This window comes from Pan troglodytes, chromosome 10 (assembly GCF_028858775.2).
Source record: "Pan troglodytes isolate AG18354 chromosome 10, NHGRI_mPanTro3-v2.0_pri, whole genome shotgun sequence".
Lineage (NCBI taxonomy): Eukaryota > Metazoa > Chordata > Mammalia > Primates > Hominidae > Pan > Pan troglodytes.
Genome location: NC_072408.2, coordinates 50,259,488 through 50,814,811, shown reverse-complemented (window position 1 = coordinate 50,814,811; position 555,324 = coordinate 50,259,488). Strand labels below are relative to the sequence as shown.

The window sequence follows — 555,324 nt, the reverse complement described above, 5'->3', positions numbered from 1 at the left end:
AGCAGGTTATTTAATTTCCATGTATTTGCATGGTTTTGAAGGTTCCCTTTGGAGTTGATTTTCAGTTTTATACCACTGTGATCTGAGAGAGTGCTTGATATAATTTCAATTTTCTTAAATTTATTGAGGCTATTTTGGAGAAAGTTCTATGCACTGATAAATAGAATGTATATTCTGCGGTTGTTGGGTAGAATGTTCTGTAAATATCTGTTAAGTCCATTTGTTCCAGGTTATAGTTTAAATCCATTGTTTTTTTTTGCTGACTTTCTGTCTTGATGACCTGTCCAGTGCTATTAGTGGAGTATGAAGTCCCTCCACTACTATTGTGTTGCTATCTATCTCATTTCTTAGGTCTATTAGTAATTGTTTTATAAAATTAGGAGCTCCAGTATTAGGTGCCTGTCAAAACCTCTGGGATACAACAAAGGCGTGCTAAGAGGAAAGTTCATAGCCCTGAATACCTACATCAAGAAGTACGAGAGAGCACAAACAGACAATCTAAGGTCACACCTCAAGGAACTAGAGAAACAAGAACAAAACCCAAACCCAGCAGAAGAAAGGAAATAACCAAGATCATCGCAGAACTAAATGAAATTGAAACAAACAAAGAAAATACAAAAGATAAATGAAACAAAAAGCTGGTTCTTTGGAGAGATAAATAAAATTGATAGCCCATTAGCAAGATTAACCAAGAAAAGAAGAGAGAAAATCCAAACAAGCTCAATTAGAAACATAATGGAAGATATTACAACTGACACTACAGAAATACAAAACATCATTTAAGGCTACTATGAATATCTTTATGCACACAAACTAGAAAACCTAGAGGAGATGGATAAATTCCTGGAAAGATACAACCCTCCTAGCGTAAATCAGGAAGAATTAGATATCCTGAACGGACCAATAATAAGCAGTGAGATTGAAATGGCAATTTAAAATTTACTGACAAAAACATTCCAGTACCAGATGGATTCACAGCAGAATTCTACCAGACATCCAAAGAATTGGTACCAATCCTATTGACACTATTCCACAAGATAAAGAGGGAATCCTCCCTAAATCATTCTATGAAGCCAGGATCACCCTAATACCAAAACCAGGGAAGGACATTACCAAAAAAGAAAACTACAGACCATTATCTCTGATGAACATAAATGCAAAAATCCTTAACAAAATACTATCTAACCAAATCCAACAAGACAGCAAAGAAAAAAAAAAAAATCCACCATGATCAAGTGGGTTTCATATCAGGGATGCAGGGATGGCTTAACATGCAAGTCAGTAAATGTGATACACCACATAAACAGAATTAAAAACAAAAATTGCATGATCACCTCAATAGACACAGAAAAAGCATTCAGCAAAATCCAGCATTCCTTTATGATTAAAATTCTCAGCAAAAGCGGCATACAAGGGACATATCTCAACGTAATAAAAGCCATCCATCTCTGACAAACCCACAGCCAACATAATACTGAATGGGGAAAAGTTGAAAGCATTCCTTCTGAGAACTGGAACAACATAAGGATGCCCATTCTCACCATTTCTCTTCAACGTAGTACTGGGAGTCCTAGCCAGAGCAATCAGACAAAAGAAAGAAATAAATGGCATCCAAATCAGCAAAGAGGAAGTCAAACTGCCGCTGTTGGCTGATGATAGGATTGTTTCCCTAAAAATCCCTAAAGACTCCTCCAGAAAGCTCCTAGAACTGATAAAAGAATTCAGCAAAGATTCCAGATACAAAATTAATGTACACAAATTAGTAGCTCTTCTATACATCAACAGCGACCAAGATGAGAATCAAATCAAGAACTCAACCTCTTCTACAATAGCTGCAATAAAATAAAATAAAATAAAATATTTAGGAATGTACCTAACCAGTGAGGTGAGAGACCTCTACAAAGAAAACTGCAAAACGCTGCTGGAAAAAATCATAGACAACACAAACAAATGGAAACACATCTCATGCTCATGGATGAGTAGAATCAGTATTGTGAAAATGACTATACTGCCAAAAGCAATCTACAAATTAAACACAATTCTTACCAAAATACCACCATTATTCTTCCCAAAATTAGAAAAAACAATCCTAAAATTCGTATGGAACTAAAAAAGAGCCCACATAGCCAAAGCAAGACTATGCAAAATGAACAAATTTGGAGGCATCACATTACCTGACTTCGAACTATGTAAGGCCACAGTCACCAAAACAGCATGTTACTGGTATAAAAATAGGCACATAGACCAGTGGAACAGAATAGAGAACCCAAAAATAAACCCCAATACTTACAGCCAATTGCTCTTTGACAAAGCAAACAAAAACATAAAGTGGGGATAGGACACCCTATTCAACAAATGGTGCTGGGATAATTGGCTAGCCACCTGTAGGAGAATGAAACTGGATCCTCACCTCTCACCTTATATAAAAATCACCTCAACTGGATCAAGGACTTAAATCTAAGACCTGAAACGATAAAAATTCTAAAAGATAACATTGGAAAAACCCTTCTAGACATTGGCTTAGGCAAGGATTTTATGACCAAGAAGCCAAAAGCAAATGCAACAAAAACAGATAAATAGCTGGGACTAAAGAGCTGGGACTGCTGAGCTTTTGCACAGCAAAGGCACAGTCAGCAGAGTAAACAGACAACCCACAGATTGGGAGAAAATCTTTACAAACTATACATCTGGCAAAGGACTAATATCCAGAATATACAACGAGCTCAAACAAATTAGCAAGAAAAAAACAATCTCATCAAAAAGTGGGCTAAGGACGTAAATAGAAAATTCTCAAAAGAAGATATACAGATGCCCAACAAACATATGAAAAAGTGCTCAACATCACTAATGATCAGGGAAATACAAATCAAAACCACAATGCGATACCACCTTACTCCTGCAAAACTGGCCATAATCAAAAAAAAAAAAAAATAGATGTTGGCATGGATGTGGTGAACAGGGAACACTTCTACACTATGTACTGAACGTAAACTAGTACAGCCACTATGGAAAACAGTGTGGACATTCCTTAAAGAACTGAAAGTAGAACTACCATTTGATCCAGCAGTCTCACTACTGGGTATCTACCCAGAGGAAAACCAGTCATTATACGAACACGCATGTTTATAGCAGCACAATTCACGATTGCAAAAATGTGGAACCAACCTAAATACCCACCAATCAATGAATGGATAAAGAAACTGTGGTATATACGTATACATACACACACACACACACACACACACGTTCCATATATATATTCCAACATATATATATATATATATATATATATGTATGATGGAATACTACTGAGCCATAAAAAGGAATGAATTAGTGTCATTTGCAGCAACCTGGATGAGATTGGAGACTGTTCTAAGTGAAGTAACTCAGGAATGGAAAACCAAACATCGTATGTTCTCACTCATATATGGGAGCTAACCTATGAGGATGCAAAGGCATACGAATGACACAGTGGACTTTGGGGACTCAGGGGGAAAGTCTGAGTAGGGAGTGAGGGATAAAAGACTACAAATTGGGTGCCATGTATACTGTTCAGGTGATGGGTGCACCAAATTCTCACAAATCACCACTAAAGAACTTACTCAGGTAACCAAACACCACCTGTTCCCCAATAACCTATGGATATAAAAAAAATAAAAGTAAAGGCAGTCTCACTGAACTGAGTTTTCTTGTTGTTGTTGAGTTGTTTTTTTTTTTTTAAAGACCGAATCTGACTTTGTCACCCAGACTGGAGTGCAGACACAATTCTTGAACTTCTGGAATTCCTGGCCTCGGTCAAGTAATCCTCCCACCTGAGTCTCCCCAAGTGCTGGGATTACAGGCATGAGCTGCTGCACTGGGCCCTGAACTGAATATTAAAGGTGAATAGTGGTTGGGGATAAGATGTGAAGTAGTAAAATTTGAGATTGAGCAGGGAAAAGAGTGACTACATGATTATTGTCATCACCATATCATAGTCACCATGCAGCCAGGCACAGTACAGGCATACCTCAGAGATATTGTGGATTCAGTTCTAGACCACCACCATAAAGTGAATATCAAAAACAAGCAGGTCACACAATATTTTTTGTTTTCCAGAGCATGTAAAAGTTATGTTTACACTCTGCTGTAGTCTGTTAAGTGTGCAATATCATTATGTCTTTTAAAAAGTATATACCTTAATTTAAAAATACTTTATTGTTAAAAAGTGCTAACGTTCATTTGATCTTTCAGCGAGTTATAATATTTTTGCTGGTGGAAGGTCTTGCCTTGACATTGATTGTTGCTGACTGACCAGGGTGGTAATTGCTAAGGATTGAGGTAGCTGTGGCAATTTCTTAACATAAAACAGCAATGAAATTTGCCATACCAATGGACTCTTTCTTTCAGGAAAGATTTGTCTATAGCATGAAATGCTAGTTGATAGCATAGCATTTTACCCATTGTAGAACTTATTTCAAAATTGGAGTCAATCCTTTTAAACCTTGCCACTACTTTACCAAATGAGTTTATGCAATGTTCTAAATCCTTTGTGGCCGTTTCAACAATGCTCACAGTATCTTCACCAACAGTAGATTCCATCTCAAGAACCCACTTTCTTTGCGTATCACTGAGAAGCAACTCCCCATCTGTTCAAGTTTGATCATGAGATTGGGACAATTCAGTCACATCTTCGGGTTCCATTTTTAAATTCTAGTTCTCTTGCTACTTGTAGCACATCTGCAGTTACTTCCTCCACTAATGTGTTGAACCCCTTAAAGTAATGCATGAAGGTTGGAATTAACTTATGCTAAACTTCTCTTAATATTATTTTGACCTCTTCCCATGAATCATGAATGTTCTTAATGGAATCTATAATGGTGAATCCTTTCCAGAATGTTTTCAATTTACTTTGCCCTGATCCATCAGAGAAATCATCTTTGTGGCAGCTATAGCCTTACAAATTGTTTTAAAGAATAAGACTTAAAAGTTGAAATGACTCCTTGATCCATGGGCTGCAGAAGGGATATTGTATTAGCAAAGTGGAAACAACATTAATCTCCTTATATAGTTCCATGAGAGCTCTTTGATGAGGAGGTGCATTGTCAATCAGCAGTAATATTTTGAAAGAAATCTTAAGGGCCCTAGGATTTTTCATAAGAGTAAATGACCATTGGCTTCAACTTAAAGTCACCGGCTGCATTACCCCCTAACAAGAGAGTCAGCCTGTCTTTTGAAGCTTTGAAGCCAGGCACTGACTTCTCCTCTCTGGCTATGAAAGTCCTACATGGCATCTTCTTCTAACAGAAGACTGTTTCATTTACATTGAAAACCTGTTGTTTAGTGTAGCCACCTCCATTGATGATCTTAGCTAGATCTTCTGGAACACATGCTTCAGCTTCTTCATCAGCACTTGGCACTTCACTTTTACACTTTTGTGTTATGGAGATGGCTTCTTTCCTTAAACCTCATGAATCAATTTCTGTTAGTTTCAGATTTTATTCTGTAGCTTCCTCACCTCCCACAACCTTCATAGAATTGAAGAAAGTTGGGGCCTTTCTCTGGTTAAAGCTTTGGCTTAAAGAAATATTGTAGCTGGTTCGGTCTTCTATCCAGACCACTTAAACTTTCTCTATATCAGCAATAAGGCTGTTTTATTTCCTTATCATGTGTGGGTTCCCTAGAGTAGCACTTGCATTCATAACTTGGCTGTTTGGTGCAAGAGGCCTAGCTTTTGGCCTGTCTTGACTTTTGACATGCCTTCCTCACTAAGCTTAATCATTTTTAGCTTTTGATTTAAAGTGAGAGTTGTGTGACTTTTCCTTTCACCTGAACACCTACAAACTAGGCTTATTAATTGGCTGAATCTTGTTGTGTCTCAGGGAATAGGAAAGCTTGAGGAGAGGCAGAGAGGTGGGAAAACAGCCAACAGCCAGTTGGTGGAGTGGTCAGAACACATACAACATTTATCGATTAAGTTTACTGTCTTACATGGGCACAGTTCTTGGTGCCCCCAAACAATTACACTAATAATGTCAAAGATCACAGATCACCATAACAGATATAATAATAATGAAAACTTTCAAAATATTGCAAGAATTACCAAAATGTGACACAGAGACACAAAGTGAACACATGCTGTTGGAAAAATTGTACTGATAGCCTTGCTCAGTGATAGCCATGCAGAGTTGACACAAACCTTCAATTTGTAAAATATGCAATTTCTGTGAAGCACAATGAAGCAAAGTGGAATAAAACAATAAAACAAGGTTTGCCTATACTAAACACTTTATACATATTAACTCATTTATCTTCACAATAATACTATAAGGTTGGTACTACTATTATCCCAGTTTTACTGATGGGCACATAGAATTTAAGTAACTTTCCTAAGGCAGCACAACTATCAGAGTGATGAGGCTGAGATGCAATGATCCAAGCTGGATGATCCCAAAGCTTTGCTGTTAACCTTTAAGTTCAACTAGTTGCCCTTCATGAACCTGATATTCCATGCAATATCATGTCACCTGGCTATCCTTAGATGAAAATGAGGCTGAAAAACAAGTATTCCATTTTTCTTTAGTGCATGGTAGCAAGGAATATTTGAGTCAAGAATTACTGTTGGGTCAGCAAACTTGCCACAGCCGGAGAGGAGGAAATTGGAAACATCTAGAGGCGAAATGATGTGAAATTTAATGAAATGGGTCAGGCGAGGTGGCTTACACCTGTAATTCTAGCACTTTGGGAGGCCGAGGTCGGAGGATCACTTTAGCCCAGGAGGTCAAGGATGCAGTGAGCTGTTATTGTGCCACTGCACTCCAGCCTGGGTGACAGAGTGAAACTTTGTCTCAAAAAAAAAAAAAAAAAAAAAAAAAAAAAGAAATGAATGGCAAAAAGATTTAAATGAAGAAAGAAAATGTTGCCAGGGTTGAATCTGTAGGACTGGATGATTTTATAGGGCAGTTCTTAACTGGAGATAACTGGAGACAGTCTCCCCCTCCCCAGGGGACATTTGGCAATGTCTGGATATTTTTTGAGATTGTCATAAACATGGGAAGGGGTTCCCTACTGGTATCTAGCAGCTGAAGGCCAAGGATGCTGCTAAACATCCTACAATGTGCAGAACCTCTCCCACAACAAATAATTATCTGGCCCAAAATGTCAGTAGTGCTGAGGCTGAGACCCTTAGTTATAGAGGATAAGGGAAGAATGTAGGATCACTTCATTTTCTGGTTTGGTGACCGGGGAAGATGCCCACTTACCAAAATGGAGACTTAAAGGAAGAACAGCAGGTTTTACATCGGGGTCTGAACAAAAAGATGGAGATAGATCTGCTGGTTATTTATGGAATGTTCCAGGGAGAATATTTAGTGAGAAGAGAAATGACTTAAGAACAAAGTGCAGGGGGATGCCAACATTTAAGGAAATGAATAAAAGAAAGAGGACCTGTGCGTGACTGAAAATAAGCAGCCAGGATTTGAAGACAAACCAAGAGAGAATGGTGCCATGGAAGACACAGGAGAGAGTGTCAGAAAGAAGGATGGCAGACTTTGGTAAAGAACTGCTGTATTCTCACCAGTTTATTTTTCCAACTGGAAGACAGCTACAATGTATGTTCCAGCCTTTCTTGTAGGCTGTGTTATGGCCAATGGAATAAAGGTAGAAGGATAAATTTCTCGCTGGCCCTGTCCCCTTCTAACAACTCAAACAATCTTCCACACTCTTGACTCCTCAGCTGCCAGATGCAGAGCTCCAGTGGAGGGCCTTAAGTCCATAGGAGATGGTGGAGCCACAAGATGAAAGGAGCCTAAGGCCCCGGGTCACAAGGAAGGACAACAAGCAAATACATGAGGAGATCATGACCTAAATGAAAACTAAACTTTTATTGGGTAATCCCATTAAGATTTAGGAGTTGGTTTCTACAGCTTATCCTCACCGACCTTAATATACTAACTCTAAAAATGCCTCAGACCAAAAAAAAAGTAACTTGGTCATGAGTGACTTGGGCAAGAGCCTCTTTTCATGGGAGCAAGGGAGCCAGAAACTAGTTTATGGACTGCTGAATGCCAATAGAAGGTAAAAGGTGGAGAGGGTGAGGTTGAAGAAACACAAAGGGAAAGCTAAAGGAAATCATGTGGTTAAAAGAAAGAGTCAAGGATATTTATATGATGAGAGAAAAGGGGCACTGCAGAGGAGAGGCTGAAGGTCAAGGATAGATGGGGGTGTTTGAGGAAGCAAAGTTCTTGAGGAGGAAGGAAGAAGTAGGATCCATAGTCCAAGTGGGGCAATTAAAATTGAACAAAGAAGGGGCAAAGTTTTTCCTCACATGAGAGAAAAGAGATAAAAATATATGGATTCAGAGAGACTTTGTGGGGAGGGGGAAGAAAAACATTAGAATTCTTGCCTCATGATTTCTGGGGTTTTTTTGGTGAAGAAGCCGTGAGAATAGAGGAAAGAAAATGGGCTCTGTGTTAAGAGATCTGGGTTTGAAATTCATCTGTACAACTGATTAGCTATGTGTGGTAGATCAATTTCATTTATAGTCCAAATTTATGAGTTCCCTCCCCGCTACAATTTTGTAGTTCACTCTCATTCTGACTCTGGGCTCAATCATGGGACTTCCTTCAGCCCATAGGATAGCAAGCAGAGGCTTGAAGGACATTTGGGTGTTTCTACTTCCTTTCATGGACTCTTGTAGTTTCTGTGAAAATAGACCTGGTGTAGCCCATGGAAGGAGATAAGAGACCACATAGAATAAAGCAGGATTGTCCCAAGATCCCAGCTGACCTGCCAGCTGACAGCAGATGCATGACTGAGTCCAGTCCAGAGCAGCAGAACCAGCCAATGGACCCAGAACTCATAAGAAATTATTCTAGTTAATTATTTTAAGCCAATAAACTGGGGTGGTTTGTTATACAAGTATACTGGACACTCATGGGACAGTTGTTTAACCTCTCTTAGAATCCATTTTCTCTCAGGTGAAATGGGATATTTATCCCTAACTCATAGCGCTATTTTGATGTGTAAACACGATAATGCATTCAAAACATCTTTCTCAGTGTCTGACACTTAAAAGCAAATCAGAGTCATTGTTAACAGAAAGTTAAAAATGAGGTCATCAGCTGAGATTGAGGGCAAGAGACTAGAGTAAGTTGTAGTGAGGAGCGGAACTAGGGGAAGGTCTGAAATAGCCATCTGAGAAGTAAGAGAATGTAGTATGTATTATTCTGTTTTCACACGGCTATAAAGAACTGCCCAATGCTGGATAATTTATAAAGAAAAGGGGTTTAATTGGTTCATAGTTCCGCAGGGTTGGGAAGGCTTACAACGGGAAACTTTGTAACTTACAGAAAACTTACAACAATCATGGCAGGAGGGGAAGAGGCACATCTTTTTTTTTTTTTTTTCTATTTTGAAAAAGCTATTTACTTTTTTCCAAATATTATTCTAAACAGGTGTTTTACAGATAAGAGTCAATATGAAGTCAAACATTCTATAGAAGAAAATCATTTTTACAGAAATTAAGAATAATTTTAACAGAAGAAAAACCTCCCATCTGTCTAGATGTGGCTGTGTTCCATGGGAAAATTTCAGCATCCAAAGTGCAAAGAAAAAAATGACTGTGGCTTTTCTTACCACAGAAAATATTGACCATCTTCCCTTATAGCCTATTCTTTATTGTTAGTTGGGATGCCAAAGGACGACATATTGACCTTTAGAAGTTGGGCTCCACTGGACAAGTTTGGGAGTATGGGGGTCAAGCATCAGAATGAATTCAATTTTAAAAGAAAAATTGACTTTGACCCCAAATTAACCCAAGGTTCAGCCAATGGCACATCAGAGATAAATACGAGTTGTACTTTCACATTTACAAGGTTGTGCCACTCAACACTATTAAAGACCTAATCATCCAAATCAAAGCTACGCATACTCCCATCACTAGTTCTGTCCTCAATGCATCCCATTTTTATGAAAGCTCCATATTATAGCTCAGTTCATAATGGGGAATGAGCACTTCCAGTTCTTAGAAGGAGGCATCCTAAATCTTCTGGTGTAATCGTTTCTTCGCCCCACCCTCCCACTTCCCACCCTGAGACAAGCCAATCTTATCAGATAGGTAGGGTTTCTGTCATTGTCTCATGGAAATCAGTTTGAATGAAACTAGAGAAAGATCGTTCATTCCATGAGCAGCATTTGGCTTTAAGCCAAAGGGATAATAACCCCCTTCCCCCAAAAGAATCACAATCAATTCCATACTAACCCTTCTACTCCTGGAAAGATGTCTCATCTAAAAGCTCCCAACAGTGACCAGAACAAGGTACTGATATTATGTGACTCGAGGAGAAGGAAGGGGAGATATATAAAATTTTAGTAAAACCCTCATGCAAAATTAAACGAGTAAAAGCCTGGAGAATGCTAAAAATAGTAATGAGGAGGCTGTAGAGCAGAGAGTACAGGTGTGTCCTTTCTTATAGTCAATCAATGCTGGGAGTAATAGGCAGATGTGACTTCACTTGAGCATTGAAGAAGCAAAAAGGTTGCCTTGCCGTCCTAGGTTAGTGGCAGACTTGCTTTTGCTCCCAAATCTGGGAGCGTTCTTTGTGAGGGTGGAACAGACTCTCTGTGACAGGGAACTAGATGAAGGAGTCTTGAGAAGCCAATGTTCAGGAGTGTTCACAGGTCCCAGTAAACTCACTTTAATATCTGGTGTTGAAAAGGCATTTGAGTTTTCAGTGACATGTAGGGGGTCAGTGTTCTCTGCTCCACTATTGTGAACTGACTCCAGTACTCCAGGGGCAAGGAAAGCAGGTGCTCGACCACCTTGGGTTGACACTTGATGTCCTGTAACATTGTCACTGGGTCTGGATTGGGCACAGCATGGGCCACTATTGTAGAGCCAAAGACTTCAGCCAGATTGGCAACATTCATTTTAGTATATGGACTCTGAGCCACTCTCTGCAAGTGAATCATGAGGAAAGCCAATGTGTCCCTGTTGGCCTGGGGCAGTTCACCAACAGCCTGGTACATGGCAGATATGCTGTTGTCTTCATCTGTGATTGCTGCTGCTTCCATAAAGGCTTTGTTTAGGCGAAAGGTCAGAAGAGGTTCTTTGAAGTTTCGAAGAAAGTCTTTTAGAAAGCTACAGATAGCATGGATATCATCCACTTTGCTGACGAGGGGTACAGTTTTCACTCTGAGGAATTTCTCTTTCAGCTTTTACTGTGCCGTCACAGCCCGAGATCCTATACAGGCCTGTCTCAGTAAGACCTCTCTGCTCAATCTCATTTACACAATGCACAACAATGGGGGGGATCATTGGAAAAGTCTGGGACACAAAGTCGGCCAGCATTCCCTCTCCAATCTTGACAGGTGTTCCTATCAGGGTAGGAATGCAGGGAAGGGGACAGTGGTCCCGACATTCTGGAGGAGAGATCACACAACAGTCCTGACACTTCAGAGATAGTTTCCCAAATTTTATTTGCTTTCCACATGGAACATAGAATTCAGGTTTAATAACCGTCTTAGAGACAAAGTCATGCAGGCACATCCCTCTGTTACTCTGTGGCGTGCCCACATTGTCTCAGTTCTTGGCTCCAGCTGCCTGCTGTTCAGGGTGGGGTCACTGTTCCAAGGTTGTAAAGTACCTGTTTTCCTTTGGCTCCTGGTCCAATATGGCACAGTCTCAATAGTGGACACAGCTTTGATGGGCCCGCCATCATTGGGAACAGTCACTGTAGTTTTTGCAACTATGGATTCATTCCCCCTGGTCTACTGTGGAGCCAATGGAACGAGTTTTCTTTACAGGTCCAGAGGGACCATCAACAAACTGTCGGCTACTAGAGCACCTCTTTTCTCTCTGCTTCAGCTTGAAAGTCTTCACCAAAGAAGAGTCGCAATCCAGTGGTTCATCAGTCTTGTCAAAGCTGATACCTGATAAAATGGAACCAGATTCATCGCTAATTTATAGTCTTTTGTTCCCAGCATTGCTGCTGGATGGTTGGCCTCTGTTGAGAAAAGCCAAAGCTGATTTTTGCTCCGCGCTTAGTTGAATACTGCCAGATATGTCACACAGGAACATCTCTCGAATCAGCTGAATCTGTTACTCCAGCTTTTCGCAGTTAGCCTCAGCTCTCCGTTTGGATGTCTGCATCCACCTGATTATGTGCATGCTTCAGCTTAACATCCAGAGCACTTCACTCAGTCTCTGCTTTTATCAAAAGATCCTTGTATTTCCCCAGCTCATAGTCAGTCCTCTCCCACTTTTTAAAGAAATCCTCAAAGTCCTTCACCAACTGGATAAATTGGAGTTCGTTTCCTTCACTGATAATCTCCGCCCCGCGCACAAGCTGCTCAAACAGATTCCGCATATTCAGCATAGTAGTATCCATCTTTTTCAGTCAGCCTGGCCTCACCTGGGCAGCCCTTTACTTTGCTCTGCGCCTCAATCAAGGGCAGAGCAGCGGCCGCGGGGCCAGCTCCTGACGCACATCTTAACATGGCGGCAGATGAGAGAGAACAAGCGTGAGAAGGAGGAACTATCAGACACTTATAAAACCATCAAATCTCGTGAAAACTCACTATCAGGAGAACAGCATGGGGAACAGCGCCCCCATGATCCAATCACCTCCCACCAGGTCTCTCCCTCCCCACCTGGGGATTATGGGGATCACAATTCAAGATGAGATTTGTATGGGAACACAAAGCCTAACCATATCAGAGAGGAAGGGCCAGACAACACAGTAGATCTCAGCTGAGGCCTCAGACCATGAATTTTTAGTGGCTTTTTAATAGGCACATACTATTGTGTACTTTTCTCCAAAAGGACCCAAGACTAGAAGGGAGAGTTGGACTGTTTTATAGTGACATTTCCGCAGGCAGGCTCTGGAAAAAGAACCCAGGAACAATGAGCATGAGTAAAGATAAGCATTTTGTAGGGTAGGCTGGAAAGGGAAGATAGGAGGAACCCTGAGAAGTTAGGGGACCAGCGATCTCAGTAGGGTATAAAATTTGTGAATCATAAATACCAAAGTAAGAGCACTGGTGAAAGAAATGATTGTGATCAGTGAGGTGGCTGCAAGTGTTACAATTTCAGAGGCAGAGCAGTTCCAGTTAATGAAACATTCTAAGATAATGGTAATGGGAGTGAGAGGCTAAAGTGGCGACAAGTCCAAGCCAATACATTTGAGAAAGTTAGAGATATCTGAGGTAGAGGCAATAGATGGGATATCCCCATAGACACTGAATTCACCAAGGATGTTATATTAGTCTGTTCTCACACAGCTATAAAGAACTACCTGAGACTGGGTAATTTATGAAAAGAGGTTTAACTGACTCGCAGTTCCACAGGCTGTATAGGAAGCATGACTGCGAGGCCTCAGAAAACGTACAATCACAGCGGAAGGTGAAGGGGGAAACAAGCACCTTCTTCACATGGTAGCAGAAGAGAGAGAGTGCACAAGAGGAGAAGTGCCACACACTTTTAAACCATCAGATCTTGTGAGAACTCACTATCATGAGAACATCATGGGGGAAATCCATCGTATGATCCAATCACCTTCCACCAGTTCCCTCCCCCAACATTGAGAATTACAATTCAACATGAGATTTGTGTGGGGACACAGAGCCAAACCATATGGGATATCAAACCAGCCTCCTACACACAGTAGATATTATGGCTGATGGACAGCTCCAGCACCTCTCAAAATTTTGTTGGTAACTTAATTCTTTTTCCTGTTCCAGTTCAAAAGATTCTGGCAGAGGACTTTGGTGACACGCTTATGCTTAGACCTGGAGAGGCAGAGTATGATGACTAAAAACAAATGACTAAAGTGAGAAAAAAAGCAATTTCCCAAAAGATGAAATGCTGTTCCCGGAAGAATGAAGCGGAGGTTAGTATATTACAAAAGAAAGCAAACAAATTACACCTACATGTCTACCACATTTGCAAGACTGCAATGTTGTTCACACAGAATTTGTTGTTTAACGCTCCTATCTCCTAGAATCCATATTGTGCGGTCTTTAAATATTCCCCAGTAAAAGGAACCAGAAATCTCTGGAGAAACAGCTGAATCCACCTCTGCAGCAGGATGAGCTTGGAGGATCTAGCCGTGTAAGGAAGCAACAAGGCTATCTGGGATCACATCAAAAAGACACAGGAGCCTAATTGAAGGTACTGCCACTAGGAAAAGATGGGGCAGCTTGAATATTGTATTAGTTAGTTTTCACACTACTGATAAAGACATACCCAAGATTGGGCAATTTACCAAAGAAAGAAGTTTCATTGGACTTACAGTTCCACATGGCTGGAGACGCCTCAGAATCATGGCATAAGGCAAAAAGCACATCTTACATCACAGCAGGAAAGAGAGAGAATGAGAGCCAAGCTAAACATGTTTCCCCTTATCAAATCATCAGATCTTGTGAGACTTATTTACTACCACGAGAACAGTATGGGAGAAACCGCCCCCATGATTCAATTATCTCCCACTGGGTCCCTCCCACAACACATGGGAATTATGGGAGTACAATTCAAGATGAGATATGGGGGAGGACACAGAGCCAAACCATATCAAGTATGAAAAGGAATAATGACTGTAGTGGACCAAAATTTCTCAAATAGGTTAAAAATCCATGAGTTTAAAATGATAATTTTTTTAAAAAGTCATTGGCCCCCTTGGAATGCTATGGTACCAATTCACTATTCTGAAAATAACAAATACATGGAAATACATATTTATCCTGTATGTTAGCATAAGCAAATAATTTATAGGGGGTAAGTGCTCCTTTACAGAAGAATTTAAGTGTAGGCCAATAAATGCAGAAGTAATGATAGAATTGGTATATCATCATTACCTGAAAGATAGGCATATTGAGAAGGCAACACCTGAATCTACTGATCAATTTAATATGACAAAATAGACAACCTGATATTGTGTTATATGTTAGCTTATAAAGGCCCCAGTTAGTGACCTCTCTGCATCCCGTCTCTCACACTCCAACTTTGAACTCAGTCATGTGACTTCCTTTGGCCCACAGACAGTAAGCAAGGGCTTGAAAAAGCACTTGTGAGTTTCTTCTGCCTTTGTATTAGTCTGTTCTCATGTTGCTATAAAGAACTGCCCAAGACTGAGTAATTTATAAAGGAAAAAGGTTTAATTGACTCACAGTTCTGCAGGGCGCAGAGGCCTCAGGAAACTTAGAATTATGGCAGAAGGGGAAGCAAACACGTCCTTCTTCACATGGCGGCAGGAAGGGGAAGCACCGAGCAAAGGGGGAAAAGCCCCTTATAAAACCATCAGATCTCATGAGAACTCCCTCACTGTCACAAGAACAGCATGAGGATAACCGCTCCCATGATTCAATTACTTCCCAGTGGGTCCTTCCCACGACATGTGGGGATGATGGGAATTACAATTCAAAATGAGATTTGGGTGCGGACACAGACAAACCATATCATCCCACCCCTATCCCCTCCCAAATTTCATGTTCTCACATTTCAAAACTAATTATACCTTCCCAACAGTTCCCCAAAGTCTTAACTCATTCCAGCATTAATACAGAAGTTCAAGTGCAAAGTCTTATCTGAGACAAGGCAAATCCCTTCTGTCTATAAGCCTGTAAAATTGAAAAGCAAGTTAGTTACTTCCTAGGTACAATGGGGGTACAGGCATTGGGTAAATACACCCATTCCAAATGGGAGAAATTGGCCAAAACAATGGGGCTACAGGCCTCATGCAAGTCCCAAATCCAATAGGGCAGTCATTAACCTTAAAGTTTCAAAATGATCTCCTCTGACTCCATGTCTCACATCTAGGTCACACTGATGTGACAGAAGGGCCCCCATAGCCTTGGGCAACTCTGCCTCTGTGGCTTGGCAGGATACAGCCTCCTCTCAGCTGCTTTCATGGCTGGCGTTGAGTGTCTGTGGCTTTTCCAGGCACACGATGCAAGCTGTCAATGGATTTACCATTCTGGGATCTGGAGGATGGTGGCCCTCTTCTCATAGCTCCACAAGGCAGTGCCCCAGTAGAGACTCTGTGGGGTGGCTCCCGACCCCACATTTCCCATCTGCACCACCCTAGCAGAAGCTGTCCATGAGGGTTCCAGTCCTGCAACAAACTTCTGCGTAGACATCTAGGCATTTCCATACGTCCTCTGAAATCTAGGCAGAGGTTCCCAAACCTCAATTCTTGAACTTCTGTGCTCCCACATGCCCAACACCAAGTGAAAGCCGCCAAGGCTTAGGGCTTGCACCCTCTGAAGCAACATTCTCTGAGCTGTATGTTGGCACCTTTTAGCCACGACTAGAGCTGAAGCAGCTGGGATACAGGGCATCATGTCCTGAGGCTGCACAGAGCAGGAGGTCCCTGGTCCTGGTCCACAAAACCATTTTTCCTTTCTAGGCCTCTGGACCTATGATGGGAGGGGCTGCCGTGAAGGTTTCTGATATGCCGTGGAGACATTTTCCCCATTGTCTTGGTGATTAACATTCAGCTCCTCATTACTTATACAAATTTCTGCAGCTGGCTTGAATTTCTCCCCAGAAAATGAGGTTTTCTTTTCTAGTGCATCATCAGGCGGCAAATTTTTCAAACTTTTATGCTCTGCTTTCTCTTGAAGGTTTTGCCACTTAAAAATTTCTTTCACCAGATACCCTAAATTGTCTCTCTCAAGTTCAAAGTTCTTCAGATATCTAGGGCAGGGGCAAAATGCCACTAGTCTCTTTGCTGAAGCATAGCAAGAGTCACCTTTATTCCATGATATGGTTTGGTTCTGTGTCCCCACCCAAATCTCGTCTTGAACTATACTCCAATAATTCTCATGTGTTGTGGTAGCGACTCGGTGGGACATAATTTGAATCATGGCGGCGGTTTCTCCCATACTGTTCTCGTGGCAGTGAATAAGTCTCATGAGATCTGATGGTTTTATCAGGGATTTCCACTTTTGCATCTCTCTCATTTTCTCTTGCCTCCACCATGTAAGAAGTGCCTTTTGCCTCCTGCCATGATTCTGAGGCCTCCCCAGCCATGTGGAACTGTAAGTCCAATTAAACCTCTTTTTCTTCCTGGTACCGGGTATGTCTTTATAAGCAGCGTGAAAACGGAATAATACACTCCAGTTCCCAAGAAGTTCCTCATCTCCATGTGAGACCACCTCAGCCTGGACTTCATTGTCCATATCACTGTCAGCATTTGGTCAAAGCCATTCAACAAGTCTCTAGGAAGTTCCAAACTTTCCCACATTTTCCTCTCTTCTTCTGAGCCCTTCAAACTGTTCCAACTTTTGCCTGTTACCAAGTTTTACATTTGCTTCCACATTTTGGGGTATCTTTACAGCAGTGCCCCACTACTCAGTACCAATTTATGGTATTAGTCCATTCTCACACTGCTATAAAGAACTGCCCAAGATTGGGTAATTTATAAAGGAAAGAAGTTTAATTGACACAGTTCTGCAGGACTGGGGAGGCCTCAGGAAATTTAAAATCATGGTGGAAGGGGAAGCAAACACGTACTTCTTCACATGGTGGCAGTAAGGAGAAGTGCCAAGCAAAGGGGAAAAGCCCTTTATAAAACCATTAGATCTTTTGGGAACTCACTATCATGAGAACAGCATGAGGGTAACTGCCCCCATGATTCAACTACCTCCCACCAGGTCCCTCCCATGACACATGTAGATTATGGGAACTACAGTTCAAGATGAAATTTGAGTGGGGACACAGCTAAACAATATCAGCCTTCCTTGAACACCCTGCAATCTCTACAGGAATAAACCTGGGGTCACCCCCCGGAAAGAGGAGAGACCACATGGAATTGAGCTGAATTGATCCAACTGAGACCATTCTAGACTAGCCAGATGCCAACCTCTGAAATGTATTTTGCCAAAAAACGTTGAAATAAATCTTTAATCTGGCTGGACGCAGTGGCTCACCCCTGTAATCCCAGCACTTTGGGAGGCCGAGGGGGGAAATCACTTGAGTCCAGGAGTTCAAGACCAGCCTGGGCAACATGGCAAAACCCCATCTCTACCAAAAAATAAAAAAATTAGCCCAGCATGGTGGTACACACCTGTAGTCCCAGCTATGTGGGAGGCTGAGGTGGGAGGATCGCTTGAGCCCAGGAGGTGGAGGTTGCAGTGAGCCAAGATTGTGCCACTGCACTCCAGCCTGGGTGACGGAATGAGACCCATTCTCAAAAAAATATATATATATATATAAACTTGAATCTGATCAAACCTCTACAGGAAATGCAGGAAATGCAGAAACATATTAAATAACTCTTCAGGCATACAATCTCTAAAATCCAGAATATGAGACATTCTACACAACAAATAACTGACTTCATTGTTAAATAAATGACAAAAAAAGAAGGAACTGTTACAGATTAAAAAGAGATCTAAATCAATTAAATGCAACAGGTAGACTTAGCTTGGCTCATGATTAGAATAAAATAATGACAAAAAAGGCATGAGATAATTGGGGAAATGTGAACATCGATTAAGTATTTGATGATATGGAGAAGTTGTTGCATATTTTATTTTATTTATATAGAGAGATTGGGTCTCACTATATTCGCCAGACTGATCTCAAACTCCTGGCCACAAGTGACCCTCCTTCCTTGGTCTCCCAAAGTGCTGGGATTACAGGCATGAGCCACTGCACCGGGCCGTGGCATATTTTGTGCAATGGTGAACATCTATAGTCCCAGCTACTACAGAGGCTGAGATGGGAGGATCTCTTCACCGCAGAAGTTTAAGGCTGCAGTGCGCTATGATTGAAAGCTGGGTACCTTTGAAGATAATGAAATTCAACAGGTTAAGCCATCTAACAATAGACTTTACTGTAACTGTAGAAGCACTGAGAAAATCCAAGGCAGAACTCATGGAAATCAGTGAAGATAAAACTAAATTCAGAAGGTCTCCATGCAAGCCCCTCCCTGAAGTGACTGATGAATCTAAAACTGATGTAAAAACAGATGTGTTTATATCAACGGCTTCCCAACTGATACAACTTTTGATGACATAAAAGAATGGCTAAAAGAAAAAGGTCAAATACAATATTCAGGTGAGAGGAACATTGCATAAAGCATTTAAGGGATCAGTTTTTGCTATGTTTGGTAGCATTGAATCTGCCAAGAAATTTGTAGAGACCCCTGGCCAGAAATACAAAAACACAGACCTGCTAATACTTTTCAAGGAAGATTACTTTGCCAAAAAAAAAAAAAAAAAAAAAAAAATGAAGAAAGAGAACAAAATGAAGTGGAAGCTAAATTAAGAGCTAACCAAGAGTGGGAAGAAAAACAAAAGTTAGAAGATGCTGAATGAAATATCTAGAAGAAAAGATTGGATGCTCGCTGAAATTTTCAGGTGACTTAGATGATCAAACCTGTAGAGAAGATTTACACATTCTTTTCTGAAATCACGGTGAAAGAAAATGAATAGACCTTGTCAGAGGAGCAGAACAGGGGATGGAATAATTCTAATTAAAGTAAATGTCAAGGAAGTATTGGGTAAAGCCAAAGACACAAGTAACGGTAACCTACAATTAAGAACAAAGAAGTGAATTGGGAAGTACTAGAAGGAGAGGTGGAAAAAGAAGCATTGAAAAAAATCTTAGAAGACCAACACAAGAATCCCTAAACAAATAGAAGTCAAAAGGTTGCAGATTTAAAGGAAGAGGAAAGGGTAATTAAGCTGTCCGGCCTGAGTCTGCTAAAGGAAAAGTATGTTTCAAGGTTAAAAAAAAACTAAATCTGCTAATGATGGTGAACAGGATGAAAATGGTGCTAGTAGACTAGTGAAATGAGCAAGAGAAGAAACAGACAGAAGAACCTGCATCAAAACAACAGAAAATGGTGTCAGTAGCTTAGTAAACCAGTAGTTTGGTAAACACATTTTTTATTCATTTTATTAGGTTTTAAGCTGCTTTTGTTTGGGGGCACTTTTAAAATGAAAAAAAAAAATTAGGTCCACTTCAATGTCCATATGTGAGAAAGGAGAAGTTTTTTTGTTGTTTAACTTGTCTTTTTTTGTTATCCAAATGAGGATTTTTAAAAAATGCATAGTTCTGTTTGTGTTGTTTCAGATTATTCAAGTATCGAAAGGAAGAGTCTTCCCTTAAATTGCCTTTGTAATATGATAATATGTTAGTAAAAGCTAATAAAATGTATTCTTTATTAAAAAACAAAAACAAAATAATCTACAGGGTTTGGCAACTGATAAATGAAACAGAACCAGAGCAATAAGGAATGTATGATTGCTGAAGCTGGATAATGGTATGTTGACTCATTAAACTATTCTCTCGCATTCATATATATTTGTCTAATTTCCAAAATAAAAATAGGCAAAACAAAGTCCTTCATCACCTACAAATTATTTCCCGAAAGTAACTTCCACTAACAGTTTTTTATATTGTTTTCCAGACATCTTCCATGTATATGGTGGCAAGTTCATGTCTATCTATATATGTATATGTATATGCAAGTGCATATAATTTTTTAAGCAATGGGAATCATACTGTATAAGACAAAATGAAATGAAATAAATTAAATCCCCCAGGTATTTGTCTACATAATGGCAAACATCTGAATATTTACATAAATATATGTATGTGTAATGGTTTTGGAGCGGGGGAGATTCAACATCTATAAATCTAGCCTGTCAGATTTGACTGTTTTTTAATGTGATATTAAAAGTATAATAGTTATTTTTACATTAATAAAAATCCTTCTCATAAATCCATACACTTTTTTGAATTAAATAATACATATTTTGGAGTCATGAATAGACAGGTCTTGCATACACTTTCCCTCTTCACCAAATGATTGTTTAATAGAGATTGCGTATAAGAGTCTTATGAAACATTTGCTTAAGGAAGCAAAATTTAAATTTACTAAAAGATCCTCAAAGTCCATATTTTTGACATATGCTGTAAACCCCTATAATCTGATATGTAGCTTTATACCTAGAAATCATTTGATAACTATGTCATTGCATATGATGTGCTGTTGATGTTGAAGTTGATGATGATAAAATGTAGGCCTAAGTAATTTCTGTAATAACCAGAATAATTTCTGTAATAATTCGGCAAAAATCAACTTGATAGCAAATTGTCCAATTGGAAGTAATGTTCAAAATAAGACATTCTAAGCAAACTTCTTTTCTCATCAAGACCAAGCAAGAGCATTTATCTCTTAAAATATCCCAGGCCAAAACTGTCAGATGTCTGTGCTGCCTTGAGCAGTATCAACCCTCTACTCTAGGAAAGTCTTGCAACTTACAATTCAGTGCTCTTTTCAACCAAAAGCACAAGTCATTCTACCAGATTTTTATAGTTAAATATCAACTTTGCTACCAGTATATTTCACATATAAAGCAAACTGATCATTTTTTTAGCTTACATAGGAGAGTAAATGCTTGAGAATTCAGTCTTGAACTGATGTCTCTCTGAATTCTGTCAAAAATATAGGTGAGAAAAAAGTATATTTGATAGTATGTATAAGAGATGTAAAAATCCATTTTTCTATGTTCTATTTCAGTTATCTTTTAGTATTACTGTAGTTCTTTGGAATGGTATGTATCTGTAATGTGGTTAGTATTTTACTTTAAATACTTTAGCCTAAGAAATGGATCTATAAAGACGCATAATTTAGTTTTAGGTTATACATACCTCAGGGCTGGTTAGTTGGTATTTAACCAAAAGCCAATAATCCAGAAGAGGCTACCAAAAGCACTTTGGTTATCTTTAACTTCAGTTAACACCAGAGGGTTTTTAAGTTACCACTACTGACATGATAAATTATTTTTTCCCACTGGATAAATAAGTGGTGTTAGAGATGTGGAGAAAAACATTTTTATTTTTACATGAAAGCTTATACCTTCCCGAATGGAAAAGAAGGCTTAATTCTGAATCAGTCCTGTGTTCAATCACTGACTTAAATAATTTTTGTCTAAACCGAGCTATAATGTTAGCATCTCATATTGGAACATTGTCACATTTCCTCAAGTGAACCTCTTAGACAGGGTAGAAACTTGGAAGGACCAAGAGCTGGAACATCACAGAGTTTATAAAACATTTTATGACTGTTTCTTTGCCTGCTAGCACATAAAATGTTTAAATATATCATAAAATTCAGTTTGACCCTTGTTTTCATGCCTGGTAGTAGAGTTATGGGTATAGCTCTATATCCCCTAATGAGCTTAATTAGGTATTAGAGGCTACTCATGTTTAAGAAAAAGAGCATAGTAATTGAGGATGCCTAAATAGGCTCAGGCCATTTTGCTGAAGTTCCTTGAAGAACCACTTTGGAAGGCTGGGAGCCGTGGTTCACGCCTCTAATCCCAGCACTTTGGGAGGCTGAGGTGGGCAGATCACCTGAGGTCGGGATTTTGAGACCAGCCTGACCAACATGGAGAAACCCCGCCTCTACTAAAAAAAAAAATACAAAAATTAGCCAGGCATGGTGGCGCATGCCTGTAATCCCAGCTACTAGGGAGGCTGAGGCAGGAGAATTGCTTGAACCCGGGAGGCGGAGGTTGCGCCATTGCACTGCAGCCTGGGCAACAAGAGTAAAACTCCATCTAAAAACAAAAACAAAAAAAACCACTTTGGCCTGTGCTGAAATCTGGCCGCCAAAAAAGAACAACCTCAAAAAGTCAAACGACTTAAGGGTCAGATGGGTAAAATCTGTGCGTAGGGTGTAAAATAATAGAGAATGTGAGTTAGCCATTAAAGAGGAGACGATAAGGAGATGAGAGAGCCTGCCAAACAGAGCATTTGCCTAAGTGTATGTCGTCACTAGGGTGGAGAAGTAGGCTGGAACCAGATCATGCTGGGTCTTGTATGCAGCACTCAGGATTTTGGATTTTGTCTTCACAGCAATGAGATATGATCATATTTGCATTTTAAAAGGACCCCTCTTGTGGTGGTGTGGAGACTATGCTAGGATCTGAAGACACTGATTGGACACTGCTAAAGTAATCCAGATGAGAGCTGCTGGTATTTTGGATTGGATTTGTGACACTGATGACAGGAGCAGGAGAATTTGAGAGTTATCTAGGAGGTGGAGTCTATTCTACTGTGAATTTAGAGTCTGAGGAAATCTTGTCTTTCCTGAGGAACTAGCGTGATTAATTTTATCAGGCCATGATGAGAATGACATAGCCCGTCGTGTTTTGGCTGCCAAGAAGTTGAGCTAATTTGAGAGCTCAATCCTAACAATTCTTAGTTTGTATTTCTCTCATTTTCACCCTCTGTCTGTTTGACTTTAGATCTTTTATGTTATTTTGATGGTTCTGTAATCTGTTTAGTAACATGTGTATCCACTTAGTGTGCCTCCTCAAATTTTATAAGTGACAAATCAATACAATGTATACCCCATAAATATATATATCATTAGTATGTATCAACAAAAAATTATATTAAAAATTTAAATAACAACAGGCAGGTTTTTTTTTTTTTAAACAGTCCGTACTTAGAATAGTTCCACTAAGAATTGGACTTCTGCAATGGAGTCTAAAGAAACTCTTCCCTGTTCCTCCATAGTCAGCTAAATTCTTCCCTTTGGCAGGAGACATCTTTGTGCTTGGTGGAGAGCAACAGCCCCTGTAGTATGAACTCAGGCTGGTGAACTCCAGGAGTGAATAGCTGACCTCCCACTGCTGCAATCAGCTGTAATCTGAGATCCTGCTCCAACATTCGGACACCTTTAGAAAGGAGACTGAGGAGCTAGGTTCTTTTCTCAACTGAAAGGAGGAGATTCTAGAGAATCATTGCAGCCTTTTTAGTAACCTGCTGGAAATCTGGCTGGTGCATGATTACTCAGGGAGAAATAAATATTTCCCAATAACTGCTAACTCTGTGGATTCCCTCCACAGCCTAACACCCACTCACAACTCAGAGCCTTGGGCAGATTATACCTTAATCCTTGACTTATTTTCTCTTCAAAGAGAAAAAACATTTTATTTTTAAAAGAAAGTACAATAACATGTTAAGAAATTTATTCAACCACTTCAATAATCATTGCTCAATTAAATTCTGTACTTTCTTAAATATTCTCCTATTCCCTCCACCCCCACCCCATCCCCCAAATACTCTTGGGTCTTCAAAATAAATTCTAAAAATCTGGCTCACCTCTGAAAGACATGTATAAATATGTTTTCCATTTTGATCTGGCAGGACTCATGCTCTTATTGTCCTACTTTTCTTGCACATGCCTTTTCTGGCTGGCCCTGTTTGGCTTTTTGTGCATTATTTTGCCTTACCCCAGGCATTGTTCATCTCCGTGCCCTGCATTCTACCTTCAAGCTCTATTTTACTGACTTTCTTCTGTTACTGGGAAACTTCCCAGTTTCCTTCCAGGCCATTCAGTTTCCTTGGCATTACTTGCTCATTGATCATTTCTAACCACTTTTCCACTTCTGCTGCTTGGCCCAAAGTGAAATGTGAGACTACTGAAAGATTTTGAGGAAATTACTCTGATGCTGCTGAGCAGGAGTCTTTTCAGCTGTTTTTATCTTCGTTTCCTCAAAGTCACAGGTGTCTCTCATTCATATTGAGCTCCTACTGCATTTTGTAATTTGACCTGAATTACTGCTTTGGACAAAAGCAAGGACGCATATTGCATCATGAATTTTGTCATATTCTCCAATATTTACACCAAAATAGTCCCTTCAGATGAACTTTAAATGTTTTACATTTACTGCCAAAATTATAAAGCAAACCCAGAAAAGTTAATCCTTTGGGAACCTCTGCTCTAAGGCTATGAATCCTGGCTTTCTGAACCAGGTTTGGATGTGTTAATCTCTTTGCTTTAGAGTGTCATTTATCTGGTAAGAATGCGTCGTGTAAAATACAATAGACATTTTAAGCACATAAACAAAAATTAATTTCTAGTTTTTTTCTAGTTTCCTAATCCTCTGTTGAGTTTTGCAGTTTTGATTTATTTGGAAATTCCATTTGTTTGGAAACTAGAGTGATATGACAAAGCCTTGGAAGTGAGCATTACTTGACAATCAGCCTTTTAAATTGTATGACATGATTCTCAAATGATGGTCCTTATGTTATTCAATTACCCTCTGCTTTTTTCAAGTTTATACATATATTTCACTCTGTCTTTCTTCATTCCATCTGCTAACACCTCCAGTCTAACACTTTGGCTAGAACTATGCTTTCTTCCTTAACCTAACCATGTTGACAACAATTAACTTGTTAAAGAGCACATCTCTCAAACAAATGGCACACCAACATCTTCCGTTTGTTCTTAAATTACAATTTGTATCTAACAGATTATATCTTTTAATTAAATAGATTATCTCCATGTGTCAGCTTTCTATTAGAGTTTAATGTCTATTTATTACTCTATTTGAGGTTCTTGTTATATTTGAAAATAGTAAGTTTTGATTTCTTTAAAATATTCTACAACTTTGTTCCCTTATGAATTTAAAATGGACTTTTTCTAGTCAATGCCCCATCAATGTAAGTTTTTTCTATGCTTGTTCCAAATATATATGATGTTCAAAGACAAGGAGAGACTACATTATGCTCTGGTAACACATGACTCCAAAATTGTAATGGCTTAAAGCAATAAAAGTTTATGTTCATCTTGGGTCAGCTATACCTCTCCTCCTCATAGGATTCATTCCTGAGCCAAAGCTGAGGAAGAAACCTCTATCTGAAACATTTCTGGCCTTTCAGTAGAGGGAAATGAAAGAAAGTGTAGCTCAACACACACTCACTCTTAAAGTTTCTGCCCAGAAGTGGCACCCATGACTTCTGCTCACATTTCATTGGTCATGCCTGAGTTCAATAAGCTGGGGTCAGGGGAAGGTGAAAAGCAGACTATAGTATCCCAATTAAAGAAAATATTGAATCAATTAGAAATCAGAACATAAATACATTACTACTAGGTTGTAAAATCAAAGGAAAATAGAATGATATAAAGCAATAATTCAGTTTTATCATGTAAAGACTTATATTTGGTTTGAGTGAGTAGTAACAGGCCTCATAATGCAATTAAATTATTTATTTAAATATACCTTTGTAGGTATGTTTTTCTTTTATTTCTGTTACTTATCTGGATTTTTCTTACTTTGCCTAATACAACTGTTAGGCAGTGTGAGTCGCTGTTGAAAGATAGCATATTCCTTGGTGATATCTTTATATAATATGTATAATTAACATTACATTTTTATAAATTTTAGACTGTAGTTTATAAATTATCATAAGCCACAGTATTTCTTTAGTCATTAAAATAACACAACTATTTATTCTCTAAACATATATTTTAATGAAATACTCTAATTAAAAACAGAGGAACTAACTTTTTCTCTCATTGCCCTTTTTTTTTTTTTGAGAAGGAGTCTTACTCTGTCACCCAGGCTGGAGTGCAGTGATATTTGCTTCTATTAAATGTAGTAACAAATAGGCAAAAAATAAATACATACACAAATAAATACATACAAAAAAGGTAGACTATAGTATCCCAATTAAATTACTTTTTAAAAGTACATTAATGCCTGCTGAGCTATAGCTTCTGCTTATCAGGCATTTACCAGGCTTATTTATTCAATAATATTTATTAACTGCCCAGCCTGTATTTATAGTGAGCAAGGCATTGAGGATATTATAGTGCATAAGACAATGTACCCTGTCTCTCCCTGTCCTCAAGGAGTTTAAATTCTAGTTAAGGAAATATAAAATACGCTATTAAATAAATATTTACAATAATTATAGATTGTGATAAATGATAAAAAGAAAAAAATGGATGTTGTGTTTCAGGAACTAATTGAGATGGACTGAGCATAGTCCAAAATATATTTTGGAAATAAAATATATGTCTTATTGATGGAGTGCATATACAAGATGAGGAATCGGGAGAAACTGAGGATCACTCAATGTCTAGTAGACCAGCTGGGTAGATGATAGTATCCTTCTGAGATGGGAAAGAAAAGAAGAAAATAGGATTTGGAGGTAAAAGGAAGCAGAGGACTCCTATTTTTTACATGTTAAGCTTGAGAAGCTTATTACATATAGAAGTACAAACATGAAATAGAGAGTAATTGTAATATATAATTAGATACATTGTATATTTCATACGATGTAACTTTCATACTGTTATCTGATATGTGTGTATATGTGTATATATATATATATATATATACACACACACATAGAGAGATTCAAACCATTCCCATATTTTTGAATACCATTTATATGTATACACACACACGTGCACACACACAATTGAAGCCACTACAGGCCCAGAACAGAGCTCTAAGAAAGTAGGATGTTTAGAGTTCCAACAGAGGAGTTGGAGCCAGCAAAGGTAGAGAAGGAATGGAAAACTTTTCTGTAGAGTCAAATATTCTGGGCTTGGCAAGCCACAGGGACTCTTTCTCACAACTACCCACCTCTGCAGTTATGGTACAAAAGCAGCCATAGACAATACATAAATGAATAAATGTGACTGTGTTCCAGTGAAGCTTTATTTATGGATACAATTTGAATTTTATGTAATTCCTATGCTTTAGGAAATCTTATTCTTTTTATTAATTTTCAATCATTTAAAAATGTAAAAACCATTCTTAGCTCACAGGCAATACAAAAGCAAGTCGTGGGCCACATTTGCCCATGGGCTGTGGTTTGCTGATCTCTGAGGTATTAGTTATCCACAACTGTGTAACAAATTAACCTAAGATTTAGCAGCTTAAAACAACTCTTTATTTTCTCATGGTTTCTGTGGACCCTGCATCCAGGCTCGGTTTAACTGGGTTCTCTGGCCCAAGCTCCCTTGCAGGCTCCCGTGGGGGTGCTGGCTGGGGCTACAATCATCTCAAGGCTCAACTGGGGAGGACCTGCTCCCAAGCCCACCAGCTGGTGCTTGGTAGGATCTACTTCCTGGCTGGCTGTTGACTGGAGACCTCCTTCCATTTTTGGCCATGTAGTCTTTTCCAGAGTGAAGCACACAACATGGCACCTGGTTTCTATAAAAGTGAAAAAAAAAAAGAGATCAAGAAAGAGTGAGCAAGATGGAAGCCAGACTCTTTGTAATCTAATCCCAGAATTATCATTCCATCACTTTTGCCATATCTTGTTCATTTGGAAGGAAGTCCCTGGATCCAGCCCACACACAAGGTGAGGGGATTACACAAGGGCACTTGGAAGGTGAGGACCATTGGGAGCCATCTTAGAAGCTAACTTCCATACATGGAGAGTGTGATGTCACACTCAGAGGCAGAGAGAGGAGAGTGACTCTAGAAGGCAGAAGTGGGCAATTGTATTAAATGTTGCTGAAAGGTTTATAAAGGTAAGAATGGAAAAGTTTTAATAGGTAGAAGGGGTTGAAATGAAGAATGAAATGCAGGACAGTTAAATGGAAACTGCGTAAAGGCCACCTTCAAAAATTTTTGCTACAAAACAGAGGCTGGAAATGAGACCATTGCTAGAAAAGAATGTGAAGTAAGGATGAATATTTTTTAAAAGAAAGAAGTTTAGGAATAAGTTTTGAAAAAAAGAGATTCGTGATGCAAGGGAGAAGAATGAAAACTGAAGGGCTGTCTTTCAGAAATGGAGAAGTGATAGGATCCACATTCCTTGTGTAAGGATGGGTCTCTGATGGGAGGAAGGACACATCCTGCAATGTAACCGCATAGAACACTGGAAGAGATATCAGTGCAAGCAGTTTGTCAATTTGGTGGTGAAAAGATAAAGGAGTTTCTGGAAAGCTTTGATAGATTCAGATACATGCGAAATCAGCAAATTGGTAGGGAGGTCTGAGGATGGAGGTGTAGTTATGAAATCAAACGCTATTTTTTGGAAAGTAGGAAAGTAAACTTACTGGGAATACATTTAAAATTGCCTGGCATGATTGAGTTTTGTGTCAGTTGTTAATGTAAATCAGTCATCCTAATGACTTGATTTTCTATAGTAACTTCCAGCTGCTCACATTTGTGCATGGAGAAAATGGATGGTTTGAGTTTTCCTGACATGTGCAATGGAGTGAGGGAGGGTAAAGGCACTGACTGTATTCAAAAAAGGAGTAAATAGGCCAGAGTATCAAGGCTGGTTCATAGAGAACTGAAATCAGGCCAGTGTAATAGAGAGTGGTGAAATCATAGGAAGTAAATAACTTCTTTATAGAAAAATGAGATACAGTTAAGAAGCTGACCATTTTAAAATGTTTCCCACAAAAAACATATAATCAATAACAGGATATTTTATATGTAAAATCCATGTTTAACTTTGAATTTGTTTGATTTGATAGTTCCAAATTACTCAGAAAAAAAGGGGTGTTCTCCTTTCAGAAATATTATACTAAAATAAAGGAATGATTCACAGTGAGGAAAGAACCATGAAGTTGAAAAAAGAAATTTATAATATTTAAAAGGAAAGGAAAGTTTGATGAGGAAGGGTAAGAGCAGGTTGATGCTGAGAGCTAACTGGGGCAATTTGTGTTTCCCTCTGATTTCCTAGCCCTGTAATGTTAAAGCCTGGCTGTGCGTTAGGACCACCTATGTAGAGTTTGCTAAAAATGCGATACCAGGCATCACTCAACACTTTCTGAATCAGAATCAGAATTAGAATCAGTCTCTTCTGCAATCACCCCAGATGTTGCTGATGGACAGTTGTGCTGCAAGTAGCCCTTAACTGGCCTGGAACCTCTGCTTCCTGCCTCTTGGAACAAGTTGCCATATAGGAAGTGTGTCTACCCACAAATCACCATGTTAAGAGATGCTCAGACCACATGAAGAGGCTCTGGAGAATGAGCCTCTTAGAGAAGGGAAAGCAGGCTGAGTATCAGAGTGAAACAGACACATCAAGGCAATGGATATGTGAATGAGCCATCTTCAATGTCCAATCCTGTTGAACCTTCAGCTGGCTACAGCCCCAGACACCATTCTGATGTTCACAGCATAAGACCCCAAGAGAACTATTCTGCTGAGCCTAGTCAATACACAGAAGCATGAAGGATAATAATGAATTGTGTTTTAAGGCACCAAATTTTGCAGTAGTTTGTTGCACAGCAATAGATGACCCAAACATCAATCCCTACTGCCCCCTCAGGGACTTATCATCAATAATCTCTTTTTAAAATATACAAATAGAAATAACTGACATTTACTGAGGCCTACTATGTACCATACACTGTTCTATACACTTTTTATGAAATCCTGTCAATAGTCGTATTGAGATAGGTGCTATTTTTATCTCCATTTACAAAAGGAGAAATTTATTCAAAGTAACACAAATAAAAAGTGGTGTGGAGCAAGACAGTGAGATCCCAGAGCCTGCACACTTAACCACCACATGTACCTTAATCTGTCACTCTTTATGGGGTCTTCTCTATCTGCATTTAAACACATTTGAGTTTCTCCTTCTTGACCCTATAGATCTCCTCTAGCAATCACTCCATTTCTCTCTCTTTGCATCTTTAAGGTTAACTGTCTAGAAAGGGTTGTCTACTTTCTGTCTCTTCTTTCTCCCGTTCATCCCTCAAGCTATTGCCCTGACTTCTTCCTCTTCCACCCTATAGACACCAGTTCTTGTCTAAGTCATCTGTGATTTCCCTTGCTAAATCTAAGGGATCACTCTTTGTCCTTGTCTTAATTTCTCTTACACTGGTGATACTGATAACCATTTCCTTCTCTTGAAACTGTTCCCTTCTATAACTTTTGTGACCCCAGTCTCTCCTAATTTTCCTCCTACTTTTCTAACATTACATCTCGTTTTCTCTTAGCACCGTCTCTTCCTCTGCCCGTCTCTTAGATATTAGTGTTCCTTAGGAACTCCCTTTCTAATTATTATGTACACTTACATCTATCCCTATGGCTTCACCCACTATCTTCATGATAAGAATTCTCAAATATCTCTAGTCAAGATTTCTGTCTGAACCTGGATTCTTAACCTGAGGTCCACAGAACCATTGGAATTTTGTGTACCACTCGGAGGGGTCCATGAACTTGGACAGGAAAAATACACATCTTTCTTTTCACTAAACTTTAATTGAGACAAGCACTTTCTTTCATAAAACATACGGGCAACAAACGACAGTGGAATTATCAGTGCTCGTATCAATAGAAACCACAGACATTTTAAATTTTTTTAATTTTTATTTTTAGTTCTGGGATACATGTGAAGAATGTGCTGGTTTGTTACACAGGTAAACGTGTGCCAGGGTGGTTTGCTGCACCTATTAACCCATCACCTAGGTATTAAGCCCAGCATGCATTAGCTATTTTTCCTAATGTTCTCCCTCCACCACCCCACCCCCAGTAGGCGCCAGTGTGTGATGTTCCCCTCCCTCTGTCCATGTGTTCTCATTGCTCAGCTCTCACTTATAAGTGAGAACATGCAGTGTTTGGTTTTCTGTTCCTGTGTTAGTTTGCTGAGGCTAATGGTTTCCACCTTCATCCATGTCCCTGCAAAGGACATGATCTCATTTCTTTTTATGGCTGCATAGTATTCCATGGTGTATATGTACCACATTTCCTTTAACCAGTCTATCATTGATGGACATTTAGGTTGATTCCATGTCTTTGCTACTGTGAATAGTGTTGCGATGAAGATATATGTGCATGTATCTTTGTAATAGAATGTTTTATATTCCTTTGGGTTTATATCCAGTAATGGGATTGCTGGGTCAAATGGTATTTCTGGTTCTAGATCTTTGAGGAGTCACCACACCGACTTCCACAATGGTTGAACTAATTTACATTCCCACAAAGCATTCCTATTTCTCCACAACCTGGCCAGCATCTGTTGTTTCTTGACTTTTTAATAATGGCCTTTCTGACTGGCAGAAACCACAGATATTTTTATATCAAAATACAATTGTCAGATGTGAGGGCTATCTGGTTGTGGCATCAGTCACCCCGTTGATAGCCAGGGTTGATTTGGCTGAATTGGCTGGCTGGGCAGGTGTCCCCTTTTTCCCTCACCACTCCATGTGGATCCCTCCCGAACCTGCACTCTCAGTTGAACAGGATGACCGTCAAAGAGGACAACCATCCCTGATAGAGGAGGACCAGTCTTCAGTCAAGGGTATAAGAGTAGCTGCACTCTCCTGCTAGAACCTCCAAACAAGCTCTCAGGGTCCATTTGTAGGGGAACATAGGGTAGTCAAGCCTCCAAGACTCCAGATACATCCAAATGAGGTACTTCATTGGTGAGCTGTGAATTTTTATAGATCAAAATATCCTTATTTTCCTTTATGACTGAAACATTATTTATCAAATATTTAACTAACCTAAGGTATGAACTGTTGTCTCATATTTTCCAACAAAAGTTTAAATTTTTTTTTCACATGTACATATTTAATTCATCAGCAATTATGGATGGTATGATATATAAGAAAATTCTGTCATCAAAGCATGGTGACACCACCATTCAATATCTGACATAAAAAGACAGAGCTCAGTCTGGGCAACGTGGCAAAACTCTGACTCTACTAAAAATACAAAAATTAGCCAGCATGGTGGCATAAGCCTGTAGTCCCATCTACTTGGGAGGCTGAGGTGGGAGGATGGTTTCAGCCCAAAAGGTTAAGTCTGAAGTCTGCAGTGAGCTGTGATTGTGCCACTGCACTCCAGCCTGGGCAACAGAGCAAGACCCTTTCTCAAAAAAAAAAACAAACAAAAAACAGACAAAGAGCTGTGTTTTGCTGGTCAGGCATGATCTCTCAGAGCACAGGAGACTGTTGATCTCACGTGGCTGTTTTTGCACTATGGAGTTCAGGGATGGGCCAACTTTCCAAAGCATCAGTGGGTTGACATCATCTATAGTAGTAGTGTGACTACTCAGGTAAGACAGTGGTTGATTTTTTGGCACTTGAGGTATGTGACATTTTTTGGAGTGAATCCGCCCCTGACTAGATGGCTCTCAGAAGCAGGTTGCTGATCCTGTTTGTTTGACTTGCAAAAGTGTGTTCACTGAGGGGAGTTATTGTTCACATATTGAACAGGTTGCAAACTATTACCATGGTTTCAGAACTATCTGTCTTAGAAAACGCTTGTGGAAACTTTAATTCTCAGTTCTTTCTTTGGTTTCTCATTCATCCAAAGCTATAGAAGAGATAAATGAAGGATTTTCCAGATTTTACTATGGTTGTTGATTCAAGACTTGGTTTGTGGAGGACTAATTTTTAGATTGAGCATTGATCAGTGCGATATTATCCTGTGTTTCTCTGGAATAATTTAAGACATTTTTCAGAAAAGTGGCTGTGTCAAAGTATTTGAGACACTGGACAACAGACATTGAACAACTGTGAGACAAATAAATACAGATAAACATGCTTAAGAATGGATTAGAAGATTCTCCACAGCTGGGGGTGATTAGGGAGACAATTCCCAACTATTCCCTGACTCCATCTTAAATAGCCAGGCTGCCTTTTATTTTAGCTGAGATACAGAGTGTTTTACCTTATTTGAAGGGTTAATTCAGTACTACATGAAGTGTTGGCCAGGAGCATTTTCTTCTCTGGTTGGCCTAAAGAAAGTGTACACACAGACACACACACACACACACACACATATTCCTACAGTCAGGTACCACATAATGATGTTTTAGTCAATGGCAGACCACATATATGATGCTAGTCCCATAAGATTATAATACCATATTTTTACTGTGCCTTCTCTATGTTGGATATGTTTAGATACACAAACTCTTACCATTGTGTTACAATTGCCTGTAGTATTCAGTACAGCAAAATGCTGTACAGATTTGTATCCTAGAAGCAATAGGCTATACCATATAGGCTAGGTGTGTAGTAGACTATATCATCTAGATTTGTGTAAGCACACTCTAGGATGTTCCCACAATGATGAAATCCCCTAACAAGGCATTTCTCAGAACAAGCAACACATAACTGTATATACAAATTTTTAATTTATATTCCTTCTCATAATGTTTTATCTTAAAATATATTTTGGCTGTTATTAATATAGTTGCATCAGCTTTGTTTGTATTATTACCTTCTTGGTATATTTTTACATATTCTTTGTTTTAAATGTCCTGTGTCCTTATGTTTTAGATGTATGTTTTAGCTATAGCTGGAACTTTAAAATTTACTCTGACAATGTCAGTCTTCTAATTAATGGATAATCTTATTTATATTCAGTGTGACTGCTTGTATTTTCAATTTATTTCTATAATTTCATTTTTTCAACCTACCCTTCATTATGACTTCTCTTTCCTTCTTTCTTGCCTGCTATTAAATTAATGTTGTATTTATTCTTTTTTTCCTTCTCCACTAGACCAAAAGATATGTACTCTATTTCTATTCTTTTAATAGTTAATCTCAACATTTTAACACTAGTTTAAAGTTATTGCATAGCTCTACAGTTGTTTTGAACAATTTACCTCTAAATACAATTCTACTCACATGTTACCTTTCTGCAGTTATTTCTATCTTGTTTTTATAACCTTAATATGATGATTATTTACATATACTCATCTAGCTACAAATTTCTTAACTTACTATGCCTTCTTGCATATCATTAACTTTTTCTATATTTATAGTCTATCCTTATGACATACATCCTTTTTTCAATGAGTGGCAATTCTTACTAAAAATGTCTTCAGTTTGCTGTCATTTTTGAATTTGAATGATAGTCGAGCTGTGTATATATTCCAGATTTACAATGGTCTTCTGTAAACCTTTGGAGGTATCATTCCATTGTCTTCTGGATTCTATTGCTGCTGGTGTAAAGTGTGCCATAAGTCTAATTGTTACTCTTTTGTAGGTAATCTTTTCTTGGTTGCTTTTAAGATCTCTGTTTCACTATGATGTATCTAGTGATTTCTCTTTTTCCTTTAAAAAATCTTCCTCAGAACATATCATTAATATGTTCTTCAGAGCCTGAATCTAAAGATTCATACACTTGAGTAATTTTGGAAAATTCTAAACTATTATCTCCTTAAACATTGCTTCTCTTGCAACCATTCTCTAGTCTCTCTCTATTCAAATCCTATTAGACCAGTTCTAGATCTTTTGCTCTGTTTTTCATTTTTGTTATTTTCTTTTTTTATATTTTCATCTCTTAAGCCTTTTGGGTAATTTCCATATCTCTATATTCAAGACACTATCCTCTCCAGCTGTTTAATTTGCCATTTAATTTGAACTAGTGGAACTCTTACTGAAATGATTACATTTCCTATTTTAATTCTAGATGTTCTACTAGTTCTCTTTTCAAATCTTCCTGGGCATTTTAATAATGTATTGATCTTTTCTCATGTTTTAATTCTTTTTTAATATTTTTAAATAATTTAAGCATACTCATTTTATAGGTTCTATCAATAATTCTATTATCTAAAGAGCCTAAGGCTCTATACCCATTACTTTATGAGTCATAAAATGTGCTTTTGTTAGTTGTTTCCTTACGTGTTGCAATTTTATTAAAAGTACTTTAGATTGTAAAGTCGTTTTTAATGGAGTTTTATCTTGTAGAAATCCACTATAGTTTGCCTTTAACAAGTATTACCCTGGAGATATTTTGTGGCTACTTCTTACAATTTGCCCAACCCTGCAAAGATGAAGTTTTGGGAAGATGCAAATTGAGGAATTAAAACTGAAACCCAAGCTATGTATTTAAAATCAATATGTCATATTTTATCCTGTAATTTTTAACTTTTGTTTTATGCCAGTAGGTTTTCAATTATATTTATTTCTCCTATATTTTCAAAAATAGAAATACTTTTATTTTTCAACAGGAGCCAGATTAATATTTTTATGAAGTATAAACCTAGCCATATAACTCCCCTACTTAAAACCCTTCATTGATTTTCTTTCTTTTTATTCAATTTCACTTTTCAGATACAATCTGAAATTATTAATATATTCTTGAAAGCCTGGAATGATATGACTCCTGGCCACCTTGCCAATCTCATCTCAATCAGTTGTCCACTAGGTTACTGCTCTCTGTTCAGTTCCTCCAGGGTGGATATTCCTTCCCATCTCTGAGCCTTTTTACATACTGTTCCCTCTGCCTGAAAGCCTTGTCTCTGTCCCAGCTTTACCTGGAAAACACTCATTTATCTTTCTGGTCTCAGCTTGAATGTCTCTTCCTCAGGAAGCCTTCCCTGAATTCTCTAATTTCATAACCAGCCAAAGTTAAAGCCCATGTTGTTCACTGTCAAAGCACGCTGAGGATTTTCTTTTCAGTGTAAATTATTTTTAAAAAAATTTAATGACTGTCCTCTCTACATGAATAAGATCCATGTGAAGGAGGCTGGGTCATTCTACTAACAAAAATAACCCCATAAAAAGGAAAACGTGTTATTTTAGGAGAAAGAGAGATAATTGCAGGAGCTAAGTCCAGGAGTAGCTGGATCCTTACCCTCACAGCCAGGTTATTGGACCTTATACAGGAGAATGGACAGTTCTTCTGTTTGAACAGGTAGAAATGCAGAGACTACAGATATGAGAATAGACATCAGTGGTTTAGTAGATTAGTCAGTGAGAAAATAAGAAAGTTCTTAACCAATTACTTTTCTGTTTAGTGAAATAATATCAACAATGAGTGAGTCGAGATGGAGGTAGTGTTATATTTGAAAAGAAAAAAAAATTATGTTGAATTTTTTTTCATTCAAAATTATGCTAAATTTTTTTCTCAGAATGAAAAAGGGAACCGGTTTGGTAAAAGCTGGGGATCCTACTTGTACTTAAGGTTTGTGGTCGTAGTTTAAAATGAGAGCATCCTGTATGGCTGTGAGTTTAATTGCACCAGGAACAAGACCAGAGAAGGCAGAGCACGGTTCATGTTTTGCCAGTAAGTGTCACTAGGGGAGAGAGAGGAGAGAAGCTGAGGTTAGATGGAAGGGAGTGATTACAATGACGAACCACATGCAGTCATCTAAAAAGCAATAAGGGATGTATTCTAATCTTCAATGAATAGGGAAAAGTGTCCAGAAGGATTGTGGATGTCTGCAAAATGGTAGAGTGAAAGATGATAATCCAATATAGTTCTTCAAAAGAAGAGAAAAAAAATGAGAAGGAGGTAAGAACAGTGGTTGGAAAACAGTAATAAGGAATGAAAAGGTACCTACCCCATACTCAGGCCCAGAGAAGACTCAAGTGATGCTGTGTTCTTAGGGGCATACTAGATTTTGGTCAGAGCAAGTAGGTGAAGGGAGCTTTCAAAGGAGGAATTTGAGGGTACAGAGGACTTTGAAAGACAGTGAATCCCAGAGGGTGTACTGGAAGGATGTGGAGGTCCATGAGAGGTGGAATTTGGGTTGGATTATTGGATATACAGTGACAGTAGAGGTCCAGGCAATGCAGGAAGACCTTAAGGGCTTAGACTTCTTGCAGTGACTTGAATGGGGAAGTATTGCATAAAAGGGATTCAGTAGGGGATTTCTCTACCTTTCTAGTGTGATCGCAGCCACACTTCCCTGCAGTCTCCACCCATTCCATTTAAAATCTCCCACCAACCAGATACACAGCTGCCCCAATATGTCCTATAAACCTTTCTGTAGTTAACATATTCTGCTATTTACCTGTTCATTTATGTATAATTATTTCTCCCACAATAGATTATGAGCTCCTGAACTGTAAATATGGGTTGCCCATATTCTCCATAGTACCTAGAACTGTACTCAAAGGTCAACAGAAATGTAACTAATTAAATTGTCTACTTAATTTCCCCTGAGGCCTCCAGACTTCAGCACTATATCCAAGATGGTGGTAAAGATTACCCATAGAAGACCCAGATGGAGGAGGGCCTGTTGCCTCTGCCTCATTCTCCCCAATCCCAAACTAGTCCAGACAGTGTCTTCTGGGGATAAATAGCCTAAGGCTGTGAAAAGTCACTTTTTAATTATGAACTATGGAAGTATCCATGCAAGACATATAAATAAAATACAGCCCAAGTTGGGCTGAACACTGAAACCTAGTTTTCACATGCTCTTTTTTAAAATATAAAGATACAATTATGGAATATGGAGCCCAAAAGACTCTGTTCTTATAGGAATGGCTCCAGTCAAGGGTACCTTAATTTCACAAAGCTATTTTGTTTACAAATACTAAATACACATACACTTATAAAAACAAATTATTGTGGCCAAGCGCAGTGGCTCACACCTGTAATCCTAGCACTTTGGGAAGCCGAGGTGGGAGGACTTGAAATCAGGAGTTTCAGACCAACCTGGGCAACAAAGCAAGATCCCATATCTACAAAAATAAAATAAATGTTTTAAAAAAACAAATTTTTATTTAAATAATTAAAACTATTTGAGTACATTTTGAATCAACTACATCTGAGTTTATTAAAACCAGGTGGTAGGTGAAATTATTTTGTTATAATGGAATTTTTAGTATGTATATAATTTAAAATGCATTACAAAGTAAAAATATGATGATTTAATAATTTAGAAACTTTTTTCCTAAATAAGTATATTTTACTATTTTTATTTTGCTGAAAAGATTTATTTTAAGATGTGCCCATTTTATTTTTAAACATGTCTTGGTATTTTATGGGTTTTTTTCTGCTCAGAGATACTGAATCTTCTTATTATAAACCTTTTATGTGATTTGTATGCATATAACTGCTTTTCAGAGTTGATGAGCTGTTCTCACATTCTTTCAAACACACATGATAGATTTGATTTCTAAATTCCCAAATGTTATAAATAATTATTTCTAAAATAATTCTATGTGAAATTAAAACCTTTCTGTGGAAAACAGGAATTTTAGCTTATTTAACTTCCCAATGATTGTCAATTAATTACTGCGAATCTTTAGTAGAGTACTATGAAGACTCTGAGGGTAGCGCTAAAAGTCAGTGTACCCACATTATTTTATGGTTCTGGGTGGAAAATTAAGTTATAGTTAAGAGGCGTTGCTTTCAAGGTCACATACTAGGCTGCAAATGCATAGGAGTTCAGAGTGTGGTCTTCAGTCAGGCTGCCTGGGTTCAAATCCAGCTCTACCACTTCCTTAAAAGTGTGACCTTGGGTGATTTACTTAAGCGGTCTAAGACAGACACTATTGTTCCCTCCACAAATGACATTCTTCACCTATTCTCCTCTGTCTTTTTCTGGTTCACAGAGCCTTCACACCCCTAGAGAGGCCAAAAATACCGACTATTTTCCTGTGTTCCCTTGAAGTTAGGTATTGGCCTGTGCTCCAATCCTGTCAATGAGATGTGAAGAAAGTCTGCCAGAGATATTCTCAGACAGATTTTGCTCCCTATTAAATACAGAATAAGAGGCAATGAAACTCAGAACTTCTTACCAAGGTTCCTGTTGTGTGAGATAAAAAAATGTTCCTTGTTATTTCACCACATTTAGTTGGATATAAGTTGCACATAAAAATATCTTGAATAATATACTCTTCAATTCAATATTGAATAGGTACAAGACAGCAGACACCTTTGTTTTTTTTATTTCAAGAGAAAGTTTTCAACATTTCACCATTAAGTATGATGACATATGTAGGATTTTGAAGATACCCTATATCAATAAACCCATTCCTAATTTACTTAAGGGATTTTTTTTCTAATCATAAATGGCAGTTGAATTTTTCTATATTGTTGAAATAATTATATGATTTTTCTCCATTATTTTGTTAATATGACACATTATATTAATTTATTTGCACAATTTATTCAATCGAAAATTCCTGGAAACCCAAGTTCCTTATGATATATTTAATATATCATCTATTTTAGATAGTGCTGGATTTGGCTTGCTATTTCATCATATTTATAAATAAGATTGGCCTTTAATTTTACTTTTTTGTCATAGCCTTGTCAGATTTTGGATTGAAGATATGCTGGCTTGCTAAAATGAGTTCATAAAAATCATAAGGGTATCCTCTTTATTTCCAATCTTTTGGAAGAATTTTGAAAGTATGGCAATATTTCTTTCTTAAAGATATTTTAGAATTTTCCAGTTAATCTATCTGAGCTGGAGCTTTCTTTGTAGAAAAATTTTAAATTAAAAAATTAGCAATTTTTTAAAAACTATAAGAATATTAATATTTTCTATTTCTTCTTGGGTCAGCATTGAGCTAAATATAGTTTTCCAAGAATGTATTTATTTTACCTCATTTTTGATATAGTGGCATAAAATTATTTATGATATCTTCTTCCTATTTTTTAAATATCTGTGTGGTTTCTAACAATGTGCTTTTTATTCTTAACATATTATTTATGTCTTTTTTCTTTTCTTAATAATTATTTTTGTTTTTATTTCATTAATTTCTGCTCTTATATTTATTATTTCCTGCTCTCTACTTTCTTTTGGTTTATTTTGCTATTCCTCTAACTTCTTGAAATAGAGATTCAGCTCATTAATTTCAGCTTTTTTTTTAAGTATTTGCATTTGAGACTACATATTTCCTAAGCACTGCTTTTACTGCAGGTTTTTATTTATATGATTTTCCTTATCAATTAGTTCAGAGTAGTTTTTTAATTTCCAGTGTAATTTCTTCCTTGACCCATGGATTATTTACAAGTGTATTTTTATTTGCCTAATATGTTGGGATTTTCAAGTTTTTTCTGTCATTTCTGTCTAGATAAATTGGATTTTGGTCAGAAAACATCCTTTGAAATTTGTTAAGACTTGCTTTATGGGTCTCCCTCTCCCTCTCCCTCTCCCTCTCTCCACGGTCTCCCTCTCCCTCTCTTTCCACGGTCTCCCTCTGATGCCGAGCTGAAGCTGGACGGTACTGCTGCCATCTCGGCTCACTGCAACCTCCCTGCCTGATTCTCCTGCCTCAGCCTGCCGAGTGCCTGCAATTGCAGGCGCGAGCCGCCACGCCTGACTGGTTTTCGTATTTTTTTGGTGGAGACGGGGTTTTCGCTGTGTTGGCCGGGCTGGTCTCCAGCTCCTAACCGCGAGTGATCCGCCAGCCTCGGCCTCCTGAGGTGCCGGGATTGCAGACGGAGTCTCGTTCACTCAGTGCTCAATGGTGCCCAGGCTGGAGTGCAGTGGCGTGATCTCAGCTCGCTACAACCTCCACCTCCCAGCAGCCTGCCTTGGCCTCCCAAAGTGCCGAGATTGCAGCCTCTGCCCGGCCACCACCCCGTCTGGGAAGTGAGGAGCGTCTCCGCCTGGCCGCCCATCGTCTGGGATGTGAGGAGCCCCTCTGCCTGGCTGCCCAGTCTGGAAAGTGAGGAGCGTCTCTGCCCGGCCACCATCCCATCTAGGAAGTGAGGAGTGCCTCTTCCCGGCCGCCATCACATCTGGGAAGTGAGGAGCGTCTCTGCCCGGCCACCCATCATCTGAGATGTGAGGAGCACCTCTGCCCTGCCGCCCCGTCCAGGATGTGAGGAGCGTCTCTGCCCGGCCGCCCCATCTGAGAAGTGAGGAGTCCCTCCGCCCGGCAGCCACCCCGTCTGAGAAGTAAGGAGCCCCTCCGCCCAGCAGCCACCCCGTCTGGGAAGTGAAGAGCATCTCCGCCCGGCAGCCAGCTCGTCCGGGAGGGAGGTGGGGGGGTCAGCCCCCCGCCCAGCCAGCCGCCCCGTCCAGGAGGTGAGGGGCGCCTCTGCCCGGCCGCCCCTACTGGGAAGTGAGGAGCCCCTCTGCCCGGCCAGCCGCTCCATCCGGGAGGGAGGTGGGGGGGTCAGCCCACCGCCCGGCCAGCCGCCCCATCCGGGAAGTGAGGGGCGCCTCTGCCCGGCCGCCCCTACTGGGAAGTGAGGAGCCCCCTCTGCCCGGCCAGCTGCCCCGTCCGGGAGGGAGGTGGGGGGGTCAGCCCCCCGCCCGGCCAGCTGCCCCGTCCGGGAGGGAGGTGAGGGGGTCAGCCCCCCGCCCGGCCAGCCGCCCCATCCGGGAAGTGAGGGTCACCTCTGCCCGGCCACCCCTACTGGGAAGTGAGGAGCCCCCTCTGCCCGGCCAGCCACCCCATCCGGGAGGGAGGTGGGGGGGTCAGCCCCCCGCCCGGCCAGCCGCCCCGTCCGGGAGGGAGGTGGGGGGGTCAGCCCCCCACCCGGCCAGCCGCCCCGTCCGGGAGGGAGGTGGGGGGGGTCAGCCCCCCGCCCGGCCAGCCGCCCCATCCGGGAGGTGAGGGGCGCCTCTGCCCGGCCGCCCCTGCTGGGAAGTGAGGAGCCCCTCTGCCCGGCCACCACCCCGTCTGGGAGATGTACCCAACAGCTCATTGAGAACAGGCCATGATGACAATGGCAGTTTTGTGGAATAGAAAGGGGGGAAAGGTGGGGAAAAGATTGAGAAATCGTATGGTTGCCGTGTCTGTGTAGAAAGAGGTAGACATGGGAGACTTTTCATTTTGTTCTGTACTAAGAAAAATTCTTCTGCCTTGGGATCCTGTTGATCTGTGACCTTACCCCCAACCCTGTGCTCTCTGAAACATGTGCTGTATCCACTCAGGGTTGAATGGATTAAGGGCGGTGCAAGATGTGCTTTGTTAAACAGATGCTTGAAGGCAGCATGCTCCTTAAGAGTCATCACCACTCCCTAATCTCAAGTACCCAGGGACACAAACACTGCGGAAGGCCGCAGGGTCCTCTGCCTAGGAAAACCAGAGACCTTTGTTCACTTGTTTATCTGCTGACCTTCCCTCCACTATTGTCCTGTGACCCTGCCAAATCCCCCTCTGCGAGAAACACCCAAGAATGATCAATTAAAAAAAAATAAAAAATAAAATTAAAAAAAAAAAAAGACTTGCTTTATGGTCTAGTAGATAGTCAATCTTCGTAAACATTTTATATATTATTGAAAATAATGTGTATCATGTACGGTAGTGTTACATCTATTTCCATTTTGTCTAGATTGTTGACTGTATTGCTTGAATACTCTATATTATTGTTTTGTTTTATGTTTGGTTTATCTTTTGTAACAGTTACTCAGTATAATTGTGGCTTTGTCCTTTTTTATTCCTTAAAAGGACTTTGAGCCGGGCTTGGTGACTCGTGCCTGTAATCCCAGCACGTTGGGAGGCCGAGGCGGGCGGATCACCTGAGGTCGGGAGTTCGAGACTAGCCTGACCAACGTGGAGAAACCCCGTCTTTACTAAAAACAGAAACTTAGGTGGGCATGGTGGCCCATGGCTGTAGTCCCAGCTACTCAGGAGGCTGAGGCAGGAGAATCGCTTGAACCCGGGAGGCAGAGGTTGCAGTGAGCCGAGATTGGGCCATTGCACTCCAGCCTGGGCAAAAAGAGTGAAACTCCGTCAAAAAAAAAAAAAAAAAAAAAAAGGACTTTGAAATACTTTTACAGTATTCACTCTCCTCCCAATTTATATGCTATCATTGTCATATATTCTAATTCTATATGTACATTTTAAATTACATAAGACATGATGGATATTATTGTTTTATTTAGTTAGTATTTGTTAATATTTATCTGACTTTTTACCATTTCTATTGTTTTCTTCCCTTCCTTAATCTCTTTCTATTTGGTATCATTTCCTTGTTCCTGATGAATATGTTTCCGGTTTCATTCTCTATGGGATTTGCTGGTAGTAAATCGCTTCATTTTTATTTATTTTATCCTTACTCTGGGAGTACATTTTGATTGGATAAAAAATTCTATTTTGGTAAATTAGAAATGTCATACTATTATCTTCTGGCCTAATTGTTTCTGTTGAGAGATCAGCTCTCAGGCTGTTATTTCTTTCATAGTAACCTCCTTTCTTCCTGTTTTTTGTCTTTTTCACTGTTTTTCTTTGGTTTCAGTGTCGAGACATGGGTATAATTTTGTTTATCCTGAATCCAGTTATAGTACTCCTTGAATCTATGATTTGCTGTCTTTCAGTATTTTTTTTTATTATTATTATTATACTTTAAGTTTTAGGGTATATGTGCACAATGTGCAGGTTTGTTACATATGTATACATGTGCCATGTTGGTGTGCTGCACCCATTAACTCATCATTTAGCAATAGGTATATCTCCTAATGCTATCCCTTCCCCTTCCCCCCACCCCACAACAGTTCCCGGTGTGTGATGTTCCCCTTCCTGTGTCCATGTGTTCTCATTCTTCAATTCCCACCTGTGAGTGAGAACATGCGCTGTTTGGTTTTTTGTCCTTGCAATAGTTTGCTGAGAATGATGGTTTTCAGCTTTATCCATGTCCCTACAAAGGACATGAACTCATCATTTTTTATGGCTGCATAGTATTCCATGGTGTATATGTGCCACATTTTTTCATCCAGTCTATCATTGTTGCACATTTGGGTTGGTTCCAAGTCTTTGCTATTGTGAATAGTGCCGCAATAAACATAAGGGTGCATGTGTCTTTATAACAGCATGATTTATAATCCTTTGGGTATATACCCAGTAATGGGATGGCTGGGTCAAATGGTATTTCTAGTTGTAGATCCCTGAGGAATCGCCACACTGACTTCCACAATGGTTGAACTAGTTTACAGTCCCACCAACAGTGTAAAAGTGTTCCTATTTCTCTACATCCTCTCCAGCACCTGTTGTTTCCTGACTTTTTAATGATCACCATTCTAACTGGTGTGAGATGGTATCCCATTGTGGTTTTGATTTGCATTTCTCTGATGGCCAGTGATGATGAGCATTTTTTCATGTGTTTTTTGGCTGCATAAATGTCTTATTTTGAGAAGTGTCTGTTCATGTCCTTCGCCCACTTTTTGATGGGGTTGTTTGTTTTTTTCTTGTAAATTTGTTTGAGTTCATTGTAGATTCTGGAGATTAGCCTTTGTCAGATGAGTAGGTTGCAAAAATTTTCTCCCATTCTGTAGGTTGCCTGTTCACTCTGATGGTAGTTTCTTTTGCTGTGCAGAAGCTCTTTAGTTGAATTAGATCCCATTTGTCAATTTTGGCTTTTGTTGCCATTGCTTTTGGTGTTTTAGACATGAAGTCCTTGCCCATGCCTATGTCCTGAATGGTATTGCCTAGGTTTTCTTCTAGGGTTTTTATGATTTTAGGTCTAACATTTAAGTCTTTAATCCATCTTGAATTAATTTTTGTATAAGGTGTAAGGAAGGGATCCAGTTTCAGCTTTCTACATATGGCTAGCCAGTTTTCCCAGCACCATTTATTAAATAGGGAATCCTTTCCCCATTGCTTGTTTTTCTCAGGTTTGTCAAAGATCAGATAGTTGTAGATATGTGGCATTATTTCTGAGGGCTCTGTTCTGTTCCATTGGTCTATATCTCTGTTTTGGTACCAGTACCATGCTGTTTTGGTGACTGTAGCCTTGTAGTATAGTTTGAAGTCAGGTAGTGTGATGCCTCCAGTTTTGTTCTTTTGGCTTAGGATTGACTTGGCAATGCGGGCTCTTTTTTGGTTCCATATGAACTTTAAAGTAGTTTTTTCCAATTCTGTGAAGAAAGTCATTGGTAGCTTGATGGGGATGGCATTGAATCTATAAATTACCTTGGGCAGTATGGCCATTTTCACGATATTGATTCTTCCTACCCATGAGCATGGAATGTTCTTCCATTTGTTTGTATCCTCTTTAATTTCCTTGAGCAGTGGTTTGTAGTTCTTCTTGAAGAGGTCCTTCACATCCCTTGTAAGTTGGATTCCTAGGTATTTTGTTCTCTTTGAAGCAATTGTGAATGGGAGTTCACTCATGATTTGGCTCTCTGTCTGTTATTGGTGTATAAGAATGCTTGTGATTTTTGCACATTGATTTTGTATCCTGAGACTTTGCTGAAGTTGCTTATCAGCTTAAGGAGATTTTGGGCTGAGACAATGGGGTTTCCTAGATAGACAATCATGTCATCTGCAAACAGGGACAATTTGACTTCCTCTTTTCCTAATTGAATGCCCTCTATTTCCTTCTCCTGCATGATTGCCCTGGCCAGAACTTCCAACACTATGTTGAATAGGAGTGGTGAGAGAGGACATCCCTGTCTTGTGCCAGTTTTCGAAGGGAATGCTTCCAGTTTTTGCCCATTCAGTATGATATTGGCTGTGGGTTTGTCATAGATAGCTCTTATTATTTTGAGATACGTCCCATCAATACCTAATTTATTGAGAGTTTTTAGCATGAAGGGTTGTTGAATTTTGTCAAGGGCCTTTTCTGCATCTATTGAGATAATCATGTGGTTTTTGTCTTTGGCTCTGTTTATATGCTGGATTACATTTACTGATTTGTGTATGTTGAATCAGCCTTGCATCCCAGGGATGAAGCCCACTTGATCATGGTGGATAAGCTTTTTGATGTGTTGCTGGATTTGGTTTCCCAGTATTTTATTGAAGATTTTTGCATCAGTGTTCATCAAGGATGTTGGTCTAAAATTCTCTCTTTTTGTTGTTTCTCTGCCATTTCTCAGTATTTTTTTTTATTCAGTCATTCTCTCTTCAAGCATTGCTTCTTCCCATTTTCTCTATTATTTCTGGCATTCCAATTACATGGAGATTAGATCTTTACACTTTATATTCTATCCTTTCTGGGTTTTGTTTGTCTTTCTCTTTCACCGTGTGTTCTGTCTTATCTCTCCATTATAAGTCTGGATATTTTATCCTGAACTCTTTTCCTGTTCACTAATTCTCTCTTCATCTGTATCTAATATGCTATTTAATCTATCTACTAATTTCTTAATTTTGATTATTATATTTTATATTATATTATATTTCTTACTTTTAAAATTTCTATCTGGATAAAGGTCTTCGGGAGGGATCAAATGTGCTGTAACATTTTTTATTGTTTCTAGCTTTCAACTGAAATTTTTGAATATTATTTTTATTTCCTTGTACTTGGCAAGCAAGTTATTTTAAAACAATCTTACAGGCATGGTGGCTTATGCCTGTAATTCCAGCACTTTGGGAGGCTAAGATGGGTGGGTAATGAGGTCAGGAGTTCGAGACCAGCCTGGCCAACATGGTGAAACCCCGTCTCTACTAAAAATATAAAAATCAGCCCCGTGTGGTGGCAGGTGCCTGTAATCCCAGCTACTCAGGAGGCTGGAGCAGGAGAATCACTTGAACCTGGGAGGCAGAGGTTGCAGTGGGCCAAGACTGCACCATTGCACTCCAGCCTGGGTGACAGAGCAAGACTTTGTCTCAAAAAATATATATATTATTAATTTAATATCTGGGGCTCCTACAGTACTATTTTTATTGTTTGTAGTTTCTGATGATTCTCTTTATACGAACTAGTCTACTTACGTGTCAGGTTATCTTGGATTGCATACCACAAATTGTATATAAAAATTTGTTTGTGAAATGATTTGACACCTAGGATAATGTTACTTTCTCTAGTGAGGATTTTCATTTGCTTTTGTAGGCACTTGCAGATGCTAGCAATCCAGAATGACCTTTATTCAATTTCAATAATTGATATTTCTAGATCCTAAATGGAAGTGCTGGATTATTTATGGTTCACCTTTCTTTTTAAAGCAAAGCCCCTTAGAGTCCCAACTCAATGTGTTTATCAGAGCCCCCCAGCCTCAACAGGTCCTAGAATCTATCCCATGTCAAACCCTCCATACTTTTTCTCATACTTGGGTTAGGGTATAGGATTATTTCAGTTGTGTGTAACGGGCAAACCTAACATAGCTCAGGACTGGAATGACAGCTACGTAAAGTTCCCTGAGAGTCAGGGTTCTTACAGCTTACTATTCCTACATCTGTAGGACGTCATCCTAATTCTCAAGGTCCCTGCAGCTGTTAGAGGGACCAACGTCACACCTATATTCCAGGCAATTGGATTTGGGGGTGAATGGAAGGGTTGGAGAGAGAGCATTCCTCCTTCTTCTTAAAAAGTCTTTTTGGAGGATCCAAACAATACTTCTACTTACATTTTATTGGCCAGAATATAGTCACATTATCACGTCTAGCCACAAGAAAGGTTGGTCAATGCGGTTCTTTACCTGTGCAAAATGTGCCCAGCTAAAATTAATGTTTATTCACTAAGGAGGAAGGGAGAATCAATATTAGGAGTCAACGTAACAGTTTATACCTCAAAGGACCATGGATTAAGAAATAAAGAGAATTATAGTGAGTTTATTGAAAGACTAAATGAAGTTGTCATGCAAAGATTACATTTACTAGGGTTCCTTATCCTAATGCAACCAATAGCATTAGGAGGCATTATGAGGAAATAAATCAAAGCTTGAGAGCCTGGATTGGAAAAAAAAAAATGAAAAAGAACTATAAATTTGTGGGCAAAAAGGAATGAGTGAAGGGTAAATTTCTGGACATTTGGATACAGTTTAGAAAACTTACAAATTAAATGCCAAGCTCATATTTTTCAGATGGAATATTTTTGTGCTACACTATTAGTTGTGCAGGAATTAAAATAAAAACACCTCCAAAAGTGTGCCTGTTGCTTTCATGATAAATACTTTCAGAAAAAAACTCCTCCAGCACTTGTATCTACCTCTTAATTAAACACATAACAATATGTTTCTTACTCCTGAATTGTTTTTTTCCCGGATACATCCAAAACAGCACTTTGGCTAGCTGAGTTTGTGAAGAATTATGCAAAGCACCTCCAGAGGATTTTATAGTGATGTCAGAGGGTAATACAAGATGTTTTGCAATGCAGTTTAGCATGCATGTTTCCAAATAATTACTTGGTTTGGGAACCATCCATTCACTTAAAATATTTTCCTATAATTCCTGTATTTGCTGAACTCTCCCCCAAGCTTCAAATTATAATATATACGTATGCTATTAATTTTCTAGTGACTCTTATATATCACTACAATAATACTCGATCCAGTGATCCAGTATTGATCACTGGATCTAAATTCTAAGTGCCAAGTCATGTTTTAAAATGCAAATCTACATTGTACAATACCCCTTGACTTCTTTTTCCTTCAGGGCATTCTTTCCTCTAGCCTGTGCTTTCAAATATAGCTTAGTAATAATCAGACTTTGATGATAGAAACCAAAGTTAAGAAAATGCATTTAATTTAATGACAAAAAATCCTTGGAGGGAAAAAATGTGCTTTATTCTTAGTTCATTTAAAAGCTAATGAAAGTTTAGCCTTAAGAAGGGAAGAGAGAGATCAAACTTTCTTTTGCGTGCTTGCCAGATGATGCTAACAAGTCATTGTCCTTTCTCATTCAGGCATAAGTGCCTGAAAACTCCTTTTTCTTCTGCTTACCATTGCCTTAACCAATAATACTGTTCTCAGACAGAAAGATACCTGAATGTCTAAACATTTATCTATACTAATACAGGCTCATTTCATGTGAATGCCTGCTAAGCAGGAACTAGGCTGTCAGCTTCATCCCATCAAAAAGACTTTCAGTCCCAAGGACCGATGGCAGGTTCCAATTGTTAAGTCATTCTTGCTTGAACTGAATTTTAAAGTCAGGCTCCTACTGTTAAAGAACGGAGCTCAAAGAGGGCATTTAGCCAGAAATGTTGCAATTCTAAATATAACACTTTTGGATGTGGATTTTTTTTCTTGCTGTCATAGATTTTTCAAAATGTGGATACTGAGTAAAACTCCAGGGCAGCAAATAATGCGTAAGGGCAACCAATACTGCATAATAGTTCTTGTTTTGGTACATTCACTTTGTAGTGATTTATTAAGGGAGACTGAAAAAGCCTGATTAAAATGCATAAACAGTGCTGAACAGTAAACAACCATGTCTAAGGATGAAAAAATGGGACCCACATGCTGTGCATGGAAATTGCCCTTAACAACATGGCCTATTGTTGAACAGATAGGAAGCCAAAGGTTGCTTGTAATCAAATTTGAAGTTTCCCATCACTTATAAAAGCAACACTTCCTTGTGCAAACGTTTCAATTTGTTGTAGTTAAAAACTGCTTCCTGGCTTAATCCTTACCAGGAGTTCTTAATCCTAACTAGGCGTTCTTGTGACTGTCAGGTGGATAGAAAAATTTAGACGGGGAGCCCACTAGACTTTATGAAATGGAATCAAGTTTGTATGTAAAAATCTAAAGAATTTACAGGAGCAAATTAAAGCAGCAAGAGACCTCAAGATGATTATTTCTTTTGTATTTTATTTAAACGGGGAAATTTTTTAATGGGCTGGCTAGGTGCTCAAATCTCTTTTCTCACTCAAAAATAAAGCAGATGTTAAAGGGGGAGGAAAAAAGCAAACATAGGCTTGCTACAGCCTGAATCAAGCCTGTGGACAAATACTCAAAGAGAAAATTTACTAATAATATGACAACATTTTTCTGATGGGCTGAATTACCTGGATACAAATACGGAGATTATTATGTAATGATAATTATTTAAATATATGTTTTGTTGTGAAGACTATTTATTGCTAATTAAAGAGACAAAGTTAACTGCTAAACTTTAAAGCCATATTGATTCTTCCAATGTATCGATATAATATAAAGAAAAATAAAGAAATTTGAATAATTTCTTTAAAATATATTCTGTAATGTCTTAATTACATGAAGACCATTTTTTAAATGTTTTAGTATTATTTTTCCAAGGAAATGTGAAGAATGAATACAAAATCATCATCTTCACAAATGATTAAAAAATGAAATTAAAACATGATTCACAAATCTCTTATTGTTAAACATTCAGATCTTTTTTATTTCCCAATAATAATATTATAATCAACATCCTTAGTTAAGAATCTATGTGTACATTTCTAATTATTTCTCTGGTACAAATTCCCTCACAAATAATTTCTAGATCATTGGGGCATGAACATTTAACTTATTTTAAAAATGGCCTTCCAGAAGTCTTGCTAATTTTTATCTTCCCAAAAGTACATGGGACTATATCAGAACTAATATTTGATGTTATCACTTCTTAATCTGTACAAAATTATTAAGTAAAAATGGCATTTTTAAAAAATAATGGGCATGCTTTTGACACATTTTATAATTTTAATAATGTTTATGATTCTTTCATTGTTCTTCTTTATGTATTGCCTCTTAATAACATCTCTAATCCTTTCATAGGGTCAATGGAAAAATTAAATAAGTCACATAAAATGCTGAATACACTGACTAGAAAATCTTCAGTACTAAATAACAGTTAATGAATTTTAGTTATAATTATGGGTATTGATTTGTTTTATCTCTCTGAATTACAGATACAAATGTGGTCAACAAAGAAACTCAGTTTAAATAAAGACAACATTACCATTACTCTGAAGTTATCTTCTTTTTTTTTTTTTTTTTTGAGACAGAATCTTGCTGTGTCACCCAGGCTAGAGTGCAGTGGCATGATCTCGGCTCACTGCAAGCACTGCCTCCCAGGTTCAAGCGATTCTCGTGCCTCAGCCGCCCGAATAGCTGGGATTACAGGCATGTGCCATCAAGCCTAATTTTTTGTATTTTTAGTAGAGACGGGGGTTTCACCATGTTGGCCAGGCTTGTCTCAAACTCCTGGCCTCAAGCAATTTGCCCGCCTTGGCCTCCCAAAGTCCTGGGATTACAGGCATGAGCCACCACTCATGACCTGAGGTTATATTTTTAATAGTAACATAAAATTGTCATTTCTAGCAATAACCCCAAATCAGAAATCTACAGATGCAAGTTCTTGGTGATTAATTTATACATGCTTCCCCCAGTTCCTGTAAGCATCACAATCATGCACTTCCTTTTACTTTGGGAACATAGTGGTAAGTTCGAGTTCTCAATCTATATGGGTACAGGGATATTTGGTATCCCAAGAAGCATCCTGTGCACTTCTTAGACATGTAGGAGAATGCTGTAGCCTGCAATCCACAGAGCAGCCAGCTACAGGGAGAGAAATGCAGGCTTGGGCCAATGTGACCTCAGTGGCTAGGATCAAAAACAGAAGGGGTATTGAAGTGGCTCTTACTCCACTTCAAAACCAGAAAGTAGGATGTTCAATACATTAAAGAGACAGTGGTTAATTTTTATTAAAATCATGAGCACAATTCCTCTTTGGCAATAATTGCCATCATCCTACTTAGCTGACTCCCTGCCTCTAGACTCTTGCCTCACCAATCCATCATTACATTGCTACGGAGTTGTCATCCTCAAACACAGGATGGATTATGCTCTTCACATAATAGAATGATTTTAGGCTCTTCCTACTTATTCACATCTTTCCTCATTAAATAAAGTTTTCACAATTTGATCATATTTTAATCATGCTCAGCTTCCCCACAGCTTGCACAATATTTCACAAAAAAGTGCTCAGTAATTGTTTCATGAATTGAATATGCAGTGATCAATTTTAGTTGCTTACTATATAAATATGACAAGTTCCTTGATGAGAAAAAGGTATTCCTCACTGGTTCCAAAGTAAGGTTATCAGATAAAATATAGTCACTCAGTAAAATTTTGAATATGAAATTCAAATTCAAGTGGACATTCTCTTTCGTTTTGTTTTATTTTGATAAATCTGGCAACCCTAGTCCAAAGACATGTCAGTTTCACAACTGCCAGGGTTAACTTCTGGACAACAGTGAATTCATGTAGGCATAAATCTGTTCCCATCCAATTCTGCTATAGCAATGTGTGTATAGCTACCATGAATTCCTTCATGTAAGGGGAATGTAAAGGGAAAAATGAGCAGAAGAACAAAGGCAGTCGTTTCTAACTTTATTCTTATATTCTCACAGGTACATAGTAGATATTTGAGGTACTCTGGAATGATAGCTCCTAATAGATAGTTGTTCTGTTCAGCAAGATAGCCAAGGTAAACCTTTGAGGTCATTGAAACATTCTACTTTTAAATCATCAACCAGGACATTTCTTCCCACTTTCCTTGAACTTTTTTATTGCCTCTCTGGCATCCAGCCACAACAAGGTCATTGTGTGGGCACTGGTTGTGCCAACCTTCCATGCTCATCCCTGAGGATCCATGTCTACCCAAAGCTATTTAATAATGTCTCCTAACCTTATTCCCCACCCACACGTACCTCTCAACCCCAGCTCTTCTCTTTTCCAGTTTCCTAGGCAACAGTTTGCTAGTCTAATAATAAACCACAATGCTTGCCAATTTAAAATGAGAGATCAATAGAATCCCTAGGATTCTCCTTTGCTCCTAGATAACATCTGCAGTTTAACACTAACCTTCTGGGGATAATTCCTGGCTCCTCCTTCATTGTCTGATCAAAAAGGGTTGGAATTTCCTGTAGGAGTGGGTGATGTGCTTCGTGAGAGAATTGTTTCTTGAAGAGTGAAGCCTTACAGTATTCTTCAATTCAAATTATGTGAGCAGCTATCAGCTGATGAGTTCAGCAGAATCTCTTATTTGTAGAAGTGTAGTATGTTCAGACCTCATCATTCTGACTAAAAAGTAATTTCATGTTTATCCAAATGCCACATAAGTTGAGCTCCCAGTTGCCCATAAGGAACATATTGCTCCTCAGAAGGGTGCTGTCCGCATCCTCTTTCAGGCCATTAGAGAAGAAACCCCATAAGATATTTCAGACTGGCCTGTCAAATCTCTGTTCCTTTACTTCTGCAGACAGACTCCCATGAGACCACAGCCTCTCCAGAAAAATACTCCCACAGAACCACAGACACATTTAAAGTAATGTAATTGACTAATTGCAGGAAGTAAGTTTCTGGCCATGCCACATATTGAAAAGATAAATGTCATTAGGATTAAGCCAATGACTTCAGCCACCTTAGCAACTGCAGTTTAGTCAATCACACAAACTATTAGCAGACATGTGATGGAACCTGGAGGGAAACTGTGACACTGAATTAAGGAGAACAGAGACTGCCTGGACTTTCTGTTAGAAGAGCGCACAGCCTTCCATTTGCCAGAATATTGCTCCATACTCAAAAGCTGTGAAGCCCCAGATGTTAGTCGTGCACTCATTAGGACTATGGCTGCTAGTAATTGAAACCAACTGAAGCTAGCTTTATGCATTTATTATTTATTTATTTATTTATTTATTTATTTATTTATAGAGCATGGGTCTCAACATCTTACCCAAGCTAGTCTTGAACTCCTGGCCTCAAGCGATCCTCTTTCCTTGGCCTCCCAAAGTGCTGGGATTACAAGCATGAGCCACTGTGGCTAGCCAAGCCTAGCTTTAAGAAATGAAAATGAAGAATTTATTACAATGACATAGTGAAGTCTCATGATTCAAGGAAAGAAGAGGGACATGAAAATGGGAATCTCCAGCAAATCTAAGCTCTCCTTCCCTCTGTGTGTTGTTTCATTCTTTTTCTTTTTCTCTTTCCCCACGAGCTTTCTCTGCTCCCTCATCTTCATGGAGGGATATGTCCTCTCACCATATTGGGTTCAGCCCCACAAAGAGACTGAAAGCTCTTCTTGAGGTGGGGTGGGGGAACCCTTCAAGCCATATTTCTCCAAATGGCATCCAGGAGCCCGGCCTCGGTGGAATGGAAGGAAAGTAAGGGTCACTGTGAGCTTGGCAGATGCTACAAAAAGTATAGACTACCTTCACCTTGTTCACCTCCAAGTTGAAAAAAAAAAAAACCGTATAGACTACAGGTGGTCACAGCTACCATTTCTCTAGTTTCCCTTTGACTAAGACAAACTTGGAATAGGAAATAGTAGAGATGCTAGATATCTGGTCATACACTGATGTTAAATTTGTCATCAAGCAAATTAAGAATAATAAGAAAGTATACTAAAAACAGTTTAATTCACAAAATGAAATGTATTAGAGTATATAACAGAAACTCCCCTCCCATAAACCCTAACTATTCCTTGGTTTGTCTTCCTTTGTAACTAAGCAGGTGAGAGGTTAGACGTAAAACTCAGCTGAACTGATTTAAAATAACATCAGTCTGTTTTAGCTCGTAAAGGCTTTTGCTCTAAAATTACTGATGGTTTACGACTTGCAGAGTTTGGACCTCCAAAGTTTCCTCGATGCAGTCTGGTTTCATTTCGAAAGAAGTGAAGATCATCTTACAAAAAGTAACTTTGGGATGCCATTCAGCTCTAATAACTAATAAAGTGAATGAAGCTTTACTTACTTTTTCTTCTCATTTTTCCTCTTTTCTTTGATACCCCTTTCACTGAATGGTTATACTTTATAGTTATCTCTTATAGTCATCTCCAAGGTAAGCATTTTATTGTGCATCCTTATGCTTAAAATTAATACATTCCTTCAATTTATGTTTATTTATTTACTAAAATATGTATATTATGAAGTAGATGAATAATAAACATTTTAAAGAATGAACTAAAATAAATGTAATGGTGAAACTACATCTCTACTAAAAAATACAAAAATTAGCCAGGTGTGGTGGCATGCGCCTGTAATCCCAGCTACTCAGGAGGCTGAGGCACGAGAATCACTGGAACCTGGGAGGAGAAGGTTGCAGTGAGCCAAGATCATGCCACTGCACCCAGCCTGGGCAACAGAGTGAGACTCTATCTCTAAATAAATAAATAAATAAATAAATAAATAAATAAATAAATAAATACAATGTAAGCAGACATTCTAACTTTTTCTTCCCAAGCCCCAGTAGGTCATATTGTGCACTGATCTATTGTCACGGCATAGTCAGTTCATCTGAGTCCAGTTTTCCTTAGTGCATCATTTTTATTGTCCTAAAGGGCAGTCCTGGACTTTTAGTCTAAGGTGTTCCTGGTAACCATATTTTAAAATGATTTTTCTAAGGCTAAAGTTTTAATTGTATAAGTGCCCTGAAAATTGATTTGTAACGAACACACACACACACACGAGTGTAAAAGTGACCAGCCTCAACTAGGCAAAGTGAATTTCTTAAAACAAACAAACAAAAATCTTTGAAAAAGTCAAACATGCTGGCACAGGTGGGCTCTTAACAATAAGGCTATACACATTAAGTAGGTGGAGCAAGGAGTCAGGCTGTGGTTGACTTGGACTAACAAAACCCTAGAAAGCACCCAGCACCATGGTTCACATCTGTAATCCCAGCACTTTGGGAGGCTGAGGTGGGCGGGTCACTTAAGGTCAGGAGTTCGAGACCAGGCTGGCCAACATGACAAAACCCCCTCTCTACTAAAAATACAAAAAAATTAGCCAGGCATGGTGGCCCACGCCTGTCATCTCAGCTACTCGGGAGGCAAAGGCAGGAAAATCCTTTGAACCTGGGAGGCGGAGGCAAGATGGTGGCACTGCACTCCAGCTGGAGTGACAGAGTGAGACTCCCGTCTCAAAAAACAAACAAACAAAAAACCTAGAAGGGAAGAAAGAAAGCCAATTTAGATAGTGACTCTCTCCAATGGCCAAATGACCAAATTCTGTTATTTTTTCTCCGTGTCGTTCCCTCTGGCTTCCCCCAGACACCCAGGCCCTGAGGTTATTCTGCCCCTGCCAGTGTTTCAGACCAAAGGAAATCATAAGACACAGTTAACAATAAACCAGCAATCTTATCCTTTAATAAAGCCCTTGTCACAAAAGGCATGCCAAAATTTAAAAAGCGAACTGAAAACATTTATTCAAAGAATGGCAGACAAAGGATTCATACTTCTGATCTGTAATAAGGGCATACAAATCAATGAGATCAGAAAGACCTTCCACTAATAAATTGGCAAAAACTAGTCACCAGAGAATAAACGATTGGTTGGCCAATATGTAGGTAAATGTTACTTCTTTACTTTTTAAAATGTCGTGAGTTAAAACAACAAGATACTATTTTTTCTCTGTCAAATTATCAAAGATTGTAAACTATCAAATAGTCTAGCCAGAATGTGGTAAAATGAGCACTGAATTCATCACAGGTAGACATGTATATTAACTTGACCCTTTGGAAATTAATTTTGCAATACCAAAAGATGTATATTTTCCTTGATCTAGTAAAATCTTGGCTGTATCCCTAACCAAATTCTCTTCTGTTAACTTATCTTACAGAAATAGAAAAGAAATATTTAGAGACCAACATGTTTATTTGCACACTGTATAAAGCACTGACAATTTTTAAAACAGATTTGACAATACAAAAATAAATTACAATATATCTACAAAATACATTATTGTTCAGCTTTACAATTTTATGTTTATTAGGAGAGCTTGGTGCTATGATGATTGCTTATGTTAAAGTCACCAGTGAAAAAAGTGGGATGTGCAGTTATACTATAGTAATGACAACAACCAAGAAGGAAAGAAAAACACAGAAAAAGGCTCTAGGTGGAAATAAACAAAAATTCTGAGTTACTTTCCTTGGTTTACAGATCTATGAATGCTTTTAGTTCCTTTCCATAGTTTCTATTTTTAGATGTCTCTTCAAATTTATATCCATGTAACTATTATTGAGGAACTACAATTTTCCAGACACTGTCCTAAGAGCTTGGATAAAGTAATGATAAAAACAAAATTTCTACTTTCAATAGGGTTGCCAGATTTAGCAAATAAAAACATAGCACATCCAGTTAAATTTGAATTTCAGGTAGACAATGAATAGGTTTTACTATATGTATAGTATTTTATCTGGCAACCCTAACTCTCAAGGAATGTAATTTTTTGGGAGATAAATTTTCTAAATGAACATGAAACTAACTTTTATAGTTTATTTTTTATTTTAGTAAGATACACATAACATAAAATATGCCATTTTAACCATTTTTAAATGTACAGTTCAGTGTATTAAGTTCATTCATGATCTTGTGCAACCATCACTATTATTTAGTTCCAGAAATTCTTCATCACCTCAAAAGGAAAACTCCTTATACAATGTGAATTTACTTCCCATTCTCCATTCTCTCCAGTTCCTGGCAACCACTAATCTGCTTTCTGTCTCTATGGATTTGCCTATTCCAGATATTTTATATATATATGGAATCATAAAAGATGCAGTCTTTTATGTCTGGCTTCTTTGACTTAGAATAATGTTTTTAAGGTTTATTCATGTTACAGCATGTATCAGAATGCCATTTCCTTTTATGGCTGAATAACAGTCCATTGTATGTATCTATCACATTTTGTTTATCCGTTTATCTATTGATGGACATTTGAGTTGTTTCCAACTTTTGGCTATTGTGAAATATATATTAATTTCATACCTTTAAAAATAAGTATTATTTAAACCATTATCCCCAGGAGATGATGTCAACCTTTTTCAGAGCTGATATGGTTTGGCTGTATCCCCACCCAAATCTCATCTTGAATTCCACCCTGCCATGTGGAACTGTGAGTCAATTAAACTTATTTCCTTTATAACTTACCCAGTCTCGGGTATGTTTTTATTAGCAGCATGAGAACAGACTAATGCAAGAGCCTTATCTACTTCAACGTTACATGGTCAAATAATGCTGAGTAAAGTAGATGGCCAGGCAATATTCAGTCGACACAGTATAATGTATTGAGCAAAGTAAAATGCTAGGTTTTTTGGAAGATAAAAAGAAAAATAAAATGTAAATCTTGCCATCAAGAAGCCTATACCAAATTCTGGGAAATGAAAGTCAAAAGTCCAGCATTTACTCACAAGCAGGGCTACTAAGCTGAGTTTGTGTTACCAACTCAGGGCTTCTGCTAGAACAATAAGTAGGGTGCAACATCACACCTGCATGATTAAAATTCTTACCAAAAAAAAAAAAAAGTATTCTTCCTAGAAAAAAAGGGAGAACTTTATCCAAAGATAAATCATGGTTTTCAATCCTTAAAGCTACCAAAAGACCAGAAATCAATATTGGAGTCCCTCCTGAGCACCTCCTCACAACACAGGCTAAATAACTAATTTCTGCCTTCCCATTTTTAGTGATCATTCTTTTGTTTCAGGTCCTCTGAGGTTTTCAGACTTACATCAGCAAATTCTTTCAAACAGCTGGGGAAGCTGGCTTCCTAAACCTCTTGCTGGCATCATCATAGAGCATTATGAAGCATAAGAGATAGAAACAGACACGGGGGGCACCGGGATGCTTCTTTCTCTGTTGGCAGAACTCCAAGTGGCCAATGCCTGACCCAAAGCCAAGGAGACACAGAGGGGTGAGGCTGAGTAAGACAGGGTGCTGACAAGAAGAGTCAGAGACTCAAGATTCCCCAAGTGTCTTCTATGATACAATTGGTTCATATTCTGTCCCAGAACCTGCCACAACTTTCCCTCCTTCACCCTTGTTCAAGTTATCTGTACTGCCTAACTTCTACTGCCCACTGGCTGACTAAAATTGTATGTGTTCTTCCTCTAAGGGTCAATGCAAATCCTACCTTTTCCAAAGAGGCCTTTCTGATCTTCCCTTCTGCAATAAAAATAGATGTGATTTCTTCCTTCTCTGGACTTTCTTATCTCACCATATTTATTATAATTACTGGATATTTTATTTTATGTTACTTTTTAAAATTTTTTTGTGGGTACATAGCAAGTGTATATATTTATGGGGCATATGAGATGTTTTGATACAGACATGCAATGTGAAATAAGCACATCATGGAGAATGGGGTATCCGTCCCCTCAAGCATTTATCCTTTGAGTTACAAACAATCCAATTACACTCTTTAAGTAATTGCTGGTTGTTATGAATCATGCTGCTGGCTTACTCTGTTGCTCCAATTGCAGTACAACTGTCACCACTTGATTTTATTAACTCATCCATTCCTTTAGTAAATATTTACTGAATATGAGATCCACAGGAACCATATACCATTCTGTTTCCCTGCTGACTCAGACTGCTCTTTTTATTCTCTTTTGCCAGCACAACTTTCCCACCATCCCTTAAGGATTGGTGTTTTCCAGAAGTTTGCTCTGAAGTTTCTTCCAATATCTAACATCTGATACAGGTGCAATCACTTCCCTCTCTGGAGCCAATGGCAGATACTACTCATCATTCATGGAACTCCTTCCCACTCTGCCTGATGGTAGCCTTAAATTCTTTCCCAACACAGCACCTGAGAAAGCTATCAATCATTTGGAGATGATAAGCGACATAAAATCTTTCTGTGATCCCTGTCCCTCTCTCCCTGGATGATTTCATCTACTACGACTTTCAGTTTTAATAATACTTCTGTGAAGATGATTCTACCACCAGCCTGACATTTCTCCTGAATTCTAGATACATGTTTTCCATAACCTATAGACTTTTTCCGCTTACTTTCTCAAACTCAGCTTTGTCGAAAACCCTACTTAGCATACACCCCATAAAACCTAGCCTTAGATATTACTATTTACACAATCACTCAGCCTAGAGACTTCAGACTTATCTCCACTTTCTTTTCTCTCTTGCTGCCTATCTCCATATGCAGTTGATTGTAGGTTATATTAATTCCACTTCATAAATGTCTTTTAAATATACAGTTTCTTATCCTTTTCCACTTCCTTCATTTAGACCTTCATGGATTGCCTACGTGGATTCTTGCAAGAGTCTGTCATTCTCCATAAATGAATCACTCTCCTCTCCAAATTATCCTCTTCTTTGCCATCAGTTGTCTTCCTAAAGCATCCACCTGGCCATGGTAATGGTTTCTTTCATTCCCTTTCATGGATCCCCAAAATTCTTAAGTGCCATCAAGAAGAAATACCAAATTCCTTTTTAGCGTGATATCCAGAGCCCTTCGCACTCTGGCCCCAAACTACTTTTCCAAGTACACTTCTCATCACTTCTCCAATTCCCAGCTTTCTGCTTCAGCATACCATACAAGCTACTCCCTAAATACCTCATGAACTTTCATACCTGTGTGTCTTTCCTCCTGCTGTATCACCTGCTCAGAATGTTTTTCCCCACTAACTGTTGGGGAAATTCTCTTTCAACGCTTAGCTCTCCCCTTCTTCTTCCATCCCCTTTACCTCTCTCTACCTCCAGCCCAGTCTCCATTAATGGCCTATGTTGCTTTGTCATATGATGGTCTGTTGGGTCTACCCACCAGGCTGGTGACAGCTAGAGTAGTCTTGTTCATTTTTGGATCCATAATATGAATTGCAGAGTTCTAACACATAGTAAAGGATCAGTAAATGTTCTTCGCATATGTCACAGAGAAGCACACCCTATATTCTAAGTCACTTTTCTCTTTGAAGAGTAGCTAGTTGGTAAAATACGATGATTATTTTAGCTTGTATTTGAGTCTCATTGTATTTGAGTTTGTATTGAGCTTGTATTTGAGTCTCATCACTGGATGAGTCTTTAACTGGAAATTGTTGAGTTGCCAATACTTTTCTCAAACCTCCAGTGAAATTTTCTTGGAAAGTTATGCACAGGTGAGGCAATGAATCCAGACTTTGTAAAACAAAATTGTCCCATTATTTTCTTGTTGTAGAAATAAAAACAAAACCATCAAAGCTTGATTGATGTAAATGGGAAAAACCCTTTTGTTTTGTGTAATCTGGTGTTTTCATTAAGTAATTTGCTGAAGAGGAAAAGAGTCTTTGCAGGGGGTTCCAGAAGCATTCTGCCCAAGAAAGTCTGATTAATTTGAATAGTAGAGTTAGTCTCCAACCTTACCCATAAAAGCCATCCCTAGAAAAAAAGACTTCTCACTCACAAGCTGCTTCTACTTCTGGAGACAAATCCCATTTCATGCTGTCTACACAACCCTGGAAGAAAATCATGACACTGTCAGAATGAAATGTATTTTAAAGAGGGAAACCTTTGTTATGGTAGTGGTTGAGCATAATAATATGATAAAAATTTCCTTGGTCTATGTAATGACACAACTTTTTACTATCAAATATAAAAATTTTGGAAGGTGTAGCAGAGGCTTAATGCATACTGGACTTTAAAATTAAAGCTAAAGTAGCTTTGTTGGCGGCAGTTCTCCTCTAAACCAACCTAGTAATATTTACTTGCATTATAAGACTGTATTTAATAAGGCAAATGGGATTGATGAATTATAATACATTGTAGTTTATGAGAGAATAAAGGTCTCCAGTACAGATATTGCTGTCAGCAGTTCTCACTGGAATTCCTTCATGGATTGTGAAGGTTGATTTAAATTATGCAATTCAAAATTTAAGTAGAAGCATTAAGAAATGGATCAAGACAGAGAAAGGTGGAAAAAAATCCCACAAAGCTAAGATACCAGTAAATGAATCTTTCTTACAAAGAAAAAAAATGCCAGCTTACAAATGAGCACTCTCTTTAGTTTTAGCAGGCTAAATCAGTGTGCAGGCCTAAATAAGGGGAACAATGGACACCTTCTGACACCAGGCTGTGTGTCTGGTGAGCATCCCTCAGTGCAAATGTTAGTACTGTGTGAGTATTTATTGTGTTTCTATAAAGTCCTAATGAGCTCCTTGGGTGAGAGTGAAACCCTTTGCTTTTTCACACTGTGCTCAAGACCCCTAAACTTCATGGGGTCAAATCTAAAGAAAGGGTAATGGACCATGAGGTCCAGCTTAATAGACCTGATATTAACACAGCAGCAAGAATGTCACCAAATGCAAAGTTTAGGGCAAGCAATGAATGAAGTATTTGTTACACTTAAATAATATACAAAGGTTATAACAGAGTAGTGGCACTATATCAATGTCATCATTGCAGGACTTTGAAAATCTCCCATGTATGAAATAACCCTGTAACACATCTTTTGGTTACAATAAATGAATTTGCTTTCCAACAGCAAATAATAAATTACAATAGAAAGTTATGCAACTGTGTGACTATCTGTAAATCTATAGTTAGTTTTAGATATTGAAAATCTCTTGCCCATATAAATAATTAGGATACCATTAGTATCTAATACTCATATAAGAGAAATGCATTGTATTCTTCATAGTGGTTATACAGTTTATATACTTAAATGAACATTTTCTCAAAATGAAACAGATTTTTCTTTTATTGGATAAGATAGATATTCTTGCTTTGAAATAAGTAAAACATCACCACACTGAAGATGAGATCATAAGGCAGAACCACTTGTGTAAATATAGGACTCTTTCACCAGACTCCCTCATCCATGGAGTTGTTGGCTCATCACAATAACCCTTGTCTTTTATTACAGTGGAACTTCAGTTCAGATGATGCAATGAAAGCTGCAGACCTGAGATCTGAAAAATCTGCACTCCATGGTTTGATTTGTAAATTAACATTAACGACATCATCACTCACTCTCTCATGGGTAAGAATGGGAAGACCTAGGGGTATGAACCAGTAAAAATATTGTATGCTGCTTCACTTTTCATGTTTTTATTTTCTTGCTGGGTTAATGAAATACTTTTCTTTGGAACTGACTGAAATAGGTTATAAATTATTTGAGGACAGGACTGTATCTCTACTTCTGCTGTTTTACGTTTCTATTCCCCAACACCAAAGACACAGCCACAGTATTCTCTACATACTCCACACCTGAGGGATATGTTTAGGAAATGTTAGTCATAATTTCCCAACTCCCCTCTTTTTCTATGACTTGATTGTCACAAAAGTGAAAAATTGGCATTTACTCATAAATTTCAGGCAGGACATTGTCAAATTGTTCAGCTAATATATATTCTTACGAACTTTCAATAGATTACTAACTGCTAACTTCCCATTTCACTTTGCATTATTGATTTGATTTCCAGCAGTCTGCCCCATCCACAAATTTTTGGAGGTTAGTGGAATGTCACTTTCATATTTGTAAAATTAGACTAGGTTCAATTAGTTGAAAAACCTCACAGGTTTCAGATAACTACTTTCAACATTCAAATACATAAAGCAAGGATATTTACAAACCAAAAACTACACCAAAGCTCTTAAGTGCTGTGGTTAACTGCCGTCATTTCTGTTTGACTAATAAAGATGGGGGGAAAATGACATTATTTTACTTGTTGTCATTTTCAAAGAAATACAGAGAAATTTAGAAATGGAAGCCAATTAATTTTTCATAATGAAGAGAAACCAAAAGCAGGTTATCTGTTGATGGGGTTGACCCTAAAGAAAGGACCCTAGGACCTAGCGCAATGTGTGTAATACGGGAACATAAAAACTCTTAGCTACCTAAAAATATCATTTCCACCAGCCTGCCAGAATGTCTAGAACTTCTGTAATTGGAGTCATGGCTGCGCATTAAGACAGTTTTTGGTCAGGTGTGGTGGCTCACGCCTGTAATCCCAGAACTTTAGGAGGCCAAGGTAGGCAAATTATTGAGGATAGGAGTTTGATACCAGCCTGGCCAACATGGTGAAATCCCGTCTCTACTAAAAATACAAAAATTAGTCAGGCATGGTGGCGGGGGCCTGTAGTCCCAGCTACTCTGGAGGCTGAGGCACGAGAGTTTCTTGAACCCAGGAGGCAGAGATTGCAGTGAGCCAAAATCATGCCACTGCACTGCAGCCTGTGCGACAGAGGGAGACTCTGTCTCAAAAAAAAAAATAAAGACAGTTTTTAACAGATGCCCATTAAAATGCTGACACAATACATTTACCCAATAATATCCATTTTCTCTTCGATATGTATTAGCCAAGAGCAAGACATGGTCCAGAGCAAATTGCTTGAACCAAAAGAGAGTAGAGTCTTGAGTAAAGTAGGATGTGAAAAGAATTCTGGAGAGCCAGGAGGCCCCAAAGACAATGGCTGTGGGGAGGAAGACCCAACCTAGGAGAGTGGGGTTGTACTGAAGACTTTGCCTTCTTTGAAATTGGCCATAACACCTGGTTATGCCTATTAGTAAACTGTTTCTAAATGTTTCCCTACAATTAGCAGCTCTTTAAGGAATTTAGATTTATACTTCCTGTCTTAAACATACAGAGGACAGTTTTTATTCTAAAAGAAGTGTGTGATTCATTTCTTCTCATATCCTTTTAGAAGTGAGACCCACACAGATGTTAGAAAAGAGGTACTCCCACTTCCAGCTAAGATGGAGTAATAGGGACCAGATTTATCCTCCCATCAGGCACACACACATACACACATACACACACACACATGAAACAATGATTTTCAAGACATTTAACTTTAGGAAATGAAGGACAGTGATGACTGAAATGATTTCTAACAGAGTTTATTTTTAGAGCAGTTTTAGGTTCACAGCAAAATTGAAAGTACAGAGTTCCATATACCCTCTACTTTCCCCCACCTCGTCCCTGACAGACACACACTGTCAACATCCCAAACCAGAGTGGTACATTTATTACAAGCAATGAACCTACACTGACACATCATTATAAATCAGAGTCCATAGTTCACATTAGAGTTCACTCTTGGTGTTTTATATTCTAAGGGTTTTGACAAATGTATTAATGACATGTATCCACTATAATAGTATCACAGAGAATAGTTTCACTGCCCTAAAAATCATCCCTTTCCCCAGCCCCTGGCAACCACTCATCTTTTTACTTGTCTATGATTTTGCCTTTTCCAGAATGTTATATAGTTGGAATCATACAGTATGTAGCCTTTTCAGATTGGCTTCTTCACTTAATAGTACGTATTTTAGGTTCCTCCATGTCTTTTCATGGCTTGATAACTCATTTCCTCTTAGTGCTGAATAACAGTCCATTGTCTAAATGTACTACGGTTTATTTACTTATTCACCTACTGAAGGACATACTTCCAAGTTTTGGCAATTATGAATAAAGCTGCTATAAACATTTGGTGCAGGTTTTTGTGTGGGCTTAACTTTTTGATTCGAGTGAATAACAAGGAATGCAATTGCTGGATCATATGGTAAGAGCATGTTTAGTTTTGTAAGAAACCACCAAACTGTTTCTTCAATCGTGGTTGTACCATTTTGCATTTCCATCAGCAATTAATGAGAGTTCCTGATGTTCCACATCCTCGTAAGAATTAGATGTTGTCAGTGTGTTGGACTTTTGCTATTCTAATAGATATAAGTAGAATCTTGTTGTTCAAATTTGCAGTTCCCTAATGACATATGATGTTGAGTATTGTTTCATATCCTTATTTGCCATCTGTGTATCTTCTTTTCTGAGGTGTCTGTTCAGATTTTTTTTTTTTTAAGACAGAGTCTTACTCTGTCACCCAGGCTGGAGCACAGTGGTGTAATCTCAGCTCGCTGTAACCTCTGCCCCCCCAGGTTAAAGCAATTCTCCTGCCTCAGCCGTCTGAGTAGCTGGGGCTACAGGCACGCACCACCATGCACGGCTAATTTTAGTAAAGACGAGGTTTCACCATGTTTGCCAGGCTGGTCTCAAACTCCTGACCTCAAGTGATTCACCCGCCTCGGCCTCCCAAAGTGCTACAATTATGGGTGTGAGCTACCGTGCCTAGCCTGTTCAGATCTTTTGCCCATTTCTTCATTAGTTTGTTCATTTCTCATTGCATTCTAAAAGTTATCTGTATATCGTGAATGTATTCTCTTGAATTCTTTATCTGGTATATCCTTTGCAAATGCTTTCTCCTAGTCTGTGGTTTAACCTCTCATTCTGTTGACAGTGTTTTTCACAGAACAAAAATTTAATTTTAATGAAGTCCAGTTTATCAATTATTTCTTTCCTGGAGCTAAAAAGTCATCATCTTGCCCAGGAGCATCTAGATTTTCTCCTGTGTTATCTTCTAGGAGTTTTTGGTTTTGTTTTGTTTTTAATATCAACTTTTATTTTAGATACAGGGGGGTCCATGTGCAGGTTTGTTACATGGGAATATTGCATGATGCTGAGGTTTGCAGTATGGATCCCATCACCCAGGTAGTGAGCATAGTATCCAATAAGTAGTTTTTAACCCAGCCCTCTCTCCTTCCCTCCACACTCTAGCAGTCCACAGTGTCTATTGTTCTCAAATTTATGTCCATGTATGCTCAGTGTTTATCTCCTATTTATAAGTAAGAACATGTAGTAGCAGGTTTTCTGTTTCTGCATAAATTTGCTTAGGATTATGGCTTCCAGCTCCATCCATGTTGCTGCAAAGGACATGATTTCACTTTTTATGAATGCATAGTATTCCATTGTATACATGTACCACATTTTCTTTATCCAATCTACCATTGATGGGCACCTGGGTTGATTCCAAGTCTTTGCTATTGTGAATAGCACAGCAATGAACATATGAGTACATGTATCTTTTGGGTAGAATAATGTATCTTCCTTTGGATAGTTACCCAGAAATGGGATTGCTGAGTCAAATGGTAGCTCTGTTTTAAGTTCTTTGAGAAATCTCCAGACTGCTTTCCACAGTGGCTGGACTAATTTACATTCCCACCAGCAGTGTATACGTGTTCCCTTTTCTCTACAGCCTCTCCAGCATCTGCTGTTTTTTGACTCTTTAGTAATAGCCACTCTGGGTGGTGTGAGATTGCATCTCCCTGTGGTTTTGATTTGCATCTTTCTGATGATTAGTGATGCTAAGCATTTTTTCATGTGTCTGTTGGCCACTTGTATGTTTCCTTTTGAGAGGTGTCTCTTCATGCCCTTCACCCGTTTTTTAATGGGGTTATTTGGGGTATTTTTACTTGTTGATTTGTTTAAGTTCCCTATAAATTCTGGATATTAGGCCTTTGTCAGATGCATGGTTTGCAAATATCTTCTTCCATGCTCCAGGTTATCTGTTTGCTCTGCTGATAGTATCTTTCGCTGTGCAGAAGCACTTTAGTTTAATTAGATCCCACTTGTCTATTTTTGGTTTTGTTGCCATTGCTTTTGGGGACTTAGCCAAAAATTCTTTGTCAAGGCCAATGTCGAGAAGAGTATTTCCTAGGTTGTCTTCCAGGCTTTTTATAGTTTGAGGTTTTATATTACATTATATAAGTATTATAGCTAATTTTTGTATGTGGTGAATGGTAGGGGTCCAGCTTCAATCTACTGCATATGGCGAACCAGTTATCTCAGCACCATTTATTGAATAGGTAGTCCTTTCCCCATTGTTTTGCTGACCTTCTCAAAGATCAGATGGCTGTAAGTGTGTGGCTTTATTTCCAAGTTTTCTATTCTGTTTCATTGGTCAATGTGTCTGTTTCTGTACTAGCACCAAGCTGTTTTGTTTACTGTGGCTTTATAGTATAGTTGAAAGTCAGGTAGTGTGATGTCTCTGGCTTTGTTAATTTTGCTTAGCATTGCTTTGGCTATTTGGGCTGTTTTTTTGGCACCTCTACCCTAGTTCAAGCCACCATCATCTCTTGTCTGGATTATTATAATAGACTACTGACTCCTTTCATTTCCAGTTTTGTCTTTCTGTAGCAACCTAAGTGATTTTCTTTAAAATATACTTATTGTCACTTCCCAGCTCTCAATTCTCCAAAGGCTTCCCATCACACTGGAACTAAATCTGGATTTCTTATAATGGCACACCTAGATCACCTGGCACTGCCTGCCTCTTGGACTTGTGGCCTCCTGCTCATCTGGTTTGTTTCATACCATCTTTTGCTCATCTAACTCTGGCTGAAATGGGCCATTTTGCTGATCCTCAAAGATGCCATGCTTGTTTTTACATCAGGGCCTGCTAGGGACTGAATTTTGTACCCACCTGCCCCCAACTCAAGTTTATATGTTAAAATATTAACCTCCAATGCAATATTATTTGGAGATGGGGCCCTTGGAAGGTCTTAGAGTTACATGAGATCATGAGGGTGGAGCCCTCGTGATGAGGCTAGAGCCCTTATGAGAAGAAACACCTGAGAGCTTGCTTGCTCACACTCTCTCTGCCATGCAAGGACAAAGCAAGATGGCCATCTGCAAGCAAGGAAGACGGCCATCCCTGAAGCCCAGCCATGCTGGCACCCTGATCACAGACTTCTAGCCTCCAGAACTGTGAGAAAGTAACTTTCTGTTGTGGAAGCACCCAGTGTATGGTGTTTTGTTACAGCTGCTCAAGTGGACTGATGGGGCCTTTGTGCTTGCTCTTTCCTCAATCCAGAACATTCCTTCCTCAGATCTTTGCAGGTGCTAGACTTGCTCCTCGCCTTTGCAGGGCCCAGGGCAAAAGTGAAAAAAAAGGCTCCTTATTTTATGTTTGAAATGATAAGGCAAGATAACAAACTGCCAAATAAAGTGTACTCTATTCTCTTTCCTTGACAAATGTTCATGATGACAATTTTTTAAGGGTAAAGCTATGGCTATTATATAATATAGTAGGCCAAACATCAATGTTCATTAATTTTAATAATTCTTGTGCATCTCTAGGTGTTCTATTGATGGAACAGCCATGTTTAGAGACTTAATAAGATAAAGACCTACATAATTCAGAAATTATTATATGTTTTATCCATTAAACTTCTTTCTTCCTTTCATTTCAGCAAAATCACTATGTTTTGTAATCAAAATTTTCACAACAATCCATGTTTTGTTGACCATATTGATCTAAAGGATGAAATATAATGTAATTATATTCAAAATGCACAAAATTAGAATAAATTTTAATGAAAAAGGCAAATTAAATGTAAAAACATTGAAATTATTCTTCAGGCTTTCAAAGAAGTTATTTTTTAAATGTTAAATTATTTATTAAAACTAGAAAGTACATTATCAATGATAACAAATGAACATCAAAATCTTAATAAAATTATTTAAATAAAGGTAAAATTTTATTTCATTTTTTGAAAATTCACTTAAAATGTACTAAATATTTTTATACATATAAACTACATACAATTGTAATATTCAATGTCCATTTAATGTAGAAAATGGAGTTAATTATAATTAATTTAATTTGGAATTAAGTGAAATTAATTAATTTCTTCAAAACCACAAACCAGAATACAAGGGAAAGACAGGAAGGAAATGGACATGTACTTAGCACTACTGGGAACTAATTTGTCATTTTGCAAGGATCTATTCCTTTCTAAGAGGAAGGAGTTAATTACATTAATTTTTTTTTTTAATTTTAGCACCTCAGCACAACTCACTTGTCCTTATGGCATTAGGACACTATTGCCTTTTGTTATGAAGTCACAGAACAAGAGATTTTTGACAGGAGTTTCCCTGGGGCCTGAGGAGTTTTATTCACAAGCAGAGATGTTTAAGGTCATGAACTGTGCTATGCAAGCACCTATGCCTGACCCTGGGTAACAGAAGTGCCATGTATTCTTTAATAAATGTCTTTGTGTGTGTTTGTGATAGGTGGGGACCTCTAGTGTGCTGAGCCCAGGGACGCTGCCCTCTTGCCTGAGTCTGAGTGTGGTATTACAAAGCTCACTCCTTTCATTCTTTCAGGTCTTGGCTCAAATGTCACCTTACAAGATACTGCCACCCACCCCCCGTGCACACACACACACACACACATGCACAAAGACACACATGTATGCAGGTATGCACATACAAATGCTTATCTATACAGACATGTGCCCTATGACTGTCTAGTCCCTCTTCCTATTTAATTTTCTTCAGAGCACTGATTCCTACCTGATATATGTCATATATTAATTTTTTTTTTTTGGCTATCTCTCCAACTAGAATACAAGCTCTATAAATAAACAGTCTGTAAATTTATCCTTCCACTCCAGCTCATTCCAGGCATTGTGTACATGTGTTTAGGGAGGTGGAAATGGGAGCATCAGCAAGAAGGTAATGCAAGGAATCCAGGAAAATGACGCAATTTGCCATTGCCCAGGGATAGTTCTGACAAACACCAAAAAATACTGTTTTCCAGATTTGTATGTTTATCCTTGAAACAAAAGGAATCTTCTCATAAGATTTGGTTTGGAAGCTAGGAAATTAAGACTATATTTGCAGACAGTTCTCTTCAGTTTTCTGTAATGAGGACTTGATGGGTCTCTCAGAAGGCTTCCTCACCCTCTGTGGTCCACCTTCACTTGTTTTCTCCAATGAGGTCATGTGATGGCTAATACTGAGTGTCAATTTGATTGGATTGAAGAAAGCAAAGTATTGTTCCTGGGTGTGTCTGTGAGGGTGTTGCCAAAGGAAATTAACATTTAAGTCTGTGGGCTGGGAAAGGAGGACCCACTCTTAATCTGGGTGGGCACAATCTAATCAGCTTCTAGTGAGGCCAGAATAAAAATCAGGCAGAAGAACACGAAAAGACCGGACTGGCTTAGTCTCCTAGCCTACATCTTTCTCCCGTGCTGGATGCTTCCTGCCCTCAAACATCGGACTCCAAGTTCTTCAGCTTTGGGGTTCAGACTGGCTTCCTTGCTCCTGAGCTTGCAGACCTTGTGGGACCTTGTGATCGTGTGAGTTAATACTCCTTAATAAACTCCCCTTTGTTTTGTCCCTCTAGAGAACTCCGTCATCACCACGTTACCAAAATGAGACTCTTAACCTTTACAACTATGTATACATGAGAGTATTAGTTACTGAATATTAAAATGTCAAGTTATATCACACTGTAATCCTAGCACTTTGGGAGGCCAAGGCAGGCAGATCACTTGAGCCCAGGAGTTCAAGACTGGCCTGGGCAACCTGACGAACTCCCATCTCTACAAAAAATACTATTAGCCAGGTGTGGTGGCACACACCTGTAGTCCCAGCTACTTGGGAGGCTGAGTGGGGAGGATTAACTGAGCCTGGAGAGGTTGAGGCTGCAGTGATCCATGACTGTGCCACTGTACTTCAGCATGGGGGACAGTGTGAGACTGTCTCAAAAAAAAAAGTAAAGTTATAAAGAAAAGGATGTTGTCTTAGCCCAATAAAACTAAAATAGAAAAACAATCAGCAAGATTACTACTATAATTGAAAACAAAAAATAATTTTGTTGGTAAAGAATTCTCATAAATATTATGTTACTGTATTTCCTAAGCTTTTTTGTCTTTTTCATTTCTTTACTCTCTTTCTCTCAAACCATCAATTGTTGATTATACCAGCAATAAGGTATATAAAGGAAGTCATTGTAAAAAGAGTTAATATATCATGACCGAAGCCAAACATATATAGTTTTTTTATAATACCAGCAAAGGAGAAAAAATGTGGGACTCATCCCATTAAAAAACTTATTAATGATACTTCACTAATAATACAGACTTCACTAGGTCAGCAGTTTAGCTGAAATAGTGGTCAACCTCATCAAAGTTTGCTTCCTTTTTCTCTATTGAAATGTTTCTTCACTAAATTGTTTGTGGTGTGCCTATGCCAATGGCTTCAAAGCATTTTCTTTAAAAAAAAAAAACACCTTAAAACATATGCTGTCCCTACGGAAGTTTTATACAATCTATTACTCTTTTGGAAATTGAATATTTTAAATGGCAGTAACAATCAGTTAGTTGACATAAACATTCAGTAGCTACCCACAATATTTCCATCAAAGGCTAAATAAAAATATGAGATTTCATGTTTTATTCTAAAGACTTGGACTCCTTTATAAAGACAGCAAGAACTGATAGTAATTTGTAGTTTTCTAGGAAAACTCTGCCACCTAGAATTTAAATATGGGAATCTATAGTTAGGAAAATGAAATAGACTTCATAGCTGTAGAGAGAAAATATGTCGTACAATTTACATACAATTATCTATGGAAAAAGGAGGGAGGGATATCTTAGTCATAGAATTGCAATGTTGTAGGGCAGGAGCTTTGTGAAATTCACAAAGCAACTTTACTTGAGGTTTGAGAAGTTCTTAGGGTAAAAATTACACACAGTTAGTAATCATAGCTCTAGGTCTTTCTTAGTTACCTGTGGAGCACGTTTTCTTTGACAAGTCTTCATTAAATTATGATGTGTCAGGAGATGTGCTATCCACTGGAGATGTAAAATTTAGTTCACATTCTAGTGGGGAAGAGCTACATTTTTAAATTACATTTAAAAATGATAAGTATACAATAGAAACATTTTAAACTACTGTAGAGTCACAGAAAAGGAAGTGATTACCTCTCTATAGTGAAGGAAGTTGGCCAAAGAAGGCTTGCAGAGGAGGAAATAGATAACTGGCCTCAGTGGATACAAAATACATTAACACTCAATCGACTCCACTTGACATCAGACTAACCGAATCTCTGGCACCTCTATAAACAGACTGCCTGATAAGCATGGCTAGTGGTTGCTTGTGTAGGACCCCACCCACTGGTATGCCTCAAAACTTCTCTCACTTGAGCATTTGTATGCTTTTCAAGAGTCAAGAGTGTTGATTCCCCAGTGTTTATGCCAGTTGTACTTACTATTGTAGTTACTCAATGTAATTAAATATTATACAAGCCAGTTCTATTTCAGCATGAAAATGAAGAGAACTGAAGGTCTATAAAAGCTAATGCTTTGGAAAGACTTCATATAATAGCCATTATAAAAAAATTGAAATTGTGCTCACATCAGGTATAGGTAAGACACCTATAAGTAACTGGAAGAAAATTATAGACATCTAGATGGATTTTGCACTCATATTACTTTGCAAGGGCATTAAATTTCTACTCATCTTGAAATCAAATGAAATCAAAACTAAAAAATGTAAAACGGTGCGAAAAGGACACAGATAATGCAATAGGAACTATGAGAAATTGTATTAGTCTGTTTTCATGCTGATGATAAAGACATACCCGAGACTGGGAAGAAAAAGGTTTAACTGGACTTACAGTTCCACATGGCTGGGGAGGCCTCAGAATCATGGCAGGAGGTGAAAGGCACTTCTGACACGGAGGCGACATGGGAAAATGAGGAAGATGCAAAAGCAAAAGCCCCTGATAAAACTATCACATCGCATGAGACTTATTCACTACCACAAGAACAGCATGGGGGAAACTGCCCCTATGATTCAAATTATCTCCCATTAAGTCCCTCCCACAACATGTGGGAATTATGGAAGTATAATTCAAGATGAGATTTGGGTGGGGACACAGCCAAACCATATCAGAAATGTTCATCAGCAAAGAAAAAGCCTTGGCTCCACATTGAAAGTTTGACAATGAAATGATATATTTATACATTTTAATTTAAAACAATTAAAAACTAGGCCATGCACAGTGGCTCACACCTGTAATCCCAGCACTTTGGGAGGCCAAGGCGGGCAAATCATTTGAGTTCAGGAGTTTGACTGGCCAACATGGTGAAAACCCCCCAGTCTCTACTAAAAATACAAAAATTAGCTGGGCGTGTTTGCGGGTGCCTGTAATCCCACCTACTCAGAAGGCTGAGGTGGGAGAATTGCTTGAACCCGAGAGGCAGAGGTTGCAGTGAGCCAAGATTGTGTCACTACACTCCAATTTGGGTGACAGAGTGAGACTCTGTCAAAAAAAAAAAAAAAGAAAGAAAAAAAAACACCTATGGTCATGCATCACTTAATAACAGGGATACATCCTGAGAAGTGTGTTGTTAGATAATTTTGTCATTGTGTGAACATCATAGCGTGTACTTACACAAGCCTACACATGTAGGCTATGTGGTATAGCCCATTGCTCCTAGGCTACAATCCTGTACAGCATGTTGCTGTACAAAATACCGCAGGCAATTGTAACACAATGATAAGTATTTATATATTGAAACATAGAAAAGGTAATGTATTGTGCTGTGACATTATAACATCACTAGACAATAGGAATTTTTCAGTTCCATTATACTCTTGAGGGATCACCATCATATATATGTGCTTCATCATTGGCCAAAGCATTGTCATGCAGTGCCTGACTGTAATTACAAATATTTTTTATATATAGAAAAAGGTAATTAATAAAATAAATAGATGATAGATAATTGATAATTAGATCACTCTATCAATTACAGATCCAGTTTCCTTGGTTAAAAAGGCAAAGCGTACCCTAAAACTTAAAGTATAATAATAAAAAAAAAAACGCAAAAGAGAGAACTGCCATGAAAAAAAAAAAAGAAGGCATAGTGGTTAAGAGCACAGACTCTGGAACCAGATTGCATAGGTCAAATTCTGGTTCCACCACTTACAAGCTATGTTGCCTCAGGCAAGTAGTCAAGTTAATCTCTTTGTACCTTAGTTTTATCACTTGTTGAAGGGGGCTAATAATATAGTTTTTCTAAGAGATTTATCTTAAAGATTAAATTAGTATATATAAAGAACTTGGGACAACACCCGACACAGTAAATGTTGTATAAGTCTTGGCTATTACCAGCATAGCTATTACCAGTACTAGTAACAGAACTAGTACTGCTACTAATACTGATAACTGTATTTTGCCAGGGAGAGAGACAGAAGAAGGATGGGAAGAGGAGAATGCATTTGCAAGAGGGAATGACCTGCAAACCATGCCAACTGGAAGTGTAGTGCATTTGGGAGAGATAAACAATGAGGCAGTCTTACGTTTGCTGGCAAAGTTGCTTTTCTGTCATTCCATTCCTAGTGTACCCTCTACCTCTAATTCTCTCTGCTCTCTTGATCATTTATTATATGTCAGGTTTTGAGATGCTGATGAACAAGAGTGATCTCAAAACTTTACAAATTTATAATTTAGCAGGAAATTTTGGTATGTAAATCATATGTTATTAAGAGTATACATGCTGTTAAGAATGTATTGTACATTCTATATATAAAAATGTTATTGGTGCAAAGAACAGGATGTGAGAAACTGACCTGAGAGAGTATGATGGAAAGTAATAATTGAGCTGGATGTTAAGGATGAGTAAGTGTTTATTCATAAATAGCAGCATAAAATAATTAGCATCCAACATGCCTAATTGCCATCACTAGACTTACTAGACGAGGCAATCAGGGTGCCCTTTTCAAGTAGTTAGAACAACAAAGAAACCTTCTGACTACAGTAAAAGATTTGGAAAGTATAACATTTATATCACAAGGTCATTGTTATTTTCTATTTGATTTATCCTTGATAAAACTCTGAAATGTGTCATTGAGCCACACCACCCTTAAGTCAAATGACTTCTGAAAGACCTTTTTTTCTGTTTTCCTATTTTTTAGCTTTCTAACTTAGACAACTGGCAAGATAAAAATGAACATGAAATGTTGAGAACAACCACCAAGAAAAGGCTATAACCATTGTTCACTGTCTTTCCTTTCAGCACAATAAAATAAAAGGAGATTCCATAAAATAATTTCACTTTGATACCATGCATTGTGGGCAACCTCATTCTGGCATTTTCATTCTGTGCCTCATGTTGACATTATCGACATGAGGGAGGGAGAGAGCTATCTTCTTAAGGAATGCTCACTAAATATTTGAAATGAACAGTGATGAGATCAAGCATTCAGCAACAGAATTCAGCATAGAAAAGCAGCTATAGCACCAGTCCTGAAGTTAATCAACCCTGGATCCAACTCCTACTCCACTACTTATTTGCTGTGTGACAATAGAAAAGTTACTGAACTGTGAACTTCATTTGTAAAATGCAGATACTAATTCTTACCCTCTACCATTTCTGGAATATCAAGTAAAATCTGTAATAGAACACTTGTACATTGTAGATAGTTAATGAATGCTTCTTCAATGAATAAACTTATTTTCATTCGTCAGCTTTTTGAAAAATACTTTATTGGTTTTTCATTACAACAGTAATTGTATTTGTCTGCTATGGTTGCCATAACAAAGTACCACAGATTGGATAGTTTAAACAACAGTAATGTATTGTCTCACAGTTCTGGAGGCTGGAAGTCCAAAATCAAGGTGTTGGCAGGGTTGGTTCCTTCTGAGAGCTGAGAGAGAAGGATCTCTTCCAGGCCTCTCTCTGTGGCTTATAAATGGCTACCTTCTCACTGTGTCTGTTTACATTGTCTTTCCTCTATGTACATCTGACTCTGTGTCCATATTTCCCCTTTTTATAGGATACCAGTCATAAGGGCACCTACTCCAATATTATCTCATCAGAACTAATTATATCTGCAATGACCCTGTTTCCAAATAGGTCAAATTCTGAAGTACTGGGGGTTAGGACTTGAAACATAAATTTTGGGGGATGAATTTCAATCTATAACAGTAATAAAGGCTCTCTGTAATATTTCAAGCTATATAGGGATATAAAAAATTAATATTGGCTGGGCGCGGTGGCTCACGCCTAGAATCGCAGCACTTTGGGAGGCCGAGGCGGGCGGATCACGAGGTCAGGAGATCGGGACCTCCATCCTGGCTAACACGGTGAAACCCCGTCTCTACTAAAAATACAAAAAAATTAGCCGGGTGCGGTGGCGGGCGCCTGTAGTCCCAGCTACTCGGGAGACTGAGGCAGGAGAATGGCCTGAACCCAGGAGGCGGAGCTTGCAGTGAGCCGAGATCGCACCACTGCACTCCAGCCTGGGCGACGGAGGGAGACTCTGTTTCAAAAAAAAAAAAAAAAAAAAAAAAAAAAATATATATATATATATATTTTATTCTCCTATGATCCTAAGTGAAGTAACTCAGGAATAGAAAACCAAATGTTATATGTTCTCACTCATAAGTGGGAACTAAGATATGAGGATGCAAAGGCATAAGAATGGCCCATGGACTTTAGGGACTCATGGAGAAAGAGTGGGAAGGGGTTGAGGGATAAAAGACTAGAAATTGTGTATAGTGTATACTCCTCAGGTGATGGGTGCACCAAAATCTCACAAATCACCACTAAAGAACTTACTCATGTAACCAAACACCACCTGTTCACCAGTAACCTATAGACATAATTTTTTTTTTTTTAAAAAAGAGAGATTAAGCTTAAAAAAAAAAGTCTCCTCCTCCAATCCAATCTCATTCCTCTGTTTTGACCAATTTTAACACTTTGGAAGTGTTGACATCCCCAAACCCTAGATGAATCCTACTTTGGAATGTATCTTTCTGTCTTTCTTATGTCTGCACACTCACCCACTCACATAGACACACACACACATGCATGCATGCACACACACACAGGCACACACAACACATATATACATTCTTATCTTTAAATATATGTGTAGTCTTTTTTATTGTTATCAAAATTAAATCATCTACAGCCATATCATCCTGAACATCCCTATCTCATCTGATCTCAAAAGCTAAGCAGGGTCAAGCCTGATTAGTACTTAGATGGGAGACCTCCTTGGAATACTAAGTGCCGTAGGCTTAAGAAAAATATGCAAAATATTTTAAAAATAAATAAAATTAAATCATGTTATACATACTATTTAACTGCTTGCTTTTTTAATTCACAATAAATCATGAATATTTTTCTTTTTTTTTTTGAGATGGAATCTCGCTCTGTCCCCCAGGCTGGAGTGCAGTGGCGCGATCTCGGCTCACTGCAAGCTCCGCCTCCCGGGTTCACGCCATTCTCCTGCCTCAGCCTCCGGAGTAGCTGGGACTACAGGCACCCGCCACCATGCCCAGCTAATTTTTTTATATTTTTAGTAGAGATGGGGTTTCACCGTGTTAGCTAGGATGGTCTCGATCTCTTGACCTCGTAATCCACCCGCCTTGGCCTCCCAAAGTGCTGGGATTACAGGCCTGAGCCACCATGCCCGGCCTTAAATCATCAATATTTTTCCAAGTCAATGAGCATAGACTTATGTAAATATTTGCATAATATTCTATAGTATAAATAAGCCATAATCTATTCAATTCTTTTCCTATGGGCAGGTATTCAGGGTCTGTCTTAGACTGTTTTGTGCTGCTATTACAGAATACCTGAGACTGGGTAATTTATAATTAACAGAAATTTATTTGACTCATTGTTCTGGAGTCTGGGAAGTCCAAGACCAAGGGGCCACATCTAGCAAGGGCCTTCTGCATCATCGTCCCATGGCAGAAGGGTGGAAGAGCAAAAGAGCAATGAGAGAGAGACAAGGGGGCCAAATTCATCCTTTTATCAGGAACCCAGTCCCACATAACTAACCCACTCCTTTGATGATGGCATTAATCCATTCATGAGAGTTGTCATGACCTAATCACCTATTAAAGGTCCCACCTCCCAACACTGTTGCACTGGGAATTGTTTCCAATCCAGGAATTTGGGGGGACACATTCTAAGCAAAGCAGGATGTATCTAGGGTTTAGGGGTGTCTTTTTTTAATGCAAAAATATAGTTTTACATGTCTTTTTCCTCAAAAACTAGTGCTTTTATTTATGTAAGCTACATTCTGAGAAATAGCACTTCTAGGTCTAATATATGCAAATTTAAATTTAATATTATCAGATCACTTTCAAAAATGTTTTAGCAAGTCACATACTCACCAATAGTGCTTAATAATTACTCGTTTTCCCCACACTTTTGCCAAAGTGAATTTGATCCATTTTTAAAATCTTCTACATCTCTGATACATGAAAAATGATATCTCTTTACTTCTCTAATATACATATCCCTGACTACACTGAGGTACAGCATCTTTACATATATTTATTGGCTATTTGTATTCCTATTCCTCTTCTGAGAATTGCTAGATCAAATTGTGTACATATTTTTCTATTATATTTCTTGTCTTTTATCCATATCCAAGAGTCACTGTTATAAGGAAAATTAACACCTTGTCACATATATGGCAAATATTCTTTCCTAATCTATCATTTGTCTTTCAACTTTATAATGGTGTCTTTTGCCATTCAGAAATGTTATGTCATTATGTAGTCAAGTCTATGCATTTTTTCTAATTGTTTCTGGATTTTTCTGCCTTGCCTATGAGGGTCCCTATCCTACCCCCGAGGTCATTCATAGTCTCTTTCATTATAGTTTGATGTTTTGTAGTTATATATCTCTCTACCTAGGTCATTTATACAGCTGGAATTTCTCTTTGTATTTGCTGTAAGTTCCAAATCTATTTTTTCCTTTCAGGTGAATATTCCATTATGTTAACACTATTTATAAGGTAATTCTTCCTTTTCCCACTAAATTGAAATGTCAGCATCATCATATATTAAGTACTTATTTTGAAGAATACCTGAATCAGTTTCTGTGCTCTCTGTTCTGTTCCACTGATTGACTTGTTCATTCTTGAGCCAATATTCATATTATTTTGATTGCAGTAGCCATATAGGGAGTTTTATTGTTGGTGCAAAAGTAACTGCAGGTTTTGCCATTGGCAAATTACTGTACACCAGTAATTGCAAAACCTGCAGTTACTTTTGCACCAATTTAATAAAATCTGTATGGTAAGCTCCCCTTTACTGTTTGTTTTCTTTCACAGTTTTCTTGACAGTATTTCTATGCTTAGTCTTTCACATTAGCTTTATTTTGATAAGTTAAAAACAACAACAATGGTCAGCCGCAGTGACTCACACCTATAATCCCAGCACTCTGGGAGGCCAAGGTGTGTGGATCACCCGAGGTCAGGAGTTCTAGACCAAACTGGCTAACATGGTGAAACCCCGTCTCTACTAAAAATATAAAAATTAGCCGGGTGTGGTGGTGAGTGCCTGTAATCCCAGCTACTCGGGAGGCTGAGGCAGGAGAACTGCTTGAACCCAGGAGGCAGAGGTTGCAGTGAGCCAAGATTACACCATTGCACTCCAGCCTGAGTCACAAGAGCAAAACTACGTCAAAAAAATAAATAAATAAAGTAAATAAGTAACAGCAATGAAATTCTGATAATTGTTTTAAGTTTACATACAAATGTGGGAATATTAATGATATTCCCTATCCAGGAATAATACACATGGGCCACATGAAGTTGATATGAAAGCTGTGGTTTAGAAAGGTTATATACCTTGCCTTCCAAAGCCGCATAGCCAGCTAAAGACAGAAATTGCCTTTAGTATACCTCTGGTGCAAATTTTACAACATTAGTAACCCTTTCATTCATATCTGAGAAGGAAGGTTGTATCACCTGAGGTCAGGAGTTCGAGACCAGCCTGGCCAACATGGTGAAACCCCATCTCTACTAAAAATACGAAAATAAGCTGGGTGTGGTGGTGGGTACCTGTAATCCCAGCTACTCAGGAGGCTGAGGCAGGAGAATTGCTTGAACCCAGGAGGCAGAGGTTGCAGTGAGATTGTCCTTAACTAAATTACTGAGCTTGTCCTTGACTAAATTACATGGCAGCTTAGCCACTTACAGGGCAGTCAGATGCAAGCAGAATTTGACCAAGCATGGCACCAGTTTATAAGCAAATTGCCAGCTTTCATCCAAATAAATTCTCATTCTTCAAAATGTCTAGATTTAATAAGAATGAGAATAAATTTCCACTTAATAAGTATCTGGTACACTCTTGGCTCAAACCTATCTTTACCTATATGAACTTCTGTCATTATAAATTAATTTCTTGGTTTAAAAGTGTATTCTTCTAAAATGTAAATATTATTATAACGATTACTATACATATTGGTGTGAATTGGTTTAATTGCTGCTCTTTAAAGAACCAGCTGGCAAAGTCCCTATTGAAATTAAAATGTTTCTCTTGGAGGGGTGGGGCATGGAGAATGGTTTTAGAAAATGGGACGCCACTTCAGAGTAGCTTAGGCTAAACAGATTGCTGAGAGATATGGGAAAGCTGGAAAGGTGGAGGGACTTGACAAGCTCAGAGGATCCCAGAGCTGGGCAATACAGGAGAGTAAGAGCCACGGAGCCGCACCAGTTATTTCACACTTTCCTTTGGGCTAAGAACTTTTTTGTTCAAAACAAAACATGAAAAAAGAACTTCTGTTCAGCCACCACTAGGTGACAAATGGAGCAAATCATCTCTACAAAATCAGGTGTCTTTCTATATCGACAGCAGTTGTATCCCTCCCATACTCGGAGGAGCCACTTAACAGGAAGTCCAGTCACTATTTGCCATCACTCCTGCTCAAAAACAATGCCCTTTTCAGAACATTTCCAAAGCTAAAGCAAAGAACAGCAAGAAAATCAGTTCTAAGGGAAAAGCCTTGCCTGAAGCTGGACATGAATTGACAAGAGATGGAGCCACTAGGCAGCAAATAGGAAAACAGATAAGGAAAAAGCCAGTCAGATCAATAAGTTACCAAAGTCAGTTAATTAACCAGTCAGTACTATGGAGCACCAGCTATGTACTGATTAAATGTAGTTTTAAAAATTACTCAGTTTAACAGACTGATATTGGATACGCATCACCTGGATGCCCAATGCTTCTGCACATCTTCATCCTTTTTTTGTTCTGGACAGAATAAAATTAGATTCTGCCCTTCTTATTAAATCAAGGTGGTGATGTTACACATAATTTTCTACTTATTCGGCTTATGTTTTATGTATATTTCTTTAAATCATTGGATCAAAGGCACATTTAAAATATTTCCTCAAATGAAATCAGGGCATGATGTAAACTGATGAGTGAATAGTTTTCATGATAAAGAAAAGTAATGTCAAATTATTATTTCAGAATGTAGGGTAAAATATCAGTCACATATTCATTAACTTATTAAGAAGATTACCATCTATCCTAAATTTATATGTGGGTATAGTAAATTTACTGAAACATTTTTAAATGAAAGGAATATTTTTAAATGTGATACAAAAAATGTCTATTATTTCCAAATTTAAAAGACATTTCTCAATATTCCGCAAAAATATTTTAATACAGCCAGGTGTCCAAAACAATTTATGATAGACATATGCCTCCACTAAAAAATAAAAACAAAAAACCTCCTAAGAATGAAGGTTTGTGGAAGTGATGCTGGATTAGATGATACAAGTCCTGGGTTCTACACCAGGTTGTGACCTTGAGTTTGCTGTACCTTTATAACCTTTTGTTTCTTGTGCTGGGGATATTACACATAGTTGATAGAAGATGAAAATGAGATGAGGCATAGTAATAGGCCTATAGAACTGCAAAAAGCTGTCAGATGCAAAGCATTCTATATCATACAAAATTAGTGTACTTTACTGTGGTGTGTCTACAAACTTCTCTTACTGCTAACATCTTCCATTCCTTGAAAGAAAATAGGACATAATGAACTGATAAAATTAAAAAATTTTAATGCCAGTATAAAACTTTAAATTCAATAGAAAAGCTCACTAGCTGAAAGATTTTGCCTTTTTTTTGTCCTTTAAATATATCATCTCTAAATCAATTTGTTTTTGTGAATTTGTTTTTTAAAAATGAAGTTGCTTTACTGTACATACATAATCGTTTCATTATTATTCACCTAATTGATTCAAGACATTCTGTACTCAAATATCCCCTTCCTGAATGCTCAATTTGATCTGATTACTTTCAATTCAAACTCTTCCTGTCCTGGACACAGAAAGCAAAGGAAGTGCTGCCACCAACAGGAAAATGCAAGTCCCAGTATTTCCACTTACACTAAAATTCTCCATGTTCCCCACTTGGAACTCTTGTTAAATAAACTAAGACATCGTATAGGCAATAGCAAAGAAAAATGGAAAAGCTCCTTGGATGCATACAACTTCAATTTAAAACTAAATAAAATTACATCCTATATCAGTAAGAAAAAAAGGCATCTAGAATATCCTCAAAGGCAAATTTTCTCGGGGCAAGGTGTTACGAACATCACTGGTGGTAACTGACCTTTATTAAATATCTAGTAAGGAGTCTCCATGAAAATATTATTCCTGTATGCAGCGCTGTCATGCCTAAAATACAAAGAACATTTTAAAGAAAATGGTAGCATGCTTTCAGTACATAATTTGTTTAGTGTAATAGAATTTCATGCCTGTACTGTTATATAAGAACACAGATATATAAAATGCTGCAATATTGTTCTTCTATTGAAAAAATAAAGGCTTTGGCCAGGCGCGGTGGCTCATGCCTGTAATCCCAGCACTTTAGGAGGCCAAGGCGGGCAGATCACGAGGTCAGGAGATTGAGACCATCCTGGCTAGCACACGGTGAAACCCCGTCTCTACTAAAAATACAAAAAATTAGCCCGGCGTGGTGGCGGGCACCTGTAGTCCCAGCTACTCGGGAGGCTGAGGCAGGAGAATGGCGTGAACCTGGGAGGCGGAGCTTGCAGTGAGCCGAGATCGTGCCACTGCACTCCAGCCTGGGCGACAGAGCGAGACTCTGTCTCCAAAAATAAAAAAAAAGAAAGAAAGAAAAAATAAAGGTTTCATGTTTCAAGAGCATCACTCAAGATGACCAGGAAAATGCCATACTAACATTTTTTAAGTATATGATTTTTCTTAAATCTAAGAGGTTTTTATAATTACAAATTATAAGTATATATTATATAAATATTATAACTGTGTCTGAAGATTTGGACACAATTGATGGTTAGGTATATGTATACACATAGGCTTTCCCAATTCTTTTATTCAAAAGCTCTCCAGTCCTTGATCTAGAATCATCTCTGTAGGCATTAGAGGAAGCTAGAACTTGGGTTTTCTGGAGTCACAGCCTTGAGAAGAAAATTATGAGTCACCCTCAAACCCCTAGTTCATCCCATCTATTACTTTAACCACTCAACTTTTTTCATTTCAAATAGTTCTAAGTTTCAAAATACCAAATTCTTCACTCAGGTGCACCCACACATTTCCCACTGAGTTTTTGCAAGTCATACAAATAAAACTGAAGCTACATTTATACCAAATGAATATGGCGTTTGCTTATTTTATATCCAATTAATATTTGTTTGATGTTAAATTCCTTATAATTTTTATGAGAATTATTAAAAGTCCCAGAAAATTTATTTCAGGGAGCATATTTCTAATTCTTGACTTTCAACCTCCTATTAAGCACTTACTATATGCTAGTTCCTGTCAGAGGTACTGGGTGAACAAGATACAGTCTTCTTCACTCTAAAACTAAGAATTCATGAAGGAAAAATTTTAATCTCTAACCTATGGATGAATTTATTTGTAAGTATTTCATGAACAAGTCATACGATAAACACAAAAGAGTATATTACTAACAACTGGTGAAATTTGACAACTCTGTTAATATCCCTAACATGTTGGATCTGCCTGTTAGGTACTCAAGTGTCATTACTCTATTTCAGTGTTGAGTAACATGAGTTTTTTTCTTCTATCAAGTTACAGTATTCAGACCACACTATTCTGAGTGCATGAGTCTTTAAAAATGAAGATGCCATGATTTAACAACTCTTAAAAGGGCAAAGAGCACAGAAGAGCTCAAAATTCCTCTATCCTCATCTCTTCTTTCCTCACAAACTTTCAATTCACAGCACACAGCTGTAGGAAGGCTGTCACATTGGGGATTTGAATTGTAGTCCTTCAGGCACTTTGCTTCCTCAGCTGGCATTGTCACAATAGCTTCCCAACTAGAATCCATGCCTCCAGGCTCACCCACATGCCAATGCATTCTCCGTGCATTCAACCATTCTCCTTTCTGTTAAAAACCCTTCAGCGTTGCCTTAGAACCATTAGAGTAAAATCCAAACTTCTTGGAACAGCATTTGAAGACCTTCATGATCTGGCCCTTCCTTAGCTCCAGCTGTACCAATTTCTTGCAGTTCCAAAAATCTACCATGCTCTTTGCTTTGCCTCCTGACCTTTGCACATTTTAGCCCTTCTGCTTGGATTTTTCTCTTCTCTTCTGTTCCCCTTTTCTGGCTTATATGTGTGCTTAAATGCTCTGCTTAACTGTCTTCTCCCCCAGACCTTTCCCTCATCTGCAAAGGGGTCAAGTGACTATTAAAGGGTAGGTTAGGTGCCTATCAAAAATTCTCCCATAGAAACATGTGCTCACTCTATCCTATCTTAGTGTATATAATGTTTCGTGTCCATATGTAATCATGTTTAATTATCTGTCCTTCCAATTATAAAAAGCAGGGAGTCAGTTTATTCACTTTGAATCTTTAATCCATGGCATGCAGTAGGTACCATGTTTACTGAACAATAAAAATACACTGAATAAGGTATACTGAATTAAGGAATAAATTTTCTCTCCTGAAAATGAGCCCTATAGGCTTGTCTGCTCACATTGGCACAAGCTTCTAATTACAAGCTGAATACCCATGAAGGATGGATAACTTGCCAGAGAAGATTATCTTGCTATTAATTACTCAAATAGGAATGTATATAAAAATACTGCTTAAAACATTTGCTTTTGGCTAAGCATTAAGAATTCTCTTGCCCTGGGCACACTAGTGGGCATTTGTAATCCCAGCTACTCAGAAGGTAGAGACTTGAGCCCAGGAGTTGAAGACCAGCCTGGGCAACATAGCAAGACCCCTGTCTCAAAAAAAAGGAAGAAGAATCAACTGGCCTCTGATTTTTACTTTCCTGGTGAGCAGAGCAATACAATATATCAGAGGAGGGATGGAGAGCTGAATGCAGACTGGGGAGTCATGAGCCATGTCTGTTTGCCCCAAAGTACTGCTCATTTGAAGTTTGATTACCAAGCAGCAGTCAGTTGGGATAATCACATTTCAAGCCTTGTCAAATGCCCAGCTATTTTTCCACGATGACATTTCTGTCATCTCCCAACTGTAACACATCTCCACACGAGTATCCAGAAGTGGATTCATTACTCAATTAAAAAAAGGTGGGTCAACAGGTTGACTAAAGACTCACCCATGAATGTAGACTGAGTCATGACATATTCTCACAGCTGTCACTGATACCTGATTTTCTTCATCACCCAGGTATGTGTGCTTAGACTAGGCAGTCTTTCCCAGCACCTGCAGCCTAGGATTCCATTCTCATTTCGAATACTTCCATTTTTCTTCATTTATGTGCTGCCATTGCTTTTAATTATGACAACTTCTTGCACTTTAAAAGGAAACCAAGTTCAGCAAATGTCAAAAAATACTTGGCACTGATTAAAACAAAGATGACTGATAACAAATTCCCAGAAACCATTTCTGCTGCTGCTAATGTGCTTCTTCTTCACCTGTGAGAAAAAATTCCTTTAGCTATCTAGGATTTTCATTCAAATGCTGAGAATAAAAAATAAAAAAAGATTTGAAGTGCTCAACATAACAGTACACAATATTTCATACTAGGGGTAAGGTTTACCACCAAAATAAGCAGTATAGATACCTTGATAACATCTTTTTCATTCCTATGCTTAGGCAAAATGTCTGTATAAAATAATTTTACCTTGTTGGATTAAATAGCATCTCCTGCAAAAGCAATGTATTGAGGTTTACTGCAAGATAAGTCTCACTCTTCCAGAATTTAACGTTTTTTCAACTGGCATTTCCCTTAGCTACAGGGTGATAACTGGCCTACAAAAAGTTAAAGCTTAAGGCACTGTAAGATTATATGACTTGTGAATCACCAAAGAGTAACTAAATAATGGCTAATCCTGATCTATGATTTGGATGTGTTGTGTGGTATTTAACAGCTGCAAAGATTTGAGTGTGTTGTGTAGTACTTAACAGCCGCAAAGTAGTAAGAAGGTATTGAACTGTAATTCTCAGTCCTATCTTTGCAACTCTAGGTCTGTGATTTGGGACAAGTCAATTCATCATCCCTGCCTTCCTTCCTTCATTCATTCACCAAGAGAGGCAATGAAGATACAAACATGATTTAGCCAAAGTCTCACAAGAAATCTCTGATTGTCAGTTTCCTTATTGGTAAAATGGGGCTTTCTTAATGAGGATTAAAGAAAACAAAGTATGTCAAAGTACTTCATAAATGACTAAGAGCCATATAGATGTTAAATGTTATTATAACATTTTTATACCCATTTTTTACCCCATTTTCACCCCATTTTCTCACCCTTTTGCTTTCTCTCTCCCTCTCTCTCAATATTTTTATTCCTGAACAGTTTAAAGATTAGTTACATCATCATGGCCCATCATTCCTAAATAATTCAGTGTGTTTCCTAACAATAGGAGTATTTGCTTACTATATTTATAACTATAGTACAATTTTCAACTTTAGTAAATTTGGCATTGATACAGTACTTTTATCTAATTTGCCATCCATATTCCAATCTTGTCAATTGAGATAGTAATGTCCTTTATAGCATTTTTTTCTCCTCCAGTACAGATCTCAGCCTAGATCAAGTATTTATTTGTTATGTATCTTATAGTCTCCTTTTATCTAGAACACTTCCACAGCCTTTCTTCGTCTTTTATGATGCTGACATTTTTAAAGACTACAGACCTCCTCTTTTTTAAAAGAGAAAATTCCTAATAATTCTCTATTTCATTTTTTAATAATTATTTTGTATTCATCCATTTAAGCTTCTCTTCCTACCACTGGGAATCCAAAAGCCATCTCTGCATGAAAAAAAAAAACAGTACACACAGTGGTTGCCACCATGTCTGATTCGCCACCATGATAATGTAATGTTGATTTCTGTCCCCCTCCTCTTCTGCCCTCTTTCTTCCCCTTGTTCTTCTATTGTTCTGTTGATCCTTAGACTGCAACATCCTTTCCTATTATCTGAACTAAATGGATCATGGACAGAAGGTCATGTCTGCTCCCATCATTCATATAACAAGGAGAAAGGGATGAGGAAGAGCTCATGGCTCTGACAATTCTACAAGAGAACACAATTACTTTTTGCTAATGGTTCTAAATCATCCTTGATTATGGTATTCCCCCACCTTCCTAATCCTTTTTAATTTCCTCCTACTAAACAAAAGATTCCCATCATAGTTGCCCTTCAGAGTTTCAGCACACTTCCTTGAACCTTATTTCATTTGACCCTTAGAACAACCAGATGTATTAGGTAGGATTTATTATCACCATTTTACACTTAAGGAAACAGAGGCTCAAACCCATCAAGTGATTTTCCACAAGCTCAGGCGCTTAGATGTGGTAGATTCAGGCTGAATGAAATCCAAGGCTTCTTATTGCTTGTCCAATGCATGCTCACTCCATCTTCATGCCTCTTTTATACCTGCAGATCTTATGTGTGGTGGCATTCACCCTGGCATGGTGGGTCAAGATGCAATGCACTGAGGTCAATCTGTGCCTTTCCTTTTATGGAAAATAGTGGAGGTATTTTTAAATAGTACATTTCGGATATATGGTTCTGAAGCTATTATTTAAACATATTTGAAATTTGGCAAAAGTATAGAAATACATTTGTTGTAATATGCATTTAGAAAATGTGAAAGAAATATATAGCTCTGAGAAATGTTCCACAAGTGTCCATTAAAATTAGTTTCAGGTGTCAAGAATAACAGCTTTTAAGTAAAGAGTTCATTTTGTAAGGATAATAACTTGCAAATATGCACAGTCATGAAAAACAAACAGGAGACAAGGAAAGAATTTAAAAGATCCTGCCCGGCCTCCTTATTAACAGCATAACAAATGCTCTTAGGAATACACAAATTTTTTTAGAGGGGGGCATTAACTACCTCATTTAAACAAAAGTGGAAACTAAGAGAGAGTCTTAAGTGTCTTATATGTGGCCACACTAGTGATTTGAAACAGCCCTGGAGCTGGGTGCACCTGTAATCCCAGCTACTCGGGAGGCTGAGGTGGGAGGGAGGCTGAGGCGAGAGGATTTCTTGAGCCCAGGAGACCAGCCTAGGCAACACAGCAAGACCTCTATCAAAAGCAAAGAAAAGAAAAGAAAAGAAAAAAAAAAGCAAAGAAAAGAGAAAAGGAGCCCAGGCGCCGTGGCTCACGCCTATAATCCCAGCACTTTTGGAGGCCAAGGCGGGCAGATCATGAGGTCAGGAGATCAAGACCATCCTGGCTAACACACGGTGAAACTCCGTCTCTACTAAAAATACAAAAAAATTAGCTGGGCGTGCTGGCGGGCGCCTGTAGTCCCAGCTACTCGGGAGGCTGAGGCAGGGGAATGGTGTGAACCTGGGAGGCGGAGCTTGCAGTGAGCTGAGATCGCACCACTGCGCTCCAGGCTGGGAGACACAGAGAGACTTCGTCTCAAAAAAAAAAAAAAAAAAGAGGGAGAGAAAAGAAAAGAAAAGAAGGAAAGAAGGAGGGAGGGAAGAAAGGAAGGGAGGGAGGGAGGGAGAGAAAGAGAAGAAAGAAAGAAAGACAGAGAGAAAGAAAGAAAGAAAGAGAAAGAATAGAAAAGAAAAGAAAGAAAAAGAAAGAGAAAGAAAGAAACATCCATCCCTGAGAGTAGACTTTGTATCTCATGGCTGCTAGTCCAATGCACTTGCCTACATTTTATGAATGTTTTATGGGATATAAATTAAATTCTTTTCAATCCTCCCATATAAGATAAAACTATATACTTCCCTAAGTTATATAGAGCCAAGATAGACTTCGAGAAATATTTAATAAGTGGCCAGTTACGGTGGCTCATGCCTGTAATCCCAGCACTTTGGGAGGCCAAGGCAGGTTGATCACTTGAGGTCAGGAGTTCGAGACCAGCCTGACCAACATGGTGAAACCCCGTCTCTACTAAAAATACAAAAAAAAAAAAAAAAAAAAAAAATTAGCCAGGTGTGGTGGCATGCACCTGTAATTCCAGCTACTTGGGAGGCCGAGGCAAGAGAATCACTTGAACCTGGGAGGCAGAGGCTGCAGTGAGCCAAGATCATGCTGTTGCACTCCAGCTTGGGCAACAAGAGCAAAACTCTGTCTCAGGAAAAAAAAAAAAAAAAAGAGAAAGAAATATTTAATATTGAAATAAACAAATACCTTTTTATTTTTTAAAAAAGAAAATTCATCATATGGGGTCTCCACTGAGGAAAATGTAGGTGAGATACTTTTAGCTTCCGGTAAGTAAAAGAGAGTAAAGTGTGCTAGAACTGCCTTTGCTTCTTCAAGGATTTTCTCAAAGTGGGCAGTCAGCTGGGGCTTAAAGTGTTTGTGACAATCAGATCCTTTTCAAGTTAATTTTTGTTTATGGTTCAAGGTAACAGTTGGGTTTATTTTCTGTAGATGGATGTTCAATTGCACCAGCACCATTTGTTTGATGTTCTGAACAGCAAGATGTAAGATTAACTGCAGAAAGTGTCAAACAATAAAACGGCACGTAGCCAACATATATATCATAGAAGCAAGCATTCTTCCCCTTTAAGTAGACTTTCCTAGGAAATATAATTAATCTTTTAAAAACTGACCCAGATAAAATGGAGAACTTGTTTTCTCTCAAAATATAGTGAAATGAAAGGTAAGTGCCCATGTTATTGTACATCATAAATGTTTTCATTAAGAATTTTCTTAAATCACAAATAGGAGTTAAAGAGAATAAAATTTCAAGAAGCACATGTGAAGCAATTGTTAGAATTCATCAAACATACAAGGTATAAGATTAAAGAGTATAAAATCTACAACTCACTTACTTAAGTGAGTGGGCCATAAACGCTCCAGTTCCAAAATGATTTGCCAGTTCACAATGAGTTTAATTGTTCAAAAGCTGTCCACTTGGTGGCACCATGGTGCTGCTGCAGGAATGAGCCTGTTGATCTGGGTATGGGTTCAGTTAGGGACTGACTTCTTACATAGGGTTTTAGGACTCTTAAACATGCGGTCATACCGCAGTACCTGCCAACAACAAACAATTGCCTTAGTCATTTGCACAAGGGAAGAAAAAGAAAAAGACATTTTACATTGTTCAAGCAAAGGCAAAATGGACAGGGTGTAAGTGGACTTGTAGGGCAGGCTGCACAAGTAGATGGATGAAAGACAGTGCAGCATGTCTTTTTATCCACATTCTTAGGCAAAAATGCCTCTGCAGGGTTTTTTTTTTCTTTTCTCTCTCTTATGAGTTGATTCTAAGCAGAAAAATTGACACTAAGCAACTTCAGCCCAGTGAAAGTTCAAGCTGAGCTGCATTTGCCCCTTAATATATATTGAGTGACTGCTATGCCATCATTATTGGGCACTTTAAGTTACATTATAGAAGGCAAAACATAGTTCTTACCCTTGATGTCTTGCAGTCCACCCAGGAAGGTAAGATGTATGTATGAAGCAGTAATTGCTCAATTGTGTGCTGAAGACAGTGCTAACTGGAAGGCATAATTAGGAATGACTTCACTACAGTCTTTCAGCAGGTGGGACTCTGGCTGGTCTTAGAGAATGGCTTCATTGTGGAAGGCAGCAGATTTCTGCACAGCTGAGTAGAAACAGTGCAGGAGGGACCAGGGCTTCCATCACAGTCACTCTGGTGACATGGTTGGGGAAGGAGGAAGTCAGAGTCTCCTGCTCTGTAGCAGCCTACTGGAGAAGCAGCAGCCATCCCAGCTGGGTTTCCCAGCCCCTCCATCCAACTGATTCACCACTCAATAAATCTGTTGACTCATGGATTGATTTTTAAATTATGTTGACTTTTTTCTTCCAGATATTAGAGTGAACACAATCGATTGATTTGTTTAATTTATAATTTATATAGTTGAGTTCAACATTTAGACACTAAATGTGTGGGATGTGTATAAATGAATTTGGAAAGTGAGGAACCTGGAGAATACATTCTACACCTCTTAGAAGAATGCTGATGGCATTTAATAGCTTGCCCCTCAATGCATATTGAAGTGTGTAGAGGCAAAATGATTTTAAGTGTAGGATATGCCTTTTAAAATATTTCAACAAAGAAAAAAGTACATAGTGCAGTGTGCAACACTTTTAATAATTGTTGATTCTGGCTGATGAGTATGTGAGGATTATTGTACTATTCTGTTTTTATGTGCATTTGAAATGTTTTATAGTACTTGGGGGTTGCTGGCAAGATGGTCAAACAGGAAGAGCTCAGGTCTGCAGCTCCCAGCGAGGTCGACGCAGAAGGCAGGTGATTTCTGCATTTCCAACTGAGTTACCTGGTTCATCTCACTGAAACTGGTTGGACAGTGGTGCAGCCCAAAGAGGGTGAGCGAAAGCAGGGTGGGGAAGTGCAAGGGGTCCGGGAACTCCCTGTCCCAGCCAAGGGAAGCCATTAGGGACTATACCGTGCACTCCCACACAGATACTGCACTTTCCCTACAGTCTTGGCAACTCCAGACCAGGAGACTACTTCTGGTGCCTACACCACCAGGGCCCTGGGTTTCCAGCACAAAACTGGGAGGCCATTTGGGCAGACACTGAGCTAGCCACAGGAATCTTTCTTCATACCCCAGTGGAACCTGGAATACCAACAAGACAGAACCATTCACTCCCCTGCAAAGGGGGCTGAAGCCAGGGAGCCAAGAAGTCTGGCTTGGCAGGTCCCACCCCCATGGAGTCCAGCAAGCTACGATCCACTGGCTTGAAATTCTGCCTGCCAGCACAGCAGAGCTGTGCTCAACAGTATGAGCTCAACCTAGGATGCTTGAGCTTGGTAGGGGGAGGGGAATCCACCATTGCTGAGGCTTGAGTAGACAGTTTCACCCTCACAGTGTAAAGAAAGCCACCAGGAAGTTTGAACTCGGCAAAGCCCACCTAAGCTCAGCAAGTCAGCTGTGGCCAGACTGTCTCCTCTCTGGGCAGGGCATCTCTGAAAAAAAAAAGGCAGCAGCCCCAGTCAGGGACTGGGGGAAGGGGCGGTTGTGGGTGCAGCTTCAGCAAACTTAAACATCCCTACCTGGTAGCTCTGAAGAGAACAATGGATCTACCAGCACAGTGTTTGAGCTCTGATAAGGGACAGACTGCCTCCTCAATTGGATCCCTGACCCCCATGTGTCCTGACTAGAAGACACCTCCCAGTAGGGGCGGACAGACACCTCATACAGAAGAGCCCTGGCTGGCATGTGGCGGGTGCCCCTCAGGGAGGAAGCTTCCAGAGGAAGGAACAGGCAGCAATCTTTGCTGGTCTACAGCCTCTGCCAGAGACAGCAAACTCCAGCAGACCTGCAGCAGAGGGGCCCGACTGTTAGAAGGAAAACTAACTAACAGAAAGGAATAGTATCAACATCAACAAAAAGGACGCCCACTCAGAGACCCCATCCAAAGGTCACCAACTTCAAAGACCAAAGGTAGATAAATCCACAAAGATGGGGAGAAACCAGGGCAAAAACGCTGAAAATTCCAAAACTTAGAATGCCTCTTCTCCTCCAAAGGATCACAACTCCTCACCAGCAAGGGAACAAAACTGGACAGAGAATGAGTTTGACGAATTGATAGAAGTAGGCTTCAGAAAGTGGGTAATAACAAACTCCTCTGAGCTAAAGGAGCATGTTCTAACCCAAAGCAAGGAGGCTAAGAACCTTGAAAAAAGGTCAGACGAATCACTAACTAGTATAGAAAAGAACATAAATGACCAGATGGAGCTGAAAAACGCAGCGTGAGAACTTCATGAAGCATACACAAGTATCAATAACCAAATTGATCAAGCGGAAGAAAAGATATCAGGGATTGAAGATCAACTCAATGAAATAAAGTGAGAAAACCAGATTAGAGAAGAAAGAGTGAAAAGAAATGAACAAAGCCTCCAAGAAGTATGGGACTATGTGAAAAGACCAACTCTATGTTTGATTGGTGTACCTGAAAGTGACAGGGAGAATTGAACCAAGTTGGAAAACACTCTTCAGGATATTATCCAGGAGAACTTCCCCAACCTAGCAAGGCAGGCCAACATTCAAATTCAGGAAATACAGAGAACACCACAAAGATACTCCTTGAGAAGAACAACCCCAAGACACATAATCATCAGATTCACCAAGGTTGAAATGAAGGAAAAAATGTTAAGGGCAGTCAGAGAGAAAGGTCAGGTTACCCACAAAGGGAAGCCCATCAGACTAACAGTGGATCTCTGGGCAGAAAACCTACGAGCCAGAAGAGAGTGGGGGCCAATATTCAACATTCTTAAAGAAAAGAATTTTCAACCCAGAATTTCATATCCAGCTAAACTAAGCTTCATAAGTGAAGGAGAAATAAAATCTTTTACAGACAAGCAAATGCTGAGAGATTTTGTCACCACCAGGGCTTCCCTACAAGAGCTCCTGAAGGAAGCACTGAACATGAAAAGGAATAACTGGTATCAGCCACTGCAAAAACATACCAAATTGTAAAGACCATTGACGCTATGAAGAAACTACATCAACTAATGTGCAAAATAATCAGCTAGTATCATAATGACAGGATCAAATTCACACATAACAATATTAACCTTAAATGTAAATGGGATAAATGCACCAATTAAAAGACACAGAGTAGCAAACTGGATAAAGAGTCAAGACCCATCGGTGTGCTGTATTCAGGAGACCCATCTCATGTGCAGAGACACAAATAGGCTCAAAATAAAGGGATGGAGGAATATTTACCCAGCAAATGGAAAGAAAAAAAAAGCAGGTGTTGCAATCCTAGTCTCTGATAAAACAGACTTTAAACCAACAGAGATAAAAAGAGACAAAGAAGGGCATTACATAATGCTAAAGGGATCAATGCAACAAGAAGAGCTAACTATCCTAAATATATATGCACCCAATACAGGAGCACCCAGATTCATAAAGCAAGTTATTTGAGGCCTACAAAGAGACTTAGACTCCCACACAACAATAGTGGGAGTCTTTAATACCCCACTGTCAATATTTGACAGTTCAACGAGACAGAAAATTAACAAGGATATCCAGGACCTGAACTCAGCTCTGGACCAAGCAAATCTAATAGACATCTACAGAGCTCTCCACCCCAAATCAACAGAATATACATTCTTCTCAGCACCACATTGCACTTATTCTAAAATTGACCATATAATTGGAAATAAAACACTCCTCAGCAAATGCAAAAGAATGGAAATCATAACAGTCTCTCAGACCACAGTGCAATCAAATTAGAACTCAGAATTAAGAAACTCATTCAAAACCACACAACTACATAGAAAGTGAACAACCTGCTCCTGAATGACTACTGGGTACATAACAGAATGAAGGCAGAAATAAAGATGTTCTTTGAAACCAATGAGAAGAAAGACACAACGTACCAGAATCTCTGGGACACATTTAAAGGGGTGTGCAGAGGGAAATGTATACCACTAAATGCCCACAGAGGAAAGTAGGAAAGATCTAAAATCAACACCCTAACATCACAATTAAAATAACTAAAGAAGCAAGAGCAAACAAATTCAAAAGCTAGCAGAAGGCAAGAAATAACTAAGATCAGAGCAGAACGGAAGGAGATAGAGACACGAAAAACCCTTCAAAAAATCAATGAATCTAGGAGCTGGATTTTTGAAAAGACCAACAAGATAGATAGACTGCTAGCCAGACTAATAAAGAAGAAAAGAGAGAAGAATCAAATAGACGCAGTAAGAAATGATAAAGGGGATATCACCACCAATCTCACAGAAATACAAACTACCATCAGAGAATACTATAAACACCTCTACGCAAATAAACTAGAAAATCTACAACAAATGGATAAATTCCTGGACACAGACACCCTCCGAAGACTAACCAGGAAGAAGTTGAATCCCTGAATAGACCAACAACAAGTTCTGAAATTGAGGCAGCAATTAATACCCTACCAATCAAGAAAAGTCCAAGACCAGACAGATTCACAGCCAAATTCTATCAGAGGTACAAAGAGGAGCTGGTACCATTCCTTCTGAAACTATTCCAAACAATAGAAAAAGAGAGGATCCTCCCTGACTCATTTTATGAGGCTAGCATCACCCTGACACCAAAACCTGGCAGAGACACAACAAAAAAAGAAAATTTCAGGCAAATATCCCTGATGAACATCAATGCAAAAATCCTCAATAAAATACTGGCAAACTGAATCCAGCAGCACATCAAAGAGCTTATCCAGCATGATCAAGTCAGCTTGCATCCCTGGGATGCAAGGCTGGTTCAACATACACAAATCAATAAACATAATCCATCACATAAACAGAACCAATGACAAAAACCACATGATTATCTCAATAGATGCAGAAAAGGCCTTCAGTAAAATTCAACAGCCCTTCATGCTAAAAAACTCTCAATAAACTAGGCATTGCTGGAACATATCTCAAAATAATAAGAGCTATTTATGACAAACCCAAAGCCAATATCATACTAAATGGCCAAAAACTGGAAGCATTCCCTTTGAAAACCGGCACAAGACGAGGATGCCCTCTCTCACTGCTCCTATTCAACATAGTATTGGAATTTCTGGCCAGGGCAATCAAGCAAGAGAAAGAAATAAAGGGTATTCAATTAGGAAAAGAGGAAGTCAAATTGTCCCTGTTTGCAGATGACATGATTGTATATTTAGAAAACCCCATTGTCTCAGCCCAAAATCTCCTTAAGCTGATAAGTAAATTCAGCAAAGTTTCAGGATAAAAAATCAATGTGAAAAACCACAAGCATTCCTATACATCAATAACAGAGATCCAAATCATGACTGAACTCCCATTCACAACTGCTACAAAGAGAATAAAATACCTAGGAATCCAATTTACAAGGGATGTGAAGGACCTCTTCAAGGAGAACTATAACCACTGCTCAAGGAAATAAGAGAGGACACAAACAAATGGAAAAACATTCCATGCTTATGGATAGGAAGAATCAATATCCTCAAAATGGCCATACTGCCCAAAGCGATTCATAGATTCAATGCTATCCCAATCAAGCTACCACTGACTTTCTTCAAAGAATTGGAAAAAACTACTTTAAATTTAATACGGAACCAAAAAAGAGCCTGCGTAGCCAAGACAATCCTAAGCAAAAAGAACAAAGCTGGAGGCATCAAGCTACCTGACTTCAAACTATACCAAAAGGCTACAGTAACAAACACAGCATGGTACTGGTACCAAAACAGATATATAGACCAATGGAACAGAACAGAGGCCTCAGAAATAACGCCACACATCTACAACCATCTGATCTTTGACAAACCTGAGAAAAACAAGCAATAGGTGTGAGTTCATGTCCTTTGCAGGGACATAGATGACACTGGAAACCATCATTCTCAGCGAACTAATACAAGAATAGAAAACCAAACATCACATGTTCTCACTCATAAGTGGGAGTTGAACAATGAAAACACATGGACACAGGGAGGGGGACATCACACACCAGGGCCTGTTGGGGGCTGGGGGTCTACGGGAGGGATAGCATTAGGAGAAATACCTAATGTAGATGATGGGTTGATGGGTACAGCAAACCACCATGGCACATGTGTACCTATATAACAAACCTGCATGTTCTGCACATGTACCCCAGAATTTAAAGTATTAAAAAAATGTTTTATAGTACTTTTTTCTCAAAAGTTAATGGTTTAAAAAAAAAATTCTGGAAACTGGGCAAGACTGAGCCTGAAACTAAGGGAGGTGGGTTCAGGTGAGGGTGTGGATGATGAGGAAATGAAGCAGAAGTTAGTACTAAGACCCTCCAGCTGGAAAAAGTATTACAGTCATGCCTCATCGTTCAAGGAGGATTGGGTCCAGGACAATCCAAAGTCCTCACATACTCAAGTCTCACAGTCGGTCCTTGGTATAAGTGCATGTCATAGCCTACAAGGCTGTATTTCCATCCATGTTTAGCTGAAAAACAAATCTGCATATAATGGGACCCATGCATTTCAAACCCTATTGTTCAAGGGTCAATTGTATTGGCCAATGAATCTACCCAAAAGAAGGTGGAAGAAAAATGTCCTGATGGGGAGATTTACCAGTTAAAAAAGAATCTTCAGGAAATAGACTGTTTCTTTCTGTTCCAACCCACTTGTCCACACTCCAGTGTGAATTATCAGGGACTGTGCATTTAGAAGATAACAGCACCTATCAAACAAGGAATGTGCACACAACCATCAAAGTACTTTCATACAAATTCTCTCAAACATATAAGAAAAGCCATTCTCATCTATGTCTGTCCTCTAGGATTCCTCTGGCATTCTCTAATCTCATCTGCAGGCTAAAGAGAAATAGGCTAGGAAATCAAGAAACATTGAAAAAAAGGGGGAAATGTTTAAAAAGAAACACTAAAAAATGAGATATTGCTTGTGACTGAGCACAAAACCAAAAGTAAGAAACTCTTTCTTAGAATTCTGATTCTTCCACTTTTGAGTTGTGGGGTTGAGGACAAGTCACTTAAATTTCCTGAATGGATAGAGTAATTGATTTTTGAAGTGTTTACTTTTGACCATAATTTGCACTGCAGATACTCTCTCTCCCAACTTTTCTGGTATGCACACCCACAAGGCCTCAAGTCCACAGCAAATGAGAATAAAAACACAAGATTACAACGTACAGGTTCAATAGAGATCCAACCTGGTGGTAGATGAAAGCAATCTGGGAATGATCTGAAAAGCAAAAGACCTGATTGGTCTGCCCCAGGTGAAAGCTAAGCTATGAGCACATGCCAGAAGATTGGAGAGAGAAGAGGAAATGTGGGAAACAGCCTTACAAAGATGAATTGCATAAGAAAAAGCACTTCTCACTCCCCATGTTTCCTTCCTTGTTTTTCTAAAATAACACTCCTGGTCTCCCTTTGCTCTCTCCTTTAACTCCTCCACCAAAGAAGTGTAGAAACGTATCTGCTTGGTGAGTTTGAAATAAAACAGGACAAACATAACCCAGCCCCTTCCTCCTCCTTTCTCTCATGGCATTTATTGAGTGCTTAAAGGCCAATGGTAGCTCTTTATTGTGGACTGATGCCTTTTATCCTCTTTCTTTCTTTTTGACGTGATGCTCCTTTACACAATTTATCCTGCTTCCCTGGTTTCTTGTCTCTTTCCTGACACTGCTACTGCCCCTCCCCATCTGCTAAGCTAGTTCTTTTGACTCAATTATATTGGAGCCAGGGGAAGGAGAAGAGGAAATGGGCCAGGATAAAACTAGGCCCATAGTTATGAAGTTGAATGGTGTCCATTCAACTTCATAAAGTTATTTAATTATTACTTTCCTTAGATCATACTTGTTCAATGTAATGTAATAGTCTCACAATTATAGTCTTTGTTTTTTTTCCTGTTGTATCTCCAACATCAATAACTCCTTGGCACATCAGTTTCTCACCAAATATTTATGATGGATGAGTGAATAAATAAATGAGGAAGTATATGATGAAAATAAGAGATAAAAAGTTTAGTTGGAAATATGAAAATCAATTAAAGACAATTAACTAAATACAATTAAAGAGTGGGCCAAGATGTTCCAGCCCAGTGCAAATTAAAATAAAGCACAATTTATTTTATGCCATAAATCGCATAAAAGAGTATTCAAGTCAAAAAGAAAGAAATAGGATAAAAGGCATCAGTCCACAATAAAGAGCTACCATTGGCCTTTAAGCACTCAATAAAATGGTGTTAAAATATAGGAAGTAAGAATTATTTAAAATAAAAGCAGAAACAAAAATATGTTTATTCCACAAGACTTTATTAGACCACTTTTAGCTTTTGACAGGTCAAGTATGCAAAAAATAAACAATGACATAAATAATTTTTAATATAGGAGAGCAAAGGACCCCCTACAAAAAATATATAGTTTCTGTACCTTTGTACATATATGAAAATTGATATTGTACTAGATTCATTAGGTTGGCCTATCTAACAATCATTATAAACTGTATGCTCTAAGCTAGAGATTAGAAAACTGAAAACAAGCCCAGCTAGGCATCTTGTGGCTGGCAGTGCCCATATGGTTCAGTTCTTGCCAAAGAGACAGAAACACAAATCTACATGTGCCTCCTCTTCCTGTTCCTCTTCCTTCCTGCTTGGACCATACACAGGATGCCCAAGGTGCAGCAGCACCATCTCCATAAGTTGGCAGAGCAGGAAAACAGAAAGAGCCTGCTTCCTTCAAGGCAGTCCTGGGCTTTCTCCTGTGGACTTGTCGTAGGGCACAAATCAGCCCCTTAGTCATTCAAGCCCCTCAGCTGGGTTTTCAGGCACTTGCACTGAGAACAACGCAAACTGACACAGCCCAGCCACAAAGAAAACACTAATAAATACACCAACGCAAAATCTGCACAGGCCACATCCTCCAACCACAATTCAACGAAGCTAGAAATAAATCATAAGAGTTTTAAAATCCATTTAGAAAATGTAAAGCATTCTTTTCAATAAATATTGGCAAAGGAGAAGCAAAAAATGCAAATTCATACTATTTAGACAAAAATAAAATTATAGCATTAATTATGTTACAAATTCTACTCTCCAGAATTCCTTATCTCCCATTTCTGCTGTTATTATTTTCCTAGAATTTATCACTTTCTCATATACTACATAATGTATTACATCTTTAACTTAATTTTCACCATCTCCTACTAGAATATAAGCTCCATGAAGCTAGGGACTTTTGTCTGTTTTGTTCACTGTTCTATCCCCAGCACCTGAAATACTGCCTGGCCCCCAGCCAACATTCAGTAAGACTGTTGAATAAACTAATAATTGCCCTAAAAGGCAAATATATAATTTTAACTTTTATTATTAACATTTTTAAAAGAAAATATTATAATCCAACTCAAGTTGAAAGACATAAACAGCAATCAGGCAAACAAACAAAGAATAAAATTCCTAAATAATACAGACAGAAAAATAATAAAGATAAAAACGGAAATTAATGAATTTTTTAAAGTACCTTTTATAAATATATGAAGAAAATTTTGATGAAAAAATACAACAGACAAACGTCCGGTAAATCTGACCAATGAAAGTAGAAAATCACAAACAAAAATAGAGACAAAAAGGAAACTATTATAAAAGCTAGAAAGGAGAATAATAAATGATAGTAGATGACTATTACTAATTCTGTGCCCATATATTTTAGTATTAAAAAATAGACAATTTTCTCTGAAAACTTAAAAGAATAAAATGGACTTACAAAGCTCAACAAAATCTGAATAGGTTAATAATCATCAACAACCAAGAAATGCAAGTTATCAAATAATTATCTTAAAAATAAAAGGCTTTTGAAAGGATTTATTAGTTAGTTCTTACATATTTTCAAAGAAACATAAATCTCCATGCTATAGAAAATTATTAAAGAAAATAGCAAAACATGAATTTGATGTTGATTTTTTAAAGTGCCTTTTTGTTATCCATTATTGTTATTTTTCCTTGAACCTATTGATTTGATTTATAGTGTTAATAAAAGTCCTAATAATAAATCACTGTTGTGTTGTTATGGCGGAGAAATCTTTTACTATACTTTTGAATTCAGTTTGCTGGTCAACAATGCAATAGAATATTAAGCAGCCAATTAAAGGAAAGGTTCTGAAGAGATTTTTATGACATGAGAAAATGCTTATGTTGTTTTCTTTATTCAAATTTATTTCCTCTAATGGGCTGAAAGTTACATATCTTTATTCTTCCAGCATAGCATTTCTCAACCTTAAATTCTACCTTGTCTGAAATTAACATTGTCATCTTGACTTTTGGAGTTTGTTACAGTTCATTGAGAATTGGTGGTCTCCAGGGATCTAACAAATGGTCTGCTAGGAGTTTGACAATTTTAGAGGAAAAGGGGTTGAAACCATTTTGTTCACATACATTTCCCCAATTTGAAATGTTAGGTTAATAATGAATCCTCTCAAAATTCATATGTTGAAATTTAATTGCCAGTGTGATAGTATTAAGAGGTGGGGCCTCTTAGGAAGTGATGAAGTTGCAAGGGCAGAGCCCTCATAAAAGGGATTAGTGGCCTTATGAAAGCAGTGCAAGGGCCGTTTACCCCTTCCACCATGTGAAGACACATTGTGTCCTCTAGAAGGTGCCATCTATGAGGAATAGGCCCTCAACCGACACCAAATCTGCGGGTGTCTTGATCTTGGACATCCCAGTCTCTAGAACTGTGTACAATAAATTTCTGTTGTTTTTGAATTACCCATTCTAAGGTATTTTGTTATAGCAGCCGAGACTAAGATATTTTCACAGAAATCCCATCACATTCTAACAACCATGAGTTTTTCAAAGTTTGTGCAAGTAGTGAAAGGACATAAGTGAATGAATTCATTTCGGTTAACACTAAGTTAATAGCACAAAGTTCTCGGTTATTTGCATATTTGCACATTTTTATTAATTAAAGCAGCAGTCCCCAACCTCTTTGCTACCAGGGACCGGTTTCATGGAAGACCATTTTTCAATGGACTGGGGAGGGAGGATTAGATTCTCATGCAGAGTACACAACCTAGATCCTTCCAATGTGCAGTTGTGCAATTCACAATAGAGTCCAAGCTCCTATGAGAATCTAATGCCTCCGCTCATCTTTTTTTTTTTTTTTTGATACCGAGTCTTGCTCTGTCACCCAGGCTGAAGTGCAGTGGCGCCATCTCAGCTCACTGCAACCTCTGCCTCCTGGGTTCAAGCAATTCTCCTACCTCAGCCTCTGGAGTAGCTGGGATTACAGGGGCACGCCACCATTCCCGGCTAATTTTTGTATTTTTAGTAGAGACGGGGTTTCGCTATGTTGGCCAGGCTGGTCTCCTACTCCTGACCTCAGACGATCCACCAGCCTCGGCCTCCCAAAATGCTGGGATTACCAGCGCGAGCCACCGTGCCGGTCAGCCTCCGCTGATCTGACAGGAGGTGGAGCTCAGGTGGTAATGCTCGCTTGCCAGCCACACACCTCTTGCTGTGTGGCCCCATTCCTAACAGGCCACAGACTGGCCCCTGGCCCCTGAGTTAGGAACCTCTGAATTAAAGGACTGCATCCAAAGGAGCTAGACAATTTGTACCTTTTTTCTCCCGCATACTAGACAGCCCATTTGCCTCCAGAATAAAGTGGTGACAACTTCTGTGTTATTCGTGTTTTCTACCTATGGAGATTTGCGGATGTCCACATTATTTGCACATTATTCACATATTTGCGCTATGTATATTTCATTGTTTACATTTTCCATATTTTCATTTTGCTATTCATATTATAGCTCAAGTTCAACAAAATGGATCAGTGGGTCAAGAGTGTTCCATTAAAGAGTAAGAGTGGTAAATGATAAACTGATTCTTAGATCTACATGGAAATGCAAAGGATCTAGGATACTCAAAACTATCTTGAGTAAAGGATGGAATTGATTTTATGAATTTTAAAGACCATTGTTTATTATTTTGAATGGCTTGTGTGATATATGTAGTATCTTGAATATCCTGAACCTATTAATTTAGGACTTAATATGAAAAATAAGATATTAGAATTTTTAATAAGATGAAGCCAATAGCACAATGGTAGAACACTTGACCCTTTCCCACTTGATCATTGTCTTAGTCTACTCAGGCTGCCGTAATGGAATACCACAGACTGGATGACTTAAACAACAGAAACTTATGTTCTCACAGTTTTGGAGGATCAAAGTCTGAGATCAGGGTGCTAACATGGTCAGGCTCTGGTAAGGGTCTCTTTCTGGCTTGCAGATGGCCACCTTCTCCTTGTATTCTCCCATGGTGGAGAGAGAGAAAACAAGCTCCCTGGAGTCTCTTCTTATAAGTGCACTAATTCCATTGTGAGGCCCTGCCATCATGACCTCATCTAAATCTAATTACTTCCTAATGTCCCATTTCCAAATCCCATCATCACATTGGGGGCTGCAGCTTCAAAATGTGAATGGGAATGGTGGAAACAATGTAGTATAGGGCAACTGTCTTTGTCTATTTGGGCTGCTATAACTAAAAAACACCATAAACTGTATAAGTTACAAACAACAGAATTTTATTTCTCATAGTTCTGGAGGCTTGGAAGCCACTATTAAGGTGCTAACAGATGTCTCTAGTGACAGCTCATTTCCTGGTTCATAGATGGTGCCTTGTCATGGTGGCACCATGAGAAAGAACAAAGAAGAACAGGGAACTCTCACTTTCAGTGGACCAGCCACCAGTGTACTCTGCCATTTTGGAGGCTGGACCTCTCTTAAATCACAGGAGTTGGAGAGAGTTGTAACATTTGGATGAAATTTTAAAAATAGATCTAGTAGTTCTATTTTTTTGGACAAGTGAAGAAAATTATTCCTGCTATGGTCTGAATGTTTGTGTACCTCCAGAATTCATATGGTTGAAGGGCAAGGCAGTTCCTTCACATGGTGGAAGGGGCAAGGCACGTGATGTCTTCACATGGTGGAAGGGGTGAGGCACATGATGTCTTCACATGGTGGAAGGGGTGAGGCAGCTCTCTGGGGTTTTTAATAATGGCACTCATCCCATTTATGAGGCCTCTACCCTCATGATGTAATCACCTCCCTTACCTCCTAATACTATCACCTTGAGCATTAGGTTTCAACATATGAGAGTATTTGGAGGTGCACAAACATTCAGACCACAGCAGCAATAATTTTCTTCACTTGTCAAGAAAAATGGCACTACTAGATCTATTTTTAAACTTGCATTCAAAAGTCACAACTCTCTTCACCTTCTGTGATTTAACAGGAGTCAAACCTCCAAAATGGCAGAGTCCAATGGTGGCTGGTCCACTGAAAGTTTGAGTCCTTGTTCTTCTTTGGTCCCCCTGGGTATCCCCCATGTCAGAACGCTTACTGAACTCCATTATGATTTTATGCTAGAAGAACATGCTGAAGTCTCGTTTCCTTTTTCCTCCTTCCTCCCTCTAATTATTGTAGAGTTCCAGATGACTCTGGTTTTTTTCCTCTAATAACACCACAAATTTAATTCACTTTATTTAAGAAGAAATTGTTACAGCTTTAATCTGGAGGCAACCAGCTTGCTTGCTCCCAGCTGCTCAGTATGGAGAAGAGGGGCCAACTTGCCCAGCTCCTTTGAATGCAGTAATTTATCCTGATAACTGCTCTAAACACTTCTCCCCGCTTCATTCTCATGCACTGAGCTGAAGTATTCTGAGGCTTACTCCCGGGTAAGAGTGCTCCTAAGAGTGTTTTGAGTATTGTTTATTCTTTTCTCATCCCAGCAGAGGAGAAGGAACCATCAGAAGGGAGGAAACTGACAATAAGGAAGAAATCACTGATAAAGCAAGTTCCCCAAGGGTGTGGAAAGATAGAATTGTGAAGACAGGTAGAACAGGAATAGCAACACTTTCTCTTCTATTAACTGGAGAGAAGATGCAGGAGAGCTGGGATCAGAGACAGTGGGTTAAATTATCCCAATCCTTGCCTCTAATAGGGACTCAACTACTTATTGAACTTGATAGATGTTAACTAGTGACACAAACTTCCAGCTCCTAGTGAGTAACAACAGGTATCATTGTAACATATCATATCTGGCAACAGAGCACTGGACTGCGTGGGTCATGTAGATAAACTAATGGAGCAATCGGTATACTCAGTAGTCACCTATTCTTTTAATTATAATGATTATCAAGTGCACTTTACAGTCAACATAGGAGTAACCTACACTAGCAGCATAAATCCTCTCTCATCTTTAAATATTGCTAAAAGACTAAAGAAGGAAACCAACAAGGATTGAGCTCTTAAGTGTCAGGCTCTTTGCAAAGTACCTTACTACATTGTTTCATTGAATTGCTCATAACAACACTATTGAAGAAACTGACTCAGGGAAATTAAGTACCTTGCCAATGTCATGCATGGGCCTAGAAAGCAGAGCTGGGATTCAAACTTAGATGGCTTCACTTAAAAACCCATTCTTTCCATATGCCACAATGCAAAAAAAAAGAAAAAAAAAGCAAGGAAAGAAAGAAAGAGAGAGAGAGAGAAAGAAAGAAAGAAAGAAAGTTTAATCTCCAATAAATTAATCTCATACCAGAAAAAGACCATTCAAGCACCTTACAGAGACAATGTGTAGCAGAAAAGCAATCTCACTGAACCTCTTTTCTGTATCTTCTATGAAGTATCACAGATTTGTGGGTATTTTCAGAAAGCTGACAACTTGTGGATAGAGGATAACTTTTTGTCCATCTCTAGATTTCCCCTATTCTGGTGAGACAGCAGTTTTAAAATGCCTCCTATTTCTCTCCCTCTGAATTTGAGGTCCTCTATTATTTTCTGCTGTCAGAACTCAGACAAATCTTATTATTTTATTAGGTCATTGGATATGATTTATATGTCTCTTAGGAGGAGTGACTGTAGAAAGGGAGAGTGATAGGACTTATCAGCCCCGGAGAGGACTGAGCTCACCTATTAAGTTATCCTGTCTGCCCTGTACTTGACAGTTTTTAATGCTTCCACCTCCTGCAGCTTCCAGTGTTTGTCCTTCTGAAGTGCCCATTCCAGATGTTATTGTTACATTGTGCCAGTACTTATGGCCCAAGCATGCTAGTGCTTTCCATGTCTTGGGCATAGACTGCTGTAACAGTTCCCTGCTGTCCTCCTTTCAATGCATCATCCAAAAACCTCAAATGATCAGCAGGAACCAACTACAGCCTCTGAAGCAAGCAACATACCCTGGCTCAGGCTACTTTCAAGTTAAAATTATTTCTTGGTAGGCAATGATTGTGTCTTGCTAACTCTCCATTAACCTGACAGTTCCTGCTTCGTCCTCCTCAGCCTTCATTGTGTTATCATTTTATATAGCTAGTGAGCTCCTCAAGTTATTTGCCCATGATAACTGTTACCTGCCAGAGGATGAACAAATAGGGACAGAGAGAGACGTGACTTCCTTGTATCAGTCAGCATAGCCAAAGTTATGCTGTGGCAACAACTGATCCCCAAAATCTCAGTGTCTTACAACGATAGAGGTTTATTTCTCATTCATATTATATGTTCATTGTGGTTGGGCATGTGTCTTTACTTCAGGACCTCAGCTAATAAAACAGACTCCCTGAGGAACATTGTCTTTGGCAGAGGCAAATTGAAACTGGACAATTGTTCCATCAAACTAATGTTTATGGTTTCTTTTGAACAAACATAGAAATTGACCCTCCCAGCCTTCAAATTTGAGAAAGTTACAATTGTCTTATCTGAGTTCCTTTCTCAGGAAACCAACCATCAGGCCTCCCAGATAGTATCAGGGAACTGAAACTCACCAGATCACCACATCTGGACAATGAGACACCAGACACCTCACCATCATGATCACCTAACCAACTACCTGTTTCCTGTTGACCAACTCCTCTTTCTTACCCCTCCTTAATCCTTGTTTTCCTACATGTAATTACATTTATCTCCTGCTATATAAACCCCTGATCTTAGTTAGTCAGGGAGATGTATTTTAGAGTGCTCTCCCATCTCCTTGGCTGCAGCACTCAAAACCTTCTTCCCTGACAATACTCATTGTCTCAGTGATTGGCTTTCTGTGAGGCAAGCAGCAGGACCTAGATCAAACCCCTGGTGTTTCAGTAACAAAATGAAGCACGCAGAACAGAAACATCTGTCCCCACTTAACCAACAACACAAGTCACATGATCATTCCTGATATCAACAGAGAGAGAATGTGAAATCCTCCTTTGGGGAGCAGTACCCCAACGAGAGGCAGTGTTGGGGAGCAGTACCCCATCGAGAGGCAGCACACATTTAGAACAATAATACAATCTACCACACTCACTTCAATATAGACCTGTCATGATATTCCCAAATTGCCTTAGAGGGAGTGCCGTCTATGGAGCCCCAGTCTCAAGACTCTTCCGCAGATTCTGCCAGGGCAGCAGACACCTGCTCATTTTCTCAGCCATGCCTGCCATGTTGAATTGAGCCTCTCTGACACTGACAGATGGCACTGGTTTCCTAGAGACTCCGAGGTGAATCAAGGTGTTGCTCCTCGTCTTTATAATTCCCAGACTGTCTGATATTTGTATCTAAAGAGGGAGACCTCTTCACTTGCCCAGCCCCTGGGGCAGGGTAGGTAGAGAAGTCCCATCCCCTGGAGCCCCACATTTCTGTCAATGAAGGACATTGTATTCTGAGTCACTTCTTTTTACAGCCTGTCAGAGACCAAATTAGATCACTGTGAAGGAATACACTATGACCCATCTGTCCATTCAAATAAATCACTGACCTTTGTTTTTATTTTTTGCCCTAGCAGAAAGGTGTTCAAAACAGCTGTTTCTGTGATAAATCTTTAAGAGTTTAATAGGATAAATGTTGTTGTACTTGATGTTTTTATGCTATGATTATTTCTGTATTGAAAGGCATAGGACTTAAGAAGATAATGCTGTCCTTGGCAGCATGAGAGACATGTGAAATAAAGATGATTTAATGACTTGAATTATGTTAATAAACAGAAAATACCTGTGTAGGAGGTTTTTCTTCTAAATATGGTTACTCAAAATCTAGCTGAAGACCATTTCAAAAGAACTAATAATATAATAATATAATAATTTTATATACACTAATTTGGTGGCTACAAGCACACACACAAACTATATACACACATATATAAGTATATATATGTGTGTATATATATATATAGAGAGAGAGAGAGAGAAAGAGAGAGAGAAGAGAGTGTTAACCATTACTCATATAAATCAGGGAGACAGAACAAATTTAAAAAATGTCTCCTGTGGTGATATAAATAGACTGTGGTGACTACACTACTGTAGTTGAGTTTTGAAACTCACATGAAAACAACTGATATTCCTTTACTGAAGAACTATTTACCGAGCGCCAACTCTGAGCCAGGCACTCATCCAAGCACAAGGTATGCAAGAGATGGAAGCAGATAACCTGTAATCCCAGTGCTTTGGGAAGCCGAGGTGGGAGGATTGTTTGAGCCCAGGAGTTTGAGGGTGCAGTGAACTATGACTGTGCCACCACACTCTAGCCTGGGCAACAAGAGCGAGACCCCATCTAAAAAAAAAAATCCCATCCTTCATAGAACTTATGTTTTAGTGGGAGGAAAAAGACAAATGAAATATAGAAGACATCGTCTGTTTCTACCTCCTGGTCCACTCTCCACTCTGATCTGTGCCCTGCGAGGCCCATCTGTATAGACTGCATCCATAAGCTCACTTTCTCTTCTGCTTCCAGGTAGATTTAGCCAATGGGAGGAACTTGCAAGAGATCAGAGAACAAGAGGAGTTGACAAGTTGAGTTGACTCATCAAGGGATGGCTGCATCCTTCTCCCAGAGGCAGCCCGCTCCACATTGCTATCCTTTCTAGGTGCCTCTCTCTGTCCTGGTAACTGTTCTCTCACTTTGACCCTATAGGCCTTGGGGTGGCAATGGCTCCCACCAGCACCACCACCATGGTTGCTGGTCCCATCACATTACAGCAGCCCTCTGAAGCTTCCCTAAACCTTGCCCACACCTTTGTTAACCACTCTTTTATTACACTGTCCCAAGTCATCCAGTTCGAGGGTACTGTTTCCTGCTCTAACCCTGACCCATACACAAAATAAGGAAGTAAATTATATAGTAAATTGAATGTTGATAAGCTTTGTTGAGAAAAACAAAGCAGGGAAAGCAGATAAGGAGTGCTGGACCAGGACAGGTGGGTGCTTTTTAAATAGGGTGGTCAGGGAAAGCTTCATCAATAAACGTGTCTAATACTGCAGATTTGTCCATCTTCCAGCAGACCTTTCCTTTCAAAGGAAATCTTACAAGGACCTGAAAATTTAAAACCTGGAAGAGAGAAACATCACTGGTTGGAGCAGAGGCAGGAGTAGAGACGAAGGCTCAGAGCTCTGCCCCATGGCCTATTTCTCCCTATACCCTCCAAGCCTCTACGAACTCATGCACCACCCCACCCCTAGCTTCTGATGCATCTTGACTGGCCCTAGTACTTCAAGATACACACAACCAAGGAAGATACAAAATATTGTGTTTCCTTTTAAGCAGCAGGATCTCACTCTATCTCCCAGGCTATGGTTGCAGTGGTGCAACCATAGCTCACTGCAGCCTCCTAATCCTGGGCTTAAGGGATCCTCCTGTCTCAGCCTCCTGAGTAGCTGGAATTACAGGAGTGTGTCACCAAGCCTGGCTAATTTTTTAATTGAGAGGCAGGGTCTTGCTATGTTGCCCAGACTGGTCTTGAACTCTTGGCCTCAAGTGATTCTCCCTCCTCAGCCTCCCAAAGTGCAGGGATTATAGGGACATGCTGCCATGCCTGGCCAATATTTGGTTCTTAATCCTCTCCAAGTTTTACATTGTATCATTCCAAAGAAACAAAACTACTCCATCTTACCTTTAGGAAACAGCTTTTGTAGCGCCATGACTGAATGTTATGTCCTCATCTCTCACTCACTCCTGAAAACAGAAACGGTCTCACATATATTTTGTCTTTCATCTTTATTTGTAAAATTGACATTCAGGATCCTGTTTCTATTTTCTCCATGTCATCTATATAAGTACAGATATGATAAATTATCTCAGGGCCAGGAAAAAGTTTGTCTCTCCTGTTGAACTACAATCTTTCCTTCTATTGGACAATAAGAAGTGTGTATTTCATCATGTTTTCCTCTTCACGGTGGCTTACAGGAAACTCAGAGCCAAGTGTCATGTTAAAGTGCTATGACTTTTCTCAAGGATGTTTTCTTAATGTAATTTTCTTCTCTAGTTTCCCTTTTATGGTTTTGTTTTGTATGCTTTATTTTATTGCATGATTTTCTTACAGAGGTAGGCAAGCTGTAAATATATATTATAATGCAATCTAATTAAAATTTTTTCATTTTATTTTGGCTGACTTTTCCTGGTTATATACACAATATCAATATAATCTATAAAAATGAAAGCTTTAGCTAATTAATTATTTTTGTTCTCTTTACTAAAATAAGCTATTTGATGTTTTTCTTACTCAGGAGACTGTATTTCTTAATTCATGACAAAAAAAAAAAAAAAAAAAAACAATATGAGCTGGGCATGGTGGCCCATACCTGTAGTCCTAGATACTCAGGAGGCTGAGGCAGGAGGATTTCTTGAGCTCAGGAGTTCAAGGCTATAGAACACTACAATTGCACCTATGAATAGCCACTGCACTTCAGGTCATGCAATGTAGCGAGACACCATCTGTAGAAAAATAAATTAATTAAAATAAATTTTTAAAAACAATACTTCTGGATAATTATTATTGTCAGGATCTATGCTCAGTTCTGAGGATTCAAAGATGAATGTGGTACAGACCCTGTCCTAAAGGAATTTACAGTCTAGAAGTGAAGAGTTCTTCATTCTTTCAAACTTCTCATTCCAAACCAGTATTTATTTGTAGTTTTAAAACTAATTTGCAGAATAATACATTTTTGAAAGTAAAATTAGTTTTCCCCCTTAGTTCTGTTCTCTCATTCTAATAGATATAGAGATAAAATAAATCAACATTCTAAGCATTCTGCAAATGTAAGCATTCAAACAAACGTAAGATTGCTTTTAAAATGCTCTCTACAATAAGCATTTATGGAGGCCAGCCAAAGCTTCCATCGACTCACTAGGGCTGTGGTGCTTTTGTTGTTGATCCATCCTACTCTCTTCAACATTAAAATAAAAAAAAATTTAAAATTAGTATTTGGCTTAGAAAGCCTGAAATGTGTCCACCTTACAGGTCAAGCCACGTTTTTAGATAAATCATAATTTCTAGCAGGTTTTGTAGCTTCCCAAGTTTGATGATTAGTTCTGTGCCAGTGGCCATGCCAAAACTCTCTGCTGAGGCATTTTCAAACCCCCAGGTTATAGATATCACCAGTCCGAGTGAACCTCCAACCTCTTCTAACATTCATTTATTTGACAAATATTCACTAAACACCTACGATGTGTCAGGCTGCAATACTAGGTGGAGGGATATGAAATGGTAAATAAGATAGATACGTTCCCTGCTCTCACGCAGCTGAGTCTAACAGATGATACAAAAAGTAAACAATTGACTCCAAGTATGATGAGTGTAAGCTGAAGGAGTTCAGAACACACCACCCTAAATAAGCCATCCTGGCATATTGACTGTTTTGAGTTAAAGATACTTGAAAAACAGCATATGCAAGAAGGACATTTTGAGTCCCCCTTCCTTTTCGTAAAATCAGAAGATGAGATTCCCATGTGAGATATGCCCCCCTTATACCAGGAGAAAATAAACATTCTTATAATTAAGGACAGTAAGTGAGACTGAAAGAATTCTGTATGAACAGACCTTGTTAAAATAATGTTTATCTTTCTTTAGGCTCCCCATGCATTTTAACTACTTTTCCACGATCACCTCTCTTTGCTACCTAATATAAAAGCACTTGGATCTTGTCACCTCTTTGAGTCTTCATTTCCTTATGAGGGCTCCCATGTCATGTAAAATGTACATTAAATAAATGTGTGTGTTTTTTCTGTTAATCTGTCTCATGCCAATTTAATTCTCAGGCCAATCTTTTTTTTAAATTTTATTATTATTATTTTACTTTAAGTTTTAGGGTACACGTGCACAACATGCAGGTTTGTTACATATGTATATATGTGCCATGTTGGTGTGCTGCACCCATTAACTCATCATTCAGCATTAGGTATATCTCCTAATGCTATCCCTCCCCGCTCCCCCCACCCCACAACAGTCCCCGGTGTGTGATGTTCCCCTTCCTGTGTCCATGTGTTCTCATTGTTCAATTCCCACCTATGAGTGAGAACATGCGGCGTTTGGTTTTTTGTCTTTGCAATAGTTTGCTGAGAATGATGGTTTCAGCTTCATCCATGTCCCTACAAAGGACATGAACTCATCATTTTTTATGGCTGCATAGTATTCCATGGTGTATATGTGCCACATTTTCTTAATCCAGTCTATCATTGTTGGACATTTGGGTTGGTTCCAAGTCTTTGCTATTCTGAACAGTGCCGCAATAAACATAACATGTGCATGTGTCTTTATAGCAGCATGATTTATAGTCCTTTGGGTATATACCCAGTAATGGGATGGCTGGGTCAAATGGTATTTCTAGTTCTAGATCCCTGAGGAATCGCCACACTGACTTCCACAATGGTTGAACTAGTTTACAGTCCCACCAACAGTGTAAAAGTGTTCCTATTTCTCCACAGCCTCTCCAGCACCTGTTGTTTCCTGACTTTTTAATGATCGCCATTCTAACTGGTGTGAGATGGTATCTCATTGTGGTTTTGATTTGCATTTCTCTGATGGCCATTGATGATGAGCATTTTTTCATGTGTTTTTTGGCTGCATAAATGTCTTCTTTTGAGAAGTGTCTGTTCATATCCTTCGCCCACTTTTTGATGGGGTTGTTTGTTTTTTTCTTGTAAATTTGTTTGAGTTCATTGTAGATTCTGGAGATTAGCCTTTGTCAGATGAGTAGGTTGCAAAAATTTTCTCCCATTCTGTATGTTGCCTGTTCACTCTGATGGTAGTTTCTTTTGCTGTGCAGAAGCTCTTTAGTTGAATTAGATCCCATTTGTCAATTTTGGCTTTTGTTGCCATTGGTTTTGGTGTTTTAGACATGAAGTCCTTGCCCGTGCCTATGTCCTGAATGGTATTGCCTAGGTTTTCTTCTAGGGTTTTTATGGTTTTAGGCCTAACATGTAAGTCTTTAATCTATCTCGAATTAATTTTTGTATAAGGTGTAAGGAAGGGATCCAGTTTCAGCTTTCTACATATGGTTAGACAGTTTTCCCAGCACCATTTATTAAATAGGGAATTCTCAGACCAATCTTAAGCCCCAAAGAGAGAAGTGGTAATGTTTTGCCTTCCGAACAGAGCTCTATAAGGGTGGAGATTTTTGTCTGTTGCCTTCACTGCTGCATCTCCCATTCATATAATGGTGCCCACATCAATAAATATTTGCTGAACACATGGTATGAAAAAGGAAGCACAGGGCTCTACAAGAGTGTGTACCAGGGGATATCACCCAGTCTGGAGGGCTGAGGAAGGAAATCCTGACGGAAGGGCATCCTAGACGATACTTAAATGATGAGTTGTAGAGAAAAGAAAAGAGTAATATAGGAGGAAGAAAACCTTTGTTTGAAAGCCCAGATGTAAACAAACTGAGGTTTAAACAGTAAATAAACAAATACCCAGAATGATTGAAGTGAAAAGGGCATAGAGCAGAGTGACACGAGATGGGATTGAACAGTTGGATATAAGCACAGGGGATGTACACCCGTCTATGATATTGTTCATAATATTCAGGGAGGAAGAGGATGATATTATTTTTAATATTACAGGGGGTGTACACCCCCTTGTGATATAGTTCCTAATATCCAGTGGAAGAGAGAATATTACTCCCAATATCGCAGGGGTGTACACCTCCCTGTGAGAGTATTCATAATACCCAGGGTGGGAGAGGATGATATTACTTCCATTTTCCCAGGAAGTGTAACCCCCCCCCGCCACCGAGATACTGTTCATAATATTCAGTGGGGGAGAGGATGATATTACTCCCAATATCACAGGAGGTGTATATCCTTCTGTGATATTGTTCATAATATCCAGTGACAGAAACGATGATATTACTCCAAACATCAAAGGGGGTGTACACACCCCTGCGATATTGTTCGTAATATCCGAAGGAAGAGAGGATTATATTATTCCTAATATCGCAAGGGTTGTACACCACACTGTGATATTGTTGGTAATATCCAGGGACCAAAAGGATGATATTACTCCCAACATCGCAGATGGTGTAAACCCCCCGGTGATGTTTTTCATAATATCCAGGGGGAAAGAGGATGATATTACTCCCAATATCGCAGGGGTAGTACACCCTCCTGTGATATTCTTCCTAATATCCGGGGTGGGGGGGAGAGGATGAAATTACTCTCAATATCAAAGGAGGTGTACACCCTTTTGTGGTATTGTTCGTAATATCCAGAAGGAGAGAGAGTAATATTACTCCCAATATCATGGGGGATGTACACTCCAATATCGTTGGGGGTGTAATCCCCCTGTGATAGTCTTAATATCTGGGGATGGAGCGGGGAGAGGATGATATTACTCCCAATATCGCATGGGGTGTACACCACCTCTATGATATTGTTCCTAATATCCAGGGTGGGGGGGAGAGAATGATACTATTCCCAACATCGCAGCAAGTGTACACCTCTTCTGTGATATTGTTCCTAATATCCATAAGTGGAGAGAATAATATTACTCCTAATATCGCAGAGTGTGTTCACCCCCCCACCCACCATGATATTGTTGGTAATATCCAGGGGGAAGGAGGATTAATTTACTCTCAATATCGCAGGAGGTGTACACGACTCTGTAATATTGTTGTAATTGTTTGTGTATTGTGTACACCCCCTATGATATTGTTCGTAATATCCAGGGGAGGAGAGGATAATATTATTCCCAATATCGCAGAGGAGTACACCCCTCTGTGATATTGTTCATAATATCCAAGGGCGGGGGAGAGGATGATATTACTCCCAATATCGCAGAGGATGTACATTCCCCTGTGGTATTGTTTGTAATATCCGGCGGGGAGAGGTTATACACCCTTCTGTGATATTGATCCTAATATCCAAAAGCAAAAAGGATGATATTACTTTCAATATCGCAGAGTGTGTACACCCCCACCCCCCCATGTGATCTTGTTCGTAATATCCAGGGGAAAGAGGATGATTGTCCTTCCAATATCGCAGTGGGTGTACACTTCACTGCTGATATTTTTCGTAATATCCAGGAAGGAAAAAGATGATATTACTCCCCAAATCGCAGTGGGTGTACACCTTCCTGTGATATTGTTCCTAATATCCAGGTGGGGAGAGGATGATATTACTCCCAATATTGCAAGGGGTGTATAACCCCCTGTGATATTGTTGCTAATATTCAGAAGGGGAGAGAATGGTATTACTCCCAATATCGCAGGGGGTGTACACCCCTTCGTTGATATTGTTCCTAATATCCAGGGGGGGAGAGAATGATTTTACTCCCAATATCACAGCATGTGTACATCCCTTCTGTGATATTATTCCTAATATCTAGAAGGGGAGAGGATAATATTACTCCTAATGCCACAGGAAGTGTACAGCCCCCCTGTAATATTGTTCCTAATACCTGAGGAAGAAAAGGATGATATTACTCCCTATATCGCAGGGGATATACACCACCCCCGTGATATTGTTCCAAATATCCAGGGGAGGAGAGGATGATATTACACCTCACCCAGTGACATTGTTCCTAATATCACGAGAGGAGAGGATAATATTACTTTCAGTATCACAGTGAGTGTACACCTTCCTTGTGATATTGTTCCTAATATCCAGGGGAAGAGATGGTGATATTACTGTCAATATCGCAAAAGGGGTACACTCCCCCTGTGATATTGTTTTTTCTAATAGACAGGGGGAAAGAGGATGATATTACTCTCAATATCGCAGAGGGGTGTGCACCCTCCGTGATATTGTACCTAATATCCAAGGGTAAAGAGGATGACATTACTCCCTATATTGCAGTGAGTGTACACACCCCCTGTGACATTGTTCCTAATATCCAAAGGGGGATAGGATGATATTACTCCCACTGTCGCAGGGTGTGTACGACCACCCTGTGATACAGTTCCCAATATCCAGGGGGTGAGAGGATAACATTACTCCCAATATCACAGTGAATGTACACCTTTTCTGTGATATTGTTCTTAATATCCAGGGGGGCAGAGGATGATATTATTCCTAATATTGCAGGGGTTGTACATCTCCCCTGTGATATTGTTCCTAATACCCAGCGGGGGGAGAGGATGATATTACATTCAATATCGCAGGCGGTGTACAACCCCGCTGTGATACTGTTCCTAATATCTATGAAAAGAGAGGACAATATTGCTCCCAATATCGCTGGTGCTGTACATCTTCCCTGCGATATTATTTCTAATATCCAGGGGGGAGACGATAATATTACTCCCAATATCGCAGGACGTGTACACCTTCCGGTAATACTGTTCCTAATATCCACGAGGGGAGAGAATGATATTACTCCAAATATTGCAGGGGTTGTACACTCACCCTATGATATTGTTCCTAATATCCACTGGAAAAGACGATGATATTCCTACCAATATCGCGGGGCGGGGGGGTGGTGTACACCCTCCTGTGATATTGTTTGTAATACCCAGGGAGGAAAAGGATGATATTACTCCCAATATCACAGAGGCTGTACACCAACCCCGCCCCCCACCGTGATATTGTTTCTAATATCCAGGGGTGGAGAAGAAGATATTACTTCCAGTATCACAGGGGGTGTACACCAACCTTGTGATATTGTTCCTAATATCCATGGAGGAATAGGATATTACTCCCAATATCGCAGCAGGTGTACACCCCCTTTGTGATATTATTTCTAATATCCAAGGGGGGGGAGAAAATATTACTCCCTATATCACAGGGGGTGTGCACCCCCCTTGTGATACTGTTCTTAACATTTAGAGGAAGAGAGAATGATATCACTCCCAATATCACTGGTGGTGTTCACCTCCCTTGTGATAATGTTCTTAATATCCAGTTGGGGAGTATATTGATGATATTGCTTTCAATATCTTAGGGGGTGTATACCCCCTTTGTGATATTGTTCCTATTATCCAAGATGGGAGCCGATATTACTCCCAATGTCGCAGAGGCTGTACATCCCCCCACCCCGTGATATTGTTCCTAATATCCACGTAGAGAATGATATTACTCCCAATATCGCAGGGAATGTACACCCTACCCCCAGTGATATGGTTCCTAATATTCAGGGAAGGAGGGGATGATATTACTCCCAATATCGCAGGGGGTATACACCGCCCCTGTGATATACTTTCTAAAATCCATGGGGGGAGAGGATATTACTCACAATATCACAAAGTGTATACACACCCCTTGTGTTATTGCTTCTAATATCCAGGGGGTGAGAGGATAATATTACTCCCAATATCGCAGGAAGTGTACACCACTTCTGTGATATTTTTCCTAATGTCCAGAAGGGGAGATCATGATATTACACATAATATGGCAGGACATGTACACCCACCCTGTGATTTTGTTCCTAATATTCAGGTGGGGAGAGGATGATATTACTCCCAATATCACAGGGGGTCTACACACCCCCTGTGATATTTTTTCTAATATCCAGTGGGAAAGAATATGGCATTACTCACAGAATTGCAGAGGTGTACACCTTCCCTGTGTTATGGTTTCTAATGTCCAGGGCGGAAGAGGATATTACTCCCAATATCGCAGGGGGCGTACAACCCTTCTATGATATTGTTCTGAATTTTCACTGGGGGAGAGGATGACATTACTTCCAGTATCGCAGGGGGTGTACACCTTTCTGTGATATTTATCCTAATATTCAGGGGTGGAGAGGATGATATTACTCCCAACATCGCAGGGGGTGTACACCCCTTTGTGTATATATCCACTATACAGACAGCCACTCTAAGTCAAAGAAAGAGGAAACAACCCTGCCAACACATTGATCTTGGAACTCTAGCCCCCAGAACTGTGAGTCAATAACTTCTGTTGTTTTAGCCATCCAGCTTATGCTAGTTTATTATGACATCCCTAGAAAACTAAACTACCTCCCTTGAGGAGAGTTGACTGTATTCTACGTAAAGATGGATGATACACGGATATATTATAAAACATGCAGCAGATTATGGCAGACTGCTAGCTGACCTTCTTACATAGTAAGTCATATTGTCACTTTTTAATTTTTTTGATTTTAGATTGAAGGGTACATGTGCAGGTGTGTTATATAAGTAAACTCGTGTCATGGGGTTTTTTTGTATGGGCTATTTTGTCACCCAGGTACTAAGCCTAGTTCCCAACAGTTATTTTTTCTGATCCTCTCCCTCCTCCCACCCTTCACCATCAAGTAGGACCTAGTGTCTGTTGTTCTCCTCTTTGTGTCCATGTGTTCTCATTATCCAGTTCCCACTGGTGAGAACATACAGTATTTGGTTTTCTGTTTCTGCATAAGTTTACTAAGGATAATGGCCTCCAGCTCCATCCATGTTCCTGCAACGGACATGATCTCATCATCTTTTATGGATGCATAGTATTCCATGGTATATACCAGCAATCCTCAACATTTTTGGCTCCAGGGACTTGTTTTGTGAAAGACACTTTTTCCACCAACAGAGGGGTGGGGGGATGATGGGGGAAATGGAAGGTGGCAGGGTGGTTAAAGGGCATGCAACCTAGATCCCTCACATATGCACTTCACAATAGGGTTGAAGTTCCTATGAGAATCTAATGCTGCCGTTAATCTGACAAGAGGTGGAGCTCAGGCAGTCATGCTTGCTCACCTGCCGCTCACCTCCTGCTGTGCAGCCCCATCCCTAACAAGCCATGGACCCCTGGCATTTGGGGACCCCTGGTGTATATGCACCACATTTTAAAAATCCAGTCTGCCATTGATAGGCATTCAGGTTGATTCTATCTTTGCTATTTTAAATAGTGCTGCAATGAACATACATGTGCATGTGTCTTTCTGGTAGAACAATTTATATTCCTTTGGGTATATACCCAGTAGTGGGATTGCTGTGTCAAATAGTAATTCTGTTTTTAGCTCTTTGAGGAATCACCACATCGCTTTCCACTGTGGCTGAACTAATTTACACTCCCACCAAAAGTGTATAAGCATTCCCTTTTCTCTGCGTCCTCGCTAACATGTTATTTTTTGACTTTTTAATAATAGCCATTATGACTGGTGTGAGATTGCATCTCACTGTCGTTTTGATTTGCATTTCTCTAATGATTAGTGATGTTGAGCATTTTACATATGTTGCTTGGCCACATGTATGTCTTCTTTTGACAAGGGTTCATGTCCTTTGCCCACATTTTAATGGGGTTGTTTTTCTCTTGTAAATTTGCATAAGTTTCTTATAGATGCTGGATATTAGACCTTTGTCAGATGCACAGCTTGCAAATATTTTCTCCTATTCTGTAGGTTGTTTGTTTACTCTGTTGATAGTTTCTTTTTCTGTGCAGAAGCTCTGTAGTTTAATTAGATCCTATTTGTCAATGTCTGCTTTTGTTGCAATTGCTTTTGGTATCTTTGTCAAGAAATCTTTGCCAGTTAGTATGTCCAGAACAACATTGCCTAAGTTGTCTTCCAGGGTTTTTATAGTTTGGGGTTTTACATTTAAGTATTTAATCCACACTGGGTTGATTTTCGTATATGGTGTAAGGAAGGGGTCCAGTTTCAGTCTTCTGAATATGGCTAGCCAGTTATCCTGGCACCATTTATTGAATAGGGAGTACTTTACCCATTGCTTCCTTTTGTTGGCTTTGTCAAAGATCAAATGGTTTTAGGTGTGCAGCCTTATTTCTGGGCTCACTATTCTGTTCCATTGGTCTAGTGTGTGCTTTTGTACCAGTACCATGCTGTCCAAGATGTTTTGGTTACTGTAGCCCTGTAGTATAGTTTGAAGTCAGGTAGCATGATGCCTTCAGCTTTGCTCTTTTTGCTTAGCATTGCCTTGGCTATTCGGGCCCTTTTTTGGTTCCACATAAATTTAAAAATAGTTTTTTTCTAGATTTATGAAGAATGTCAATGGTAGTTTAATAGGAATAGCACTGAATCTGTAAATTGTTTTAGGCAGTATGGCCATTTTAATGATATTGATTCTTCCTATCCATGAGCATGGAATATTTTTCCATTTATGTCATCTCTGATTTCTTTGGGCAGTGTTTCATAGTTCTCATTGTAGAGATCCTTCACCTCCCTGGTTAGCTGTATTCCTAGGTATTCCGTTCTCTTTGTGACAATTGTGAATGAGATTACATTCCTGATTTGGCTTTTGGCTTGGCTATTGTCAGTGTATAGGAATGTTAGTGATTTTTTGCACATTGATTTTGTATCCTGAAACTTTGCTGAAGTTGTTTATCAGCTGAAGGAGCTTTTGGGCTGAGACTATGGGGTTTTCTAGGTATAGAATCATATTGTCTACAAACAGGGATAGTTTGACTTCCTCTCTTCCTATTGGGATGCCCTTTATTTCTTTCTCTTGCCTCATTGCTCTGGCCAGGACTTCCAACATTATGTTGAATAGGAATGGTGAGAGAGGGCATCCTTGCCTTATGCCAGTTTTCAACGGGGAATGTTTTCAGTTTTTGCCCATTCAGTATGATGTTGATTGTGGGTTTTTCATAGATGGCTCTTATTATTTTGAGGTGTGGTCCTTCCATACCTAGTTTATTGAGAATTTTTATCTTGAAGGGATATTGAATTTTATCAAAAGCCTTTTCTGCATCTATTGAAATAATCATGTGGTTTTTGTCTTCAGTTCTGTTTATGTGAGGAATCACCTTTATTAATTTGCATATGTTGATCCAACCTTGAATCCCAGGGATAAAGCCTATTGGTCATGGTGGATTAGCTTTTTGACATGCTGCTGGATTCGGTTTGTAGTTATTTTGTTGAGGATTTTGTCATCGATGTTCACCAAGGATATTGGCCTGAAGTTTTTTTGTTGTGTCTCTGTCAGGTTTTGGTATCAGAATGATGCTAGCCTCCTAGAATGAATTGGGAAGGAGTCCCTTCACCTCAAATTTTTGGAATAGTTTTAGTAGGAATGGTACCAGCTCTTTGTATATCTGATAAAATTTGGCTGTGAATCTGTCTGGTCCTCAGGTTTTTTGTTTTTTTTTTTGGTTGGTAGGCTATTTATTACTGATTCAATTTCAGAGCTCATTATTGGTCTGTTTAGGGAATCAATTTCTTCCTGGTTCAGTTTTGGGAGGGTGAATGTGTCCAGGAATTTATCTCTTCTAAGTCTTTCTAGTTTGTGTGCATAGAGGTATTTGTAGTAGTCTCTGTTGGTTGTTTGTATTTCTGTGGGGTCAGTGGTTAACATCCCCTTTGTTGTTTCAAATTGTGTTTATTTGGATTGTCTCTCTTTTCTTCTTTATTAATCTAGCTAGTGGCCTATCTTTTCCTTTCTTTTTTCTTTCTTTTTTTTTTTTGAGAAGGAATTTTGCTCTATTGACCAGGTTGGAGTGCAGTGGTGCGATCTTGGTTCACTGCCACCTCTGCCTCCTGGGTTCATGCAATCCTCCTGCCTCAGCCTCCTCAGTAGCTGGGACTACAGGCATGTGCCACCACACCCAGCTAATTTTTGTATTTTTAGTAGAGATAGGGTTTCACCACATTGGCCAGGCTGGTCTCGAACTCCTGACCTCAAGTGATCCACTCGCCTTGGCCTCCCAAAGTGCTGGGATTACAAGTGTGAGCCACCATGCCCGGCTGCTAGTGGCCTATCTTATTATTATTATTATTATTTTCAAAAAACGACTCCTGGATTTGTTGATCTTTTGGATTTTTTTTGTGTCTTGATCTCCTTCAAGTCAGCTCTGATTTTGGTTATCTCGTCTCTTCTGCTAGCTTTGGGGTTGGTTTGCTCTTGCTTCTTTAGTTCTTTTCGTTGTGATGTTAGATTGCAATGAGTTCTGTAGATGTCTATCAGATTCATTTGGTTCAATGTTGAGTTCAGGTCCTGAATATCTTTGTTAATTTTCTGCCTCAATGATCGGTCTGATATTGTCAGTGGAGTGCTGAAGTCTCCCACTAAGTCTCTTTGTAGGTAAAGCTTGCTCTATGAATCTGAGTGCTCCTGTGTTGGGTCCATATATATTTAGGATAGTCAGGTCTTGTTGTTGAATTGAACCCTTTACCATTATGTAATACTCGTCTTTGTTTGTTTTTTTTTTTTTTATCTTTGTTGGTTTAAACCCTGTTTTGTCTGAAATTAGGATTGCAACCTCCATTTTTTGTCTGATTTCCATTTGTGTGGTAGATTTTCCTCCATCCCTTTATTTTGAACCTAAGAGTATCATTGCATGTGACATGAGTCTCTTAAAGACAGCATACCTTTGGGTCTTGGTTTTGTTTATCCAGCTTGCCACTCCGTGCCTTTTAAATGAGGCATTTAGCCTGTTTACATTCAAGGTTAGTACTGATATGTGTAGGTTTGATCCTGTCTTTGTGTTGTTAGCTGGTTATTATACCAGCTTGTTAGTGTGGTTGCTACATAATGTCACTGGTCTGTGGACTTAAGTGTGTTTTTGTATTGGGTGGTTATGGTGTTTTCTTTCCATATTTAATGCTGCTTTCAAGATCTCTTGTAAGATTTGGTGGTAATAAACTCCCTCAGCATTTGCTTATCTGAAAAGGATCTTATTTTTCCCTTGCTGAGGAAGCTTAGTTTGGCTGGCTATGAAATTCTTGATTGAAGATTCCTTTTCTTTAAGAATATTGAATATAGGAACTCAATCTCTTCCGGCTTGTAGGGTTTCTGCTGAAAGGTCTGCTGTTAGCCTGATGGGGTTCCTTTTGTAGGAAACCTGCCCTTTGTCTCTAGCTGCCTTTAACATTCTGTCTTTCATTTCAACCTTGGAAAATCTAACAATTATGTGTCCTGGGGATGATCTTCTTGTGTTAAATCTTGCAGGGTTCCTCTGTATTTCCTGAATTTGACTGTTAGCCTCTCTGGCGAGATTGAGGAGGTTTTCATGGATGATATCCTGAAATATGTTTTCCAAGTTGCTTGTTTTCTCCCTGTCCCTTTCAGAGATGTCAATGATTTGTAGATTTGGCCTCTTTACAAAGTCCCACATTTCTCAGAGGTTTTGTTCCTTTCTTTTCATTCATTTTTTTTTTATTTTTGTCTGATGGTCTCATTTCACAGAGCCAGTCTTTAAGTTCTGAGGTTCTTTCCTCAGCTTGATCTATTCTGCCCTTGATATTTGCAACTGCATTGTGAAACTCTTGCAGTGTGTTTTTCAGCTCTATCAGAGCAGTTAGTTTATTACTTATACTGGCTATTTCATCTGTCAGCTCCTGTATCATTTTATTGTGACTTGGATTGGGTTTTGCTGTTCTCCTGAATCTTGATTATATTTGCTCTTATGCATATTCTGAATTCTAGTTCTGTCATGTCAACCAACTCAGCCTGGTTAAGATCCCTTGTTGGAGAACTACAGCAGTTGTATGGAGGACATAAGACACTCTGGCCATTTGAGTTGCCAGAATTATTGCATCAGTTCTTTCTCATCTCTGTGTGTAGGTGCTCCTTTAAATGCTGGGCTGCCTCTGATTGAAGGGGTCAGATGGGGGCAAGGTGGTTGTGCTGGAGTCCCAGGTCTGGTGGTCCTGCCCTGTGAGAAGAAGTGAAGACCAGCCTGTGTGGAGAACAGTCCAGCCACTTTTTCACGAGGTGGGTGCTTTGTGCTGGGGATCACAGCTCTGGAGAGTCCATGGGAGACTCAAACATTAATGTGCATAGGAATCATCTGGTGAATTGTTGACACCCAGAATATGATTCATTTATCAATCATGAAAATGAATGATCTGACTGGGAAAGTTCAAAAAAGGCTTCCAGGTGATGTCAATGCTGCTGATCCTTTTCTCATGGCAAAGACTATGGCCACAGTGGTTCTTAAAGTATGGTTCCTGAACCAGCATTGTCAGCATCACCAGAGAACTTGTTAGAAATGCATATTCTCAGACCCCACTTCAGACTGGGGGATAGGGCCCAGCAATCTATGTTTTAACATAGTCCGTGGGAGACTTTTCAGAGCCTGAAGACAGCCAGAGTGAGGGCTGTGAGACAGCAAAGATGGCAAACCCCCCCTCCCACTGGGTGCTCTGACCCAGGGAGTTGCAGAGCTGCTACTGGCTTGATAGCCCCAGTGTGGGGTGGCTAGAGACCCAGGCCAGAAGGACTTTCCCAGTGAGGAGATATGGGATCAGGGACCCACATAACAGTCTGGCCACTTTTCCATAAGGCTATTCCAGTGTGCTGGAGGTCTGCTCCAGTCCCTAGTCACCTCAGATTTCCAGCACCTGAAGGTATCAACAGTAAAGGCTGTCAAAAAGCAAAGACAGTGGCCTGCCCCTCCATCTGGGAGCTCCATCCCAAGGAGGTACAGACCTGTTGCCAGCCTGAACACACCAGTAGAGGTGGTTGCAGACCTCAGTTGGGAGATTCTGCCCAGTGAAGAGAAGCAGGATCTGGGACTCATGTGAAAATGCTGTGTGGCTGTTTCTCTGTAGAACCTCTGTGCTGTGCCAGGGGACCACTCTAGTCTTTTGTTGCCTTGGACTCCCTAGAGCCCTATGGCAACAACTGCTAAGGTTGTGAAACAGCAAAGATGTCGCTCCATCCCTCCCCCTGGGAGCTCTGTTCCAGGGAGGCTCAGAACCACTGCCAGCTGGAAAACACTGGCAAATGTGGCTGGTGAACCCAGCTGGGAGATCCTGCCCAGTGAGGAGAAGCAGGGTTAGGAACCAGTGTAAAAAAGCAGTCTGGCCACTTTTCCATAGGGCAGCTTCACTGAAGGCAACAATACCTAAGGCTACAAAACAGCAAAGATGGTGGCCCACCCCTCCCTCTGGGAGCTGTCTCAGGTAGGTGTAATGCTGCCACTACCAGTGGCTGGCTGCAGTTCCAAGCCAGACAGTCTTATCCTGCAAGATGCCACGGAAGCAGGGCCTGCACAGTGTTGCTGCTCAGTCCCCTGAATTCAGCCCCTTTCCTAAGGGCATGTACAGGAGTCTAACCTCCCACTTTGCCAGAGGTGCAGTTGCTTTTTCTGGGAAGTCCGGATATCTGAAAGGCCCGGAGCTCCACATGTGCCTGAGAAGCTTCTCTGCCATGTAGCTCTGTGTGTCAGACCGCAGGCCTTGGTGGTGTAGAATCACAAGGGGATCTCCTGGCCCAAGAGCTGCAAAGATCCGTGGGTGAAGCAGGGTTCCTGGGGTCACTTACTCACTCATTGCTTCCCTGAGTGGGGGAGGCTCCCCTAGCTCCACTCCATGTCACTCCTGGGCGCGCAGTCATCCTGACTTGCTTTTCCCCATTCTCCATGGGTTGAGTTGTTTTCTTGATAAATCCCAATGTGTATACCTGAACATTTCAGTTGAAGTTTCTGTATTTACTCTCCCCTTCTATTTCTCTCTATGAGAGCAGTGCACACTAGCTGCTTCTAGCTGGCCATCTTGGCCAGCCTCCCCATATCTTCACTTTTTAACTGAGCCAAACTACATTTTCCACTGTCCAGTACATCTGGCTGTGGCCAGATCACTAAGTTCTGGCCAATTATAATCAGATGTATCAGGAGGCAGATTTTAGAATGTGGCAGCTGCCTTTTGCCCTTTTTTTGTGCATCCCTTCCTCCTTCCTGGAAGCTGATGTGCACATGTGATATCTGTGGTATTTAAACCTCAGTGACCTTGGAAATGGAAGCTATGAAGTATGAAGAACCAGAATAGAAGTAGCTTGAGTGACTAAAAGCTTTGTGAAGCAGTTTAGCAGTCCATCACTGGACTGCCTACATTTGACATGAAAAAAAAAATGGTCTTTTATCTTGTTTAAACCATTGTTTTGGTGGGCTTACTATTATTTCCTGTTGAATCTAATCTTAAACAATACAAGTATGTGGTGTGGAAACAGGAGAAAATAAAACCCAATGGAGGATTTTTGCTATAGACAACAAAAAAGCAGATTGAGAAGAAATAGTCACAGAGATAGAAGGAAAACCAGGAGAAAATTATATTTGAAAGATAAAGGAGTATCTAAAAAGGGAGAGATAAAGCACTAGATATTCTGGACTCAACAGATATGAGGACCAAGAAATATCTCATGATAGGCCCATGCTTCTCAAACTTTCATGTGCATAGGAATCATTTGGTGAATTGTTAACACCCAGAATATGATTCACTTATCAATCACGAAAATGAATGATCTGACTGGGAAAGTTCGAAAAAGGCTTCCAGGTGATGTCAATGCTGCTGGTCCTTTTCTCATGGCAAAGACTGTGGCCACAGTGGTTCTTAAAGTATGGTTCCTGAACCAGCATTGTCAGCATCACCAGAGAACTTGTTAGAAATGCATATTCTCAGACCCCACTCCAGACTGGGGGATAGGGCCCAACAATCTATGTTTTAACAAATCCACCAGGTGAGCCTGATGCACACCAAAGTTTGATGGCTGCTACGGTTTGAATGTGTCCCCTCCAAAATTCAGGTGTTGAAACTTAATGGCCAATGAAATGGTATTAAGAAATGGGGCCTTTAAGAGGTGATTAGGCCATTAAGTCTCCCCACTTTGTGAATGGGACTGAGGCCCTTTTAAAAGAGGCTTGCTTACCCTTCTGCCACATGTGAGGACATCATGTTCCTCCCCTTCAGAGGATGTAGCTACAGAGGCCATCTTGGAAGCAGACAGCAGCCCTCGCCAGACAACTGAATCTACTAGTGTCTTGGTCTTGGACTTCCCAGCCTCTACAATTATAAGCAAATGAGTTTCTATTCTTTATAAATTACTCAGTCTTGGATACTTTGTTACAGCAGCAAAAATGAAGTAAGATAACCATTGGTGAGGGCAAATAATAATAATAATAATGACTACCAAAGATGTTGGTCACAAACTGCAGGCCAGATACTTTAACGCTTTCCTTGCATTATGTTTCACAATAATTCTTTTTATCAAAATGAGGAAACAACAACTGAAAGAAGTTAAATACATAGCCAAAGTCACAAAACTAGCAAGTGGTGGATCCAAGAAACCGTGTCTGTCTCACACTTAGGTCCACTCTCAGATCCCTTTGACCACAGATCTTTAAGTACTCTCAGATCCCTTTGCCCACTGATCTTTAAGGGTCAACAGGGATACTATCACACATGATTTCGGCAGCATATGAAGATGAACACTAGATTACAATGGCTTTGAAAGGATGGAAGTGGGGAAGTGAGCACAAAATACTTTTTCAAAAACATCAACTTTGAAGAAGGAAAGAGAAATAAAATGAAAACTAGAGGGCTTGGGAGAGAGGGAATTTGCTTGGTTATCTTCAAGAGGGGAAACAGAGATAAAAGAGGAAGAGAGTTTCAAGATACAAGAATGTGTTAGAGATTTCAAAAGCTCAAACTTGAGCACTATCGGGGATGGTGGATGAGGAATTAAATATTATTGATTATATTAAGATTGCTTTGAGAAAATGGGGATACTTATTCAGGAAAGGGGAAAGACTTAAGCAAAATACAATAGTGAACTTTAAATATCAAGTAGGTTAAAAGATAGAAGAGGAAAGATTTTATTTTTACAGCTTCAGAGAGCAGACCAAGAGATGAAGTTACAAGTGATAGATTCCAACCTTAAAATGAAAAAGAACAGGCTAATGATTAGAAAACAGAATGATTTGCCTTTTGAGATGGTGATTCTCTTATTACTGAAAACACTTAAGGAAGAGCTCTTTGACATCCATGATGCAAGTTGTATAAGGGATTTCTGTGAACTTGCTGAGGTGTTTTAACTATGCTAAAATTCTATGATATGTCCCTGCACTGTCTACTCCTTTAGCAAACTACTGAAGTATAGTACTGCTTATGGTAAGAACAATTCTTTGTGTAATTTACATCTTGAAGACTTCCTGCTATAATTGACAAGCAATAGAAGTAGAAAATAGATTACTGCCTACATTTCTGGCATTATCAAAACAACTCATATATTTGAAGTAATTTAAATCATTATGTAGACTTAAGATCAGCAGTTTTCTAAATGCTCACATTTGTATATAACCTTTTCTAAACCTCCACTCACTTTTCTTTTCCTGCATGATTTGGAAAATGAAAGCAAGCAACTGGATTTTCCTATCATTCTAAATTGAAGTCCCTTCATTATCTATTTTCAACATTACTGTCTTTAGTAGATTTTGTTCAGAACCTTCTGCAGACATCATGACTTAACAAGTACAATGTCTCTTCTCCCATATTAAAGATGTCACTACTTCCAAAGCAGAGGAATTCATACTTTGATGAATTTATGAAAGAAAAACCCCCCAAACCCAGCATATAACTCAACAGATTCCAAACCAACTCTAAAGAGGTTTGATCTGTTCTTTCTTCTCACAGCCAACAGACAGAACCACGACCCGAAAATTTCCTAGTTACTACACTGTGAACAACCAGACTATTGGAAAGGGAGCCAAAACTAAAGCCCTCTGTCCTCTGAGAAGATGAATACAATTCACCAAAGTAAGTATTCACTTTTGCCCACTGGTAGAAAGGGCACAACAAAGGCCTCTAAGTGAGCACTGGAGAATGATACCATCTGTTGCACCTGTTGTGGAGAACAGCTGGTCTAGAGACCATATTGTAGATTGCAAGAAAGAGTTAATGTTTACAGAATTGCTATTTACTCTTGGGTTCAAATTCACTGCTGTAGCAAGTGTCTTGTGAAATGTGATTGAAACAGATTTTGCAAAATTTTAAGTGACCGGAGCCCTCTTTCTCTTAGAGTAAACTAAAGAAATAGGAAATTGAAACTTTGTTTTTTGGCTTATGAATTTAGAAAGATGGTTTCTAAGGTTACACTTGATTTTTAACTTGAGTATGTGAGTTTGCTTTGACCAGAATGTTTTTCTCTTCACATACCTTTCTAAGATTTAGTAGAATATAGTAATCAACATATAATTATATATACACATATGTATAATATATGTGTAAATGTATGTGGATGTATGTGAAATTTTGGATACCTGCTTCTGAGGCTATAAACTGAAAGTAGCAATTCCATGTTACTATCTTGTTACATGACAGTTACATGCACATATATTACTAGGAATACGTCAGAAGAAAATGAAAACATATACCAAATACAGCAGATTCCTTTGAAATACTTTAAAAAGAATCAATGTTTTTTGTTTGTTTGTTTTGTTTTGAGATGGAGTCTCACTCTGTTGCCCAGGCTGGAGTGCAGTGGCATGATCTCGGCTCACTGCAACCTTCTCCTCCTGGGTCCAAGCAATTCTCCTGTCTCAGCCTCCCGAGTAGCTGGGACTACAGGCGTGCACCACCACACCTGGCTAATTTTTGTATTTTTAATAGAAATGGGGTTTCACCATGTTGGCCAGGCTGGTCTCAAACTCCTGGCCTCAGGTGATCCACCTGCCTGGGCCTCCCAAAGTGCTGGGATTACAGGCGTGAGCCACCACATCTGGCCAACTTTTTAAAAATTTATTTATTTTGTACAGAAGGGGTCTCGCAATGTTGCCCAGGCTGGTCTAGAAACAATATCCTTTATATTGCCAGTATAATATCCTTTATATTGGCAGTATAATGTTGCCAATATTTGTGTCCTTCTCACAGATCCGAAGGTCAATAAAATATATAAACTATATAGTCTAGAAAGGTAGAATGGTAAGGTTCTATGGTGTTCTCTAAAAATAATTTGCCAGTGGCATTACAGCAATATGTTCCAAAGGCTACTATACTTTTCTCATCTTTCAGAATATCAAGTCATACACAAATGGACCTTTTAAATTTGCTTGTAACGCAATCACAGCATTTTAGTTAAATTTGAATTCATGACGGGGTCATCTTTTCTCAAAATATTTGGAAAAACTGGTTTGAACTATGGACAAGAACATGTCTTTCTGACTCAACTCCTAAGTTATTCTGTGCATCAGTAGTTTTCTGTGCATCAGTAGTTTATCCCTTTCTCTTCTTCAGAGAGAAAGAATGGAAGGGACGGGGAGGGAGAACATGTTCCGCAAGGTGCCTTTGGAAGCTGGGCTATTGACAGTGCACCACCAGGGGGCAGCATAGAGCAGAGAAGCAGGAGATTGGATTTGGTCCTGCTCAGCTCTCTCCTTGATTGTCATCTAAACTCTCTGAGCCTCAGTTTCTTTATCACAGTGACTCCAGGATTTTGATATAATTATTGTTATTGTTGTTTTGAGAATTTTTTGTTGTAACTAATGACACACTTGGAGGGCCTGAAGTGCTGGGGGACATGGGTTGGGAATGCAAGGGTGGGCCACCAAGGGTCAATTTGTTTGGGGGACGATGCAAACTCCTGGAGCCCTCCATTCTAAAGCACCAGTGGTTTGGCCCAAGTGCAGTGAAAGGATGGGGAAAGGGAGGGACTTCTGAGTACTGTTGGGGGTGTGGTGCTCACTAGCTTTCCCCTTACATCTAATGCAGGATGACCAGGGGGATATGTTGTGTGGTAGATTCTTGCGGCAGGGCATATAAAGATAAATATCAGGCTATTAATTTGTAAAAAGACATTGCTGTCTCAGGTATCAGAACAATCATGCCTTTGTAATAAGAGCATACTCTCCCTTTCGACAGACTGATGTGGAAAACAAAATAATCAGAAGGTTGCTGGGTGATGACCTTTGAATTATATCTGGGTAAGATACATCTGTCTCCCACAAATGTGATCTTACTGGCCAGACCAGAACCTTTGAAGTCTAACAGCTAATGCCCTCTCTCCTCTCCTGGTATGGCATAGACACTGCCCACCAATATTGTTTTGCAACATTAGTTTTATCCATGGGCTTGGGAAAATAGTGATTATGTATCTTAAAAATAACTGAAATAAATGATCCTTGATTTCTCTTCTGGGTTCCCTAATTTCTCTTCCCTGGTTCTTTTCTGTGATTTGTTCAGAATCATAGTATTTGTGATTCTGTGGTGTCACAAAGCAGTAACATAGCTTGATGGTAAAGACTTCCAGCACTGGAGCCAGACTGCCTGGGTCCAGATCTTGACACTAACTTGCCATGTCTCTGTGACTCTACTTTCTTTTTCTTTCTTTCTTTTTTTTTTTTTAGAAGAGTTTCACTCTTGTTGCCCAGGGTGGAGTGTGGCACGATCTCGGCTCACTGCAACCACAGCCTCCCGGGTTCAAGTGACTCTCCTGCCTCAGCCTCCCAAGTAGCTGGCATTACAGGCATGCACCACCACGCCTGGCTAATTTTGTATTTTTAGTAGAGACAGGGTTTCACCATGTTGGTCAGGCTGGTCTCGAACTCCAGACCTCAAGTGATCCATCTGCCTCAGCCTCCCAAAGTGCTGGGATTACAGGCGTGAGCCACCGCACCCAGCCGACTCTACTTTCTTTACCTCTAACATGGGGAGACTAATAGTATCTATTTTCCAAAGTTGTCATGAAGATTAGGAGTGAATACACATAATGCATTTGACATAGTGCTAACCATATAGAAAGCACTGAAATTTTACATATTTTGAGAATGTACTTGCCCATTTCCTTTGTAATTTATATTTTGTGTGTGTGGCTTTAATGAACTCAATGTTAAGTAATGACTTTTCATGTTACATAACAATGTGGTGTTATAACCCGGTTAAGTACTTAATATATACATGATGCCAATTTTAGCAGTATTATTATTACTATTATTGTAATAAATCACAATGCTGAAATTTCTTAAAATTAATGAGCATATATTCTCCAGGCACAAAGAAAATAAATACCTATTTATGGTTGAAATCTTTTTCAACTCAAGCCATACCCTTCAGAGGGAGACAATCTGTTGATCACTTCCAGAGCCGTCCCCTGGGAAAAAAGAGACTAGAAAAAAAGGAAGCCTTGGGGATATGCTTTGCATGCATTAGCAAAGTCCAAGGTGAGTTTTCTGCACAATTGTGTCAGGGTATGTTTGTGCTAGCTTATTTTTATTCTCATTGTAGGGCCAGAGTAATTAAGGAAAACATCTAGTTATGAAATACTGGTAAAAGTTACAAGATAGAGGACAATTAAAAACCATATAGATGGAACTCATTTAGCAATTCCAAGTAGATACAATTGAATTTGCTTTTTTATGGTTGTTTTTGAATCATTCAATTCATGTAAAATATATTATCTCAAGCATTTTTAAAATTTCATCTTCCAAGGGCTTAAGATTTAATAAGCAGCAAGCTAAAAACCATAGTCAAATGTGTAAATCCTTTGTACAAATAATCGATAAGATGATTTATTAGAGAATGTAATAGCCAATATAACACTTAATCTTTAGTAAATGAATAATTTGTGAAGGACTTCGTGACTTTTTAAGAAATTTGTAATCACATGGTAGATTTAGATCAATGCTTTGGGTAATTTCTGAATGTAAAATAATAAAAATATAATAGGATGAATTCTTGAAGTTTGGAATATAAAAAGCATGATTGATGCTGTGAAATCATGATTTTTATTTTTTTAATTTTATTTATTTATTTATATTTTTATTTTTTTTACACTTTAGCACTTTATTCCCTGAAGTTAGGAGGTGCTGCCCAGCAGCCATCATACCACCTCATCAGATTCCAGCCCATGGACCTCTTATAAAGCGTCCAGTATGGCCATCTGCTTCTCCATGGCAGGGAGGTAAAGGCTGAGGTCCCTCTGCATCCCAATACTGAAAGCTTCTTTCTGGTGGTCACCTTCCTTTATGGTTAACGCGGCCACAAAATCTTCATAGGATGGAGTTGTCCTTAAAGCTAACGCAAAAACCCCTCGAACTACCCAGCCATGGTGTTGCCGCAATGTTTTACCATATGCGTTATTCAGGGCTGTCTGGATATCCTTTTCCCCATTTTTCACTTCTGTCAAAAATCCCTTAAAAAATTGGAGACCTCTCTTCAGCCACAAGAGGGCTTCAGTCGCTGAGTTCCTAACCTGGGCTACATCCGCCTCCACTTCGTGCAGAACTATCTTCTGGAGAGTGGTAAACTCTTCTTTGTTGGTTATATACTTCTGATTTACTTTCTTAATATTTCCAACAAGATCCATCTTAACAGGAGCAAACACTGTAGGGCCAAGTTTGTCTAATACTGGAACCACAGCACAACATGATGCCAAGAATGCTTCTGTGGGAATGCCACTGTCTTCCAGAAGTTCAATGTCACTAAAGCTTGTGTTCATGGTACTAAAGAAAGTTGGGATAACTTCTTTGCCTTCCTCCCAGAGGCATTCTGGAGAGCAACTTGAGTCTGATCCAGACTGAGACAAGTTATTGTCATGATTTTTCAGGTTTTCCATTCCATCTTCCTTCATTATTTCACCTTGGACGGTTATATTATCATCTGTATTTTCCTCACTTGATATGCTGCAGTCTATCTCTGCAGATTTCAAATATAAGGAATTCTTATTTTTCATTAGGATTTCTTCCTCACCATTTATTTCCATATTTAAAGATCCATTTTCACAAGTGCTCAACTCCATTTGCCTTTCCAATGAATTATGAATTGGTATAATAGGATGTTTCATCTTGCTGGACTTGAGCATGGCCAGCTGTGGTGATCCTGGTGGAGTGTGGTAGAGCAGCTCAGAGGTGAAGGCTGCATTTGCAATCTGCATGCATTCTTCCAAGGTCTTCAGAAAAGTATTACAGGTTGATTTCAGCATTGATTCCCACATCAATTCCCTCCTCAGAATTGGACACACCAGTTGTGGTCACTTCTTTTGTTTTATCTACTTGCTGAACAAGGAGGTCACAGCAGAGTCTTAGTTCTGACATTTTGGTTTTCAAGTTTTCAGTGTTTTCAGCAAACTCTTTATCCTTCTGGGTCCTACTGTCAGTCAGGCAAGCCTCGGCTGATCCCAGGGCCACCAGCCGCCGCTATCTTTCAGGCACACTTCTGGCCTCCAGGTAGAAATACTGTTCCCCGGGGATTATCAGGTCCATGCATGTATTATCTACAGAATGAACTTCAATTTCACAGACTGCCATTTGTATGCTCCCTTTTCAACCTTTCCAGGCATCTTCAGGAGAATCATAATAGGACAATATTCCCCCACAGAGAAGGAACCATCAAGGCTGCCAACCGCTCAGATAGTTGGTCCACTTGTACAGCACCCCCTCCATGGCACCCATGGCCACTCGGCCCATGCCCACCAGCCCCCTCATTGCCCAAGGCCCCAGGAGGCGAGGAGCACCAGCAGCAGGGCCATCACCCGGTGCTGCCCAGACGCCCACTCCCGGTGCCTGGGCCCGGTGTGGGGACGCCCGACCCGCCTCATCCTCGGCCCAGAGTAAATCATGGTTTTTAATTACACTTTCTTTAACTGTTGAATTATATCTACCTTCTAATGCCAATATTTCTAATTTGAAAAATCCCCCTCATACCCACCTCTTATTATTTAAAACAAAAACAAAACTCTATGTTTATTTTTCATATTTTTCAGTGAGGGCATCTGTGTAGTGGTATATGTGAACTGGTATAAGAACTTGCTCCTGGCCGGGCACGATGGCTCACGCCTGTAATTCCAGCACTTTGGGAGGCCAAGGTGGGTGGATCACAAGGTCACGAGATTGAGACCATCCTGGCCAACATGGTGAAACCCCGTCTCTACTAAAAATACAAAAATTAGCTGGGTGTGGTGGCGTGCACCTGTAGTCCCAGCTACTCTGGGGAGGCTGAGGCAGGAGAATTGCTTGACCCTGGGAGGCAGAGGTTGCAGTGAGCAGAGAAGCGTCATTGCACCCCAGCCTGACAGCCTGGCAACAGAGCGAGACTCCATCTCAAAAAAAAAAAAAAAAAAAAGAAAGAACTTGCTCCCTACTACTGAAATGAATCAGAATGGCCTAGAGTTCTTAGGGTGAGATGCCTGCTGAGCACCCAGAAGCACTGCCAAGACTGATTGTGCCTTTAATGCGTCTCCAAGCACCACAGTTTGGCTCTCAGCTTAGCAGGTGTAGAAACTCAATTTAACCCACGTATCTAGATAGCCTCTTGTGGACTCATATTAACCAAGTCATCTTAGATTGATGTATAAATCAGAATACCAATTAATTAAGTTGCACTGGAAAATACATACTTTTTTGGTATAAAATAACTTATTTACACAATTTATATATATAACATAACTGCTAATATGTACCTTTTTTATCTAAGCATTTCTAAGGTTCATGTAGCCAGCGACTGGTTAAATGTTGGTGCCCACTGTGACTAAGGTACCCGGCACACTGCTTTGCACATAGGAGCTATTTAATAAATGTTAGGAGAAAAGCTGAGTGTTGGGAGAGAAGCTGAGGCAGGGCTTACATGTCTGACATAATATAAAAAAGTCTCGAAATATGTCTGGGATCCTGGGTCTAAAACCCCTCGTGGCCTTTGGAACACCAAGCTCTGCGCCAAAGGGTGGAAGGCTACCCTGATGCACCATAATCTAAGCCCAGGGCATAAAACCCCTTGTGGCTTGGAAAGAATCCAGGGCTCATGGCCTCTGGAATGTGTCTAGGCTGGCTGGCTCCTTGCTCCCTGCTCTCCCAGGATCTATTGTATCTTGAGTTAAAAGAATCTGCTCTCCATTATCTCAAGTAGCAGAGCATACGCTAAACCATCACAGCTGTAAATCATGTGCTTAATGCAATGCTCCCTTTCAACCCCACATTCTCACCACCTGTTTCTTTGTTTGATTACCAGTAAATAGTCTGGGCTTCCAGGGCTCCGGGCCTTCACAGCCTCCATACTCACATTGGCCCCCTGGGCCCACTTTCTCTCTCAAACTGTCTTTTCTCATTCCTTTCACTCTTCCGGACTTCGTTGTCCCCACAACCTGGTGTTAGGTCCGATCACCCCAACAATAGATGCTAAAAAAAAAAAAGAAAAAGAAAAAAATATTAAGAAACAACAACAACAAAATGGAGTAAGACTAAGTGAAATGCTGTTGAAATCCCAAGTGCTTAGTATTCCATCCCACCTTCTTAAAGAACATACTTATGATAATTAATATTAGTTTTTCAGATTCTGTATTTTTTCTTGAGAAAAAAATTGGATTCTTCTAGACTCCTTGATTGTCAGTCTTCTTGACTCTTTATAACTCAGTCTTACTTTAGAGATAATAGATTCTAACTGATGAAGTATCAACTTTTCCAGTTAAAAATCTTCAACCCTACCTCTCAGAAACTTAACCCTGGTAAGCTTATTCAAACTTCCCAAGTCTCCCTAGTATCTATTAATAGACAATACCTTTCTTCTTTGAGGTAATCTCTCTAAATTCAGAGAACACCTTCTTCACCTGCATTTGTCATCTATAAAGAGCAGCTGAAAGAAGAGCTAATGCTCAATTTTAGTGGTTAATACATGTTAACATATATTTTCCCCTTTGGGGAAAAGAGCAATCCCATATCAATGGCTGGCGCCCCAAGTGAGAAGGCACGAGAAAGAGGAAAGAAAAAGAAAGAAAGAGAGAAAGAGAGAGAGCGAAAGAAAGAATGAATGAATGAATGCATTCTGGTGGCAGAGTAGGAAGCTTGGGCCCACCTCAACCCAGCCCACAGACACATCGATTTAGCAACAATTCATGGACAAATTCCTTTGTGAGAAATCAGAAATGAATTGAAAGACTTCTGCATGCCAGGAGACTATGAAACCAACTCACTGAAACTATTAGGGAGACTCAAGACACCCTCTTGCTAGAGACACTGCCCTGGCACAGTGCCATACAATCAAGAAGAGACCCACTAGCTCCAAGTTTCACCTAGAGGATAAAAGGGGTTGGTTCACAGCACCCTAACTCTTCTGAGGGGGCTCCAGAAAGGACTCACTTCTGTTTTTCCAGTCTTGGAACGCTGAAAGATTTGGCACAGTCTAACCACCTGGAGGAAAATGGATACAGTGACTTGGGCTGGTAGATGTCATTGTTCCTCTCCCCTGCTCAGCACAGAGCAAGCTTATGAGAATGCCAGCATTTAGCCTCTCCTGAGGAGGGAAAGAATTGATCCATGTGTCCAGTACCATAACTCCTCCAGGCCTTCCCAAAGAACTTGCATCTGTCTCACCAGTCCTGAAGCTCTAATGGGTTCAGTACAATCTAGTCACCTGGAGGAGAGAAGAAACAGTAGCTCTGGCTAGTAGATGCCATAGCTCTCCCCTACCCATGGCTTAGCACAGGGCAAATAGGCAAAACACAGCTAACTGCTTCTTCCTGGGGAGGGAAGGAGTTGGAAGAGACCCTCATAATCTATGACTAGGCTGACTGGTGGGGGTCTTCACCTTTACCATGCCAGTTTATGAAGACTGAGAGAGGTACCCGCTTTGTCTAACATGTAGACACAACACAGGGGGTCAAGAAAAATGAAGCACCAGGCAAAGATGTTCCAAACAATGGAACGAAATAAATCTTCAGAAAATGACCTAATGAAACAGTTATTTAACTTGTCTGATAGAGAATTAAAAATAGCTCTCATGAAGATGCTCATTGAGGTTAAGAGAAACAATGCATGAACAAAATGAGAATTTCAAGGAAGAGGTAGCAAATATTTAAAAGCATCAAAGAGAAATATAAGATATGAAGCTGAAGAACATAAATGACCTGAAAAATTCACTAGAGGGGTTCAGCAGCATATTAGATCAAGCAGAAGAAAGGATCAGTGAACTCAAAGACAGGTCACTGATAATAATTCCTTCAGAGGAGCAAAAAGAAAAAAGAATGAAAAAGAGTAAAAGTAAGCCTAAGAGAATTACAGAACACCATTAAGCAGACCAAATATGTATTGTGAGAGTTTCAAAAGGAGAAGAAAGAGAGAAAGAATGAGAAAACTGATTCAAAGAAATAACAACTGACAGCTTCTCAAATCTGAGGAAGGGAATGAACATCCAGATCCAAGAAACCCAAAGGGATGCCAAATATGAACCTAGGGAAATCCATGGGCCAGGCACAGTGGCTCACTCCTGTAATCCCAGCACTTTGGGAGGCCAAGGTGGGCAGATCATTTGAGGTCAGGAGTTCGTGAGAAGCCTGACCAACATGATGAAACCCCATCTCTACTAAAAATACAAAAAGTAGCTGGGCATGGTGGCGGGTGCCTGTAATCCCAGCTACTCGGGAGGCTGAGGCACGAGAATCACTTGAAACTGAGAGGCAGTGGTTGCAGTGAGCCAAGATCATGCCACTGCACTTGAGCCTAGGCAACAGAGCAAGACTTCAACTCAAAAAGAGATAAAAAAAGAAAGAAAGAAAGAAAGAAAAGAAAAAGAAAAAAAAAAGAAATCCACACTGAAATGCATTATAATCAAATTGTCAAAAGCCAAAGACAATACCAATTTTGAAAGCAGCAAGAGAAACAATTTGTCACATACAAGGGGTCCTCCAGTAGATTATCAGCAGATTTTTCAGCAGAAACCTCACAAGCCAAAAGGGAGTGGGATGATGTATTTGAAGTACTAAAGAAGAAAGCCTGCCAGCCAAGAATACCATACCCAGAAAAACTCTCCTTCAAAAATGAAAGCGAGATAAAGACTTTCCCAGACAAACAAAAGCTGAAGTTCATCACCACTACACCTACCTTAAAATAAATGCTTTAAAAAGTTCTTCAAGTTGAAACGAAAGGCCACTAAGCAGTAACTCAATAGCAGAAGAGTGTGAAATGTATTGGCAGAGGAGGCATAACTTATAGCTTGTTACTGGCAACACACAATTTGCCATCTGCTATAATTTCTGACCACTGATCTACTTTTACCTGATATAAAAGATGTTTGTGGGCTGGACACAATGGCTCACACTTGTAATCCCAGCATTTTAGGAGGCCAAGGCAAGTGGATCACTTGAGATCAGGAGTTCAAGACCAGCCTGGCCAATATGGTGAAACCCTGTCTCTACTAAAAATACAAAATTAGCCAGGCATGGTGGTGGGTGCCTGAAATCTCAGCTACTTGGGAGGCTGAGACAGGAGAATCACTTGAACCTGGGAGGTGGAGGTTGCAGTGAGCTGAGATGGTGCCACTGCACTCCAATATGGGTGACAGAGAGAAACTCTGTCTCATACTAATGATGATGATGATAATAATACTACTACTAATAATAAAAGATGTTTGTGAGCAGGAAAAAAACCTCATCTTTTTATCATCAGTTTCTATCAAGTCAAAGGTCCAACTGAAAAGATAATGCAACTAACTAAGCATACCATGTAGCAGCTAACTGAAGGACAATGACCAAAATATCTTATTGGGTTTCTGATTGTTTAAAAGTTATCACCCAAGAAGAGCCCATTTTGTAGGATAACAAATGTAGAACAATTCAAGTGTTGCACTGCTGTTGCCATTCATATTTAGCTTGGAGATAACAAGACACACAAAAATAACACTCCTCTGTCTGTATTTATCCTGCAATCATATGTGCCTAATTAAACTGTATTCAGAACTATGCATGTAAATCATGTTAAATTTTTCAGATCCAAATTAAGGTAATGGGATAGTCCTGGTCCCAAAGCCAAATTTAAAATCTAGGTCCATATCTAATTAGAAAAGATCCTCAGTGCTTTTCCCAGGTCATTTTATAATACTGGAACCATTAGGAGCATCCCTTTAGAGATTTTGACACAACATATCTGACTTTGCCTCCTTAGAGTTTCTAGAGTGACAAAGCAATTGTTTCCTTTTGTTTTGTTTTTTGAGATGGAGTCTTGCTGGTGCCCCAGCTGGAGTGCAGTGGTGTGATCTCGGCTCACTGCAATCTCTGCCTCCAGGATTCAAGTGATTCTCCTGCCTCAGTCTCCCAAGTAGCTGGGACTACAGGCATGTGCCACCACACCAGGCTAATTTTTTTTTTTTTTTTTTTTGAGATGGAGTCTTGCTCTGTCACCAGGCTAGAGTGTAGTGGCGTGATCTTGGCTCACTGCCATCTCCGCCTCCTAGGTTCAAGCAATTCTCCTGCCTCAGCCTCCCCAGTAGCTGGGACTACAGGCACACACCACCACACTTAGCTAATGTTTTGTATTTTTAGTAGAGATGGGGTTTCAGCATGTTGGCCAGGATGCTCTCTATCTCTTGACCTCATGATCTGCCCGCCTCAGCCTCCGAAAGTGCTGGGATTCCCCCGGCCTAATTTTAGTATTTTTTGTATAGACAAGGTTTCACCATGTTGGCCAGGCTGGTCTCGAACTGCTGACCTCAAGTGATCTGCCTGCCTCGGCCCCCAAAGTGCTGGGATTAGAGGCTTGAGCCACCATGCTTGGCCCAATTGTTTTTTAATTTGATGATGAGGAGTCTTCTGATATTTAGACCCCTGCTCAGTATAACACCAAGAAAATCCCAGAGGAAGGTATCTTGATTCAAAGATTATGTTTAACATAATAATCAAACAGTAATAATATTTATTTCTGAGAAAGTAAACTCAAATACCAGGGTTAGGGTGGCAGGATAATTTATTTTCATGGCATACTTTTTACCCTGTTTAAGTAGTTTAATATGATACATATTAATTTTCAGAAATAATGATCATGGACTTTTCAAATAGTACGGCAAAAAAGAAAAATAACTTCTCATATTCAATTTCCATATTTCTATATTTGAAACAAATTGCTACTTTTTACTTCAGAATTATGCATATGTCTTGAGAATAAAAATCTCATCCTGTCTGACTTTTGGGGCCCAGGGTTGTATAACAGTTTTCTATATGAAGAAGTTATAAAGTCAAATAAGTCCCTCATTCTAATTTTTGGCCCAAACCAGGACCATGTATACCCAAAATGAAGAACTACATAACCGACAGCTCATGACTTCCATGGTTGCTGGTTGATCAGTCACCTGAACAACTCAGAACTCTGCTTAGAAAGTAGACAGTAAACACAAGATCACAATGGTGTCCCATGGGTGATGCCAAGAAATATTGTGGGCTTTATCCTGCCCTGGGTCACAGCCTCAAACACAATATTGAGTTGCAAGCATGATGTAAGTCCAGGGTGGAAGCATGCACAGAAGTCAGACCTCCTCTCTTTGCTTTCTTTTCTAGCAAATGCCTAGGGAAATTTTCCTTCTTCAGGCTATTACTATTATCTTTATTATTAATGCTAAAATAACAATGTTGAGAATTATAATCATTGTGATGATGCTAATAATGACTAGTATTAATCAGAAGTCTGTTCTGGCCAAGTCCTTTTCTAGTATTTTAAAGATATTTTCTCATTTAACTTTCAGAACAACTCTATGAAGTTTTATTTTTTTCATTACCCAAATGAGGAAATTGAGGCCTAGCGAGTTACATAACTTGCTTAAGATCTCACAGCAACTAAGTGGCGTAACCCATGTTGAACTTTTAGATTGTTTGACTCCAGAGTCTAGTTTCTTTTTTTTTTCTTGAGACAAACAGTCTCATTCCATTATCCAGGCTGGAGTGCAGTGGCGCAATCTTGGCTCACTGCAATCTCCACCTCCCAGGTTCAAGCAATTCTCCTGCCTCAGCCTCCCAAGTAGCAGGGATAACAGGCGCATGCCACCACATCCGGCTAATTTTTGTACTTTTAGTAGAGACAGGGTTTCACCATGTTGGCCAGTCTGGTCTCGAACTCCTGACCTCAAGTGATCCACCCGCCTCAGCCTCCCAAAGTGCTGGGATTACAGGTGTGAGCCACCGCGCCCGGCCAACTCCAGAGTCTATTTTCTTAACTTGTACTTTTAGTCATTCTAATCTTCAATCCCAGTAGTGAAATTAATTGCATAATGCATGCCAACAAGAGAATCCGAGCTCTTTAGATTTCTAAAAATCTCATTAGATTGTTTTTACATTTACTTTTCGGTCAATCTTGAATTATCTAAGGGAAGATACGTATATCTAGCCCTCTTGGATTACCTACATTATTGCTTTGCTAATTTTTTTTTAATCCCTTAGGATTCATGTCCTATCCTATCAGGGAAGGAGGGAAACCAGAAGAGGTAGAAGATAGATCAGTCAATTGTGCTACTATAACAGCTTTGAGTACAGCTGAGAGGCTTTGAAACTAACACATAAAATTAAGCTTCAGGATTATCTGCTTCTTTAGTACTTCATTCATCTGGATATAATGAGATGAGTCAGCCAGTAGCCAAATCCCACTTACAATTGTAATGTAAGTATTAAAAGGAAAAACTTTACATATTGTACTTCTGCCATTGTTGCCCAAATAATTTTGCATAATTTATGTTTTTTATGGTTGGAATTCTGCAAATATAATTTATGAATAGCATTTAATTGCTATTAAATTATGAAGGCAAGCTAATATATTAATTACTTTCATATCTATTTTTTCCTCTTTTGCTTTACTATAATTTTTCAGAAACTAGCCATATTAATAATCCAAAAGTTATGCAGACCAATCAGAATCTCTCTCATATGTGATGATTTCTAGACATGATGATCCACAATTTCCCTTGATATTTCTTTCCTGAATTTTTCGGTACTCATTGAAGGAATTACTCTTTCATATCTAAATCCTATTCCTGTGGATGAGACGCATTTCTTACTGCTCCATCCCTGGGAGAAAGAGTAGCTTGCCATAGGAACAGGGAAGGGTTACTTTATATACTATGAAATGTCCTGAGTTTTATATATGTGGAAAAGATCCAGAAATTAAATTTTAATAAGCCTCCAGATTTGGGCAGCAATCAAAGATTTTCTCTATAGCAACAATTACACACATCACTGATCTGAGATCAAATATTTATGTCTTCTCCTACATGCTAGAGAACTAGAATTTTGCTAGTTACTGTTATTACCAGGGCAATTCAATAGAGGGCAAAAGAGACTAAAAATATCATTTCACATTGGAAATTGTAAGAAAAAAGCAATAACAAGCCTGGAAAAGATTAAATGCAATTGGAAATGAGTCTAAACTGAAATAAAATACTGTATTTTAGTAGATTTTAGTAGGGCTATAATTTTAACTTCTACTAAAAAACTGTCGTTTTGCCTATCGCTGAAAAGAAGACACAAAAGAAGACAAAAAGCCTGATGCTAGCAGGAAACAAAAGCTCTTCCCCATTTCCTAAAAGTACTTTCTTTTCTAGAAGTATATTGTTTGAAGGAGACTCTTCCATTATGCCTTGGGGAAAATGTAACTATTTTTTAAAAAATGAAATATAAATTATTCTCCCCTTTGGAAAAACTTTGTTTCCTTTGGTGTTGTTAACATAGAAAGCAGTGAATAATTTCTGCTCATTGCAGGACCCCATCAAACAATACCAATGTCTCATTTACCTTAAAGGACTAGAGTTTGCTTTGCATTGCCAGCAATCTCACTGCCACCATTATCACCACATTATCAATTGCTATACTGTAATATCTTTGGGTGTGCAATCTTGCAGTAAATGCTCCTGCACCAGGTATTTTTCCAGAACTATTATAGAGCTACCTTTGAAGAATTTGTGATTTAGGAACTTACACTAAATTATTATATCCCTATCTTACATGACTTTATTTCTTTTCTGTTCACATTTCTGGTGATTTTACTCGGTTTCAAAGAAGCTATAAAATTCTGTTATTTATTCTCAGTGGGTTCCAAATACACAACCCAACTGGCCTCTCTGGGACCTCAATCTCCACTGGGGCCTCTAAACTAGGAATGGCTGCAGTGAGGATATGGTCCTGGGATGAAGTGCTTGTATAATCCAGATCAGCAGGCAGGGCTCGGCGAGAAAAGGGAACTAGTCATGGATGGCAGGCAGTTCTAAACGAATGGCCTGCCTGGCCAGAATTCAGAAAAGGGAGAGAACACGGGGTCTACCTGAGTCTGGAAAGGCTTCACGGAGAAGGATCTTGAAGCAGGGATAAGGTTCACAGGGGGCTAAGAGTGGAGGAAAGTTGATCTCCAGATGATGTAATGTGAAGTAATGGGTAGATGGAAGGAGCCAGGAATGTTCAGGAAGCTGTAAAGAGACCTGTCTGGCTATGGTAGTGTTTATGAAGACAAGAAGTAGGAGGTAAGGGTGAATAAGCAGGTTGTAGCCGGCCTTGAATGGCAGGCTCAGAGATCTGAATTTCATTCTCCATTCATGTGGGAGTTGCTGAAGATTTCTGAAACAGGGAAGTGACAGGATGAAAGTGCTGTTCAAAGAAGATGAATGCGGAAGCTAAATGATAGGGCCCAACTCCCCATCTCTCTGGGAGGGTTAGAAGCTTAAATTTGACAAATGCCGATTAGCAAACCCAGATGGATTTCACATAGATCCATTCCCCTTCCAGCTTTTTATGGTTTTTCACTTCCCTAACTCTGCTCAAGCCCTTGCCATGCCCGCTTCCTACTCCCTCATTCTCCCTTTGAAAAGCCCTATCACCAGCCACCCAGCCTGCCAGCTCATGCCTGTAATCCCAGCACTTTGGGAGGCTGAGGTGGGTGAATAACCTGAGGCCAGGAGTTTGAGACCAGCCTGGCCAACATGGTAAAACCCGATCTCTACTAAAAATACAAAAATTAGCTGGACATGGCAGCACACACCTGTAATCCCAACTACTCGGGAGGCTGAGGAAGGAGAATCACCTGAACTTGGGAGACGGAGGTTGCTGTGAGCCGAGATCGCACCACTGCACTCCAGCCTGGGTAACAGGTGAGACCCTGTCTAAAAAAATAAAAAAGAAAAAGAAAAGAAAAGCCCCATCACCTCTGTACAACTTGGGTTGGAGTTCAACTCTTCCTCACTGTCAGTAGTTATTAAATAAAATCTGTTTTACCATTTTAACTGATGTGTGGCTGTTTTTCTTTGACAGAGGCCTGAGGTTTAAACAATTTGAGGAACCTTCTTTAAGAAAAGGAACACAAAATTACAAATACAAAACTAAGTATGTGGCTTTGGAAGGGGCATATGCAAATGAGGGCCCCTGAGCATAAGCAACCTTAGCTTCATGATAAATCTTCATCTGGTTGACCAGATAGACAAGGTGTCTGCTTTCTTGAAGCTTAGGTTCTAGAGGGAGCGGAGAGGAGAGATAGGCAATAAGCAAGTACACACATGGGAATTTTTAGAGAATAATAATTACTCTGAAGCAAGTAAACTGGCATGGTAGAGTGGGGAGGAGGAGAAGAGAACAAGAGGAGCTCTGCTTTCGGGCATGGTGGCTCACACCTGTAATACTAGCATTTTGGGATGCCAAGGCAGGTGGATGACCTGAGGTCAGGAGTTCGAGACAAGCCCAGTCAACATGGCAAAATCCTGTCTCTACAAAAATACAAAAATTAGCGGGGCACCATGGTGTGTGCCTGCAGTCCCAGCTACTTGGGAGGCTGAGGCAGGGGAATTGCTTGAACCCGGGAGGCAGAGGGTGCAGTGAGCCAAGATCGCACCTCTGCACTCCAGCCTGGACAACAAAGCAATACGGTCTCAAAAATAAAAATAAAAAATAAAAAAGAAGAGATCTGCTTCCAATGTGCTGTCTGGGTAGGTCAACTGCATTCCAAGCAGATAGTATGTCTGAGAGACATACTACATGCCATACGGCATATAGGTATAAGCCATACGGCAGGACACACCAAGTGGAATAGAACATGAGGTCCAGGATGTTAGGCAGGAGACAGATCATGTAGGGCCTTATAGGCTACTGTGAGGTTCAGAAGCTGGATTTAGTTTTAAGCGTTTTGGTTATCTATTGCTACATAACAAACTATCTCAAAACTTGGTATTTTAACGCAGTTACCATTTTATGATTTCTCACAATTCTGTGAGTTGACAGGCTCAGCTGCCTGGTTCTTCTGCTTTGTGTGATGTCAGCTGGGACCACAGTTAGTTGAGGGTTCCACTAAACTGGACGGTCAAGATGGCTCAGTCCCTTTTCTAGCACCTTGGCTGAGATGACTAGACAGCAGGACTCTGCTGGACACTGGCACAACTGGACTCTCTCTCTCTCCATGTTGTTTCAGCGTCTCTCTAATGCAGAGATATCCAATCTTTTGGCTTCCCTGGGCCACAATGGAAGAAGAAGAATTGTCTTGGGCAACACATAAAATACACTAACATGAACGATAGCTGATGAACTAAAATTAAAAACAAAAAATCACAAAAAAATCTCATAATGTTTTAAGAAAGTTCACAAATTTGTGTTGGGCCACATTCAAAGTTGCAGGCTGCATGTTGCCTGCAGGCTGTGGGTTGGACAAGCTTGCTCTAACGTGATCTCTCCAACAAGATACATAGACCTCTCATATGAAAGCTCACGGAATCTAAAATTACAAAAGTAGAAGCTGCTGAGACTTCTTAAAGCTTCAGCTTTAAAACTGGCACAGTATCACTTCTGCGTTCTACTGGCTCAAGTGAGTGACAGCACTCAGATTAAATGAGGGAGGTGAACACATGAGCATGTGAATATGGAAAGACATGGTTCACTGGAGGCCAGCTATCACAGAAGCCACTTACTTTTTAAAAGACCACTCTGGTTGTGGAGTATGAACTTCAATGTTAAATCAGCTTAACAATAACCCATGTTGGGCACAGTGGCTTACGCCTATAATCCCAGCACTTTGGGAGGCTGAGGTGGGTGGATCGCCTAAGGTCAGGAGTTCGAGACCAGCCTGACCAATATGGTGAAACCCCGTCTCTACTAAAAATACAAAAATTAGCCAGGCGTGGTGGTGTGCACCTGTAGTCACAGCTACTCAGGAGGCTGAGACAGGAGAATTGCTTGAACCCAGGAGGCGGAGGTTGCAGCGATCCAAGATTGCGCCATTGCACTCCAGCCTGGGCGACAGAGCAAGGCTCCATCTCAAAACAAACAAACAAACAAATAAAAAAGCAAAACAAAAAAACAATAACCCACAACACTCGGACCAACTTGGGGATGAATTGCAGTGAGACAAGAATAGAAATAGAGGTCAGTTAGAAGGCAATGGTAATACTCCAGATAAGACGTGGTGATTGCTTGAACTATGGTGGTAGCTGTGGATGTGGAAAGAAATAGATAAACTTGAGGATGGGATGAGAAAGTATATTCACCCAATAGTAATCAATGTCTGGCATATGTTAAAATAAAAAGTAGAGTAAAGCATTAGGACTGTAGTCATCAGGCAGCTATTAAAGATTTCTTGATGGGGAAATTAATAGAAGGAAAGTCATGTTTTAAGAAGATTCACGTGGGAGCAGAGTACAGAGTGGATTCTGGTAGAAACAGAGCACGGGAGAGGAAGAAAGTCCTGAGGTAGGAGACAAGTTAGGAAGTCCATTCTTCCCATGATCCAAGGATTAGACACTAAGTCCTAAACCATAGTGATAGCAGACAATATGGAAAGGATGAGAAGCGACAAGATGTGAGAAACATCATGAAGGCAGTGTTGACAGTACTTAGTGACTGCTTTGATGTGGAGATTAGGAAAAGAAAGGACATTCTTTAGGGAAAAGAAGAAATTAGTGATGGGTCCAGCAATCAGGATTAATTTACCAAGGTTCCAAGCCAGGGTGGTGGAGATAGGTGGTACCACTGACAGAACTAGGAACGTTAGGAGAGGGAACTGGCTTTGGAGAAAAATATAACATGTTCTCTGCCACACCTGTTGCTTTTGGTAGGGTCATTTAAATAGAAACACTAAGTCAGAAATGCCTTAGAAATACAACGTTGGGGCCAGGCGTGGTGGTTCACACCTGTAATCCTAGCACTTTGGAAGTCTGAGGCGAGATGATTGCTTCAGTCCAGGAGTTTGAGACCAGCCTGGGCAACATAGTGAGACCCCATCTTTAAGAAAAATTAAAAAACTAGCCGAGTGTGGTGGCACATGCCTGTAAGTCCCGGGTACTTGGGAGTCTGAGGCAAGAGGATTACTTCAGCCCAGGAGTTCAAGGTTGCATGCCACTGTACTCCAGCCTGGGTGACAGAGTGAGACCCAGTCTCAAAGAAAAAAAAAAGGAAGAAAGAAGGAATATAAGATTGGACCTCATGGGAGAGCCATAGAGGTAGATCCATCACAATGTACATAGAGGTGCAGGTTGAAGCAATGGGCAGGAATGGGCTGTTGAGGGACAGAGAGAACAGAGGGTCAAGGGTAAAATGTTTTCAAAGTTCAGATGTGAAAAAATGAGAGGACAGGAATGGTTGGTAGAATCAAAGGCTGCAGGCTGGGTGTGGTGGCACATGCCTACAATCCCAGCACTTTGAGGCCGAGATGGGTGGATCACTTGAGGCCAGGAGTTCAAGACCAGCCTAGCCAACACAGTGAAACCCCCAACTCTACTAAAAATACAAAAATTAGCCAGGCATGGTGGCTCACACCTGTAGTCCCAACTAGTTGAGAGGCTGAGGCAGGAGAATTGCTTCAACCTAGGAGGTGGACGCTGCTGTGAGCCGAGATCGCACCATTGCACTCCAGCCTGGGCAATAGAGTGAGACTCCGTGTCAAAAAAAAAAAAAAGCATCAAAGAATCAATGATAAAAGCATTGAATTTGGTAACTACATTTTTTTGAGACAGGGCCTCACTCTGTCACCCAGGCTGGAGTGCAGTGGCATGATCTTGGCTCACTGCAGCCTCGACCTCCTGGGCTCAAGTGATCCTCCCACCTTAGCCTGATCTTTAGTAAGCTTTTAGAAAGCATTTGGAGTGACTGGAGCAAAGATCAAGTAGATAAGATTTCAGGGACAAAGAAAAAGTGAAAGAAGGGGAAAGGGTTTGTGTCGACTGTGGTCCAGACAACTATTCTTTAGTGATTGTGTACAGAAGGAAAGAAAAAGTGTATATTTTACCATAAGAAGCCCAGCTATAAAGGAACCCATGGGCTTGGGTTATCCATTAGACCTATGCATCACTCTATATAATAATTTACTTGTAAAGATGAGAAAAATAAATAAAAACAAGCAAAGCTTGTGACATAGAAACAGTAGTTTAAAATAGACATGGTGTTTTTTTCTGCTCTGAAATAGAAAGAGTTCCCCCAACCTCTGCCTTTTTTTAAAGAAACTGATCACTAGCTGAGTGTGATAGCACATGCCTGTAGTCCAAGCTACTCAGGAGACCAAGGTGGGAGGATTGCTTGAGGCCAAGAGTTTGAGGCCAGCCTGGGCAACAGAGTAAGACCCCATTAAAACATTAAAAAAACAAAAAAACCCCAACAAACTAGTTAATCACTGTTTCTTTGCCAAGAATATGAAAACATGGTTTATTCCTCTTTCAGCCTAACATATAGTTTCAAAGATCTCTGTTGGTAGGGGTTGGGTGGTGAGAAAGCTTTGAGAAAAAAGAAGACATTTTACTGTTTTCTTGAGTAACTCTTCCTGCATTAGCTAACTTTAAGCAAACTTATAGCTTGCTGCACCATACAACTTTAAAAATATCTCCTGTTACAGATTTGGCAAGGACATGGCAGGTTTGGTTTCCTTCCCTCCTTCCCTCCCTCCCTCCCTCCCTCCTTCCCTCTTTCCCTTCTTCCCTCCTTCCCTTCTTCTCTCCCTCCCTCCCTTCCTTTTTCTTTCTCTTTTCTTTTCTTTTCTTTCTTTCTCTCTCTTTCTTTCTTTTTCTTTCTCTCTCTCTCCCTCTTTCTTTAAGTGGCTATATTTTTTTCTCTAGCTTATATAACTTTTACGTAAGTAGTTCATATCAGTCACAAGGCCAGGCTGCTAGAAGTTTAAGAGATTTTCAAGAAAAGTGGAGAAAACATTGGCATCTATAAGAAAAAAAAATTTAATACCCCCACATTTTTGGGAACTTGACATACAATTCCAACTGTTTGTTCCTAAACTATGCCAATGAAATTTTTTTATTCATTATTTTACATTGCAGACAGACAGATAACAGAACCAGAGTTCTCTAGCTCTTTTGTCTAAGAGGTAGTGACATGGCATTGGATTCAAGCAAATCTGAGTTTAAATTCCTGCTTCATCACTTACTAGCTATGCCAGAGACTACTAACTGTTTTAGTGTTCATTGTGACCTTATGTTTACCAATTAGTAGAATCTCCTAAGTTTCAGGTGGGCACAGCACTACTCAGCCATAAGCTACATTTCCCAGCCTCGCTTGCAGCTAGATGGGGCCATGCAGCTAAGTTCAGGTTAGCAGGATGTAATTTGAAAGGATTTCCACAATTTGGGGGCATCTACTTTGAGACAAAGCTACTTGCCTTGAATATTGTCTTTCCCCCTTCCCATAGGCTGAAACATGACTATGATGGGACCTAGCTTTGGCCATGCAGGAGATGACAGTGGCAAGAGAAAGAAAATCTGGGTTTCAGATCGACATCATGGAGCAGAGCTGCACCAACAACCTGAAATGCATGCTCACAGTGGCCTGTTAAGAGGGACAGAAATATAAACATTAATGAATGAAACCACTATATTTCGCAGTCTCTTTATTACAGCAGTTCAGACTATAACCTTGAAAATATCCTTGTTATGTGCCCTTTGTGTTTAACCCCTCAGAACCTCAGTTTCCTCTTCTGTAAACTGGGGATAATTTCTACCACACATCCACGGTGTTGAAGACTAAATGAGAAAACCAGAACCTCACATGAGAGGTGCCCAATGAATACAGCTGATCCACCAACAAGATTCTCCACTAAATCTCCAGTGTCTAGCACAGTGCCCAGCACATAGTATGCCCTCAATAAATATTTATTGAAAGAACAACTACTCAGCCACAGGCCAATCAGAGTGGAAGTTGTAAGTGCCCAGAAATCCTGAGTGATAACACTCCTATTGTGAGGATTAATTGATGCCACATATGTGAAAGTCCTTAGCAAATGCATGACTCATACGTAGTAAGGCACTCAAATAAAAGTTTTCATCAGACTGTAAGCTTCTTGAGGATGAGTTCTGTGTCTTGTTCACCACTATGTCCCAAGTGAACAGCCCACAGTAAGAGTAAGTAAATATTTGTTGCATGAGGAGAACATTGATATACAATAGGTGAGCTATTTTTATCCCCATCAGGTATCTTCTTCCCACACAAAAGAAGGAAACTGACATACAAAAGTTAAGCAATTTGCCCAAGTTGACACAGCTTCTAAGTAGCATAGTAAAGACTTAAGCTAAGTTTACCCTTACTAGGTTCATATTTGGAGATCTTCTAATTTTCAACCTAGGTAGATACTCTTTTTTCTTTTTCTTTTCTTTTTTTTTTTGAGACGTAGTTTCACTCTTGATCTTGTCGCCCAGACTGGAGTGCAATGACGTGATCTTGGCTCACTGCAACCTCCACTTCCCGGGTTCAAGCAATTCTTTTGCCTCAGCCTCCTGAGTAACTGGGATTACAGGCGCCCGCCACCATGCCTGGCTAGTTTTTGTATTTTTAGTAGAGACAGGGTTTCACCATGTTGGTCAGGCTGGTCTCAAACTCCTGACCTCAGGTGATCTACCCACCTTGGCCTCCCAAAGTGCTGGGATTACAGGTGTGAGCCACCGTGTCCGGCCGATACTCTTTTTCTAGAGCAGACTTTAAGACAAGTATGAGGAGAGAATTGAAAAGAGGAAGCTGAGTTGAAATGTTTTCTCTCATTTTACAAATTTGCTTAGCACATAATATGAGGGTATACTCAGTGCTTAGCAAATCTGTAAAATACATAACCCTACAGCAGGGAACATTCTTCCCATTCCTTGCTTCTTAGAGGGTCTACACTGTTTAAAAGCATCTCCTCTCATTTTTTCCTCCTATTTATGTATAACTAGACCTTTTGGATCCCTATGGAAAAACAATTCAACAACTTTTTTTAAAGACTCATTGTTAAGTGACCAGATTAACAAATATTCAGCCTTTAGCCTTGGGTAGTATTTATATCACAGAAGAGATAAAAGGAGAAGCCACCAGCAGGGCTATCATGTTCTTACTCTAGCTGATTTGAAATGCCCTTTACACTTTCATCTTAACTACCAAAACAATAGATGAGTCACTGAGCCTCAGCAAGATAAGTCACTGTTCTTCAGCGAGGGGATAAGCAGAACTAGTTCTCCTATCAGGAGGAGGAGTTAATTATAAATGGTTTGGTTAGAGTGGGCTTGAGGAAATGCTGATGGGGGCAGGGTTCTTCTCCCTAGTGTATCCTCCCTCCCCGTTATCATTCTATAAACCCTTACTACTTTTAGAGGTGTATTGTTTTTAACAACTGTCTGATAATGAAGATACTGGCTGATTAGGTTTTAAGGTAGATGCTTTTGCAGGGATATTTTTAAATTAAAAAAAAAAAAAAAAAAAACAGGTAAGGATGAAAAGTTCCAGGTGAGAACAATGGCCCCTTTATAGCCTTTTTCTCTGTTTAGATTCAGAAATGCTGTCTCTATGGTATCCCTGGACTGCTTGCTGGCCTTTGAAAAACGGAAACTTATAAGTGATCATCCTTCCATATTTCTTCTCGGGACCCACTGACCCCAATAAAATAAATTGATATTTATTTGTATTATATATTACATGTGTCCATGTGTTTGAGTGTGTGTATTCCCAGGTTTAGAAAGTTTGTACAAGTATTACCTGTAAATACTGTATTTGGTCTGAGACATCTATGAGGACATTAATTTTTTTTCTGTCTTCATTCTTTCTTTTTAACCACTTTCTTCTCTTACCACTCATTAGTCTTTTTTTCTAACCTGATACACAAAGGTGGACATTGTTTAATGTGGCCATTTAGAAACCATGTCAGTTATCTTCCTGCCCTCTCTTCTGCCCCTGAATATGGGGAAGAAAGAGGCTCTGAAGGTTTGCTATCCTGGGTATAAGTATATGGACTCCCCTTTGTGAGAAGCTGTAGCCATGAAAGACAGAATCTGCCTTCCATCCAAGGTGGTTCCCTGGGGCCATGATTGCCTTTCCACATGGATGCTTTACACCTATGTGGAAAACAAGGCCACCCGACATTTACCCCAATGGTGGTAAAATACATAGGTGAGGAAGACCTCTGCCCCATACAGCCTTCCCTCACCTGAACTTCCTGTGAATTCTGAGGTCTGGACTAGGTCCTGATAGAAAAAAAAGAAAAAGGTCGAGTGTGGTAGCTCACGCCTGTAATCCCAGCACTTTGGAAGGCCGAGGCAGGTGGATCACGAGGTCAAGAGATTGAGATCATCCTGGACAACATGGTGAAACCCTGTCTCGAACCCGGGAGGTGGACGTTGCAGTGAGCCAAGATCGCGTCACTGCATGACAGCCTGGCGACAGAGCAAGACTCCGTCTAAAAAAAAGAAAGAAAAAAAAAACTTTCTCAAAATAAAAAGGGAACAAAGGTGCATTTGAGAAGAGGGAGAATTTGGAGATGGACCAGGGTTTAAATTGTTGACTTAGTGAACAGAGGGGAAAAAATATTATGATGCTAGCAGCCTTTTCTGGAATTTCCAGACCTTTGGTAAAAATCCTAAGCCTTTTTTCTGTGTATGAGACATAGGAGTAGCAGGGAGGTGCAGGTAGGTGCAGCCAGGAGAGAAGAGGGAAAGGATGCAGATTTACGTCAGAGAGATTCCTTGTGAAGAAGCAACCATGTGACTTCTTCCTTTCACATCCAGTTTTTTTTTTTGTTTTTTTTTGTTTTTTTTTTTGTTTTTGAGACAGAGTTTCACTCTTGTTGCCCAGGATGGAGTGCAATGGCATGATCTCGGCTCACCGCAGCCGCCGCCTCCTGGGTTCAAGAGATTCTCCTGCCTCAGCTGTAATCCCGAGTAGCTGGGATTACAGGCATGCACCACCACACTCGGCTAATTTTGTATTTTTAGTAGAGATGGGGTTTCTCCATGTTGGTCAGGCTGGTGTTGAACTCCCGACCTCAGGTGATCCACCCGCTTTGGCCTGCCAAAGTGCTGGGATTACAGGCATGAGCCACTACACCTGGCCTCACACCCAGTTTAAAAATATAGTCAATCTTCTGCTTGGAGGGTGGAGGAGCTGTGATAGTACCAAGGGGCTAGTAAAACCAAATCAGGCTAAACATGGGTACAACATGGATGTAAAACGAACTCCCTTAGTAATAATTACAATCTACACACAGAAAGTTAATAATCATTCTCAAAAGTCATTCCAAAGTATAAAAACAATACATTAATGAATGTTTAGGAATACCATACCTTACATAAATTAGTGGGAGAAAAACTAATTATTGGTTAAAAAAAAAACAGTCCATTATAATTATGTTTTTTAAGCTGAGCTTTCATTCCTGGGATCGAAATGAAGACACAATAGCCCCATTGCCTGCACAGTTCTTCCTGCACTCAACAGCAGGGTTAGAATCCACAACCCGCTCTCAGGCTCCTTCCCCACAGCAGTCAGAGACAGTGTTCTCAGCGGGAAGGGACATCACACATCTGATTGTCAATGCAGAGGTGGCCCCACTGTACAATCTGGTTCAACTTTGCCAGTAAAAAAATAATGAATGGTTTCTCAGCTGCAATGGACTCCCAGGCTGCAAGTCATGTAACCTGAGCATGGCCAGATGAACCAAGTGTGCCCGATTTGTGCCCTGGAGCCAGCCAGAATGAAAAAGTCAACCACGCGCAGAACGTAGATACCAGGATAAAGAAATGGGGACCAAATTAAGAAGGAAGGGGTAACCTATTTTGTTGCAGTAGGAACTTGAAAACCAAGGACCCAACACCATTTTCTTGCATGACCCAATCAGATCATGCCTCCTTGCATTTTCCTATCTCCCTCATAGTTACTCTCTGCCTATGAAACCTGCCCCTAGAACCAGCTCGGGGAGACAGATTTGATTGAGCATTGCTTCCTGTCTCCTTGCCAGTCAAACTTGCAATAAAGCTTTTTCTTTTCTTAAAAATTGGTGCCATAGTACTGGCTTCTGTGTGCATCTGGAAGCAAGCCTATTGCTCGGTAACAGTACTTTGCAATAAGCACAATGTGGCATCCATGCATGGCTGCATTGTCCAGTCAAATGAGACAACTTCCTATGTGTTTAGAGATTTTTAAGGCCAGCCGCGGTGGCTCACGCCTGTAATCCCAGCACTGTGGGAGGCCAAGGCAGGCGGATAACTTGAGGTCAGGAGTTCAAGACCAGCCTGGCCAACATGGCAAAACCCCATCTCTACTGAAAATACAAAAATTAGCTGGGTGTGGTGGCGTGCGCCTGTAATCCCAGCTACTCAGGAGGCTGAGGCATGAGAATTGCTTGAACCTGGGAGGTGGAGGTTGCAGTGAACCAAGATAGTGCCACTGTACTCCAGAGGGAGACTATCTCAAAAGAAAAAAAAAAAAAAGATTAAAAAAAAATTTTTACACATATATACATTGTAGAGTTTTCTTTGCCTCTATTATCGAACATGGACTTTAGAAAGATCCTAGCACAGCATTTAATATTTCATATTCCGAAATCAAATGGAAAGAGAATTCCATGTTCATATAAATTTAAGAAATGCTTTGCTAAATTCAGGCAAACAGGATTCATTACAGGAGGGTTTCTGAGAGGCTTTGTGAATCCCAAAGAGAGGATATGGTGGGGGTATTTCCCAGTTATATTTGGCCACACATCGATTTCCTTCTCTCTCTCTCTCTCTCTCTCTTTTGGTGGTTATTGTTTTCTTTTAATTAGGCCATGTCAAAGAACTAGAATTCCAAGGAGCAAACTAAAAGACTTCTTTAGAAGCTTAATATTTCATCAGTTCAACAAATGTTTCTGAAGCCATCTAGATAGCTTTTTTTTTTTTTTGAGACGGAGTTTCACTGTCGTAGCCCAAGTTGTAGTGCAATGGCACGTCTTGGCTCACCACAACCTGTGCCTCCCGAGTTCAAGCGATTCTCCTGCCTCAGCCTCCCCAGTAGCTGGGATTACAGGCGTGTGCCACCATGCTGGCAAATCTTTTGTATTTTTAGTATAGACAGGGTTTCTCCATGTTGGTCAGGCTGGTCTTGAACTCCCAACCTCAGGTAATCCGCCTGCCTTAGCTTCCAAAAGTGCTGGGATTACAGGCGTGAGCCACCACGCCCGGCCAAGAGCATTTCTTATTAAGCCCTATTATGCACCAGGCACTGTTCTAGCTTTTGGGGATGCTGGGTTGAAGAGACAAAGTCCTTGCCCTCATTGAGCTTGCTTAGATTTACTCAACAAAGACAGGCAACAAACAGGTAAACAAATAAGTCTCAAAATGCAGTGGAAAAAAATGAAAAAGCCTAAGGTGACCCATTTGAGTCAACAGCCGAATGAGAAGGAATGGGAGCTCGTGAAGACCAGGAGGAATCTTTTGAGGAAATAGGAATGGTGAATGCCAAAGCTGTGAGATAGAAACCCATTTGGCATGCTCCTAGAAGCGAAAGACGATGGTGGCTGGAGAGGTAAGAGCAAGAGAAGAGTGAAAAGAGATGAAGGCAGGAGCCAGCAGGGCCAAGTGAAGAAGTCTGCTTATCGAGGTCAATGCGGCAGTAATCCACTGGAGCCTTTTCTTTTGGGTTTTTTGGTTTTTACTTTTTATTTTAAGGTACATTCCAAATTACAGAGAAGACGCAAGAATATACAAGGTTCCCTAATTGTTCCCATGTTCACCTACAAATCCACAGGATAGCCATCTAAACTAAGAAATTAATACTGATATAACCCTTTCATCTAAGATATCCTGTTCAATTTCTACAATTATCTTAATAATGTCCTGATAGGAAGTTTTTTTTCTCCTTTTTGTCCAGGATCCAATCTAGAATCATGGGTTGCATTTAATTGTCATATCTCTTTAATCTACTTCAGTCTGGAATAATTTCTCAGTCTTTCCCTGTCTTCTGCAACCCAGACTTTTTTTTTTTTTTTCAAGAAAGCAGGCTAATTATTTTGTAGAAGGCCCCTCAGTTTGGGTTTCTCTGTTTCCTTATGATTAGATTCAGATTATGCCTTTATAATAGGAATCTGACAGAAGTAATGCTGTATTCTTCTCAGTATGACATATGAGACAGTATGTGATGTTACTTTGTCTCATTTCTAGTGATGTTACTTTGACTAATATCAGATTTGTTGTTTCTCAGATTCTTCCACTATAAAGTTATTATTTTTACCTTTGTAATGCATTATTTTGTGGGGGAAAAGCTTTGACACTATGTAAATGTCCCATTCCTCAATAAACCTTCACCTACTTGTTTTAGCATCCATTGGTGTTCTGTGTCTGAATCCATCATTATCATGACAGTTGCCAAGTGGTAATATTCATTACTAGCATTCTAATGCAATAAAGACTTTTCTCTTTTTCCCTATTCATCATTCATTCATTCATTTATATCTGTGTGGACTCATGGGCTTCTACTATATTATACTCAAGCGATCCTCCTGCCTCAGCCTCCCAAGTAGCTAGGACTACAGGTATATGCCACCACACCCAGCTAATTTATTTATTGTTTATTTTTTGTAGAGATGGGGCATCTTGCTCTGTTATCCATGCTAGTCTAAAACTCCTGGCCTCAGGTGATCCTCCTGCCTCAGCCTCCCATCTTCATCATTTTTTAAGCTCTTCCTTATTGTCTGGCCTATGAAAATGTTGCAGGCTCCTCTTGTGCATTTTCTGCCCAGTCCTGGAACCAGCCATTTCTCCCAGGAACCCGGTTCCTTTTAGTGACAAATGGTATTTAGGAACCAAGATCTGGGTGCTAAACGTAGTCATAGCTACAAGGTTTTTATTTCCACTACACCTTCTCATTGGACTGAAGTAGGAAATGCACAGATATAAACAACATATATATAAAACATATAATGCACAAACATATGTACATCTATCTCTATATCTACCTAGCTAGGTATATATTTTAAAGTACTATGACTTCACCCTAATATCTCCAGTTCCAATCAAAAAGTGCAAAATTAATTCTGGCCTTCTGCCTTCCCATATTTGCAGCTTATTTACGTACTTGCTCATAACTCCTCTCTGTAATCAATCTTCTAACCTTACTACTGCTTCCTCAACCTTGGAAGCTGGCTCCATCCCCTCCTCAGTCACAGCCACTTCCTCAGCTCTGACTGCCCTCTTGGTCCCAGCTCTTCAGGCCCTGCCAGGTATGGCTGTCTCAAAGGAGGAAGGCCAATGAATTTTTTTTTTTTTAAGAAAAAAATAAGGGAACAGAAGGGAACAAAAGATGAAGAGAAAGAGACACTGGAGAATTTGTTTCCCCTCTTTATTTTGTAAAATTTCAAACATAAAGAAAATAGAGGCTGGGCCCAGGGGCTCATGCCTGTAATTCCAGCACTTTGGGATTTATAATATAATAAATAAATAATAGCAAAGAGATAGAATAGAAGGCTAGAGATCTGGTAGAGGAGAACTGGCCATTGAGGAAATCAGATAATTGAGATGCTCCGGAAGCTCAGAGAAGAAGGGTTTCAAAGAGGAAATACGATCACTTTTAAAATGTACCTACTATTTGCCAGGATTTTAATATTAAAAACAAAAACAAACAAACAAAAAAACACCACCAGGCTGGGTGTGGTGGCTCATGCCTATAATCCCAGTGCTTTGGGAGGTCAAGACAGGAGGATCACTTGAGGCCAGGAGTTCAAGACCAACCTGGCCAACTTCACAAGACCCCATATCTACAAAAACAAACAAACAAACAAACAAACAAACAAACCAAAACATTAGCCAGGCATGGTGGCTCATGCCTATAGTCTTAGCTACTTGGGAGGGGTTCAATGCTACAGTGAACTATGATTGCACCATTGCACTCTAGCTTGGGTGACATAGCAAGACCTGTCTCAGAAAACAAAACCAAACTAAACACTGAAAACTCTCAAGTGCTTCATATATTGGGCGAGAAATTCAAACAGGGTCACTTTCCTCAACAGAAAATACAGAGAATTAAAATGAAAGTAAGTAGGCATTAACGCTAAAGTGTATTAAATACTGGCATGGAAAAATACAGGATGTGCTGCAAGTATGTATTAGGGATATTCAATATAGACTGGGGAAGAATGAGGAAAGCTTCCAGGATGAAGTAAAATTTATAAGCTAAGACCTAATGGATAAGTAAAAGTCAAGTTCGAAGATGGAGATAATTTGTCCAAGCAGATATAAAAGCACATGCAAAGTCTTGGAGGTGTGATAGGGGAAGAACTGTTAAATAACTGAAGATGCTGGAAGTATTAAAGATGCTGAAGAAGGGTTGAGAATAAAGCTTGGGATATAGACAGGTGCTCAAGTCGCGAGAAAGTTTGGTCACTATCTACTGTGCAACGGAAGCTCTTGGGAGAGTTTAAAATAAGCGATTCCATCAATTTTGTGTCAGGAGGATCATTCTGACCATAGCAGGGAGAATGTATTGGAAAGAGAAAGAAAACTACTAAAGAGGTTTTAGCAGTAATCCAGGTGAGAAATAATTCCAGCAATTCCAATAGTTCCACACCACCAGAATATGCAATTCACTGGTCTTTTTCACTTGTATTCTCACTTTTCTACTTTTGGATCCCATAATACATCAGCAAAAGCATTCCCATGCTTATGCCTTCAACTTCCTCCCACTCTTTCCCTCTGTTGAACTCTCCTGGCCAAACTCAACCTTAGTTATATACAACTGTCTACCTACTTGACAAGTGCAGAATGTGTCTGGAAAAAAATACATGACTACACTGACAGGTTTCACTTTACATTTTGGTGCAATCCTTGGCTATTTCCCTAGTCCATTTGCTTTCCAGTGGTCCTAGACAGATATTCCACATCTTTCTACTTAAACCTTCTTCCGTGTGCTCACTCCTGCTAATGACCTTATTTTCCATTCTACTGAGAAAACAGAAATTCCTAAAAGATAGCTTCTGGACCTTGAGGATATTATGCTAAGTGAAATAAGCCAGTCGCAAAAAGACAAACATGTATGATTCCACTTAGATGAGCTATCTAAAGTCGGCAAAACTCATAGGAACAGAAAGCAGAATGGAAGTTGGGGGAGGAGGGAATGGGGAGTTGTTCAACGGGTACATAGTTTCAGTTTTGCAAGATGAAAAAGTTCAAGAGATCTGTTGCATAATAATATGAATATATGTGACATTACTGAACCATTCAGAAACGGTTAAGATAGTAAATTTATGGTATTTTTTTTTACCACAATCTAAAAAGAAAAAAACAAAAAGCTTCCTGTTCCCAGCTAAGTCTGCTCTCAGCTAGGTGCTCACAGTCTACCCGCAGTCTCCTGTCTTGCAGATGCCGACCCACACAGCTGTGTGGAATGGGGACCCAGGCCAACAAGGGCATCAACTTTGGCAAGGAAGGTGGTGCTCAGGAACTGGGATGTGGCGTGGGGCTGGGCAGCTGAGTAGCAACTGCAGGCCAGGGGCCTCAGCCTGCACTTGCACAGCTGGACACCCACCACAGCCAACCATCCTTGTCCTGCACGACTGCCTCCACCAGGACTGCCAGGGCTCCCCATGCTGGTCAGCAATGAGGGCATCATCTGCAATTTTGATCCCACACCCTTGTGTATTCATAAGCAGCGGTGTCAATGAAAACAAATCAGAGATGTCCGCACGGAGATACTGCCCCCAATAAAACCCCAAGGCAGAGAGGTGGATGTGTCCACTATGAAGAGTCTCAAAGCTCCTAAAGACTGCAGCCCAGAACTGCAGCAGCAGGTTCCAAGTAAGACTGTCATGGAGGAAAACAAGTTTGTGGAAGATACAGAGAATGGAACACACGGAAGGAGGGCTGGCCCAATACAGCACATGGAGGGAGGCAAATTGGCATCATTGTCCAGAGAGTACACCAGGAAGTGAGTCAAGGAAAGGTGACAAGATCCTCCTGAATGCACACTGCCCAGGTGGGTGAGAACAAACTTGAGGGGTGCCCAAGGCCACCAAAGAAGCAGAGACACCCAAGTATTTGGCCCATTTGCTCCCAGATATTGAGGGGGCCCTACAGACACTTTGGGAAGAAAAAGTAAATGTTGACTCACATCTCCATTCTTGAGCATGATTTTGTTCTCTTTCCTGATTCAACCAAAAAGGACATTTAATTCTTGTCCAAAACAGCCCTCACTTTGACTTGCCTGCTAAGTCTATGAAGTCTTTTGTGACTTCTTCCATGATAATCTATAGGGAAAAAATATGCAATTTCTGAAAATAATGAGTGAAAATCAACACATAAAGCGATTCTTTATAAGTATTAATTTCACATATTGTTTACAAGCTGAAACAGCTCCATCTCCAGTGTATAATATATCTTCTAAAAATTAAGCCAAGGGAAGGTACAGTATAACCCAGCGGTTGGCAAACTTTTTCTGGAAAGAGTCAGATAGTAGATATTTTCAGATTTGCAGGCCATACAATCTCAGTAAATGAGATAAAAGGTGCCAAGAGGGCTTAGGTAATTCTGAGTTAAATATGGTCATGAAAATATGCTCCTTTGTCAAGTATAAAAAATACCTAGCAATGCTCTAGAAAAGGAGATATGTGAATTAAATACTAGTGAAAAAGAAGACTATATGGCAAGTCAGTAAAGTGCCATGGGGAATCCGGCCATGAAGTGGTTTGCCCACATGTTGAAACCACTGGTCTAATCATTGCAGGGGTTATTTCTTTTTTTTTTTTGAGACAGAATCTCGTTCTGTCACCAGGCAGGCTGGAGAGCAGTGGCACGATCTCGGCTCACTGCAACCTCCGCCTCCCAGGTTCAAGCAATTCTCCTGCCTCAGCCTCCTGAGTAGCTGGGACTACAGGCATGTGTCACCATGCCCGGCTAATTTTTTTTTGTATTTTTAGTAGAGACGAGGTTTCACCATGTTGGCAAGGATGGTCTCGATCTCTTGACCTCGTGATCCGCCCACCTCAACCTCCCAAAGTGCTGGGATTACAGGCATGAGCCACCGCACCCGGCCTGCAGGGGTTATTTCTAATCTTTGTGAGTGTGAGATTCCCATGTCATATTTTCCCTGATACCTTGCTTTTTAAAGTATCATATATTTAAAAAATGGAATTAAAATCAAAATAACTTTGAGGTTGTGTTATAAACCCCCTCCCCACCTGTCCTCACCTCCCACCCCCAACCCCAGCAATGACTCAGATTCCGTAATATTGAACTGAGCATGTGGATATTTTGCGGGTCTTTGATGTTTTCCATCCTGCATAGCAATTGAGGACAAGCTATGGGCAAAGCTGTGGCCTCTACTCAACTTCACAAGCCCAAAGAATCAAGTTTCTCTTTTTTAAGAAAATTATCCTGCCCACTAACCCAGTTGCCCTCATGCTGTGGTTCTAATCTAATCCAGCAATGTGGGTAGCTCTAATCCTAATTTTTTCAATGATCCTTGTACCACAGCAAGAAGGTACACATCCGGACTCTGGAGATTGCCATGGGAAAGGGCACTTTATTCACTTTTTTTTTCTAAAATCTTCAAGTGGATTTGTTTGCCAATCTTCCCTAACAAAACAAAAACAAGAACACTTAACTCAGAAAATTTGCTAACCAAAAATTTATCTGTATTAGTTCATTTTTGAGCAGGGCTATAGGTCATCTGGCCTAATTCCCCACCTCCTTCAAAAAAAGAACTCTAATCTCAAGTTTCTGCTTTCCCAACATTAGAACCCTCTCTCCTCAGAACCCAGGTTATATAGAATCAGAGATTAATGCCCACATCAAAGCCCACTTTCCCATTTCATTTACTCATTGCTCTATGCATAAGCAAGATGGATCTTGGGGAATGACAAAGAATCAAAATAGAAACAAAAATCAGCTGCAATCTGAGTTATCTCTTTACTGGAACAAATCAGCCCAGTCCCTGGTATTTGATACCCAAGTCTTAAGCTGATAAATATATTTTTCTCCTTCCCAATAAATAGAGAATTCTAGAAGAAGATGTTTGCTTTCACTGGGAAGGTATAGCAAGTTCCAAAAATCCTTTCTTAAGACCCTAAACTGATAAGACATTTTTAGGTAGTAAGAGGAACAATTAGCTTTTTTGTGGGGGGGAAGGTTCCACGTTTGAATCCTAGCCTTGTGGCTTGTATGTGTGCTCTTGGTTCTTGACCCCTGTGCTCTTACACAGAGAGGCAATATAGCAAAGTGGTTAGAGGCACAGACCCTGGAGTCAGACTGCCCAGATTGGAGTCTCGACCCATTGGAAAGATCTGGCATTCCCCATATAACCTAGTGATCAAACTGAGCACCAATGATGGTGGGACAACCAGCCAGTGTACACCTCTTACATAATGCAACATGAAGTACACAGCATCTTCTGTGACAGTCTCTTGCCAAAAATGTTTTACTTGAATCTAATTAAGCCTTTGCCTAATGTCCAGATTACAGAAAATACTGGACATTGCACAACACCATTAGAGGAAAAATATCACCCACAGCTATCTTGTTTTCTTGAAAAAGTCAAAGTCATGGGGAACAAAGTTCAGGAGCATAACCAATTGCAGTGTGTGAAATGTGACTGGGTGCTTGTATGAAGAACTTAGCCATACAAGACTAAGACAGTTGGGGAGAATTGAATATGAATTGATATTAGTCGATTTGAGGGAAATATTGTTAAATATCCTCTGTATGAATATATTATTTATGTAGGGATGAAGTATTATGATGTCTGCAACATTGACATGGTTCAGTAAAATATACACAGAGAGACAAACAGATAAATCAAATATAGGAAAATATTCACAATTGTTGAAGCTTAGTGATAGATGTACAGGTATCTGTTATACTATTCTTTCAACTTTTCTATATGTTTTAAAGCTTTCAAAATAAATATACCTACATCTGTATCCATATGTTCTACCTTCCCTGTGGTTCTTGTGATGGAAGTTTTAGCCTGATTTTCATAGCCCACATCTCCAGGGTGTGCTGGAACTCATCACGTTCACTTACCCAAGGGCATCAGAACAGCAACGTCTCCTTCTCTCTCCCACATTAGAAACCTTTCCCTCTCTTGACCCCCATTTATGTTTCTATCTACCACTGCATTTCTCCACTACTCTACAGAAAAACTCAATTCAAATTATTTATTGAGTATCTACTATGTGCCAGACACTGTTTTAGATGCTGGAGACATGGTAAGGAATAAAAGACAAAAGCACTGCTCTCATGGAGTTTATCTTTTAGTTGGTGAAGACAGACAAGAAACAGAATAAGGAACCAAATTCTATAGTATGTAAAAGGAGCCTACAAGGTAAGGAAAAAAGAAAGCAAAGTAAGAGGGATAAGGAGTACAGATGTAGAGGGGTCGAGGGTTGCTGACAACCTGTTTGGGAAATTTATACAGACAGAGCCTTATACCAAGCGACGTGGCTTGGCAAGCAGAGCCTGAGCTAGCCCTCATTTGATTCCCCTGGACCAGGCATTTTGCAGAATAAATATCTTGCACAACCATACAGAGTGACTCTGGAGATTTTGCAATTTAAATAGGATGGCTTTGTGAAGACTTTAGCTAGAATGGGGAGCTGTTGGTAGTTAGAGAAGAGAGATACGATCTGCCTTATGGTTTAAAAGCATTACTTTGCCAAAAAACAAACAAACAAAATAAAAGCATTACTTTGGCTGCTATGTCATGGGTGGACTATGTAGGGGACAGAGGTGGAAGCAGGGAAACCAGATAGGAATATAATCCAAGTGACAGAGGATGATGTCACAGATGAGACATTGGTAGTGAAGGTTGGGCACAGTGATATAATTCTGGATATATTTCTGAATAGACTAAAAAGGCTTTGCTGATAGATTGGATATGGGGTGTACAAGAAATAGAGGAGTTAATGCTGACGCCAGAGTTTTGGGCCTGAGCAATTAGAAGGATGGAGTTTTGATTATCTGAGATGGAGGTTATGGGTAGCCCAGGGTCTGGGAGGAAAATCAGGAGGTCAATTTTCAATATGTTAAATTTTAGTTGCCTATTAGCATTCAAGTGGAGATGGAGAGAAGTCTAGCATTCATGGGTCTCAAGGAGTTTCAGGTGGCATCAAAGAGTTGTCTATAGTCACTATGACCACTTCCTCTTCTTTCATTCTCCTGTGAAGCCATTCTAAACTTTCGTTCCCGCCTCTGAAACTATTGTGGTCACCAATAAATTCCCATCACAAAATCCAATGGCTGATTCTCTTCTATCTCAAATGAAACTGTTCAGCCAGGTGTAGTGGCTCATGCCTGTGATCCCAGGTCTTTGGGGAGGCCGAGGCAGGTGGATCACCTGAGGTCAGGAGTTCGAGACCAGCCTAATCAACATGGTGAAACCCCATCTCTAGTAAAAATACAAAAGTTAGCCAGGTGTGGTGGCATGCACCTGTAATCCCAGCTACTCGGGAGGCTGAGGCATGAGAATCACTTGAACCCGGGAGGCAGAGGTTGCAGTGAGCTGAGATCGTGCCACTGCACTCCAGCCTGGGTAACAAGAGCGAGACTCCGTCTTAAAAAAAAAAGAAAAGAAAAGAAAGAAAACTGTTCTAGCTACAGAAAAATTGCTAAATAGCTAGTTTTTACAAAGCCACCCAATCAGATTCATTTGGCACAGGAGATCATTTCCTCCTTTTGTGAAAAAAATTTTAACTTGGCTTCTACAACCTCACCCTTTCCTGTTGTTCCCCATTGCTGACTGCCCACTCCTGTTTAGTCTCCTGTGCTGATTATTTCTCATTTTCCCCATGCGTATGTTGAAGAAAAGAGTCCTAGGGCTCAATCCTCAATCCTCAGATATCATCCCTTTGTAGAAACTCATTTTCCAAGTGATCTTATTCAGTTCTAAGTTTATATGTCTAGTGCAAAGCTCTCCTCCAAATTCCAGATTCATGCCTACTGGACATCTCCACATAGATGTCTAATATTACATTCAAACTTACAGGTCCAAAAAAATACACTACTTCCCCACTCCCTTGCTTTCCTGTAGTCTTTCACATCTCAGACACAGCAACTCCATTCTCATAACTCAAGTTAAAACCTTAGAGTCATCCTTGACTTTCTTTTTTCCCCCATACCCAAATTCACTACATCAGAAACTCTTTTCAGATCTACCTCAAAAACACATAATCCACATCCACCATTACCATCCAGTTCACTGCAATCATCCCTTCACTCTCTCTCTCTCTATATATATATATACTATATACACATACTATATATATAATATGCATATACTATATATACTATATATACTCTATATACTATATATAGTATATACATACTCTATACATATACTATATATACTCTACATAGTATATATATAGTATATATACTATATAGAGTATGTATATACTATATATAGTATATATATTCTCTATATATTATATATATATTATATAGAGTATATATATACTCTCTATATATTATATAGAGTATATATATACTCTATACTATATATACACTATATATACATTATATAGTGTATATATAGTATAGAGTATATATAGTATAGAGTATATATATACTATATATATACTATATACAGTATATATACTATATATAGTATATATATACTATATATAGTATATATAGTATATACAGTATATATACACTATATATGTGCACTATAGATACACACACATATACACACACACACACACATATATATATATATTCTGGATATATTTCTGAATAGACTCCATATATATATATGTTCTGAAAAGACCATATATGTATTCTATATATATATATATATATATATATATATATATATATATATATACACATATATATATTCTGGATATATTTCTGAATAGACTATACATATTCTGGATATATTTCTGAATAGAATATATATATATATGTCTTTTTTTTTTTTGAGACAGAGTCTTGCTCTGTTGCTCAGGCTGGAGTGCAACAGCACGATCTCAGCTCACTGCAATCTCTGCCTCCCAGGTTCAAGCCATTCTCCCGTCTCAGCCTCCCGAGTAGGTGGGATTACAGGCATGCACCATCACACCCGGCTAATTTTTGTATTTTTAGCAGAGATGGGGTTTCACCAGGTTGGCCAGGCTGGTCTCGAACTCCTGACCTCAGGTGATCTGCCCACCTTGGCCTCCCAAAGTGTTGGGATTACAGGCGTGAGCCACTGCGCCCAGCCAATCGCTTCACTATATTATACAACTAGTTTCCCAACTGGTCTCTCTGTGACTACATTTGCTATTCTACAGTCCATTTTTCATAAAGCAGTCAGAGAGATCCTTTTAAAATATAAGTTAAATAATGCCACTCATCTATTTCAAATATGATTTCCATGTGATTTAGAGTAAAAGCACCAGTCCTTCTGTTGCCCCACATGGCCCAAAGTGATTAGTAGCACTCCCTCTTTCTCACCAACCTTGACCCCATCTCCTACCACTCTCCTCCTCCACCAGTAGGCACTATGGTTTGAATGTGTCCTCCAAAGTCATATGTTGAAATCTTGGTCCACAGTGCAGTAGTGTCAGGACCTTAATGAGAGGTGTCTGAGTCATGGGCACCACCCTCATTAATGGATTAACGCCATTATCTTGAGGATGAGTTTATTATTATTGTTATTATTTTATTTTTTAGATGGAGTCTCACTCTGTCACCCAGGCTGGAGTGCAGTGGCGCGATCTCAGCTCACTGCGACCTCCGCCCTCCAAGTTCAAGCGATTCTCCTGCCTCAGCCTCGCAAGCAGCTGTGATTACAGGCGCCTGCCACCTCGCCCAGCTAATCTTTTGTATTTTTAGTAGAGATGGGGTTTCATTATCTTGGCTAGGCTATTCTTGAACTCCTGACCTTGTGATCCACCCAACTCAGCCTCCCAGGCGGCATGAGCCACCGCGCCTGGCCGACAGTGAGTTTATTTTAAAAGGATGAGTTCAATACCATCTCAAGCTTTACCTTATTTTGACCTTCACCTTCCACCATGGGATGGCAGCAAGAAAGCCCTCTCCAGATGTGAGTCCCTTGATCTTGGACTTTGCAACCTCCAGAAATATTAGTTAATACATTTGTTTACCATAAATTATCCAGTCTGTGGTATTCTGTTATAGCAGCACAAAGTGAACTAAGACACTATACCACAGTCACCATGGCCTCTCTGCTCTTCTTGAAGACACTAAGCATGAGTGTCCTCAAGGCTCTGGCCTTTGTATTTCTCTCTTCTTAAAACCCTATTCCTGCGGGTACTTACATGTCTTGTTCTGTTACTTCTTTCAGATCTCTGCTAAAATGCCAGCTTATCAGAGGCTTTCCCTGACCACCCCACACAAGGTCCTTCCTCAGTCATCATTCTCTATCATTCTGGCCCTGCTTCATTTTTCTCACTAGTACCTGTCATCTCCTGACATATACTTATTTACTTGTCTCTATTCACTAGAATGGAAGGTCATGAGGGCAGCAAAGTGGTCTGTTTTCATTTTAACTACTGAATCCCCAACATCCATGAAAGTGGCCAGCATATAGTTCTCAGTAAATATTTGAGGGTTTTTTGTTGTTTGTTTTTTGGAGGCAGAGTCTCACTCTGTCACCCAGGCTGGAGTCCAGTGGCGTGATCCTGGCTCACTGAAACCTCCACCTCCCTGATTTAAGTGATTCTCCTGCCTCAGCCTCCTGAGTAGCTGGGATTACAGGCGCACGCTACCACGCCCAGCTAATTTTTGTATTTTTAGTAGAGATAGGTTCCACCATGTTGCCCAGGCTGGTCTTGAACTCCTAAGCTCAGGCAAGCCACCCACCTCGGCCTCCCAAAGTGCTGGGATTATCGCCTGGCCAATATTTGTTGAATGAATAAACAATTGAATGAAGAATGAAGGCAGTATGAGTCAGAACACAGATAGTGGAAATGTGTGGCAGCCAGCCTCCAAGATGCTCCCAGTGGTCCCCGCCTCTAGTATTCATGCTCTTGCATCAGCCCCTCCTACAGTTTATACAGCAGACTGACACATATAACCAATAGCAGAAAAGACAATTTGTGACTAACAAGGCAAGGTCATAAAGGACATTCTGGCTTCCATCTCATCTACTCCGTTGCATTGCACCATGCCATGAGGACACTCAAGCAGCCTGTGGAGAGGCCTTCGCAGGAAGAAACAGAGGCTCCTGCTAAGAAGCACCATGAGAGTGAACTCTCTGACAAGCAAGTCTTAAAAACCAGTCATCCCTGAATCCAGTAGCACATTAAAGTTAATTTACCATCATCAAGTTGGCTTTAGTCCTGGGATGCAAGGTTGATTCAACAAACACAAATCAATAAATGCGATTCACCACACAAACAGAATTAAAAACAAAAACCACATGATCATCTCAATATATGCAGAAAAGGCTTTCAATAAAATTCAGTATCGCTTCATATTAAAAACCCTCAACAAATTACATATCAAAAGAACATACTCAAAATAATAAGAGCTATATATGACAAACTCACAGCCAACATCATACCGAACAGGCAAAAAGCTGGATGCATTCTGTTGAGAATTGGAACAAGACAAAGATGCCCACTCTTACTGCTTCTATTCAACATAGTACTGAAAGTCCTAGCTAGAGCAATCAGGCAAGAGAAAGAAATAAAAGGCATCTAAAGAGGAAGAGAGAGAATGAAACTATTTCTCTTTGCAGATGATTGATTCTATACCTAGGAAACCCCATAGACTCTGCCAGAAGGATCCTAGAACTGATGATACATAACTTTAGAAAAGTTTGAGGATATAAAATCAATGTACAAAAATCAGCAGCATTTCTATACACTAATAACAGCCAACCTGAGAGCCGAATCAAGAACACAATCCTGGCTGGGCACATGACTCAAGCCTGTAATCCCAGCACTTTGGGAGGCTGGGGCAGGAGGATCTCTTGAGCCCTGGAGTTCAAGACCAGCCTGGGCAACACAGGCAGACCCTCTTTATAAAAATTAAAACAAATATTACCAAAGCATGGTGACATGTGGCTGTAGTCCCAGCTACTCAGGAGGCTGAGACAGGAGGAAAGCTTGAGCCTGGGAGGTCAAGGCTACAGTGAGCTGTGATTTTGCCACTGCACTCCAGCCTAGGTGACAGAGTGAGACCCCATCTCAAAAAAAAAAAAAAAAAAAGAAAGAAAGAAAAAAAGAAAAAGAACAAAAAAGAGAGAAAGGAATCCCGTTTACAGTAACTACTAAAAGAAAAGGATACAATACCAAAGAACAGAGCTTACCAAGGAGGTGAAAGATCTCTGGAATGAGAATTACAAAACACTGCAGCAAGAAATCAGAGATGACACAAACTAAGGGAAAAGCATTCCATGCTAATGGATAGAAATAATCAATATTGTTAAAATGGCCATACTGCCCAAAGCAATTTATAGACTAAATCCTATTCCTGTCAATCTATCAGCTATTTTTCACAGAATTAGAAAAAAGTATTCTAAAATTCATATGAAACCAAAAAGAGCCCAAATCACCAAAGCAATCCGAAGCAAAAATAACAAAGCTGGGCTGGGTGCGGTGGCTCACACCTGTAATCCCAGCACTTTGGGAGGCTGAGGCAGGTGGATCACTTGAGGCCAGGAGTTCGAGACCAGACTGGCCAACATGGTGAAATACTATCTCTACTAAAAATATAAAAATTAGCTGGGTGTTGTGGCGTGCACCTGTAGTCCCAGCTACTTGGAAGGCTGAGGCAGGAGAATGGCTTGAACCCCAGGAGGTGGAGGTTGCAGTGAGCCGAGATCAGGCCACTGCATTCCAGCCTGGGCAACAGAGTGAGACTCCGTCTCAGATAAATAAAATAAAATAAAATAACATAACATAAAATAAAATAACATAACATAAAATAAAATAACTAAAATAAAATAAAATAAAATAAATAAAATAAAATAACAAAGCTAGAACAAAGAACAAATAACATCACAGTGCCTGACTTCAAACCAAAGGCTATAGTAACCAAAAGAGCATGATGTGTACAAAAACAGACATATAGACCAATGGAATAGGATACAGAACCCCAAAATGAAGCCACATATCTACAATCACCTGATCTTTAAAAAGTCAATAATAACAAACAATGAGGAAAGGACTCCCTATTCAATAAATGGTGCTGGGATAACTGGCTAGTCATATGGGGAAAGTTGAAACTGGACCATTTCCTTTCACCACATAAAAAAGTTAACTCAAGACGGATTCAAGACTTAAATGTAAGACCTAGAACAATAAAAACCCTGGAAGAAAACCTAGAAAGTACCATACTGGACATTGGTCTTGACAAAGTATTTATGACTTTGTCCCAGAAAACAATGGCAACAAAACAAAACAATGGCAACAAAAACAAAAATTGACAAGTGGGACCTACTAAAGAGCTTTGGCATGGCAAAAGAAACTATCGACAGAGTATATAGACAATTTACAGAATGGGAGAAATTATTTACAAACTATGCATCAGACAAAGGTCTAATATCTAGAATCTGTAAGGAACTTAATTCAACAGACAAAAAAGAAACAATCCCATTAAAACATGGGAAAAGGAAATCAACGGACACTTCTCAAAAGAAGATATACACGTGGCCAACAAATATATGAAAAAAATGCTTATCATCACTAATCATTAGAGAAATGCAAATCAAAACTGCAATGAGATACCATCTCATACCAGTCAGAATGGACATTACTAAAAAGTCAAAAACAACAGATGCTGTTGAGGTTGTGGAGAAAAGGTAATGCTTATACACCGCTGGTGGGAATGTAAATTAGTTCAGCCACTATGGAAAGCAGTTTGGAGATTTTTCAAAGAACTCAAAACTACCATTCAACCCAGCAATCCCACTACTGGTTATATACCCAAAGAAAAATAAATCGTTCTACTAAAAAGATGAACATGCACTGGTATGTTCACCGCAGCACTATTCACAACAGCAAAGACATGGAATCAACCAAGACCCTCATCAATGGTGGACTAGATAAAGAAAATGTGATATATACATATATATACCATGAAATACCATGCAGCCATAGAAAAGAACCAAATCATGTCCTTTACAGCAACATGGATGCACCTGGAGGCCATTATCCTAAGCAGATTAATGCAGGGACAGAAAAACCAAATACTGCACATTACCACTTGTAAGTAGGAACCAAACATTTAATATACATGGATACAAAGATGGAGACAATAGACACTGGAGACTGCTTAAGCGGGGAGAGTGGGAGTGGGGTGGGTTGGAAAGCTATTTATTGGGTACTACGCTCAATACCTGGGTGACAGGATCATTCATACACCAAACCTCAGCAACATACAATTTACCCATAACAAAACTGCACATGTACCCCCAGAACCTAACATAAAAGTAGAAGAAGAAAAGAATTTCAGGATGGCAACCACAGAATCTTTTTTAAAGAATTATTTTAAGTTCTGGGATACATGTGCAGGATGAGCAGGTTTGTTACATAGGTAAACGTGTGCCGTGGTAGTTTGCTGCACCTACCAACTCATCACCTAGGTATTAAGCCCCACATGCATGCATTAGCTATTTATCCTGATGCCCTCCCTCCCCCCACCCCACCCCCCGACAGTGTATGTTGTTCCCCTCCCTGTATCCATGTGTTCTCTTTGTTCAGCTCCCGCTTATGAGTGAGAACATGTGGTGTTTGGTTTTCTGTTCCTGTGTTAGTTTGCTGAGGATAATGGCTTCCAGCTCCATCCATGTCCCTGCAAAGGACATGATCTCATTCCTTTTTGTGGCTGCATAGTATGGTGTATATGTACCACATTTTCTTTATCTAGTCTATCATTGATGGGCATTAACCACAGAACATTTAAATCCCAAGCGTTAGGCCCATAAGAGTGTAGGGCTCTGTGTGAATACACTGTTTGAATGCCCATCAAGCTGACCCTGCCTGGACTAGATAGTAAAGTTATAGGACTGAATGAGTTCTATAGGGAAAGATGAGAAGAAAAGAGACCCAAGACCTGAAGCTAGAAAAGCAACAACTTTTACAGGATGGGCAGAGAAAGAATATCCTGGTGGCCAAAAGTTGTATTTAATCAGATGAATGAATGAGAAAATAATTGTTCTGTGATCCCTGACTTGAAAAAGCTTTGCAAATACAAATAACCTGGCTATATATTAATATTTTATTTCACAAATTATTATTGTATGGATGATAATTCTTCAGGGTTAAATGTGTGGCTCTTACATAGGCCTATTATCCTATTTCTGAGGCATATATTGATTGCTCAACTGAAAAAAAATGCAGAAGAGAAGTGGTAGGAAATAAAATGGATTAGAGGAAAGAATGGAATTTACTAATAATAGAGTTCCCTTCTAGCAACAGTTACCTTTACATATAAGGCCAACAATGTTTCGCTGCAACATTTATCAAAGAAGAAAAATGTAAACTCTTAAAAATCTGTGAAGAATTCTAAATGACTAATTAAAACTTGTTGCAAAGTCAACTTCGATAATTTTTTAACTACAAAGTAACTTTGACCGAAGTCTTAGTCCATAAAAATGAGAACAAGGCCGGGCGCGGTGGCTCACGCCTGTAATCCCAGCACTTTGGGAGGCAGAGGCGGGCGGATCACGAGGTCGGGAGATCTAGACCATCCTGGCTAACACGGTGAAACCCCGTCCCTACTAAAAATACAAAAAATTAGCTGGGCGTGGTGGTGGGCGCCTGTAGTCCCAGCTACTCCGGAGGCTGAGGCCAGAGAATGGCGTGAACCTGGGAGGTGGAGCTTGCAGTGAGCCGAGATCTAGCCACTGCACTACAGCCTGGGTGACAGAGTGCGACTCTGTCTTAAAAAAAAAAAAAAAGAGAACATTTGGTGAAAGAACTATGGCAGGGAGTTGATGAGACTTTGAATTTTGAATTGGTGGGGGAAAAAGTGATCTGAAAAAAAAAAAATGGATTGGGACATGTCTCTGGAGGTGGTTTATGAAGAGGCTATGAGCACTGATTCTGAAACAAGCTGTTGAGGTTTCAATCCTGGCTCCACTATTTATTCCCTGTGTGATTTTGGACAAGTTGCTCAAGTTGCCTCACACCTGAAGAAAAATGATAACACTTTCTAGGGTTGTTATGAGGGTTGAATGACTGGATGCTTATAAAACATGTAAAACTTTTCCTAGCACATAAAAAGTACTACACAAAAATTTGTTAAAAGAAAATTGTAAAAATTGATCATGTAACCAAAACACTTTTGAAGTTTCTACTTTTAGTGAGTTTCACAAGCTCAGGGGAGAGTGTTCAGTGAAAGGAAACAATCTCTTCTCATCTTTCTTCTCCCATCATTTTTTTCTCCTATCTTCAGAGTACTGTATTGTTGTCTCTTTATACTAAAAACAATTCTGTTTATTCAAAAAAAGTACCTCAAGAAGCAAGTATAGTGTTTCCCGGGTATTTTCTTAAAAGTAATTTCATCATGTCTTTTCATGTATATATTCATGGCTATTTTCCCACTTAAGATTGGTCCCAATGTTTTCTTTCTTTCAGAGAGAACATTAAAAATGTTAGGAAACTGAGGTGCAAGGATTGCTGGAGGCCAGGAGTTCGAAACCAGCCTGGGCAACATAGTGAGACACCCATCTCTACAAAAAATTTAAGAATAAGCCCCACATGGTGGTGTGCTCCGCTTGTAGTTCTAGTTATTGAACTCCCACCTCGGCAACAGAGCGAGACCGTCTTTAAAAAAGTATGTGGAAGAAAAAACATGCACAGTAGATTTAGTGTTATTGTGATAACCCTAGCACTTCAGTGGAAAAAATATAAACAATTTCAATGAGTAGACAATAACACATATAACCAAGATTTCAAATATACCTTCTAGCCCTTTTGAGAAGTCAAAATTGAACAACCTGAATGTACCAGCTTTTTTGAAAAAAGTTTCGTAGACACGCGATCCCCAAAACCTGCCGTTCAAACAACTCCAAGGGTCTTTAAAGTACTAAATCCCTTTGTATTTGTCCTATCGGTCCCTTTGGTTTCCAGGAAAGCATTAAAAATAAAAATAAAAACTCTCTGCCTTAATCTTATTTCACTACTTTCTTTTCTCTTATTATAGCTTTCCACATTGCTTTAGAAGAGTTTACATCTAACTCTAGTGGTCTTCGGCTTCTTCTCCCTCTTTGACACAGAGGACTAGTTTCAATTGTACAAATAGGCTGGACGCTTCAGCGATTATCTTCCGACCACTCCCTGTGTGCTCGCGCGGGCGGGGTAGGGGGCGCTTCTCCACTCTCCGCGACCTCAATGTATGCGGAAATCCTCCTGCCTTTGTGCACACGTTTATTTAGAAAATTCTCTCCACCCCCACTCCCGTCCGTCCCGCCCCTTCTTCTTTTGCTTATTCTCTGAGTTTTGCCTCTCCTCCCACCCCGACTCCACCGTAATCTTACCCTACCCGTACAGATTCCACTTTCCCACTTCGGAGCTAGAGTAATTTAAGATCCCCCCATTATTAGCTCCACGTCGCCTTTAAAAGCCATTCAAACGAGTTCGCCTTCCAGGGTTCTGCAGTTGTGCTGCAGCAGCATTTCCCTCCTCTCCAGTATCAGACGTTAAAACAAAGCAAGCCACAGTGTGTGTCCACAGACGACCTTGGAACGAAAAGCTGCCCTGCTTGGGATCAATGCTTAGGGAACCCAGTCCACTCCCGCACTCACGTGTTCCCGCCTTGCCCTCCAGCTAGTTCCCCCGCGCGCAGGATCGCACTACTCCCTCTGCAGTCTCGCCTGCCGACTTCCTTCTGCGCGCCTCGTAAAACCGGGAAGTTCAATCATTCCGCAGCGAGCCGCGGCGGCCGCACTGGGCATGCTCAGTCTCCGGGCTCTGCTCGGCAGGCGAGAGGCGTCCTCCGGCTCTGGGCTCCGGTCGGTGGGTGCCTCGGCTCGGCTTTCCCCGGCGCTGGCTGGGCACAGCGGCCCCTGAGCCCAAGCGACACACGCCCCGCGGTCCCCGATCCGGCCCCTGGGAGAGCCGCGCCGTTCTGGAACCCGGGAGCCCCCAACTTCGCGCCAAGTTCGGAGCCGCCTTCTGAGGGAGACATGAAAAAGATGAGCAGGAATGTTTTGCTACAAATGGAGGAGGAGGACGACGACGACGATGGGGATATCGGTGAGCGAGGGGTCCCCGCGTCCCCACCCGAGAGCCCGAGCCGACGCGGGAAGAAGTTCGGGGACTGCGCGGGGGCGCTGTGCTCTCCGCGGGGGAGGTTGGCCGAGACGCTCGGCCGCTCCGGGCAGGGGAGGAAGCCCGCTGTCCCCGGCTGCTTGCAGACTGAGGCCCCGGTGCGGCCCCGGCGGGGCGGAGGCGCGGGGCGCGTGGTGGCCCCGAGGACAGGCTCCTGACGGGCGGGGGATGCTGCCCCTGAAAAGCCTGGCAGCTGCGGGGACGCCTCTGCGTGCGGAAGTCTCCACTCAGAAGCAACTTTGGGGTCACTTCCCCGAGTCGCACAGTGCTAGGGTTGCCGAGGAGCCTGGGCACTGGGGCGAGCCCCCTGGGCGGGGTCCGGGGAGCAGGCCCGCATTTGGAGGACAGGGTGTGACCCATCTGAATCCTCGTTAAAGTAAAAGCCGACCGATGGCTCTGGGAGGTTTGAGGCCTGGCGGGGCGGCCCCGGGAAGTGATTTGTGGCCGCTAGGCGCGCGCTGGAAACCCTTTCCCATCTGCGGAGCCCACCGGAGCTGTGATCGGAGGAGGAGTTCCCCCAGGCAGGGTGGACCGCAGGGCCTTTTTCACTCGTCCTGAGGGGCCCTGGGGCTTGGGGAGCAAACCTGGGGTGACCCATTTCTAGTTAGAGTTAAAAATGCATGGAAGTGACAAGACGAACCGAGGGAGAGCTGTTTTAAGAGCAAAAATGAAAAAAAGGGCAAACAAAAGGGATGAGAGGAGGTGAGGAAGGGGAAAGGAATGAGAGGACTAGAGAGAAAATCAGGTCCCTAAAGAGAACACTGTCGGGGGATGATGATATAATGTGTCCCTCCAGAAGACTCTAATTAAATTACCAAGCCAGTCTGTTGTGGCGACTCGGCTTAGTCTCCTGGATGCCAAATCAATTTTAAAGCAGAACATCCTGCTGATGTTCTAAAGCCCTGTTGTTATCTAATAACTTTAAAAGTAACTTAATTTTAGGAATTGGGTGTGGTTTTTATTTCTGTTACATTTTGGGCACGGAATATTTCGATCAAAAAAATTTGGTAACTTCTTGGTTGTCCAGGGACAAATCGAATAGAGGAGATTACACTCCATGATTTAGTTTCACATTTCATTCATTCATTTAAGAACAATTTACTAGTTATTCATCTTTAAGGAGAGAGCAAATAGTAGTAGTTTTTATAGGAGAGAAAACTGAAGCGCACAGGTTGGTCTGCCCAGCTTCTCACACTTTCAAACCCAGGTTTTCTGACTTGTAAAACCAGTGAAGATTGATGCTCTTACCACTGGGTCACTCTGGCTGTTACTACTGTTTAGCAAGATTAAGTAGTACCTGATGATTACATAAAAATATAGGAGTGAAATTTAAAAAGTTACAATAAAATTGGCACAGTCTGTTTCCCAGGAAAGTATTATTGTCTTTTATGGTGAGCTGCACTGTTTATAATGAGTATTGTAAGTAAATAAGGGCAGAAGCTCACATGGGAACTGAAGTAAGCAAGAGGCTCTGAGCTTTGTTTTACTGTGCCAGCAGTAGATCTCAGTTTAGAAAGTAATTTGGTCTAGTCTGTGTTTACCTATTGAGGCATCGTATAAATTCATCTTAAGCGTGTGGCATTTATTTTTAATGACATGTCATTCATGCTAGTTTTGTCCAGTCAAACAGTGTAGATAGACTTAAGAAAAAGTTAAATATCTCTACTCCTCCCCACCCTCTAGAAACTACTAATACTAATACTTTAGTGTTAATATTAGTAGGGCATTTCCCACTATTCCTGTGGGGCCCTGGGGTCTCTACTGTAGGGGTCATCTCAACGTATTTTATGTCAAGCAGCAGGTACCATTTAAACAGGTCTTGGCAATATTTTTTTCTTCTCAGTGAATGAAAAGATATGCTGATGTTCTAACACCCAGTATCTATGAATGTGATTTCTGTTCCTTTCTCTTTTTTTTTTTTTTTTGAGATAGGGTCTCGCTCTGTCATTTAGGCTAGAGTGCAGTGATGTGAATGGCTTATTACAGCCTCGACCTACGGGGCTCAAGCGATCCTCCCACTTAAGCCTCCCAAGTAGCTGGGACTTTAGGCACCACCATATCCACCTAGTTGGTTGTTTTTTTGGAAGTACAAATTTAATGTGGGTTGTAGTGATTTTATATCAGAAAATACTTAACTATGCCAATGTTAAGTTTATGCCTTTACAAAAGAATAAGCCTTTTTAAAGATTACCAGGAGTAGGCTGATAGTGGTCCAAAGCCTTTTACAAAATAATTATTATTTCCAACTGTGGGAGAGGAGACTGGTGAAATGAAGATAATTTTAACCTCTGCCTTTAATTTTGCAATGCACGTCTGTATTTACGCTATTAACTAATATTTCTCCTAGTACTTGATTGTCACTGTCAGTAGTTGTATAATAGTTTGAAACCCACTTGGGTACGGAAGATTTCTGTGAAATCCCTCTATTAATATTACCTTTATAATTCAGACTGGGAGAATTATTTTTAGAGACAGGGTCTTGCTCTGTCACCTAGGCTAGAGTGTAGTGGCAAGATCATAGTTCACTGCAGTCTTGAACTCCTGGCCTCTAGCCATTCTGCTGCCTTTGCTTCCCAAAGCTCTGGGATTACAGGCATGAGCCACTGTACCCAGCCTTAGAATTATTTTGACACGAGTTCCTGGGTATACCATTGGGCATTATAATGGCCTAATTTGCAAGAGACCTCCCCCCCTCCAAAAAAAAAACTTTCTAACTGGATGGGGTCCCTGATTATATCATAGAGATGCTTTATGTATGTATATGGAAATGTGCCCTCTAGTAGCTGGAATTTAGAGCCTTTTAAACAGTGGGTTCCTGCTTACTTTTGAAACACTGTATTTTTATTGTACTTTTATTTATTCATTTAGAGACAGGGTCTCCCTCTGTCAGGCTGGAGTGCAGTGGCGCAGTCACAGCTCACTGCAGCCTTGACTTCCCAGGCTCAAGCAATTCTCCAACCTTAGCCTCTCGAGTAGCTGGGACCACAGGCCTTGTGACACCATGCCTGGCCAATTTTTTTTTTTTTTTTTTTTTTTTTGGTAGAGACAAGGTCTCACCGTTGCCCAGACTGGTTTCAAACTCCTGAGCTTAAGTGATTATCCTACCTCAGCCTCCCAAAGTGCTGGGATTACAGGTGTGAGCCACCATGCCTGGCTGTTCAGTACTTTATGTCGGTGTTGCCTCCTAGTTTAGAATGAACTGATCTGGAGAATCAAGGATAGTATATCTCACTATGGATGTCTTTTCCTTGTTTGTTTAAGTTACAGCCAGCAGAAATTATTTCCAAAGGCGTGCTTGTGTGGCAACCTGTTGGCATTAGAGCATTTTTGCAATAGGCCACTTATTTCTAAAGCAGTGCCAACAACCAACCACTGAAGCCACATCCAGGCAGTAGTGGTGGGAAATGTGTGGTTTGAAGCCCCTGTTGTGCTGGTGGAGATCACATATTGTTGCAAGCCCCTGAGAGTTAGGTTGTGTGCTACCCTGCCAAGTGTGCAAAAGAGTGTCCTTGGCTGCTTTTCGCCCCCTCATCAGCGGATTAAATTCAGCATCTCTTCTTGTTCATGTAGAATGCTATAGGAACAGCTTTTATAGCCAGAATGCAGAAATCAGATTAGTATGCTGCTTTATTTTGTTTCTTCAATTCTGTTCTCTGTGGTCAAGCTTTGCTGAAGGAGGAAAAGTGGTTCCAAAAAAGACTATCAGGAACTATTCAGACTGTTCAGATAATGAGGTTTTGTTTGTGGATGGTTGGTTGGTTGCTTTGAGGTCCTAGTCTGTTTATGGTAGTTTACTGTCTGATCCCCATCACTAATGGTCATGTCATTGAGGGGTAGACAGAGGACATGGTCCATTACCTTTGAGAGATAATGATCCAGCTATTGGCTCCCTTTTCAACTGTCACATTTTTACATAGACTTATCTTCCCACACCCACCTCTCTTTCCTTATTACCTACTTCAGGTTTAATCACCTGTAAATCTGATACTAGCCCCAGTCTTCCTTCATAAACATTGATTGAGCAATCCTTCTGTGCTAGTTTCAGGATTAGGTGCTGGGTCAGGTGTTGGGAGACTGAAAATGAGTAAGACATACCTGTGTCTTCCAGGAGAAAAGTTCCTTAGAACCGGACTGTGATATTGTGAAATATATAAGGCATTCTTCCAGTTTCTTGGCATGCAACTCCTAAAACTTTTGGAATTTTCAAAGTGGTAAGTGTCTTTTTGTATGCTAATAAGTTGACAGATGGCTGGCGGCCCCTAGGTAGCTTCCTGATGGGGGCTGGTCACTGGAAAGACCAAGGCAGGATTAAAGGTTTGGACTTCCAGCCCCATCTACCAAACTGAAGAGGGGTAAGAGCCAGGCTGAAGGTTAAGTTGATCACCAGTGGCTAATGATTTAATCAATCATGCCTATGTAATAAAGCCTCCATAAGAACCCAAAAATTCTGTGCGCTGCCCTGGCAAATTAATGGAACCCAAAGAGGGTGTTGCAAGAACCTCAATTTGTAGCCGGTGGGTCAGAAACCCAGGCAAAACAACCTGGGGCCTGTGATTGGTGTCGGAAGTGAGGGGGGCAGCCTTGTAGGACTGAGCCCTCAATCTGAGCTCTGAGGCTTACTGCAGGTGGATAGTATCCGAATTGAGTTGATTTAGAGGACGCCCAGCTGGCGTTCATTGCTGAACAACTACTTGCTTGTCATGTGGGAAGAACTCTTCCCACATCTGGTGATAAACGTATTCTGTGTTGATTGTATTGAGAGTACAGAAGGAGAACCTGAGTTTGGTTTTCTCTGCATCATCAGACAGAGATTTGCAATAAAAGGTACATACAAAACTGAAGGGAGAGACTGGGAGAGAGCTTCACAGAAGAGATTTTTGGGTCAGATGCTGAAAGACTAGGCAAATGTAGATGGCCGGAGGAGAGTCTGGAGTTCCAAATAGTTGCCTGCTAGGGAAGGCAGGGAGAGGCTATGCCGTGAAGGATCCTCCATACACTTTAAGGATTTTGGGTTTTACTCTGTATGTGATTTGGAGCTCCTGAAGGATGTTAATGAAAAGAGTGATAGGATTGGATTTGCTTTTGGAAAGATCTCCATGGTAGCACGTTCTAAAATGGGTTGGGAAAGGAGACAGTAGAGCTAAGCCTTTCCAGTAGTTGGGGTCAGAAATGCCTGCAGTGGTCATGGAATAGAGAAGAATGGGTCTGACAGCTTTATGAAAGAGGCGCCATCTGTGGGTTCTCAGCTGCTGATTGTTTCCAGCAAGCAGAGAGGAGCCCAGGATGATGGTGGCAGGAGGAGAGAATTTTCTGTTCCAACTAGTCTTTTAATTTTCCCCTCTGACCATTGGCTCAGACCATTCCCCCTCCCCCACTCCTTTTTTTTTTTTTTTTTTTTTGGAGACGTTGTCTTGCTCTGTTGCCCAGGCTGGAGTGCAGTGGCGCGATCTCAGCTCACGGCAAGCTCCGCCTCCTGGATTCACTCCATTCTCCCACCTCAGCCTCCCAAGTAGCTGGGACTACAGGCCCCCACCACCACACCCAGCTATTTTTTTTGTATTTTTAATAGAGGCGGGGTTTCACCGTGTTAACCAGGATGGTCTCATCTCCTGACCTCGTGATCCGCCTGTCTCAGCCTCCCAAAGTGCTGGAATTACAGGCATGAGCCACCACGCCCGGCCCCCCCACTCCAGCTCTGTTGCCCAGGCTGGAGTGCAGTGGCTCAATCTCAGCTCACTGCAACCTCCGCCTCCCGGGTTCAAGTTATTCTCCTGCCTCAGCCTCCTAAGTAGCTGGGATTACCGGCACCCACCACTGTGCCCGGCTAATTTTTGTATTTTTAGTAGAAATGGGGTTTTGCCATGTTGGCTAGGCTGGTTTCGAACTCCTGATCTCAGGTGATCCGCCTGCCTCGGCCTCCCAAAGTGCTGAGCAGGCGTGAGCCACCATGCCTGGCCAGACCATTCCCCTTCATAGTAATTTCAGCCTCACCTCCTCTTTTTCTCAGTGGTTCCCTGTGATATTATGACACATATGTTTTTGTCCATGGTTCCTGGCTTATAACTACCATAACTCTTGCTATAATGTTGGGGTGCTTTAGGCCTCAGAAGCAGAAGCAGGCCTCAGAAAACAATCTCCATCTTTGACCTGCCCTATTTTTACCTTTGTCTCTCCAATTTTAGAAACTAAAACTATAATCTTTCCCCATCTTTCTGTGTGAGAACTGCCCATAAAGAAATTCTCCCATCTACCTTGTCTGAATGTAGGCCATAAGACCCCCATTTCAGAAGGGATCCTGCCCCATACCCTGGAGGAAGGAATGCTGCACAGAGATGCCAGAAAAATCTGATCAGACAGGCCTTGCTGGGTTTCCCCATTCAGTCTATTAGTATTAAATCGTATGCTTTTTGTCCAATCACTTTTCAACATGGTTCAATCATGACTATCCAATGAAGTCTCCATAAAGGTCCAAGAGGACTGGTTCAGGGAGTTTCTGGATAGCTGAACAGTGGAGGTACCTGAAGGTAGCTTGCCCTGGGAGGGCGTGAAAACTCAGTGCCTTTTCCCGCATACCTCACTCTATGCATCTCTTCATCTTTATCTTTTATAATAAACTGGTAAACGGGAAGTGTTTCCCTGAGTTCCCCAAGCCACTACAGCAAATTAATGGAACCCAAGGAGGGTGTCGTGGGAACCCCAATTTATAAACAGTTCATCAGAAGCATAGGTAAAATGAGCCGGGGCTTGTGATTGGCATCAGAAGTAGTGGGGGGCAATTTTGTGGGACTGAACCCTTAACTGTGGGATCTGACACCATCTCCAGGTAAATAGTGTCAGAATTCACTTGGAGGATACCCAGCTGGTATCCACTGCAGAATTGATTGCTTGCTTGTTGCTGGGGAGAAATCCTTGCACATTTGGTCACTGAAGTCTTCTGTGTTGATTGTTGAATAAGAGAATAGAAAAAACACTTAGTGTTTTTCTGCTCACAGTCTCCCTCCCCTCCCAAGTCTGTCACAAACCCAGAAAGTTGTTAATGATCCTCTTAGCCCAAAGTGCTCACAATGAATTCTCACTTATTTTTTTGTTCTATGCAGTTAGCATTCATCCCGTATTTTGTCTTTGTTATTCATTATCTTTGCGTTTATCATTCCCATAACCAGAGTGTACATTTCTTGGTGACTAGCCTAGGTTATTTAAGTCTTCTAGAGATCATGCAAAATATCTTAAATATTGTACATATTCCATTGCTATAATTTTTAAGAGTTGTCTCTTTTCCTCATTCTCCTCTAAAATGTAAGCTCCCTGAAGACTGGTACCTTGTGTGTTTTGTGTTTTAAGCTGTGTCCCTCATGGCACCTTGGTAGGAGCCAAGCAAGTAATTGTGGAAGGAATGGATGATTTATTCTTCTAAGATAACTTGATTAACATAATGCCTAGTGGTTTTATGGCCCTAGTAGAATTTTCTTCTTCTGTGGCACTTTGAGATACCCCCAGTTATCTGTTCTAAAAATGCTGAGTGTATGTATTTTACCAGGCACTCTGCTAGGTTCCAGGTTCACTGTTCTCTAGTACCTCACTATCTAGAAAGGAAACGGATAATTTCAGTAACTTGTGATTAATACTGTAATCAAGATCTGTACCAGGTTCAGTGGTGATACCAAGGAGAAAGCATGTGACCTTGCCTAGGGGAATCCAGGACAGCTCTATTGGGGCAGCACCTGAGCCAGCCCTGTTGGGATGAAAAGACAGGTGAGGGCATGGGGCTAGGACAGCAGAGCGTCCTGAGTGTTTCTAAAGGCATGATGATTTCTCAAAAATTAAATCTTGATACACCCTGGCCTTATTCACGATAGCAAGGGGACCATGTTGTGTACATATCATAAATATATACACATGTATAAATATGTATACATTATATATACATATGTGTGTGTGTGTCTGTATGCACACTCTCTACCAAGGAGATGACAGCTAAAAACAAAGCAAACTATCCTCAAACTCTCTTTTAGAATAGTCTTGCTTCTTTTTATAAACCTTTTGTTATTTTCAGTTTCAAGTCCACAGACATGATTTATCTTGCACATTCTTTCAAGTCAAATAATAGCTTTCCAAAAGGTCCTCCAGTATCCTCTTAAAATACTTTATTTGGTTCTGAGACAAACACAGCTCTAAAAGAATAAGAGTTACTCTTACTTAATTTGTATTTTAGCTGTATACACACTCGTCTTTTCTCAAGGGGTTGCAGCAGTCACATATGTCGATTGCTCTACATTTATTATTTTTTCTTTTGGAAACCTAGAAATTTAGACCAAATGCTCCTATGAAAATTTCCATCAGTTATATGGGATTTTAATTCTGATATTCTTGAAGGGAGATTATAAAGGATTAAGAATACCGGAAATAAAGGGCCGGACATGATGGGTCATGCCTATTATCTCAGCACTTTGGGAGGCCAAGGTGGGAATATTGCTTGAGCGAAAGAGTTTGAAACCAGCCTGGGAAACATACCAAGACCCAATCTATACAAAAACTGCAAAAATCAGTTGGGCATGGCACATGCCTGTGGTGCCAGCTGCTTTGGAGGCTGAGGTGTGGAAGATTCAATTGAACCCAGGAAGCCAAGGCTGCAGTGAGCTGTCATTGTGCCACTGCACTCCAGCCTGGGCAACAGAGACCCTGTCTCAAAAAAAAAAAAAAAAAACAACAACTCACGATTTGGCTTTAAATTAAAGGATGATATTGATCTCTTAGTGATATCTGTAGCAGATGATTAAAATGATTGTATTTTAATAAGTTTTCACTCTAATCCTTTAGGTTTTCTTCTGTTACACTTTACTTGGTGTGTATTTTGTATTTTAGCTGTACATCTTAACCAAAAACACTCGTCTTGAAGCGGGGAGATTTCTTATTCATCTTTGTATCTCACAGCCTGAATATCGTAATGTTTTTCACATAGTAGATGTTCAACAAAACATATGTTTTGGGACATTTTTAGATTTTTTTTTTTTGAGATGGAGTCTTACTCTTTTGCCTAGGCTGGAGTGCAGTGGCATGATCTGGGCTCACTGCAAGCTCCACCTCCCAGGTTCACGCCATTCTCCTGCCACGGCCTCCCGAGTAGCTGGGACTACAGGCGCCCACCACCATGCCCGGCTAATTTTTTTGTATTTTTAGTAGAGACGGGATTTCACCCTGTTAGCCAGGTTGGTCTTGATCTCCTGACTTCGTGATCTGCCCGCCTCGGCCTTCCAAAGTGCTGGGATTACAGGCGTGAGACATTTTTAGATTTTAATGGAAGCTTTGCATGCCATATGATTTAAGCTGCCTGATTATAATGAATTCAGGGCTGGGTCTGTGCAAGAGTAGTCAGTTTTAGAACAGAAAATATTTCCAATTACCTTTAGCCAACGAAATGTACTACTCAACTGATTGGTAAATCATATGTAAAGATACAGATTGAAGGAATTTTATTCAGCCAAATGATTGTCTTATGACATTATTTTTTTTTCTTTAGTTTTGTATTTTGGTCATTGCAACTAAAATTAATTAGCATCCATCCCAAAAAGCAGTTTGAAGAATACTGGTAGATGAGTATGTCAACAATAGAATATTTTGGACATGGACCAAAGAGCAATTCAAATACTGTTCAGCCAAAACACATCAGATGGAACGCTTGCATAGAAGACAAGTTGAAGGGTTAATAGGCAACTTTCTCTGCCATGGTAATTATTATTGCCCTGGTTACATGTTTGAATACTAATTGAAAGATCTTGCTGCAGTAAGTTATTCATCAGCCAGAAATACAAGTGAAAGAAAATGTATTCTTTTGTGAAGTCCAAATGTTGCTTTTATATCTAATGCTTTCATAATAGTACATTGGAATTCTACTATTTCCCACACTATTTTAAAGTACAAATACTTGAAATTGAAAAAAAAAAAAGGGGACATTGGCACTTAAAGTTCTCTTTTCTAATATTTATTATAACTTTGGCAGAACTTTAGCCTTAGGTCAAAGCCATGCAAATAGATGTTCTTTTACAGAGTACAATTATGCAAATTACAGGCTTATTTATAAAGCTTGTTTTATCTAAACTAAGATTTTGTTTATATAATTGAATTTTTTGTGATTTCTGTAGACATTCTATCTAGATGTTTGAAAAATAATCTTTGGCTTTGCACAAACAAAATGATGGCTAAAGTTTTCTTGTGGTGTCACATAGACACAGTCTTATACATGCTTTTTTTCTGATTTGTACTAAATTTTTAAGAAAAATATATTTCCCACTAAATTCTAAAGAAAGATAATACATTTTCTCTGCATATGAAACTCAATAAGATCCTTAACATTATTTAAAAATTTTTATTATAATTTATATTATGATTTGAAACAATCACATTGTTTCTTCCTATTAAACAAGCCGTGAATGCCTAAATTGCATAAAACATAAGATATTCTTTATTTAAAAAAATTAACAAAAATTATCATTTTCTTTTTTTTTTTTTGGAAGATGGAGTCTTGCTCTGTTGCCCAGGCTGGAGTGCAGTGGCACGATCTTGGCTCACTGAAACCTCTGCCTCCTGGGTTCAAGCTATTCTTCTGCCTCAGGCTCCCGAGTAACTGGGATTACAGGTGCACGCCACCATGCCTGGCTAATTTTTTGTATTTTTAGTAGAGACAAGGTTTCACCATGTTGGCCAGGCTGGTCTTGAGCTCCTGATCTCAAGTGATCCACCCGCCTTGGCCTCCCAAAGTGATACCCATAGTAAAGAAACCGTTTACTGATCTTAGATGCTGCTTAAGAAGAAAGAAAAGTAAAAGGAGGAAAGATGAACTTATATAGGTAATTGGCTGCTGTTGATATAGAGTGTTAAGGAGTGAAGAGGAAAGTCTTACGGTCAGATGACCTCAGTTTATGGTCACCTAGCACCTTGTGCCATGTCCCCTAGAATTGATTGAATGACACAAGCTTCTCAGCCTCTCTGAGCCTGTTTCTTCAGTCCTGTGTGGTTGCTGGGAGGATGCGAGGTGGTATGCACAGTACTGGACAAGGGGCCCTTTTCACTTGGACACTTATGAGGGCGGTTACATTATCACCCTCATAATAAATTCTTTTTCTTTTTTTTTTTTTTTTTTTTAGATAAAACTGTCATGGAAACTGCTACTTTTAACTCCTGATCACTAAGTCTTTTCCCATCAAACATTGCTGTCCATTTTTGTTGCTCTCTATCATGTTATGCATATAGGAACTGCTCAATAGTGGTATTATGCCTGTAGGAACTGCTCAACAAGTGTAAGTGTCAGATTAAGGGTAATGACAGTGGCTGTGCTGCAGACACATGCATTTAAAGATAAAGGTGGTTGAAGAATTGCATGTGGTTTCTGCAAAGAGCAAAGCGATAATTATTGTGTGTGTTTTTTCCTATCTTGCAGATCTTTGGGCAGACTGACAATATTCTCTTGATGCCAAGAAACTATTTCAGGGGGAATCTCTTTCAGGGAAATCTTAGCAAAAGATCCTAGGGGCTGACACACAGTGGCTCCCAATAAATGGCTCATGAATGTAGGGATTATAGTTCCATCAGTGGTCCCTGTGGCCTATCCTATTCTCCTAGGTTTTTTGTTGTTGTTGTTTTTTGTTTTTTGACAGGGTCTCTTTCTGTTGCCAGGGCTGAAGTGCAGTAGTGGAGTAGTGCAATCATGGCTCACTGTAGCATTGACTCCCAGACTCAATTGATCCTCTTACCTCAACCTCCTGAGTATCTGGGACCACAGGTATGCACCAGGCCCTCCTTTTTTTTTTGTTAGAGATTGGTCTCACTATGTTGCCCAGCTGGTCCCAAACTCTTGGGCTCAAGCAGTCCTCCCGCCTCAGCCTCTCAAAGTGCTGAGATTACAGGTGTGAGCCACTGCACCTGCCCAAGCAGTTCTAATTAAAGTATGCATGCTCCTTTGTGTCATTGTATAGTTGTATGCACAAAAAGTGCGGAAGGAAACATTTAAGAAGTTATAGCTTTTATTACAGTTCGAGTCTTTAGAATATCACAGGAGAACAGAGGAGGAAAGATTAATAGTGAGAATCTCATGGTTAGAGTTCTACTTGATTCTGTTCTTAGGACTGGAGACGTGGAAATACGGAGGAATCTTTCAGAGCTCACTGTTCGCTAGTGGGAGGGCAGTGTTTGGTGGAGGCAGGGCAGTCAGGTAGCACCTGGGGGAAAGGATCTTGACTTCATGTTTAAAACCTGTTTGACCTCTTCATCCTTCCCACTCATGTTCCACCTTGCCAGTTTTCAACTGTTGTGTATGCAGGCAGCATCAGTTTCTGCCCCTCATTTCTCTAAGAATCTTCTAAAATTGGAGATTATCTTGGGTCTCTGAGACAGGACCTTCTCATCCACCCTGATATCCCTGCACAGTCTCAGAACTATGGTAATGCTGTGGTAATCTATAGCCACTTGGGTCTGGAGGGGAGAAGGAGAGACTAGGCCATGTACTGGAGCAGATCCACCTTCCAAGCCCCCAGCTAAGTGTGGGTATTACAGATGAGGTGAAGGTGATCTTTTCTCAGGGTCCGGGATGAGAAGCTAAAAACCTGAATTAGATTATAAGTACTTATTATGGAGATTAAAAGAAAAGGATACTCTTCTCTGTGGTGAAAGATTATTTCTGCCATCTGTTACAGATATAGATAGCCTCACCTTAATTTGGCCAAGGGTGTGGACAGGCACCCTGCTGTATGTACTGTGGTGAGCTATGGTGAGGAAGAAATGGGCCTCCACGCTGGCCTGTGATCCTTTTAATGTTCCCATGTCAGCCTCTTTTCTTATTCTTGGGCTGTCTATCTCCTCAGTTTTTTTTATTTTTAGTTTTTTTTTTTTTTTTTTTTTTTGAGACAGCGTCTCACTCTGTCGCCCAGGCTGGAGTGCAATGGCGTGATCTCAGCTCACTGCAACCTCCACCTCCTGGGTTCAAGCGAGTCTCCTGCCTCAGCCTCCCGAGTAGCTGGGACTACAGGCGCCTGCCATCACGCCCAGCTAATTTTTATACTTTTAATAGAGACGGGGTTTCACCATGTTGGCCAGGATGGTCTCGATCTCTTTACCTTGTGATCCGCCTGCCTTGGCCTCCCAAAGTGCTGGGATTACAGGCATGAGCCACTGCGCCCAGCCTTATTTTAGTTTTTTTAATTCTACCTCTGTCCCATTATTTTCATCAGACAGCTTAGCCTGGCTCTGCACAGAGATGGAGACCTGCCACTACTTAAGCTTTGGTTTTAGACAGATGTGAGTTCAAATTCTGGCCTAGACATTCATCAGCCATGTGACCCTGAATGATTAACACAACTTCCCGCCCACCCCCCACCCGTAAGATGGAACGAATGTTAGAACCTACTTCATATGAAACGGTTGTATCAAATGAAGAATGCCATTTAAAAATCTCACTTTGCAGGATGATGGTGCCTGATACAGTGAAAGCCTTCCAATAATTATAAGGTAACATTATTAATATTGTGGGTAGTTGCTTTTACCTAAGTCTTAACCCAGTCTTTCCTCTTTTGTTTTTTATTAGAGATTTCGCCTTTCCCCCAAGGCTGTTCCTTCCACTTGTACAGCTCATTGTCACTTTTTGTCTTTTCCATTAAACTGGGAGTATCTTGAGGAAAACTTTCACTTCAGTGAGCAGCATAGTGCCTGATGCATAGTAGGCAATCAGTAAGTTTTTGTTAAATCTATGGGTAAATGAATAAAAGATAATGATTATTGAAGAGCTATGTGATATGACTGAAAAGGACCTGGTCTTGAGCAGCTTCTTATAACTTTGGGGCCTTGGTTTCCATATCAGAAAAATGTAGGGATAATACAGAAGGGGTAATGATACTCTACTTGGACTATTATAATATTAATATATATAAAATATTTAACATATATAAAATATAAATTATATATACAAAATACATAATTAATATATATAAAATATACAAGGGATGGTTCCTTGCATAGTCATTGTAAAACAACTAAACGGAGAAATATAAGTGAGGTCATTTAAATAAAATTGCATTTTCCAGTAGGTGCATTTCACAACAGAATTGTATCACTTTAAATATATAATTTTAGTATGAAAGGTAAGGTTCATAATAGAATCAGATGACATTTTGATAGTCTTTCTACTAAAGAAAATATCTATGGAATAAGAGCATTTCTTAATTTAGCAAATTTAAGATTTTAAAGTGTCTTGTATTAAGGTCTAAAACGTAGTGTTCTTGATATTGATCGTGTGAATTTTTAATAAAGGAATATTTGTAGTTTTTACTTATTTCAATGGTTATTTTTAAAGGAAAAATTTTAGGCTGGGTGCAGCAGCTTATACCTGTAGTTCTCCAGGAGTTCAAGACCAGCCTGGGCAACATGACGAAACCTTGTCTCTACAAAAATATAAAAATTAGCCAAGAGTGGTGGTGCATGCCTGTAGTCCCAGCTACTCGGGAGGTTGAGGTGGGAGGACTGCTTGAGCCCAGGAGGCGGAGACTGCAGTGAACCAATATCACACCACTGCGCTCCAGCCTGGGCCACAAAACAAGATTCTGTCTCAAAAAAGAAGGAAAAATTCTAAAATGTTTAATTTTCCTACAAAACTAGAATTTTTATTCCTTGAGTATTGCTAAAGTTTGATATCAAATATAACTTGTTAAAAGAGATTAATAATAATACCAGGCAAAATGAACACACAAGTTATTACCCTGGTAGTTTGAGTCATTTCAAATTTACTGATATAAAAAATGAAATACTCTCTATCTAATTTGCAAAATAGGTACGTGAATTAATGCTTGTCATTTTGTATGCTTGAAAGTTGGGAGTGACTCAACCTATAACCAAATGTTAGAACTTAAACACTGGCAGGCCCTCTTCAGCATTATCAGACCTAAGAAAAGTTTAGACATTCCATTTCATTTGGGTAGGTGAGAGCAAAATGAAAGGAAGAAGGCTGTTTTTATCCCCAAATGAAGTAGAGTTTAATGTTATTCACTTTATATTTAAGCCTTTCATAGGAGTTACTTTTTCTATGAAAGCCAAAATTCCATCTTTCTCTTACTGCATTTAGAATTGCAGTTCTCGTTGTCCACTGGATTTCAGGCTGTACTCTATTTGGAAGATTGCCAGACCATCTCATATTTTCTGCCTCCATTTAAATTTAAATACTACTTAGTGCCCACTGGGTACATGCTTCTATAACGGGCATATCACAGCCTACAAATCATAGAGGAGACATGAACATTTCCAAACAGGCCTTTTATCTGCTCCAAGGGTAAGCAAACACAGCAAAAGGCTTTTGAGCCATGGGTAATCATGGTTTTCCTGAGAGTTACAGTTGCCTTTACTGTGGCTAGTGGCCTGTTTTATACTTCAAAATACTTATTTTGAAGAGTTCAGTCACCATCTTTACTAGATTATTTGGCAAAGAAAAAAATCATCTGAAAGCTGACTGGAATTTGCTAGCAATGAGTCATCTTCATAAATCAAGCCCACTACTTTTTGAAAAAGTCATGTGCATAGAGATTTCATTTAGCTTAGAGCACTGGATTTATCTTGCCTCACAATCTTTATTCAGTAAATATGTGCGGTATATTTAAGGTGTAGAGATAAGGAAGCAGATAGGATCCCATCTTCAATAGAGCTTATATTCTAATAAGTGATAAAATAAAAACTAAAAATGTACACAGAAATGCATTCATTTACCTGATATCTGTTCAGCACCTTCTGTATGTCAGGTGTTGTGCTAGGTACTAGAAATTGAGCAACAAAGAAGACTGAAGTGGCCCCTGTTCTCAAAGTAGGCAGCCTAGCAGGGAAGACAAACATACCAACAGAATAACAGCAGATTATATTTAAAGATCGTGAAAAAAGAGACTGAACCAGGATAGCTGAGAACAGAACTTGGGCATATCCAAAACTAGTTCAAGGGGATGGGCTCTCACTGGGAGATGGCTGACAAGTGCACCTGTTATTTTTATAATTCTAAAAATAACATGGCCTTAGATTATCAACTCTTTACAAAACAGGTCTATGAGAAGGCTCAAGATGTACATTAGATTACTGTGTAAAACACCACAAATGCTTTCAAGCTCACAAGTCCAGTCGTACTCAGGGAATTCACCATGCAGAGGTTTTGTTTATAATGATTTCTACAGCTGTTAATGCACCTTGCAAAGTAGTACTATTGCTAGTGGTTCCAGTGCCCCTTTGTTCCTTGCTGAAATAATAGTCCTGGGTTGGAAGGCAACAAAACTCGGTCAGTCACCCCAGTTCTCTTCATTCTTTCTTGGCATTTCAGTTTAGCATAATTATCTTCCTTTCTTGTGCTAAAGGAGAGGCCATGGAGAGCTTGGACCGCAGCAATTCTGTATAGCTTCCAGAAGTTTCCAAAGGAGGAAGAAAGAGAGGGAGCAGGTACATCTGTTCCCTGCACTCCATCTTTTCCTCTTGAGGAAGGGAGAGGCAGGGAGCTAGAAGCCTAACGGGCCTCTGGATTCTCAGCCAGAAATGGCTCTCCAGACTTCTACTCTACTGGCTGAGGGATGTGACTCATTCCTGTCTGGAGGAAGAGTTTAACCTGACTTCGGCTGGGAGTCACAACCAAACACGTAGGGCATGAATCACAATCTGTGAGGGTGGAAAATACCTACTGATGACTCTGATATGCTTCTCTCAATATTTGTTGCCCATGAAAAATCCTAATATTAGAGAATCACACTGGGGATTTCCTCCCCTGTGAATAGCCAAAGCACCCTAGTAATAGAGTGATATGGAAGATGCAAATTAAAGCTTGCTTTGTTTTCAGTTCATAGGGCAAAAAATAAAGGGTTGCAAATTCTGTTATCATTTGCTGTTAAACAGTCCTGTGACTTATTTTTCTGTGTAAGGATCTTTCATATGTGATTGAAACTAGCAGGTAATATATCTGTATTATTGTTATATCTAATACCTCTAATTCCTTTCAAATTGGGAATATTGTCTTTGTAAATGCCATTGAGATCAAGTATAAGAAATACTAACATTATCTTTTGCCTATGCTCTTGTCTGAACCCTCTATTCCTAGTACTGCTTATTTAGTCCAGTGATATTTTTGGTTAACATTGTAAAAGCATATTTTACATATAGTAAAATGTACTGTTAACTGTTTAAGTTATGACAGTTGTATAGCCACCACCCAAAACAAGAGATGGAGGACATTTCCAGCACCCTTGTACCCCTTTCATGTCAACCTCGCTCCACATGGTCCCTGCAAGCACTTAATTAAAGACTTCCTCCATAAATTGATTTTGCCCATTCTTGAGCTTCGTTCTAAAGAAATCATGTAAAATGTAGTTTTTTGTGCCTGGCTTCACTTAGCACAATCTTTCTGGGGATTCATCTGTGTTATAGATATCAGTAGTAATCTAGTGTATTGGAACTATAAGAATATCTAGAAAATGTATTTTGAATTAAATCTTGAAGTATTCGTTTCTGATAGGTAGCAGACTAACAATCCTTAACCTTCTAATTCTGTTTTTACTTTAAAGTCAATTAGCTTTTGGTCTTAGTTATTTTTGTAATCTTTAAGCAGCTCACATAATGCCTTGCCAATTATAGGAAATTAGCAAATGTGTTCTTAAGTTGGAAGAGAATGTGTGAGGAAAATTCACTCCTATCTCATTTTATAGAAATTCAGATTTAAATTGTCCTGCTGTAATTGTGAAACTGAACTGCACATTCATTCTGAGGATTATTGCACTGATGAGTTTACTGATGAGTGTGACACTGGTTCGGAGGGAACTGTTTGCAGACTCTCCCTATGTATAAGGAGTTCATGTGTAATAATTTATTTCTCCAGAAGGTCACCTTTTTTCCTACTGATTTTTTTTTACTGGTAAAAATATTGCAAACAGATATTGTTAGTCTCGTTTGGTAACTGAAAGAGCTCTGAGAACGGAAAAGTTAGAGTGACCTATCCAAATGAAGGAGCAGTTCAGTGTTGGTGCAGGATATTAGATTCCAAAATATTTGTTCAGGCCCCTTTTCCAATTTCCCAGGGAAGTTACTGACACTGATGTTGGTTTCTTTTAAGAATGACTCATGATTTCTCGAGCCTAGTTTCCACTCTTAGTCATCTTCCCTGCCTGAGTTAAAACAGGCTTTAGGCTCTCCCTGAATTCCAGCCTTGACAGAACCCCCCACCCCCACCCCTGGGCTTTTGATTCCCACTTCCTAGCTCTGCGACATTCCAGTCTCTGGAACCAATTCTGACTCCAGGCAGGCAAGATGAGACAATTCAGCATTTACTATCAGTCCAGCAGTAACCTTTCAGTTCTAATAATTTGGCTTGTCCTTTTCCTCCTCAGTTGTTCAGACTCCTTTCTCAGAAACATGCCTAGGACCTCAGTCTCTTTAGTTCTTTGGATTCTGTGTTGCTCTTGTCAGTGTTTACTATCAGTCCAGCAGTAACCTTTCAGTTCTAATAATTTGGCTTGTCCTTTTCCTCCTCAGTTGTTCAAACTCCTTTCTCAGAAACATGCCTAGGACCTCAGTCTCTTTAGTTCTTTGGATTCTGTGTTGCTCTTGGCAGTGTTTCCTAATCACCCTCTTGCCCTGGAAATAAAGTCCTCTCCAATGTGGTGCTACTTCTCCTCCTTCCTGTAGCAGACTCTGGTTGTGGCCTCTCTGTGCCTACAGATTTAGTGACAGGAGCTGTACTTTTCTGTTCCCTTCTTTAGCTATCGTACTGGTGGTATCTTAAATCTTAGCCCTAAATTGTGATGAAACTGTTGTATTTTCACAAGACTTCCTTAGTCATATTGTGCTGTCTGTTCTAAGTAGGGCTGTGAATAAGAGTGGGGTACAGTTTCCTGCAATAAGAGATGGGAGGCTTAACTTCAGCTTGGCACATAAGAAAGATCAAATGTTTACTGCAATGTGGGAAAACCACCTCCTGGGCATAATAGAAATCCAGGCCTGGCAGTAAACAATTCTATTCAAAAGCAGCTTCTCAGGGCTGAGGAATGACCTAGTTGAGTGGCATGACATCTGAGCAGAACTAGCAAGGAGGCTTGGTGGTATGCCACCTTTTAACTCCAGCACCTGTGGCTCTTGAGAATTCTCCTCATTCTTCAGTATGGAAAATGGATATTTTCTCAGTCTTGTGCAAAAACAGCTTCAAGAAAAGTCCCCTAGTCAAAAATTCCAGTATTTGGAAGTGTACCAGGAGTCCAAAAAGTTGAGAACTACTCCTGGCTTTTTCCTTCCCTCCCTCACACTGACGGCATTCCTGAACTAGCATGCCTGTCTGTCTCTACATTTCTGGGTGACTGCCTCATCCCAGGTGGCCTTCCTCCAGCTGTGAGCTGGGTTTGTTCCCAGGTATTTAATCCACCCTTGGGGCAAGTTCTTCCAGGCAGCCTCCAGTGCCCCTTCCGGGATCCTGGCTGCATCAGGCTGACTGTCCTTGGAAGTGAAAGAGGCTACATATGAAGGGGAGAAGGGTCCTCTCCGCCTCAGGAGAAGGAAATTAGTTACAGGTGCATGCATAGGCAAAATAGCCCCAATCCTGTTGTGATATGACAGAATTTAGAAGACATCTGGCTCAAATTTTAATTTTCAAAAAGTGATAAATTCTGTGAAGAGGTAACCTGTAGAGTTTATTGTCAAATTAATGGTAGAGCTACTGTATGTGCCACTGTCAGTTGTTAATTATTATTATTATTATTTTAAGTTCTAGGGTACATGTGCACAACGTGTAGGTTTGTTACATAGGTATACATGTACCATGTTGGTTTGCTGCACCTATCAACTCGTCATTTACATAAAGTATTTCTCCTGATGATATCCATCCTGCAGCCCCCCACCTTCTGATAGGCCCTGGTGTGTGCTGTTCCCCACCCTGTGTCCAAGTGTTCTCATTGTTCAATTCACAACTATAAATGAGAACATGAGTTTGGTTTTCTGTCCTTGTGATAGTTTGCTGAGAATGATGGTTTCCAGCTTCATCCATGTCCCTGCAAAGGACATGAACTCATCCTTTTTTATGGTTGCATAGTATTCCACGGTGTATATGTGCCACATTTTCTTAATCCAGTCTACCATTGATGGACATTTGGGTTGGTTCCAAGTCTTTGCTATTGTGAATAGTGCCGCAATAAACACACGTGTGCATGTGTCTTCATAGTAGAATGATTTATAATCCTTTGGGTATATACCCAGTAATGGGATGGCTGGGTCAAATGGTATTTCTAGTTCTAGATCCTTGAGGAATTGCCGCACTGTCTTCCACAATGGTTGAACTAATTTTCACTCCCACCAACAGTGTAAAAGTATTCCTATTTCTCCATATCCTCTCCAGCATCTGTTGTTCCCTGACTTTTTAATGATTGCCATTCTAACTGGTGTGGGTTGGTATCTCATTGTGGTTTTTATTTGCATTTCTCTGATGACGGGGGATGATGAGCATTTTTTCATGTTTCTGTTGGCTGCATAAATGTCTTCTTTTGAGAAGTGTCTGTTCATATCCTTTACCCACTTTTTGATGGTGTCATTTGTTTTTTTCTTGTAAATTTGAGTTCTTTGTAGATTCTGGATAGTAGCCCTTTGTCAGATGGGCAGATTGCAAAAATTTTCTCCCATTCTGTAGGTTGCCTGTTCACTCTGATGGTAGTTTCTTTTGCTGTGCAGAAGCTCTTTAGTTGAATTAGATCCCATTTGTCTATTTTGGCTTTTGTTGCCGTTGCTTCTGGTGTTTTAGCCATGAAGTCCTTGCTGATGCCTATGTCCTGAATGGTATTGCCTAGGTTTTCTTCTAGGGATTTTATGGTTTTAGGTCTAACTTAAGTCTTTAATCCATCTTGAATTAATTTTTGTATAAGGTGTAAGGAAGGGATCCAGTTTCAGTTTTCTACATATGGCTAGCCAGTTTTCCCAGCACCATTTATCAAATAGGGAATCCTTTCCCCATTTCTTGTTTTTGTCAAGTTTGTCAAAGATCAGTTGGTTGTAGATGTGTGGTGTTATTTCTGAGGCCTCTGTTCTGTTCCATTGGTCTATATATCTGTTTTGGTACCAGTACCATGCTGTTTTGGTTACTGTAGGCTTGTAGTATAGTTTGAAGTCAGGTAGCGTGATGCCTCCAGCTTTGTTCTTTTGGCTTAGGATTGTCTTGGCAATGTGGGCCTTTTTTTGGTTCCATATGAACTTTAAAGTAGTTTTTTCCAATTCTGTGAAAAAAGTCATTGGTAGCTTGATGGGGATGGCATTGAATCTATAAATTACCTTGGGCAGTATGGCCGTTTTCACAATATTGATTCTTCCTATCCATGAGCATGGAATGTTCTTCCATTTGTTTGTGTCCTCTTTTATTTCATTGAGCAGTGATTTGTAGTTCTCCTTGAAGAGGTCCCTCACATCTCTTGTAAGTTGGATTCCTAGCTATTTTATTCTCTTTGTAGCAGTTGTGAATGGGAGTTCACTCATGATTTGGCTCTCTGTCTGATATTGGTGTATAGGAATGCTTGTGATTTTTGCACATTGATTTTGTATCCTGAGACTTTGCTGAAGTTGCTGATCAGCTTAAGGAGATTTTGGGCTGAGATGATGGGGTTTTCTTTTTCTTTTTCTTTCTTTTTTTTTTTTTTTTGAGACAGAGTCTCACTCTGTCGCCCAGGCTGGAGTGCAGTGGCACGATCTCGGCTCACTGCAAGCTCCGCCTCCCGGGTTCAAGTGATTCTGCTGCCTCAGTCTCCCAAGTAGCTGGGATTACAGGCACCTGCCAGCATGACCGGCTAATTTTTCTATTTTTAGTAGAGATGGGGTTTCACCATATTGGCCAGGCTGTTCTCAAACTCCCAGCCTCAGGTGATCTGCATGCCTCAGCCTCCCAAAGTGCTGGGATTAGAGGTGGGAGCCACTGTGCTTGGCTGATGGTGGGGTTTTCTAAATATACAATCATGTCATCTACAAACAGGGACAGTCTGACTTTCTCATTTCCTAATTTAATACTCTTTATTCCTTTCTCTTGCCTGATTGCCAGAACTTCCAACACTGTGTTAAATAGGAGTGGTGAGAGAGGGCATCCTAGTCTTGTGCTGGTTTTCAAAGGGAATGCTTCCAGTTTTTGCCCATTCAGTATGATATTGGCTGTGGGTTTGTCATAAATAGCTCTTATTATTTTGAGATATGTTCCATCAATACCTAGTTTATTGAGAGTTTTTAGCATGAAGGGCTGTTGAATTTTGTTGAAGGCCTTTTCTGCATCTATTGAGATAATCATGTGGTTTTTGTCATTGGTTCTGTTTATGTGATGGATTACATTTATTGATTTGTGTATGTTAAACTAGCCTTGCATCCCAGGGATGAAGCTGATTTGATCATGTTGGATAAGCTTTTTGATGTGCTGCTGGATTTGGTTTGCCAGTATTTTATTGAGGATTTCTGTATCGATGTTCATCAGGGATATTGATCTAAAATTCTCTTTCTTTCTTGTATATCTGCCAGGCTTTGGTATCAGGATGATGCTGGCCTCATAAAATGAGTTAGGGAGGATTCCCTCTTTTTCTATTGATTGGAATAGTTTCAGAAGGAATGGTACCAGCTCCTCTTTATACTTCTGGTAGAATTTGGCTGTGAATCCATCTGGTCCTGGACTTCTTTTGGTTGGTAGCTATAAATTATTTTCTCAATTTCAGAGCCTGTTATTGGTCTATGCAGAGATTCAACTTCTTCCTGGTTTAGTCTTGGGAAGTTGTATGTGTCGAGGAATTTATCCATTTCTTCTAGATTTTCTAGTTTATTTGTGTGGGTGTGTTTGTAGTATTCTCTGATGGTAGTTTGTATTCCTGTTGGATTGGTGGTGATATCCACTTTATCATTTTTTATTGCGTCTATTTGATTCTTCTCCCTTTTCTTCTTGATTAGTCTTGCTAGCAGTCTATCAATTTTGTTGATCTTTTCAGAAAACCAGCTCCTGGATTCATTGATTTTTTTTTTTGAAGGGTTTTTTGTGTTTCTATTTCCTTTAGTTCTGCTCTGATCTTAGTTATTTCTTGTCTTCTGCTAGCTTTTGAATGTGTTTGCTCTTGCTTCTCTAGTTCTTTTAATTGTGATGTTAGGGTGTCGATTTTAGATCTTTCCTGCTTTCTCTTGTGGGCATTTAGCGCTATAAATTTCCCTCTGCACACTGCTTTAAATGTGTCCCAGAGATTCTGGTACGTTGTGTCTTTGTTCTTTATTTCTGCCTTCATTTTGTTATGTACCCAGTAATTCAGGAGCAGGTTGTTCAGTTTCCATGTAGTTGTGCGGTTTTGAGTGAGTTTCTTAATCCTGAGTTCTAATTTGATTGCACTATGGTCTGAGAGACAGTTTGTTGTGATTTCTGTTCTTCTACATTTGCTGAGGAGTGCTTTACTTCCAATTATGTGGTCAATTTTAGAATAAGTGCTATATGGTGCTGAGAAGAATGTATATTCTGTTGATTTGGGATGGAGAATTCTGCAGCTGTCTATTAGGTCTGCTTAGTGCAGAGCTGACTTCAAGTCCTGGATATCCTTGTTAACCTTCGTTCTCGTTGATCTGTCTAATATTGACAGTGGGGTGTTAAAGTCTTCTATTATTATTGTGTGGGAGTCTAAGTCTCTTTGTAGGTCTCCAAGGACTTGCTTTATGAATCTGGGTGCTCCTGTATTGGGTGCGTATATATTTAAGAGAGTTAGTTCTTCTTGTTGAATTGATCCCTTTACCATTATGTAATGGCTTTCTTTGTCTCTTTTGATCTTTGTTCGTTTAATGTCTGTTTTATCAGAGACTAGGATTGCAACCCCGGATTTTTTTTTTTTTTTTTTTTTTTTTTTTGCTTTCCATTTGCTTGGTAGATCTTCCTCCATCCTTTATTTTGAGCCTGTGTGTGTCTCTGCACTTGAGATGGGTCTCCTGAATTCAGCACACTGATGGGTCTTGGCTCTTTATCCAATTTGCCAGTCTGTGTCTTTTAACTGGGGCATTTAACCCATTTACATTTAAGGTTAATATTGTTATGTGTAAATTTGATCCCGTCATTATGATCTTCGCTGGTTATTTTGACCATTAATTGAGGCACTTTCTTCATAGCATTGATGGTCTTTACAATTTGGCATGTTTTTGCAGTGGCTGGTACTGGTTGTTCCTTTCTATGTTTAGTGCTTCCTTCAGGAGCCCTTGTAAGGCAGGCCTGGTGGTGACAAAATGTCTCAGCATTCGCTTGTCTGTAAAGGATTTTATTTCTCCTTCACTTATGAAGCTTAGTTTGGCTGGATATGAGATTCTGGGTTGAAAATTCTTTTCTTTAAAAATGTTGAATATTGGCCCCCACTCTTTTCTGGCTGTAGGTTTTCTGCTGAGAGATGCGCTGTTTGTCTGATGGGCTTCCCTTTGTGGGTAACCCGACCTTTCTCTCTGGCTGCCCTTCACATTTTTTCCTTCATTTCAACCTTGGTGAATCTGACAATTATGTGTCTTGAGGTTGCTCTTCTTGAGGAGTATCTTTGTGGTGTTCTCTGTATTTCCTGAATTTGAATGTTGGCCTGCCTTGCTAGGTTGGAGAAGTTCTCCTGGATAATATCCTGCAGAGTGTTTTCCAATTTAGTTTCATTCTCCCTGTCACTTTCAGGTACACCAATCAAACATAGATTTGGTCTTTTCACATAGTCCCATATTTCTTGGAGGCTTTGTTCGTTTCTTTTTCTTCTTTTTTCTCTAATCTTGTCTTCTTGCTTTATTTCATTCATTTGATCTTCAATCACTGATATCATTTCTTCCACTTGATCAAATCAGCTATTGAAGCTTCTGCATGCGTCACAAAGTTCTCATACCATGGTTTTCGGCTCCATCAGGTCATTTAAGGTCTTCTTTACACTGGTTATTCTAGTTAGCCATTCATCTAACCTTTTTTCAAGGTTTTTAGTTTCCTTGGATGGATTAGAACATAAACTTTTAGCTCAGAGAAGTTTGTTATTACCGACCTTCTGAAGCCTACTTCTGTCAACTCGTCAAAGTCATTCTCCGTCCAGCTTTGTTCCTTTGCTGGTGAGGAACTGCGATCTTTTGGAGGAGAACAGGCGCTCTGGTTTTTAGAATTTTCAGCTTTTCTGCTCTGGTTTCTTCCCATCTTTGTGGTTTTATCTACCTTTGGTCTTTGATGTTGGTGACCTACAGATGGGATTTTGGTGTGGATGTCCTTTTTGTTGATGTTGATGCTATTCCTTTCTATTTGTTAGTTTTCCTTCTAACAGGTCCCTCAGCTGCAGGTCTGTTGGAGTTTGCTGGAGGTCCACTCCAGACCCTGTTTGCCTGGGTATCACCAGTTGAGGCTGCAGAACTGCAAATATTGCAGAACAGCATATGTTGCTGCCTGATCCTTTCTGTGGAAGCTTCGTGCCAGAGGGACACCTGCCTGTATGAGGTTTCTGTCTGCCCCTACTGGAAAGCATCTCCCAGTTAGGCTACATGGGGGTCAGTGACCCACTTGTGGAGGCGGTCTGTCCATTCTCAGAGCTCAGACACCATGCTGGGAGAACCACTACTCTCTTCGGAGTTGTCAGACAGGGATGTTTAAGTCTGCAGAAGTTTCTGCTGCCTTTTGTTCAGCTATGCCGTGCCCACGAAGGTGGAGTCTATAGAGGCAGTAGGCTTTGCTGTGCTGTGCTGTGGTGGGCCCTGCCCAATTTGAGCTTCCCGGTCACTTTGTTTACCTACTCAAGCCTCAGCAATGGCAGACACCCCTTCCCCTACCAGGCTGCAGCCTCACAGGTCGATCTCAGACTGCCGCACTAGCAGTGAGCAAGGCTCTGTGGCCGTGGGACCCGCCAAGCCAGGCATGGGAGAGAATCGCCTGGTCTGCCAGTTGCTAAGACCATGGGAAAAGCACAGTAGTTAGCTGGAGTGTCCAGTTTTTCCAGGTACAGACTGTTGTGGCTTCCCTTGACTAGGAAAGGGAAATCCCCCGACCCCTTGTGCTTCCTGGGTGAGGCGACGCCCTGCCCTGCTTTGGCTCACCCACTGTGGGCTGCACCCACTGTCCAACCAGTCCCAATGAGATGAACCAGGTACCTCAGTTGGAAATGCAGAAATCACCCGTCTTCTGCGTCAATCACACTGGGAGCTGCATACCAGAGCTGTTCCTATTCGGCCGTCTTGGAACAGTACCTGTCAGTTGTTAACTTTTATTTACTCTCACATATAAACTTCAAAGTGGATTGAGAAAAGTTCCCCTCTGAGTGTTTTTTTCTTTTTTCTTTTGTAAATAAGATAGAAAAGCTTACAATTTTTCACATACCTTTGGGTAAAAAAGGTGATCATGACTACTGACTTTTAATCTGCAACTAGAATAGAAAAGTATACAATAATTAATATTTTGCAAACATGTATAGAAAATCTATCTAATTTCTGCTGTAACCCTGTGCACTTGTTACTTTATTTTCTATAAGTAATGAGAAATTATTTGGATAATAAGATAGTAATTGTGGCCATGCACAGTGGCTCACACCTGTAATCCAAGCACTTTGGGATACTGAAGTGGGAGGATTGCCTGAGCCTAGCCAAGTTCAAGACCAGCCTAGGCAATGTAGCGAGACCCCATCTCTACTAAAAATATAAATAAATTAGCCAGGTGTGGTGGCATGCACCTGTAGTCTCAGCCACTCAGGCAGCTGAGGCAGCAGGATCGTTTGAGCCTGGGAGGTTGAGGCTGCAGTGAGCCATGATTGTGCCACTGCACTCCAGCCTGGGCTCCAGAGTGAGACCCTCTCTTAAAAAAGTAATTGTAATAAGTTGTTTAATAGCTTTTTGAAGTCCAAATGAACTTACTTAGGAGCTACCTTGGCCATGCATTCTAAACTTCTAAAATTACCACTTTCTTAGTATTGTCCACCCATGATAACCTGGAGTAAAGCATTTAATTTTTCTATATGTCTTTCCAGGTATATAAAGCAGTGATTGAATTTACCTGTTTGTCTTCTGAGAGATGTTTTGTGAATAATTTTTTTTTTTAATTTTTTGAGATGGAGTTTTGTTCTTGTCGCCTAGGCTGGAGTGCAGTGGCACAATCTCGGCTCACTGCAACCTCCGCCTCCTGGGTTCAAGTGATTCTCCTGCCTCAGCCTCCCAAGTAGCTGGGATTACAGTCACCTGCCACCATGCCTGGCTAATTTTTGTGTTTTTTGTAGAGATGGGGTTTTGCCATGTTGGCCCGGCTGGTTTTGAACTCCTGACCTCAGGTGATCTGCCCGCCTCAGCCTCCCAAAGTGCTGGGATTACAGGCATGAGCCACTGTGCCCAGCCTGAATAAATTTTTAGTGTAATTAATTACTGCAAATTAACAGAGATTCAGGCATAGTATAGATTGCCTTCTCATTTATAGCAACTTGCCTGATACTATGCAGTTTGAGAAAGTAAATTGAAACTCATTTTCTCATGGTAACAGTGTACAAAGGGAAGGGCTGTTTACCGTGTTTTATAGAAATTACAAATAAATATAAATGCTATACAGAGTTTTTCCCAATAACTTGAATTGTTGAACAAGAAAATATAATCTAAAATCATATTTGACTTCTGATGACAGAATGTGAAAGTTTCAGTTCATGTTCTTGTGATTGTCGCCTTATTTTTGTTGTAACCAAAAGAAGATGAATAAGTGAAAGTTTTCACAGTTTGGGAATCAGGCTTTTTATAGGAGAGTATCTGTTAGGTATCTTTGAGGAGACTTGTAGAAGCCTCAGGCATAGTGGATAACCTTTTTGAGAAACCGAACAGGTAGATGCTGGTTGTCCCATTACCGTTTTTCTTACTGCCCAAGCAGCAGTTACTACATAGGGCTTCTCTATTTGGCGGGGGGTCTATGGATCTGCATGGGTGGGCCTGGAGGAGGGGTATTGTTGAATCCCCTCAACTGTATGGAAAATGTGTTTATTTATGTACTCGCAGGTCTCTGGTGAGAGGAATCTATAGTTTTCATTAGATTCTTAAGGGGATCCTTGATCCAAAAGGGGACTGGATTGTCAGTTCTGTAAAACTGGGATAATTATGGTACAGAACTCATGAGTCAAGATTTGTTAACTGCATGGTGCCGTAGAAATCCTAGCTGACACTGCTGCCTTTTGAAACTGAAAGTCTCAGTTTTCCTGTGCTGTCATCATCAGTTCCCATACTGAGGTTTCGTAAGGTTTGCCTGCTTTAAAATGGGTGCACTACAGTGGCTTCCCTTGGGTACTGGTGGCAAGACAAAAGAAGGAATAGAGAATGTGTGCGTGTTTAAACATTTCTTGACTTTTGACTTCCTATTAGGAATCTTTGGTCATAGCAGGGATGGAGAGCCTGAACAATTAATGCAGTGACAAAAAGGTTCAGCGGTATCCCTAGCTTCAAGAGCTAGTATTGCTCTCAGGCACCATGGAAGGGACCCCTTAACTTCAGCTCTCTCCTTGCAGTAGAGTGGCAGTGGTAGTTTCTCAGCTAAGAACTGCCCTCTCTGGCCCCCAGGAAGAAAAAGTTCTGATAGCTTCTCTTGCCTAGAAATCTCAGCAAATGGCTCTGATGAAATTATGTATGTGCCAGTTCCTGAAACCACCTTTGTGGACTGAAGTTCCCTAGTATGCTGATCAGCACTGGCTGGTAATGGAGTTCTGTAAGCCACATAAATGAAAATGGGAAATGGGTACATTTCTTTTAAATTTTTGTATTATTTTCTTCTAAAGTAGTAAATGTGGGAAATCATCTGACATTTCTATGTACTAAAATATAATTTTTAGTATTAATAATTGTTAATATAAATATTGGAGGCATAAGACATTTTCTATTTTTCTGTCTTAAAAAACAAAAAACTGATTTTTTTTTTGTGTGTGTGGGGAGACCCTCAATAGACTCTCTCCTTTCCTTGGGTTAGTAGTGTCCATGGCTCTTTATAGAAAATGTATTTGCTTGCCTGAATCTGCTTTTTCACTGTTTTACAGGCATTTTTTTTTCCATCTATGTCCGGTACAAAGCAGTAGAAAAGGGTTATTTTCTGATATTAGAATGCCTGAATTAAAATCATTACTTCACTACTTACTGGTTGTACAACCTTAACTGTTAAAGCTTTCTGAGCCTTTGTTTTTCTCATTGTAAAGTTGAACTGCAATAATGCACTTAAAGGGCTTGGTACAGTGTGTGGTGCTAGTAGCTGTTTATAGCAGTTAATGGAAATCTTATGATTTCAAGTAAAATTATTGTAATGTGTAAAATAACTTAATTACAGGCATTCATGAATGGTCCCATGGCTGATTACTATGTCTATAGAATGAATCTGTTAATTGTAATTTTGCATAGATTCTCTTGGGTAGGATTCCACATGTTAGATTGACATTTTAGTCAAAAAAAAAAAAAAAAACCCAAGAACATTATTAAGTTGATGGAGATAGCATATGGTACATTAATATTACTAATAAGCATTACTTATGTTACCGAATTAGATTCTGAAAATATCAGGAGAGAAATTAGCTTAAAGCACTGAATTGCCAAGTCTGCCTGAGTGTAAGTACATAGATGTCTTTAATTGATTTTATTCCTCTGGTGACTTTATTCAGTTTATACCGGGGCTCACTTTTCATACTATTATAATAGGAATGAATAAAAATGAATATATTCATTTACCTTCTATGATAAATAGTTCTGATTAGAATCATTCATAAGCCACAGTTTGGAGCCAATGAGTAAAGACTGAAACTTGTTGAAAGTTTATCTTGTGGTTTTTGGTTTTCTTGTACTTCCCAGTGTAATCCTTTTTGAGTTCTTCAGGATTTTTTTAACCTGGGTCAATAGAGTGCTGGAAGTATTTCTACATTTGAGCATTCAAATTAGAGTAAACATTGCTAACTGCAAGGAAAGAGCAATGGAGCTGAAGTTGCTGGGCTTTGAAAGAGAAAGTTTACCAGCAGCCTGTGATAATATAGGGACACCAGCTGCGGAAGTAGATGTAGAGAGAATTCTGTCAGATTTAGGGAATTCATTCCTGTAACTAACCTAATGGCATAGATTGTTAAACACTTAATGTGGTCCGAATGTAGACTTGTTTCCCTGAAAATGTTTACAAGTGACAAGGAGTGATCAGTGTCTGATCATTTGGATGTGTCCCTGCTTCCAATGGGGGTAGACCAGATGACTTCACATGGGCTAGTTCCACCCTACTTTTTTTTTTTTTTTTTTTTGAGACAGGGTCTCACTGTGTTACCCAGGTTGGAGCGCAGTGGCGCTGTCTCGGCTCATTGCAACCTCCGCCTCCTGGGTTCAAGCGATTACCATGCCTCAGCCTCCCAAGTAGCTGGGATTACAGTTGTGTGCCACCACGCGCGGCTCATTGTTTTTATTTTTTTTTGAGAGAGAGTTTCGCTCTGTCGCCCAGGCTGGAGTGCAGTGGCATGATCTCGGCTCACTGCACCCTCCGCCTCCTGGGCGATTCTCCTGCCTCACCCTCCCGAGTAGCTGGGATTACAGACGTTCGCCACCACGACTGGCTAATTTTTGTGTTTTTAGTAGAGATGGGGTTTCACCATGTTGGCCAGGCTGGTCTCGAACTCCTGACTTCAAGTGATCTGCCCACCTCAGCCTCCCAAAAGTGTTGGAATTACGGGCGTGAGCCACCATGCCTGGCAGTTCCATCCTACTTTCTAATGAAATTCATCACTTCAGAATTTATTGTCTACTCTGTGCCTGTTAAAAACTAAGAAGGTGCATAAAGACAGCAACATATATTAAGTGCCAGGCATAATTATAAATATGTGTATTGACACATTTAATAGTCATAGTAATGCTATGAGGTAGGTGCTGTTATATTATCCATTTTTGGTTGCTAAGATTAAGGATCAGAAAAGTAATTTGCCTAATGTTATGTAGCAATCAGATGGTTATGGCAGGATTGGAACTTAGGCTGAATCACTGAGGTGGTTCCTGGTCAGTCTACTATCTTAGTCGGCTAGGTCTGCCATAACAATGTACCACAGTCTCTACAGCTTAAACAGAAATTTTCTCATGGTTCTGGAGGCTGGGAGTCTGGGATTAGAGTGCTGCCACTGTGGTCAGTTTATGGTGAGGGCACTCTTCCTGGCTTGCAGATGACCACTGTGTCTCTCTGTTTCCACATGATGGAGAGAGAGACTGTGTGCATGACTGTGTGAACTCCCCTGTCTCTTATGAGGGAACTAATCCCCTTGTGAGGGCCCCACCCTCTTGACCTCATCTAATCCCAATGACCTTCCAAAGGCCCCATCTCTCCATACCATTGTACTGGGGGTTAGAGCTTCAACATATACATTTGGGAGGACACAGTTCAGTTCATAGCGTCTAGTTATAGATATAAGCATGAACAGATACAATATGGATAGTATAAATATTTGATTTGCTAATGTATTGGGAAATTATGAATTTTATAATCTATATTGTCTCATTTCTATGAGTTTTGTTTCATTCACTTGAAAATCCTGCTAATATCACCACAGATAAAAGACTGACTTGGATATAACAATGAGTTAATGGAAGGAAAAGGTTTCATAAATAGTACTATAAAGTTAATTTCTTTTCCTGACATGCATGTGTAACAGTAATAGCTTCATTTTGTGTAGCTGTAACACTTTACAGTTAACAAAGCACTTGTGTCTCACTTGATTCTTACAAGAGTCATATAAAAACACCCATTTTATGGATAAGGAAACTGACATACAGAGTTAGCCTGTACTTCCATTGCCCTGCCCCACTACTCAGTTAAGCTTTCTGCCAAGTAGCACAGCTGAATTTTCTTCTGTGTGCATAAGGACAACAGATGAGGTAGTAAAGAAAATATATTTTATAAAAAGTAGACTTTTTTTTTTTTTTTTGGTGGGGACAGAGTTGCTCTCTGTCGCCCAGGCTGGAGTGGAGTGGCATGATCTCGGTTCATTGCAACCTCCGCTTCCCAGGTTCAAACAGTTCTCCTGCCTCAGCCTCCTGAGTAGCTAGGATTACAGGTGCACACCACCAAGCCCAGTTAATTTTTGTATTTGTAGTAGAGATGGGGTTTCACCATGTTGGTCAGGCTAGTCTCATGACCCGCCCGCCTCAGCTTCCCAAAGTGCTGGGATTACAGGTGTGAGCCTCCACGCCTGGCACAAAAAGTAGACTTTTTAGAAAAAACAAAAACAGGAATTTGGAGTCAACTGGCCTGAAGGAATATGGAGGCAGAATCATTTTAACAAAGGGTTGTGCTACTAAATAGTAGATGTGGGTCCTCACTTAGTGAGTCTTAGAATTCTCCAATTCAGAGATACCTGGTCTGGGCCCATTTGGCCAGCCTTAGCCAAAAGTAAGACTGCCATTTATTGTACTTTATCTTTTGATGAATCTGCTGTGGAAATGGAAGCTGCTTCCTGAGTCAGGATGGTGTAGTCTGGTGGTGTAGCATGTTACTCAGACTCTCTGGTCCTCAGGTTGTCTTAAAATCATCATAATATGTGTTGGTGGCACCACATAGGACTTTTTCTGAGGATGAAATAACACAAATGTTAAGTTGCTTTGAAAGATCTCATTATCCCAACTGCTGTAATATCCTGGGCCTAGAATGCCATATAAATACAGCAACTTTGAACTGAAACTGCAGCTTCCATATTAAAGAAACAGAATCACAAAATGCATGACTAAAAAAACTATTATCTAGGAAATAGTATGTTACACAGGAAATTTACCTAATTGTATCATGTTCATGAAATGTTTGCAAATATTTTTAAGGTTGTGATTAGCATTTCATCTTGAGTAATTATTCTGAGATATTTATTCTTTAGATTTCTGCCTTTTAAAATTTGGTATATTAAATATTCTGAAAGTTTATAAAGGTTTATAAATTCAAAAAATCCTTTTGGTGTAATAGAATTCTTCTGATTCTAGAAGGTGCTGTCATGCATTTGAAAATTAGTGTTTTACTGATAAATAATTCATTGGTAGGGCAAGATGTTCCCATTTTAAGGCATTTGAGGGATCTCTTATGTTCAGGATAGGAGATGGAGGATACAGGTTTATTAAGTGAAGAGAGAGCCATCAGATAGTAGAGCTGATTTTCAAAAATCTTTAATATTTCATGTAAATTTAGAGAAAAGCTTCTTCTGGATGAAAATGTTAGACACTGAATCCCCAAAAATAATTCAACCATTTATGAGCCTGTGACCTCTAGTTACTTACAGTGCGCTAGCCCTGTGTATGCCAATACCTTGTGTCCTTTTCCTTTTAAAACAACTGCCAGAACTTGTCTTTGAAATTGTCTTTTCTTTATTCATTAACAGTTTAATGAACACAGTATCCAAAAGACTAATGTGCTTAATGAGAATGCTTCTTACTGAGCAGATCATTAATCTTCAATTTCAGGTTCATATGGAGCCTAAAGATCACCTGTTTCCTGTAAACTGTTCACACAAAAGGCTAACCTTGGGAAGCTCAGTGTTGCCTTTTTAATAAGTATGCCAGCTAACTAAAGAAATAAAACCAAGAACTGTGTTACTAGAGATAATAAATGGTCATAGGTTGTCTTAACTAGTTGGAGCAAAACATTGACTGTATAAGTACTAAAAAAGTAACAGCGGCGTTTACCTGAAGATGTTTCACATGAAATGGGAATGAAGAGGTGACATTTCAGACAGGTTTTTGAGGCTAATACTAATGTCTGCATTGCTGAAACAAACTTGGATCAGAAGTTTTATTCCATGCTCTCCAAATAGTAATTATTTCCCAATTTCATCTAAAGAAAATGTTTAAGATAAAGACAGAAGAAAATATGTCAGAATTATTCTTAACTTTATTATTTATTTATCGAGATGGGGTCTAGCTCTGTCACCCAGGCTGGAGTACAGTGGCACGATTACAGCTCACTGCAGCCTCGAACTCCTGGGCTCAAGCATTCCTCTTGCCTCAGCCTCTTGAGTAGCTAGGAGTATAGGTATATGCCACCATGCCCAGCTAATTAAATTTTGTTGTTGTTGTTGTTGTTGAGGGGTCGTCTTGCTGTGTTGCCTAGGCTGGTATCAAATTTCTGACATCAAGTGATCCTCCCACTTCTGCCTCTGAAAGTACTGGGATTGCAGGCATGAGCCACTGTGCCCAGCCTTAACTTTTAAAAATGGAGAAGATACAGTACAGCCTTTATGGACATGCTCTGGTTACTTAAAAAAAAAAAAAAAAAAAAAAAAAGAGACAGTGTCTCACTATGTTGTCCAGACTGGTGTCAAACTCCTGGGATCAAGCAATCCTTGGCCTCCTGAGTAGCCAGAACTACAGGCATGTGTCACCACACCTGGCCCTGGTACTTTCTGAGTTCATATAATAACAAAATAGGCTGGGCATGATGGCTCATGCCTATTATCTCAGAACTTTGGGAGGTTGAGGTGGGAGGATCTCTTGAGCCCAGAAGGTCCAGGCCACAGTGAGCCCTGACGGTGCTTCAACCTGGGCAACAGAGTGAGACCCTGTCTCAAAAAAAAAGGAAAAAAAACCCACAAAAAAACCCAAAATAGTGAAAGTGGAGGTGAGATATGAGGAAACCAAGATGAGCTCTTTGAAAGAACAGAGCTGGGACCCTAGAGACTTGGATTCTAGTTTTAACCCGATTACTAACTAGTGTCCTTGGATATACACTTAACCCGTCTGGGTCTTAGTTTCCTTAGAAGCAAACAGTGGGACTAGCAGATCTTCAAAGTCTCTTCCAAATTCTTGATTCTCTGTTACTGCATGGCAAACTATACTAGAGCTTAGCGAATTAAGGCAACAGCCATTTTATTATATTTCATAGTTTTTGCACAGAGATTCAGCCAGGGCTCAGCTGAGTGGTGTTTAGCTGGCAAACAGTCTGATTCAAGATGGCATCAGGCATGTTTCTCTGACCTTGGTGAGGATTTGGAAGGCTGGGTTCAGATGGGGCTGTACATTGGAGTGCCTACTTGTGATCCCTCCATCATGGCAGCCCCTGTAGTGGGACTTACTACAGGGCCCAGAGACTAATGTTCCAGTGAAGAAGACAGAAGATGCATGGTCTTCAAAGACTTAGCCTTCCAAGTCACAGGTACCTTTCTCATCATGCACCCTTGGAGGAGGCATTCAAAAGGATTCAGGGGGAGGGGCCGTAGCCTCCATCATCTAATGAGAGGAGTTTTAAAGGCTATGTTTTAAAGTTGATATAGTCCCATTCACTGTGTGTGGTAGAGTTTGTTCAATTGTGGTAAACTTACTGTTTTAAACTTAGCCTTCTCGAACCCTTGACAAGTTGAAAAGACAGCCTTCTGCCCTCTGAGAGAATATTGATGATCAAAAATAACACCCTATACTCTATTCCTTCTTACCTCTGAAAGTACTTCATTCTCCGATATAGTATTTGCAAACAGACATTTTACTTGTTCAACTAACACTTCGTGGCCCCTCAATCACTTCTTAGGCTTTATTATTGTTATTTAATATAAAGAATACTGTGATCTTGAAAAGCAGAGTTTGAGAACATCTTCCATGAGTTTTAACATAGAATGAAGGGCACAGGATGTTTTTCAGCCATTTCATTTCCAATAAATAGTTATTTGACATAAAGAAGCTTGTGATAGTGCCAGTTTCACCTGGCAGAACACACCATCACACACACAAAAAAATTTAGCAGTTGGAAAATAGCAATTTATGATTAAACAACCAAACTGCCTGATTTGATGCTTTTGTGTTTCCATAAAGTGAGATACTTTGAAGCTTCTCTCCTGGAGACTTGTATTTATCCTCAGTATAACAGGTGGTGGCGTAAAGGGTTGAAAGAAATTATTTAAGCAAATATTACAGGAAAGTGGCCAGAAAACTCCAAATACAAACATATCTGCATCTCCAAAGAAGCATAATCATTTTTTTAAAAGTCTAGGTGGTTTTTTTTGTTGTTGTTGTTAACTACTGTTTTTATCAGCTGTTTGTAAGAGATGGTGTATCTCCGTTGTTTCTTAGGGTACATGCTAAAATTTGGCTGACAATCAGTGTTCTCATTAAATACTCATTTCACCCCTGTGAAGGAGTTTTGTTACCCGGGGTCTGTAAAGCATTGTATTGTTGGAGCAGAGCACCCTTCTACTGAGCCAAAACAGTTCTCACATTTTTCTAAGGCTCAAAGTTAACAACATGAAGGTATTAGGGAGAACAGCATTTATTTTAATTTTTGTATTTCATTTCTTTACATTTTGTATATAATGGTTTTGGTCATCAACATATGTTAAGTCAAAATGTAAATATTGGCTCCAAGGGACAAATTATGGTAAGGATATAATCTTATATTAATCTCTTTAAGTCAGCTTTAAAGATTTGTGGAAACCTTCACACAACAGGGAATTGTCATGGTTCCTGACTTACCTGGATGTGGATATCTTTCTTTTGAGACTTCCTTGGGGACAAAAATCATCACTGAATTTTTCTTGCTTACTCTCTGTAGATACTGGTATAACATTGTTTTATTAAAAGCTTACCATGTCTACTTTTTAAACTGTCCCCCCTTGTTCTCCTGAGAAATTTGTTAATAGTGAGACATATATCACGATCATTGCAGGGAGCAGGGAACATTCTGTAATTCAGGCTATTTAATATCATGTTTGTTTAATTGCATAAGTATTACATTGTCACTGGAAGAAAATGAGAATATACAGAGAAAATGACAGCACCTAATAATGTCTGAAGTCTGTGGGAGTCCAGAGCTTGTTTTTCTCATCTCTCTCCAAGCCCCCGCCACTGATCCAGTTGCAGAGAAGAGAAAATAGAATTCAGAATTCTTAAATGTATAAAGTTATTCATTGTTTTAAATAGTTTACAAAAGGCATGTTGATGCCATTAATAACAATGAAATGTGAATTCAGGGTCTATGGAAGAAGTACAGGATTTGAAATTTTTAAATATATCTAAATCTGCAAATGACTGTAAATTAGAAGATACATGCAAACATTAAGAACCTGGGTTCAAATGAACAACCTCTTACAACAAGGATTTAAGGCCTCAAAACATGAAAATGTGTAATTGAGTTGTTCCACCGATGTTACATGAATGTGCAGGTTACTTTGAGTCAGTTATTATTTTGGTTGTAGATGATCGCCAGTATCATAGTTCACTATCTGTAAAATGAGGAGTTTAGGCTTAGATTACATCCAAAGTTCTTCCCAGCTTGCTGATGTCATGATTGTGTATTAATAACCCCTATAATGAGGCTAGAAGTGTTTGGTTTACGCTTTAGGTTTGCAAAAGCTCCTCAGAACTCTCCATGTAATAATTCACCATTCATCAGGAAAGTTCGCCACTGAGTGTGGTGGCTCATGCCTGTAATCGCAGCACTTTGGGAGGCCAAGGTGGGCGGATCATGAGGTCAAGAGATCGAGACCATCCTGGCCAACATGGTGAAACCCCGTCTGTATTAAAAATGCAAAAATTAGCTGGGCGTGGTGGTGTGCGTCTGTAGTCCCAACTACTTGGGAGGCTGAGGCAGAAGAATCACTTGAACCCGGGAGGCGGAGGTTGCAGTGAGCCGAGATTGTGCCACTGCACTCCAACCTAGCAACAGAGCAAGACTCCGTCTCAAAAAAAAAGTTCGCCATTCTTACGAATGAGGAAGTTTGTGGATGCTGGATGGTACAGAGAGAAGGCAGTAGAGAAAGATTATGAATTGAGTTGCAGGGCCAGGGGAAGCTTACTCCAGGATTCTGAAGCCCAGCTTTGTGACCCAGTTGTCCATACCTCCCGAAGGTGGGCCAAGGAATAGGGGGAGAGGAGGATGGGGATGTTGTGGATCATCATTGCCTGGAGAGGCAGTATCTGCCAGATCCATGACTTTGGCCCAGTGAAGGTAATTTTTCAGAACAGAAACAAAGTCCTGTTTTCTGTCTCCCAGAAGACAGGACTGCAGAGCACTGGATGGTTTGTTGAAGGCGTCATAGATACTAACAATCACTTGTACTTACAGGACCAACTCTTTGTCACATTTTAAGTTTGTTTGGAAAATCAGTTAAGTGCAGTTTAGTTTGGTAATTTGGTTGGATTTTTTTAAATTTGGCTAATCAAATGTTTATCACACTTTGGAGTGAACATAAAATAGTGACAGTAAACTTTTTCATTTGATGGGTACTTATGATTAAATGGATTCTGAAAATTTCCCAGAATTACAAATATGTAAGATTATACCTACTTTGTTAACAATGAAGTAGAAATATGAATTATGGCTAAGTTCCATAAACAGACTCAACATACTTGAATGAATAAAAGAGCAGTTTCCTGGTTCTGTTGTTTAATTGTATACTTTTATTTGACTCTCAAAACATGAAAAAAATCACATTTTTAAATAACCCTCATCAAGCTTTGATTCAAAATTTTAACTCATATATTTTATGATTGAGAATAAGCTAGTTTCAACTTACTTTCCATATATATCTCTTACATTATAAATGCTAAAAGAATTAAGTTACCATAATTTTTGCATGTCTAGATTATCAAACTGAACACAACTTTATTTCTGTTTACTAGAATGTTCTTAATTTTGTAGCATCTTGTTATCTGTCATTCATTTATAATCTCCCCTTTTATTATTCTGACATTTGTCAAGTGTTTTACATGTTTGAGGCCCTTAATCTTGGTCACCTTTAAATACTTAGAGATTAGTCATCATTAGCGCATGCTCCCTCTGCCTTGGAATTTTTTTCTTCAATAAAAGCAGGAATGTCGTCTTGGCCAACATGGTGAAACCCCGTCTCTACTAAAAATACAACAAAAATTAGCTGGCCATGGTGGTGTGCACCTGTAGTCCCAGCTACTCGGGAGGCTGAGGCAGGAGAATTGCTTGAACCCGGGAGGCAGAGGTGGCAGTGAGCTGAGATTGTGCCACTGCACTCCAGCCTAGCGACAGGGACTCCATCTCAAAAAAATAAAAAACAGGAATGTTGCTGAAGGAGGTTGTAGTGGACATTACTCCTTGGATATTATTCCTAAAGGAAGCATCGTGGAATCATAGGATTCTTAATTTACTAAGAATCATCCCAAAGCCATTTTTAAACAAAACTTTTTGCTCAATGAGAACTCTGGGAGTTACAACTAGTAGATTATAATAGAATTAATGCAACAACCGTAGAATACATATTTTAGTGGCAGTGCTTGTTAAGAGGGGAAACTGTGACTCCATGAGCTCCTCCTGGATGGATCGTACATCTCCATCTCCATCTGGCCCCAGGTTTTCTCCCTGGGCCTTTTTTTTTTTTTTTTTTTTTTTGAGACTGAATCTCGCCCATTCGCACAGGCCAGAGCGCAGTGGCGGGATCTCGGCTCACTGCAACCTCTGCCTCCTGGGTTCAAGCAATTCTGCCTGAGCCTCCCTCCCGAGTAGCTGGGATTACAGGCATGCGCCACTACCCCCACCTAATTTTTGTATTTTTAGTAGAGGCAGGGTTTTGCCATGGTGGCCAGGCTGGTCTCAAACTCCTGACTTCAGGTGATCCGCCTGCCTCGGCCTCCCAAGGTGCTGGGATTACAGGCATGATCCACTGCATCCAGCCTCTCCCTATGATCTTGAAGTGACTGCATCTCTTTTTATGATCAGGATGCCATAACATTGAATATGCCCATGTGTATACACAACACATGGGTAGACACTGTTGGCAGAGATGACCAAAGATGAAGAATTCACAGTATTTTTTGTTCCTGGCCTCATCAAACACTGCCACAGTAATCATTTAAGATTCTGGTGCTTTCCTGGTGTTCTAAACCACATTTACGTATGGCAGTGCAGGTAATTTATTTTCATATCCGTCTGTTTGTCATTGCGTTGGTACCTTGGAAAGGTTAGTGTTTTCCATTTATTTGATTGTTACTACTGTTAATCATTACAAAATCTTATTATTGCTGCTCATATATAGATCAGGACAAGCAAATTTGATTTCTAGCTTTCTAATGTGGTAAAAAAAAATCATAGAGGAAACTTCATATGCAAATTTAAGTAACTGACAGAGAATATATATGGACACAAACTCTTGCTATTATAATCATATTGTGACCTCAGCCACCCTTTGTATAGCCCAAGTAATGACTGTTTGATATTTATTATAAAGCATATTAAATTCCTTGATTAACTGAACCTTTCATTCCTCTTTTTTGTTTCATGCAGCAGTGAAAATAGATTGTTCTATTATCATCCTTGCCAGGAAATTTATAAAATGTATAAAATTATTCATAAATGTATTTTAAACTGAAGATATATTAATGTATTATTGGGTGTACTGAGCAGAAAACATTTCTTTTCACATTTGAATGGCAGGCACATGATTATACATTCACTTCCTACTGAATATTAATCATCAATTCCATGTGGCTGGTGGATAAAGCTCTGAGAGGCAGCCAGGAGATGCAAATTCTTGCCCTCATCATGGACTTTTAATGTGATTTTGTTTAATGTTTAAAGTCAACTGAGTGACCTTTGAATTTAAAAAAAAAATCATTCTTTCCAAGAAGTCTAGGGGCAGTATGGGCTCAGGATTGGGTTATTATAACTTCTGTTGCTCTCTTGGCGTGCCTGCTTCGTCTGTTCAACTTGAAACACTGTTTTAATTTAAGCTCTAACCTTGGTTGGCTTCTGTTCTCACATTTCTTGCATGTTTTCTGAGGGCAGTCTCATTCACACTTGCAGTTTCAGATCTGTTCCTAGAGCTTCAGAGCCCCATCCAGGCCATCTCCACCAGGGTGCACCCCTCTGCCCAGCCTAATCTCCTTGCTCATTGTTAACCCCAGTCTGCCCGTCCTGGGGCCACCCCAGTCTGATGTGCCGCAGACTCTTCAGCACTCAGCAAGGCACTCAGCATAGAGTAGGCACTTGGAATGGTTTCGGTGATTTAGTTCACAGTTGAACTTGTTATTTCCTCCCGCACACCACAAATTGCATCCCTTCTGTGTGCTCTCTGTGAATGGCATCCCCAGTTCACCCGCTCTGCCTGACTTCCCCTTTTTCCTCTACCACTCTGCTTCGTCTTTTTGCTCCATGTCCTTTAAATTCTGCCTTCCATGTTTCCTGAGGCAGTTCCCTGCCCTCCCCACCACACATCACTGCCTTGGTTCTAGGCTCTTGTGTCTCACCTGGACTGTGGCCATCTCTCTTAGTTTGTATTTCAGCCTTCCAATCTCGTCTCCTCAAATCTGTCTTCCTTCATACTGTTGCCAAATTTATCTGTCCAAAGCATATATCTGAACATGCCACCCTCCTAAACTTACAAGTCTTCAATGAAGAAAACTGCAAACTTTGTGAAGATTATAAAAAGATTGAAATGAATGCCAGGAGTTTTATGTGCTCTCTATATGGGAAAACAATATAGTAATGGGTTTGGTTTTTTTTCCAGGTTTATTTTTAGGTTTATCACAATGCTTATCAAATTCCCAAAGCGATTTTTCTGAGAAAATTGGAAAAAGTAATTCACTTATAAATTAAACACATGAGAATAAAGAAAAAAAATGAAGTATTTGAAGAAAACTTGGTTTGGAATCTCTCAGCTCTGCTATTAAATACATATTAATCAGTCGTGTGGTGTTGGACACCCTTCCCCCAACTTTGTCCTCCTTAAAATGAATTACAATGAATAATTGTGAATTACTAAGAATTATTTTGAGGATAATGCATGTAGTGTATTCAGTATAGTGCCTGCTGCTAGTAAATACTTAATTTTAGCAAAATCAAAGTAGAATACAAACCACAGTTACATACACATGCATACTTATTAACATAACACATAAGGATGAGAGAATAGTAATAATGTTGCCTCTATATGATGGAGTTGTGAGTTTGTCGTCTTCTTGCCTTTTCTCCATTTTTTTACAATAATCATGTTACTTTTCTAAGTAGAAAAGGGAGAAAAAATCTTTCAGTGATTTTCACCTCTGGGATATGTCCACGTTCCCTACCTCATTTGGTGCCCTCTATCCTCATACTCCTCTTTACTTCTCTCTCCTCACCTCTTACATGTGCCTTCTGCCTCCCTATTTAGTCACCACGAATCCTGAATTACTGCCTTCCCTGTACACTGTGATTCTGCTGCATGCCTTGCTGTCCCCCTGCCAATAATGTCCCCACCTCCACACACCAATTTTGTCTAGTTTATTGCCACTCCTCCCCTAAGATTTTGCTTAAAAATCACTCATCAGGTTTGAGCATTAGGACACTTGTATTAAAATTAACTGATTGTGTGTTTGTTTCCCCCAAAGGAATGTTTTCCTCCAGAATAGAGACTTTAAACTACGAGCTGGAAATAAAAGATTATTAAGTTATAGTCCATGCCCTCAGGTTGCTGACAGTCTGATAGAGAAAGGGATGTGACTGCATGAAAGTAATAAATATTGTAGGATCTCTGATTCAAGTATCTTCAGAAAATGGTGGGACAGGAAGAGGGGAGTAATTTGCCCTTCTTGGGGAAGGGGTGGATTAGGGTGATGGGTTCATAAAGTTTCCATTATTTTCATTTAAGAGGTGATGCTTGAACTACAGAATAGATGTTTCCTGGGCAGAGAACATGGGGACAAGTGTTACAGGCAGAAGCTTTACATGGAACAAAGGCAGGATGTTGGAGGACAGTCCAGCATTCAGAATGGTGAAGCATTAAGTTTGAGGTGGTGTCCCCATGGTGCTTGGCACATAGTACAAGCTCAAGGATTTTGAACTAAACAGTATGCTTTTTCCTGGTTTCTGTGTATAGGGTTTAGGGGTTTGTGTATCCCTAGAAGTTGTATGTAATATTTTGCATTTATGTGCTTTTGAAAATTTTTCAGGGGAGCGAGTCATTGGATTTCACTAGATTCTCTCAGAGGATTTCATGAACTATAAAAGGTTAAGAACCACGATTTTAACAGTACACCCTAGAAATGGATAAGGTGAGATGTAGAGGATAGAAACTGATGTGAAGACAAATACCACCAGCTGCAATTGGCAGGGATGCCCCTGGGCATTCACAGGGCAGGTACTCACCTGCTGGAGCCACGGAGGGCCTGGTTGCAGTGGGTACTTCTGATAATGGCTCTGCACACGCTTTTCCACCTCCTTTCAGCAAACAGGCTTATTCCTGCCTCTTTATTTGCTCCAACTAAGCCATTATAGTATGCCTTCTCTGATAGTCAAAGCAACTCTCCAGGGCAGGAAACATGATGGGGTTGAAAGACTGGAGAGAGAATGGAAACACCATATGTTCTATTCTGAAAATAAAGTAAGAGATAAATATGTGAGGAGAACAGGAAAGCATGTACAGCAACCAAAGCAATTCAGTGGCAATGGCATTAAATAGACTGCGTTAAAAGGCTGCAACAGCACTAGCCTCCCACAGGCACTGTAGGTCAGCTCATTCATTCCTCCATGGCGAGTAAAGAGATGTGGGAATTATCCAACTCCTCGAATCCTGCCCAGGCAGATTCAGTGTCCTTCTTTGCCCTCTGTGCAGCTGTAATAACCTTGTATATACTTTTGTTCTAGAACATACTGCACTGTGGCAGAATTGTTGATAATTCTTTTCTTCCATAAGGAAAAAATGGCTGATTTTTGAAAGCCGAGCACTTAGCGCTGGGCTCAGTACATGTTTACTGAAAGAAAAAGCTGGAGTTTTATAGCCCAAAGGTAGTGAAGTCAGTTTGTACAGTTCAGCCTGTACAAAGGTAACCTTAAACAGCTGAAGATTTCCATTATCCTTGCTTTGTCAGCTTCTTTCCTCCTTTGCCCAGTGAGGCACTCAAGTAAGAGCTAATCAAGGAAGGAAGCAGGCAGATCTTTTGCAAAGATAGGGGCTGCTCTTTTGAAGGGAGGGATTTGGTGCAGTGTTGAATCTGATGCAATCTCAGACTCGATCAGCTTGCTAAACAATGTTGGCAATTGCAAGGCAAAGCAAAGGACAAAGGTTATGGGAGCAAATAGGAGGGCACTGTGGGTCACACTTGGATTTGTTTCAGGGGCACTGCACACCCTCATCAGTCAGAATCAAGTAACCTCCCAAAGCATAATAATGTGTTGCATTTTTCAGAGCTCTCTGGGATGCATGAATTAGGTGCTAGTCTTATGCTATGACAAGTCCTGCTCAGAGGGATTCAGAGGCCATCCAGTTAACAGAATGTAGGGAGAGCTTGAAGAGAGGATTGAGAGGAACCACTGATATGTTTAAAGGAATGAAAGATTTTATCATTTGTATTGAGTTTTTAGTTTATTTTTATTTATTTTTTTTTAAGAGACGGGGTTTCTTGCTCTGTCACCCAGGCTGGAGTGCAGTGGCGCCATCTTGGCTCACCACAGCCTCAAACTGTTGGGCTCAAGCAATCCTCTTGCTTCTGCTTCTTGAGTAACGAGGACTGCAAGCATGTGCCACCGCAACCGGCTGTTTTTTTTGTTTGTTTGTTTGTTTGTTTTGGTTTGGTTTGGTTTTTTGGTAGAGATATGGGGGTCTTGCTGTGTTGCCCAGGCTGGTCTTGAAATCCTGGCCTTAAGTGATCCCCCAGCCTTGGCCTCCCCAAATGTTACGTTTACAGGCATGAGCCACCATGCCAGGTGTGAATGAAAGGTTTGAAGAGAAACCTAAGGGTGATATCAGGATTCCAGGCATGTGAAGGACACAGAGAATATTTTCCAGTTATTGAGGAACAAAGAATAGGAAAATTGGTTTGCAGTTAGTTTATGAGGGCTTCTGAGGAGTGAAACTCGAAAAGGATTCAGAACATCTTCCCATTCTCCTATGATGTTAACTGTATTAGTTCTAGGTAGAGGGCCGTTTTTAGTATTTCACTTGCTATCCTGGATTGGACACTTGATCTAAAGAGGGGAAAGGAAGGAAATTAATGATATTGATTGGACAACTGCTGTTAGCACGCTCAGGGTTTCCTCCAGCTCTGATTTGCAAACATCATCTTGTTTACCCAAGAGGGAAGCATTTTTATCCCCATTTATTTGTGGGACAGCTGAGGCCAGGAACACTCACAGTTGTATGCATGATAAGTGGCAGTCCTGGCTCTGTTACTTCAGTCCTGAGTTTGTGTAACTCCAAAGGACTTGCTTCTAATTTATTTGTAAATGTATCAAGTTTAGTGTTTATTGAGGCCATTTGGATGTCTCAGTCTCTTTGAGGTGTTGCAGAGTGGCTCATCACAGGTTCTGAAAGTCTTTCACCTCTGAGAACAACTGTGCATTTGATCCAGTTGGTCACTTGTGTGTCTAAAACAACCATCAGTTGCTGCTTCTCAGCCTGAGCAAAGCATACTTACGGTGCATCACATCTGAAAGGCATACTTTCTGGCAGAGCAAAAGCTAAATAATACATTTCAATTTTAAAAGGTACAGTTTTCACTTAAGTGGCATGTTTTATGGACTATACAGTGAAGGCAAGCACAAATGATATGCAGTATCCAAGTATAATACATCAAGGATCATAGCAAGGTAAATGATTTTGATCCACGTTTAACCTGCTGATAAGGAAACCTTTCTATCTGTGCTGCTTGATGTCTTTTTCTAATTATACATATTATATGTGAGCCATTGTAGAAATTTTGGGAAATACAGAAAACTGCAAATAAAACAAAAATCACCCCAACACTACCCCTCAAAGATAAACCACCATGAATATTTTAGTATGCTGCTTTCCCGCCTTTTTAAAAAATGCAAATGTAGTTTTATATGGTTTAGACCTATGGTATCCTGCCTTTTCACTTAACTTGCCCCATAAGCACTCTCTGTTTATCTCTTTTATTGGGGTAAAGTATACATAACATAAAATTAACCATTTTAACCATTTTTAAGTGTACAATTCAGTGGCATTAAGTATATTCAGTGTTGTGCAATCACCACCACTATCCATTTCCAGAGCTTTTTTTTTTTTTCTTTTTTGAGACGGAGTTTCGCTCTTGTTGCCCAGGCTGGAGTGCAATGGCGCGATCTCTGGCTCACCGCAATCTCCGCCTCCTGGCTTCAAGCAATTGTCTTGCCTCAGCCTCCCGAGCAGCTGGGATTACAGGTGTGTGCCACCACACCTGGCTAATTTTGTATTTTTAGTAGAGACGGGGTTTCTCCATGTTGGTCAGGGTGGTCTCAAACTCCCAACCTCAGGTGATCCGCCCGGCTCGGCCTCCCAGAGTGCTGGGATTACAGGCGTGAGCCACCGCGCCCGGCTTTCCAGAGCTTTTCATCATCAGCACTCCCTATATTTAAGAAGGCTTCACAAACCACATTTAATGGCTGAATAACATTCCATCACATAAAGTTTACTTAAAGGTGTTTTCCAGAAGACATTCAACAGATATTTAGTTTGTGCTTATTATAAACTACACTTTGTGGCGAAAGTAGTGAACAAAACATGGCTTTTGTCCTTCAGGACCTGTTGGAGGAAATGGCCAATTAGTAGGCAGGTTGAGTCCTGTAGAGGGGCAAGTACATGGTCTATGGGATCATGTAGGAGGGGAACTTAACTTGAGGTATAATTTGCATAATCATTCCTTGATTGTTGCAGATCTAGCATGCATCAGATTTTTTTGCTGTTATAAATAATATTGAGAGAGATTTGTAGGTATAAATATTTGTCTATATTTCACATTATTTTGTGGAGTTCTTGAGAAGTGAAATTACTGGGGCACGCATTCTAACAGGGGCCAGTACAAGATGTTCTATTTTTTATTTTGAGAGACAGAGTCTTGCTCTGTCACCCAGGCTGGAGTACAGTGGTGCGATCACTGCAACTTTGAATTCCTGGGCTCAAGTGATTCTCTCACCTCAGCCTCCTGAATAGCTGGGACTACAACCATCATGCCTGGCCTGGCCTTTTTTTTTTTTTTTTTTTTTTTTTTCCCTGGAGAGATGGGATCTCATTTTGTTGCCTGAGTTGGTCTTAAACTCCTGGCCTCAAGCATTCTTCTCACCTTGGCCTTCTAAAATGCTGGGATCACAGTCGTGAGCCGCCCTGCCTGTCCTAAAATGTCCTTTTAGGACACTAATAATTGTTACCTACTGTGCTATTCTCAAGGTTAGGAGCTGCACCAAGGATTTCCATTGCCTGTTTCACCTTAAACCTCTCCTAACTTTTTATAGATGTGTGTACAACTTGCCTCTGGCAGGATTACATGAAGAATGGGGGCTGAGAAGTGAGTGTATCCAACTGGGAAGAGCCAAGGAGGGTCAGAGGCAAAGGGATTGTGGCTGAGGCTGAGGTTATGTGGCAGGTAACATGCACACCATCCAGGTGTTTGTACTCATTTCAGAGGCCTTGGTTTGACAAATGCTTTAGGGCTGTGTTCACTGTGCATGCTGACAGCTTGGCTCCCTTCTGTGAAATTTCATTCTTGTGAACTTCAAGTCACTGAAATAAAAGTAGCCTATTTTTTCCCCTTTAAACGTATCTGTTCATCGTCTAAACAAACTCCCAGTCTATTATCAGAGCTGGAGGAGACCTTTGGATATCATATCATCTTCCCTGTTCAAACTAAACCTAAAGATTCTAAGACTTAGAAAAGTTAAGGAACATTCGGAAGGAAACCGAGGAAACCAACTTGGTGGGTGTAATGAGGGGTTACAGCTCATATCTCTTGATTTAGCTGCTGGTCGCCCCATTACCTGCTGCATGTTGTCTTCAGGCTTTATTCTCTCCTTAAAGGAATTTTTTCTTCTTCCCACATCTTGATTCCTGATTTTGTGCTCTGCTCTTTCCTTCTAAGATGTGTTATTCGAGTGTTGAATACATGTATGTCTTGGCTAATGCCTGTCAACTGGAAATTATGCTGATAAGTTTGCATTCCTTATCCTACTCTGTCCTTGGCCTACTAATTGGTTTGACAGCTGATTGTTCTCTTCATCTTGGCCTCTTTGTTACTTGGAAAGTTTCTGTTGACTCTGGTAAAAGTAATCAGTTATGTCTTATTTAGTCCCTTTGGATAATTTTTTGGGGGGTTGGCTTTTATTAATTTTAAGAAGTAATACACCCACCATTGATATAGTAAGTGTGGCAACCTGTCATGGACCAAAGAGTAAAGTTTTAAAATAGATGATTAATATTGAGAGTAGGAATAGCACAGACATCTGAAACATTAATTTTACCAGTGGTTAGTTGGTGAAACCTGACTGTGGATGCATACATATTTATGTAAATACAAAAAATTTTTTGTGGTACAGTAAATCTTGCTTCTAAGATCAAATTTACAAAAAAAGTTAGCATTGTTTTGTATTAGACAAAGTGCTATTATCTTCAGTTGAACTTCATATCTGTATCATGACACTAAATATAAGACCTTGGGTCCCTGATAATAAGAATTAGAGAAAGGAACGTACAAAGCCAACACACCAAATTTGGTCTGAGGCTGTGAGCTCCAATATCAAGTGGTAATTGTGCAGTTGGAAAAATCCTGTAGCTTATATTCTCAGCAATTTCTGATCATCAGAGTTTCAGAAACAATTCAGAGTTGTCAGGCTCTTTCATTTATGAGTGAAAGGAGCAATTCCTCATTGACTGTAAGTCTTTTATGTTGGCAATTCCATTCTTAAATTAAGGCATTGGCATTTTCATTATGAAAATGTTTTTCCTGGATTTATAGCTGAGTCCATTAATTTTGTGTTTCAAAACTGATTGGCATTATATAAAAGCAATGTAAAGTTGATTTTGTAGTCTCAATTTTAAAGATCATTTCAGACATCTATTCCTCCCGTGTTGGATCTACTGTATTGAAATACGAAGTTATGGAGAACTAAGGAATAAATATAGCACACTCCATTTCCAAAAAGACAGATGGCCTTACCATTCTATGTAAGGGACTTGAGGAGACCCTGAAGTGACCTGTATACCCTGGCTCCACACCTCACATTTGTTCTTGCTCATTTTCTTCTATATCTTACAGTGTGGAATGATAATAATAAATGATAATGATAGCAGTTATGTCTTGAGTGCTTACTGTCAGACCTCGTGTTATGTACCTTACCATCCTTATTCCATTTAATATTCACAGCAGCCCTATGAACAGAGGTAGTATGATGCCTATTTTACAGATTAGGAAGCTGAGACTTTACCCAGCTGATCATCCAGTTAACCTTCCCGATTCTTGTCATTTCTCTACCACCTCCAGTCCATTCTGCACATCACTGCTGGCCCCATCATGTGCTTTTCTCCTTCAGAAACACCTTCGTAGACTCTATACTGTGTAGGGATAAAGCGCAAACCTCAGTGTACCTGCAGGTTGGCTCCAACTTTTTAAATCTTATGTCCCGCAACTTCCTTACAAAAATCCTGCAGTATAGACCTACCCTAACATGAGCATGCTGTGTGTTCACCTGTTTCCCTGCCCCAGCTGGCAGATGCCTACTATTTGCCAGGCACTGTTAGGATCTTAGGGACACAGTTCTTGCCTTCAGAGCAATATACTCAAGGATAAGGCAGACCTGAACATAAATCACTTCTCCTTACCTTTTATTTCTAATCCCAGATTGGCTTAGACCCTATATCCTTGGTGAAACTTCCCCTGGCCATTCAAGGCAAAAGTGATTCCACCTTCCTCTGAATGTCTGTAGCCTGAACTGCCTGTACCACATATTTATCTTTGGGTTGTGATCTTTTCAGGTGTCTGCATCTTAACCCACTTACAAATCTTTGCAAGTTAAAGACTATAGGTTTATAGGTTAAGCCTTTATAGCTTAAAGATTCTATAGGCAAAGTCTGTGGTTCTATGTCATTGATCTCTAAACTCCAGTTTTTAAAAATATTAATAAATTTGTAAAAATCTATAAGATTTTATAAAGAAATTTTAGCCCTGGATTACCATACTTTTAAAAATATATTGCATGGTGGTCTGAGACCGTATGTATTAAAGTATAAAAGATTAGGCTGGCACATAAATATGGCATATCATTTGTTTTTCCATACTTGTTTTAAACATTGGTGCCAAGTCTTTTTTTAAAAAATTGAATTAATATTACTGTGACACTTTCCCTTTTCTTAGTTATCAGCCTTTTGACTATAAGCCAAGCTTTTAAAAGTCACTAATAAAATATATGAGGCTTAGCCTGGTAATATAGTGAGACCTCATCTCTACAAAAACGTTAAAAAATTAGCTGAGCATGGTAGCATGCACTTGTAGTTCGAGCTACTTGAAAGGCTGAGGCAGGAGGATTGCTTGATCCCAGGAAGTGGAGGTTGCCGTGAGCCAAGATTGTGCCACTGCCCTCCAGCCTGGGTGACAGAACAAGACCCTGTCTCAAAAAACAAGTGTGTGTGTGTGTGTGTGTGTGTGTGTGTGTGTGTGTGTGTATAATATGGCTCTAGTTCTTTGAGTTATGGGGTTTGTTAAAAATGACGAAGCGGGAAACCCATTCAGGTCCCAGCTTGAGCCACTTAACAGGGTGAACATGATTTAGTCAGTAACTCCTGTTTCTTCACAAAGCAGATGAGGCCATCAGCATCACGGTGGACTTAGTGGGCTTTTCACCTGTTGAAGACTCTTGTGGGTGACTGTATCCATGTTGTGCTATTTGAATTGAATCATCCATCTATTTATCTGTTATATTAGTTTGCTGGGGCTGCCATGACAGAATACTTTAGACTGGGTTGTTAAACAACAGACACTTATTTTCTCACAGTTCTGGAGGCTAGAAAGTCCAAGGTCAAGGTGTCAATACATTTGGTTTCTCCTGAGGCTTGCCAACGACCACCTTTTCTGTGTCCTCACATGGTCTTTCCTCTGCGGGCATGCACTCTGGTATCTTTCTGTGTCCAAATTTCTTCCTCTTTTAAGGACACCAGTCTGATTGGATTAGGGCACACTCTCACACTCTCACACTCTCATTTTCAACTTAATCACCTCTTTAAAGACCCTGTCTTTTCCAAATCCAGTCACATTTTGAGGTACTTTGGGTTAGGGCTTTGACATCTGATTTTTGGGGAGTTACGATTCCATAACATCTATTTAAAATAGCACTTACTAGCCAGGCATGGTGGCTCACGCCTATAATCCCAGCACTTTGAGAGGCCGAGGCAGGTGGATCACTTGAGGGTCAGGAGTTTGAGACCAGCCTGGCCAATGTGGTGAAACCCCGTCTCTACTAAAAATATAAAAATTAGCCAGGCATGGTGGCGGGCACCTGTAATCCCAGCTACTCGGGAGGCTGAGGCAGGAGAATCGCTTGAACCAGAGAGGTGGAGGTTACAGTGAGCTGAGAACATGCCAGTGTGCTCCAGTCTGGGCAACAGAGCAAGACTCCCATCTCAAAAAAAATAGCACTTACTTGTTGTAAATTATGCATGAAGAGGCTAGCATAAAGAAGAAACCGGAAATAGCCCTCCACTTATTTAGTGCCTATTATTAAAAGGGGAAGGGTACAGGTATATGAAAAGATAAGTCAAAAACTGTATTGAAGGGTATAAAAGAAAAATAACTCTCCCAACCCTCTCCTATTTTAGGAAACTTCTTAAACATTTACACAAATGTTTAAAAAGGCCAGGTGCATTTTTTAATGTATTAATGTGTCATAGAGAGTACAGATATCTCTATATCTGCACAGATTAGGCTTTTAAATAACTGCATAGTATTCCATTGTGTATGTACTATAATTTACCTAATCACCTATTAACAGGCGTGTAGATTGTTTCCAGTTCCCCCACTACTCCATTACAAACAGTAGTGCTGGATTCCTTTTACAAACCCAGGTCTGGGCACAGTGGCTCATGCCTGTAATCCCAGCACTTTGGGAGGCCAAGGCAGGCAGATCACTTGAGGTTAGGATTCCAAGACCAGCCTGGCCAACATGGTGAAACCCCATCTCTACAAAAATACAAAAATTAGCCAGGTGTGGTGGTACATGCCTGTAATCCCAGCTACTCGAGAGCCTGAGGCAGGAGAATTGCTTGGACCTGGTAGGTGGAGGTTGCAGTGAGCTGAAATTGCACCGCTGCATTCCAGTCTGGGTGACAGAGTGAGACCCTGTCTCAAAAATTAAATAAATAAATAAATAAATAAAATGCATACATACATACTTAACCAGGATGAAAAAAATAATGAAGAGCTACCTAAGAAGAATAACTGGGCTCTGATCTTGGTGAAAACCATCTTTGTTTTTCACCTTCCTGTTTATTGGTCTTTACAAGAGTTGTTGTGAAAGGCATTTCATTCTTTCCTGTCCTCCAGTACCTGACCACATGCCAATACCTCTTCTTCCTGCAATAATAGGAAGGGAAAGGGCTTTCCTTGGCAACATTAGGTCATAGTCCTCTCCAGGAAGAAAGGTCTGTCTGGATCATTAACGGGCATAGACTATTTTTAGTTAAGGAAAACAATTTTTCTTGTAAGAATTGCTATTTCCGTGCTCAGGGCAGCACATGCATCCTTTCTGGCTGCTTCCACCCATTGGCAAGGGGCCAGCTCTCTAATGGAATGTGAGCAGTCTTACTGCTAATCAAGATTTATGGTGGAGACCAGGACGCCTGGCCGCTCATTGGATTTGCAGACCCTCCAAGCTAACAGCGGCAGCCCTGAGATTAAGTGCAATGCAGAGGCTCTGGTGCTGTTCCCAGGCCCTCCCTTCTTCTCTGGGGCCAGCTTCTTAGCCACAGGTATCATCTGGCATTATTTTATAAGCTGTGCCATAGTGCAGATGTTCTTTTCTGAGGAATTACTTTCATTTCTGACTCATTTCAGGAAATGAGACAGTCTATCAGAGGTATTCTTCATTTCCAGACCCCTGGAGAGTTCATTTTCACCTGGGATTTCTAACCACATGGGGGCAGTGCTTTATTTACCCAGATGTCAGAAATAACAGTAATGAATAGTCTTCTTCTAAGGCAGCCCTTACTTCCCTGCAGAATCCAGTGTGAAGGCCCAGAGGTAGCTTATGCCCTTATTAGTGTAAATATTTCTGAGGCTTTGGTTTTGTGATGCTTGTGGACATGCTGTGTGTATGGGCTTTGGTGCAGGAAAAACATAATTTAGCAACAGATTTAAAAGGTAGTCTGGAGTGTTTCTAATTACTGTTTGTTTAGTTCACCATTGCCTAATAAGTGGATTTAAGTAACCTTGGGGGTAGGGGATGTAATGTTCATATTACAGTCAACCATGCAAATCAATTTCTAACTAAGTATTGCAGAGAACACACCGTGGAGCCATTTTATAGAAGTATTCCATTGAATCTTAAATTTAGACCTGAGAGCATTTTGGATTGGGCATTTCCCACTGGTTGATGCACACAGCCATGTGTGGTACAGTCCCGTTTAAGATCCTTCGGTGGCCTTTGGCATTTAGTTTTCTTGTTAATTCAATGTAGTTTTCTTTTTAATTTTCCCATCCTTCATTGACCATAATAGGAAACTGAAGTATTAAGAGGGCCTAGAACAGTGGTTGTCAACCTTGGTTGTAGCTTGGCATCATTCTGGGAACTTTGAAATTACTGATGCCTGAGGCCACCTCCAGAGATCTGGTTTAATTATCTGGAATGCAGCCTCCACTGGGATTTCTAAAAGCTCCCAGAAGATGTTATTGTGCACCGGGGGTAGTGAACCACAGACCTAAGATGTCAGGGCCCTGAGAGCTCATCTCATCCAGTGGTTCTCAGCCCTGGCTGCAGATTAGCATCATCTGGAGAGCTCATGAAAGAAGCACTGAGGTCCCACCACCTGAAACGACCTTTCAGAGGAAGGAGCCATTCTTTTTAGAAGGTGCTCAGGTGATTTTGATGCACAGCAAGAGTTAAGGTTAACTGACATCTTAGCCATGCCATGTTATAGATAAGGAAAATGAGAGCAAAAATGGTCAAATGGCTTGTACGAGGTCAGGTCCTTGTTGTTAGGCAGGTCTGATGCCGCCTCCTGCTCTGTCTGCAGCCTAACACCATCCCTTATATTGGCCTATTGTATTTATTGATGCCTCCTCATCCTTCAGGTGATGTTCCTGCCTCCAGGAGGCCTTTTCTGACTCCTCATACTCACCTCCCATCCAGCCTGGGTAAGATCCCCTTCCTTTGTATTTGAACAGCATCCTTCCTTCCTTTTCCCCTCCGACTGTCAGTTCCAGAACAGGCCTGTCTTTTCTGTTATTTCTGTAACAGTAGTGGGGTTTCAGATAATATTTGTTGAATTGAAGTTCTGTAACTTTTTATTCCTCAGTCCACATGGATTGCTGAAAATAATCCATTCCTATATGCATGCTTCAGAAAAGAACTTCAGAAAGCAAAAGTTATTTTTTTTTTGAGACAGTCTCACTCCGTCACCCATGCTGGAGTGCAGTGGTGCAATCTCAGCTCACTGCAACCTCTGCTTCCCAAGTAGCTGGAATTACAGGTGCATGCCACCACACCCAGCTAATTTTTGTATTTTTAGTAGAGACAGGGTTTTGCTATGTTGACCTGGCTGGTCTTGAACTCCTGACCTCAAGTGATCCACCCACTTCGGCCTCCCAAAGTGTGGGGATTACAGGTGTGGGCCACCATGCCCGGCCGCAAAAGTTATTTCTTACCTGTCTATGGCTCACTGTACTATGGGCCAGGATCTTAAAAGCAAGAAGGACTTCCCACCCTGCCTTCCAGGAGAGAGAGTTTTAGCAAAAAATGTTTGGCAAGGATATTTTGATGACAAAATAATGAAAACAAGATTTCAGTGACCTTACATGTTACTCAAGCTATGTACAACATCCAGGGACCTTCGAATAACATACAAATGTGTATGGCATAACAAAAGGGAGTATTGTGGCATTACCTAACAACAAAAAGTTGTCTGAAGTAAATGATGCTATTTTATAAATATACATTTTAAGGACTGAATTATTATTTAGTGCAAAAGTAAATGATGCTATTTTATAAAAATACATTTTAAGGACTGATTATTTGGTGCAAAAGTAAAAGTAATTGTCATTACTTTTAATAGCAAAAAGTACAATTACTTTTGCACCAAAAAGTACAATTACTTTTGCACCAATCTATAATATTTTAAAGCAGCCACATTCTGTTAGTATAACTGAATTAAATCCTTTGGCTTCTTTGGATTAATATGTTTTGTCTTTTCAAATGATTTTTAAAAACTCTATCTTCTGTCATTGCAGTGTACTTAGGATCATCCTTGGCCAATGTTCTATTTTTACTGGAAAAATATTTTCAGATTTGCACTATTTACATTTACCCTTGTACCTGTACCAGAGGCTTTTCTCTAAAAGCAAGATCACAGCTAGTATCTGCTTAGCCTACAAGTGGCCAGGAAGCTCACTGCTGAGATGCTGAAAAGTAATTATTTTCTTGGGTGGAAAATACATAGTTAAAATTTTTTGGAACTAAAACTGCAAACTGGGCCTCGTTGTAGAGTAGACCCCAAGATGTTAAGATGGTGCAAACAGGACAGAATAATAATTGAAATGTGAAGAACCTCTTTGAAATCCTAAGTCCTCATACTTTCATGCATTATTTTTAAGAGCCTTCATATTGGAGAGCAAATGGTAATGTGGCAGTGTGGAAGTAAAGTCACCATATATCATGGAAAATCTTCCTAAAACAAATATTCTTGAAACTTTCAAGATAAAGCAAATCAATTTAGTTGGAGGTAAATATAAAACGTTTTTATATTAAATAACTTTTATTGTTTAAAGATGCAAATTTTTTGTGAAGATAAAACACGAAGATTTGAAGAACCACCTTTTTGGGGTTTTTTTTCTTTTCTTTTTTTTGCTGCTATGTAGGTGAAAAATTTAACAAAAACTACTAATGAGTAACCAACTTCTATCACACTAACTTCAGAGGCTCAGCAGTGCATTCTGGAAGTGAAGAGAAGGGTCAGGAGAGAAAAAAGGGTTTTTTAAATATGTAAGACTGCATTTTCAGTGTTTTCATCTATGTCCTGTCATCAAACTTTTATAACTACCCTGCAAATTAGGATTTATTCTGACCAGATTTTTACATTTACCTTTTCACTAGAGAGAGGAGCCAAAATTTAAATCCAAGTATGTCTGATGTCCTTGTGTTTTTACACTGAATATGGCCTCTCATGTCATAAGAAGAGAGAATTCTCCAGAAGAGACATTATTAACTATGAGCGTTTACCATGCTGGTGGAAGAGGGCTGGCTTTAGCTTCCCTTAGAGTTCTTAATAAACACAAATAAGTTGATGAGAAAAAGTGTTGGCAGTGGTATGGAAAAAAGGGAATCCTTGTAAACCATTGGGAATATAAATTGCATAACCATTATGGAAAACAGTATGAAGATTCTAAAAAAAAAAATCAAAAATAGAACTACCACATGATCCTGCAGTCCCACTTCTGAGTATATACCCAAAGGGAATGATCTTAGTATCTTGAAGAGACATTCACACTTTTGTGTTCATTGCAGCATAATTCACAGTAGTCAAGATATGGAAACAACCTAAGTATCCATTGATGGATGAATGGATAAAGAAATTTTGGTCCATATATACAGTGGAATGTTATTCAGCCTTAAAAAAGAAGGAAATCCTGCCATTTGTGACAACATGGATGAAACTGGGAGATGTTATGCTAAGTGAAATAAGCCAGACACAGAAAGACAAATACTGTTTGACCTCACTTACATGTGAAATCTAAAACAGTCATAAAACCAGAGAATAGAACAGTGATTGCCGGGGGTTGGGGGAAATGAGACATGTTGGTCAAAGGGTACAGAGTTTAAGTTAAAGATGACTAAGTTCTGGGGATCTAATGTACAGTATGAATGGTGATGGGGTGTGTTAATTTGATTGTGGTAATTGTTACACAATGTATATCAAATCACATTGTACAGCTTGAATATATTCAATCTTTGTCAATTAAATATTTTAAAATGGAAGAAAGAATGGCCAATTTTGATCAAAAGTCATATAGTGTCAGATAGAATTTTGTGATCTGACTCCCAGAAACTACACATTTGATTTGGGGAAGGCAGCCAAGCAAGATAGTTGATAATTTGCTCTTTTCCTTTGATTCCTAGGTTTGAGAATCTTGGCTTTCCTACCTACTAGCTGTGTGATTTTGGGCAAGTCACTTAACCTCTTTGTGCCTTAGTTTCCTCATTGGTAAAATGGGAATGATAAAACTTGATTGCTGTTGATTTTCTTCTCACATGCTGTGAGTTAGAAAAATGTAGGAATTTGTAGAATGGTTCTGTTCTGCCCCAACAAATTGGGTTCTTTGCTGTGAGCCTTGGTCTGCTTCCTATTTACGCCTCTCCATTAGAGCCATTTCTATTTCACAGGCACAGGGATCTCTTCTGTTGCTTCCTGGGAGAATCCTGAAGGAGGCTTGCCATGGGGTGAGGCTTCCTTGGAAACAGAGGCATAGTGTTCTAAATGAACTGAGGGTTACTAAGTGGTCTGAATACACTTATGGGTAAGGAATGTTATCACAGAGGATTGTTCATTCATCATGAGTCACAGAGCCTCCCAGAACTTTCTCTTGAAGCTCATGCTTATCTCAGCAGCACGGGGCACAACTGACCACTCCCTGCTTCCTGAAATTCTTTTTTTACTTGGCTTCATGATGCTACTTTATCTTGATTCTGCTCACTGCTCACTTGTTCTTTCCCAGTCTCTCCTGCTGGATCCTTCTCTTCTTCTGGCCCCTAAACTTTGGAGCACCCAGGGCTTAGTGCCCTGACCCTCTTCCCCGTCTCCACTCCTTAGGTGATCTCATTCATTTGCAAGGCCCTGAATGCCATCTGTATGTGGATGACTTCCACTCCCTATCTCTCCCTTGCTTTACAGCTGTCGGCTTTACTTCTTCACCTAGTTGTTTAGTAGATGAGTTGAACTTAACATTTCCAAAACCAAATTCTTGATTTGTTTCGTGAGTCTATACTTCCTCCATTGTTTTAACCTATGCAGTGATACCACCTAGTCACTCAGGCCCCAAAGCTGAAGTCATCCTTGATTCCTGCCTTTCTGTGACACCTCGTATTCTCAAATTCAAGCACCAAACATCCCCTGTGCCCACACCTAAATCTGAGCCCAGGCCACTACTAAGTTTTGCAAGGACTCCTGTAGTCGCTTCCTGCCACCATTCATGCACCTCTTGGTCTGAGTTCATAGAACAGTCACAGTGATCCTTCTCTTTTACACCTTTATACTGTCTGTAGTGGCTTCTCTACAAACAGTATAAAATTCAAACTCTTGGCCATGTACTGTAAGGCCTCTGCTACCTCTCCATCCTCTTCTCTTCCTGCTCTGCGTCTCTCTTAACTGTGCTCTAGCCACACCTGTCCCTTGACAGGTGTCAAGGGACAACTCCTTGCCTGGCCACTGTCCTCATCATCCTCTCCACCCTCTCTCACGTCCCAACTCCTTTCTCATCTAGGATGCTTGCTGCTGCACTTCCTTCAGTTCTCACTTGAATGTCACCTACTTAGAGCTGTCACCCCTGACTTATCTATCTAAAATGTCACTGTTACTCTGTATCCTCTTAACCTGCTTTGTCTTCAAAACATTTATCTCCAACTGAAATTAGTATATGTATATTTGTTTGTTGTCTCTATCCCAGTAGATTGTAAGCTCTGTAAGGACATTGATCCTGGTGCTCGATAAGTTGTACAACTGAAGGAGTTAGTAAATTAATGCTCTGGAATCCCTGTATTAAAAATACTAAAGAATCAAACACCTTTCTCTAGACCCTTAGATCCGTCTCCATCTCTTACCCTGTTTCTCTGTCTCCTTTTATTTATTTTTTTATGTTTATTTTTTGAGATGGAATCTTGCTCTGTCGCCCAGGCTGGAGTGCAGTGGCGCCATCTCGGCTCACTGCAACCTCTGACTCCTGGGTTCAAGCAGTTCCCTGCCTCAGCCTCCCAAGTAGCTGGGATTACAGGCACCCGCCCCCACACCTGGCTAATTTTTGTATTTTTAGTAGAGATGGGGTTTCACCACATTGGCCAGGCTGGTCTCGAACTCCTGACCTCATGATCCACACGCCTCGACCTCCCAAAGTGCTGGGATTACAGGCATGAGCCACCATGCCTGGCCTGTCTCCTTTTAAAGCAAAACTTCTAAAATGTTGCCTACATGTACTACAGCTTCTTCATTACTCATTTATTTTTCAATCTGTTACGTATGGTGTCTTTTCCCATCACTCTTCTGAAATTGATTTTGGCAGAGTCATTCAAGATCTGTGTGTTGCTGCTTCCAATGGATATGTTTCTGTCTTACTGGATCTCTGAGTGGCTTTAAGCAGTTTTCTATTGCCTTCTTGAAATTACCTTCTAACTTGGCCTTCCCCGTTCCCTACTGGCCATTTCTTGATCCTTTACTGGCATTTCCTTCATTACTTGGCCTCCTGGGAATGTTGAGAATTCTTCATGCTATGGTTTAAGCCATACCTCTTCTGTCTACATGCTCATCTATTTCAGGGGCTTTAAATACCATTAATTTGCTGACTCTCCAAGGTATATATCTCCAACACTGAGCTCTTCTGAGTTCTAGACGCCGTACCCTCCTCCCTCCTTGACAGCACTCCTGGATGGATGTCTCATGTTCAGGGAGGAACTCTTGATTTGCTTCCATGTCCCATCTACCCCATCCTGCCTCTGCGCTCTGTGTCTTCACCATCTCAGTAAATGGTACCACCATCCTTCCAATTTACAAAGTCAGAAACCTGTATATCATCCTTGGTTTCTCTTCTATTGTCCTTCCTCTCCCCCCAGTACTTCTACCTTCAAAATGATTTTGAGTATCTTCTCTGTCTCCACTACTATCATCTTAGGCCAGCTTTGTCACCTGGACTTCAACATTAGTCTAATGACTGGGTCTGTCGTTTCCACTCCTGCCACAGAAGTATGCTCTGTGATGCTGTGGTGCCATCCCATTGTTTACCTGTCAGTGTTTACCTCATTTGTTCCCCAGCCTCTCATGTCTTCACTGCCCTGCAGTCACACCGATCTTTGATCATATCTTTGAGCACACCAAGATACTTTCTGCTTCAGAACTATGGTCTTGTTTTTTCTTTTTCCTTGCATGCTCTTTTTTTTAGCCCTGCATAGCCAACTCCTCATACTTCATGTCTCAAATATCACCCCTCAGGGAGGCTCCTCTGACCCACCCTACCCGAAATACTTCCATCTCTTAATCTCTGCTATATCAACTTGTTTATTTCCTTCATATCTCCAAGCAGAGTCAGTTATTTTAAAAGTACTTATATTTAGTTTTTATTGTGGAATATAAGCTTCCTAAAAAGGGACATTTTCTGTTTTATCTTCTGCATCTAGCACGTGCCTGGCATATAGTAGGTGCCAGAACAGTGATTCTTACGTTTATATGTGTTCATGCCATGAGCTCCCCGCCTTTTTTAATTGGGGGGGAAATGAAAAGTTTTTATTTTAGTCAAAGTTTTACATAATTAGTTAGAATGTTTACATAACTCAAAAATTAAATAATGTTGCAGGTTTTGTTATGAAAACCAGCTGCATCTCCTTTTCTGTTCGCTGTTCCCCAGAGGCCAGGATTTTTAACTGTAGCTGATTCTTTTAGTAATTACCTCTATATCTCTGGTTAACATAATTAAATTATAATTTATCTATTTTTCAGTTTTAGGCATTATCTATTGATGCAGAAGTATTTAGCTCTTTTTCACCTACTCCAGCCCCCTTCCCTTCTCTCACAAACTTTCCCAACCCCATTCCCTCAATTGTAATTGTGTTATAATTTTGGTAAGATCAGTATGCAGTGTTTACTTTATTATAACTATGTAATACTTTCCACAGATGAGCTATATAATATAGTTTGATTACTTTTCCTCTGGAGACTGTACAGCAGATACTGATATTATTAGTTTTTCATATAGTTATGAATAATTCAACCTCACACTTTTACCCAATTGTAAATCTCCTCTCAGTGTAATCAGCCATGCATAGAATCCTGTCAAATTCATCCTTTGGGGGAGATTCTTCCCACAGCCTTCTGATCTCCTCCACCCTGCCCAGGTTGGTCTTTAGACCTTAGCCGAGTGAGGGATTCCTTTTCACCACCATCCTGAGAACTTGTATTGGAGCCCTACATTTATGTCTTATTTTTTGTTGGTTTACTATTTTATTTTGATGGAGCATATTTCTCAGTGTCTTATGTAGAAAGGGTTAAAGGCAGGTAATTTTTTTTTTAAACTTGCGGGTCTGACAATGCTTGTATTTTTCTCTGGCTTTCAGTTGACAGCTTGACTAAGTATATAATTCAAAGGTGGAAATTATCTGCTCTCAGAATTTTGAAGCCTTCTACTTTCAAGAGTTGCTCTTGAAAAGTTCCTGCCATTCTGACTTATGATCCTTTGTATGAGAAACTTTTCCGCTCTGGAATTTTGTGGATTTTTTTCTTTGAACACAGTACTTAGAAATTCCATAATGATTAGTATGGTGGAAACTCAGGAGACCCTTTCACTATGGCAAGCCCCACCCAATTCATTTTTTTAAGTTAAAAAAATTATTATATGTATTTTTTAGAGATAGGGTCTTGCTCTGTTGCCCAGGCTGGAGTAGGTGGCACAATCATAGCTCATTCCACCCTCATACTCCTGGCTCAAGCTATCCTCCCCGCTCAAACCACCCTCCACCTCGTAGCTAAGACTATATGCATGCACCACACCTGGCTAATTTTTAAATTTTTTTGTAGAGACAGGGTCTCTCTGTGTTGCCCAGGCTGGTCTGGAACTCTAGGCCTTAAGTGATCCTCCCCACCTTAGCCCCCAGAGTGCTGGGATTACAGGTGTGAGCCACCGTGCCCAACCCCCAACTCCATTTTTTAAAGGAAAAAAGTGTCCTTCAGTTTGTTTTCAGTCGTGGGAGAAAGGTGTTCTTTAATTCCTAATCCTTTTCAATTTGGGGAAATTTCTTTGACAGTTACTTGCCTTCCATTTTGTTTAATCCATGAATACGTCTGTTATTTGGATATTGGCTATCCTGAATTGGTTCTCCAATTTTCCATGTTTCCTATTTTTCACCTCTTTTTGCTTAACTTTATTGAACATTTCCTGAATTTTATCTTTCAAGCCTTCTGTATCATTTTAATTTCCAAAAGCTCTTTTTTTATTCTTTGACTATTTCTCTCTTTCTCCCTCTCTCCCTTTGGTAACATCTTGTGCTTATTTCATGGATGCACTTTTCTCAATCTCTGATGATGCAAGAGTTTTTTGTTGTTTGTTTTAAGCGTCTTTTTCATGTGATTTCTCCCTCTTCACCAAGTTGCTTTGCTGTTTCTCTGTTAGATGCCCTCTCAGTGTCTGGGAAGTCTTGTCCCTTCTAATTTTTGAGTAGCTGTCTAGAAGGATGGCTGGAAGTTCTGTAGTAGTGGATGGCATTTGGCAAGTATGCACTTCACTTTAGGGTGACCTGTTTGGCTGTTTGTTTAGGAAACTCTGTTAGTAATTTTAGGCCGTCCCTCCACCCACCCCTCCAAGTTAATCAGACCAAGAGAAAATACAACTAGTCAGAAAGCTAAGTAGAAGTCTAGGAGTCTCAACATTCAGCAATAATCTTTTGTGTAATCTGTCTTTTCAGTATGGGATCCCCATCCTCAACTGTGCCTAGTATCCTCTTGTCTGAAGAGCCTCTGTTCACTCTTTCCAGAGAATACCTTTCAAGTCTTTTCCTAGGTAGGGTGGGGTTGGGAGGCAACCACTTGTCTTTAAGCCTTGAGGAAGGGAATCTGGAGGTCCAACTCCTCAATAAACAGACTTACGACCATTCTCCTGCCCTACCTTCAGTCCCACTTCCAGAGGAGCCTGTGCTGCCAGCCTCTTGAGGGCTTATAATTTAAATGAAATTGCTTCGAGGCTTTCCTATTTTAGTATTTAGCTTTCTCCAATTGGCTAAGTAGTTGCACTTGCCTAACACAATGTCTCCCCAAATTGTGTTACTGTCTCTCCTCCTCTTTTTTCTTTGTCTTTATTGGTTTATGTTCTGGTAGTACTTGAGGAGGGGGCAGAGCTAAATGCATATATTCAGTCTTCCATCTTTAAATAAAGTTTCACCGACATGAGTTTTTAATTGTTTACAAGGCATTTGATCACACTTCTGAAACAAATTTCTGTGTGACCTCTGAGTCCCCATTTCACCGTAATTCTTTTGTTACATTATGGGGCGAGTACGTGGAAAGCCCCTGGGTCAGTGTTTAGGACACTTGGGTTCCATTCCCACATTTGCTACAAACTCTTTAATCCTGGGCATCCTGCCTTGTCATTATTTCCATTCCATAAGACTAAGGAATTAAAAATGATTTTAAGATCTCTTTTTACGCATAGATTTATTTCCAAGAAGTTGAGATAATTGTATGTAACTGAACACCGGAATAGGAAACAGAGTTGTGGCAGCCAGTTGAAGAAATGTGAAGTTAAGTTTCTCCTTGTATTTTTTAGTCAGTCTCAGTAATTCTGACATTTTCAAAGTCAAGTAAAATTGCAACCCACATTTCATGAACAAGAGCTGTTAAAAGGTTAAAAATTGTGGATTTTTTTTCCTCTGGGCTATTTTCAGCTGATAACAGTTCAGCTCCAAAGCACACTTGGATTCATGTTCTCAATAGCCAGATAAAATGTTAGTTTTGAACAGAAGAACAGGAAAGATAATAGAGGTCTATTTTTTCCCCTTTTGCCCTCTGGCAAGGATGGCCATCCTGGGAGCACCCATCAGGAAATGTGTCCTTCCCATCAAAGCCATGTTTGAAAAGATAATACGCCCATCTCTGTATATTTTTTTTCTCTTTTCTAAGTTGCTGCTTCTCAGCTGGATGGAAAGACAAAGTGGACATGGCATGTCACCGTGACTTTGAGTGACGAGTTTGATCAGTAACCCAGTGTGCTCAGCTGTGGTCAGTACAATGACTGAGGAGAAAATGTGGTTGTGAGATCAGTGACCCTGTGGCCTACAGACCAAAGGGCAGTGCTTCACAAATTGCCATGTACATGGGACCCAACCCCTCACCAATTACTAGCACAAAATCTCCATCAGGCAAGGTGTAGGAATCATTTTGCATAGTTCTGCTGGTTATTGTTACACATTTGATTCTTGCACCGATTCTGGGAAAACATTGCCTTGGGACAGGAAGCCAAAAAGAAAATTGGAGTCTTGAATATTTACGGAGCTCAGAAGAAAAACCCAGCAGAATGGAAACTGATCCTGGCACACCGAGTCAGCAGATGCTCTCCTATCAATCACAGAAACTGTTTCAAACTCTCACTGCCTTCCTCTATTCCACACCCTCTTGGCCTCTCAGTAGATCATTTTCTTAAATCAGAAAGGAAAGGAAACCTGCAGGGGCTACTGCCTCAACTTCTTTTATCTCCCTTCCTCCAAAAATGCATATACATTTGTGTGCATGTAAATTGTATCATATATGTGTTTTTATATATATATATATAGAGAGAGAATATATGTATATTTTATATATAATGCATATATAAATGCATGTTTACATTCATCTTTGCTTCTTCCATCTGTCATCTTTCTGATAAATGTTAATGCCTTCACCTATGCCTCTCTCCATCAGTGATCCTCCTGTGTTTTTCTTTCACTGTTTTCCGTCAACATGTGTGTATGTGTATATGTGTGTGTGTGAATAGGTAATATGAATACAAGTTTCATCTTATAAAACAAGGCACAAAAAATGAACAAAAATATACCTTCCTCAACCCTACCTTATTTATTCATTTAGTAAATATGTATTAGGGTCAACTGTGTACAAAGATTCTGGCTAACTACTGAGGTTCTACAGCAAACTAAATAGGTACAGCTTCTGTCCTCATGATGCTTGTAGTCTCTTTTTAACCAGCCTTCTTTAAAAATCATTGGTCTTATTTTTTCCCATGTTATTCCATTCTTGTGTTGCTGTAAAGGAATACCTGTGACTGGGTAATTTATAAAGAAAATAAGTTTATTTTGGCTCACAGTTCCGCAGGCTATACAGGAAGTGCACTGTTGGCATCTGCTTCTAGGAGGGCCTCAGGGAGCTTACAATCATGGCGGAAGGCGAAGGGGAGGCAGCATGTCCCATAGCGAGAGAAGGAGCAAGAGAGAGAGGAGAATACCATACTCTTTTAAAACAGCCAGATCTCATGTGAACTGAGCAAGAACTCATAAGCATGGGGATGGTGCTCAGCCATTCATGAGACATCTACCCCCATGGTCCATTACCTCCCACTAGATGCTGCATCCAACATTCGGGATTACATTTCAACAGGAGATTTGAAGGAGACAAACAGCCAAACCATATCATTCCCCATTACAGAAATAACATCTGTTTGTTATCTTAAATTTGAAACTGGTTTCCTAATGGGAAGCTATTAAAGTATTTAAAGCAGAAAAGTGCTGGGTCAGAATTTTATTTTCAAAGATTGCTTTGGCTACTGAAAAGATAAGTGATTAAAAGGGGATGAAAGTTGCTGGCAGGTGGGCGGGCGGTCAGGAGGTTGGTGCAATAGTCCCAATAACAGATGCAAGGGGCTTGGCAGGATGAGATGAAGAGAGGAAGACAGTCAAGAACTCTTCAGCACCATAGGAGAGTGAATGTTTGGCTGTGGGGGATGCGGAAGGGAGGCTAGTCAAGGATGACAACCAGGTTTCTGGCTTGACCAGCCAAATAAGTGGGGTTACCATTTATGCAGACAAGAAATATTGAAGAACAGCTTTGAGTGTGTTTGTGGTTGAGAGGGAAGCATAAGTCCTGTGTGTTAATACTGAGTCTGAGATGCCTGGGACATTTCCAAGTGAAGATGTTGCATAGGCAGTTGGATATGTGAATCTGTGGCTCAGAAGAGATGGCTGAAATAGAGCAATGCATTTGGAACCTTTAGTCTACCTGTGTTAACAGTTGCCAGCAGACAAAGAGGAGCAGGGCTTGGATGGAGCCCTGAATATTTTCAGAAGTCAAGGCGCAGTCAAGGAGGAGGCACCAATGGAGGAAATCAGAGAAATGGAAGACCCTCTAAGAGAATGAAACCAAGAGGAGAGAGTCTTCAAAAGAAGTCATGGCCAGCCGTGTCAAAGCTCATTGAGATGTCAAGTAAGGCAAAAATGTAAAATGGGCATTAGGTTTAGCAGCATGCAAGTCACTATGGACCTTAGAGCCGGCTGGTGACTGATGGGGGCTGAGTCCATGGTAGAGGAGTGCCAGCGTACTTTGACCTTATCAGTAGTAGTAAGGACTATGTTATAATGCAATAGGTGCAGTGGAAAGGCTGATTAAAGTTGTTTTAACTTTTTTGATAACCTTTTATCTTTATTGTTTTATTCTGATGACAAAGCAATATATTTTACAATGAGTCGTTGTAAAAGTTCTAAACATTAAAAAGTATAACTGAGAATCGTCTCCATAATTGCATTCTCTCATATATAGCCACTGTTAATAGTTTGAGGTGTATCCTTCAAGATTTTTCTGTACATGTGCTATTGCTCGCTCTCTCATACACACTTACATTACAAAAATTGGCTTTATTGCTATGTAGTTGGCAAAGTTTGTGTTTTTGTTCTGTATATTATAGACATGTTACTCCCTAAAGTAGAAGCATACTATTCTACTGTGCTGTAGTGTTGTCTGGATATTTTAGTTTTACTTAGAAATTTTGGTGTCTCTCATAATGTTACACTCAACATCTTAACATACTTATGCATATTTATATCTTTCCAAATGTGTACAGGAATTAAGTAGAATTTGTGAGGTCGAAGTATATGCACATTTAACATTTGATAGTGATACATTTCCTAAGGAGAGGCTTTTTACTTTTTTAAGATGGAATAAATCTGAGCATGAAAAATGTTGACAAAGGTGAAAATGAAGCGTAGGTTGAAGTCACAGTAAAAAGTGCTGAAGTCACAAGAAGTCCTGTGGGAATGGGAGCCATGGCATAGGAGGAGGCTTTGGGCTATGATCAGAAGGGATATGCCACCTCTCCCATGAGGAGGAGTGGGTAGATGGGACAGGATGGGGAAAGGCAAAGTCCTCAGTTACTGCTGTATTTCCAGAGCTTGCCCAGTGCTTACGTTTAGCAAGAGTGCCACAAACATTTATTGGTTGAAGGAATAAATATAATTTGGTTGATTCAGTTATATAATTTAATGTTTCCATGTAATAGCATCTATTTTTTCTACTGTCTACATAATGGGAGCTAAGATTTCCTACTGAAACTGGTGAAGGAAGAGTTAGATTTAAAAGGCCCTTCTTACTTAGTGAACCCAGTTGGTAAAGTCAGACAGGACTCGTAGTCTAAGCATTTCTCATCTTCCTTTCCTATCAGCCTGCAGGGCCTGTTGATTCTAATACCTTAATGTCACCGGAATCCATGTATTTCTGTTTATCCCCACTACCACCATCACTGTTATTCCAGCCTGGGTTTTCCTATCACAACAACCTCTTAGATTGTCTCTCACTTCCTCTTATGCATCCATAAGGACATGGTTTAGGGGTGTCAAGGCCAAAGGAAAACTTCCCCTTTGCTTTCTGAAGGTTTGCTGAAAATCACTGACAAGAGGCAGATTAATAGGATAAAAGGCATACAAATTTATTTGATCATAGTTTTAGATGATATGGAAACCTTCAGAATGAAGACCCGAAGATACAGGGGAAATTGTCCATTTTTATGCTTAGATTCAAGAAAGTATAGACAGCCATGTAGAAACACAATTGGAAAAAAGGGTCTGATCTAATGCGAATAGACAGAATGGGGAAACCCAGCAAGGCCTGTCTGTCCAGACGCTTCTTGACCTCTCTAAGCAGCATTCCTTCCTTCTGGGTAAGACTCTCTGGAATGTGGATTTTAACCTACAGTCAAACAGTGTAGATCAGATAAGTACTTTATGTCCAGAATCTTATGGCCAGAATTTCTTTATCTCCACCTTTCTGTATAATTTTGTAAAAAATCCCTCAAAAGGAATTCTGGCTTCTAAACTCATCTTCTAGTTTCTGTGGCCAGCCTCAGGGGAGAATGGGATTGAGAGACAGGCGGGCAGGAGAAGGTCAGAGAAAAACTTTTGCTTCTGAGGCTGCTGCTAAGGCCTTTATTTTAAAAGGGGTGTTGTTTGCTGATGCCCACCAGGGGCTACCTCCTCCAACTCCCAGCCAGGCTGCTTTAGGAGTCTCTTCTTGGGCTCCCCCAGCCCTTTGCAGGCATCTGTTCTCCCCAGATGGTCACTGGTATGTTTTATTTACCTAAAGCCTTCCCACGTAAAATACCTTAGTGACTGTTTTCGTGTATCTAAGACCTACTGTAATGCTTAGCTCATCCTGCATGCTAAGTAAATGATAGTTATTATGTGTGAAAGTCTGATGCCTGTATAAATTTGGCGCATAAAAGGAAAGGACAAGGACAAAAGCAGGCCTCAGATGAAACCACAAAGGACCAGTAATTTAAGACATTTAATCCTGGAACAAGCCTCAGGATTATTACTCCCTAGGGAGGGGCAATCTGAGTTATATGTCATTTCTATTATTTCTGTAATTAACATGTTAAGTGCATATTTAAGAAATTTTAAGTAGCTTGAATCTCTAAGATGATTTAGCTGTAGTCAGATAATCTGTTTATTTTGTAAGATCTCAACTAAAGAACTAAATTGTGATATTTTCTGGAGTAAAAATACTTAAATTTCCTTAGCTATGCCTGGCCACCTGGAGAATATAATCACATGATTGAACTCCAGGTTGGGATTCTAGAAGAAATGGCCTTCACAGACCTATTAAATAAAAGCTTCCCAATTTGAAGGCAGTGTTCCTGCCTGCCATCCATCACCAGGCCCCACCCCATCTACTGAGGAGAGTAGTAGGAAGTAGTTACCAACTAGCACCTGAATATAATTTTAAGTTACAGAATCAACTATCAAAGTATAATGAAAGAAGAGACACGAGGAGTTGATTATTTGTGGAGAAAACAGCATAGATTCAAGCCCCTTATAAAAGTTACATATTCAGAGTTGAGAAATGCTGCAGTAAAAAGGCTACCGAGGCCGGGCGCGGTGGCTCACGCCTGTAATCCCAGCACTTTGGGAGGCTGAGGCAGGCAAATCACGGGTCAGGAGATCACCATCATGGTGAAACCTTGTCTCTACTAAAATACAAAAAATTAGCCAGGCGTTGTAGTCCCAGCTACTCGGGAGGCTGAGGCAGGAGAATCGCTTGAACCCGGGAGGCAGAGGTTGCAGTGAGCCGAGATCGCGCCACTGCACTCCAGCCTAGCAACAGAACAAGACTCCGTCTCAAAAAAAAAAAAAAGGCTCCCAAGTAATTGTGTGGAGCACCTGCATCACTGGGACGGTCTGGAGAGGAGGTTGTTGTGAGTGTTGTAGGCTGAAAGAGATCAGCACCCTGTGGCACAGGGCCAGGTGCTTCTTTCTGAGACTCCTCCTCCCCACCGGAGGTCTGAGTTTCCCTCAGATAGCTGCCTTATTCAGAGCACTTGGTGAAGTCCTTAGTTAAGATAGCCATCGGTTGCTACCCCTTCAGCAGTAAGAGAATGGCTGGGGCCTGATCTGGATATCCTGCTTCTGAAAAGTTACCTGAGGCTACTGGGCTGTGGAAGGTTGAACAAGAAAAAGGCTTCTACTGATAGAGTTGCACTTGACTCCTTCCCTGTTTTACCTCTGAGCAGCAGCAACAGCACGATGGGCAGTGGCTGGATATGAATTTATAATTTTTTAAAGAGAGATCTCCTCGTGTTGCCTAGGCTGGACTTGCACTCCTGGGCTCAAGCAATCCTCCTGTCTCAGCCTCCTGAGTAGCTGAGACTATGGGTGACTGGGACTTGAATATGAATTTAAATAATCTTAACCGTAAAGGCATTCAATTATATTTGGCCTAAAATAATACCCTGAACTAGAAAAACATCCATCCAGAAGGAATTTTTATTGTTTCAGTCCATTATTTAACCGATGACTTAAAAAATATCCATATATTCAAGATTTAATTAGGGGGTATGATTTAGAAATACAACAGAGAATGCAAAAAATGGAATTTAGATAGAGCTAATGTGTTTTGAGTTCTCCCCGCTTTCAGTATTAGACCAAATTTACATACGGTTTTCCTTATCTTCAGTGTGACCTAACATTTAATAAACTATCATCAGCAACTTTATTTCTCAACAGCTATCTTCCTAAAGCTGTATACCCCTCTTTTAAAAATGAAAAGAACTTCGGGCAGGATTAAGCATAACATTTTTCCCCCTCTCATTTGCAATACAAGTAGCTAATGTTTGTCAAGTGTTTACTATGTGTAAGTAACCAGGCTAAACACTTCACATGCCACAACTCATTTTATCCTCAAGACAACCCTGAGGGGTAAATACTAGTCCCATTTTCCAGGTGCAGACACTGAGGGGGATAGGAAGGTTGAATGATCTAAGCTCCCGTGGTTAGGAAGTGGTAGGTCTGGGATTTGCATTCAGGTCTGTCTTACTCCAGCAGCCAGTCTTATATTAGTTATGCATTCATTTGGTCAGTCATTCAACAGATTAATGATGGATCGCCTAACATGGCCCAGGAACTATCCTAGGTGGTTGGGTTTCAGCCATGAACAAGGTGAGATCTCTACCCTTATGGAACTTACATACTTTATGCGTAATTACTAATTAAGTGCTAAAGGAAAGTACAGCAGGGCAAGCTAACAGAATGGTGGCTCTTCTCTAGGGCTGCTTAAATTAGAATTTCAGGGACAACTTCTCTGAGACAGGGATATTGAACAGAGAGCTGAATAATGTGAGAGAGAACGCTACCTAAGGCCGAGCGCGCAGTGTAATATAGTGGTTAAAAGCATAACCTGTGAGCTCCGGGGTTCAAATTTTGATTCCACTGCTCATTAGCTGTGTGATCTTATGCAAAATACCTAACTTCTCCATGCCTCTTCATCAGTGATATGAAGGTAACTGTTGTACTTTTCTTACCTTGCAGAACTGCTGTGAGAATGTAAGGCGTTCATATATGAAAAGGACTTAGCTATAGAATAGGCACTGGAATCTATTGCACGCTCTTAAGTGTGAGCTGTATTATCCATAGAAGCCCTGTGGGAATGGTGAAAAGTAGCTGGCTCCTGGGTAGGTTTTGAAAATTTGGCGGACAGGATTTACTGAGAAATTGGATGTGGGAGAATAAGGAAAAGGAGTCAGGGATGACGTCAGTAATTTTGGTCTGGTTAATTTGGTGAATTTTGGGGCATTTACTGAAGTGGGAAAGGCAAGGTATAGCAAACCTCTTTTGAAGGGAAGACACAGTGGAGGGTAGATATGCTAAAACTGGGATGCTTCTTGATGTGTTGGTCTTTTGTTCATTGTGGAAAATTTGGAAAACATCAAGTATTAAAATAATAAAGATCACCTGACATCCCACTACTCCTTATCCTTTTGCTTACATTTTTTTAACCCCATATAAGTCTTAGATCATATAATACATAACAATTTTTAAAATTATATACCCTTCAGTTTATTGGAAAATGGCTCATGGCAAGGGGGAGAGTTAAAGTAGAGGTAAGATGATAAAAGCCCCAGCACCACGAGAGTCCCCTCCACCCGTCAGATGGTCGTTATGGACTGAAGCCTCAGAAGAGCTCTCCCTAAAGGACAGCAGAGCATGTAGTAGATCTCATTCCTGCTCACCCATCTAGGTGTTAGAAAGCACCTACTGCCTGGTACAGCCTAGCCTACAACAGCTAAAGGATTATTTTTTTAAAGCTACACTTTTTTGTGTGTGGTGGTGCAATACACATAATCTAAAACTTACCATTTTAACCATTAAGTGTATAGTTCGGCACTTAAAAGCATTAAGTACATTCACATTGTTGTGCAACCATCACCACCATCCATCTCCAGAATCATTTTCATCTTGAAAAAGGTTGTTACTGAAACTACCAATTAAACAATAACTCCCCATTCCCCCTTCTCCTGGCAACCTCCATTCTACTTTCTGTCTCTGTGAATATGACTATTCTAAGTACTTCATATATGTGGAATCCTACATTCTTTGTCCTTTTGTGACTGGTTTATGTTGCTTAGCCTGATGTCCTCAAGATTAATCTATGTTGTAGTATATGTTTGAATTTTCTTCCTTTTTAAAGCTGAATAGTACTCCATTATGTTTTATTACCCATTTCATCAGTCAGTGGACACTTGAATTGCTATTGTAAATGTTGCTATGAACATGGATGTCCAAATATTTGTTAGAGCTCCTACTTTTAATTCTTTTGGGTATATATTATAATACATAACTTTTTTGTTTGTTTGTTTTGTTTTGTTTGACGGAGTCTCGCTCTGTCGCCCAGGCTGGAGTGCAGTGGCACTATCGCAGCTCACTGCAAGCTCCACCTCCTGGGTTCAAGCCATCCTCCTGCCTCAGCCTCCCGAGTAGCTGGGACTACAGGCGCCTGCCACCACGCCTGGCTAATTTTTGTATTTTTTTTTTTAGTAGAGACAGGGTTTCACCGTGTTAGCCAGTAATATATAACATTTTATAATCTACTTTTTCACATAGAGATATATTGCTGAAATTTTCTGTCATGAATATTCTATAAATTATTTTAAATAATTGCATTATATACAGTCATATAGCTGTATCCTAATTGATTTAAGCAATCAAGTATTTCCTAGTAGAATTATAAGATCAAAGGGTATGAATTATTTTTATTTTATTATTACTTTTTTTTTTTTTTTGGACACGGTCTGACTCTGTTTCCCAGGCTCGAGTGCAGGGGTGCAATCTCAGCTCACTGCAACCTCCACCTCCCAGATTCAAGCTATTCTCCTGCCTCACCTTCCTGAGTAGCTTGGATTGCAGGTGCCTGCCACCACACCTGGCTAATTTTTGTATTTTTTCAGTAGAGGTGGGGTTTCACCATTTTGGTCAGGCTGATCTTGACCTCAGGTGATCCACCCGCCTTGGCCTCCCAAAGTACTGGGATTACAGGTGTGAGCCACTGTGCCCAGCTGGGTGTGAATAATTTTAAAGCTTTTGCTATACTCACCAAATTGCTACCCAAAAATATACCACCCCACACTGCCAGTGTGTGTTTATTCCCAGCATCTTTGCTAATATTAGATATTAATGACTATTTTCTGTTCATTTGGATAATTAAAAGTAGTATATCAATTCTGATTTTCCTTTTATCCAAATTTAGGATTTACTTTCTGGGTTAGAGTTTATTTGTAGCTGATTACTGGGGGAAATACTAATTTGGTAAATACTCAATTTGTGAGATGATTAGAGGAAATGAGACCCTATGGGGTCTTTCCCTTTTCCAGTCAATTAGTTTTTCATTCGAAGGTAATTGGCCAACCTTTTGCTCTGTGTGTATATGACAAGCAGCTGTACTGAGGTTTTGTGTAATCTGTTATTGGGTGCTGAATATATTCTTAGTTATTACAGGTTCACAATTCCTTAGAATTCAAACATCCATAAAGTGCTGAAAAAAATGTTTTTGGTAATTCCTTTGGTTATAAAACCTGACAGAGCTGAACTCATTTGATGTAGATATCTGACCTCAACCAACACAAGACTATTTACATTTTTCATTATCCTCCCCCTCAAATGAATATTTATATTATCTGGCTGCAAAATATGAATGTGTTTGGGTAAGGCATGCTGTTCCAGACTTCACTGGGATGCATTAGTAATAGAGACAATATATACATGTAAAAAAAATTTTTTTTTAATTCTGAAAAATTCTGAATTCTGAAACACTAGGTTTTGGCATCACAGGTTTTGGATAAGGTCATGTGAACCTATAGCGGTTTTTTTTTTCCTTTCATTTTTATGTTCTCATTCCTTCTAGGCAGCAAAAACTGGTTTTGAAATCAGGCCTACTCTCACAGGTTAAGCATGAAGTTATGACTTAAATGTGCTTTGAGCTGAAAGACAATAGGAATTTAAAAGTGGTGTCTTCTTTCATCCCCAGGCCATGTGCAGTCACTATAATCTGGGAACTGACAGGTCAGCGACTAGAACCAAGTTTCTGGTAAGCCACAACCAGTTGCAAACCCAGGATAATGTTGAACTGCGAGCCTGAGGGTCTTAGGAGACCTGAACCAGTTAGACTGTGAAGCAATAGTAGTAGTGTTCCAAGATGTTATTGGAACATATTTCTACAATTAATACTGTTTGCCATTTATAGAATATCAGCTGTCTAAACCAGGCTTTTAAAATACCAAATGGGCAAAATTAAATAACATTACTCTTCAGCTATCTATTTTTAATGGTAAATCTAAGTTTTTAAAAGTCTGTTTATTAAATGCTAAAAGTTGCAGAAATGAAAAAGCAGATCCACAATTTCATATGAGATGGCAAGTTGTCCAAATACCAAAACAATTCTGAAAAAGAATAAAGTCAGAGGATTCATGGGTTCTGATTTCAAAACTTAATGACAAAGCTACAGTGATCAAAATAGTGTGATCTTGGGTACAGATAGATATATAGACTAATGGAATAGAATCAAGAGTCCAGAAATAAACCCACATGTCAATGGCCCAACTGGTTTTTGAAAAGTGTGCCATATACACTCAATGAGGAAAGAAGAGTCTCTTCAACAAATGGTGCTGCAGCAACTGGATTTCCACATGCGAAAAGAGCAACGTTCAATCCCACCTCACACCACAGACAAAAATTAACTCAAAATGGATTAACCCACGTGCAAGAGCTAAATTCATGAAGAAAACATAAGGGAATAGTTGGGCATGGTGGTGCATGCCTGTAATCCCAGCTACTCAGGAGGTTGAGGCAGGAAAATCGCTTGAATCCAGGAGGCGGAGGTTGCGGTGAGCCAAGATCGCGCCATTGCACTCCAGCCTGGGCAACAAGAGTGAAACTCCGTCTCAAAAAAAAAAAAAAAAAACACAAAGGAAAATCTTTATGACCTGGATTTGGCAGTAGATTCTTAGATATAACATCAAAAACATGAACAAAAAAAAATTAAAAATAGATAACGAGACTTGAGAAAATTAAAAATTTTTGTGCATCAAGGGATATTAAAAAAGTGAAGGCAGCTTACAGAATGGGAGAAATATTTGGAAATCATGTATCTGATAAGCCTTTAATATCCAGAATATATAAATAACTCCTGAACACAGCAAAAAGACAGACTCAGTTGGAAAATGGGCAAAGGACTTGAGCATTTTTGATGTTTTTCCAAAAGAATATGTACAGATATCTAATAGCACAGGAGGGAATGCTCAACATCATTCACCATTAGGGAAGTGAAAATCAAAACCACAATACCACTTTACACCTACCGGGATGGCTACTATTTTTTTTTTTTAATCAAATAAGAGCACACAAAATAGTAAGTGTTGGTGAGTATGTAGAGAAATTAGAACCCTCATACATTGCTGATGGGACTGTAAAATGGTGCAGGCATTGTGAAAACAATTTGGCAATTCCTTAAAAAGCAAACATAATTATCGTACGATCCACAGTTCCAAATCCTAGATATACACCCAAAAGAATTGAAAACAGGGACTCAGATACTTGTATAACAGTGCTCGTTGCAGCATTATTCACAATAGCCAAAAGGTGGAAACAACACCCGTGTCCATCCACAGATGAATGGGGTAAATACAGCGTAGTATATCTGTGCAATGAAGTATTATTCTGTCATAGAAAGGAACAAAGTTCTGATATATGCTACAACTTGGATATAACTTGAAAACATTATACTAAGTGAAATAAGCCAGAAACAAAAGGACAAATATTGTATAACTCTATTTATATGAAATATATTAAATAGGCAAATTCATAGAGATAGAAAAAAGATTAGAGATAACTAGGGACTGGGGAAAAGGGGAAGGGGAAATGGGGAATTCGTGCTTAATGGTTAGAGTTTCTGGGGTGATCAGAAACATTTTGGAAATAGTGGTGATGGCTGTGCAACATTGTGAATGTAATTATTGCCACTGAATTATATATTTTAAATGGCTAAAGTGGCAAACTTTATGCTTATATATTACGTTACTGCAATAAATTTTTTTAAGATGGTAAGAGAAGTCATGAATTCACAGTGAATCTGATAGGTTTGCAGTGTACATTGAGTTTTTCTATAAAAGCATTAGGTAATCCAGTTGTGTGTGAGAATCAATAATGTGATAGTTGTTTCCAGCTCTTCCAAAGGACGCATGTTTAACTTCTAGATGTATTTTTAGAGCTGAACTGTTGGGGCAGAGGAGGCTTGTGGGAATAGGGGAAGAGTTCATAAGCAGAGCTGAAACAACACCAAACATGGAAATGTTACAAGGTGGAGAAATTGTGCTTACTGAAACTCTTCTCAGAAATATTGCTGTTTGTGGATGATAGAAATCTTCAGAGTTGTCACTTAAGGTAGAGGTAGGAGGGTAAGAAGCGTCAAGGACTCACCGAATTGTCCATTCCCCCTTTTGTTCTGCTGTGGAATGTTTTGTGCTGCTGGTAAGAACATGTTCCTATTTGGTGAGTTGCTGGAACAGTGAGCAGTGGGCAGAGTGCAGGGGAGGCTCCTTTTTTATAAATATTGTCCAAATACTTGATGAGTATTTGGTCTTGAAGGGACACTGTATTATTAGTCTGCTTTGTGTGTGTGTCACAGTATGGTGCAGTGCAATATGGTTCTGGAAATAGAAGCACTCTCTTATTATCTAAGCAATTACATTTTGAGGAATTGAAGAGCACTAGTAACTGTACTGGAGTGACAAATTTATAATTAATTTCATCATTTGTTTATTTTCTCATTTATTGAGCATCTATAATATGCAAGGTATTGTTTCAGGTTCTTGGAATATAGAGTTGAATAAGACAATGGCTTGCCCTCTAGGAGCTCATGGACTAGTGGAGAAGAAAAACAATGACCACACAGTTTTCTTGTGATAAGAAGGATCAACACCTATCTTTTCCCCAGATTTTATCTTCTATAGTGGTGGGTAGTTGTCAAAAAGTAACCATGTGATAATTTTGAATTCTGTTCAATGTGAGCTGTAAATTTTGCTTATAAAAATCACTCTTTTAAAAAAAAAAACCTTTTTCCCATAACTGGATGTCCAACTGAAAAAAATACTGTATTATATTATATTTTATTTTTTTGAGACAGTCTCGCTCTGTTGCCAGGCTGGAGTGCAGTGGCATGATCTCAGCTCACTGCAAGCTCCGCCTCCCAGGTTCACACCATTCTCCTGCATCAGCCTCCTGAGTAGCTGGGACTACAGGTGCCTGCCACCATGCCTGGCTAATGTTTTTTTTTTTTTTTTTTTTTTGTATTTTTAGTAGAGACAGGGTTTCACCGTGTTAGCCAGGATGGTCTCGATCTCCTGACCTCATGATCCACCCATCTCGGCCTCCCAAAGTGCTGGGATTACAAGCGTGAGCCACCGCGCCCAGCCAAAATACTGTATTTTAATAGCCAATAATGCAATGATTTTTTGGCTCCACCTATAATAATGTGGCAGGTTTTACTAGACATCCAAATTAGTGCTATAGGAGCATGAAGTGGAGGCAAGTAACTTAACCTGGCACATAAGCAGTGACATTGAAAGAAAAATTTGAAGAAAGAGTAACACAGGGGACATGGGAATGTGCATTCCAGGTAGGTAGAAAACGCTTAAGATGAGGTTGAAAATAAGAAGGATATAATTTAGTGACTTACCAAAATATTGATAGTGAAGGAAAGAGAAAGGTCAAGAATGGCTCCCGCTTTTGGATTGGGGAATTGAACTGATGATAATACATTATTCAAGAAGGGTAGCACAGCAAAGGGGAACCTTTTGAGGAAAAGCATTTTTTTACCAGAATGCAGAGAGAATATTTATTAATTTTCTGAATTGCCAAATGTATAGTACTGGACCCTGGCCATGAGTAAAAAATATTCTTACCCTGACAAAGTTTACATCTTCATGAATGACTTTCTTTTTCCTTCTTTGTTTTAGAAGCAGTGGCTGAAGTGGTAATAATTGTAGAAATATCTTTGTTGAGAAGGGGGCCAGGTGCAGGGAGGGAGGGAAAGCTCCTGTCTTAAGATAGATGGGAAAGACAGAGAACTGTAATGAAAACTATCAATTTGAATTTGGAATTTGCATTCTAGAAATGATTAGAAGAGACTGCCACTTTTTTTGTTAATGTAAATATTAAGTCATTGAGTTTACTTGCCAGTAACAAACTGGGTAAGAGACTGATCCATCCAGATTCAGACATTTCCTGATTGACATTTCTTTTCATTAGAAACAAGTAACCAACATTGCCCAGAACGTTGTAGTTATTTGAAAATGATTGCTGAATTAATGTTATCCCTTTCTATGCTTAAATTTATTTTAATATTTAAAAAGGAAATGAAGGACAGGGATTGTCAAGATAGAAGTCAGAAGGAAAAATTGGTGCCTAGTGAGGCAAAGGATGATAAAACGTATTAAAAATTGAAGTGAAAAATTATGATAGCCAATATTTATATAGTACTTAAGAGTCTTCACGTCAGTTTCATATATATGTCAGCTTATTCTCCACAGTAACCTTCTGATGTAGGCATTATAATCTGCATTTTATTGATGAGGAAACAGACTTAGCGTTAAGTGAGGTGCCTGAGCCTCAGGGCTAAACCATGTAGCGCTCTTATGATTCAAGTCCATTGTCCTGTGTAGCAATACATAGCCATCATGCTCTTGAAAGCTACGCTTCTGGCTTTGTATTTTATGTTTTATTACTAACATTCTTTGCATTAATAATGACTGAGTGGCTCTATTTTAAAATCTCGTTGTAATATCACAAGGCCTATACTCTGCAAGCCTACAACCTCTTGCTAATATAGGAAGTAGAATTTCTCTCACCTCATTGTTCACCAAAATATGGCAAATCCTGTTAAACTGAGGCCAGAGAAAGAGATGTTGGAACCCCTTAGAACAATTATGACTACCAGAGAATGATGCAGGAGCAGCGGGGCGGGGATAGACTCAGCTGAAGTGATGTGGGGAGTGAGACTGGGCAGGCCCAGCAATCTGGAAAGCATGAAGCAACGGGAAATGGTGGGCCCTGTATGTGGTTGCTTTTACTCTCTTTTTTATTTGTTTATTTTGTTTTGTTTTTGAGACAGAGTCTTACTCGGTTGCCCAGGCTGGAGTGCAGGGGTACAGGGGCCCAATTTCGGCTCACTGCAACCTCTGCTTCCTGGGTCAAGCAATTCTCCTGCCTCAGCCTCCAGAGTAGCTAGCGTTACAGTCATGTACCACTATGGCTGGCTAATTTTTTAATTTTTAGTAGAGACGGGGTTTCACCACTTTAGCCAGGGTGGTCTCGAACTCCTTACCTCAAGTGATCCGTCCACCTGGCCTCCCAAAGTGCTGTGATTACAGGTGCTTTTTTAATTTTTTTATTTTTATTTTTATTTTTATTTTTGAAACAGAGTCTCTGTCACTCAGGAGGCTGGAGTGCAGTGGTGCGGTCTCAGCTCACTGCAACTTCAGCCTCCTGGTTCAAGTGATTCTTGTTCCTCAGCCTCCTGAGTAGCTGGGACTACAGGCATGCACCACCATGCCCAGCTAATTTTTGTATTTTTAGTTGAGACGGGGTTTCACTACATTGCCCAGGCTGGTCTCGAACTCCTGGTGTCAGGTGATCCAACCGTGTGGTTGCTTTTAGAATAATGACTGGTGAGTGCTGGCATTCAGGTCAAATATTAGATGTATGCTGAGATCCAGTTTTCAGAATGGAAGGAAGAGTTTCAGGTACAAGACAGCATGGCAGATCTCTAGATATCGTGCCCAATCTGGATATGTGAACATGTCCTCATTCTCAAGGTGATATGGGCCATTCCTTTGACATTTCTTTAGTTGTGTACGTTGACTAGATCATAGAATTACTGAGGTTAGATTCTGTACCCTCCTTATCTTGATATCTGTACTTACATCATCTAGCTCAATCCCTGGCACACGAATGTCTTTAACCACTTGCCAGAGTATTGTATCTGTTTACCCTGTGGAGCTTTCCCATTAGTTCTAATTGCGAATGCTATATAAATTTCACTACATTGTTTTTTTCTTTTTTTTCTTTTTTCCAAATTGTATTAGTCTGTTATATCTCTATCTGGCTATATTGAAGCAGTTATTTGCTGATTTTTAAAATTTATATACAATACTATTCTAATTTCTTCTAAACTTATATCTAACATCAGGAGTTCTTTGGATTATTCACAGCAGTTCAGGAGACAAATTAATGTATTTTAAAAGATGTGCAATTTTGGAATCAGGTTTAGATTCCCATTGTGTCACTTTGCTTGGTTAACTTCATGCAGCCAATAACCTTAATTATTCTTCATCTGTGAAAACAAGGGACAAAAATAGGATTAAATAAGATAAGACATTTAGAAGTACCAGGCACAAAATAGTAGGTACATTTCTGATTACATGACTTCATATCATTGAGTCTGTTACATGAACTTAATTTCTATTTATATAGTGCTTTATTTTTTTTTTACAACATGCTTGTGAATTGTCATTTATATCTTTGCCCAACTTTGTGAGATAACCAGGGAAAGTAATGTTATCACTAGCATTAGATAAATAAACTTGAGAATAAGTATTGCCAAGGATCATGCAGCTAAGAAATTACAGAATCAGAACTTGAACCCAATCAGTCCCCTCAGTCTATACCCAGTGCCCTTTGTGCCAGGCCTTGGTATACTTTTACTTGCTCTCTCTCTATATATTCACTATCTCTCTGATAATTTTAATGGCAACCAATCCCTGTAACAGATGAGTCATTGGACCCAACCACCTGCCATGCTAGTGCTAAGTTGGATAAATTGTTGATGCCTAATTCTGATTATCTTTATTCCTAGGGCACTACCTATTAGGTATTTGGGGTTTTAACCAAGAGTTTCCTGAGATCATTTTGTGTTTTCTCATAGATAATAGATTGTCTGAGTTATAAACTTGTAGACAATGGCTCTTTTTATTGGCCAGTTTATATAAGTCTCAAACAACTTTGCTGTATAGATTTTCTCTTTATTTTACAATTGGGACAATGGATGTTAGTTACTCCATTTCTAATTGGTAGACAAGTAATCATGTGAACTGCAGCTTTCTGCAGAGGCTTCCAGTGTTGCATTATTAATATGACTGGGCCTCTAGAAAATTCTTTTGGGCTGTTAATTTTGGACTATCAAATAAGTCAGAAGCAGTACCACCAAGGACTTTATTGCTTCAATTTCACTATACTAATTGCATTGATAAAAATTTTTAAAGTATGCTCTTTTATTTTTCACTGTTATATAATTAATTCTATTGAATTTAGGAAAGGTAGCTATTTAGTGGGTTTCTTTTGACCCAAATCATCAATTATTCAATGTTTACCTATAGTAATCCAATTGATAGTATTCTTACAGTACTCCATAAATCTGTCTAGTGTGGCACTTAGAAATGACACTAAAATTAACATTCATTATGTCTCTGGTTTCTTTCTTCAAGAAAATGGAACCTTGTCTGGTTCTTCTTGGCTTCCCTAGGGCCTTACAACACAGTGTGCAAAATATAAAGTAGATTTTGATGTTTGTTGAACCTGATTTTGAACTGCACTTTCATTGTGCATCCATGCAAAATCCCACTGACGTATCAAGACCAAGGTTTCTGTCATCATATTAGAATAACTATTTTTTGTTTTCTAGTCAGCCGTTTGATGAACAGATAACATAGAGGTCTCAAATACTGTTGTTCCAAGTGCTGAAATTAAATGAACTAAACATGATGCCACTGAAGATAGTACTTTTGCTGTATAAGGCTGAGGCATAGTGACAGGACTAAAAATACATTTCAACATATTACGTTAAGAAAAACATGATTTATATAAGGAAAGAAATGAAATTAACATATTTGCCTTTTTAGAATTTTGTCCTGATTCTGCTCATTTTAATACAAACCCTCAGAGTCACCTTGATTTTGACTATTTTATTTTTGCTGAGAAATGAACTTTTTCAGTTGTGTTAGATTACCATAAATGAGAATATCAAACAGTAACTAGAGCCCCTCAGTAGTGGGGGTGTAATTATCATATTGGCCTCATAAATCATTTGCTTCCCAGCACTCTATCAGGTCATGAGAGCAAGAGCTGTGGCTTTGTTCTACCTAGACGATGTTTCAATAAAGCCATTTCTGTTTTTATTCACTCAGATTTACAGTTTTTTCTTTGTATTGACATTAACCAGTGAATCTATTAGTTTCCATTACCAGCAGACTAACTAAAACTATAAATAGTTCTAATTTCTTTCACAAATCCATTCAAGCTACATAGATACCGTTTATTGGATAGAACATCTGGGTAATCTTGTTTGTCCTGTCTTTAGGCAAAATGCATACTTTCTTAAGCTTGTCCTTTCATTTAGAAAAAAGAAAAAAATCAACTTTAGCAGCTCCGTCTGTTGACCTTAGATAACAGATAAATTGGGTATCTAATCATCTAGGAATCTAGATAAGATGCCAAGTCACTCCATCGGATTTATAATACTGGTGTAAAAAAAAAAAAAAAAAAACCCCACAGTATTATGTTTCCTTGTTTGCTGGTTCTGCCAAAAACCAAAATATCATAAATACCATAGATATAATTTTTTTAACATCTGTCTTAATACTATAAAAAGATTAGGTCTTTTCTTCCAAATGTAAAGCAAGCTGCCCAGCACTAACTTAGAACACACTTATCATAGCCTAGCATATAAGCACATTTTAGCAAGTTTTAAAGATGTTCTGTAGGAGTGTAATTATCTTGGACAACTGTTGTACTGGAATAACCAGTTTAGTATGTTACAACTCTCTCAGTGTAACAGACTGTGTGGTGATTACTATAGCCCTCCAGGAGTTCTCAGAGGCAAGCACCTTAATTTTGGCAATGGTTGCAGCTCTTCAAGCCTTTGCTCATCTCATCTGTTTTCTGTTTCTGCTTTGGTTCACACATAGGGTGTCCTCTAATGAACTCAGTTTTTCAGAAGAGTTAGAATCACTTGATTGTACTGTCATTTCTACTGGCATTTCTTTTCAATTCATAAGTATACAAAGATGTGAGGTATTTTTTCCTCAGATTCTGTGTGAACCTAAAATTGAATCCAGGCCGGAAGCGGTGACTCACATCTGTAATCCCAGCACTTTGGGAGGCCGAGGCAGGCAGATCATGAGGTCAGGAGTTCAAGACCAGCCTGGCCAGTATAGTGAAAACGCTTCTCTACTAAAAATACAAAAAAAACTAGCCTGTAGTCCCAGCTACTTGGGAGGCTGAGGCAGGAGAATTGCTTGAACCCAGGAGGCAGAGGTTGCAGTGAGCCCAGATTGCGCTACTGCACTCCAGCCTGGGCAGTCAAGGAAGACTCCATCTCAAAAAAAAGAAAAAGAAAAAAAAATTGAATCCAAATATTAGGAGATTTCTTAGTGAGGTGCCAAACCTAAGTATTTGGTATCTGAATTGGCTAAATTATTGGCTGATATTTTGGTTTTGTAAACAATCACATAGAGATCTCTTATGATTCTGCCCTATATGAATGTTGAGTTTTCTTCTTTTGGGTCACTGAATGTTTCTAGATCAATAGGAACCCAGCCTTCTCTTCTATAAAAGCTTTTAATGGATTAAGGGAAAACATAGTATGCATTTTTAAAAGTCACTACAAAGCCGAGATAAATCACACACAATAAAATTAAAGCATTATTTATTTCTTTCTTTTTGAGACAGAATCTTGCTGTCACCCAGGCTAGAGTGCAGCTGCATGATCACAGCTCACTGTAGCCTCAACCTCCCAGGCTCAAGCAATCTTTCCACCTCAACCTCCTGAGTAGCTGGGAATACAGGTGCACACCATCACGCCCGGCTAATTAAAAAAGGTTTTTGTAAAGATGTCTCACCATGTTGCCCAGGCTGGTCTCAAACTCCTGGGCTTGTGCACTCCTCCCGCCTTGGCCTCCAAAGTGCTAGGATTACAAGTGTGAGTTATCATGCCCAGCCAAAAATAATTTTTTATAGTTTTATACTTATTCCGTACTCAAACTCTCCAGTTTTGAAAAATAAGTCCTTTATAACTGGTTTGTCCAAATTAGGATCCAGTCGAGGACCCTATATTGCTAGTGGTTTTGTCCTTTAGGGCTCTTTAAATCTGATCTCCCTTTTTAATGTCATTGACTTGTTAAAGAGGCTGGACCTATTGATAAATGAGAATATTTATTTAAACTTACTTAAACATTAAATCTTTAAGCTTACTTAAATATTTAAGAATATCTCTTTACATTTATTCAGAACATTTTCTTACATAGCAAAAATTCTATTCAAATTTTTGCAAGTTAAAAATAAAAAAGTTCTTTGCATCTCATTTGTTTAAACCAGGATCCAATCCAGAACCACATGCTGCAAATGATTGTTTTGTTAACTTGGAACAATTCATTTTATTCATGTCAGTAACTTGTTGACAAGATGAAACTATAGCGTCTTACAGAATGACCTACCTTCTTGATTTGGTTTCTCTATCCCTCTAACATGGCACTTGTCCAATATGGTAGCCACTAGTCACAAATGGCTATTGAGCTTTTGAAATGTGGCTAGTCTGAACTGAGATGCACTGTGAGTATAAAATATACACTGGATTTCTAAGACTTAACACAAAAGAGGTAAAATATTTCATAAATAGTTTTTACACTGATTACATGTTCAAATGATAATTAGGGTAGTATGGGTTAAATAAATTATGTTATTAAAATTAATTTCACCTGTTTCTTTTTTTTTAAACCGTCTTTACTAGTAAATTCTATCTGGCTCCCATTGTATTTCTATCAGATTTAAAATAGCCAGGCATGGTAGCTCATTCCTGTAATCTCAGCACGTTGGGAGGCTGAGACAGGAGAATCGCTTGAGGCTAGGAGTTTGAGACTGATTAGCCTGGGCAACATAGGGATACCCCTGTCTCTACAAAAGAAAAAAAAATGTTTTTTAATGTTTTTTAATTAGTCAGGCATGGTAATATACACCTGTGGTCTCAGCTACTTGGGAGACTGAGGTGGGAGGATCACTTGAGCCCAGGAGGTCGAGGCTGCAGTGAGCTGTGATCGTGCCACTGCACTCCAGCCTGGGTGACAGAGTGAGACCTTGTCTCAAAAAAAAAAAAAAAAAAAGAAAAAGAAGATTGCTACCCACAAAGGGACTTCACAGCAGTACCCTGACATGTAATAGAAAACAGAACATCAGTAAAGTGTTTCTTAGTTAGACTTTTGTAACATTTGCTTGCTGTGTACCAGTTAAATGATTTTCAGTGGTAGACCTTGCCTAGAGAATTTTAAGACCTAGTGTTCTACAACCCTGGCATCGTCTGGTAGATCCAATAGATGAAACAGCTGCTACAGATTTTTTAATATATCTGATAGCTGAAAGGGTTAAATAATATAAACCTGTCAATGTGCTACCAATGTTAATAACCCGGTGCTGCTGATTTAAAAGTAAAGAACTATGTGAGCCAGTGCAGGTTCATGCTTCATTTGTTTATATATTCATTCGTTTTTAGTGTTGGAAAACCTTGGACAGACAATTGTCCCCGATTTGGGATCACTGGAAAGTCAGCATGATTTTCGAACCCCGGAGTTTGTGAGTACTATTCCTTTATCTTAAATTTGTATTCTTAAGCTAAGAGATTTTTCACAAAATGAGAAAAAAGTTCTTTTATGAATTCATTCCTTCAATGGCTGTAGATCCTACATAGATCTTATTGCAGGGACTGTGCGTTCAGAGCTCTGGTGTCTCTTGGGAATAGGTTGCTGAACTTGATTGTGTAAGCATCGTGGTCTATAGGTTTGTTCTTCATATTGTTCATGTAATTGCAAATGGGAGTTCATTTTGTAATAAAATAGCATCTTGTTTCTGAAACTCCTGTTCCATTCATTGATACCATTGCTATCAGTATCTGTTGTTAGTAACTCTGGAAAGCAGTCTTTAAGCATATACAGGTATATTGACCAGTGCCAGTCACTGGTAGCGAACATAGTCTACTTTCCCTTTCATTCTGGAGCTTTCAGTGATACAACCTACATGTATCTTGTAGGGCTAGGAATATTCTGTTGGTTGTTTCTACCAGGAAGGGAACTAAATGCTCCCATTAAATTGGACTCATTAAAGATTAGCCATGGTTCCTACCCTTAAGGAATTAAAAATCTTATTAGAAGCTACTGTGATTTTATTAATGCCTTTTTTAAAGAAAATTAAGCACATAGGATGCCTTGTGCAAAATATCCTTAGTAAATAGATTTTTACATTAGGCTCATTTGGAGGGCGGGGATGGGAACAAGTGTTTCTGTGACTCATGTACCATATTATTGCACCAGATATGTAGGAAAAACATGCCAGGATCCACTTACATTTCCTGATTTTTGTCCCTGCTGCAAATGGCCTACCACTTTAGGAGTGCAGAAATGTTTTTTTATTTATTTTCAATGTGATATACAATCACCACTCCAGTAATTGGCAGAACACAATTGTATTATTGGTAAAGACCAAAAAAACCTCATTATGTGCTTTTTCTGTTCTTGCTCACTCTTTATGGATTGCCTAGTCAATTCAACCAAGAGTAAAGAAACTAGAGAGTGCTCTGGACTGAAAAGGGATGGCACATAAAACTGTATCCACAATGCCATTTTATTTCAAAGTGTGGGACTCCTGTGGTGTACTAGCAGATTGCCTACTGTGAAAATCACCTGGATATAATAGAAAGACGTAGTATTCAATGACTTCCCTATTATATTCAATAAGATTTCTGGTAAAGGGAAATTGTGAATGCCCACCAATATTCCTGTATCTTAAAGTAGCAGAGCAATTTTGTGGGTTTTCTAACTTTTGCAGTTAGAGACCAAAAGCAGAATTGACACAGATATTTCACATTTGAGTATGATACTGGTAGACACTCATGAAGCTGCCTCTTTTTTTTGTTGTTTTATTTTTGGCTCCTTTTGTTGATACTTTTAAAGCAACATATCTAATCTAAAAAGAACTGTGTGCAACAAGGTGTTGGTGTGCCTGGTAAACCTATACATAGTTCGCACCAATTCCCTATGTGAAAATAAAAGTATTTTCCTCAAGAACAGCCTTGAGTGTATTGCGATGTTGCAGACTGGCAAGTCTCGGCAGTTTGTTGCCACAGATAAGGCAGATACACTGATAATCTTCCTCCACCTTCAGCATTAACTTCTTGAGTACCACATTTTCCTTTTCGAAGTGGAAGAAGACAGCTAGTCTAAGCTAGAATGACCAGGGGTGGAACTCCGGGCTCACAGAATACATTTACCTTATTGAAAGACTTGTTTTCACAGTGAATCTGAGAACACCCAAGCTGGAAGGAGATTCTTGGGCTAAATCCCCACTTTTTTATTTTTCAGTCTCACGCTTACAGAATTATTGAGAGTCATATTGTTAGACTGCATTGATGGCATTGAAAACTGTTAATCACAATATCCCTGTATGTGTGGTTGATAACAGATTTCTGTATCCTGGCTATTATCTTTCTGTAGTTATGGGTTCATAACATGTTCGGGAGAGAATCTGGGATTTTCTTGTGCTTCGTAGATTTTCACACATCTGATGCTCATTAAGGCCACTTCTTCGTGTAACATGTAAATAGCTGCTGTGTTTTCTCCTTAGCATCAGCTTAGCCAGTGTACTCCCAGTTCCACAGTAAACATAAACTGCTGTCTCCATGGTAAACAAACAGAAGGTGTAGAAGTGGTGCCTTGAGAACAGGGTGCCCAGAGGAATCAAGCATTATATTTAAGCTCAGCTCTTTTTGTAGGCAGAAGCTTACAGCGTCAGTGAAAATGGGTGGCTCCCGTTGTATAGGCAGGCAAATGCCAGGACAAAATCAGGTAAGTTGATTCAAGCCACATTTTAAAATCAGAAATGAGTGTCACAGTACAAACCTGAGAGCAGAAAGAACCCAAAGGCAAAGCAAAATTGAAGAAAGAAGACTGAAAAGAGGAATAAAAGGAGCTGAAAAATCAATATTCTGTTTTTCTCCATCTGGCATTTTGGAAGGTCCAACTGCAGTTTGTGGAGTTGAACCGAAATAAAGCAAAGCCTAGTTCATGTTTACTCGGGCCTTATCCTCAAATAGTTCAGATTTTAGAAGGATCAAGAGCCTAGTGTTTTTATACAATGGGGTGTATTTATAGAGTTTGGCTAACAGGGAAACTAAAATGCTTATCATTATTAGTTCATTTCCTTCAGAATTTCTGTTTTTCTTTCCTTTGAAACGAGGCCTAAGAGAACATTGCCAGTTGAATAGTCTTGGCCGCTGGCATCATAAGCACATTCAAGTTTTCCTTCACAGCTCAGGTGTCTCTAATGTGACTAGTTAGGTAAAGCCAGCACTGCTGTATAGTGTGCATAAATCACAGTGAAATAAATGCTGCTGTGAACCTCCCACGTGGCCTGGAGACCACAGCCTACCTTGCTCTTGGCAGCATCCCCAGTGGCTTCTTCTCTCACTTGCTGCGGAGTTTGTCCATTGATTACATGTCACCTGCATATCTGTGTTGCTCTTCTCCAGCTCCTGCCCCACTTTGCAGACTGAGGCAGATAAGTTTAGCTAAACTATGCAAAAATGGTAAGTGGTGAACAGAGATGTGAACATAAGGTGCATGTGTTCTTGCTACCCCAAAGCTTAGGAGCTGGGAATGTGTTGAAACTAGAAACTGTGACATAGACACACTCCAAAGTAAGGTGGGTGTGTGGGTAAGAGTCCAGGTGAAAGGGACCCGGCAAATACTGGCATTAGAAAGTAACTTGATGATCTTGCTGTGGTGGGAAACTGTCCCAATCCTGGTTCAGTTTTTTATTTAAGCACAATGAAATCTGATTTATAACTCGTTTCATTAACATTTTATCTTGAACGTTTTCCCACACTGTTTTGTTTTCTCCAACATTGTTATTGTCTCTGACATTATTTGTTCAATATATTGATAAGCATAACTAATCCATTGTTACTTTGAAAGCAGTTAGTTCAAGGAGGATGTAGTCAGGAAAATGGTGGCATAGCCAGATGTTCTGGAACTATGTGAATGGTGACTATCATTTGGGGACATGGATGAAAATAGATTAGGTGCATGATGACTCTGGGGAAGGGAATCAGTTAAAGTGAGGCTGGGAACTGAGGACCAGAGACTCAGATAACCTTGTAGAGTTCAGTCTTAAAAGTAGAGACTTCAGAAATAGGCCATGTGATTGAAACTGAGGATGGGGAGGAGTCCACATGGTGATGGAGCAGATAAATGTTGTTCTGCAAGTGGTTGCATGCAGGATATCCCACACTTCCCTTAGTTTGCCCAATCCCAGGTCTGGTTAAGAGCAAAGGAGATCTAAGGGGCAGTCATGGCTGGCCCATTAGACCCCAGGTTGATTCCAAGCCCCAAGGAGTTGAAAAAAAAATAACTGGAGGTGCAGGGGGAGCAGTAATGGTCAAGGCTATTTCTAGAAACTCTGACTCTGTTGACATTGACCCAGGAACTCAGATGGGCCAGTTGCCTGAGTACACATGAGCTGAGGGATGGGGTGTGGGAAAGGATTCTGATCTAGCAGTAGTGAATCTGCTTGCAGCAAGCTGGAAGATACTGCCATGGATAGAAATCAGGCTGTGGTCAACATGAAAACACAAGGAAAGAGAAGGCCAAGGAATTACGTTTTATGATCTGAGACTGACTAGTAACACCTCCATTTTCCAGCCTTTCTAGAACTCGAGGTTATATATAACCCTACTGACTTTTGAGAAGCTGGAATATTCTTCTTGCCTCTGATCTCATGCCAACCGAGGATGTTTTTCATTGCTTCGTCTCTACGAAATTTGGAATAAATAATAAGAAAGAATTTGGGATGGCAAAAGAGTATGAGGTTTATAATAGGATAAATCAGGGAAGATGATGAGAAACCATAGGATTTAGAAAGGCTAAATAGAAAAATAGGCTCAGGAAGATGAAGATTAAAGAACAAATATATGTCCCATTAATTAAGTGTCACAGATACACAGAGAGAAGGAAGTCTGAAGAGTAATTACCCCCCTGAGATTTTGTGTAACTGACTCCCTTTTTGAAGGAAGATACTACTTTATAGAAAAATATTTTTGATTCCCTGAAATTCAATTTTTGATTATCTTCAACCATATGAAAACACATGTGATCCCAAGGAAGAGTTAAAATATTAATTTACTAAAATATTCATTCGATATCTACTATTTTAGGTGAAGAAACAGGAAAAAAAAAATCCCTGCACTTGTGAAGCTAACATTTTGATGGGGGAGACATAAAACACAAACGTCAGATAATCCTGTAGAGAAAAAGTAGGGATTATTTGTGTTGGGGGGCGGGGTGTGACAGTTTTAAATAGGGTGTTTAGGGAATATCTCACTGAGAAGTTCCAAGTGAAAAAACCTCAAGGTGCTGCTGGAGCAAGTTCTTTGGAAATCTGGAGGAAGAGCATTCCCAGCAGGAGTAGCATAAACAGGTTTCGAGGTAGGTGAGTTTGTTAGATACATTTAAGGAAATGGAAGACCACTGTGGCTGGAGTAGAATGAAAGATCGAGAGAATAATAGATATGAGGACTTCATAGGCCATTGTAAAGACTTTGGTTTTACTCTGAGTTGGGAAGTCATTTGAGGGTGAGCCTTTGGAGGGTAAACTGGCAGATTTTGAGCAGAGGAGCAACCTGAACTGCCCTGTTTTCTTAGGATCCCTTGGGCTGTCCTGAGAATAGATTATGGAGGAGCAGAGCAGGGGCAGAGAGACCTATTAGACTTTCTCAGGAATCCAAATGAGAGATGGTGGTGGGTTGGTCCTGAGTGTTAGTTATGGTGATAGAGAGACATACTCAAATTCTGAATACATTCTGAGGGTAGAAGCAATAGAATTTGTTGACAGATCAAATGTGAGCTGTGCGAGAAAGAGCAGTCAAGGAATGACTCCAAGTTTTTGACCCAGAAGTCTGTGGAAGGAGCAGTTTGGGGAGAGGATATGCAGGAGAAAAATCAAAATTCTGTTTTGGATATGTAAAGTTTGAGACATTCAGGTGGAGATGTCAGTATGCAGTGGGATATGTGAACCTGGAGTAAGAGTTAAAGAGGGGGGCCCAACCCCCGATGTGAAAGTTATCAGCACACAGGTGGTGTTTAAAGCCATGGGACTAAATGAGAGCAGCAAGGAAAGGAGTGAGATAGAATAGAGAGGAGATGCTGGGCTGAGCCCGGGGGCACCAGTGTTTACAGGTCACGGAGATGAGGAAAAATCAGCAGGACAAGCTGAGCCAGGAGGAGCCAGTGAGGTGGGAGGAAAGTGAAGAGTCTTGGAAGCCAAGTGAAGAAAGTATAAAGTAGGAAGGAATGACCACATTCTGATGATGATGGAGAATTGACCATTGTATTTAACAATAGGGAAAAGACCATGACAGGAGGGGTTTGGGTTGAGTGGTAGAATCCAAACCTTATTAGAAAGGATTCAAAACAGAATGGAAGAAGAGGAACTGGATACAGAGAATTTAGGTAACACTTCCGTGTGTGTGTGTGTGTCTGTGTGTGTGTGTGTAATTTTTTTTTTTTTTTTTTTTTTGCCAAGCAAGAACACAGAGAAAGGGGGTAGTATCCGGAAGGGTGATTACCGTGAAGAGAGTTTTAAGATGGCAGGAATTACTGTTTGTCAGGTAGTGGGAGCAGTTCAGTAGGGAGAGAAAATCTGATGATGCAAGAGTGAGAGGGAAGGATTACTGGAATAATGTCCCTGAGAGGGCAAGAAGGGAATCCCGTCTGTAAGTGGAGGGATTGGCCATAGCTGTAGGGACTGTTCCTCCTTAGAAGTAAGAGGGAAGCCAGCATATTGGGACACAGATGAAATTAGTTCAGTAGATTTGATAGGAGATTGCGGAAGCTTTTTCTTGATTGGTTTTCATTCACCAGTGAAATGGAAAGCAAGGCATTAGCTAAGATTGAAGAGGGAAATGGGATCCGAAGCGAGGAGAAAGGGGTGAGACAGTCATCTGGAAGAGTGGGAAAGTGAATGCACAGGGGAAATGGAATGTCATTGCTGGCAGCGATGAGAGCCTACTCAATGGTAGTGGTCATGGTCAGGGTTGGGTGGTTGTGTGTTTTTCCCATTCAAGTCCAGCTTGAGGGGAGCAAGTGTAGAATAGGCAGAGTTTGATTTAACCAATTTGGAGAGTGAGAGAGTAGGCTAACTAGAGCAACCTGGAAAAAGTTTTAGGATTTCTGGGCTGTGGCCAGGGCCTGTGTGGGGCTGATGATCCTGAATTTATAGTCCTACCACACTGCCCTGCTGTGTGGCTTTCTCCAGCATCATTCAGACAGCGAGAAAGCAGATAGCAGCCCTCAGCCAGAGTTGGGGCTTTGTAGATGGACATTATGGAGAGTACAATATTGGCAAGATGTCACTGAAACAGTGTGCTCTGGAATGTGGCCCTAAAGATGGAAGGAAGGGAAGAAAGAAGAGGGTCGGCAGATTGATTAGAAAAAGTCGAGGGGCCCCTGGGGTCTTGTGAAATGAGTAGGTAATGTAGTTGTGGTCAGAAAGAGGGATTCTTAAATAAGTTCTTTTTGAATATTTCTTAAATAAATGCTTCTTGAATTTTTCAGGATGGCAAGGGCCGGGGTGGGACTATGGCATTAGTGCATGAAAGGGAGAAGGTGATTGGCAGTAAGAAGTGAGGCTACTGAGAGGCCAGAATGCATTGGTCATGTCATGTCTCTGGATGCATAGGTCCTGGTCTGATGAAGGACACACATTGGAGAGGAACATGTGAGCCCAGAATCAGAATTTCAGTGAACCAGGAGCAGCAGCTGGGAATTTGGAAATTATAGACTTTAGGAAGCTTTGGGGTTGTATTCTATTCACATGGACCTGAAATGAATTTTCGTCCAAGAACATTGAGGAGTAATGGTCTGGAAGTGGCACTTGGGAAAAGAACATTAATCTTACTTCCTTGCCCTGAGGTGTGAAAGGTATGAGAGAATCAGAGCCAGCTACCCACAGGTCTACAAATTTTTGCTTGCAGGTTTTGTCTCAAAGTGGGTTCAAGGATCTATTTTCACCTTTTTTTTTTTTTTCCCTGAGTAGTCCAGACTTTGTTTTGGTTATTTCTGAAGCAACTGAATTGGTGTTAGGGCTATTGAAAAATATTTTGGTCTATTTTATGGTCAATCCAAGACCTTTCTTGGCTAATCCCAGAAACCCAACTAAACTCTCAAGGTCTGCCCACAGACTTCCAGATCTTCAGGATCAGAAAGTCTGAGAATAAGGCAGTACCCTCTTAGTTAAGCATTTTTTCACTTGGACTTACAAAGAAATATGATGACTTTGCCTTGTGTCTTTGGCCTTAAGCTTGCCAAACTAAAAAAGAAACTCAACCAAAAAAGAAAACCAAACAAAGGAACATTAATTTGGCAAAAGGACTCTGAAAAGGGGGAAATGAGATCAGAGAGAAACTGGCTAGTAAGAATTGCTAAATTGGCCCATTTGCTATGGTAGGAATTCACATGGCATCTCAAGGCTGAAAGCTTTTTGTGCATTCAAGAACCGAAGGTGATGGAATGTGCATTTTTGTCTGAATATGGAGGAATATTTGCTGTATGTGGCTGAGTCAAAAGCTAAATTTATGAATTTGTTAGGATTGGGGAGTATGAGCAAAAGTGCAGCAGTTTAACATGTGAAGATGTGATTTAGAAATTTTTTGGAATACAGAATGTTATTTTCCCAGAGAAACAGTCATAAATGGTGATTAAGTTGCTGGGCCCAGCCAGACAAGACCTGCTAAAGCCAATTTAACTCAGAAGGCTAACAAATGATCATTCTGTACTAATAGTCCTCTTGAACACTCTAATCTTATTTTTTCCATTCTTAGCCTAAAAATGTGAGTGTAAAATGAAAGTCCTGAGTAAGTGAGTCAAGGCTTGTGAAAAAATGCTTAGCATGATCAGAGAGATTGATTTTTGAGGTATGTGAGATGATGAAGAAGCAGTGGTCAGCCCACAGTTTAAGGAAGTCAGTTTAACTGTATGAGATGAATGAGAAAACAGCTTACTAGCTTCTATATTACTTTTGTCTTTTCTGTTAATGAAAGTGAACTTTAGATTGATAATGGTTAAAGGTCTGGTGAAGTCTACAGAAGCTCATGCTGCCCAAGAATATTTTAGAAAGGAGTATAATTGTTCCAAATGAGTTAACCAGGGTATTAAAAGAGCTTGTAGATTTGCTTTGGGAAGTGCAGCCGGTCATCTCAAGGTGATACAGGGACTGGGACAGCTGCCAGAACCTAGTGGGGCAAATGTGACAGTTCTCAAAAAGGGGTGAAGTTAGGGTAGAAGTTGGGCATAGGCTAAATTCCCATAAATGGAGACACTGGAGCTGAAGCACTAATCTCCATATTCCAGAATGAGATGTTTAAGCAGATGGTTTGTGAATATTAGAAAAAAGGTCATTAGGAGCCAACATGATGAGTTCAATATAATAAGTCATCCCAAACTGAATACATTACTTTTTTTTCAATGGAGGTTGTTAGATTGACAGAATAGGAGAGAGCCACAGACATTTTTGGTGTTTTGATTTTAGCAAGATGTGTGGGGAAAAAATGTATTTAAATACAAAATGAAGAAATGTGTGCCTGGTGACAGCATGCTTATCTGGGCAGTTGTTCTTAAAACTGTGGAATAATGGATGAAAATCAATCTCTAGAGGAGACAAAAATCAATATGAATTAAAGTAAATTCCTGCCCCTAATTCATAAATATCAGCTGTTTAAGTAAAGAGCCTAAGAGCAGAGAGTAATGATGGATCACATGAAATGGCTGGGTATTTGGTTAACGAAGCTCCGTGTGAATTGAGCATGTGATAACAATGTCAAAAGGTTAATGAAAATCTAGGTCGCATTTGTACCCGTGTCCAGAATAAAGGAAATACTAGGCTTTTCCTGCTCAGTATTGGTAAAGCTGCCTCTCATTCTGAGTGCTGACTTTAAAAGGGGAGCATATTGAGAGGGAATGATCAGCATGGTAGAAGATCCCGATATTTAGGCAAGAACATGACAGCAAGATTTAAATATTTGTCAAGAGTAATTGGTGGATGGCATTGCAAAATGTAGCATTAAGACCCATGAATAGAAGGTATATATGAGCAACTAGATTTCATTTCAGTAGAAAGATTTTCTCATAATTAAAATACCTCACACCTTGGAGGAGATGAAATACAGATGAAATGGATAACAATCTAGCGTGGAGATAATGAATGCTTGAACCAGGCCATGTCAGTGGGACATGACAATTGGCAATTTCTAATTGATTAACTTGGTAACTGATAGAAAGTGGGGAGTGAGGGAAAAGAGGTTTCTGTGACATCTCACCCTATTGAGTTTTATGCAGTTCATTGATGTATTTGCATTGCCCTTTTTATGTTTTTTTCCTCATTTAACATATTATTAGCAGCCAAATGATGTAATTGATTAAAACCCTTTCTCCATATAACAGTGTTCATTCTACCTGGTTTTATTCCACTATTTCCAGAAATCCTTTGCTGTAAAATGTCTCGTGAATTCCCACCCCACAAAGTATCACATTTGAAATTCAGCAAGCTATTTGTTATCTGGGGAATGTCAAAATTAATTTGACAAAAACATGGGTGAGGAAAGCAGGGAGCCCTGGACATTCTGAACAAAGATGTGATATCAGTATTTACCATGGAACTCATTTGATTATAAGTCATCTAGAAGCATAATCACAATAATGGCCAGGAAAGCCACAGAAGCAAAATAATTGAGTTAAAGTTGAGAGTTTGCTGGCAAATAACCTCATCGTATCATGACCTAAAAAGCAGCATGGATGTAAAATGTTGTAATAAAAATTTAAAGAGAAAGACAGAACTTGGTGGGCATGTACACACAATGTGAATTCACAAGATTCCCAGAAAATTGAAAAGGAGAGACCAGTGGGATTTCAGCTTCTGCCATTCCTCCCGTATTTTGAACTCTTACTTAATTTGGAAGGCTGAAGGGCTTTGGAAAGATGATTTGAAATCTTTTTATTTCTGAGGTCCCATTAGTTAACTGTAGTTTTCCTTATTTTAACAAATAATAATAAAAAGTACATCTTTACTATAAGTCTCAAATGTATTCCTCAAGTATGTCTCTAGTAAGAAACTATAAATATGCTTTTACCCAGAAAACTCTTAATGGCTCCTTCAAAAGGAAAAAGTGTTTACAGCTCCTTTTCCCAAGTCACTCTTTGAAATGTAGAATAATGTGACCTGACAGATTATAATAACTACCAAACAGCATCTCCATTAATTGTAATGGGCAAACCAACAATATGGATCTTTATGATGTTAACATGTATTATAATATATCAAGTCAAGACCATACTTGTAGCTGGAATAAAATTTGATTGCAAATTTGTGTGTTTTGATTTTAGCAGGATGTGTGGAAAAATTGTAGATTTTTTCCTGACTTCCTTAAAATAAAAACAAATAATGAAAATTTTGACAGGTCATTCAGTGATGCTAATGGTATCACTACCATTTCATGTACTTTCATCTACCTTAAGTGTTTTTAAAAAGCAAATATACTATCTGTGAAATATGAAGGAAGAAGATTAAAAAGAGGTGAATTAGATGAGGTACTTCTGAGACTTTGGAAGTGTTTTTACTTATTTTTAATTTTCCTTTTTTGTAGGTGAAAGCTATTCTGAAGGTTGCCCTAGGAAGTTGAACATAAGATGGACTCCAGGGAATTAGAAGCCCTGTTTTTCCATGCAACCCTGCTCTCAGGCCTCTGTGGACAAGTCGCTTTTCCTTTTAGAACCTCAGTTTCCTCATATATAAAAAGCAGAAAGATCAGCAGTAGATATCCTCACTGGAGTGTTGTTCAGTGACTGCACGGTGACTGAGAAACATTTTAGCTATCTTAAAATGATGTTCATAATAATATAGTGAATAGTCTTATGTAACATTTATGGATGCTTGTAGTTGGCTAAGCACATTACAGGGAAAGGGCTACCTAGGATTGAAATGGCCACAGCCCTACATTACTCAGCCCTGCCATACCCTGTATCATTCCCTTTCAAATGAAATCAGAGTGTGTTGGTATCAGGAATTAGTTGTGTTCTTCTTAGAAGAGCAGGCAAGAGCCTTGATGACTTGTGTGCCTGAGAAAGTACAGTTACAGACACTTAAGTACCTACCAAATTATCAAGAGGTTGAGAATTAATCATACCCAGCTATATTATAAAATACCAACAGCACAACCTATCAATAAATAAATATGTTGAGCACTTACACGTGCTAATGTAATTTTCAATGAACTAGAAATAGGCTATTTAAGTTATGTACTATTTTGAGTAAGCGACTATTAGCTTCACTAAATTTTGGAGTAAAATTTTCATTAAATATTTATTAATCAGTATGCTTAGAGAAATACAAAGCAGTCTATCTCAACTTTACCCACAGGGCCAAGAGTGGGCATACTGTTCACCTCAGGCTCCTGCATCATCTTATTGTCTGACAGTGTTAGTCGTGCAGTTGACGCTGGTTGGTTGGTTGATTGAATGAAAGACTATAAGGCAGTGTGTACTGTTTAATGAGTTCTGTTAGGCACTTAGGAAGTGCTAGAGGAGTTCAGTTAGGGTTGTAGTTCTCGCCCTGGCTGTGCATCAGAATTACCTAGAGTGTGCTTTTGAAATATGAAGGCCCAAGCTCCACTTTCATGTGCTTATCTTGGTCTTAGTAGAACCTAAGTGTGTTTATATAACATTTAAAAGATGACCATAATATACACCCAGGTTTAAGAATCATTGCCTTAGAAAAATCAGGTTTGGACTGGATGCCTATAATCCTAGCATTTTGGGAGGCCAAGACAAGAGAATTGCTTGAGCTCAGGAGTTCAAAACCAGCCTGGGCAACATAATGAGACCTTATCTCTACAAAAAAAAAAAAAATTATATATATATTATATACATACACACACACACACATACATATATACACATATGTGTACATATGCGTATATATCTACCAAATATATATATACACATATATGTGTACATATACATATATGTGTGTATATATATAAAATCAGGTTTGTATTTTTGAAGGAAATGGTATATAGCTCAACCTTGAAGACTACATTTTGGTAGGTACTGAAATCTGTGCCAGAATCTATATCAATCAGGATTTTACCAGGTCTTTTGACTGACCTCTGGAGAATGCCCACACAGAAATGGAGAGTAATCTCCTTTACTTGAAAGTCACCTGATTGTGGATGTTAACCACATCTACAAAATACCTTTACAGCAACACCTTGATTAGTATTTGACTGCATAATAAATGAGTACCATAGCCTAGCCAAGCTGATATCTAACTATCACAGTGGATGTATTACAGGAGGGTGCCCAAATAGCATTACATGAACATATCAGTGAAGGTAGAAATGAGTGGGTGTGCCCAGTTTGCATTGAGCCTAGAGTTGATCTTGGGAAGTGAGAGGAGAGGATGTTGGAAAGATAATGTGGAATGTAGAAATGTTGGACTAAAGAGTTTGGGCTTTTGAGCAGAAGAGAGAAAACAATGCTGTAGCAGTGCTGTCCAACAGAACTTTTTCTCATGGTGGAAATGTTCTGCCTCTGTGCTAACACGATAGCCACTGACCACACATGGGTATGGAGACAACTTGTGATGCAGCTATTGAGGCCAAAGAACTGAATTTTTAATTAATTCTTATTCGTGTAATTTCAATAGCCATGTGTGGCTCATGTCTACTGTGTGGGAAAGCACCACTGTAGAGGGAGTATTCTGGTGGGAGGATGCATGACAAACTGGGGGAGAAGCAACGTGCAGACAGTCCAGTTAGGAGATGACCATAATAGTCCCAGTGGGGACTGGGCAGAAGCAGGGAATATGGAAAGGAGAGTTGGGGGTGAGGGAGAAGTGAATCAAAGATAATCTTACATTGACCATTTCTCTTTCTGGCCACTCCTGTTTCACTTCCTGCCCTATGTCACCCAAGCACTTCCTCTCCGTTAGATTCCTCAGAGCTGAGCCCCACTCATCTTTTCTCACTCACTCTCCTCCTCACACTCACTTCCTCAGCTTCCATGATGAGCTCTGTGTTGACAACTCCCAAGTTTATCCTTTTCTTAAATCTTTACTCTCAGCCCTGCATGCTGATACTGCCACATAGAAACCTCAGGGACTTAGTCTTTTCCTCCTAATCTTTTTCTCTTCCAGTTCTCTGAATGTTGATAAATGTAATCATCATCCTCTCAGCCGCTCAAGCCAGAAACCTCAGGATCTTTGACACCCTGTTGATAATTGAGGCTCTCTCACCCCCATCCAGTTAATCACCAGGGTCTGCTGATTCTAGGTATAAATTATAGCTTCAATCTGTCCCTTACTCCTCATCTCCATTGCTAACCTCCTCAGGTAGGCTCCACCTTTCTTCCCTGGACTCATAGTCTTCCCATTACCACTTTTGCCACACACTGAGCTGTTCTCTAAATAATTCCTTTAATAATAAAAATCAGATTTATTTATTTCTTCTGTGAGGTGTGATGGAATTTTCCCGTTAATTTATCTGCCACATTACAGAATGTCACAGGATAAAGGGTTAATTAATTTCAGTTAATTTATTTAATAATATTTGTCCATTTAATGTTTCCATAGCCCTGTTGAGCGGACTGTTGGGAAATATCACTAAAAAGATGGCACAGTCTATATCCCTTTGAGGCATATATTCCAATGAGAAAGACAGACATTAATCAAATAATTACACAAATAACTCAACAATTAAAGTTGTGAGAAGTGACATTTAAGGAGAAGTATAAGGTGTGCTGTGAGCATATAAGGAGTAAACCTCAGCTAGCTGCAGGACCAGGGAATATCTCCATGAAGAGGAAAGGGAGCAAAGGAGATTCTAGGAAGAGGGAACTGCATGTGCAAAGATAGGAGGGAAATACTTTTCTTCAATAGAATACAATTTAAAATGTTAATAGAATATAGAAACTGACAACTGCATTTGGATGGAATGGAGTCTTGAATTTTCTGGAAACGACTTAGTCTATTGCCACCTAATTATGAAACTTGAATAAAATGGTTATATTAAATACTTTGACATGTTACCTCAAGTCAATTCAATAATCTGTTGGCTCACTTTCTTAGGTGTTATAGATTAAAAGTAAGTATTTTTTTCCTTCAGTATTATATTCCAATTAAGATGATACTATATGTACATAAAAATACATGACATATATATGTATTATATTATACTATTATAACATATGATGTAAAATTAAGAGCCAAAATGGTATAAAAAAGCAGTTCTAAATTTTTAATATTCTTACACTTCACACTCTAAATAGAAAAGTATCGACCTCAGAGTTTTTTTAATGTGGATATATCTGTTGATATCTACTATATTAGAACTTAAAACACTTAAAACAGAAATTTAAAAAATATGTATTAATTCATGTGAATATAACATACACATTAATATAAATATGTAGAATGTCTTCTAAAACAGTAAGAAGGGTATCATTTTTTATACATTTTGCAGATCTCTTTAAGAAAAGACAGCTGGATTCTTTTTATATGTGTGTATATATATATATATATATATATATATTTATTTATTTATTATACTTTAAGTTCCAGGGTACATGTGCACAACCTGCAGGTTTGTTACATATGTATACATGTGCCATGTTGGTGTGCTGCATCCATTAACTCGTAATTTATATTAGGTGTATCTCCTAATGCTATCCCTCCCCCCTCCCCCCACCCCACAACAGGCCCCCGTGTGTGATGTTCCCCTTCCTGTGTCCAAGTGTTCTCATTGTTCAATTCCCACCTATGAGTGAGAACATGAAGTGTTTGGTTTTTTGTCTTTGCGATAGTTTGCTGAGAATGATGGTTTCCAGCTTCAACCATGTCCCTGCAAAGGACATGAACTCATCATTTTTTATGGCTGCATAGTATTCCATGGTGTATATGTGCCACATTTTCTTAATCCAGTCTATCATTGTTGGACATTTGGGTTGGTTCCAAGTCTTTGCTATTGTGAATAGTGCCGCAATAAACATACGTGTGCATGTGTCTTTGTAGCAGCATGATTTATATTCCTTTGGGTATATACCCAGTAATGGGATGGCTGGGTCAAATGGTATTTCTAGTTCTAGATCCCTGAGGAATCGCCACACTGTCTTCCACAACGGTTGAACTAGTTTACAGTCCCACCAACTGTGTAAAAGTGTTCCTATTTCTCCACATCCACTCCAGCACCTGTTGCTTCCTGACTTTTTAATGATCGCCATTCTAACTGGTGTGAGATGATACCTCATTGTGGTTTTGATTTGCATTTCTCTGAAGGCCAGTGATGATGAGCATTTTTTCCTGTGTCTGTTGGCTGCATAAATGTCTTCTTTTGAGAAGTGTCAGTTCATATCCTTTGCCCACTTTTTGATGGGGTTGTTTGTTTGTTTTCTTGTAAATTTGTTTGAGTTCTTTGTAGATTTTGGATATTAGCCCTTTGTCAGATGAGTAGATTGCAAAAATTTTCTCCCATTCTGTAGGTTGCTTGTTCACTCTGATGGTAATTTCTTTTGCTGTGCAGAAGCTCTTTAGTTTAATTAGATCCCATTTGTCAATTTTGGCTTTTGCTGCCATTGCTTTTGGTGTTTTAGACATGAAGTCCCTGCCCATGCCTGTGTCCTGAATGGTATTGCCTAGGTTTTCTTCTAGGGTTTTTATGGTTTTAGGTCTAACATTTAAGTCTTTAATCCATCTTGAATTAATTTTTGTATAAGGTGTAAGGAAGGGATCCAGTTTCAGCTCTCTACATATGGCTAGCCAATTTTCCCAGCACCATTTATTAAATAGGGAATCCTTTCCCCATTGCTTGTTTTTGTGAGGTTTGTCAAAGATCAAATAGTTGTAGATGTGTGGTATTATTTCTAAGGGCTCTGTTCTGTTCCATTGGTCGATATCTCTGTTTTGGTACCAGTACCATGCCGTTTTGATTACTGTAGCCTTGTAGTATAGTTTGAAGTCAGGTAATGTGATGCCTCCAGCTTTGTTCTTTTGGCTTAGGATTGACTTGGCAATGCGGGCTTTTTTTTGGTTCCATATGAACTTTAAAGTAGTTTTTTCCAATTCTGTGAAGAAAGTCATTGGTAGCTTGATGGGGATGGCATTGAATCTATAAATTACCTTGGGCAGTATGGCCATTTTCACGATATTGATTCTTCCTACCCATGAGCATGGAATGTTCTTCCATTTGTTTGTGTCCTCTTTTATTTCCTTGAGCAGTGGTTTGTAGTTCTCCTTGAGGAGGTCCTTCACATCCCTTGTAAGTTGGATTCCTAGGTATTCTCTTTGAAGCAATTGTGAATGGGAGTTCACTCATGATTTGGCTCTCTGTCTGTTATTGGTGTATAAGAATGCTTGTGATTTTTGCACATTGATTTTGTATCCTGAGACTTTGCTGAAGTTGCTTATCAGCTTAAGGAGATTTTGAACTGAGCCGATAGGGTTTTCTAGATATACAATCATGTTATCAGCAAACAGGGACAATTTGACTTCCTGTTTTCCTAATTGAATGTCCTTTATTTCTTTCTCCTGCCTGATTGCCCTGGCCAGAACTTCCAACACTATGTCGAATAGGAGTGGTGAGAGAGGGCATCCCTCTCTTGTGCCAGGTTTCAAAGGGAATGCTTCCAGTTTTTGCCCATTCAGTATGATATTGGCTGTGGGTTTGTCATAAATAGCTCTTATCATTTTGAGATACATTCCATCAATACCTAGTTTATTGAGAGTTTTTAGCATGAAGAGCTATTGAATTTTGTCGAACGCCTTTTCTGCATCTATTGAGATAATCATGTGGTTTTTGTCTTTGGTTCTGTTTATATGCTGGATTACGTTTATTGATTTGTATATGTTGAACCAGCCTTGCATCCCAGGGATGAAGCCTACTTGATCACAGTGGATAAGCTTTTTGATGTGCTGCTGGATTTGGTTTGCCAATATTTTATTGAGGATTTTCACATCGATGTTCATCAGGGATATTGGTCTAAAATTCTTTTTTTGTTGTTGTGTCTCTGCCAGGCTTGGTATCAGGATGATGCTGGCCTCATAAGATGAGTTAGGGAGGATTCCCTCTTTTTCTATTGATTGGAATAGTTTCAGAAGGAATGATACCAGTTCCTCCTTGTACCTCTGGTAGAATTCGGCTGTGAATCCATCTGGTCATGGCCTTTTTTTGTTGGTAAGCTATTAATTATTGCCTCAATTTCAGATCCTGTTATTGGTCTATTCAGAGATTCAACTTCTTCCTGGTTTAGTCTTGGGAGGGTGAATGTGTCCAGGAATTTATCCATTTCTTCTAGATTTTCTAGTTTATTGGTGTAGAAGTGTTTGTAGTATTCTCTGATGGTAGTTTGTATTTCTGTGGACTCGGTGGTGATATCCCCTTTATCATTTTTTATCGTGTCTATTTGATTCTTCTCTCTTTTATTCCTTATTAGTCTTGCTAGCGGTCTATCAGTTTTGTTGATCTTTTCAAAAAACCAGCTCCTGGATTCATTGATTTTTTTGAAGGGTTATTTGTGTTTCTATCTCCTTCAGTTCTTCTCTGATCTTAGTTATTTCTTGCCTTCTGCTAGCTTTTTAATGTGTTTGCTCTTGCTTCTCTAGTTCTTTTAATTGTGATGTTAGGGTATCAATTTTAGATCTTTCCTGCTTTCTCTTGTGGGCATTTAGTGCTAATAATTTCCCTCTATGCACTGCTTTAAATGCGTCCCAGAGATTCTGGTATGTTGTGTCTTTTTTCTCGTTGGTTTCAAAGAACATCTTTATTTCTGCCTTCATTTCGTTATGTACCCAGTAGTCATTCAGGAGCAGGTTGTTCAGTTTCCATGTAGTTGAGCGGTTTTGAGTGAGTTTCTTAATCCTGAGTTCTAGTTGGATTGCACTGTGGTCTGAGAGACAGTTTGTTATAATTTCTGTTATTTTGCATTTGCTGAGGAGTGCTTTACTTCCAACTACGTGGTCAGTTTTGGAATAGGTGTGGTGTGGTGCTGAGAAGAATGTATATTCTGTTGATTTGGGGTGGAGAGTTCTGTAGCTATCTATTAGGTCCACTTGGTGCAGAGCTGAATTCAGTTCCTGGATATCCTTGTTAATTTCTGTCTCGTTGATCTGTCTAATGTTGACAGTGGGGTGTTAAAGTCTCCCATTATTATTGTGTAGGAGTCTAAGTCTCTTTGTAGGTCTCTAAGGACTTGCTTTATGAATCTGGGTGCTCCTGTATTGGGTGGATATATATTTAGGATAGTTAGGTCTTCTCGTTGAATTAATCCCTTTACCATTATGTAATGGCCTTCTTTGTCTCTTTTGATCTTTGTTGGTTTAAAGTCTGTTTTATCAGAGACTAGGATTGCAACCCCTGCCTTTTTTTGTTTTCCATTTGCTTGGTAGATCTTCCTCCATCCCTTTATTTTGAGCCTATGTGTGTCTCTGCACGTGAGATGGGTTTCCTGAATACAGCACACTGATGGGTCTTAACTCTTTATCCAATTTGCCAGTCTGTGAAAGACAGCTGGATTCTTATATCTGCTTCTGCACTTAAAAGTTGCAATATATTGTTTTGGTTGAAGTACATGAAGATGATTCAGTCTTACATAGACAGGTAGTCAGTAAAAGGAAGCGTATTTTAAAGCCTTTTCAGATAATTGTGGATGTTCTTCTTGGATTGCACAATGAAACTCAACAAGTGGTAGTTTATAAAGGTTAGTTGCAATGTGGAATGTTGAAACTGTATTAATAAATTTTCGCTACTTGCCTTACATTTTGAAAGGACCTTTACCCAAGCATGATTTTTGCCACCATGCTTAGGTCAGTTGGAAGGTATCGATTCACTAAGTTAAGCAGATTTTACAAATGTTTATTCATTTCATTATATGATATGAAAAAAAATCACATTTGTTAACATTACCTTCAGTCTCAACAGAAAAGTCATTGACAATTAGGAAGCTGTCAAATTCACAGTGGTGAATTTAATTGTCCTAAATTCTAATATTTGGTTGAAAACTTGTATTTTGTCACTAACAGGAAATGTTGTCAGTTGTTTTCCTTGAAATGACAGTCGCGTGTTGTTCATTTTCGAGAAAGTATCTGCTGAATACTCGTCTGTGTAACCAAGTTTTGTGTCAGTCATCTGTCAAGTAAAAATGGTATTCTGTGGGAAAAAAAAAAGGCAGTTTTAATGCACAACTCAAAAATCCTGCAATCCCTTTCCCTTGAGACAATCATCATACTTCTGTGTGCAACGGAAATGCTGAATGGGTACTTCCATTTCTCCCCACAGAATATTAAAAAGATGTGTACTCAATGCTCAAGATTTAGTAAAGTTAGTACTTATTACTGCGCCATCAAGAACATTCTTAAGGGAAGTGACAACTTGTTTTTTTCACTGTGAGCATGTGGTGGTGAAGAATGCCTGGTAGTCCAGTCTGGTGCCAATGTGGGATTGTGCTAAGGTGCTGGCAGTTTTACCCACAATGACTTTTGCACCATCATTGCAGATGGTAATGCAGTTAGAAAGGCAAATAACATCTAGTATTATTATGAAAATGGTTTTGATCTTGCAGGTTCCCCAGAGGTCTGTGGAGCACACATCCATTGGCACAGAGGGTGATACGAGAAGAGAGAAAGAAACATGAACCCAAGTTGGTAGGAAGGCTTGGAAGTTCTTCCAAGGAAGAACTGAGCTGGACCTTAAAGGAGAGTTAAGATTTGGATAGGTGGTAAGGAGTAGGTGGTTAGGAGAGCAGGAGAGGATTTCAGGACAGAGAAACCATGGGAGCAAAGGAGTAGAGAGAGGAAGGACCATGACATAGTCAAAAGACTAATGAGAAAGATAGTTGGGTTGGAAGGTTGGGAATGGGGAGTAATGGTTTATAAAATGTGGCATATAATCAGATTATAAGGCATTTGAAAAGTTTGGACTTCCTCTAGAGGTTGCTGGGAGTAACTAATGGTTTTTGACCCCTTCTGTGACTTGCTGAGCATATTGGTTTAGGAACATCTTTCTGGTGGCAGTGTAAAAGGTAAATTGGTGAACAGGAGAACTGGATGCAAGGAGACCAGTGGGTTGTTAACTGTAACCTCATTAGTAGCGGTCAAGAGCACAGACTAGAACGATGGCAATAGATGGAACAGATTGAAAGCTAAACTAACTGCCTCAGAGGTAGAGGCAATATGAGAACTAAAGATGAAAAAGTCAAAGGTCACCTATATTTTATATTGCGTAACCCCAACTGCTTGCCAAGGACATTGTCTATTAGGGAAATGTAAAAAAAATTGGGTGCTTTTATATATGGTCCCACATATGACTTTATCCTCCCAAAAAATCAGAATGCTTCCTTTTTTCCAATAGCAGGACTATATCATTGAACGTATTTTCCTTTTGCCCTGCTGCCAAGAGGCTTTGTGCCAGTTTTCATGTTAAGATCACAACAACTACAATTGTCTCAATGGTTAGTACATTTTCTTCCTCCTACCTTCTCTGGCTCTGGTTCTGTTTATAATTCTTTAATGGTATTGTATTTATTCTTCTTGACGCCAGATGTCTTACGTCTTCTTTTGAAAGAGGCTAGGAGAAGGGGAGAATACAATTTAATTGCTCTTAACATATTTTATTCTTTTGTGGAATAAGGCCCTCCTCTTTATCACACTTTACTCAGAATCTGAAGAAAGACTAAAAGCCTCTGATGTCCAAAACCAAAGCACTACTCCTTAATTTGAGAGAATTTCAACAAATTCAGTTAATCTGGTTGCCCAATTCAAAGCATGTTAGAAGCAGCAGGTAATAGGGTAACACAACACCTATTAAAGACAGGTAAATTGATAGCTAAAAGAAGTAATCCCTGATAATCTGAGTAACAATAGAGAGAAGAAGCAAGATGCAGGTGGAAGTTTCTGATGATTATAAGCTATGTGAATGTACCCAACACAGGTAGTAATGAACAAAGAACGGTTACCTGTTAAGGTAGAGAATACCATTGTGAAAGCTCACATTTATTGAGCTTTTACTATATTCCAGGTTTTGTGCCATTGCCTTGCATGCATCATCTCACTTAATCTTCACAATAACCCTGCCTTTCTATGATTTTCCCTTTTTACAAATGAGTCAGTTTAGTTTTAAAGAGATACAATATACACACAAAGGCACATGGCTAGTTGTACATGGCATAGTTAAGGTTTGAAGCTAGTAGCTCTGCCAGATACCAAAGTCTGTGTTCTTTATTCTCATTTTGGACTCTCTTCATTTACCTGCTAAATAATAATAGCTTATGTTCAATATATCCTCTTTTAAGAGAGTTTTGTAAGGTTTTTTTTAATTTACTATCTATAGTCAGCTGAAAACATTTTTTCATCACTGTTTTTTTTGTTGTTGTTGTTGTTGTATTTTTTATTTTTATTTTTTTGAGACAGAACTTTGCTCTTGGTGCCCAGGCTGGAGTGCAATGGCACGATCTTGGCTCACTGCAACCTCCGCCTCCCAGGTTCAAGCAATTCTCCTGCCTCAGCCTCCCGAGTAGCTGGGATTACAGACATGCACCACCACGCCTGGCTAATTTTGTAATTTTTAGTAGAGACGGAGTTTCTCCATGTTGAGGCTGGTCTCCAACTCCTGACCTCAGGTGATCCGCCACCTCGACCTCCCAAAGTGCTGGGATTACAGGCGTGAGTCACCACGCTTAGCCTGCACCACTGTTTTAAATGAGACATTCATTTTTTAAAATTGTGTTTTGGAAACATCTGTGCATCCCTATTTCCACACCACAAAGAACAGCCATTCTTGTAAACTGCTTTTTGAGTTAAAGGAAGAAAAGTAATATCTATATAAAACATGAATCAACTGGTAGGAATTGTCACAATCCTTTGCTTTGCTGGGCACTAGGTACTCTGATTTGTTTTTCTTCCTCTAGCTTTGAATGAAGTTGTAAACGTTGATTTCCAGAGCAGTCGTCTGAGATTATGGCCCAGGGGTACACGTGACATAAGCGGTTGACTAGGGAATTACAGATTATGACAGTACTCTTGAGTAGCTGAAAAGCTAAAAATAGCCCAGGGCAGTTCTAAGACTGGAAATGGAAACCTACTGTAAAAGATGAGTTCACCAAAGAAATTGTACCAGGAAAAACCCTTAGATGACTTTCAAACGTGTCACTATGGGAGTGACAGATTGTAACATTAAGGGAAGCTGCAGAAGAATTATCTGAGAACCTAGTAAAGAACCCAAGACTTCCTACTTTGGTTATGCCCCCACTTACACCTTATTTATCTTCTTCATCTCAGCTTAAGTCTAAATAGCTATAGCTTAAAATTTGAGGGACTGCTAACCTGACACAGGTGTCTACTAACTTGACACAGTCACATGTGACACAGGTGACTTAGAAAAGGTGGGCAATTCACAGCTATCGATTTGGTGACTGATTTGGTATTTGTGAGTCGTGACCAGTTTTGTGGTCTAAGAACCAAACATAGGTAAGCTAAAGATAGTTGAAGTATATAATTAAGAAGAATCAGAGGATGAGCGGAGGAGAACATACAGTTACGAAGTCAAGCTACATTTGTTGTTCCATAAAACTAAGGATCTTAAAGTTTGTGGATAGAATATTGTGAAAGTTCACTAAATCATAAAGAATCTGGTTGTAGCAATATTATTTTGGTTCCAACTGATTCCAGAATATAAGATTGGAGCTATTTCTTTAAAAGTTTAGAAATGTAATTTAGGACAACTCTCTTGTCTAAGTGGAAAACCTACAGATCATTATTCCTCAGGAGACGGTACAAACTGAAAATGCTCACAGGGTCAAAAAAGCTTGAAGTAAGCATGGCTGGATATTAAATCCATAGTGGATATTAAAGCAAGATGCCTTGAGGATATTTGAACCTTAAGAGTTTAGCCTCTAGGAGGATAATCATTCACTCTCACAAATGTCCTTTTTTACCACCTGTCTTGTTTTATTATATCTATCTTTTGTAATGCTTTATTGGGAATATCTTAAAGTTTGATCTCTCCTACATTTCTTTTACCAACATTACCACTTCCAGATGAGAACAGTGCAAATGGATGATGATGTCTTCTAGAAAAGGAGAGTATAAAAACAACCACTATAGGCATTTTCACATTTTTTTTCTTTTCATTTATTGACTATTTATTGTTCTGCTTTTCTGCAGATCACCTCTAAGGAAGGCTAAATTGAGATTTTTAAAATGATCAAAAGTCTGTGGGAAAACAGGAAAGCCAAATATATATATATTTAGTCATGCTAATGAAAATTACAATTATAACTCTGTGGGTTTACGAAAAAGATTCAGTAAGAGTCCTCTACCCCATAAGAAGGCTCCTAACTCAGCATCTTCCACCCTTGTTAATTAATGACATTTAAGGAAGTTTTATTTTAAATGTCATTTCAAAGTTCTGTTTTCATATTTCCTCTACCCTTTTTCAGAAATTTAAAGAATACTGAAAATCCTATGAGAACTCCATTTGATAAAAGTACTGCTTCCTTGGCATGAACTAGAGGGAAATATTTAATACTCATTATGCTCAAGGCATTGCGCCTTCATCCTTACCAGGGTCTAAAATGTGGTATTCTAATGATAGAACTCTAGAGTTTAACACAGGCAAATGGAAACAGAGGTAAAATCAGGAAGCCATTGATATGTGAACATTCCCTTGCATACAAGGCATTTCATGGCACAATCTAATGGTATTTATAAGTGAACTACATCTATCCTTGATGAGAAATGACTGAAAATAACAAGTTCAGGACTAGTTATAGCCATTTACTTACATAAAACACAAGACTGTTTTTTAAGAATTTCTACATGTTTTAACTTGCAACAGAAATTATTTGTATACCAATAATAAGTAGTATGTTTTGAATCTAAAGAAATATGTGAGTCAAAATACACAATTGATAACCTGGTAGTTATGCAGGCGGCATGTAAATTATAATGGAAAGTCGGTCAACAGGCTGGTGCCCTTCTAAAATTAGCATGCCACATTCCAGTTGAGTGTCCACATTACAGAAAACATGCTCACCTTGCTAAACCCAGGGCTGCCTGACGGTGCCCTGAAATATTTCTCCCTTTTCCTTTCGGGACTAATTTAGTAAAAATGAACTCTTTCAAGGTCACTGTATACATCATTCCCTATTTTGTTTTTCATGACCAAAACCCCAGATTGTGCTGGGACACCATCCACTCCCAGCAGCTGCTGCCCCTTCTGAAGCTGTCTTATTCACCCACCTTGTTCAAATGGATACCAGGGTTCACAGTGGCTGTAAATCACACCATTTCTGGGTTTGGATTGCTTGGTGCAAGCACCATCCAGGGATGCATAGGAACCTCTCATAACCAGTCTCTCCATAACTCAGGTTGAGTGCTTCCTTTGAAGAGATATTTGGTGCCCTCCCCCACTTAGCAGTCTTCTCTTAGCAGACAGAAGCCCCATACTGAACCACATGGAATCATATAGGCCTAGTCTGTATTGCCCTTTACCCCACTTACTCAGTTACCTGTGTGGTTTTCAGGATTTCATCAGTAAGAAGACCCAAGACAATCTACTGAAAAGTGTTTAAATAATAAGATTGTTCAAGTAAGTGAAAGATAGTAATAAGCACTCCACACAAAAAAAAGAGTATTTCATTTGGGCAGTATCCATAGCAAAGTTAGAGCTCTCTAGTTAAAAGGTGTACATGAAAAAAACAAAATACATATTTTGACTATCATATTGGGAAAAGTAGAAAACACTGAAGTCAAATGAGGGTGGAGCAAAGCACTCATACCCTCTGATGGATATGTTGATTTTATAAATATTTTGGATGACAGTTTAGCAACCAATGTATCAAAAGCTTTTAAAAAGCCTGTGCCACTTAAAATCTGCTTCTGGAATTTAGTAATTGAACATGTGCACAGATACATATGTACAAAGATGCTCATTGCAGCAGTGTTTATAAAGGCAGAAAATTGGAAACTACTTCTGTGCTCATCAGTGGAGGAACTGTTTTACTAAATTATATTGCAGCTATTACACATGTTGTAAAGCTTTCTATAAAGCTAGCAAGTGTCTATAATAGATGTTTATAAAACAGTATGTATAATATGGTATCATTTTGGTTAGTGTGTTTGTGTGCTCTTGCATGCATGTATGTCCATCTAAGCCTGAAAGGATGTACTCCAAAATTTTAAGAAACTTAGCTCATGTCTAGGAGATGGGATTACATATGACTTTTATTTTTTTCTGTATACTTTTTTTGTATCTTCAGAATTTTTTTGTGTTGAGTATATATTTTATCAGAAAAAAAAAATTTTATTCTAAGAAAAAAATAAACCTGAGCCCTTGAGTTCTCAGCAGAGAACTCAAGGTGAACAAGCCAGACCTGGCCACTAATCTTCAGAAGCTGATAGTGTGGTTTAACAGGGCAGGAAGCAGACAGTGTGATTTGTACAAAAATCATTCTGGGCCATTCCTGAGTACACCTTGATCATCATAGAGTCACAACCAAGGGATGTTCTTGGAACATCCTGACACATTTGACTCTAAAACAGACTTGGAGTCCAAGCTTCAGGATGCATTTTCATCCTTGAATGGGCTCCTTTTCCACTGTGCTTCTTTGCTGTCTGCACATTCCTGAATGCCTGGTCGGGTCAAAAACAAGCTCATTTACTCCCTACAGCACACACCATTTACTGAGCTGACTTCCTGTGTGGCTCCCCTGTGTGTCCAGAGTTACTACTATGTTACTTCCTTTTCTCCCCACCCCAGCTTCCACAGTACTTGTCTTTCCACCTTCGGAAGTCAGCCTTCCATACCTGCAGTTCTTGGCACTTTTTTGGCTCAATTATTACTGTTTTTCTTGAACTTTGTAGTTTGCATTTTGATAAAAATGAAAAAAATTTGACCTAGTGTCTTCTATCTCTGCAATATTTTTGCACCGTTTTGTTGGAAAAAACGTTCTACTTATTACTCATGCCTTGACTCTGATGCCTGAGCTCTGCAACAGTTAGGAAAAACACTTAGGAATATGTGTCATTCATAACTGCATGGCATGTAAATAAAATTTTATTATGTTTCATATTTTGTGAAATCTAAATATTTACATAAAGGCTTTTGCTTCTACTCTTTTGTTTCCCTAGAACTTGCTATGTACCTGGATTCACAATTTACTGAAAAATAGAAGATTCCATATTTTTACTTTAGTAGTTGTCTATTATTACAGTTTTTTTCCCTTTGTGTTCTTCTTGGAATTAACTACTTTTTCTTGTCTTAAAAATTGTAGAGAGCCCCATGTCTTTTCCATATTTGCACATCAGTTACACTTCAAATTATGTGAATGTTTTGATACTTACTTTTCATAGTGTAATTCTTCAGCTTTATTGTTAGACAGTAAACCTTTCTTGCATCCTGCTAGGCGTAAAGGTTGAGAGACCATTAACCCAAATGAGCCTGGAATACTCTCCAATCTCAGTAAATGACAACCGTGTCAGGGGAGGAATAGGCTATTTGGGAATTCCGATACAGTAAGTCAATCTCACTTGCTGTCCAAGGCAACTTTCAAACACCCTTACACATAAACAAGAATTTGAGCAAAGATCCTAATCTGACTGCTTTTATTCATAATTTAACTTCAGCATTTTAACTATCTGTTTTTATTTAGGCCAGTTCCGTTATTTGTTACATATTCTTTCCAGGCTAGTGATATTAGTTTCTCCCTTTTTCCCCGTTATGTGGTAGAATGTCTTCTGCCAAGAGATAGGAAACCTGGATTTCACAGCAGTAGAGACTGGCACTCTTTTCTCTAGTATTGCATTCTAATAGTACCATATTGGAGTTTGACCTACTTATTACACACAGGCAAATGTTGCCAAGTCAGTGAGGTTTTCCTCCAAATAAAGGGCCATGGTCTTGCATCACACATGGGAGGTTTGCATGCAGACCAGATTATCTGGGAGCTAACTGCCAACCTGTGCCACTGTGCAAGGGAAGAGTGCCTGGAGCCATGTACAGATGTGGTTCTCATTCCAGGCCTAATTCTTCAGAACTTAACTTCAGTGAGCTCCTGCTGGACTCCACCAAAGGCAACAGAATGTGGGCTACAGAGAACAAGTTGCTTTTTGTACATTTTTCAGATGTTTGCAATGATGACCAGGTTTTCCTGACTATATTGCACTGGACCCCACTTCCCCTTTGTTCTTCTGAGAAATTATATATATATATTTTTCTCCATGCACAATTTTCCTCTAGCAATAGCCCTGGTTGTCACCCATAGTATAGTCCTCATTGAAAGTAAGAGAAATTGAATGGACCTAAAGGACTCTGTGGCTGAAATGAAAAAGACATGGCTCAGCATTTTCATATAGTTTTAAATACTCTTAAAGTTTATTGATTTGAAATAACTGAAATTGCAAATATAAGAATTGGATAGTGATATCAGCCTAAGACATGGATGTGTCTTTGTTTTCCTAGCCCTTTATTGCCCTGGATAGGAAAGGTCTCATGGCAGTCACGCTGTTTGTGCTTAGAATTCCTGGTTAAATGCACTGGATGAAGGTGCATTGAGATGGGTTACATCAGCAGCATTCATTCTGCTGGTGAAAAAACCTGCCAATTAGGAACTTCAGATACTGGTAATAAACCTTCATGTGTTCCACAGTGGAAAAGGGGAAAGGAATGATAAATATCACGTTTCATATAAGTATCAAAAAATATGTTTCCAAAAGTGAGAAGAAAAGGAGAAAGTGGTATGTGGTAAAATTGCGTAGCTTCTGTGCTAATTGATACTGAATGAAGAGGAGAATTAATCACATTTAATGAACACAATGTACAAGTTATACAAATGATGCAAAATGAAATCTTATCAGTTTTTAATGAATCATAGAAAACTTTTTAGTATCACTTAGTTAAAAAGCAGTCGATTCTTAACAAAATTAACATGAGCATTCTGACAAGCTGTGTGAGAACACAAATTCAAATCATTCCTCAGAGTAAATTAGAACAATTCTATCCAACTCCATATGTTAACAGGTATTTTTGTATTTGGTCTCTGTTCTGCCATCATTTCCTTTTAAACCATAAGGATTTTAAGCTCTAAACTAAAGGCTTCTATATTTTGTTGTTGCTGGTTCTTTTGGTTTTTTAAAATTTGTTTGCTAGGAATGAGGGACATCATTTGTAGATTAGGGGACGAACACCAGTGACTAGTGCAGCTTTTGTTTATATGGGAGTATCTTTTGGCATTTGTTTGAAGTTGTCCCATGATACCTTCTATAAAGCGGTGAAGTAGGTCCAAAAAAAAGTCATGAAAAATGGTAAAAGGTTAGAAAATAAGACATAAGAAGGATGAGATTTTCATCAACAGTGCTTTGTCTTAGATTTTTCTTCTTGTTAAATAAACTTCACTCCCTTGGATAGGCAGTTTTTTTTACTATGTTCGTTTTCAATCTTGATATGCCTTTGCTGCTTGAGGTGAAAATAATTCTGGGATGATTGTGTTACGTATGTAATATTGACATGTTCTCATGAGTTTATAGAATAATGCTGTACTATTCAATTCAAATACTTCCTTTCACCAAGAATAGACCATGTTTGCCATGTCAGTCATAGTGGCCATGACTGTTTGGTAAGCTAACTATAGTGGATGTATTTCTCTTTCACAATAAACCTATTAAAGCTTGAAAATTAACACTTACAAGTCAGCATTTTTTCAAAAAATTATATATTACAATTTGTTTTTCTGTTTTACACAGGAAGAATTTAATGGAAAACCTGACTCCCTCTTTTTTAATGATGGCCGGCGAAGAATTGACTTTGTTCTAGTATATGAGGATGAAAGCAGAAAAGAGACCAATAAAAAGGGTACAAATGAAAAACAAAGGGTAAGTTTTTATGCTATTTTCCTTTCTTTTTATTTCTTATATTGTAACATGAAAAAACTGCTATTTTGTATAAGTAATAAAGTGAAACTGGTGTTGAAATATCATACGCAAAACAGTTTCATATTTTCTCTGCTCATGTTTTCTCAAAGCATATTAACAAAACGTTTTTAAAATATGAATCAGAAACTTCCTCAGGCTCTTAACCTCATTTGGTTTCACAGCTGAAAGCAGACTTTCTTTCAAGGAATTGGACTTTCTATTGTACAGAAGAGATTTACCTTAAGCATGCCTGGCTATTCAATTAGGTGGCATAGGAAGCTAATGATTAATAATGACAAGTGTAATAACAACTAGCTTTCAATGTGTGCTCACTCAGGGATTGTACATACATTTGCATACATGTTCTCCTTTCATACAGCATGAAGTGGGTTCTATAATCACACCATTTTATGGATGATGGAGATGACCCTTAGGTTAGATGAATATACGAGGTCATGGAATCTAGTCTGGCAAGTGGTGAAGCCATGGTTCAAACTGTCTTGAATATGGAGACTGCTCTTGACCTCGCATTTTTCTCTGTTACCTCCCTTTCATTCATTGCATTGCCAGTCAAGCTGCTCTCTTCTCCCTTTCCTTTGCACCAAGCTTTTTTAAGTAAAGGGCCATCTTTATCTCAGGATATTAAAACAGTAGGGCAGGGTTATAAACAACTCCCTGGAACGTTTTTACCTGTACCCAAACTGCATTAAACTAAAACAGACCAAAAAAGAGTGCATATGTGTGTTACTTTCACCCACTTTAGAAATCATTCCTCATCCTTTTTTTCTTCCCCTTTTCACATATATGTGTGCTCTCTCCCTCTCTCTCTGTTCTCTCTCTCCCCACCCCCCCCCCCACACACACACAAAACTTTAATTGTCCGTGTCTAGACTGTCTCCTTGAAATATGCCAACTTTAAATCTATTGATTTTTGCCCATTCTTTCAAATCAAGTGATAAAACCTTTTAAAAAATGAAGTAATCAGTACTGTTTTATTCATCTGTTTGTTTCAGAGGGGGTTAAGTTTGGCATTTTATATTTGCATGGTGGAATAGAATGAGCCCAGACTTTGGAAACTGACCTTCAAGTTCTAATTCTGCCGCTCTGTTGGAGTAATTCTAGTTGTAACAAACAAGCTCCCAGATGACAGGGACTTAACACAAAAACAGAGTGTTTATTGTTCACGTCAAGGTCAAATGTAGCATCCCTGTTTGGCACATAGTTTGGGGTTGGGCCTCTGTCCTTTGCAGTTATCAAGAAACCCAAGCCTGACAGAAGCTCTGCCATTCCCCAGGTAGACTCCCGGGTCATCCCGAATATCAACATAGATAAATGGTAGATAAGATGAAGAAAGTACTCATGCTTGTTTACCACTTTGGCCTCAAAGTAACTACATCAGTTGTGCTCATATGCTACTGGTCAGAACTCAGAAGAGTGGAAAGTATCGTTTCTGGCTGGGTAGCTATGTGACTTAGGCAAATTTTCAAATCAATTTTTTTTTTCTTTTTTATGTTTGACATCTCTAAAATCAGTTGGATCTTACAAATGCTGTATCAAAATTTCATTGTTGAATTTTTTCTTATTAATACATAAAATATTGGCTCACCATACAATCAATGGCATTTTAGATTCAGGGAAATTGGATCCTAATTCTTAGCCTATATAATTATGGTTAAGATTAAATAAAATAACATATAGATGTTACATAATATTTTAGCATTATTAGATCATAAATTTTAATTCTTGTATCTTCCCATTTGGGATTTTCTTAAAATAATGCCCTGATATGAAAAGGCATGACTTTCCTGTTATTATACAATTTTATCACTAAAGTAAAACAGCTTAGGGTACTTTCATTTTCCTGTGGACACTAAGATATATTCTATGCAGTCATAGTCACCATCATCAAATATTCATTAAGCATCCATATGCCAATGGATCTGGATTGAGCAATATATAAAGTAAGTTAAACAGATCTAATCCATTAAAGTATAAAAGAAACAGTTCTGATTTTAAACAAGAGCTTTACTGCCATGATGAAGGGCCCTAGAGCTGCTTACATTAATCAGTTCTGCATTTGCTTCAGACAGAAACATAGGTCCCAAGGTAACTCTCATAAATAAGGAGGAAAAAAATCATCATTAATTTTGGCAATCCTTGAACTCATGGATTGATATACCTTGATGTTCATTTTTATAAGCTGTGCTTTGAAGTGTTTTCAGACTGTATTTGCACATATTACTTAATTTATATATACTTCACCGAAATTCAAAGCTTAACTTTGGAATCATGTTTTTCTTCATTGGAAAAACATTTGTGAGTTCCATTGTACTCCTTGTCAGGCCTTATTGAGGATTTAGGGCAATACCAAGGAAAGGCAATTCAAAATCCTGTTTTCTTTGAAAGAAAAACACTTATGTGTAAACCATATTGATTTCCTAAAGCAACCCCAAGCTTGACTCCACCAGAGTTTATCTAAAGGATATTGTTAAACACTTTGTAGGGCTGGAGAAAGATAGAAGTGACAGGGCTACAAACACCAAAAACATAGAGTATTTAAAAGGATGTATCATCCTTTGAGCAAAAAGAAAATAATTTTCTAGCCAGACCTCCAAATATCATGTAACTTGGGCCACTCATATGACCAAAAACACTTAAGAAACACAACACCTTCCTTTAAAAAGCATAAACCATTTACATTTAGATTTTACATGAGGATGATTGTAAGTTGCTTCAGCAACAAACGCTCGTTTAGTCTGTACTGAGCTTGGCACAGAATGTTTGAATGTTTTAAATCACAAATAACAGGAAAACCAAACTCAAAATGGCTTAAATGCTAAAAGGAAATAATTATTTTCTCATTTAAGTAGTCTAGAGATACAGCCATTTCTGGATTCGTTTATTGGCTCAATGAAGTCATTCCATCCTCCTGCTCTGCCATCCTCAATATTTTGGCTCTTAAATTGTCTTCCCTTGATTTTAAGATGGCTGCTGCAACTCCAGGTAGCCAGAGGCAGAGAGAAGGAATGCCCTTTCTCAGGGCTGTTTTTTAAGAGGGAAGAAAGCTCCTCTAGAAGGGCCCTTTGCAGATTTCCTTTCACAATTCATTGTCTGTTACAAGTCTCTTCCTAAATCAACTACTGGCAATATGAATGGAATTATTGCATAGGATTGGTCTTTCATCTCTTGAGTCACCTGATCACAGAATACCTAAAGAACAAGCAGGCTTTTCTTAGTAATAAAGAGGGAAGAATGGCTGTTCCGTAGGCAGCCAGCAGTATCTGGCACAGTAGATGATTAAATATATCTAAATATGTTTGATCCATATTGTAAAGAGCAAAGATGTTTTACATAAAACAAATTCCCATACATTTCTCCAACTCCTCTTGCTCAGTTTTGTTAGTAATTGCTGCTTTCTTCCAGAACTGCTAACAATCGGCAGAACTGATCTTTTGAATTTTGTTTTGTCTGATGCTTGCCTTCAAACCGATGTGTTAGTGACCAAGTAATGGTACAATTCAGATGAGGGTGAAGATGGGGAAGAGGTCTAGGTAGTACAAAAACAGTGGGAACAACCCTGAATATGATTTATTTATTTACTTTAAAAAAATTATCCATTCCTAAAAGTTAATGGAAAATTTATGTCCTTGAAGTTGAAAAGTTTATATATGGAAGTATATATTTGTATTTCATATCTGACCTTAAGAATTCTTTAGTGTGTGGCAAAAGGATCTGGCCAGTGGAGACTGTAGGATAGAGAATTTTTTTAAAATTAGTGATCAAAGTTAAATTTATCTAATTATAATTTAATTCAAACTTTCAAATACCGTGAGACAACTAACTGGTTATAGAGCCTGTGAGCTTCTAAAACTGTGATCCATTGTTTTGGATTAATCATCATGAGACCAGAACAGTTTTCCTAGAGTCTGGATGAGATCTCTTGGGAAATGTTTAAAAACTTACCAAAAAGTTTTACTATGATGAACATGATATATCCCTCCTTTTATTGAGATCTACTATCCTTTAAGTAAAGCTTTATAATACAGGTTAAGCATCCCAAATCCAAAATGCACCAAAACGCAAAACTTTTTGAGTGCTGACTTGACGTTCAAAAGAAATGCTTAGTGGATCATTTTGGATTTTCAGATGTGGGATGCTCAGCTGGTAAGTATAATGTAAATATTCCAATTTCTTAAAAAGTCCAAAATTAGAAATACTTCTAGTTCCAAGCATTTTGGATAAGAGATATTCAACCTGTAGTGTCCATGAAGATCTTGTACATTTTTATTAACTTTTTCCAATTATTGAAAATTTTGTTGCTATTGTCAGAGGCATTTTAAATGCAGTTATGATTTACTGTGTGTAAAAGAAGTCTATTGATTTCTATGAGTGCTAAGAACCTTGATAAGCTCTTTTTAGTTTTAGTAGTTTCTAATACTATTAATTTTCCCAAATGAAGACCATATTGTCTACAAATGATGACAATTTTGTTCTTTCTTTGCCATATTTATACTTTCTTTTTCTTGTCTGAGTGCAATGGCTATGACCTCTTGAACAAAACCAATACACATAGTAGTCACTATTGTATTGTTCCTGATTTTAATGGGAATGTTTCTAAAATTTAACTATTAAATATTACACTTGCCATACATTTTTGATAGATTTCTTTTAAAAAGTTTAAGGAGTTCCCTTTTAGTCCTAGATTGCTAAGCATTTTTATAACTGGGTTTTAAAGCTTATCAAATGCTTTTTCTTTTATCTATTGAGGTGATCATATGGCTTGGTTCCTCATTAAGTCTTATGCATATTAAGTATTTGGTTATTTTTGCCTAATAAGATAGTATTATAACTGATAGTATAGTATAACTCAAAGCATTCATTTATTAGCTTTAATATGCAATGTGTACTTTTTATAGTTATTAGCACCCTACTTATTTATGTTAATACTACATTAAATTATTTATGTATGGTCATAAGTTGCTTAATGATGTTTCAGTCAACAATGTACCACATATACCATGATGCCTCTTAAGATTGTAACACAGCTGAAAAATTCCTGTTGCCTAGTGACATCATATTAACATGGTAGTGCAATGCATTACTCACATGTCTGTGGTCATGCTGGTATAAACAAACCTATTGGGCTGGGCTGCTAGTCATATAAAAATATAGCACATACAATCATGTATAGTACAGAATACTTGTTAATGGTAATAAATGACTATGTTACTGGTTTATGTGTTTACTATACTATAATATATTTTAAAAGTATACTTTTTATCATTATTTTAGAGTATATTCCTACTTATAAAAAATAAATAAAAAAAGGAAGTTAACTGTAAAACAGCCTCAGGCAGGTACTTCAGGAGGTATTCCAAAAGAAGGCACTGTTATCACAGGAGATGACAGCTCTATTTCTGTTCCTGCCCCTGAAGACCTTCCAGTGAGACAAGATGTGGAGGTGGAAGACAGTGATACTGATGATCCTGACCCTGTGTAGGCCTAGCTAATGTGTGTATTTGTGTCTTAGTTTTCAACAAAAAAGTTTAAAAAGTTAAAAATTAAAGATAGAAAAATATTTGCAATAGAATAAGGATATAAAGAAAGAAGTTTTGTACAGCTGTAGAGTGTGTTTGTGTTTTAAGCTAAGTGAGCAGTGTTATAAAGTCTGCAGTAGTGCACATAATGTCTTAAGCCTTCAGGTTCAGTCACCACTCACTTGCTGACTCACCCACAGCAACTTCCAGGCCTGCAAGCTCCATTCATGATAAGTGCCCTAAACTGGTATACCATCTGTAAAATGTTTATACAGTATTTTTACTGTAGCTTTTCTATATTAAGATACACAAATACTTAACATGGTGTTACAGCTGCCTGTGGTATTCAGCTCAGTCTCATGCAGTGCAGGATTGTAGCCTGAGAGCGGCAGGCCATTCCATATACCCTAGGTGTATGGTAGGCTACACCTTCTAGGTTTGTGTATGTTCATATGTACACTCTATGGTGTTCACACAAAGATGAAATCACATTCTCAGAACGTATCCCTGTTGTTAAGCAATGCATGAATGAATTTATAATTTATTAAATAGTATTCGATGCTTACATATTGAGTGTAAAAAAAAGTTGAATTCATAGAAGTAGATAGTAGAATAGTGATTAGCAGGGGCTGGAGGTGAGAGGATGTTGGGAAGATGTTGGTCAAAGGATACAAAATTTTAGTTAGATAAGAGGGATAAGATTAGGAGAACTATTGTACAGCTGACTCTATTTGATAATATATTCTTGAAAACTGCTAAGGAGTAGATTTTAAGTGTTTTTACCACAAAAGTTTGTGACGTGTAAATGCATATGTTAATCAGCTTGATTTTGGCTTCCATTATATATGCATATTTTAAAACATGTTATACATAACATTTTTATTTATCAATTAAAATAAATATAAATGTTAGGAGGGAAGTGGAAAAAAAGTATTTAAGGTCACCTATGGAAATATATCAAGAATGAAAGTAATTAAAGACTAAATCAGGGTAAAAGAAATATAAAAGCCAGAAAAATAAAATGAAGCCATGTGTCAGAGTAATAAAATGATTTATTATCAACCATAAGTTCTTGTTCAGAAGTTAGAGATCAGCTGCAAATTTGCCTCTCAACTTCTTAGTTGCCAAAGAATATAAGAGGATTTTATTAATAACATAATTTAAAGTTTCATCACAGTAAAAACAAAACTGGTTGTTCCAAAGCAACACAGTGTTCTGGTAGGAAAGATCCTCCTGAGAAAAATTTGTCTCATGAATCCTCATAAAGAGGAAGGCATGATTGCATAGACTAAAAATTGGCTTACCTTCTTCAAATTGAAGAAATAAAGGGACAGCAGAAGGTGGGGGGCACTATGAGGAATCAGAACAGCATGGAAAGTTTGCCTGGGAATGACGTTTGCAACAGGTAGTTCATGAATTGGAAACTTGAGCCTCATGTTAAGATAGGCTCAGTAAGCGATATGGCAGCCAGTGTTGGGTGGTTTTACTTCCCGGCTAACTTTTGGCAGGTGTTCTGTCTTTTGTTTTAGGGAGTGAAGTCAGATCTATCTTTAGCTCCTAAATATTTTAGACTAAAGCAGGGAGGTCTTTATATTTTTATCTTTTCCCTTGCTTTACAGTCTACTTGTTTATGCTAAGATTGTAGGTAAAAAGGAATAAATTAAATTAGAATCAGCAGTTTCAAATTACAGCTATGAAATGCGTTGCTGGTATAAGCACATTTGGTTTTATTTTTGAGTATTACCACCCAGAGCAATGAATCCAATTCTTGCTTCTTATTTCCAAAATGGGAAGTATCTCTGGGCTGAAACCTTAAAAACAGAGAGGACAATGAAATTCTGAAAAGTAAGACCTGATTATTCTATTTTATCCTACTGAGGGAATTAACAACGAGTTCACAAAGACATGGAGAAGAGAAAACCCTTTTTCTGATTGCTCCTCCTGAGGTCTGGCTGTAGGTTGAATGAAGAGGCTGTCATTTACCTGGTACCAGCAGGGCAAATGTGTCACCTTTTTAAAAGATCATCTGTAAAGGGGTACAGCAGGATTGGCAAAAATCAGCTATACCAAATTCTCTCATAAAACAGGCTTGACAGGGATAAATCATCACAAAAGAATAGCTGCTTGTGTGCACTTGTACATGCATATATGCACAGAAAAAGGTGTGTCCTAGAAAACAGGATTTACTAAACTTGTCCTATGAGAAGTCACCTGGGTTGCTTGTTAAAAATAGATTGTCCAGGCTCCATCCCATACATGCTGAGTCAGTACTTCCAGGGGAGAGGTTCAAGAATCTACATTTTAAATAAGCACTCCAAAGTTGTTCCTTTAAGCAGATAAGTTTGGAAAACACTTTACTGAAAAACTTTATTGTACACTTAAGTAATAGAATAGTTATCTTGGCAGTGAATTATGGGTGTTTATTTTTTCTTCTTTGAAAATTTGTTTTCTGTGTTACTCAGAATGAGCATTTCTTTCTTTTGTGATTTGATTTAAAAGTCGTATTTGGAAGTGAACTTCAGCTAAATATTCACTCCATCCTATGTTTATCATTTAAAATGCTCATCTGTTTTTTGTCCCCTAGTGAACATACATTACTCAGTTGAGTAAATTCCTCATCAGATCAGTCCACTAACATTAAATGTTTTTATCACCAACACGTGAATTTAAATTAAGTTCTGATTAAATAATGTATTCTGCTTACCAAACCTTCGGGAGAACTAATAAATAGCACAGTAATTAGACTAATTTTTTTTCCACAAATTAAGTACCTATGATATATTTCTCTTGCGTTTTTTGTAGGTTAAAAAAAGATTGGCAAGTTGAAAATACAATGACAGCACCATCAATACTTTGCCTAACAAAGCTATAAGAATATTTGAAATCAATCTATTCATATATTTCATTAATCCCAACTGATTTCTACTTTATCATCATAGTATATTCATTAATTTTACTACTTAGACATTGCAGTCCCTGCTTTTTACACTGAAAAAGGTGGGTAATAGAAAGAAAACGGTAGATATTTGTGTTTACAATCAGTACTATTACTGTGTAATTCGCAAGTAAGTCCTTCACAACAATGACTTTACTAAGCCAAATGAGATGTGTAATGTGTAATCTAGGGTGCGTAGGGATAGAAAGCTTCCTTAATTATGCCAGTCTGTCCTTTGTGATTTTGATTGCTTTATTCTTTATTTCCCTGACAGCTTTATTAACCTCTCAACAGAGGTATGAATAAGATACTGGTTTCTGGAGTATGGCAGGTGCTTTTGTCCTTTTTCACCTTGAACCTCCAGTACCATTCTCTACCATCAGTAATAGAATCACATGCATCATTTTGTGATGTACCTAGGTCCTCAGTGATTACAGTCACTTTGGCTTTACTAGAATTCTAGTAGGTTAAAAAATAAAATGTGGTTGCACTGCAAATGAATTTGCTCCCCTAGAGATGTACACATTTACAACACAGGTTAATTTATGACTAGCCTTTTTTTTTTTTTTTTTAGTCAGTGAGCCTCGTTTAAACATTTTATACTGCCAAATAAAGATCATAGACTATCAGTTTAGGTTCTTATATATAAGGTTTCCAGTAAGGCACATAGATAATTTTTACTTTAAAATTGTGTGGCCTCAGGTATTCATTTATTCAGCAAATATTTATTGAGCAATGGCGATGTCAGCCAATATGCAATATTAATTATCTTTCATTTTTAACATGGAAGACAGCTCTACCCTAATTTTTTAAATGTCAGGAACGCTGTTACTTATCCAAGTGTAAATTCTACAGTGAAGTAAAGATGATTTCATATTAAAGAGACTTAAGCAATCTTTTCTTAAGTAAGCAGTCCTTTCCTGATATGTGCCTATTTGACAAATATAGCACATATGCTAATTTACTTTAGCTACCTGACAAACCAAGAAAACTGGTTTGATCAATTTTTTAAGTATTCCACTAGTTATTTGTGAATTGCCATGCCAAAAGAAAATAACAAGAACTGTCTTATTAAATAAAGTAACACCAAGGTGATATATTAATGTGTTTAAGCAAATAAAAATGTCCTATCCTTGATTCAACTGTTTAAGTATTTATAGTTGGTGGTAAAATGGAGGGCATTATAAACCAACTCCAAGGTCTACCAATTATCCTGAGAGAAATCAGGTAAATATCTCAGGAGTTCTTTGTAAAGAACTAAAATAGAATAAATTAGTACAACCTTTCTGGAGGGCAGTACAGCAATACATATTAAAGAACTTAAAATTGAATACACTCTTTAACAATTTTACTTTTAGGACCTTATCCTGAGGAAACAATAATGGATGCACAAAGATTTTTCATAATAGCAAAAAGGTAGAAACCACCTAAATATCCAACCATTTGAAATTGGTTAAATAAATAATGGTACGTCTGTCTGAGAGAATATTATCAAGCTCTTAAAATGAGATTGAAGGGAAGTATTTCTAGTGTTTTCTGCGTCTATGATATTCATATGTGCTATACATTCTCATCAGTGACCTACCTTATAATAGACATGAGGCAAAAGAGAAGAGATAAAAAGATATGTTCACATCCTTCAGAGAAGGAAAAGATAGATATCCATCAGATATCAAAGAAGGTAGCCTGAAGATCAGGATAGCCAAGTGGTGTAGAAGAGTCAAGAAGGGGGAGTCTAGGTGACTCTCATAGAGTTTCTGTAAAATGGTGTACTGGTGTCCCACTGCAGGGACGAAGGGTCATTGGGTGCATGGTGTAGAGGCAGAGTGAGTGGGGTTGCCTGTTTTGTCAGATATTTGGTATTTAAAACAGAGATGAGCCTCTAAGCCCTGCAGAATACAGAGAATTTCTTTTTTTTTTAAGGAATAAGGGAAGTCGAGCATGTTAAAAGGCAGAGAGAAGGTAATGGCGATGACTGACTTATCCACAGCGCTTATCGTATGCCAAGCATCATGCTGAGTGCTTTATGCCCATGATCATGCTTAATCCTTAAAACAATCCCAAAATGAAGCTGTTTTTTCCCTCTATTTTTTAGATGAAACTGCTGATGATTATAGAGTTGATTATTTGCCCAAACATCATAGAGCTAGTAAATGGCAGAGTCAGGATTTCAATTTTGACTCTGAATCTAACCACTATGCCCAGGAGTAACAGGAAAACCAAAACTGCAAGAGCTACAGGGGCTGTTTGTTGGAACAAAATCCGAGAAGAGAGAGTCCCTTGAAGGTGATGAGTTGTAGCCTCAGTTTAGAAACTCCATCAAGAAGGTACATGTCTGACTTGCACTATTCAGCATGTTGCATTCATAGCTGATACAGCTGATACAACCAAGACAGAAATATTTTGTGTTTGGTATGTTTGACAGAACTGCCCTCATGTGGGGCTGGCTCATTCTGAGCTGTCTAAGCCTCATTCCTTTTGTCAACTGGTAATTCAAATTCTGAAGCGTCCAGGAATCACTTCATGCTGTGGATGCCCCTGTGCTCTCTATCTGGTGTTGGTGTACTTCAGAATTAAACTGCATCTCTCTTTCTACACCATGTCCTGTAATAGCCATAAGTAAAAGTACATGGAAAATTTGGGGGGCTCAGAAAATTTGCGAGGCTGCAGTTGCTGCACTGCAGCCATTTACACTCCTTAGTTCATTCCGGCTTAACAGGCAGTCATCGATCCACCATTCACTCAGTTTATTCATTCATCAGACATTTATTGTGTGCTTACTCTGTTATAGGCTTGTTTTAAGTGTTAATGATATCAAGATTAAAAGACACCTCCGAAGTAAGGGCAGTAATTGAACAGTAGGCAGGGCCATGGGAGGATTGAATATTCTTAAGATTGGGAAACATTTAAGGTGTTTTTTGGCAGAGGAGTAAGAGCAATGAAGAGAAAAATGGGAGGTATTGCCAAAGTAAGCTCAAGAAGAGAGATGAAAGGATAGACTTCTGACACCAAGAAGAGAGGTGGTGCCCAACTATTGATAGGTAGAAAGAGACTGGCAGGAATTTCCAGTGAGTGGCTGCCCTTTTCTCTGTAAGGAAGGAGGTGAGGTCACCTGCGAGCATGCTGGGCTGGAAGTTAGGTAATGAGCGTAAGGAGCACCTTAAAAGTTTGGAACAGCTCCCTAGTGGATAGCTAGGGGCCAGGAAGGAGACAGCCCAACTGTGATGGGAACCATGAATTTGTAATAAGGCCATTGAACAGAGTTACATGATTTTTTTTTCCCCTACCAGCACTTATTGTTAAAACACCCATCAAGCCACTGGAGAAGACCCTCTTCTGACTGATTCTCCTACTCTTCTAATGAAGACATTTGTCTCCAAGAGCTAAAATTGTTGGGCCTGAGCTTTCACATGCTAACTGAAATTCATGACTGAATTTTAGAGGATACCAAAGACACAGGCATGGATCCTGCTATGACCTGCTAGTGAGACCATCTGGGTTGCCCTTTGTACAGCCTCAGGGTGAGTCATCTCCCCTGAAGGAAAGAATGTCACAGTGTCTGGTCCTTTCAGAATACTCCCTCCCTCTACTGTACCATGTTTTAGGTTTTGGGCTAACACGTTTTCCCTAGTTTGCAACCACTCTGTTCGTCAGGATTCTTACTTACCAGTATCAGAAATGAACTGTAATTTAAGCAGATCAGGAGTTTATCAGAAAAATGTTAGAGAACTCACAAATTCTCCTGATGGGTTAGATAAATAAGTTTAGAGACAGGCAGCCAGAAGCAGTACCTTTAATCCTGCCACAGGAGAAAAAGCACAGTTGCTGTCCTGAGCACAGGGCTGCTGCCAGCACCGCTGGCACCACTGACTAGCAGTAGCTATGGACAGCTCCTGCCGTAACCTCTACCATCTCTGGAACTGGCATTTGCTCTCTCAGCCACCCCAGAATGTATTCTGCTTGGCCTGGCTTCTTTGCATCACTAGCATTCAATTTGGAGCCTGGAGCCAGGTAGTCTGGTTGGCAGGGCCTAGCTCGAGTGCCAGTAGCTGAATTTCATGGGAGACCATGAAAAGGAGTGTCTGTGTTTTTATCTGCTATAATGGATGTGGGCTCTGGTAGGAGTTTAAAATGGATGTCCATAAAGAATGACAGATGTCCATTACAGTGCCAGAAAGCACATGAATAAACGTTTCAGTCATTCTGTATCAGGAGAAAGTCTTAGGTCACTGGACGCTAAGTTTCTCTATATTTCCTCTGTAGCAGACTATTTTAAATTCTTTCAGTCTCCGGTACTTTGCAGGATGCCTGCAAAATAAAAGGCACTCAAGAAATGTTTGTAAATGAACTAATGCTTGTTGAGTATATTCTTTCAACAAATATGTGTTAGGCATTGTATTAGTTCTCACATTGCTATAAAGAACTACCCGAGACTGGGTAATTTATAAAGACGAGGTTTAACTGGCTCACAGTTCTGCAGGCTGTACAGGAGGCCTCAGGAAACTTCCAATCATGGCAGAGGAAGAAGGCACATCTTACATGTCTGGAGCGGGAGGACAAGAGCAAAGGGGAGATGCTACAAACTTTTAAACAACCAGATCTCGTGAGAACTCACTATCATGAGAACAGCAAGGGGGGAAATCCGCCCCCATGATTAAATCACCCCCCATCAGGCCCCTCCCCTAACATTGGAGATTACAGTTCGACATGACATTTGGGCAAAGACACAAATCGAAACCATGTCGGGCATATACTGGTGAATGCTGTCTGTGGGATCAAAATGCTTTACCCAATAATAAAGAGGTAATCAATCAGAAATAAGGACTGGGCTCCTATGTAAGAATCAAAATGTGAGGATTAGGATTTAGAGGGAAGGAGTACTGCTTAGATAAGAAGTAGAATGAATCTGAGTCAACTTTCAACTTTCAAGTTCAAGTTGGGAATATGGTGGGTCAGGGGTGGAAAGTGCTGAAGAACTTCTCAGGATGAATTGCGGAGCTGGTGGGGAAGGGGACACCCAGAGGGAACAGTCACTTTTGGGGAGCGGAGTAGGAAAGCTATACCTCAAACTCTCCTTACCCCTATCTGAGTGGGGCATTTCTAGGCCATTTGCTTGTGTTTAGGGAAGTTATACCACTTGCTGGTTTCCTCTGCTACTCTATTGTATGTTCAAATTGCAGCCAATAGTTAAATGTACTATATCTGTACAGCTCTTAGAACAGTGTCTGGCATGTTTTAAGTACTGTGCAACCATTTATTAAAGATATAAAAACAAAGCAATATCCTTTTTCTGATACTTCAACACAATACATCAGGGATTCCACTTGGACTCAAATTTAGCCAAATACCAGGTATATTCTTTTACTTTTTGACCTTTGGTCTTTTTCCTGCAGCTTCACCTACTTCTAGTTTATGGGATTTTTTTTATGTTCTAGGCCCTGTGCATAGCACAGCAGCTCATCCCCACTCTGTGCCTTTAGAGTGGGCAGATCATGAGTATTGTTCCCTGGGTAAAGTGTCTGACTGCCAGACCCACTAGATGATCTCGACCTGGACCTAGCAGTTCCTCTCTGTCTTGTTAACTGCTGTGCTAAATATTCCACCCAGCTTTTTCAGCTGTCTTCAGTGTAAGGCTTGCTCCAAGTTACCTTTTGTCACTATTGGAAATGAAAATTCTACTTCATGTGCTTTATGTAGTTTAAATCATATCTTCACAAGACCCTAAAAAGGAAACAACTGGGTTTTCTTAGTTCTACAGATGAAGAAAAATGAGGCATGGAGAGTTTAATTTTCTTGTCATGGGTCATAGAGTTGATGAATAATAAATTCAGATTTTGAACCCAGGAAGTGTGGTTACAGAGCTCATTTTAGTCCATTTTGTGCTGCTGTAACAGAATTCCACAGACTAATTTATAAAGAACAGAAATTGATTGGCTCACAGTTCTGTAGGCTGGGAAGTCTGAGATCAAGGGGGCTGGCATCTGGTGAGGACTTTGTTGCAGTGTCACCCCCACGGTGGTGGGGGGGAGAGAGGTGGTAGGGAGAAACAAAAATGGGGCGGGGGGGGTTAGAAACAAAAGGGGGCCAAACTTTTATAAGGAGCTCATTCCATGCTAATAAACTCCCTCCTGTGATAATGTCATTAATTTGTTAAGTCTGCCCTTGTGGCCTGATCACCCTTCAGTAGGCCCCACCTCTCAACACTGTTGCATTGGGGATTAAGTTTCTAACATGATTTTTGGGGGACATATTTAAACCATAGCAGAGCTTGTGTTCTTAACCTCTGTGTCTACTCATTTTCTTCATTTCACAAAGCAGTATAAACTGTTTTGTCATGAAAAGCATTCTTTTTAAAAGGTCAAACAAGTCTCCATCTTTGCATGCTTCCCTTACAACTTTGGGCACAGCTTGGCAAAAGCCTAGGCATCTAGAATTTAATATCCATAAGTGTAGTATATTCTGTATCTTTTGAAATGGCCATGTAATATAGATATCAATTTAGTTCACTATTTTTATGGATTTAGACATTTATAGCTTCACAAACATCTCAGTCTTGCAGAGAGAAAAAAATTCTCTGAATTTTGCCAAAATTGCCTGTGTTGTTTTATTGAATTTGGTCAAGATACGCAGGGATGACGCATACACATCCAGTAATTGAACCATTTGAATGTCTGGTATGGAAACCAAATTTTTAAAATCTGGAATCTTCAACTCTGAAAACTCGTATCAGTGAATAGGACTCAGAAAGCTCAATTTGTATGCTTTTATGAGCCAAAAAGTACGTGGGATTGTGTCAAAGCAGGATACTGTTATTTACCTGGTGAGGTTTCAGATGACTGAAACCACACCAGGACAGCCAAGGGCCTTCCAGGGTGCCAGGGCATCGAAGTACCCTCCACGGCATTCTCTTGGGGATCCAACACTTACATGTCACCAGCAGCAAGAGCTGCTTCATTTCTTCTATTCCATTTGCTTGACCAAATGCTGATGCATTTCTTTTTCAGGTCCACGCTAGTTTGATTTTGTTATTAATATTGTTTTAAAAAATGCCTTTTTCTGCCTTTGGTAAACTAAAGGTCTAACATATATTCCAACTTCTTTTGACAGAGGAAAAGACAAGCATATGAATCTAACCTTATCTGTCATGGCCTGCAGTTAGAAGCAACAAGATCAGTAAGTACTGGTCCCTTTTCAGCCCTCGGCTGACCACTGTTGTCGGGCAGCTTCGTGCCACTTGGAATACTTGGGTGACATTGGAAACATGCAGCCCTGGCCACATCTTAGTCATAGACTGGGAGAGGAGTCAATCAAAATCTGCATTGTGTAGGATATATTCTTTTTCTCTGATCAAAACTAGCAGATCTTTTTTAATAGCCAACGAATTTTACAATGAATGCATGTATGAATGATTATTTTCTTTCTTTAAGAAACTTCTAAAAGCTTTTTTGTTATACAAAAAATAGTTTATGGTAAAAAATTAGAAAACATAAGAATAAGGAAAATAATCTGTATCTTAATTATCCATAAATAATTTTGCAGTCCTTCTGAGCTGTTTTACTCAAAAATATATATGTACACATTTTTTATCTTTCAAAAAGGAGAAAATTACCACTTCACAGTTTTATAATTTGCTTTTTCCCTTTAATATATAGCAAATGGATTTATGTCAATAAATATAATTCTTTGACATTTTTAACAGCCACATAATATGATATTGAACAGATAGACAATAAGTTCATTCGAGGTTTAGAAAATTAAAAATTTTTCATTATGCTAGCACTACAATGAATATTCTAGTGTTTTTACTTTAAGTCAATAATTAGGGTAGAGTGATAGACAAATAAGTTTGGTTTTCTTCATTTTATAAATTATTTTCATAGTTTTATGAACTATGATGATTTGAATTACTTCCTTAATGATTCAAACCAAGAAATCGTCTTTAAGACAAAAATTTATGATGGTTTGCAAATCTGTTTTTATTGTTATCTTCACTTTTAGTGGTGGTCTCTGTATTTTTTTTTTAAAGCTACCAACAACATAAGAAAAATCTATGTGTTTTAAAATTGTGAAAAGAGTTGGTTTCTTGTTCTGCGTTTTTATTTTTCCAATATAGGTATTGGATGACAAGCTTGTATTTGTAAAAGTACACGCACCATGGGAGGTGTTATGTACGTATGCTGAGATAATGCACATCAAATTGCCTCTGAAACCCAATGATCTGAAAAACCGGTCCTCAGCCTTTGGTACACTCAACTGGTTTACCAAAGTCCTCAGTGTAGATGAAAGCATCATCAAGCCAGAGCAAGAGTTTTTCACTGCCCCATTTGAGAAGAACCGGATGAATGATTTTTACATAGTTGATAGAGATGCTTTCTTCAATCCAGCCACCAGAAGCCGCATTGTAAGTCTAAACCAAATTTAGTTGCTGTCTTGGGGTAATTTGGAACCTGCTGTTTTGTGGTTTGGTTGGTTTGGTTTTATTTTTAAAAACTGCACAAAAAGAAAAGAAATATGCCAGCAGATTCGTGTTACAGTAGTAAACAATGATTGGATTGGTTAGTTACACTATATAAACCGCATACTCTATTTTGGAATCTTTTTAGGTTTACTTCATCCTCTCTCGGGTCAAGTATCAAGTGATAAACAATGTTAGCAAGTTTGGGATCAACAGACTTGTAAACTCTGGGATCTACAAGGCAGCTTTCCCACTCCATGATGTAAGTTAAAAGGCAAAAATGAACTAAAAGGCCTTCTGTATACTCTGGTGTTGACAATAGCAAAGGGCTAACTTTCCTGACTGTAAGTTTCTTCCTCAGTAAAATGAAGGGAACATACTGCAAGATTACAAGCTCATTTAGGGTAAGAACTAGGTCTTTTGTTCACAGATGGATCCCAGTTATAAAGATACTCCGTTTTAAAGGAGCGAATGAATGAATGGACAGGACCTCTCTCACAGTCAATGTGTAAAGCAGTATAGATTAGCAGTTAATCTGTGTTAGCATTTCTGAGACCAAAATGCCTGCCCTGCCACTTTCTAGCTGGATGACCTTGTGAAAGTCATTTAGCCTTTCTTCCTCCATTTCCTCATCAATAAGCTGGGGATAAATTATTACGTACCTCCTAGAGTTGTTAAGAGGATTAAATTAATCCAAATGTTAGTCCCTAGCATATAATAAATACTATTATAAGTGTTAGCTATTTTCATAATTACTAACAGATGTTATTATCAACCAGAAAAGATTAGTTCTTTGTCAGCAAAATACATGTTAGACCTTCTCATTTATCATTTTCTGTAACATAGACTTTTCTTCCTCATTTGGAATACGATTTTCAAACTGTCCCCTGGAATATCCCTGGGCTTTTAAAAAGGCATCTGTCAGGGTTGTTGTGACAATGGCAGTACCCCAGATGGTTGACATTTTTTTAAGGACTACATTCTGAGACCACAGCAACCCCTCAAATTCAAGAGTACTTCTCTAGCCGAGACCATCTCTCGTGAAATGAAATTTTTAAAATGTGACCACTGTAAATGCAGGGACATTATAACTAAAGCTGTTTAAACTCTGTCATTGAAATAAATTAAATATTATATTATATTGCATTATTACTTTGTTATATTCACTATCAATTTATCTGACTGTGTAAGACCAAAGAAAGCAAAGACTGAGATTGGTAATTGCTACTGTGTAGTACATGTATTTGTGGATAGAGACGATATTGAAATGTACTGAATAACATAATAAAACTAGGACACTAAACAGCAGCTTGATACACATGGAAAAGTAGAGAACAGGGAGCTGGGTGAGGTAAATACTGATCCTAAGAGACCCAATGTAGCCATCCAGCCTGAGAGTCCATGTGTTTTACTTTTGTGCCCCACTGAATTTAGCTAATTGCGAATAACAGGACATGAATTTTGAGGCCACTTGCAAATAGCTGTCACGAATATTAATTTGGGATGCCAAGGTTCTCTAACAGTTGACATTTGCTTTTGGCCAGGTCTTTTCCACTAAAGCCTCTTCTAATTGCAGTGGTCCTGTATTCAGGCTAACAAATGGTCCCATGTGGTATTTGAGAGGGAGGTGCGTGAAGGTCAGGGCCTGTGCCCTGATTTGGCTGGGTGGTAATCTGGTTCTAGTGCCAGAAGAAGAAAAATGAGTCAGAAAAAAAGGCAACTGGATTTAAGCAGGAAGTTTTGTTTCTTGAATAAGCTAAGTGTGTAACGTGATACCCAGCTTTATTGTTTGTTTTCTGTATGTTATCACAGAATAACTGCTGAACTGGGGGCAAAGAAGCCTAGGTTTTAGAATTGACCCTGCTGCTAACCAGCCAAGGCCCTGGTTTCCCCATTGTCCAAGGAGAGGGGTGGGTTATCACGTGTTCCTCTGGTGTGGTGATTTGGGCACTTGGGTGGCCCAATTTTTCATTGTGTAGGACTGCCCCACTTAAAGCATTTTAAGCATCTCTGGGGCCCTCACAGAGTCCCTGCAGTTCTCCTCAGGATTGTAACACCCAATCGTTCATCCCTGCCCACATTCATAAATGACCCCCAAGGAGGGTAGTACCATGCCTGGTTAAGAATCACTAAAAATTAGATGGCATTTCCACCCCTTCCAGAAGGTGAGGACCCCTTGTTCACAATTGACTATCAAGTATTTGTATCACATTTAAGAAGCAGATTTGTGAAAACACGATGATTATGGTGCTTACATGTTCCCTTCTGCGTCACAGTGCAAATTCCGCCGTCAGTCAGAGGATCCCAGCTGCCCTAATGAACGGTACCTTCTGTACAGAGAATGGGCTCATCCTCGAAGCATATACAAAAAGCAGCCCTTGGATCTTATCAGGTGAGGGGTTGTAGGGAGTACTCCAGGGGGAGGCACTCAGGGTGTTACCCCCACAGCATCTGAATGTGACAGTACTCATCAAGACTCTTGCCAGTGAAGGGAGCTGACCCAGAGTGCTGAGCTTCGCTGGCCAGGGTTTTTATTGAGGCTTAATTATGTGGGCATGATTAATTGAATCATTACCCATCTCCAGTATCATCCTCCCCCTGGAAGATGGCCAGTAATATGTGGCTCAAAGCTCCAGTTCTCCAATCACATGGTTGATCTTCCGGCATGGCCAGCCTCCACCCTGAGTCATCTCATTAGCACAAACTCTCTAGAGGCCCACCATGAGCCACTTCACTGGCATAAACTATCAGGCATAGTCCTAGGGTCCCACTGTGAATAAAAAGGCACTCCTATCTCTCAGGAAGTTCCAAGGGTTTAGAGGTTACCCGCCGCCCAGGAACTGGGATGCAGACCCACCAAATTCCATATTGCACAGAAGTAAATGTTAGATGTAGTTTCTATTGTATGGTAAGACATATACATTTTCACTCTTTTCTTGTGTCTGCCTCTAGGTTCTATTTCGTTGTATCTCACAAGATACAATGACTAGCTCGAGAGTTTTTCTTCCCAAGGTACCCTGTTGGTTTTCCTCCAGAAGCTTACGTTGTTTGGGCAGGGCTGAAGATTCTGGCTTGTGGGAGATAGACCAAGAACACCCAAACAAGCCAATAAAACATGAAAATAAATAAACAGAATTTCTAATGGAAGTGAAGAAAATAACAGAGCAATAGGATGGGAGGGCAGAGTGGGAAGTGAGTTGAGGGAGTTATCTTTGAGGAGGTGACTTTTAAGCTGAGACCGGATAGTGAAGAGGAGCCAGTGCTTTGAGGACTTGGCAGAAGTCCTTCTAGGAATAGGGGCAGCTTGTACAGTGGCCCTGAGATGCACACACATTTGGCAAGTTTGAGGAAACATCAGAGACCAGTGCTAGTGAGAAACAGAGTAAGACATGAAGTTAGAGGGGTGGCAGGAGCGCCGAAAAGAGTTTAGACTTTAATTGCAGTGAGAAGCAGTTGTAATATTTTAAATGTTTAAGTCATTGTATCCTATTCACATTTTGCAAAGATAATGTGGAGAATGGATTATAAGGGGTACAGGGAGCAGGGAGACCACTAGGTAGGAGGCTGTTTGAGCCAGGCAGAAGACTGTGGGAGCAGATTTGGGATGTGTTTGGGGAGTCGGGTCGACAGGACTTGTTTATGGATTGGATGTGGAGAGTGAAGAGGAGCGGAGAGTTAACTTCATGTCTGCCTGGAGCCACGTACCTGTTTTTTTATGGTGTCTCAACACCCCATGCACTTGCCACCTACTTGAGAAAACTACTAGACCTTAAAAGTGAGAGTTTTAAACCAATGAATGTTTGTTTTGTTTTACATTTACCGTGGGAAATTTTAAATATATACAGAAATAGAGTATCATAGCAAGCCTGCATTCATCTGTCACCCAGCTCCAAAAATTATAAACTCATAGCTAATCTTGTTTCACTTTTACTCCCACTTCTTTCCCTCCCCACTCCACTGGATCATTTTGAAGCAAATTCCAAATGTCACGTCATTTCATTAGCTTCTATTTCTAAATAAGGTGTCTCTTAAACATAACCAGAATACCCCCTTTTGAAAAGGAAGGCTGGGTGAGGTGACTCATTCCTCTAATCCCAGCACTTTAGGAAGCCAAGGCAGGATGATCGCTTGAGGCCAGGAGTTCGAGGCCAGACTGAGCAGCATAGTGAGATCCAGTCTTAAAAAAAAAAAAAAAAAAAAAAAAAAAAAAAGCCAGGCACGATGGCTCTCACACCTGTAGTCCCAGCTACTCAGGAGACTGAGAAGGGAGAATTGCTTGAGTCCAGGAGTTTGAGGCTGCAGTGAGCTATGATTGTGCCACTGCACTCTAGGGCAACAGAGTAAGACCCTAAGACCCTGTCTCCAAAAAAAAAAAAAAAAAATTATTTAATATCATCAGATAATCAGGATTCAGATTTCCCTTATTGTCCCCCAAAACACTTAATGGTTTTTTAGTTCAAAGCAGGATCCAAACATGGTCAAGAGGTTGCAGTTAATACAATCTCTCAAATTTCTTCTGGTCTCAGTTTCACTGTTTATTTCTTGTTTTCCTTGCTCTAGTTGAAAGAATGCCTTTCATTCCCTATTTTGCTGATTTCATTCTCTCCTGTGGTGTTGTTGAACATGTTCCTCTGTATTTGCTATAACTAAGTAATTTGTGTAGTTGCATTAGCTAAGTAATTGGATCCTCATCTAGAAGCTTAATCTGATTGAGGTTAGATTTTATACAAGAATACGTGATACGTGGAGTTGAGTACTTATACCAGAAGGTATATAATGTTCAGTTGTCTCTTTTTTGTTATGATAGCAGCTATCAACGATCATTACTTAGATTCATTATTTCATAAGAGATTTCATTATTTTATATGGTCATACTCGGATTCCCTTGTCATTCATTTTTATCACCGAGATTACAGTCATGAAGAGGCACTTTCATTAACTCTGTTTACCCTGTAAAATAAGATTTTAAAAGATATTTGTACATATGTAAATATTTGAGGTTGACATTCATGTGAAGTTTCCATTTTATTAATTTCCTTTTATGTCAAACCAATAGCATCTGATAACAGAGTGACGGGTTCTTAATCATTTTTTATGTGCTCTTTTATTTTTTTTGCTTTAGTAAAGAAAATTTCCCAACTATTTTAAATATATTTTGCTAGAGGAAATGCATTTACTATCCCTGTCCCTGGTCCACATGTTCTTTCCCTTCATTGCTTCCCACTAGTAACCCCTTGAGCATTCAGGCTATTAAACCTCATCTATGGTTCCCAGGGATTACTGAAGGGAAAATGGGCTCTTTCCATTTTGTTCCCAAAAAGCAAACCAAACTGGAAACAGCAACCTAGGGGAACCAGACTTTGCACAGGTAAAAAAGAAAAGTTTCCCTCCAAACTCCCGTTTTTACCCCCAGAGTAATAAAAGAAAATAAGGTATTCACAAGACAAGGGCAGGGTCCTATAAAAAAGGATTGTTGTGAGAATAAAATCTAGCTCTTGGAAACTGAAAATGTGATTAGACAGAAAAACACCAATAGAACGCATTAGAAAAATGAAGTTGAAGAAATTATGCAGAGCATAGAGCAAAACTTATAAAGGGATAGAAAAGGGGGAAAAGATAAAAAATTACATCAGTCCAGGCGGTACAATGTATAAATAATAGGAGTGTGAGAAACCAGGGGAGAAAAAATGTAGGGAAGAAATCTGAGAAGTACTTCCAGAGAAGTATCTGAAGAACTGAACATCATGAGTCTCTAGGTGGAAAGAGCCTGCTGAGTACCCAGCCTAGAGGATGAAAATAGAGCCACTGAGTCACTCCAACACGACAGCTCAGAACGCTGGGGACAAAGCGAAGATCCTGCTATCCTTTGGAAAGCAAAATGAAAAGAAAATCATACAAAGGATCAAGACTCAATAGCATTGTGCTTCTCAATGACACTACACACTGAAAGACAGCAGTAACTTCACATGTCTAAGGAAAGTTTGACCATATATATATAACTCTATGTATGCTCAAACTGTTAAGTATGAGGAATTTTCACAGTTTAGATGTGCAAGGTAATGGAGGAGGTGCTCCACCAAGAAGGAAGACCTAAGAGTTAGTAAACAGGAAATGCAGGAAATGCCAGCACAAGAGAGAGGGACAGAGAGATCCCAGGTGACACAGTTCTGTGATGGGGCTTGGAGAGTCATCAGTCAAGGTTGGAGGAGGTCTGAGGGCATTTATTCAAGGAGTTGAAACTGACAGACAATCTCATGTGTTTGAGCCTACTGAGAAAGTTACACATTAGGGGAGAGTCTGGGGTTGAATTGCTGATAAGTACACAGAAAACTAAGCAATGAACCATCAAGACAATTATTAACTCTAGGGAGAACAAGATATTGAGCAGGGAGGAAAAAGTAATTATAGCAGTGACTTGATTCAGCTGTGAATAGTGTTTATAGAATCATAATAATGTAAAGCAAGAATATTAATCTAACCAAAAACTATAATGTAACTATGTCAGGATGGCAGGAATAGAGATGTGGATGTTTAGATGAGGCAAGGGGTTGAAAGAGAGCTTAATCCACATCTTCCAGAATAGAAAGTCAATAGGTGATGCATAAAACTGAAAAATCAATAAACAGCACTTCTCGCATGTTATTTAGAGATAGGGAAGTAAATATTCTAAGCATCAACTATAAAAGTTTAAAGTGACTGCTTCTGGGCAGCAGGAAATAGGGGAGGGGGTAGGGGACTGCTCCTTTTTATAACCAGCCTTCTAGAGCTATTAGACTAATGACTGTATACTTGTAACTTTGATTTAAAAAATCAAAGCTGAATTTTGTTAAATTGATTTTAAGAGTTGGGAGGTGTTTGGCAGAGAGGGACAATGATCAGAAAATATTGCATTTGAAGGAATCCTCATTATTTCCAGCTTTTCAGCAAGAACTAAGAGACAGATTTCCTTTTGAGATTTGAAAAATCTTTCTGGCCTTGCCTACAATGTAACAGGGATGCCTTAGAAAGTATTGAACTCCTTGTCACAGTAAATAACCAAGCAGAGACTGCCTGACCAGCTCTTTAAATACAGCAGGATTTTTTTTATTATTGGGAGCTTGGACCAGGCAACTTCTAAGATTCTTTCCAATTTAAATATGGCGTTTCCAGGATGGATGGCTGATGAAAACTTATTACAGAAAGCATAACCAAAAAGAGGCCAAGGCGTCTCAAACCCATGGCCAGACTTCTCTCCCGGGCTGTATCCTGAACCTGCCATTTGCCTGCCTTCCATGAGCCAGAGAGCAAAGCTCCGGTCACGTGAAAATCAGCCCACTTTGTTCCTCCCATCTCCCGATTCCACCCTCAGGTCTGTCTCAGCTCTTCCTTTTTCCCTGTGGATGTGAACTACACCCAGGCCTGTGACCCATGGAACTGGTCTCAGACCTTCCCTGTGAGTGCTTGTCCAGCCCAGGGATCTTCCTGTCTGAAGTCTCCCAGGACTCCAGGTTTTGCTCAGAGCTAAGTCCCCACGAGGCTAAGACCAAGGAGTTCAGCCCAGCTCCATACTGAGCCTGAAGTCTCACGTAGGCCTCAGAGTTAAGTAAATCTCCTTGTTGTACAGATCAAGATGAAGGCAGAAATGAGTCATTCTTTGGGAATATCAGCAACAGCAGCAGTCACCTGAACCATCTCTTCATTCCTAAACTCTCTTTCTGCCTAACTGTACTTGACCTTCCTTTCAGGAACAATTTTGGCACTGCTTCTTGGTCAGCCTGCCCTCTTTAATCTTGCCTACGTGGCCTCTTCAGTTTTACCCCAGAGTATACCATTAACCAGTTTTTAAAACTTAGGAAAAAATAGAAGAGCTAGCTATAAGGAATACAGGGTGATGGATTCCTCAATCATATGCATCCTTCCCTCTTTCATTCTCACATGAGTTTTGCAAAAATTTTGGTCAGAGAGACATTCCACTACAAATTAGTGGGTTTTTTTCTTATTATTACAGTTGCCCCTTGAACAACACAGGGGTAGGGCAGTGACACCCGCACACACATACAGTCGAAAACCTGCATATATATTTTGACTCCCTTTAAACTTTTAATGGTCTGCTCTTGACTGGAAGTCTTACCAATAACATGAACAATCAATTAACACATATTTTGAATGTTATATGTATTATATACTATATTCTTACAATAAAGTTAAGCTAGAGAAAAGAATGTTATTAAGAAATCATAAGAAAGTATATTTACCATTCACCAAATGGAAATGGATCATCATAAAGGTCTTCATCCTTGTCTTCACATTGAGTAGGCTGAGGAGGAGGAAAAAGAGTAGGGTTATTCTTGCTGTCTCAGGGGTGATGGGGGAAAGAGGTGGAGGAAGTGGAAGGGGAGGCAGGAGAGGCAGGCACACTAGGTTTATCTTTTATTGAAAAAAAAATCCACATTTAAGTGGATCCGTACAGTTCAAACCTGTGTTGTTTAAGGCTCAACTGTATTTGTGACTTACGTTACATTTTCTCCAAGGAACTTCCCTAGTTAAGTAAAAGCAAATAACTGAGCAGATTGTTCATGTTCATTTGTCTCATGTATATAAAGAACAGTCTTTTGGAGAATGTGTAAAATAGTGCTGGTCTTTACGAAGAATGATAGTAATACTCTGTATTTATTCCATAATCAGCATTTTTCTCTCCCTTGCTGTGTTTTAATGTACTTTCACCAGGCAAACCAGCAATAGTGATCAGTTCTTCTATAATGTGTAATATACTTTTTGTTTCATCGTAGAATTCAGGGTCTGCTGTGAAAATGAATGTTTTAAGGGTGAATTGAGTCAGATTTAAGCTTAAAGCCTCTCCTTTATTTAAAATCAGAAATTAATATTAGGATGAAGCTACGGAGTAATTATTTGCATCTTCTAAAAATAATTTCTGTCTTTCTTCAGGAAATACTATGGAGAGAAGATTGGAATCTACTTTGCTTGGCTGGGCTATTACACTCAGATGCTTCTCCTGGCCGCAGTTGTAGGAGTGGCTTGCTTTCTCTATGGATATCTTAATCAAGATAACTGTACATGGAGGTAACCTCTGTTTATTCCTTGTTGCCATGCTGAAAAGTTTATTAGACATAAAATTATTTTCATGGTCTTAAACTGTTTTGGTAAGACAAGACTGACTGCAGAACATTCATTGCTTGGGATGATATATCCCTTTTGTTCTGAGCATAATAACTGAGTGAAATGGAAAAATTTTTTTCTTAGATAATCCAACCCAGTGTCTGACATGAATATTACCCCTAGGAAACACTCCAATATTTTAAGACAATATTTTGTTTGAAAAAGAAAGGAGGACTGGAGGCGGGAGGATTGCCCTTGAACTTTTGGCCCCTAGAGGAATGTACACTCAGCCCTGCAGATGTGAGCCAAAAGCAGCTCTGATTTCTTCAGGGTTCCACTGGGAAAATTAGTGAGGGGTTTTGTTTTTTGTTTTATTTTGTTTTACTTTTAGAAATGATTTCTTACTACTAAAAAGTGCTTGTTTAAAAACTCAATAGTTGTTTTGGTTTTTACATTAAAAAATAGTTCATACAATGTTTAAAAAAAATGTAGTGAAAAATTAGTTTGTACTGAGGTTGAAATTCAAACACCAGCTGCACTGTCTAAAGGGACATATGTGGGTGCCAGAGCACTCTAAATTTCACCATCACTATTCTGAATGGTATTATTAGACCTCTGCTTTTGGTGGTCTCAACTTCCAGCAGGGATGCAGCACGGAACCAGGATTTTCTCTTGATATCTGGCTGCTATCCAGGTGTGCCAGCCAGATCAAAATTTCTGGGCACCAGCAATGAGCTGATAACCAAATTTTTCAAGCCTGAAGCATGTCAGCCTGCTCCTGAGGTAGGTTGCTTACATGGCAGCCCTGATGGATAGACATAATTACCCTTCGATTTAACAGAGGATTCTGAGCATGTTGTACCCATTATGGCTTCTTAGCTTGAAAGCTGCAGATGGCTTTTGAAGTACTCTTCCTTCCTCACTGAAAAAGAGTTTTGGGCCAAAGGCTGAATGTTGTTACCTTTTCTCTAAATTTGTCTTCAGCTTCTCTGTTGGTTTGTACATTGTTCTAGTTTAAAAAAAAAAAAAAAAAATCAAAAATACATTTCAAAGTGCAGAAGTTGCATTTTTATAAGGTCCTCATGGGTTGTTCTTGTTATAACTTATTTTACAAAATTACCATGATAGTTACACCACATATTTCCTAGCATTTCACACAGATTAATTTGCAGAAAATAGAGGGAAGTTCTTGGGGATATACTGCCTGTGCTCAAAACTATTTGGCTTTAATTATTTAATTATGAGATATCTTTAAAATATCTAAATTATAAATATTTTCAGTTACTTTTATAGTTTCTATCAAATACCTGTTTAAAGCTTATGTCCCTCCTTTTTTTTTTTTTGATGGTGGGGGGCAGTCTTGCTGTGTCGCCCAGGCTGGCGTGCAGTGGCGCCATCTCAGTTCACTGCAACTTCTGCTTCCCAGGTCCAAGCGAGTCTCCTGCCTCAGCCTCCTGAGTAGCTGGGATTACAGGCTGCGCCACCACACCCGGCTAATTTTTGTATTTTTAGTAGAGATGGGGTTTCACCATGTTGGCCAGGCTGGTCTCGAACTCCTGACCTCAGGTGATCCGCCCGCCTCGGCCTCCCAAAGTGCTGGGATTACAGGCGTGAGCCACTGTGCCCAGCCCTTATGCCCCCTTTTAAAAATAACAGTTATATAGAGACATTATTTATATACCATAAAATGACCTTTTTTAAAGTGCACAATTTAGGTGTACCCCTTTCCCTTAGCCCCTGGCAACCACTAATCTATTTGCTTTCTGTTTCTAGGGATTTACCTATTCTGGACATTTCATAAAAGTATTTAAATATTTTAAATGTTTTCTATTCTTGTGAATCTACTCAGTGTGTAATAAAATTGAAAATATTAAAAATGTGTAAACAATTCAGGTGTTTTAAGTGCATTCACCAAGTTGTGATCACCACCATCTAATTCTAGAACATTTTTATTGCCCTCAAAAGAAACCAGTGCCCATTAGCACTCACTCCCTAATCCCTCTTTCCCTTGGCCCCTGGCAACCAACAGTCTACTTCCTGTTTCTATGGATTTGCCTGTTCTGGACATTTCATAAAAGTGGAACTATACATTATAAAGCCTTTTGTGACTGTCTTCTTTCATTTCACCTACTGTTTTCAAGGTTCATCCATGTTGTAGCATGTATCAGTACTTCAGTCATTTTTGTGGCCAAATAATACTCCATTATGTGTGTATAAACCGCATTGTTTATTCATTAATTGATGGACATTTGGGTTGTTTCTACTCTTTGGTTATTATGAATAATTCTGCTATGAACATTCATGGACAAGTTTTTGTGCGGACACATGGTTTCACATCTCTTGAGAATATAACAAAGAATGGAATTGTTGGGATATACAGTAGCTGTAGGTTTAACAGTTTGAGGAACTGCCATAGTATTTTCCAAAGTGACTGCATATTCCACCTGCAATGTATGAGGACAATAATATCTTCACATCCTCATCAGCACTTAAAAAAAAATTGCCATTCTAGTTGGTATGAAGTGGTATGTCATTGCAGTTTTGACTTTGTTTTCTCTAATGTCTACTGATGGTGAGCATCTTCTCATGTGTTTGTCATTTGTATAGCTTCTTTGGAGAAAAATTTGTTCAAATCCTTTGCCTATTTTAGTTGTGTTGTCTTTTTATTGTTGAGTTGTAAGCATTTTTTATATATTTGGGATAGAAGTCTCTTATTGGATATTGTCTTAGTCTGTTTGTGCTGCTATAACACAGTACCACAGACCAGGTAATTTGTAAAGAATAGAAATCTACTTTTCATAGTTATAGAGGCTGGAAATTCCAAGATCAAGTTGCCGACATTTGGTGTCTGGTGAGGGCTGCATCCTCTGAAGGAGAGGAGTGCTGCGTCTTCACATAGCAGAAGGCATAAGGGCAAGTGGGGAGAACTCCCCTCATCAACTCCTTTTATAAGGGCACCTAATCCCATTCATGAAGGATGAGCCCTCATGGCCTAATCACTTGTTAAAGTCTCCACCTCTTAATATTACCACACTGGCAATACCTAAATTGGAAGAGACACATTCAAACCATAGCAGATACATTGAAAATATTTTCTCCCATTCTATGGATTGTGTTTTCACTTTCCTAATAGCATCCTTTGAAACAAAATTATTTTTAATTTTGATGATCTCCAGTTTACCTTTTATTCTGTTATTTGTGCTTTTGGTGTCATGTCTTAGAAACCATTCGTAATCCAAAGTCATAAAGTTTTTTTTAACATTTATCTTCTAAGAGTTTTATGGATGTAGGTTTATGATTTCTTTTGAGTTAATTTTTGTAAATGGTATGAGATAGGGTCCTGCTTTATCATTTTCCATGTGTATATCCGGGTATACCAGCACCGTGTTTGAAAAGACCGTTCTCTGTTTAATTATCTTGGCACCCTTGTTGAAAAGCAGTTGGCCAAAAATTTAAGAGTTTGTTTATAGACTCAGTTGTTTTCCATTGATCTACATGTCTGCATTTTATGCAAGTACCACACTTTATTTATCACTGTAACTTTGTAAACTTCAAATTTTCGTTTTTCTTTTTCAAGATTGTTTTGGCTGTTCTGGGTCTTTTGCATTTCCATATGAATTTTAGGATCAGCTTATCCATTTCTAGGATTTTGATAAGAATAATGTTGATTCCATAGGTCAGTTTGGAGAGTATTGCCATCTTAACAATATTAAGTCTTTTAATCCCTGAACACAGGATGTCTTTTCATTTATTTAGGTCTTTCATTTCTATCAACAATATTTTATAGTTTCAGTGTATAAGTCTCATACTTGTTTTTTCTCTTAAATTTATTCTAAGTACATTGTTCTTTTGATGCTATTATAAATTGTTTCGTTAATTTAACTTTTGGATTACCTATTGTAGTGTATAGAAATGTAATTGCTTTTTTGTATATTGATTTTTGTGTGTGTGCTGCAACCTTGCTAAACTGGCTTATTTGCTCTAATAGTATTTTGGGTGGATTCCTTAGGATTTTTATATACGATGTCATGCTGTCTGTGAACAGAAGTAGTTTTACTTCTTCCTTTCCAATTTGGAGGACTTTATTTTTTCTTACCTAGTTGTCCTGACTAGAACCTCCAATGTAATGATCTTAGGAGGAAAGCATTCAGTCTTTCACCATTAAGTGTGATACTAGGTGTGGGTTTTTTCATTGATACTCTTTATCAGGTTGGGAAAGTTCTATTCCTAGTTTATGAGTGTTTTTAATCATGGAATGATGTTGGATTTTGCCAGATGCTCTTTCTGTGTCTATTGACATTATCTTGTGTGTAGTTTTTGTTCGTTATTCTATTAATATGGTATATTACAAGAATTGATAACTTTTGTACTTTGAATCATCCTTGCATTCCTGGATAGATCCCACTTGGTCATAGTATGTGGTACTTATTTTATATGGCAGGGTTTGGTTTTCTAGTATTTTATTGAAGATTTTTCCATCTATATTTGCAAGAGATATTAGGTCTCTAGTTTTCTTATGTTGTCTTTGGTTTTGGTATCAGCATAATGCCAGTCGCATAGAATGAGTTGAGAAGTGTTCCCTCTTCTTTGTTTTTAAAAAAGTTTATGAAACATTGGTGTTAATTCTTCTTTAAATGGTAGGTGGAATTCATCAGTGAAACCATCTGAGACTGGGCTTTTCTTTGCAGGAATTTTTTTTTTTTCTGTTAGTCCAGTCTCTTTATTTGTTAAAAATAGGTCTATTCAAGTTTTCTATTTTTGCTTGAGTTACCTTAAGTAGTTCATATTTTTCTAGGAATTCTTCCATTTTATCTAAGTTGTCTAATTAGTTGGCTTACAATTATGCATAGTATCCCCTTATAATCCTTTTTATTTTTGTAAGAGTAACAGTAATGTTTCCCTTTTCATTTCTGATTTTAACCCTTTGAGTCTTCTTTTTTTCTTGATCAGCCTAGCTAAGTTTGCCAATTTTGTTATCTTTTCAAAGAACCAACTTTGTTTAGTTGATTTTTTTGTTACTTTTCTGTCCTGTATTTCATTTATCTCCACTTGTTGCCTTTTGATTTTAATATTTAGTTCATTTATATTTAATGTAATTACTCATGAAGTAGGAGTTAAACCTGCCATTTTGCTATTTGTTTTCCATGTGTCTTTTTGTCTCTTGTTTTTCTATTCCTTCATTACTACTTTTTTTTGTGTGTTAAATAGATATTTCTAGTATGCCATTTTAATTCCGTTATTGTTTCTTTATCTTTTTTTAGTGGCTTCCCTGGGGATTATAATTAACAACTTAATTTAAAATAATATAGTTTGAATTAATGGCAATTTTAATTTCAAATAGTACACAAAAACTTTACTTTGGTACAGATCTGTTCCTTCTCTACTCCTTTGTGGTATTATCATCATGCAAATTACAACTTAATGCATTATAAGCTTACCAACAGTTTCATAATTGTTGCTTTGTGTCTTTTAAATAAGATAGAAGAAAATAGAGACATACAAAAATATACTACTTTTCATATTTATATATGTAGTTAGTTCTATCTCTGCTTTTTTTTTCTGTAGGTGGATTTGAGTTACTGTCATGTGTCTATTTAAGCCTGAAGGACTCTCTTAGTATAGGTTAAGTGTTTCTTGTCCACAATGCTTGGGACCAGAAGTGTTTCAGATTTCAGATTTTTTTTCAGATTTTGGAAAATTTGCATTATACTTACCATTTGAGCATCCCAAATCCAAAATGCTCCACTGAGCATTTTCCTTGAATATTATGTCAGCACTTGAAAAGTTTTAGATTTTGGACCATTTCAGATTCAGATTTTTGAATTAAAGGTGTTCAATCTGGGCTGAGTGCGGTGGCTCACGCCTGTAATCCCACAACTTTGGGAGGCTGAGGCTGGCAGATCACGAGGTCAGGAGTTTGAGACCATCCTCACTATCACAGTGAAACCCCATCTCTACTAAAAATACAAAAACTTAGCCGGGCATGGTGACATGCGCCTGTGGTCCCAGCTACATGGGAGGCTGAGGCAGGAGAATCGCTTGAACCTGGGAGGCGGAGGTTGCAGTGAGCCGAAGTCACACCACTGCACTCCAGCCTGGGCAACAGAGTGAGACTCTGTCTCAAAAAAAAAAAAAAAAGAAAAAAGGGTGTTCAGTCTGTGTTTCTGGTAGGGCAGCTGATATGATTTGGCTGTGTCCTCACCCAAATCTCATCTCGAATTGTAGCTCCCATAATTCCCACATGTTGTAGGAGGGACCTGGTGGGAGATAATTGAATCATGTGGGCAGTTTTCCCCATATTGTTCTCATGGTAGTGAATAAGTCTCACAAGATCTGATGGTTTTATAAGGGGAAACGCATTTCACTTGACTCTCATTCTTTCTTGCCTGCCTCCATATAAGACATGCCTTTTGCCTTCTGCCATGATTGTGAGGCCTTCCCAGCCATGTGGAACTGTGAGTCCATTAAACCTCTTTTTCTTTATAAATGAACTAGTCTCAGGTATGTCTTTATCAGCAGTGTGAAAACAGACTAATATAGCAGGTCTCTGCCAACAACAGATTCTTTCAGATTTTATTTATCTGGGAATGTCTTAATTTCTCCATTTTTGAAGGATGGGTTTGCTGGATATAGAATACTTGGTTGACAGTCTTTCTTTCAGCACTTTGAATATATCATCCCACTGCCTCTGGCCTCCGTGGTTTTTATGAAAAGTTAGCTGCTAATCTTACTGAGGACCCTTTATATGTGATGAATCATTTTCTCTTCCTGCTGTCATCATTCTTTGCCATGATTTCTTTGGCTTTGTCTTTACACTTTGAATATGATACTCCTAGGTTTAGATCTCTTTGAGTTTATCCTACATGGAATTTGTTGAGTTTCCTGGATATGCAAAATAGTGCTTTCATTAAATGTAGGAAGTTTTCAGCCATTGATTCTTCAAATATTATTTCTGTTTCTCCCCTTTTTTCTCTGGGACTTCTATAATGTATGTGTTGGTATATTTGATGGTATCCCACTAATTTCTGAGACTGTGTTCCTTTGTCCTCATTCCTTTTTTGTTCCATTTCTCAGATTGGATAATTTTAATATTCCTAGCTTTCAATTTGCTGATTCTTCTGCTATTTCATATCTGCCGAGGAGCCCTTCTAATGATTTTTTTATTTTAGTTATTGTACTTTGCTAATTGGTTCTTTTTAATAATTCCTATCTCTATTGATATTCTCTTTGTTGTGCTTCCTTTAATTCTTTAGGTGAGATTTCCTTTAGTTCTCCAAATATGTATAACTGCTAAATATAAAAAGACTTCATCTAATAAATGCAATATCTGGGTGTCCTCAGGGACAGTTTTACTGACTGCTTTTTCCTCTCTGTGTTAGGACCATAGTTTTCCATTTCTTGGTGTATCTTGTAATTTTACATTGAGAACTGGACATTTTAAGTATTATAATGTAGCAAATCTGGAAATCAGGTATTTTCCCTGTTCAGGGTTTGTTGTTGCTTCTGTTTATTATTATCACTGCTACTGCTGCTTCCCTTTGTTTACTTTCCTGAACTACTTGTCTTTGTCATGTGTGACCACTTAAGTCTGTGTTCAATAAGTTTTGTTGTTAGCTAATGATTGGATTAGCTGGTGACTGCATTAAATGCCTAGTACCAGTAATTTTCATTTCTCTGCCTTTGCCTCATCTCATGGCTGTGTGTGAGTGTGTATTGAGGAAATGTGTTTAACGCTCCAGCAGGTAGTTTTCAGCTCTTCCTTAGCTTTTTTTTCTTGCCAGTGCAGAACCTCAAAGTCAGCCAGAGGTAAGGGATTAAGGTTTTCTCATGTCTTTCTTGGCCATGTGCACTGTCCTACACATGTGCATGGCCTTCTGCAATCTCAGGAATATGTTGGAGCTTTTTAGAGCCCCCTGTGCACATCTCATTTCCTAATTTTTCCTTTTAAGTTCTTTGGTTGACCTCTTGTTAACTTCTACTGGTATCACTGCCTCAAGCAGCTACAATGTAAAATAATTCTTGCCAATTGCTTTCAACACTTTGGTGATAGTGCTGTTCACAGTATGAGCTCTGAGTATGAGGTTTAAAAAGAATGGCAAATCCTGCGCATGGAGCTTTTTGGGGGAGCTGCTAGGCAGGTCAAATAGTAAGACTTCTCTGAGGATGGGGTTTTGGGGGTAGCTTTAGACTACTTCTTCCCCCTTCAGTGGCTGCTAGGCTGCTATTTTTCACAGCTTCTATAGTTACAAGGCTGTTGGGTTTTAAGGCTACCATGGAGCTAGGGAGATGGGGATGGGAATCAGTGAGGTTAACAGGTGTCATCATTCTTATAGAGATTTAGCCAGTTTTCCTCAAATAAATGCTCCTCAGATGACATCAAGCACTTGCTCCTCAGATGACATGAAGCACTTGCTCCTCAGATGACATCAAGCACTTGGTTAATTTCCAGAGTTCTGCAAAGGCTGATTTTGACAATTTTTGCCAGTGTTCTCATTGCTTTTATGGAGGGAGAGGGTTTTCCAAGATCTTTACTCAGCTATTCTAGGAAAGCTTCCCATTCCTATTTGTTTTTCCTTAGTTATCTGTAAGACCACCTAACTGCACAGCTCCAGTCCTAGTTACATACAAGCCTAGCCTATCTGAATGGCTTCTCCAAAGGGAGCAGCGTGCAATGTTACTTGGGTTTTTTTTTTTTTTTTTTTTTGGTATTAATTTGTAGGAGTCCTTTAAATACTCTGACAAATAATCTTGTCATTTTTATGTCTGCAAAACTTTTACCAATTTGTGGCTTATATTTTTCTCCCTTTAATGTTATTTTTTAATGACATTCTTTTAAAATATCTTGAATGTATCAATATTTTTCTTTGTGGTTTATGCTGTTTCGTTTCTTGTTTATGCGATTCTCCTTACTCTGAGGTTATCTACATTTTTTTTTCTAATAAGTTGGTACGTTGGCATTCTCATTTTCTACCTGGAATTGATGTATATAGAATATGATTACAGGTTCAATTTTATGTTTGTTCATATGGATATCCTGTTGTACCAGACCCGTTGTATTGAAATGTCAGTTCTCACTTTACTAATTTGCTTGGCCAGCTTTGGTATAAATCAGTTTTTATATAGGCAAGAGGTCTGTTTCTGACCTCTTTATTTTCTTCTGTTGGTCAATTTTTCTTAACCTCTCCCATAATGCCTTTGTCTTCAGAAGTATTTTGACTGTTCTGAGCCTTTGCTTTTCCACTGAATTTATAGCTTAAATGGGAGATAACTAATATCTTTAAATGTTGATTATTACAAATTGTGAATATGGTAGTGTAGGCCTTCTTTACTGCATTTCAGAAAAATTCTATTTTCTCCCTATAAATCTTAACATATTTTGAATTAGGTTTATTCTTGAACACTTTATATTTTTTACACTATTGAAATGGTACTTTTTAAGAATTATTTCCTAATGATTACAGGTGTATGGGGACATAATTCCTTTTTGTGTCCCTGTGTGTATTTTGTATATTGATTTTGCATCCAGCCAACTTTACTGAACTTATTTTTGTTTTGTTTTGTTTTTTGAGACAGAGTCTCACTCTGTCACCCAGGCTGGAGTGCAGTGGCATGATCTCAGTTCACTGCAACCTCCACCTCCCGGGTTCAAGCAATTCTCCTGCCTCAGCCTCTCGAGTAGCTGGGATTACAGGCATGCACCACCATGCTCTGCTAATTTTTGTATTTTTAGTAGAGACAGGGTTTCGCCATGTTGGCCAGGCTGGTCTTGAACTCATGACCTCAGGTGATTCACCCACCTCGGCCTCCCAAAGTGCTGGGATTACAGGCATGAGCCACTGCACCTGGCCTTTACTCAACTTATTAATTCTAATAATTTATCTTTAGGGTCTATTAAGTCATCTATATAGATAATCATGTAATCTGTTAGTAATAACAGTTCTCTTTCTTCCTGGCCTATCCTTGTGGCCTTATTTTACTTGACATACAATGCTGGCAGAGACCTCCAGCTGAAAAGAAACAGTGATAGCAGAATCTTTTGCTTTATTCCTGACCTAAAGGAATTACTTTCAGCGTTTTACCATTTAGTGTGATTTTTAATGAGTTTTATGTAACAAAGTTTTATGTAACAGAAGTTCACTTCTGTTTCTAGTTTTACAAGATCGGTTTAGTTTTGTTTCTTATTGTGAATGGATATTAGATTTTATCATGCTGCTTTAAATTTTTTAAAATTGTTTTATTTTTCTCTTTTTAGCAAAGAAGTTTGTCATCCTGATATTGGTGGCAAGATCATAATGTGTCCTCAGTGTGATAGGCTTTGTCCATTCTGGAAACTCAATATTACTTGCGAGTCCTCAAAGGTAATTTTTGCTATTGCCAATATTTACACCTAATGAAAGATTTTTTTTCTAATGCTAATTTAGATAAAACATAGTATTGTATCTTTTTTCCTCTGAGGAATTAAGATATTTTTCAACTAATCTTTCAAACATTCTGGACATTAATATACAATGCTTTATTCCTCTTTTACAAATAATAAAATTGTGATTTAAGACCTTAGATAAAATCTCATAGAGTGTCAGTGAGATAATAGTGGAATCTAAACTATTTGAGTATTTCAAGTAATCAAAGCAGAAATCTCAAACCCATTTTATCTTATAAATACTTTTTAATAGATTCACTACAGGTTGAGTATTCATTATCTGAAATGCTTGGGATCCAAGGTGTTTTGAATTTTGGATTTTGGAATATTTGCCTTAGACTTACGGGTTGAGCATCCCTAATCCAAAACTCCAAAATCTGAAATGCTGCCTTGAGCATTTCCTTTGAACATTATGTCAGTACTCAAAAAGCTTTGGATTTGGGATACTCAACCTGTGTAAGTATTTTCCTTAATTCAATTAAGTGGAAACCTGAACTCTGTACTTCTGTTTTCCCCCTTTCAACATATGCCAAAACTATGCTTAGATTGTAAAGACCCTGATGGTCAGATTTAGACTGTCTCTATAACTATGCATGAGAAGGGTTTTATATGTGATAAAAGGTATTTGTCTTAAAACATTGCCAGAAAACACATCTAGCTCTCCTTATACATGCAGATGGTCGTGAGCTTTATGACTTCTTAAAATTTGGGAGGTTGCAGACGAGCATGAAGAATGGAGGGAGCTTACTGAAAGCAGGCTGGAAACTCTGGACAGATAGATGGTCAGCTTATTTCAGAGCATTTTCCTTACAATCCTGACCTACGCTTTCCTCCGATGATCTTCTCTCTATCCCCTTGTTCTACCATGAGAGTTTAGGAATCATTAGTATCCCTAGAACATTGTAGCCTACTCCATGTAAGTCAGATTTTAACGGAATGTATTGCTGTTATACTGATGCCACTTTCTATATCATACTTTGCATAGTTCTTATACTTACCACTTTTGACATATACAACAACCCTGTGAGATAGGCAGAACAGGCATTATCTCCATTTTTACAGCGTAAAATACTGGCTATCTGGGAGATCAAATAACCTGCCCAAAGTCACCCGCCTAGTAACTGGCAAAGTCAGAAATTTATAAGAAATCTGCATTTCTTGTCATTACCATATTCTTTGCCAGCTGACATTGCAGGCACTTTACTCAGATCCAGCTCTGTTTGAGAAATTGTTTCACTACTTAGTTAAGCTGATTGCAGGGTGTTGTCAACAGATGGATTTTTACACTTAATTTAGAAATTAAGCCCCCTCTCCCAAACCAACACAAACTCTAGACTATAAATATCTGTTGTAGATCACACAGAGTAAAAGACTTGAAGCTAGTAAGAGGGAAGCTGCTTCCAGTGATGCTGACTCAGAGGCTAAAGGGCACTAGTTAGCTGTACCCTGAAGCACTGGCTTTAAGGCAGATGCCAACAATAAGACCAGAGGCAGATTGTCATCTACAAAGATGCAAGTGGAAGTTTCATTTTCCTTAAGAAGTTCTCTCGACACTCCCCACACCCACCTCTTCTTTCTTCTGCTCCACCTACCCTCCTTAAGCACATGACTTTCAAATATACCCGTGTGCATTTTTTTGTTTTGAAAAAAAAAATTGAATCTTTAATTCTATTCTAGTTTCCTGAAGAATCCCTTGAGTCTTGTCAGAATGATTTTCAAGAAGAAGGAAACATGAAAGAATATAAGTAAGGGGACTAAATGGAAAAAAAAAAGTTTGAAAAAGAAAAAGCACTTTTTCTGGCTTTTCTGTTTGTGAATTATTTTTTCCTTCATACATTTATTTGTGTATTCATTTATACATCTTTCTTTTGGAAAGAGTACTAATTTACAGATATGCTTACCTTTTAGCAAATTAAAAATAGAAATATGAAATTAGGAAACAATTACGCAAATAATAAGGATTCATACTGTTTTTGTGATTATTGAATAAGATTCTTAGCTTTCTAGCTGGCAGGATAAAAGGGAAACATGGTAAGTTCTAATATTCTGTTCATAAAAACATATTTAGTTATAAAATTTTGACTTTGCTTCTTTCCAGGAAGAAAGCATAACAGATTCTCATTTTTTCCCCCCAAAATTCTAGTTGGTTTCTCTGCTTAAAATCATCATGCCTACATATGCAGCTCTTTCTTTTCTTTCCTGCTCTATGTGACTAAAGCAGTATGCTGATTCAGACCGCTCTTAACACAGCTGTCTTGCCCTCTCTGTGCCATCCCACCTAGCAAGCTAAGCTAGGCTTCTTACCCAGTAAGCTCCTTGCTTCCTTTTTCCCTTACTTCCTGCTTCCACATAGTCCATGGAACACAGAGCAAAGAAGTCAGCCATCTTATTCTTTCTCAAGCGTCCAGGATTCTCACACATGTGGCAAGAATACGAACTTCATCCAGGCCTAACTCCCTCTCATAAGAGTGCTAGGCATGTCCGTCACCTTGAGCAAGGCAGCTGGAGTGATCTTGACATTGGCAGTACACTTGCTCTTTCATAATGCTCCCATTTTACCCTCTAGCACTGACAGATGTGTTTCCATTGACATTTTCTCAAAAGAGTAGAGCTAAGAATTCACAGGTGGGGTTTTCTTTTTGGAGTAGGTGGGCAGAAGTGTCAAGGCAAGTAGAGTGTTGTCAAATACTTAGAAGATTGCATTGACTCCTAAAATGGAAGTGGCATTGGACAGAATCTCCAATAATAGTATTACAACATGCAGAACTGTTTTTTATGGGACCTTTCTTATAATTTTACAATAAAGGATAAGGCATAACATTAAAACTTAATTTGGAGAAGACGGTTCCATGAGTCAAAGGTAAAAGATTTGAAATATGTGGTCTTATGGAATCCCTGGACAAGAGGAGTAGGTGGAAAGGATTGTTCCCCAGAGCAGGCACGCATTTATTGTCTTCCTTGAGGTTTTTTAGAAGAATGATTGGGAGGAGGAGCCAAGATGGCCGAATAGGAACAGCTCCGGTCTACAGCTCCCAGCCTGAGCAACGCAGAAGACGGGTGATTTCTGCATTTCCATCTGAGGTACCGGGCTCATCTCACTAGGGAGTACCAGACAGTGGGCGCAGGTCAGTGGGTGCGCGCACCGTGCGCGAGCCGAAGCAGGGTGAGGCATTGCCTCATTCGGGAAGTGCAAGGGGTCAGGGAGTTCCCTTTCCTAGTCAAAGAAAGGGGTGACGGACGCACCTGGAAAATCGGGTCACTCCCACCTGAATACTGCGCTTTTCCGACGGGCTTAAAAAACGGCGCACCACGAGATTATATCCGGCACCTGGCTCGGAGGGTCCTACGCCCACGGAGTCTTGCTGATTGCTAGCACAGCAGTCTGAGATCGAACTGCAAGGCGGCAGCGAGGCTGGGGGAGGGGCACCCGCCATTGCCCAGGCTTGCTTAGGTAAACAAAGCAGCCAGGAAGCTCGAACTGGGTGGAGCCCACCACAGCTCAAGGAGGCCTGCCTGCCTCTGTAGGCTCCATCTCTGGGGGCAGGGCACAGACAAACAAAAAGACAACAGTAACCTCTGCAGACTTAAATGTCCCTGTCTGACAGCTTTGAAGAGAGCAGTGGTTCTCCCAGCACGCAGCTGGAGATCTGAGAACGGGCAGACTGCCTCCTCAAGTGGGTCCCTGACCCCTGACCCCCGAGCAGCCTAACTGGGAGGCACCCCCCAGCAGGGGCACACTGACACCTCACACGGCAGGGTACTCCAACAGACCTGCAGCTGAGGGTCCTGTCTGTTAGAAGGAAAACTAACAAACAGAAAGGACATCCACACCAAAAACCCATCTGTACATCACCATCATCAAAGATCAAAAGTAGATAAAACCACAAAGATGGGGAAAAAACAGAACAGAAAAACTGGAAACTCTAAAAAGCAGAGCGCCTCTCCTCCTCCAAAGGAACGCAGTTCCTCACCAGCAACGGAACAAAGCTGGACGGAGAATGACTTTGACGAGCTGAGAGAAGAAGGCTTCAGACGATCAAATTACTCTGAGCTACGGGAGGACATTCAAACCAAAGGCAAAGAAGTTGAAAACTTTGAAAAAAATTTAGAAGAATGTATAACTAGAATAACCAATACAGAGAAGTGCTTAAAGGAGCTGATGGAGCTGAAAGCCAGGGCTCAAGAACTACGTGAAGAATGCAGAAGCCTCAGGAGCCGATGCGATCAACTGGAAGAAAGGGTATCAGCAATGGAAGATGAAATGAATGAAATGAAGCGAGAAGGGAAGTTTAGAGAAAAAAGAATAAAAAGAAATGAGCAAAGCCTCCAAGAAATATGGGACTATGTGAAAAGACCAAATCTACGTCTGATTGGTGTACCTGAAAGTGATGGGGAGAATGGAACCCAGTTGGAAAACACTCTGCAGGATATTATCGAGGAGAACTTCCCCAATCTAGCAAGGCAGGCCAACGTTCAGATTCAGGAAATACAGAGAACGCCACAAAGATACTCCTCGAGAAGAGCAACTCCAAGACACATAATTGTCAGATTCACCAAAGTTGAAATGAAGGAAAAAATGTTAAGGGCAGCCAGAGAGAAAGGTCGGGTTACCCTCAAAGGGAAGCCCATCAGACTAACAGCAGATCTCTCGGCAGAAACCCTACAAGCCAGAAGAGAGTGGGGGCCAATATTCAACATTCTTAAAGAAAAGAATTTTCAACCCAGAATTTCATATCCAGCCAAACTAAGCTTCATAAGTGAAGGAGAAATAAAATACTTTACAGACAAGCGAATGCTGAGAGATTTTGTCACCACCAGGCCTGCCCTAAAAGAGCTCCTGAAGGAAGCACTAAACATGGAAAGGAACAACCAGTACCAGGCGCTGCAAAATCATGCCAAAATGTAAAGACCATAGCGACTAGGAAGAAACTGCATCAACTAAAGAGCAAAATAACCAGCTAACATCATCATGACAGGATCAAATTCACACATAACAATTATTAACTTTAAATGTAAATGGACTAAATGCTCCAATTAAAAGACACAGACTGGCAAATTGGATAAAGAGTCAAGACCCATCAGTGTGCTGTATTCAGGAAACCCATCTCATGTGCAGAGACACACATAGGTTCAAAATAAAAGGATGGAGGAAGATCTACCAAGCAAATGGAAAACAGAAAAAGGCAGGGTTTGCAATCCTACTCTCTGATAAAACAGACTTTAAACCAACAAAGATCAAAAGAGACAAAGAAGGCCATTACATAATGGTAAAGGGATCAATTCAACAAGAAGAGCTAACTATCCTAAATATATATGCACCCAGTACAGGAGCACCCAGATTCATAAAGCAAGTCCTGAGTGACCTACAAAGAGACTTAGACTCCCACACATTAATAATGGGAGACTTTAACACCCCACTGTCAACATTAGACAGATCAACGAGACAGAAAGTCAACAAGGATACCCAGGAATTGAACTCAGCTCTGCACCAAGCAGACCTAATAGACATCTACAGAACTCTCCACCCCAAATCAACAGAATATACATTTTTTTCAGCACCACACCACACCTATTCCAAAATTGACCACATACTTGGAAATAAAGCTCTCCTCAGCAAATGTAAAATATCAGAAATTATAACAAACTATCTCTCAGACCACAGTGCAATAAAACTAGAACTCAGGATTAAGAAACTCACTCAAAACTGCTCAACTACATGGAAACTGAACAACCTGCTCCTGAGTGACTACTGGCTACATAACGAAATGAAGGCAGAAATAAAGATGTTCTTTGAAACCAATGAGAACAAAGACACAACATACCAGAATCTCTGGGACGCATTCAAAGCAGTGTATACAGGGAAATTTATAGCACTGAATGCCCACAAGAGAAAGCAGGAAAGATCCAAAATTCACACCCTAACATCACAATTAAAAGAACTAGAAAAGCAAGAGCAAACACATTCAAAAGCTAGCAGAAGGCAAGAAATAACTAAAATCAGAGCAGAACTGAAGGAAATAGAGACAGAAAAAACCCTTCAAAAAATTAATGAATCCAGGAGCATGTTTTTTGAAAGGATCAACAAAATAGATAGACTGCTAGCAAGACTAATAAAGAGAGAAGAATCAAACAGACACAATAAAAAATGATAAAGGGGATATCACCGCTGATCCCACAGAAATACAAACTACCATCAGAGAATACTACAAACACCTCTACGCAAATAAACTAGAAAATCTAGAAGAAATGGATAAATTCCTCGACACATACACTCTCCCAAGACTAAACCAGGAAGAAGTTGAATCTCTGAATAGACCAATAACAGGATCTGAAATTGTGGCAATAATCAATAGCTTACCAACCAAAAAGAGTCCAGGACCGGATGGATTCACAGCCGAATTCTACCAGAGGTACAAGGAGGAACTGGTACCATTCCTTCTGAAACTATTCCAATCAATAGAAAAAGAGGGAATCCTCCCTAACTCATTTTATGAGGCCAGCATCATTCTGATACCAAAGCTGAGCAGAGACACAACCAAAAAAGAGAATTTTAGACCAATATCCTTGATGAACATTGATGCAAAAATCCTCAATAAAATACTGGCAAAACGAATCCAGCAGCACATCAAAAAGCTTATCCACCATGATCAAGTGGGCTTCATCCCTGGGATGCAAGGCTGGTTCAATATACGCAAATCAATAAATGTAATCCAGCATATAAACAGAGCCAAAGACAAAAACCACATGATTATCTCAATAGATGCAGAAAAGGCCTTTGACAAAATTCAACAACCCTTCAGGCTAAAAACTCTCAATAAATTAGGTATTGATGGGACGTATTTCAAAATGATAAGAGCTATCTATGACAGACCCACAGCCAATATCATACTGAATGGGCAAAAACTGGAAGTATTCCATTTGAAAACTGACACAAGACAGGGATGTCCTCTCTCACCACTCCTATTCAACATAGTGTTGGAAGTTCTGGCCAGGGCAATTTGGCAGGAGAAAGAAATAAAGGGTATTCAATTAGGAAAAGAGGAAGTCAAATTGTCCCTGTTTGCAGACGACATGATTGTATATCTAGAAAACCCCATCATCTCAGCCCAAAATCTCCTTAAGCTGATAAGCAACTTCAGCAAAGTCTCAGGATACAAAATCAATGTACAAAAATCACAAGCATTCTTATACACCAACAACAGACAAACAGAGAGCCAAATCATGAGTGAACTCCCATTCACAATTGCTTCAAAGAGAATAAAATACCTAGGAATCCAACTTACAAGGGATGTGAAGGACCTCTTCAAGGAGAACTACAAACCACTGCTCAAGGAAATAAAAGAGGATACAAACAAATGGAAGAACATTCCATGCTCATTGGTAGGAAGAATCAATATCGTGAAAATGGCCATACTGCCCAAGGTAATTTGCAGATTCAATGCCATCCCCATCAAGCTACCAATGCCTTTCTTCACAGAATTGGAAAAAACTACCTTAAAGTTCATATGGAAGCAAAAAAGAGCCCGCATCACCAAGTCATTCCTAAGCCAAAAGAACAAAGCTGGAGGCATCACACTACCTGACTTCAAACTATACTACAAGGCTACAGTAACCAAAACAGCATGGTACTGGTACCAAAACAGAGATATAGATCAATGGAACAGAACAGAGCCCTCAGAAATAACGCTACATATCTACAACCATCTGATCTTTGACAAACCTGACAAAAACAAGAAATGGGGAAAGGATTCCCTATTTAATAAATGGTGCTGGGAAAACTGGCTAGCCATATGTAGAAAGCTGAAACTGGATCCCTTCCTTACACCTTATACAAAAATCAATTCAAGATGGATTAAAGACTTAAACGTTAGACCTAAAACCATAAAAACCCTAGAAGAAAAGCTAGGCAATACCATTCAGGACATAGGCATGGGCAAGGACTTCATGTCTAAAACACCAAAAGCAATGGCAACAAAAGCCAAAATTGACAAATGGGATCTAATTCAACTAAAGAGCTTCTGCACAGCAAAAGAAACTACCATCAGAGTGAACAGGCAACCTACAGAATGGGAGAAAATTTTCGCAACCTACTCATCTGACAAAGGGCTAATATCCAGAATCTACAATGAATTCAAACAAATTTACAAGAAAAAAACAACCCCATCAAAAAGTGGGTGAAGGATATGTACAGACACTTCTCAAAAGAAGACATTTATGCAGCCAAAAGACACATGAAAAAATGCTCATCATCACTGGCCATCAGAGAAATGCAAATCAAAACCACAATGAGATACCATCTCACACCAGTTAGAATGGCAATCATTAAAAAGTCAGGAAACAACAGATGCTGGAGAGGATGTGGAGAAATAGGAACACTTTCACACTGTTGGTGGGACTGTAAACTAGTTCAACCATTGTGGAAGTCAGTGTGGGGATTCCTCAGGGATCTAGAACTAGAAATACCATTTGACCCAGCCATCCCATTACTGGGTATATACCCAAAGGACTATATAAAGACACATGCACACATATGTTTATTGCGTCACTATTCACAATAGCAAAGACTTGGAACCAACCCAAATGTCCAACAATGATAGACTGGATTAAGAAAATGTGGCACATATACACCATGGAATACTATGCAGCCATAAAAAATGATGAGTTCATGTCCTTTGTAGGGACATGGATGAAATTGGAAATCATCATTCTCAGTAAACTATCGTAAGAACAAAAAACCAAACACCGCATATTCTCACTCATAGGTGGGAATTGAACAATGAGATCACATGGACACAGGAAGGGGAACATCACACTCTGGGGACTGTTGTGGGATGGGGGGAGGGGGGAGGGATAGCATTGGGAGGTATACCTAATGCTAGATGATGAGTTAGTGGGTGCATCGCACCAGCATGGTACATGTATACATATGTAACTAACCTGCACATTGTGCACATGTACCCTAAAACTTAAAGTATAATAATAAAAGAAAAAAAAAAGAAAATTGAAAAAAAAAAAAAAGAAGAATGATTGGATGACAGACAATTTAGGATTATGCTTGCTTTCTCATCACAGTCAATGTGGATGATTGAGGGGGCCTTGAAAATTAGATGGATGAGAATGTCGCTATTCTTTTATGAGGATAACTAATATTTTTACATAGATGAAGGTTTATCCACTTTACATGAGTATGAAGAGCAACCCAAAAAATCACCTAAAGCAAAGTAGACTTTTCTACTTTGAAGCAGCTTTGAATTTTCTTTCAACATTTGAAAAGGTTTTTTTTTTTTTTACCTATAGCTTTTCTACCCAGTCCCTGTCCTTTTATATTATCTGTCATAAAGTAGATATAATATGCTTGTCACTTTTTCCATTATCTTTATAGTAATTTTTACGAAATGTAAAAATGCTCACTAATGAAAAGTTAGTAATGAATTAAATATTTTCCAGGAACTCATAGAGGGAGATAGGCTACTTATATAATAGCAAAAGGATAAAACTTAGCAGAACTAGTAAATAAAGCCTTATTTGGCCAGATACGTTATTTATCATTCATGATCATTGTATTTATTGTAATGTTAGCAAAAGCACCTCTGCATCCTTTATTCCAATAGAAGCATCTGTCAGTGATGGTAGAAAAGCCATCATTGGGTTTAAGAAAACAGAGTTCTCCTGGAGGAAAGCCACTTCAAGATAAACCTCAGCTTTGTACGTCTCTTAACAGGAAAAACAGGAATTCTGAAACTTACCCTCTGACCAGGGTGGGATGATGATAAAATGTAAATCATATATCTAAAAGTTGCTTAGGGATCATTGTATTCGTAGATCCATACTGCTTCCTCAAATCCATTATGACAGCTCATAAGAGGCTGTTATTCAAGCCCAATGGAGGCTTTAAACTCAGTGGAATTCTAGGAACTATACCTGTTTCCTTATTGGGATATGCAGAGTTTCACTGGAAAATACACTGGTTAATACAGCAAAGACTTTGCTTTGAAAAGAATCAAATTTCATCTGTAAGTGTGTAGTGGATACATTGAATGATGTATGATCATAGAGGATTGTTAAACTAGGCATCACCTTTGAAAAGAACTTCAAGACTGTAGAATAGACAAAGCATTTCATATTTACTGAATCCTAATAAGTGGAGGATATGACTCATTTATATGTCATTTATATTTTCCAGAAATTGTGCATCTTTGACAGTTTTGGAACCCTGGTCTTTGCAGTATTTATGGGAGTATGGGGTAAGTTTTTTTTTTTTTTTTTCATGCACTCAATTTGATAGTATTACACAGTTTTATGTAGGCTATCAAAGTAACCCACTTTTAGGATCTTGTATTGCCCAGGCTTCAGCTCCCCTAGAATTCCATTTATAACTGAGGACATTGTATCAGTTAACTTTTACTATATTAAAATCTGCATCAAAATATAGTGGCTTAAAACAACAAATTTTATTTCTCCTGTTTATTATTTCTCATCATTCTCTGGGTCAGCTGAGAGGTTCTTCAGGCATGGGTTGGCTCAGCTGACTCTCCAGTAAGCTGGCAGCTCCACTGGGGATAGATGATCTTGCAACTAGAAACCTGGTTTGGTCTGTGGGGCTCGGCTGGGAAGGCTTCTCTGCTCCACATGGTGTCTCATCTTCAAGTAGGCTAGCCCAGGATTCTTGGTTTCAGGGTTCCAAAGAGAAGAGAGGACAAGCTTCGGTGCATATGCATTTTTAAGCCTATGGTTGCACCAAGTTAGCTAATGTCCCATCAACCAAAGTAAGTCATATGGCCAAACCAGCATCAATGTGGGGCGGTGGGAGTACTACCCAGTGGCTTGGATGTAGGAGGCATGATTTGTTGGAAGCCATTATTGCAACAGCCCTCACAGTGTGATACAACCTAACTTTTATGGGGGTGGAGATCAGGAGGAAGCAGCAACACAGTGATTATGGGTGAGCTTTCTTCCTCATACACTTCTATGTGAGCGGATATTTAATGAGTATCTGCTACTCGTATAATAACAACAAACTCTACTTACTAACTAGAACAGATATCATTCTACAGGATCTAATTCCCATATGGGAACTTTACCACTACATATTATTTACTTTGGGATAGAATCATTAATACAATGAGGCAATTATCATTTTCTTTAAATGCAAACTTTAAATGTTTAATTGATCTGAATGTTCTAACGTAGAAGAAAAATTTCCATTTTCAAAATTAGATGCATTTCCAATTTCATTGTGTAAGTATGAGGAACAACAGAATTCAGGTTATAGGAAGGCAGAGGAAAAAACTGAACCAAGTTTCTTATTCTTTAAAAGACAACACGTCAATGTATGTAACTCACAGAATCAGTTATTTACGGTGTCCTCAGCAGTATTTCTGTTTGGTAGTGATTGTGCCTATGAAGAATTACCAAATGGATCACAGAACAGACAATCCAGTTATTTTGCTCACTTTTTAGAGATATTTGTTGCCGCTCCACAGATAAAGTGCACTGTAAGGTGGCCAGACATCCCAATCAGTTACATTGGCATTCAGCCATTTAGCATGTTTTGGCTGGAGACCAAACTCTGACTAATATTTGACCCATAGAAGAATAAAGATTGAATGTATGTATTAAGATCCTCTGTGCTCCTCCATTGTAATACACCTTTCTCCGCCCTCCCCTTCTGCCCAGTAAGAGCTTAGGTGCTGAACACATGGGTCAGCATTTTAACTATTAACTGTACTCTCAGCGTTGAATCATAATGTATAACATTCTAACACATCTACTAAACTGCATATACTAATGGATGCTGATAGCCCCAATTAAAGAAGACATTTGAAATAAAGCAAAAAATGTTAATTTTGACACTAGAAAGACAAGCCTCAAATTTCCTAGCTAACCTTCCTTTCTCTGATCATTAACTACACCATGGTTATAGAGCTGACTTACACATTAGCTGCTGATTTTATCTGATTTTCGAATGCAGAAAGTATTTCAGCACTGCCTATAGCATCGTATGTATATTTTTAAGGATATGTGTGATAAACTTTAAGTGCTTTGTGTGGCTTTCCTTGTTACTTCTGCTTTGAGAACTACTGCTGTGAACCACTTTACAGAAAGTTTGAAATTGCAGAACCAAACAGGCTACAGCCTCTTGTGAAGTTATTCATATCACCACCATTATGTTCCTGCAGCATCTTTTTTGTGCCCAGACGCATATGGCACTTATTTTTCTGCTCCCTAGAAATTATGAAAGTTGAGAGTAGAAAACCTTTTGTAATCAATATAATATAAATCATATACGTACCTTAAAAATGTCCATCCTTTCAGGACAAGGCAGCCCACCTGTTCATACTGATTCATAGAGTCCTAAACACCAACCCATGGTTGAAGTAAAGGTTCTAAACACATCCTGCCCACTCCCTTCCTTGTTGCATCTTGCCTACTTACACCTGATTCTCCCTGGATCAGACTTGGCTGCATGACTGCAATGTTTAATTTTCACCTTTGAGGGGTGAGTTCTAAACTAGGCCTACTTATTTCCAGAAAACCACCAGTCATCTGGCTCACTAAGGACCTGGGGAACCAGGAAGCCTAACTAGCTGCACTTGGGGATCAGAAAACAGCTGCTGTGACTGTTACTTTCAGACCTGTGCTGCTTCTGCTAGGTCCACACCAGCAAAATAATGCATCTCCTGCTACCACCACCCTGACTCCATTCAGCCCAGTTTCTGACTTAAGTGACATACAGATGCTTCTGAGAGGCATTTTAAAAAATCAGATCTGGAACCCTAGCTGCAAGAGAGTTTCTAGCCCTTGAATTAGGAGGTTGGAATAAACGGCTGGGTGTGGTGGCTCACGCCTGCAATCCCAGCACTGTGGGAGGCTGAGGCAGGTGGATCACTGAGGTCAGGAGTTTGAGACCAGCCTGGCCAACATGGTGAAACCTCGCCTCTACTAAAATACAAAAATTAGCCAGGTGTGATGGTGCACACCTGTAATCCCAACTGGAGGCTGAGGCACAAGAATTGCTTGAATCCAGGAGGCAGAGTTTGCAGTGAGCTGAGATCACACTACTGCACTCCAGCCTGAGTGACAGAGTAAGACTCCATCTTAAAAAAAAAAAAAAAAAGTTGCAATAAAGGCTGAGGAAGTTAATCTAACTTCTCTGCCTCTGTGGGTTACGAGGCCTAAATGGTTTCAAGGCGTTAAAACATCCTAGACCTTCAGCAGCAAACTCTTACAGCAACCAGAACATTCCCATCTACCAGAGTGTGTCTCGTCCTTAGATAATGCAGGATATAACACCATAACACTTTACTGCTCTGAAACCTTTTTATGTATATGTGCATCTTCTTCATCTGATGCATATTTTGTTTAGATACAATAATATCCTGATTAAGAGGAAGAGCTGTTATTGATCCCCAAGTTCCAGACAACCTTTCTCTTTTCTTATTATATGTTGATGTAAGAGTTTTAACTGTGCCTAATCAGCTAGCACCTCGGGATTGCCAGAGAACAGAAGTGTGTTGCTCCCTGCTGAAGTTCTATCAGTTGTCTTATTGCAGGGGGAGAGAGCAAAAGATACGGAACAGAAATTTCTGTCTGTGATCATGCACAGTCACCCCAGGGCTTGGTGCCCTCAATCTGGGACACACAGCATTGTGAGTCAGCACTGGCGTGGCCCAGGAGTACTCCAAAACACTGGATGACTACTAGGTTAGCAGTGCCTTCCACAGACCCTGCAGAATCTGTGGCTGAGTGAAATAAGGAACTAAAACACTCACCTGTCGCTGCAATTCCCAGGGGTTTTCCTTCAAGGCTGAGGATTTGCTAACACCAGGCTATGTCTTGCTGCATTGCAATCCTATCACTTCCCAGGCAGAACTGCTTCCTATAGTTCAGAATTTCGTAAACAGAAGCATTTTACCCAGTATGTTCAAATTCAGGGAGGAGGGAAGAGGACATCCACTGTTCTTCCCTTATAGCACCGACTAGAGTTGCTTATGTTACTCTTTGTGAGAAAAGTTAAGAATATTATCATGAATTATCTCCTGTTGATACTTTATAGATACTGAGATAGATACTAGATAGGTACTGAGTAAATGAGTGGCTATCACACTCCGATTTTAAAGATGAAGAAGATGACACTCAGGGAGATTAAGCCAATTACCTAAAGCCCCATAGACAGAAAGTGACAAGCATAGAATAAGAGTTCTGCCAATAATTTGGCTATTATCAGTCTTTAGATTGATGACAAAATACAGTGTATATTAATGAAGTTGCAGCAAGCTTTGAGAAAGATGCGGAAATAATTTTGTTTTTACTGACATAATTGCATTATTTTTGGTGCTGTGAAAAAAATGAGAATGGGTTAGAAAATGTCAGTTTAGTCTCCTTGGTTCTACCTCATGTGACACAGGTGCAGACCCTTCTTTCTATCGGAAAAATAAGAAACCACCCATCTTCCAGCCTAATTTTAACAGGCTTATAAGTACCAGTTTTTCATTTATGCCTGTAGGTGTCGAAGTGCAACAAGATTTTAATGTGCTTAGTCACAACATACTTTAAAAAATGGTTATGCTGGAAGAGTATGTTTGCAGTCTGTGAGATAGAAGAGTACCCATGATAATTCCTTCAGCATGTTGACCCTGGACTCCTCCCCAGAGTCAGGGTGCTAAAGCTTGATCTCACCAGTAAACTGTCAATGCTTCATGGTATATTCTCCATCTAGGGTTATCCTGGCCTCTTGCTAGGTACAGGACTACCTCAGAGATACTGTGGGTAAGGTTCCAGACCACCACAAGAAAGCGAATATCACAGTAAAGGGAGCCACACAAATTTTTGTTTCTCAGTGCATATAAAAGTTATGGTTATACTATACTATAGTCTAGTGAGTGTGCATAGCATTGTCAAAAAATGTACATACCTTAATTAAAAAATACTTTATTACTACAAATGCTGACAATCATCTGAGCCTTTAGAGAGTGTTAATCTTTTTGCTGTGAGAGGGTCTTGCCTCGGTGTTGATGGCTGCTGACTGATTAGGTAGGAGGATGGTTGCTGAAGGTTTAGGTAGCTATGCAAATTTCTTAAAATAAGACAACAATGAAGTTTGCCACATCAGTGGACTCTTTTTTCTCAAAAGAGTTCTCTAGCATGTGATACTGTGTGGTAGCATTTTACCCATAGTAGAACTTCTTTGAAAATTGGAGTCAATCCTCTCAAACCCTACTACAGCTTTATCTACTAAGTTTGTGTAATATTCTAAATCCTTTGTTGTCGTTTCAATAATGACAGCATCTTCACCAGGAGTAGATTCCATCTCAAGAAACCACTTTCTTTGCAGATCCATAGAAAGCAACTTCTCATTCCTTCAAGTTTGATCATGAGACTACAGCAGTTCAGTCACATCTTCAGACTCCATTTCTAGTTCTTCTTGCTCTTTCTACCACATCTGCAGTGACTTCCTCCACTGAAGTCTTGAACTTCTCAAAGTCATCCATGAGGGTTAGAATCAACGTCTTCTAAACTTCTGTTAATGTTGACATCTTCACCTCCTCCCATGAATTATAAATGTTCTTAATGACATCTAGAATGGTGAATCTTTTCCAGAAGATTTCTGCTTATTTTGCCAACATCTAGCCAAATAATTACTATCTATGGCAGCTGTAGCCTTACTAAATGTATTTCTTAAATAATAAAATGTAAAAGTTGAAATGACTCCTTGATCTATGGGCTGCAGAACGGATGTTGTGTTCATAGCCATGAAAACAATATTAATCTCTGTACATCTCCATCAGAGTTCTTGGGTGAGTGGATGCATTGCCAATGAGCAGTAATTTTTTTAAAAGAGTAATTTTTTATGAACAATGGGCTTAAAATAATTCAACACACCATGTTATAAACAGATGTGCTTGTCATCTAGGCTCTATTGTTCCATTTAGAGTACAGGCAGAGTAGATTTCACATAATTCTTAAAGGCCCTAGGGTTTTTGGAATGATCTAAGAGCGTTGGCTTCAACATGAAGTCACCAGCTGCATTAGCCCCTAACAAGAGAGTGAGCCTGTCCTTAGAAGTTCTGAAGCCAGGCGTTGACTTCTCTCTAGCTGTGAAAGTCCCAGATGACATCTTCTTCCAATGGGAGGCTATTTCATCTACCTTGAAAGTCTGTTGTGTAGCTACCTTCATCAATGATCTTAGCTAGATCTTCTGGATAACTTGCTGCCAGTTAGCACTTGCTACTTCACCTTGCACTTCTATGCTATGGAGATGATTTCTTTCCTTAAACCTCATGAACCAACCTCTGCTAGCTTCAAACTTTTCTTCTGCAGCTTCCTCACCTCTCTCAGCCTTCATAGAGTGGAAGGGGGTTCTGGCCTTGCTCTGAATTAGGCTTTGGTCTAAGGGAATATTGTGGCTGGTTTGGTCTTCTATCCAGATCATTAAAACTTTCTCCGTATCAGCAATAAGGTTGTTTCACTTTTTTGTCATTTGTGTGTTCACTGGAGTAGTACTTTTCATATCCTTCAAGAACTTTTCCTTTGCACTCACAGCTTGGCAAACTGGCACAAGAGGCCTAGCTTTCGATATGCCTTCCTCACTAAACTTAGTAATTTCTAGTTTTCATTTAAAGTGAGAGATGTGTGAGTCTTGCTTTCACTTGAACACCTTGAAGCCATTGTAGGATTATTAATTGGCCTAATTTCACTACTGTTGCATCTCAAAGAATAGAGAGGCCAGAAGAGAGGCAGAGAGATGGGGAAGCAGCCAGTCAGTGGAATGGCCAGACCACACACATTTGTTAATTTTGCTATCTTACATAGGTGGACTTCATGTTGCCCCAAAACAATTACAATAGTAACATCAAAGAAAGATCACTTATCACAGACCACTATAAAAGATACAATAATAATGAAAAATTTGAAATGTGAGAATTACTAAAATGTGACACAAAGTGGGTACATGTTGTTGGAAAAATGGCATTGATAGAGGCTCAACGTGGGGTTGCCACAAACAATCAATTTGTAAGAAGATAAAAACACTATCTGTAAAGCACGATAAATCAAGGTACATCTGTACAGGAGGTACTGAAGGCCCAAGTAGACTAGCATAGCAGGAAGTAAGGACAGTGGGTGGTTATGTGTAGAGGTGAGCAGTTGGAGTCAGCTGGGACCTCTGAGTGGATTATTCCCCAGGTGGTGGGGGTCCTCCAGTTTCTGGGTGGTTTCCTTCAGTTTGTTCATTCAGTGCATTCATTCGTTACGTGCCTACTATGTCGTAGTGCTTCTGCTATGAACAAAACCAAATCCCTGCACACGTGAAGGTGACATTCCAGTGGGTATGATAGACAGTAGACCTAGAAGCAGATATAGGTTGGGATGCATGAGTGCTATGTATTAATATTTTGAAGGGCAGAAGAAGGGTTGACAAAGGGAATAAAATGGGCCCTTTCTGAGAGAATGCACATGACCGCTGGAATGATTTCATAATTACAGAGTGGGAGACAGAGCTGAGGGAGCTTCAGGGGTGGGGGCATATGCAATACTGGCAGTAGGATTCTTGGTAGATTAAAAAGTAGAGTCCTCTGTTGATGGAGATGTATGGGAGTTTATCAAGGAGATGCAGAACCTTGGGGGGCTTTGGTAAGTGGGTGGTGTATGTTATGCTGCTTCATATGCAGCCTAGGGAGGGTTGGCTCATGGGTGGCTCATTCCTCCCAACAGGGTCTCTTTGGGGAGTATCTGCCACCTGAGACCAGCATGGCTCAGCTGGGCACCAAGACCAGCCAGTCACATGTCAGTCCACAAAAGGACATGGTGCCCTCTAGATTTCCATCCCATTGACAAAGAAGCCAATACTCACTTCATTTCCCCTTGGGCAGGTACAGAAGCACAAATGTCTGGGTTGTTTCTCAGTAGCCATCACCCTCTATATAAAACACTCAACAATTTGATCCTGATTCCAACATCCAGGTTATTTCTACTCTAACTTACTGGAAAAGTAGTAGTCAAAACAAACACTGCTAGGAAGTGAGTGCTTTTAAACATGTTCAGTTGTCTTTGCCATTGGGGAGTGTTGGATTCTTGCTCCTTACAGGTGCATCCCAAGACTGCCTCCTGCATTTCAGGCTGCCTGCTGCAGGGTCTGCAGGATTTCATTCTGGCTCTCTTCACTCTCTACTTCAGTGAGTCTCCACCCTGACTGCGTATTAAACCTTAAAAACAAAACAAAACAAAAACAAACAAAACAACTATGCTCAGGCCCCATTCCAGACCAAAAATCATAATTTATAATTTACAGGGTGGTACCTGGGCTCAGTATTTTGTAAAAGCTCCCTGGTCCTTCTTACCTGCAGCCAGGGTGTGATTACTACCCTGCACCTCATTTAATGGTCTTATTCTCTCATGGCCCCAATTGCCACTTAAAACAATGAAAATCCACCTCAATCCAGATCTTCCTCCTATGTTGTAGACTTTTACCTATCTACTGGACATTTCTTCTTGAGTAGTCTACATACATTGCATCTGATCATAACCAAACCAGTTGTCTCCTCTTGCACACTTGACCTTCTTAAGACACTTCCTATTTCCAAGGAATGCCACTAGAATTTAGGATATTGCCTAAGCCAGAAACCTGGCTATCATCCTTCTGTCATACCTGCATCCATCTGTCTGCCTTCTCAACGTCCCTCAAGGATCCTGCCGCATCATGTACCTGCCAGCAGGTCTCCCTGCCCCTAGTCTCACTCTAGACTACCTTCAAAGTCTCCTCCATCTGTACGTTAAACTCTCTAAACTCCTTTCAAAGCACAGAAAACCCTTTGTGATGTGCCCCTGCAGAGCTCTTACCTGGCTGCCCCACCTCCATCACACCTTTCGCTTACTACCAGATTATTTGCAGTTTTGGGAAAGTACCTGGCCCTCTGGCCTCCGTGCCTTTGCATGTGCAGCTCCCTGGGGGTAGGTGGCCTTAGTGTTCCACCCACCACCACCTTCACCTGATCAGCTCTGAGGCATCTCAGGACTCATCACAGTGGTCCCCTCCTCTGGGATGGCCTTCCCCGAAACACCCAGTTAAATGTTCTGGTTCTGTGTGCCCAGAGCAACCTGTGCTTACCTTTATCATAGCCCTCTAAATAATCAACTATACCTGTCAGTTCAAGGACAGCATAATTCTCATATGCCTAGGAGCTCCTTGAAGCAGGGACTGTGTCTTGTTTTCTCTTTATTCCCAGCTGATAGTAGACACTCAAAGAATGTTTGTAAATAGAAGAGTGGTGATTACAGAATTTTTTTATAGGAAGGACTTAGGGTTCGCAGTCTGATTAGAAGAAGGGCATAGGGTATTTACCCTGAAACTGCATTTTTTCAATTAACATTTAATGTTTTTATTTAGTATTTAAAGTTAAAAATTCTGAAAAATGATTCCTAAAAAATTATTTTAGTCATACATTATATAAGATTGAGAAAAATACTAGTTTTCCGTATGAATGAATATTAATTTATTTGGGACATCCTAAAGTATTCCTCTTCCCCTGTAGGCCCTTAGGAAGGAAAGGAGAGTGTACAAGAATGAGGGCACGGGGAAAAGCAGATGAAGGATGGACCATGAGCTCCTTTGGAACTGTGATCATTATTTGTGTTTTAGTTGGCAATAAGGTGCTGGAACATATGCTTCAGTGTCAGACATACTCACATGTCTTCTGACCATCACATTGCCTTTCCCAGAATCTATAGTCTATTTCATAATGTTGTAAATTACCAACATTTTCTTTAAAATCATGTTTTTCCCTTTTAAATAGTAGTATCTCCTATAATTTAGATTTGATTTGCCATATACAAAAGTATTATGGATGATATGGTTTGGCTCTGTGTCCCCACCCAAATCTCATGTCGAATTATAATCCCCATGTGTCATGGGAGGGGCCTGGTGGGAGGTGATTGGATCATGGGGGTGGATTTCCCCCATCCTGTTCTCATGATAGTGAGTGAGTTCTCATGAGATCTGATGGTTTAAAGCTGTGGCACTTTCCTCCGTGCTCTCTCTCTCCTATTGCCATGTAAGACGTGTTTTGCTTTCCCTTCACCTTACACCATGATTTTAAGTTTCCTGAGGCCTCCCCAGCCATGCAGAACTGTGAGTCAATTAAACCTCTTTCCTTTATGAATTACCCAGTCCAGGTAGTTCTTTATAGCAGTGTGAAAACAGGCCAGTACAATGGATAATTAATATTATTCAGTACAGATTTCTGAAACATCAGTCATCATTGAAAATCCACACAAGCTCTTCTGTCTCTCTGTTAGTTACCTTGTTTTTGGAGTTTTGGAAGCGACGCCAGGCAGAACTTGAGTATGAATGGGATACTGTTGAGTTACAGCAGGAAGAACAAGCCCGACCAGAATACGAAGCACGATGTACTCACGTAGTGATAAATGAGATTACTCAGGTAAGCAGGGTCGTATTTAGGTGCAGTTTAATCTACTTACTGCTGTGGTTCTCCTCCTTGACCACACATTAGAATCACTTGGGGGAGCTTAAAAAATATTGATACCTGAGTTCCATCATTACATACTCTGGTACTTAGTAACCTGGGGGTATTCTGAGCACAGGGTTTTTTTTTAAAGCTCCTTTGGTGATTCTGATGTGCAGCCAAAGTGAAGAAGCACTGCTTAGAACAGTAGACACAGGAGATAAATGGGGCCCCTTCTTTCATAAAAACAGTAAAAATACAAAAAAAAATAATTTTTACTGTGACATAGAGATATAAGGAAAGAGGCACTGGTTTTTATAGTTGATGCTCAATTTTTCACGTATACTTTCATTATTCCAGTCCCTTATTCATCCTAGACCAGCTGCCCCTTTATCTTGCAGTAAGCCTCAGTCACTGCTCCACCTTCTGGTTGGGATGTGCAGAAAGTAGTGTGGCCTTTATAAACTAAAGTTGGAGAAAGGATGGAGGAAGAAGGAAAGTATTTTTTGAGGTCCAACTCTGTTCAGGTACTGTGCTAGGTATTTTATGTCATTGGAAAGGTATATTTGCTGCTGCTACCACTACTCTAAAGATAAAAAACTATATTCTGTCTGTATAAATATTCCAAAGTCCCTGAAAGATGATTTTTAAATCATCTGCATTCTTGCTTCTTTCCATCAACACAGAAAATTTTGAGCTGATTGTACTTGCAGTCATCAGCATAAGAACAGTAGGTTCTGAATACGAATAGCTCTTGGAAAGAAAATGCTTTTACCAAGAATGTCTGAAAGTGTTCCCAACTATAGGTTTTATAAATTGAATCACAGATTTACAAAATGTTGGCATTAAAAGGAACCAGAGGGAACAGTTCAACCTCTTCCTTTTACAAATGGGAAAAAATGAGGTTCAATTACCAGTAGAAAGTGACATTTGTCTTTCGCAATGTAAAAGCTTCAAATAATCCCCATTATGAATAGTTCCTGCTGTTTACTAGAGAGGACAGGGTCAAAGCATATGTTGTTGAAAGATTGTATATTCAGAAATGAAAGCCAAAACTTAAACAAAATTAGATGTTTATGAAGTCGTTTGAGCACTAAAAAATCTTATAATACCAGCAACATGGGAAAAATACTGAAAAAAAGACAATTTGGTCATTTAAACCTGCCAATTTTATAGTTAAAATTGCCAGCTTATAAGTTAAATTTCCCTTGAAATGTTACTTGTTAAAACATTGCAAGTGTAGGTTCCTTTTTCTTTATGGTTATTCCTCGTTTCACTTTCGTTGCCCACATACCCTCCCTTTGTTTAGAGAGGCCTATAGTGTGATGGTGAAGTCTCTGATGCCAGAGTTCATGTCTGACCACAGCAACTTACTAGTTGGGTGATCTTGGACCAATTAGTTAACTTCCCGGTGCCTCAGTGACCTCATCTATAAAATGGGAATAATACAGTTGTTTCCTCATGATCGCAGCTAAGGATTGAGTTAATGTATAGAAGCTACTTAGAATAGTGCCTGGCACAGAGTTAAATACTCTGTAAGTATTTGCAGCTGTTATTAGGCTGTTCTTACAATACAGGTAAATCATGTAGAGGGTTAATTTCTACTCTTAAGAATTTAAATATATTTTTATGAACTATAAAATGGAAATCCTCTAAAAATTTATTCAAAGTTAATATATAAAGCCCAACCAAGAAACACATAGTGGATACCTAGTATTTGCAGACATCTAGGAAACTTTTTGTCCTGTCTGTGCTCTGCGCTATCATCACCGCGATTTCTAAAACCTAAGACAAGCCCAGAAGTATAGCTTTGCAGCTTGGCACCATCAGACACCCAGATTCCTGAGCTCGGGTCGTGGCCAATAAACAGTTTATTCATGCTTGCATTTTCCAAAAACTTATTAAAATGAACACTGCACATGTTTTGTGATGTGTGACTTTGAAATTGTTAACAAAAAAGTGCAATTATGAGTAAGGAGACTATGCTTGCAAACTAATTTTTTAAAATTAATTCTAAGATTTATTGGCCAGTCAGGAGAAAAATAATTTTATTACAATAATCCCTTGATTGACTAAACTTTTTTGTTTTTGTAATTAGGAAGAAGAACGCATTCCCTTTACTGCCTGGGGAAAATGTATACGGATAACCCTCTGTGCCAGTGCTGTCTTTTTCTGGGTAATTCTATCACAAAAATGTTTTGAATGATTAAAAATGTTTTTATTATGTAACAGATTTTTTTAAAATCTAATTTTAAATGTTGAGGAAACTAAATGCTGAGCCTGGAAACTATATGGTCTCAGAGAGACAGACAGATATTTCCAGATAACTATTTTAGCCACCACATAGAGCAACTCCCAAGGTTCAAGATACCTTATCTGTTCACAGTGGTTCTTCTAGTTCTTTTCACCTCATCTGTTTAAATCAGTGATTCAGGATTTTCCAGTTTCTGGTGAAGACCATATGGAAGGCATTAAGAATTCTAAAATTTTCCAACAGCAACAATCAAAATAAAATGTTGGCCAGGGGCGGTGGCTCATGCCTATAATCCAAGCACCTTGGGAGGCCAAGGTGGGTGGATCACCTGAGTTCAGGAGTCAAGACCAGCCTGGCCAACATGATGAAACCCCGTCACTACTGAAAATACAAAAATTAGCCAGGCATGGTGTCACACACCTGTAGTCCCAGCTACTCGGGAGGCTGAGGCACGAGAATCACTTGAACCCAGGAGACGGAGGTTGCAGTGAGTGAAAATCACACCACTGCACTTGACTGGGTAACAGAGCAAGACTCCATCTCAAAAAAAAAAATAAATAACATGTCTAGGAATACCCTTAACAAAAAGATAATAGGAACTATCAAAGAAAACATAAAAACTCTTGAAAGTTGTAAAGGATCTGAATGAATGATAATTAAATGAATGATTCTAGATAGAAACACATTTTCTGTAAAATATCAGTACTTACTAAGTTAGTTTTAGGCTTATTGATGGAATCATATTAGTGATGTAATAATTTAGTGTGAGTTTTAATGGCTCAAGAACAGCCAGATTCAAGAATAGCACATGAAGCCTAGAAATAGCCCCTGATAGCAATAAAAATGTAATATGTCAGAAAAGAGGCATTATAAATCCATCAGACAAGTGGAGATTATTCAATAAATAGTAATGGAATACTTGTTAGCTATTTGGGGGGACAATAAATGTTAAAGTCTTACTTTAAACCATATACTATAATAAATTTCAAAAACATTAAAAAAAAAATTAAAGGCCAGGCATGGTGGCTCACGCCTGTAATCCCAGCACTTTGGGAGGCCAAGGCAGCAGATCACCTGAGGTCAGGAGTTCGAGATCAGCCTGGCCAACATGGCGAAACCCTGTCTTTACTAAAAATACAAAAATTAGCCAGGTGTTCACCTGTGATCTCAGCTGCTTGGGAGACTGAGGCAGGCGAATTGCTTGAGTCCAGGAGGTGGAGGTTGCAGGGAGCCGAGACTGCACCACTGCACTCCAGCCTGGGTGACAGAGTGAGACTCTGTCTCAAAAAAAAGTTAAAAAGGAAGTTGCCAAGATGGCCAAATAGGAACAGCTCCCATCTGCTGCTCCCAGCGTGATCAACACAGAAGACGGGTGATTTCTGCATTTCCAACTGAGGTACCTGGTTCATCTCATTGGGATTGGTTGGACAGTGGGTGCTGCCCACAGAGGGCGAGCTGAAGCAGGGCAGGGCATCGCCTCACCCGGGAAGCACAAGGGGTTGGGCGATTTCCCTTTCCTAGCCAAGGGAAGCCGTGACAGACTATCTGGAAGAATGGGACACCCCCTGCCCAAATACTGCACTTTTCCCAAGGTCTTAGCAACCAGCAGACAAAGTGATTCTCTACCATGCCTGGCTCAGTGGGTCCCATGCCCAAGGAGCCTTCCTCACTGCTAGCGCAGCAGTCTGGGATCAATCTGCGAGGTGGCAGCCTAGCTAGGGGAGGGGCGTCCACCATTGCTGAGGCTTGAGTAGGTAAACAAAGCAGCCAGGAAGCTCAAACTGGGCAGAGCCCACCGCAGCTCAACAAGGCCTAATGCATCCAGACTCCACCTCTGTGGGCAGGGCATAGCTGAACAAAAGGCAGCAGAAACTTCTGCAGACTTAAATGTCCCTGTCTGACAGCTCTGAAGAGAGCAGTGGTTCTCCCAGCACAGCGTTTGAGCTCTGAGAACGGACAGACTGCCTCCTCAAATGGGTCCCTGACCCCCGTGTAGCCTAACTGGGAAACATCTACCACTGGGGGCCGACAGACACCTCATATAGGGTGCCACCTCTCTGGGACGAAGCTTCCAGAGGAAGGATCAGGCAGCAATATTTGCTGTTCTGCAGCCTCCGCTGGTGATACCCAGGCAAACAGGGTCTGGAGTGGAACTTCAACAGACCTGCAGCTGAGGGACCTGACTGTTAGAAGGAAAACAGACAGACAGAAAGGAATAGCATTAACATCAACAAAAAGGTCATCTACACCAAAACCCCATCTGTAGGTCACCAACATCAAAGACCAAAGGTAGATAAAACCACAAAGATGGGGAGAAACCAACAGAAAAGCTGAAAATTATAAAAATCAGAGCATCTCTTCCCCTCCAGAGGATCACAGCTCCTCACCAGCAACGGAACAAAGCTGGACAGAGAATGACTTTGACAAGTTGGCAGAAGTAGGCTTCAGAAGGTCGGTAATAACAGACTTCTCTGAGCTAAAAGATAATGTTCTAACCCATCGCAAGGAAGCTAAAAATCTTGAAAAAACGTTAGACAAATGGCTAACTAGAATAAACAATGTAGAGAAGACCTTAAATGACCTGATGGAGCTGAAAACCATGGCACGGGAACTTTGTGTTGCATGCACAAGCTTCAGTAGCCAATTCGATCAAGTGGAAGAAAGGGTATCAGTGATTGAAGATCAAATTAATGAAATAAAGGGAGAAGACAAGGTTAGAGAAAAAAGTAAAAAGCAACGAACAAAGCCTCCAAGAAATATGGGACTATGTGAAAAGACCAAATCTGTGTTTGATTGGTGTATCTGAAAGTGACAGGGAGAATGGAACCAAGTTGGAAAACACTCTGCAGGATATTATCCAGGAGAACTTCCCCAACCTAGCAAGGCAGGCCAACATTCAAATTCAGGAAATACAGAGAACACCACAAAGATACTCCTTGAGAAGAGCAACCCCAAGACACATAATTGTCAGATTCACCAAGGTTGAAATGAAGGAAAAAGTGTTAAGGGCAGCCAGAGAGAAAGGCTGAGTTACCCACAAAGGGAAGCCCATCAGACTAACAGCACATCTCTTGGCAGAAACCCTACAAGCCAGAAAAGAATGGGGGCCAATATTCAACATTCTTAAAGAAAAGAATTTTCAACCCAGAATTTCATATCCAGCCAAACTAAGCTTCATAGGTGAAGGAGAAATAAAATCCTTTACAGACAAGCAAATGCTGAGAGATTTTGTCACCACCAGGCCTGCCTTACAAGAGCTCCTGAAACAAGCACTAAACATGGAAAGGAACAACCGGTACCAGCCCCAGCAAAAACATGCCAAATTGTAAAGACCGTCGATCCTATGAAGAAACTGCTTTAATTAACAGGCAGAATAAGCAGCGAATGTCATAATGACAGGATCAAATTCACACATAACAATATTAAACTTAAACGTAAATGGGCAAAATGCCCCAATTAAAAGACACAGACTGGCAGATTGGATAAATAGTCAAGACCCATCAGTGTGCTGAATTCAGGAGACCCATCTCATGTGCAAAGACACATATAGGCTCAAAATAAAGGGATGGAGGAAGATCTACCAAGCAAATGGAAAGCAAAAAAAAGCAGGGGTTTCAATCCTAGTCTCTCATGAAGCAGACTTTAAACCAACAAAGATCAAAAGAGAGACAAAATAGGCCATTATGTAATGGTAAAGGGATCAATTCAACAAGAAGAGCTAAGAATCCTAAATATACATGCACCCAATAAAGGAGCACCCAGATTCATAAAGCAAGTCCTTAGAGACCTGCAAAGAGACTTAGACTCCCACACAATAATAATGGGAGACTTTAACACCCCACTGTCAATATTAGATCAACAAGACAGAAGGTTAACAAGGATATCCAGGACCTGAACTCAGATCTGCAACAAGCAGACCTAATGGACATCTACAGAACTCTCCACCCCAAATCAACAGAATATACATTCTTCTCAGCACCACATCACATTTATTCTAAAATTGACCACATAATTGGAAGTAAAGCACTCCTCAGCAAATGTGAAAGAACAGAAATCACAACAAACTGTCTCTCAGACCACAGTGCAATCAAACTAGAACTCAGGATTAAGAAACTCATTCAAAACTGCACAACTACATGGAAACTGAACAACCTGCTCCTGAATGACTACTGGGTACGTAATGAAATGAAGACAGAATAAAGATGTTCTTTGAAACCAATGAGAACAAAGACGCAACATGCCAGAATCTCTGAGACACATTTAAAGCAGTGTGTAGAGGGAAATTTATAGCACTACATGCCCACAAAGGAAAGCAGGAACGATCTAAAATCAACGGCCTAACATCATAATTAAAAGAACTAGAGAAGCAAGAGCAAACACATTCAAAAGCTAGCAGAAGGCAAGAAATAACTAAGAGCAGAACTGAAAAAGATAGAGACACAAAAAACCCTTCAAAAAATCAGTGAATCCAGGAGCTGGTTTTTTGAAAAGATCAACAAAACTGGTAGATGGCTAGCAAGACTAATAAAGAAGAAAAGAGAGAAGAATCAAGTAGATGCAATAAAAAATGATAAAGGGGATATCGCCACTGATCCCATAGAAATACAAACTACCATCAGAGAATACTATAAACACCTCTATGCAAATAAACCAGAAAATCTACAAGAAATGGATAAATTCCTGGACACATACACCCTTCCAACACTAAACCAGGAAGAAGTTCAATCTCTGAATAGATCAATAACAGGCTCTGAAATTGAGGCAATAATTAATAGCCTACCAACCAAAAAAAGTCCAGGACCAAAAGGATTCACAGCCAAATTCTACCAGAGGTACAAAGAGGAGCTGCTACCATTCCTTCTGACACCATTCCAATCAATAGAAAAAGAGGGAATCCTCCCTAACTCATTTTATGAGGCCAGCATCATCCTGATACCAAAGCCTGGCAGAGACACAACAAAAAAAGAGAATTTTAGGCCAGTATCCCTGATGAACATCGATGTGAAAATCCACCATAAAATACTGGCAAACCGAATCCAGCAGCACATCAAAAAGCTTATCCAACACGATCAAGTAGGCTTCATCCCTGGGATGCAAGGCTGGTTCAACATATGCAAATCAATAAACGTAATCTATCACATAAACAGATCCAGTGACAAAAACCACATGATTATCTCAATAGATGCAGAAAAGGCCTTTGACAAAATTCAATAGCCCTTCCTGCTAAAAACTCTCAATAAACTAGGTATTGATGGAACATATTTCAAAATAATAAGAGCTATTTATGACAAACCCACAGCCAATATCATACTGAATGCGCAAAAACTGGAAGCATTCCCTTTGAAAACTGGCACAAGACAAGGATGCCCTCTCTCTCCACTCTCATTCAACATAGTGTTGGAAGTTCTGGCCAGGGCAGTCAGGCAAGAGAAAGAAATAAAGGGTATTCAATTAGGAAATGAGGAAGTCAAATTGTCCCTGTTTGCAGATGACATGATTTTATATTTAGAAAACCCCATCATCTCAGCCCAAAATCTCCTTAAGCTAATAAGCAACTTCAACAAAATATTAGGATACAAAATCAATGTGCAAAAATCACAAGCACTCCTATACACCATTAGGAGACAAACGAAGAGCCAAATCATGAGTGAACTCCCATTCACAGTTGCTACAAAGAGAATAAAATACCTAGGAATCCAACTTAAAAGGGATATGAAGGACTTCTTCAAGGAGAACTACAAACCACTGCTCAACTAAATAAAAGAGAACACAAACAAATGGAAGAATATTCCACACTCATGGATAAGAAGAATCAATATCGTGAAAATGGCCATACTGCCCAAAGTAATTTATAAATTCAGTGCCATCCCCATCAAGCTACCAATGACTTTCTTCACAGAATTGGAAAAAACTAAAGTTCATATGGACCCAAAAAGCCTGCATTGCCAAGACAATCCTAAGCAAAAAGAAAAAAGCTGGATGCATCATGCTACCTGACTTCAAACTATACTACAAGGCTACAGTAACCAAAACAGCATGGTACTGGTACCAAAACAGAGATATAGACCAATGGAACAGAACGGAGGCCTCAGAAATAACACCACACATCTACAACCATTTGATCTTTGACAGACCTGACAAAAACAAGCAATGGGGAAAGGATTCACTATTTAATAAATGGTGCTGGGAAAACTGGCTAGCCATATGTAGAAAGCTGAAACTGGATCCCTTCCTTACACCTTGTACAAAAATTAATTCAAGATGGATTAAAGACTTAAATGTTAGACCTAAAGCCATAAAAACCCTAGAAGAAAACCTAGGCAATACCATTCAGGACATAGGCATGGACAAGGACTTCAATACCAAAGCAATAGCAACACCAAAAGCAATAGCAACAAAAGCCAAAATAGACAAATGGGATCTAATTAAACTAAAGAGCTTCTGCACAGCAAAAGAAACTACCATCAGAGTGAATAGGCAACCTACAGAATGGGAGAAAATTTTTGCAATCTACCCATCTGACAAAGGGCTAATATCCAGAATCTACAAAGGACTCAAACAAATTTACAAGAAAACAACCCCATCAAAAAGTGGGCAAAGCATATGAACAGACACTTTTCAAAAGAAGACATCTACACAGCCAACAGACACATGAAAAAATGCTCATCATCATTGGTCATCAGAGAAATGCAAGTCAGAACCACAATGAGATACCATCTGACACCAGTTAGAATGGTGATCATTAAAAAGTCAGGAAACAACAGGTGCTGGATAGGATGTGGAGAAATAGGAATGCTTTTACACTGTTGGGAGTGTAAATTGGTTCAACCATTGTGGAAGACTGTGTGGAGATTCCTCAAGGATGTAGAACTAGAAATACCATTTGACCCAGCAATCCCATTACTGGGTATATATCCAAAGGATTATAAATCATACTACTATGAAGAAACATGCACATATATGTTTATTGCAGCACTATTCACAATAGCAAAGACTTGGAACCAACCCAAATGTCCACCAATGATAGACTGGATTAAGAAAATGTGGCACATATACACCATGGAATACTATGCAGCCATAAAAAAGGATGAGTTCATGTCCGTTGCAGGGACATGGATGAAGCTGGAAACCATCATTCTGAGCAGACTATCACAAGGCCAGAAAACCAAACACCGCATGTTCTCACTCATAGGTGGGAATTGAACAATGAATGAGATAACTTGGACACCGTGGGGAACATCACATAGTGGGGCCTGTTGGGCGGTGGGGGGCTAGGGGAAGCATAGCATTAGGAGAAATACCTAATGTGAATGATGAGTTGATGGGTGCAGCAAACCAACATGGCACGTGTATACCTATGTGTCAAACCTGCACGTTGTGCACGTGTACCCTAGAACTTAAAGTATAAAAAAAAAAACTACAAATAAATTTGATGACTATATGATCTTTAGAAGTAAAAAGGTTTTCTAAACTTACTAGCAATAGAAAACGTTGCAGAGGAAAACATTTAAATATTTCCATACATCAAAAGTATCCGAAATGTAAACAAAATACCAGAAGATATATTTGTTAACAATAGGGCAAACAAGAGGTCAATACCTTTAATACGTGGAGTCCAGATCATCTAGAAGATAACACCAAAGATCTCAGTGGCTAAAGAGACAGAACATTAATGTGCAATTACAAAGGAAAAAAATATGATGACCAATAACCATTACAAAATGCCAAATCTCAATAGTGATTAAATCCACTCACATTAAAGTGAGATATGATTTTTCACCTCTTGAATGATAGGACTCAGTGTCTGTGAGGATGAAGTACAACAGTCAACTACTCCAATACAAGACTATTGTAATTCTGCACTGCTCCAGCTTCCTAGAAGGCAGCTTAGCAATTGTGTTTCAAGTCTCAAAAATATTCATATGCTTTAATCCACTAATTTAGCTCTTAGGACTTTCAATCAGGAAATATTTGAAAATGGTCAGTAAAAGATTTTTTCACATACTTATCACAACATTTATGTATATATTTATATACACACATATATACATAAACATATATATCAATCAACCAAAATATTCTACTTCTCAACCTTCAAACAGTGGAATGTTGTGCGGCCATGAGAAAGTATGGTCATGAAGATTTTTTAAGGCATATAAAAATGCTTATGGTTTATGATAGGTTTAAGGGAAGGATAAAATATGTAAAGTGGTTTTAAATATGCATACAATGCATACATAATCCTGAAGGAATTGTGCCCACATGTAGATAGTAGATAAATTTTTTCCTATTTAATGTTATTTTTATTAGAAATCTTTGAGTTATGCTTGGCAGAAAATCGGTCTTCAGTCGGTTTAAACAACAGCAAAAGAGGGGGAGGTGGGATTTATTCTTTCCACCTATTTATTCTCTGAAACTGAAAATTCCAGGCCTGAGGTATGGCTCCAGTCAAAGCTAGATAACTGCAGACCAGATATTATCAAGGGCTGTGTTCCTTTCATCCTGTGTCAGCTGGCCTCCTGGACATGGTGGGTCTGGACACTTCCTTGTGGTAGCAGAATGGCTGAAGCATTTCAGATGTCACATCTTCCAAGCCAAGGGAGGTTTTTTGTTTTTTTGTTTTGTTTTTTGTTTTTTTGAGACAGGTTCTCGCTCTGTCGCCCAGGCTGAAGTGCAATGCGTGGTCTCAGCTCACTGCAACCTCCGCCTCCCGCGTTCAAGTGATTCTCCTGTCTCAGCCTCCCCAGTAGCTGGGATTACAGGCACCTGCCACCACGCCCAGCTAGTTTTTGTATTTTTAGTACAGTCGGGGTTTCACCATGTTGGCCAGGCTGGTCTGGAACTCCTGACCTCATGATCTGCCCGCCGCAGCCCCTCAAAGTGCCGGGGTTACAGGCGTGAGCCACCGCGCCCAGCCGAGGTCTTTTTTTTAATGGCTTTCTCTATTGATAGGTGAAGCTTCTCTTTCCCATGGGCACTAACAGATGTCTCCTCACTTCTCATTGGCTGTTACTGAGTTATGTGTCAATCCCTGGATCAGTTGCTGAGTCCAGTGGGATGTTACATGTTTGTCTCAAACCAATCAGGTTGTACCTCTGGAGCACATTAGGGCAATCCCACCTAAACCCCGGGCTAAAAACAGAGGAGTTCTTTCCCCTGAAGCAAAATCTGGGTTCTCTTCTAGGATGGAGAACCGACCCAGGCTAGCAAAAGCAATCAGTGTTCACTACAAGGTACTTTCAGATTGTCCACAGTGACCTTATACTAAAGTTATGATCAGAAAAGTATTAATGTTAGAATCAGAAATAAATTATAAACTTGAGGAAAAAGAATAAAAAGCTTCCTGCCCCTATGAAGAAATATTGAAGTATGGGAAGCACCCCAAAGAAATATGGGAACTTAACAAGTTTGTAAAAGCTCTGGGATGAATTAGAATTCATTTCATAAACCACGTGGGAGGCAGTGCCATGGAGAGGTGAGTGTGTCTTCAGAATCTTAGGAGACCCCAATTCTTTTATTTACTAGTTATCTAATCTTGGACGTATTGCTTAATGTCTTTGAGCCTCTCTTTTCTCATCAGTAAAAGAGAGATAATATTATACTACCTTCCTCACAAGCCTGTTATGAGATTAAACAAATATACATGTGCTAAGGTGAACAGAGAGCACTTAAAGAATGTTATCTTTATCATTAATAATAAACATTATGGAGATAATTTTTAAAAACACATAATAAACACCCTGTATGTATTGTGCTAAGAGAGGATGACTTGATTCATCTTTTTAATTTTTCTCAGCCTTATCTAATTTTTACATATACACACAAATCTTACTCATCTCACAAGTGTTGAGACTTAACTGCGAAAGGAAATAGATTACAGGAGAAATGTAATGCCTTCTCTACAAGCAGATTTCTTAAAGAGCAAGAAAAACATCTTTTTTAACACTTAACTTTGGTTGCTATAATCATAGCTAATACTTATGTAGTGCTTTTCATGTATCTGAGCTTAATATTCTGTTTTTACCTGAAGTAACTCATTGAATCCTCAACAACTCCATAGGTTAGGTGCCATAGTATTCCTAATACACAAGAGAAGATATTGAAGCCCCAGTGGAGCTTGTACTCAAATAGAGAAATCTAGCCCCAGGACCATCCTGTAATCACTCCCTTTACTGCTCTCCACAGGTGACAACTGGCCTCTGTTACTATCAACAACAAGATATGGTTTGCTTGGTCCTCAGTTTCCCTTCTCTGAAACTTTTCTGTCATCACGAGCAGTCACACACCTTGAGTGCATGGTTCTGGAGAAAGTAGATGTAGGGGAAACAGTTTAAAGATGCCTCTCCAATAGTGTCTAGTACTGTGTATCAAGTAAGGAAAATTCATGGCGCCTTTAATGTGCGTCGTTGAGTGGTGAGAAATCTGCTTACTGAGAAAGTGAAAATCTCTTACTGGGGATTATGCAGTCAAAAATACAGTGGACTAGTGGCGTGAATCTTGTGGAAATACAAGTACAAATGACTGCCAGTTTAAGGTCGTAAGATCTGAGTGTGAAAAGTGTGTGAAGCTTTTATCAGCAGAGACCTGCTGCCAGTACCAACAGTTAGCTCAGGGCACCTCTGTGCCAGCTTCACTGGCAGTGCTCAGACTCTCCCCTGCTACAGTGATTAAGACAAAAGCTAGCACCTGCTGACACTTCAATTGGTGATAGCTTTTCTGTTGCAAGGAAATGTAGCTCCCTAATGGAGTATGAGTGAGCAAAAAACATTAACTCACAACTTAAATAATTTAGTAATTGTAGAAGGGATGTTTTCTTTGGTTCTACACTCATTTTTTTCCTTCTACCAGAGTATGCTACTAGTTGTTCCATTTTTATGCTGTCTGAAGATACTCTTTTTTAAATAGACTTTTTTTAGAGCAATTTTAGGTTTACAGAAAAATCGCACATAAAATAGTTTCCAGTTCCCTCCCACCACCCCCTGCACCCAGTTTCTCCTCTAGTTAATGTTTTACATATGTGGATGCACCTTCTTTTCACTTCCATCATTCCTTTTTCTTTTTAAAAAATTTAACATGCCAGACTTTCTACCACCGCTGGTATCACTTATGTGAGATTTACATCACTTTACACACACACCTTAAGTGTGAGTCCAGTTTTTAATAGTACAAGTGCAGTTATTGGTGAGTCTCATGCTACTGTGTTTATTGTGCTTTCAGATCCTATTGATCATCGCTTCAGTTATTGGGATCATTGTCTATAGGCTCTCGGTGTTCATTGTATTTTCTGCAAAACTTCCCAAGAACATTAATGGAACAGACCCAATCCAGAAGTACCTGACTCCACAGACAGCCACGTCCATCACGGCCTCCATCATCAGCTTTATAATTATCATGATTCTGAACACCATATATGAAAAAGTGGCAATTATGATTACTAACTTCGGTAAGGTCCTACTATAGCTTAGGTAACTTCTGACATATTTTTAGAACCTGCCAAAAATAGAGACTGTTATCTTTTAGGCTTTTCAATTCCAGTAGGTTACAATTTTTAGAAATTTTCAAGTGTAAACATATTTTCTCTAGCATGTATGGAAATACATTATCTACAGCTTTGCATTAGTAAAAGGGACAAAGCAAAGACAATCATCATAACGTCCAAGCTCTCTGTAAACAGATCAGTGCTGAATAATATTTTCAATTACATTAGATCATGTACTGTATTGTTGAAAGTCAATAGTCTCTTTATTGCAAATAAGTGGAATAGGGTCATGGTTCCGGTGGCAAATGTGTTCCTCGGTTGCTGAGAGGACAAGCTATCACACTGCTACGTGTCTTCCCTGTGCTGTGCTGTTCATATTAATATAATTCTCATCAGCCCTTGATTTTTTAATGTGTTTCTTCTCTCTGGCTTGTATCCCAGGCAGCTGTTTAGTGGCCAAGTTAAGTGCTTCCCACACTGCATACGTCTGAGTCGTTCCCTGAATGGCCTGCTCGGTGATCATCTAAAATGATCAAACTGATGCAAACTCCACACTAGGAGGATGACCTATTTTGTTTTTCCCAAATGCCTCCAGCAAGTTGTACCTTGGTTTGCTTGTTTTCTTCAATAGACCTACCTTATCGCAATTCAGGAAAACAAGAGAATATCATTTAGCAGGCAGTTCAAAAATAGTTTTCTGTCAATTATACCCATGGCAGTTCTTATTTAATAACACTGGACTTGTCAATTTTAAGGAACAGTTGATTTTTTTGTGGGGCAGGGGGGAACGTGTGGGCTATTGTATTCCTACTGTGAGGGAGAACTCATAACAATGTGCAAACTTGGAATTAACACAGGGGCTATATTAAGGAATTCAAAACAGCTTAAATGGAAACAGTGTGAATTGTATTTTTTTAACGTGTTAACTCATGTATCAGTATTTTTTATTAGAGTCTCAAAGCTGTTCACAATTTTAAAATCTTATTTCTCTTTCTTTTAACTACAGAACTCCCAAGGACCCAGACTGATTATGAGAACAGCCTCACCATGAAGATGTTCTTATTCCAGTTTGTCAACTACTACTCTTCATGCTTCTACATAGCATTCTTTAAGGGCAAATTTGTAGGCTATCCAGGAGACCCAGTTTATTGGTTGGGAAAATACAGAAATGAAGAGGTATGAATATGTAATTGTATTATCTTGCCAATTTAAGCTGAGTTTTCTCTCAGTTGCCCAAATGAATAGTTTTTTATTGTAAATTCCTTAGATTTATTTTTTAGCCTAAACAGAACAAATGTCAGAAAAATAGAATGCCTATATTTTAAGTTAGATCCATTGAATATTTAAATGGTATTTTCTTTCTAACCTTCTAGTGTGACCCAGGTGGCTGTCTTCTTGAACTGACAACTCAGCTGACAATAATCATGGGAGGAAAAGCAATCTGGAATAACATACAAGAAGTATTATTGCCGTGAGTGTTAAATTGTATAGCCATGGGTAAAAGGACAAGGGATAGAACAGCCCACCCACACAAATCATTTGCCTACATAGCCACATAGCCACATAGCTGCATGTCCACCTCTAAATGGATCAGAATCTGTTGTCATTAAAGGTCTCCAGACAACATAGTCCAACCAACAATGCAAATGTATCCAGGATCTAATAATTGTATTTTAAAACCTTCATTATATTTAATGTAAATCCCCATCTGCTAGAGTTTATACCTACTGGGCTATTGTTGGTGACTGACTAATCACAACCCTTTGAGCGACAGCACTGGTTAGAGCTGTGAACTGTGTATTTCCACAATTTCTTATATCCTCATATCCTTCTCCTCTCTTTCCTATATATTATGCATTTAAAAGTCAGTATGAATTCCAGTCACTATATTAAGTGCTATATATATATATATATTATTTAATCTACCAAACTATCCTTATTTTTATCTCCTTTTTACTAATGAAGATCTGTGGTTTAAAGAGGTTAAATGATTTACCCAGTTTCACATTAGCATTAAGAGACTACTGTAGGATTCAAATCCAGGATCCCATGAGTACAAACTTTTAAGAATAGAGGTTCTTTCATGATCCTAAGGCACTAGGATATATAATGTTTTAAGAAATAATTGTCTAAAATAATAACCACAAAGGCTTTGACTTACTGTTGTTTTCCTAAAAAATGAGAACAACAGAATAGTTGTACTTCAAATGTTAACTAAGATTTCATTGCCCTTTACAATTTTCACTTAGGCCCCCTCCACTATCAAAGTGTAAAGTCCAACACCATCTGCAATTTCTGCAAATTTCAGGGAGCTTTTTGTTTGGGTTTTCTATTGCTGCTATAACAAATTACCCCAAGATTAATGGGATAAAAATAACATGTAATATTTTATGGTCCCAGGGGTCAGAAGTCTCACTGGACTAAAATCAAGGTGTTAGTGGGGCTGTGTTCGTTTCCAAGGGCTCTGGGGTGAATCTCTTTGCCTTTCCTAGCTTCTGGACCATCTATGCTCCCTGCCTTGTAACCTCTTCTCCATCTTAAAGCCAGCAAAGTTTCGTGTTTGTGACTATCTTCTGTAGTCACCTCTCCCGCCTTCTGTCTTCCCCCTGTCCTCCTCCTCTCATCTCCCCCACCACCTCTTCCCTTCTTTTGTTTAGAAATAAAAAACCTCTACCTTTATAAAAGGTCTTTTATCCCACTATATAGCTGGGAATTTTTTAAAATTTATCACCCTTCTTTACAGGCTCTCGCCTCCTGCCATGTTGCCCTCTTCCCTCCATCACATACAACTTCTCTCTCCTTTCTTCTCCTACTCCTGGCTTTTTTCTCCCCAGTCACCAAGTTTCTGTTCATTCTCTTTATCGAGCAGTTAACTCACTCTGGGTTTCAGTGCCTCCTTCCAGATTTCTTTAACAGGTCTTATTCTCCATCTTCAATGGAAACTGTCAGGGTCTTTCTCTAAACAAAGATCTCTCTCCTTCCTCTTCCCCCACCCAGAAAGGGATTCTGGCTTTAGCTGTGAAATTCTTTTTTTTTTTTAATCCTACTCCGGAGAAAACAACCCTCACTTTCATTGAGCTCATATTCAGATTTTTCCAGATAAGTAAAAGTAGGTCATGCATAAATAGTACTGTGTTTCTAGATGAAAACAAATATATAAAATTGAGGAAAGTCTTAATCCATTCTGAGATTAAAAAGGGTTTTCTGAAAGAAGTAGGTTAATTATTTAACACTATGTTTCGGTAACATTGGTTTTTAGCAGCTATTTCCTAAACTGGAATTGAGAAATTCATATGAAATGAAATTTGTTCACATGAAATATTTTAAAGGATTAATTATACTATCCGTGGTTTATACTTTCACTTCAAGTAAGCTCATTGTTGAAAATTACAGTGATATGAACTTTGCCTTCAAATTTCTCCCCCTATGTTTTCTTGTTTGAAAACTGAGAATGCTGAGTGTTAGCCAACTCAGAGAGTGACTGGTGCTGCTCCTCTTTGTATAGGTGCCAGTTTTCTTAACTTTTTTATACAAAGTCCTAATTTATCAAAGATACATCAGCCAGGTGCCGCGGTTCACACCGGTAATCCCAGCACTTTGGGAGGCCAAGGTGGTCAGATCACCTGAGGTCAGGAGTTCGAGACCACCCTGACCAACATGGAGAAACCCCATCTCTACTGAAAATACAAAATTAGCCAGACATTTGGTGCATGCCTGTAATCCCAGCTACTCAGGAGGCTGAGGCAGGAGAATTGCTTGAACCTGGAGGCAGAGGTTGCAGTGAGCCGAGATCGCACCATTGCACTCCAGCCTAGGCAACAAGAGCGAAACTCCATCTCGAAGAAAAAAAAAAGATATATCAGTTATCCTTTCTATCCAAAACTATACCCACCCCCCAAAAATAGATAGAGAAAAGCCTTATAAGTCAGCAGTTGTTTTCACATCGTGTAAGTATGTCAAGAGAAACATGGAGAAATGTTTCACCACACATCTACCCTCCTCTTCCTTCCTTCCTCTCCCGCCTTTGGGCCCATACCCCTTGACTAGGATTCTTGCAACAAGGAAAGGAGCATATCTGGCTCAGGGATCCAGGTTCCTTTTGGGGCCTCCCCAGTACCTGGCATATGACAGGGACTCAGTATGAAGCAGCTGAGTGAATGAATAAGTGCCTTGTATGCTTCAGATACATCACATCAGTAAATTACAGAGTTGTCAGTGAGACCCGGAGAGCAAGCTCAGAGCCCTTTGGCCTTCCCAGCTCCACCTTAGTGTTTTGATATTTAAGGTATTCCTGGGGATTTTATTCTGTTCTTAATAAAAGGCTAGTATAATTCCTGTGTTAACTCACTCTGGAGAAATTTTTATAACAAAATGTCAGAGATAATAGAACTAAGGATCCAAAATGTCTGTAGTATCAATTGTTTGGTATTTAGTAGATAGCTATAATTTTCCTTTATATACATTTATACATGTATATTGTAACATAAATGCCTCTTCTTATATAAATAAGTATACTTATTTATATAATAAGAAAAAAGAACTGTTTTAGGAGAAAATGTCCCTTCTCAGGATAGGATTTGGAGAGAAGATGAGCTATAGGCAATCAGAGTCCTAAATATAGGTGTCCCTCACTATCTACACTTACTCTCTAGGTTCAGAAACAGTAAACTGACACATAAAATAGATTCAGATAGTGAAGGATGCTTGTATTTCAAAATTAGCAAGTGGGAATACTGTAGAACGTCCTAAACAGAAATGATGATCATCTCCAGTATGTGGATTAAATGTGATAATGGAGGTGAAGAGGAAGTGAGATGTAAAGTGCTTCTCACCATGTTTTGTACAAAATAAGGACCTAGTAAAGCATAACTTATGATGTGGCTATGACAATACACATGGTAAATTCCTATGGAAATTATTTTGTAACCCCTGCTTCTAGCCTTGGCCAGGGAAAACGTATCTGGTGTGTATATTTTTCTAAAAGTTCTGTGGGTGATTCTCATGTGAAGTCAAGATTGAGCTCCCTGCACTAGAAACACAGACCAATAGAAAACCCAAACATGAGTGGTTCAACTCAGGAAAACCAAACAAGAGGCTCAGCGTCTGTAACTCAGAAATGAAAGCTAGTAAGAAAGACTTCTAAGATGACCTGATATGAGACGGAAGCGCCAGCTGACACAAGTAGTTGCCAGGACAGAAGTTTCATCCTGAATCTGAACTTTGATGTGATTTAGAGCTCAGATAGAAAAAGACCTGCTTCTCTGAGGGCATGGAAAGGATTCAGCAAGAGGCGGAGGCTAGAAGTTTGGGAGGCAAAGCAAAGTATAAACAAATAGAAACCACACCCAGTGACCTTAGAGTTAGGTGTCATGAAGGGTGATGGACATGTGTGGTCCTTGGTGCTACCTGAGTCACCCCCCCTCCCCCCCACCCCCCCCACCCCCGGAATGACTGCAAAACTGCAGATTCTGGAGCTTATCTCAGACCTTTTAGTTGGGAGCATAGGAAGCTGCACTACTGACAAGCATTCCCTGTCGTGCTTGTATGTGCTGAAGTGGGAACCACTGATCCAGGTGGCCTGGATAACTGAGCCAAGAGCCTACGTAATATAGGCCATATTTACACTTGGCCTCAGCCAGTGCAGCCTGTATTGCTCAACAGAAAATCCCATTCAGCAGGTTCTGATGTGTTAGGAAACGTGCTACATCCGTTACCTATTTTGAATCATTTAATCCTGACAGCAGCCCTGGGCAATGTAGGTTTTATCACCCCATTTTATTTTTTTACCAAAGTTAACCAGCTAAGAAATAGAGTGTGGATTCAGATTCAGGGGTGTCTGAACTCATATCCCATCCACTTTCCACAGCCTCCTGCTGCCTCTCTAACATCATCAAAAAGAAAGAAGTGGGGAAAGATTGTGAGGTCAGAGACGTCTCCTGTAGTAGAGATAATTTCCCCTGAGTAAAGCTTCAGTAGCAGTCAGTGAAAAGTGAGCCCTGAGATCAATAGCAGTGGGAAACCCAGCAGAGTGAGCCGTTTGTACTGCCTGCCTTATGCTGGCTGGGTGTGCACGTGTGCACATGTGATGGAAAGGATGAGGGTCTGCCTGGTTTTCTTGCAGTAACTGTCTTTAACCATCATGCGATGCCTTCTCATTGTCAGAGTTTGAAGTCCACACCCACATGTTTAATCAGCCAGTGTATCCAGATGTTAGATCTGTATTTGGAGTTGTTGTTATGCCTCTTCTGATGACTCCACAGGTAAACCACAAGCTGGCAGTTGCTTGAGGGGACAACAGTTCTCTATGCCACAGGTGCACACCTCATTTTACTGCCAACTCAGATTTCTTTTCCAGACAAATTGCCATAAAAAGGGGGGAAGCACTTAGCCACAAGCCTTCTGAGAGAGGGAAAAAAACATGACATAAAAAAGAGACAGTGGGTAGCTCAGCGGGGCAGTATCCAGGGGTGGACAGAGCCCTGGGACGCAGTCCAGGCTGTTTTCTCCTAGCTCTGCACTGTGACCTGGAGGAGGCGTTTCACTCCTCTGGTCCTTAAATGATTCAGCTTAAAATAGGAATTGGACCTATTTTATCTAAAGTCAGATTATGTCACTTTCCTACTTGGTGCCCTCCAATGGCTCATTTCCCTCAGAGGAAAAAAATGCCCAGATTCTGACAGTGGTCTCTTATTCCTACCCTGCGTGCTGTCTGTGAACCATGGAGACCTGCTCCTGCCTCAGGGTCTCTGTCATCACCGTTCCCTCTGCCTGGGACTTCTTCCCCCAGGTTTCCCACTCCTTTGTCTCCTTCACATCCTTATTCAACATCATTCTGAAGGAGGCCTTCACTGGCCACCTCCCTAGACACAAATGCAAGCACTCCCTGCCCTACTTAGTTTTCTCCACAGCACTTACCACCAACTCACATACTCTATCTTGTTTTCTCTGTTGATTTTCATACTGGCAAGACTATTTTGAATGATAAGGGGGAAATGAAAAAACAAACAACTGAAGTTAATCAAATAAAGGAACATGCCTTTTAAAAATTAAGCTGCCCATAGGGAAAAAGTAGGAGAAAAAAATAGTAGCAGCTGCAGCTTTGGTAAACCCTGGTGTGTAGTCCTATTTTTCAAAATATTTTGGAATAAGGAGGCAGAAATAAAAACAAATTTAGCATGCAAACAAAAAAAATAGTTTATTGGGAAGATTACTTGTGCAGCTTTGAGACAGCAGCAAAATATTTTTATGACCTTGGCCTGATAATATTCATTCTAATTTATAAATTGTTCTTTTTGGCAGCTGGATCATGAATCTAATTGGGCGATTTCACAGAGTTTCTGGATCAGAAAAGATAACCCCACGATGGGAACAGGACTACCATCTGCAGCCTATGGGCAAACTGGGATTATTTTATGAATATCTTGAAATGAGTAAGTTGTTAGTGAAGTTTTTAGTGATATAAAACATGTTAGAGTATGTTGTGGATACCAGAAGCATCTGTTATTGAGCCATATTAACATTTAGCATATTGAAATGAAGAAGAGTATGTTTTTCTCCACTAGATAAAATTATACAATCCAGCTTTCAGATAAGGTGGTCATGTATGTCTTTGTCAATATTTATGTTGTAAAAAGCTAGAAATTACTGGGCAATGAAATGGAATATTCATTGAGGTACATCTTTACCATTAATTCTTTTTGTTTGTTTTTTTTGAGGCAGAGTCTCGCTCTGTAGCCCAGGCTGGAGTGTGGTGGTACAATCGTGGCTCACTGCAACCTCCACCTCCCAGGTTCAAGCAATTCTCCTGCCTCAGCCTCCTGAGTAGCCGGGATTACAGGCATGCACCACCACACCCAGCTTATTTTTGGACTTTTAGTACTGACAGGGTTTCACCATGTTGTCCAGGCTAGTCTCAAACTCCTGGGCTCAAATGATCCACCCACCTTAGCCTTCCAAAGTGCTGGGATTACACGCATGAGCCACTGGGCCTGGCCATCTTTACCACGAATTCTTAAAGCATTCTAATCATGTTGTCTGAGAATGAACTCAGCAACTATAATTAGATGTGATTCAGCTTGGCCTGGAGTCCGTGTAGGCACAGCTGTTGGCCGATACAGTTCTGAACTGAGTCAGTTAAGCAAGCCTGCAGGAGCATGCAGCTTCGTGGCAGGAATGGTCCCAGGATGCCCACTTTCACATCTCATGCCTGCCTTTGACAGCCTATTTCTTCTGGCCAGTGGTTTCTGCCTGGTTCCTTGAGTGACTTCATGGCTCATAACTGGCCTGAATTTGGAACCATTGTGCTGGTCTGGAATTAAGATTTAGCACAGGTCCTCTCTTTCCTAAATGCTTTGGTCCATTTTTATATTATTTGCTTGGACTCTTAATTCTTTTCAGTAGAACTTGATTTTGACCTCTCGGTTGCCTTTAAACGGAAGCATCTCAAAATAGATTTCCATAGGAAACACCACCTTTTGTATTATGCATGACACGCTTATATCTAATAGATGGCTAACAATTTACATGTTTTTTATCTGTGCCCTTTCAGCTAACCATTGCATTCAATTACAGTTTTTTTAAGCTTAGGAGAATAGAAAAAGAAACACATCATTTTTGTTGACAGGCTTTGCATTTATTCATAGGGCTTTGCATGTTGGCAAAGACACCCCTTTGTGGTTCCTGTTTACAAGTCTGCAGTTAGAAGGTGGTTTTTATTAAATCACATTCTATATATAAAATAATTGCTTTTAAAAATATACATTATACATGGAAACACATCTGCTTCCTTCAATGAGTAAAAGGTTCATCTTGTGGCTTCTTTAGTCAACAGTACTTTGCAGCAGCCCGGAGCCTGATTTGAATTTCATTTTTGCTTTGTTGTGTTTTGTGACCAGGTTTTATTAAGGGTGTAGCTGCAGTACATATGTAGAAGCTGTCCTTAGTTAGTTATTATTCTGCTGATTTTCAGAAGGACTGTAAGACAATTACCTGTTGTTCAAAAATGAGTCATAATTGTAAATATTTCTTATTGGAACTATCAACAGCATTTTTAAAAATCCTGGGGCAGAATGTCATTTATTATTTTTAAAAAGTTATTTTTCTGTAGTTGATTAGTCAAATAAATGACATCAGAAGGGAAAGTTATATGGTCATGTGCTTTGGGGAGAAGTTGATAGGACTTTTAGAGTTTCATAGGCTCTTTAAAATAGTTATCAACCAAATAATTCTGCCTCATCCTGCCCTACAAGAAAGTATAGAATAACAGCTGTTATAGACAGATTTTTAGGTTTATTAGGTTGTTTTCCTGTTATCTAAATAGTATCTAATGACTTAGAAAACTTGATTTCTGAATTTCTGGGAGTAGGCAGTCTGTCACTGTGTGGGCAACAGGAGAGTGAAATCTGTGTTTTGTCCTTCTAGTCTGTGAGAGACATAATTTCCAAGTGCCTTTTGAATTGTTTTCATTTCCCTAGAAATAAACATTGAGTGCCTTTGGTATTGGTCTCACCACCACACAGTCCCCTCCTTCCCATTTCCCCATATTCCTTAACACCACCACCATCTACCTTTTAAATTGTGGCTCTAACTGCTTAAGGGAAACATCTTCCGGAAAGCAAGCCTGGAGGCTCCACCCTTGCTTGGCCTTGCACCCAGGCTCAACTCTCTTTCCTTCTTTCCTACCTGACAAGTCCTGCTGAGCCTCAGCTGGGCCCCTGAACTTTTCAGACAGCTTTGCTGCTCTTTTCTTCTAGGTGTTAGCAGCACCTGCTGCCTGCCGTGGTGGTATACGCTCTGTGCCTGCCTCTCTCCCCATTGCACCGAGCCTGATGGAGGCAGCTACTGCGTCCTCTGCTAGAGCGCCAGTGCCTGGAACCTTGTACTCATAAACACTTAAGCAACTTGAACTTGGAGCTCCAACACACATATAAAACTGTTAGTTGATTTCACATTAACATCCCTCACCCACTTCTCACCAAGTTCTGTATGACCTGTTTGAGTGAAACGTTTTTTAATTAGTGAATTTCCCACGATCCTTTGAGATTATTGGAGTAACTCTGAGCTGTTAACCCAAATTGCTTCTCTAAGAGTGTTCCTGACTCCAAGTACACAGACACAGAACATAATAAACGTAGTTGTCTGTATTCAAACCTGGAAGCCATAAATACTGTTTTGTACTCAGTAATGTACTGCAGACACAGGTAGGTGTCCTGAGAACTTGATGAGGCCTTCCTGGTGGGCAGGTGCCATAAACAGAGTGCACTGAAGTGATGAGTGGGCCCTGTTTGTCTCTGGCACTGCCTCTTCCACCCTTGCCGTGGTACCTTGATCTCACTTTCATCTGTCTCCAAGTTAATTTTTTAAAATCTGCTAAAACAATGACCTTCATATATGATTTTCTCCATGTATTGAATATCAGCTATTCTTCAGCAGCTCCTTGTACCCCTTTCTTTTTCTTCCTCCTATGCCAAACCCACTGATGCCTCCGCTGCACTCTCCAGGACTCAGGCCTTCTTCCCTTCATGCTCTCATCTCTGCTTGGTTCGAGCCCATCACCTGCCATGAAGTCTCCTAACCTTTGCAGGATGAGCTTTCCAAAAGGGAACTAGGTAATTGGGAGGATTTGCAGTCCTCCAGCTCTTCATTTGTTCATTCATTCATTCACTCATTCATCCATTAAACATTTATTAAGCACTTGCTGTGCCAAACACTCTCAGTTGCTGGGGATACCAGGGCACTTGGTCCCTCCCCTCACGGAGCTCAGCGCTTGGTGCATGGTTAAGGAGAATGCTAATCAGACTTCCTTGAGCAGGTGATATTTGAACTGGATTTTGAAGGGTGAGTGGAAGTTAGTTATCTAAAGTATGGTGAAGAGAATGGACATTTTGTGTGGAGAGGTGGACATATTTAAAAGTACAACAGCTTGGTCAAAGAATGGCAAGTGAACAAAGGATTCACAGGTGGGAATATCAGGTAGGCAGGGGCCATATCATGATGGGTCTGGTGTGCTTAGCCTGGGGACTTGAACTTTATTCTTAAAGAAATTAGGATCCACTGGAATATTTGCAAACAAGATAACTGCATAACATTTATGTGGAATAAGATCAATCAGGCAGCAGAATGGAAGATAATATTTTGGATGAGACTCGTGGTGGGAGGGAAGTGATTTAGGAGGCTACAGCAGGTAACCCAGACAACAAGTGATAGGTGCCTAAATAGTGGGCATAGGAGTAGAGAGAGGGAGATGGATTTGGTAAGTGTTAAAGCGGTGAATTGCATAGCAGATGAGGAATAAAATTAAGATAACTTCCAGGAGACCATATATGCAGGGCAGAACATAAGGAGAGGAGCTGTTCTCTAGGAAATGCCTAAGTGTTGGATATTTTTAGCATGAAAACATCTGAAAGGCAATGTCCATTAGAAAGTTGGACACAACAGTCAGGAGCTCAGAGGAGCCATGGGTGAGGCCACGAGGGTGAATCAGGCATGCCTAGTAGGAATATCAAGAGAGATGGACAGAGAATTGATGATGAGGCCCGGGGGGTAAAGGGACATTTGAAGAGTGAAGAGTGAGGGAGGCTCACAAAGAAAAAGAAGAGCAGAGCAGTGGGAAGAAATCTAGCAGAGTTGTGTCAACACAGAGAAGGCTTGGGAGATGATAACATTGCTTCAGAGGAATTTGGACATGATGGAAAAGGGGCATAATGGAAAATACAGAGGGGGAAGAAAGGAAGAGCCAGCACCTACACAGTCCTAATTGCTAGACCTGGGTTGGGAAGTGGAAGCAGTGCTATAGCTAGGTAGGGCTTTTTTAGTTTTTTTGTTTTTCAATATATATATTTTAAGTTTTTAAAATTAAGTAAAAAAGAAATCAAGGGGAAATAAATATTCCACAGCAGGGGGACTGTTTGGCCATGTCACATAAATCTTGGCCGTACATTTCTTATGGCCATGTTACAAGAAATCACAAAAATCAGGACTGAAAAGGAACATCAGCTTATGAACATGCAGCCACTGGCAAAGTTAGCAAGAGTAGGTCCAGTGCAGTGGTGAGGGTCTCAGCAGGATGCGGGGCTTCAGGGACTAGTTACTCTACCACTTGTTGTGAAGGTGGACACTTCCTTCAGAAAACTCAACTGTAACATGTAGAAGCAAGCAGAGAAAGCATTAGAGAGCAGTATAGGATTATGAAAAAGTTGCAGGCAAGGGTTTTTTTTTTCCAGTGGGTGTTTTGCGTTGACTTTTTGTTGTTGTTATTCTTGGTTTCAAAAGTTGCTTATAAAATGTTTCTCACTTGAATATCAGAACAAATTATATGGGCTTTTTCTGGTGTTTTATTTTTAATATAATATTTTTAATCCATCTGGAATTTATTTTGGTGTCAAAAGTGATGGCCCCATACCAGTTTTTCCCATGACTTAGCTAGCTGTGTCAATACTTGCATCCACTGCTTCAAAGTATCACTTTATAATATATAAAAACCCATGAATATTTGCATCTCCTCTTAAAATTCACCCTGTTTAATTCATACAATCTATTCATGTACTAGTTCTAAACTGTTTCAATTACCATAGCATTATAATACACTCAATATCTCCCAGAGCTATCCCATTTTATTTTTTCAGAATGTTCCCAATACTGTCTATGCAAACATCCCTGTTCATTCTTTTACCTGTTTATATTTCTTGAAGAACTTTAGTATCACTTTTCAGCTTTTCTTTTCTTTCTTTGAAAGACAGGGTCTCGCCCTGTTGCCCAGGCTGGAGTGCAGTGGCACAATCCCGGCTCACTGCAACCTCTGCCTCCTCATCTAAAGCAATCCTCCCACCTCATCCTCCTGGGTAGCTGAGACTACAGGCTTGTACCACCATGCCCAGCTAATTTTTCTATTTTTTGTAGAGACAGGGTATGTTGCCTAGGCTGGTCTCAAACTCCTGGGCTCAAATAATCCTCCCGCCTCAGCCTCCCAAAGTGCTGGGATTACAGAGATTAGCTGCCACGCCTGGCTGACCTGTCAGCTTTTTTTCTTAAATCCATTTGGGATTATTAACAGAATTTACATTAGAATTCTAAATTATTTTGTGGGAAAAAAATTTGATATGTCCCTGAATTCAAGTTTGCCCAATCAAGAGTTTGGCACATCCTACCACTCATTCATTCATCATTATTTGTTTTTTCTTAAGTCAGTTATCATAGTGGTCTTACTTTTCTCATTAATTTATTTCTAAATAGTTTATGCTTTTGTTGTCATTATAAATGGTATCTTTTCTCTTTTGGATTTTTAACAAGGTTTACTGATAACATAATCCTAATCTCTGGCTTCTCTTGAACAATCAGGAGATCTGGCAACATGGAGCCCTCATTCCAACATGGCAACTATGAGCTGTCCCTTTCCATAGGACACATGCTTGCTAGTTTACCACAGTTGACGGGCTGACTCCACACATGGCTATTACTTGCATGCCCTGGGGGCTGATGAGTTATTTAGGGTTGGGTGAGTCATAGGGAAGTTGACATCACTGCTTATTGCTGCTGCTCATGACTCTGTAGCATCACCAACTCTGGTCCTTGCCTGGCTGAGTTCTCTGCATGAGTGTTCCTGCCTGGCCTATGGGACTTACTGGATTCTTCTAGCCCTGTCTGCTCTTCTGCAACATGCCCTTTGGCTCTCTGACCAGAAGCAAATGCCAGCTCTGCTTGCCTCGCCACACCCTCCACAGCCTTGCCCTTCCTGACAGAGTCATCCCTGCCCCTTGTCTGAGCACGAGGCCTAATGGAACTCTATGTTTTCCTCCCATCCACAGTCTTAGTTACATATCTGTATATGTTTCCTCTGAAGGTCTGCCAGTTAGGAGGGCAGGGTCTAAAACTTGAGGATATTTTCTTACTTCTTCCTCTCCGTGGTATCACTTACCCCAAAATCTCTGCTGCCCCATTTTTAATAAGGCCGTGTCAATTACAAACAAGGAGAAAAGAACTTCTAAGCCACCACTCAAATTTTGACTTATTATGACCACAAGGACTGCAACTAACTTCAAGATTCTTAAGGAAGGATATTATAATTTATTAAGACACTTTTATCACATATATTTCTGTGATTTCTATTACTGTCAAATTCTCTGAATGCACTGCATTTGCATTTGCAGACTCAGGGGAGCTCACTCATTTGCTTGTTCTCAGCATATTTCTTCCAACGTTCTCTAAGCATAGCCTTCCCATGGGTCCATTTCTTTTTGTCTTTAACTTGTTAGATAATGCCACAATATTTCTTTTTTCTTAAAAAAAAAAATCCTAAACCACAAATCATCTTTCAACATTCTATTTCAACACTGAGAATGAATAATATGCATATGATGTCTCAAGTTTATTACCAGCGAATAATTCTGGTTGACTAAAGATGTCTAAATATATTGTTCCTATTAAGTGTATACATGTGAAAGAAACAGGCTATAATTAATCTTCTTTCCAGAGATTTTATATTTGTGTTTTGTTTGAATTCTTTCACTGTTGAACACTAAATTATTATTTACCACAGATGTGTTTTCTCTCTGGGATTTAGTTCGTTTGCCTTTCTCTTTCAAGAGTAAAGGAAAATATGTTGTCCTTCCATCCACCACCACTCCATGATGTGTGTCCATTCCATTGACAGTTATTCAGTTTGGGTTCGTCACCTTATTTGTGGCCTCTTTTCCACTGGCCCCTCTGTTGGCTCTCGTGAACAATATATTGGAAATAAGAGTGGACGCATGGAAACTGACCACCCAGTTTAGACGCCTGGTACCAGAGAAAGCCCAAGACATTGGAGCATGGCAGCCCATCATGCAAGGAATAGCAATTCTGGCTGTGGTGACCAATGTGAGTAGACCTAAGCTTTACAGAGTAAAGACCTTGAAGATGCATTAGATTTGCTGCCTAAGGAATCAAATGTTTAGTGTTTTTTAAAATGAGAGGAAGATGCTAAGTCTGTCATCCACATAAATGATATAGTTGCTATATATAACCACTTGTTAAATGCATTTTCATTTTGTATATAATTATTTTTAACTGTCAAGACCTCCTATACAGGTACTGTTATTGCTCATTTGCTAAAGTTTTTATTCAATATGAAATATGGTAATGATAGGAAGTACTAACACTTTTAATCCTCACATAACTATAAAAGGAGTTATCAGAAAATTTTTTTTATAATGTGGATAGAAATCTGTTCATTTAGAGTTTGAGGGCCCTAAAATAAGATCATTCTACCATGTTTTACTACATATTCCAAAGCATCAACCTAAAATATTGACTCTGATGGTGAAGTATAAACACTTTGTGCACTCCTAATTACCTTCCTTGACTCCAGAGCAGCAGTTCTTAAAGGAGGAAGGTGGGTGGGTTTCATCACCCTTCCCACCCCACCCTTAGGTCTTTGCTCACCATGCTTTGGTCATTGGCTGAAGCAGCCTCATGCCCTGTATGTATCCCAGCTGTGAGGGGACAGAACTCAGTTGTTTACAGCCTGTATTCATTGATTATGGGCCATCTGAACAGTGTCATTTTTATGTACAGGCACACAGGAAGTTCTCAGGCAATGCAATTTTCATGCCAGCGCATTAGAGGACCACCTTCCCAAGAAGTATCCCAAAACTAGGGCCATTTCCTCCCATATTTCACTGACAGTCTCACTCCCAGGTGAACCTCCCTAACAAAGTGATTCCCCAGTTTTGATTTCTTAAGCCACATCTTCCCTGAGTCCCCAGCCAAAACAACAGAAGTTGGCAGTGCCTGTAGTTTAGGCTCTGGATGAGGGAAGTTACTGAGCACTGTAGGCTCTAGAGTCAGGTAGACCCGAGCTCCACTTCCCAGCACTGTAGCTCTGAGCTGCATGATCTTGAGCCAGGCCTTACCACTCCAGAGCCCTATTTTATTATTTGTAAAATTATTAATTCCCTACCACATATCATAAGAATAGTACATACCAACCACAGTGTTAGGAAATTCATTGAGTTAATGCATGAAGCCTCGTTTCTATTGAATGTTAGCTGCTGTTATTTTATCATCTTCATTACTCATCATTGTTATTAACAGTAACTCTGTGAGGACTCTGACAGGTACCCCAATTGGAGGCACAAGAATTCCAAAAGCAACCACTGTCTGGACGATGGTTACAGTTTTATACAATAAAACAAGTTATCTGGAACCTAGCTGTCATCCCTACCCCAGAACCTTACATTTATCTGAATTGCATGCTATCTGTACTATTTGGAGAAAGTTGCAAATTGCACACAAAAACCAACTACTGGGGTATGTCAGTTTCCTTTCACCCAGGTACCCCACACCTTCAACATCTACTGTGCTGCAAAATGAAGACTGCTGTTTAGAAAAATGGCAGTGAGGCCTTTCAAGTTCCTCAGTCATAAAACAATGAACGTGACAGCACGTTCAATATGCTCTAGTACACTAAGCTGGACAAGAACATGGACTTATGTGCTTTAAGAAAATTTTCAGCAACAAAGTTTGAAACTAAAAGGGTTTTTATTTTACCTTCAACTAACCAGAAAATTCAGTTGACTCAAACTCTCCCTATTCCTCAAGCATTCTGGATTGATTGTATTAGGTACCTTTTCCCAGCATCCATGCCATGGCTCTACTCCATGAGCACAGATGGAGGATTGGCTGTTTCCAAGGCGACTCAGTGTGTGTATGTGTACAGACATTCACTCTGGCTAATTGGTGCTATTGGTTCTTATCCAATAATGGCTTTTTCTTATCACTTAACCTAGGAAAACTGCTTATTAGATTTGTGACATTGATTAAACTATGGGCAATCCCTTTTTCCATATTAGGATTTGTTATACTTCCAAGATGGCAGTTATACATCCACATACATAGACATCTATGTTTATATGTGTGCTTGTGCAAGCATTAAATGTGTGTCTTATTCCCTCAAACACCCAGTGTGTATCTCACAACCTACTGTCTACAAAAAGAGAATAACCACCAGGATGAGAGTGGGCATCAAGCAGGAATTTGGTATAAAATCATTCATTTTAAAGCTGCTGGTTCAATAAATAAGCTGAATTGACATTGTTGTATCATGCCAGAGCATCTGTTATTGAAGACCAATTTTAATTTATTTTTATATAAATGGAAAACTGTGTGCAGAACAGCATGGGAAATGAAACACACTGCATTTATTTGTACTCTTGCAGCATGTCTCTCAGAGCAGCTCAATTCAGGAAGAAAAGTATCTTGTCAGAAGACAATAGAATTATCTTCCTTGTTGGAATTTTTTGTAGCTTCTGATGCACATCTGCCAGTGATTCTATAAAAAGATATAGTTGAGTTAAATGATAATAGCAAAATTTAATCTATTGAAATCTGAGGGAAAAAAGGTAAAATATTCGTGTGGCTCCCCAGTACTGACAGGCAGAAACACACTCATATATATGTACATTTTTCACATCAGAGGAAATGACAAAGCTGGTTCTAGTGAGGGAAATTTTGTAATAGAAAAGCCCCCTAATTGTTTTTTCTTGCTTTGCCTGAGATTTGGTTTGTGGTCTCACTATGCCTAAACCATATGTTCAGATGAATACTATTAAAAATCATGTTAAGCCAAAAACATGTCTACTTTTCTGCTTCATCAATGACAATCATTTAGCTGTTTTATTCACATAGAATTTGGTTTAAAGTAAAAATCCTTTCTCCCTCCTTCCAACCAGTTTTACACACTGGAGAGTTTAAAGCCCAAATTAAAGAATTTTAGAGAAAATTCATATAATTCAGAATAGCTTTACCTCCTAATAGATGTCTCTCTGATACACAGGTTTATGATTGGCCCATATTTACTCCTTTTATCTAGGAACATACTAAATTTTCTGTATGTTGTTGTTTAATTTATAATTTTCATAACTTCATCCACTTAATCTTTTTGAAGTTTAGAGACTTAGATACTAGATCAGACTAAACAGACATTATTGTTTGACTATGAATGGGACAACCCCAATATAATTCTACTACCCAAATTTTGTTAAAATGAATAAATGCTCACACTCTATAATGAAGCAACAAACATAACCATGTACTGAGAGTTTAAAACAAATCAGGTCATGGTTTGACTTGTGTAAACAAGTCATAATACTATACAGGAAAAAAGTGAACTTAGAGGTCATTATTTAAATTTAGATCAAGGAAAACATGCAGTTTACCTTCTGTGTTTATGAAAAGTGCTAAATCAATTATATAAAGCTCAATTATTTTCATAATGTTGACTCTGATTACATGTGCAAGTCTTCTAGGCTGAGGTCAGTGGCTCGTACCTATAATCCCAGCACTTGGAGAGGCTGAGAGGATTGCTTGAGGCCAGGAGTTCCAGACTAGGCTAGACAACATAGTAAGACCCTATCTCTACAAAAAATGTTTAAAGATTAGCCAGGCATGGTGGAGTGTACCTGTAATTCTAGCTACTCAGGAGGATCACTTGAACCAAGGAGTTCGAGGTTACAGTGAGCTGTGATCATGCCAGTGCACTCCAGCCTGGGCAACAGAGCAAGATCTTATCTCACTATCTGCATATATTTTGCAGTTAAGAAAAAATTAAGATTTCTGAATCTTTAAAAAAAATTGACACGATGAAAATAGTAATTCTGGCATATTTGTTAACCTGACCTATAAAAACTATAACTTCGGCCAGGTGCAGTGGCTCACGCCTGTAATCCCAGCACTTTGGGAGGCTGAGGTGGGCAGATCACCTGAGACCAGGAGTTCAAGACCAGCCTGGCCAACATGACAAAACCCTGTCTCTACTAAAAGTACAAAAATTAGCCAGGCGTGGTGGCACGTGCCTGTAATCCCAGCTACTCAGGAGGCTGAGGCAGGAGAATTTTTTGAACCCAAGAGGTGGAGGTTGCAGTGAGCCGAGATCGTGCCATCCAGCCTGGGCAGCAAGAGCGAGACTCCGTCTCAAAAACAAAAAACTATAACTTCATTTTCGCTTTGTTTTTCTCCCAAAATAGGCCATGATCATTGCTTTCACGTCGGACATGATCCCCCGCCTAGTGTACTACTGGTCCTTCTCCGTCCCTCCCTACGGGGACCACACTTCCTACACCATGGAAGGGTACATCAACAACACTCTCTCCATCTTCAAAGTCGCAGACTTCAAAAACAAAAGCAAGGGAAACCCGTACTCTGACCTGGGTAACCATACCACATGCAGGCAAGTTCTGCTTTACTTGTTTAAAAATGCACTTCATCTTTAAAAGGGTTTTTCTTGTGACTTAATTCTGTTTGGTGTCATTTTTAAAATTTTTATTTCTTTCTAACTTCAGGATCAATCAGGTGCTTTGGTGTCATTTAAATCAAGCTGCTAGAGACATTTTTTCCCCATAGCTTTCTCTTGAGTGAAACTCAGAAAATGTATATATATGTATATTTATTAAAAAGTTAATGAAGACTAGGGGTAAAACTTTCAGACCAGGGGTAAAACTTTCAGACCAAACCATAAAGATTTAAAGTTGAGAGTTTCAAACGATTACAGGGAGATTGATTCCAAAGAAAAGTCATAGAAATAGAGAAACTTCAAGAGGTCCAAGAACCAAGATAATTCAGTTGTTAATACTATTGTGTTATTCAAGCACAATCTGAAGATATTGAATGATGGCAAACTAGCACCTCACATAACAGGGACATACAAAGATAAGAGATGTGAATACTCAGCTGAACAGTATTATCTAAAAATATTCCAAAGTTCTCTGCATCGATTTTAATGGCTGGTGAGTTCAACAGTGGACAGTATGTACCAGGTAAATTACCAATTGATAAAGTTTGTGAACTGTAGGTCATCAACCTTTTTTCCTGGACCATAGAGTTTTACCTAAAATAGGAAGCTTTAAAGTTTATTTAGTCCAACTCCTCAAAGCCTTCACTAACTCAGATTCTCAATGATGCAACCAGGAAACCAGAAATAAGCCCAAAATAAATGTTTGTGTTACACCTAGTGGAGCCTCTTCACAATTCTGTATCAAATCTGCTTATTCTTACTTTCCACAATTCTAATCAGAAATTAAACTCTTCTAGGTTTAATAGCTTACAGGCATAAAATTAGAGATGTCCTACCTGAGGAAGATACACTAACAGCAGTTAACACTTGATATCTGACAACAAAGAATTAGGTAAAAAATTATAACAAGCAGATAGTACTCTGTAAGAGGAGAGAGAGTCCCATAGCTGAGTGAACCCTGATGATACCATTATATAAATAAATTTATAAATATGATCCCCAAAACAGGAATTGTTTTGAGAAAACAGGGATAAATGTTGGGAGAACAAATTTAAAACTTTAGTTCTTTTATAAAGATGGATTCTTTTCTACAAAGATGGACCATGTTATTACCATCATTCTCTGATTAAATATTAAATGAGGCACTACTGTAGTTATTTTGGGGCTTTGTTACCAAATTGAGCTTTAAGAGAAAATGTATGTGATGTCCAGTTTAAAAGAGCATTGAATCAAATATGACTTTTTTTTTTTTTTTTTTGAGACAGCGTCCTGCTCTGTTGCCCAGACAGGAGTGCAGTGACACCATATCAGCTCCCTGCAACCTTCACCTCTCGGGTTCAAGCAATTCTCATGCCTCAGCCACCGAATAGCTGCGATTACAAGCACGTGCTACCACACCTGGCTAATTTTTGTATTTTTAGTAGAGACGGGGTTTTACCATAGTGGCCAGGCTGGTGTCGCACTCCTGGCCTCAAGTGATCCACATGCCTCGGCCTCCCAAAGTGCTAGGATTACAGGCATGAGCCACTGCACCCGGCATGACCTCTTTTTAAATGGGGCCTTTGTTTACAGTATTCAGTCAAAAAGATTTGTCTCCCAATATGTCTCCATTTTGTTTTCAGGTATCGTGATTTCCGATACCCACCTGGACACCCCCAGGAGTATAAACACAACATCTACTATTGGCATGTGATTGCAGCCAAGCTGGCTTTTATCATTGTCATGGAGGTAGGAAAAGTATGCTTTCAAACAGTTTATAAGGATGTGTATTTGCAGACCTTCCATTAAGTGTTGCCAACTCCATACTTAACATGTATGATACTTTCTTCTTATCACTTGCTAATATTTTAGGAAATATGTTAATCAGTATTGACCTGAAAATACTCAAACAACTTCATTAACGAGAGCATTATCTGCTTTTAAAGTTTAAAAGCATGTTATGTGCAAAGGGGATTCAATTTCATTCATTACTAACTTTTTAAAATTTAGGGCACTGGGCAGCATGTTGGGCTATGAAAGGGCTTATGCAAGATGGGTACGATGATGTGATCTCTGCCTGTGAGAAACTTTTATTGCTGGGAGAGTTTGACCAGCTCTGAAAAATTACTAAGGCAGCTATAAATTTGTAATTGATCTAGCCAACTATGCTTCCTATGCAGAGTGAGTTAACTACTGCCAAATTACAAAGTATCAGAGTTTAATTGCTTAATTGGTATGGTAGATAGGATTGTATTAAGCTGCAAGAAACAGAAAATGCAGTCTATGGTGGCTTAAATAAGGTTGATTCCCCTCCCCACAACCCATATGATAGAGTTCACGAAAGTCTGTGGTTGCTCCTGAATCAATCAATACCAGTTCACTGATGGAAGCAGTATATCCAGTTCTTGGGTTTGCTCTCATATATGTGTCCCCTTATGGCTGCTGAAATTCCAGTTAAAAAATTACATGCAAAGCAGGAAGAAGGGCGATGCTAACCACATCCAGTCCTTTTTGTCAGGAAAGAATGCTTTGCCAGAAGCCCCTACAGTGGACTTCCACCTACATCTCATTGACCAGAACTATAGCATGTGGTTTTCCTAGCAGCAAGAGGGGCTGAGGCAGGTGGATTTCATTTGCTCTGAATAAAACCAATCAGCAGAGAAGAAGTGGGGCAGACTACCTGGATTTTTGGTACTTATACTAGTTCTTTTTTTTTTTTTTTTTTTAAATAGCTACCAAACATTAAACAGGGAAGACAAGTAACTCACGGTTAGTATCTGACTCATGTCAGTATCTGACATATCAGCAAGAGTCACAGGTTTCTATTTAAACATGTAGTTGATGAAGCGAGTGGCCTTCTCCTTTTGATATTGTGGTAGATTATATGTTGTCCTTACATATGCAGTGGACCATCCCCACTGCAAAACTTCTAGAGCCAGCTAGATAATTCCTTTGCATTGCTGAGCCCACTGGAAGGGAAGAGAATCTACAGAGAGAGGGAAAACTAGGTGATGGGTTTTTTTTTTTTTTTTTTTTTTTTAGAGACAGAGTCTCACTCTGTTGCCCAGGCTGGAGTATGATGGCATGATCTTAGCTCACTGCAACCTCTGCCTCCAGGTTCAGCCAATTCTCCTGCCTCAGCCTCCCAAGTACGTGGGACTACAGGTGCACACTACCACACCTGGCTAATTTTATATTTTTAGTAGAGATGGGGTTTCACCATATTGGCCAGGCTGGTCTCAAACTCCTGACCTCAAGTGATCTGCCCTCCTCGGCCTCCCAAAGTGCTGGGATTATAGGCATGAGCCACTGCGCCCGGCCTAGGTGATGGGCTTTAATAGGGCAGTGAGCAATAAGCACCCCTGTAGTGCTGGAGGTCTCAAAGAGCAAGCTGGTACCCATCAGTGCCTCTATCTTGGAGCTCAAGGAGACCATGCCTTGGGTCAGAAGGGAGGTGGAAAAACTGAGCTTGAGATTCCTGGATAAGCCAGAGACCCAAAACAGGGCTGCATTTGCCTCAGTAGAAAGAAGTGTGTATCTTCTCTGGAGAAAAATGTCCCCAGGTTTTTCTCAGATCAAGCTAATCAAATATGAGCACACAACCAAAGATGGTCAATAACAAGAGGTGATTAAAAAAAAAACAAAAAACGTGTGAGGTTCAGCAGGAAACAACTGATTTGGACCCTCAGTAACCTCAAGGGTTTGTTTGAACTGTCAGATAAGGAATATAAATTAACTGTATGTGAAAACATTTAAATAATTATGGGTAGAATTTAAAAAGCAAGAAACTAAAAATTATAAGGCAATTTTGAAAAAACTAAATGGAACTTCTAGAAATTAAAATAAAATCATTGGTGAAATGGAAAAAAACATGGATTAAACAGAAGTTTATGCAAATCTGAAGAGAGAATTTGTGAATTGGAAGATAGGTCTGAAAAAATTACTCCTGATATATCACAGGGAGATAAGAATATAGAAAATATGAAAGAGATGTTAAGTGATATGGAAGAATGAGAAATACTAACTTAAAGAAGCTGAACATGGATAAAAGAAATGAAAGAGTTCACAGATCAGAAAGCATGACATGCATCAAGCAGAATAAAGAAATCCACTTACACATATTGCAAGGAAAATGCGGCACACCAAAAATAAGACCTTGAAAGTAACCAGAGGGAAAAAACTGATGACTAACAGAAAACTAAGGCGAGAATGGGAGTAGGCTTTTTAACAGTAACAACGGAAGCCAGAAGAGAGTAGTCTATCTCCAGAATGCTAAAGAAGGTAGCTATAAACCTTAAATTACAGCAGAAGTTTGAAATATTTCTACAATGAAAACACCAGACCATGTGGTTTTTATTGGAGTGATACCAAGCTTTTTAAAACAGATCATTTCAATCCTATACAAATGCCTTCAGAGATGAGAAAGAGGAAATACTCTCCAACTCATTTGGTGAGGCTAAGAGTAGCCTAAATCCTAAAATCAGACAAGAAGAGAGAAAGGAAAATGAAGCCAACCCTATTCATTACATAGATGCAAAGATCTTTCTAAGATGTGTAAAGTGAGATGATGGACATGTTAATTTGTTCCACTATAGAGTAAGTCCTCACTTAACATCCTTGTTAGGCTCTTGGAAACCATGACTTTAAGACAACAACATCTAACAAAACCAGTGTTTTTTCTAATCAATGCTGTAACGAAACAGCATTGAAGGAAATGACGTTATTCAAGGACCTGGAGTTGCAGTTTCCAGGAACCTGTCGATGATGTTGAGGGCTCACTACATACATGTGTCTTACAACATCATGTTGTATACCTTTACACAAAATTTTTAAAAATGTACAAATCTGAATCTAGCAATATATTTCAAAAAGATAACATCACGCCACCAGGCTTTAACCTGGAAATGCAAGGGTGGCATAACACAGAAATTCCACATATCTATAAATATTCCCTACCTCAGAAATAGATGAAAGAACTCTTTCCTACAGCATCAACCTTTGTCGCTTTACTGTATAATTTCCTTTATCACTAAACACACTAATATCTCTCACATCTCAAAATTCTCTCCATCCTTACCTCACCAGTCCTGCTTCACTTCTCTTTTCCTCTTTGTGGCCAGCGCCGTTGAATGAGTTGCCAGTACATGCTGTCCTCGATTCCTCTATCTTTCTATCATGCTTTCACCCCCTCCACTTCACTGAAGCTGCTCTTGCCAAAGTTAGCAGCAGCCACCACTTCCCCAACCCTCCCCTCACCTGACTTAGCAACATTTGACTTAGCAAAAATCTGAGTCAAATTTTTGCTGAAAATCTGACTTCAGATTTTCCTCATCACTTGCCCCTGGAAACTCCTCCTCACTGGGCTCCTAGGAAAGTACACTTTCCTCCTGCGTCCCTGGCCATTCCACCTCAGGTTCTATGCCAGTCACTTATTCTCTTAGTGATCCTGGGACTCATCCCTTGGTTGTCATCTTTTCTCTCTCCTTGGTCTGTTGATGATCTCCTGGAGTCTGCTGGCTCTAAATACCATCTGTATGCTAAAAGGACCTTAAAATGGCTGTTTGCAGAGCACCCCTCTCCTGAACTCCACCCACGAATCCAACGGCCTACCTGACCTTTCTGCTTGGATCCCTAATAGATGTCTCACATCTGCTGCCCCACATGCCTATATTTTCCTCCATTCACTCCAAATGTTCTCCTCCCAACCCAGCCCAAAATCTCTCCCATCCACAGTATTTCCCTCTTGATTATGGCAACTCCGTCTCAACACTGCTCAGGCCAGAATCCTTGGAACCCTAATGCTATATCCAATCTGGTTGGCTTTTCCTTTGAAAATATATCAGTGAGCACTTCAGACCAATTGTGCTGCTACCACCAGGTCAGAGCCACTATCATTTTTTGCCTGGATTAGGGCCAGAGTCTCCTAGCTGGGCTTGCCCTTCCTCTCTCACTCAGAGTCAGAGCCAGAGTCCTCACAGTGGCACACAAGGCCTCATGGATCCAGCCACGCCCCAGTGCCCCTCAGACATCACTTCTCTTCTCGTCACCTGCTCCGCACCGTCCTTGCCTTTTCTCGAATGCATTCTGAGGCTCCTCCAAACCAGCTCTGCATTGGCTATTCCCTTTACCTAGAATGTCTTTTCTTCTGATATCTGTAGGGCTTGTTCCCTCACCTCCTTAAAGTGTTTGCTCACTTAGGCATATCCAGACTAATCTACAGAAGAATCTCTTCAAAGTACTCATCACTTTTTAACACCATGAATAATTTGTTTTTAATTATGCTTATATTATCTCTCTCCCCTTGCTAGGTCAGAAATTTTTGATTGATAAATTAAAAAATGAAAAGGTGTTTAACCTCATTGGTAATCAGGAAAATGCAGAGTAAGACCAAAGGGAAAGTCCATTTCATAATCACTAAGTTGGTTTAAAAAAAAAAAAAAAAGCCTGATCCAGCCTGGGCAACATGGCAAAACCCAAAATTAGCCGGGCATGGTGGCAGGTACCTGTAATCCAGCTACTCAGGTGGCTGAGGCAGGAGAATCGCTTGAACCCGGGAGATGGAGGTTGCAGTGGGCCAAGATCGCACCACTGCATTCAAGCCTGAGTGACAGCAAGACTCTGCCTCAAAAAAAAAAAGGTTTGATGATACGAAGATGTAGAGCAACTGAAACTATCGCTGCTGTGGGAGTGTAAGTTGGTATACCTGCTTTGGAAAATGTTTTGGTATCATCTTATAAAATGGAACATTCACATGACATAGAGTCTCAGCAGTCCCACTCCTAGGTCCACACTCTTGAGAAACTTGCAGATAATGCTCTAGGATTCAAGCACAATAATGTTCACAACAGCATTTTTCCTAAAACAAAAACTGGAAACAACCTCAATGCCTGTTCATAGGGGAACAAATAAATTATAGTGTAGTCACACGGAAGAATATTATACAGCAGTGAAAATTAGTGGACTAGTTTTATAGAATAACAATCTTAGGAAATCGTTTTGAACAAAAGGTGGCCTGGCGTGGTGGCTCACACCTATAATCCTAGCGCTTTGGAAGGCCAAGTTGGGAGGATTGCTTGAGGACAGGAGTTTGAGACCAGCCTGGGCAACATAGCGAGACCCTGTTTCTACAAAGAAATTTTAAAAGTAGCCAGGCATGGTGGCATACTTCTGGATCACTTGAGCCCAGGAGTAGGAGGCTTCAGTGAGCTATGATCATGCCACTGCACTCCAGCCTGGGTGACAGAGTGAGAACCTGATCCAAAACAAAGACAGCAATTTCCAAAAGACTGCATGCAGCATCATAAAGGTGAAGTCAAGCAAGACTATATTTTGGGGGTATATATACATATTTTGTCAAACTTTTTAAAAAATAAGTGAGAATGATACACATATACTTGTACAGATATGATAGCACTGACTTTTGGAGAAGTGCAAGGCCATTAGAAAAAGAGACACAAAATACAACAGCATTGTCAGCATCCTAGTTTTTAAGTTTAATGGAGGTTTTTTGAGGTATTCATTTTTTCTTTATCCTTTATAACCATTATATGTGTGTATATATACTTTTCTACATATCACATAGTATTATTTAAATGTGTAAAGTAACAGTAACTGCTAGAGCCACACTGTTGATTAGACACAATGGCATTAGCGGTTGGATGTGTGTGTAAAATGTCCACTGCCTTGTCCAGATAAACTGCCATAATGACAAGCAAGAATGAAAGGAACTCGGTGTTCTCCTCCATTTCTTTGTGAGTGACATTTTTCTTCTTCTCTTCCCCAGCACGTCATCTACTCTGTGAAATTTTTCATTTCATATGCAATTCCCGATGTATCAAAACGCACGAAGAGCAAGATCCAGAGAGAAAAATACCTAACCCAAAAGCTTCTTCATGAGAATCACCTCAAAGATATGACGAAAAATATGGGGGTGATAGCTGAGCGGATGATAGAAGCAGTAGATAACAATTTACGGCCAAAATCAGAATAAGAGCTTTATGTTCTGAGAAGCACTTTAAGGAATTTAGCTTTGTCAAAATATATTAGGAATCACTAATGAGAATGTGTAAGTTAAATCACTTTGGCAAATATGAGTCTCAACTATTGCCATTTCCTCATGTATTATTTTTCAGTTTCAGCTAGCGATGCAGAAACTGGAAAATGTAAAACTTAGATCATGAAGGGCATAAAACTTATCACCCGGAAAACCTCAATGTTACCTTTTTCTGATAAATTGGAATTTTACAGAAAAAGTCCCTCAGTGTGCTTAAAAACCACCCCTTCTAAAGTAGAATGGATTCTTTTTTTTCTGTTTGATTATTTTCATTTCTGTCTATTCTCAGGCACATGATCTCCTTTATTTTTAAGCCATGTTTTATTTCTTCACTTGGCTAGATCTGTTCCAGGGTCATCTTTTCCTTACAGTACCATCATTATAGATTTAATAGCTTTCATGTGATTAAAAATAGCTAACTAGACTCAAGGATTCACAATATTTAGGTGTATTTTCAATACCTCCAGAAAGGAAACCTCAGTTAATCAGAGGAAATAGTTTCAGTCTTCATTTGAGCATGTCTTTCCATCTCAAAAAAATACTCTTAGTAGGTTGGAGTGAAGATAGCAAGGTTTTGAAGCATATTTGTCCTAATCCACAGTGACACTTTTTATCTTCCAGGAGCACTCCTAGGAGGTTCCGTGCCTAATCAATGTTGACTGCTTTGCAGATCTCAAGGGAATAAAATGACAAAAGCAGGGAAAGTTACAGATTCAAACAGCATTTTAACTCATGTTGATCTGGATAATTAATCTTTTCTAAAGATGTGTAGTTTCTTGGAAAACAGTGATATCACATGATTAAAATTACATTTTTATCAACGTAATTGTCTGGAAAAGATAAGCCCCTCAATTTTCTACCAGTTGACTTTTATTCATTAGATACAGAAGGTGCAGTATTACACATCACCAGCTGCCTTTGTGAATGGCTCACTACACAGCCATTGGGGCACGACTGTGTGCATGGGCAGAAACAGCAAGTGCCCTCATTGTGGTCATTGGGTGGGGAGTGCCTTTTGTCAAGGAGTCTGCAGGAATTGGCTTATTTCTATATGCCAAAGTGATCAACACACCAAAGTCTCTGCCATAAAGAATGTGGCTTCCTTGCAGCCTCCATCCTGTTACTCTGGGCCCAGTAATTTGATGTAACTGTCTGATTGTACTAGAGACAGGAGTATACCCAGCTTATTCATAATCAAGTAAAGAGACTCAGATTAGATTTGATTTTTTAGCCTCCTCTAGAGCCAATCAGGCAGTTAAGAGTAATAAAGGAAAAGGGTTTGGTCACAAACCCTACCATTATCTGGAGATTACTTCCTGCTGCACTCCTGTCTGTCTTGCCATGCACGTCTTGCCCCCTCACTTTTGCTCAGCCTAGCAGTCTACTTCACTTTATTGCCTTGTAAGTGTCAGGCCTCCTGGGCGCTCTGGAAAAGACAGGGAGCCAGGCCCTCTCACCCCTACTGGTAACAGGTCAGTGCTGGGTGCACAAGAGGGAGGTGATTTGCATCATGGTCATGCTGCATGGGCCTCACTGGGATGCTGTTAAACGCCAGAGGAGCCAACCTATCAGAATCCCAGCAGCAAAGGAAAGCTCAGATTTTAGAGGCTTTTTACAATAAAGTAGCGTAACTCTAGGTCATGATTTCAAATGCCTGCCATGAATGATTTGTAAGTATTTATGTAGGATCCATCAAAGCAGTATTGTAGGCTTTTGAATTGTCGCAGTGGATCCGGGACCCCATTTCACTGTCTCTCTTGATCATGTTAATGATGCAATCAGAGTTCAAGACAGGCCCCATGAAGTCTGACTGCACTGGGATGGAGAAATGAATTTCTTCCCACTGAAGGAAACTCTTTCTCATTCGCAGCCAAGACAGGAGTGCCACTGTTCCTCTCTTCACTCCTGAGATACTGCTTCTGGAAGCGGGTGTCACTTCCTCTCTAGTACCTCTTCTCTTCTCTGAAGTGTGTGAGTGACTATCTCCTAGTGTTTAAATTTGGCAGTTACTCGCCATGTATGTCAGCATAGAAAAGGAAATGTTTTTACCTTATCTCCTGTATGTATGATAGAACTTAAAAGAAATGTGCATTTGTTTTCATAGCCCCAGCAGAGAAAATCCTCTTCATAGATTAAATGTGCTGCTGTGGACAGGAGGGAAAAAAAAAACCCTCTACATATTTAAAGGCACCAAATGTAATATCTGACACTGTTAAGATGCCCAAAAGAGCAGAGTTGTAGTGGAGATGCAGGGTCATTTCCCCATGCCATCCACAGTGTTAGTGAGTCCACGGCTGACTTGCAGTGATAAAGAAAAGCATGGAGCTGTGTCTGCAGACAATGGTGGCTGCATCTGTAAGTGGCTTCAGAGGCAGCAGCCCTGGGGAAATTGATGGGTGTGTCAGTGGACCTGTGAAGAGGGAGAATCTAGCCTTCAGCCTGTCCAGTGTTAACCACTAGAGAAACTGAGCTTTATATCCTTTTTTAATGCCTGTGAATTTTAGCATATTGAAACATTAGACCAAATACTCAGGGGATTTTTCATTAAACATCCCTCAGATAATTTAGCTATATATCATTAGAAAGGGAAAGCTATCATTTTTATTTTAAAACTAAACAAGGCCATCTTATAAACTGTCACCAAAGTCTTCCCTTTTTTATTGCATGTGTGTCTTGAATTTCATAAAACATTAATTCACAATGGGGGTCAGAATGTACTCTTGTTGAAACACTTCTTGTACCATTTTATGTTCATATTATGTTTGAGAGGGTAAAAATGTATGAGCAGCTTAACTGAAGTAGAACTATTCATGATGCTTTTCATACATTGTGGCATAAGATGTAAAGTTTGTAATTAATGTTAATTTCTGTGCATTTTAATATTCTTTTATAATTATTAATGTTAATTTCTGTGCATTTTAATATTCTTTTATAATGAGCATTTTAATAAATTCATTTTTACAAACAATAGTATGGTCTATTCTATACTGTCTTAACGTTTTTAAGGAAGAGAACAAATATATATCTGCTATTTACTAGTGGCCAGTTGTGTATCACTTTTAGATAAATGTGTGCTTTTGTGTAGATTTTTCACAGCCTTCACTTCAGAGATTTGCTATGGATTTTTAAAAATTATATTCAGTGTATTAAGGTTACAGATCAGAAAAGCTAGTTATTAAACTCAGCCCAAATCCTATTCTTTTCATCAATCTAGCAAATTTTACCACTTTTTACCAGACTTTTGAATAATGTTTGATTTCACCTACTAGTTTAATGAAATGTGTTAAAATATCTGCAATAGCACTTATAAATGTAGCATATTCCATTCATTTCCTTTTTAAAATACTCGTTATATGACCAATAGTGACCGAGAGGACGTAACTGGCAAAACTAGAAACGTCTTTCTCTTGCTGCCTTCTCTCTATAGGACACCTTTCCCAGAACCATTTAGGTTGTGTTCCCTGTCTGCGCTTCATTACTGAGAGGCAATATGTAAATGGACAATGGCCAGATCATATGTAAACGCAGAACTCTATCCACACCCTGCCCCTGCTATCTGCAATAGTCAGCCCAGAGAGCCAGCCTGCAGTAGGTTATACTAACAAAGTCAGAGTGCTCTCTCCAGTTACAATCCAGGAAACTAAAGAATAACTTCTGTAACAATTGGCCCAATATGACCAGGACTTGATGAATAACTGACAGCTTCCCTAATTTTGGTCCCGGCTTATACCTTAGGACCAACCAGAGAAAGCCAAATATGCCCTGCTAATCATCACATAGGATACCCGCTTCTAGTTAGCTACCTACAGCTTCCCACATCAGTGGCCTCCAATCAGGCATAGCGGAAGCCTTCCCACTCTTCTGCCTGCCTTTGAGTCTTTGTCAAAACACGAGTGACAGCGGCTGACTCCCTTTGCTATAGCATGCTCTGAATAAATAGCCTTTCCTTCTCATGTGGATGGTCTTTGCTTATTTCCACATTATTATCGATACAAGGGCAGTGGATGTTTGCTGGGCAGTAGGACAAATACTCGAGTGCATTACTTTGGCAAACTCCTGCCCTTGGATCATACTGGGGTTGGTCAGGAGGGAGGTTGGTCATGATGACAGATAAATCCTGGGGAAATGTAGATTGGATCACTGGGAATGAAGCTGTGAACCTAACACGATGAGTTTTGCCATTGATAAGCAATGGGGAACCTGTGGAGAACTTCAGAACGGAATGCTGTAGGCAAGAATGTGATCTTTGTCCCTGGTGAGGACTCATCTGCCTTCTCTCCTAAGCTCTCTCTTCTGATGTGCTCTTTCTTTGAGCCTCGTCACCCTAAGATTCAAGGAGTTTGATAGCAGTTCTCACAATAGGGAGGCTGCCTGGCAGCATTCCTGAGGGGAGAAGGAGAACTGACCCCACCCAGAGCCTTCGGATTCCATGGAGCATTCAAGCATAAATGAAGGGGAAATCCTAGAATAACCTGCTGTGGCTGTGACCATTTCATTTTATTTGGGGAGATGTTTTCCTTTGGTTATGAAACAGATTTTACAAATGCTCTTAATAGCATTTCTATTTCCCAGCAGAAAACAAAGATAAGACAGGTAGCCCTTTAAACCCCTTGCCTCATTCCCGAAAACAGTTCAGCACATGGGATCCTTTACAATGCTGGAATGATTTGATTTTTGTCACTTTACCAACTGGAAGATACGCCTGAGATCGGTCTTGCCCTTCATTTCTCATAATTTCACCTGTTCTTGGCCATAATCAAACCTAGTTCTTCTAATTAGAACCACTTCGCACAGGAACTCCAGCAAGTAGACTGTGATTCCTAATACCGTTCAGGGTGGATAAGCACATTTATGTTACAAAATACCCTGCCATTACTTTCTTTCTTGTCATTGTCGCTTGAGGTGAGTCAGAGTGATAAATCGCTGTCAGTCACCTAAGAGGAAGCTGCAGGTAAGAGGCCTGCTCTGTGGTACAGAACAAGCTACAGCCCTGGAAACAAGCGACAGCACTGGCTGCAACAAAATTCACGGGCTGACCACACCGCTGGGCTTTTTCTCCCCTACTTTGTCTATAAATCAAATCAAATTTTACCTTCAAGTATTTTGGTTCCTTTGGGACAATCAATATTCACCATTGCAGGGCTCTAGCTTCAAGATCAAAATCTTACAGCAACCCCTTTCCCAGGACTGGGATAGAAGAGGAAGGAGGGAGGCAGTGCAAAGAATCCAGGGAAATAAAAGACAATTAAACAAAGGGAAATCTCTCTGGAGACTCCAACAATTAACAGAAGGCTCCCTGTCCCTCATTTCTGCTCTGTGGGAAACCTCTGGGTATAACTAAGAAAAAATATTCCATTTCAATTGCTCCCTAAAAGACTGAAAAGCAAACATACGTAAGGAGCAGCTCCCAGGAAATTGTTTAAATGCTCTTTTCATTGGTGGTGGTGGGGCAAATACAACACCAGGAGCTCTCATGGGATCCCATAGAGAACTATCACATAAACACTCACCCTTCATTAATAATGAGGCAGGTTAATGCGTTCTTGAGACCTCTTCTTCAGTCTCCTTCATGAGGATAAATCATTGCATTGCCTTCCTTGTTTTAATCTAGGAAATTGCACTGAAAGCCTAGAACAGAACTTTTCCCAGACAATATTCTTCCACATCATCTCTTGAAGCTCTATTACCTGTTCAATGTGAACAGTGTAATTCCTAATACTTGATTATGGCACTCTCTATTATAAAATGTATGGATCCCTGGATGTCTCCTCAGAGCTTTTCCCCTGGGTTTTCCTATTGTATTCAGGGCTCCAACCCTTGGCAGTTTGTCAGCCTGGATAATTCCACAATATTATTGTCTTCCAAAGCTTGTCTTTCTTAACATATCCAGTCATGGGCAACTAATTGCTTACTATAAATTCCACCACTTCAGCTGCTGCACCTAATAGTAAAAGAGAGAGCACACCAATGTCCTGCTCACAAACCACCCCTCAGTGCAGCCCAGTTTCTGCCAGGATGGCCAGTCTGTTACAAACATATCTTTGTGTCAGTCCTCCAAACATTTTCTTAGGAACTCTTTGACCAAGCCATGCTATGCAAACTAAACCACATCTTTGTCATCTGTGAACCAGAGCCTGAGGCAAATGTACTCCCCTTCCTTCCCACCTACCCTGCGTATTGTAAATGATGAGAAGGAAAGGAAACTTTGGGGTAAAAACTGAAGGTTTTAATCTTCTGATCTAAGTATCTTAAGAATATAGTTGGCATCATCAAAAACATACCATGTTTTAATTAGGCTGGACAAGTACATTTAGAGTACAACCCAAACTCACTGAAAAAAAAAATGAAGGCAAGGTCTGGGGCAAAGACAGCATCGATGGTGGTTTTACCTGGGTTCAAGGCAGCCTGCCTATGATATGGGAAAAGACATAAGATTTAGAAATAGAGGACCTTGATTCAAGTCCTGGATCTGCCACTGGCCAGCTTCATAAATTTTAGCAAGTTAAGAAACTGAACATACAAATGGACAATGGCCAGAGCTTATATAAAAATAGAACACTGACCCTCAGCCTGCAGCAACCTGCCCAGGAAACTACAATCAGCCCCTTTATCTACAATCAGCCCAGGAAGCCAGCCTACTATAAGTCAGACTTGTAGGAGGTCAGAATGCTATGTCTAGTGACAAACCAGGAACCTAAACAACACCTCTCTAACAATTGGCCCAGTATGACCAGGACTTGATGAATAACAGCTTCCCTAATTCCAGTTCCTGCTTGTACCCTAGGACCAACCAGAGAAAGCCAAATATGCCCCCTTAACCATAACATAGAATGCCCACTTCTGCTTAGCTGCCTACAGCTTCCCCATGCCAGCAGCCACCAATCAGGGCATAGCTGAAGCCTTCCTACTCCTCTACCTGCCTTTGAGTCTCTGTCAAAACACAAGTGACAGTGGCTGACTCCCTTGCTATAGCAAGCTCTGAATAAATAGGCTTTGCTTGTTCTCATTTGGCTGATCTTTATTTCCACAAAGGCATTTAACCTCTCTAGGCTCTAACTTCCTACTCCATAACAATGGGGCTTGTTTCCACTACTTGGCGTCATTATGAAGTCCCTAATGTCTATGCTTCTCACCCTGGATTCAGGGTGTATAAGAAACCACAGGATCAACATGAGTAATCCCCTTGGAGGTGAATGTTTCAATGATTAAAGGAGAAATGGTCATATTAAAACAAACACAGATATATTTTGAAATTGCATGCAAAATTCAAATGAATGTTTAATATAAAATAACAATCTTTAAATAAATTCCAGCTGGGCATGGTGGCTCACGTCTGTAATCCCAGCACTTTGGGAGGCCGAGGCTGGTGGATCATCTGAGGTCAGGAGCTAACGACCAGCCTGGCCAACATGGTGAAATGCTATCTCTACTAAAAATACAAAAAATTAGCCGTGTGTGGTGGCAGGCACCTGTAATCTCGGCTACTAGGGAGGCTGAGGCAGAATTGTTTGAACCTGGGAGGCAGAGGTTGCAGTGAGCTGAAATTGTGCCATTGCACTCCAGCCTGGGCAACAAGAGTGAAACTCTGTCCAAAAAAAAAGAAATTCCACACTTACAGTAAGCTGCTTCATCTAGGCCCCAGGGTTATACCTTAACCTTCCTCTGTCCTCAGTGAAACCTCTGTGGAAAAGACAAGGGTTGACATATGTTGAAAGCACCTTGTCAGCCATGAAATTCTAGAACAGTGTTCTCAAAGTGTGGTCTAGATTCCCCTGGGAGGGTCTAAGGCCTTTCCAGGAGGTCCACAAACACAAAACTATTTTCCTAATAACACAAAGACATGATTTGCCTTTTTACTGTCATTCTCTCACGAGCATAGAGTGGAGTTTCCAGAGGCTCCAATGACATGGAACATGGGCATAGACTGAATGCAGGAGCAGGTATGAGCATCTAGCCGCTTGCTGTTAAGCCAGACATTAAAAATAAAAAACAATGCCACTCTTCTCACTAGATTATTTTGAAAAGTACATTCTTTTTCATTACAACATTTTATGTTTTACATGCAATGGGCTTATTCTTATTTTAAATTTTTTTTAATGTTCTGTTTTCATTTCTAATACAGTAATTTCTAATTCTAATACAGTATTTACTATATTCATATGTATGATTCATACAAACAAAGGTTTTTGTGGGCTCTCATAACTTTTTTTTTTGAGAGACAGAGTCTCGCTCTGTCGCCCAGGCTGGAGAGCAGTGGCGCAATCTCGGCTCATTGCAACCTGTGCCTCCCAGGTTCTAGCAATTCTCCTGCCTCAGCCTCCCTAGTAGCTGGGATTACAGGTGCACATGCCACGCCCAGCTAATTTTTTGTATTTTTAGTAGAGACGGGGTTTTACCATGTTGCCCAGGCTGGTCTCAAATTTCTGAGCTCAGACAATCCACCCACCTTGCCTCCCAAAGTGTTAGGATTACAGGCATGAGCCACCACACCCAACCTCAAAACTTTTAAGAGTGTAAAATTGTTCTGAGAACCACTGCTTTATAAAAATTTGGACCAGAGCTAATCATAGCATTTACATTTAAGTTGGCTAGTAAAACTTCAAGCACGAGGGTAGCAAAAAAGACCAGCGCAGTCTTTCCACTCTCTATGCATGTGAAATCCATTTTCTGGTCAATGCCAACCTCTAGTAAAGCTCTGTCTCTGATGCAAGGTCTGCGCTGGTGCTTCCGCTCAGGCAAGCTGCCTCATCCTGCCCAATGCCCACTGAGCTCTTGGTCTTCCTCATTTCCTAGTTGTCCATCCTGGGCTACATAGTGTGATAAGGCCTGCTGTGGTTTCTTTTGTGTATCCTGCCACATTCAGCACATATTTGCGTGTATGTGTGTGTGTGTGTATGTGTGTGTAAGATATATATACACATATATATTTCATTCCAAGCTGTTTTTCCTGGAAATCCTGGAGTCCCAGAAAAGGACATGTGATCAGCAATACAGATTGAGCATCCCAAATCCAAAAATCTGAAATCCAAAATGCTCCAAAATCAGAAACTTTTTGAGTGCCAATGTGATGCCATGAGTGGAAAATTCCACATCTGACTTGATGTGGCAGGTCACAGTAAAAATGCAGGCACCCAATACACACTTTGTTCAGCATCCCCAAGAGAAAATAAAATTACCTTCAGGCTATGTGTATCAGCTGTATGTGAAATACAAATTTTGTGTTTAGACCTGGGCCCCATCCCCAAGATATCCTATTACGTATATGTAAAAATTTCAAAATTCAAAAAAATCTGTAATTTTTAACACTTCTGGTCCCAAGGATATCAAATAAGGGATATTCAACTTGTAGTAGTGTGACTAGTGTGCAAAAAGTGATCAGAACTATAAATCCTGGTGTCATCTAGAGGCCCACTGCAAAAACATGACCCACATTGATCCTGTAAGCCATATGCAGGGAGTAATTCCATTAAAGATATTTCTTTCAAACAGGGAATATTGTGTATTAATTCAGTATTTATAGCACACTTGGAAAAGAGAGGTTCAATAAATACTTGTTGAATTAATGAATAAATGCCTCATCTGTCCTGATAATAGATTTTCTAACCAAAAGATGTAGGAAGTATATCCAGGAAAGTAGCATAATGTTAAGAATGACAGTTCCTTGCTCAAGACACCAAATCAAGATGAGTAAAGCTTGGTTTGGTACAATGGCTAGTCAGAAGTCCTGATGGTGAGCTGTGAGGACTGTGAGGAAGTGTCACCTGTGTGTCTTGAGTATAGATGCTGCTACTTCTCCAGCACCAGCCCACCACTGAAGTGAGTCACAGTCCAGGATGCAGTTACAATAGCCTACTAGAGTGGGCTGATGCCAGCGCTTAATCACAGGTCACACAGAGGCCAACGCAAAAGGCCATTGAAATGGATCTGGGACTCTGAATTTCTCAATCCCCATATCAAAACACTGCATCAAGCAAACTCCCAAACTCATCTGCGGTGTGGTTCTCATGAACTAATTCCGATCTGGTCTGCCCAGTTGGAGACAAACCTAAGCAGGAGGCAAATCAAACAAGGCTATCATGATATTGATGCCCTGTTACTCCTTGTCCATGGGAGAATGGTAAAAGGCAGTCTGTCTGGACATGAGGGCATTTGAATTTGGACCTTTAAACAAATTCTCAAAGGTAAATACTAACACTCATTTTCATTCAGCTTACCTGAAGACAATAATTACCAGAGTATTCAAGATATGATTTAATTGCTTTTTTTTTTTTTTTTGAGACAGTATCTCGCTTTGTTGCCCACAGTGGCATGATCTTGGCTCACTGCAACCTCCGCCTCCCAGTTGACTGCTGTATGTGTTATAGGTTTGTCGATGAAATTAGACTTTTGGAACAACTAACTTCTGACTTATATTGACTCCCTCTATTATATACTTTCTATTTCAATAATATCTATTTTCTTTTCTGTTACTTTCTTTTTCCTTCTACTTTCTTTGGGGCCAACTCCGTGTTTTTCTGTATCGAATTTCTTAAGTTAGATTTATTCAATAATTCATTCAACAAATATTTGTGTGTCTATTATGTGGCCAGCATTGTTTCATGTGCTCAAGATAGAGTAGCATTGTTTGGCTCATTAATATTCCAATATTGGCATTTAAGACCATTAATTTTCCTCTAAATCGTATTTTAGCTGCAACCCACAAGCTTTTATATGTATAGTTTTTTGTTGTTGCTATTATTAAAAGTATTTTAGACCCTCCCTTGTTTTGCTTTTCAATCTGAAATGCCTTCATGCCATTTTAATTTTTAAAAGGTAATTTAATTGAGCCTAATTTCTTTTTCTTTTTTCTTTTTTTTTTTTTTTTTGAGACGGAGTCTTACTCTGTCACCCAGGCTGGAGTGCAGTGGCGTGATCTCAGCTCAATGCAAGCTCTGCCTCCCGGGTTCACGCCATTCTCCTGTCTCAGCCTCCCAAGAAGCTGGGACTACAGGCGCCCACCACCATGCCTGGCTAATTTTTTTGTATTTTTAGTAGAGGCGGGGTTTCACCATGTTAGCCAGGATGGTTTTGATCTCCTGAATTGAGCCTCATTTCTTTTTCACCTAAGTTGCTTTGTTGTGTGATTTGAAATCTGTAAGACTGCCCTTATATTATCAAGTCTAACCTTAAATGCATTAAAGCAAGAAAAGTTTCTGTATACTGTAATACTGATTTTTTGACATTTATTGAGACGAGTTTTGAACTGACATATAATCTGTTTTTGTGAAGATTTCATGTGTGTGCTTAAGAATATATTTCTTGAGGACATCGGCAAGATGATAGAACAGGAAGTCCCAGGCTCCCATTTATTTATTTATTTATTTTTTGAGACATAGTCTCACTCCCAGGCTGAAGTGCAGTGGCACGATCTCAGCTCACTGAACCTCTACCTCCCAGGTTCAAGCAATTCTCCTGTCTCAGCCTCCTGAGTAGCTGGGATTACAGGCATGTACCACCATGCCTGGCTAATTTTTTTTTTTTTTTGTATTTTTAGTAGAGACAGGGTTTCACCATTTTGGCCAGGCTGGTCTCCAACTCATGACCTCGGATGATCTGACTGCCTCGGCCTCCCAAAGTGCTGGTATTGCAGGCGTGAGCCACTGCACATGGCCAGACTCTCATTCTTCCAAGGAAATATCTAGTAAACAACTAATGACTAAAATAGCTTTATAGGAGCCCTGGAGACCAAAGATCTGCAGCAAACAAGTAAATGTCCAATCAAAAAAAAAAAAAAAAAAAAAAGCCATACTCAAAATGGCAGTAATATTGCGGCATTTTAGCTCAACCTTGCCCTACCCTCTCTCTGGCATGGCATTGTTGGGAGGAAGTGGCCCATTTTCTGGTTCCCTCTTGCAGGATGAAAGGAAAAGTGTGAAACTTGTTTGCAATATTCTGACCTGTCTGTGGGCTGACCATGGAAATGATTTCTATATAATCTAACCTAGAGTTCAGATAGAAATGCCAGCATCGTTTGGATATCAGGTTGGAAAACATTGATGGCAGTGGTGGGTGCCATGGCATGTGAAGACTGCAGGGGGACTTCTGACTCATGAACATCTGGAGATAAGAGATTGCAGAAAGAATAATGCAAGAGTTCCAGGCCCTGAGAAGAAGCAGGGATGAGATTCTTAAGGAAATTAAGACATTTAAAAGCAGCTGTATATATAGGAGAATGATGTTGGGGTGGGAGGGAAGCATACAAACAGACCCAGAGAATGTGTTTGCTGACAAAAGATCTGAGAACAACTTAAGCCTTCATGCTGGCCTTATGAGAAGGTATACCATCTCCCTTACAGAGACAGTCAGCAAAGACTAGGAAAGGTGGCCGTTTTTCAAATGCCCAATTTTCAACCAAAGCAAAATCACAAGTCATATAGAGAAACAGAAATATGACTCAATCAAAGGAAAAGAAATTTCCAAAACCAACCCTAAAGAAATACAGGCTTTGGACTTACTAGACAAAGACTTTAAAACAACTGTCACAAATAAGTTCAAATAGAAATTTTTTTAATAACCAAATTCTGGAACTGCAAAACAAACACTGAATTGAGAAAATATATTAGAAGTGTTCATCAGCAGATAAAAACAGGAAGAAGAAAGAATCAGCAAATCTGAAGACAGGTTATTGGAAATTATCAAGTCTGTGTAGCAAAAGAAAAAAGAAGAAAGTGAATGGAGCCTAAGGGACTATGGGATACCATCAAGCCAACCAAAATATACATTAAAGGAATCTCAGGAGAATAGAAAGAAAGGGGTAGAGAGTTTATTTGAAGAAATAATGGCCAAAAGCTTCCCAAATTTGAGGAAATACATAGATATACAAATACAAGAAGCTGAACAAGCTCCAAGTAGAATAAACCCAAAGAAAACTACACTGAGACACATTATAATCAAGCTATCAAAAGACAAAGACTGATTCTTGAAGGATGACTACCAGAAGCTGGGAAGGGAGGTAGGGAATTGGGGCAGAAATGGGGATGGTTAATGGGTATAAAAAGTAGTTAGAATGAATAAGACCTAGTATTTGATAGCACAATAGGGTGGCTATAGTCAATAATTGTACATTTAAAAGTAACTAAAAGAGTACAATTTGATTGTAACACAAAGGATAAATGCTGGAAGTGACAGATCCCCCTTTTGCCCTGATGTGATTATCACACACTGTATACCTGTACCAAAATATCCCATATATCCCATATATATATATATATATATATATATATATATATATATACACCTACTATGTACCCACAAAAATTTTAAAAGAAAATTTTTAAAAGAGATTCTTGAAAGTAGCAAGAAAAAAGTAAATTGTCACATACAAGGGATACTCAGTAAGATTATCAGATTTCTCAGCAGAAACCATGCAAGCCAAAAGGCAGTAGGATGATATATTTAAAGTGTTGAAAGAGAAAAGAACTTCACCAATAATTCTATATCTGACAAAACTATTCTTCAAAAAATATGAGAGAAATTAAGAAATTTCCAGAAAAGCAAATAAAGAAATTTATTTCCACCAGATCTGCCCTACAAGAAATGCTACAGTGATTTATTCAAGTTTAAATAGAGGCATACTAGACAGTAATTCAAAACTGCATAAAAATATAAAGTTCCTTGGTAAACACATGAACAAATACCAAAACCAGTATTATAATTTTGGTTTATAATTTCACTTTTTCTTCCTTTACAGGATATAAAAGCAAAAGCGTAAAAAAAAATCTATATTAATGCTACACAATAGGTCTGGGCACAGTGGCTCACACCTGTAATCCCAGCACTGTGGGAAGCCAAGGCATGTGGATCACTTGCGTCCAGGAGTTTGAGACCAGCCTGGGCAACATGGTGAAACCCTGTCTCTAAATACAATAATAATCATCATCATCATCATCATCATCAGCTAGATGTGGAGGCTGAGGTGGGAGGATTGCTTGAGCCTGGGAGGTGCAGGTTGCACTGAGCCAAGATCTCGCCCCTCCACTCCAGCCTGGGCAGGAGAGAGAGACTCTATTTCAAAAAAAAAAAAAAAATAGTTGCACAATATATTAAAATGTAATGTGTTATGTTAATAACATAAAGAGGCATAGCTCTAGAAGAGTAATATTTTTATATGAAACTTAAGTTGGTATCAGTTTAAAACATATTGTTATAATTTTAGAATATTTTAGAATATTGTTAGAATTTAGAATATTTATATAATTTTATAATATTGTTATAATGGTTACCAGAAAGAAAATATCTATAGAATATATGCAAAGGAAAATGAGAAGGTAATCAAAAATGTGTCACTACAAAAATAATTAAACATAAAGGAAGGCAAGAAGGAAGGAATGAGGGACAAAGAAAACTATAATACTCACAGAAAGAAAATAACAAAATACCAATAGTGAGTCTTGCCCTATCAGCAATAACTTTAAATGTAAATAGGTTAAACTTCCCAATCAAAAGACATAGGTTGGCCAATTAAATTTTTTAAAACATGATTCTACTATATGCTGTCTACAGGAGACTCACTTTAGATCTAAGGACATGCTTAGGTTGAAAGTGAAAGATTGGAAAAGATATACTATAAAAATAATAACCAAAGAAAGCAAGGATGGCTAAACTAATATGAGACAAAATAGGCTTTAAGTCAAAAACTGTTACAAGACACAAATGTTGATATTATGTAATGATAAAAGGGTTGATTCATCTAGAAGATATAACAATTATAAACATATATAGCAAACTTCAGAGGTCCTAAATATATTAAGCAAACATTGACAGAATTAAAAAGGAGAAAAAGATCTATAATTATAGTAAGACACTTTAATACCCCACCTTTTATTAATGATAGAACAGCTGGACAGCATATAAGACAGAATATAAGGACACAGAGGTCTTGAACAACATTAAAGACTAATTGGACCTAACAGACATACATAGAATATATTATCCAACAAAGCAAAAAAAACACATTTTTTCTCAAGTATATTTGGAACATTATCCAGAAAAATCTACATGTTAGGGCATGAAATAAATTTAAAAAGACTGAAATCATACAAGTTATCTCTTCCAACCACTATGGAATGAAACCGGAAATCAATAGCAGAAAAAAATGGGAAAATTTACAAATATGTAGAAATTAAACAATACTCTCTTATACAACCATTGGGTCAAAAAATAAAGGAGAAATTAGAAAATATCTTGAGACAAATGAAAATGAAAACACAACATACCAAAATCCATGGGATGCAGCAAAAGCAGTGTTAATAGGGAAATTTGCAGATGCAAACAAACATATATACTAAAAATGAAGAAAGAGAAAATGGCAACCTTCAGCTAGGTGTGCATGGAAATGGTCCTAATTCATGCCTCTGGCCTACTGCTGCAGCAGCAGCTACCTGGGGCTTGTGCAGCCAAGGGCCCAGCCAGAACACCCAGTAAGGCTCTCTCACTTCCTCAGAAGAAGGAAGATATTCATGATTACAATGATATAGACATGGCATGTCTTCTGGTAGAGTGGGAGAAGGATGATGACATAAAAAAAGATCTTCCAGAGCACAAGAGACCCTCAATACCTGTCAACTTCTTATATATCAACCTGGGCAAGCCTGAAAGCACATTGAAAATGATGAAAAAGGGAAGATTCTTATATGTTTGTCACTGTATCAGGAACCCCACTGAGAAAGAGAGACGAAATCATGAGCCTCTGTCAGGGCAGTCTTTTCAATGCTAATGAAATGTCCAGAGGTTCATTGTGGGATCAGACCATACTATCTTCATGCTTCATGATGGAAAATATGCCTGGGAGATCAAGAACTCTTTCGTCAGTGAAGACAAGTGTGCTGACGCACCTCTGGAGGGACAGGTGTTCCCTGGCAAAGGAGAAGGAAGGAAGCAAAGAGAAAAATAAAGACAACATTGAAAAGAAGAAGAAAAGAGATCCAAAATCTTGGGCTTTCAATGAAGACAAGCTGGAAATATCAGAGAAGACCTGTAACAGGGCAGCCACGGTGGTCTGCAGAAAAGTAGATGGACACACAGAGCTCCTAGCTGGGCTCATATGGTTGGGACTGGTGCAGGAAACTGCACACAGGATGACATTCTAGTTTCTTCTAGAAAGAGTCTGCCACATGACAAGTTTTGTGGTCAGTGTAAGAATTATTGTTTAAAAGGCTTCAAATACACCCATTGAAAAAAGTGGCATGCCACTGTAAACTCCACGGGACAGCTGAAAAACTGTGAGTTCTCAAAGCGTGAGAGGGGATAAGTCTGCCTCCAAACACACATCCCCACTGGGGAACCAGAAAATCCAGATCAAGGGAGAAGGATTTAACCTACCTAGAGCTGAAATAGATTTAGGGAACCCAGTGAAATATAAAGGTAGAAGAAGCAGTGGGAAGAGTTCTATAGGCACTCCCATTTCCCAGCTTGAGCCCAAGGAAGCCATCCCTGACTTTACCTCACAGGGATCCTTGGGGAAGGTAGCCAGCAAAATTAGGGAGAGGCCACAGGGTGAAAGAAGCTTCTAGCTGAACTTTGTAATAATTTCAACTGAGCACTAATTTTCCTGAGCAGAATCCAGGGGATGAATCAAGTGCAGGTACTAGCACAGAAGCTGCAGCTGATGGTGCAGGCAGGCAGGGAGGGTCATGGTCTGAAAGACCTGCTTGCTTTCTCAGTTGAGAGGCTTGTAGCCTGGGGCAAGATCTCAGCCCTATCCACCAGCTGCCTGGATATAAACTCAGCACTGCTGGCAGGGCATGGTGGGAGTAAGACTGGCCTTGCTGGCTGTGTGGGAGCTCGGTCAGGCCTGTCACTGCCGGCTTTCCCTCACTTCCCTGGCAACCTGCATGATGCAGGAAGGGCAGCTGTAATCCCTCTTGGAACATAACTCCATTGGCCTGAGAACTACCCCTCCATCCCACACAATGACTGCAGCAACCCCCACCCAAGGAGAGTCTGAGCTCAGAACCACCTAACCCTGCCTCCACCTGATGGTTTTTCTCTACCTGCCTTGGTAGCCAAAGACAAAAGACAAACTCTTGGGAGCTCTATGGCCCCTCCCATTGCCTGACAAACCTGAATACTTATCCTGGACAACTCACGGCAAACTTATATCCACCTTATACTACTGCAGCTGGTACTCTCTTGAAAGCACCACCTCCTGACTGGAGGCCAACCAACTCAAGCCATTACAGCAACTCATAACAGAACAACGATGCTCCAAAGAAGGAGAAAACAACAGCTAATTCCACTGCCTGCAACATCTTGGCTAACCAGAGGTCCTGAGTCTGTCCATGTAATTATGTCACTGCCAGCATAACCAGCATGTAAGGAAACCAGTGCACAAAACAAAACTACAAACAAGGACTCAGAGAATCCACTTCACAATTCACTCCCCTGCCACCTCCACCAGAGCCGGTGCTAGTATCCATGGCTGGGAGACCTTAAGATAGATCACATCACAAGATTCTTTGCAGATATTCCCCAGCCCCAGCCCAGAGCCCAGTAGCCCCACTGGGTTGCTAGACTCAGAAGAGCAATAACAATCACTGCAGTCTGGCTCTCAGGAAGCCCATCCCTAGGGGAAGGGGGAGAGCACCTCATCAAGGGATCACCCCATGGGACAAAAGAATCTGAACAGCAGCCCTTGAGTTCTAGATATTTCCAATGATACAGTCTACCCAAATGACAAGGAACCATAAAAGTAATTCTGGTAGTATGACAAAACAAGTTTCTAGAACACCCCCAAAAAGATCACACTAGTTCTCCAGCAATGAATCCAAACCAAGAAGAAATCTTAATTGCCAGATAAAGAATTCAAAAGGTTGATTATTAAGCTACTCAAGGAGGTACCAGAGAATTGTAAAAACCAACTTAAACAATTTTTTTAAAAAAAGTACAGGATATGAATAAAACAGTCCTCAGAGAAATAGATGTCATAAAGAAAAAACAATCACAATTTCTGGAAATGAAAGACACACAGAGAAATACAAAATACACTGGAAAATTTCAACAATAGACTAGAACAAGTGGAAGAAAGAACTCCAGAACTTGAAGACAAGGCTTTTGAATTAACCCAATCTGACAAAAACAAAGAAAAAAAATTTTTTTAATGAACAAAGCCTCCAAGAAATTTCAGATTATGTTAAACAACCAAACATAAGATTAATTGCTGTTTGTGAGGAAGAAGAGCAATCTAAAAGTTTGGAAAAATTATTTGAGGTAATAATCGAGGAAAACATCTCTGGCCTTGCTAGAGATCTAGACATCTAAATACAAGAAGTTCAATGAACACCCTGGAAATTTACTGCGAAAAGATCATCACCTAGGCACATAGTCATCAGATTACCTAAAGTCAATAAAAAGGAAAGGATCTTAAGAGCTGGGAGGCAAAAGCATCCAGGTAACATATAAAGGAAAACCTATCAGATAAACAGCAGATTTCTCCGCAGAAACCCTACAACTTCAAAGGGTCCTATCTTTAGCCTCTTTAAACAAAATAATTATCAGCCCAAAATTTTGAATCCAGCAAAACTAAGCTTCATAAATGAAGGGGAGATAAAGTCTTTTTCAGACAAACAAATGCTGAGAGAATTCACTGCTACCAAGTGAGCACTACAAGAAATGCTAAAAGGAGATATAAATCTTGAAACAAAACCTTGAAATACACCGATATACAACCTCTTTAAAGTGTAAATCTCACAGAGCCTATAAAATAATAACACAATGAAAAAAACACAAGGTATTCGGGCAACAATTGGCATGATGTAAATGGCCTAAATTCTCCACTTAAAAAATACAGAATGGCAGAATGGGTAAAAATCCACCAACCAAGTATCTGCTGTCTTCAAGAGACTCACCTAACATGTAAGGACTCCCATAAACTTAAAGTGGTGGAAAAAGATATTCCATGCAAATGGAAACCAAAAGTATGCAGGAGTCGTTATTCTTATATCACGAAACAAATCTCAATAAATTTAAGAAAATAAAAATTACATCAAGTACTTTCTCAGACCACAATGAAATAAAATTTCAAATTAACTCCAAAGGTACCCTCAAAACTATACAAATACATGGAAATTAAATAATGTGCTCCTGAATGATCTTTGGGTCAACAATACAGTCAAGATGGAAATTAAAACATTCTTTGAACTGAGCAATAATAGTGACCTATCAAAACCTCTGAGATACAGCAAAAGTGGTGCTAAGAGGAAAGTTCATAGCCTTAAATGCCTACATCAAAAAGTCTGAAAGAGCACAAACAGACAATTTAAGGTCACACCTCAAGGAACTAGAGAAACAAGAACAAACAAAACCCAAACCAAGAGAAGAAAAGAAATAACCAAGATCAGAGCAGAATTAAATGAAACTGAAATGAACAAAAAAATACAAAAGATAGATGAAACAAAAAGCTGGTTCTTTGAAAAGATAAACAAAATTGATAGGCCACTAGTGAAATTAACCAAGAAACTAAGAGAGAAAAACCAAATAAGTTCAATTGGAAATGAAATGGGAAACACCAAAACAGTATGGTACTGGTATAAAAATAGGCAGATAAACCAATGGAACAGAATAGAGAACCCAGAAACAAAGTCAAACACTTACAATCAGCTGATCTTCAACAAACCAAACAAAAACATAAAGTAGGGGAAAGGACACACTATTCAACAAATGGTGCTGGGATAATTAGCAAGCCACACAGAACAATGAAACTGGATCCCATCTCTCACCTTATACAAAAATCAACTCAAGATGGATCAAAGACTTAAATCTAAGACCTGAAATCATAAAAATTCTAGAAGATAACATCAGAAAAGCTCTTCTAGACATTGGCTTAGACAAAGACTTCATGACCAAGAACCCAAAAGCAAATGGAACAAAAACAAAGACAAATAGATGGGACTTAATTAAACTAAAAAGATTCTGCACAGTAAAAGAAATAATCAGCAAACAGACAACCTGCTGAGTAGGAGAAAATATTCACAAACTGTGCATCCAACAAAGGATCAATATACAGAATCTACGAGGGACTCAAATCAGAAAAAAAAAATCCCATCAAAAAGTGGGATAAGGATATGAATAGACAATTCTCAAAAGAAGATATAAAAGTGGCCAACAAACATAAGAAAAAATGCTCAACATCACTAATTATCAGGGAAATGTAAATCTAAACCACAATGCAGTACCACCTTACTCCTGCAAGAATGGCCATAATTTAAAAATTAAAAAATAATAGATTTTGGCAGGGATTGGTGAAAAGCAAACACTTTTAAACTGCTGGTGGAAACATAAACTAGTACAACCACTATGAAACATAGTATGGAGACTCCTTAAAGAACTAAAAGTAGAACTACCATTTGATCTGGCAATCCCACTACTGGGTATACCCCAGAGGAAAAGGAGTCATTATATGAAAAAGACACTTACTTTCACATGCATGTTTAGAGCAATACTGTTTGCAATTTCCAAAATATGGAACCAGCCTAAATGCCTATCAATCAGTGAGCGGATAAAGAAAACATGGTATATATACACCATAGAATAATACTCAGCCATAAAAGGACAAAATAATGCCATTTACAGCAATCTGCATGGAGTTGGAGACCATTATTCTAAGTTGATTAACTCAGGAACGGAAAACCAAATATTGTATATTCTCACTTATAAGCAGGAGCTAAGCTATGAGGATGCAAAGACTACACATTGGGTACAATGTACACTGCTTGGGTGATTGGTGCACCAGAACCTCAGAAATCACCACTAAAGAATTTATCCATGTATCCAAATATCACATGTTCCCCCAAAAGTACTGAAATAACTTTTTAAAAATAAGAATTAAATTAAAAAAAGATAAGAATTGACCAAATTCCAACCAAAAAAGACAATAGAAACAGACTTAGAGACCTAAATAATGAAATTAACAGATATAGACCCTGAAACAACTGCAATTAATGTTTTAAAAAATAACAAGATAGAGAATTGTGACAGAGGATTAGAAAGTAGAGAACAGTAAACATAAATGTTTGAAATAATGGATATGCTGATTACCCTGATTTGATTACAACTGTATACATGTATCAAAATATCACTTTGTATCTCATAAATTGTACAATTATTGTGTCAACTAAAATTTTTTTAAATAAAAAAGGTTTCAAATAAGAAGACAAAGATTTTCTAATTATATTGAACTCTGACAAATTCATGTTTACTATAAAATCATCTTAAATAGAAAAAAAGATTTAAATGAACACCCTAAATTTATGCCTTAATGAGGAACCAGAAAAAAGACCAAACTAAACCCAATGCTAGCAGAAGAAATAATAAAGACTCAAATAAGTAAAATCAGAAATGAAAAGGGGGACATTCCTACCAATTTTTACAGACAGAATAAAAAGATTATGAGAGTACTATGAACAACAGATTGAATATCATAGATGAATTGGACAAATTTTAGAAACACACAACCTAACAAGACTGAATTGTGAAGAAACAGAAAATATTAACATATCTATAACTAGCAAGGAGACTGACTCAGTAATGAAAAACCTCTCGTCTAAGAAAAGTCCAGGACCAGGAAATTTTACCGGTTAATTCTACAATACATTGAAAGAAAAACTAATGCCAATCTTCCTCAAACTCTTCCAAAAATTAAAGAGGAGGGAACACTTCCAAACTCATTCTATGAGCCCAACATCAACTTGATACAAAATCCAAAGGCACGACAAGAAAAGAATTAATTAATATTGATGCAAAAATCCTCAAAATACTAGCAAACAGAATTCAGCAGCACATTAAAAGGACTGTACATCATGATCAAGTGGGATTTATTCCTGGAATGCAAAGGATATCTTACCATATGAAAATCAGTCAATATAATGCAACACATTAAGAGAACAAAGGTGAAAAAAACAAACCAACCACATGATCATCTCAATTGATATAGAAAAAGCATTTGACAAAATTCAATACTGTTTCATGATGTAAATACTCAACAAACTAGGAATAGAAGGAAGCTACCTCAGCATAATGAAGGTCATATATTGAAAGCCTACAGCTGCATCACAGTCTATGGTAAAAGATTAAAAGCTTTTCATCCAAATTCAGGAACAAGAGAAGGATGCTCACTTTGCCACTTCTAGTCAACATAATACTAGAAGTCCTAGGTAAAGCAATTAGGAAAAAAAAAAAAGAAAAGAAAGGGCATCCAAGTTGGAAAGGAGGAAGTCAAATTATCTCTGTTCACAGACAATATGATCTTATATGTAAAAAACCCTAAGGATTCCACACACCCCAAAAGCTGTTAGAACCAATAAATGAATTCAGCAAAGTTGCAGATACAAAATCAAAACACAAAAATCAGTTGTATTTCTACACACAAACAAAGAAAAATCTAAAACAGAATTAAGAAAACAGTTCCACTTACCATAACATTAAAAAGAATAAAATACCTAGGAATAAATTTAATGAAGCAGGCAAAATACTGTACACTGAAAAACTATAAAATGTTGCTGAACTAAAAAAGACACCAATAAGTGGAAAGACATCTCACGCTCATGGAGTGGAAGACTTAATTTTGTAAAGATGTCAATATCACCTAAAGAAACCTACAAATTCAATGCAACTTCTATTAAAATCCCAACAATTTTTGCAGACATAGAAAAATCCATCCTAAAATTCATATAAAACTTCAGTGGACCACGAATAACCAAGACAGCCTTGAAAAAGAACAAAGTTGGAGGTCTCACACTTCCTGATTTCAAAATACCACAAGCTTACAGTAATTAATCAAAATAGACATACAGACCGATGGAATAGAAAGAGCCAGAAATAAACCTTCTTATGTATGGTCAAATGATTTTCAACAAGGGTGTCAATTCCCAATTCAATGGGGGGGGAAAAGACAGTCTTTTCAACAAACGGTATTGTGAAAACTGAATATCTACAAGAAAAGAATGAAGTTGGATCCTTACATAACACCCTACACAAAAATTAACTCACAATGGATCAAAGACTTAAGTGTAAGAGCTAAAACTATAAACTCTTAGAAGAAAACATAGGAGAAAAGTCTCGTGACATTGAGTCTGACAATGATTTATTAAATATGACACCAAAAGGCACAGACAACAAAAGAAAAAAGACTAAATGGATTACATCAAAATTTAAAACTGCTGTACACCAAAGGACACTTTTTTTTTTTTTTTTTTTTTTGAGATGGAGTCTCGCTCAGTCGCCCAGGCTGGAGTGGCGCGATCTCGGCTCACTGCAAGCTCTGCCTCCCGGGTTTAAGCCATTCTCCTGCCTCAGCCTCCCAAGTAGCTGGGAATACAGGCGCCCGCCACCACGCCCGGCTAATTTTTTTGTATTTTTAGTAAAGACGGGATTTCACCGTGTTAGCCAGGATGGTCTCGATCTCCTGACATTGTGATCCGCCTGTCTTGGCCTCCCAAAGTGCTGGGATTACAGGCGTGAGCCACCAAAGGACACTATTAACAGCATAAAAAGGCAACCCACATGATGGGAGAAAATATTTGCAAATCATATGCCTGATAAGAGATTAATATCCAGAATATATAAATAACTCCTACAAGTTTACAACAGAACAATAACCCATGAAACAATTTAAAAATAGACAAAAGACGTGACTAGCTATTCCTCTTAAAAAGATATAAAATGGCCAATAAGCACATTTTTAAAATGCTCAGCATCACTAATCATTGGAGAAATGCAAATCCAAACCACAATGAGATATTACCCAACACCCATTAGGATAGCTACCATTAATAAAAAATAACAAAAATAATAAATATTGTCAAGGATGTGGATAAATGGGAACCCTTGGTATTGCTGGTGGGAATGTAAGATGGTGCAGCCACTGTAGAAAACAGTATGGCCATTCCTCAAAAAATTAAAAATAGAATTAACATATGATCCACCAATTTCACTTCTAGGTATATACCTAAAAGAATTGACAGTAGGGACTCAAATAGATGTCTGTACACCCGTGTTCATAGCAACATTATTCATAATAGCCAAATGTGGAAGTGACGCAAGTGTCCGTCAATGGTAAATGGATTTTAAAAATGTGGTAAATAAACATAATGGAATATTATCAGCCTTAGAAAAGAAGGAAATTCTGACACATGCTACCACATGGATGAACCTAAGTGAAATAAGCCAGTCACAAAAGTACAAATCACACAGGGGTATGATTCCACTCATATGAGGCTCCAAGAGTAGTCAAAATCATAGAGACCGAAAGAATGTTGGTTACCAGAAGCTCGGGGAAGTGAGAATGGGAGATTGTTTTTGGTTTTTTTTTTTTTTTTTAGGGTTGAGTCTATGTCATCCAGCCTGGCCTTAAATTTTGGACTCAAAGCTGGAACGATACGCATGCACCACTGAGCCCAGCATGGAGTTATTTTCTTAATGGGTATAAGAGTTTACGTTTTGCAAGATGAAAAGAGTTCTGGAGACTGGCTGTATAATAATGTGAATGTACTTTACACAACTGAAACAGTGCATTTAAAAATAATTAAGATAGGCCAGGCACGGTGGCTCACGCCTGTAATCCCAGCACTTAGGGAAGCCGAGGCGGGTGGATCACCTGAGGTCAGGAGTTCAAGACTAGCCTGGCCAGCATGGTGAAACCCTGTCTCTATTAAAAATCCAAAAAAAATTAACTGAGCGTGGTGGTGTGCCTGTAATCCCAGCTACTTGGGAAAGTGAGGCATGAGAATGGCTTGAACCCAGGAGGCAGAGGTTGCAGTGAGCTGTGAACATGTCACTGCACTCCAGCCTGGGTGACAGAGCGAGACTCTGTCTAAAATAATAATAATAATAATAAAGATGGTAAATTTTGTGTGTGTGTGTATATATATATATATATTTTTTTTTTTTTTTTTTTTTTTTTGAGATGGAGTCTCACTCTGTTGCCCAGGCTGGAGTGCAGTGGCACGATCTCAGCTCACTGCAAGCTCTGCCTCCCAGGTTCACGCCATTCTCCTGCATCAGCCTCCCGAGTAGCTGGGACTACAGGCACTCGCCACCACGCCCGGCTAATTTTTTGTATTTTTAGTAGAGACGGGGTTTCACCGTGTTAGCCAGGATGGTCTCGATCTCCTGACCTCGTGATCCGCCCGTCTTGGCCTCCCAAAGTGCTGGGATTACAGGTGTGAGCCACCGCGCCCGGCCTTATGCGTATATTTTGCCACAATAAAAATTAATGTATTTCCCTAATTGCTGGGTACAGGCTTCTACATGTGTGCAACAGCTCAATCTTACTTATTTTGCAATTTAACTCATGATCTTACTAATTTTGGGTGTATGGGATCTCACAAGAGATTTGTGTGAAAGACTTCTTTCACTTTGGTGGTGGGTTTTACAATTTCTACCTGAATTTTATAAAATTTCGCTTTATACTTTTGACCTAGCATATTGGGTACATGAGTTTAGAATTACGTCTTCCTAATTAACTGAATCTTCTATCATATGTATTAACAACATGCTATACCACGAATGATGGTTATATTCTGTATCTAATAACTCCAATATCAGGTATCGGGGATCTAATTTTGCTTTTGCTTGTTTCTGCTAACATTTTTACACAAAATGGTTCATGTCCTCTGTGTTTTTAAATCTGGGACTCGGAAGTCATATTTGGGATTTAACCTATAAGAATGCTGCAAAGACTGAGTGTGGGGACAAGCCTCCATGGAGGATGTGTATTTGCTTTTGCCTGGGACCCTGGGGGTCCTCCAAACAAGAACCACTTTGATTCCCCAACTAGGATTTCCTAGAGATTCAGGTAGTGTAAATCCAATCCCAAACCCACATATGGGAAGGCCCTGATTACATCAGAGAAGACTCTCCCCCCACCCCCAACCTAGAGCTTGGGCCATGATAGACAAGTGTCTTTGTTATTTCCCTTTGCAGACTGCTGCATTTTTTTCTACTCCATACTTTTATTTAAGATGTATCCCTTGAGGTCCTGGCTTTAGAGAACCAACCTTCTACCCTGAGTGGATCTAAAGCCCCATCTCTTTCCTTCTGTTCAGCCATTGCAAGAGAGCCCACTTGGTTATTAAAACTGACAAACGTCGCTCAGAAGCCAGTGCTTCAGGATGAAATTGCTACACAGGTTTCCAGCTCCTCCTTTGTTTTGATCCCCTGGAGATTTATCTTATAGTCCTACAATTTCAGCTATGTGTTTAAAGGATGTTTGTTGTATTTTACCTAGCATTCCTAGGAGTTTTGTATTAGGTGGCTTTTCAGGATAGCTAGTCTACCATAGTACCAAAAACAGAGGTCCATTTCTTACTCTTGTAATTAAAAAAAAAAAAAAACTTTTCTTACTTAGCAAGTGAAGACACAGAGGAGTTATCAAAACAGTTTCCACTACGATAAAATCTTTATCAGTCATATAACTCCCATGTTCACTTCTGTTATCCCTTCTTTGTTCCCAGGTTGCTCTGGTAGTAAACTACCGAAGATGAGTTGAATGTGGGCTGATTAGGACACTGCCTAAGGGGTGGAGGGTGGGGCTGATGGGAAGCTCCATCTCATTCTGAGTCCAGACTTGAAGAAAGAAGAACCCCCAGACTACAGTGGGGCAGGAAGATACTGAGAAGGGAAAAAAAATCAGAATGAGTCCTTAAGGCCTGTAATCAGGAAGAAATACAAGAAACTCATCAAAGGCTAAGAGCAAAGGGTCTCACAAGTTGAAAATATAAATGTTCAGGCAACAAGAGTGAATTCTTTAGCACTCCTAAATTAGGCCACTTTTTCCCGGCTTATTTAGCAAGTATTTTTATCTAGATTACCTATAAGGTGGATTACGTCCTTAAATAAAATGTGTTTTTCTACATCATCAGGAAGAAAACAAGTCACAGAGAATTGGAATAACTGGCACCAAAGCCACATGTTTGTCCATCCCTGAGCCAGGAAAGAAACTCAGGATTGACAGGTTGTGCACTCCTGTCCCATTGATCTCTCCTCTACCCCTGCGGCTCTTCTCCCTTGTCACGGAAGAAATGAGCTCTCGCTTTAACACCGGGTGACAAAGCAGAATTTCCCAGAGGACAGAACATTCTGGAGGACATCTGTGGATATCCTAAACATCTCTATTAGTCTTTGAGTTTAGCACAGCCTTATCCAAAACAGGGAAGCAAACACTGCCCATCAAAAAGACAGCAGGTGAGCACGACTTCTAAATCAACAAAATAAATTTACTTTTAGGAAAACAAAAGGAAAGAATATCAAAGTGAAAATGTCCGTAGGACTTTTCAGGCTTCAGAAAACTGCATCCCATAAGCCAAATCCAGCTAGCCACCAACTTCTGGAAATACAGGGACACACTTTATTGCACTTTACAGATATTGCATTTTTTTTACAAATTTATGGCAAGCCTGCATTGAGCAAGTCTTGTTGGAGCCATTTTTCCAAAAGCATGTGTTTACTTTGTGTGTGTCACATTTTGGTAATCTTCACAATATTTCAAACTTTTTCATTGAGTGATCAAAGATCAGTGATTGCTGATGTTACTATTTAATAATTTGATGTTATTATTTTGGGGTCACTACAAGCTACACCCATAGAAGATGGCAATCTTCATCATAAGTGTGTCTTGTGATTGCTCCACTGACTGGCTGTTCCCCCATCTCTCTCCCTCTTTTTGAGCCTATTTCCTGAATTACAAAAATATTAAAGTTAGGCCAATTAACAACCCTACAGTGGCCTCTACATATTCAAATGAATGATAGTCACACATCTCACACTTAAAATCAAAAGTTAGAAATGAGCTTAGTGAAGAAGGCATATCAAGAGCCAAGACACGACAAAAACTAAGCCTCTTGTGCCAAACAGCCAAGTTATAGGTGCAAAGGAAAAGTTCTGGAAGGAGATTAAAAGTGCTAACCCAGCAAACACATGAATAATAAGAAAGCTAAACAGTCTTATTGCTAATATGGAGAAATCTTAATGGTGTCAAAAGAAGACCAAACTAGTCACAACATTTCCTTAAGACAAAGCCTAATCCAGAGCAAGGCCATAAATCTCTTCAATTCTGTGAAGAGTGAGAGAAGTAAAGAAGTTTGGAAGAAGTTGATTCCAACTCTTATGGATGACTTTGAGGGATTCAAGATCTCAGTGGAGGAGGTAATTGTAGACATGGCAGAAATAGCAAAGGAACTAGAATTTGAATTGGAGCCTAAAGATGTGACTGAATTGCTCTAGTCTCATGATCACACTTGAAGGAATGAGAAGTTGCTTCTTATGGATCTGCAAAGAAAGTGTTTCTTGGGATGGAATCTACTCCTGATGAAGATTCTGTGAGCATTGTTGAAATGACAACAAAGAATTTAGGCTATTACACAAGTTAGTTAATAAAGCAGCAGCAGCATTTGAGAGGATTGACCCCAATTTTCAAAGAAGTTCTACTGTGGATAAAATGCTATAAAACAGCATCGCATGCTACAGAGAAATCTTTCATGAAAGAAAGAATCCATTGATGGCAACAAGTTCATTGTTGTCTCATTCTAAGAACTTGCCACAACTACCCCAACCTTCAGCAACTACCACCCTGGTCACTCAGCAGCCCTGTATATTGAGGCGAGACCCTCCACCAGCAAAAAGAATATGACTTGTTGAAGACACAGATGATTGTTAGCAATATTTAGCAGCAAAGTATTTTTTATTTAAGGTTTGTACAATTTTTAGACATAATGTTATTGCACAATTAGTAGATTACAGTATAGTATAAACATAACTTTATATGCACTGGGAACCCAAAAGTGTGTGTAACTTGCTTGTTTGCAATATTTGTTTATTGTGGTGGTCTGAAACCAAACCTGAAATATATCTGAGATATGGCTTTAAGTTTTATTGGAACACAGCCAGTCATTATTATCTATGGCTGCTGCTACACTACAGTGGCAGAGTTGAGTAGCCATGGCAGACCACATGACTTGGATGCCTAAAATATGTACCATCTGGCCGTTTACAGAAAAGAGTTTGCCAACCCCTGTCAAAACTCTCTATTTTAGTCTTCCTGTCTAGTCATGATTCAGTATGACCAATCAAAGATAATGAAGATGTCTCAAAGGACATTTTCCTCACCATTTTGCTGGAGACATCCCACCTTTACAATCTTTCTGCCTGCAGTATGCTACCTCCCTGCTCTCTCTATATACTAGTCACTGTTATCTCTGGCTAAGGTTTCTTCATTTGTAAAAGGAAATACAGTACCTACTTCATCAGGTCATTGTGAGAATTAAAGGAGATACTCAGTAAATGGTGGCTATGATTAAAATTCATGCATTCATTCAGCACATATTTGCTGTATTTGTTACAAGTTGAATTGTACCCTCCCCCTAAATTCACTTTTGGAAATGCTAACCGCAATACCTCAGATTGGGACCTTATTTGGATGTAGGGTCTTCAGAGAGGACATCGAGTTAAAATGAGGTCATTAGGTGGAGTCTAATAAGACTGGTATTATTATAAGAGGAAGGAATTCGGACACAGAAACTCAACAAAGGGAAGATAAACTTACAGAAGAAGGAAACAGCCAACTACAAGCCAAAGAGAGAGGCCTGGAACAGATATTCCTTCACAGCCCTCATAAGGTACCAACCCTGCCAACATCTTGATCTCAGACTTCTAGGCTCCAGAACTGTGAAACAATAAGATTTCAATTGTTTCAGCCACTCAGTCTGTGATACTTTGTTACAACTGCCTTAGCAAACTAATATACAGATTTCTATAAGAAAATAGCCAAAAACAAAAAACAGATAGTGACGTGGAACAAGGAGGTGCTACTTTGTATTAGTAACTCATTTCTTTGAGATGACATTTGTGCTATGACCAAAATAGTTACAAGAAGAAAATCACAAGACAATCTGGGGAAAACACATTCCAGCTGAAAGAAATGATAAATGAAAAAGGCCTGGAACAGAAATGAGTTTGCTGGTACAGCTCTTTTCTCCTCCACCTTTTTCTTATCTTAAACACAGATGATGTAGATGTGATGTCTGGAGCTTTAAGAACTATCTTGGGACCATGAGGCAACAAACATAAGGTGAAATGCGAACATGCTGAGAGAAAAAAGCAAGGATCTGAGTACTTCATGGAATCATGAAACAGCTGCACCAATACTACTAATTGCTTACTCAGGATTTCTTGTTCTGCGAGAAAAATAAATCCCTTTTTGTTCAAGGCATCATTAGTCAGTTTTTCCATGACTTGGAGCCAAAAAACTTCCTTAACAGATATTACATTGTACAGTGTGGTAAGGATTACGAGACTTTGACAGTTTTTAATCTGAGGAACAACAAAGTCTGATTTAAGTTTTTAAAAGAACATTCTGTGAGATTAGGAACTATAGAAATGTAGTCATAGAAATTAGGGATAGGTTTTTTAAGGCTCTGTAGGTCGTAATTTTGAATTTTATTCTAAATGTAATAGGAATTTCCTACAAGAAGTGTCAAATCTGATTTGTATTCTTAGAGAACACCTTAGGTTGGTGAGTTAGGAGATCAGTAAAGAGACAACTGCAGTAGCCAGAAAAAATATGATGGTAGATTCACAAGGGTGATATTAGTAAAGATAGAGAAAATTGGGGGAAAAGAACATTCTGGGTACTGAAATGCAGAGAAGCCTGTTATCAAACTAATCAAGGAGAAGAATAGTGGTGGTTGGTACCTGATAGATTTAGGAAGCATTTTGGACATAGCAGTCTTGAGTGGACTTGCCAGTGAATTGGATGCAGGGTGAATCGAGAAAAAAATGGGGAGTGAGAATAACTTACTTTTTTTTTGTTTGCCTGAGCAACCAGGTAGATGGAGATGATATTAAGTAGAAGAGGTCAGTGTTAAAAAAAAAATTAAGAGTTCAGAGTTATGTTTTCACCATGTTAAATTTCAGATCTCTCTTCAGAGAAATGCAAATCAAAACTGCAATGAGACATCATCTAACCCCAGTTAAAATGGCTTATATTCAAAAGGCAGGCAATAACAAATGCTGGAGAGGATGTGAAGAAAAGGGAACTTTTTATGCTGCTGGTGAGAATGTAAATTAGTAGAAACACTACAGGGAACAGTTTGGAGTTTCCTCAAAAAACTAAAAATTGAGCTACCATATGATCCAGCAATCCCACTGCTGGGTATATACCCAAAAGAAAGGAAATCAGCATATGGAAGAGATATCTGCACTCCTATATTGGTTGCAGCACTGTTTACAATAGCTAAGATTTGGAAGCAACCTGTGTCCATCAACAGATGAATGGATAAAGAAAATGTGGTACATGGAGTACCCTTCAGCCATACAAATAAATGAGATCCAGTCATTTGCAACAACATGGATGGAACTGAAGATTATTAGGTTAAGTGAAATAAGCCAGGTACAGGAAGACAAACATTGCATGTTCTCATTATTTGTGGGATCTAAAAATAAAGACAACTGAATTCATGGACATAAAGAGTAGAAGGATGGTTACTAGGGGAAGGGTAGTGGGGGATTAGAGAAGAGGGAAGATGGGGATGGTTAATGGATACAAAAAAATAAGACCTACTATTTGATAGCACAACAGAGTTACATTGTAGTAAATAACTGTACATTTTTAAATAACATAAAGAGTGTAATTGGATTGTTTTTAACTCAAAAGATAAGTGCTTGAGAGGATGGATACCCCATTCTCCATGATGTGCTTATTTCACATTGAATGCTAGTATCAAAACATCTCAGGTACCCCATAAATATATACACCTACTATGTACCCACAAAAATTAAAAACAAAATTTAAGTTTCAGATCTTTGTAAGACTCCCAGATGAGGACATCAAGTAAGCATTAAATATATAAATGTGGAGTTCAGGGATGCTTTTAGACCCAGACACGTACATTTTGATTCATCTGTATGCATGTGTAAGCCTAGATGTGATCACTGAGAGAAAAGCAGCCCATCCAAAACCAAGCTCTAACATTTGCCAAGCATTAGATATTGATCAGGGGAGGAGGGGGAGGAAGAGACTCAGAAGGAACAGTTATGAGAAAAGGAGGAGGAAAGCTAGAAGAGTGTGTTATCTTGGAAGCCAAGAGAAGAAGTTGTTTCAGGAAGGAGTGGGCAGGTCAAACACTTCAAATGCTGACAGGTCAACAAAGACAGGACATTTGGATTTAGCAAGATGATTAAACTGTGAAAATAGTTTTAGTGGATTGAGCGATCAGAGCCCACTCAAGTGGCTCAAACATTGGCCGTAAAATTTTTTTTAAAAGGAGCAGAGAGTGACTATAGGCAATCATAATGGGAGAACTGGGGGAAATGTAAGCACTTCCCTGAAGACTACATTCTCTCCTTTCACTTGCCTTTTTAATTGTTTTTCTCTCCTCTTTCCCTTTATGCTACATGATCCCTTGGCTAGCACCCAAAGCCCCGTGTGAAACAAGTGGTCTGGGTGTCTCAGGCATGGTGGTCCAAGGCAGGGAGTAGATACTGTCCTTCCTTTTGCTGCTTTTCTAATTGCACACCAGGGCTGAAAGTTATTTGATCATGGTCAGACATAATTTTCTGATTCCTTTGTATGTCAAATCTTGCAGCCTAGCATCACCTTCATTTCATTTAATTTACTTAGTTTCTCAAAAGCAGCAGAGAACGAGTTGTGTTTGTGTTAGTTTATTTTAATGTATAATGAGCGATTCAAATGATTGCACATCACACATTCAAATTTGGTTGAATGCGTAATCATTTAAATGAACACAGGTGCCATGCGCCTGTGTGCGCCTGGAAAACCACCCTCTGTGCTTCATGTGGAAAGAAGATGATGTACGGGCTGTACAAACCTCATATCTTAATTTTTTCTTTTCTTTTTTTTTTTTGTGAGATGGAGTCTGAAGTGGTGCAATCTTGGCTCACTGCAACCTCTGCCTCCTGGGTTCAAGGGATTCCTGTGCCTCAGCCTCCTGAGTAGCTGGGATTACAGGCATGTGCCACCGCACCTGGCCAAATTTTTGTATTGTTAGTAGAGACTGGGTTTCACCATGTTGGCCAGGCTGGTCTCGAACTCCTGACCTTAAGTGATTCACCCACCTCAGCCTCCCAAAGGACTGCGATTACAGGCATAAGCCATGGTGCCCGGCCTTTAATTTCTTTTTAATTTCATTCTGCCTCAACTTCTTTGTTTTTTCCACCCAATAAAACGTGCTGAACCCTGAGCTCTGTGAAGTAGATATTTGCCCCAACAGCAAACCTGAAACTATTCTGAAACACACATGAAACAGCAAGCTTGCAAATGTGGAGTGTATTTTTAACTTTGGGGACGAAAAACTGAAATCTGTGCTCTTTAAAATTAGCATTTCCAGCAAGGTATGAAACCCTGGAAACAGAGATGAAAGAAATTAAATTATCTTCTGTAATAATGCTCCTGTGAGGTGGGACTAATAGCACAGAAACTTCTTTCATGTCACTCCTGACACTTTAGTATCAATCCTCCCAGGCAAGCTAATGTAATCAATTCTGGCATGTTTCACTGTAGTGCTGACTGCTATGGCATTATTAGTACGACCGTGTTATTTCATAATTAACTTACCTTTTATTTTTCAGACAGGAACTAGATCTAGTGAAACGAAAACACTTGGGGGATCTCTGAATAGGCTCCTGAACTGTTTATACATGCATATCACTAAATCCTAGTCGAAGCTTAGATGTAGGAAGCAGTTCATTGTTGCTCCCTAACCTGTTCCAGCACTATGGGGGAGTCAGAAGTCCTTGTTGGCTACCATAAGGATCATCAAAGAAATTCTTCACCACTGATCACTTATTATACCTGAATGCATGTTAAGAATAGCTGAGAAACCTGTGCTTCTCAAAAGGAGGTACGTGGACCATTTTCATCAGATTCACCTGAAGGGCTTATTAAGAAGTACAGATTCCTGTATGCCATACTACTCAATCAGGATCTCTGACGAGAGCCCTGGCGTCTGCATTTTTAATAGGCTTTCCAAGGATATTTATATCTTCTAATGCTTAAGAACCATTGAATTAAACTATTTTATATCAGCCATCTTTCACCAATGATAATGCTTGTCATTAAGCCATTTCCATGTATATAAACACATATATACACATACATATGTATATATTGTAAAGCCTTGGGTCCTACTGCATCACAATTGGGATGGGTGCCTTGGTGCCCAGCCAACATTCTCTTCTTTGGCAATGCCACTGTCATAGACTCTGCAAAAATGAGTAATGTATCTAGTAGTCCTGGTGCTACCACAGCCATTAAAACTGATTTGACATGGGCTGGAAATCTGACCCAAGCTGAGTCAATGAGAGTCTCTGTTATTAATTCAAACTGAGACCATAAAACTGCAGTAGTTGGTAGTGGTCACTGGAACTGGGAAGCCATTTAGACTCTCAAGGCTGGGATTGTTTGGAGACTGTGTGGATGAATGGGCGGGCAGAGAGGACCAGGCCACAGTGAGAAGCAGAGGGTAAAGCAGGTGCCCTAAATGATGTAGAAATGAAATATGCTGTGGAGAGACAGAGACGAAGCCAAGTCTGGATGAGAGAGGTGAAAAGAACAGGAATCTTGGTTCCTGAAGACTTCTCGTTTACAATCGCAAACTCACATTATGTACCAGCTCTTAGCTTCCATTTACTTAAGGAGGTGTGTGTTGGTTTCTGCTATTTGCAAGCAAAAATAGCCCTGAATTCAACAGGGCTATTTTCAAAGTAATTATTTTCAGTAGTTTCATATAGCCTAAAGTTTTTCGTTCAATATTCTTTGATTTTTAATGTTCAGAATAAGCCAAAAGATTTCCTAGTCTATTACCAAGACCTTCCTAGTAAAATAAAAATTAAAATAAAAAAGGTAAACTCTCTTGGTTTTTTTCTTTGGAAAACTGCTCTTTCATGCTTCTGGGCGGAGTTCAATAAAAACTCACAAAGCAGAAATGTCACCTACCTGAGTTGTCAGGCCACTAGCCAGAGTAGCTGTCAATTAATGTTCCCTGTCTTCCCTTTGGAAAGTTGAGCAGACAAGCTGGCAGGAAAAAGTCCAGTTACCTTCAAGGGTCATCCATCTACTTCTAAGCCAACAAATACCTGCGTATCTTGACTCCACAGCTGAGATCAACTAAAAACAAGCCAAATGCTAAAAATCTTTGCTTCAAAAAATAAAAAACAAAAGAAAAAGGATGCCAGTTTAGACAGCAGCCAGCACCTGGCTGGCTTGCTAATGGAGTGCTGGGAACCAAGCCTCCGTCCACTCACTGTATTCATTAGGCAGAGAGAAATTTTCAGATAGATTCCAATGATTGGTGGAAAGGCTCTGAGAAAAGGATGGCATTCCACTCTCCCCCATCCACCCTCCTTTTACTTACCTCCTTGTACTTACTTCCACTCCTCACTCCACTCTCCCGGCAACTGTTCCAGAAAAAGGAGCCGGGAGCCACAAGGGGGACCCAGGCTGGTCTGTGTAAGAACAGGCTGCGCCAGGTTTTCAGATGCAATTAATTTTCAAGATAAGCTCTAAACTTCTGAAATGTCTTTGCAATTGAAATGCTGATACAGTCGTCAACCACTGCAGTACATAATCATAAATCTTGAGCACAGATAGTTTTTGTTGGTAATAATGAAGTACAATATACATTTAATTAGTGTGAGATTTAGGAAACGTGCAGTGTAATAAAACAATATTCTAATTAGGGTTGGGGAAACGTTTAAATACTATTTGTGCAGTACCGTTCAATGAAACTCTTACAAACTACACTCAAATCTGCTGTTTCTAAGCAAAAAAAAAAAAAAAAAAAAAAAATCAAAACAGAAGCGACAAGTTCTTTATGCCCTTGAATATTAGTTGCAGGGACAGCACTAGATTAAAAACAAATGCTTGGTGGTCATCTGGAGTAGGCAGCTCAGGGGGAAAAGGGAATCCCAGTGCTAAAGTGCTGGCTAGATTGTTGGTAACAGCCCAGGCTGTCCTCACACCTTCATTTACTGTCCTATTAATTTATGCTTTAACCTCCCCAACATCCTGCTCAAAACCCGTCATCTGTTACCTGGGAATGCCACCTGTGCCCACGTCCAGGGATGCTGGGATTATTAATGATGCATTTCCTAACAGTCCCCAAGTCCTTCAAAAGAATGAGTAATCTAAACTGACACCATGAAAGAAAAACAGCCTAATGAAAGAAAGGTGTGGAAGTCAGGAAGCCTAGAGTCTAATCCTGGCCTTAATTGTAATTTTCTGTGTGTCCTTGAGAACTAATTAACATTTCTGTACTTCATTCTCCTGATCTGAAAACTGAGAATAGCAAGGTTTCATTTGGGCAATGTTGTATAGGTCTGAGATAATTCCTATATTATAATGAACGTGAGTAAAAAGTGATGGGAGAAAAGATGATGTGCCTTTTCTACTCACTCCCACATACACTCAAGTGCATGTAGAGTAGCAATGGAGAAAACGCAAGGGGTGCAGCTTCCCAACTTATTGGTTTTTGTTTATCTTTTAAAGGGAGGATTTAAATACTTTTTAAAGTCAGGGCATTTAGTGTTTAAAGTCAGGGCACTTAGTGTTTAGATAGAGTTCATTTTAATTGTAAATCAAAAAAATTCTCCTGAATGTCATAATCCATATGAAAAGGGTAAAAATAATTTCAATAAGTCCTTACACTAAATAAATACATTTACACTAAATAAATGTATGATCTGGGGCAAGTGAATTAACCCTCCTGTGGCTACGTTCCATCATCCCAAATGCACTCTCTTACCGAGGAAGTGGTGAGCAATAACTCAGCCAAACTCACCTTATTTTTTTCCCTCTTTATCTGAAGATGTTTTTATATGAATGTAAAAAAAAATTACAGAATTTCTGATCTGGTAAAATATTGAAAAACCACCTAATCTAAACCCTTCCTTTTATTGATAAATTGAGGCCCAGAAACATTAAACAACTTGTCCAAGGTCACACAGGTGGCCAGAGACAAAACCAGGACTGGGCCCTGTGCACACCACAGCTGCCTCATGGGTTTGAGAGAGTTAATGCCCCTCCAAACAATAAACAGGACAACCTATTCATGGCCAACTGGTATAATTTGTCTCCATTTTGCAGTACTGCATATTTGTGAAGATGTTGCCAACCTTTTTTTAACATTGAAAATATATCAGTGATATTATCATTATTTTAAGTCAGCTAGAAATCCCAGAAAAAGGAATTAACAGCTTATTACTTTCAAACATCTCATAACACTATTAGGAAGAATGTTTTTGACATTTTTATGTAGTCAGGTGGAATCTAATGTAAACACTACATTTGCTAGGCTAAAATCTATTTCTCCATCTTTGTTTTCTGCAGAGAAATTTCACTGACTTAAGATGTAGTTCACAACAAAAATTGATAGGAAAATATGGTCCTAACATATAGGAGCTAATTAGTATGGATTTCCTTTCAGGCATATTTTGCTTATGCTACCAGACACTAGGAAAGATCCTTACATGCAAGTTAGTTTAATCATCAGCTAATCTTCTTCTATGTTTGATTGATCCACATTGAATGAAGTTAATAGATTGTAAAGGTGGTTCCCTAGCTTTTGGGTTCTTGTACTATAAAAATTCTGCACTTACTCCTATACCCCACCAAAATTGGAAACAGACATAAGATTTCCAACTTTCAATTTTCCCAAGTTAAAAAAAATAGCTAACCATCACCACCATTCCATGAAAGAAACAATTCAAACAACAAAAAAAGCAAAAGAAAATATTACATTCTCAAAATAAAAAAATCTTTCAATGGAATACTTTGACTTTATGAAAAACTAACCACAATGTCACTCCACAATTAAATGGTGTCAACTCCATCATAGTAATTATCAGATAAGATGATGTATTCTAGATGTTTAGTTAAAAGAATGTAAAAGCATTGGACAAAATGCATCTATGTTATGTGTTTTACTTTCTCGTCCTTTAAACCAAGAAGTCAGTGAATTACCTGTGTTAAATATTTAATAAGTGCAGATACCTGAGCGGCACCCCAGGTCTTCTGAATCAGAACCTCTCCTACCCTGGGTATAATTTTATTGTGAAATGGCAACAGTACTAGAAGCCAAAAAAACCCCTTGAGAACATTTGAAGTCTCTGCTTGCATTATGATATTCCATTGGCTGAGCCCAACATCAGTCAGATAAGGAAATCTACTCTCCCTGCGTTTTGGGAGGCACTGCAAAGTCACTTTGCAAGGACATGGTTGTCCTGTAATCCTATAACACAGGAGAGAATAAAAAATGGGAATAATAATCCGATCAACTATGGCTTAATTTTGGAAAATGTGCCGTTACTGCAGGAATAAAGATGGCCAACCTAATCATCCAGGTAACTAGGCACGAGTTTCTACTCTCCTTCTGAGTAACAACTTACTTAGACACACGAGTGATTCCAGAGAAATGTGCATTCAGAGCAAGCTTACCTTTGATTTCCATCTTGAGAAGGTAGTTCGTCATATTTTATATCAACACCAAGATTTGCTTTTTTTCTTTTAATCATTTTAATGTTAAGTCCTTCTTCACATGCATTTTATCATCTTATCATTTAGATGATAAATTTCACACTTGTTATAGATCCGCTGTGTAGAATAGAACAGCAATTCCTGCACCTGTTTTACTTTATTGCCTACGGCAGTGGTTCATTAAACCCAACTTTCAGAGAGTCAAGCCCAGGCAAGTGCTGTTTCTTTAGAGCACCTACAGGTGATTCAGATGTGCGCCCAGAACTGAGAACTATTGGCTAGGACCTCTGATCCAGGCATGAATACAAATACAACAAAGAAGTAGTGCCACACACTAACTCTCCCTGTGCCAGAAGAAGCTGCAACATTAGTTTGCAAGAAGATAGGTCATTTATAAAATGTCCTCTGGGCCCAATCAGACCAGCAGTATCAGCAGCACCTGGGAGCTTGTGAGAAATGCAGACTCTCAGGCCCCTTCACAGCCCTGCTGGGCCAGGAAACTACATTTTAAACAGATCCCCAGGTGATTTATATCTACATTAAAGTCCAAAAAGCACTGTCATAAATCCGAAGTCCAACTGGGCAAGCAATTCCACGATTCAGTCTGCCCCAGCACACATCTTCTTAGGTTCTTAAGATTCGAGTCCAGGATTCATCGCCGATCATGTTGCAGGTGAATTAATTACTGTATTGATATAGATCATATCATATCTCTTATTTTCCAAAGAAATAAATTAACTGGAGAGGAGGGAACGTTAAATTATGTTAGAAATAGAAAGAGTGGCATTAGCCACCCAGCATGCGCTAGTGTGTCACTTTATTGCACTGTGGTCAAAACAAAACAGATAAGATCTGGCTCTTGCCTTCAGGCTACTTACATTCTAAATAAAAGATACTGACAAGTAAACAACTACCTAGTGATGGCAGTGGCTGCTGGATCACGCTGGCTACAGCAGGGAGGCACAGCTCCGGCTGCACACTCCATGGAGCCTATGGGAGCCCCACCCCTTCTGAGCTGGAGTGGGAGCTCACTGGGTGCCGCTGCAGCTGCCCAAACTGCAGCTGCAGACCCAGGCCTCCTGCTCTACAGAGCAGGCAGGAGCCTCGCCTTCCTCAGCGGGGCTACAGCCGCCCAAACTGCAGCTGTGGATCTGAGCCTTCCTGTGCTCTTGGGGTACAGCCGGGAGCAGGCAGGCTCTGCCTTCCCAGGTACGGCTGCGGCTGCCCTCCTAGGCACAGGACCCAGGCGTCTCTGCAGTCTGCACCCCTGGGCGCCCCAGGAAGGACCCCCTAATCTATGCATGCTCGGGGGTGTCTGCTCCCACTGCCTGGCCTCTCTCTGCTCCTGGCACCTGCTCCAACCTCCGAGTAGGTTTTGGGACAGAATCCAGGGGCCACGAATGGCAATGGGAGGCAGATTGATTCCTAGGCGGAAGGGGGAAGGTCCCCAGTAAGGCCCCACCTCTGGACCAGGGAAGGCCTGAAGGTAGGGGGCTGGGCTACCAATCCTGCAGACCAGAGTGAGGACTCATGATGCCTCTTCTTTCCCGCCCATGGCTGCCCATGGACCAATTGGCACGCACTTCCTCCCCTCTGAGGTCCACAAAAACCCTGGATTCAAGCAGAGCAGAACAGAGGATGGCCAGAGAGAGGATGAAGAGAGCAAGCGACAGAAAGACAAGGAGACAACCATCTGCAGAGAGGCGTACCGTCTCCACTGAGAGCAGCAACTGCAGCAGAGATCTTCAGAGACCTGCAGAGACATCCAAATGACTTGCCTGCAGAAAGGAGCCACCCTCTCCAGGGTCTCCTCTCCACTGACAGCTGAACACTCAAGGGGATGACCTGCCTATAGAAAGGAGCTACCCACTCCTCTGAGCTGCTCTGACACCAAATAAAACTCTTCCTCTTCTTCACCCTTCACTTGTCTGTGTACCTCATTCTTCCTGGACACAGGACAAGAACTCAGGCAAAGGTGCCACAGCCACAGAGGTTTCTGGCCAGAAAAATCGACACCCTAGAGATCCCGTAACACTAGTACTTCATGTGGTCTAAAATCCTAAACAAAAAAAACAGCAATAAGGTATGGCAGTGACTTTCAAACTTTAGTGTGCGCTAGAACCACCTAGAAGGCTTGTGCAACCACAGATCTCCCCAGCCCCGGAGTTTTTGAGCAAGTCTGTGGGGGTGAGAACCCCCACATCTAACAAGTTTTCTCTCACACTTTGAGAACCACAGGGTGATGGAAACAGAATAAAGAACAGAATTCTGGGGCTCAGATGGAGGACACAGAATGAGCCAGAAGTTGACAAGCAGAGAAGATCAAGAAGTGCATTATCAGTTGGCACAATAACAAGAGTGGGGTGCATCTGAAGATCTGTGGGAAGTCTACTATGACTGGAGCTCAGGATATGTGAAATGAGGAGCAGATGAGGCTAGAAAGATAGGCCAGGTCCAATTCATGGTGGGGAAGAAGTCTGGGCTTGGCAGCAGAGGAATTTGTATTTTATTCTTTGGGCACTGAGGAGCAATGATATTTGAGGATACAGAGATTTTTTAAGAAGATATAATTCTAAGTTTACTTTAAGATAGTAGTTCAGGCAGCGGGGAGGAGGATGGACTGAGAGACAGGAGAATGGAAAGTCAGGAGAGTAGCAGGGAGGCTATGGAAATGACTGAGAAGAATAATCCATGAATAAGGCCCCTTCTGCGGAGCACAAGAAGAGTCCATCATTGGACAGAAAAGAAGGTTCATTCATTAATTTAACACATATTTATTGAGTTCCTATTATATTCCAGGCACTGTGCTAGGCACAGAGGAAACAGCAAGGAAGGGGACAGACAGATTCTTACTCTCATGGAGCTCTTGGACTAGGGGAAAAGAGACAAGGCAATAAGGCCAGCAAAGGAGGAGAGATGATGGAACAATATGTGTGTGATGGCAGAACTGGGGATGGGCCTGTTTGCCTCTTCTAGTTAGGACAGTGAAGGAAGGCTTCCTGGAGGAAGGGACACTTAAGCCTAAATTCTCAATGGCCAAAATGTTTAACAGGGCATGTGATCTGGGCCCTCCTTTGGTCTTCAGCTTATTATAAACCATTATCTCTCTCACTCTTCATACTCTAGAGCTGGGCTTCTTTCCATTTTTCCAGCCTCAGGACCTTTGTGCATGGTTTACCCTTGGCTTGGAATTCTAATAGTTCAGCTTAAACATCGCTTCCACAGAGGATTCCCTATGACCCCAAGATTAGGTCATTACCCTGTTTCACTCTCTGAAATCTCCCTGTATTTCAGCTTCCTAGTACTTATCACAATGCTTATTAATTCCTTAGTTGAGGATTATTTGTTTAATGCCTGTATTCCCTATTAGATCATAAGGTTCATGGGACAGGACTATGTCTGTCTTCTCCATATCTGTATTCTGAGCTCTTAATGCAGTATCTGGAACACAATATGTACTCAGTATTTCATCTCATAGATGGAAACCAAGACCTAAAGAATAAAAAGGAAATAGGAAAGTAGGGTGTGAAGGGAAGGAATAGCATGCATAAAGTCCCTGAGGTAGAACTGAAAGGAGCCCAGCATGGTTGGGTCTGGCAGAGACAGACATAAGAGATGGGCCTGAAGAGACAGTCATTGGGAAGACACTCAGAGTTTGGAACCAGGAATCTCACAGCAGACCTTTTTAAAAGGCCTACTTGGTTGCTTTACAAACAGTGTTTCAGGAGGATCAAGAGTGACTAATGATATCATTGAAAGGCTTTTCCAAGAGTCCAGGTGCTGGGAACACTGGGCAGGGAGGTAGCACTGGGAAGAGAAAGATAAGGACACTTAGGTGGGATACTTAGGAGACAGAACTAATGGAACTTGGTGGTGAACTGAATGTGAGGATAAAGGAGAAGAATAGTTGTTAAGATTGACCTGGATGTTATTGGTTTGTGGAGACAATCAGTGCCATTTATGGAGGTGGGAACAATGAACCTCCTGGGCCCTGTAGTGCTCCTCCTTGCAATGAGAGAGTACTTCTAACTAAGAACATAGACTGTAAGGGACTGAGACTGCAGAGACAATCCCACAGCCACAGGATTTTAGAGACCACCAAAGGGACCTTAGAAACCAGTCCAGAATATGTGTGTACATATATTTTACATATACATATAATTCATACTGGATGGATAAAATAGTAAAATTCTTTGAAAAAAGGCTACTACTGGCCGGGCGCGGTGGCTCACGCCTGTAATCCCAGCACTTTGGGAGGCCGAGGCAGGCGGATCACGAGGTCAGGAGATCGAGACCATCCTGGCTAACACGGTGAAACCCCGTCTCTACTAAAAATACAAAAAATTAGCCGGGCGTGGTAGCGGGCGCCTGTAGTCCCAGCTACTCGGGAGGCTGAGGCAGGAGAATGGCGTGAACCCGGGAGGCGGAGCTTGCAGTGAGCCGAGATCGCGCCACTGCACTCCAGCCTGGGCGACAGAGCGAGACTCCGTCTCAAAAAAAAAAAAAAAAAGGCTACTACTGCTAAAAATATTTGATCACCACTGTGCTGCGTAATGGTGTCAATTCCCCTACACATTAGCAGATTGATAGGTGACATGCAATCCCAGTTTTGTTACTGCAGAATATTAGTGCAGTTATAGATTTCTTTTTTTTTTTGAGACAGAGTCTCACTCTGTTGCCCAGGCTAGAGTGCAGTGGCATGATCTCGGTTCACTGCAAGCTCCACCTCCCGGGTTCACACCATTCTCCTGCCTCAGCCTCCCAGGTACCTGGGACTACAGGTGCCTGCCGCCATTCCTGGCTAATTTTTTTTTTTTTTTTTTTTTTTTTTTTTTGTATTTTTAGTAGAGACGGGATTTCACTTTGTTAGCCAGGATGGTCTCGATCTCCTGACCTCATGATCTGCCCACCTTGGCCTCTCAAAGTGCTGGGATTACAGGCATGAGCCGCCGCGCCTGGCCTAGATTTCTTTTCTATATCTAGAGGTGGTAACTTTTCTTCTAAATCAGAAGATGGCAAAATTTTTCTGTAAAGGGCCAGATAGTAAATATTTTAGGCTTTGTAGATGCTACAGCCTCTGTTGCAGCTACTCAATTCTCAGCCATAGACAGTATGTAAATCAATGAACATGGCTATGTGATATAGATTGGATATTTGTCCCCACCCAAATCTCATGTTGAAATGTAATCCCCAATGTTGGAGGTGGGGCCTGGTGGGAGGTGTCTGGATCATGGGAGTGGATCCCTCAGGAAATGGCTTGGGTCATCCTCTTGGTGATAGGTGAGCTCTCACTCTGAGTGCACATGAGATTTGGGTTGTTTAAAAGTGTGTGGCACCTCCCCCCACCTACTTTCTCTCTCTTTTTCTCTGTTCTTGCCATGTGATGTGCCTGCTCCCCCTTAGCTTTCCGCCATGATCGAAAGTTTTCTGAGGACCCCTCAGAAGCAGATGCTGCTATGCTTCCTGCAGAGCCTGCAGAACCATGAGTCAATTAAACCTCTTTTCTTACAAATTACCCAGTCTCAGATATTTCCTTATGGCAATGCAAGAATGGATTAATACAGAAAATTGGTACCAAGGAGTGGGACACTGCTAAAAAGATACCTGAAAATGTGGAAGCAGCTTTGGAACTGGATAATAGAGGTTGCAAGAGTTTGTAGGGCTCAGAAGACAGGAAGATGAGGGAAAGTTTGAAAGTTCTTTGAGACTAGCCAAATGGTTGTGACCAAACTGCTGATAGTGATGTGGACAGTGAAATCTAGGTTGCTGAAGTCTCTGATGGAAATTAAGAACTTATTGGGAACTAGAGCAAAGATCACACGTGTTACACCTTAACGAAAAACTTGGCTGCATTCTGTTATGCCCTAGGGATCCATGGAAGTTTGAACTTCATAATGATGATTTAGGATATCTGGTGGAAGCAATTTATAAACAGCAAAGCATTCAAGAGGTGGCCTAGCTGCTTCTGACAACCTACCCTCTGATGTGGGAACAAAAGAATGACTTAAAGTTAGAACTTATATTTAAACAGGAAGAAGAACATACACGTTTGGAAAAATTGCTGCCTAGCCATGTGACAAAGAAAGAAAAAGCTTTTTCAGGAGAGGATTTCAAGCAGGCTGTGAAGCAACTACTTGCTGGAGAAATTTTCACAACTGAAAAGGAACCACATGCTAATAGCCAAGACAATGGAAAACAAGCCTTCAAAGGCATTTCAGAGATCTTTGAAGCAGCCCCTCCCATCTTAGGCCCTGAGGCTTAGGAGAACTGAATGGCTTCAGGGACCAGGCCAAGGGCCTTACTGCCCTGCGCAGCCTTGGGACATTGTTCCCGGCATCCTGGCTGCTCCAGCTCCAGCCTTGGCTCAAAGGGCCCCAGATGCAGCTCAGAATGCTGCTCCAGAGGGTAAAAACCATAAGCCTTGGGGGCTTCCCTGTGGTGTTAAGCCTGTGGGTGCAAGAGTACAAGAGTTGAGTCTTGGGAGCCTCTGCCCAGATTTCAGAGGATAAATGGAAAAGCTTCGGTGTCCATGCAGAAGCCTGCTACAGGGGCAGAGCCCTCACAGAGAACTCTACTAGGGCAATGCCAAGGGGAAATGTGGATTGTAGGCCCCACATGGAGTCCTCACTGGGGCATTTCTAGTGGAGCTGTGAGAAGGGGACCACCATCCTCCAGACCTGAGAACAGTAGATCCACCAGCTGCTTGCACCCTGAGCCTGGAAAAGCCACAGGCATTGCATTCAACTCCAGCCCATGAGCGCAGCCTTGGAGGCTAAACTCTGCAAAGTCACAGAGGCAGAGCTGCCAAAGGCCTTGGGAGCCCACCCCTTGCATCATATGCCCTGGATGTGGGACATGGGGTCAAAGGAGATTTTGGAGCTTTAAGATATAGTGACTGCCCTGCTGGGTTTCAAACTTTGACGGGCCTGTAGCTCCTTTCTTTTGGTCAATTTCTCCCTTTTGGAATGGGAATGTTTATGCAATGCCTATCCCCCCATTGTATCTTGGGAGTAACTAACTTGTTTTTGATTTTACAGGCTCATAGGTAGAAGGGATTTGCCTTGTCTCAGATGGGACTCTGGACTTTTGAGTTAATGCTGAAATAAGACTTTGCAGGGACTGTTAAGAAGGCATGATTGTATTTTGCAATGTGAGAAGGACATGAAATTTGGGAGGGCCCAGGGACAAAATGATACTGTTTAGGTATTTGTCCCTGCCCAAATCTCACGTTGAAATGTAATCCCCAGGGTTGGAGGTGAGGCCTGGTGGAAGGTGTTTGGATCATAGGAGTGGATCCCTCAGGAAATGGCTTGGGCCATCCTCTTGGTGATAAGTGACCATCCACTTGGTGATAAATGACCTTCCACTGAGTTCACATGAGATTCTGATCATTTAAAAGTGATTCTCATGATTCTAGGCAGTTTTGTAACCTGCCAAAAGCAGAAAAGTGAAGAGTGGCACCTCCCCACTCCACCCCTACTTTCTCTCTCTCTTTCTTTCTTCTCACCATGTGATGTACCTGCTTCCCTTTGCCTTCTACCACCATTGGGAGCTTCCTGAGGACTCCCCACAAGCAGATGCTACCATGCTCCCTGTGCACCCCGCAGAACTGGGAGCTCATTGAATCTCTTTTCTTATAAATTACCCAGTCTAAGATATTTCTTGATAGCGATGCAAGAACAACCTAGCATACTATACTTCGATAAATGTTTAGTCACAGACACTGAAATCTGAATTTCATAACATTTTCAGAGGTCAAAAATAATATCCTCCTTTTGGTCTTTTCAACCAATGAAAAATGTAAAAACCATTCTTAGCTCACAGACCATATAACTACAGTATCTGGCCCATGTGCTCGAATTTGTGGACTTCAGTCCTAAATGAGGGAGCTTTTCCACAGAGACATGGAGTCACAACATATAGGTAAAGAAAAGCAAGCTTTAGTGCCATGTCCTGGTCTTATGTAATCCAATGGAGAAAACAGGAGAAGATTCCTAGCCAAGAAGAGGAATTAAAGATTCTCATGATTCCAGGCAGTTTTGAACCTGCTGAAAGCAGAAAAGTGAAGAGGAAATCACCCCATGTCATCTGGTTGGGAACAGCTCATCTCAGTGGCCCTAAAATGGGGTACCTCTGACTGCTTTCTTTATTGTGGAAGCCAGGTGCATTCTGATTCTTATTCTTACTCAGAGCTCAGGCATGTCAAGTGAACCAGGTGCAGAAACTCACCAACCCCTTTAAGATATAAAGCTAAATGCTGATCATGTTCTTAGCTTTCAAGTATAATACTCATAACTAAACTCAAACTGCTGTATTATCTTCAAGCTAAGTAAGCTAACCATATATTAAAGAACTACAGGCTTCAACTACTTCAGGGACAATATAGAGATCAAAGAAAGGTAGTGTCATTACGAAGTGACATTTGCTTAAGAAGCTTTGAATTATCTCTAAACTGATCTTCCTGGATCTCCTATCAAGATCCACAAACTCAAACGATTGTCCCCAGACTAAGGATATGTATAGAGAGCTGAAGATGCATATCACTATATATGCTCTTCAGTGCTCTTTTGATAAATTATAATTATATGTATATAACTACTTATATCAAAGTATTTCACTCTTGGGCTATGAACTACTTGAAGCTAGGGATCTGATCTTATTCATCTCTGAAATCTCAGTATCAACTACAATTACTATCATATAGATAAATCCGAATAAATATTGGTTGAATGAGTTAATGACAAGGCCATAAACTTATTAAAACTATAATATGGAAGAGGCAATATTTGCTTCTATGCAAAATACAAAACATTATCTTAAAATACACACCAAGGAGCACACTTTGTGTATGTGCCTATCTCTCAGAATAATCTGGAGACTAAGGAAGTCTGTGATAAGGTAAAAGCATAGAATTTCTTGCTTACTTACCTGACAACCAAGTGGGATTTTAGTCATTAAATACCCCTGTGGCAAACACTACAGGATCTGCTTAGCCGAAGCAATCCCCACCCCACTTTTCTCTTGCCACCTTCCACAGAACAAGCTGAAAAATATAAAAACTCACTTTCTCTGTCTCCCTTGTTGATAGAGAAGCCCATTTGACCACATTATGGCCAATGGACTGTAACCAGAAGTCTCCTGGGGATTCCTGGGAAATCTGTGCTTTTCTGATAAAGGCTCTGATAACTGCTGCCAATTCCCTCTTCTTCCTCCTTTGACTGGGGACAGCAGGAACCAATTTGCAACCATGAGGATAAGGCCAGAAGAATGCCAACACACTGGCCCTGGCAGCATTGAGATGCTGAACCAATACCCAAATCTTTGTATCTCCAGATTTCCTGTGTGAGAAAAGGTAACAATTTTTATTTAAGCCACTGTTAGATGATATTCTTTTTCTTGCAAATGAGCATACTTCTAATGGCTGAAAAGCCTATTTTGAAAAACAAAAACTCCTAAGTGCCAATTAATTAATCTCCAAATGTTACAGCACCATCACTAAATATTATCTTACTATTTTCTGTTTAACTAGAGGTTATTTGGGGGTCCTTTTAAAACGTTTATTCCCCCAGGTATCTAGCCAATTAAACCACTACCATTCACTGTTTCTTTAGCACCTCTTTGCACTTACTCTGAGCACTGTCTTCAAGAAAATCTTAGTTTCTTTCATTCAACTCTTTGAAGGATAAATACATCATTTTCCATAATCTATCTACTTTCCTTTTAAGTGATATGAATTTAGTTTATTTATTCAATTTGTTATGGCATATTTCCAGAAAAGATTTTTGGTGGGCACTGTCAATCTGAAGCTCTATGTCTTAGGTGGAATTTTACTTACATCAAAAGACAGGAGAGCTATACAGGAGATCCACAAGATAATGGACTAGTAAGCTCTAGGTCCTTGTTCCTCCATGGAAACATCAAATAACATATGGACCATAGTAGCTTTGGGAAACTAGTTAAGAAGTTGTACAAAACAAGTAAATACTAAGCCAAGAAAAAGCCACACTCAAAAGGGTAAGACATTTCATGGCATTTTTGCTCACCCTTTCCCTATGCTCTCCTTCATGCAGTGTAGCTTGCTTAAGAGGCAACCACTCAATTCCTGGTTCTTCCTCCCTTGGGACCAAAGAAAATGAGTGGAACTTGCTTGCAACATTCTGGCTTGTCTGAGGGATGCATGGGTGACTGGTTTATGTCTTGTGTGACTCGGACAGTGAATGGAAACAGTGCCATAGTTTAGATATCAGCTTGGAGGCCCCTGGAAGCAGGAATGGGCACTTTGGCATGTGATAACTACAGGAGGACTACAGACCTATAGGTACCTGGGGCAAGAGATGATGAGCAGAGAAATACAACAGAACATCTAAGGCCCTGAGAAGCAAGGTTGAGACTCACAGATATTAAGATGTTTAAAAGCAGCCAGCTGGGCACAGTGGCTCACACCTGTAATCCCAGCACTTTGGGAGGCCGAGGCAGGCAGATCACCTGAGGTTGGGAATTTGAGACCAGCCTGACCAACATGGTGAAACCCCATCTCTACTAAAACACAAAAAGTTAGGTGGGCATGGTGGCACACACCTGTAGTCCCAGCTACTCAGGAGGCTGAGGCAGGAGAATTGCTTGAACCCGGGAGGCAGAGGCTGCAGTGAGCCGACATCTCGCCACTGCACTCCAGACTGGTGACAGAGCAAGACTCCGTCTCAAATAAATAAATAAATAAAATAAAATAAAAGCAGCCATGCAGATGGGGGAATTGGAGGAGAAAGCACACATGGAAGACCAGGGAAAACATTCCCAGAAAAGGTTCAGAGCCTTCATGCTGGACTGATTAATGAAGGTCTTCCCCTGCATGGAGCCAACCTGCAAAGACTGGGAGTGGTGCTATTTTCTGAAATCCCCAATTTTCAATAAAAGATTGCAATGCATACAAAGAAACAGGTGAATATGGCCAATTCAAAAGCAAAATAATAAATCTCCAAAACAGTCCCTGAAGAATCACAGGCCTCAGACTTACCTGACAAAAATTTTAAAACAACTTACATCTGGCCAATGAACATGAACAGAACACTAAACAAAATCAAGAAAATGACACATGAACAAAGTAAGAATTTCAACACAAAGATAAAAATTATTTTAAAAGAACAAAACAGAAATCACAATACCTAATAAACACAATACCTGAATTTAAAAATTCACTAAAAGGCTTCAATGAAAGACTAAAACAGGCAGAAGAAAAAAAATCAGTGAACTTGAAGACAAGTCATTTGAAATTATCAAGTCTGAGAAGCAAAAAGCAAAAATAAAATAAAATAAAAGAGACAGAAAGCTTATTTGAAGAAATAATGGCCAAAAGTTCCCCACATTTGAAGAAATATATAGATACACAAATACAAGAAGCTGAACAAACTCCAAGTAGTGTAAGCTCACCAAGACACATTATAATCAAGCTGTCAAAAGACAAAGAGAGAGATTCTTGAAAGCATCAAGAAAAAAGCAACTTGTCACATACAAGGTATCCTCAATAAGATTATCAGTAGATTTCTTGGCAGAAACCATGAAACCCAAAGAGAAACAGGATGATGTATTAAAAGTACTGAGAGAAAAAAACTGTCAACCAATAATTTTACATCTTACAAAACTATTCTTCAAAAATGAGGGAGAAATTGAGACATTTCCAGATAAACAAATGAAGAAGCTCATTTCCACCAGAACTGCCCTATAAGAAATACTAAAGTGATTCCTTCAAGTTGAAATAAAAGCATGTTAGACAGTTACTAAAAAACCATATAAAAATATACAGTTCTTTGGTAAAGGTAAATACATCAAAAAATACAAAACCAGTATTATCACAATTTGGTTCATAACTCCATTTTTGTTCTTCTACAAGATTTAAAAGCATAAAAAATAACGATAAATCTATACTAATGGTATACAATATATAAAGTAGTAGCCACAAAAATGAGAACAGGGAACCTGAAGCCCAAAGATGTACACACAACTAAGAATCACTAAACATTTAAGAAAAGCAACACCTTGAAAGAGGCACATCAAATAAACTCAAAAGTCAACACCTATACAAATAGAGTTAATAGGGCACAAAGAGTCTTTTAAAATGTCATATTAATATCTTCTGAGGGACAAGATAAGACATTATATTCACAAAATGAGAAGACCTCGATATAAAAAAGAACCACTTGGGCATCTTATAAATATAAACATAAATATAAAAATTAAACCATCAAGGTAAATAGATAAATAATATCTAAATTGTCAGTAGAAAAATGAGATAACTAAAGACCCAATTAAAAAGTGGGAATATTGAAAATTATTAAGTAATTTTTCAGCTTATAAAGCAAAGGGAAGACAGTAAAGAGATGTGGCAAATAACTCCAGAAACTCCAATATAAGTATGGTAGACATTGCAGAAGAGCAGGAGTGGAAAAACAGGAGAACGAAAAGAATCAAGAAGAGGAAATAATCGAAAGAATAATAGAAGAAAATTCCCCCCAAATCATATAGTTTCAGATTGATAGTGTCTACCAGAGCCTGGGATAATGAAAAAAGACCCAAACTAGATACATCATAGTAAAAATTTGTGTATCAAAGATAAGGAGAAAAATCCTAAAAGTTTTCAGTGAACAGTACAACAAAACAATATTAAACAAACAAAATAACTGATGCCACCTACAAGGGAATGAGTAACAAGGATTTCATGCTGAGGAAAAGTGTACCTCTTCCAAATAACTACATTCTTTTCCCCTTTTAGTAAGACGGTTATGAAACCTATCATATTTCCTTTTTTGCCCTGGATGACAGGAAGCTATGATGTTTAAGCACTGGAGCCATGTTAACTAATATGCTAAAATATATGAATTTTATTTCCCATTCCTAGTTGTCAATTATTTTGTGTATTTAACTAGCATATAAGTATTTCTTTAAAATTTTTAAATTGTGGCAAAATACATACAGCATAACATTTAACGTCTTAATCATTTTTAAACGTACCTTTCAAAATAGTGTTAAAATACATTCACATGTTTGTGCAACCAATCCCCAGAACTCTTTTCTTGTAAAATTGGACCTCTATACCCATAAAAAAAGACCCCATTTTCCCTCCTCCCAACCCCTGCAACAAATATGATACTTTCCGTCTCTCTGATTTTGACTACTCTAGGTACTTTACATAAGACAAATCATATAGTATTTATACTTTTGTAAATGGCTTATTTCATTTAGCACAATGTCCAGTAACACACCTACTGACCTTCATAGCTTAGCCTAGCCTACCTGAAATGTGCTCAGAATACTTACATTCGCCTACAGTTGGGCAAAATCATTTAACACAAAGCCTATTTTATAAGTAAACTCATGTTATGGGGGTTTGTTGTACAGATTATTTTATCACCCAGGTACTAAGTACACAATTGTTATTTTTTCTGATCCTCTCCTTCCTCCCACCCTCCACCCTCAAGTGGGCCCCAGTGTCTGTTGCTCCCCTCTTTGTGTCCATGAGTTCTCATCATTTAGCTTATAATTGAGAACATGCTGTATTTGGTTTTGTTTCTGCCTTAGTTTGCTAAGGATAATGGCCTCCACAAAGCCTATTTTATAATAAAGTGTGACACTTTACATATCTCATGTAACTTATTGAATACTATACTGGAAATGAAAACAGAATTATTATAAGGATACTCACCATTAATGTGTACAGATGAAAGCACACTGAGCCTGAAGAATGTTCAAAGCATTAAACTAAAATTAATTGCTGATAATGGGGATGCTACAGCTACAGAGTCATCAATTTCACTCTCTTCTGATGAGTCTTGAGAATAGCTGGCAGAAGGCACTGGGACACTGACACTTGTTTATGGTTTAGAAGGCAAAGTGTTCTTCAGGCAGATACCAAGTTTTGACAATATGTTTTTTCTTTTCATTATATATTTCTTCTTTGCAAGGAAGAGCATCCTTTTTACTCCCATAGAGCTCTTGGATTAATAGGGAAAAAAGAAAAGGTAATAAGGCTGGCAAAGAACAGGAGAGACTATGGAACAATATGTGTGTGATAGCAATTGTAATTGTCACCCGTTTGTCCTAACATTCACACACCACTGCTGATAGTAGAAAACACCTCTGCCAGTTTATTTGCTGTGAACTTTCTTGGTGCCTCAGGAACAATTTCTTCTATCTTTGCCTCAACTTCTTTACTTCTTTCTTTTTCCAGCTTCTTATTGGAAAGCTCTTCAGCCTCGATGCCAACAAGCTTATGAATACGGCAGAATCTCTGTTAACATTTTGAATGTGTTCACATATGTCTTCAAAACTTTCTTCCAAATGCTGTTCATGCATGGCTGTGTGACTTCTTCCCATGCTGCATCGATGTTCCAGATAGCATTTAGAATGTTAAAAATCCCTCCGAAACGCTCAGAATATTTGGCCAGATTCAGTCACTTCAACAGCCTGTGCAAACATTTGATATAAATAGTATGCATTGAATACACAGTCCATAGAAACCATGTTGCTTTTGCACCACCATAAAGTTAAAAAAATCATTAAATTGAACAGTTACAGGCCAGAAGTGGTGGCTCACACCTGTAATGTCGGCACTTTGGGAGGCTGAGGTGGGAGGATCCCTTGAGCCCAGGAGTTCAAGACCAGCCTAGGCAACATAGTGAGACCCTGTTCTAAAAAAAAGTTAAATAAATATTTTTTTTAAAAAGCTGAACCATTGCAAGCTGAGGACTATCTGTGTGTGTGTGAGTGTGTGTGTGTGTATGTATATACATGTAAAACTCAAAAGTCAATAGAGATATATATATATATATATATATATATAAACACATATATAGCAAATAAACTCAGAAGTCAACACCTATACAAATATAGCTAATAGGGCATAAAGAGCTTTTGAAAATTTCATATTAATATCTTCAGAGGGACAAGAGAACATATATTTATGCTGCTTATATAGCCTTCAGAACCACAACCTAAATAAGCCTTTTTTTCTTTATAAATTCAGGCCCGAGTATTCCATTATAGCAACACAAACGGACTAAGATAGGACTTGAATTGGCATTTCTCCAAAGAAGTTAACAAATGGCTGACAAGCATAGGAAAAGGTGGTCAACATCACTAATCCTTAAGGAAATGCAAATCCAAACCACAATGAGGTACCACCTCACACCCATTAAGATGGCTACTATCCCATACACACACACACACACACATATATATATTTATATATCTGAACCCCTGTTCAGATATATGATTTTGTTTTTATATAATATATCCCATATAATATATATTTATGTATCTGAACCTCTTTTCAGATGTTTTATTTGTATATAAATATACATTATATATCTCATATATAAAAATATTTACATTTATATTTATGTATCTGAACCTCTGTTCAGATATATGATTTTATATATATATATTTATATGGGATAGTAGCCATCTTAATGGCTACTATAAATATATAAATAAATATATAATGTAAATTATATATACAATTATATAAATTATATTTTAAAATATACATTTAAAAAATATATACTCCCATAAATATATATTGGACTTACATATATAAAGCCATATAAATAAACATGTATTTTAAATATATAAATAAATTATATATATATATATATATATATATATATATATATATATATATATAGGATAGTAGCCATTTTAATGGGTGTGAGGTGGTACCTCATTGTGGTCTGGATTTGCATTTCCCTAATGATTAGTGATGTTGACCATCTTTTCCTATGCTTCTCAGCCATTTGTTTATCGTCTTTGGAGAAACGTCAATTCAAGTCCTATCTTAGCCCATTTGTGTTGCTATAAAGAAATACTCAAGGCTGGATTTATTTCAAAAAGAGATTTATTTGTCTTATGGTTTTGAAGGCTATATAAGAAGCATGGTGCCAGCATCTGCTCAGCTTCTGGTGAGGGTCTCATGCTGCTTTCACTCATGGTGGAAGGTGAAGGGGAGCCAGCATGCAGAGATCACGTGGAGAAAGTAGAAGCAAGAGAGAGAGAAGGAGGTGCCAGGCTCTTTTTAACAACCAGTGCTTGTGGAAAATAAGAATGAGAACTCACTCACTCCTGTGAGAATGGCACCAAGCCATTCATGAGGAATCCTCTCCCAGGATCCAAACACCTCCCACTAGGCCCACCTCCAGTACTGGGGATCAAATTTCAACAAGAGACTTGGCAGGACCAAACGAACCATATCCAAATCACAGCAAGTCCTTTGCCTATTTTTTAAAAAGTTGTTTGGATATTTTTGTTGTTGAGTTGTAGGAATTCTTTATATATTTTAGATGTTAACCCCTGTTCGGATATATGATTTGCAAATATTTTCTCTCATTCCATGGATTATCTTTCCACTCTGTTGATCATGTCTTTGATGCATGGAGGTTTTTAATTTTCCTGTAGTCCAGTTTATCTTTTTAAAATTTCATGAGCTGTGCAGTTGGTGTCATATACAAGAAATCTTTATCAAATAAATGCCATATCATGAAGACTTTCTTCTATTTTTTCTAAGAGTTTTCTAAGGGTTTTATAGTTTTATCGCTTATATTTGGGTCTTTGATTCATTTTTAGTTAATTTTTGAAATGGTGCAAGGTAAAGTCCAATTTCTTTTTTTGCATGTAGATAACCTGTAAAACAATATAATACAGTTGTATTTTGCATGTTGATCTTGTATCCTGAAACCTTGCTGAACTCATTTATTAGTTCTAAGATGTTGTATGGAGATTTCTTGAGAGTATACAGGTTGAGGATTCCTAATCTGAAAATCTGAAATCAGAAATGTTCCAAATCCAAAACTTTTTGAGTACCGATATGATGCCACTTATATTTGGAAAATTCTGTATATAAGTATCTAACATATAAGTACCTAACACAAACTTTGTTTCATGCACAAAATTATTAAAAATGATGTATAAAATTATCTTCAGGCTGCATGTGTAAGAGACATAAATAAATTTTATTTTTAGACTTGGGTCCCACCCCTAAGATATCTCATTATGTAAATGTAATATTAAAAAAATCCAAAAAAATCAAAATCCGAAACACTTCTGGTCTCAAGCATTTCTGATAAGCAATACGCAACCTGTATTTCCACAAACTGGCAATGAACACACAAAAACCAAAATTTAAAATATAATATCACTTACAAATGCTCAAGAAATGACACTTCGGTGTTATGGCAAGCAGGTAGCATGTGAAAAAAAAAACAGCACTCAAAAAAAATGACACTTAGGTGTAAATCTAGCCACACATGCACAGTACTTGTATTATGAAAATTTAAAAATGCTCATGAAAGAAATCAAAGAAGATCAAAATAAATGGAGAGACATATCATGTTTATACGTTGAAATACTCCACATCGTAAAAATTTCAATTCTTCCAAACTATTATGTAGGTTGTGTAACATATAGAAGTTGCATACATATAACATGCATATTATATATAAGTATATATTTGTGTTTATAATATATTACAGATGCTTATATGAGCCTATTTCCCATAAGTCCCTTTATAGATAATAAAATATATTACATACATATATATATTATATACAGGCATCCATCATTTTATTGCACTTCATTTTATTGTGCTTAGCAGATATTGTGTTTTTTACAAATTGAAGGTTTGTGGCAATCCTGCATTGAGCAAGTCTATCAGCATAATTTTTTCAACAGCATATACTCACATCATGTCTCTGTGTTACTTTTGGTAATTCTCACAATATTTTAAACTTTTTCATTATTATTATATCTGTTAGGATAATCTGTGATCAGCAATCTTTGATGTTACTATTGTAATTGTTTTGGGGTGCCACAAGGCACACCCATATAAGACAGGGAACTTAATTGATACATGTTGTGTGTGTCCTGACTGCTCCACCAACCAGCTGTTCCCTTATCCCTCTCCCTCTCCTCAGGCCTCCCTATTTCCTGATACACAACAATATTGACATTAGGCCAATTAATAACCCTACAATGGCCTCTAAGTATTCAAGTGAAAGGAAGTGTTGCATGTCTCTTACTTTAAATCAAAAGCTAGAAATCACTAAGCTTAGTGAGGAAGGCATGTAGAAAGCTGAGACTGGCCAAAAGCTCAGCCTCTTGTGCCAAACAGCCAAATTGTGAGTGCAAAGGAAAAGTTATAAAAGGAAATTTAAAACGCTACTCCAGTGAACTCACAAATGAGAGGAAAGTCAAACAGTCTCATTGCTGATACGGAGAAAGCTTCAGTGGTCTGGACAGAAGATCACACCAGCCACAGCATTTCCTTAAGCCAAACTCTAGTCCAGAGCAAGGACTAACTCTCCTCAGTTCTGTGAAGGGTGAGGGAGGTGAGGCAGTGGCAGAAGAAAAGTTGGAAGCTAGCAGAAGTTGACTCATGAGTTTTAAGGAAAGAAGCCATCTTCTTAACGTAAAAGTACATGGTAAGGCAGCAAGTGCTAATGGAAAAACTGCATCAAGTTATCCAGAAAATCTAGCTATGATCATTGATGAAGGTGGCTATACTGAACAATGGATTTTCAATTATGTAAATACAATATTCAAAAAATCCAAAAAAAATCAAAACCAAAACACTTCTGATCTCAAGCATTTCAGATAAGCAATGAATTTTCAAGGAAGCTGAACCAGCCCTGTATTAGAAGATTTCATCTAGGACTTTCATAGCTGGAGAAGAGAAATCAATGCCTGGCTTCAAAGTTTCCAAGGACAGGCTGACTCTCTTGTTAGGGCCTAATGCAGCTGGTGACTTTAAGCTGAAATCAGTATTCATTGGCCATTTTGAAAATCCAAGAGCCCTTAAGGATTATGCTAAATCTACTCTGCCTATGCTCTATAAATGGAAGAACAAAGCCTGGATGACAGCAATTCTGTTTATAGCATAGTTTACTGAATGTTTTAAGCTTACTGTTGAAACCTACTGCTCATAAAAAGATTCTTTTCAGTATATTATTGCTCACTGTCAATACACTTGGTCACTCAAGACCTCTGATGGAGATGTAACACAGGATGAATATTGTTTTTATGCCTGTGAACGCAACATCCTTTCCGCAGCCTATGGATCAAGGAGTCATTTCAACTTTTAAGTCTTATTATTTAAGAAATACATTCTCTAATGCTATAGCTGCCATAGCTAGTGATTCCTTGGATGAATCTGGGCAAAGTAAATTGAAAACCTTCTGGAAAGGATTCACTATTCTAGATACCACTAAGAACATTCATGATTTATGAGAGGAGGTCAAAATACCAACATGAAAAGGAGTTTATAAGAAGTTGACTCCAACCTTATGGATGACTTTGAGAGGTTCAAGACATCAACAGAGGAAGTAACTGCAGATGTGGTAGAAAGAACAAGAGAAATGGAATTAAAAGTGAAGCCCAAAGATGTGACTGAATTGCTACAATTTCATGATCCAATTGGAATGAATGAGAAGTTGTTTCTTATGGATGAGAGAAGAAAGTGATTTCTTGAGATGGAATCTATTCCTGGTGAAGATGCTGTGAACATTGTCCAAATGGCAACAAAGGGCTCACTGAAGGCTCAGACAATTGTTAGCAATTTTTAGCAATGAAGTATTTTTAAGTTAAGGTACGTACATGATTTTGATGTAATGCTATTACACACTTAACAGATTACAATATAGTATAAACATAATTTTATATGCACTGGGAAACCAAAACATTTGTGTGACTTGCTTCATTGCAATTTTTGCTCTATTATGGTAATCTGGAACTAAATCTGCAATCTCTTGGATATATATACATATATATATATATATGTATGGATTTATTATGAGTAATTGGCTCATGTGATTATGGAGGATGGCAAGTTCTATGATCTGTCATCAGCAAGCTGCAGACTCAGGGAAGCCAATGCTATAGTTTAGTTCAGGTAGAGTCCAAAAGCCTGAGAACTTGGAGGGTTGATGGTGGAAGTTTTAAACCAAGTTTGAAGGCCTGAGAACTGGAAGGCCAATGGTATAATTTCCAGACCCAGAAAAGACTGATGTCCCAGCTTAAGCAGTCAAGCAGAGGGAATTCTCCCCTCCTCCACCTTTTTGTTCTATTCAGCCCCTCAATTGATTGGATGACACCCACAAACATTAGGGAGGGCTATATGCTTTACTCTCTCTACTGATTCAAATGCTAATCTCTCATGGAAACATCCTCACAAACACACCAAGAAATAATGTTTAACCAGATTTCTGGTTATCCTATGACCTAGTCAAGTGGCACAAAAAATTATCTATCACACAGGTTTAACACAATTCCTATCAAAATTCCTACAGGATTTTTTATAGCTATAAACCAGATTATTTAAAAATGTATACAGAGAGGCAAAAGAAATAGAATAGTTACAACAATTTCAAAATAAGATGAAACTAGAAGAATAAATCTACCCAATTTCAAGATATACTATATAGCTACGGTAACCAAGGCTATGTGATATCAGTGGAGGGATAGAAGTATAAACAAGTGGAATCAAATAGAGAACCAGGAAATAACTGCATACAGAAACAGCCAACTGATTTTAGACAAAGGTTCAAAAGCAATTCAGTGAAGAATAGGTAGTCTCGGCCGGGCATGGTGGCTCACACCTGTAATCCCAGCCCTTTGGGAGGCTGAGGTGGGTGGATTACCTGAGGTCGGGAGTTCAAGACCAGCCTGGCCAACATGGTGAAACCCCCATCTCTCTAAAAATACAAAAATTAGTCGGGCGTGGTGGCACACATCTGTAATCCCAGCTACTCAGGAGGCTGGGGTGGGAGAATTGTTTGAGCCCAGGAGACGGAGGTTGCAGTGAACCGAGATCATGCCACTGCACTCCAGCCTGGCTGATAGAACAAGACTCTGTCTCAAAAAGAAAAAAAATAGGTAGTCTCTTCAACCAATGCTATTGAGGCAATTGGATATGCACAGCAAAAATGAACTTCAACCTAAGTCTCATACTTTATGCAAAATTTAAAATGAATCATAAACTTAAATGAAAACATAAAACTGTAAAACTTTTAGAAGACAACATAGGAGAAATCTTTGGGATCGAATACATCATGATGACTTTTTAGACATGACATCAAAAGCATGATCTATAAAGGGAAAAAATTAATAAATTAGAGTTCATCAAAGTTAAAAACATTTGCTATGTTTTTAGGCAACAAGCCTGTTAAAAGAGAGAAAAGGCAAGCTTTAGCCTGGGAGAAAATATTTGGAAACCACATATCTGACAAAGGACTCATATCTAGAATATATAAAGAACTCTCAAAATTCCACAGTAAAAAGAAAAAACCCCAAAATAAACCCAAACAATCTAATTAGAAAACAGGCAAAGACATAAACAGACGTTTCATTTGTAAGATACAGATGGTAAATAAGCACATGAAAAGATGTTCAATATTACTAGCTGTTTACGAAGGAAGTCTTAAGCCAGGCCTCAGATAAGTAAGATTTTATGAATTAATAAGAGGGATATAAAAGCATAAGCTCAAGAGTCTCATTGGATCCCAACAATTTCTTTGGCCTAATATTTTTTAAAGTTTAAATTATTCTGTAAGTTATATAGCACTATGTCTAGTATAGTTCCATTTTTTGTAAAAGATATATCTATATATAGGAAAAATGTGAACACTGAGTATTTGATGTAATTTAAGAGTAATTTTTAAAAATTTAAGTGTGATAATGATTTTTAAACGTTTTTATCTTTTAAAGATAAATACTAAAGTATTTACTAATGAAATGTTATTATGTCTTAGATTTCCTTACAAATAATCCAGTGAGGGATGGAAGAAAATAGGTGGGAACATGGATGACACATGATTGACCATGAATTGATTACAGTGGAAGTTGGGTGATATATGTATACTGGCTAATTATATTATTCTATTTTTTAAAGTTTGAAATGTTTCATAATAAAGATTAAAGTAAATTAAAATATAGTTGCATATATGTTTCTATGTGCATAGCAAAACAAAATCTGAAAGGATACTTACCAAATTGTTAATCATGGGTATCTTTGGAGTATAGAATTGGAATGAATGAAAGAAAATAAAATTTCTATATTTTACTTGATACACTTTGAAATTTTTACAATGAACATATGTATTTTTAATAATAAAAATCTTAAATGTATGAGATTACTTTTTTACAATTAATTTTTTTTTTTTTTTTTTAGAGATAGGGTGTTGCTCTGCCATCCAGGATGGAGTGCAGTGGGGTGATCATAGCTCACCATAACCTCCAACTCCTGGCCTCAAGCTATCCTCCCACTTCAGCCTCTCAAAGTGCTGGGATTAAGATGTCAGCTACCATGCCTAGCCTCATCCATCTTTTAATTTATTGAATATACATCAAAGAGAGTTTTCAAATGTATGCAACTCTAAAGGGTCTCAAATATTGCTAGAAATTTACAAAAGGGGAAGCACATGATAGGCATTGTGAAGCTAAACTTGAGAATCTTCTTGCACACAAGTTGATCCAGATCTCATGGCTTTTAAAAGCAAATGAAATAACCCAATTGCACAGATTTATCCACTATATTTACATTTATTTCTGTAAGGCATCAGATAGATTTGGGCAAATTACCTGTTGGAAATACAGTCATGTACCACATAACGTTTCCGTCAATAACGGACTGCATATATGATGGCGACCCCATAAGATTGTAATACTGCATTTTCACGGTACCTTTTCAATGTTCAGATATGTTTAGATACACAAATACTTCCCATGGTGTTAGGATTGCCTACAGCATTGAGTAGAGTAACCTGCTATACAGGTTTATAGCCTAGGAGCAATAGGCTTATACATACCATTTAACCTAGGTGTACAGTAGGCTATCCCATCTAGGTTTGTGTAAAGACACTCTATGATGTTCACATGATGACAAAATCACCTAAAAACACATTTCTCAAAACACATCCCCATCGTTAAGCAAACACGTGACTGTATTAAACAGTGATCCAGAAGAGTGAATTTACCTCGAGCTCAGCTCTTGAAGTTTAAGTCTTTGAAAAGCACACTTAAATTCTATTCATAGCCACTAGGGCTCAGTCTCTTCTTTAAAATGTGAAATTAATGTATTTTTGAAAACAAAAGAATCACAAAACTTATTCTAAGTTGGTGCTGAATAAAAAGGAGACTGTCTTTGTGATAGTCTGTGGTCTTATTTAAAACAAAATTCCAAGAAAAATTGTGAAAAATGAGAGAGGGGCCTCATGAAGACACTTATTTCCCTTCCTCCTGGCATGATTGAAGGGAATTTTGTTTGTGATATAATAAGAAAGGAATATTATTCCTAGAGATGGATTTAAATTTTTAGTCATTATTTGAATTTCTTCTCCTAGAATGTCTTCCTGTATTGTGATGGGTGAACTCACTGGGAACAACTGAGTAGCACTGAGCCCCTGTTGTACTTCTGCAAGTAAACTGAGGCATGGAGTTTGGGGCTGTGCATATGGATGGCTAGCAACCTGTTTCCTTACTGGTGGGTAGCCTTTCAACATTGAACTTCCTATTTTTAGATTTCTAAGGGACTTTAAGGTAAACACAACTCATAGAGTATGCTTTATTAGGTCTTCAAACACTTTTGCTGCCCAGTGGAAACCTTTTGGTTCTACAGGGAATCTCTCATGTTGGCAGCCTTAAAGGTTGGTCATGTCTATCAATAGTACTGACAACTTTGTTCTGTAAATACCTGCTTTCTCCTGAAGCAGCATTTTAGGGAGAAGTTATTATGCTCCTCTTTTCACATTCTTCCTTTGACCCTAAGAGAAGGCAATGTACTTTCTCTGTCAGAGGGCAATGCCAAAGAGGGAATGCCTACCCCTCTAACCCCTGATTTCTCCTCCCCATGGGAAGAGGTCTGGCTGGTCAGAAAGGACATTTACCAGGCCACCCTCTCTATCAGTGGATCTGGCAGGCTGAGCACCACTAAACCCTGATGCATGGGCTCTCGCTCTCACAGCAACAGGGTGACTTCTCTGATCTCTCATAGTGAGCAGGGCCTGCCCCTGCCAGAGCTGCCAGGGCTATATTTTCCTCCCCGATATGTGCCCAACCAGGGATGTGTTCCCGGGCCTACTGTCTTCCACTGGGATGGGTGGTAAGAGGCCCCAGCCAACAAAGTGGTCATTACCAGAAAGCCCTAGTGTCAGTCCATCTTCTGTCTATTTTATCAACCCGCGTCAGATATGAGGGAAGTAAAGGGTACATGCACAAAATCTCATCCCAAACTCCCCCAAAAGAATCAAAACATGCCCCAAATACTCATATTGCCTTCACATGTGTAAAGAGTTCCATTATGCTGGACTTTGCCCAATTAAGGCATTATGCATAGAGATTCACACGAAAAACTGTTAGGGCTTGTTTCTAACACAGTGGATGCCTTCCTTTCCCAGGCTGATGAGAGTAAATGAATGTCTCTTCTTTAGTTTTCCTTCAGAGAGGAGGATGAACTTACTGATGTGTATATAATTCTAAGATTTTGAAGAATAATTGCATGAGAAAAGACTTTCAAAGGAAGGATTTGTTTGTTTACTTTATCCCTTCATCTGCTTACAGGATAACAATCTCTGTTTATGACAGAGAGCTGTAGTGATCCTCAGTTAGGGTTGCCAGATGAAGGGGAGGGGGAAGAGAAACAAACTAAGATGACCAGCTAAATTTGAATTTCATATAAAAACAATTTTTAGTATAAGTATATTCCATGCAATATTTGGTGGAACATACTTATTCTGTGGGAAATACTCAAAGTAAAAATATTTGCATTTATCTGAAATTCAAATATAACCTTGTATTTCATTTTCTAAGATTGCATATAGGTAACTCTACCTGTGGTAGAAGATATTCATCATAAAAGCCAAAGGTTTTTCCAAAGCCCAGATGTTTATTAAATATTTTCTTTATCACTAGGCAATCAGTAATATTTTTTCCTTCTTTTCTTCCTTTCCTTAACAAATATTTAGTAAGCATCTACTACATGTCAGACACTGTTTTATATGCTGGAATAATGAGCAAGTCAAAAAATAAATAAACAATTCCCAAAAGAAGATGAAGAAAAAAACAGACAATGTGATCAAGAATGTCTGGATGCACTGAGCTACCTTAGTGCCAATGTCAGGGGAGCTCTCCCTGAAGAGGTGATATTTTAGCTAACTCCTAAAGGTGCAGATGTAAGGTTTCATAGAAATATACTGTAGGTAGAGGAATCATAAAAATCCTAAGATGATATGATAGTCTCCTGTGGCTGCAGAAACAAATTATCACCAACTTGGTGGTTTAAAACAACAGAAATTCATTCCATCCTAGTTCTGGAGGCCAGAAGTTGGAAATCAAGGTGTTTGCAGGGCCACACTTTCTCCAGAGGCTCTAGGGGAGAATTCATTCCTTGCCTCTCTCAGCTTCTGGTGACACCAGCATTTCTTGGCTAGTGGCCGCATCACTCCAATTTTCAAAGCCAGCATTTTCAAATCTTCTCCTCTGTGTGTCCAGCTAGTCTCCCTCTGCCTCTCTCTCATAGGGATACTTGTGATGGCATTTAGGGACCACCAGATAATTCAGGAGGATCTATCTCCCCATCTCAAGATGCTTCATGTCATCACACTGCAAAGACTTTTTTGCCATATAACAGTCACAGGTTCCAGGGATTAGAACATGGATATATTTGCAGGGGAGAAGAGTGGGTTTTTTCAGCCTACCACAGATGGGAAGGAGCTGGACGTGTTCTGCACGTGTGTGTGGCTGCAGCAGCAGGCACCAAGGGAGAAGTGAAGGCCACGAGGGCTGGAGGCGGACAGGGCCAAGGTAAGGAGTCTAGATTTTATTTTAATGTCAATGGGAAACCAGTGAGATTTCAGACAGGAAGTGGCCTGATTTACAATTTTAAAAGCATTTCTCTGGTCACTGGGTAGGGGCTGGACAGCCATAGGGACAAGAGCAAAAGGAAATAGGAAACTGTTAGGTGGTATGGGCTTTTACCAGCAAAGGGCAGGCTAGAAGTATTGGTAGCTTAGATTCAGGAGGTGTGAGGGGAGGGAGAGACACAAATGGGCAGAAGAGATAGATTTTGGAGATAGAGCCATGAGCACTTGCTGATGGATTAGATAAGGGAGTGAAAAAGGAGAGTATTGTGGAATTTAAGGTTGGAAACCTTTTAATCTTTTAGTCAGACAGATTCACCTGACCACTCATCTTGGATAAGAATGGCTATTTTTTTCAAGCCCTAATGCTGGGCTGTGTGTCCTTCATTTATAATTTGATTTTTATTCATCAGATACAATAAATGCTAAAAAGAAGCCAAATGTTGAGATTTGCTGCAATTAGATAAGACTCTCTAGTCTGTTTGAGGGAGGAGATTTCACACAAAGTCAAGGAAGGAGTGGGTTCTGCCTTGTCCTACAATGCAGTTTATAAAGTAACCATGCTCTTCAGGAGGAAAATATTCTTTTCCTTCCATTCAAAATTGAGTGTTAACAAAGGCATCACACTTCAGAGCAAGGTTAAAAACAACAAAAGCAGCACTGTTAAAGTGATTGATGATGACTTGATGCAGACCTGTTAATACGGTAAACCTCTCACAGCCTGGGTCGGGTTTACTTGGCAGGTAGCATCTTTCATGTCCTGTATTAAGAGTGGCTCAGCAGCCAGGAAATCCTTTGTACACTGATGTTCTCCAGCACATGGTGTTCATCAATAAAGAATGGATGGCAATAAATCAATTGCTATGTTGCAAGTTGGGCACAGATAAGAGTCATGGAGAAAACTCTGTTAGGAAGGTGCAGGAGGTAGGTTCTACTGTGAGTTCTGTCACCCATGACCCATGTAAATTGCTGTGAGTCACGTGACCCCTGGTCCTCAGTTTTCTAGCTGTAAGGGGTAAGAGTCATTGAGAAGATCAAAGGAGATGATGAATTTGCCAGTACTTTGGAAACGATAAAGACCTAACAATCACGTTGTCATTGTTATCTTATACATTTTATTATAGTTGCATCCTCCATAGTGCCTTACACTTAGAATAGGCTTGATAATTTTTTACCAAGTTTAATTAACTAAGTATAACCAACATGGCCAGAAAACAGGCAGATTTTTTTGGCAAGTGCTAATAGATTGATAATTGGAGATTTGTATATGGTTCTCTGATTTATATTTAGATGTCCTTTATCAAGGAAAGAAAATGAGGCTCGGTGGAGTGGCTCATACCTGTAATCCTAATGTTTTGGGAGGCTGAGGTAGGAGGATCACTTGAGGGCAGGAGTTTCAGACTAGGTTGGACAACATAATGAGACCCCGTCTCTACAAAAAAAAACTTTTAAAAGTTAGCTGGGTCCAGGCACAGTGGCTCATGCCAATAATCCCAGCACTTTGGGAGGCCAAAGTGGAAGGACTGCTTGAGCCCAGGAGTTCAAGACCAGCCTGGGCAACACAGCAAGACCCCATCTCTACAAAAAGTTTAAAAAAATTAGCTAGGTGTGGTGGTGCACATCTGTAATATCAGCTACTCAGGAGGCTGAAGTGGGAGGATCACTTGAGCCCAGGAGAGAGAGGCTGCAGTAGGCCGTGCTCATCATCCTCATGGCCACTGTACTCCAACCTGGGTGACAGAGTGAAAGCTTATCTCAAACAATAAATAAATAAATAAATAAATAATAAGCTGGGTGTGGTGATGAGTGTCTATAGTCTTAGCTACTCAGGGAGCTGAGGCTTGAGGATCACTTGAGCCCAGGAGTTCAAGGCTGCAGTGAGCTATAATTGCACCGCTACACTCCAGCCTTGATGACAGAGCAAAACTCTATTTCAAAAGGAAAAAAATGGGTGTTGCAGAAGGACACCTCCTCCTCCCCTCAGTCTGACACAAAGGATTTTGGCCTAAACCATGCTGTACCAGGGTCATGCAACCTCAAATATGTTGCAGACAACTTTATTAAAATAACAGATTATTAACAATGGACACTCACAGCCTCGCATTAGAGCTTGTGATAAATAGTCATTATTTCCAAAAGCAAGTTATTGGGTGCTCTGTCTGACTGAAAGAATGAAATGTTTCATATGGTTCTTGAATATTTTCTTTATGTAAAATAACATTATCTGAAGTTCTATCAACTGGATTTGAGGGGATAATTGTGGCCTACTGGATCCAGCCATTAGCCATATCTGTGACTACCCTGAGATCCCATCAGTTTGATGTAGGAGAGAAAATGGTGAAATTTGATGTCCTCTCACACACTGCATTGTCTAAGGACAATGAAACACAAACGATACATTATAAATGCAATTCGATTTTCTTCACAATCTGTCTCATCAGCTAAGATTGTTTACCAAAAAAGTTAGATTTATAAACTAATATTCTAAAAGATGACGACATCTAAATTCACTAATTCATGAATAAGTTACTTTCCAAATATCACCCAATTTTGTCTAAGAGTTACTGTCACTTTTTTATTCATTTATTTTCAAAAGTTCAACCTCTATCTTCCTTTTTGTTTTTATATGATCTTTCGTTTTGATAGAAAAGATTAAATGTCATACTTAATTTAAAATCAATATTTTCTGAGGCTGTGTTGCAGACAGATCTGGATCTGGACTTGTAGAACAGTATTTAACCATACAGCCTCCCTTCAAATATGCATCTTTGAAAACAATTTATCACAACTATGGCTATAATAACAGTTCTGTTAGTGTCTATGAATATTATATGTCAAAATCCATCAATTTTGTTAGCCAAGCCAGGATAGAATGTTATTGAAAAACTGATAAAGATATTTGTAATAATTGGAACTGGTAGAAATGGCAAAGCTCTGATTCAGGTTGGTCTTCATGTAATAATATAAAGTAGAGTCATCTTGTCTATTTCCATAATATCAAGGGTAGCTGGACATTATCCAGTGTCCTTTGTACTTATTTTAGGAGCAAGGTAGATCAAGAAGTACAAGAGAAGACTGGTGACCAGCAGCTTTTTAAAAATTCTGTAAAATAGCCTGACTTTAAGGGAAAGTGCCCAGCCTGGTTCACAAACATCACATTCTACTTGATAAACCACTATAGATAAAAATATATCTACATTTGGAATGAAACACTTATTTACCTACATATTCCCAGGCCACCAGAGAAAACCAAAAAGGTCTTCCTGATAGTCACCTGCTATATAAAGAAATATAGCCTTACTTTTACACTTTATACAGTCACCCACTATATAAAGAAATGTAGCCTTACTTTTACAGTTTTTATAAGAATTCATGTTGGACAGAAAACTCTTAAGCATTTGCTACAGCTGGCCAGCGCTGTGTGGGGCTCTCACAGAGTGTTTTCTGATAAGTGTGGTATCCACAAAGTCTGAGTCTATAGGTCTGTACACTTGGAGCCATGTCCTTAACCTCACTCATAGATGAGTGTGACTGGAGGACATCATTATCTCTGATCTTATGAGTCAGTTCAGGTGTTCCAGGGGTAGAATGAAAGAGATGTGCCATGGTTTGAATGTTTATGTCCACTCCAAAATTTATAGGTTGAAACCTAATCCCCAATGTGATATGTTGGGCAATGGGACCTTTAAGAGGTAATTAAGCCATGAGGACAGAGCCTTCATGAAGGGATTAATGCAATTATAAATAGGATTCACAGAAGTGAGTGTGTTCTCTTTTTGCCCTTCTGCCTTTTTCCATGTGTTGATGCAGCAAGAAGGCCCTTCCAGATTCCAGCACCTTGATTTTGGACTTCCCAGCCTCCAGAACCATGAGCCAATAAATTTCTGTTCATTATAAATTACCCAGGCTCAGGTATTCTGTTATAGAAACACAAATGGACTCAGACAGTGTACTTTTCCAAAAGTTCTCATTTTTCAAAAGCTCGGCCCCTTATTTAAAGCAACATCTTCTCAAGAGTAAACAGCATTTCCCTTACAAATGCTGGGATGCTACTTTTAAACTTCCGTTTGTCTCAAAGATCTTCAAACCCCAGAACTAGCCCACCCACACCTCTCCCAGACAGATTCTCTTCCTCATCTTTAAGTCTTCAATTAGGTAGGGAAGGTTCTCCATTAAGCCAGTGCTTCTCAAACAGCAGTGAGCATCCAAATCACCTGGACAGCCAAGATCCCACCATCAGAGATCCTGATTCATTAGGTCTGGACTTGGACCTAAAAATGTACATTTCCATCAAGCCCACAAATCAGACTTTCAGTAGCAGTCCTTTAAGTCACAGTAAGAGCATGTGAATTGCCAAGCTTTGAATTTCCATGCCCTCAGCCGCTGTTTACTTTGCTACAGCAGAGGAGCCTTTGCTGATCCACAATGATTTTCACCTCTCCTGGGTATTCTTCATCTTACTTGCCATGATGCTCCCATTGTTCATCACCCCAATTGAATTTTATAGCTCTATCTGCCACTAATGAATGGAAGTCTTGTTCAAACTTTGAAAGTTGTTGTATTAAGCCATACTTGTGTTGCTATAAATGAATACCTGAGACTGGGTAATTTGTAAAGAAAAGAGGTTCTATTGGCTCACAGTTCTGCAGGCTGCACAAGCATGGTGCCAGCATCTTCTTCACTTCTGGAGAGGCCTCAGGGAGCTCATGGCAAAAGGTAAAGCAGGAGCAGGCACATCATATGGCCAGAGCAGGAGCAAGAGAGAGAGGGTGGGGAGGTGCCACACACTTTTAAACAACCAGATCTCATGAGAACTCACTATTATGAGGACAGCACCAAGGCATGAGGAATCTGCGCCCATGAGCCAAACACCTCCCACCAAGCGCCACCTCCAGCACTGGAAATTACATTTCAATATAAGAATTGGGCAGGACAAATATCCCAACCACGTCAGTTGGATTCTTGAATTGCCCTAATTTCTCAAGCCCCCCACAGGGCTGTATGAACAGCATTCTCCACCAGTTATATCCCTAGAGGGGCAAATATCCTTTAACCGCAGCTAGACTCAAGCATGATCACCTTGCCAAAACTTCCACCTATACCATTATTTCCTGCTTTACCCATAACTTTGGCAGACTGGGCATTGGGCTCCATGACTCCTCCCACCACAATTGGTTGGGTAAGAAGTGAACATTTGACTCAAAGAGAGGGAGAACCACAGAATAATCCGGGCCAATCAGATCTCTTCCTTCTATTTTTGAACAAAGAAACAGAAGAAATTTCAGACACATGTTAGGCAATGATCAAATAGGTTATAGAAATCAGCTGAGGTAGCCATGCTGGTCAATGTGCAAGATAAGTAACAGCAGAAGTAGAGGGAGGTGGTTAGAGAGATGGATTAGATAGTGAGCTCCCAGCGGCCATGAAAATACTAGAATTTGACACATGAGCTGCTGTGTCAAAAACCAGCCTACATATGGTTTTTCTTATAACAACTTAGGGTATTTACAAACTAAGGTACTTAGGATATTCAAAAAATTAGGCAATGGCCCAGTGACATTTATTATAATCATTGCATACCATCTTTTAAATCTTAGGAATCAAGCAGCCCAGAAACTTTCCTTCTTTATCACAAAGAGGAAGGGAAATACCTGGAAATTTTATAAAAAGTACATTTTAAAAATCCTTAAGAAAACAAGGTCAAAGGGAATTAAGTATATATTTACAGTGGGGTGATCCAGAAGATATGTCATCCCACTCTGCTCATTATAAATTGTCCTAATATTCTGGATTTCAGAAAGGAGGTATTATGTGGAATAGGCTACAAAAAGACCCTCTATATAGTCAGAGCAAACAGATAATTAATGCAATTGCTAGCATCTTATATACTAAGAGTCACAAAGTCAAATGCCTTGAGGGGCCAGGCAGGTAATGTTGACATGTGACAAGGTCCATATAGGACTCTGGCACACTGGAAAGTGTGTTTCCTGTTTAAGGGCTCAGGGAACCCAGAGTGTCCTTTTTTTCAATAAAAGGTATGGATGCTAATGTATAGCCTCTTAATTTTTAAGTGTTGCAAAATATTTTTTTAAAAAGCAACAACTTTAAGCCTTTTGCAGGGTAAACAAGAGTATTGTGCAGATCAAATATATGCCATAGCCACCATGACTGTCTAGCTGCAACATCTGATCTAGTTAATTGCATTAATTCATATGACCAAATTTTTGCATTGCTGAAAATATGCCCTAGAGAGGAAAAAGTGAAGTAGAAAGTAGAGAATCATGTTATTAAAAATACATATTTTAAAAAATGCACTCAGTCTTTAGAAATGATATAAAGCAAAAAGCTTTGACATCTCCTGTTAGGATAGTAGAGTCTTCTTAACAGGGAATTGTCAGCTCTGTTCTGTGGCACTTTAGTTATGTTAAGTTACTCAGTTTACATCCTCTGCCTTTCTTAAAATTTGAAATCTGGGCATTCTTTCTAGAGTATGAAGAGCTCAAGTCTAATTTTAACTAATCCAGTGTATAGATGCTTAGTTCTTTAGGATCATTTCTTAAGAATACATATCTGGAGATTAACATTGTGTCATGTCATTATAATTAAATTTTTACAAAGAATAATTAGAAGAAAAACAAGTCAAAGTTTCTCTTTCTATGTACAACAGAAAAAGAACTTTACACAGACCACCTTTCCTCATGTTCCCTGTGGAGTCAGTCATAAAACATGCCATCAGCCACCAAGAGCAATTTTCAGATGATCCTGAGAATAGAAAAACTTCCATATATTTATGCTTTTTCAACATCTATTTCCTTCATGTTTCAAATCATGTCAGATGTCTTATTGCCATGACACACAATGCCCAGTAGAGACAATCTGGTATGGCTCCCATCACTTCTGATAACACATCACTCAGAGCAATTATGTATCAACTGCAAGCATTTTTTAAAAAACAGGCTCAGGAAAACCGTTTATGTTTTTCCAACTCAGTCTTTAAGTTGAAAATATTGTCTATATCCTTAACCAAGACTGGCATTTATTCACTCACACAACACATATTTATTGAAGCCTCTTGTGTGTATTAAAGCACTCTGCTAGAAATTGGGAACATACTATGAGTCACTTGGACACAATTCTGCCTTCATGGATCCCTGGCAGCAGAAATTAATCACAAAATCAGCATATTATCACAAACCTTGATAAGTGTACTGAAGGAGGATCATGAAATGCTATGAGAGCCTAAAACAGGGTCTAAGACATAACGTGGTCTGGGGATTAAAGGGAAGACTTCCCTGAGGAAGCTGAGAGTTCCAGAGCAGTTAGGTACCACTATGGGGAAGAGGAAGTGGGGAAGAATGTTCCACTTAGAGATGATTGCACATGTAAAGGCCCAGGGAGGAAGACAGCACATTTCAAGAACTGAAAACAAGCTAGTGTGGCTGGAGTTCACAAAAAAAAGAGGGTTCCAGATGAAGTCCAATAGGTAGGTAGGTACCAGATCATTTAGGAACTTCTAGGAAGAGCAATAGGTAAATATTGAGGGATTAAGGAATGAAGAGTGATGTCTTCATATTTGTATTTGTAAAGGCTCTCTCACTCTGGTGAAGAAGACTGGATTCAAGGAGACTGTTAAAAGGTACATTAATCATGTGTTTCTGATGCTTTCACATTTGGGGCTTTGCTGACCCTGGAGGGACTGTCCCTCCCAAGGCTAGCTAATTTCCAGAGATAGTAAAGAACTTTCCTGCAAGTACACCTTTCGTATGTAAAACAATCACCCAACGCTCATAAAGCCCAACCAACTCCTCTCTCTAGCTCTTTGACTCTGGGCCCCATCCACCTGTCCCCATCACCCCACAGCCAGTCACCAGACAACTTGGAATAGGTGCTATGCCCCAGAGCCCGCCAAGATTATTCACACTAGCCAATCCTTATTCTGCCTCACCCATTTCTTCCCATGGTCACTACGACAGTCTCTTGCCCACACCTTCCCCTCACTTCCTCTTCCTCCTGACCAACCCTGGTGTTTCCCCACAGGATGCCCCTTCATGGCATGCCAAGCCTCCTGTTTCTAGGGATCTGTGAATGTCAACGTCTTCCTTTATGACAGTCATTTCTATGTCTGCATGTCCTACCATACCTGATTCAAACGAATCCTAGGTACATTTTAAAACACAAGACCACTGTGGTAAGCCAGGTGACTTCTGATGGTGGCTTAGAACAGTATGGTCACAGTGAAGCAGAATAAAAGTACACAGTTAAAGAAGAAATGAGTTGGATGATAAAGTGAGGAAGAGAGAGGTGTCAGAATAATTCCTGGACTTATGCTCTGTTCAGTTAATTGGATGATGGTGTCATGTACCAAGACAGGAAATCCAGAAGGGGGACCAAGTTTGGGAGAGAGGATGATGAGTAAAATGTGCTTTTGAGACAATCAAATGTAAATGTTACAATAGTCAGTTGGATTTAAGCTCCTATTCAAAGACAGGAGTCCTCACCATCCTTGCCCAGCTATTCAAAGATGAGGACTCCATGGCAGAACTATTTAGAGGCTATGATTTTTTTGCTCTAATATATCACATTTCTGGTTGATGTAAATGACACTTTAAAATGAGAAACATACTATATTTATATCTTACTGGTAGTGAAAAATTAGCTTTCATATGCTCCAGATGCTATTTGATACACATCTGTCTGCCTACGCTCCGTGTCAAACTAAAATCCATTCTCATAGTGAAATGTTCTCTGAACTTGAGCCAAATTGCCTTAAAGTACCCTTCATTCTATAAACTATAAGGATAGTACTTCCTTTAATGTGACAAGAAATCACATTGTCAGGTTTCCCTGATTCACCCTAATAATTGCACTTACTTGAATCACACTGCAACATAAGTTGTTTTCAGATTGATCTTTAAATTCATAGGATGAAGAAGATAACAGTTATGGGAAAAATTCCAACTTTGCCATTCTTATTCTTGTAATTGGCCAGTCTTTTCATAGTTTCAGGATAAAGATATGGAGACCAACAGGGTGACACAGATATTTTCCCTCTCTCTTGCACTTCAAACTACAGAGGCGCTAAAATAATGACTCTACTATTGTTACTAGCAAGGAGGTTTGAAGATTGTTTTCTCTCTTTATCTGTGTTTTGAAAAGTCTTAACAAAAGTAACTTCTGAAGTCACTGTTATCTAGCCCAATTTTGCCTAAGGGGCTGAGGAAAAGAAAGACGTCTACATATTTTCAGAAAGAGGCAAGACTATTTCATGATAAGAAGTCATATTTGGTATTCTGATCTGAAATTGTGTGAGAAGTCCAAACTGCCTACAAACAGCAGCTGTGATTAAAGAAACATAGCTGTCTAAATCTGGCAAGATAAGTAAGAAAATAACCCAGTGTTTATTGTTTCCTAATGGGATACAGGCAGACAAATGCAACTGGTGGTCACACCCATGATGCATTATACACCCCAGTGAGATCTTCCGACAGCTTTGGGGAAGGCTGTATAGTCAGAACAAGCCTCATATCTAATCCACAACAGAGAAAGCAGAAGGGAAGAATTCCATGCTCACTTTTTCTTCTTTCCCACTTGCTATGGAAATAAAGGGGAATATCTATAATATAGTGTCATATTACTTATTAATGACAATAATAACCTGTTAGAACTCTTACAGTGTATTGGGCACTGTACCATGGACCTTACTTAAATTATCTCCTTTAATCTTCATTATGACCCAATAAGGTAATTGTTTCCATTATCCTCATAAAAGAAAAATAATTACCATATACACCAAAATATAAGGTGGGGGAGATTATTTTCCCTAAATTATCCATCAGAAAAAAACTGCTTCATATTCAATTCTTCAGAAAATCCTCCAAATATTATAAGGCACTGTTTTAGTTACTAAATTTTGAATGTCAGAATATCTTGAGAAAGATATATTTCCCTAAAATGACCATAATTGGTGCTAGCTTGAATGCTCATAAAGTAATCTGGTAGAATTTGTGTTTTTTAAAAAAGAAACAAAGAAGATTATCTTTAACATAGGTAATTATTTCTGGAAGGCAACAGAAAACGCTCATGATGCAAGTCTTTTTGAATCACTCTAAGAGGTCAGAATAAACATAATGAATGTTCACCTAATGAATTCTAAAATAGTTTTTAAGGTTATGTAAATGTATGTTTTGGGGGTAGGATAAAATTTCTAGTGACAGTATCAAACACAGATTCAAATAGTTTGGATTCTCATGCAACTTAAATGGATATCAGGATATACCCTAAATCACTGCATGTGGCAGGTCAGAAAGTGGACCCCAAAATGACAGAGACACTGATGTCAGAGTTGTTCAGAAAGAATTTGAATCAAAGTATTTCATGAATTGTAAGACTGGGGGCTGGGGGAAGCAATACTTCTAAATTAATGTTATTTCACATGTATTTTTTTTTTTACTGTAACTAATTGTGTAAATGTTACAAATATACCTTTCTGGTTTTTAACAGATTCAATGGAGTGTGGTACAGTAGACAGAGTAAGCTAGAAGGAAGTAGGCAAGTTGAGTAAGAAGATAGGAATGAGCTTTTAAAAGTTCAGCATAGAGATCCAATTGTGTTCCACTCAGTAACAGTTTATGGAATTCCTCTGACGTGCAAGGCACTGGAGTAGGCCTACACAGGATACCTAGATGAATATTCATGGCATTGCTATCCACTCAGTCCCCTAAGTTAGAAACCTTGCAGATTTAGTAATAATAAAAATACCAATAACATATTTGATGCAAGATACCATTCTAAGTGCTTTTTATTTTTAATATTATTTAATTTTCAAAACAACCCTATGACATATGAACAATTATTGTTATTATTCCCATTTTACAAATGAAGAAACTGAGGTTAAGTAACTTATCAAAGGCTACAAAGTTAGTAAATGGCCATTTTAGGAGTCAAAACAGGGAATCTGGTGCTTAAGTCTATGCTCTTAATCATTAGGTTACACTGCCTATCTTATCTTCCTCTCCTTTCCCTCCTCCCTATAGCTAATCTGTTCCCACATTTTGCAAAGGAGAGCCACACCTCCATGAGTTTTAGCTAACACATTTATAAAATGGCAAATAGGAGTGAAAATAACTGGAGTATTAACTCTTATCTTTTCAAAGAATGCAAATTCCTTTCAATATCAGATGAAAGTTACAGACCCGCTCCAGACAGTCTCACATTTTACACATAACTTTAGGAAATTCATAGCCAATTCAAAAATCCCAGGACACAGAGTCTTAAACCAGACAAACGTGAATGCGATTGATGGATGCTCCCAGTTGAGGACTAGATTTTGCGCAACTGTGGCCATAAAGATTGATGACTTCCCCTGGAGGAAAGAACGTGATTAGCCTTGTATAGACCAGCATGGAACGCCAAATAAATCCCTGAATGAGGCAGAGACAATCCAACACAGGAGGAAAAGAATGAGACAGAATCAGTACAATGTAAAAGGAAGAGAATCTGAGCAACACCAAGACCAACATGACTGTAGTATTTGTGGCCCACACTATAGTTATAAATTAGATCATTTATGATTGGCTGCCAGTGAAGCAAGATTGCAAAAAAACACTTACTCCCTCCTCTGACCCCAACTCTGGATATGCGACAAAAGCAAGAGACTAGTTAATGGACCCCTAAAGTGGGAAATCTTTAGGGAGACAGACATAGTTGAGTTCCAGTTTGGGGAAGAAATGTTAGCCTTGCACAAGGGAGAGCCAGGTGCAGAGATGATAGTAGTTTGGGGGAAGTTTGACATTTTCTATTTGTATTTTTTTCTATGCCTCACATTTCCATAGGCCTGTCTTATGGCCATGGTGGGAGAGATAGGCAGCAGCACCAACTTCAGCCAGAGGATAGAGTAAGGCTAGGGAAGTATTAGATCCTAGTTAAGGTGAATGACAACAGGTGCATGTGGTCTAGCTGGCCTTGAGCACCTTCTCCTCTCCCTATCCTGTTATAGGCTGGGTAATTACAACAGAAGGAGGTAGCCTTGAAAATGAGCATTGGCAGGATTTTACTGAGAGGTTCTGGGTATATGTGTGTGTGTAGAGGCAGGTAAATGGGAATGATTGCAATACCAGAGGCTCTACATCGTAATTCCTGTTTTTTTCCCCATACATTTAGGTGAATATAAGCTGAGGCCTGTGGTTTTTGCCTGTCCCTCAAGTACATGTTATCAGCCAAAGTAGCTAGTATACCACAGTGAATGTTAATTCCCAGGAGGAAAAAATAAGATGCCTGAGAAGCATGAGCATTATAAAATAAAAGCCAAAAATCAAACACTTTATATAAGAGAAAGCAGAATTAATTAACCAGTGTGATATTGTGAAAAAATATTTGGTCTTCCTTCCCATTCCCTGACATACAACTCCTAAAATCCTTGGAGTCTCTAAAGTGCTATCTTTTTGTATGCTAATGTTGACTCATATCTTCAGAATGGATCTGGTTACCGAAAAGGAAGAGCAAAGCATGATTAGAGGGTTGGGACTTTCAGCACCATCCCCTAAAGTGGGAGACGAGAGAGGCTGAAGGTCAAGTTGATCACCAGTGGCCAAGGTTTAATCAATCATGTCTGCATAATGAAGCCTCCACAAAAACCCAAGAAGACAGAGTTCAGAAAGCTTCCAGATAGCTGAACACATAGAGGTTCCTGGAGGGTGGTGTGGCCAGGGAGGGCATGGAAGCTTCTCACTCCTGCCCGTACTTTGCCCTATGCATCTCTTCATCTGTATCCTTTGTAATATCCTTTATAGTAAACTGGTAAACATAAGTAAGTGTTTTCCTGAGTTCTGTGAGCCACTTGAGCAAATTAATCGAACCCAAAGAAGGGGTCATGGGAACCCCAACTTGAACCTGGTCGATCAGAAGCTGTGTAGGCCTGGACTTGCAACTTGCGTCTGGGGGTGGGAAGGGGCAGTCTTGGGGACTGAGCCCTCACCCTCTAAGTTCTGATGCTATCTCCAGGTAGATAGTGTTGGAATTGAATTTGAGGATGCTCAGCTCTTGTCTACTGCTTGGTGTGTGGAAGAAAACCCCCACATTTGGTCCTAGAAGTTTTCTTCTATATTGATGATTGTTGTGGTGTGAAAGCAGAGGGAAAACATGGTTTAAGAGTTTTCCCCTAAATAACCAGATAGAACAAGAATTTAAAACGTAAAATAAAATTATTAAAGAGATAAGGGAGACAATTAGAAACATGAAACAGAAAAAGCAATTTGAAAGAAGGCCAGTTGGAGACAATGGATATATTTTTTTTAATTGTTGAAATAGGTCGGGCATGGTGGCTCATGCCTACAATCCCAGCACTTTGGGAGACTGAGGTGGGCAGATCATTTGAGATCAGGAGTTTGTGACCAGCCCGACAAATATGGTGAAACCCTGTCTCTACTAAAAACAGAAAAATTAGCTGGGCATGGTGGTGGGGGCCTGTAATCCCAGCTACTCAGGAGGCTGAGGCAGGAGAATCGCTTGAACCCAGGAATTGGAGGTTGCAGTAAGCTGAGATTGCACCACTGCACTCCAGCCTGGGTAGACTCTGTCTCAAAAAAAAAAAAATTGTTGAAATAAAGAATTCAATCAATAAATTGTACAGTAGAATAGATAGAACCAAAGAAAAAAATGGTAAATTGAAAAATCAGGTTAAAGAACTCTATGGAAAACTATCAGAAAGGACTAAAGAGAGAAAACATAAAGACAAATTTTAAAACTATGGAGGGATCTTAAAATGTTAAGATCTATATAATAGAAGTTCCAGAAGGAGATAAAAGTGATCAGGTTTGGGAGAACAGAGCAGGAAAGTTTTGAAGAAATAATAATCAAGATGTAAGACCCCAAATTTAAAGGAATCACAGAGACTAGAACTCACATAAAACACAAGAAAAAATTACAACAAAATTCATGATAGTAAAATTTGAGAATATCAAAAACAAAGAAAAATTCTAAAGCTCTTCCAGTGAAAAAAGCAAATACTTGCATAGGAATGAGAATCAAATTAATATTAAACTTCTCAAAAACAACATTGAATGTAAGAGGATAATGAGGTACTGTTTTCAAAATTTTGATAAAATCAACATTTATTAAAGCAAAGATTTTATATCTAGCTAAACCCTTGTTTGAATATGAACCTACAATAAATTTATCCTCAAACATAATAAAAAAGGTTTATGGAAAGGGGGTTAAAAAATAGGTTAGCACATGAAAGTCTACTTTAAAAGCACCCTGAGGGGAAATAGTCCAACAAGAAGATCAATAAATCCAGGAGAAAGCATCAAAATATAGGAAGAAATATTATTGATAGCTATCTTAGTTTGTTTTTTGTTGCTATAACACAGTACTACAAACTGAGTAATTTATAAAGCAAAGTTTATTTGTCACATGGTTGTGGAGACTGGGAAGTCCAAGGGCAAATAGGCACCAGCATCTGGTGAGGAGCCTCGTGTTGCATCACAACTTGTCAGAAGGCATCATGTGGTGAGAAGGCAAGAGCAAGAGAGCCAGAGAGAGCTTGCTTTTATAACTAGCCTATTCCCATGTTAGAAACATTAATCCATTTATAAAGGCAGAGCTGACAACCTATTCATGAATGCAGAGGGAGTATGTTTCAACACATGAACTTTTGGGGGACACATTCACACCATAGCATTCCACCTTCAGCCCCCAAAATTCATGTTCTTCTCACATACAAAATACATTCACTCCATCCCAATAACCCCAAAGTCTTATCTCATTCCAGCACCAACTCAAAAGTCCAGAGTCTCATCTAAATCAGATATGGGTGAGACTCAAGGCATAATTCATTCTATGGCAAATTCCCTCCAGCTGTGAGGCTGTGAAATCAAAACAAGTTGCCATCCCATTACTAGGTATATACCCAAGGGATTATGAATCATGCTGCTGTAAAGACACATGCACACGTATGTTTATTGCGGCACTATTTACAATAGCAAAGACTTGGAACCAACCTAAATGTCCAACAACGATAGACTGGATTAAGAAAATGTGGCACATATACACCACGGAATACTATGCAGCCATAAAAAATGATGAGTTCATGTCCTTTGTAGGGACGTGGATGAAACTGGAAACCATCATTCTCAGCAAACTATTGCAAGGACAAAAAACCAAACACCGCATGTTCTCACTCATAGGTGGGAACTGAACAATGAGAACACATGGACACAGAAAGGGGAACATCACACAGTGGGGACTGTTGTGGGGTGGGGGGAGGGGGGAGGGATAGCATTAGGAGAAATACCTAATGCTAAATGACGAGTTAGTGGGCACAGCACACCGACATGGCACATGTATACATATGTAACAAACCTGCACATTGTGCACATGTACCCTAAAACTTAAAGTACAATAATAATTTAAAAATAAATAAATAAATAAATAAAGTATTATTGGAAGGAGAAAACAAAACAAAACAAAACAAAACAAAAAAACAAGTTGTCTACTTCATTGTCCCACCAAAATACAATGGTGGGACAGGCATAGGATAGACATTCCCATTCCAAAAGGGAGAAAGAAGTAAGAAAAAAGGGATTACTGATCCTAAGTAAGTCTAAAAATCAACAGACAAAACAGCATTAAACCTTAAAGTTTCAGAATGATCTTTCATTCTATGTGCCACGTCCTGGACACACCGGAGGATTTATGTCCTAAAGCCTCAAGCAGCCCCATCTGTATGGCTTTGCTGGGCTCATCCCATGCAACAGTTCTCATGGGTTAGAGTCCCATGCCTGCAGTTCTCCCAGGCTAGTGTGGCACACTGGTAACTACAGTTCTCAGGTTCTAGGGGTGGCTCTGCTTCTGGAGCTCCACTAGGTATTATTCTAGTGGGGGTTATCCATGGCAGCACCAGCTCTGACTTACATTTCCACCCAGCATTGCCCTAGAAGGGGCTTTCTGCAGTGGCTCTAACTCCTGCAATAAGGCTCTGCCTGGGCTACCAGGCTGCTTGCAACATCCTTTGAAATCTAGAAAGAGGAAGCAATGCCCCCACAGCTCTTGCATTCTGCTTTACTTAAATCATCAGTGTTAGCACCTCATGAGTACCACCAAGGTTTACCACTTGTACCTTTTGGAGTGGCGGGTCAAGCCACACCTGGGCCCACTTGAGCCACAGCGGGGGTAGCTGGAAAGAACAGCTTCAGAATGCAGGGAGCAAAACCTAAGGTGGCCCTGAGCAAGGGCTTGTCCTCCAAAACCATTCTGTTCTCCAGAACCCTGGGCCTGTGTTAGGAGAGATAGCCTTCAAGATCTCTGAAATGCCTTTGGGGTTTTTCTCTTATTGTCCTGATGAACAGTCTCCGGCTTTGTTCTATTCACACTAATTTCTGTATCAATCAGTTGCTTGGTCACACCCTTGGTTTCCTCTGCTAAAAAGCCCTTTCATTGTCTACCATATAGCCAGGCTGCAAAGTTCCCAAATCTTTCCACTCTGCTTCCCTTTTAATTATAAATTATATCTTTAAATCAGCTCTTTCCTCTTATTTTACTATAAGCAGTTAAAAGTAGCCATGCAGCAGCCTGAATGCTTTGATGTTTAAATATTTCTTCCAATATTTGTCAAACCTGTGAGCTCTAAAGCATGAAGAATGAAATCCAGGGCAACATAAGAGGATATGGTGGTGTGTGGTTAATTTTATGTGTCAACTTGGCTAAGCCACTAGATATTCCAGTTCATCACTCTTAAATTCCACTTTCCATAAAGTTTTCAGGCGCAGACACAGTTCAGCCAAGTTCTTTTCCACTTTATAACAAGAATGGCCTTTACTCCAATTTCCAATACCTTATTTCTCAGTCCCATCTGAGACATAAGACCTCATCAGAATGGCCTTAGTGTCCATAGTTCTATCAACATTCTGGTCACAATTACTTAAGTAATCTCTAAGAAGTTCCAGACTATCCTTAGTCTTCTCTTCTTCCAAGCCCACATCAAAATCACTCTTAACATTTCATTCAAGCTAGTACAGACTTTTTCTAGCCTACTTCTCTGTATTAGTCTCTCTTCACACTGCTATAAAGATACTACCTGAGACTGAGTAATTTATGAAGAAAAGAGGTTTAATTGACTCACAGTTCCACATGGCTGGGGAAGCCTCAGGAAACTTACAATCATGGCAAAAGGCAAAGGGGAAGCAAGGCATGTGTTCCATGATGGTAGGCAAGAGAGAGGGAGCACAGGAAAAACTGCCACTTTTGAAACCATCAGATCTTTTGAGAAATCCCTCAATATCATGAGAACAGCATGGGGAAAACTGCCCCCATGATTCAATCACCTCCCACCAGGTCCCTCCCTGGATATGTGGGGATTACAATTCAGATTACAATTCGAGATGAGATTTGAGTGGGAATACAGCCAAACCATATCATTCTGCCCCAATCCCTCCCAAATCACATGTCCTTTTTACATTTCAAAACCAATCATGCCTTCCCAACAGTCCTCCAAAGACTTAACTCTTTCCAGGATTAACTCAAAAGTTCAAGTCCGAAGTCTCATCTGAGACAAGGCAAGTCCCTTCTGCCTATGAGCCTGTAAAAATCAAAAACAAGTTAGTTACTTTCAAGATACAATAGGGGTACAGGCATTGGGTAAATGTTCCCATTCCAAATGGGAAAAACAAAGGGGCTACAAGGCCCATGCAGTCCAAAATCCAGCAGGGCAATCATTAAATCTTAAAGCTCCAAAATAATCCCCTTTGACTCTATGTCTCACATCCAGGGCATGCTGATGCAAGGGGTGGGCTCCCATAGCTTTGGGCAGCTCCACCCCTGTGGCTTTGCAGGGTACAGTTCCTTTAGCTGCTTTTATGAGCTGGCATTGAGTGCCTTCTGGTTTTCCAGGTGCACAATGCAAGCTGTTGATGGACCTACCATTCTGGGGTCTAGAGGATGGTGGCCCCCTTCTCACAGCTCCACTAGGCCCTACCCCAGTAAGGACTCTGTGTTGGGGCTCCAACCCCACATTTCCCTTCAGTACTACCCTAGCAGAGGTTCTCAATGTGGGCCCCGCCCTTGTAGCTGACTTCTGCCTGGACAGCCAGGCATTTCCATACATCCTCTGAAATCTAGGTGGAGGCTCCCAAAGCTCAACTCTTGTCTTCTGTGCACCCCTAGGCCCAAAACCATGTGGAAGCTGCCAAGGCTTTGGGCTTTCACCCTCTGAAGCAGTGGCCCCAGCTGTACCTTGGCCCCTTTTAGCCACGGCTGGAGCTGCAGCAGCTGGGGTGCAGGGCACTTGTTGTCCCAAGACTGCAAAGAGCACTGTGGCCCTGGGCCTGGCCCACAAAACCATTTTTCCCTTTTAGGCCTCTGGGCCTGTGATGGGAGGGTCTGCAGTGAAGGTCTCTGACATGCCTTGAAGACATTTTCCTCATTGTCTTTGGTATTAACAGTCAGCTCCTCCTCGTTACTTATGCAAATTTCGGCAGGAGGCTTGAATTCCTCCCCCAAAAATGGGTTTTTCTTTTCTGCCACATGGTTAGGCTACAAATTTTCCAAACTTTTATGCTTTGCTTCCCCTTTAAACATAAGTCCCAGTTTCAAACCATTTCTTTGTGAGCACATATAACTACATGCTTTCAGGAAAAACCAGGTCAGCTCTTGAATGCTTTGCTGCTTAGAAATTTCTCCCACCAGATACCCTAAATTATCTCTCTCAAGTTCAAATTTCCATAGATCTCTAGGGTAGGGGCAAAATGCCACCAGCTTCTTTGCTAAAGCATAGCAAAAGTGACCTTTGCTATTGACTTATTGGGAACTAGTTCCCAATAAGTTCCTCCTCTCCATCTGAGACCACCTCTGCCTGGACTTTACTGTCCATATTACTATCAGCATTTTTATCAAAACCATTAAACAAGTCTCTAGGAAGTTCCAAACTTTCCCTCATCTTCCTGTCTCCCTCTGCACCCTCCAAACTGTTCTAACCTCTGCCCATTAGCCAGTTCCAAAGTTGCTTCCACATTTTCAGGTTGTCTTTATAGCAATACCCCACTATCCCAATACCAATTCTCTGTATTAGTACATTTTCACACTGCTATAAAGATACTATCCGAGACTGGGTAATTTATGAAGAAAAGAGGTTTAATTGACTCACAGCTCCACATCGCTGGCGAGGCCTCAAGAAACTTACAATCATGGTGGAAGGTGAAGGGGAAGCAAGGCACATTTTACAAGATGGTAGGCGAGAGAGAGAGAGACAGCGAGAGAGCACAGGAAAACTACCAATTTTAAAACCATCAGATCTCATGAGAAGCCCCTCACTATCATGAGAACAGCATGGGGGAAACTGCCCCCATGATCCAATCACCTCCCATCAGGTTCCTCAGTGGACACATAGGGATTACAATTTGGATTACAATTCGAGATGAGATTTGGGTGGGGACACAGCCCAATCATATCATTCCCCAAATTCTTCTAGCATCTTCCCAGTTCCAAAGTTGCTTCCGCATTTCTGGGTATTGGTTATAGCAACAACTACCTTCCTGTTACCAATTTTCTTTCTTAGTCCATTATCTGATGCTATATCAGAATACCATAGACTGAGCAAATTATAAAGAAAAAAGGTTTATTTAATTTCATGGTTCTGGAGGCTGAGAAGTCTAAAAGCATGGTGCCAGCATCTGGGGAGGTCCTTTGTGTTACATCATTACATGGTGGAAGGCATTCACATGATGAGAGGACAAGAGCAAGAAAGCCAGAGAGACCTCACTTTTATAACAAAGCCACTCCCATGGTAATGAGTTCACTCCAGTGATAGCAACATTTCTCCATTCATGAGGGAAGAAGCCTTGTTAATCCATAAACCTATTCATAACAGCAGGGGTATTATGTTTCCAACACATAAAATTTGGGGAGACACATTCAAACCACAGTAATAGCTTTTAAACAATATAATTTGTCAAACCTATGAGCTCCAAAGTGTGAAAAATGAAAGCCAGGACAACATAAAAGGATCTGGTGATGTGTGGTTAATTTTACATCTTGGCTAAGACACGGTAGCCAGATATTTGGTCAACAATCTGAATGTTGCTGTGAAGGCATTTTTTATGTAAAATTAACATTCTAATCAGTAGACTTTAACTAAAGCAGATTACCCTCCAGAATGTGATGGGGGGCCTCATCTAATCAGTGGCCTTAAGAAAAAGACTGACCTCCCCCAAGGAAGAGGGAATTCTGCTAGCAAAATGCTTTCAAACTCAAACTGCAACATCAACTCTTCCCTAGGTCTCCAGCCTACCATGCAGATTTTGGACTTGCCAGCCTCCACAATCACATGAGCCAATTCCCTTCCTTAAAACTAATCTCTTTTTTCTCTCTTGCGATATACATACATATATGGGTATATTTGTTCTGTTTCTATATGTGTTCTATTTGTTCTGTTTCTCTGGAGAGCCCTGGCTGATAGAGGGTATGCTACAGGAAGCAATTAACATGTCTACTAATATTTATTTTTCAATCCCCATTCTAAAAACAAATTCTTCATGAAACCTTTACATGTATATAATCTATTACTATAGTGTATATAATGTAATTTAAAATTAAGTATATGTATATACTTGCTCAATTTTTAAAAACCTAATATGAGCACACAGCCAAAAAAGTTTGAAGATCACTAGTTGAAACAATGACAATGAATAAGTAATATATTCATAAAGTCCATAATGAAAAGTATAATTATAGTATACCAAAATCAAGGGGATGTCAGACAGAGAAGTAGAGGCCAATGGAAAGGAAGCAACCTAAGGTACCTATCTTATTTTGAGGATAGGCACAGACATCGATAAGCTTAAGACATTGGTGGGGAAAACACATTCTTTATGAAAAATTATGTGCAATTCCTTCTGAAACACATAAAATTAAATATTTCAATTTTTTTATTGATAAAAACTCTTTCAGGTATTGATATAGAAAGATACACGTAGATGCTCACAGATGAATTCCAATGTTAAACAGCAACCACTGAAGTGGCTGCAAAATAGAGTGCATAAAACATTGGAGTAGGGGAAGAAAATGCATGAACTTCAGTTTATATCTATTTTTATTTCACACATGTTAATTTCTATCTTTGTGTGTGTGTTACAATATAAAATAGAATAAATGCCTAATTTATTAATAAATATGTATATGTTTGAGGTGGGTATTTTTTTTTAAATGTGGTGAATACTGCCCTGGAGAATAATGCCTAAGCAGATGCTATTCTTATCTGAGTGTCTAGTCATTACACTTTCTTTCCTGTCAAACTCCTATTCATCGTTTATGTCAATATAGCTCAGGATCCACCCTTTGTAACAGACCCTTTCCATGGAGTCTGGCCAGCAGGTACCGTCAATCCCCCCTCCCACTCACAGGGACAGGTTCCACCACACATTTGTGTTTGCCGAAGATTCTGAGTACCTTAATTACTGGCAATTAGTCCAGAACCGGAATGAACTTGAACAGAGTTTGATTAACTAGATTCACCCTCTGAGAAATTTGGATTCAGAGATACTAATTAAATTCTGTTCATCAATAGACACAACAAAGACCTGTAAATCTGAAAACAATGAGGTAGGTACCTATCACTGGAACTAAGGAAAAGAATTTCATCTTTGCTTAGCCTTGTTAAGTGAGGCATTGCATTACCAAGATTTATTTAGTCTGCAAAGATCTGTAGCGCTAGTAATTTTTTCTCCCAACTTTCAATTTTGAAAAATTTTAAACATACAAAAAGTTGAAATAATAATACAAAGAATACCTGTATACCCTTCTATGTTTGCCACATTTGCTTGCTTAATCCTACCCCTTCTTTCTCTCTTCCCATAGACATGCACACACACACACAGACATACACACACACACACACACACACACACATATCTTGAGCTGAAGTATCTCAAATTAGGTCTCAGACATCATGACACAATGACACATTATCCCTAAATACTTTGGCATGAGTATCCTAAGAATGAGATATTCTCCTTCGTAACCCCATAATAACATTATCACAACAAATAAATTTAACAATTCAATATTATCATCTAATATATAGTCCATCTTCAAATTTTCCTATTTGAGGCCAAAATGTCTTTTATAACTGTTTTTTTTTTTCCTGATCCAGGATCTAATCAAGTTTTTAGCATTGCATTTTGTTGTTATGTTTCTTTAGTTTGTTTCAACATGTGCTAGACTCCTTGTCTTTTTGTTTTTGTTTTTCATAACACTATCTTTTTTAAAGAGCCCAGCCAGTTGTCATGTAAAATGTCTTTTCTACATCCCAAATATGTCTGGTTGTTCCTCATGGTTACAGTCAGAATATTACAAGAGTATTACACAGACAATGCTGTATATTCCTTATCGCATCACCTAAGGTAACTTGTGTTATTTATTTATTTATTTATTTTTGAGACGGAGACTCACTCTGTCACCCAGGCTGGAGGGCAATGGCGCAATCTTGGCTCATCACAACCTCCGCCTCCCGGGTTCAAGTGATTCTTCTGCCTCAGCCTCCTGAGTAGCTGGGATTACAGGCACACACCACCATGCCTGGCTAATTTTTGTACTTTTAGTAGAGATGGGGTTTTGCCACATTGGCCAGGCTGGTCTCGAACTCCTGACCTCAGGTGATCTGCCTGCCTTTGCTTCCCAAAGTGCTAGGATTATAGGGGTGAGCCACCGTGCCCAGCCTAGCTTGTGTTATTGTTAGAGATGCTGAATTTGATCTATTGGTAAGGTAACTTTTCCATGTGTAACTAGTAGATAATCTGTGGAGTGATACTTTGAGACTGTGTGAATAACCAATTCTCTCATATATTTTTACCCAATAACTTTAGAATTTATGATTAATACTTGCCTCAATCAGTTATTAAATTGGGAGTTACAAAATAGTGATTTTTGAATTCTATCATTCTTTTTACATATTAGTTGGCATTCTTTAAAGAAAAGCTTTTTCTCCCACCCCACTCCCTTTATAATGCGTGTATTTTTTTAATTCAACATATTACAACCCATTACAAACATTATTCGTTACAGTGCTCAAAATGTCCCAAATTTGGCTTCCATTATTGAGTCTCAAAGACTCTAGATTTTATATCAAGGGAGAAAGCAAAATGTAGTGGGTAGAACACAGCCTTTGGAGTCAGACAGCCTTTGGGAAGCTGCCACTTACTAACAGCATGGCAATAAGCAAGCTTTAAAAATACACAGAGACTCAATTTCTTCACCTGCAAAAGAATGCTAATAATACCTACTTCCTAGATGGGAACCAAGCCTTCTGGTCCACTGTTATATCCCCAATATCTCAGTCACCTAGAAAGCACTTAATAGATACCTGATGACTTTGGAAAGCACCTAGAACAGTGCCAGCTATGCAATGGCAGCACAATAAATGAGCTATTGTTGTTGTTCATATTTATATAACACAATATGGCTTTATTAGTTAATTATTGAAGGCTTTTATGTGTGAACCTTTGTACTGGCCATCAAGAAAGAACTGGAGGGTCAGGGAGACTACATCCAATTCAATTTAGCAATAATAATAATAATAATTATTGTCTTGACAATGATGAACATTTGTATAGTGTTTTCTATGGGACAGGTAGTGTGCTGAGCTCTTAATTAAGTCATTTATTCCTCTCAACAATCCTATAAGGCATTATTATTATCCCCATTTTAAGAATAGGAAACTGAGGCCCAGAAAGGATAAGTAACTTGCCACATAGCCAGTCAGCAGTAGAGCCATGATTTATCCACTGCCAATCTGGTTTCAGAAGTATTCTTGTACCCATTATGCTATGCTAAAGAAAGAAAAGCTTTTAAAAATAAGGTAAATAAAAGCAGAAGGTGTTCTTTACACAGAAGAGCGTATGGTAGAGATTATGACATTTATTTAAAGGACACACGCACTTTACTGGCATAGAGTTGATAATGAAGATGTAAGGTTCTTATCCTAAAGTTCTACTGACATCATAATTTGTTTAAAAAAATTACATTTTGGAAGATGCTGAGGCTGTTGCAGATGAAGTTCTCATTTCCAGAACTTAAGGCACTAAAGCAATTTAAGCCTTGGAAAATTAGAAGTAGACGCCAGCTCTTATCTTCATCTGGTGCTTTATGGCAGCCGCTCAGTGATATACAAAGCTATGTCTGAATAACCCACCAGATGGTCCAGCTGTGAGAATGTTATTGTTTTCTACCAATTTGTATCATTCCCATGGCTTCGTAAGTTCTAGTTCTTGAACCTTCAAAAGACACCACAACTTTTTCCTTAAGCTGTGAGAAAATAATATGTTTCCCAAATCCATCACAAAAGATTCATCAGATCTGTAGGTGAATTTGCAGACAAATGTCAGTGCTTTTTGCAGTCTCCCTTAAAAGGCTGTACTTTAGTTTATAAGCCCTTGTCCTTACAAGGGTTTGATAGAAAGTTTTTGTATCAGCAGGCCAGGCACGGTGGCTCACGCCTGTAATCCCAGCACTTTGGGAGGCCAAGGCAGGTGGATCACTTGAGGTCAAGAGTTCGAGACCAGCCTGGCCAACATGGTGAGAACCCCGTCTCTACTAAAAATACAAAAATTAGCTGGGCCTGGTGGCAGGCGCCTGTAATCCCAGTTACTCGGGAGGCTGAAGCAGGAAAATCGCTTGAACCTGGAAGGCGGAGGTTGCAGTGAGCTGAGATCAGGCCACTGCACTCCTGCCTGGGTGACAGAACGAGACATCATCTCAAAAAGAAAAAAAAGTTTTTGTATGAGCAGACTGTAGACAGTTGCTACCACTGTCAATTAGTTAATGCACTTTGTTAAAAATGATCCTTGTCTCTCAAAAGCCATTTTGTTATCTGTCTTTACACTCTTACCTTCTTCAGTATTATGTGGAATTGCTTGCCTGATGTTATTGGAGTGAGCATACTGGTCATTCACAGGCACTATATGTTCCCAACTATCTGTATCCTACAAGAAAGATGAGCAATAAGAACTCACACAGTGTGAATTATAGCCTAATAATTAGTATCTCCTGCGTTAGGAGATGCAAGGCTGAGGGCTATGCAGCCATTAAAACAGTTAAGCATGAATTACCACACTATAATTCAGGGCCTGAAGCCTCTTCTATACATAGAAGCAGATGTCTCTTTTACTAGAAGAGGGAAGCCGGTAGTAATCTGAAGCGGGGGAGGTGGTTTTTTGAAAAAATGCTGGCGTAACCCAGTTACTGCTACTGCACCCGGAAATAACACATATAACACGCCTCTGAATTCCCCTGAAGCAGCCCTTGCATTGATCTTAGCCTTCATCAGCCTCCCTGTGGGTACCTGTGGGGCCAGCAATGGATCCCTGCATTTATCTAGCTTGAGCAATTTCCCCTTGTGCGTTTTTATTGTCTTACAATTAAAACCACAAAACACGCCCCTCACCCAGGACTCTACTAGAAGCTACATCTGAGTGTATCCCTCTTTATATGTGTCCAAGAGTAAGCACCCCATGGTATTTCAAGGAAAGCAGGCACTCTAAAAACTTTTCACCACCTGGCCCTGCCTGTGTCTCAAACTTGGTCTCCCTGTACTCACTTCCTCTCTCACATTGTTCCAACCATACCTTCCACATTGCTCTTCCTCATGCCAGCCAAGTACATGTACATCAAGGGTATTTGTCCTTCCTTCTGCCTGGAAGACTCTTCCATCAGGTGTCTGCATGACTGAAGGAAAGAAAAGGAAAGATATGAAATAAGGAATAAAACAAGGACAGGAAAAGAAAGCCTCAGAGAGTCCTTTCCACATCATAATTCATAAAAGCATTCCATGCCATTTTTGTTTGTCTCTTTATCTGACATTATTTTACTTCCAAGCACTTACCACTACCTGGTATTAAGTTGTGTATTTATGTGTTGGGTCTGTCTCTTTCACTACATCGTAAGCTCCATGAAGCCAGTTTATTTTATTTTTTGTTCCCTGCTTTTTGGCCTCAAATTCTCAGCCCTTAGAAAAGAGCCTGACACATAGTAGGTCCTAAAATATTTGCTGAATGAAAGAATGAATTAATGCACTCCTAGTTTCAAGGAACAGAAGAACTCATATTTCCATACTTTTTTATTTTTTATTTTTTAAGATATGGAAACAAGTCCGGGCATGGTGGCTCACTATTATAATCTCAGCACTTTGGGAGGCTGAGGCAGGTGGATCACCCGAGCTCAGGAGTTTGAGACCAGCCTGGGCAACATGGCAAAACCCCGTCTCTATAAAAAATACAAAAATTAGCCAGACACGGTGGCACATGCCTGTAATCCCAGTTATTCAGGAGGCTGAGGCACAAGAATTGCTTAATCCTGGGAGGCGGAGGTTGCAGTGAGCTCAGATCGTGCCATTGCACTCCAGTCTGGATGACAGAGAAGATCCTGTCTCTCTGTCTCTCTCTCTCCCTCACACACACACACACATACACACACACACACACACACACACACACACACACACAAAGATACAGAAATACAATTCTTCAAGTTCTTTCTTCACATGTACCTCCTTTCTACTTGAAATGACTAACTAGTTTGGGATGTGATGCAGGGGCACATCTCCAAGGATTTGCTCTGGAAATGGACAAAATACTCGGGTGCCCCTCCACTTAAAGAAACTATAGGTTGTGTTGAAAAGCAAAGGTTTTCTAACCTGAGGCCTTTCTAAAATGTGAATTTTAAAGCATTAAAGAAAAGCTGCCATTTCAAAATTTCTTCTAGTTCTTAGTAGAGCTTACAAAGGAAACCCAAGAAAACACATTAATGGGATTTTGACTATGAATAACAATGCACTGAGTTTATCCTGGAATAAGATTTTTGAGACTAAGGAAACTAAATTTCTCAGTATAATAACTAACAAGAATTTTCTGTTTGCACCAAAATTACCAGAGGAAAGCCTTCTAGCCTTCTAGAGGAAGAAGGATGATGGGGAAGCAATGTTGTTCAGAGAAAGTGGGCACAATAAAAGGGTGACGGCTAAAGAAGGAAACACTAAGGAGAATACAAAAAGGAAATTATAGCCCCCTTTACCTATGCATGAAGATTCAAAAATCCTAAGTAAAATATTAGTGAACCAACTCTACAATGTTAAATATATTTAATACATAAAATATATTTAGTTGTCTTAGGATTCTCCAGAGAGACAGAATTGGTAGGCTATATGTCTCTATATCCTATAGATACACACACACACACACACACACACACATAGAGAGAGAGAGAGAGATGAGAAGAGATTTATTAGGATAATAGTAATTAGTTCATTCCATTATGGAGTCAGAAATATCCCACAATAGGCTGTCTGCAAACTGGAGAAGCAGAAAGCTAGTAGGGTGGCCCTGTCAAGTCTGAAATCATCAGATTAAGGAAGCAGGTAGCATGACTCTCAGTTCGAGACCCAAAAGTTGTGGGCCTAGCTGGTCCCAGCCCCATAGTGTAAAAGCCTGAGAACTTGGAGTCCTGACATCCAAGGTCCAGAAAGGAAGGACATCCTGGCTCCAGAAGAAAGAGAGAGCAAGAATTTGTCCTTCCTCTTCCTTTTTGTTCCATCTGGGTCCCCAGACAAATGGATGGTGCCTGTGTCTATTGAGTGTGAATCTTCCCCACTTAGTCTTCCAACTCACATACCAATCTCCTCTGGAAATCCCCTCACAGACATGCCTGGGGCAGCCCAGTGAAAAGGCCAGTAAAAGGCCAAACCACCTGGGTTGCCCTTTCAGCAGAAGAGGGATGGGCTCAGTGCCTGGTGAAGCATTGAGGATAAGTAGTGCAATGATTAAGAATAAATGATACCTAACCAGCTATCTGGGTATCCCTTAATTCAGTCAAGTTGACACCCAAAATCAACCATCGGTATTGTAAATTTTAGCTCCAGATCAACTGCAAGAATAGACCAGCAATCCTGAGAGGACCCACAAACCCTCTGAAGGAAGCAGACTGCTCCTGCAGGACCTGGGAGACACCCCAAATACTGTGAGTGCCCCAAACGCGGAAGTGGGAAAGGGAGACCCTCCTCTCCCAAACACACACACCCACTGGAGAAACTGAAGATGTGTTTCCAGAAGTTCCCGAGTTTACGCGGAGCTGAGTCAAGTTAGAGAGCTGAGCCGAGCGAAATACAAGGGTAGAGGAAGTAGCAGAAAGGCACTGGGAGCTTGCTGGATCCCTAAGCAACCCATTCTTACCTGGCACCACAGGGATCCATCAGGAGAATGGCCAGAGGAGCAGGGGGGAAAACTCCACAGGGAGAAGGACTTCTCTAGCGGAAGTTTGTAACAATTTGAACAGGGTGAGAAGCCTCCTGGCCAGAACTCGAGGGAGGGCGTGATTCCAGCTTGCAGACTTCACAGGCAGAGGAAGAACTAAAGCCCTCTTCTTCTTATTTATTTATTTATTTATTTATTTATTTTTTGAGACGGAGTCTTACTCTGTCACCCAGGCTGGAGTGCAGTGGCGCGATCTCGGCTCACTGCAATCTCCACCTCCCGGGTTCAAGCCATTCTCCTGCTTCAGCCTCCCGAGTAGCTGGGACTGCAGGCATGTGCCACCGTGGCTGGCTAACTTTTGTATTTTTAGTAGAGATGGGGTTTCACCATGTTAGCCAGGCTGATCTCAAACTGCTGACGTCAGGCAATCCACCTGCCTTGGCCTCCCAAGGTGCTGGGATTACAGGCATGAGCCACTGTGCCAGGCCTAAAGCCCTTTTCTTTCGCAGCTGGGAGGCTGAAAGCCTAGGGCAAGTTTTCAAGCCCAACTCCCTCTCCACCTGAAAACAGACTCAGAGCTGTTGTGGGGTACATGGTGGGAGTGAGACTGGCCCTTCAGTTTGCCTGGGAGCTGGGCGAGGCCTGTGACTGCCGGCTTTCCCCCATTTCCCTTACAACCTGCATGACTCAGCAGAGGCAGCCATAATCCTCCTGGGTACACAACTCCAGTCACCTGGGAATCTTACCCCCATCCCTCACAGCAGCTGCAGCAAGACTCGCCCAAGGAGAGTCTGAGCTCAGACAAGCCTAGCCCTGCCCCACCCACCTCCTGATGGTCCTTCCCTACCCACTCTGGTAGCAGAAGACAAAGGACATATAATCTTGGAAGTTCTAGGGCCCTGCCCACCTCTGGTCCCTCTCCACACTACTACAGCTGATGCTTTCTGGAAAGTGCCACCTCCTGGCAGGAGGCCAACCAGCACAAAAATAGAGCACTAAACCACCAAAGCTAAGGATCCGCATGGAGTTCATTGCACCCTCCGTCACCTCCACCAGAACAGGCGCTAGTATCCATGACTGAGAGACCCATAGACGGTTCACATCACAGGACTCTGTGCAGACAACCCCCAGTACCAGCCTGGAGCCAAGTAGACTTGCTGGGTGGCTAGACCCAGAAGAGAGACAATAATCACTGCAGTTCAGCTCACACGAAGCCACTTCCACAGGAAAAGGAGGAGAGTACTACATCAAGGGAAGACCCTGTGGGACAAAAGAATCTGAACAACAGCCTTAGGCCCTAGACCTTCCCTCTGACAGAAGGAAGCCAAATGAGAAGGAACCAGAAATGAGAAGGAACCAGAAAACCAGCCCTGGTAATATGACAAAACAAGGTTTGTCAACACCCCCCAAAAATCACACTAGTTCACCAGCAATAAATCTAAACCAAGAAGAAACCCCTGATTTACCTGAAAAAGAATTCAGGAGGTTAGTTATTAAGCTAATCAGGGAGTGATCTGAGAAAGGCAAAGCCCAATGCAAGGAAATCCAAAAAATGATATAAGAAGTGAAGGGATAAATATTCAATGTAATAGATAGCTTAAAGAAAAAACAATAAAAAAATCAGGAATCTTTGGACACACTTTTAGAAATGTGAAATGCTCTGGTAAGTCTCAGCAATAGAATTGAGCAAGTAGAAAAAAGAAATTCAGAGCTCGGAGACAAGGTATTTGAATTAACCCAATCCAACAAAGACAAAGAAAACAGAATAAGAAAATATGAACAAAGTCTCCAAGAAGTCTGGGATTATGTTAAACAACCAAACCTAAAAATAATCAGTGTTCCTGAGGAAGAAGACAATTCTAAAAGCTTGGAAAACATATTTGGGGGAATAATCAAGGAAAACTTCCCCAGCCTTGCTAGAGACCCAGATATCCAAATACAAGAAGCACAAAGAACACCTGGGAAATTCATCACAAAAAGATCTTCACCTAGGCACATTGTCATCAGGTTATTCAAAGTTTATAGTGGCACTATTCACAATAGCAAAGACTTGGAACCAACCTAAATGTCCAACAACGATAGACTGGATTAAGAAAATGTGGCACACATACACCATGGAATACTATGCAGCCATAAAAAATGATGAGTTCATGTCCTTTGTAGGGACATGGATGAAACTGGAAACCATCATTCTCAGCAAACTATCGCAAGGACAAAAAACCAAACACCGCATGTTCTCACTCACAGGTGTGAATTGAACAATGAGACCACATGGACACAGGAAGGGGAACGTCACACAGCAGGGACTGTTGTGGGGTGGGGGGAGGGGGGAGGGATAGCATTAGGAGATATACCTAATGCTAAATGATGAGTTAATGGGTGCAGCACACCAACATGTCGCATGTATACATATGTAACAAACCTGCACATTGTGCACATGTACCCTACAACTTAAAGTATAATAATAATAAAATAAAATTTAAAAAAAAAAACAAAGTTAAGACAAAGGAAAGAATCTTAAGAGCTGTGAGACACAAGCACCAGGTAAACTATAAAGGAAAACCTATCAGATTAACAGCAGATTTCTCAGCAGAAATCCTACAAGCTAGAAGGGATTGGGGCCCTATCTTCAGCCTCCTCAAACAGAACAATTATCAGCCAAGAATTTTGTATCCAGTAAAACTAAGCATCATATATGAGGGAAAGATACAGTCGTTTTCAGACAAACAAATGCTGAGAGAATTCACCATTACCAAGCCACTACAAGAACTGCTAAAAGGTGCTCTAAATCTTGAAACAAATCCTGGCAACACATCAAAACAGATTCTCTTTAAAGTATAAATCACACAGGACCTATAAAACAAAAATACAAGTTAAAAAAACAAAAACAAAAAACAAAGTATGCTGGCAAAAAAGAGCATGATGAATGCAATGGTACCTCACATTTCAATAATGACATTGAATGTAAACAGCCTAAATGCTCCACAGAACCACAGAATGGATAAGAACTCACCAACCATCTGCTGTCTTCAGGAGACTCACCTAACACATAAGAACTCACATAAACTTAAAGGGGTGGAAAAAGGCATTTCATGCAAATGGACACCAAAAGTGAGCAGGGGTAGCTATTCTTATATCAGACAAAAAAAATTTAAAGCAACAGCGGTTAAAAGAGACAAAGAGGGATATTACATAATGGTAAAAGGCCTGGTCCAACAGGAAAACATCACAATCCTAAACATACATGCACCTAACACTGGAGCTCCCAAATGTATAAAACAATTACTAACAGACCTAAGAAACGAGAAAGGCAGCAACACCATAATAGTGAGGGACTTCAATATTCCACTGACAGCACTAGACAGGTCATAAAGACAGAAAGTCAACAAAGAAACAATGGATTTAAACTATACTCAACCTAAACAAATGGACTTAACAGATATATACAGAACATTTCAAACAACAACCGCAGAATACACATTCTATTCAACAGCACATGGAACTTTCCCAAGATAGACCATATGACAAGCCATAAAACAAGCCTCAATAAATTTAAGAAAATTGAAATAATATCAAGCACTCTCTCTGACTACAGTGGAATAAAACTGGAAATCAACTCCAAAGGGAACCTTTGAAACCATGCAACTACATGGAAATTAAGTAACCTGCTCCTGAAGGAGCACTGGGCCAAAAACAAAATCAAGATGGAAATTTAAAAAATTCTTTGAATTGAATGACAATAACAGAACAACCTATCAAAACCTCTGGGAGCAGCTAACGTGGTGCAAAGAGGAAAGTTCATAGCCCTAAATGCCTACATCAAAAAGTCTGAAAGAGCACAAACAGACAATCTAAGGTCACACCTCAAGGAACTCCAGAAGCAAGAACGAACCAAACCCAAACCCAGCAGAAGGAAGGAAATAACCAAGATCAGAGCAGCACTAAATGAAATTGAAACAAACAAAATACAAAAGACAAATGAAACAAAAAGCCGGTTCTTTGAAAAGATAAATAAAATTAATAGATCATTAGCAAGATTAACCAAGAAAAGAAGAGAGAAAATCCAAATAACCTCACTGAGAAATGAAACAGAAGATATTACAACTGATACCACTGAAATGCAAAATTACATTCAAGGCTACTATGAACACCTTTATGCACATAAACTAGAAAACCTAGAAAAGACAGATAAATTCCTTGAAAAATGCAACCCTCCTAGCTTAAATCAGGAAGAATTAGATACCCTGAACAGACCAATAACAAACAGCAAGATTGAAACGGTAATTTAAAAATTACCAACAAAAAAATGTCCAGGACCAAACAGATTCACAGCAGAATTCCATCAGACTTTCAAAAAAGAATTGGTAACAATCCTTTTGACACTATTCCACAAGATAGAGAAAGAAGGAGCCCTCCCTAATTCATTCTATGAAGGCAGCATCACCCTAATACCAAAACCAGGAAAAGACACAACCAAAAAAGAGAACTACAGACTGATATCCTTGATGAAAGTAGATGCTAAAATCCTTAACTAAATACTTGCTAACCAAATCCAACAACATATCAAAAAGATAATCCACCATCATCAGATGGGTTTCATACCAGGGATGCAGGGATGGTTTAACATATGCAAATCAATAAATGTGATACACCACATAAACAGAATTAAAAACAAAAATCACATGATCATCTCAATAGGTGCAGAAAAAGCATTTGACAAAATCTAGCATTGTTTTATGATTAAAACCCTTAGCAAAATCAGCATACAAGGGACATACTTTCATGTAATAAAAGCCATCTATGACAAAACCACAGCCAATATAATACTGAATGGTTCTTCACAGAGTTAGAAAAAACAATTCTAAAATTCATATGGAACCAAAAAAGAGCCCACATAGCCAAAGCAAGACTAAGCAAAAAGAACAAATCTAGAGGCCTCACACTACCTGATTTCAAACTATACTTCAAGGCCATAGTCACCAAAACAGCATTGTATGGTATAAAAATAGGCACATAGACCAATGGAACAGAATAGAGAACCCAGAAATAAATGCAGATACTTACAGCAAACCAATCTTTGACAAAGCAAACAAAAACATAAAGTGGGGAAAGGACACCCTTTTCAACAAATGGTGCTGGGATAGTTGGCTAGCCACATGTAGGAGAATGAAACTGGATCCTTATCTCTCACCTTATACAAAAATCAACTTAAGATGGATTAAGGACTTAAACCTAAGACCTGAAACTATAAAAATTCTAGAAGATAACATTGGAAAAACCCTTCTAGACATTGGCTTAGGCAAGGATTTCATGACCAAAACCTCAAAAGCAAATGCAATAAAAACAAAGATAAATGGCTGGGACCTAATTAAACTAAAGAGCTTTCACACGGTAAAAGGAACAGTCAGCAGAGTAAATAGACAACCCACAGAGTGGGAGAAAATCTTCACAATCTATATATCTGACAAAGGACTAATAGCCAAAATCTACAATGAACTCAAACAAATCAGTAAGAAAAAAACAATCTCAACAAAAAGGGGACTAAGGATATGAAGAGACAGTTCTCAAAAGAAGATATACAAATGTCCAACAAACATGAAAAAATGCTCAACATCACTAATGATCGGGGAAATGCAAATCTAAACCATAATGCGATACCACGTTACTCCTGCAAAAATGGCCATAATCAAAAAATCAAAAAACGGTAGATGTTGGCATGAATGTGGCAATCAGAGAACACTTCTACACTGCTGGTGGGAATGTCAACTAGTACAGCTGCTATGGAAAACAGTGTGGAGTTTCCTTAAAGAACTAAAAGTAGAACTACCATTTGATCTAGCAATCCCACTACTGGGTATCATCCCAGAGAAAAGTCATTATTCAAAAAAGATACTTGCACATGCATGTTTATAGCAGCACAATTCACAACTGCAAAATTGTGGAACCAACCCAAATGTTCATCAATCGAGTGGATAAAGAAACTGTGAAATATATATATGATGGAATACTACTGAACCATGAAAAGGAATGAATTAACAGCATTTGCAATGACCTGGATGAGACTGAAGACTATCATTCTAAGTGAAGTAACTCAGGAATGGAAAACCAAACATTGTATGTTTTCACTGGTATGTGGGAGATAAGCTATGAGGATGCAAAAGCATAAGAATGATACAATGGACTTTTGAGGATTTAGGGGGAAGACTTGGAGGGGGGTAAGGGATAAAAGACAACACATATGGTGCAGTATATAATGCTCAGCTGATGGGCACACTAGGATCTCACAAATCACCACTAAGGAATTTACTCATGTAACAAATACCTCAATAACTTATGCAAAAAAAAGAGTAAAAAAACCCCCCACAAAATCAACCATCGCATTAGTTAATTAATAAAATATATTGCATAGCCTAATAAATAAGTTAATTAAGAATTATACTTCATAGGCTGGGCGTGGTGGCTCACGCCTGTAATCCCAACACTTAGGGAGGCTGAGGTGGGCGGATCACAAGGTCAGGAGATCAAGACCATCCTGGCCAACATGGTGAAACCCTGTCTCTACTAAAATACAAAAAAAAAAAAAAATCAGCCAGGCGTGGTGGCACGTGCCTGTAGTCCCAGCTACTTGGAAGGCAGAAGCAGGGGAATCACTTGAACCTGGGAGGCAGAGGTTGCAGTTAGGCCAGATTGCACCACTGCACTCCAGCCTGGCAACAGAGCAAGACTACATCTTAAAAAAAAAAAAAAAAGAATTATACATCATAATCAAGAATGTAAGCAACATCATCAGAAAATCAGTATCAGAAAATATATTAAATTCTATATTTCTTTTAAAATAAATAAAAATAAAAATATAGTATTGTAATTTGTGGTATTAATAAACTAAAGGAGAAAATGATAATAATAAAATAATTTATTTGGCCAGGCACGGTGGCTCATGCCTGTAATCCCAGCACTTTGGGAGGCTGAGGTGGGCAGATCAAGAGGTCAGGAGTTTGAGACCAGCCTGACCAACATGGTAAAACCTCGTCTCTACTAAAAATACAAAAATTAGTGGGACATGTTGGTGCGCACCTGTAATCCCAGCTACTCAGGAGGCTAAGGCAGGAGAATCACTTGAACCCAGGAGGCCGAGGTTGCAGTGAGCCCAGATCAGGCCACTGCACTCCAGCCTGGGCGACAGAGCAAGACTCCATCTCAAATAAATAAATAAATAAATAAATAAATAAATAAATAAATAATTGATTCAGAAAAACATTTGATGATGTTTAGTGCCCATTAAAAAAATGTTAGAAATAGTAAAGAACATCCTTTGTAAAATGTATTAATATATACCCAAACCCTAAATATTATAATTCATGAAAAAACTTTATATGCATAACTTTTATGATTAGGGAAAAGATAAGGATAGCATTGTTATCCACACTATTCAATACAGTATTGGAGGTTGTGACCAATGTGATAAGGAAAGAAAAATAAGAAAAGTGTTTCTATTGATAATTACATCCTATACATTTCCCTTTACATACGGTTTTCATTGTGCTCTACGAATTTTTATATACTCTATTTTCATTTTCATTTTATTAAAAACATTTTCTAATTTTCCTTATGACTTCTTCTCTGACCCATGGATTCTTTAGAGTTGTGTTGTTTCATTTCCAAATATTTGGGGATTTTCCAGATATTTTTCTGTTATTGATTTCTCATCCAATTTTATCATGATCAGAGAAGCTACCTTGCATGATCCTAATTATTTTAAATTTGTTGAGGTTTGTTTTATGGGCCAGAACATGGTCTACCTTGGTGAATATTCTATGTTCAATTAAAAAATATATATTCTGCCATTGTTGAGTTTTGTGTACTATAAATGTGAATTAGGTCAAGTGGGTTGATAGAGTTCTTCAGGTGTTCTAAATCCTTAATGATTTTCTGCCACTTTGTTTTATCAATTCTTGAAAGAGGAGTGTTGAAACCTCCAACTTAATTGTGAATTTGTCTATTTCTTCTTTCAGTTCTATCAGTTTTTAAGCTCTGTTGTTAGGCTCATCCACTTTTAGGATTATTGTGTATTCATAGTGAATTCACTTCTTATCATCAGGTAATGTCCTTCTTTTATGCTTTATGATAGCTCATGTTCTGAATTTTACTTTGTCTGATATTAAAATGACCACTCCAGCTTTCTCTTTGTTAGTGTTTGCATGGAATATATTTTTCCATTCATTTACTCTCATCCTACCTAGGTCATTATTATTGAAATAAGTTTCTTATAAACATTTGGGTCATCTTTCAAAATCCATTCTTCCAATCTCTGTTTTTTAATTGGTACATTTAGACTATTTTTGCTTAATATAATTATTGATAAGATTGTGCTACAGCCTATCTTGCTAGGTGTTTTCTATTTATTCATCTGGGTTTTTTTGGTTTCTTTTATGTGTTATGCCTGCTTTTTTTCTTCCTGCCTTGTATCTCCACAATTAAATTTATTGAAATTATTTCGATTTGAAAAAAATAATTACATATTTATGGAGTACAATGTGTTAGATATATGTATACATGGCAGAAGAATGATATCAAGCCAATCAACACATCCATCACTTCACATACTTAGCTTTTTTTTTGTAGCAAGAACATCTAACATTGCTATTCTTTTGGCAATTTTGAAGTATACATTACATTACTATTAACTATGGTCATTTTGCTACATGATATATCTTAAAAACTTTTATTCCTCCTGTCTAATTCGAACTTTATACCCTTTGGTCGACTTCTTTTCATTCTTAATCTCCCCATCTTCACCCCCCACTCCAATAACTCTGGTAACCAGCATTCTAATCTTACTTCTAAAAATTCAATTTTTTTCACAATTGGATTTTTTATACCTTTTCTTAATTTTTTTAGTAATTACTCTAGGTTTTACAAAATATATCTTCAAATAATATTCTGTTGCTTCGTGTTTAGTGTAAGGACCTAAACTTAAAATACTGTATTCTCAATTTCTCCCTCCCATCTTTGTGCTATTAGTTTCACATGTCTTACTTTTACATACATTTTTTTTTCTTTTGAGATAGAGTCTTGCTCTGTCATCCAGGCTGGAGTGCAATGGCATAATCTTGGCTCACTGCAACCTCCACCTCCCAGGTTCAAGCGATTCTTCTGCCTCAGCCCCCTGAGTAGCTGGGACTACAGATGTGCACCACCACGCCTGGCTAATTTTTGTATTTTTAGTAGAAAAGGGGTTTCACCATGTTGGCTGGGCTGGTCTTGAACTCCTGACCTCAGGTGATTCGCCTGCCTCAGCCTCCCAAAATGCTGGGACTACAGGTGTGAGCGACCACACCCGGCCTACATACACTTGTAAACCAAGCTACATTGCTACTTCTTTTTAGACAATCGCTTACCTTTCAGAGTAATTTAAAATAAGAGAAAAGAATACTTTTTCATTTTAACTGTTTTCAGAGATCTTCATTTCTTTGTGTCAGTTCAAATTACTATCAGATTCTTTCCTTTAACATTTTTTGTAGTGCAGGTTTGTTGATAATGAATTCTGTTTCTATTTTTCAAAAAAAGTTTTTATTTTGTCTTCCCTTTTGATAGATCTTTTCACTGAATTTTAAGTAGACTTTTTTTTTCTTTTAGCACTTTAAAGAGACCATTGCCTTCTGGTTTGTATGGTTTCTGACAAGAAGTCCGCTTAATTTTTATTTTTGTTCCTCTGTATGTGATGTGTTTTATTTTTCTGGCTGCCTTTTAGATTCTCTCTTCATCTTTGATTTTTATTCACTTGACTATGATGGTCTAGCTGTAGATTTATCTTTCTTGGTGTTCTACGACCTTGTTTGTTTGATTTTTTTTATTATTGCTGGAAAATTATTGGCCATTATCTCTTCAAATATTTCTTCTGCCTCATTCTTACTTTTTTCTCCTAAGATTTCAAAAACACATATGTTTTGTGTTTGATTGTTTGATACTGTTCTTAAGCTCTTGTATGCTCATTTCTGGTTGTTTTCTCCTTCCCCACCACTCTATTTTCTTTGTTTTTCAGTTTGAGTAATTTCTATTGATCTATCTTCAAATTCACTAATGCTTTCCTCAGATGTGTTGAGTCTACTAATGAGCCTATCAAAGGCATTCTTTATTTCTGCAACTTTGTTTTTCCCCATAGCATTTTCATTTGACTATTTCTTATAGTTTCCATGCCTTCAGTGATATCTCTCATCTGTTTGTACATGTCTGTATAACTTCTCCAAAAGAACTTTTAACAAATTAACCATAGTTGTTTTATTCCCTGTCCAGTAGAAACGATTTACTTTTTCTCCAGAAAAAAGAATGCTCTTTCTTGTTACTCTGCAAATGAGGGGAGGAGTAGGGGGTTTGTTTGTTGTCTTTGTCCAGCCTCAGCTTAGGCAGAATCTGTGTCCCTTGGTCTCAGAGGAAAAGCTTTCTTAAAGATCCTACCTCACACCCTGTCATAAAAGGCATAAGAAACCCAAATGTTTTATTGCCCCTCCTCCTGACATAGAGGGTATTTTTCTTTTACCTTCAGCCACATGGGTATTCACAATGCTTTGGGGATTTCAGGGTTTGCTGCTGTTTCTTCACTGTCTTACGCCTTCATTCCTCAAAGAGAAAAAGATACAGACAGAGCTTCGCGGCTTTCTCACAGCAGTAGCTGCTTCCTTCTTCAGGCCCGTGTCACTGACAACAGGCTTTCTCTAGGCTCCCAAGCTTCCCTTCATCTTTCTTGTGAATATTAGCAAAGAAGAGCCTCTTTGTTTGTTTGGCACCTAGGTGTTCTATATTCTCAAACTGGTCCACCCCTAAACTTTAGCAATTCGTTAATATGTTTTACCAAACTTCTCATCTGCTATACCAGCTTTTTCTGCTATATACAGCTTTTTCCTGAACTCTGCCAGAGTGGCCCACCCTGCCTTTCTTTAAGACTTCAGGCTAGTAGTTTTCTTTGTGAATTCAATTTTCTCCTAGAGTCAAGAAAATAGATAATTTTGTTGATTACCTAAGGTTTTTTTTTTTTTTTTTTTTTTTTTCCCCAGAGTCTCGCTCTGTCGCCCAGGCAGGAGTCCAGTGGTGCGATCTCAGCTCACTGCAAGCTCCGCCTCCCGGGTTCACGCCATTCTCCTGCCTCAGCCTCCCGAGTAGCTGGGACTACAGGCACGCGGCACCACGCCTGGCTACATTTTTTTTTCTTATTTTCAGTAGAGACGGGGTTTCACCGTGTTAGCCAGCATGGTCTCGACCTCCTGACCTTGGGATCTGCCTGCTTTGGCCTCCCAAAGTGCTGATATTACAGGCGTGAGCCACTGCGCCCGGCCGATTACCTAAGGTTTTATTTTTAGGGCGAATGCAACACTCTCATGGTTTCTACATCCTAGTTGGATGCCAGAAATTCTAATATTCATTTTTAGATAGCTTCCTGGTCTATGCTATAATTTCCCAATTGGTCTCTAACTTTCAGTAAAAGTTCATTACATTCTATAGCATTGCTAGAGGGGCTTTTGCAAAGGAGGAAAGAAGAACATGTTTGGGATGCAGCAGTAAAAAGAGGCCAGTATTTCTAGACTTGTATTTCTATATAAAAAAAGTTTTTAAAAGTTAAAAAAATAAAAAGAGGCCAGTAGCTCACAAGCAAGAGGTGATCAAGATTATGTTGACAGCAGGTATTTGTAATTAAGGGTGAAAGGCAACCACCAGGAGCATACAAGCACTTTTTCCCATACTGAGGAGAATTTGAGAAGTACCTTTAACTTTCCACAGTTATGAGTAAAGGAGAGTTCAATGAATTACATGTGGCTACTAAAGGAAAGAATGATCAGGGATTACTATGAGGACTTAGACTATCCGGATTATAGGGATATAGCTAAATCATTACATCTGTTTGTCATCAAACCTAATACAATAACTTCGACCTATTAAAAGTGGGAGATTAAGCTCTTTACACAGAAAAAGTTAATACTAAAATCTGGAGTTTACTTAGGTTCCCATTTTCTCCACAGTACTCAGTTGAGTTACCTGAATTGTAACACAACAGAGAAAAAAAGGACTTAGAATGTTTAGATGACTTCTTTCTTAAAAAAAAAAAAAAATTACGTTGTTTCTGTAAGATACAAAATGAACATATTTTACAAAACAAACCTGTAATATAATTATGTAGGGAAAGATGTAATGAGACTTTAGGGTTTCAAATTCAGTATAACCTGGGACAGTAGCAGTAATTTTAGTAAACAGAGAAAATAAGCATCTATGGATAAAACTATCTTCTGATTGTGATAATTTATTAAAAAAATTTTTTTATAAAAAAAAAAGATACAAGTTGGCTTTCTGTGTTATCCTATTTATTAAGTATTCTGATAAGGGAGCCCAAGTTTTAATTTTTATCATTATTGTCAAGGGGGAAGGGGATCAAATTTTAGAGGCCATCTCAGTGCCTGAGTAATTTTTTCCAATCCAGCAAGATCAGATGGTCTGATTGCCTTGCTCAGTGTTTCTGGTAGAAAAGGCAATTTTCAAGACTGAAATAGCAATTTCTTAGCCATCACTGGAGCTCTTAAAATCCATTTTTTAAACTCCCGTAGACTTCCATGTGTAAATGAAAGAAGACTCCTGGAAATACACATTTTTCTATTTTGAGAGATAACTCACTCAAGCATAAAGTTAATACAATTTATTACACCAAAAGTAAAGTTGCATTAGAGTGAGCTCATAACAGATGAGTAAACACACTTCACAAGAGTGGGGTTGGCATGTCTGCTATCCTTAGTTTGTCTTCTTCAGCTTGGATGCCTTCTAAATGTCTTATTCTTACATCGGTCCTGCTGGCAGAGGAGAGTTCTGTCCTCGTTAGAGAGGTGTTTGGAAACACCTTTAGACCTTTGAAAAATTCAGCACTAACACTAAGATGGGTCACTAGCCTTTGCTTATTCTGAGGGAAAGAAAGCCTTCAATTAGTATTTTAAAGTGAAAGTGATAAAATCAAATTGAAGGGTGCCTGAGTCGGGCTACTCTCATTTATATCCTATGTTTAATGAAAACATACTAACTCTGTGACCTCAGGCAAAGGGATTAATTTCTTTGAGCCTCGTTTTTTTCATACAGAATGAAAATTTTAATAAACCATGCCTTACCCATGGAATTGTGAGAAAACTTGTAAGCAAAGCATTTAGCAGAGTGCCTAGCACACAGTACACATGTAGTAAAGACTGGATTTTTATCATCATGATCATCATCATCATTATCATCATTACTACTACATCAAATATCAGGCCAAATTGCTACCTACCCTACAGCTTCAGTTTATTTATTTGACAAATTATTGAGCATCAATTGGGTACCAGGCTCTGCTCTAGGAACTTGTGTGTAATAAAATAAGAATATCGGCTTTGTCCCCGCTGCCACCTACCAGGAAGACACTTCATCTGCTTGAAATTGGGCTTCCTCTTCAATCAAAAGGAACTAATCAGCACCAGGCCTAGGGAGAGGTATGGGAGACTCGTGCACAACCCTGAGTGTAAGTGCCTCCTTAAATTTTGTACCCTAGGTAACTTGCTTGCCTCATTCTTGTCCCAGCATCTGGGAATAATACTACCTATTTTACATAGTTATTATGTGAATAATGGAAGCAGAGAGAGGATAGACTATATTTGCCTGGTATGGAAGTGGGATTTGGGAAGGCTTGTCCATTGATGGGATATTAGGCTGGTCCTTAAAGGATGAGAAGAAGTTTATTAGGTAGGCATTGGGTTGTTCCCTGTAGGTATATCAAGGGGTAAATGATGGGTTATGCTTGGAAATGACAACATGACTTGAAAGGAAATTATGACAAGAGCTAAGAGTTATTATTATTTACCACCTACTATGTGCAGGATATGGCTGGACATTTTGCAAATATTGTCTTTAATCCTCATAATGGCCTTAAAAGATTGGTATCATCTATCTTTATTTTACAGTATAGCCTCAAAGAGCTAAGCCCAAAAAGCCAAAGAGTACCAGAAAGAAGTCCTTTCTGTCTAAAAACACCTCTTCACTGATCCCCAAAATTCCATCATTAACACTTCACCCTTGAGATAAGCACTGTTTGAAATGTGGATGGGTCATATGATCAACTCCTTATATTTTATGGTGAATGAGTTATCCATCCACTCATCTACCCATTCATCCATCCACCTATCCACCCATCCATCCATTGACACACTCATCCCTCCACCAATCCATCTATCCATCCATGCATCCACCCAACCATCCATCCACCCACCCATCTGTCCATCCATCCACCCACCCATCCATTCATCCATTCATCTATCCATCCATCCATCCATCCATCCATCCATCCATCCACCCATTCATTCACCCATCCATCCACCCACCTATCCATCCACCCACCTATCCATCCACCCATCCATTCATCCATCTACCCACCCATTCATCTGTCCATCCATCCATCTATCCATCCTTCCATCCATCCACCCACCCATTCTTCTACCCATCCATTCACCTATCCACCCACCCATCCACCCTTCCATCAATCCATCCATCCACCCACCCACCCACACGTTCATTTATCCATCCATCTACTCATTCATTCACCCACCCATTCACCCACCTATTCATCCATCTATCCATGCACCTACCCACCCATCCATCTGCTCTCCACCTATCCATTCACCCACCCATCTACCCATCCACTCATATACCCATTTAATAAGAGATATTGATCACCTACTAAGATTTAGTCTCTGGGCTGGGACTTTTCTCCATGACAAGAAGGACTCAGAAGCAAGAAAGTGTATGCCAAAAAAGAAAAGTGGGGCCATAAGAACAAATTTCACGTATTTGAAGTTTTGCCTCAGGAGATATCCACATTTATCCCCTAGTAATCATTAAGTCACGACACAGCATGATGATGCCCATCCTTCCTGCTGGATAACTCTCCCTTCACAGCTAATTGCCTTACATCTATAGCCTAGTTCTTGTCAGTTTTGTCACACTGTTATTACATACAGTAATGGTGTGTAAGATATTAGCCTGTCATTATATATAAATGTGTCTAAGGAAAACTCATTTCCAAGAATCATTTTTGAAAATGAATCCAGAAGAGAGGTAAAAGCTTATTTTCTGTCTCCAAGGACAACATAAAGTAACTCTGAGGCTTGTAACAAGAATCATTTAAGGTGGATACTATACCTCATAGGAATACCAAAGCCAGAATACATTTTGGGATGTTATATAAAGCCCAGGAAAGAGTTAAGCTGGAAATAGGAAGCTACTTTCATCTTCTAACTGTGCACGCCTTGAGGGTATGAATAACCTAGCCCTTTCCCCACTTACCATTTTTCTATTTAGTTTATTATGGTTAATAACATGTGACCAGGAAATCATTTTTACCATTTTCCCTCTGGTGCCATTAAGTTTAATTTCCTTGTTTTAATAATACAGCACCAGTGACTTGTCTGACATTAGAACTTTTTTCTTCCAGTTATCTATTAAAGTAATACTTTAATTTATTACAAAATATACATTTCACACAACTCTTCCTACCCAGTTTGTGATATCCCTAAGGGCTGAGCACTATCTGTGTACCCAGTATTTTCCCAATTTGTTTCTGACAACTTTTACTGCTGAGATGTAAACTGTATGAAATCAGACACTGTGTATCTTGTTGTGTCCCCAGAACAGTGCCTGCATGCGGAAGGTGTTCAAGAATATATATCAAACAACCAACAAAATGAACACCTTCTGCTTTTACCCTCTCACTTCTGACCATACACGAAATAGCCAAAATATTTTTCCACTTGAAGAGTTTGTCTACGAAATGGAAAAGACATGGATTCTAATTTAAATGTTGACTCACCCAGAAAATGGATCAACTTTAGCATACTTTTTAAACTTTAAATACAACAAGCATTTGTTAAAGTCCTACTGGCTATCAGTGGAGAACTCTATTCTGGGTGCTAAGGGCAAAATAAAGGTGACCCAGACACTGTGCCTGCCCTGCAGGGGCTTAAAGTTTGGTACAAACCTGGCGATTACCCGCAGGGAGAACCTAGAGTGACCCCAGCTCCCTCCAAATCCCTGGAGTACTCATTGGAGCCATGCATTTGGCATGTCCAGATGAAGATTCAACTTAATGGCTCTAGAGATGAATTCCCTGGGTTCAAGTCCTGACACAATCAAATACTAGCTCTGTGATTTTGGGCAACTTAGTTTTCTGCACCTCAGTTTCCCCATTTGTAAAATAAAAATAAAAATTGGACTAATCTCATAGCATTATTGTGATGATTAAACGAGTTCCTCTATGTAAAATGTTTAGAACCATACCTGGTACAGTATAAGCATTCAATTAACATTAGCTAGTATTTAGTTTATTATTGCTACTCTGTGATAAATTGTATTTTGCATAGCTGTCTCGAGCTACTACTATTAATTTCCTATTTTATGTTTTTAAATAGAAATATCTTCATTGCTCTTAAGAACAGCAGTCCCCAATCTTTTTGGCACAAGGAACTGGTTTCGTGGAAGACAATTTTTCTGTGGACCAGGCAGAGGGGGGATAGTTTCTGGATGAAACTGTTCTACCTCAGATAATCAGGCATTTGTTGGATTCTCACAAGGAGCGTGCAACCTGGATCCCTCACATTCACAGTTCACAGTAGGGTTCACACTCCTACCAGAATCTAATGACACCGCCAGTACAGGTCTGCAGCCTGGAGGTTGGGGACCCCTGCTTTAGAATGATATGTGATTGTTATAGGATAAATTATGTAGAGAATGACAATATTTGTCTGTAATCTTAACCCCAAAGATAACCATGGTTCATAATTTGGCAAATCTCCTTCCACATAATAATTTGCCTATTTAAGAACGTGTAGAATATACCCAAAGGATTATAAATCATGCTGCTATAAAGACACATGCACACGTATGTTTATTGCGGCACTATTCACAATAGCAAAGACTTGGAACCAACCCAAATGTCCAACAACGATAGAGTGGATTAAGAAAATGTGGCACATATACACTATGGAATACTATGCAGCCATAAAAAATGATGAGTTCATGTCCTTCGTAGGGACATGGATGAAACTGGAAAGCATCATTCTCAGCAAACTATCGCAAGCACAAAAAACCAAACACCGCATGTTCTCACTCATAGGTGGGAATTGAACAATGAGAACACATGGACACAGGAAGGGGAACATCACACTCCGGGGACTGTTATGGGGTGGGGGGAGGGGGGAGGGATAGCATTAGGAGATATATCTAATGCTAAATGACGAGTTAATGGGTGCAGCACACCAACATGGCACATGTATACATATGTAACTAACCTGCACATTGTGCACATGTACCCTAAAACTTGAAGTATAATAATAATAATAAAATAATGTGTAGATATATTTTCAACATAAAAACTACACATACTGTTCACAAACAGCCTATTAATATATGGAAATCACCTATCTGTGTCAATATGTAAAGATCTATTTTGTAATTTATATAACCATTACTTTATTGGTGGACATGTAGACCATTTACTGGTTATATAGTATTTAGAAAGATTGGGCTGCAGTGTCCAAGCTAAAGCATATGTTTCTCATAGGAAATGTCATTGAATTCCCAAAGAGCTTTGCAAATACAAATGGCTGCATAAATATTTATTTATTGACCATGTTAGGAGAATGGGAAAAAAAGAAGAGATATTTAAATGCAGAAAATTATATTTCTACAATTTTTTCTAAGTGTTCTAAAAACGATTTTGACTAGCATGATATAACTATTTTCAGGGTTGTTATGAAGACAAAATAAGGTATTATAAAATGTCTGAACCCTATAAAATACTCAATAGATGCTGGCTATTATTGCTATTAGAACAGCAATTAATGGGAGAAGAGATTAGGCACCAGCTGTCTTTGATGACTTAATCATTGACCTATGGAAGGTGAAACAGATCATCTCTAGCAACAATCTTTGTCTCTAGGATTCTGTTCTTTAATGAGTAGATACTGTACTAAAGATAAACTCAAGCATGGAAATAAAAAGAGGATAACTGCTCGCCCTGATTCTTCCAACAACTGAAAATTATCCACATGATGCTTGTTAGCTAATAAGAAAGGTTAGAAATAGTGTTTATCAAAATTGCCTTAGCTATTTAACGACCTGTAGAGAGACTGGCACTTTCAATTAGTATTTTATTACCTCATTCAGCTTGCCCACGATAGAGAGAGATTAGTTAGGAAAGTGTGTAACTAACAATTGGACATGGAAGAGAAGAAGGAAAGATGATTATTGAATTAGACTCAATTTCTGCTTTTGATATCATAGTCTTTATTCAGAGTTTCTTAACCTTGGCATTATTAACATTTGGGGCTGGATATTTTTTTGTTGAGGAGGGCTCTCCTGTACATTACAGGAAGTTTAGCAGCACTATTAACCTTAGCAGCATTATTAAGCCAGCCAGTAGCATCTCTCCCTTCCCCCACATAAGTTTCGACACCCCAAAATGTCTCCGGACATTGCCAAATGCCCCCTGTGGGACAAAAGCACCCCCAAGAGCCACTGATATGTGCATATGCATATTTTTGTATAGCATTTTACAAACATATTTAATACTCATAATAGTTGTGTGAGTAGGCAGGGTAGATATTCTCTCTCCCCCTTCCCATTTCAAAGATGGGAAAGCATAATAATGTAATAATAAATGTTGTGAAATCAAAATTTAAATTTTTAACCACTAAGATGCCATCGTGAGTCAGACAGGAAGAAGACTGACTTATTTTTTAAAGTATTTTAGCAAAATGAGCAGTCAAAGCTTTTCCCCTTTACTTGAGGACCAGAAAAGGAATACTCAGGCAGCCACCCTCAAAGAGGACCCCCTAAACAAAACAAGTGTGAAATGCAGCCATGTAACTCAGAGTTAATTTGGGGTTGAATTCATTAGCTGTAAAAATAATGGTGTGATGAAAAATTTGCCTGCCCCTGCAGAGATAGAAAATGGGATAGCATGTGAATAAATGATTCTAATAGCTGTGATGATATATCTTTAGGAGGTATGAGCATTCCATCTATAGAGAAAGTCTGCCCATTAATTAAAATTCTTATGGAGAGACACAAAGAAGATTAAAGTAGATAAAAGCTGTAGCACCAACAGGCCTAAAAACCAGTGTCTTGGAAAATAAAGAAACTGCCTGAAGACAGGGAATTATAATCTAAAGATATTGAAAGAGGAGAGGTTTCTAAATGCCAAGAAAAGCTAGATTCCCAAGGAGATGGGAAATAAGATGAGTAACTGTAGGAAATCCACCAAGGTCATCAACTCTCAAGCTGAACCCTGAGTGACACAAGCAGACCTCTATTAATTTGCACCTGTCATTTCACTGATTGTGTAGATATCAACACAGCTGCTTATTTCTGCTTATTTCTGTTGAGGCTTTTTACTACACCAGAACTCAGGTTTGTAGACAGTGAAAATGTCAGCACATTAAAAACATTCTGCTTCACATGTGTGAGATAATAGGATTTGGGGTTAATGAGCTCATGTCTGGGATATCGATCCAAATGTGAATAATTTGTAATTGGCCATCACTCAATGCCAGCTTATAACCAGCCCAGGCTATATGAATAGAACACTTTGTTCACTGAAATGACTATAGAGCCACAAAAACCAAAACTTGCTCAAAGAACTGGCCAATTGCCAAACAGCATCTCCCCTCCTCTCTCTTCTTATTCCCTGACTTCCAATTAAATACTAAATTGCCAGGAGAATATAAGATAATACATAGGGCCCATCATAAATTCCTCACCCAGCAGGCCCCACATATAGAATGAAAAATATGTGATTTAAGATATAACAAGAGGCCCCCCTTTCACCAGCAAGCATCACTTTTATTATTTTGCCATTGCAAACCCAGGTTTTGAAAGATTTTATCTCGAAATACTAAAGTTGCTATATTTAAAATATGGATGTTTTAAATAATGCCCCATCAAGCTCTAGTTTCCTACAATTCTATCTATGGTACCACTCTTTTGGATGAAGATACTTTCTTTTTGTTTCTGATTTGGATTACTTTTTAAAAAATTATTATACTTTAAGTTCTAGGGTACATGTGCACAACATGCAGATTTGTTACATATGTATACATGTGCCATGTTGGTGTGCTGCACCCATTAACTCATCATTTACATTAGGTATCTCCTGATGCTATCCCTCCCCCTCCCCCAACCCCACGACAGGCCCCCCTGAGTGATGTTCCCTGCCCTGTGTCCAAGTGTTCTCATTGTTCAATTCCCACCTATGAGTGAGAACATGAAGGGTTTGGTTTTCTGGCCTTGTGATAGTTTGCTCAGAATGATGGTTTCCAGCTTCATCCATATCCCTGCAAAGGACATGAACTCATCCTTTTTTATGGTTGCATGGTATTCCATGGTGTATATGTGCCACATTTTCTTAATCCAGTCTATCATTGATGGACATTTGGGTTGGTTCCAAGTCTTTGCTATTGTGAATAGTGCTGCTATAAACATACATGTACATGTGTCTTTATAGTAGCATGATTTATAATCCTTTGGGTATATACCCAATAATGGGATCACTGGGTCAAATGGTATTTCTAGTTCTAGGCCCTTGAGGAATTGCCACACTGTCTTCCACAATGGTTGGACTAGTTTACACTCCCACCAACAGTGTGAAAGCATTCCTATTTCTCCACATCCTCTCCAGCCTCTGTTCTTTCTTGACTTTTTAATGATTGCCATTCTAACTGGCGTGAGATGGTATCTCATTGTGGTTTTGATTTGCATTTCTCTGATGACCAGTAATTATGAGCATTTTTTCATGTGTTTGTTGGCTGCATAAATGTCTTCTTTTGAGAAGTGTCTATTCATATCCTTTGCCCACTTTTTGATGGGGTTGTTTTTTTCTTGTAAATTTGTTTAACTTCTTTGTACATTCTGGATATTAGCCCTTTGTCAGGTGGGTAGATTGCAAAAATTTTCTCCCATTCTGTAGGTTGCCTATTCACTCTGATGGTAGTTTCTTTTGCTGTGCAGAAGCTCTTTAGTTTAATTAGATCCCATTTGTCTATTTTGGCTTTTGTTGCCATTGTCCTGAATGGTATTGCCTAGGTTTTCTTCTAGGGTTTTTATGGTTTTAGGTCTAACATTTAAGTCTTTAATCCATCTTGAATTAATTTTTATATAAGGTGTAAGGAAGGGATCCAGTTTCAGCCTTCTACATATGGCTAGCCAGTTTTCCCAGCACCATTTATTAAGTAGGGAATCCTTTCTCCATTTCTTGTTTTTGTCAGGTTTGTTAAAGATCAGATGGTTGTAGATGTGTGGTGTTATTTCTGAGGACTCTGTTCTGTTCCATTGGTTTATGTCTCTGTTTCGGTACCAGTACCATGCTGTTTTGATTACTGTAGCCTTGTAGTATAGTTTGAAGTCAGGTAGCGTGATGCCTCCAACTTTGTTCTTTTGGCTTAGCATTTTCTTGGCAATGCAGGCTCTTTTTTGGTTCCATATGAACTTTAAAGTAGTTTTTTCCAATTCTGTGAAGAAAGTCATTGGTAGTCTGATGGGGATGGCATTGAATCTACAAATTACCTTGGGCAGTATGGCCATTTTCATGATACTGATTCTTCCTATCCATGAGCATGGAATGTTCTTCCATTTGTTTGTGTCCTCTTTTATTTCGTTGAGCAGTGGTTCGTAGTTCTCCTTGAAGAGGTCCTTGGATGAAGACACTTTCTGAGAATAGTATCTATAAGCCAAAGTATCCACGATTAGTAACATTGGCAATTTATTAGTTTAACTATCAAAGAACAGAGCCTCAAAGCCTCTGGCTACTAGGACTGGTAATTTAAGTGAAGGAAGACAAAATTCAGAGAAACATGAGATGTCAACTTTCACTCAGTGGAGGCTGGAACTGTTGGGGGCCCTGAGAAGCCAAGGGCAGCAGGTTGAGGAACAAAGTATGAAGGACAGAGGGCTGGTCTTGGCACTGGGCTTGAAAACTACATTTATGATGTATTCAATGTGTAATAATTGGGCAAGCCTCTTAAGCTCTCTGAGCTTCAGTCCCTATATCTGTGGGTAGACTAATGCCTATCTTAAAACTTACTAGGTGAATGAAACGGAGGATAAAGATACTTGTCACTTAGGAAGTACCCATTCTAAACTTACTTTCTCTACTTACTTTCTTTCCAGTGTGGCTCAAGTCAGCCCTGTACTGGATTGTAGAGTAATTACTATTAATCCTGAACTGTTAAAGGGTTCAGCATCTTAAAACTGAATGATTAAAAGAAAAGTGGTCAGAACACGTGTGAATATACAGCTATATTCATTCATGGTTTATATGAAACACTAAATATGCTAGATAAATCCCCATTTCTGCTGCTGAAGTCCTGAAGAATCAGAACTCTTGAAATCTTAGCTTCAAAAGTCACATTGCAGTCATGAGAATGAGACTAAACCAAAAAGCCCCCATGAAGAGCTTGAAGCTGGGTTTGGATTCTTCCGCACAAAGATCAACACTAGGGGGAGACTCTATCCCTTCTCAGCTGAGAGTGATTTGGCAATCCCCTTGCTCGGTTACCACCCAGTGCTCTAGGAGAATTGCCCGAGTAATAACAAGTTCAATAATTGATGAATAGAGCTGGGCAGGCAGCAGATGCCACTGGCGGGATGTGATGAGTAAAACCCAACAAAATGACAAAAATTTATCTTCCCAAAGTCATTCAGAAAATCTTAAAAAGTTAAGATCAAGAAAGCCACAGCTCTTATTTCACTTGATGGATCAAGTATTCATCAATATATTTTTATAATTGTATTTTATTTTTTGGTAGAAAAGTTATATTTAACAATTAACTATATTAATGATAAGGTATTAATGATGGTACTGATAACAAAAGTAATTATAATGCCTGATGTGCACAAAGCTTTGTGCGTACTCTCTTTAAAAAAATTATTTTAAAAATTCTTCCAACAATCCAGTCAGTAGGTATTATTACCTCCATTTTTCTGTTAGAAAATTTAAGGAATAGAGAGGTTAGATGACTTAAACATGGTTAAGACCACAGACTGTGCAATCGGACTGACTGGGTTCAAGGCTCAATTCTACCATTTACTAGCTGTGTAACCTGGCAAGTTAATTTACCTCTCCGTTCCTTATTTCCTTGTGTGTAAATGAGAGTAATAATAGTACCCACTGCGTTTGGTTGTTGGGAGAGTTAAATGAGTTACTACGTGTAAAATGCTTAGAGCTGTGCTTGAAAAATCGTTAGCATTTGATGTGTTTAATTAGCCATTATGTGACCCAAAGACACATATTTATTATTTTATATATGAATTACTTAATTACGATCGTACTTGTGTCAGGCACTGTCTTAGACCTAGCAAAGAAAAGATTGTATGGTTTATGGGAAAGGCAGACATTATGTAATTTTCGTAGGGTGTGATGAGTTTTGCGGTGGAGGCAGTAGGCACCATGCAGCATGCAGGGCAGTGGGCAGGGTAGGGGCCAGGCACGGGCTGGTAAGACCAGGGCCCAGAGGAGAAGCCAGCTGTATTTGAAACAGCAGCAGCAAAAAAAAAAAAAAAAAAAAAAAAAAAAAAAAAAGATTCTTATCAACAACTCTGAAGCTATTTCCAAGGCTTATGGATGAAGGAGACTCTAAAAATTTTAATACCTAGTCTTAACTCAGAAACTTTCTGAGCAAATCATTTGGCCCCTGGATTTCCATTTCCAGATATATAAAATGCTGATTTCTTAGGGTTACTCTAGGAAAGAGTGAAGATTACTGTATGGGCTTCCATTGCTTGTGAAGAATCTACAAAGGCATGAAAACCTGGTGGTGCGATTATCAATGGGTAACTACCTAATTAACCACACATCTTTTCTTAGAAGAGATTATGTCAAAGGAGCACATATAGAGGAAAACCCTCAGGGACTTTCATTACAGAACCCCAGAGCCAGAAAATATCTTCGGGTTCATTGTTTGGTGGCTTCCAAAGTTTTCACTACTACAGACACCTTTCACTGGTCTTCTATCATGAACTTTATGGTTTTAGAGATTTGAGCTACCATGTTGCCTACATTAAGTAATTTTGGTTATCCATTTTGATTCAGTAGAGAGCATTTCATTTGTGCAAGATGCAGGTTTTAACATCCTGAGCTGATATAATCCAACCAAAATAAAATAAAAATCTCCCATCACACACTTATTGGAACAAATTAGGAATATATAGAAAGGAATAGCTCCATCACCACTGTCCAGATTTTGACATATTTCCTTTCAATCTTTAAGTGCTGTCTTTCTTAAAATAGCTAAGATTGTACTGCATGTCCTTAAGGCAATGAAAATGGGCATTTCTTGATGTGGTGCTGGAGGGGTATTGGGTATCATTTACCCTTCCCAAGCCTGGGTTGTGCTATGTGACCCCCTTCCCACACCCTGAGACCCCAGACTACCCCGTCAATACCCTTCTAACACTTCCATACGGTACTCAATTAATCTGTTGCTATCTAACAGATTAAATAGCTTTGATTCCCCCTTTATACTGTAAAACTGTGTCTTATTCATCTTGGTGTCACCAGCACTTTGCAACCTATCTGACATGTTGTGCAAAGTTGATACTTTTTATGTTGTACTGAAATACATATATACATATATACTGTTATATATAAAAGTGTGTGTGTGTGTATGTGTGTGTGTGTGTGTGTCTAGAAATCTTGTAACTCTACCACTGCCTTTGCATATCACAGGAGCCTTGGTTTGGTTCTCTTCTTTCAGATTAAAACACTGAATACCAACGTGGTTGATGGACAGAGGATTCCATATATAAGACTGAGTGATTGCCAGAAAGCAACAGAGGACAGAGGCTGGCATATTCTGGAATTCCATCACTTTAAGATAACCACTATTTATATTTTAGTGGTACAGTAATATCACAATACTCTTTTATCCTGAGCAATTTTTTAAAATGTAGACTTTTAAAAATCCTCCTCCTTCCCTCTGTCATTGAGCATTCCTCTTTTTTACCAGACATTCCTCTGCTTCATCCTAACTCCAACATAACTAGGGTTAGTGGCCAGTACATATCCTTTCATGACATTTTCCATGTTGTCAGAATCATAAACAAACATAAACAAACATGGAGTAGGGTTGTCATTTTCTGATTTTCAAAAATAGGCTCATGCTATATATATACTTCCCTAGATCTTGCTTTTTGCCCTTAACAATACATTGCAGAAATATGTCTGAGTCAGCTGGTTTTGATCTACCTCCTGTGAAGTGGGTCCCATGGTCAGATGCTATGCTGTATGGGATTCCACACCTGCAGATCAGGCATTTGGCAAGCTCCTGGGTGAGTTTTGGCTGAGGCTTTGCAGAAAGGAAAGGCAAACTAACACCGAGAATCAGTATCTGTCCTGTGAGGTCAAACCACTGGCCCTTCCAGGACGGACGTGACCCTTTGTAGCTGAGCTGCTGCCAAGATGCTGGTGGTGTCCTTGAGAAACAGTGCCCATCCTTTCCCCCAGTCCTCTGACCAGCCAGCTAGGTCACTGGCCCCAGCCCAGATTTCTAAGAGTGACCCTAGCAGCAAGTTTGCCCCATCCCCTGGGGTCCTTGCTGGTGTTAAACCCCACGTACTGAGAAAGTTCCCTAAAGTCAGTGAATTCTTGCTTATCCAGTTGTATGTTCTGCCTCCTTGATTAAGCCTCATCAAAATTTATTCCCCAGTGTACCTCCCTGGCTCCTGCCAGTAAGTGCTATTTAATCTTTGAAGTTCCTTTGAGGTGTAATCTCTTTCCTCCCTTATCAGTCCTAGCACATTCCTAGCTCAACTCTGCTGGGAGTTAACCCTAGTTATCATAGAGGCATTCAGGAGAGGCAGTAGAGGCAGCTCCTTAGAGGAACACCTGTTGCTTTGTGGAGGAAGGTCACAGCAGAGTCTTCCCACATGAGGGAAGGGCTAGCTTTTCATAGAGAGGGTTGGGCTCAGAGTTTTGTGGGTTCAGAAGAGTCCACACAGCTACAGTCCTTGCGGGCAACTACCCAGATGTCCCCATCCCATATTTCAGGATCCTAAGCTTTCCCAACCAGAGCCCTGATCTTAACAGTACAGACCTGACTTGTTGAGAATTTACAAGTCTCTGGAGCTCCTGGATTCTAACTACTAAGTCCTACACTTGCTCCTCGGCTACATCCATGCTTCCACTGCAGGAGATTAGGGCCTCTTACTAAACTCCCAAAGAGGCCTTACAGAGGGGCTCTCCAGCTACCACATTCAGCCTATAGATGTTCACTCATAGCCCTCAGCTTCTCATTATCTCCCTGCAGAGCATTAATACAACCTCTAAACATCAACTAACATCACTGCCAACATCACTGCATTTGTTCCGCCCCATTGCGTTTAAAATATCTGAATCATCAAGGGCATTTCCATCTACCCAGGTCACCACTGGTTAAATTTTTAGCAATTGAACTGCACTTTATATCAGGGATTATCCATGTCTACATAATACGTGGCATATTAGGCAGAGTAGAATAATGCCCCTCCTTCCCCACAAGATGTCTCTGTCCTAGTCACCAGAACCTGTGAATATGTTTACTTACATGGCAAATGGGACTTTGCAGATGTGAATAAGCTAAGGGGCTTGAGATGGGAAGGTTATTCTGAATTGTCTGGGTGGGCCCAGTGTGATCACAAGAGTCCTTATAAGTGAAAAAGGGAGATAAAAGTCAGAGCTGGGAGAAATTTGAAGATGTATGCTACTGGCTTTGAAGAACGGTCTATAAACCAAGGAATGCTGGCCTCTAGAAGCTGGAAAGTGCAAGGAAACAGATTCTCCCTGAGAGCCTCCAGAGGGACACAGCCCTGCTGACATCTTGATTTTAGCCCAATGAGACCCATTTTGGACTTTTGTCTTCCAGAACTTTAAGATAATAAATACATGCTGTTTTAAGCCACTAATTTGTTACAGCAGCAATAGGAAACATACTCATGGGGTGGGGTGCTCCTTGCCACCAGTGAATTATCCAACCCCCAACCCATCCTACTGCCTTCGTCCTCAGACCACTCCTGGTACCAGTTGTGTGTCTGGGTCCTCTGAGAAGCAGTCACCAAGATGGAATGCAACTGGCAAATGATTATTGGAGGAAATACTTATGAAGCATAAAATGAAAACAGACAGGAGTAAGCAGACAGTCTTCAGGTTGTGATGCAAGTCTGACAACTGGGAAAGGAGAGAGGGAAAGAAGGACTGGATAGGAGAATGTAGCTCGGAGAAAGTCTCGGCCAGATCACTCAAGGTACCAGAATAAAGATTGTCCCGTCCAGACAGGGTGGTCTCAGCCTGAGTGCTGTGGCATGTGTAAATGTTTAATGGCTGGAGGCTGTCAACCAGATATAATTTGCACAGCAAGTTTTCTCGAAGGAGATCTGAGGAGCCCATCTCCGCAGTAGCCATACTAACCCACCTCCTACCCAGGCCCAGGCAGTGCTAATTAACCAGAGGCCCGCTACAGGGGCAGACCCATAGCCACTGAGCTTGTTGGCCAAGAAAATATCAGCGTTCATGCTCTCTGCAGGTAAGTAGATCCCAGAAGTAGGAAAGGACAGGCTGAGCAACACATGTCTAAGTCCCGATCCTCAAATTTACCAATCAGATAATTCACTTAGGGAAATGAAGAGAAGTCAGGATTGTTCTCCAAACAGAGCTCTCTTTACATGGAAAAAAATGTTAGAAGAGGAAAATAATGTCCTATTCCATCAGATTATTGGAAAAAATTTTAGTAGATATTAGATATTGCCAGATTGCTTTCCAAAAAAGTTAAAGCATTTTACACATCCACCAGCAATGCTGAGAGGATCTTCTTCTCCTATGTCCATACAGCATTAGTCATTATCACTCTTTTTGATTTCTGCCATTCTGAATATTTCATTTTTATTTAATCTACATTTGCTTAACTACTGGGAAAATAGAACATTGCTATGATTTGAATGTGAGTCATAAAGTTCATATGATGGAAACCTAATTTCCAATGCAACAGAGTTGTAAGGTGGAGCCTTTAGGAGGTGATTAGGTCATGAGGGCTCTGCCCTCATTGATGAATTAATGCCATTATCACAAGAGTGAGTTCCTAATCAAAGGGAAAATTCCACCCCCTTTTACTCTCTGTCTCTCTCTCTCCCCCTTTCTTTGCGATGCCTCCTTTTGCCACCGGAGGAAAGCCCTCACCAGGTGCTGGTGCCTTGATCTTGGATTTCTCAGCCTCCCAAACAGCAGAACTGTGAGAAATAAATTTCTTTTCTTTATAGGTTATCCAGTCTCTTTTATTGTGGTTAGAGCAGCACAAAACAGACTAAGACAAATATCTTTTTGTATGGCGTTTGCTTTCACAGTTGTATGACCTGTCCATCCACAAGCTTGGTTTACTGACTTGTTTGGGTTTCTTTTGTTAATGTGTTTGTAGAAGTTGTGTATATATTATAGATACTAACCTCTTATTTACTATATGCATTGCAAATATTTTTAAAACAGTTTTTGGCCCATTTTTTGATATCTATTATCAGACAAAACAAGCTCTCATAAAGTCAAATATCTTTTCTTTTATAGTTTTTGGATTCCCCATCTTTGTCTTCATGATCTCCCTGTCCCCACATTTTCAATATAGTCTCCTAAATTTTATTCTAAGATTTTAACTAACTTATTTGTACATTTACTATTTCATTCAACTGAAATTTATTTTTGTAGTATTGTTTCTTGTTACAAAATAATACATGTTTCTTGTAGACAGTTTAGGAAACTTCAGATGCTGAACAAGAAAAAAATTTAAAATTAGTCTTAATTCCCCACCTTCTTAATATGGAGCCCCTGTGAATGTCTCCAGCTATATCCTTCCAGGCTTTTCTTCTATGCATTGTACATTGTCTTACATTTTTAAAATTATATTATAAATTCTGTTATATAGCCTGCTTTTGTCTAACAATACACTCAGAACAATTTTTCAAATGTACCCTCATTTGTTTAATCACATCTCTATTTTTGGACACTTACATTGTTTTTCACTTTTTGCTATGATAGATAATGTGTCATGATGCTGCCTCTCATTTGTTCGACTATATTTTGCCCTGTGTTAAAGAGCTCACTCATTTTCAAATATGTTTTTTCAATTTTACTAGCATCTAAAATTACTTGTTTAAAAATCGGGTAAGGAGAGGGAAAGAAGGTCCTTTTTTTTTTTTTCTGGGTCACTCTATTATACCTAAATTAAATAGGGGACTTAGAACTATTTTTACAAAAAACTAAGTCTGTAGAATGCAATTGATAGGCCTAGACATTATGTTTCTAAAACGCATCATCTAGAAAAAGTTCAGAATTGAAGAATTCTGAAGTTAAAAAACATAAGCAATAAACATAGCATGAGGAAAATCACCAGGCGGAAGTATCAGAAAATCCTAAAGCACCAGCAGTCAGATAAAGGATTAACAGGGTAACAATGCCAGTTCTCTTAATACCACCACCACCTACACACCAAGAAGCCACTCCTAGTTCTTTTGGAAAGAGACAGATATAAATCAATAAATCATTCCATTTCAGGACTTTACTAGAATTTCAAGACAAATAACTGAGAGGCAGAAATACTAAGAATCTGGGAAGGAAGGAAAAAGAAACAAACAAACCATGAGTAAAGAGCCTATTTTTTATTAAAGTATAATTTAAAAATAAATATGAATATTCAAAAAAAATCTACATGAAGCAAAAGTATCTACACTCATCTGCTATGAAACCTATTTCTAGTTGACTTTAAAATTCATTGTGATTTTAGAGTTTCTCTGCCCTTGCTCTCTTCCATGTTTAACCATATCCCAAACAAGACAAGAAAAGAAATACTATTGAACTGTACACAACAAACCATGGAATGTGAAGTTAGATGGGAGTTTAGAGCTCAGCTGGTCTGGCCCCAGTATTTTACCATTGGGAAAGCCGAGGTCAGGAAAATGGAAGTAACTTGCTGAAGGTTGTACAGCTGGTTACCTGCTAAGCCAGGAGTGGAAATGCATCTCTTGCCTCTTAGCACAGTGCTCCTGCTACCAGTATCACACATCAACAACGTAATCACACCCATTCTGGTGCCTTATTATCATCAGTTATCCATCAAATTAAGGAGGCAACAAGAGGAAATTTACATATATATGTGTAAAAACAATTATTTGAGCACTGATATCAGTTCTTTCACTGTTCTTTGGCCTTTGATGTTCACATGTGAAGCTTTCTGGAAAGGAAAGACCAGACCTGCATGATAAGATAAGCCTGGATGACAGTGGGGCCTACTCCACAGAACAGGTGTCCTCAAGCATCACTACAGTCTGCCATTTGCACTGCTTCCAATGTTGAATAAGAACAGCCCAATCTTCCTGGCTCTTTTTGTTCAATTCATGGTCCCTGGCACAGAAGGCTCTTCCCTTAAACATTTTTCCTCTGTGGGGATTTTATGGTTAAGAGCTAAGTGGAAAATGTTCAAAATGATCAGATCTAACACACCTCTTATTAGCAAATTTAAAATGCATATTATTAAACAAGGACATTCTTGACTTGATATTTTTAAGTTCAAGTTTTTAAAAAATTGAGGAAAAAAGTAGGTGTAGCCTAGAACAAAAATTCTTGACTTTTCTCCAACACAACCATGTCCCATCTGTAACAGTCACAACAGGCTGTGATTTCTGTACATAACCTGGCTTACTAGATATAACTTTACCCTTTCTACTCTACTACCACTGATAAAACATCATAAATAGTATCATATTTGGATATTTTAAGATAAAATCTGATGCAAGAGTCAGGCTCCTCTTTAATCCAGAGCTGAAAGCTGTCTTATATGAATAATATGTATTTATTTTTACTACTACTAAGGGCAAAAATGGCCAAAATTATTCTACTTGTGAATTAACTACATGCAATTGTAGTTATTTTAATAATAATCATAGTTAACTAGAAGAAATATTTTTAAAATGCTTAGTACAGAGCCTGGCATACATAATGCTCAATAAATTTTAGATGACACTATTGTTGATGTCATTGAAAACAACTACCAAGTACCAATTGCATGTAAATATTTTACAAGCAGGATAATCTGTACCCACAAAAACAGAACTCCCATGTAGCAGGTGCCTCTGGTGCTCTTGTCACACGTCCTTGGCTTACTTCTGATATCAGCCATGGCTGTAGTAGACAGTTCCGTGCAATCATCTCTCCCACCTCACGCTACACCTTGGATGTGTGTCTTACCACATTCTGCTCTGTGTCACAGAGCTTACTCACTGGGACATGAAGAGCTGAGCCTAGAAGTGCAGGGGAGGTAAAGCTTAGTGGGGAAACCCTCACTCAGTGAGGGGCAACAGCCACTGGCTTGCAGGAGGACAATTCTAGGAAGCATTCTGTGTGTTTCTCAAGAGGTCTCAGCAGAATTGTCTTCCCCACATTGCTCCTAGCAGGTGACTTCTTCTTCCCCAACTCACACCCCTGGCTCCCTCACTCCTGCCTCTAGAATCACCTCCCAAACTAACCAGCTGCACCCAACTCCTTGTCTCAGGCTCTGCTTTGCACGGAATATGAATTAAGGCATTCCACTTCCTAAGTCAAGGTGATTTCCAGAAATATAAACTACAGTGCTTTCAGTGGGTGGTCCTCAACACAAAGCAACATCAGATTATTTTTGTTTTGCATTAAAAATATTTGAAATGGAAGAGAGAACATTATCAGCCAAGACCTTTCTGTAAAATAGAGTTCATAATATCTTATTGTGGAAACCCCTTAAAATGTTGTGGAAAATAATTGTGTAAAGAATTGAGGGAGAGCAGAGGAAACAGGAGAGAAAACCCAAGACCTGCAGCAACTTTGATCATTATTCCCACGTTCTGCATTGATGAGTCAGGTGATGACTGGCTCCTGTTCAGCTCTCTCTGATGCCGGCATTCGAGAGCATTTACTGCATAACTACTTGGATGTATAATCAATTCAAGCCTGAGCTCTTTGGCTGAATGGGATATTGGCAAAGTTCCATAGGCTAATGGATAATTTGTAGGGACCCTATCATGGGCATTTGGCTGCATGTCCAATGATGTGGGGGTAACAGCCAGCATTGGTTAGAACATTTAAGGTCCTTAACAATTGTTGTGAGTGACACAACAAAACCAGAATATCATAAAACCCTAAAGAGATCAAGTGACTAAGGGAAAACACTCAAGTCTTTTCATGTAATTGCCTTGAGAGTACTGACCATATAAAATTTAATTCAATAGGTACATTTAGAGCACAACAATGAATAGCTATAGAGCAGTTTTACATCTGTTACCTCATTTGAGCCTAACATAACCTCTAAGATAGGTTATTATTTATTCTCTCCACTTCACAGATAATGCAACTGAGACTCAAAGATGTGATTAACCCTAGGAAAGTGCTCCACAAAAGATGATGAAATTGATGGCTTAGATGAAGTTAGGCCTCAAACAGGAATGCAGATCTTTGCATTCCCAATTATTTGCTCTTTTCCCTACTTTCTGCTGCCTGGTTGGACAGCATCAGGTGCCACCTCCAATATGAAATGCAAATGAATAGGACTGGTTCTCCTGCTTAAGGACTCTTTTTTTGAGTCGGAGTCTCACTCTGTCGCCCAGGCTGGTGTGGAGTGGTACGATCTCGGCTCACTGCAACATCTGCCTCCCAGGTTCAAGCAATTCTCCTACCTCAGCCTCCCAAGTAGCTGGGACTACAGGCATCTGCCACCACTCCTGGCTAATTTTTGTATTTTTAGTAGAGGTGAGGTTTCACCGTGTTGGCCAGGTTGGTCTTGAACTCCCGACCTCAAATGATCCACCCACCTTGGCCTCCCAAAGTGCTGGTATTACAGGCGTAAGCCACCGCACCCAGCCCTTAAGGACTTTTATAAAGCCTACTGGGGAGTAAGAACAGTGCTGTTGATGAAGTAAATAGACCCCATGTCATATGAAGTTACAAAAGAGAGATGAGTACTGGCTTGTCTCCTTAGGGGAGGCTCTCTAAAGCAGGCAGCAATAGAGCTGGGCTTTGAGGGATAGTCCAGATTTTCACGTGGTGAGAGGAAGAAACTGGAAACATTGCAACCAGTTAGGAAGACACTCAAGAGAGGATAGCTTTGGATTATGAAAATCTCACCAGTCTTGGTGACTTGTTAACTACTTAATATTCTTTAATTTCCATGAAATAATGTTTTTATAGACTACAATTTTTCTAAGTTCTGTACTTAAGTCACTTCTTGATAGTAAGGACCAATTAGGTCAGTTCAACGGTTTTCCAATATTTTTGAGCTGTGGAACCAGAATCTTACATGGAAGTCAAATATATATATAAAGAGAAGCTGTTTTGGTTGAAGCAGAGGTGGACGGAGGTAATCAGAGACCAACGGAAAGGAGGTCATTCACACAAGGTGAGCCCTTATCAGCCCCATCCTGCTATTTTAAACATGATGCACATTTTGATAAGGGCCAGTGAGGAAAACAAAAACTATCTCAGTTATTTTAACAGGGAAAAAAGATATAAAGAATTAGTTGGACGAGGCATGGTGGCGCATGCCTGTAATCCGAGAACTTTGAGTGGCTGAACCAGGCAGGTTGCTTGAGCCCAGGAGTTTGAAATCACCCTGGGCAACATGGCAAGACCCTATCGCTACAAAATGTACAAAAATTAGCCAGATGTGGTATTGCCCACCTGTAGTCCCAGCTACTACTTGGGAGACTGAGACGGGAGGATGGCTTAAACCCAGGAGGTCGAGGCTACACAGAGGTGTGATCACACCACCACACTCCAGCCTGGGTGACAGAGCAAAATCCTGTCTCAAAGAAAAAAAAAAAAAAGAATTAGTCGGAAAATCATTGGAGGACTGAAAAGGCAAGAAGAGAACACCAAAATAACACACAGAAAAGGTAGCTTCTCCCCGTAGGGCTGGCGAAACAAAAGGAAAGAGGTGGGGTTATTAAAACTTAAGAGGTCGGAAGAAGTATCCTATTGAGCTTATACTCAGACCTCAAGAAAAAAGACCCTTCCCAGCTCTTATGGGAATGATGAGACGAATTTTGGTCTAACTGATGGGAAAAAAAGTTGTAAACTAGAGCAAACAGCCACTGACAAGATGAAGGGCTAATGCTGGAGTGATGCAGGTGGTAACAATGAATAAACAGGAAGGATCAGTCCCCCTTTCTTCCTCCTGCCTTCCAGTTCCATTGGTGGAACTTCATGGGATCCAGCTGGCAAAGGAGCAAGGTGGTCTTCAGGCCCAGCCCCAGCAACACAGAGCAGAGTGGCGGGAGGTGGAGCTGAGAGACAATCGCTTTATGACCAACACAGTGCCTCAGACCACAAGAAGGAGCAAACAAGACAGTAAGGGGGCTGTGCCCCAAATGTTCCTGATTTGGGGGGAAATCAGAGTTTATATCCTACAGATAGCAGATCAGTTGTTCTGTCTCTGAAGGACAAGGTGATGGTATGTTAAATGGTGTATGAACCACACATTAATATGTACAGCCTACTAGCAGGAAGGGACCAGATCAATGGAGTGAAGAAACAAAGTAGATCTTCAAATTCTGAAATAACCTCTCTTGTCATATTTTCTGGACCAGGATTTATAATTAAATGATGACTTATTCTCTTTTTTTATGTATGTTCTTTCTTTTCAAATTCATTTTCTCTTCTGCAGCATACTTGGATAAAGTCAATGCATCAGAAAGGTTAAGTCAAGTGATAGAGCCACTAACTGCAAATACATTAAATGTATGCAGCATGTATCATTTTCCCTGTCTATGAGATGGTGATACTAAGGGATTACATATAGAAATGAAGATTCTCTCATTAGCAATTATCATTCATTCATTCATTTAACAAATATATTTTAATGTTTGTTATATACCAGGCACTGTTTTAGGGGTAGGGGTTCAAACACTGAATATATAATAACAGACAAAACACCCATATTAGTTAGGAATATTAGTATGACACTAAGTAATGGAAAATCCCATTCCAGTGGCTTTACCAAAGACAGTTTTATAATTTTGGCCTAATGAGAAATCATGAGGGAGGCAGCCAAGATTGGCAGGGTAGGCTGTGATGCCATCAAGGACCCAGCTTCTCTCTGTCTGTTTACCCTCCTTAAAGGGCTGATTTTTATACTCACACTTGTCCTTTCATGATCACAAGATAACTATTCCACTGTGAGAAATTATATCTGCATACCAAACAAGCAAAAGAAAAGAGAGAAGGAAGAGGCAATGCCCGTGTTAGGAAAGTAAAGGCTTTATAGAAATCGCCAACAGACTTCTGCTCATATGTCATTGACCAGAGCTACGTCACGTGGCCACCCCTCACTGGAAACCAGAATGGGAGGGTGAACATTTTTAGCTGGGCATATTTCTATCCTAAGTAAAATCAGGAATCTGTTAGTAAAGAAGAAATGATACTGGCTAGTTGTCTAGCAGTCTCTGCCACACTGCCTGTGTCATGGTGCTTATATTCCAGTGTAGCAGATTGTATCACTGGGCCTCTTTGGTTGCAGCAACTGCAGCCAAGAGGAGTGGAATTTGTTGGAAGGATGTAAACCAGCTCATAGAAGCAAAGGGAAGTTGGAGAGCCAGGTCATAGAAGAACAGGAACTAGGGCAGCCTGTGAGACTAGGCACCCAGTGGCAGTGGTCTGATAAATAAGTCCCAAATACAGAAGTTGTCCAAAGTCAGGAGAGAAGTCCAGCTCCTGGCTGGAGTCCTAGCAGTCCCACCACTCTGCACCCAGTGGGAGAGGTGATATCCCCATAAGGAAGTCAAGGAGCACCGACCAAGGAAAGAGGCAAGGGTGTAGAGCAGCCCAACAGGTCCAGAACATTGACCAAGGGGCTGATATTGGTGAAATGATTTAAGTTTCCCATATAACAAGTTCTCAAGTGCTATTAAACACTGTTAAGATTCTTAATATTATAACTCAACCTTAAAAACATGTCTTTGCTCCAATTCTTTAATGCCTCAGAAAAATCCAATTTTCACTTTTCTAAACTGAATCAGAACTGCAAAAAATAGTTTACACCAGAAAAACAGACTGCAAAAGATTGGATGGTTTTGTTATTAAGACTGTCTCCTAGTTACATTTTATATATAGATTCTTCAGAATGTAGGTTAGGGAGCTATTAAAAAATTAAATAAGAGAAGAGCATCGCTTCTGCTATTTGACTTGAAGATGTTCACAGCAGGGCAACATAAAATCAGATTTTTATAGTGTTGCCTGAAAATAATACTATATACTGAACTAGGAGCCCATAGGCAGATCAGGCCATTAAGAACTATTACCCATATTATTACTGCTAAAATATTCATATGTTATAATTTTGTAATAAGGTATTTCCAAAGAAAATAATGTTGGCTTAAAATGCACATATCAGTAAAGGCATTCCAGCTTAGTGTTGTTTGAAGATTTCTGCAGGAGCAAAAGCCAAAAACAACAAATGACTATTTTAAGTTTACATTATGTCCCGCTAATTGCCTATTTTTTTTGACCCTTGGAAACATTTATAGCAAATGAAGCAATAAAATTAAGCAGAGTAAAATTTGTTAAAAAAAAGAAAATTGATATAGGCCCAGGTGCCATTGTTACTCATATTCTTTTCCTGTAATAGATTTATTTCAATTTCTAAGCAGTTTTGAGTCTTCATTGGTTTATTCAAAAAATATTTAGTGAATCTGTCTACTAGGGCAGATGGTACTCCTTGCCTACTCAGTATTCATTCTCCTTTTACTCCTAACTAATATAATCCCATCTCTTTCAAGATGTCAGCACGTTCTACAAAAATAATAACTTCCAAGATTCACTTGCAGCCAAGGGTTACCATCTTACTAGGGCTAGATAATGAGAGATAAAGAAAAGAGTTTTTGTTTTTTGCTTTTTGGTTTAAGTAGGAGAAATTTATCTGACAGTATCTTTAAACTTTCTGTTTGGAATGCAGATGCAATTCCTGGAACTGTGGCAGCCATCTTGTAACCATGAAGATACAGTCAATAACGAGATGGATCATTGAGCTTTGATGACATTTTAGAGACACTATACCACCACTGGACTGCTTGTCTTCAGACATTTTCCTATGTGATTAAAAAAAAAAATCGGCTGGGCGCGGTGGCTCATGCCTGTAATCCCAGCACTTTGGGAGGCCAAGGAGGGTGGATCACAAGGTCAGGAGATCGAGACCATCCTGGCTAACACAGTGAAACCCCGTCTTTACTAAAACACACAAAAAAATTAGCCAGGTGCCATGGCGGGCACCTGTAGTCCCAGCTACTCGGGAAGCTGAGACAGGAGAATGGCATGAACCCGGGAGGCAGAGCTTTCAGTGAGCCCAGATTGCGCCACTGCACTCCAGCCTGGGTGACACAGTGAGACTCCATCTCAAAAAAAAAAAAAAAAAAAAAAAATCTCCATTTGGTTCAGCTATTGCAATCAGGTTCTGTTATTTGCAACCAAATGCATTACTAACTGGCATATGTGCCACGTACCTGGTACTATGTCAGACCCAGTGAACAAGATATGCAGTGAACAAGATCCCTCAGGGACTTTACTATTAAATGGGAGAAATATTAAATAAATAATTACAAAATTAATGATTTAATTACAATTTCTATGAAGGTTATTGCTAGGGCATCCAAATTAGCCTGAATGAAGATGGTGGTTTGAGGAGATATTTGGAAGTAAATGACATACAAATTGAGACTTGGAGGATTACTAGGAGTTAACTGGGCAGTGACAGTTGGAGAGAAAATTCCAAGGGGGAAGAACAGTCCCTGTGAGTAAAACATACAGACTAAGGAGAATGATACTTCGTGAGGCTAGAGCAGAAGTCAGATACAAAAAATGCAAGGCCAAGGGAAGGAGGGAAAAAAAAATGTGGGGCCTTTTGGCCATGGCAAGAAACTCAGACCATAGAGCAATGGAAAGTCTTTGGCCTATGTGATCAGATTCCAGTTGTGAAAAGATAATTCTGATTGCATTATGAAGCAACTGGAGGGAAGCAAGAGTGGACATGGGGAGTAAGAAGTTGATTGAAATAGACTAGATCAGGCGTACGCAAAGTACTGACCAAGGACCTGCCTTCATAATTAAAATTGTTTGGAATTAAGTCACGCCCATTCATTTACATATAGTCTACTGCTGTTTCTATGCTACAACGGCAGAGTTAAGCAGTTGCCTCAGAGACCATATGGCCTGTAGAGTCTAAATTATCTACTATCTGGCCCTTTATAAAACAAGTTTGCCAACCCCTGCTCTAGATGAAAGATGATGAAAGAAGATGATGGTTTGGACTAGTGCCATGAAGCTGTGGACAGATTTGAGATGTATTTGAGACTTGCTGAGGGGTTAAATTTGGGAGTTGAAGGAGAGAAAGAGATGAACAATGACTTTCAAACATAAGCAACAGAAAAGATTTTTAAAAAGCAGGTTTGGGAGATAAAGTTCAAGTGTTCTGTCTAGGCTGCTTGAGTTTAAATATCTTAAAGAAAGAGATTATTAATACCATGGCCTCTCTCTTGAATATGAGAAGCCTATAATATGGGAACTTTCCCTGAATTCCATATTGTAATCAGTTCTGTGCTATGACAATCACACTGTGACATATTGATTTTTACATACAGAAAGTCCTCCTAAATAAATAATTCAATTCAGTCCATTTTAATAAAAAAGCAAAAGTTAAAAGAGATAAAGACAAATGGATGATAATAAAAGTTTTCTGATGGTTTGAGAAAGAGCATCTGGTCCTTTAACAGTAAGTATATCCAATAATGATACACTTTCAAAATTTATTTTTCATGCTATCACATTTCCCCAGTATTTTCATGCCACTAATCAAATTGATCTCATAAAAATAACAAATTCATGGGCCTGTTGCAGTTAAGATATAACTTATTGAGAAACGATGAAGAGCTTTTGGGGTTACATTTTATTAAACCCAACTTTACCCTTCCAAATAGAATGACTGTATTTCTCTGTCAAAATCTGGGACACAAGGTTAACAACTGGAAACAAAATTTTAATTGTGGAAGTCCCAGAAAATATCAAACATATGACTGTCATGTATTTCTATGCAAGATCCTAAGGCATGGGAAACTCATCCAAACTTTATTCATGACCCGTAAAAGGAGAAGCTTCAAGTACAGAAAGGAACATAATGGACCATCATGGAAAATGATGCAGCCCAACATTTGAAATAAGATACCTTGGTGCTGGTCTTCAAATTTTATAAGTATTTAGCAACATGGATATGAAATATTCTTGATGAGACCTCCTACGGAGACTATTAGAGAGGAAAAAAAAGCAAGACTTCCAAAATGTAAATATGCAGGATAATATTTGACCTGCACTCTTTTTGCTTAGAACTATATGTCACAACTGTTAAACCAGTTTGGAGAGCTGCAGGAATCTTTTGAATGCTACGTCACAATTTTTCATTGTCGTGCAATTGTGCTTATCCCAGTAAGTGGTTTTTTGGCAAAACATGCTGGAAATTTTCCTTGTACTTAAGGATAAAACTATTTTTTTGAGATGCACACATTAAGATATGGGGACAAAAATATCCAAGGTAGAGAATGTAGGATTTATATGTTTAATGAAATGTGAAAATTGAAAAAGACAAACATTTCTTCTGGAGATGGCCTTAACCATTTACAAATGGATTAACTTAAAATTATTCAAACCAGCATTCTTTTATTCCTTGATAGGTAAATTTCATAGGTAATTCCTTTTTTAAATTACTATTTTCAAGCAGAGTAGAATTTTCCCTGTATGAAACTTGGAATTCCTGGCCAAACAGTGTTGAGCTAATGCTCAGAAAGTAGTTTCTTTCTTCCCTCCTGAATCCACCTGCTCAGGAGCATAAGCCCAGCTCCAGGTGGGATAGTGTTTGGAGGGGCAGCTGGAGCAGAAAAGAGTTTGGAACTGCCATGCTGAGCTGGTTTTGATGCTTTTGTAATTTCATTCACACGCGTTTCCTTCCTTCCTTCCTTCCTTCCTTCCTTCCTTCCTTCCTTCCTTCCTTCCTTCCTTCCTCCCTCCCTCCCTCCTCTCTACCTTCCTTCCTTCCTCTCTTACTTTCTCTCTTTGTTTCTTTCTCTCTTTCTTTTCTCTCACTGTCATCCAGGCTGAAATGCAGTGGCGTGATCACAGCTCACTGCAGCCTCTGCTTCCTGGGCTCAAATGATTCTCCCACCTGAGTCTCCAAAGTCGCTGGGACTACAGGCTTGCACCACCATGCCCAGCTAATTTTTGTATTATTTTTAGAGATGGGATTTCACCCTGTTGCCCAGGTTGGTCTCGAAATCCTGGCCTCAAGCTATTTGCCTGCCTCAGCCTCCCAAAGTGCTGGGATTACAGGCATGAGGCACTGCTCCTGGCCTACACACATTTTCTTTAGGAGATCTGTAAGGTGTTATTTTACAAGGTGAAGTATAATTGACAAACAATAAAATTCATCTTTCAAAATATACAGTTCTATGTATTTTGTGACGTTTATACAGCATCTCACAATCAAGGTAGAGAATATTTTCATCATCTTAAAACGTTCTTCATGTCCTACCTCTATTCTAGTCCTGGAAACCTGCAACCATAGATCTGATTTCTAGTTCCGCCTTTTCCAGAATGTCATATAAAGGGCATCGTACAGATGTAGCCTTTTGAATCTGACTTCTTTCACTTGGCAAAATGCTTAATTCAGCAATGTTGTGAACATATTTAGTTTATTCATTTTTTATTGATGTATAGTGTTCCATTATGTTTATGTGGATGTACCACAATTCATTTATCCATTCAGTATTTGGTTGTTTGGTTGTTTCTAGTTTTGGGTAACTATAAATATGGCTGCTATAAACATTCCCATACAGGTTTTGTGTGGACTCATGTCTTCATTTCTCTAGGATAAATGCCTAAATAGAAGTTTTTCGAATCACGCAATAAGTGTATGTTTAACATTAAAAGGAATTGTCAAATTGTTTGCCTAATGGCTGTACCATTTTGCACTCCCACCAGTAAATGCGTGAGAATTTCAGTTACTCAGCATCCTCACAAGCATCTTACGTTGTCAGTTTGTTGTTGTTAGAGCCATCATAACAGGTGTGTAGTGGTATCTCATTGTGCTTTCAATTTACATTTCTCTGCTGACATAATATTGAACATATTTTCATGTGTTTTCTTGCCATGTGCATCTTATTCTTTGATGAAGTATCTCTTCAAATCTTTTGCCCACTTTTAATTGGTTTGTTTTCTTAATATTGAGTTTTAAAAGTTCTGTATATATTCTGGTTACCAGTCTTTTCTGGAATAGGTATTTTCCAAACATTTTTTCTCCCTGTTTTGGGCTTGTCCTTTCATTTTTTTCACAATGTTATATGAAGAGCAGAATTTTTAAATTTTGCTGAAATCTAATTTATTAACGTTCTTCTTTTATGAATCATGCTTTTTGTGTCCTTCCTAAGAAATCTTCACCTAACCCCAAATCACAACTTTTTTCTGTATTTTCTTCCTATAATGACATTATAATTTTTTTTTTTTTTTTTTGAGACGGAGTCTCGCTCTGTCGCCCAGGCTGGAGTGCAGTGGCGCGATCTCGGCTCACTGCAAGCTCCGCCTCCCGGGTTCACGCCATTCTCCTGCCTCAGCCTCCCGAGTAGCTGGGACTACAGGCGCCCGCTACCACGCCCGGCTAATTTTTTGTATTTTTAGTAGAGACGGGGTTTCACCGTGTTAGCCAGGATGGTCTCGATCTCCTGACCTCGTGATCCGCCCGCCTCGGCCTCCCAAAGTGCTGGGATTACAGGCGTGAGCCACCGCGCCCGGCCGACATTATAATTTTAATTTTAAATTCAGGTCTCTGATCAATTTCCCGTGAACTTTTAAATATGGTGTGAGATATGGATTGAGGTTCATGTTTTACACATGGATGGCCAAATAGGCAGGCACCATTTGTTCAAAAGGCTGATCTTTTGTGTTGTATTATCTTGGTATATTTGCTGGAAATCAATATTTGTGTGGCTTATTTCTATGCTCTCTATTCTGTTCAATTGATCTATGTGCCTTTCCTTTTGCCAGTACTGTGCTGTCTTGATTACTGTAGCTTTATAGTAAGTTTTGAGATACGGAAGGGTTAGTCACACAATTTTGCTTTTTTTTTTTTTTTTTTTTTTTTTTGTTCAAAATTCTTTTGGCTATTCTATGTCCTTAGGGTTGCCATATAATTTTTAGAATCAGTTTGTTGATTTCTACCAAAAGCCTTGTAGGATTTTGATTGGAATTACTCAATATATATATCAATTTGGGGAAAATTGACATCTTGACACTATTGAGTTTTTTGATTCACTAAGACAATATGCTCTTCATTTATTTAGGTCTTCTCTGATTTCTCTCATCGATGGCTTTTAGTTTTTAATTTATAAATTGGACAGATATTTTGTTAGGTTTATCTTTAATTTTCTATGTTTTAGATGCTATTTTAAATAGTGCTTTCCAAAATTTTCTGTTCCTAATTGTCTATTACTAGTACATAGAAATACAATTGAATTTTTTTGGTATGTTGAGCTTATATCCTAAAACTTTGCTAAACCTATTTGTTAATTTTAGTAGCTTGTTGGTAGATTCTTTGGGATCTGCTATGTAGAAAATCATATCATCTGAGAATATGAAGTTTTAATTTTTCCTTTACGAAATGCATGCCATTTATTTATTTTGCCTTGTTGCACTTGCTAGGACTTCCAATGCAATGCTAAAAAGATGTAGTGATAGTGGATTCCTGATTTTCTGATTTTACAGGAAAGACATTTATTTAGTCAATTATTATTAAGGGTTTTTTTTTTTTTTTTTTTTTTTTTTGCAGATTTTTTGATAGATGCATGCTACCAGGTTGAAGACATTCCCTTCTATTCACTGAGTTTTGTTATTGTTGTGTTTTTTCGTGAGTGGAGTTTAAATTTAGTCAAAGTCTTTTTTGATCCTATTGGGATGAGTATATGGACTTTTTACATTGTCGATATAGTGAATTATGCTGATTTTTGAATGCTGAACCAACCTTGTATTCCTGGAATAAACCTTACTTGGTCATGTTGTATTAGCCTTTTCTCGTATTGCTGGATTTAATTTGCTAATATTTTGTTAAGGATTTTGCATCTGTTTTCATGAGACATATTGGGTACCTTTCAAGATAATTCTGGTCTTACAAATGAATTGGGAAGCATTCCTTCCTCTTTAATTTTCTAAAAGAATTTTATATAGAATTGGTTTCTTTTTCTTGATGTTTCATAGAACTCACTAGTGAAGTCAGGCTCAGTGGCTCACACTTGTAATCCCAGCACTTTGGGAGGTTGAGGTGGGAGGATGGCTTGAGCTCGGGAGTTCGAGACCAGTCTGGGAAACATAGCAAGACCTCATCTCGACTAAAAATAAAAAATTGTAAATTAGCTGGGGCCAGGGGCAGTGGCTCACACCTGTAATCCGAACACTTTGGGAGGCCGAGGCGGGAGGATCACTTGAGCTCAGGAGTTCAAGACCAGCCTGGGCAACATGGCAAACCCCATCTCTACTAAAAATACAAAAATTAGCCAGGCATGGTGGCAAGCACCTGTCGTCCCAGCTACTTGGGAGGCTGAGGTGAGAGGATCACTTGAGCCTGAGAGGCAGAGGTTGCAATGAGCCATAATCGTGCCACAGCACTCCATCCTGGGTGACAGACCCTGTCTCAAAAATAAATAAATAAATAAATAAATTAGCTGGGCTTGGTGGCTTATGACTGTAGTCTTAGCTACTCAAGAGGCTAAGGCAGGAGGATGGCTTAAGCCTGGGAGGTTGAGGCTGCAGTGAGCTATAATCACACCACTGCATTTGAGCCTGGGTGACAAAACAAGACCTTGTCTCAAAAAAAGAAAAAAAAGAAAGAAAGACTTCACTAGTGAAGCCTTTTGGGCCTAGACCTTTTTTGTTTTTCTTTTTCTTGTGTGAGCAGGTGTGGAGAAGGCTTTTAACTGTGAATTCAATTTGTTTAATAGATTAGGACTATTCTAGTTATTTATTTTTTTCTAATAACTTTTTTAAATTTATTTTTTCAATTTTTTTGGCATGTTCAGTTTAACAGGCAAACTGAGAAAATTTGATTCTTTTATCTCACTGGAGTAGTGTCTTTGAGAAATAAGATCTTAAAAAAACACAGCACCCCAGGGTTAGTTTATATGTCAAATAAAACAAATTAAAGACTAAAAACAGCTGCATTATAACCTGTCAATGTGAGGTCCTTTTTTTCTGTTTAAAATAGCTCTGGCTGAAACTTACAACTGTGAGAAACAAATATGAGTAGAACAACTTCTACTTCCTAGATAGGATGAGTGAATTAATTAATTAATTCAATGACAATTGATTAAGACGCTGCTTGCCAACTTTGCAGAAAGCACTTTGCAGCATGTGAAACAAAGGAACTACCTCCAGGGAGTTGTAATCTGTCCAGGAAATCAACTGGAAAATATCCACAAATGCAGGTGTGATCAAGCACAAATCAATATAGAGTGAACTTTCTATTTAAATGCTGAGGAAACAGAAACAAGAATGTTGGAAAAGTTATTTGAAATGATTATTAAATTATTTTAAAAGATGAGTTTTGAGCCATAGTTTAAGAAAATGAACATATATCAGCAAGAAGAAATAGGGATGGCATTTCTGGTGGAGGAAGAGGCACCAATTCTTATTTTATTATTTTTATTTTGAGGCCTTAGCAAAAGAGTTGGCAAAGTACAGTGAGATTGCTACAGGGAGACCTGGACAATGGGTAACATTACATTACTTAATTTCCAGGTCAACTCTTTGATGTGATTTTTCTCCTGAGTTTACTGATGAGATTATCATTAGAGTATTTAGATAACTTATCCACTGTCTCCTACGTCAATGGCAATCTGGCATCTGAACTCAGGCCTAAGGTCAAAGCCTAGCTTTCTCCTACTGTCTTACACTTTTTGTCAGCTAAAGGAGCTCAATAATGTCTGATCAGAGACTCTCAGCTGCAAAGTTGTAATCAGCTGTGATGTGAATTGCAAGCAATTTGTTGCTAGTAACATGTATGCATGCATGAATGCATGCATTCATTCAATAAGTATGTGCTGAATGCCTTGCCCTGTGCCAGGCATTGTGTTAAGGTGCCATGGATAACAGCAATGAACAAAATAAACACTCCTCCTCTCACTGGGTAGCTTATTTGCTAATGATGGAAACAAACATTGAACAAGTCATTATAAGTGTGATTAATAGATATTTACAAATAAGTATATCACCTTAGTGAAGCATTAGAAAAGGGACCCAACCTAGTCTGAAAGTCTCTGTAAAGAAGCGACAGTTAAGCTGAAATATGTAGTAGAGCAGGGAGGGAAAAAAAGGGGAAACAATAAACTTTCAGACCTTACTTCATAGGAAACTCGTTGTAGGATTTTTAGCAAAGGATGAACACAATCAGATTTTTCAGATACTTATTCTTAGAAGTCCATTCTGACTGCATGGTGAAGAATAGAGGGTCATGTGATTCTAGAAACCATTTAGGAGAAGATTGCAGTACCAGGGCTAGAGAAGATGATGGAGGTCAGCCTTGAAGCCCTGAGGGCTAGCTTAGATTGGATGCAGAAGTTCAGGGAAAAAGAGGAAGAAAGAACAACTCCCAGATTTCTGATATTTGTAACCCGGTAGCTAGTAGTTGGCCATCTACCCAAATTAGGAATGACACAGAAAGAGCAGCAGAGGAGTGGTGTGGTAGGCAGATGACGAGCTCAGATTTGGCAAGTTGAATAGACATATACAGTGAATGGTTAAGAGTGTGGCTTATGAACGAGACTGCCTAGATTCCAATCCCAGCTCTGCCACCTAACAGCTGGCCATTTACAACAAGTAATTCATCTTCTCTGAACCTCAGTTTCTGCATTTGTAAGATGGGGATAATAATAGCATCTACCTCACGACATTATCCTTAAGGTTAAAGTGAGTTACACAGGGAAAGCACAGTTGTAGTACAATGCCTGGGCTTGGTGAGCATCAGTAGATCTGAACTATTATTATGTGACTGTGAGATGTTCAATATATAGCTGAATGTATTGTTTCAAGTCTCAGAAAAAGGGTCAGGGTGGTGTCATTGTAGGTTTGAACTTCCCAGCTCCTTTGTGTTTGAGTGAGGGATGCTTACCTGAGTTGGAAGCCCTTAGTGGCCAATACAAGAACCTCTGAAGCTCTGTTTTCCTATCATAGAGAGGCTGGCAATGTTTGACAAGAAAACTATTCCACCACCCTAGGTTCTTGAGTAATTATGGTGAACATATCCTCCATGACAACCTTAGATAGATATACAACATAAATGAAGAAAGAAGTCTTTATTTTAAGCCACTTAAAATTTGAGGATTGTTTATTATTTCAGCACAATCTTGTCTATACTAACTGACACATCAGTGAGCTATTTAACTGTGGAAATTGAGAAGCTATGGGCCTAAAGCAAAAGACTTTATATGTTTAAAGCAGATGTATAGTCCACAAATAATTTCCCCAGGACGTGGGTTTCCTTCTAAGTATGAATCTAGATTATACGTCACAATCTGAAGAAGAAACTGCTTGTCTCATAAAGATATGTGAGCTTCTAGTTGAGTAGTTGGTACTGGGACATTAAAGACTGAGACTTCAGGAAGAACATGCAGGCACAATTTTCCCTTCATATTAGACAAAAGCTTAAAGAGAAGCTGGTCTAGCTTTGATGTTATTTGAAACTACTCAACCAAGACTTTGAGAAATTAAAAAAGAAGGAGCCATCCTTTCTTTTGTAATTTGGAAGAGGTAAACATAAGGGAATGATGCTCTTACATCTGTGTATCCATTGTATGGAGCTGGACTGCAGTGTTACACTATGGTTTACTTTGAAGGCAAAGCCCCACCTGTGGATAGGAATTAAGGTCTCTCCTAAGGGGAGAGGACTTTCTCACTCACAGTCATTCTGGCAAAAGGCAGATCTGTGGACTGGGAGAGACCATTGATAAGGCAGACCATAAACAGGAGATAAAGGATTTCATCCCCTCTGGATTTTACCCTCTTAGGCTTGCAGTTCCAAATATTCAGACTGCGTAAGTGGTACTAAGGGTAGCTGACATACTCTGCAGGGCAGGAAGTGGGCATCTAGTTGGGGACAAAACCCTACAGCAAGGACTCATTAAGTAAGACACCCCAGAATAATGGTGTGTTACAATGGATGGCTTCAAGAGCCTCCATATTTAATAACCAGTTTTAAGTCTCTTTGCTGTAATTTCCTCTGTTTTCCTGACCGTTCAGTAAAGTTTTGGCTAACATAAAAGCCTGGTCTCCACAGGGCTGGGAAGAATTAAGAAAGGCCCTGTGACTGTTCTTAGTCCAGTAATGTAGGAGTAACTCACCTTGAAGTCAGCATGGCAGGGGAAGCATCAGTCCTTGGCCAGTGCAGGGATCAACAGGCTGGAACTGAGAAACAGCCCAGGCACATGCAGAGGACTGGGAGCCCATGTGAAATACCCCTGGAGACTCCCTGAAAGAAATTAGAAGGAACCTGAGAAGGGCATCCTACTCTCACGCAGGTGGAGATCATCAATCAAGAGACACTAGGTTAAACTGTGACCTCATTTGCCCTGGCGAGGCCGAGGGATATGGGTTACAAATAGAATCCTGTGTGTATGCCTCCTTGGGACCCTGAAGCTTGTGGGAGTTTATCTGCCAAGTGAAAACCACTGGGCCATGTGTTGGGTAAAAAAAAAGGTTGAGACATTCTCTTCTAGGCAATGAGGAGCCCTGTGGGTTTTTAGGAAGGGAAGTGAGAAGATGAAAACAATAAGATACTGAACTTTTACAATTTTCTAATATCATTATAGTGAACGGAGGTTTGTTTTTCAATAACTGTACTATTAAAAAAGTTATAAATATTGTTTAGGGAACTATGTCTTCAGTTGAAACAAGGCAGTAAATCAAGGTTGAAGCTTGTGGATTTAGTTAAGTAGAATGAAGGTAAAACAAAATCTCAATAAATCAAGAAAACCAACCTTAATGTAGGCAGTTCATTAATTAAAACTCACAGCCAAGAACAAGATTTACACAATCCTGAAGTGCCAATACTGAAATAGCATCTGCTTCCAAGCATCTGCTTACCAAGAAACTTTGCTCTTCTTACTGAACAATAGGATAAATCATGATCCTCTTATAATCCTTTTAAGCCTGGAAGTGTTTCCCATGAAGTTTTCAAATGGCCTGGGCATGCTCATTTCACTTCGGTAACAAAATCCACAGATATAATTTGCTCAGTTTACAACTTTGAAGTAGCAATCATGCAAATCTCAAATTGTAGATGTTTGGGAAGAGAGATTAAAGCTGAAGGAGGGCCCTAAGGAGATTGAGGGGAAGAAGAGGGAAAGAGTGGAATTCAGTTTCCTACAGTGCAAGGGCACCTGGGGTGAAAAAACCTGAGGGCAAAGAGTCCTCAAGACTAAAACTAAAAAGAAGATGAAGAAAATGTCTGATGATAAAGTCAGTATGCTTAAGTGAGTTGTGTTATATGCACATTTTACTTACTGAAGTGCAGCCACATATGCTAGATAAAGGAAAAGGAGAAACAGCTTAGATAGGTCTGGCTAATTTTGCACACTCTTCCCACTCAATGAGCTATCCTCTGTAGTGAGACTGAGATGGGCAACAGTAATCTGTTTTTCCCATAGTTTGTAAGTGTCTCTCACTGTGTGGGCATCTTACTGCACTGAGTATGAGTCTTGGGTTTAAAGATATGTATTTTTTTTTAACAACATGATTCTTAAATTGAAGCCGACTACTTCATCAGGTGCCCAGTGGGGTGGGGGTGGAGGTAGGGACAGGAAACTGGAAAATCCTGTCAGTGGATTTATTACTAGTTGTATGATAGTCTCTGTGTCAGTTAGGGCTCAGGCAGATAAGCAGAAGCACTATGAGTGGTACAGAGAATAAGGGCTACAAAGACTAGGGCTTACCCAATTATGGAAGTTGGCAAAGAAATCTATGGAAGACTGTTGCTTCAGCATCTGATAGTGGGCCTGAGATTTCTCAGCAAGACTGATATCGAGAAGAAAAGCTGGATGTGAACTGGGGGAGGACAAAGACACACCAGAACCCACAAGGACAACTGGAACCCAAAGAACAAAATGGAACCCACATCTGCATCTGACCGTCTGCAGCCTGGTCAAGGCTAGAGACCTGCAGTAGGAGGAGCTGGTGGCTTTCACCATGGAACTACACATGCAGTAAGTCCAAGATTTAGAGAAGCTAAAGGAGGAGATGTGGCCAGAGCTGAAGAAGCCTTAGGCTCAGCTGCAGCCCTGTAGCCAGCAAGATGAGGCAGTAGATCAGCGATGCACACAAGCACTGTAGCTCTGAGTGCCTTTAACCAACCTGACAAGCATAATGGCTGCCACTTCTCTCTGCCTTGCAAACTGTGTGCAAACTTTTCTTGTGCCCAGAATCTAATTCTAATCCAGAATCATACATAGAAGGGAATTCTAGAAAATGTAGTCCTAATTTAACCAAGTTAATGCACTCTACAGCCACTTCCACCTCCAACATTAGGCTTTTCCCTAAGGGATTTCCAAAGATAACATTAATAAAAGGTTTATTTTATGTTCTGCCTTTAGAACTCAACCCTTGTGTAAGATGTAACTCCACTATACAGATTGCCGTGTACTAACATTGTAAGTGAGAAAATTGCTACTCAGTTCTGGTACCAACATTCTGGCTGGTACATTCTTCTCCTGTCTTCCATCATTAAGGCAATTAGGGTCTCCCTGCTGAGAATACAATGAATCTACAATATGATGTTATCAGCATTCTTCCCAGACATCCTCTGTATGTGAAAAAATTATTAAATATAAACTTTTCCCCATATTATGTTGTGGGTTTTTCTTAAGAAAAGAACTCAAAAGACCCTTATTTGTTTCATCTGACCTATCAATGGGACATTTGATATTCAAAAAAATAAACTACTTCTTTTGAAGTGAGGGCTGCACTAAAACTATACATTTCCTATTTCTTTTTGTTTACTAAAGGGTATGTGTTGGTGAAAATTTTGATATTCATAATTCTAGGACTTGACACTTTTTCTGTAAAACAATTCCAGTATGGGAAAATGTTATGGTACTTTATTCCCCTTAAGTCATGGTTTACACAAATATTGTTCCATCTCAGTAATTTCTCAGGGCACCCAAGAGCTTATTGGTAGCTGGATTCTGAGTAAAATCATTAGCTTGTGATGACCATTAACTAATGACTGCCATTATGTGCTATTTAATAATATGATGTGCTCATTGAGCTCAGAGCCATGTCTTGCTCATATTTGTATTCAAAACACCTGGCACATACTAAACACTCAAAAATAATTATCGAAATACCGAATGGTTTTTTGTGTATGACTTTAAATGTTTGGCTTTATAAGCCTGATTTTGGATAAGTGACCCAGACACAGAACCACAAAGAATAGGTGAGTATAGAAAACACAAATCGGGCTAGTGGACAAAGAAAGGGAGTTATTCTCAATCTATTTGCCCTTCTTCATTTCCATCAAAAACTGTTTGTTGATTATATACTATATATCAAGCACCACATCAGAAAATAGAAATATAGAAATAAACAAGACAGAAGCTTCACCCTCAAATATTTCACAGTCTTGTCTGGCCACAGACATAGAAACAAATTACTTACTTCCTGGTAAGTGCTTTTAATAGAGAAGTGTATGCAGAGCAGAGGTGATCAAATATATTCTCTAATTAGAATGATATACTGTTCAAAATGATGGCTGGAGTCAGTCATAGATAAGCCTAAGTTCCAGGACTGAGAGGTAGCTAATTTCAAATGCCCATTCTGGAGTGCAAAAAGGTTTACTAGGTTCCATCTCACTGAAAGTCTGCCTCACTTACACTCCAGGTCCACCCACAGCTTAAGGAAATTTTTGCTTATTAACACCTGCAGCCTGCAGAACCAGAAAAGTCACATAGGTGTGGTTTTCCAAACTGAACTTAGGAGCCATTCATTTGCTCCAGCAAATTATTTATCAGATGTACACAGTGTGGTACTGCATCTTTACAAACAACCGGGTTTGAGTCTATATTGTCATTCACTTATTTGACTAATTTTTACAGAGCACCTTCAAGGGTCTGATTGATTCCTGATTATTTGCCAGGTGTGAAACCAAGGACCAATAATTGCTAATGTCAAGGTGAATGTCAAGGAGCTTAAGTTAGATGACAAATAATTTCAAAACAATGTGATAATCTCTAAGCAGGTAATTATGATACCATATATATCAGGAGCTACAGAGTGTTACTGAGTCACTGTGGAGGAGACACTAAATTTGCTTTGAGTGGAGTTTGGGAGAAATTCAGAAAGGGGATATTGCCATTGAATTGTCAAGACCAACTAGGAGACTCCCAGATACAGAAAAGCAAAGCCTTCCACCAATACTTAGTAAAATTTAACCAAGCATTCTAGGTAGGCAACCCTTTTAATAAATTCTTAATCCTCTTCTTTGGGCATTGACTGACCCTAAAGGTAGCCATGGAAGCAAATTCTCCAGCACTGTTCGGAAGCTGCTTTGGAATGTTGTGTGGCTCCAAAATAATTGGGAACAAGTGAGATATCTGAAATATACGGTGAATCCCTGTGTTAGCTGACTAAACATGTAAAAAGTGAAATTACAGCTAACAGCGCAGCAGCAGGTCAAGTCTGACCTCCCTTCAAACACCATTCATGTTTCACTAGTAGTGAAAGATCAGCCTCCCCAAGAGTGTCCTTGGATCCACCAAAGCAACAAATATTCACTTGCTGGCTGCTCTGTGCAAATTACCCTGCTAGGCTTCATCAGCCTGGAGCTTAATAAAAATGAAGGAAAGTTGTCAAATGACAAAAGTACTTCTACAGGGCAGGAACTAGGCCTCCCATATGGTCTTTATAGGACCAATTAAAAACATTATTAAGTTTCCAATTCTGTTTCCCACCTTAGAAACTCATTTATTTATTCTACTATACAGCTTATTCCTGAATTTGTGCTCTGTAATCCTTTCTTGTTGTTTCAAGGAAAGCCCATTGGGCTGCAATCAAATGGTAAATGCCCTTCATGTGGCATAATTATGTTTTACTACTATTCTCTAACCATCCTCTGGTTTAGAAATTTCAGGAGTTAAGCAGAATCTGGGGAGCATTAGGTCCTCAGACACCCATTACTGTTATTTACCATTTTGTTTTCACTAAAATTTCCATTAACTTTTTCTCCATCAGCATTAGATTATAAATTGCAACCAGTTATCTATTGACTAGAAAGAAATCTTCCTTGTAATGAAGTAAGTAAATAAATAATTTTGCCCTCACTTTCATCCTATTGGTTGAGAGCCACTTTTTCAACATTATACAAACAGTAACTTTTCACTAAAGGCTAGTAAAAGAAACTTTTCTAAAAGTAAAACTTTACAAAAAGTTTAGATATTTTAGGTTTCCAAATACATAGATCAAGCCCAATAGTACAGTCAACTCTCAATCATTTATATCTACGCACAGGTCTAGGCACACCAATTGAGAGGGCAGCCAAATTAGATAACACTTAAAAGATTTGTTCAAAGTTCCATTTGAGATAAATATATGTGGAAGTTATAGAAGCATTATTTGCATAACATATATCAAAAGTTGAACAGCACAGTAGAGGCTATTTCAACTCCAGTAACTTCTTCTATTAACAAAGAAGATATATTTCAACTATTTGACATTGTCCTCATGTTAACTGAAATGTGGGCTAGTTGCTCACCACACAACAGTACACTTCAATTCACAAGAATGGAGTCTTATACAAAAAAAGTGAATTTATTCCAAAGCTAGCTTAGGGGAAGGGGCATAAAGTGTCCTGCCTTTACATGTGTCGCTTCACCTTTGGAGCAGAAAGTGGGCATTTTTATAAGATAAGGGAGGAAATGAGCAAGGGCAGGGGTCCCCCTGCTACCAGGCAGTCGTTTACTAGGCAGTTGAGTTGGTGCCTTCCTGGGCAGAAGTATGTTGTAAAAGTGGCTAAGTTGTCCAGGCACAGTGGCTCATGCCCATAATCCTAGTAGTTTGGGAGGCTGAGGCGGGCAGATCACCTGAGCTCAGGAGTTCGAGACCAGACTGGGCAACACAATGAAACCCCGTCTCTACTAAAAATACAAAAATTAGCCAGACGTGGTGGTGGGTGCCTGTAATCCCAGCTACTTGGAAGGCTGACACACCAGTATCGCTTGAGCCCAGAAGGCGGAGGTTGCAGTGAGCTAAGATTGCACCACTGCACTCCAACCTGCACGACACAGTGAAACTCTATCTCAAACAACAACAACAACAACAAAAAGTGGTTAAGTGGGCATGCTTTCAAGATGCTCTCCTAGTGGATTTGAGTTTCCAAGCAACCCCTGGAGGGTGAAAGTTCCTGGAGGGTTTGCTTTGGTCTGCAAAGCCACTGTCAATTCTGGAGGCAAGATCTGTCTTGGAGTACCTAGTTAGAAGAACTTGGGCAGTAGGGAATGTCTGGTGAGGGGAGGTGAAAGGTTATATTTGCAGTTCTGAAGGCTTAAGTAGGAAATAGGGAGTCAGAGAAACAAGATAAGAGAGAGAGAGAGATGAAAAATAATAATTAAACCACCTCTAGAAAAATGGGAGTTCTCAGTTACACTCAGAGACCTTATTCCCAGAGGTAAAAGTACTAGAAGTCTTAGGGAGGTATTCCAGAACATGCTTTCTCTGTGGCAGAATACTTCCTCTTACCCTGCGCTTTAGACAAGGTAAGAGAGCACACCCGGGCCCTTTTGGTCTTTTTGAGGGGGTACACATGCTTAGAAAAAAATTACTTAAATTGTGACACTAATACAAATTAAAAGCTAATATTTATTGAGCTATCATGTTGTAAGAACTTTTCATGTATTATCATATTTAATCCTGACAATAGCCCTCTAACACAGATAATATTATTTTCGTTTTACAGGTGAGATAACTAAGATTCAAAGAACATAAGTAACTTGTCAAAGAAGCCACAAATAGGATATGTCAAACCTAAAACTTAAACACAGGTACTCCTAACTCATAAGCCCAAGTTCCCAATTCTATTCTAATCATAGGGACTGACATTTTTATAGAGTAGATATTACTTATCTCCAAGTAATGCCCCTATTCTCCTAGAGGCTGAGGTCTCTCAGTAAGGCTCAGAGCTCTTTCTGCATCATCTACAAGAGATGTTAATCTGTCACAGTGCCACTTCCTCTTCTTGGCTAGCAGTGTCCAGTGCTGAGGTTTTGGAGGACACAATAAATAAAATCCCCCTTTTTAACTCAAGTTTGGAGCCAATTTAGAATCAGACTCAGGAATTGGTCAAGATTGAGATGTCAGTTTTGCTACCCATAGAACTGCAATGGTAACGATCCAGACTCAAATGGGCTTGCGTAAGCGCTTTTTACCCTATTTCCCTTCCAACTCCCAGCCCCAGATGTCGGGACTCAAGCTTGTGGGAAGGTTTGGGAGTCTAGGGCAGATGTACTTTAAGTAGGGTTGCAGCCTTGCTTTGGTCCAGGGCAAAGAGGAAAAAGAAACCCAATCTCCAATGCTCGCAACCTTTTAATAGATGAATTCTCTCCACTTGTGAACCATGGCCTAAGGCTGTTCTCTGCCTGATGTCCTCCACCAGGTAGCATCCTTAGTCTGAACAAGGATAGGTGAGCCAGAGGCAAGCTGTGTTGCTCTAGTGGAGTCGACTCCGATGAGAAGAGGAAAAATGGCAGAAATGAGTTCCTACATCATAGGAACTTCCTTACATCCCTGAGAATGTGATCCGAGCAGAGACTTGAACCAAAGGGGACTGGCAATTACGTTCTGAGAAAAAGGAAGTTACTGTGTATGAGCGGAGGAGCAGACAGTTCAGCCTGCCCAGAACTACTGAGACAAAGAAAGGGCTTCCTCTCCACAAACAAGCGTGTGTCAGGCTACAGTATGTTGATTTTTGCTTTCAATGAATCTAACTCTGTATAGAGAAATGAAGGGTATGACTTTTTAAAGAAAAATGTGATGAAACAGTGTTTGGGGATTTTATTGTGATTCCCCCTCCTACTGACCCACTTCATTTCCTAGTACTCCTTTTGCTATTTTTCTCACAGCATTTATCCCCTTGGGGATGAGAAGATTCAGCCAAAATCCAAGGCTTTTGATTTTCAGATGCTTTGTTTTTTAAATTGTATAAACCTAAACCCAGTAAACTCAGGGCAGAGGACAAAAGATGTGGAGAATACATAATAATGTAAAAGTCAGGCTGGGGGTGAGGGCGCTGTTTGGAGGCAACAATGGAGAGGGGTGTTATAGGGAAGTCAGGACAATTCTATTCCAAACAAAGAGGCCTTGAGCTGTGGGCCTGGAGGTGCTTTACCTTCTTCTACTTGCCCAGATACAGGAGGGAGGAGTTGAGGCACATGGCCATGACATGAGCACGAGACAGGCTCTGAGACTCCATGAACGAGGACCCTGTGTACCCCTTTCCCAGGTGGAACTCAGGATTTTTCTATGGCAGCCTGAAAGGAGAGCAGAAGAAACATCTGCGGAAGTTGTCTAAACAGGGGTGCCCAAGACAGACGGAGAATGCGTCTCAGATGCCCAAGAGCAGTGCAGATGTGGTTTGAGAGCTGCAGCAGAGAGTGCATCCATGGGAATAAGGACTTCAGCCTGGATGCCCGCATGGATGGCTGACAATGCCAAAACCAAGAAACTCAACAGCAGCCAACACAGCAACGCCCCAAAGGCCACCCAGGTCAAGGGGCTGAATGGTCTGAGATTACACTTTAGTTGGGTTATACAAAAATGCTGAATAGTCTATTTCCTGAGTGAATTCACTGAAAATCATACTGCAGAAGTACTAACAGTGGAATATGTGTTAGGTGTCAAATAATCAGTCAGTATATTCAGAGAGGTGTAGATCAAGAAAGCACAGAACCCACCTCTCCTACACACACACACACACACACACACATACACACACACACACTCACTTCCAGGGGCATTTTGATTTACATAATATTCATTTCACTTCCTCATTTAAACAAACCCACACAATAGAGACGTTACTGCATCTCTTTCTGAGCACAATCCTATCCTTCAGCATCCTTGAATTGCTTGGCCCTTTAAATTACAGAGGTTTATTCCAATGTCCCCTTGTGCCTCCACAGGTTGTCTTTCATGTCAAATTTTTTTTCATGGTAATAAGAAAACAACTCTAGATGTGTTTAACACAGCAGCCAAGGTGTACCCACGGGGTATAATTAGCACTTACTATGTTAGAAAGAAAAGGTAAGGTATAATACAGTACTGCTTGAAACGAAAACGGAAAAAGGTACCAGGGAAAAAATTGCTTCAAAATTGCCTTTCTTCTTGAGGTACTCAGAAGTGATACTTACTGTGATTCTGTTAATTATGGAATAAAACAGGGGGTTACTTAGCATATGCCATGCATCTCCTCTTTCATTGAGGGAGTAAAATAGGCTGCCCGTGGATTGTTAATGTCGTTTACAGGGACTGGCACCACTGAGAATTTCAAAACTCCAATCAGGTGCAAGGTAATGTTGACAACTGATACTATTAACAGCACTTAACTTTTAAAAAAATAAATAAATAAATGTGGGTGTGTATGTGGAGAGGTATTATAGACTTCTGGGCTTTGGTTCAGTTTCTCCCACTCCTTCTGCAAGAGTGGTTGGATAACTGGCTCTTTGCCTTTATAATAAAGGATTCCAAACTCTCTCTGTTGTTGTTTTGTTTTGTCTTGTTTCCCCTCTTAGAATTATGGTTTCCAAAGGCCCCATGACTCATATTCAGAGTGTTTCTAATTTTGCCTGGTGGGTGGCACCTTTCTCTCACTTGTACCCTGTTCTTGGATTTAAGTAATCATTTCCAAACACTACACTCTTTGAAAACTTAATTATCTATTAGATATAAGAATCCTTTGTTGCCCAGGAGTTTAAAAATGCCACCAAAACGCATATGTCATGGGTCATCTTGAATTCAAAGCCTCAGGTATTTTTTAAAGCTCACACACATTTCATCAATTTTATCGAGTCCAAAGCATTGGAGGATATAGAGTGAATTTCAGGATAAAAATGATTTTATTTGATTGAAATTACTTATTAATTTGTTGCAGCTGGGTAAAGGAGAGGACATTTTCTTTGCATCTTAAGTAATACAGTGAAAAGCATTAAACAGGATGGATTAGGACTTAATTCTGTAAATATTAAAAGACATGCCATTTGAGTTTAAGTCCTTCAAAGCTGGAGATGGTTCCAGTGATAGAAGCCAGATTTGTGCCTTGGTTTTTAAGATGTCTCCAAAGTTGAAGGTGGAATTACAGAGGGCCTAGATAAAGGTTACAGAACAAGGCTGGATAAACCTAAGATTCCATTCAGATGGTCTTGAACTAAAAAATGAAGGTTTAAGTAACTTTAATGATGATGATACCACAATATCACAAGAAAAATAACACATCATCAACTGGTTCTGAGGTTAATTGCATTCTATATTAGTCACATTACACACTGTAGCACTTAGACAAGCTGTATGATGTACTGAACCAGAGAACAGTAAAACTAAATGAAAACATGTTGTGGAGAAATAAATGAAAAAATAATAGATGCCCACGCACTAGGTCCCACCCATAATATTAATAGAGTGTATCATTTCTGGATGATTTTAAGAACAATCTGTCAATGTTTTTGGTTGTTATTTCAATTCCTACTGCCAGATATTTTGACTATAAAAATTAAGCTAAATTGGAAATAATACTGTCCAGTCTGAACTTTCTATGATAATAGTGACCTAAATTATACTTGAGATTAATACAAAAAAATGACATTTGAAAATCATCCAAGAAATTTCCAGGGAATCATCAAAATAACTAAGATACCACTGGGAGCACAGTGATTTAGACCTGTAGTCCCAGCTACTTGGGAGGCTGAGATGGGAGCATTGCTTACACCCAGGAGTTTGAGGCTACAGTGAGGTATGACTGTGCCACTGCACTCCAGCCCAGACAACAGAGCAAGTCCTCATCTCTTGAAAAAAAATACCATTTTTATTGATTCTAAGATGCATTTTGCCCAACATATAAAAATCTCTGAAATTGGGGTGTGTCTGACAATGGTATCTCACAATTATAACTGATGGTATGTTTTCTTAGTAATACATAAAATAATAATACATCTGAAAATTGACAGTGTCTTACATTCTGCATAATATGGTAGTTTTGGTCATGGGTATTCTTACAGGCAAAGTAAGAGAATAAAAAATATTCCGTTACTCTCTCAGAGTTGATTGTATTCACCTAAGTTTGTATTCACAGGGTACAAGTAATAGGTTATCCAGAGTTGCTTAAGTTTCTAGAGCTGTGCTGTCCACTACAGTAGCCACTACCCATATGTAACCATTTACATTTAAGTGGATTACTATTAAATAAAATGAAATATCAGCTTCTTAGTGGTACCAGGCAAATTTCAAGTGCTCAATAACCATAGGTGGCTATTGGCTATCATATTGAACAATGTGGATTTATAGGACATCTTCATCATCAAAGAAAGTTCTACTGGGCAATGCCAGTATGTACTGCTGACTTTATATCACAAATTCTTTAGACTTGAACAGTAGTACATGCAGCAAAGTCACAGGCATTTTAGTATCTATCTCAGGGGCAGCAGTTTGGTGTAGTTAATTCAAGCATGGGCTTTGAAATCAGACAGACGTAGGTTTGAATCTTGAATGTCAAACTTAGTGTGGTTATCATCAGGTTTCTTGACTTCTCTAAGACTCAGTTTTTCATTTGTAAGATGAAAGATAATTGTGGTAACTACTTCATAGAGCTATTTAAAGAAGACAAAGGGTTATCCACAAAGCATAATAAGCATTCAATTAATGCTAGCTTTCATGATAAGTCTTTTAGAATTTTGGTGACTAAGGTGTGGCCAAGTTGAGCATGATGGTGTGATAAGTGCTAAAGTATAATAAAAAATAAGGTGGTCCAGGAACAAAGAGAAGTGAATTTCTCTTTCTCAGTCAACCAGGAGAGGCAGGGAAGATTTACCAGAGGAGGTGATACTTAAACTGCATCTCAAAGGATGTCCAGATGTTCATTGGGCTGAAAAGGCTAAGGTTGGGATGTTTTTGCTGGAGAAAGAGCGTGTATAATGTTACAAAAGCTTGAGAGAACTCCTGGCACTAAGATAAATGGATCTCATTTGGGAATGAGGTAAAGAATAGGGATTATTAGGAGCTGAGGCTATGAATGTTTGTTGAAGCCAAATTGTAAGCCTGAGTGCCCTGCCAAAGATTTTATCAAGATTTGAGGTAGGAACCCCATTGCAATAGTCTGGGTGAACACTGAGCAAAACACTAATGAGGAAGTGAAGAATTGTCTGCACTCACCACCTCCAATATGTCTTCTCCCATTTACTCTTGAACCCACTCTATCAACCACCAAAGCCGCTCTTAACAGGATTACTAGTGACCTTCATATTGCTATGCCTTGTGAACCATGTCGGTCTTCACCTTTCTTGACCTGATAGCATCATCTCACACAGCTGATCACTCTTTTCCCTTGGAACATTTTCTTCACTTGGCTTCCAGGAGATCACACTTTCTCCTACTTCACTGGATATTCCTTCTAAGTCTCCTTTGTTTATTTCTCCTCATTTCCACAACACTGAACACTGGAAGTCCCAGGGCTCAATCCTTTGGGCCTCTGGGCTTTCTTATGACTCCAAAGAGTTCAGTATCATGGCTTTATGTACACACTACATACTGATCACATTAAAACATTCAGCCCACTTCTCTAGCCTGAACTCCATATTTGTCTACCCAACAGCCCACTCATCATGTTTACTTGGATCTCTAAAGGACTTGCTCACTTAACTTGTTCAAACCAAAATTCTTGATCTCCTCCCCCTGCAGTCACCCTCATTTGAGTCATCTAGACTCCTTGGAGTCATCCATTTCTTCTCTCTCTCTCACATCCCACATTCAATCTATCAGTCAATATCCTGTTGACTTTACTGTCACAGTAAGCTCAGAATAACTCCACTTCTCACCATCTTACCTGCTACCGTCTTGTTTGAGCATCCACCATTTCTCCCAAGTCTCCCAACTGCCTTCTCTGCTTCCACCCAATTCTCCATAATGCCCCACCTCCCACCCCCATCTATTCTCAAAACAACAGAGACATTCTGTTTCACGCGTGAGTTAGATCAGGTCACTCCATTCAATTCTCCGGCACCTTTCCATCTTCAAGTAAAAACAAGAGACATTAAAAGTGCCTACGTGTCCCTATGTAATCTTCCCTGTCCCCTCTCCTCACCTCCTTCTCCCTTTGCTCACTCCACTACAGCAACACTGGCCCTCTTTCCACTTCTTGAACGTGGTAAGTATGCTTCTGCCTCAGGCCCTTCATACCTGCTGTTCTCACTGCCAAACATGCTTCTCCCCCAGTTCCCAATTTCTACGTGGCTCACCTACTCGTCTCTCCCAGTTGTTAGTCAAATGTCACTTTCTCACCGGAGCCTTCCCCGACCTCCTATTTAAAATCGGACACTGCACCCAACACACTCCCTATCCCTTTACTTACTCATTTTTTTCCCAATGGTTCCCATCATTATTTAAAATTTGATATATATTAATCTATTTGGTCTATTATCTGTCTCCTCTCACTAGAATTTAAACTCCACGAGGTCAGGGATTTTTGTCTGCTTTTGTGCACTGCTGTATCCCCACGAGCTTCATGTACCTGGCCCATCAGTACTCAATAAACCTTTGTCAAGAAAATTAATGCACACGTTTGCTTCTTTGAGGGGGCTGAGGAAGATGGAGAAGGTGAGAAGTCATTCACATATTTATAACATTTAGTGCACATCTCCCATATGCCACATACTGTGCTAGATGCTAAAGATCCAAGTGACTTAGGCAGTTGGGTATGTAGTGATGCCAGCAACCAAGACAGAGAATCTGGCAAAGGAACAGGAATGCTGAGAACACTTGTTGAGTTCCGATGCCTATGGGACATCCAGGTGTAGATTCCAATCATAAGCTGGAACCAATTCCAAAATCCATGTTGATCCACCATGCAGGAGCCAGACTGAAAGGGCAGGTTAGAGGGCCTCCCTGGAGCACTGAGCCACAGTGCACACCTGGGCAGTAATTCCATCCTCTGCACTGTCTTCAACTACAAAGAATAAAGTAAACATTCATAATACTTGCTTCTTAGAATTAATTGACCTCATATGTGTAGAGCCCTCAGCTTCCCAGATGAAAGGTGTTACAGAACTACAAAGTTAATCTTGCTGACTCAGTGGGAAGGCTGGTGCCCAGAATTATCATGGCCCTGACTGGAGGCATCTGGGTGTCCATCTTGATGTTCCTCTCCAAGAGTTGACCCAGACTCTGCCTAATCTCCCAGTGAGATCTAAAATACTCTCAGAAAGGAAACCAAGCATGCTTAATAAAGAATAAGAATTTGATATAACTATGAACCTCTGGGGGAGAAAAATTACTTCAAATACATTAGTCAAGAAAGAAAGTTCTTTTATACAAAAAAAAAAAAAAAAAAAAGACTTGGATGATTTCCAGCAATGCAAGACTTCAAAAAAGGAGTAAGAGAGAGGGCAAGGAAGTCTGTTTTCTCCCAATTCCAGTGGGCATTGTGGTGAAGGAGGTGAATAGTTTGCACAGAGGACTAAGGATAGCTTGTTAACAGATGGCTTACCTACTCAAAGAAAGAATTATCTTTGAGGAGCAAATATAAAAGAAGCAAATGTGTTGACTCACTCATACTGACAAAGAAAGAATGTGACTTTAAGGATATGTTTCTCAGACCTTAAAGGCTATTTGCAGCAGGGAAGCTTATTGCGGAGGGGTGGGATTGCACTGAGGGTGGGTGTAGGGGAAGAGAAGGTGTCTAAATTCTGGAACCTTTTATTAAAGCTTGTTTTCCTTGTCTGAATCTTTTGGTTCCTGTATCTGTGACAGTATTCATAACTCAGCCCCAGTGTGCCAACAAACCCCATATGTTTCAGTTCTCTCCTTATCTTTTAAGCCAAGATAAGGTTGAAATGAGTGTATTGCAAGAGATTTGTGACAGAATACACACACAAACACACACGGTGGCGGAGGGTGCGGACCGTGTCTTACTCATCTTTGTTTCCTTCACTGCAAATAACTCAAGACTTACACAAAGAAAACACTCAATAAATTTCTCAATTAAATGTGCATATTCTTAAGACCAAAAAAGAAGAGAGTCCTCTGTGGAGAAGGTCTTTCTTTATAGATTGAGGGAAGTAGCTGTGGGTCAGATAACAGGAGTCAGTGAGCAGAAAAACCAACTCTAGCCATATTCAGAAAGAACACTTTCTGTCCCCACTCCATTTCTCATTCATTTATTCATCTAACAGCCTTTCAATCAATATACACATTTGATTGGCTACCATCTGCCAGGCTTTGAATGCTGGGAACATAACGATGAACAGGACAAGGCCCTGCCACTAAATCGATAGTGTAGTGTGGGAGAAAGAGATTAATAGAAACAATATTCAATATCAGGTACTACAATGAGCTCTTTTGCTAGGATTATTTCATTCAGTCTATTTCTTCTCACATTTTAACATACCTGCAAATCATCTGGAAATTTCTTAAAAATGCAGATTCTGTTTCAGTCTTTCTGGGATAGGGCCTGGGATTCTGCATTTCTACTAAGCTCCCAGGTGATACCTATGCCAAAGATTCTAAAACCACGCGTTGAGTATTAAGGATTTAAACATTCCAGCAATTCTGTGTGGAAGGAGCTATCATTCCCTCCATTAAAGAGAAGAAAACCAGGGCTTGGTGAAATTACATGATTCATCTATATCATCATGAACAGGGCGTTATGTGACCCACCAAGCCATGAAGGTGGGCATGCACAGCAGCACTCCACCATCAGATAGAAGTGGTATATGCGCAATCAGGCCCAAGCAGGCCTTTAAAGCAAAAGTGAATTACATGAAGTGGTCCAAATGCCCATGGTCCCCTCTTCTGCTATGCTGTCTTCTCTCTCCCAGCCTGCATCTATGGCCTCATGGGGCATTCCCTATGATCAGCTGACAGAGGAAGAGAAAACATGGGCTTTGTTTTTAGATCTGCATGATATGCAGGCACCACCCAAAAGTGGACAGCTGCAGTACTAAAGTCCCTCTCTGGGACATCCCTGAAAGACAATAGTGAAGGAAAAATCTTCTAATTGGGCAGAACTTTGGGTAGTGCACCTGCCTGTGCACTTTCCTTGAAAGTAGAAATGGCCAAGTGTGAAATTATAAACCAATTTGTGGGCTGTAGCCAATGGTTGGTCAAGATGGTCAGGAACTTGGAAGGAACGTGATAGGAAAATTTGTGATGAAGAAATTTGAGGAAAAGATGTGGACCTCTCTGAATGAGCAAAAAAAGGTGAAAATATTTGGGTCTCATATGAATGTTCACTGAAGGGTGACCTCAGTAAAGGAGAATTTTAATAATCAAGCGGATAGGATGACTTGTTATGTGGATACCAGTCAGCCTGTTTCTGCAACCACCCCAGTCATCCCCCAGTGGGGCAGGGATGGGGGTTACACATGGGCTCAGCAATATGCACTTCACTCACTAAGGCTGATCTGGCTATGACCACCACTAAGTGTCCAATCTGCCAGCAGCAGAAACCAACACTGAGCCCCCATATGGAACCATTCCCCAGGGTAATCAGCTGGGTACCTGGTGGCAGATTGATTACAGTGGACCACTTTCATCATGGAAAGGGCAGCATTTTGCCCCTACTGGAATAGACATTTACTCTGGATATGGATTTGCCTTCCCTGAATGCAATGCTTCTGTCAAGGCTACCATGTGTGGACTTACAGAAGCCTATCCACTGTCATGCTATTCCATGCAGCATTGCTTCTGACCAAGGAACTCACTTCAGTGACAGCAGTATGGCAATAAGCCCATGCTCATGGATTCGCTGGTCTTACCGTGTTCCCCACCGTCCTGAAGCAACTTTCTTTTTTTTTAACTAAAAAGTAAACTTTAATGTCGAAAATGCAAACTTGGGGAAGACAGAAAAGATCACACACAAGGCTGTAACTTCACACTTGGAAGGTTGCACAGCCGCCAGTCAGAGGCGCTCCTCACTTCCCAGATGGAGCGACAGCTGGGCAGAGGTGCTCCTCACTTGCCAGATGGTGGGCAGCCGAGCAGAGGTACACCTCACTTCCCAGATGGGGTGGCCGGGCAGAGGCACTCCTCACTTCCCAGACAGTTGGGCGGCTAGGCAGAGGCGCTCCTCACTTCCCTGACTGTGGGCAGCCGGGCAGTGGTGCTCCCGACATCCCAGATGGAGTGGTAGCCGAGCAGGGACGCTCCTCACTTCCTAGACGGGGTGGCGGCCGGGCAGAGGGGCTCAATTCCCAGACGGGTTGGCTGGGCAGAGACGCTCCTCACTTCCCAGTCAATTGGGCGGCCGGGGAGAGGCGCTCCTCACTTCCCAAACAGGGCAGTGGCCAGGCAGAGGCGCTCCTCACTTCCCAGATGGTAGGCGGCCGGGCAAAGGCCCTCATCACTTCCCAGATGGTTGGCAGCCAGGCAGGGGTGCTCCTCACCTCCCAGACGGTGGACAGCCGGGCAGAGGTGCTCCTCACTTCCCAGTCAGTTGGGCAGCCGGGCAGAGGCTCTTCTCACGTGCCAGAGGGTGGGGAGCCCGGCAAAGGCGCTTCTCACTTCCCAGACAGGGTTGTCGGACAGAGACACTCCTCACTTCCCAGACTGTCAGGCAGCCAGGCAGAGGCGCTCCTCACTTGCCAGTCAGTTGGGCGGCCAGGCAGAGGAGCTCCTTACTTCCCAGTCAGTTGGGGGGCCGGGGAGAGGCGCTCCTCACTTCCCAGAAAGGGCGGCAGCCAGGCAGAGGTGCTCCTCACTTCCCAGACAGCGGGCAGCTGGGCAGAAGCGCTCCTCACTTCCCTGACGGGGCGGGCTGAAGCAGATTTCTTGATAGAACAGCGAATGGCCTTTTAAAGACTTGATTATAGTGCCTACTAGGTGGCAGATACCTGCAGGGCTGGGGCACATATCTCCATAAGGCTGTGTATGCTCTGAATCAGCATCCAACTATATGGTACTGTTTCTCTCATAGCCAGGATTCATGGGTCCAGGAATCAAGGGATGAAAGTGAGAGTAGCATCACTCACTATTACCCCAAGTGATCCACTAGCAAGATTTTTGCTTCCTGTTCCTAAGATTTTATGCTCTGCTGGTCTAAAGGTCTTAGTTCCAGAGAGAGAAATGCTTTCACCAGCAACATCACAACAAGGATTCCACTGAACTGGAAGTTAAGGTTGCCACCCAGTCACTGTGCCTCTGAGTCAATAGGCCAAGAGGGCATTTCTGGTGTTGGCTGGGGTGATTGAGCCAGATTACTAAGGGGAAATTGAACTGCTATTCCACAATGCAAATAAGGAAGAATATGTCTAGAATACAGGAGATCCCTTAGGGTGTCTCTTAATATTATTAATACCATGATCTTTGATTAAGGTCAATGGGAAACTACAATAATCCAACCCAGGCAGACTATGAATGGCCCAGACCCTTCAGGAATAAAGGCTGGGTCCCACCCCACCAGGTAAAGAACCATGACTAGCTGAAGTGCTACTGAAGGCAAAGGGAATACAGACTGGGTAGTAGAAGAAAGTGGTTATAAATACCAGGTATGACCATGTGACCAGTTACAGAAACAAGGACTGTAATTGTCATGAGTATTTCCTCCCTATGGTGTTATGAATATGTTTGTGTATATATATACATATATTAAGTAAATATCTTTTCTTTCCTCTTTCATTCTCTTATCGTGTAACAACATAAGATGTATTGAGTCTATATCGACATTGAAGTGTTATTAATTTTACATCACAGTATTTAAGTTACAGGATATCAAAGAGAAAGTAAACATCACTCAAGAACTTCACTTTCTCTTCAGGGGAAGAGATTAATGCATATCTTGGTTGTATGCAGGAGAGTTGTCTCATATTCAATGGAATCATGACCTTGTCTTTATTTGGAGATTAAGTTTGGTTTAAGGAGATGCGCTTGTGTGGCAAGTTGACAAGAGGTGGATTTGCAATGGTTAATTTTAGGTGTCAACTTGACTGGGTTAAGGGTTGCTCAGATAACTGGTAAAACATGATTTCTGGGTGTGTTTATGAGGGTGTTTCTGGCAGAGACTGGCATTTGAATCAGTGGACTGAGTAAAGAAGACTCATGCTTACCACTGTGGGTGGGTAACATCCAATCTGTTGAGGGCCTGGATAGAACTAAAAGGCAGAGGAAGGGCTCTCTTCTTCATTCTCTATTCTGGAGCTAGAATATCCATCTTCTCCTGCCCACAGGCCCCAGCACTCCAGGTTCTTGGGCCTTTGGACTCTGGGACTTACACCAGAGGGCACTCCTGCCAACCCGGTTCTCAGGCCCTTGGCCTCAGGTTGAGTTACACCACCAGCTTTCTGGCTCTCCAGTGGGCAGACAGCATATCCTGGGACTTCTTGGCCTCCACAATCACATGAGCCAGTCCCCATAAAAAATCTCCTCTTATGTATCTCTATATATCCTGTTGGTTCTGTTTATCTGGAGAACTCTGACTAGTACAGTCACACAGCTAGTAAATGCTGGAAACAGGTACAAATCCAAATCTATTATATTAACCACCTCTCCCCATACTGCCTCTAAGACAACTAGTAGAATGGGCTGTGGGACTGGGAGAGCCACTCCTTATATGCAAGGATAAAAGGGAATGGGGCATTCAGAAAAGACCTCCTAAGGGAGAAGACAGAAACAACACTGGGACTTAATTATGTAATATGGAGTCTAGTGCAGTGTTGCTTCCCTTGTTTTTGAGTATTTCTCTCCCTCCAGCCTTTTTAGACTTTTTTCCTTTATCTCTACCTTCCATGAAATTTTAATACTGCAGATATACTGTCTATTTATTTATGTACTCTGGTCCTTTGGAGAGCCACAAATCACTGCAATATCTAAAGTTTTCTTCACTCTCCTCTCTCCCACCCACCTCTCCAGAACCCATTTTTATGTCACTGTGGGCTATATTGTCCCAATGAGAATGCATGATCGGTATACTTTGCTCACCTTGTAGGATGTACCATTGATTTCACAGAATCACAAAATCTCAGGGTTGAAAATAACTTGAAGGCCATTTACTCTTTTGCAAGAACCTTAACAAGTGACAATATATCCTGTACTTGGACACTTATAGCAATGGAGAACTCACTACTTGACATGGCAGCCCCATTCATCTCTGGAGGGCTCTTTACTAGAAAGCATTCTCTTATTTTGAGCCCAAATCTAGCATGTCAAACTTTATTTCACTAGTCAGTTATTTCCTTTGTTGCTGAACAGAAGGTGCAAAGTTAGGTACAATAGAGGGTAGAAACATGTCGAATATTTGGTTTCTAGGGACCAGAGCACAAACTGGTAATTGTATATGTTTGTATTATGGAAATTCTCTTGTGGTTCACCTATTTCAAACCTTATGTCTCTAGACTTTGTATCTCTAATAATACAGTGTGAAGTTTCTCTAGCGTTTTGAAGAAGCCATATCACACTGTCATCTTACTATGAACAAAAATTTCTCAGTATTAGTGTTGTTTTTAGAGATGATGGAGTTGGTACAATAAAAAGGAATGGAATAGAGGTAAGAAGATTGGGGTATAATTTTTAAAATGGGGGCTACATTTTTTTATTTAAAATAACAGTGGTAATCAGTTGTAGAACTAAAAGTGTTAATATAAATATAAAATATGAGTGGAGAGGAGGGAAAAGGAGATGAGTGACAGTGAGATGAGGATGAGCTAAGCCCTCATCTTTCACGGTGGGAATCAATAGCACTGTCTAAAAGTGATAAATTGAGAAGTAGAGAAACAGACATATTTTGAGTAATGAAAATAGCTATGAAACTCTAAAGCCAGAAGCAGAAAGAGGAGTAGGATAGAGGACGGTTGGAAGATTCTTGCTTTTCTTCATAACTTCTTTTAAACCATCTGACTTTTAACCAAACACATATACACATTAATTAAAATTAAAAACAAAAGAATAATGCAATTTTAAAAACCACAGTAGTGGTCTTTAAAACAGACAGGTCACTGTCTGTTGGCCTGACTGGAATAAGTCACCTAATCTTGGATTTAAATTTCTCATCTGTAAAGTGAGAAATGGGCTACATCAGTGGTTTTCAATGTTTTAAAAATAAAATATTAGGCCAGGTGTGGTGGCTTATGCCTGTAATCTCAGCACTTTGGAAGGCCAAAGCAGGTGGATCACTGGAGCTCAGGAGTTTGAGACCAGCCTGAGCAACATGGCAAAACCCCACCTCTACAAAAAATACAAAAATTAGCCAAGCATGGTGGCACGCACCTCTAGTCTCAGCTACTCAGGAGGCCGAGGTGGGAGAATCACTTGAGCCCGGGAGGCAAATGTTGCAATGAGCCGAGATTGTGCCACTGCACTCCAGCCTGGGTGACAGAGGGAGACCCTGTCTCAAAACAAATAAACAAAAAAATAAAAATAATATTACACAGAACCCCAATATATGAAAACAATTTTAATGAGGCTGTTCTGATTGGGAGGGGAGAATACCAGGAGTTTAGCCCACTGTGCCTCTCTCCCTTAGCCCTTCCTTTCCTTCACCCCCTCACCCTCACCCCTATCACAGGCAACCTTATGACACTTAATCAGAGAATTCCAAGAATTTAGTTTGAAAACCATAAGCCTACATCAATTTTTCAACTTATGATTGTAACCCATAAATGTAATGACTTTGGACTAGCACAGTATTTTTTTAATTTAATAGAAAAAATCAGAATGCAGTCCATTGTATTGTTGTGTACAACTCTTATTTCCATGGGGTGTGTGTGTGTATGTGTGTGTGTGTGTACTGAATAAAGACAGAAAGTGTGTTTCTTGTTATCAGTCACAATGGAAACATCTACGTTTTTCCAACTCTAACATTCTCTGACTCTGTGACTTCTCTGAATCATCTACTCTCTCTCTTAGGATCCTTATATATAGCAGCCCAAATTGCAATAGAGTTTTTGCTTTCTGCTAGAAAATCTTTATATTTTCACAAGGCATCAAAAAAACTGCTGGCTGGTCTGGAACTCGGAGTCCCATTAGGAGAATGCTTGTATACCCAGGTCTTGGGTGGAAGAACAAGAGAGGGCATAACTGAAAATCCCTCTGGGTGATTCTAATATATACTCCTCCTCTCCTCCCACTCACTCATCCACAAGACAAAGAGTGGAAACAAGCTGGCAATGCAAATAGTAAAATATATTTGGGAGGAATCTAAATTACTAAGCCTCGTTTATTGAAAAGAATGCCCAGTGGTTCTTCTTAATTAGTGAATTTTTAGGCAGCAGAGTTCTAAAGTGGTAAAAAAATGTCCTAGACATTTTTCATTTTCATGAATGCCAAAATAAATACGGTATTCTATATCATATTACCACCAGCTCAGGAAAGGACTACATTCTCATAATTGGAAGAAAACTAGAATAGATCCATAGGGGAGAGGAAAAAGTTGGGTCTTCCTATCGCTGGAGCTTCATGAACTCCTTGAAACTGTACAAAATTTTGTTTGAATATGTACATGTGCATTTTTCTAGGATAAAAGGTCAATAACTTTCAACAGCTTCTCAAAAGAATGTGATTGCTAAAAAAGGTTAAAAATCACTGGGTTAGAGGATCATGTTCATGACAAAGGCAATATGAACCACCGTCTCCAGGTGAAAAAAATTTTGACTTTACCTTAATCAATAGAAGGCTTTGTTGCTTTTTTTCCTTTTGAAGGGGAACTTAAAAAAAAGTGCACATCTGCTTTCACTGAGGATTCATCAATTCAAAGGCAGACAGCCTTAGATGACATACGGCCAGCACAGGGAGGCCTCGGCCATCGGTTACACCTGTACCGCCTGGCAGCGAGCCCCTGAATGGGCACCTATGACAACACCCTCCACAGATCATGCACAGAATTGACAGGGGTAGCACGGCACAGTGAGAGAGCAACAGAGCTACCTTTATGATGCAGGACTATTTGCTGACTATTTCACAGGGAAGGGACATAAAGTTCATACTAAGTATTCCCTTCCCCCAGTTAAGGAAGTATGGATAGTGCATTTATTTTATTTCTTATACTTTACAGTAATGCTGAGACAAAAATGCCTCCATGGTGTAAAACTGACATGCTAGGTTTTTTACTACTGAAAACGTCCAGTGCATCTAGAAATGGACCTCTCCGGAGTGTGGTCAAAGCTTTTTTTCCATCTCAAAGCATTTGATAAAAACACTTTTCTACCACTTACTAGGAAAGATGTTCAATATATCACCTCCTATGGCCAGAAAAGAAGAAGGGTACATTTCAAGAAACAGAATTCAAAGGAAGGAAGGATATAAACAACTATTAGATACTGAGTGCCTTGAAGGTCTGTACTATGGTTTTTGTTTTGTTTTTTATTTTTAAGCATCTGATACAGAATTGCATCTAATATGAAATCAAATAATCCTGTATTTGGAATAATACAGATCTGAATCTTGGTTCCACAGCATCCTAGCTTATCCAACCTCTGGGAATTTCACTTTCTTCATCTGTAAATAAAATAATTATATCCATTGCCTTGTGCAGGCACTGTGAACATTTTTTAAATCAAAAGATATAAAACTCCCAGCAAGTGTCACTGCTCAGTACATGTTGGTCCCTTGCCCCCACCTCTCACAGCCACCTCACTCCTCACAGTGGACTTCTAAATCCCGATTTCCAGGAATGACAAACCTTTGGTCCTTCAGTAAAGTATCAGAAGGATACAGACTGGCAGTGGGGGGGGGGGGGGGTGGCAATTCCCCTCTAAGATATTCTATTTTTTTTTAAATACTTTACAGTGTTTCAGGAGACTCTTGACATGTATTTCAAGCTTATTTCCATGCTTGCCCCAAAACAGGCAAGCAGGAGGAGGACTCAGGTATGGCCCGTACACTATGCCCAAAGGGAGGTAGTGGGAACCAGCCTGGCTCACATGAGAGGTGTGATCAGACTGGAGAAGCTTTTCAAGTCTGGTAGCTTATTTTTAGGCAAATGGTTGGCATAGGAGCCATCATGAAGTAGCTGCCACACCTTTATGATGCACAGAAACTAGGTGCCCAGCAAGTATGAGTCTACCTAAGGGCAGTAGAGGGCTCATCGAAAGATGAGGCTTCAAGGATAGCTACAGGGATGGCTTGGGTCCTCATGGTGGAACTGGGGCAGTGGACTTTAAAAAGAAGCCTGCTTCTCTAAACATGGGTCAGAGTGGAGAAGATATCAGTCAAGAGGCCTATTGGATGGATCAGGAACCCTGCAGGGTTTGTAGAGTGAAATATACATCAGGCAGTGAGAGGCGTTGAGCCCTGGGGACTCTCAGGGCACAGTGGTAGAATCCAGTAGTCATCACTGGAGAGTCACATCTGCATTCCACACACCAGGGAGGGGAGATCATACTACCTCCCCTCTGGAAGTGAGAGAGGGGAAAGAAGGGCAAGCTTCATCCCTCCTACCTAGACCTGCAGAATGGAGGGGGACAGGGCTATAGCTGGAGATTGAGGGGGAGGATAACAGGTGGGAGGCAGCGCTGCAAGGGGGAGGTAGAAGGAGAAGTCTCTCTTCCAGAGCACATTTTCACCAAGGGGGATCTTCTGCAGCCTTTTTATTGAAAGGTAACTAGTGGCCATGATGGAAAGCGTACAAAATGTACATCATAACACCAGCCAATCAGGAACGCTATGGATATGTGGGGACATGGGATATATGAGAAATCCTGTACTTTCCTCTCTATTTTGCTGTGCAAAATAAAGCTCCTCTTTAAAGAAAGTCGATTTTTTTTAAAAAACAAAAACAGTCAACAGACACTCTGGGCTCATTTCCTCACTACCCGTGGAGCAGTTCCCTCCCCACACACCCTGCCCAGCCCCTTCCCTTGGGATCTGACCACATCTCCAGTTCAGGTTTCAACTACACCCTGGTAGACAAAACACCCTAAGTACTAAAGTCTGTTCTTGCTTTCCAAAAAAGCATCAGCTGTTTCATCCTAGGTGCACATCCACAAATTACAGAATGTCAGAAAGAGAGCTACCTCCAAAGTAATCAGAAGGAAACCATGAAGATTAAATTAGCTTACTTGGGATTTGAACCTATTTTTCTCACTGACACTTTTTACAAACTAACATTTAGTTATATACCAACATTTAGTTATACACACACAAACACACACACACTTAGTTGTAATCGGGGCTCTCTCAACAGAACCAACTGCATATATATTTGAGAGTAGGATAGAGATATAAAGAGATTTATCATACAGAATTGGCTCATGTGATGATGGAGGCCGAGAAGTCCCAAGATCTGCAAGCAGCAAGCTGGAGACCCAGGAGAGCTGGTGGTGTAGTCCTAGTCCAAGAGCAAGTAAGACTGATGGCCTAGCTCAAACAGACAGACAGACAGAGTTGCCTCTTATGCAGCCTTTTTATTCTATTCAGGTCTTTATTTGATTAGATGAGACCCACCCACTTTAGGGAATGCTATCTGCTTACTCAGTCTAGCAATTTAAAATGTTAATCTCATCTGGAAACACCCTCACAGACACATCCAGAGATAATGTTTTAGCACATGTCTGGGCACCCCATGGCCCAGTCAAGTTGATATATAAAGTTAACCATCACCCAAGGGCTTGAATTTCACCTTAAAAAAAAAATCCCCACTGCCACCATCTGACGTAGGTGACCATGAGTAGAAGAAAGGCAAAGTAATATCAGTGGCGGGTAGGCAAGCCAAACTGCAGACTTGATCATCCTCCCCAGGAATCCAAGAATTGCCCTATTTGTCAATGTATAAATATACTTTCGTTTTTTGGAGAAGGAAAAGAAAATAACTGGAGTACAGGTTTGAAATGACTGGATTTTATTACTTTAATTTCTTTTGCTCTGTTCAAAAATTCTGTAGAAAATAAATCCCATAAACTTAACACACCAACTATTCACAGCATTCCTTTTCTCTGCTGTACTTGGCCAAGATAGAGATCCACATTTTACAAAGGGTTCTGCTCTGTTTTGCTTAACCTTGTTAAGGTGCCTGGTGAGAGGCATGGACTTGGGGTCAGAGGCCAGGCTCTGAATCCAAACTCTGCCACTGTGTAGCCTTCAACAAATTGTTTTACCATGCCAAGCCTCCATTTTCCCCACTTGCAAAATCAGGAACAGCATGCATTTTCTCCTTTACAAGATTGCTGTGAGGATCAAATAAACTAAAGCATGTTGAAAGTATTCGTATACTCTAAACCTTTATATAAATGTTGAACCACGTACCTGTCATTTTATTAGTGACTCTGACTTCTGTCATAATAATGGGATCATGGTGTGTGTATTAGTTTCCTAATGCTGCTGTAACAAATTACCATCAACTTAGTGCCTTAAAACAACACAGAAGTATTAACTTACAGTTCTAAAGGTCGAAAGTCTAAAATGGTACCCCCTGGGCAAAAATAACGCTGTTAACAGGCTATCATTTTTCTGGAGGCTTTAGGGGAGAATCAATTATCTTGCCTTTTTAACTTCTACAGGTTACCCACATTCTTTAGCTTGTGG

The 555,324-nt window shown here is 39.5% G+C and overlaps 1 protein-coding gene, 2 long non-coding RNA genes and 3 pseudogenes across 17 annotated transcripts; 2 read left to right on the top strand and 4 right to left on the bottom strand.

The window, feature by feature from the left end:
- Nucleotides 1–10,429: 10,429 nt before the first annotated feature.
- Nucleotides 10,430–12,368, bottom strand: LOC744591 (rac GTPase-activating protein 1-like; annotated as a pseudogene).
- A 6,122-nt stretch (nucleotides 12,369–18,490) lies between these two features.
- On the top strand, nucleotides 18,491–19,844 carry LOC101058693 (lupus La protein-like; annotated as a pseudogene).
- A 62,901-nt stretch (nucleotides 19,845–82,745) lies between these two features.
- On the bottom strand, nucleotides 82,746–175,574 carry LOC134807570 (uncharacterized). 2 transcript variants are annotated; one of them, XR_010148327.1, is made up of 5 exons: nucleotides 175,473–175,574; nucleotides 135,818–135,987; nucleotides 110,592–110,724; nucleotides 109,904–109,965; nucleotides 82,746–82,828 (listed from the first exon to the last, which is right to left on the bottom strand). It is a non-coding gene; the product is annotated as an uncharacterized LOC134807570 (long non-coding RNA). The 2 variants fall into 2 exon arrangements; XR_010148326.1 differs by lacking the exon at nucleotides 82,746–82,828 and adding an exon at nucleotides 107,829–109,341.
- On the bottom strand, nucleotides 132,684–134,487 carry LOC134807569 (putative protein PLEKHA9; annotated as a pseudogene).
- Nucleotides 175,088–391,813, top strand: ANO6 (anoctamin 6). 14 transcript variants are annotated; one of them, XM_003313749.6, is made up of 21 exons: nucleotides 175,369–175,923; nucleotides 229,918–229,980; nucleotides 261,420–261,499; nucleotides 290,747–290,875; nucleotides 306,494–306,559; nucleotides 307,500–307,787; nucleotides 307,990–308,103; nucleotides 310,118–310,233; nucleotides 316,767–316,901; nucleotides 327,190–327,295; nucleotides 337,541–337,601; nucleotides 347,650–347,792; nucleotides 349,915–349,992; nucleotides 361,288–361,513; nucleotides 362,556–362,725; nucleotides 362,923–363,020; nucleotides 368,849–368,979; nucleotides 376,197–376,402; nucleotides 380,548–380,750; nucleotides 382,436–382,541; nucleotides 388,576–391,813. In XM_003313749.6, exons 1-21 carry the CDS (start codon nucleotides 175,854–175,856, stop codon nucleotides 388,780–388,782), a joined length of 2,796 nt encoding a protein of 931 aa, XP_003313797.1. In that variant the 5' UTR covers nucleotides 175,369–175,853; the 3' UTR covers nucleotides 388,783–391,813. The 14 variants fall into 14 exon arrangements, with proteins under 14 accessions (XP_509014.3, XP_063642818.1, XP_003313797.1 ...); XM_509014.8 differs by lacking the exon at nucleotides 229,918–229,980 and having other exon boundaries at nucleotides 175,088–175,923; XM_016923586.4 differs by lacking the exon at nucleotides 382,436–382,541 and having other exon boundaries at nucleotides 175,548–175,923.
- LOC129136537 (uncharacterized) lies at nucleotides 281,076–316,139 on the bottom strand. Its single transcript, XR_008538310.2, has 3 exons — nucleotides 316,076–316,139; nucleotides 282,484–282,575; nucleotides 281,076–281,159 (listed from the first exon to the last, which is right to left on the bottom strand). It is a non-coding gene; the product is annotated as an uncharacterized LOC129136537 (long non-coding RNA).
- Nucleotides 391,814–555,324: the final 163,511 nt, after the last annotated feature.

Bases quoted from the DNA above. Each gene is read 5' to 3' on its own strand.
- ANO6 (XM_003313749.6), top strand. From the start codon at position 175,854: ATGAAAAAGATGAGCAGGAATGTTTTGCTACAAATGGAGGAGGAGGAC. The intron at 376,403-380,547 runs GTGAGTAGACCT...CTCCCAAAATAG, and splicing joins TTCTGGCTGTGGTGACCAAT to GCCATGATCATTGCTTTCAC. The intron at 382,542-388,575 runs GTAGGAAAAGTA...TCTCTTCCCCAG, and splicing joins CTTTTATCATTGTCATGGAG to CACGTCATCTACTCTGTGAA.